Source organism: Zonotrichia leucophrys, chromosome 23, assembly GCF_028769735.1.
Source record: "Zonotrichia leucophrys gambelii isolate GWCS_2022_RI chromosome 23, RI_Zleu_2.0, whole genome shotgun sequence".
In the NCBI taxonomy this organism is placed as follows: domain Eukaryota; kingdom Metazoa; phylum Chordata; class Aves; order Passeriformes; family Passerellidae; genus Zonotrichia; species Zonotrichia leucophrys.
The window spans coordinates 1,324,030-1,876,360 of NC_088192.1; the positions used below are offsets into that span (position 1 = coordinate 1,324,030).

The 552,331-nt window shown below is 52.7% G+C and overlaps 29 protein-coding genes, 1 long non-coding RNA gene and 3 other non-coding genes across 81 annotated transcripts in view; 21 read left to right on the plus strand and 12 right to left on the minus strand.

The window, feature by feature from the left end:
• Positions 1-352: 352 nt before the first annotated feature.
• MYCL (MYCL proto-oncogene, bHLH transcription factor) lies at positions 353-4,864 on the plus strand. The gene is made up of 2 exons (XM_064731549.1): positions 353-940; positions 3,170-4,864. The coding sequence occupies exons 1-2, from the start codon at positions 436-438 to the stop codon at positions 3,733-3,735; spliced, it is 1,071 nt and encodes a 356-aa protein (XP_064587619.1). The 5' UTR covers positions 353-435; the 3' UTR covers positions 3,736-4,864.
• A 2,164-nt stretch (positions 4,865-7,028) lies between these two features.
• Positions 7,029-23,438, plus strand: TRIT1 (tRNA isopentenyltransferase 1). Its single transcript, XM_064731648.1, has 11 exons — positions 7,029-7,219; positions 13,867-14,007; positions 14,370-14,468; positions 14,639-14,787; positions 15,858-16,000; positions 16,827-16,938; positions 17,014-17,126; positions 18,084-18,161; positions 19,644-19,753; positions 20,059-20,173; positions 22,836-23,438. Exons 1-11 carry the CDS (start codon positions 7,064-7,066, stop codon positions 22,964-22,966), a joined length of 1,347 nt encoding a protein of 448 aa, XP_064587718.1. The 5' UTR covers positions 7,029-7,063; the 3' UTR covers positions 22,967-23,438.
• A 3,929-nt stretch (positions 23,439-27,367) lies between these two features.
• LOC135457214 (CYFIP-related Rac1 interactor A-like) lies at positions 27,368-36,281 on the minus strand. 2 transcript variants are annotated; one of them, XM_064731643.1, is made up of 13 exons: positions 36,111-36,281; positions 33,684-33,768; positions 33,111-33,191; positions 31,751-31,830; positions 31,158-31,279; positions 30,061-30,166; positions 29,609-29,745; positions 29,439-29,516; positions 29,218-29,334; positions 29,044-29,123; positions 28,822-28,948; positions 28,048-28,118; positions 27,368-27,961 (listed from the first exon to the last, which is right to left on the minus strand). In XM_064731643.1, exons 4-13 carry the CDS (start codon positions 31,821-31,823, stop codon positions 27,898-27,900), a joined length of 975 nt encoding a protein of 324 aa, XP_064587713.1. In that variant the 5' UTR covers positions 31,824-31,830; positions 33,111-33,191; positions 33,684-33,768; positions 36,111-36,281; the 3' UTR covers positions 27,368-27,897. The 2 variants fall into 2 exon arrangements, with proteins under 2 accessions (XP_064587713.1, XP_064587714.1); XM_064731644.1 differs by lacking the exon at positions 31,751-31,830.
• A 2,452-nt stretch (positions 36,282-38,733) lies between these two features.
• HPCAL4 (hippocalcin like 4) lies at positions 38,734-43,264 on the plus strand. The gene is made up of 4 exons (XM_064731702.1): positions 38,734-38,859; positions 40,970-41,139; positions 41,235-41,450; positions 42,083-43,264. Exons 2-4 carry the CDS (start codon positions 40,978-40,980, stop codon positions 42,278-42,280), a joined length of 576 nt encoding a protein of 191 aa, XP_064587772.1. The 5' UTR covers positions 38,734-38,859; positions 40,970-40,977; the 3' UTR covers positions 42,281-43,264.
• A 1,711-nt stretch (positions 43,265-44,975) lies between these two features.
• On the plus strand, positions 44,976-56,889 carry NT5C1A (5'-nucleotidase, cytosolic IA). Of its 2 annotated transcripts, XM_064731690.1 has the most exons (7): positions 44,999-45,014; positions 45,058-45,173; positions 51,022-51,189; positions 52,046-52,175; positions 52,416-52,538; positions 52,968-53,152; positions 53,709-56,889. In XM_064731690.1, exons 2-7 carry the CDS (start codon positions 45,078-45,080, stop codon positions 54,075-54,077), a joined length of 1,071 nt encoding a protein of 356 aa, XP_064587760.1. In that variant the 5' UTR covers positions 44,999-45,014; positions 45,058-45,077; the 3' UTR covers positions 54,078-56,889. The 2 variants fall into 2 exon arrangements, with proteins under 2 accessions (XP_064587759.1, XP_064587760.1); XM_064731689.1 differs by having other exon boundaries at positions 44,976-45,173.
• Positions 56,890-69,402: 12,513 nt separating this feature from the next.
• On the plus strand, positions 69,403-77,880 carry HEYL (hes related family bHLH transcription factor with YRPW motif like). Its single transcript, XM_064731620.1, has 5 exons — positions 69,403-69,680; positions 73,112-73,178; positions 73,525-73,608; positions 74,044-74,125; positions 75,410-77,880. Exons 1-5 carry the CDS (start codon positions 69,601-69,603, stop codon positions 76,078-76,080), a joined length of 984 nt encoding a protein of 327 aa, XP_064587690.1. The 5' UTR covers positions 69,403-69,600; the 3' UTR covers positions 76,081-77,880.
• Positions 77,881-81,415: 3,535 nt separating this feature from the next.
• Positions 81,416-96,283, plus strand: PABPC4 (poly(A) binding protein cytoplasmic 4). Of its 3 annotated transcripts, none has more exons than XM_064731651.1 (16): positions 81,416-81,529; positions 81,797-82,352; positions 88,129-88,322; positions 89,083-89,198; positions 89,658-89,797; positions 89,950-90,044; positions 90,614-90,751; positions 91,308-91,403; positions 91,850-92,122; positions 92,360-92,447; positions 93,427-93,543; positions 94,019-94,146; positions 94,720-94,813; positions 94,907-95,037; positions 95,126-95,225; positions 95,968-96,283. In XM_064731651.1, exons 2-15 carry the CDS (start codon positions 82,160-82,162, stop codon positions 95,210-95,212), a joined length of 1,890 nt encoding a protein of 629 aa, XP_064587721.1. In that variant the 5' UTR covers positions 81,416-81,529; positions 81,797-82,159; the 3' UTR covers positions 95,213-95,225; positions 95,968-96,283. The 3 variants fall into 3 exon arrangements, with proteins under 3 accessions (XP_064587721.1, XP_064587720.1, XP_064587722.1); XM_064731650.1 differs by having other exon boundaries at positions 81,491-81,584; XM_064731652.1 differs by lacking the exon at positions 95,968-96,283 and having other exon boundaries at positions 81,491-81,584; positions 95,126-95,226.
• Positions 91,019-91,154, plus strand: LOC135457341 (small nucleolar RNA SNORA55). The gene has a single exon (XR_010442704.1). It is a non-coding gene; the product is annotated as a small nucleolar RNA SNORA55 (small nucleolar RNA).
• On the plus strand, positions 91,642-91,769 carry LOC135457339 (small nucleolar RNA SNORA55). Its single transcript, XR_010442702.1, has one exon. It is a non-coding gene; the product is annotated as a small nucleolar RNA SNORA55 (small nucleolar RNA).
• Positions 93,642-93,775, plus strand: LOC135457340 (small nucleolar RNA SNORA55). Its single transcript, XR_010442703.1, has one exon. It is a non-coding gene; the product is annotated as a small nucleolar RNA SNORA55 (small nucleolar RNA).
• A 1,132-nt stretch (positions 96,284-97,415) lies between the features above and the next one.
• Positions 97,416-102,207, plus strand: PPIE (peptidylprolyl isomerase E). The gene is made up of 10 exons (XM_064731447.1): positions 97,416-97,485; positions 97,563-97,661; positions 98,444-98,487; positions 99,086-99,112; positions 99,297-99,378; positions 99,489-99,589; positions 99,696-99,819; positions 99,940-100,125; positions 101,654-101,796; positions 101,890-102,207. Exons 1-10 carry the CDS (start codon positions 97,455-97,457, stop codon positions 101,956-101,958), a joined length of 906 nt encoding a protein of 301 aa, XP_064587517.1. The 5' UTR covers positions 97,416-97,454; the 3' UTR covers positions 101,959-102,207.
• A 1,489-nt stretch (positions 102,208-103,696) lies between these two features.
• On the minus strand, positions 103,697-119,243 carry LOC135457328 (bone morphogenetic protein 8B-like). The gene is made up of 7 exons (XM_064731859.1): positions 118,847-119,243; positions 110,904-111,099; positions 109,341-109,489; positions 107,715-107,909; positions 107,085-107,164; positions 106,673-106,783; positions 103,697-104,970 (listed from the first exon to the last, which is right to left on the minus strand). Exons 1-7 carry the CDS (start codon positions 119,241-119,243, stop codon positions 104,821-104,823), a joined length of 1,278 nt encoding a protein of 425 aa, XP_064587929.1. The 3' UTR covers positions 103,697-104,820.
• Positions 119,244-120,301: 1,058 nt separating this feature from the next.
• MACF1 (microtubule actin crosslinking factor 1) lies at positions 120,302-275,407 on the minus strand. 15 transcript variants are annotated; one of them, XM_064731784.1, is made up of 100 exons: positions 275,320-275,407; positions 273,841-274,114; positions 237,016-237,077; positions 235,438-235,527; positions 231,520-231,597; positions 230,151-230,243; positions 223,031-223,197; positions 222,232-222,344; positions 222,034-222,140; positions 221,561-221,680; positions 221,360-221,455; positions 221,001-221,128; positions 220,827-220,920; positions 219,499-219,653; positions 217,826-218,102; positions 216,988-217,116; positions 216,681-216,758; positions 216,434-216,595; positions 215,783-215,887; positions 214,587-214,682; positions 214,154-214,279; positions 211,828-211,980; positions 211,214-211,368; positions 210,755-210,881; positions 210,157-210,340; positions 209,010-209,179; positions 207,909-208,087; positions 207,600-207,738; positions 206,959-207,152; positions 206,633-206,795; positions 206,090-206,173; positions 205,883-205,990; positions 205,134-205,232; positions 204,740-204,892; positions 204,552-204,640; positions 204,029-204,164; positions 195,228-201,392; positions 194,574-194,723; positions 194,040-194,255; positions 193,809-193,958; positions 192,735-192,968; positions 191,325-191,468; positions 191,002-191,235; positions 190,274-190,489; positions 188,898-189,413; positions 188,444-188,620; positions 187,896-188,019; positions 187,404-187,612; positions 186,226-186,543; positions 184,561-184,727; positions 183,368-183,524; positions 182,649-182,766; positions 181,344-181,406; positions 180,400-180,641; positions 179,534-179,663; positions 178,566-178,765; positions 177,121-177,616; positions 175,097-176,568; positions 155,114-155,275; positions 154,810-154,980; positions 153,556-153,722; positions 152,445-152,604; positions 151,707-152,033; positions 150,966-151,050; positions 149,431-149,672; positions 149,144-149,350; positions 147,916-148,035; positions 146,763-146,870; positions 146,218-146,436; positions 145,026-145,229; positions 143,010-143,241; positions 142,014-142,240; positions 140,662-140,784; positions 140,472-140,573; positions 139,478-139,579; positions 139,203-139,376; positions 138,948-139,103; positions 138,604-138,801; positions 138,149-138,277; positions 137,651-137,824; positions 136,414-136,569; positions 136,087-136,293; positions 135,855-135,974; positions 135,552-135,721; positions 135,286-135,445; positions 134,564-134,758; positions 133,490-133,618; positions 133,262-133,405; positions 132,971-133,159; positions 132,542-132,659; positions 131,937-132,100; positions 130,712-130,874; positions 130,475-130,629; positions 130,167-130,241; positions 129,460-129,477; positions 127,559-127,676; positions 125,948-126,159; positions 125,344-125,454; positions 123,555-123,678; positions 120,302-121,949 (listed from the first exon to the last, which is right to left on the minus strand). In XM_064731784.1, exons 2-100 carry the CDS (start codon positions 274,058-274,060, stop codon positions 121,705-121,707), a joined length of 23,289 nt encoding a protein of 7,762 aa, XP_064587854.1. In that variant the 5' UTR covers positions 274,061-274,114; positions 275,320-275,407; the 3' UTR covers positions 120,302-121,704. The 15 variants fall into 15 exon arrangements, with proteins under 15 accessions (XP_064587854.1, XP_064587862.1, XP_064587863.1 ...); XM_064731792.1 differs by lacking the exon at positions 151,707-152,033; XM_064731793.1 differs by lacking the exon at positions 129,460-129,477.
• Positions 239,760-242,652, plus strand: LOC135457311 (uncharacterized). The gene is made up of 2 exons (XR_010442693.1): positions 239,760-239,960; positions 240,425-242,652. It is a non-coding gene; the product is annotated as an uncharacterized LOC135457311 (long non-coding RNA).
• A 4,760-nt stretch (positions 275,408-280,167) lies between the features above and the next one.
• Positions 280,168-281,368, minus strand: NDUFS5 (NADH:ubiquinone oxidoreductase subunit S5). The gene is made up of 2 exons (XM_064731567.1): positions 281,023-281,368; positions 280,168-280,420 (listed from the first exon to the last, which is right to left on the minus strand). Exons 1-2 carry the CDS (start codon positions 281,236-281,238, stop codon positions 280,316-280,318), a joined length of 321 nt encoding a protein of 106 aa, XP_064587637.1. The 5' UTR covers positions 281,239-281,368; the 3' UTR covers positions 280,168-280,315.
• Positions 281,369-282,311: 943 nt separating this feature from the next.
• Positions 282,312-292,319, minus strand: AZIN2 (antizyme inhibitor 2). Of its 5 annotated transcripts, XR_010442666.1 has the most exons (13): positions 291,688-291,855; positions 291,422-291,534; positions 291,155-291,257; positions 289,589-289,763; positions 289,336-289,509; positions 287,928-288,100; positions 286,777-286,908; positions 285,900-286,065; positions 285,617-285,779; positions 285,253-285,365; positions 284,769-284,989; positions 283,280-284,041; positions 282,312-283,226 (listed from the first exon to the last, which is right to left on the minus strand). XR_010442666.1 is itself a non-coding variant. In XM_064731500.1 (12 exons), exons 4-12 carry the CDS (start codon positions 289,685-289,687, stop codon positions 283,900-283,902), a joined length of 1,383 nt encoding a protein of 460 aa, XP_064587570.1. In that variant the 5' UTR covers positions 289,688-289,763; positions 291,155-291,257; positions 291,422-291,534; positions 292,060-292,319; the 3' UTR covers positions 282,312-283,899. The 5 variants fall into 5 exon arrangements, 4 of the variants coding, with proteins under 4 accessions (XP_064587570.1, XP_064587569.1, XP_064587572.1 ...); XM_064731500.1 differs by lacking the exon at positions 291,688-291,855 and adding an exon at positions 292,060-292,319 and having other exon boundaries at positions 282,312-284,041; XM_064731499.1 differs by having other exon boundaries at positions 282,312-284,041.
• A 1,034-nt stretch (positions 292,320-293,353) lies between these two features.
• On the plus strand, positions 293,354-300,411 carry AK2 (adenylate kinase 2). 3 transcript variants are annotated; one of them, XM_064731641.1, is made up of 7 exons: positions 293,354-293,505; positions 293,893-294,018; positions 295,812-295,922; positions 296,024-296,118; positions 296,687-296,759; positions 297,452-297,647; positions 299,598-300,411. In XM_064731641.1, exons 1-7 carry the CDS (start codon positions 293,392-293,394, stop codon positions 299,603-299,605), a joined length of 723 nt encoding a protein of 240 aa, XP_064587711.1. In that variant the 5' UTR covers positions 293,354-293,391; the 3' UTR covers positions 299,606-300,411. The 3 variants fall into 3 exon arrangements, with proteins under 3 accessions (XP_064587711.1, XP_064587709.1, XP_064587710.1); XM_064731639.1 differs by having other exon boundaries at positions 300,012-300,411; XM_064731640.1 differs by lacking the exon at positions 299,598-300,411 and having other exon boundaries at positions 297,452-299,589.
• Positions 300,412-302,482: 2,071 nt separating this feature from the next.
• Positions 302,483-329,486, plus strand: RNF19B (ring finger protein 19B). 2 transcript variants are annotated; one of them, XM_064731444.1, is made up of 10 exons: positions 302,483-302,580; positions 315,454-316,130; positions 321,402-321,607; positions 323,975-324,119; positions 324,722-324,884; positions 325,294-325,408; positions 325,849-325,989; positions 326,133-326,340; positions 327,942-328,073; positions 328,696-329,486. In XM_064731444.1, the coding sequence occupies exons 2-10, from the start codon at positions 315,568-315,570 to the stop codon at positions 329,174-329,176; spliced, it is 2,154 nt and encodes a 717-aa protein (XP_064587514.1). In that variant the 5' UTR covers positions 302,483-302,580; positions 315,454-315,567; the 3' UTR covers positions 329,177-329,486. The 2 variants fall into 2 exon arrangements, with proteins under 2 accessions (XP_064587514.1, XP_064587515.1); XM_064731445.1 differs by having other exon boundaries at positions 302,506-302,580; positions 315,525-316,130.
• Positions 329,487-330,291: 805 nt separating this feature from the next.
• On the plus strand, positions 330,292-333,393 carry TMEM54 (transmembrane protein 54). Its single transcript, XM_064731860.1, has 6 exons — positions 330,292-330,304; positions 330,976-331,169; positions 332,007-332,066; positions 332,186-332,374; positions 332,451-332,585; positions 333,231-333,393. Exons 1-6 carry the CDS (start codon positions 330,292-330,294, stop codon positions 333,321-333,323), a joined length of 684 nt encoding a protein of 227 aa, XP_064587930.1. The 3' UTR covers positions 333,324-333,393.
• Positions 333,394-333,543: 150 nt separating this feature from the next.
• HPCA (hippocalcin) lies at positions 333,544-337,072 on the minus strand. 2 transcript variants are annotated; one of them, XM_064731453.1, is made up of 4 exons: positions 336,952-337,072; positions 335,285-335,736; positions 334,315-334,420; positions 333,544-334,110 (listed from the first exon to the last, which is right to left on the minus strand). In XM_064731453.1, exons 2-4 carry the CDS (start codon positions 335,660-335,662, stop codon positions 334,013-334,015), a joined length of 582 nt encoding a protein of 193 aa, XP_064587523.1. In that variant the 5' UTR covers positions 335,663-335,736; positions 336,952-337,072; the 3' UTR covers positions 333,544-334,012. The 2 variants fall into 2 exon arrangements, with proteins under 2 accessions (XP_064587523.1, XP_064587524.1); XM_064731454.1 differs by having other exon boundaries at positions 335,285-335,666; positions 336,952-337,018.
• Positions 337,073-345,833: 8,761 nt separating this feature from the next.
• Positions 345,834-364,774, plus strand: FNDC5 (fibronectin type III domain containing 5). The gene is made up of 6 exons (XM_064731808.1): positions 345,834-346,123; positions 356,048-356,163; positions 356,454-356,652; positions 358,605-358,697; positions 361,663-361,796; positions 363,103-364,774. Exons 1-6 carry the CDS (start codon positions 346,045-346,047, stop codon positions 363,142-363,144), a joined length of 663 nt encoding a protein of 220 aa, XP_064587878.1. The 5' UTR covers positions 345,834-346,044; the 3' UTR covers positions 363,145-364,774.
• On the minus strand, positions 350,868-380,041 carry S100PBP (S100P binding protein). Of its 5 annotated transcripts, none has more exons than XM_064731806.1 (5): positions 380,012-380,041; positions 377,892-379,004; positions 377,599-377,699; positions 376,877-376,981; positions 350,868-351,082 (listed from the first exon to the last, which is right to left on the minus strand). In XM_064731806.1, exons 2-5 carry the CDS (start codon positions 378,891-378,893, stop codon positions 350,977-350,979), a joined length of 1,314 nt encoding a protein of 437 aa, XP_064587876.1. In that variant the 5' UTR covers positions 378,894-379,004; positions 380,012-380,041; the 3' UTR covers positions 350,868-350,976. The 5 variants fall into 5 exon arrangements, with proteins under 5 accessions (XP_064587876.1, XP_064587874.1, XP_064587873.1 ...); XM_064731804.1 differs by lacking the exon at positions 380,012-380,041 and adding an exon at positions 379,744-379,796; XM_064731803.1 differs by lacking the exon at positions 380,012-380,041 and adding an exon at positions 379,672-379,714.
• Positions 380,042-380,118: 77 nt separating this feature from the next.
• Positions 380,119-387,117, plus strand: YARS1 (tyrosyl-tRNA synthetase 1). Its single transcript, XM_064731802.1, has 14 exons — positions 380,119-380,216; positions 380,306-380,370; positions 380,812-380,958; positions 381,037-381,212; positions 383,605-383,734; positions 383,980-384,060; positions 384,344-384,436; positions 384,626-384,761; positions 384,926-385,011; positions 385,376-385,511; positions 385,803-385,897; positions 386,011-386,204; positions 386,300-386,441; positions 386,534-387,117. Exons 1-14 carry the CDS (start codon positions 380,201-380,203, stop codon positions 386,642-386,644), a joined length of 1,608 nt encoding a protein of 535 aa, XP_064587872.1. The 5' UTR covers positions 380,119-380,200; the 3' UTR covers positions 386,645-387,117.
• A 159-nt stretch (positions 387,118-387,276) lies between these two features.
• NHSL3 (NHS like 3) lies at positions 387,277-404,614 on the minus strand. 2 transcript variants are annotated; one of them, XM_064731799.1, is made up of 7 exons: positions 404,386-404,614; positions 395,486-395,641; positions 392,941-392,996; positions 391,701-391,818; positions 391,251-391,367; positions 388,323-391,163; positions 387,277-388,109 (listed from the first exon to the last, which is right to left on the minus strand). In XM_064731799.1, exons 1-7 carry the CDS (start codon positions 404,471-404,473, stop codon positions 388,087-388,089), a joined length of 3,399 nt encoding a protein of 1,132 aa, XP_064587869.1. In that variant the 5' UTR covers positions 404,474-404,614; the 3' UTR covers positions 387,277-388,086. The 2 variants fall into 2 exon arrangements, with proteins under 2 accessions (XP_064587869.1, XP_064587871.1); XM_064731801.1 differs by lacking the exon at positions 404,386-404,614 and adding an exon at positions 397,003-397,399.
• Positions 404,615-420,733: 16,119 nt separating this feature from the next.
• On the plus strand, positions 420,734-428,203 carry SYNC (syncoilin, intermediate filament protein). 3 transcript variants are annotated; one of them, XM_064731540.1, is made up of 6 exons: positions 420,734-420,868; positions 422,350-422,897; positions 422,931-423,023; positions 423,085-423,983; positions 425,257-425,381; positions 427,607-428,203. In XM_064731540.1, the coding sequence occupies exons 1-6, from the start codon at positions 420,825-420,827 to the stop codon at positions 427,668-427,670; spliced, it is 1,773 nt and encodes a 590-aa protein (XP_064587610.1). In that variant the 5' UTR covers positions 420,734-420,824; the 3' UTR covers positions 427,671-428,203. The 3 variants fall into 3 exon arrangements, with proteins under 3 accessions (XP_064587610.1, XP_064587608.1, XP_064587609.1); XM_064731538.1 differs by having other exon boundaries at positions 422,350-423,023; XM_064731539.1 differs by having other exon boundaries at positions 422,350-422,990.
• A 297-nt stretch (positions 428,204-428,500) lies between these two features.
• Positions 428,501-454,548, minus strand: RBBP4 (RB binding protein 4, chromatin remodeling factor). 2 transcript variants are annotated; one of them, XM_064731541.1, is made up of 12 exons: positions 454,390-454,548; positions 451,267-451,414; positions 448,841-448,986; positions 447,687-447,860; positions 440,770-440,885; positions 437,274-437,434; positions 435,977-436,103; positions 435,801-435,878; positions 433,250-433,326; positions 433,077-433,134; positions 432,872-432,982; positions 428,501-429,504 (listed from the first exon to the last, which is right to left on the minus strand). In XM_064731541.1, exons 1-12 carry the CDS (start codon positions 454,403-454,405, stop codon positions 429,439-429,441), a joined length of 1,278 nt encoding a protein of 425 aa, XP_064587611.1. In that variant the 5' UTR covers positions 454,406-454,548; the 3' UTR covers positions 428,501-429,438. The 2 variants fall into 2 exon arrangements, with proteins under 2 accessions (XP_064587611.1, XP_064587612.1); XM_064731542.1 differs by having other exon boundaries at positions 451,267-451,411; positions 454,390-454,543.
• Positions 454,549-454,654: 106 nt separating this feature from the next.
• Positions 454,655-461,680, plus strand: ZBTB8OS (zinc finger and BTB domain containing 8 opposite strand). 8 transcript variants are annotated; one of them, XM_064731715.1, is made up of 9 exons: positions 454,655-454,849; positions 454,956-455,015; positions 455,960-456,107; positions 457,461-457,485; positions 459,148-459,269; positions 459,455-459,537; positions 459,748-459,800; positions 459,966-460,002; positions 460,597-461,680. In XM_064731715.1, exons 3-9 carry the CDS (start codon positions 456,020-456,022, stop codon positions 460,681-460,683), a joined length of 495 nt encoding a protein of 164 aa, XP_064587785.1. In that variant the 5' UTR covers positions 454,655-454,849; positions 454,956-455,015; positions 455,960-456,019; the 3' UTR covers positions 460,684-461,680. The 8 variants fall into 8 exon arrangements, with proteins under 8 accessions (XP_064587785.1, XP_064587780.1, XP_064587784.1 ...); XM_064731714.1 differs by having other exon boundaries at positions 454,673-454,849; positions 454,956-455,043; XM_064731716.1 differs by having other exon boundaries at positions 454,713-454,849; positions 454,956-455,034.
• A 1,766-nt stretch (positions 461,681-463,446) lies between these two features.
• Positions 463,447-474,535, minus strand: LOC135457282 (zinc finger and BTB domain-containing protein 8A-like). Of its 4 annotated transcripts, none has more exons than XM_064731766.1 (4): positions 473,950-474,535; positions 472,037-473,016; positions 466,872-467,041; positions 463,447-465,342 (listed from the first exon to the last, which is right to left on the minus strand). In XM_064731766.1, exons 2-4 carry the CDS (start codon positions 472,986-472,988, stop codon positions 465,010-465,012), a joined length of 1,455 nt encoding a protein of 484 aa, XP_064587836.1. In that variant the 5' UTR covers positions 472,989-473,016; positions 473,950-474,535; the 3' UTR covers positions 463,447-465,009. The 4 variants fall into 4 exon arrangements, with proteins under 4 accessions (XP_064587836.1, XP_064587839.1, XP_064587838.1 ...); XM_064731769.1 differs by lacking the exon at positions 473,950-474,535 and adding an exon at positions 473,712-473,839; XM_064731768.1 differs by lacking the exon at positions 473,950-474,535 and adding an exon at positions 473,446-473,570.
• A 2,146-nt stretch (positions 474,536-476,681) lies between these two features.
• Positions 476,682-487,490, minus strand: LOC135457234 (zinc finger and BTB domain-containing protein 8A-like). Of its 3 annotated transcripts, none has more exons than XM_064731671.1 (4): positions 487,066-487,490; positions 485,076-486,058; positions 484,327-484,496; positions 476,682-479,903 (listed from the first exon to the last, which is right to left on the minus strand). In XM_064731671.1, the coding sequence occupies exons 2-4, from the start codon at positions 486,028-486,030 to the stop codon at positions 479,571-479,573; spliced, it is 1,458 nt and encodes a 485-aa protein (XP_064587741.1). In that variant the 5' UTR covers positions 486,031-486,058; positions 487,066-487,490; the 3' UTR covers positions 476,682-479,570. The 3 variants fall into 3 exon arrangements, with proteins under 3 accessions (XP_064587741.1, XP_064587740.1, XP_064587742.1); XM_064731670.1 differs by having other exon boundaries at positions 487,042-487,490; XM_064731672.1 differs by lacking the exon at positions 487,066-487,490 and adding an exon at positions 486,538-486,670.
• A 4,282-nt stretch (positions 487,491-491,772) lies between these two features.
• Positions 491,773-505,368, minus strand: ZBTB8B (zinc finger and BTB domain containing 8B). Of its 3 annotated transcripts, none has more exons than XR_010442686.1 (5): positions 505,312-505,368; positions 502,953-503,825; positions 499,258-499,436; positions 492,573-495,159; positions 491,773-492,195 (listed from the first exon to the last, which is right to left on the minus strand). XR_010442686.1 is itself a non-coding variant. In XM_064731758.1 (4 exons), exons 2-4 carry the CDS (start codon positions 503,821-503,823, stop codon positions 494,848-494,850), a joined length of 1,362 nt encoding a protein of 453 aa, XP_064587828.1. In that variant the 5' UTR covers positions 503,824-503,825; positions 505,312-505,368; the 3' UTR covers positions 491,773-494,847. The 3 variants fall into 3 exon arrangements, 1 of the variants encoding a protein (XP_064587828.1); XR_010442687.1 differs by having other exon boundaries at positions 491,773-491,984; positions 492,196-495,159; XM_064731758.1 differs by having other exon boundaries at positions 491,773-495,159.
• Positions 505,369-505,430: 62 nt separating this feature from the next.
• On the plus strand, positions 505,431-515,443 carry BSDC1 (BSD domain containing 1). Its single transcript, XM_064731621.1, has 11 exons — positions 505,431-505,486; positions 506,131-506,191; positions 506,723-506,839; positions 508,667-508,834; positions 508,915-508,969; positions 509,373-509,488; positions 511,052-511,120; positions 511,261-511,342; positions 512,210-512,731; positions 514,186-514,289; positions 515,397-515,443. Exons 1-11 carry the CDS (start codon positions 505,476-505,478, stop codon positions 515,427-515,429), a joined length of 1,338 nt encoding a protein of 445 aa, XP_064587691.1. The 5' UTR covers positions 505,431-505,475; the 3' UTR covers positions 515,430-515,443.
• Positions 515,444-518,799: 3,356 nt separating this feature from the next.
• On the plus strand, positions 518,800-546,281 carry KPNA6 (karyopherin subunit alpha 6). Its single transcript, XM_064731348.1, has 14 exons — positions 518,800-518,869; positions 523,702-523,811; positions 525,750-525,845; positions 526,891-526,990; positions 527,246-527,340; positions 528,182-528,313; positions 528,478-528,566; positions 532,656-532,755; positions 534,389-534,552; positions 538,099-538,177; positions 538,279-538,404; positions 539,875-540,002; positions 543,013-543,191; positions 544,763-546,281. The coding sequence occupies exons 1-14, from the start codon at positions 518,866-518,868 to the stop codon at positions 544,945-544,947; spliced, it is 1,587 nt and encodes a 528-aa protein (XP_064587418.1). The 5' UTR covers positions 518,800-518,865; the 3' UTR covers positions 544,948-546,281.
• A 559-nt stretch (positions 546,282-546,840) lies between these two features.
• Positions 546,841-552,331, plus strand: part of TXLNA (taxilin alpha) — a 16,790-nt gene continuing 11,299 nt past the window's right edge. The window contains exons 1-3 of the mRNA XM_064731349.1: positions 546,841-547,049; positions 548,057-548,190; positions 550,957-551,253. Of these exons, the coding sequence (XP_064587419.1) occupies positions 548,082-548,190; positions 550,957-551,253 (406 nt within the window). The 5' untranslated portion in view covers positions 546,841-547,049; positions 548,057-548,081. The remainder of the gene's footprint in view (positions 547,050-548,056; positions 548,191-550,956; positions 551,254-552,331) is intronic.

Below are 552,331 nucleotides of genomic sequence, written 5' to 3' on the forward strand. Positions count from 1 at the left end.
CCCAGCTGCCTGTCCCTCCCCAGCACTTACAGAGGGGGATCCCCCAAACTCTGCCCCTTTCGGGGGGCCAAGAACAGCGCTGGGAGCCCACGGGGGCAGCGGGGAGCCCCCAGCCCAGCGCACGGCGGGGCTGCTGATCCACAACCCGATGAGCATCCCCAGTGGCGACACCGGGGGGACAGCGCGACCCCCTCACTGTATCCCATCGGGGGCGGGGCTCGGAGCATGACCACGCCCTTTATGCAAATCACCTCGCGGCGATTGGCGGGGGCGGGTCCGGGCTGCGCGGCCGGGCTATAAGAGCGGGGGAACAATGCGCCCGCGGTCCCGGCTCGGGGGCTGGCGCCGGGGTGGGGGTCCCCCCTCATCCCTGGGGCTGCCCCTCTCCTGAGCGCCCGTTCTCGTGTCGGCCGCCCCCTTTTCCCGTGAGCCGAGATGGAGTTTGACTCGTACCAGCACTACTTCTACGATCACGACGCCCTGGAGGATTTCCACCGCTCCACGGCGCCCAGCGAGGACATCTGGAAGAAGTTCGAGCTGGTGCCCACGCCCCCGCTGTCCCCGCTGGGCACCCCCGGGGACAAGGGGGGATGCTCGGGGCCGGAGGAGCGGCCGGGATGGCTCTCCCGGTACTGCCTGGCCGGGGAAGAGCCGGAGTATCTCATAGGCACGGGGCAGATCTTCGGCAACCTGAGCGCGTTCATCCTCAAGGATTGCATGTGGAGCGGTTTCTCAGCGCGGGAGCGGCTGGAGAAGGCGATGACAGAGAAACTTTCCACGGGCACGCAGAGAGCCACGCCGCACAAGCCGTCCTTCGCGCAGGATTTCGGCTTCAGCAGCTCCGTCAGCGAGTGCGTGGATCCCGCCGCCGTGTTCCTCTGCCCGCTGGCCGAGAGCAAGATCCCCGCATCCTCGGGCTCCGAGGGCCAGAGCGACTCCGGTAAGAGCTGGAGCCCGGCGTGGGGAACACGCGTGTCCGCACATGTGTGTGTGTGTGTGCAGGGAGCCTCCCAGCCCGGCTGCGCCTTTGTTGAGCCTCCGAGCGAGCCCCGGTCCCGGCCCCACGAACAAAGCGGGCTCGGCTGTTCCCCTTCCCCGCGGGGTTTCTCCTCCGCAACCTCCCGTTCCTCTCGGGGCTCCCTCCGGTTCTTGCGTGGGGCTCTGGAGCTCCCGTTCCCTCGTCCCGGCCCCACGAGAACCTCGTGGGGAGGTTGAAGGGCAAGTTTGCATCTCTCCGTGCGAACTTTGGGGCTCCGAGCGCCGCACTGCGCTCTGCCCGGCCCGGGAATTCGGCCGCTCCCTCTTCTTCCTCCCACGGCCCACCCGGGACGCGCTTCCCTCGGGACAAAAGGCAAACTATGCCCTGGGGACAGCAGGTTTGGGAGCAGCGGCGCGTCCCCCGCGGCGGCGGCTCGGTAGGACGGGCAGGAACAGCCGCCCCGGTTGTGGCGTGTCCCAGCCCAGCCCCGGGGCACGTCTGTCTGTCTGTCTGTCCCGCGTGGGGTGCGTGCCGGTGTTCACACGGGGATTCACCCCCGAACCCCCCACAAGGGCAGTGCGGTGCCGCTGCCCCGCATCTCTCTATTTTCACCCCAATTTTCGGTGTTATTTGCAAACACCCTGCGGCTCTGCACAGCCCCGTAGCCCCGCCGGGGCCCGCGCGTTGTTTCCGTGGCTCCCGGAGCTGCCGTGGGAGCGCGGCCGCGGTGCCGTGACCCCGTTAATAAATCTTTCGGTGGCCGCCACCTGCGCCGGTGAGTCACGGCGCGGGGCTTAATGCCATTAGTAGCCCGGGCACTGTAAGCCAGGTCGCGGGCGTTAAGAGGCTTAACCCAAATATGCGGGGGCCTCCGGGGGCCGCGGGGATGCCGCGGGGGTCCCGGTACCGAGGGGGTCCCGGAGGGGTCCGGCCGCGCCACGTGGGCGCCGAACAAAAAGCAACAGATTGCAAACAATGAGCGGGGCAGCGCTGATGGACGGGAGCGCGGACCAATGGGATGGCACAACAGCCGGCCTGCCCCGTGGGACAGCCAATGGGAGGCTTCGGGGGGCGGGGCTAGACAGGATGAGTTTTATTAATGAGCGTGTGTGTGTACGGGGGTTGTGACACTGATGAGTGTCCCCAAACACAGAAGCTCCAATATCGGGGGGTTTGGGCTTCCTGGATGAAGCCGAAAGCCTGGAGGGTTTGGGGATGGGCTGGGATCACTATCAGGAAGCCCAAAACTGGCACTCTCACAGGGGAGTAGGGCCAGGCCTCTGCCCGCGATGCTGGTGAGGGTTTGAGCATCCCAACCTTTAGCAAGTGGCTGTGTTTTCCCCCAAAACTTAGGAAAAAAAGCTGGAGGCCCATCCCCTAAAGTGAGAGCAATCCCAGCGGATGTGTCTGGAGAGCCTGTTCACCTCGCTGTCCCCAAAGCCTCTGGGATGGGACAACAGCAGTGCCAACAGGCAGAATGGGACCAATTATGCCTTGTTTAGGTCTTTCTGTTCCTGGGCTTGAGATGCCTTTGAGGTTCAGAGGCTGCTGTAGGGACCTCTTCACCTCTCGCTCCCTCCCTGCACAGTGGGGGATTGTCCCCTCTGTCCCCGGGACGCCGGGGCTGAATGGGCTTTATCGCTTGTGAAAAGTAGCAAGTCAGCGAGGTGGGAAGCTGCAGCCGAGGGGAACAAAGGCTACTTCTGCCCTTCTATCCCTCATTTACAATTCCAATGGGCCATGAAAGCACCCGACCGGGATGAACTTTGGAACCAGGCTGTCCCAGCATCCTGCTCCTCCAGTTCCCCCCACCTCGGGTGTTTTTTTCCTGATGATCCTTTTATGATGAACACATGTTGCTCCTGGTGCTGAAGTGAGGTGGAAGTAAAACCCCCCAGTCCATTTTTGGGGGGACCAGACGCATGAAACAGGGAGGGAATTCCGCTCCTTCCCACGTGATGGTATTGAAGGAGCACTTAAATCACTCAATCCCTTCTGGATTTCTATTTTTCCTCCTTTTAAGTGGCAAGGAAGGGCAGAGAGCCCAGGCTGGGCTGGGAGAAGCCTTCTGGAGGTCGCAGAGTTTGCAGTGCACGACCAAACTTTAGTAGGGATATTTTCCAGGGAGCTGTAGGGAAGGTGACGAAGGGTGACTGACAGGGATTTGTTCTTTCCTTTCCACGGGAGCAGAAGGTGAAGAGATCGACGTGGTGACCGTGGACAAGCGGCAATCTCTCAGCCTGAGGAAGCCAGTCACCATCACGCTCCGTGCCGACCCCCTGGACCCCTGCATGAAGCGTTTCCACATCTCCGTGCACCAGCAGCAGCACAACTACGCCGCCCGCTCTCCCCCGGAGCCCTGCCCGCCTCCCGAGTCCCCCCAGCAGCACCAGGAGCAGGATGAACCCCCCAGCAGCGTGGAGCCAACCCCTGCCGTGCCCCTGCCTGAGCCTGGCTTGCCCAAACCCAACAGCAGCCCCGGCTCGGACAGCGAGGATGTGGCCAAGAGGAAAAACCACAATTACCTGGAGCGCAAGCGGCGCAACGACCTGCGCTCGCGCTTCCTGGCCCTCAGGGACCAGGTGCCCGGGCTGGCCAGCTGCCCCAAGACCCCCAAAGTGGTGATCCTGAGCAAATCCTCCGAGTACCTGCAGTCCCTCATCAGCGCCGAGAGGAGGATGGCGGCCGAGAAGCGGCAGCTGCAGCTGCGCCAGACCCAGCTGCTCAAACGGATTGCTCACCTTAAGGGGCACTAGCACGCCGTGTGCCCCCCATCCTGGTCCCCACAAACCCCCAGCTCCTTCTCAATTTGCACATTTTTTTTTTTATTTTTTGGTTGCTTGTGGAACTGTTGGCCCCAGGGGCTGGAGCATGTGGGAGTGGGTCCACAGCAGAGACCCCAACAGCGTCACCTGCCTGGGGTTGGTTCCTGCCATTGGGTGTTCCAAGATTTCTCTTGTCCCTGCTGTGAAGCTTCCTCAGTGACTGCTCCAGTTCAAGAGCTCAAATTTATTCCCCCTCTCTGCCATCTGCCACCCAACAGCATTGCTGGGAGCTGACCCTGAGCATCCACCAGCCCTAAAAACCCCAAGCAACCACGTCTGCCTTGGCTCCTGGAAGCAGGCAGACCCAGAGCCCAGCACGGGGCTCACCTCTGGAGAGCTCCCCTGGAGGTGCTGATGGCAGGATGTGCCTCTCAGAGCACCCCCTGGCTCGGCTGGACCGTACCTCACTTCCCTGTGTCACTTCACGCAGTAGCTGGTCCTGGATTTTTATGTTCTAGAAACTCTGCTGCTGTAACTGCGAGTCTTATACTGGAGGCTGTGTTTTTATACTGTATTTTTGTACCACTTTTTTGAGAAGTATTTGGTAAAGAGTTTGCTTTTTTATATATATATAAATATATAAAAACTTTTTTTTTTTTTTAAAGGGGGATTTCCTGCTGTTGGGGAGGGCTCAGTCCTGCTGCACTTTAGGGAGATCAGGAAGGGGCTGAGTCCTCGCAGAGGCCATTCACCCCCTTGCAGCTCTCCAAACCACCCATTTGCAATAACAGGGAATTTTTATCCCTTTCCCACCCTTGTGAGCATCCTTGTGACCCCTTTCCCCACCTTTGTGAGTTCTCTTTCACCAGCAGCCACTTAAATTCCCCAGCAAAGCTTTGGGGGCTGCTCTGCCTTCCCTGTGCCCTCCTGCTGCCCAGTCTGGGGGGGTATGGGGGTGGCACAGTCCCCTGTCCCCTCCCAGGGGTGCTGGCGGGGGTGGTCCCACAGGATGGCACCCTGGGGTCCCCGCTGACCTGCTGAGAACTGTTAGAGTTAACACTGGTTGGATTTAGCACTTTCTTCATTACCTCATACTTCATAAATAAATAAGTTTGCAACAGCCTGGGTTGGCTTTTTCCATGCTGTGGGTTTCCATGCATCACCTTGGTGCTCCTTGGAGGGGGGGCTGCTCTGGCCCCTGGCTTTTGGGGTATCCTGAACATTAATAAAAATTAATTAATCTATTTTTTCCCCAAGGCTCAGCTGCACCAAGACTGAGCTCTTTGTCCTGGATTTCTCCCAGTACTTGAAGAAGAAGCGGTCGTGGTGGTGGGGCCAGGGAAATGAATCCCCTGGATTATTTTTCCTCCTTTTAAGTGGTTTTAGTGGCAAGGAAGGGCAGAGAGCCCAGGCTGGGCTGGGAGAAGGCTTTGATGTAACTGAAAACCCCCCTAATGGGGTTTGGGGCAGGGGGTGTGGGGTGATCACGGGTCAGGGGCTGGGGCTGTGTCTGGCAGTAACCCTATAGGGAGAGGGGAATGCAATCCCCTCACTTCCAGAGAGCTCCACATCCCAGACCTGCCAAGTGGGTGAAATGATATATATGTGTGTTCTCCCTGCTGCCCCCAAACCTGACACGTTTGGGTTTCCTTTGTCCTGGCAGCAAAAGTCTGACTCTAAATGCAGGAGGGATGTGGGATTATGTTACTGCTGAGGACTCAGGAGCCAGGAGCTGCTGCTGGAGCCTCGATCACTGGGGGAAAACCAGCCTTAAACAGCAATGGTGCCACACAGCAGCCCTTAAACACCCATCCCTTGGTTTCCAGCAGCGTTTCACACTCTGTGTTGCATCACACCGTGTCACAGCCCTCCAGAGCTGCATTAAAAGGTGCTCCCATGACCCACAGCTTAACCAGGGAGCGGGGTGACCTAAATCTGACACCTCGCCCATGCGCAGGAGGCACAGCCCAGATGCAGCAGCCCCACAAACGGTTTATTTTTGTTGTGGTTTTGTGACACTCACACTCGCAGTCTCTCCTCTTTTCTCAGCTCAAGGTGACCCTCCCAAGAAGGTTTTTAGCAAATTGGGTTTTTTCTTTTTGTGCTGAAGGTACACAGGAAGTTTAAATCATTAATTATCTTTCTTGGAAGTGCAGATGAGCACATCCACAGCCTGAGCCTGAGCAGAAGATGTCCCCAAAGCCCAAACCAAACTGAAGGACTGAGCTGCAGTTTGTAAACACCTCTGAGTTCTCCTGCCTAAAGCTTCCCTGGTTACTGGAGCACGTGTCTCCTCTCATATTGTCACGGTCAGGATGAGGGAAGGAGACTGACAGTGCTGTGAAGTGATGAAAATAAGCACACAGGGCTTTCCTTCTCGCTTGTTCAGCACTGCAATTTGTGAGTGTCAGCTGCAATCATCACAAGTGTGCACTGCCAGGGCCTGAATTTGTTATTTTTTTTTAATGCACACTGCCCTGCTAACACCCTGCTCTTTGCTGTACCCCCCAAACCACTTCTGCTTGCCCACCACATCTTCCCTCCCATGCCTCTGCTGGCCCGGGGGTGTTGTGGGCACGATGCCGCCTTCACGCCTGGGCTGGCAAATTTTTAGGACAGTTTCCCGAGGCGGCGATAATCCCTTCCCTGCCGAGGGGGGCCGGCTGCCCGCACCCCCCCGGCCCGCAGCCTCCCTCTCGCTGTTGCCATGGCGAGGGATGCGTGTTGCCAGGGAGAGCAGCACCGCGGAGGTGCCATGGCAACGGGCTCCCCTTCTCCGTCCCCGCTGTTGCCACGGGGACAGCGCCCGCTCCCCATCCCCTCCTGTTGCCGTGGCGATGGGAAGGACGAGCCTCACTGGAAGCCGCGGTCGCCACGGCAACACGCTCCTCTCCGTTGCCATGGCCGCAGCCCCCGCGCAGCATCCTACTTTGCCCCGTTGCCATGGCAACAGCCCCGCTCCCCATGCTTTGCCCCGTTGCTACGGCAACAGCATCCTTCACACCCGGTCCTGAAAAAGGGACCACGGGGCAGAGCCCCACGCGTGGGCAAGGCCGTGAGGGGCTTGTGGGGGTAACGGGGGACCCGAAAATGGCCCGGGAGTGGGGATGGGTTTGGGCGCCCGGGACACCGGGAGGGAACCGGGCGGGCTGTGGGGACCCGGGGCACGGAGTGGGGGCACACGGAGGGGGCTGGGGAGAGGATCCCGGGCGGGCAGCGGCGCACGGAGCTCGGGGCCCGGCCCCGTCCTCCCCGCGGGCGGCCCCGGCCCCGGCCCCGGCCCGCCCCCGTCCCGCCCGTCCCCGTTCCTGGCCCGGCCATGGCGGCGGCGGCCGCGCTGTGCCTGGGCCGGGCCCCGCGGCCGCCGCGGCCGCTCGTGGTGATCCTGGGCGCCACCGGCACCGGGAAATCGGCGCTGGCGCTGCAGCTCGGGCTGCGCCTCGGCGGGGAGATCGTCAGCGCCGACTCCATGCAGGTACGGCCGGCGCCGGGCACCGGGGAGGCCGCGGCGGGGCCTGCGCCGGGAGGAGCCGCGACCGGAGCCCGGCGGGGCCTGCGCCTGGGCCGGGGTGCTGGGAGGCGGCTCGGCCTCTACCGGGGGCGGCCGGGGCTGTACCGGGAGAGCTCCGAGCTGCACCAGGAGGGCTCCGAGCTGCACCGGGAGGGCTCTGAGCTGCACCGGGAGGGCTCCGAGCTGTACCGGGAGGGCTCCGAGCTGTACCGGGCGAGGTTCCGGCCTGTACCGGGGGAGGTCCGGCCTGCACCGGGGGCCTCCAGGCCTGCACCGGGAGGGCTCTGAGCTGCACCAGGAGGGCTCCGAGCTGTACTGAGGCCTCTCGGCCTGTTCCGAGGGCGGCCTGGGCTGCACCGGGAGGGCTCTGAGCTGCACCGGGGGAGGTCCGGCCTGCACCGGGGGCCTCCAGGCCTGCACCGGGGAAAGTCCGAGCTGGGCCTGGAGGGGCAGCAGGGCCCGGTCGGGGCCTGGAGAAGCTCAGCCCCGGAGGTTCCGGGCAGGTTCCCTCTGGTTCCTCCGGTTCCCCTGTCCTGGTGCGTGTAGGGAAGGGCCCACGGGATGGATCCTGCCCATTCAATGCGCTCCCGGTGTCCCTGTCCTGTCCCCGGTGTCCCTGTCCTGTCCCCGGTGTCCCTGTCCTCTTCCCGGTGCTCCCATCACAGCCCTGGAACCCATCTTTGCTGCCCCTGTGCCAGCTCCAGTATCCCTGTCGTGTTCGCAGTGCCCCTGTCCCTGTATCCCTGTCCTGTCCCCATATCACTGTCCTGTTCCCCGCGTCCTTGTCCGAGCCCTGAAACCCATCCTGGTGCCCCATTCTCAGCTCCAGTGTCCCTGTCCCAGTGTCCCTGTCCCGGTGTCCCTGTCCTGTCCCCGGTTCCCCAGCCCCCGTGCCCATCCCACTGGGCAGTTGTTTGGTTCATGTGACAGTGTCTCTCTGTCCCCTCCCTGCCCTGTGGGCTCTGAAGACAACCAGAACTGCAGAGTTTGTTCAAAGTGTTTGTTTGAGCCTCCTCATCCCCAATAAATTCACCTTTTGGAATGAAACCAGAGCGAAGGTGTTTTGATTTTAACCCACCAGAAGCTGCAGAGAGGTGTAAAGGATTGAGTAAAGGGAGGCAGCACCTGGAGTAACTTGGTAGTGAGCAACCCACAGGGTGGTGTCCTCTGGCATCAGCAAAGGGACACCAAGAGATTTGGGGAAGAGCATTAAAAATTATATTTTTTACTTGCCAGTGACGGTGTCTGTGGTCTTATCTCTCACTGCAAGCAGCAGTGTGGAATATATCAGTTGTGTCATTGGGATAAGTCAACAGCAAGGAGCCAAAATTCATTTTTTTGGTTTTAATTTTGTTCAGCTACAAGAGCTTTGTCACAGGATGGACATTTCAGCCACCACAAGAATAACAGTTTTGCTGTTGTTTAGCAAAATATTTTCCTTACTGATTCACACTTTCACTGTTCACTTCCTATAGGGCGTGAACTTTCCATCAAGTTTAATGTTAAATGTGTTTATTATTCTACATAAAAAGGTGTTTTCTGCCAGCAACACCCTTTGTGCTGCTCAGAGATGAATTCCTGCTGTCCTGTGCTCACCTCCGTGTTTCCTGGTCACTCTTTGTGTGCCACTGAGCTAAATTAAAACCTTACTCTCCTGAATTTGGGACAAGCAATCAGAAAGTAATTTCATGCAATATTTCCCTTAATCTCTTGGGGAAAGAGTGATGTTTGAGCCGAACTGAAATCCTGAGAGGGCAAGACATGAAGAGCAGGAGCTTTGCCCATCTTTAATATTGGAGAAGTGGCTGCTGGCTTGGCCCATGCCAGCCACGAGGCTGCTGCTGCATCCTGAGCTCTGCAGGTGTGTTTGGAGCCTCCTGAATGTCTGCTGGTGGGTGTTTAGGAGATGAATCCCTGCTGATGGATGTTTAGAGCTGAATCTCGGTGATGGATATTTAGGATCTGAATCTCTGCTCGTGGATGTTTAGAGCTGAATCCCCACTGGTGGATGTTTAGGAGCTGAATCTGCTTGTGGATGTTTCGGAGCTGAATCTCTGGTGATGGATGTTTAGAGCTGAATCTGCTTGTGGATGTTTAGAGCTGAATCCCCACTGGTGGATATTTATAGCTGAATCTCCACTAGTGGATATTTAGGAGCTGTATCTCTGCTGGTGGATGTTTAGGAGCTGAATCTCTGCTGGTGATGTTTAGAGCTGAATCCCCACTGGTGGATGTTTCAGAGCTGAATCTGCTGGTGGATGTTCAGGAGCTGAATCCCCATTAGTGGATATTTAGGAGCTGTATCTCTGCTGATGGATATTTAGGAGCCTCATCCCCACTGGTGGATGTTTAGGAGCTGAATCTCCACTAGTGGATGTTTATAACTGAATTTCTGCTGGTGAATGTTTAGGAGCTGAATTTCTGCTGATGGATATTTAGAGCTGAGTCTGCTGGTGGATATTTAGGAGCTGTATCTCTGCTGGTGGATGTTTAGGAGCCTCATCTCCACTGGTGGATGTTTAGAGCTGAATCTCCACTAGTGGATATTTAGGAGCTGTATCTCTGCTGGTGGATGTTTAGGAGCTGAATCTCTGCTGGTGATGTTTAGAGCTGAATCCCCACTGGTGGATGTTTCAGAGCTGAATCTGCTGGTGGATGTTTAGAGCTGAATCTCCACTAGTGGATATTTAGGAGCTGTATCTCTGCTGGTGGATGTTTAGGAGCCTCATCTCCACTGGTGGATGTTTAGAGCTGAATTTCCACTAGTGGATATTTAGGAGCTGTATCTCTGCTGGTGGATGTTTAGGAGCTGAATGTGCTGGTGGATGTTTAGAGCTGAATCTCTGCTGGTGGATATTTAGGAGCTGAATGTGCTGGTGGATGTTTATGAGCTGAATGTGCTGGTGGATATTTAGGAGCTGAATGTGCTTGTGAATGTTTTGGTGCTGAATTTTTGCTCGTGGATGTTTCGGAGTGTGCGTTCTGTGCCCTGCTCCTTTCAGGCCCCACCATGGGAATGCAGGCAGTGCAGGGAGGGCCCTGCTGCAGGCGCCCGAAGGCATCCAGGCTCCAGTGGCTCTTGTCCTGCTTTCCTTTTAATCTCATTCTAGCGTGACTGTGGAGCCAAGGCCCGGCAGCTCGGCTGCTTTATCCCGTAATGCAGCGTGCTGCCGAGGCGGGGCGGCCCCCGGTGCCCCCCAGCCGGGGCTCCTTTCTCCCTGCCTTTGTTCCCCGTGCCCTGTCCCCCTGCCACGCAGGGCTGCCTCTGCTGTCCTCGCAGGAGACTCGCCGGGGTTTGGAAATCCCATTGCTGCTCGGGGATTGACAGCTGCCAGCGACCGTGTCGCCCTGAGCCCCCTCTGTGCATTCATTGCTGGGCTCTGAGCAGCGCTGACAAATGCTGGCAGTGTTTTGGGGCAGCTGCTGGAGCGGGAGCCAGGCTGGGGAAGGGGCTGGGGAGCCCTGAGCCCACCTGTTCCCACACACAGGCACCCCTCTATCCATCTCCAGGGTGTTTTCGTCACGGCTCTGAGTCGCTGTGCTCAAATTACAGACTTAACTGCTGCCTGCTTGCAGCTCAGGAGCTCTGGTTAATCTGCTGGCCTCTTAATCTTTCTTTTTGTCCTTTCTGTTGCTGTTTGTCATCCCAGTGAGTTTGGCTGAGGAGTAAATAATTCCTTGGGGAGCCAGGCGGGGTGAAGGCAGTCGTGTTTCTTCATGCCTGGCAGTGAACATGCAGGGATCCCTGTGCCAGCTTGAGGAGGGCCCCATCCAGTCATGATCCCAGTGTCCCTTCTAGATCCCACTGTCTCCTCTGGATTCCACTGTCCCTTCTGGATTTCTCCCTTGGGATGGTGATGCAGTTGCTGTAGCACACACTTGCCAGTCAATGTGTGGAGTCTGGATATCTTCAGAGACTTTGCAGGGATCAGGGCAGGGAGTGCTCTCCTTGGTTTGGGTCCTCCACGCCTCTCTTCAGCATGGCCCCTGGGAAATCCTGATGTTTTCCTGGCCATAGATGGCCTGGATGTGTTTGGGGTCTGTCATGTCACCTCTTACACTCCTTGCACTCAGGGTGAGGATGGTGGTGACAGAGTTTGGAATGATGCACAGAACGAGTGGCAGAACAAAGATTTGGGAGAACTTGCCCTTCCCAGGCCTGCAGATCCTGAAAATGGTGGGGATTTATGTGTCCTGCCTCAGTTTCCCCACCTTTTCCACAGGGGCAGCTCTGCCCTAACAGCCCTGCACAGGGGCTCAGGCAGAGGTGGGAGGATGCCCTCAAGGCTAAGCATCTTTAGTGCTGCCTTGTGCTCCGTGTGTCTCGGAGCCCGGCTGCTCCAGGCTGCTGCTAATCTGTTTTGGGGCCTTAGAAAGCAACAAAGGCTTATCTGAGCCGCTGGCTGAAAATAGAAATGAGTGTCAGGAGGACGTCTCGGTGCGAGGCCCTGCCGACAGCCAGCTGGTGGAAACCTTCTCGGGGCTTACTGCCTGTGTGTAAAAGGCTGCCTTTGTTTCCTGCCAGCCCACACACTGACACTGCATTCCTCCCCTTGTTGCCAGATATTCCAGGAGGCTCTGGGTGTTTTAATCTCCGGGGATGGCAGCCTGGGTTCTGTGTCCTGGATGTGCTCAGGGATCACAGCCTGGGTTCTGTGTCCTGGATGTGCTCAGGGATGGCAGCCTGAGTTCTGTGTCCTGGATGTGCTCAGGGATCACAGCCTGGGTTCTGTGTCCTGGATGTGCTCAGGGATGGCAGTCTGAGTTCTGTGTCCTGAGTTCTGTGTCCTGGATGTGCTCGGGGATCACAGCCTGAGTTCTGTGTCCTGGATGTGCTCGGGGATGGCAGCCTGGGTTCTGTGTCCTGGGTGTGCTCAGGGATGGCAGCCTGAGTTCTGTGTCCTGGATGTGCTCGGGGATCACAGCCTGAGTTTTCTATCCTGGATGTGCTCGGGGATGGCAGCCTGAGTTTTCTCTCCTGGATGTGCTCAGGCATCACAGCCTGGGTTCTGTGTCCTGGATGTGCCCAGGGATGGCAGTCTGAGTTCTGTGTCCTGAGTTCTGTGTCCTGGATGTGCTCAGGGATGGCAGCCTGGGTTCTGTGTCCTGGATGTGCTCAGGGATGGCAGCCTGAGTTCTGTGTCCTGGATGTGCTTGGGGATCACAGCCTGGGTTCTGTGTCCTGGATGTGCAGGGCACTGGGAGCTGCTGGCTGGCTCTGAGCAGCCTGTCAGCCCTCTGTGCTCGCTGGGATTGCAGGCAGGCAGTGGGAATTGGAGGAGCTGGAGGGTTGGGAATGGGGAGAGCAGGCAGGCAGCCAAAGCTCGCTGAATTCAAAGCCTTTCTGTGCCTGCTGGAGCCCCGTGTTGAATGGAGCTGCCAGCCCAGGGATCAATAAGCTGCCCACAGCCACGGGGCACGTTGGCAGAGCTGCCTGTGGGCCCGTCCTGCCTGCTCACCATGCCCTGGGGCTGCTGCCTTTCTGCAGGCTTTGCTTGCCCTCCCTCTCCCCCTCTCTTCCTGCCCCTGGGGGAGCCTTTTGGGATGGGAGCAGGAGCAGGAGCCAGGCCTGGCTCTCCCAGGGCTGCAGTTGAGCAAGGTGGGAGCAGAGCTGGTTCAGCAGCTCCAGCAGCTCCTCGCATGACTGCTCCAGGCAGGGCTCGGGCTTCCCTGCTCCACTAACCTCATCCCTCTGTGCCTGCTGCCCGTGGGTCACCTCTGTGTCACCTTGTCCTCCTGTCTGGGACCAGGGGAGCAGTGGGTGGAGGCCACGCTGCAGCAGGAGGCCTGGCAGCTTCTCAGAGGGGATTAAGGGGAAATTTATTTCTTGTAGTCTGGCTGGGGTGGGATGGAGGAGGAAATGAGTGCAGCAATTTCCAGTCCTTTTCCCCATCATCCCGGTTTATCCCATGCTGGGAGACTTCTCTTAAGCAGGAAGGCTCTGAGAACTAAACACATCCTTTCACAGCGCCTCCTTTGCCACCTTCTGCTCAGTCCTGGGCACAGCACAGAGCTGGGCTGGACACAGAGGCTTTATGTGCCCCACTGTGAGCTGGCAGTGCTGAGGTGGGTTGTGTTTGCATGGGGAGCAGGGTGAGGAGCTGTCCTCACTTCTCGTGCCTGGAATCTGCTCTGTGTGGCAGGAAGCAGTGATCCTTGTCCCCACGAGGATCTCTGCTGTGCCTGGAGAGCAGCACACCTGAGCTTTTACCTGCAGCAGCAATGAGGGAGTGGCAGCTCGCAGGCCCTCATTTTGGGGCTCTGTGCCAGGCTGGTGACACTGCCAAGGCTCTGGCTGCACTGTCCAAGAGCTCAGTCAGCCCTCCCACCCCTCATTACAGGCTTGTATCAAAGCAGGAAAGCAGTCACGAGCGGTTGGACTCCACGGTTCATCTCCCGTGGGCAGGAACAAACAGAGAGAGGCAGCTCGGCCCTGGCAGGAGCTGGCAGGTGTTGGCAGCATTCCTGCTGCCCTGCCTGAGCGTGGCACATGTCCCTGCTGTGCCCTGTGCTGCCCCAGCAGGGCTGGGAGGGGTGGCTGGGACACGGGGAAGGGTCAGTGCAGCTCTCACAGCACATAGAGGTGAAGCACAGGCTCTTCTCTTCCCCAGGTGTACAAGGGCTTGGACATCATCACCAACAAGGTTTCCCCTCAGGAGCAGCGTCTCTGCAGACACCACATGATCAGCTTTGTGGATCCCCTTGTCTCCAACTACACCGTGGTGGATTTCAGGGACAAAGCCGTGCCTCTGATATCCTGTCATGCTGCAGCCTGCCTGGCTGAGCAGGGATGGGCTTCCCCCCTCCATGGCCAGAGGGATCCATGTTTGGGCTCTCCACATCCCAGCTGACTCCATTTTTCCAGAGGATTCTGCTGGTGAGAGGGGCTTGGGGCTTCTTTTGCCCTGTGCTGTGTTGTCCTCCCTGGCAGTCCTTTGGTGTCCCTGAGTTCTGGAGCTGACAGAGTAATGAGAGATGAGGGACACCTCTAACCCTGTCCTGCAGCCTCACTGCTTCCCTGGGGCTGGGAGAGTGGGATCTGAGCCCCAGACTGCTGCTCCCACAGCCTTCCCCCTGTGCTCTGATCTCTGCTTCTGCTCCTTGACTCTGGCACATTGAAGATATCTTTGCTCGGGACAAGATCCCCATAGTTGTGGGAGGAACCAACTACTACATCGAGTCCCTGCTCTGGAAGGTCCTTATCAACACCAAGGTACTGTGGGGGGCTGTGAATTCCTTTGGGAAAGGATGAATCCCATGTTTAGGGCAGACTTCTGCAATTTGGCAATTGGAGAGGGGCAAGGAGAACCTAAAGGGGCAAGGAGAACCCCATGGCTATGGGGGATCGTGTTGCTTGGTTCAGGGCTGTCCTGTACCCCACAGGAGAAGCCCAGCAGTGCCCCCAGGCCGGACAGTGACAGGAAAGTGGAGCTGGAGCAGCTGGACAGTGCTGAGCTCCATCGGCGCCTGAGCCAGGTGGACCCGGAGATGGCGGCCAAGCTGCACCCCCACGACAAGCGCAAGGTGGCCAGGTGAGCTTGGGGTGCCAGGGCCCAGCACCCCTCACCCCTTCCTGAGGGAATTGTGTGCCTGGGAGCACGGCAGGATGAGCATTCCCACCCCAGTGGGTGCTCCTGGCCAAGCTGCACCCCCATGATAAGCGCAAGGTGGCCAGGTGAGCCTGGCATGCAGGACAGGGTGCCAGCCAGCACCCCTTCCCCAGGGATTGTGTGCCTGGAAGCATGGCAGGAGGCATTCCCACCCAGTGGGTGCTCTGGCCAATGCACCCATGATAAGCTCAAGGTGGCAGGTGAGCTGATGCCAGGACAGGAGGTGCCAGGGCTCAGCACCCTTCCCAGGATTGTGTCCCCTGGAGCATGGCAGGATGAGCATTCCCACCCCAGTGGGTGCTCCTGGGTTCTTGGTGCTGGGGACTCTGTGGGATCTGAGCCCTTTGGCCACACAGCCCCAGCCTGAGCTGCCTTTGGGGTGCTGGGCTGTGCTCTGGGGCTGCTCCTGCTCCGTGCCCCAGCAGCAGAGGGTTTGTCTGGAGCTATTTAAAGAGCAAGCTGCCCTGCTGGCTGAGTAACATAGCTGAGCTCTGTGGGAACAGCACAGCAGCAAGACCAGGCTTGCTGCTCCGACCCAGCCGAGCCCTGGCCCCGGGGAGCAGAACACCGCCCACCCCATTCGCACGGTGCAGGGGGATGGAGGGTGGGGCAGCAGCACAGCTCCCTCCCTGCCCGGGCTGGGCACAGCTCCACAGCAGCATCTCAGCGCTGGTCCCTTCCCTGCAGCCCTGCCTGGCTGGAAAGGGCAGGGCTGGAGCCAGATCCCTGTCCCCTGCAGGACTTGTCCCTGTGCCAGGCAGGAGTGGGTGGCTGTGCTCTGGGCTCCTCGGGTGCCAGCGCTGCAGCCCCAGGAGCTGGGTGTGCGTGGATGCCGGGCACGGGACGGGGCTGGGCCCTGCCCTCGCCCCACATGAGAGGGTTGGATCTCGGCAGTGTCTGCGGTTCCCTCTGCTGGAGCCCCCGGGGCTGCTGGGGCAATGGGAGCGCTCGTTCTCACCCAGCCTCTGAGCTCTGGGTGCCTCTGCTTCCAGGAGCCTGCAAGTGTTTGAAGAGACAGGGATCCCCCACAGCGAAATCCTGCACCAGCAGCAGGAGGAGGAAGGTGGGGGGCCTTTAGGTGGGCCCCTGAAATACCCACATTCCTGCATCCTGTGGCTCCACGCAGACCAGGCAGGTGAGAGCGGGCTCCTGGCTGGCTGGGGAAGGGCTGACTCCCTGCTCCTGCCTCTGCCTCCTCCCTGGAGAAGGCAGCAATTCCTCTGGCAGCAGTGGGTGTGACACAGAACTGCCAGGCTCTGCCTTCCTCAGGTGGAGCAGCAGCCTGGCAGTGCTGGCTCCTGTCCTGGCACTGCTGCCTCCTGTCCTGGCACTGCTGGCTCCTGTCCTGGCAATGCTGGCTCCTGTCCTGGCACTGCTGGCTCCTGTCCTGGCACTGCTGGCTCCTGTCCTGGCAATGCTGGCTCCTGTCCTGGCAATGCTGGCTCCTGTCCTGGCACTGCTGGCTCCTGTCCTGGCAATGCTGCCTCCTGTCCTGGCACTGCTGGCTCCTGTCCTGGCACTGCTGCCTCCTGTCCTGGCAGTGCTGGCTCCTGTCCTGGCAGTGCTGGCTCCTGTCCTGGCAGTGCTGCCTCCTGTCCTGGCACTGCTGGCTCCTGTCCTGGCAGCTGTGGCCCTCCGGGCATGCTGCCCCTTCCTGCGTGCTGCTCTCCTGCAGCTCTGGAGCACGCTGGCTGCTGGTCTCAGGCTGCTGAGGGCTGCCTTCCTGCACGCTGACCCCAATGGCACTGAGCAGCGCTGCCTCCTGTCCCTGACATGCTTTTGGCTCCTGTCCTGCACGCATCTTCCAGTCCTGGCTCAGTCCGGTTCCTGTCCAAGGCACTGCTCCCGACCATGTCCTGCATTGGCCTGTCCTGGCACTGCTGGCTCCTGTCCTGGCAGGCTGTGCAGCCCCCCAGGGCATGGCTCCCCATGGCTCAGCGTGTCCTGCTCTCCTCCTGCAGCTCTGGATGCACGGCTGGAGAAGAGGGTGGATGACATGCTGGCTGCAGGGCTGCTGGAGGAGCTGCGGGACTTCCACCGCCGCTACAACCAGCAGAAGGTGGCAGAGAAACGGTGGGTGAGCAGCCAGATCCCCTCTGCTCCTCCCTCTGGGGGTCTCCCACCGTGACCCTGCTTTTGGTTCTCCAGGCAGGATTACCAGCACGGCATCTTCCAGTCCATTGGCTTCAAGGAATTCCACGAGTTCCTCGTCAGCGAAGGGAGTTGCTCACCCGAGACCAGTGCCCTGCTGCTGGAGAAAGGTGAGGGCAGCGCCCTGTGTGCCCCACAAAGCTCCAGGTGACACCACAAGGTGCTCTAAACTCAGGTCACAGCCCCAGGTGCACCTTTCTCTCTGCATTTCCCACTTCTGGCAGCCCAGAGGGGCAGGGACACGTTTTCCAGTGATTGGAGAGCATCTCTGAGCACACCCAGAGCAGCCCTTCCCTCCCCTCAGGCCTCCTTGCAGGGTGCACAGGGTACAGGTGACTTGGGAGCTGGAGCAGGTCCACCTGGGTGATGGAATCCCAGCTGTGGAGAGCAGGGCTGCAGAAGAGGAATGAAGCAGAACTCAGCATGTCAGCAGCTCTGTGGTGGTGAGGAATGTGGGGATCAGTCAGCAGGGATGATCCCTTTGGTGCTGTGTTATTCTGGAATGTCTGGGCTGATGTTGGAGGGGAGCTGCTCTCCACACAGGGAGGGCCCAGGCAAAGTCCATCCATGCCAAGGAGGGTTCAGTGTGGAAGAAGAGACTGAAGAAGCCACAGAAATGATAAAAGGCTTGAAAACAAGTCTGATGCAGGAGGAACTTGTTGTGTCTGCTCAGGAGACGATTAGGAGGGATTTGATAAGCCTGGTACTAAATACTGAGCAGTTGTAGAGTGGTAAATCATCCTCTGCTGGGTGGGATGAGCAGTCCTGGGCTCCATTGTGCAGGGAATTGGGCATTATGAGAGCAGTGCAGCACTTGAACAGGTTGTCCTACCTGCTAAAGCTTCAGGGTGGAGGGTTTGGGCTCTTTGCACCCTCTGTTTATTCAGGGATATTTGGGATACCTTGTCCAGCCTCTTCTCAGTGCAGGCACAGACAGTAAAAATAATTCTCATGGTGCCACCCAGCACAAACTTCTTTCTTGTGTGATTTCCTTACCCTGGAGCTGACAGCCTCTTGTCACTGACCTTTGGGGTTTATTTCTCCTTTTTAATCCCTCTGTTCCAAAGGGATCCAGGCCCTGAAGCAGGTGACCAAGAGATACGCCCGGAGGCAGAACAAGTGGGTCCGGAACCGCTTCCTGAAACGTGAGTCCTCTGCTCCCAGCTCTGCTCATGCCCCATCTCAGCTCCACAGGGCACTCTGGGGCTTTGGGGCAGCCTGTGTTTGGGGGTCTGCTCCCAACCAGACCCTCCAGGAACCTCCCAGTGTCCCCATCCACCCACGAGGCTCTGCCTTTCCCACTGGTTTGGGTTGCAGAGTGGATCTCCTGCCCCTCCTGAGAAGTGTCCTGCCCACAGCCTCTCATCCCAAACACTCAAGAGACACTCAGCTCTGGCTCCTGTATCCCTCTACCCCATCCCCTCCCAGCCATCAGGAAGGATAAATCCCATAAATCCCAAGCAGAGGCTCAGCCCCATGTCAGGCACTGTTAGATGATGATGATGATGATGATGGTCACAACATCCCTGCAGCTTATCCTGCCACATGGCTCAGGGAGGGGGTCCCCACGCACCCACACATGCTCCTGGCAGGGAGCAAAGCCCATTTGACAGCTGCCCTCCAGATTAGGAGCAGCAGCCCCGTGGCTGCTCCCAGCCCAGGCCGTGCTCTGTGCGGTGGCACGGAGCCAGCAGGACTTCCCCATCCCAGCCCCAGCCTTGGAGCAGGGCCAGCAGCAGCAGCTGGGAGCCGGGCACTTGTTGAAAGGTGCTCAGTAGGGGCAAAACAACAATCAAATAAATAATGGTAAAAGAAAAAAAAATAAATAAAGAGGAGGCAGGGAGAAACTCGAGTCAAGAAAAGAAGGACTTTGAAGGAGGCGCAGGGGTTTTGGCAGAGTGGCTCAGCTCACCTTTCTGGTGGCAGGTGTGCTTCAGATGGGCCTGGCAGGGGCTTGTTTGTGGGCACAGCAATAAAAGCAGCACCTGCTGGGGACTGGCACGTGGAGCCTTTGATGGCTTTGTCCAGGCAGGGAGAGCCAGGTGCCCGTGGAGGGCAGGTGAGCCATGGAGAGCAGCCAGGTCACCCAGGGAGCAGGTGCTCTCTGCTGGCAGCTGTTTCACCCTGTCCTGGCTGCAGCCCGTGCCCTGTGTCCTGGCATTGGGCCAGGGCAGGCCAGAGGGGTGGCTGTGAACCTGTCCCTTGTCATTAGGAGCATCAATCAGCCCCTGCACAGTCAGTTCCAGCTCGGAGTGGGGATCTGCATGCTCAGATCCCTCATCCAGGCTCCCTGCCTGCATCTCCTTGTCAGCCTTTGTGCCTGCATGCAGCTCTTTCATCCTCCCAGCCTCCTGTGCACCAGGGCTGGGCTGAGCTGCTGCTTGTTGTGATGGGCTGCTGGCATGCTCACATTCCAGAACATTCTCCCAAGGGCAGCCAGCTGTGAAGATGCTTCCCTGAGTCCTGAGGTGTTCCTGCTGCTTGCAGGAGGGAATTTTGGCTCTGGACAGCCTGGTGCTGTTAGTTCTGAGTGCTGATAGGAAAAAGCAGATTCCTCTGCTCCCCTGGGTTCTGGCAGGGGGTGCTGAGGGTTTCTGGTGCTGAGCTGCCCTGTGGTGTTTCTGTAGGTCCTGGGCCCAACGTGCCCCCAGTTTATGGCTTGGAGGTGTCTGATGTGCAGCGCTGGGAGGAAGATGTGCTGAAACCTGCCCTGGAGATCGTGGAGAGCTTCATCCAGGTACTGGGGAGCTGGGCTTTGGCTGGCTGACTCCTCTGTGGTCTCCAGGCCCCCTCACTTGGCACACAGCCTGTCCTTGCAGCAGGGCTGGCTGTTCCCATGCCCAACCTTGGCATTTCCTTGCAGTGGTACATTTGTTGTCTCAGCTGAACATTTTCCCTAATGCCCAGTGCTGCACATGGCAAAACTGTCTGCCTTGCCAGTGTGTGTCAGAGCCTGCCAAGCTCCCATCCCAACCTCTATGAGAGTGAACACAGGTAAATTTTGGTGTCAGAGCCCAACCTGAGGCATTATTTGATGTGCAGGGCCGTGAGCCCCCGGCAGAGCCCCTGAGGATGGAGCAGGACGAGGAGAACAAGCGGAGCCATCGCGTGTGCGAGCTCTGTGCCAGGCTCATCATCGGCGACAGGGAGTGGGCAGGTAGGGCCCTCACAGGGCACAGGGGGGCACCTGGGAGGGCTGAGCTTCTCTGGGCTGCTGGAGCAGCTGCCCTGTGGCCAGGTGACCCCCAGCTCATGATCGTGGCCTTTCAAAGGGTTGTTTGCAGGAGCTGTGCCACAGGAACCATCTGTTAGAATTCCCCCCTGCCCTGGGCTTCTCTCCCTTCCCAGCACCCAGAAAACACACACAGCATCACACCAGAGATCTGTATGTGGCATCTGAGAGCTGCTGTGTTTATCAGGGCTCCTGGTCCTTCACAACACTCTGGATGCTTCCTCAAAAAGCACAGAGCAAATCTCTCTCCTCTAAAATTGTTGTGTAAATGAAAATTTCATAATGTTTCTAATAGTTCAGCTCTAATATTTCCTACTTTTGTGTGGTTTTTTTTTTCTTTTTAAACTATTCCTAGCTGTAATAGAAAGGGATTTTCTGTTTTCCATAGACTTACTTTAAAAGAGCTCAGCTGGAATCAGATTAAGTCAGTGAATTTATCTGTGCTGGGAGGCTCATGCTGAGAACCAGAAACAAAAAGTCATGGAGAAACTGGCTGCAGAAATGAAACTGGTAAATCTCCATGTGTTGCCCAAGTACAGGATGTGCAGGGTCATGGTTTAACCCCAGCATCTGAGCCCCCCACAGCCACTCCCCCACTCTCTGTCTCTGGGAGAGAGAATTGCAAAAGGGTACAAGTGAGAAAATTGGTGGGTTGAGTTAAAGTTTAATAGAGAAAGCAAAGCAAAACTAGGAATTAATTCACTGCCTGCCATGGTTGGGCAGATGCTCAGCCATCCCCAGGAAAACTGGGCTCCATCACATCTGACATGACTTTCGGAAGACAAATGCCATCATCCCCATGTCCTCCCTTTCCTTCCCCTCAGGACGTGTGAGCTGCATGGCCTGGGGTAAGCTGGGGTCAGCTGTGTCCCCTCCACCCCCCCTGTGCACCCCCAGCTCCCTCTGTGTTGCTGTGAGGAGCAGGAAAGGCCTTGACTCAGCTCCAGAGCTCCCAGCAACAACAAAACATCCCCGAGTTATCAACCCTGCGCTCAGCACGCATCCAAACACAGCCCCAGAGCAGCTACTGGGAGGGAAACCAACTCTGCCCCAGCCAAAACAAGCAGCTGAGACACAACCAAAGATAAATTTCCCAGGTTGTTGGGCTTGAAGGAGTTGCTTATTCCTGGCTGAGGCAGGGAAGTGCTGAAAGCAAAGGCTGGAGCTGCTCTTTGGGGGAGGCTCCTTGCAGGGAGATCAGTGTTATTTTATCTCAGCTGCCTCAGGAGGTGCTTTGAAGGAGCTCTGTTTGTCCAGAACTGAAAACTCTCGGGGTCTCTGGCATCCTTTAGGTCCAGAAAGTTCTGTTTTGAGTGGGAGCTCCTTGAGGTCCCCCCAAATCCCTCCATGTCCTTCGGGATGTCACCCCAGACTCCAATAAATGGTGACAGTGCCTCCCTCAGCCCAGACCAGCTGTTATTCTCTGTATCCAGCTGAACTGGGCTCAGATCCACGGATGGTGGGAGAAAAACGCTCCAAAGCCTGCAAAATGGAAAAAAAGGAAGGTGAAAACAGTGGTGGGAACTGGGTGGATCTGCACTCTGCTCTGTTTGCTTAGGTCAGGTGACAGCGAGTTTTGGGAACTGCTTTCCCAGCACCCTGCTGGCTCTGGGGGATTTTAAAATTGTAATTTTACAATTTATATGGACTTGAAGAGCACAACTCCCAGACAGCAGCAGCAATTGGCACTTCCTCAGCCACTGTAGCTTTGGTGTTGCTTGTGACAAATTGCAGGAGGTGAGACTTTATCTCAGGGTGAGGGTGACCCTCCAGCATTGTGATAAAGCAGCAGCTTTGCATGTGATTTCATCCTTTGGCAGAAAAAGAATGGCTGGAAAACACCTGAGGGCCTTGATTCAGCAGAGCACATACCCTCATTTAATTAAGGCCCTGCTGGAAAAGTTTGTGCTTTAATTGCTGCTCTGATCTCTTGGAAAAGGCAAAACCACCCCGCCAAGATGGTCAGACAAAGCCTCCCCTGAGATAAAACCGCTGATAAGGAGGTTTGGCTGTCCTTAAGGATGTGATTTCATGGAGAAATGCAGCTCCTGCTGCTCCAAGCTGAATCCCTGGGATTACCCCTCTGTTCCCATCTGACTCCTGCTGCACTGCTCTCATGGCTGGGGCACTGCCCTGGAGTTATTCCGTTTAATTCTGCTCCAGGCTTTTCCCTGGCTGCCCCGTAGGATGCACAGCATCTTGCCAGTGCTGTGGTGCAGGGATCCAGTCCTACAAACCATCCTGGCAGCTCTCCATGGGGAGCAGGGAGTTGCACAACCTCACCTGCAGCCTGCAGAGTGGCACCTCTTGGGCAGCACATCCCCTCTTCCCTGGAGAGGCTGGCACTGACAGCCTGGAATCTTCTGCTTCACAGAACCAGCATTTTTCCCTCTCAGTTCTTCACTTGTCCTCTTCTGAGCCCTGACAGTTTGGCCTGGAAGTGTCCAGGGCAGGCTTTGGGAATTCGCTTTTCTCTGGGAGTGAATTGTGCTGGCAAGGGAGGGTGCTCTGCCCTGCGTGGGGGGGGTTTGGCTGCTTCCTCCTCCAAATTCCACAGATTAAAGGCTCTGTTTGCCTCTTCCTCCAGCTCACACACGTTCCAAATCCCACCTGCACCACCTGAAGAAGAGGAGGAAGCTGGAGGCATCCGGAAGGACCGTGGGGGACAGTGGGGACACAGAGACCTCGGATGAGGATGGCAGCCTGCCTGTGCCTTAGGGCTGGAAAAGGGAGCAGCTGTGCATCCACCTGCATGGAGAGGAAGCTCCTTAGTGCTGGGCAGCCTTGAACCAAGGAGCTGAGTCATTTTTTTGGGGGGGGTGAGGCAGGTGTGTGACGGCAAAGGCTGTATGGGATCCTCTTCATGTGGCCTCATCCCGCTGTGTTCCCATGCTCCCCCAGCCCTGCCTGGAACGGGCTGGGCCCCGGGGCAAGGCTGCTGGGAGCCTCCTCCCATGCAAAGTGTGAATTCCTGCCAGGGCTGCATCCTTGGAATGGCTGAGCTGCTGCTCTGTGGTTGTGTGGATCTCAGAGACAGAAATACCCCGACTCCTCCAGCTTGGCCGGGGGTGCAGCTCCGGAGCCGAGCCAGCTCTGCCTGCCTTTATTGTGGAGAGGATATTTATTTTTTTTTTGTTCTTTTACATGCAAATAAAGCTGCAGGATTATTGTGGGTTCCCCTCCCTGTTAACAAGCGCGGTTTCCTTGCTCTCTCTGATTGTACCTGGCTCCTGTTCCCTGCTCTGGGCACAGGGCAGGAGATCTGGTTCCTTGTCCCAGTCACCTTTTCCACAGCTCCTGGGGGAGCTGAGCAGATGTTCCCAGCCTGGTGGGGGCAGGGAGCCCTGTGCACACAGCAGGTGCAGGAGGAGCTGGCACCTGTTAAACAGGAACTTGGAAATGATCTCATCGAGTTTGCAACAGATGAGCCTGTCCTAGTTAAGGCAGAATTCCCGGGGGGTTACACTGTGGTTTGGCACTGGGAACCAGCCCTGAATTTGAATCCAAAGCTACTGAGCAGCAAATTCCTGGTGCTGTGTCCGCCAGGCAGTTGGTGTCCCATTGTTGTTCCTGGAGGGTGTGAGTGCCATTTGTGCCTGGAATGCTGCTCTGGTGAAACCAGGACAGCCTTTGGCATTCTCCTGGCAAATTCAAAGCCAGGAAGGTTTGATGGTTGGTAGAGCACAAGTTTTTCCTTGTGCTGTGCCATGTGGCAAGAGCCAGGGCTCATCCTGCCAGGGAAGAGCTGCGTGGGTGGATTTGCTGGTGCAGGCTCTGGAGATTCCTGCTTTGGTGGGGATTAGATTAAACCTCCAGTTTGTGTTCCTCAGCGTGGAATTATTCCTGTAGTGCCCCGTGGGGTGCCTGCCTCGGGCTGTGGGAGGGAAAAGCTGGGAATTTGGCACTGGGCAGAGCTGGGCACCAGCTTTGGAATGCTGGGCACTGCGGTGCTGCTGGGTCTGTGCAGTGCCAGCTGAGCCTCTTCTCCAGCCCAGACTTGTTTGCCATCCGTGCTGACTCAACCCATGGATGTGGGCTCAGCCCAGTGCTGGAATACAAGGCCACGAGGAGGTCGTGGCGTGGAATTGTGTTCTCCCATGGAATTGTGCTCTCCCATGGAATTGTGCTCTCCCATGGAATTGTGTTCTCCCATGGAATTGTGCTCTCCCATGGAATTGTGCTCTCCCATGGAATTGTGTTCTCCCATGGAATTGCGTTCTCCCATGGAATTGTGCTCTCCCATGGAATTGTGTCTGATGCGCTCTCCATGGAATGCTTCCCATGGAATTGTGTTCTCCAGGCTGAGTGGAGTGAGTGGAGCCCCGTGTGCTGAGCTGGTTTGTGACAGGCAGCTCTGAGATGTTGAGTCATCTCCCCAGGCCAGGCTGGGATCACTGGGGCAGCACTGGGAAGGAGGGCTGGGATTATCTGCTCCGGCTCCCGAGTGCAGTCAGATGTCCATACTGTTAGAGGTGGATTAAATATCCTTAATCGGTTTAATATGAACTTTGTTATCCCCACAGATTCATGTTATTCCTCTTCCCCAGTAGCCTGTTCTCTTCAGGAGCCCGTTTGGGATGGGCTGTGCTGGGCAGGGGCTGCCAGGCCTTGGTTCCCAGGTGTTCCAGGTGAGCAGGGTGTGCCACACTTCCTTGTCCATGCAGTGGAGGGAGGACTCGTGCCCTGATCCTGTCAGCACCACGATACAGGTGGGATTTCTACCTTAGACAGCTGCCATTGAGGGCAGTTGATTTGAGCAGAGCCAGGGCATCATTCCTGCCTGGAGCTGCTCTGCAAGGGAGGTCACTCTCGGTGCGTTGTTTGAAGGTCTCCAGGCAGGGGCTGGGATGGAGCTCCTGGCAGGGTCACACCAGTTCCTGCTGCTCCGGGCCCTGCAGAAAGGACAAACAATGCAGGAATCGCTCTCCAGTCCCAGCCAGGGCTCGCTGAGAAAGTTGTTGTGGTCTCAGGTTTCAGGCTGCTGTCAGTGCCGGGAGGTTTGGGGATGGGGAATGGCACTTCGCTCCATCTGCCCCGCGCTAATCCCCAGACAAACGCGGCTCTTCCATCTGTGCAGCCGGAGCCGCCGAGCCCATCACACCAGCCACTTAATCTAAATGGCTTTGGCCAAAGATAAGGTCATTAATTACACTGGGATTAGAAAACAGCCCCGGCGTGGCTTGGCTCGCCATCAATTAAAGCCCTCGGCACCCTGGTCTGGCTGAGCACGGAGCTGAGAGCCTGAGCAGGGGGAGCTGCGTGTCCCTGCTGGCCGGGCACCATCCCTCGATGGACACTGGCATTTGGACACGGTGCTGGCAGAGCAGAGGCACATTCAGAGCTCCAGGGGGACTCAAATCCTCATTTCCAGCACCTGATGTGCATCCCTCTGTGTGCTGCCTCCAGCAGCCCCTGCCAGGGCTCCAGCCCCGATTGCTGCCCACACGGGTGGCACTGTCCCCAGAGCTCTGAGCTCTGATGATCAAGGTGTTGTACATCCCTTTTGGTTCCCTTTTCTCACCCGGTTTTGGCTCTGAAATGCTCCCACAGGGAAATTCTCACCCGTGCAGCGCTGCCCTTTGCCAGGGTGGCACGTGCCACCTGCTCTGCCCTGAAAGTGCCACCTTGGGGACAGTCCGGGCTGGGATGTGGCACGAATTTGGCCTCATCCCTCTCCTCACAAGCAAAGGGGGATGCTATGGGCTCTGTGCCAGGAGCTGGCCGGCACAGGGACACTGGGACGCAGCTGCCACCTCTCCCAGCACCGGTGACCAGCTGGTGTCTGTGCCCTCACCCTCTGGTGGCTTTAAAGGATCCTGGTGGAGAGTCCTGCGTGGTGACGCTGTCCTGCCCGGTTCCCACACTGCAGGGACACTCCTGGGACACGCCAGGCACCGTCTGGGGGACGGTGTCACTTGGGGACAGCAGCTCCTGCAGACACGCAGCAGCTGCAGCCGCCACAGAGCCGTGTCCTCAGCTCCCAGGTGGAATCCTTGTCCTGTGGGGGGATTTAATGGGACCCTCAGGGTCTCTTTGGGCTCAGCAGGGCTTGGCTGGCACCGCTGCCACCACAGTGGGTCACAGGAACTCACAGGGAAACTGAGGCACAGCTGGCAGCAGGGCCCTGCTGGGGAGCCCGTGGCCCATCCACGCCTTGGCAGCATTTCACGTGGCTGTGGCAAAGCCAAATGTTGCAAGAGACTAAAAATAAAAGGAGCTGTTGGCCGTGGTTGTGCAAGAGCCGTGTCCCCGTCCCGCCCTGCGCGGGAGCTCGGTGCCTTCGGCGGCAAACCCGGCCGGGCACGGCAGGATCCTGGCACCAATCCCAGGAAATGCCACTGCCCAAAGGGATGGGGGCTGTCCCCCCTCCTCTCTGTCCCCCCCGGGCAGCCCTGGGGCTGGGGAGGGGTCCATGGAGGTTTGGGGTTCCCATGGTGGAGCAATTCCATCTCAGGGATGCTGCCCAGCACACACAGGGGGCAGCGGGGAAACTGAGGCAGAGCCGCTTTGCAGGGCTGTGGTGTCACCCGTGGAGTGCCCATTGTCACCCCCCGGACGGGCAGGGCAGAGCGGGGGGCACGGTGCCCGTTCCTGCCCTGTGCCAGGCGGGAAAGGCGGCGGGAAGGAGCGGGCTGGCAGGGCACCAAACCGCGGGGCACCCGATCCGAGCCACCCTGAGGACACTCTGAGTGTCCCGTGAGGGGTGACACAGCCCCAGCTCGGGGGGCTGTGGGTGCGAGGCCGGGTGGGTGCCCCCAGGGCTGGTTTGGCACAGATGAGACCACCGGGGCTGACTTGGCACGGGTGGGACCAGGAGGTTTGGCTTGGCACAGGTGGGGCCAGCACTGACTTGGCTGGCTTGGCACGGGTGGGTGCCCCAGGGCTGGTTTGGCACGGCTGGGGCCAGCCGGGCTGCGTGTCGCGGTGTCACAGGGCCATCTGCCGGCAAAGGCACCGGCCCTGGCAGCCAGAACCGGCCTCCAGCAGCATCTCCAGTGCTCCCAGTCTGCAGCTGCAAGGAGAGGGCTGGGCTGGGGCTCTTGTCCCTCTTGGTCACTGTCAGAGGTGGCATTTGTCCCGCAGGGTGTCACGGAGAGGGGACACGGCTGCAGCCACGAACAGATTAAATGTAATTTTATTTCACACCCAAAAAAAAAAAATGTAGAAAAGAAGAGGTGAGTGTGGGTTTAATTGCTCGTATTAAAAATCTACCAGGTGAGACTGAGCCGTTTCCTCCAGAGTCAGTGCAGATCCACAGGGATACTTCTTCCTTCTCCTCCTCATCCTCCTCCTCCTCTTGGGGACCAGCATGGGGACAGGGGCACCAGCTGCCCCCTGCCCAAGGTGCCCCCGTGCCATGGGCACCCTGCTGCCAGCCCCACCAGCATTCCCTTGCCCGGGTCTCTCCTGCCTGGCCCCTGTCCCGTGTCCCCACGGTGCCACCCATGGTGTCACCCACACCTCGTGTCCAGGAGCAGGCGCTGATTTGGGGCTGGGAAGGGGTTGGGGAGGGGGGCAGGAGCCCGGACCCGGTTTGATTTGTTTTTAGCGTTTCTGTGCGTTCCTCGCTGTCCCTTTTCCCTCTGTACAAAATGAGCTGTATGGTCATGGGTGACACGGTGACTGCGGCCCCGGTGGCCACGCCGCCCTCACTGCAGCAGGGCCCGGATCTGTTTGGACGTGGTGTCGTCGTTGAGGTGCCGAGTGGTGTACCTGGGTGGGGAGGGGACACAGGTCACAGCAGGGTCCCTCTCTGCTGTCCCCACTCCCCAAGCTGTGTCCCCGAGCCCCCGCCTCACCTCAGAGCGTTCAGGAGCCCCTCGGTGCTGGTTGAGGGTTGGTCCTTCAGGACTTTAATGCAGCCTTTCATCTAAAGGGGGCACAGAGCAAAGCTCCATCAGAGAGGGGCTGTGATGCCACAGACATATTTTATGAAAAATCCTTTCCTTAGGATATTTCCTCCTGAGAAGCTGAAAAGCCTCAGGAACAAAATGTAAACAATTATTATCTGCTGCTGTGGAACGCAACAGGTGCATCTGGGATTGGTCTCATAGGGTTGTTTTTAATTGATGGCCAATCACAGTCCAGCTGTCCGGACTGTCTGGTCAGCCACAAGATTTTATTATCATTCCATTCTTTTCTATTGCTTGCTAGCCTTCTGATGAAATCCTTTCTTCTATTCTTTTAGTATAGTTGTAATATATAATATAGTATATAGTATATAGTATATAGTATATAGTATATAGTATATAGTATACAGTATATACTATATACTGTAATAATATATATAATAAAAATATATAATCATAATAAATTATTATATAATAATATATCATAATATATTATAATATATAATAAAAATATATAATAATATAATATATATAATGAAATAATAAATCAGCCCTCCGAAACATGAAGTCAGATCCTCATGTCTTCCCTCGTCCTGAGGCCCCCAGTGAACACCACCACCCTGAGACCCCTGGGATCCCCTTTCCGCCCCATCCTCAAGCCCAAGGATCACGGCTGCTGTGGCGTGGCTGTGACCCCCCAGCTGTGACCCCAAAACCACTCACATCAATCTTGGATGTCTTGGCAAAGGCCCCCACGGGGTGCACGTGGTCGTAGAGGATGATGACACCGACCATCACCCTCATGCAGAAGAGCAGGGTCTCGGTGTTGGTGAAGCGGCTCCGGTACTCCCTGGGTGAGCAGAGAGGCTGCCTGAGCCTGGCAGGGGTGGCACGGGGACCCCAGGAGCGAGGTGTCCCCCCCAAACCCCAAAGCGGGGCACTCACGGCGTCTCCAGCATCACCCTGCACACGCAGGCCATGGTGCTCAGGCAGTCGGTCGTGTCCTCAATGGGGAGGGTCTTGTTCTGAAAGCCAACATGTCCCAGCTGCTGTTTGCCCCGTGTGTGGGGGCTGGAGGGGGTTTCTGCCCCCACTGAGGGTCCCCCCAGCCCCCCTCACCTCTGACACGAACTTGGTGGTGGCGTTGCTGAGGGTTTTCAGCATGGGGGTGGCCTCGGCGTAGAACAGGGACATCCTGTTGGCCATCTCGTTGTTCACCTCGCTCTCAGCATCCAGCTGGGGGTGTGCTGGGGGTCACTGGGGTGGCTGAGCCCCCCCAAAGCCATCCCCAGCCCTGTGAACCCCTGGGGGAGGCCGGGGGAGCAGCAGAGTCCTCCCACCTGCAGGTTGTTGATGCGGTTCCGGCTGATGGTCCGTCTGTAGTAGCTGAAGTCGTTCTGGATGGCGGGGTTGGTCATCTGAGGGGGGGACACCACGGTTAGGGGAGCCAAGGGACTCGCAGGGTCCCGGTGTGGGGTCCCCCTCGCTGTCACCCCGCACGGGGAGGCACCTTGAGCTCGTCGAAGCTGAGGGTGAAGTGCAGGATCTCGGCGAACTGCTTGGCCAGGGCCTGCTCGCGCTCCAGGTGCTGGGTCGGGGCGTAGGGCGGGCTGGTGAGGGCCTCCAGCAGGCTCCGCAGGGCGTTCTCTGGGGACAGAGCACCCCTGTCCCCCTCTGCACCTCCACCCCGTCCCTCCCCTCATCCTGAGGCCCCCAGTGAGCACCACCACCCTCAGATCCCTGCCATCCCCACCCTCCAGCCCAGGGATCACAGCTGCTGTGGCGTGGCTGTGACCACACAGCTGTGACCCAAAACCACTCATGCTGATCGTGGAGGTCATGGTGAAGGCCCCCACAGGCCGAGGGGAAACTGAGGCACGGCGCAGCATCCCCAGCTGAGCACGAACTCCATGGCCAGGCCTCAGGGATGCACAGGGGGATGCAGGGGGCTCAGGCACTCACCCAGGCGCAGGGAGAACTCATAGAAGCGTTTCAGCTTGGCGACCAGGGGGCACACGGCGCTCCAGGCGCGCTCCTGCAGCCGCAGGTCCCCAGGGTTCTGGATGGCCTGCGAGGGGAGCGTTGGGGAAGGTGAAACAGGAAAGCCTTATCAATATGAGTGTCTGGCTAAAAGATTTTGAGAATATAGAAACTATAAGTGAGATTGAAATGAAAGCAAGCTTTGAGATCCCTCAGTTACTGAACAACTGGAAAACAATGGTGTGGCCAGCTGAAGGTAATCCCCTTTTGATGGAACAACACCCTCTGCTTGCAGACAGGCCCAAGGGTCAGAGCAGACCCTGTCAGCTTGGTACAAGGGGCCCAAAGAGGAGTTTTTAGGGTTTAAAATGTAGCATAATATAGTAATTTAGTGATTCTTATAGGCTGTATAGAAATGCTATAGGATTTGTGTATTATACTAGATTCGTTAGTGAGAATCAGAATATGCAACACAGAAGAAATTCGTAAAAATGGATATGTATGAACCTATTGTGAAATTGTATGCATATGTATTTGAGAGGGGATAAAAAGGGACCTGAAGTTCCCAGAAGTACGCATGTCATTTTAAGGGAACGGTTCCCACATGCGTCCAGCGCTGTAATAAACACACCTGTGATGGTGTTCACAGGGGTCTGAGGATGGGGGAAGAGATGAGGATCTGACTCCATGTTTCAGAAGGCTTGATTTATTATTTTATGATATATATTACATTAAAACTATACTAAAAGAATAGAAGAAAGGACTTCATCAGAAGGCTAGCTAAGAATAGAATAGGAATGATAACAAAGGTTTGTGGCTCAGACTCTCTGTCCAAGCCAGCCGGACTGTGATTGGCCATTAATTAGAAACAACCAACATGGGCCAATCCCAGATGCACCTGTTGCATTCCACAGCAGCAGATAATCATTGTTTACATTTTGTTCCTGAGGCCTCTCAGCTTCTCAGGAGGAAAAATCCTAAGGAAAGGATTTTTCATAAAAGATGTCTGCGACACAAACAACTTTACAACTTTCACAAAAGTAGTGGAGTTTTGATTATCTCTGCAGAACATCACCCACCTCTCGGATCTCCTGCCCGGCGCCCGTGTAGCTCTGCAGCTCGGCCAGGATGGTCTGCGCCTCCTCCAGCACGGCGTTCACCTGGTTCCACACCGCCGTCTCGGCCTCCGTGGGCTGCGCATCTGCAGGGCAGCGCCCCGGGGAGAGAAACCCGGAGGGCTCTGAGCGGGGCCCGGCCAGGGCAGAGCCAGACCGGGGTGCCAGCACCCCCGGCGCGGCTCCCCTGCCAGCCTGCAGCCCTTCCTGGCCGGATTTGCCCCTGCTCCGTTCTCCTTGCCCCAGCTCGAGCCAAGCCGTGAGCGGGGATAGGGTGAGGGTGAGTCCTGGCTGCCCTGTGCCCGTGGTGCTGCTCACCACAAAGGGTCCCCTCAGCCCCAAGAGGCTGCAAAGAGCCCCAGGAAAGAGGTGAGGAGCGACAGCCCCCGGCCACAGGCCTGGCCCCCCTCCCCGGGGACACCCCCGGATGGCAAAGGTTGGGGAGGACGTCTGGGATGGGCGCGATGCGATGGGGACAAAGAACTCAAAATGGTGCGGATGTGGAACTCAGGATTAAGTACGGAACGAAAAACCGGAAAATAAAAATCCCATCTCACTTTCAAAGTCAAGGAAAAAATTAGGGCCTTGGTCAAGTTCGTTATAAGTCAACACTTTTAGAAGGTTCCCCATGTGAAACCTGCAAGAGAAGAAACAAGAGGAACAAAAGCATGATGGTGAGGTGGAGCCCGGGGAAGAGGCGCTGGGCTGCGGGCAGCGGCGGTGGCCGGAGCCCCGTCCTCCCCCCAATGCTCCCGGGGGGCTTGGGGGGCTCCGGGGGTGACCCCACAGCCCCGGTGCAGCCTCTTCCCCCCCGATGGTGATGAGCGCTGTGGATGGGTGATGGAGAGGGAGGAGCGAAGGGAGGAGAAGCCGTCGGAAAAACCCTGAAGTCCCCGGAGTTTGGTGACAGCCAAGCCCCATCTCTAGTGCAGAGGGGTCCTGGGGAGCCCCAGAACTGTGCCGGGGGCTCTGGAGGGGGCTGGAGGCAGGAGAAGGTTGTGCTGCCTCAAAGGAGCCAGGAGGAACAAGAAGGATCCTCGCTGTGGGAGTGGGGGGCTGTGTGACCCCAGCCTTGGTGTTTTGGGGGGTCAGTGGGGACTCCACTGCTGGAGTCAGAAGCGGTGTGGGGAGCTGTGCATCCACTGGGGATGGAGCTGGGGACAGGGCTGGGATGGGCAGATGCCACTGCACTCTATTCACGGTTCTCACTCCTGCTCTGAGCTGTGCCCTGGAGGAATTCAGGAACCAGGGGAGCCCTGGGGCTGTGCCCGGCCTGGCATCCACCGTGTACCCCCCTGTGCCCAGCCTGGGGGGCCCAGAGCTGTCCTTTCCCAGATCCAGGGAAGCTGAGGCTGGTCCCTGCTCCCCATCCCTCGGCGCAGGCTGCAGCCACCGCTCTGACCTTCCCAGCAGTGCAAGTGGCACGGATCACCACTCCCTCCTCCTGGATCTCCATCTCCTCCTGGATCACTCTCTCATCCTGGATCTCTCCCTCCTCCTGGATCACTCCCTCATCCTGGATCACTCCCTCATCCTGGATCATTCTCTCCTCCTGGATCTCCATCTCCTCCTGGATCACTCTCTCCTCCTTCCTCAGCCCGCAGCCTGTCCCTGTCCTGGCACTGTCACTGATGGGACATCAGTGCCATCAGCTAACAGCACTGGGTGTGTGCCTGAGGTGCTCCCAGGCCAGCTCCTGCTGCATCCTGCATCCCACACTCTGCCAGGACACCTGCCCCACTCTAAGGGATGGAGTCCCAGTCCCCTGTTCCCATTTTGGAGACTTTTTCAGGGCCCCAAAGCACCTGGGGACACAGGGCTGCTCAGGGACACTGTGCCTTGTCCCCATCCTCTGCACAGCAGCTGCGGTGGCAGCCCTGGTGCCCTCCCCACGCCCACCCTGCCCATGGGACTTACTTTCAAAATCCAGGAAAAAATGAGGACAGTTTTCTAAATCTTTGCCCAATACCTTTATCAGGTTGCCCATGGCCAGCAGACCTGAGCGAGAGAAACAGAACAGAGTGGAACAGCACCGGTGCCACCAGAAGGACACCCCAGAACCCCTGAGCCCCCAGGGGACACCACCATGGCACCCCTGAGTCCCCAAAGGCCACCACCATGGCACCTCTCTGTGCCCACCCCAATCCCTCCTGGCTGGGCACGCTGCTGGGAGCATTCCCTGCAATGTCACAGCTCTCCCAGCACTTCTTGAGGTGGGAAGGGAAGAGGGGTGAGAGCCTTGTGCTCCTGGGGCACCCCTGATCATTCTGCCACCCCTGAGACACCCCAGTTCCACAGCCCTGGCATCCCCAAGGGATGGGGGGCAGCCCCAGGTGACCCCCATGGTGTCATGCCAATCCCCTGGGTTATGGGCCTGGGCATCCCCCATGGACAGGGGAGACCCCAAGCAGGAATTGTGCCCCACAGACTCAGTTTGGGGGTCTGGTGCCTGCACCAAAGCTTCCCACCCACCCCACTGAGGGTCCTTACCTCAGTGCCTGGTGTGGCAGCGGTGGCTACGGCAGGAGCAGGGGCTGTGCCACCCGCCCGGGTCACTTCATGGGCCAGCAAGGAGCTGTGGGCAGAGGGCAGGAGGGTCAGGGCACCCCACAGGGCCCTGGGGACCCGTGGGTGGGTGTGTGACCAGGAGGGACACTGCATCTGCCCTCCATCTCATGCTACCACCTGCCTTCACCTCATTTACCTTGGATATTTTTTACTGGCATCTGGCTGAGCATCCCTGTCCCTCTTCACCCCTTGTGGGACCTGCCAGCAGCTCGGGGACACCCCAGAGTGGAGCCATCTGTCCCCAGCCCTCCTCGGAGAGGCCAAGATCCCCAGGGATGACTTTGCCAGCTCCAGTGCTTGGGTTTACTCTTTCCTGAGCTCTGTGTGAAGATCCCTTTATGGCGCCGATGAGCCACAACCCAAATCCTGCAGACAATTCCCTGCACCCCACCTTTCCTACAGGGATGGGGGGGGTCAGGATTGCCCCCACGGTGACAGCAGGCACCAGGAAGCAGCCACAGCACTCAGCAGGCTGTAATTAAGCTCTGGGGTTTGATTAATGAGGCTGGGGAAGGGGAGAGGGAGAGCTGGAGCAGCAGGGGAGGGATGGGGTGGCCTCGTGCCTGGAATGGGGCTGTGCCCCCCCAGCCCAGCACAGACCCTTGGCATCAACAGGGATGGCCTTGCCTTCCTCCTCCTCCCAGGCCCACTCAGTGGTGGCTTTGCACTGGGATGCACAAGCCTGAATGCAGCTGGATTTTGGGGTGACTGGGGTGCACCAAACACACCCAGAGCTGCTGTGGTGCAGTGACCCCGAGGTTCATCCTGCTGAGCACTGGGGTGTTTTTAAAGGGTGCTGGGGGATCCCTGGGGTGCTGGGGCAGCCGGTGGGGTGGGAGATTGGCACCTGCCCTGCCCTGGCACTGGCACACACAGGCTGTGACCAGTGTGCAGGCATCCTCATGCCCATGCCACCGTTGTCCTTGACGGGCAGCTCGGGGCTGGGATTTGTCACTGCTGAGCTCTGCCTGTGCCCGGGGAGGGGGCCTGGATGGTCCCCAGTGTGAGGACACCCCGGGGTGACCCCAGAGCTGTGGTGCTGGGGTTTGGTGCCAGGGGCTGATTTGGGGATCGCTGCAGCCCCTTGGGCTGGGGTAAAGGGGGCTCCCCGTGGGGTTCAGCCCCTGTTTTACCCCTTTTCCTTGGTCCCAGGTGCTTAAACCCCCTGGTGGCACTTGGCTTAGGGGACATGGCACATCCCTGCCAGGGGGGCTGTGAGGAGGGCGAGGGGCTCCCCCCAGTGCAGGCTGCCCACCGCTGATCTGGGGGAACTGTGCACCCCAAATCCCCGGCGAGAGTCACCCCCAAACCGACAGCGCTCAGAGAGGAACGCGCTGCCACAGGAGCGCTGGGAACAGCGGCTCCCGGTCCCCAGCCACACCCGAGGTGGCCCCGGCTGCTGTCCCTCCCTGCGGTGGCCTCGTTGCACCCCAGCCCCGCTCCAGTTCCCGCAGCGCCGCCTCCCCTGCTCCCCACGGGCATCCTGCCCCACGGGGACCCACGGCGGTGTCACCTCCATGGGGACACCCCAGCGATGGGGCCAACCCGCGCTCCTGCTCCAGGCAGGACCAAATCCCGCATGCAGGAGCATCCCTCCCCGAGCCGGCAGTGCCCGGAGGGGCAGCGATGTCCCCGCGCTCCGGCCACCCCGTGTCACCGCTTTGGGGCTGTGTCCCTTTGCAGCATCGCCCTGGGCACCGCAGCCTGGTGCAGCGCCGCAGCTCCGGCCGGGGGCTGCCTGCCCCTTCCCCATGCTCTGCCCCGCTCCCCGCAGCCCCCCGAGTGCCCGCTGGGTGCCCACCGATCCCCCCGAACCCCCCGGCCGCTGCCGGCACCGCCGCAGGCTCGGGCGAGCGGTGCCCGAAGGATTTTCCATGATGGGGGCACAGCTCATGCCAGGAATCGGGGTGCAGGGACAGATCCCACCCCAGGATCAGCCGGGGCAGGGCGGAGTTGGGGTCCCCCCGCTTCGGGAGCGGTGTCCGGAGGGATGTGTGGGGCTGAGCCCCCCTCGAGTGGGGCCGGGGGCTGCGGGGGCTCCTCCGTGCTGGCTGCGGCTGCGGCTGAGCCGCGCAATTACCGCAGGGCTGCCAGCCGGGACCGAGCCGCAGCACCCACCGGGGACCCCGCGGGGCTGCAGCAACCCCGGGTGGGGCGAACCCAGCCCGGCATCGCCACCCCAGCCCGGCATCGCCACCCCGGCATCGCCACCCCGGCATCGCCCACCCCTCCCTCCCCGCTGCCGGGGGTGCCCAGCGCGGAGAGGAGCCGCTGCCAGCGGGGTCCCTGGGGACATCCCCCCGCCCTGCGCTGTCCCCGGGCCTGCTGCAGCCCTGTCCCCGCGCTCACCGTGGCCGTGGCAGCCCGCGGCGTGGGCAGGCGGCGGTCGGGAGTGCGGGGATGCTGCGGAGCGCGGGGTGCGGGACGAGGCGCCCGCCCGTGTGTGCGTGAGCCGCCCTGCGCCAGCTGCCGCCGAATGCACCACAAAGACCACCATAGCCCCCCGGCCCCCCCACGCCACTGGTGACGGTGACGTCTCAAGTGTGAGCGAGACGGGGAGGTTTAACCCGCTGCGTGCCGGCCGGCAGAGCGCTGCGGCCTGGCGGGGAGAGGGGTCGGGGTGCCGATCCCCGGGATTGGGATCGAGAGGATCGCCCCACATCAGAGCCACAGCAGGGGGAGAGAAAATATTCAAATATTCCAAATATTTCAAATATTCCTTTGCTCTGCCCCAGCCGATGGGTGGCACTGCGTGCCCCGGTTCCGTCTCTGGGGAGGGGAAGAAGCACCGACCCCACTTGGTGCCACCACAGCAAGGACAAACCAGACCCCCGTGCCAGGACCCCTGTTTGGGGCAGGCAGCGCTCTCTGTGCCTCACCAGCTCCCCCAGGATGGGGCAGAAAGGGTTTGGGGGCAGAACCAGCACAGAGCTGTTCCCTCAGGAGGAAAGGAGCCCCAAATCTGGCTATTTCTGCTTTTCCACCCCAACTCCCCCCTTTTCCCTGGGCATGGCAGTATGGACATCAAGAGGCACCCCCAGCGTTGGGGTCACCCCGGGTCCAGCTTGCCCCGTGGCACCAGAGCTGCCCCTCAGGGCCATGGGGTGGGTGACAGCAGCTCCTCACTCCTATACAGGGGATTTTGTGCTAGGAGGGGTCTCAGAGGGGCTGGCAGTGCCCCGATCTGTGGCAGTGTCACCGCCGGGTGACACTGGGGACAGGAACTGTCGGGATTCTGGGATGAACCCCCGCGATTCCTGCTCCCCAAGCCCCCGCGGTTTGTGGGGGGCTGACCCCACAAACAGCCCGAGGCAGAGGGGGCTGCGGGGTCTCCCCCATCGGGCCCAGCCCCGGGCCGTGCTGCTGCCGCCCGCAGCCGCTGGGGGAAGCTGCAGCCCTTTGCATCCCTCGGAGCCGCTGCATCGGGAGGATTTGGAGGCTTGGGAGGTTTTCAGGACTCAGCAGAGTCCTGGCAGCTCTGCCCCCGGGCTGGGTGTTGGGGGATGCTGCTGCAGGAGTGGGGAGGGAAAAGCTGTGGTTGAACTGCACAGCTGTGTCCCCCACAAGCACCCTGCTGTCCCCTCTGCAAACCTAGGGCCAATATCCCGTTCGAACCCGGGCTCATGCAGGTTTTGGGGTGCCCAAATTTGGGTGCTGTGTCGGTGTGGTCAGCCCTCCATGACCCCCACACCGCGGCTTGGGGTGTCAGGGCCCCAAAAGGGACACCCCAAGACCACACCATCACCCTGATCCTCATCCCTGGGGCTCCCATGCCTCTCCCAGCCCCTTCAGCTCCCCCTTCTCAAGCTCTCAGCCCTGGCAGCCTGCGCCGCTTCAATTAAACTCTCATTAATTTTTCAGTCCCCCCGAGCACCCCGGGCACGGGCGGTTTGCAGAGCTGCTAATTGGTGTCTTCTCCACATCCCAGAACAGCCAGAGGGGCCGGGGGGGCTCAAATCCCACCCCCAGCTCTCAGGGACGCTCACGGAGAGGCTTTGGGGCCACACCGAGCCCAGCAGAGGCTGTGGGGAGACCCAAAATCCCAGAATCACCTCATTCCTGGCCAGGGACATGGCACAGGGATGTCACATCCAGCCCTGGGGGGGAGCCCAGCCCTCCTGTCCCCAGTGTTGAGGGGGATGAAGCCCTTCAGCCCCACTGCTGCAAAAATTTGTGGGTTTTGTAACCCAGCCCTGAAGCTGGGGCAGTTTCTGCCACTTCCTGCAGCCCTCCCTGCAGAAAAGGTGGGTGCACCTGAGGGCAGGTGCCTTGGAGAGGGGCTGAGCACCCCATGGCACCCCACAGACCTCTGGGGATGGGATCCATGGGACGGGATGGGATCCATGGGATGGGATGGGATGGGATGGGATGGGATGGGATGGGATGGGATGGGACAAATGGGATGGACAGAATGGGATGGGATGGGACGGGGGGGGAATGGGATGGGATGGATGGGAATGGATGGATGGGGATGGGATGGGATGGGATGGGATGGGATGGGATGGGATGGGATGGGATGGGATGGGATGGGATGGGGAGCAGCCCTCGCTGGCCAAACGCTTCATCCAGGCCCAGCAGATGCAGAGGGGCAGCTCTGGATGGGCCCAGTGTCCCTGGGATCCCAGCAGGATGCCAAGGTCACCGGGAAAAGCGCTCGGCGATCTCCATGGAAACATTCCACGTTTGGTTCTGGAGATCAGAGTGGTTTTCTTGTCCCTCTCTCCTGTGTGCCTGTGCCAAGCGCTGAGTCCCCGGCGTGTCCCGGTGTCCCCAGTGCGGGCAGTGAGGGGCCAGCATCCCCCTGATCCCACTGCCCACATCCCTCTGTCCCAGCATCCCGACCCCAATTCCCCCCCCAGCATCCCAGTACCCCCCAGTATCCCACTCCGACCCCCACCCGCGGCCCCTCCCGCCTGATTGACAGCTCTGCCAGCCAATGGCCGAGCTCTGCCGCCGGGGGGGCGGGGGGCTCGCGGCTACAAGAGGGGCGGGAGCGGCGCGGGCAGAGCCGGCGGCTGGACCGCGGCCCCTCCGGTACCGGCACCGGCTCCGCGCCCCGCCCGGCCCCGCCGAGCCCGCCTGCCCGCGCTCAGCACAGGTAAGGGATGCCGGGGCCGGAGCCGCACCCGCGGGGCCGGGGCGCGGTTCAGCCGTCGGGGCAGGTGCCGGGAGATGCTCCGGGAGCCGCTTCCCGCTCCGGTGACCCGGTGTTATCCCATGGTGCGGGTGGGCAGAGCATCCCCGAGCCCCCACCCAGCCCCGGGCTGTCCCCGATCCCTGGGTGCCATCCAGGGGCGCTGCTGCGGGCTGGGGGGGACACCTGTAGTGCCACCCATAGTGCCACCCCTCTGTCCGGTTTTGGGACCGGACAATTGTTCAACAATTGGTGCTTTGGGGTGAGAGCGTGGTTCCCTCCTGGGTGCTGTTCCCTTCCCTGGCATGGCTGGGTGCTGCTTGGAAAAGGGGTTCGAGGGCTGTGGGGCTCAGGATGCTGCTCTGGAGTCCTGGCCACTGCATCCTGCAACCGTGGGAGGACTTGGATCACGGCAGGTCTGCCCATGCAGAGAGCCTGGCATGGTTTATGATCAATGGCAGCAATTTAGAGCCAGGCCACAGTGCCAGGGGGTTTGTGGAGCCGAGCTGGGGTCGCTGGGGAAGCCTCGGGCTCTGTGGGTGTCCGGACACTCCCTGGGCTGCCAGGGCTGGTGGGCTCCGTGCTGCCATGGCAGACGGTGACAGATGCTGGTGGGATGATGGGGCAGGAAGGAGCTGCTGCCTGTGGGGTTTGCTGGGAGCAGGGCTGGCAACACGAGGAACCCCACATCCCCCATCCCAGGGCCCCCCGTGTGCCCCCAGCCCAGCACAGCAAATCCCAGGGAGGACACCGTGCTTGGTTGTGCTCCAGGTGAACTTCTCCTCAACTTCACGGCGAGAGCAGCTCCAGGAGCTCCCGGAGAACCATCTGCTGCTCGGGCTGAGCGGCGCCGGCAGCCGGGGCTGCGTGGGAGCGGGCACGGCGCGTTTCGGAGCGGCTGCCCACACAGCCAGGGCCTGCCAGGGCTCCCTGCTGCTGCTGCTGCAACCACGGGCCAGGCTGATTCCGAGGAAAAAGCCATGGTGGAAGGCGTGTGTGGCAGTTTTGGGTTCCTCTTTGGCCACTTCAGTGTGCCTGGAGCTCTGGGCTTTGTGGCTTCCTAACCCTAACCCTAGGCATAACCCTAACCTTAGGCAGTCAACGAGCAGTACCTTAGGCTAAGGCTGGTTCCAAGGAAAAAGCCGTGGTGGAAGTCATGTTGTGACCATTTTGGGTTCCCCTTTGCAGCTGGAGTGTGCCTGGAGCTCTGGGCTTTCTGGTTTTCAAAACCCTAACCCCTAGGTGTAACCCTAACCCTTGGCAGTAAATGCAGCCTAGGTTTAAGGCTGGTTCCAAGGAAAAAGCTGCGGTGGAAGCCATATTTTGGCAGTTTTGTGTTCTCTTTGGGATGCCTTTTTTAGCTGCAGTATGCCTGGAGCTCTGGGCTTTGTGGTTTCAAAATCCAAGCCCAAACCCTAGGCAGTAAATGCAGCCTTGGGCTAAGGTTGGATCCAAGGAAAAAGCCATGGTGGAAGCCATGTTGTGGCAGTTTTGGGTTCTACTTGGGATGCCTGGTTTAGCTCTGGCTTTGTGGTTTTCAAAACCCTAACCCTAAGTGGTAAATGGAGCCTTACAGACCCCATCTTCCCCCAGATGGACAAGATCTTCCCCTTGGCATCTCTGTGCCCAGCTGGATGCTGCGTGGCCTGTGGTGCCAGGGAGGTTTTTATGTGCCCTAATGGCAGATTCTTCGTTGTCCCATCCTTAGAAAAGGTCCCAGGTGTTCCTTGCCATGGCAGCGTGGCTGGAGCTAAATGAGGACCTTTCCAACCCAAACCATTCCAGCATTCTATGACCATGCTCTGGCAAAGGCAATGGGAAGAGTTCTGAATTTCCACTTGCTTTTTGAGTGTTTTCCCTCAGCCCAAAATGAGCCTAGGGGATGGGGTGATGCTGATGGCTGTCCCAAAGGCCAAAGCCACATTTCCATTGTCACAGCCGCTGTCCTCCATGGACACCCATCAGCCAGGTGGGTCAGCTCCAGCAAGGAGGAGAGGGATGCAGGATCATGCAGGGTGGATCAGGGCCTGGGAGGAGCATCCCTCTCCATCCTGGCGTGGGTTTTCTTTCCCAGGGGCAGCCATGGGCAAGCACAGCAGCAAGCTGGCGCCGGAGATGCTGGATGACCTGGTGAGGAGCACGGAGTTCAGCGAGCAGGAGCTGAAGCAGTGGTACAAGGGCTTCCTCAAGGACTGCCCCACCGGCATCCTCAACCTGGAGGAGTTCCAGCAGCTCTACATCAAGGTGGGCTCCCGCTGGGGGGGTCTGAGCGCTGCCTGGGGGGATCCAAATGAGAGTTCCCCCTCCTCATTTCCACTCCTCTTCTTCCCTTCCCGCAGTTTTTCCCCTATGGAGACGCCTCCAAGTTTGCCCAGCACGCGTTCCGCACCTTCGACAAGAACGGGGACGGCACCATCGACTTCAGGGAGTTCATCTGTGCCCTGTCTGTCACCTCCAGGGGCACCTTCGAGCAGAAACTCAACTGGGCCTTCGAGATGTACGACCTGGACGGGGACGGGAAGATCACGCGCCTGGAGATGCTGGAGATCATTGAGGTACCAGTGCTTCAAACCAGCAGGGATTGGTTGCTTTTCCCAGGATTTTCACAGATATTGAGTCCCTTTTAGCACCAAAAAAAAAGAGTTTTCCTACCCGGAGTTGTGACTGTGTTCACAGGGGTCTCAGGATGAGGGAAGAGACGAGGATCTGACTCCATGTTTCAGAAGGCTTGATTTATTATTTTATGATATATATTATATTAAAACTATACTAAAAGAATAGAGGAAAGGATTTCATCAGAAGGCTAGAATAGAAATAGAAAAAGAATGGAATGAATAACAAAGGTTTGTGGCTCGGACAGAGAGTCCAAGCCAGATGAGTGTGATTGGCCATTAATTAGAAACAACCACATGAGACCAATCCCAGATGCACCTGTTGCATTCCACAGCAGCAGATAATCATTGTTTGCATTTTGTTCCTGAGGCTTTTCAGCTTCTCAGGAGACAAAATCCTAAGGAAAGGATTTCTCATAAAAGATGTCTGTGACACAGAGCCTTGCCTGAAAGGTGCCTGAAGTGGATCTGACAGAACAGGGTCCCAACAGAGCAGCAATCCTGTCCCCTGCCTTGTCCTGGGGTCTTGTGTGCTTCCAACATTCCCTCTCATTCCCACTCTCCTCCTCCTCCAGGCCATTTACAAGATGGTGGGGACTGTGATCATGATGAGGATGAACCAGGACGGGCTGACACCCCAGCAGCGAGTGGACAAGATCTTCACAAAGATGGACAAGGACAAGGATGACCAGATCTCCCTGGAGGAGTTCAAGGAGGCCGCCAAGAGCGACCCCTCCATCGTCCTGCTGCTGCAGTGTGACATGCAGAAATAGAGAGAGCCCTGGGGCTCAGGGCTGGACTTGGCTGCAGCCAAACTCTGCCCCTGTGATGGTTTCAATCCCTGTTTTTTCCCCCATTTGGCCCCAGGCATGAGCCACATTCCATCCCTGCTGCTGCCCCTGCTCCGGCTGCATCCTGGGCAGTTCCACATCCACAAGGTCAGAGCCTGCTCTGAGCATTGCCAGCCCTCTCCCAGCCTGGAGATGGGTGCCCTGCAGCCCCTGGTGTGTCCTGGCTGAGCAGGGCCAGCTGTTCCCACATCCCTGCTGCTTTCTCCCTGCTTTCCCCCACTGCCCCATTCCCTGATCCTAACTCAGACCGCCTCTGTCCCATTTCTGCTGTTTTCTCCTCATTTCTTGGCTTGTGATGCCTCCAGGGAGGCTGAAAAGCCCCAAGTCCTGCTCCTGGTCCTTCCTTCACTGGGAATTCCCTGGAAAGCTGCCTGGGCAGGGTCTGGCACCAGCTTTAGCTCTTCCACCTCTGTTTTTACACTGGGAACAGCCAGGCTTGGTCAGGACACTCCAGCAGAGAACAGAAGTGTCCAAAGCCAGCCCTGGATGTCCCATCCCTGCAGCCACCCTCCATCCCATCAGGTGGGTGATGTCCCCAGCTGCCCTGGGTGCTCTGTGGCATTTCTGACCCTCCTGGGGATGGAGGTGAGGCAGGCTCAGGAGTGTGGCTGTGGAAGGCAGGTCCTGGTGCTGCTCCTGGGTGTGTGGCCCTGCTGACTGGGGGCTTTGGGCAGGTGTGGATGGGTCCTGTCCCTGCTGAGCTTCCTGGAAAAGCTCTGAGGCCACAAAAACCAAATCTGTCTCCTTCCTCCCCCCTTCCCAGCCTGCTGCACCCACCCCTCCTGCCCCAGGTTGGTGTTTAGTCTGCACATTGTGGTGTTGGTGGCTGTGGTGTCTGTTAGGAGGTGGTGAAGTCCTTACTTATTTTTTTAATGGACAAATAAACTGTCCCCTGTGTGTGGTGTCCCCCTCTGGGTGGTTTATTGGGGGGCAGCTGGCTGGGGACAGTGAGGTGACAACACTACACTGCTGAGAATATTGTAGGGGTGTCATCCAAGCCTGTGACACCCCAAGGGCTGGAGAAACCCTTGGGGACAGGACAGGTTCCTTGAAGACTGAAACCCTTCAGTCGTGCAGGCAGCTCTGGGGAAGAGAATGCCACTTTTGGGGTGGGGAGCCCCTGACCCCAAACCTCTCTGGAAATGGCTCTCATTTGGGAATGTGGCTGTGCCCTTCCCTCAGGGCTGCTGGCTTTGTCTCCATCTCTCAGCAGCTGGGACCTGCTCTCTCTGTGCATCTTTGTCCTTCTTTCCTCCACCCCCATTTTCCCAGCACAGATTTTCCTCTGGCCTCTCCCTCAGCAGCCTGCACAGACAGTGACTGTTGCTAAGGAGCTCTCACCAAATTTTCAATCCTTCTCTGGAATCAATCTGGCAGGGCTGGCTCCCATCTCACCTGCACCCTGCCATTCCCCAGCCCTTGCTGTGTCCAGCACGGGAGCACAGGGATGGGAGGATGCCAAAAGCACGGCAGGGATTTATTTTTAGGAGAGTTGCTGATGGCAGAGCTCTGCACTTGTGCTTTCCAGGAGCACGTGTGAGTCTGCAGCTCAGCAGTGCTGGGGAAGAGGGAACAGGGCAGCTTCTCCCACCCTGCAGGAGCTGGGGACGTGCCAGGGCTCTGCCTGAAAGGGCAGCAACTCAAAAGCTCCGGAGACAACTCCAGGAATAACCTGGTGATCCCGGAGCCCTCCAGGATCCCTCATTCCACCCCGAAGGAAGCTCAGGTGTTCCCCAGCAGGGAGCTGCAAAAAAAAAAACCCTGGAGAAAGGAAATCTGTGAGGCTGAAATGGTGAATTCCCAAAGGGTTTGGGATTGCTGGTGCCAGCCCTGCTCACCAGCACACAGCTGGCTCTGCTCTCCTCGCCTGCACCTCGGTGCTGGGTTGGTCTCATGGGGCTGTTCTCTGTAGGGAGGGTTTTTCTTTAGCTGGAGCGCAGGGATTTGGGTAAAACCCTGTCCTGTGACCTCCCCTCAGGTGACATCTCCATCCCTTGCCCCTTCCTGGCTTTTGGGTTTTGGTTTCTGGGATGCATCCCCTGCTCCCCAAGGGCTTCTGGCGTTCTGCTGGTTGTGGTGGGATTTTTAGAATTGTGCAGCTCCGTGGCCGCTCCCAGCAGCGCTGCCGGGAGGGGAGAGCCTTCATTAACACCGGCACTCATTCCGTGAAGCAGAGAATGGCACAGCTCACCGTGGCACCGAGCGGGGTCCCACCACCACAGCTCACCGTGGCACCGAGCGGGGTCCCACCACCTCTCTGTCCCCTCCTGGCTGCTCCACCCTCCCTGAGTGTCCTCCCTGTGCTCCCAGGGATGTCCCAGCCCCACACCCGCCCTTGGGGACAGCAGGAGCAGCGAGCCAGGCACCGAGCGGTGTCCCCAGCGCTGCCCCACCGTGTCCTGCTGATGCCACCTTTGTCCCCATCCCCTTCCCCTCGCTCCCGGCCGTTCTGTGTCCCGGAGCGGGCGCTCCCCGTCAATTCCCCGGTATCACCGGGCGGCGGCGAGCAGCGCTCGGTGCCGAATAGGTTAATGCGTGTCCCGGTGCACGGAGAGCCCGGAGCTTCATGGGATGCCATATAAAGCGCGTTCCGCCTCGCCGGCCCCGGCTCCGGGAGCTGCCGGGACGCGCCGAGCGGGGCCGCGCACGGAGCGGAGCCACCGGAGCCGCGGGGACGCGCACGGAGCGGGACCGCCGGTGCCACCGGAGCCGCCGGGCCATGGAGCCGCCGGGCCCCGCCGGGGCGCCGGGCCGGCCGTGGGATGAAGCCAAGGCTTTCTACGACAACCTGGCCCCCAAGAAGAAACCCAAATCGGTGAGAGCCCCCTCGCCCCGGCTGCCCCATCCCCTGCCGGTGTCTCCTCCAGGTGTCCCAGCTCCTGCGGGTTCTCATCTTCCCTGGGTCCCCCCATGGAACCTCCTCGGGTGGCTGTGGGTGCCCCATCTCCTCCAGGGACCCTCCCGGTGCCCCGTTTCCCCCAGGATTTCTGGGTCCCTCCTGGTTCCTCATTTCCTAAACGCGTTTTGGGGTCCCCTTGAGCGTCTCCATGTTCCCCATCTCCTCCAGGATCCCTCCCGGTTCCTCATTTTCCCCGCCTCTTTTGGGGCTCCCCTGAGTCTCTCCGTGTTCCCCAGATCCTCCAGGATCTCTGGGGTCCCTCCTGGTGCTCCATTTCCCCTGCGAGTTTTGGGGTCCCCTTGAGTCTCTCCATATTCCCCATCTCCTCCAGGATCCCTCCCAGTGCCCAATCTCCTCCAGGTTTTCTGGGGTCCCTCCCGGTGCCTCGTTTCCCCCACGAGTTTTGGGGTCCCCTTGAGTCTCTCCATGTCCCCCATCTCCTCCAGGCTCTGTGGGGTCCCCATGGTGTCTCTGGTGTTTCTCTGACCCCCTGTGTCCATCCAGCTCCTTGGCGATGCCCCTCTCTCTCTCCAGGTGCTCCCACTCCTCCATGGCATCCCTCGGTTGTTGGGGTCTCTCTGGATCCCCCTGGGTTCCCGCAGGCTCTCCTGGCTCCCTCCTGGGCCAGGCTGTCCTTGCAGGGTGGCCCGGTGCCCCATGAGCCGCCTGTGCCCTGTGCCAAGGCGGGAGGCGCTGCCAGGGACAGGAGGGTGGCACTGACAGAGCTGGGGACAGCCAGGGGGTGGCACAGGGGTCTCGCTGCCCCCGGAGATCAGAGGGACAGCCTGTGTTATCTAACGAGGGCTGAGCCTGTTTGAACCACGGGAGTGCCAGGGAGTGTGGCTGAGTCCCGGAATGGCAGCGGGATAATGGGGCTGGGGGCTGTGCCCGCCTGTCCCTGCAGCCTCTGAGCCCCCCCAGACACAGCCACGGCCACCCTCGGGGCCCTGGGACCCCCAAAACCCCCCAAACTGGGGTCTGGCAGAGGTGCTGGCCTCGGTGGCAGCTGGCACCTCCTTGGTGGCACCTTCCGTGGTGGCACCTTCCGTGGCAAAGCTCTGGGTGTGAGCTCCCCACGAGGGGACACCTCCAAACCCTCACTTGGGGCACCCCTCGTGCCTTCCCTTCCCTCACCCCCGTTCCTGGCCCCTGTGCCAGCTCACCTTGCTGCCGCCTGTGCCCTCCCAGAGCAGAGGCACAGCCTGGCATGGTGGCAGGATGCAGCTCCTTGTCTTTCATGCCCTGCTTTGCCCATGGATGCCAGCCCAGGCTCCTCCTCTTCCTCTCCATGCAGCCAGGGGAAACTGAGGCACCGGGGGCAGCCATGTGTTTTGCAAACCGAGATCTGAGTGCTCACATCCTGCAGCTGGGCTGTGCCCTGTGGGGCTGGGGGTGATGCCAGGCTCTGTGCCAGCCTTTCCTGGGTGCCCTGTGGCTGTGCCACCATGCCCTGTGGGGCTGGGGGTGATGCCAGGCTCTGTGCCAGCCTTTCCTGGGTGCCCTGTGGCTGTGCCACCATGCTCTGTGGGGCTGGGGGTGATGCCAGGAGCTGTGCCAGCCTCTCCTGGGTGCTCTGTGGCTGTGGGCAGCCAGCTCAGCTGTGCCACCATGCCCTGGGGGTGATGCCAGGCTCTGTGCCCCTCTCCTCTGGGCGATGGGCACAGCTCAGCTGCCCTCCCACAGCTGCCAGCCCCTGATGGACAGCTGCAGGGCGCTTTCCTGCAGTATAAATAATGTTCTTGGAAATCTCCAAACCAGCCTGAACTTTAATCTGATCCCCGAGCAGGGGGCTGGCGGTGCCCGGGGCTCCTTCAGGAAATGGAGTTTGTGTTGTCTGTCTGTCTGTCTGTCTGTCTGTCCCCCTGGCCCCACAGGAGCAGCAGAGAGCAGTGAGGTGATCAAAAAAAGGTGATTTTGGGGAGCCATTCCTGGCTGGGCAGTGGGTGCATGGGGTGTTCCTGCTCTGCAGTGGTCTCAGCTCTTCCCGCAGGCTGGCTCCTGCCAGGGAGGTCAGCAATGGGACCTGTCACCCTTCAGCAATGCTGGAAATGTCCCCAGCCTCTCTGGTGACAGTGGGAGCTGCTGTTCTGCTGGCTCCCTTCCCCTGGGCACCCTTTGGGACCCATCCCTCTCACCCTTGTGTGATTTTTGGGATGCTGGAGTGGGGAAAATGCTTAACCGTGGAGCAAACCCTTCCTCTTCCCTTTCCATGACCAAAAATCTTCTGAATATTGAATTAATCACGAGGATTTGGTGTTCTGCAGCATCCAGGGAAGTGCCCAGAATTCCTGCAGGATTTTAGGATGGAGTTGGGTGCAGCCAAAAGGATCCAGGGGTGCAGAATGGGCTCCTCCAGATGTGGCAGTGGTTGGGTGGCACTGAGGGCACCTCTGGCTCTCCTGGGTGGGATGACACACTCCCTCTGCACATCCTGGGAGCCTCTGGGATTTCCAAATGTGTGCCTCTAATCCCGGGGGGCTGCTGGGGATTTAGTGATTAGAGCAGCGATTTAAAGGCTGCCAGCTGTTGGATCTGCAGGCAGAAAATTGGGCTGTTCCCAGTCCCTCCTGAAACACACCTTCACCCCAAAACTGGGGGGGTCGGGCTGGGGTTTGCGCTCAGTGGAGCTGGAGCCTGCTGGAAAGGTATTTTTGCACTTCTCAGGTGGGGTTTGGGCCTTGTGGAGCTCCTGGAGCTGTGCCAGTGGCTGATGTTCCTCTGGTTGTCCCTCCTGTTTGGCTGACCCTAAGGATGGACCCAGGGTTGGGATGGGACCTTCCTCACACCCTGTTCACAATTAAACCCATCATTAATTTATTGCTCGAGGTTCAGGAGGGGGCTGGATCTGACCTTCCCATGGAGAGGAAGAGGAGCTCACCACAAATCCCCAAATTCAGTTGGATTCAGCTGAGCAGAGCCTGGACTGGTGTTGGATGAGCTTTCACCGACCTTGGCTGGCCTTGGATGATGCTTTGAGGGAAAAACAGAGTTTGTGATTCAGCCCAAAGCCCTGCAGGGCAGAGGAGGAGGCTGTGGTGGGATGGGGGCTGTGGGACCAAACCCACCCCCTCCCACGCACACATTTCATGTTACAAAAGAAAGAATATTTGCCTTGAAACATCTCGATTTCTGGGAAAAGTGGGGTTGGGTGGGTTGTTAGCAGCACTCAGAGGGAGGATTTGAGGTGCTGTGGTTCCTGAGGCTTTTTAAAGCTCATTTTGGAGCGTTGCAGTGACCATCTGCAGCACTAATGGGGACGGAGAGGCATCCAAACAACCTTGAGGAGGGAACGCTTCCAAACGAAATCCACTTCAAAGAAATGTCAAAATGCAGATTCCCTCCTTGCAGTGCAGAATCGCCTCGTTTTCCCAAATGTCAGCATTTCCCAGGGAACAGCAGGGCTGGGAGCTGCCTTTGCACACCCGGGTGAGACTTTTCCTGCCCCGGGTGCTGCACAAGGTGCAAATCTTCCTTGGCAGGATCCCATTCCCAGAGCTGCCCGCCCTCTGGGGCTCCAGCTGCCCACGCCTGGAGCTCGGGGTTATTTTTATTGCTGTGTTTATTGCCTCTTCAATGAACCTCCCCGAGGGCTGGTGCCTTTCGAGGGTGGGGAAGGCACCTTGAGCAGCCAGGGCTGTTGTGCAAGGTGTGTGTTGAGGAGAGAGGGAGATGGAAATTCCCTCTGGGCACCCCAAGCTTGGATTGTGACCCCAAATATCCTTCTCACCCCCCTGGACACACCTCAGTGCTGTTACATCTGGGCTGCTGAGCTGTTTTCTGTCCTGGGAATCTCCCTGCAGGGCTGACCCCGGTGCAGGATCAGGGAGCAAACACACCTGGAAGATTTCCTGCCCACCCAGCACTGCAGGGACTCCGGAGCAGCAGGACTCCAGCTAATGGCCGGATGTCCCAAGACCTTTCAGAGTTATTAATATTTTCAGCTGATAAATGGCCCATGACGCCAGGGTTATTAATTAATGAGCTGAAGTGCCAAGGCTTGGCCTGTGACCAGTTAATAGCTGACACTCCTTGGGGACCTGGCTGTGGTTCAGTGCTGGTGTCATGGGTCAGGTCCTGCCTATCCCGGGGGGCTGTTCCCCTGCTTTCCTAAAAGAGTCACTTCCAAAAGGGATCTGATTGCCTGAAAATGCTGTGGGAGAGGGATCCCTGTGCCCACACTGATCTTCTCAGCCCCAGCTAATCTGGGTCTCGTCCTAATGCCCGCTGTTTAATCGCTTTGCTGGGGATTTGGGGGATTTTGGGGATTTTGGGAGTGGATGCAGCCTCTGGAGAGGTGCCTGGGATGGATCTGGTGCTGGGAATGTCCTGGAGGCTCCCACTGACTCATTCCTGGGTGGGGCTGGGGGCAGAGCCAGCCCAGTGTGGATGGGGCACCCTGGCCCTGGCAAAGTTCAGCCCCGGGCAGGGTGGGAGCTTGAACTTTGGAGCCCCTGGAGGAGGCACCCTCCACCCTGAGCAAACGGCATTGCCAGAGGATTACTCATGGCACAGAGGATCCTGGAAGGCACACAGGAGCAGGGGTGAGGTGTTCCTGCAGTGCTCACAAGCCAGGATTGCTCAGAGAGCCCCCCAAGCCCTGTCCTGCTCGCTGGACACCCCTATAGGGGACAGGACTCCCTGTGCCACTGTCCCTCTGTAGGATTTGCTGTCCTGGCAGGCAGGATTTCTCACTGTAATTAGTAATTAACTTATTTTTGTGCTTGCAAGTGAGTGATGGGGATTAACAGGGCAGAGAGGGAGGATGGGTGAGGGTCAAGATGAGCTTGACTTTCCCTCTGTCCCCTCTGTCCCTGCCACGTCCCTCTGGAGGCGCCTCCATGGCTTCAGCTGGAGGAGGTTTTGGATTTGGGTTTTGGTTGGAGCCCACAAACATCAATAATAATGACTCATAAATCGTTGCTCGCACCACCTGTTTGTCATGTTCCCACCCACAATAGCTGTATCAAGTGCTTGGAGGAGCTGAGCTGGCACGGGCTGTTTGTCACATCTGGACGGCGTCACGGGACGCGGATCTGGCTCAGCCGCAGAGCGCGCCCCGCTCCTGCCTGGGGGCTGGGAAAAGCCACACAAATTCCATCTGCACGGCCCTCAGCAGCTCCTCCTGGGCTCTGCACGGGGGCTGGGAGCCTGCTTGCAGCGGGAGGGCTCGGCAGGGGGATCTGAGGCGTCCCAGATGTGTGGGGATGGAGCACCAGGGTTTTGTGACCGTGTTTGCAGGGGTCTGAGGATGAGGGAAGAGATGAGGATCTGACTCCGTGTTTCAGAAGGCTTGATTTATTATTTTATGATATATATTATATTAAAACCATACTAAAAGAATAGAAGAAAGGATTTCATCAGAAGGCTGGCTAAGAATAGAATAGGAAAGAATGATAACAAAGGCTTGTGGCTCAGACTCTCTATCTGAGCCATCTCACTGTGATTAGCCATTAATTAGAAACAACCACATGAGACCAATCCCAGATGCACCTGTTGCATTCCACAGCAGCAGATAATCATTGTTTGCATTTTGTTCCTGGGGCCTCTCAGCTTCTCAGGAGGAAAAACCCTTAGGAAAGGATTTTTCATAAAAGATGTCTGTGACACAGGGCTTCATCTGTTGAAGCGCTGGGATGCGGCCGCTCTGTCCCTCTCCAAAAAATTTCAGAGGTGTCACCCACCTCGTGGCCTTTCATGGCTGGGAGATCCACCTGGGGGCTGCCTCTCTGATTTGTCCCTCCCTGATTTGTCCCTGTGCCCACAGCCCAAACCTGAGAACGCCATCACCATCGCCGTGTCCTCGCGGGCGCTGTTCCGCATGGAGGAGGAGCAGAAGATCTACACGGAGCAGGGCGTCGAGGCCTATGTGAAATACCAGCTGGACCACGAGAACGAGCCCTTCCTCCCCGGGGCTGCCTTCCCCTTCGTCAAGGTGAGCAGCCACAGCTCCCCAGAAATTCTGGGGAAGGGGCAGAGCTCATATGAGGCCAGGATGGACACTAGCAAACACAGGGCAGACAAACCTCCCAGCAAGTGTGCTGTTTCCAGGCCTGAATTTTCCATCCTGAGCCCAAGAATTGAACAAATCATCTCCTTGGATCACATTTAAAGTTTCCCTTTAGGGAATGGTCTTTTTCTTTTTTTTTTTTTTTTGGTAATTATGATTATTATTGCAATTTATTTATTCTTGTAAGTTGGCTGAGTTTAGCCTTGCTCCCGAGTCGGCCAATTTCTAATTCTGACGTGTTGAAATGAGGCATTTCAAACTTAAAAATTATTTTCTAACTCCTGTAGCAGTGCAGTTTTGGGTGCTGGAGCCCGTTCCAAATAAATAGATTAATCAGCTCCGTGGGGCAAGAGTTGTTTCTGATTGCTTGGAAAACACTTGTCTTTAGCTTGGAGCTAATTTATCCTCGTTTAATAACTCCAAACCTTTTGTGTTTAAAAACAGAGGAGTAGCTAGGTGGAATTTTCCCCCCACCCTTAAAATGAATCTATTTTTTCCCAGCTGATGTCAGCTTGGCTCGGGGTGTAGTTGAGGTGAGGATTTTGGTGGCCAGGAGCGTTTTGTTGAAGGGAAGGGGTGAGGACCACACCTGGGGCTGGCCAGATGTGTGGATTTGGTGACCAGGAGTGTTTTGTTGATGGAAAGGGGTGAGGACCACACCTGGGGCTGGCCAGATGTGTGGATTTGGTGACCAGGAGTGTTTTGCTGGCTGGGAAGGGGGTCGGGGCCGTGCCTGGGGGGGCCTGGCTGACACCCAGCCCCTCTCCCCGTGGTGCTGCAGGCTCTGGAGGCAGTGAATGCTCAGCTCCGTGAGCTCTACCCCGACAGCGAGGAGCTCTTCGACATCGTCCTCATGACCAACAACCACGCCCAGGTTGGGGTTCGCTTGATCAACAGCATCAACCACTACGGTGAGATGGGGACACAGCTGGCCTTGGTGGCTTTTGGGTGGTGGCATTGCTGGGCACCAAGAAAAGGAGATGCTTTCTCCCAGTTTTTATATTTTTCCTGGGTTTTCTGGGTGTTGGCTGGTGGGGAGGAGCTCTGGGTGCTGGCCCTGCTGTTGGGCAGCAGAACCAAAATTAACTTCCAGTACCAAGGCTGGGTTTGGGGGGCAGCCAGGCTCACCTTGGGGTCCCTCTTGCCCCCAGATCTGTTCATCGAGAGGTTCTGCATGACGGGAGGGAACAGCCCCATCTGTTACCTCAAGGCCTATCACACCAACCTCTACCTCTCCTCTGATGCAGAGAAAGTGAGTGGGGCCATTGAAGAGGGTGAGTCTGGGGTCCAGCTCAGGGGAAGGGCAGTGGGGGGAGCCTGGAGCCCTCAGGGGGTTGATCCCAGGAAGGATAACTCCAATTTCCATGTCCCTAATCCAACGTGCACTTAAAGTTTGCCTTGCCCCACATCGCTGACACTCCAAAGAGCCTCCAGTTTCCATAGAAATGAGCCTTTCCTCCAGCTCCACAGCTCTCCCGAGGCAAAGGCGGTGGTTTTGCTCCTTAATTCTTGTATGCAAAGCGTGATTTGTCATCTGGGGGTTTGTTCTTGCTGTGGAAGCTCTCGGGGCCGAGCTGCAGGTGCTCCCGCTCGCGTTTCCTCGCGGCGCTTTGCTCCCGGCCCGTCGTGTTTTGCTCTGCTCCTGGTGGCTGAGCCACGAGGACGGATCCTTGGATAACTGCCACCTCCTGCCTCACCCTCAGGGATTGCTGCAGCCACCATCTTCAGCCCCAGCAGGGACCTGGAGGTGTCGGAGAAGCAGCTGAGGGTGGCGTTCGACGGGGACGCCGTGCTCTTCTCGGATGAGTCGGAGCAGATCGTGAAGGCTCACGGCCTGGACATGTTCTTTGAGCACGAAAAGGCCCACGAGAACAAACCCCTGGCACAGGTAGAGCTGGGCTGAGGGCTGGAAAAGGCTCTGGGAGTGAGGCAGCCCTCATGGGATGCTCCAAACTCTGGGATCAAGCCACAGTGGGGTGTGAGGTTGTGACTGTGTTCACTGAGGATAAGATGAGGATCTGACTCCATGTTTCAGAAGGCTTGATTTATTATTTTATGATATATATTTTGTTAAAACTATACTAAAAAAATAGAAAGAAGGATTTTTTCAGAAGGCTAGCTAAGAATAGAAGAGGAAAGAATGATAACAAAGGTTTGTGTCTCAGACTCTGTCCGAGCCAGCTCACTATGATTGGCCATTAATTAGAAACAACCAACATGGGCCAATCACAGATCCACCTGTTGCATTCCACAGCAGCAGATAATGATTGTTTATATTTTGTTCCTGAGTCCTCTCAGCTTCTTAGGAGGGAAAATGCTAAGGAAAGGATTTTCCATAAAAGATGTCTGCGACACTGGATGGTGGCACAGGGGATGGTTTTGGGGTCATTTTTTGGGGGAACCTGGTGACTGAAAAGCTGACAGAAGATTCCTTACTCCCTCAGGGCCCCTTGAAGGGCTTCCTGGAGGCGCTGGGCAAGCTGCAGAAGAAGTTCTACTCCAAGGGGCTGAGGCTGGAGTGCCCCATCCGCACGTACCTGGTGACGGCGCGCAGCGCGGCCAGCTCGGGCGCCCGCGCCCTAAAGACTCTGCGCAGCTGGGGCCTGGAGACGGACGAGGCTCTGTTCCTGGCGGGGGCTCCCAAGGGCCCTCTGCTCAGGAAGATCAGGCCCCACATCTTCTTCGATGACCAGATGTTCCACGTGGAGGGGGCGCAGGAGATGGGCGCCGTGGCCGCCCACGTTCCCTACGGCGTGGCGCAGAAACACAAGCGGCCGGCGCAGGACAAGCAGCAGACCCCAAACAGCAAATAGTGGGGTTGGGGGGGATCCCCCAAAGCCCAGCAAGGACCTCATCCCGTGAGCCAGGCTCCCTGCTCGTGCAGGGGGTGTTTGTTCTGGGAATGGGGGCTCATTTTCCCCAGAGAGGAGGGAAATGTCCTTGGTGCCTCTGTTTGCTGCTGCTCCTCCTCGTGGGGCTGGGGGCTCCTCTGTGCCAGGAGATGTTTTCCCAGTTTATCTGTGCACTCTGCACTTGCTTCGGGCAAAAACCCCTCGAGGATGGGTCTGCCTTGTGTGGAATCTTTGTGCCAGGCAGGTTTAACCTATTTATTTTAACCTATTTATTGAAAACCACCAGTGACTCCCAAAGCCTTCTGGCTTTCCCAAGCAAATGTTTAGGCTGAGCTGGAAAATTGGGAGCACTCAGAAGCCTTCCAAGCAGCTTTGAAACAAAATTTTATCCCTTTGAACTGGAATTAAACTGTGATAGTGTTCCTTCACAGCCCCAGCTGCTGCTCCCCAACCAGAAAATACTCAATATCTGTCCTTTCACCAAGATTTTGCCAGCTTAAATTTGGAAAAATAGAAACAAATACTTAACATACTAAAAAAAAAAATCCTGTTTCTTGCTTGGAGCTTTGGGCTGGTGTATTGCTGGCCCAGGTTTTTATATTTGGGTTTCACACTTGCATGATTTAGCACTTAAAACTAATAATCTCAGTGAGCATCCAGAGCCCAGCTTGTGCAAGGGCTGCAGACGCATGCCCAGGGCTTGAATTAAGTTAAAAGCAGGCCTTGATATATTAGGGACATCATTTGAAGTCCATTTAGGTAAATCTGCACAGAATTTCAGCCTGGGGATTTCAATTAAAGGATTTTTTCCCTCCCTTTCCAGGCTGAGCCCATATGAGTTGATAATCTTTTTCTCCTCAGCTTCTTAAAACCTCTGGTGTTTCCTAAAATAGGCACCTCTGTTAGCGATGCTGTGAGAGAACCAAATCTCTGATTAAAAAACAGGATGGGAAATCAATGGGAGAGAAAGTGGTGTGAAAATCACACTGACATTTCTGCTCAAAGCCCTGTTGTCCCAAAGGAGGAAAGGAAGGAAAATTTAAAGATTTTTTTTTTTCCTCGTGGGTTTTTCTTTTCCTCTATTTTTTTTTTTGGCTTTTTTTTTTTTTTGCACGACATCCCATGGCTGAGCAGGAAGGGTGCTCAGTATTATTACCCAGTTTTTTACAAATAACATGGGCTGAAATTGTTGTGTGTCTGGCTCTTTCCAGGGAAGTTTCAGCTCAGACAGTGAGGCTGGAGCTGGAGTTATCACCCTTTTGAGGAATATGTAAATAACCAAGCTGGTGATGCCTTCAGTGGGAGATTTTTCTCATTGCACTAAATCCTGCTCTAGCAGTGAAAAGCAAATTGCACTTTTTCCCCCCCATACAAAAAAAAATCCTTTGGCAGGCTGTTAGCTGTCACATCTGGGTGACAAACACCTCGGGGGAAGGTCTGAAATCCAAACAAACAAACGAAAAATCTTGGGAGAAAGGAGTTTCTGAGTGTCACATCCTCCAGCACTCAGGTTTATGGAGAGGTCTTGTCTTTTTTAATGTGAACCCAGGATTTTGGGATCTGAGCTGGATCCTGGAGGCCTTGCTGGCAGCTGGGAGGGGGAGCCCAGCCAGTAAACATTTCCAAGGTGTTTCCTGAAGATGGTGGAAGGCCAGCCAAGCCCAGCTGGTGCAGGGGAGAGGATGTTGCAGAAGGAATGGGAGCAGGGCAGGGTGCCAGAGGGGCTGGGGACAGGGGGATGTGTCCGTGGGATGGTCCAGAGGTGATGCTGCTGCTGCCAGGAGGAGATGGATGCCCAGGGAAGCACTGGGTTGTGATTTTGGGGTAGAACGCTGGATTTGAGCAGATTCCTGCTGCCCTGAAGTGGGTACAAGCTGGGGACAGCTTTTAGTGATCCTGCTTTAGGTTCTGCTGCTGCCAGGGCAGTTTAGGGGTTCCCTGGGGGATGTGGGGCTCAGAAATGGTCCCCAGGTGAGCCAGACCTCCCCAAATCCTCCCTGAGGTGCACAAGAAGCTGGGGACAGGGTTTTAGTGATCCTGCTTTGGGTTCCTGTGCTGCCAGGGCAGTTTGGGGGCTTCTTAGGAGGTGTGGGGCTCAGGAAATGGGACCCAGGTGAGCAGAGACCTCCCCAAATCCTCCCTGAGGTGCACAAGAAGCTGGGGACAGGCTTTTAGTGACCCTGCTTTGGGTTCTTGTGCTGCCAGGGCAGTTTAGGGGTTCCCTGGGGGATGTGGGGCTCAGAAATGATCCCCAGATGAGCCAGACCTCCCCAAATCCTCCCTGAGGTGCACAAGAAGCTGGGGACAGGGTTTTAGTGATCCTGCTTTGGGTTCCTGTGCTGCCAGGGCAGTTTGGGGGCTCCTTGGGAGGTGTGGGGCTCAGAAATGGGTCCCAGGTGAGCCAGACCTCCCCACATCCCCCCCAAGCAGGGAGGATTTTCCATTCCCACCACGGCTGCCCCTTTTGCTTTTATCCACGTGGCTTCCTCTGTTTTTTTTATTTTTATTTTTATTTTTCCTCCTCCATCCCTACAACCGGAAGACAAGGACTTGCTGTTTGTGCACTTCCCTGGGGCTGGGGAGTGTCCCTGGGGTCCCCCCCATTCTCCCACAGGGTTCTGCCTCTCCTGCTGTCCTGGCTGACAACTGGACTTTTTCCTGCTGTGTGTTGTTGCTGTGGATTTCACTGCATTGTCCCACCCCTCCGGTGGTTTTTTGCCATGTAAATGGGATCCCTCGGGGTGTTTTTCCATAATAAACCGTGTTGGTCCCAGCCCTGCTCCCACAATGAATGTTTGGCTCCCTGCTTGGGACCTCCCAGGTTTTTTATGGTGGTGGGGCAGAAGGAAAAAGGGTTTTTGGGGGTTTAAGGGAATTCAGAAAATGTGATTCAAGCTCCTGTTTGGGGCTGGAGAGCTGTGGGATTCCAGGGGTGGGATGTGCTGTGATCCAAACACCTCCCTGTGCTTCGTGAGCAGCCTTTGTGGGGCACCTGGGCTCGTGATGGATAAAAATACAGCTTGGCAGGAGGCTTTTGTCAGCTTGATCTTCTCCCAGCCAACAGGTGGGAGGCAGCACAGGCTCAGCAGAGGAGATTTGTGAGATTTATGGCTGCTGAAGCCCCGGCTCCATCCACTGCAGCTCCTCCCTGCCAGTCAGGGGAACAGATGGGCCGAGGGGAAGCGGCAAATTCTCCATCCATCACCAAATATGGCCAAGGAATGTCCGTGGGCCTTGGGGCAGCATCCCTGCTCTGGGGGTTCATTTAAGGGATGGATGGATGGATGGCCCTCAGCATGTTCCTGCCTTCCCCCAAACCCATCCCCAACCCTGCTGTGCTCCTCCACAAGATGCTTGGAGGGGGAAAAAAAAGAAAAATAAATCAAATTCCAGCACAGATGATGCACCAGGGAAAGCCAGGTGTGTCCATCCAGCCCTGGGAGCCAAAAGCTGCAAGGACAACCCCAAGGTCTTGGATGTGAGACACTGAGGGACAGGGGGAGCTTTGTGCAGGTGGATTTGGGATTTGCTGCAAGGACAACCCCAAGCTCTTGGATGTGAGACACTGAGGGACAGGGGGAGCTTTGTGCAGGTGGATTTGGGATTTGCTGCAAGCCTGAGGTTTTGATTCTGCTGCCTGTCTTCCAAGCTTTTCCCTTGATCAGGCACGGCAGGGCTTTGCAGTGCTTTGAAATGAAGCCCGAGGAGGAGGAGGAGGAGGAGGCAGAGCTGGTGGGAATTATGCTGCCACTCAGCAATTGTCAGCACAGATGTTCCCGAGGTAATCACCACCCTGAATAGCTGAGCTGCTGCTTGTGACAAATTCAGGATTTAACCCCCAGAAACTCGTGGGGTGTGTTGAGAGAGTGGGACAGCCCTGGTGAGCGTGGCAGGGAGGTTGGGCAGAGCCTGGACTCTGCTCTCCTGGTCCTTTGTGGGCACCAGGGGAGTTGTGCCACATCCCTGCCTCAGTTTCCCCCATCAGCATGGCAGAATCGTGGAATCCCAGACTGGTTTGGGAGGGGAACTTAAAAATCATCCAGTGCCACTTAAAGATCATCCAGTGTCACCTCCCACTGTCCCAGGGTGCTCCAAGCCCTGTCCAGCCTGGCCTGGAACGCTTTCTAGGATGGTGAATCCAAATCAGATGAATGAACAGAGGATGATTCCAGCTCCTTAGGGAGGGAAAGCAGAAACCCAGGAGTGCTCTGGAGTGCAGGGGAACCCCTGCAGATCCTGGTCACACAAATCCAGGCCTGTCCTGTGGCCCAGCTGGGAATTCCTCTGCAGTTTTACTCCTCCCTGGAAAGCAGAATAGGCACCAACAACCCCGAGCAGGAGCCTGCAGGATAAAATGTCAGTGCAGGGGAGCTGGTGACAGGGTGACAGAAACACCCAGAGCTGGAGGGGCAGATAAGGGGACCTGGAGGCAGGAGAACAAGCAAAGGGCACTGGCTATCAGCGCCACTGGGGCCGTGCCAGGGTTTGAGCAGCCCGACCATCTCGTCCCTTCAACACTGCTATTTTTGGCCGTGCTTGCTGACACCTCTGTCAGCAGCGCCTAAAATGGTCCCCTCTGAGCACAGCCAGGGCCACCGAGGGAGCCGTGACCCAACGGGGCGGGTGTGGAACCGCTGATGGAGCCTCCAAGAGGCAGCTCCGGGCTGGGCCAGCTCCTCTGGAGATGCTCTCTGGTGAGTTCTGCTGTTAATTCAGCCCTGAGATAGGTGAAAAGTCTCTGTTTTGAAGAATGAATCGGAGTTCTTCAGTTTTTGGTCTCAGGGTTGTTTATCCAAAAATAAATTATATATTTATATAAATATAAATAATGTATATAATATTATATATATTATATTTTATATTTATATATTTAATCTATAATTGTTGTTTATCCAAAAATAAATTATATATTTATAAAAATATAAATGATATATATAATATTATATATATTATATTTTATATTTATATATTTAATATATAATACATATTATATTTATATAGTATGATATACTATAGATTAAACATTATATATTATATAATAATAAACTATATTTTAATATATTTATAGAAACAAAAATTATATGTTATTTTATTATTTATTATTTATTATTCAATATTTAATATTACTATTTATTTATATATTAATAATCACTATTCATCTTTATTATTAATAGCAATAATTTATTATTTAATTATATATTATTATTATTTATATTTTATTGTTGTTTATCTTATCTATAAAAATTTTCTTTCTGAATTAATAAACAACCTCGAGACCGAAAAGTGAAGAGTCCAGACTCCTCTCTCTCGAAGCAGAGACACCCTGCACATCTGGGGGCAGCAATTAACAACTAAAACCCGAGAGGGCTGGAGCCAGAGGGCAAAGATCTTGGACCCACAGCACAAACCCACCCTGCTCCCCTGCCTGGACATCCCCTTTTAGGAAAAAGCTGCTTCATTTTCCCAGCTCTGCCCACGGAGATCTGTCTGTCCCATTCCTGCAGGGACGGCTCCGTTACCGGGGCTGCATTCAAAGCGCTGCTGGCAGCGCTGGGGATGGGGCTGTGCCATAACCACCCCTGGGAGCAGAGCAGAGCAGAGCAGGGGGGTCTCGGGACCCTCTGGGGCTGCAGCAGAGCTGGAGAGGGGTTTGGGCAAGGGCGTGGAGTGATAGGGTGAGGGAGAATGGGTTTAAACTGAAAAAATGTCGATTTAAATTGGATATTGGGAATAAATCCTTCCCTCTGAGGGTGGTCAGGCCCTGGCATTGGTTGCACAGAGAAGCTGAGGATGCCAGGGAGGGTAAATGAGGGAAAATCTGCTCCTAATGCACGATGAGGGAAGCTGTGCTGATTTTTGGTGGGAATTGGAGCACGAGTGGACATTGCTGGGATTCGGGTCCATCCTGATGGGGATGCCTTTGCCCCAGGGATGGGGACAGGGACAGGGACAGTTGTGGTGCTGAGCGGGTGCCACGAGAGGGCGTGGAGGGCTGCGAGTGCCACCAGAGGTGACCTGGTGGCCGATGTCCCTTCCTTGGTGCCCTGATGGCATCCCCGCCTTCCCCTGGTGCTCCTTCCCTTCAGGTGCGTGTTTGGGGGCTGTGAACGGGAATTTGCGCCCCCAGAATGTCCCCAACCCACCCCTCTCCGTGGGGAGGGGCAGTGCTTGAAGCCCACCAAGCTGGGCATGCAGGGATTTTTTTCCTCAGTGCCAATTTTGGCGTGGGACACACATCCTTATCAGGCACTTTGTCACCCAGAATGACCCGGCTGTGGGGCTGTGGGGCCACCCCACATGGCAGGGGTGGGGTGATGGGGGCTTGTCCTGCTGGCTGCACAAACAGCCCTCCTCCTCCTCCTCCTCCTCCTCCTCCAGGTGCGGCTGGGAATCATTAGGAGCTCTCTGCGCCGGCTGAGTGTGGGAACTGGAAGGGAAAGCTGCAGAGAGGCCTTCTTTCATCTCCCCACTCCCTCCTCCCCCCGTGTCTGCCAAGCCTGGCTTCCTTTTGAATCCTTTAGCTTGTGCCAAGCGAGGGAGAGCAGGAGGAGGGGGGAAGAAAGAGAAAAAGGGGAAAAAAAAAAGGAAAAAAAAAAAAGCAGCAACCACAGGAATGTGTCCAGGGATCTGGCTTCATTCAGGCTCTGAGCCCTGAATACCCCAGCTCCACTCGGGGAGCTGGAGGGAGGCAGCAGTGGGAAAACAAACAGGGAAGAGCTGTGAGGTGGGGACAAATCAGGGAGGGGGACACGTCCCCTGCATGGCACCAGGAGTTAGGGTGGCACAGGTGCCATGCTGGGAGCAGAGCTGCCATGGCTGGGTGAATCCTGGCTGTGCTCCGTCCCGGGATGGGGACACGGTGCCCAGCCCATCCACATCCCACCACCCTGGGGATGGTTCCCAGCCCATCCACACCCCACCAGGGCTGCTGCCAGGGGAGCCTGGGAGAGCCTTTCCTCCACCACATGGGGAGAAGGATGGTTTTTGACTCGCTGCCGACTTTATTCCCAGCAAATTAATAATTTCCTCTTGTGGCAGCAGCGCTGGCCCGAGCGTGTGCGCGCTGGTGGCTCCCGCTGCCCTCCCGGAGGCTCCCACTGCACCTCCCTCCATCCCCATCCCCAGCTGGGCTCCCTCCAGCTGTGCAGGGCTGTCAGATCCAGCCCAGCTGTGCCGGCCGCGGCCTCGGGAGCGTCCCGGCGGGAGCAGGGCCCGGCTGTGAGCTGATGCTGTGAAATGATGCTGTGAAATGATGCTGTGAGCTGATGCTGTGAGTGCCGGGGAAGCGCCTTGGGTGGCGGCGAGGGAGGCGCAGCTCCAGCAAGGAGCTCTCGCTGCCTCTTGGCTTCGCAGCAGCGCTCGGAAAAACGGGAAAAAAGCAGGGAGGGAGCCGCCAGCACAGTCTGGGCTCTGTCCTGGAGACACGGGGCGGCCGCTGGGCAGGGATGGGAGCACTGTGTTGCAGTGTGATGTAATACCCTGTTTCAGCTATCCCAGTTCCTTTCCCAGGTGTGCCAGTCCCCTCTCCCTTCCCTTCCCCTTGCCTCCTGCTAAAAGCTGTCCGTAAATCTCGGTGTGCCAGCAAGGGTGCATGATTGGGAAGTTCAAAAGATGCCTCTCAGCCCTGGGGACATTGGGCCATCCAGGTGTCACTTGTCCCCTGAGACTTCCCCCCTCCTACCTGGTTGGTGGGATCCCTACCCCTTCCCTCTCCCTGGGGTTAAAAGACACTGCAACCACGCGGTTCTGGGTTCTGTTTATTCCTGTGGGCCAGGAATAAAGCTCTGGATCCAAACCCTCCAGCAGAACCGACTTCTTTTCCTTCACCATCGCCTAAAGCCTTTCCACCAGAGGTAAACCTGAGCTCCTGCACACCTGGACTTGTCCCAAGTGTCCAGCTGCAACATCCAGCCAACCAAAGGTGTCTGTGGGGTGAAACCACCACACATCCAGCCAACCAAAGGTGTCTGTGGGGCGAAACCACCTCAGCTGCCACCCTTGGTCAAGCAGCAAGGGCCAGACGAGCCCAGGCACGTTCTGTCTGGCAATATTGGGACATAACTCCAACACGGCAGAGAGCTGGGGTTTGTCACCCGTGTCCTCACTCTGTGCATCCCCTCCAGCCCATGGAAGGCTCTCTGGGGCTGTCTGTGTGTCTGTCCGTGTGTCCGGCCGTGGCACAGACACCTCTCCCCAATGCAGGCACCCACTATCTGCAGATCTGCTGGGAACCATTCCTCCAACAAGCGATTGTGTTTTGTTCCTTATTTATATCCCCGGGGTGGTGCCACAGGTGGGCGATTGTTCCAGCTGACAGCCCGAGAGGCGAAGGAACGAGGCTGAGCTTCCTGCTATTCAATTAGAGAAAGTGAGCATTCAGCAGCAGCTGCTGGCTGCTGGCAGGAGCAGAACCCTGCCGTGGTGGGCGCAGGAAAAGGCAGGAAAAGCTGCCTGGTGCCATGGGCACAGCGGGCTCTGGGCACCTCTGGCTGCCACTGCTCTCTCCTCTGAGTTTGTTTTTTAGGAGGAGAATTCCTGATCAAAGCAGCTCTGTGGAGCAGAAATCGGATAAGGAGGAGCTGGGAGAAAAGGGGGCTCAGGGGGACCCTCTGGCTCTGCAAAACTCCCTGACAGGAGAGGGATCAGGCTCTGCTCTCAACAAGATGAGAGGAAACAGCATCAGGGGAAGTTTAGATTGGATAATAGAAAAAGAAATATCTTCACTGAAAGGGTGGTCAGGCACTGGAATGAGCTGCCCAGGGCGGTGGTGGCATCACCATCCCTGGAAGTATTCAAAAACATAAATGTGGCATTTGGGGACAGGGTTAAATGGAGAGCATGGCGGTGCTGGGTTAATGGTTAAACTCGATTTTAAGGGTCTCTCGCAGCTTTAATGACTCTGTGGGAAGCACCAGCGTGGAAAACAGCAGCGTGTGGTGGTGGGGGACGCTCTGAGTGGGGAGAGGCCATGCCAGGAGCAAAGCCAGGAGCTGGAAGTGCCGGAGGGAGCAGCTGCCCCCAGGCCTGCAGCTTCACCCCTGCCCTGAACTCTGCGTGATCCCTGACCCTGGGGCCTCTGTGGTGGTGGCTTTGGGAGCCCTCTGGATGTGCATTTCCCCTCCTCTGTGCTGGAATTGCCAAGGAATGATCCCTTCCCCTGCTGGCTTGTCCCTGTTTCCCCAGACATGTGTGTGCATTCCCTCCTGGAGGCCGGCAAGGGAGGGAGGAGTGTGAGCTCCACATGGGGAGCAAACCTTATCCATCCTCCCCTCACTGCCTGGGTCCCTTTTGAGGCATCCATGGCCTTGTGGAAGCCCCTGCAGCACCCAGGGTGCAGTGAGATTTTAGTGTCTCCATGTGCCAGGAGCCCAGGGCATCCCTGCTCCATTTCCTTCCCTCACTCTCCCCATCCTGGGGCTGATCCAATTGCAGAAGAGTCTCCTGCTGCCACCTCTCCCTGTCCCTTCCCTTTGCCATCTGTCCCCAGCACAGTGACAACCTCACTGGTGGCATTGCTGCTCCAGATCCTCCCGTGCACCCCTGTGACCCAGACGTGTTTATGGAAAATCCTTTCCTTAGGATTTTTTCCCTTGAGAAGCTGAGAGGCCTCAGGAACAAAATGTAAACATTGGTTATCTGCTGCTGTGGAATGCAACAGGTGCATCTGGGATTGGTCTCATGTGGTTGTTGCTAATTAATGGCCAATCTCTGTCCAGCTGTCCGGACTCTGTCTGAGCCACAAGCCTTTGTTATCATTCCTTCTTTTTCTATTCTTAGCCAGCCTTCTGATGAAATCCTTTCTTCTATTCTCCTTTCTTCTATTCTTTCAGTATAGCTTTAATATAATATATATGATAAAACAATAAATCAGCCTTCTGAAACATGGAGCCAGTTCCTCATCTCTTCCCTCATCCTGGGACCCCTGTGAGCACCATCACACCCCTGGGCTCTCTGTTTCCCCCGGGCTCTGGGGGTGTCTCCCAGGCTGGCTGTGATCACCAGGACACGATCTGCACACACACACGGAGAGCCCCAGATGCCTCCACGCACGCCAGACCCGCAGCTCCATCGCGCCGAGGGTGGGACCGGGCTGAGCTCAGCACCTCGCACGAACATCGGCGACACTGCAGCAGCCGAGGCAATCAGCACCAATTATCCCCTTTTGGGAGCTCGCCCTGGAAGCTGCAGAAGCTTTTCCGTGCTTTGGGAGTGATGGGGGTTGGAGATGCCAAAGCAGCAGCCACGTCTGAGCAAGGCTCGGAGCCTCGTGTGGCTTCCAGGGGGCTGATGTCTGTGGATGTTAAAGGCACTTGTGAAGCCAAGCAGCACAGGCACATGCTGTCACTGCCTCTGCAGTGCCATCTGGCCAGCAGCGACGCAGCTAGAACCAGGGCTGCGCGCAGGAGAACATTTTACAACAGAAAGCAATTAACAGAATAAAGCCCTTTTTAAAATCCCGTAATTAAAAACAGTCCCTCCCCCTTGTTTTCCTTTTAAGCTGAAAGTTGCTGTTTACTCATTTGCTTTACAAAGTGTGCCTTGTTGTGGCTTCAGAAGAAATGAAAGTTTGAAGTGGTTAGAGAAGAAAGGCTCTGGGGCTGCTGCGTTCCAGGCAGGGCGGAGGGGCAGGGGCTCTCCAGCCCGGCTTGTTTGTATTTGTTCTTGTCTACTCACAAGATCGCTAAACACACATTTAACAAGTGGTGAAGCTGTCTACCAGCCCGATCTCTCCCAGGGTTCATGAGAAGAGGCCTGGCACATTAGCATTGCTGGGGGAAGGGGAGGGAGGACAGGCCTTTTGAAGGGTTGGCGTTTTGGGGCTGAGCAGGGAGGGAAGGGCTCCTTGCACAGGCCAAGTCCCAAACAAAGGCATTGTGTTCCCCGGAGCCCTGGGGACTGGCCCCGGGGGAAGGCCAGGACCTTGCCTCACCAGCCATGGGTTTTCCCATCCCAGCTCCTCTTGTTTCCTAGCAGGAGTGCAGCCCGAGGGCCATCCAAGGCTTTCCAGAGGTGGAGCAGGGCTGGCACCTCCAGGGCTGGCTCGTCCACCCTGAGAGTGAGAACCAGGGCTGCAGGGTGGTTATGGGGACCATCCTGTGCCACAGCAGCTCACCTGTGTCCCACCACCCTCACCTTGTCCCCACCACCCTCACCTTGTCCTCACCACCCTCACCATGTCCCCACCACCTTCACCTTGTCCCCATCACCCTCACTTTGTCCCCACCACCTTCACCTTGTCCTCATCATCCTCATCTTTTCCCCATCACCCTCACCATTGTCCCCACACCTTCACTTGTCCACCATTACTCCCATCACTATTGTCCCACCACCCACCTTCACCACTTGTCCTCATCATCCTCACCTTGTCTTCACCATCCTCACCATGTCCCCACCACCCTCACCTTGTCCTCACCCACCATCTCACCACTCACTTGTCCCCATCACCCTCACCTGTGTCCCATCACCCTCACCTTGTCCCCACCACCCTCTCTGGGTACAAAATACCAGAGAGGAGCAGCCCAGTGTCCAGTGGCCACAAGTCCTCAGTCCCTCTCTGGGTGGCCCTGACCTCAGGGGGTGCCTGGACATGCAGTGACCCCATCTGTGGGCAGGTTTGGTGTAATATCAATTATCACTCATTTTGGCTTCTCTGTAAAGTGAGTGCCCAGTGCAGCAGCGCCATTATGGGTGGGGAAACTGAGGCACAACCCACTGGTGGTGTGTGATGCTAAACCATCGGGATGGTGATCCTGTCCCTCAGCCCCACTGCCCCAGTGACACAGAGTGGCACAGACCCAAGGGGACACCAGCAGCTGCAGGCTGTCCCAGCTGAGAGCCCGGCAGGTGCAGCCTCTGGATCCCATGGGATTGCAGGGCTGAGCCACATTCCCAGACCCGCCGTGGGGCAATAGGTGTGAGGACACAGCCAGCCCTGCCAGGGTGGTGAGGGCAGCGCCGGATTCCAGCTCCCAGTGCCTGCCTGGGGAAGGGTGAGGCCACGGCTTTGTGGGAAAATGTTGTTTTTCCCTCCCCTGGCCTGCCCGTAGCAGTCGGCTGGGCGGGCTCGGCGTTGCGTGGGCCGGGGAAGTGGGGGGGAGTTTGCAATTGTGGTGCCTCTGGCTTGGAGCAGAGCCACGGCAAACAATCCTCTGCTGGCCCTGCTCCAGATCTGACAGAGCACCGAGGTGATAGCGCATTCATCCCTCCACGCTTTCATCCCAAATCACCTCCTGAAAGCCCTGCCTGCTTCTCCTGCCCCTGCTGGATCTGCTCAGCCACAGAGGGAGGCAGCCTGTCCACAGCCAGGAATCCTGTCCAGCATCCCTGCGAGGCCTCTGCCTTGGAAATTACAGCTGTGGGACCTGAGGCTGGGAGGTGATGCTGACTGAAGATGTGAGGACAGGGCATTCCAGGCATGCACGGGGTTAAACCAGAGGTGTCAGTTCACGGGGAGGTAACAGATAAGTCCTGCTCCCCGGCTGCCTCTGCCTTTCCAGAAGCCTTGCCCTCCCTCCCGCATTCCAGCTGCTGCAGCTTTTCACAGCTGGCCGCTCTCCTGGGACATTTCCCAGAGCTGGGAAGGCAGGGAGGGGAGGGAGCAGCGTGGTCCCAGCCTGGGAGGGGGGTTGGTGCCTGGGCTGACCATTTCTCCTCCAGGGACACTCAGTCTGGAGCCTTTCACCCCCACGACAGGCCTGGCACAGGCAAACCTAGGCAACCCCTGGCAGGGATCCACCCTCAGCCCCGGCCCGGAGAGTTTTTCCTGCTGCAGGGAAGGGACATCAATCTTTGCAGCTCACTTATTCCTTGGCCTCTGAAGCAGGGGAGCCAATTAGTGCTGGGTGTGATGGATGGCTTAGCCCCGTCCTCGTGACACCCATCCTCTGGAAGCAGTTCCCACCACGGAGAGGCACAGCCAGCCGGAGCAGGGGACAGCTCTCAGCAGCTCCTGAGTCCCTGAGGGTCCCACAGGGGTCCCACAGGCGTTGCAGCAATGCCTGCTGTGATTGCAGAGGGGAAACAGCCCCAAGCACGGGGACAGTGCTGTTAATTCAGGGCTTGGGGAGAGATTTCCTCTGATAATTCCCTGGCTTGGCTGTGGCGAAGCCTGGAGCTCTCCAGGGAAGAGCGAAGCAGCTCTGGGCAGAGGTTGGGCACCCACTGCTCGTGGCTCTGCCCTCGGGGTCACTGTGCCGTGGGAATTGGCTGCAAAGATGCCCAGTGAGAGGCCAGGAGGGGCAGAACCCCCATTTCTGCACCCCTTGCCTGCAGTGGGGGCCATCTGGCTGCTCCCTCCCATGGGACATGGGTGACACCCCCAAAATCAGCTCCCCTCACGCAGCTAAACCCATTTAATCCTTCCCTGCTGTCTCCACTGAACCATCCCATGAGGGGTCCCTGCTCCATCTGGGGTGGCTCAGATGTCCCTCACAATCCCCCCTGGGATCCCTGGGGTCGGTTGGAAACGACTCTCCAGGAGCACAGGCTGGAGAACGGATCCGATTACAGGAGAAGTGGGTTTGGGGGCCCCTGCTCTGCTCATAATGAAGTGTAATCCTAGAAAAACATGTTGCCAATTACACTTCAATTGAACCCAGATAATGATGCTTAGACAGGGCCCAGAAAAGATGGAGTCTGGACAGTGAATTCCTTTCTAATGGAGAAGAAAAGTGTTCCTCTGTGGCAGGTCTGGGCTCGGCTTGGTGCAGGCTCGCTGTGATATGAGCAAGAGCCTGAAACAACCAATCTCAGGATCCCATTTAAATGGTTTTATCAGTGGAAAGAGTATTAATCTCTCAAAAACACATGTTTATGGGAAGTTTGGTTTGGAGATGTATGTGTTTCTAACTGAAATCACTTTGGGAAGGGAGGAGGAGCGGGTCTCAAAACTGCTAAAATAACACTTTTCTAATTCTTCTGCTTCAAAGTAACTTTTCATTTGGAAATGTAAGCTAATAACAGCTCGGCTTCTTGACCACTTCTCGCAGTGAAAACAAAACACCAGAATTAGAGCAACAAAGCGCTGCGACCTAAAGCAAAGGTTTTACTCCCTTTTTTTTCAGTTTACAAACACTGCCGAGAGCTCAGCGCTCCACTCCAGCCCAGGTCCTTGCTGCTTCGCTTCAGAAGGGAGGATGGTGTGGTTCAGGTCCCCAAAATCTCGGGGGTGGGTCTGTGTTTTGCTCAGCGTGGGCGAAGGGCAGGCAGGAGCCGGGATTTGGCTTTTCCGGAGCTGCTGGGGAATCGCAGACACCTCGGTGGGTGAGCTGGCAGAGATGGCTGAGCGAGATAGGGAGCACAGCCCGGGAGGCCACGGGAGACGGGCGGCTTGGCTGGCCCGGGCTCTTATCGCCGCCGCGGTCTCTGCACAAGGGCTTTGGGAAACCCACGTGTTGCCAGATCTCAGCGCTGATTATTTTCTTCAAAATAAAAGGCATTATTTTCGTACTGGGAACCTCCACTTCGGCGCTCTCCCTCCTCCCCTCTCCCTGTCTCTCTCCCACACGCACACGTTTTTGCTGCCTTGGGGGATTTTAGCAGCAGCAGCAGCAGCAGCAGGGCTCTGAAAAACAGATTCCTGCAGGAGCGCGGAAAGGGAGATGCTCGCTCGGCGCTGGGCTGTGGGTTAAACTTTCCAGAATTGTGAAAACACACCAGAAAGCGATTCATCCCAGTGTTACAAAGCCTAAAGTTGGGCTTCGGCCGTTTTGCCTCGCAGGGTCGGTGTCAAACGCCCTGGCAGCGCCGGGAGCTGGCACTTGAGAAGGCTCCGAGGCTGTGGGAGCGTGGCAGGGAGCCGAGCTCCCGGTGGCACCAGAGCTGGCCCGAGCGCGGTGCCACCGCTGCCACCCGGCCCTCCCGGTGGCCACCGATTGACGGCAGCCCCTTGAGCCGAACCGAGCGAGCCCCGAGCCCGCAGAGCCGGGCAGACATGCGTGTGCGTGTGGGGCTGGATGTTGATTTTTCCCTGAAACAACTCAAGGCTTTATCAGTCCCATCTCTTTCCCACGGTTTTCTGTTGCCAGTGAGGTCACTGGTCCCTTTAAACTGGGGCTGAGGCCAATGTGCGGCGGGTGGAAGGGGGGCCGCGGGCAGGAGCGGGGGGGACACGAGACGGTTCACACAGACTGTTCCTTTTACAGGAAGACTTGGGATTTCGACCAGCGAGCGGGAGGAGGCGGCGGGGCTCGCAGGGGGGGCCCTGGGAACCGGGGAGCGCCGGCGCGGCCGCGTAATCCGTCACTCCCGGGAGATGGTGGCTCATTAACCCATTAGCCGGGAGGTGGGGACGTGCCGGGAGGGAGCCGGGCAAGGCGAGCCGGGGGTGGGAGAGGCGCAGCGGGCAGGGGAGGAGCCGTGCGGGGCCGGAGCGGCGGAGCGCGGGCAGGGACAGAGCGCTGCCCCGAGCACGGCGGGCACGGACGGCACCGGGGCCACGCGTGGGGAAACCTCGGCCAGCCCAGCGGCCTCTCGCCGTGCCAGCATGAAGCGGCTCTGCGAGGAGAGCTCGTCCGACACCGAGTCTGACGGCACCATCGACGTGGGCCGGGAGGAGGAGTACAGGTGAGGGCAGGCTCCGTCCCACGCGGGATTTGGGGTAAAAAATCCCCAAAACCCCAGCACCGCTCCCCGCGAGCTGCGAGGGGCGGCAGCGCTCGGTGCCTGCCGGGGAACGGCACGGGAGGGCACCGGGGCTGCCACGGCTGCACCGGGCACGGCACAGGAGGGCACCAGTGAGGGCACCGGGGCTGGCACGGCTGCACCGGTCATGGCAAGGGAGGGCACCGGGGCTGGCACGGCTGCACCGGGCACGGCACAGGAGGGCACCGGGGCTGGCACGGCTGCACCGGTTATGGCAAGGGAGGGCACCGGGGCTGGCACGGCTGCACCGGGCATGGCACAGGAGGGCACCGGGGCTGGCACGGCTGCACCGGACACGGCACAGGAGGGCACCGGGGCTGGCACGGCTGCACCGGGCATGGCAAGGGAGGGCACCGGCGCTGCCACCGCTGCACCGGGAGCCCCTCGCACCTCGGTTAACCCCTCGGGGTCCTGCGGGATGACCCCAAAGTGCCGGCCACGGTTGATGCTGGCCATGGGGCTGACCCGGCAAGGAAACCCAAGTAGCCATACAAGTGTTAAAGTCAGGAGAATCCCATCAAAGGTGGCTTCTCCTGGCAGGTGGCAGAAGGGCAGTGGGACCCTGTTCTGTCCTCTGCACCCCGAGATGGGGCAGCCCCCTAGAGCAGAGGCACCCACAGCCCTGCACTCAGGCAGCCCGAGCTGCATTTTGGCTTTGCTGTTTTGGGGGAATGGTGAGGACAGGAGCCGTGCGTGGTTCCCAGGCGATGCCCTCAGGCTCCCCTGGCACCGGGCACGCCAGGCTGGGTCAGCCCTCCCAGGCTCCGAGGGTGCAGACGGCACAGGGGATGAAGGAAAGGCTCTGTTATTTGTTCCCATCCAAAAATCAGCTGCTTTTGAACTCTTGTTTCAGTAGCCAAGTGTTTCCCCTCCCTCAGCGTCCAGCGAGGCCTTGGATTAATTCATTCCCTCTTGCTCTTTGCTATCCTGAGTGGAGGAACTGCCTGGCTGGTGCCAAGCTCAGCTTCTCATGGGACTCAATTCATGAATCTGCCTCTGATACAGTCGCAGCAGAGTCGGGCATGTCTTACACAAAATGTCCTGCAGAAATTCCCTGAGCCCTTATGCATTTCCAAGTGCATCAATATTTAAGCTGCTTTCCTGCTGCAGCTGAAATGTATCCCACCTCTTCAAATCAGTGCAGCACAGAGCCCACAGGGATAAAACACTGGAATTGTCACAATATTTTATTTTGATTACCAGTAATGATGAACTTTTAATCTCTCTGTGGTGCTGCTAATGTGTTTGCCTTCTCGAGCCAGTGGTGGAACCAGGCTGGCTGTGATCTGGTGATATTTGTATAGGTGCATGTTGTTCCTCATGCCACGCAAATCTACGGCCAAAAGAGCAGTTCCTGCCCTGCTGGGGGCACACCCTGAGTAATGCCAGCCTGCATGGGATGCTGGTGCACCCAGAAAAATCAAACATTTCCAGGTGGGGAGTGAGGAGGAGGAGGAGTGATTAGAGCAGAGAGAGGCTGCCTGCCTGGCTGGGGTTCCCAGCCCATTACCCATCGGTTGGGTGCTTTGGGCAAACCAGTTTCCCTGTAGTGAGGGGATGAGTCACGCCGGGTGTGAGGCTTGGATCGGTGCGTGGAGCAAGTTTAGGCTGCGGGGTCACTGCACAAGTGCAAGATCTGCTCAGTTCACAGCCAGAGTTGTGCTGTGGATGATAAAACCAAGCAAAGAGCAATGCAGCAATTTTAATCATTGGAGAATACACTCACACTACTTTTTATGTGGTTCAAATCCACCAGATGTATTTTTAAAATACATTTTGCAGTGAGATGGGTGTTGATGTCCACATCACCAAGAGCTCACCAAGAGCAAAGCATTCAGACAACTCTACAAAGAGAGTTTCAAAAATCCCTATTCCTCTTTGGCTGCCTATTTTGCATTTCCAGGTGAATACAGCACCTACCCCCTGCACCTAAAACACCCTGGTGTCCATACAGAGCCCATTTTCACACATTTTCACAGAAAATTGCTAATTTTCTGTGTGTCTGTGTAGCTGGCAATGCGTGTTAGTACTTGTGGAGCCAGCCAGCACCTCTGCCCAGAGAGAGCCCACCCAGCAGACATTCAAATAGGGGACCTGCATGGAGATGAGCAGAGCAGGCAGTAGAAGAACGTGTTATTGTGTAAAACCACTTCTGAAAGCAGCTCGCTTGGGCCTATTTTTAATAGGCTGCCCTGGGTCGGCTGGCTGCAGACAGCACTGTCTGTGCAGGAAAATCTTTAATAGACTCTTATTAAAATGCTTCGTCAAGCTGAAAAACATTTGGGTTGGGGTGGACCCAAGTGCCCCTTTTCCAGATTTGGGTGTGTGGCACCAGCTCTGCTCCTTGGGGCGTGCTGGGCTGGCCAGGGCTGTGTTCACATCCCTGCTCCGAGTGGGTTTCGTAAGGCACAGGGACAGCCCCGAGCCAGCTGCCCTTTGCAGAGGGACAAACCCTGCTTGGGGGAGGTGGGAGGGGGCCCAGCCAGCCTCATCCCCCTCCTCATCCTCAGGGTTCTTGCTGCAGGGAGTTTCCCACCCCTGGTTATCCGTGGTTATGGAGACTTCACCTCCATGGGTTGAACTTTGCTTCTTTCTGCGTGTCTTGTGCTGACCTTTGGGTGCTTTTAGCTGGGTGGTTTGTGGGGCCCTGCTCCTCAGATTGTCCCCACGATGTCCCTCATCCCCTGTGAGCCAGCAGGAGGGTCCCTGCTCCGTCACCAGGTGTCCTCTCTGAATGGTTCAGGGGTGTCCGTGAGTTCAGAACGTCCCAGCCCACCCCGAAAATCGCGGTTTGGGAAGCGACTGCTCTGGGAAGCCCTCAGAAACCACATCAGTGGCACCACTGGCCTCACCCTGAGGAGCAGCCAGCCCTCCCTGGGTGGGAGCTGGGATCCCAGGGCTCACATCCCTGCTGCTATCACAGCTCCGAGATGCAAAGCCCTGCAGACAGGGCAGGCTCAGACACGAGAGAGAGAGAGACGGGAGGTTCACACATGGAGGAGAAAAGGCCGTGACTCCAGAGCTCAGATCGCTGCTTTTCCAGCCCTGTGGAGGTGCCATCACAGGCTGGGATGGAGGAATTGTGCCTGGGAGAGGATGGACAGTTTGGTGCAGAAATCTGTCCCAGGCTGGTGGGAGGTTCTCAGAGGGGAGAGAGTGGGATTCAAGTGTCTGCTTTGCTCCCCATCCCCAATTCCTGAGCTCTGTGTTGTGGGTAAAAATGAGATGGGAACCACAGAAGACATTTTTTGGGGTGGGGGGGGAGGAAACTGCAGATGGCAAACGTGTGTAGAACATATGTGCAACAGAGGTTGCTCTCCTGCCAGAAACGATCCCCTCTCCTTCCTTTCCAGCCATGTTTCCAGGTCTGTGTCTCCCACCACGACATCTCAGATACAAGCCAGGAAGAAGAGGAGAGGGGTGAGTGTCCTTTATGATGATCAGAGCAGTTGTGTCCCCTGTTCAGGCTGACCCTGTGTGCCAGGAGAGCACTGGGGAGCTGTTGGCCAGTCCTTACTGTTAAAATCACCTTTACACTCACCCAAAAAGCCAATTTTCCCCCAGAGATTTGGCCTCAAACCTGGCAGAAAATGGGAGAGCAATTTCACCTGGGCTTACCACACCAGCCCACGTTTCTCCACCCAACTCCTGCACCCCAAAACATTGACACACACAGCCCTTCCAAAGCACCTGGAGGGTTTCAGACCTGTGAGCTGTGGCTGTCAGTGACTGTGGTTCCTTCTGTCTCCTTGGGAATCTCCCACAGATCATCGAGAAGCGGCGCCGCGACCGCATCAACAGCAGCCTCTCGGAGCTGCGGCGCCTGGTGCCCACGGCCTTTGAGAAGCAGGTGTGTGTTTGGGTTTGGGGAGCCCCTGGTGCCCCCTGGGACGTGCAGGGTTTGGGGTACAGCCCCCAGAATGAGGCAGGCTGGAGCAAGGCTTTGCCTTTCTTATCCTCCTCCCTCGCGGGAGTAAGTGGGTGGTGGAATTGGGGTGGTGAAATGATATTAGCAAATATTCCGGAGCCCTGGGGAGGATCAAATCAATCTAGGAAGTGTTTTGCAGATATGAGGAAGAACAGAAATGGGGGGTTTTTCAATCTGCATCATGAAGGAGCTCTTTTTTCTGCTCACTTGATGTGAAAAGCAGAGGCCTGGTGGATGCCCTGTGCCGTTCTGACCACTTCTGGGTTTCAGGGAGGAAATCATTGGTCAGACCCTGGCTCCTGAGGGGCACAAAGCCCTGGGCTGTAAAATGACTTTTCCTTTTTGCTCCCAACACAGGGGTCTTCCAAGCTGGAGAAGGCAGAAATTCTCCAAATGACAGTGGATCACTTGAAAATGCTTCACGCCACAGGAGGAGCAGGTAAGAGCTGCTCTTGTGAGCACACGGGTGAGGTGAAGGTGCAAACCTGGAAGGAAAATTCCCCACTGGAATTTGGGGAGCTGCCTCCAGCCAGCTCTGCCTGCTTCCCAAGGGAAATACCTTTTGAGGGAGGGCAGATGGGCATTTTCCTACAGATGGGTCAGCATCCCATGCATCCATTTGGGAGTCTGGGGTATGTGGGATGCTGAGCCCCCAGCCCCACAGGGACAGCACTGTTGGTGTCACACCCCCTGCTAAAAGCTGTTTTGCCAGAGACTCATTTATTCCTGCTCAGAAATGGAGCCTGCTTCCAGAAAAACCATATTAAACTCTTTACCTCCTCCCTGGGATACATTTCCTGCGGAGGCTGAATTCTGCATGAGGACTCTGCAAATAAACAAGGCTTTTTTTCCCTTTCTGTTCTTTTTTTTTTTTTTTTTTTTTGTCTGTGTGTCTCTTGGTTGTTATAAGAAGAGAGAGGGAGCCCTGTGCAAAACCCAACAAAGGTCTTATTTGTACTGAGACCTCAGTACAGACCCTCTGTCCTGTTCCAGTTAACAGGATGGAGATCACAGCTCCAGTAAAGAAGCCTCTGGCTTGCTTACCACCCAGTTTTGGCTTGCTGGGGACATTGCTGGCATCCAGGCTTTGGTTCAGGGCTGTAACTTGGTCTGGAACATTTGTTTAGATATTCAGTTTGACTGCACTGCAACAAAGGGCTGCATTGTCACGAGAGACCCCATCAAGCACAGTGGTCCAGCACTTCACTGTGCTGTGACATTCTCTGCTTTATTGCTTATGGTCTCATGAAGCTGCAAGTTGGGAGCAGAAGCCTGAAAATCAGCGGTTGGTTGGCGATTTCTGTGGCTTTGAGCTTCCTCAGCCCAGCTGCTTTGCTTCTGACACTGCTTTAAAGGGTGTGTAAATTTTGGGAGCCAGGCAGAAGGAAGTGGTGCTCAGCTGTGTCCTGAGTGGAATATCCCACTGGCAAAGGCAGCCCAGTCTATCCCACAGCCACATCTCCAGCATCACTGGTAGAATCCAATAGGAAAAAACCCTTCCTGACCCTGGCAGGTTTGTCCCTCTGAGATAACCACAGATGCCTCTCTCATCTCACAAACGCCCAGTCCCTTGGGACACCCACTTGGCTGCCTGCTTCAGGAATATCACACGGCAGCAAAGTGCCTCAAGTGAGATACACAGTGCATTAGAGAGGGTACTGAAATCCAAGCGCATTCCTGAGCTCTGCACGGTTTTACTGCCACCCATGTCCTTTCTCTCCAGGCTTGCTGGATGCCCGGGCTCTGGCTGTGGATTACAGGAGCATCGGATTCCGCGAGTGTCTGACTGAAGTTGTCAGGTACCTGGGCATCCTCGAGGGCCAAAACGCTGCCGACCCCATCCGGCTGCGACTCCTCTCCCACCTGAACAACTACGTGGCAGAAATGGAGCCCTCACCCGTGGCCACCTCCCTGCTGCCCATCCAGAGCTGGCCCTGGTCCTTCCTGCACGGCGCCGCGGGGCCCGTGCAGATGCCCAGGAGAGAGGCTGCTCCCGCTGCTCCGCTCGTTCTGACTGCATCTTCCCTGCCCTACCCCAGCCCTGCAGTGAGGCCGGCCCCTCTCCGCCGTGTCCCCGGTGAGATGCTGCCCTCCCGCCGGAGCTTCCTGGCCAGCAGGATGGGCTCCTCCAGCCGGAGGGCCCGCGGTGCCAGCTCGGCCACAGCCGTGCCAGCCGTGCCCAGGATGGCATCGCCGGCGGGAGCGCTGAGAGAGGGCTCATCCAAGAGCAGCCAGATCGCCACATTCCTCTTCTCCCCGGCCTCTGCAGGCATCCCTGTGCCGCCAGCTTACGCGGCACCTCCCGTCTTGGGCGCTGCCACGCAGGGACCAGGGATCAGGGTTGGGACATCCAGGATCTGCCGCTCCTGGGCGACGGAAATTGGGGCTTTCTGACCCTCCCTCGCCCTCCGGAGACAGGAGTTCTTCAGTGTTCATCACCCTGAGGACAAACTCGGTTGAAAAGGCGTCTTTCCTGCTTTGCAGAAGCCAAGGATCCATAGAGAAAATTCTCTCTGCTCTCGCCTCCCTCCTCGCGCCGCCCTCCTCGCCTCACCACCACGCGTCCTCTCCCTCGTGATGCCTGCAAACGTAAATCACATCCAGTTCCACGCACTTGTCTGCACGAGGCCACGCTCCAGACCCTTCTGGATACGAGAGAGGGGGCACACACAGATCCCAGCCCCATTCCTCCTCCAGCAAACCCCTGTGCCGAACCCAGCCTCGCTCTCCTCTGGAAAACAGCCAGCCTTGAAATACTGCCTTTATTTCCCCGGGGACTCGGAGCTGCCAGCCAGACTCGCTCATGCCGATTCCCTGCGACGCATCCCCCAGCTGCAGCACCTAATTTTGGTGTGCGGGGATGGACACAGCTCACAGCCCGTGCCCAGCACTGCTGGCACCCTCAGGGCAGGCTCCAGCCCCCCCAGCTCCCTGCTAATCCCCGTGCTTTCCTCTCTGCATTACCAGCTTTTCCCACTTACGTGCCCTTAAGGTGGAGTGAGGCAGCGGCTTAGCAGGGCTCGTTCCCACAGCCCGGCTGAGATCCTGCCGTGGCTGCAGGGCCTGTGCTGGATTTCTCCTGCTGGAGCAGCCAGCCAGGCTGCCCGGGCACAGCCCCTGCCCCGCACCGAGGTGTGAAGAGGTGAGACAGAGGATTTCAAAGGGACGCCTGTCACCAAGGGGAAGGCTCTGACTGCCAAAGTGAGAAGAACTGCCAGCCTCCCTGCTGGAGCTGTCTCTCCTCCACCCCCTGCTGAACAGCCGTGACTGCAGAGGGGGAAAATGGGTTGGAGCAGCCTGAATTTGAAGTGCCTCCCTTGTTCTCCCTGAGCTCAGCATCCCTCACCCTCCCCTCCCACGATGTCTCTGTTTTCTTTCTCCAGCACTATGTTTGGGTCTCACACCTCTCATCCCCCTCCCTGGGCCGGGACCAAAACCCACTGAGGTGTCACTGCACTTGTCCTGAGTCCTGAGAGCTCTCCCTGTGTGCCCCATGATGGCTGTCACAGCAGGTCACACCTCTGCTCCTGCAGCTGGCCTCGCCTCCTCTCCTCTTTGGGCAGAAAGAACAGAAGCTTGAAGCTTTCAAGCCACCCTGTCCCATGGTGGCAGAGCAGGTGTCCCAGTGCTCCCCCTCACCTGAACAAGCATTTGTGCCTTGACTTGCTGGGATACACGTGCAGAATATTCTGGACCCAGCTGCATGCTCAACCCTTGCCCACGACAAAGAGAGAAGAGGTCAGTGCAAAGAAAGGTGAAAAAGAGGGAGAAGATCTCTTTTGAATGGGAGAAACTCTTCCCATGCCTCAGGTCAGAGGTGCAGCCGGTTGGGCTGCGCGGATGAGCTGTTGTTTTCCTTCCTGCAGATGGTATCTGCCGTGTGCATGTCAATGTATGTACCTGCCATTGTTTGGGAAGTGAGTCCCTCCCAGCTGTTTTGGTGGAAGTCATCGCATTAACACACAGAAATGCCTCTGCTGCTTCTCACCCTTGTCCTCGAGTGCTGCAATCAGCCAGGAACAACATATTCCCTTTTAATAAAGTCACAGGAGGGAAATCCTCGTGGGGCCTGGCTGTTCCTGCAGCTGGTTTGTGCACTAGAGCTCACGGCCTCACTTTACACTGTGCAGTGCTCTTAGATTCACGAGCTGTGACATCAGCTAAGGTGTCAAATAAAGTCTTTCAAACCCCTGTCCTGGTTGTGCAATGTAGTGTTGAAGTGAATCCAATCTGCTCGGATCACAGAAGGGACCTGGGAAGGTCATTGGTGAGTAATTTTGTGCCAGGTTTTGATCCCTGAAAAGCTTCATAAAAAAGGTAAGATGCAGATTTTGAGGTGGCATCCCCTCTGATTGTTTTATAGCTCTTGGTCATTCTGGCCCTAAGACTTTTTACTTGGGAAAACAAGTCAAAATCAGAGGGTATTCACCAAGGCTTGCCCTGAGATTGGCAATAGAAGAAATAATTTCATTTAATGTCTACAAAAGTGTCAGGGAAGAGATGGGGTCTGGCAGAGCCTTGCAGCCAGACCGAGGGCTCGCCCTGCTCTGCTGACCCTTTGCAGCCAGGACCAGAATAACCCCTGTGGCATCTCACTGTGGGGAAATGCTTTGGACTAAACAAAGAGCCACAGCTGAGAGCCTGTCTCTGTTTTGAGGAAAGGACCAGTAAATGATCCCCTCTTCGTGAAAGATGCTTGGGAGAATTTTACTGGGGAATGGTGGGAATTCAACTTCCTTTCCCATAACTCCTCCTCGCTGCAAAATGCCTTTCAAAACCGCCCATAAATCCCTTCCTTAAGTGCTGTGTGGGGAATTGCTGGAAGGGAGCAACTGCAGCTGTGATGGAGTCATGCAGCATCCGTCTGGGAGCGGGGAGAAACTTCAGGAGCAATAATGGGGCTATTGATGAAGGCTGGTCCCGCTGGTGCCCGGGCTGCCCTGACCCGGCTGGAGGTGATGGTGGGAGCTCAGTGCTCTGCTTTGGCCTCAGCCAGAGAGAAGAACCAAAACCAAATTCCCCTCCGTGGGAGGCAGCCACACAAACCGGCCCCGCGGGCTACAGGGCTAAAACAAAACAGAGACAGTGGAAAAAAAAAAAAAAAAAGAAAATAAAAACCAAACCCACTTCCTGATCTCTGCGGATCAAACGGGAGCCAGGGTGGGTGGAAGGGCATCGGTTCAGGCCCGTGGGGTTTTCTCCCCACAGCAACACTGTGATTACAGAGCAGTAGCTCGGGACTGCAGCTTCATTTTATTTTGTTTTTTCCCAGGGTTTTCTTTAGCCTAAGCCCTAATACATCCTGGCAGCTTTTGATCTACCCTGCAGGGGAAATCCCCGAACTCTGGCTGCACTCCCTTCATCCTTGTTCTTCAGGCAAAATAAAAATCCTGATGGAGAAGGCTGTGGGAAGGCGTGGGCAGCTCGGTGGCACAGCGGTGTTAAACAAGGCTCCCACCCAACATGGAACAAATCAAGGTCCTGATGAACGAGCTTGGAGGGGACAGGGACACTCCCAGGCTGTGGGAGAGCTGCTGAGCAGCAGGTGCTGCAGGAGCCAGCCCTGCTCTCCCAAATTCCCCTGCATGACAAACATTGCTTATCTCAGCCCTGGGTGAAATGTTCTCCCTCCTCCCTGCTCCTGGAGCAATCCCTCCCTGCCATCTGCTGGTGAAATCCTAAAGCCGAGGAGGAGAAACCCTAAACCGGGGACAGCATTTGGTGGAAAGCCTGCCATCTGTGCTGAGAATTGGCTGATGTTTCAGGGTGACCATCAAGGACCGAGGCGCAGCTCAGACACACGGTGGCACAGCAGCTTGGGAGGCCTCTGGATGATGGATGGGTCTCCCACCAGCACCATCGATGGGCATGGATTGGCCAGATAAAGCCATTAACAGATGTCCCTTCTCCTCCAGGCGCTGCTGAAGGTCCTGAGAGAGCCAGCTGGGGGGATCTCAGGTACCTCAGGTCACCAGGAGCAGCTGCACTCATGTGCTGAGGGCACCAAGAGCAGGGGGTCCCTGGGGCAGTTTTGTACCCACAGCCTGTCAGTCTGTGTGGGGAGTGAAAAGCACCGAGCAGGACACAGGGCTGTGGCTGTCTGCACCGAGTCCCCCGGGAGGGAGCACAAATGTCACTGAATATGTTTCAAATCAGAGCCACGGCGGCTGCTGCAGCCAAAGGGCGTTTTATGTGGAAACACGCTCTTTGAGCTGGGCTGTGTTTTGACTTTAGCTGTCAAAGCAGGAGCTGAGCGCTTCCACAGCGACATGCCTGTGTCATGTCCCTGGTTTCCCAGCGGAGGAGGTGCCAGCTGTGAAGGACCGAGCACAAAACAGTGGCAGGTGTGATCCCACCCGTGCGGCCTTGCAGCACCATCAGCTGTTGGGAGAATGATGAGAGCAGGAGGAGGAGGATTTGTGTCATTCGTGTTTTTCAGGACAGAAAATATTGCTAATCACTACAATTTGCTTTGCTATTTTTACTTTTTTTCTGCTACTCTTCATTATTCTACTGTATAGTGGAAGATTATTCCACTGAAGGGGAAGATACCGTATCTCGTTTTTATGATAACGCTGTATCCCGCTTTTAAAGCAAATTAAAGGCAATTTAACAATTGAAAAGCCACAATGCCCAGCTAACCAGTGTCTACAGACTATTTTAGTCCCCCTTAACAGGACAGCCATGGAGCCTGAAGGTCACTGATGAATCACTGAATCCTGCACTGCCGTGTCCTCACGCTCCGCTGAAGATGCTGGAAATAGATAATTACGGATCTCCCCGGAGCTGATCTCGTGAGCGTGAAGCCACGGGACGGCAGCAGAGGGGGGTGAATCCCTCTCTCTTTCCAGCAGCTTTCTGTTGGGAGCTGTTTAAACCTCACCCTGGGAAGAGGGACTGACAGCTCGCTTCCATGGGGAGGCATTGGGATGGGGCAGCCCATGGTGGGATCTGGCACAGCACCGGGGCTGCTGCAGGAATTCGTGCTAATTTGGGGGAAAATGATGCTCTGAAGAGGAGGAGGAGGTTGTGGGAACAGCTCTTCATCCCGCTACCAGAAACACCTCCAAAACCAGAGCTTGGAGAAGAAAAATCCCAGAGGAATTGTTCGCTCTTCCTCTGCCCCATGGCCCTGCTCTCCCCAGAAGGCTTCTCTGGATTTTTTTTTGTGTTTTATGGTGGGACTGAACTGCCCTGTGAGACATCTGCACATGTAGGATGGGGTGGGAGTGAAAACAACCCCACAAACTCTTCTGGGGTTTGTTGCTGTGGATTCATCTCCCTGCCAGCTGCCCACAGGGGATTCATTCCTAAATCTGTTGAGGTGAAACTTGTGTTTTAGTTTACGGCTGTTGCTCCATGTTGGGAACAATGAACAATCTGGCACATTCCTCTGACACCCTTCGGGGATATTTTATAGATTTATGGGATCCCCTCTCAGCCAGAATAACCAGGCCCAGCTCCTGCGGCCTCTCCTCATCAGGGCGATGCTCCACACCCCAAACCAACTTTGCGACTTTTGCCAGACCCCCCATCAGCACCTCCTTTCCTTTACTACCCTAAATCCAATCACGCAAGCGACACAATTTCCAAAACAATTAACTTTAATCATTCCCAACGGGGCCTGTTCTCCTGTGGCGCCCCCGAAATGGTGGAAGCCGGGAGGGAGCCAGGAGAGTCCTCCCGCCCGCTGGGGGGCGCTGCGTGCGGCGCGGGGCGCTCCGGCCCGGGCCCGGCCGCCTCCTCTCGGCGGCACCGCGGCCCACTCGCGCCGCCGCGGCGCCTATAAAGGGCCGCCCGCCGCCCGAAACCGCCGTCTCTCCGCCCGCCGCGGCCGCACCGCGTGAGTCGGGGTCGGGACCGGCGCCGCCGAGCTCGCCCCGGGTCGGCGCCGCGGGGTAGGGAGCGCTCGGGGGAGCGCGGCGCGCTGGGAGAGCGCGGCGGCCGCGCCCTGCCCTGCCCTGCCCGCCCTCAGGCCGCCGCGTGCCGCGCTGGTTTATTTATAATACCTTCAGGCTATCTAGCCGAGCCAGATTTAAGAGAAATAGTTGTATTAGTGCGTGTTAGAGCTTTGTTTATTTATTTATAGATTTATTTTTTATTTCCTCAGGAAATCAACGGGCCGCCGCTCCGCAGAATCTGGGCTAAATCGAAGCGAAAGATAAAGAGACGTTGGGGTTTTAGGAGATTTTTTTTGCCTCAAAGCGCTCGGGAGCCGGCGGATGAATTTTGGCGTCTCATCCTCTCCAGGAGGTTTAACTTTGGGGTGTTTTTGCTGATTTTTCAAGCTTGCACAACCCCTCTCAGTTGCTCCGTGTCCTGGTGCCAGCCCCTCTTGTCCCAAGCTTCTGCCGGCCGCAGCTTAGCCTTTAATTAAGAGTTTTGAGTGTTCCCGCAGAATTAATATTTATAAGAAGCTTGCCTTGAGCCCCCCAAGTGCAAAACCCCAGCGGTTGAGAGCGCCGAGGGGAAGATGAACACGGCCGCCAGCAGTTACCCCATGGCCTCGCTGTACGTGGGGGACCTGCACCCCGATATCACCGAGGCCATGCTCTACGAGAAGTTCAGCCCCGCTGGCCCCGTGCTGTCCATTCGGGTCTGCAGGGATATGATCACCCGCCGCTCCCTGGGCTACGCCTACGTCAACTTCCAGCAGCCCGCAGATGGTAAGTGGCAATTGCAGCCGCATCCATGGCTTTTTTTTTTTTCCCTCATTTTAACTCATTTTTCCTCACTCATTCACCTAGCTGCCCATTACAGCGTTGCACGGTGAGTTGTCTCTTTCTGGTGATTACAACTGGAATATTTTTTACTGTTTGGTGTCTACAAAATGCACTTCTCACTAACATCTTTAATTTTAGACAGGCCTGTTTCTTGCACTGATAGTAAATTTCAGAGATTTGTGGTTGTTCCTCTCATGAGGAAATAATCCCCGTGGTATTCCCCTTCATTCTGGGGTAGTTTGGGGCTGTTTCTTTGGGGATTTGTGCAGCCAGTCCTAGCAGAGAAAGTTCAGAGTAGCTGAGTGCTCAGTTGAGTGACTGATCTGTGGCTGCTCCACACACTCCCAAATTTAATAAATTTAATATCTCCTGTTGTTCAAGCAGCTGGACGTGCCTCCCAGTTGGGGAAGTGGCGATCTTGCTTTAAAGTGAAATAAAACACTTTGTTCAATGTGTTGAGAACCAGATTGTCTCATGTGCAGAAGCAACATTTGCTTTGCTCTTGCCAGACTCTCTTTTTTCCACACTTTGTTTCCTGCTCAAAGCCAGGTGTTGCAGAGCTGAAGCAGCACATGAAAGATGGGACAGGAGAGGTCATTTTGGAACACGTCTTTTCTGGAAGGAAAATGGGTCAGCGTTTTCTGCCCCAGTTTTCAGAGCTCTGCCTGCTGACTGCTGCAAGTTTATTGCTCCGTGCTGGGATTTAACAGCATCTCTGTGTGATAGGGGCATCCAAGTAGAGATAAGAGTGATCTTTTCCCTTGAATTCACAATCAGTTTACATCAGCACAGATTTCAGCAACAAGTAAACTTTGCTTTACATTTTTACAGAGCTTCCATCCTCTCCCAGGGCTGTTCCTTGTGATGCCATTTCCTTGGGCTGATCTGACTGAGCACTTTGAATTCTTTCCCTTGTCATGCTGATTAAAAGCTGAGTTGCACCCCACTGCATAATTTCGCATTCATGGCACCAAAAAGCTTTTTTCTTTTTTTTTTTTTTGGGGGCAGTGTCTTAGGCTCTGAACTTATTTTGCAGGATCAGAGAAGTAAAAGCAACCAGCAGAAACAAAGCCAGGAAGGAACTCCAGCTTGAATTAGATAAATTTTGGGCAGATGGGCTGCAGAATTGTAGATAAAGTTCTCTCAAAGCAGAGAAGAGTGATCTCAGAGGGGCTCAATGGCTTTAGCAGAATCTCTCTGCACCTTGTACAACTGGGGCTTTCCCAATGTATTCCAAGGTAATCTTTTATGGTAATAAATAGGCAGGAATTTAGGGGGAGGTTGCACCATTCTGGGCTGCTGGGGAGGCAGCAGACATTTTAGGAAGCTCCTGGGCTTGAAGTGATACTTGGAGCTGGTAGCTGGTGTCTTGTTACTGGTAGGTCTTAGAAGGTCAAGTGGTTTCAACCTAATCATTGAGTCAATATTGGGGCAGGGAAATAGTCAAACTCCTCCTGCTGTCTTGAAGAAATGTGAATTTTTAAATTTCTCCTGTCAAACTGCAGCATAAATAAAAAACCCAGCTGCTGCCCTCCATGTAATGCAGTAGGGCAGATGATTTGGAAGAGGGCTGTGGTCTCTCCAAAACAAACTTGACTATGAAGAACATAATTTTCGTTGTAAAATGCAGGAATTTGGACTGTTTTCAAGGTGCCACTTGCCTGCATGAGGCTTTTTTAGAGGAGGAGGGATTCTGTGTTTTCTTCCAGGAATGCATAATCAGAAATGCACTTGGCTTCATCCCACTAAATCTGAGAAAAGCTGAGGGGGGAGCACTGTAGGATCTGATGGGATTTAGGGTTGAGAGTAGGTGCTTACAGTAATCAGGAGCTTTTGTGCTCTGCAGGCTTCTTGTGGACTCGTGGTGTCTTTGAACTCTAGTAGGTGTTAAAAAGGTCGATAAATGATAATTTGCATTTCCCTGGCACCTTTTGTGGAAGGCTGAGGGCTTTGTAAATCTGAAGAAGGTGATGTTTTAACTTTATTTTGGTGTGTTCTAAAGCAAGACTCTTCCCCTGTGTCCACAGAGTAAATCAAGCAGCCAGAACTCATCCCCATTTCAGGGCCATGAGGAGCTCAGTCACATCTTGAGCATGCTCTGCACTTCCAGTGTCCAAACTGGGCCAAAACTTGTGTTATTTTTTACAGTTTTTAGGTGCTGGAGTGATCCTGGTCAGGCATTGTCTAACTGGCAGTAATCTGCCGCAGAGTGGTTATTTTTAGGGAAAATGAGCTCTGCTGGTTCTGATTGCATTTCCTTGCTGTAGTAACCAGGGAATGCTGAATCCTGAGCCTGTCATCCTGTGATAGGCAGGGTGAGGAAACGCTTCAAAGTTCTGGCTAGTTCAGGCTCAGCAGTTGTTAATATTTATTCTTTTTGACTGTGCAGAAGGGAAAGAAAACAAACCCAACAAACAAGCTGAATTTCTCTTTTCGTGTGTTGCATGGAATTGAATTCCAAACATTGACAGTCACAAAAAGACAGCTCAGGGCAGTGAAGCAGAGAAACTTCAGTTTGGCTGCAGAGATAAGGTGTCCTGAAAGTGCAGGGAAAACAGAATGTTTCCCAATTGAGGAGGATCCCAGGGCTGGAAATAGATCTGTGTTTCTGTAGGAAAGTATAAATAAACTTGTTTGTTCTCCTCCTTGAAGACAGTGTAAGGGAGGAGCTGTGTAAGGCAAATTGTGAAGTTGAAAGGGAAGAGTTGGTACTGCCACAGGCTTCTCATTTTGTTGTAACCTCAGTGATTGAGGAATTTAATTTTGTTGAATATGCACCATCTCTTTTTAAAAAAAATAAGTGTCTAAATTTGCTCTGTGTGCTTTCCTTGTCAGGACTTTTTTTCTGAGTGACCTAAGTGAGAGCCTGGAGGTTTGGGGAGAATAAAACTCTTTGTGTGGAGTTTTGGTTGAATCTTGGGGTGTGAGGTTGGTTATTGATGTTCATGCTGATCAACCACACCCACTAATTCCAGCATTGTGTTAACTCTGCATTACAAGGGAGGTTGATTGCTCTTGGGGCCTGAGGCAAACTGCAGTGAGTATTCAGGTGCTCTCCTTATCAGAAAAGGAATGAAAATCAAGCCTGAAAGGGGCTGTGAGTGTTTTATGTTCTGGATGAGCCGCAGTTGAGTCTGCTGGAAGGATGACAGGAACCAGTGGGAGAGAAACAGATAGAGGAACTGAAATGGCTGAAGCTTTGTGGCTTAAATAGCAGAAAATGAGAAGGTGTTTGCTCAGATGAAGGAAATGAATCAGATGTGCTTGGTGTGAGTCATTCCCAGAGCTCTTGCAGCTCCTTCTCAGGTTTTCTGAGGTCCTGCTGTTGCATCTCCACCTGTGGGTGTGGCACAAATCCCTCGGGGAATCCTTGTAGGGCTTTCACAGCTCCCCACGAGTGTCTGGGTGTAATAATAGAGTGGAACAGTAGCAACCTGTTGGAAGAGCAGTGCAATAGTATCTGCTCGGGGACAACCAGGAGGAACTTCCTGACTGCTCTGGAGCTGGGTGCTGCCTGTGGAACTGTCCGGTTTATCTCGGTTGTTTGAGGGGCCTGGAAAGGCCCGTGGTGGCCTTGGGGCAGCCCGCGTGTCGAAGGACGAGAAGAGGCTTCAGTTCTTCTTTCTGGTTTTTATGTTTATTAATTGTTTATCTAAAAGATGTTCTTTCAGCCACCAGAGATCTGCTCAGCAGTCAGCCATGGGCACACTGTCTCTGCCCTCCCGGGCAGCCACGTATCTTTATACCCATTGTGACGTATACAATATTTATCATTTTTCCCCAATACCATCTATTGTTATAACTCGGTGTACTCTTAGTAATAACCAATCCAAAGGTGCCACCGTGGCCAAAGAAGATGGAGGAGAAGAGGAAGAAGAAGGAGGACAGGACACGCCCCAATTCCTCCATTTTACTTCTCTAAACCCCCCTGTACATAAATCCTAAACCTTGTGTCTCACCCTCTAATTAGCTAATCTATTCACCATTCACCCTGTGAAGCCCTCATCCTTGTCGTCTCCTGTGTAGGGTTAAAGTCCTGCCACCAGACACTTCTGGCAACATTCCAGGAGTCCCGAGCCCCCCCAGGGTCTCGGAGGCTCAGCACCTCAGGACTGAGATCCTGAGATCCGACATGGAACCATCACAGCCGCTGCTTGATCTGCTGTCCCCTTCCAGCAGCAGCCTGTTCCTGCTGCAGATGGTGTTATCCACCCGGTTTGGTGCCCTTGCCAGCACATGCTTGTGCAGGACCTCTGCCTGCTATAAATAAACACTGCCAAATTTGACAGGAGAGCTGCACCGGCTCTCCTGCTGAGCTGCCTGCACCAGGAAAGGACTGCAGGGAGAACCTGGCTTGCATGGACTTGGAGCAGCAAGGAATCGTTTTAGCCTGGCAGTTAATTGCATTTAGCACCTTGGTCTAAGCAGAGCTGTTGGGAGTCCTTAAATTATTATTTTTTTTTTTTCAAGCAGAGCTTGTTCCCAGCTGGATTTGCGTGGGGGGAGAACAGTGATGGTCCCACTTCAATTTAAAAAGCAGCAAGAGCGAAAAAGAACACATTTCAAAGCACATGGAAAATTCTGAGAAGCTTCCATGCAGTGGTGGAGGCTGGGTTGGGGGTAGGAGTGCAAGCTTTGGTGGGCAGTGTTCCATTGGAATTCCTGGAGGTGCTTTTGGGACATGCTGAGTTGTTAATCAGGCTGCACCAGCCAAGTCACGTGCAAGGTGTTCAGATTGGTTTTTTTCCCTTGAATTTTCTGCTCCTGAAATCTAATCAGCAAATACCACAGGGTGAAGGTGGCCTGGGAGAACTGAGCCAAACAAATGTGGAAAACTTGGGTTCTGCCCTGTTAATTTTCCTTGATTTTAATGCATGTCTTTCCATCTCTTTGCCTGCTCCATGCTGGGAATTAAGACTCTTTCTTTCTTCTCTGCTCGCTCCATGCTGGGAGTGTTTTCTGGCACAGAACAGTGCAAGCATCTCAATTTTATGAACAAGATCCTGATGTGTGTACGTAATGATCCTTTTAATACACCAGCAGGCAGCAGAAATAGCCTCGTGGAGGGGGGTTTCAGTGCAGGTTAGAATGACAGTGCTGGTGTTTGAGAGCTCAGATAAACACTTCCCTCTTAATCAGATGGGGTGTACAGACCTTTTTCCCCCCAGAATTTTCTCAACTCCCTTGTCACCTTTAGCTTGAGCAACTTGGGAATAATTTCTTGGCCACATAAGTTATGTAGAGGCTGACTCATGTCCTCACAGCCAGCCATGTGTTCGTGCACATTTTCCCTGACCTGACAGGGAGATGATCCTTCTCTCTGAATAGAAATGAGGATGGGGAGATTCATAAAAAGCAAAACAGCCACAGAGTCACTCTTTACTTCATTTTTTTAACCAGAGTTTCCTGTTCTTTTCCTTCTTTGAGTGGAGTAATTTACCTTTATAATACTTCAGAATATGGCTAATAAACCAGGCAGTTTAATATCAGTTTTGCTGTGATGGTGAATATATTGCTATAATGAAAATTTAAAGTCTGTGAAACCTTTAGTGACTGTGCTGCAAAAACTTCCCTTGAAACATTGAATTAAAAGCCATTGATCACCTCTGATAATAACCCAGATGAGCTGAGTAAAATTCAGAGAAAATAATCACCCACTCACTGGAAACCTTTATTTTCTAACCAACCACAGAAAATGTGTTCTTGGCTTCTCTTGCAGCTGAGCGGGCTCTCGATACCATGAACTTTGATGTGATCAAAGGGAAACCCATTCGCATCATGTGGTCTCAGAGGGACCCTTCCCTGAGGAAGTCGGGGGTTGGCAATGTCTTCATCAAGAACCTGGACAAATCCATTGATAACAAGGCACTTTACGACACATTCTCAGCGTTTGGAAACATTTTGTCCTGCAAGGTGAGATGTGGTTACATTGTCCAGTTCTTTTAGGGTGGGGACACGATCAGAGGTTTGAGTGTAGGTGGTGTAAGGGACACTTTTTGTCAAGTATAAGGAGCAGAATCACAGGATATTCTGAGTTGGGACACACAAAGCTCATCAAGTCCAAGTCTTTAAATGAACGGTGCCTAGAGAGATCAAACCTTGGTGTTAAAACAGAATCTCTGAAAGGCAGAGTTAACCAAAAGCTGAAATTGCATCAGATTTGGTCATAAAGGAATCTGAGGCACAGGAGCTGGCCCTTGTCAGGTGTGATGGTGTTCACAGGGGTTTTAGGATGAGTGAAAAGATGAGGATCTGACTCCATGTTTCAGAAGGCTTGATTTATTGTTTTATGATATATATTATATTAAAACTACTAAAAGAATAGAAGAAAGGATTTCATCAGAAGGCTGGCTAAGAATAGAAGAAAAATGGAATGATAACAAAGGCTTGTATATTGGATAGAGAGTCTGAGCCAGCTGGGCTGTGATTGGCCATTAATTAGAAACAACCACATGAGACCAATCACAGATGCACCTGTTGCATTCCACAGCAGCAGATAATCATTGTTTACATTTTGTTCCTGAGAGAAAAAAGATGCTAAGGAAAGGATTTTTCATAAAATGTGTCTGTGGCAGTCAGGAGCTGCCTGGTGCCGACCCTTGGCAGTGACACATTTTCCCCACTGGCCCCTGGCAGAGGAGGGACACTGACAGCTTTGCTCCCTGTCCTGCAGGTGGTGTGTGATGAGAATGGCTCTAAGGGCTACGCCTTTGTGCACTTTGAGACGCAGGATGCTGCAGATAGGGCCATCGAGAAGATGAACGGCATGCTGCTCAACGACCGCAAAGTGTGAGTGTCACAGGCGGCAGCAGCAGCGCTCACATGCTCCGGGATGCATCTCGGTATTAACAGGGACACACAAGGCACTGGTTCTCCTGGCCCAAGCCTTGGCCTGCTACCTCTCCACTCCAGGGCTGGTGAGTGACCCTGCCCAAGCCATGGCCTGCTACCCCTCCATTCCAGGACTGGTGGGTTTCCCTGACCCAGCCTTGATTTGCCACCTCTCTGCGAGCGGGCTGGGGTGGGTTCTGTCTAGGGCCACTGGGACTCCTTGGCCAGCCACAGCACAGGTGATTTTTCTGGTTGTTCTGTGGCCTGTTTGTTGTCCTCTGCTGTCACCCTTTCTTGTCCCCATTCCCAGCTCCTACTGCACACTCATTTTTTTTTGCCTCGCCACAAGTCACACATTATTTTTTGGCTCTTGAAACCGATCTGTTTATTGGGGTTTTCATTTTTTTTGTCTTACAGATTTGTTGGGAGATTCAAGTCTCGTAAAGAGAGGGAGGCCGAGCTGGGAGCCAAGGCAAAGGAATTCACCAATGTCTATATTAAAAACTTTGGGGATGACATGGATGATGAAAGACTAAAGGAGCTCTTTGGCAAATATGGTAAATACAGAAATACTTGTATTGAGGCTGTGAATTTTATAAAATGTGGTCCCTACCTGGGTCACTTTAAAGCTGAGAACTGAGATATTACATGGAATTTAATAATCTTTAAATACTTTTGATATTTTACTAACCCTGTGCCTTGGTAACAGGTAAAACTCTGAGTGTTAAAGTGATGACAGACCCCACTGGAAAATCCAAAGGCTTTGGCTTTGTAAGCTTTGAAAAGCATGAAGAGGCCAACAAGGTAGGACCAACTTTTATGTTGCTTAGATAACTTCAGAGAAGAAAAACTTGGTTTATCTTGGGAGCCTGTTTCTGAAATGGAAGAAAATTCTGCCTTGGGCATGACCTCTTCTAGATGTGGGAACTTGGAAACCTTTTGCACCTTAATAGCTTGACATTCAAGGGTAACTTGGCATCCCTCCAGTTTCCTAGATCCACACAGTGGCATAATCAAGAATGTTAATTGCTGGAGAAATACTACAGTGCAGGGCTGAAGGAGGAGGAGGGCACCTAGAGTGAGAACATTGCTCAAAAGTGGTCTTTTCTGAGCAGAATGCTTGTTAAAATGTAGTTTTAATTACAAGAAAGAGTGTGGATGAATTTCCAAGTTAGTTCAGCACTCCGTGGTGTGTTTGTGGTAACTTCAGCTTGTCTTTAATGATCCTTGTTAACAGGAAAAGTGCAAAGGTAACGTGCAAACTGTGATTTATTGGCTGACAGGCAGGGACACAACGTCAGCCCTGGGCTGTGACAGGATCAGGGCTGTCCTGCTGCTGCAGCTCAGAGTTTCCTCTTGAACCCTCTGTGCAGGCAGTGGAAGAAATGAATGGGAAGGACATCAATGGGAAAATGCTCTTTGTGGGCAGAGCACAGAAGAAGGCTGAGCGCCAGGCAGAGCTGAAGAGAAGGTTTGAGCAGCTGAAACAGGAGAGACTCAGCCGGTACCAGGTGAATAATGTTTATTTTCTCAATTTAAGCACTATTTCTGATCTGTTGAAGGAATTGCCAGAGCAGTTATTGTCCTGGGTTGAAACACAGAGGTGTCTCTGTGGTATTTGGTGGCAGAGGGGGCATCAGGGCTTGGTTTTGGTACTGAAAGTGTTTAGGAAAGTCTCCTTGACTTTCACATGGGGATCCCTGGAGGGATGGGAAGAGCCAGCCCAACTCTGCACTGCTCTCTGTAATTTGTGGCAGAACTGGGTCGTGTCAGAGGTGGCATCTGCAGCTCCCCCACTCGCTGAGGTGCACTGCTGGGCTGGGGACATGTGGTGATGCCACAGGAAGGCAGAGGAAATCCAGACAAGCTCCCTTTCACCACAGTGGGACTTGTCTCTACGCCTTTGCAACATTTATCACCCTCGGCTTGGGGTGGTGTGGCAGGAACATGATGCTAAATTAAGAGTTTTCAGATAAATTACAGCTATGGCAGATGGATAACAGTTGATGTGCTTAAGAATTTTTTTTTTTAATGCTGTGAATGTCATGCTGTTCTTTCCCTTTCCAGGGTGTTAACCTGTACATTAAAAACCTAGATGACACTATAGATGATGAAAAACTGAGGAAGGAGTTCTCACCTTTTGGGTCAATAACGAGTGCCAAGGTACTGTGGGATTTGGGGGTTACTTGGATTTTAAAGCCTGAAGAAGGAATTGTTGTCTGCCATGGGGTTAAAGGGCTGTTCTTAACCTGTGGCTATTGTGATTCTGAAAACACCTTGAAAATAGTAGGATTTTACTGAAAACTTCATTTCCTTACTAAAAGGGGAGACAGGAAGTGGCAAATATGCTTGCTTGAGGTGGTGAGCATGAAATGCCACTTTCCTCTGTGCATTTAGGACTGCACCAAATCTTTCCCATTCCTTACTGTGCAGTGTGGGCCTGGGGACACATGGTGCTGACAGCAACGCAGAGCAAATCCAGACAGGTGGCTCTTCATGAGAACCTGTCTCTACACCTCTGCAACAAGTTATGTGCTACCTAAAAATCTAAAAACCCACAAATTCTTCAGCTCAACTGGTGCTCCATTAGCAACTGATCTTTGCTGCAGGTGATGCTGGAAGATGGACGGAGCAAAGGCTTTGGCTTTGTCTGCTTTTCCTCTCCAGAGGAGGCCACCAAGGCTGTGACAGAGATGAACGGGCGCATCGTGGGCTCCAAGCCCCTCTATGTGGCTCTGGCGCAGAGGAAGGAGGAGAGGAAGGCTCATCTCACCAACCAGTACATGCAGCGCATCGCTGGCATGAGGGCCTTGCCTGCCAACACCATCATCAACCAGTTCCAGCCCGCTGCTGGCGGCTACTTCATGCCTGCTGTGCCCCAGGTGAGCTCCCGTGGGGTTTTGAACCTGTGTTAATCTCACTGAGCCTTTCTCATGCCTGTGAGCAGCAGGTCCTGATGAGGGGTGCAGCAGTGGAGTTAATTCTGGGACTTGCCAGCTGCCTGTTCTCTTAATCCAACCTGAGTGTTGAGTCCTGGCAACGGCTGCCAAAACACGTTGTAAACAAATGTTTGTGATGCACTTGGATGTTGCCTCTGAGCTTATCTCATCTTCCTCCAGGCTCAGAGCAGACCCACTTACTATGCACCCAACCAAATGACACAGATGAGACCCAACCCACGATGGCAGCAAGGAGGGAGACCTCAAGGTGAGAGTGCCAGGGGCTGTTTTGGTTGTAGAACCCTTTGGGAGCTGAACTTCCCAACAGGAACAATTCATGCTTTGCTTTGTGGGAATGGTCCTGTGCAGGGCCAGGAGCTGGACTCTGATCCTCGTGTGTCCCTTCCAACTCAGCATTGATTCTCTGATTCTCCCTGTGCACTGTGGTGGCGTTCACTGGGGTCTCAGAATGAGGGAAGAGATGAGGATCTGACTCCATGTTTCAGATTTTATAATTATTTATACATTTTATTATTATCTATAATTTTATTATTTTATAATATATATTAAAATAAAATTATTTATTAAAACTACACTAAAAAATAGAAGAAAAGGATTTCATCAGGCTAGCAAGGAAAGGAATGGAATGAAAGGATAATAGAACCTTGTGACTGACCAGACAGACAGCTGGACTGTGATTGGCCATTAATCAGTAACAACCACTTGACACTAATCAAAGATGCACTTCTTGCATTCCACAGCAGCAGATAATTACTGTTTACATTTTATTCCTGAGGCCTCTCAGCTTCTCAGGAGAAAAAGATCCTAAGGAAAAAGGATTTTTCAGAAAATACCATGGCTACAGTGCACCACTCCTGTAGCTGACTGTAGGAAGGGATTTTTCAGAAAATATCATGGCTGCAATGCACCACTCCTGTAGCTGACTTTAGGAAAGGATTTTTCAGAAAATGCCATGGCTACAGTGCACACTCCTGTAGCTGACTTTAGGAAGGGATTTTTCAGAAAATGCCATGGCTACAGTGCACCACTCCTGTAGCTGACTGTAGGAAAGGATTTTTCAGAAAATACCATGGCTACAGTGCACCACTCCTGTAGCTGACTGTAGGAAGGGATTTTTCAGAAAATATCATGGCTGCAATGCACCACCTGTATCACACCCCTGTAGCTGACTGTCCTGCCTTGCCAGCTGGTTCTTTTTTGAGATTTCCCCTCTTTCCATCCTCTAGGTTTCCAGGGAATGCCCAATGCCATGCGCCAGTCGGGGCCCCGGCCCGCCCTGCGCCACCTGGCCCCTGCCAACGCCCCGGCCTCCCGCGGCCTCCCCGCTGCTGCCCAGAGAGTTGGTAAGATGGGGGCTCTTCCTGGGCTTCTCCCCTTCTCTGGGAGGGAGGAGGATGCTGTGGAGGTTGGCTGCTTCTCCCAAAGGTGGTTGTTATAACCAGCACCTGCTGCTTTCCCGTTCCTCGCTGTGCAGTGCCAGGTCTGGGGGTACCCGGTGCTACAGCACAGCAGTGGAAATCCAGATGGGTTCTGCTCCACTGGTTTGGGACTTATCTCTACACCCCTGCAACACAAAATCTCTGTAGCTTATGGGTTTTGCTTTAGGAGAGCATCCAAATTCATTTTTTCCTAGCTGGTAAACAAAAGGTGTGGAATCCAGTGATTGGTTCTAGAGACAACGTCTCCTTCTTGAAGTAGCCAGCTACACTTTGGTTTCTAAAGAAGCATCACCATGCAAAGTTTGAATTAAAACCAGACATCCCAGCTTGTAAGCATGTTGCTGCAGGTGTTTGTCACCGTGTTCTCCTTCCTTTGCAGGTGTTGGCACAGCAGCACAGAATTTGGCTCCCCGTCCTCCTGTAGCTGCCCCTGCTCCCAGGGCTGTCCCTCCTTACAAATACGCCTCAAGTGTCCGCAGCCCCCACCCGGGTGTCCAACCTCTGCAGGTACCACCAGGGCTGGGCTGGGAAGTCCCTGCAGTTTCACATGCAACTGGAGGGTTTTTATAGAAACTTCAAGCTCCTTTTATGACCCAGACAGTGTTAATTTGGAATTTAAAAGCCTGGCAGTTGTGCCTTTGCCAGGGGCACCCTGGTTGGTTTATCTGCCTTGTACTCACAAGCCCTTTTGTAGCCAGACTGGCTGTAAGGATATTTTTTTTCTTGGTTCTTTGTTCCTGTTTTGAAACCATTTAAGTCTCTCTCCTCTTTGCCAAGTTCTCACTGGGGTATCATTAAAAGAAAGAGCACCATATACACTTGGCTTTCTCGACATCTCATGATGTTTGATCCAGTTTTTGTGAGATATTTATGGTGTTCTGTGTGGCATTCCTGAGTTTTGAGCTCAAGACTTGCAGGGAGTGTTTGTGAACCAAGGGCACCTTGCCTGCCCTTTTCTGAAGCTGAGGTGTTCTGTAGGCTTGACAGAGATTGTATTTTAGGAGGGAACATCATAGAATTGTTTAAATATGAAGCAATCAGCCTCATCCTTATTTCAGAGCCTTTCTTTGTCCTTTTCAGGCACCTCAGCCTGCAGTGCATGTGCAGGGCCAGGAGCCCCTGACAGCCTCCATGCTGGCTGCTGCCCCTCCCCAGGAGCAGAAACAGATGCTGGGTGAGTCAAACCCCACTGCTCACCCATCATTTTCCATCCCTTGAGGTTTTAAAAACCCAAACTCACCCACCTGACCTCCTTTTCCTCCCTCAGGAGAACGTTTGTTCCCTCTGATCCAAGCTATGCACCCCAGCCTGGCTGGGAAGATCACAGGAATGCTGCTAGAGATTGACAACTCCGAGCTGCTGCACATGCTGGAATCCCCAGAGTCCCTCCGCTCCAAGGTGAGCTGCTGGCTCCCTTTTTTTGTCTAGAAAGGGAGAAAATTTTGTCTGAGCAGGGAGAAAAATCTCACTGGGTTTGTGTCCCCAGGTGGAGGAGGCTGTGGCAGTGCTGCAGGCTCACCAAGCCAAGAAAGAAGCTGCCCAAAAAGTGGGAGTGGTTGCTGCTACCTCTTGAACCAGGATGACTGGTGAGTGCCTCAGTCCTCAGCTTCAGTGGAAAGCTTCCAGAATCAGTAAATAAAACAGTTTAGTGAACAATTCATCTGGGTCTGTGACCAGAACTTACCTGATTGTGGTTCACTCTTCAACAACAAAAAGCTCCTCATGTAGTTTCTCCCAGAAAAATACTTGTGTAGAAGTAAAGAAATATTCATTCTGATGCTTATTTAAGGGATCTAAAGATATTGAAGTCCCTGAGGTGTTGTGGAGCTGCTAATGTGGGAAATAGCCACATTTTGAGGCTAAACAGGCTCTTAGTGCCCATTCCTTATCCTGGAAACCATCTGCCTTCAGGATGTAATAAATGTTGGAAATGTTTCACTGGGTAGGTCTGTCCACACAAGTGTTTGGGGTTAGCTCTTGTTTCATTTATGAATAAGGATTTTGTTTCTTGGAATGCCTTTTCCTGTTTTTCATTATCCATTTTTCTGTGGGTTGTCTGGAATTGCCATGTCCAGGACTTTCTCTGCTGCTGTTTGTGATCAGATGTCACAACTCAAGCTGGTGAAGAATTCTTATTTCCACTGGGTGATCTGGCAAAGAATTTGAGTTTCTTGTGGATAATAACAATTTCTCATCATCTGACCACCACGAGCAGCTTCTCTGTGCCTTCCCAATTATATTGGAATCCTTTTTCCTTGGAATGCTGGAATATTCCCTAGCCTGGAGCAGGGATGCTGTGAGTAACTTCTCTCCCTTTTTCCCCTCCAGGATACACAGAAGCCAAATAGCCCCTTCCTAGACATCAGCTCAAGATGTTTGAAGATCCTTCACTGTCCTGCAGATCTCAAGGCCATGCATTGTATCACATAGTTATATTGCATTTTGTAAATTAATCTTAAAAGATCTTATTTAAAAAGCCAACTCTGAAGCTTGAGGTTTCTAAAACCAGAATTTGGGGGGTTTGCAAGCTTTTCCTTTGCCAGAACAGAGCTGCCCCTTGTGTCTTCTAAAGAGGACGTTGAGGATTTTAGGCTGGAAGTATTTTTGTGAGTTTGTGTTTAATTGAACAATCCAGTTTGGAAAGTTTGGGAAACATTTATCAATAAAGGAATAAACTTGCACTGTGTTTGTCATCATTTCTCTCTGTTGGATGAATAAATGTGCTGTGGCTTTATGAAATGAAACTGGTGGGCAGTAATTGGGGGGGTGAATACATTAATCAGGGATTTTACTTATTCTGCTTACTAATTTTGGATAATGAGTATTTAAAATCATGATGGCTGTAAACAGTGATCTGAGAAGGGCTGGGGAGTTGTTTCCAAGTGAAGGGTTCACATTTCTACATTTTCAGCTGATCCTTAATGGTCCTGCTGCTGTTTTATACTCCAAAGGTGGCTGAGTTTTACCACTGGGGTAAAAATCCTTTGCAAATTCAGTTTGGGTGATCCTTTGGGATAAAAAGCATTATTCAGACAAACACAGAGCATGCATTAAGCTGGGAGAAATTCTCCCCAATCAAAGCTCCAACCCCTCACTCAGGTTTTGGGAAAGCCTGGGATGGGGTGGAAGGAGCATACAGGTGTAATAAACACCAATCACTTGTTTTTAAAATGTTAAAAGTTTAATAGTAATAAAATTGTTATAAAAATAGCAATATACTTAGAGTGATAAGAATTTTTACCTTTTCTGGGCAGCATAAGCTTGAAAAAGGACCCCTGTTAAAAGAGGATTAACCCTTAAAAACAACAGCCTGTTGCATATTCATACATGATGCAGAAATTCCATTCAAACACAGGATTCTGTCTGTTTATCATCAACTTCTTCCTCATAATCCTAACAGCATCATCCTGGCTGAGCAAGGCAGGAAGAAGTTCATTTCTCCTGATAATGGGACAAAAAATTCTCTTTCTCTGAAAGATTCAGGTGTCCTGTGGCTGCTATCTCAGTGCGAGTCCTTTCTCTAGAAAAATTGCATCCTACACAGCATAGTTCCTATCTTAACATTTTGTTACAACCCAAAACCATATTTACCACACCACTTAAGAGAATTAACGCAGCATCACTTTCCAACACAACACATTTAATATTCATTTTAATATTTTAAATATTAATAAAATACGCATTTTTTCATACAGGGATGCTCAGGGCCGCGTTCTCCGTTCCATGAACCGCTGGGTGGCAGCGGAGGGCGGAGCGCTGCCGCCGTTCCGGGGCGGGCCGGGCCGTGCCGAGCCGTTCCGGGGCACCGGGGCACGATGGCGGCCACCAAGCGGGTGCTGTACGTGGGTGAGTGGCCGGGCTGGGGGATCCCGGAGGGGCCGGGGCCGCCGGCGGTGCCCGGTGACCGCTTGGGCGCCCCGCAGGCGGGCTGGCCGAGGAGGTGGACGAGAAGGTGCTGCACGCTGCCTTCATCCCCTTCGGAGACATCACCGACATCCAGATCCCGCTGGACTACGAGACCGGTGCGTGCTTGGGGGGGCTGGAGCATCCCCTGGGTGTTTTGGGGTGGGATCTCCCTGGTGGGACCGGCTGGAGCATCCCCGGGTGCGGGTTTGGGGTGCGACCCACCCTGGGACCAGCCGGAGCGTCCCTGGATGCGGGTTTGGGGTGGGACCGGCTGGAGCATCTCCGGGTGCGGGTTTGGGGTGCGACATCCCCCAAGGAACCGGTCCAAGCATCCCCGGGTGTTTTGGGGTGGGACCGGCTGGAGCATCCCCGGGTGCGGGTTTGGGGTGCGACATCCCCCGAGGGACCGGCTGGAGCATCCCTGGAGTGCGGGTTTGGGATGCGACCCACCCTGGGACCGGCTCCAGCGTCCCTGGATGCGGGTTTGGGGTGCGATATCCCCCGATGGACCGGCCGGAGCATCCCTGGATGCGGGTTTGGGGTGCGACATCCCCCAAGGGACCGGTCCAAGCATCCCCGGGTGTTTTGGGGTGGGATTCCCCTGGTGGGACCGGCTGGAGCATCCCCGGGTGCGGGTTTGGGGTGGGACCGGCTCCAGCATCCCCAGGTGCGGGTTTGGGGTGCGACCCACCCTGGGACCGGCCGGAGCATCCCTGGGTGCAGGTTTGGGGTGGAACCCACTCTGGGACCGGCCCGAGCATCCCCCGGTGCAGATTTGGGGTGGGACCCCACCGGAGCATCCCTGGGTGTGGGTTTGGGGTGGGATCCCTGCCCCACCATGGGACCGGTGTGTCCGTGCTGGCCCTGACCCATTGTTTCCTTCCTTTCTTCCCTCCAGAAAAGCACCGAGGATTCGCCTTCGTGGAGTTTGAACTGGCAGAGGTGAGGAACCAGCAAGTGCTTGAGCCATTTGGGGTTTTTGGTCCCTTTGGGGTTTTTGGTCCCCTTGGGGTTTTTGCTGCCCTTGGGGTTTTGGGATGGATCCTCTTCCTGCTGGAGAAATCTGAAATCACCTATGGGTTATCCACCGTAATATTCACATGTTCTGCTCTTCCAAATCTCCGCTTTTCCCATTTTCTCTCGGGCTGAATTCCCACTTTTCCTGTTTCCAACCCAAACTGCTCCCCTGCCACTGGCCCTGTCTGGGTTTCTTGGTTTCATGGGCTGTCACATATTTATCCTCTGATTGTCTGTCCTGGGTTTCATACACAAATCTCTCCTCTCCCAAATGCTCATGGCAGCAATAAAGCATCTTAAATATAAGGGGTTAGTGGGTTTTTCAAATATGAGACCCACATGGGGTTTGGAAACCATACATGGATGGGGTTTGGATATGGCTTTTACAAAACCCATCAGTTCATACATCCCTGGGATAAATGAGGTTCAGGAAAACCTGGCAGTTGTCTTTATAATGAGATGTTATGCTGGACCTTGAGAATAAATGTTAGTAATGATTTTATTTTGATTTTTTTTTTGGCAGGATGCGGCAGCAGCTATTGACAACATGGTATGGACCCTGCTCTCCCTCCTGCTCCCTGTTCCTTGGGGATTTTTTGTGGCTTTGCTGCCCTGGGTGCTGTGGGCTACAGAGAGAGCAGAAGCTGTGTCCTCTGAGCTCTGCAGGGCTTTGGGGGGCACGGTGGTTTTTTACCTTGTGGTGGGGCTTTGCTGTGCTTTTTTCCCCTCTGCAGAACGAGTCTGAGCTCTTTGGCAGGACAATCAGGGTGAACCTGGCCAAACCCATGAGGATTAAGGAGGGATCATCCAGGCCTGGTGAGCTGGGGAACAGAACATCCCTGGGCGTGCTTGGAGCTCTGTGCACAAGCTGAGCTGTGGCCTTTTGGGTCAATTCCTGTGCTCTGACCTTTCCTTTGTGGCCACAGTCTGGTCAGATGATGAGTGGCTGAAGAAGTTTTCAGGGAAGACTTTGGAGGAGAACAAGGAGGAGGGAGGAGCAGAGGCCCCCAAAACAGAGGCACAGGAGGTAGGAAAAACAACCAGAGCCATCTGAATCCCCGTTACCCCAAAGGATGAGAACGCAGAGCAGAGAAACATCACCTCAAGCTGCTTTTCTTTCTTTTCCTGCCCAGGAGGAGCCTCCTGCCAAGAAATCGCGGGTGAACCCGCAGGTTTACATGGACATCAAGATCGGGAACAAGCCGGCGGGGCGGCTGCGCATCCTGCTGCGCTCCGACGTGGTGCCCATGACGGCAGGTGGGACATTCACACACCTCATCCGTGATGTGAGGAGGAGGAGGAGGCTCAGCCTTCCCTCCCGGGCACCCCCAGGGCGTTCAGCTCTCACCTCCCTCCCCTTTTGCCCCCAAAACACAGAGAATTTCCGCTGCCTCTGCACCCACGAGAAGGGATTTGGCTTCAAGGGCAGCAGCTTCCACCGCATCATCCCCCAGTTCATGTGCCAGGCCGGGGACTTCACCAACCACAACGGCACCGGCGGCAAATCCATCTACGGGAAGAAGTTTGATGATGAAAACTTCATCCTCAAGCACACAGGGCCAGGTAAAGCCATCTCCAGGAGAGAAAATGGCTCAGCATCACATAGGGCTGCTTTTAGCTGTGTTGATAGCAGCAGTCAGGAATTATAATATATAATATATAATATATAATATATAATATATAATATATATAATATTAATATATATAAATATATAATATAATATATATATATAATATAATATACTATATGTAATATATATATTTATATTATATTATTATATTATATATTCATATATAATTATACATAATTATATATTATATAAATGCATATTATATATAATTATAGTATTATATTATATATGATAATTTTATATATATTTCACTATTATGTTTATGTTAGTTATGTTATGTTATGTTATGTTATATTATATTGTATTATATTATATTATATTATATTATATTATATTATATTATATTATATTATATTATATTATATTATATTATATTATATTATATTAGAACTATTATATATATTATATATAATAGATAATATATTTCTTTATAATATAATTATATATTATATAAATATAATATATATTTATATTATTTGTATATATATTACTATATTATACAAACATATATAAATATAATATAAATATGTAATATGATTATATATTATAATTATTATCATCTACATTGGCCAGAGTTTTCTGCCACGTTCAGACCCTTGTGTCACAAACATATTTTATAAAAAATCCTTTTGCCAGGATCTTTTCCTCTGAGAAGCTGAGCAGCTTCAGCTTCTCCATGTTTTGCTGCTTTAGAATGTGATTTGGAGAATTGTTTAGCCAGCATGTGAAATTGTTTTTACTTGATGACCAATGACAGCCACCTGTGTCGAGGCTGTCAGCAGTCACAAGACTGCTTATTATAATTCTATTCCTAAAATCTTGTGAGATTTTATTATCATTCTATTCCTAAAATCTTGTAAGCAGTCACAAAATTTTATTATTATTCCATTCCTTTTCCTTGCTAGCCTTCTGATGAAATCTCTTCTTCTATTCTTTTAGTATAGTTTTAATATATCATTTTCTTTTAATATAATATATTAAATCAGCCTTCTGTAACATGGAGTCAAGATTCTCACCTCTTCCCTTGTCCTGGGATCCCTGTGAACACCACCACCGATAGCAGCAGCCTTGAATTATAATTATAATTATTATAATCTACATTGGGCAGATTTTTCTGCCACATTCAGAGCCTTGTGTCTCACCAAATGCATCGCTCCCTCTCCATCCACTTTATCTGCAGTATTACATAAAGGAAAAAACAATTTCAAAGCTGCTTTTCCTGCTTGATTTTAAACGAGGAGTGTCACAGCAGGACTGTGAAAGGCAGGAGCAAGCAAATAGGTTTATCTCCATACAAACAGCTTTGCAGCTAAAAATAGCTGAGCATCCTTCACACTTGCAAGTGTTTCTGAGCATAATTAATTTCCAGTTTCTGTGGATTTCGATTCTGTGGGGTGTGGGGTTAGGGCTGGAGGAGCAGCCCCTGGCTCAGCCCTCACTGTGCATTTTGTGACCCCCAGGGATGGTGTCCATGGCAAACTCGGGCCCAAACACCAACGGCTCCCAGTTCTTCATCACGTGTGACAAGACAGACTGGCTGGACGGGAAGCACGTGGTGTTCGGGGAGGTGACGGAGGGCATGGACGTGGTCAGGGAGATCGAGGTAGGTGAGGGCAGGGGGCAGCTGGGGGCAGAGCCCACCCCCTTCCTGCCATGAGGAGTCACCCCTGGAGCTGCTGCTGCTGTTCCCCCCAAGGCTCAGGGCACCAAGGATGGGAAGCCAAAGCAGAAGGTGATCATCTCCGACTGCGGGGAGTGCGCCTGAGCTCCGTGCCTGGAGGGAGCCTGGCCTGGAGGAGAACCAGGGAGCACCCCAGGGACCCCCCAGCACTGCCCATCCTGCAGCTTCCATAGGAATTTCCCTGCCAACGGGATTGGATTTATCCTTCCTGGCATAAATCCCAAATCCCTTCCCAGCCTGCGCTGCCTGAGCTGGGCTGGGCTGGTCCTGCTGCCGTGTTCTGGAAAAAAAATTTATGTTTATGGTAAAAATAAAACCTAGTTTTGAAAATACTGAGAGCCTGCCTGCTGAATTCCCTCTGTGGGAGGCTGGTCTTTGAGCAAAGATTTTATTTTTATTTTTTTAATTTTTTTTTTGTATTTGCCTTCATCTTCATTAATCCTGTGCCTAAATCCTGGCTGCAGGGGAAGGTAGCTGTGCCAGGGAGAGCAGAGCAGAGCTGAACCTCTGGTGTTTGCTGCATCTCCTGGAGGTGTTTTTGGCTCTGTAGTGTCCTTTTCCAGCAGCAGAGGGAGGCAGCTCCCTGGCTGGTGCCTGTCCTGCTGGTCCAGCTCCATCCCCATCCCCAAGGAGGGTGTTCACTGGGAGAACACCAGGAAATGAGGGAGCCCTTGGAGTGGTGAAAAATAAAAAAAAAAAATCCCAGAGTGATGAGGCTGTAGGAAGGGATTTCCAGCCTGCAGAGTGGGATAAACCACAGGGATTTATTGTTCCTGTGGTGGGCAGTGCTGGCTTTGCACTTATGGATTGATGGATTTTGGGTTTCCTGTGAAATTATGGAAGGGGTGTTTGGTTCTGAGCTTGTGCAGATATTGGCAGGAGGGATGAGATGGAGAGGAATATCTGATGTTTGGATTTTGGGGATCTTTGGAAGTGCTTTGCCATTGGGGATTTTGGGGTTGCCCAGCCCAGCCCCTCGCAAGTCGTGGTGTTGTTTTTCCATAAAAAAACCAATTTTTCGCTGCCTGGTTTCCTAGGGTGGTTGGGGGTTGTGCATTATCCTAAAACTCAGACAAGGTGGGATGCAAGGGTGTGATTCCTGACAGACAAACCAGCCCAGCTTTCCCCTTCCTTGCTCCCTATTTTTTGTTTAAATCCCACATTTTAAAGTCTTCAGCAAGACCTGAGAGGGAGAATTCAGAGTCAGTGCCAGGCCTGGGTGTTCTCTCTGCAGGAAGCACCAAATCCCACAGGGCCAGGATTGCATCCTGAGCTGGATTTGCTGTGGAATTAATATTAGGGCCATGAACCCGCTAATTCTTAATTATTAATTAATTAATTAATTACCCAGTCAAACAAAACCTTTCCTTGGGAAGCAGGGCACTGACAGGGAGCAAACCTTCCTTATTTTGGTGGGGTTTTATTGGGATTTTTCCCCGACTGTGCCAGGTTCTTTCCTTGTTTATTGATGTAAGGTTCCCCAGGTATCCGAGCTGACAACCAGGACAGGCCTTTTCCTTTTAAAATCAGAGCAAATAAATAATTTAATTGTGCAAATAACCTGGGGAAGCTGCCTGGGACCGGTCACAGCCCAGCTGGGAGCCCACGGGATGGGCACAGCCTGACCTAAAACTCACATCAGGGCTCATTTTCAAGCAAATAGGTACAATTTTAGCCAATTCTGAGTCTTTTTTTTTTCATTGCAAAAGGCCCTGTGAACAGAGCCCTGTTGTGCTGTGACATTAAAAAACAAAGAGCAAGAGAAACTCCGTGTTTACTTTCCAAACTTTGCGTTTATTTTATAACAGTGCTGTAGCTCAATATGGATATTTTATTTTTTTTCCAACTGGCTGAGTTTGGTGAACTTTGGGTAAACAGGAGGGGGTTTAGTCAGCCAGCTGCTTAATTGGCTGATGATATTTTCATTAAGGGAATTAAAAGCACTTGGGTAGAGGTGGGTCAGTGGAGAAATACACAGCTAGAAACAGCTCAGTCCCAGAGAAACCTGAATGCTGCCTGCCCCCCAAAAATGCCTCCAGCACAGGGAAAACTCATCAGTCACAGACAAAACAGAATCAGCCAAAAATCCTCTCTTTCCTATATATATATATATATATATATGTTTGTATATATCTGTGTGTCATCAAGCAGGATAAGGAAAAGGAAATTTTGTATTATTTACATCCTCTTCTAGAAAGGGGTAGGAGGGGTTTATTTGTGGATTATTTTTTATTAATTATTATTATTGATGGATTTTGCTCTGCTGCAGGCCACAAAGCTCCTGTTCCATGCATAACCTGGGGTCACATTGCTCTGGTGGGAATGGGAGGGGACACTCAGGGACGGGAATGGGACACTCAGGGATGGGAAAGGGACACTCAGGAATGGGGATGGGACATCCAGGGATGGGAATGAGACACTCAAGGGTGAAAATGGGACATCCAGGGGTGGGAATGGGACACTTGGGCAGGAATGGGATATCCAGGGGTGGGAATGGGACACTCAGGAGTGGGGATGGAACACTCAGGGACAGGAATGGGATATCCAGGGGTGGGAATGGGACATCCAGGGATGGGAAAGGGACACTCAGGAGTGGTAATGGGACATCCAGGAATGGGAAAAGAACATCCAGTAGTGGGAATGAGGCATTCAGGGGTGGGAATGGGACATCCAGGGTGGGAATGGGACACTCAGGAATGGGAATGGGACACTCAAGAATGGGAATGGGACACTCAGAGGTGGGGATGGGACACTCAGGAATGGGAATGGGACACTCAGGAATGGGAATGGGACACTCAGAGTGGGAATGGGACACTCAGGAATGGGGATGGGACACTCAGGAGTGGGAATGGGACACTCAGGAGTGGGAATGGGACACTCAGGAGTGGGAATGGGACACTCAGGGGTGGGAATGGGACACTCAGGGGTGGGAATGGGACCTGTCCATCAGTGGCAGCCGCAGGATTTCACCACCATGTTCCTGTGCTTTTTGAGGATGACGTTGTTGTTGCTGTCGTAGTAGAGGACAGAGGTGGCGCTGAGCTTGGTGGGGGCACAGCACGCCTTGGGCACGGCCTCAGGCTTCATCAGGTGGACCTGGGGGATGGATGGAGCCCGTCAGTGCCAGCAAACGTGGCTCCAGGCAGCAAACCAACCAAAAAAACCCCGGGTGAATGGGGGGATTATTTCCATCTTTTTGCAAAAATATTTATTCTAAACTCCAGGCAGTCCCTGCTGCGGTTTATATTGGATCAGGGCTCGTGGCACTGCCTGGGCCAGGCAGCCCCTTCATTAATTTGGGATTTCAGGGCCCTTTTTCTCACAAAAACAGACAAATGACTAAAATAAAAACCCCATAAATCAGCACAGCACGGGTCAGGCTCCGGTGTGCGCCGGGTGTTGTTCCAACAGAGATTCCCCACCCCAAACTTAAACCCTAAAATCCACAACACCTCTGTGAGCAGGGCTGCTCTCTGGGATGGCTTTTCCCTGCTGGGGACAGGCGTTATCCAGTGTTTTCGTGCAGGGCAGGGGCTGGAGGAGGCTGGAGGAGCCCCGACATGTGCGATTCATTTACAGCAGGGGCAGCCGAGCTCTCCCAGCTCGGAAGTCCGGTGTTTTTGCTCTCCAACCCTGCTATTTGCAGCTCAGGCTGGGGCTGGCACGGCTCCACAGCCGCCTTTGCCCTGGCTCTTCCCAGCAGGGCCGGCTCCAGGTGATTCACATCCTGCCCCAGCAGCTCCGTTTTGGGAACAGCGCTGGCTTTGGGGGCGATGGGTGGGTGTAAGGGGGGGGAAAAAGAGCCCCTCCCTGGATGGTTCCCAGCCCCTGGAAGTTTTGTTAATGTCAAAATTAAAACACCTTCAAAGGCCGGGCCGAGGGCTCGGCGCTCCCTGTAATTAACCGCGAGCACCGGAGCCGGGCGGGCTCTGCCATTGGGAAACCAAACACTCACAGGGCAGGAAATTCCAGAAATTAAAGCCCTGGCTGGGATGTGGGGTGGGTTTGGGAAAAAAACAAACCCAAGGCATTGGAGCTTTTCTGGCTGGGAATGTGCTGAGCCCGACGTTTGGGTGCTGGGGCTGTGGGTAAAGCCTCGGGGACAGCTGGAGAGGAGAATGTAGGGATGACACTGAGAGTTTTTTTGGGGGGCTCTGGTGTGCCCTGGGCTTGTCTCTGCTCCTCATTTCACTGCCAGGGCAGAGGGATCATTAATCTGGCAGAAATCATCAGTTTTGCCCCAGCTGCTGTGAAACTGGAGCAGTCAGAACATCAGGAGGTGAGGGAGCTCTGGGATGACAAAATTCTGCTCTGGTTGAGGATGAGGGACAGAGCTTTGTGCCCTCACCCTGGGTCTGTCCCCAAATGCCTTGAAATTCCATATTGGGACCTCCTGTCAGCCTGTGGTGGGGGCCAGCCTGTGAGCAGCCGTCCAGATGTGGGAGCAGCCCATCCAGATGTGTGAGCATTTACCCAGATGGGCATGAACCCACCCAGAATGGCATGAATCCACCCAGATGTGTGAGCACCCACCTAAATGGGTATGAACCCACCCAGATGTGTGAGTGCCCATCCAGATGTGTGAGCATCCACCCAGATGTGCATGAACCCACCCAGATGTGCGTTCACCCACCCAGATGTGCATGCACAATTCTTTATTCCAATCGGGATCCCAACTGCGCCTTCCCACCTGAACACCCCAAACCCAGCCGTGCTTATCCCAAAATCCCAGCTCATCCTCGGGCTCTGAGTGCTCCCCAGGGCCCTGGATGTCCCCCCAGGGCTGCCCTGCACTCACCAGGGACTGCAGGATGGCGTGGTTGGTGGCGTTCATGCACGAGTCCAGCGGGAATGCGCACTCACCCTCGCAGTAATAGGCTGAGTATCCCTGTGGAGCAATCACCCAGTCCTGCAAAAATAACAAAAAAATTGATTACATGGAGGGCTTCACCTTCTGTGCCCCCTCACCCATTCCCCACCTGCACAAACAGCTCAGCAAGGGTTTATTTTGGTTTTTTTGGATCAGCCATGGGTTGTTCGGGGTCACCGGTGGGGATTGGGGTTGTGGCAGTTCCTGTTTGCCTTCCCAGCTCCTGGGATGGTTCCATGGGCAGGATTCTCCTGCTGGGGAGCCCAGGGTGGGGGAATGGAATGATGAGGGGTATTTTTGGGTGTTTTTTGGTCATTTACTTCTCCCAGCACACAAGTACCAGCCAGCCAAGGTCCTGGAAGCTGACGTAGAGCTCGTGGCGCCGGCAGACCTGCCGCCCATCCGTGGGGTGCACATCGTCTGTGGGACAAGGAAACAGGGATTTCAGCCCTGGGATTGGGTGGGATACACCCCCTGGGATTGGGATTGGCCCAGGAGAACCAAAGGAGATGAGACTTAGTTGCTGCACAAAGGGAAAAGCGGCTCCAGATTGGCCGATAAATTGATATTCCAATATTGGGATGAAGGAGTTCAGCATTGGAAGGGCTAAACCCCAGCTTTGCTCACTTTGAGGGTTTCCCAAACCCAGGCCTTGCTGCTCCCCTCCTGCCTGAGCTTTCTGGAGCTGTGACACCTTCCCAGGGCTCCAAAGCCAAGGGCAGTGAGGCAAAAAATTCCAATATTCAGTAATCCTGACACGCTCACAAAACACCATTTCCTTGAGGGCATCCAACCCAAACCCTCTCAGCACCTCCCAAACTTACAAAAACCTCCAATCCTAAAACCTCAGAACTTTTTGCTCTGCTTCCCTTGGGCCAAAAAAAAATTGAGATTTCAAGGTGCTGACAAGCAGAACCTCGAGTTTTCCATAGGGACATCCCTCCTCCTCCTCCTGCAGGAAGCACCTTACCAAAAATTCCTGGGAGCTTGTTTGGGTGGGGGAGGTCGTTGGATTTCTTGTGTTGTCTCCTCCTCGGGGGTTTGGCTGCTCGTGTGACACGGGAGGGGCTGGGGCTGGCCCGGAAAAATGTCACCATGAAGGGCTGCTTGGAGCGGGGTCCCCTTCGGCCCAGGAGCCCGGCAGAGCCCGGATCCACGCTGTGCCCTGCAGGGACAGGACCATCCTTGGGGTTTGGCCTCAAACAGAACCGGTTTGGTTAAAGCAGAGGTGAAAAACGCCGGAAATTTGCAGCAGGAGATGTGGTTTTGGCATGCCAGCATGAAATGGTGACATGGGGCTATTCAGAATTAAAAGTGATTTTGTCCTTCACCCCAAGGAATGGATGGGCTGTGGTTCCTCCTCCCATGGAAGAGGAGCTGCTCTTTGTCCTGCAGGGACAGGACCATCTCTGGGGTTTGGCCCCAAACAGAGCCGGTTTGGTTAAAGCAGAACTGAAAAACGCGGGAAATTTGCAGCAGGAGATGTGGTTTTGGCATGTCAGCATGAAATGGTGACATCGGGTATTCAGGGTTAAAAGTGGTAAAGTGATTTTGTCCTTTACTCCAAGGAGTGGATGGGGCTGTGGTTCCTCCTCCCATGGAAGAGGAGCTGCTCTTTGTCCTGCAGGGACAGGACCATCTCTGGGATTTGGCCCCAAACAGAGCTGGTTTGGTTAAAGCAGAGGTGAAAAACGCGGGAAATTTGCAGCAGGAGATGTGGTTTTGGCATGCCAGCATGAAATGGTGACATGGGGCTATTCAGAATTAAAAGTGATTTTGTCCTTCACCCCAAGGGATGGAGGGGGCTGTGGTTCCTCCTCCCATGGAAGAGCAGCTGCTCTCTATCCTGCAGGGACAGGACCATCCTTGGGGTTTGGCCTCAAACAGAACTGGTTTGGTTAAAGCAGAGGTGAAAAACGTAGGAAATTTGCAGCAGGAGATGTGGTTTTGGCATGCCAGCATGAAATGGTGACATCGGGTATTCAGGGGTTAAAAGGGATAAAGTGATTTTGTCCTGCACCCCAAGGGATGGATGGGGCTGTGGTTCCTCCTCCCATGGAAGAGCAGCTGCTCTTTGTCCTGCAGGGACAGGACCGTCCTTGGGGTTTGGCCTCAAACAGAGCTGGTTTGGTTAAAGCAGAGGTGAAAAACGCGGGAAATTTGCAGCAGGAGATGTGGTTTTGGCATGCCAGCATGAAATGGTGACATGGGGCTATTCAGAATTAAAAGTGATTTTGTCCTTCACCCCAAGGGATGGATGGGGCTGTGGTTCCTCCTCCCATGGAAGAGGAGCTGCTCTCTATGTGCCTTCCCACCTGGAAAAGGCACATGCTTGTCCCATGGAGAAAACAGGGTTAATCCTCTGCCACACACACACAGAGGATCCCTCCAGGTAAGGAGCTCATTAACTATTAATGAGCTTAATTACAGTCCACGCCATCAGAACCTGCAAACCCAGACTGCTGGCACCCATCAGAGCTGGAAATTCAAAACTGCACTGAGATCAACGCCCCCCCCAGCACATCCACAGCACCGAGAGGGCCCCAATTCCTGGGAATTTGTCCCCAAACTCCGCAGGCAGGTCGGGCAGGCTCACCATCATCCGTCTCCACGTAGAGCCGCAGCCCCAGGGTGTATTTCTGCTCCACTGCCCAGTGGCTGCTGGCAGCTGTGACATCAAACACCAGCCAGCCCTCTGTCCCAGCACGCAGGTCCTGCACATCCAGCAGGAACAGGTCGGATTCCCTGCGGGAACAGGGGAAGCAGCAGGTGAGTAACAGCAGCCAAAGGGCTGCAGCAGGAGGGATAATGGATGGGGATGACTCCTGGGAGCTGTGCCCGGGCAGATCCCGGCTCTGGGGCGCTGGACACCACGGGGGTGTCCTGGGAAAAGCTCCCTCGGTGCCCAGGTGGAGGTGCAGGGCGCGGCACTGCCCTGGGGAAGGTGTGGGAGCCGCCGGACACGGCGGTGCCGCTGCGGGCGGGGCGGGAGGGAAAGCCTGGGGCTGGTCCCCGTTCCTGTCCCCATCTTCATCCCAGTTCCCATCCTCATCATCCTCATTTCCATCCTCATCAACCCATTCACAACCCCATTCCCCTCTTCTTCGGCTCCATTCCCTCTCCCTTCAGTTCCACTCCCATTCCCATCTTCATTCCTGCACCCACACTCACTCCCATCATCATCATTCCCATTTTTCTCCCTATCCCTATTCCCATCATCCTTGTTTCCATTCCCATTTTCAGTCCCTATCTCCATTAACCTTTTCCCCCTTCCCATTCCCATTTTCAGTCTCTATCCCCATTTACCTTGTTTCCATTCTCATTCCCATCTTCTTCATTCCCTTACCCATTCACATTTTCATTCCCACTGCCATTCCCATGCCCATCACCTTCATCCTCACCCCCATTCCCATCCTCTTCACTCCTATCCCCGTTCCCTTCCCATCTCCTTCACTCCCACACCCTTTTCCACCCCCATCACCTTCATCTTCATCCCATTCCCATCATCTTCATTCCCATCCCTGTTCCCTTCCCATCTCCTTCATTCCCACCTTCATCTTCATCCCCATTCCCATCATCTTTGCTCCTATCCTTTCCCTTCCCATCCCTTCTTCCCTACCCTTTATCCTCACCCCATTCCCATCATCTTATTCCTTTCCCTTTCCCCACCTCCATCACCTTCATCCTCACCCCCATTCCCATCATCTTCATTCCTATCCCTTCACCCCTCCATCCCCATTCACCTCATTCCCATTTCATCCTTCCATCCCCCATTCCCATCATCTTCATTCCCTTCCCATCCCCTTCATCCCCACCTCCATCACCTTCATCCTCACCCCCATTCCCATCATCTTCATTCCCTTCCCATCCCCTTCATCCCCACCTTCATCCTCACTCCCATTCCCATCATCTTCATCCCATCCCTCATCCCACTTCATCCCCACCTTCATCCCCTCACCCCATTCCATCACCTCATCCTCCCATCCCTTCATCCCTCCCTCATCCTCACCCCCATTCCCATCCTCTTCACCCATCCCCATCACCCCACACCATTTTCTCCACACCATCCCCACTCCCCTCACCTCCATCCCCACTCCCACCCTCCTCCTCCTCATTCCCACCCCTTTTCCTGCCCTCCCTGCCTTTCCCAGCCCCTGACCTGTTGGAATGCTGGGCAGCCACCTCGTAGATGCTGACGTGGATGCTGCTGTTGCCGTGCCTGGGGACGACACCCCGGGATTTGTAAATCCGGAACTCGGCCGCCGTCACGGCCTCTCCCGCCGGCACCTGGGTCAGGTCGAACCTGAACTCCTTCCAGTAGGGCTTGGGGGACAAAAGGTCCCTGTCCTGCTCCACTGAGGACAAAAAAACCGCTCAAGAATGGCTGAACCAAGCCTAGAACATCCCCACTGAGCCCCACCGAGTGGATTTTGGGGATAAACCCGCTGGTTCTGAGCCGCTCGCCCTTGGTTGGAAGTTCCCATTTCTTCCCATCTCCTGAGGGTTTGGATCTGGATCAGCTTCCCCTATTTCTGCAATTTATTTTGATGTAAACCCACCAGCTTCCCCTCCAAGCCCTCTTCCTTTATTATTAATTAAAATTAAAATAAATTCAAATTAAAAGCGCAAATGCTGGCTATGGGAGGAGCACAGAGAATGTGACGGGCTTTGGGGGCTGCTTCACCAAAAGGGGAAAAACAAACTCAAAATTTTGAATGTTTGAGGGTCAGCAGGGCCATCTGGAGCAAAAATTGAGGTTTTCCAAACTTTTCTTGCAGCAGACAAGCCCAGGGCTCATCAGGGCCATCACTGGATATCACAGGTCCACAAGTAAAGATTTGTCCATAAGTAAAAGTTTATCCACAAATAAAAATTGTTATCCTGTCTGCTTTTGGGAAGTTAGGGGGGATTATCAGGTCACTGCTCTGTAAAAAATCCCCTCCCTTTTTTCCTGAAAACACCTCATTTCTCCATCACACTGGGACAGAAAAAATCTGATTTTATTCCCTTAAAAAATAAACCTTCCTTTCTCTATGGTAATGCAGCCCCCGCAGTTTTGCTAATGTGCAATTATTTGCTTCAAATTGTTCTTTAAAAATACCCCAGTCTTCCTGGTCTGAGTGTAATTAAAGTTTATGATTAAATATGATTCAATGTGACTAAAGCTTCTCCTGCTTCAGGCACAAAAGCAACGTAACCTGGTGCTTACTTTTAAATCTAAAACAAATAATTAACTAAATAAAAAAATAAACAATTAAAATGCATTTTTTAACCAATTCCAGGGGTGATATATTCCAAATTTAATACACCATAAGCTTGCCATTCCCATATATATATATAATATATATATATTAATATATATGTATATAGTTTATGATTAAATATGATTCAATGTGACTGAAGCTTCTCCTGCTTTGGGCACAAAAGCAACATAACCTGGTGCTTACTTTAAAAACTAAACCAAATAATTAATTAAATAAAAAAATGTATTTTAAACCAACTCCAGGGGGGAAATATTCCAAATTTAATCCACTATAAGCTTGCCATTCCCATATATATATTTAAATATGATTCAATAATAAACTTTATATATTTAAATAATGTGACTAAAGCTTCTCCTGCTTCAGGCATAAACGTAAACCTGGCGCTTACTTTTAAAACTAAAACTAAATTACAAAGTAAACATTTTAAATGCATTTTTTAATGCAATTCCAGGGGGGATGTATTCCAAATTTAATCCACCATAAGCTTGCCATTCCTAATATATAAAAATATATATTATATATAAAAAGATAAATATATATAAATATATAAAATATATTAATATTATATTTATAAAATAATATGTACTTATAGAAAATATAAATTATAAATATGTAACATTATAAATAAATAAATATAACCAATATAATTATATATTGATATATAAATAATATAATTAAATATTTTAATATATGATATATAAATAATATATATTTTAATATGATTTAATATATATTTATATACAATATAAATGATAAATATAGAGAATTATACAAAATAAGTTTGTATAAATATATAAATAATATAAATATATATTTTTATAATATAATATAATATAATATAATATAATATATTTTATAATATATAAACATATTAATATATATAAATATATTAATATCTATAAATATATTAATATAAAAATATATTTAAAATATAGAGATATATATACACACATATATTGGAGGGAGCAGTGCATCCCTCCAAACCCAACCTCAAGATTTTACTCGCATACCCATAAGTCTTTTTTTTTTGTTCCTTCTTATTTTTTCCTCTTTTTTTTTTTTTTTGGTTTTGTTTTTCAAATCCCACGTTCGCTGCAGCTCCCGGCCTCACCACAAGCTGGGTTATAAAAAGAGCAGGGCGGATGCGGAGAGCGTTTCCTGCCCTGGTGGTGGTGCCAGCTGGGCAGGAGGATGCTGTGGGCACCTGCCCCAACCCTGCCCCCTCTGGGGGGCACACGGAGCCCCCCAAACCTCTGCACTCCCTCGGCCTCTTCCTTCTTTTCCATTTCTTCCACCATCCCATCATGGGGGGGTTTTATTCTTCTGGATTTTTGAGGCCTCGTGGTGCTCACAAAAATCCTTCAATTCCCCCCAAAATACGAGCGGAGCAATCACCTCTGGTTTTTAGCAGTGAGAATCCCCCTGTGAGTGTCCCACATCAGCGCAGGGGACACTCCAGTGTCCCTTTGTGTGTTTTTGGTCATTTTGCTCCAAAATCTTTGGCTGTAGCAGGGATATGCAGAAGGATTTTTTTGTCACAGCCACAGAGACCCCACGCCAGATAAAAAAGCCAAAAAGGTGATTTTTGTCCCCCAAACCTCTGCACTCCCTCGGCCTCTTCCCTCTTCTCCATTTCTTCCACCATCCCATCATGGGGTGGTTTTATTCTTCTGGATTTTTGAGGCCTCGTGGTGCTCACAAAAATCCTTCAATTCCCCCCAAAATACGAGCGGAGTAATCACCTCTGGTTTTTAGCAGTGAGAATCCCCCTGTGAGTGTCCCACATCAGGGCAGGGGACACTCCAGGTGTCCCTTTGTGTGTTTTTGGTCATTTTGCTCCAAAATCTTTGGCTGTAGCTGCACCCTCACCCAGGGATGTGCAGAAGGATTTTTTTGTCACAGCCACAGAGACCCCACACCAGATAAAAAAGCCAAAAAGGTGATTTTTCTCCCTAGAGTGACAGCCTCTAAAATTTTTTTTAAAAATGAAAATTTCCTGTTGGTGTGGAGGTGATGGAGGGGTCCAGGATTGAAGGCAGATTTGGTGGGAGGGGAGCCCAGGGACACCCTGGCAGCAGGAGAAATGCCAAAATTAGCTGAGCTGCAATTAGCCGAGCTCCTTGATGAACCAAATAAGCTGGATCTGTCTGGGATGAAATCCTGGGAGGAATCCCTGGATTCTTGTTGTATTGCACTAAAACTGCAGATTCTCTGCTGCTTCAGGGAGGAAAAAAGGGAACCCCTTTGTAGGGGGAGGAATGAGGGAGAAGCTCCCCCTTCTGTGCCACCACTGGGGCACAAGCAGCAGCTGGGAGTGCCGCAAAAAGGAGTTTGGAGTTTTCGGAGAGGGCTCAACATCTCAGTCTTCACTGTTAAAACCAAAATTGCTGTGAAATGGGAGCCCTGCAGCCCCCCGAGCTCCCAGCAGAGCTGTGGGTGCTCGGATGCTGCTGGGGGTGTGCTGGAGGTGCCCCAAAAGGGCGGCTTGGGGAGCCCAGGGTGCCTGGGAACCTGCCCCTGCTCCGGCTTGGCTCAGCCACACCAGCAACCCTCAATTATCTGTGGGTGGATGATGCGGATTGCGGAGCACAGGCACAAAAAAAGCCCAGCCCAAGAGCTTGGCTCTCCTTTGGCATCGTCCCCAGGAGCTTCCCCCAAAGCTCAGTGCCCCTCTGTCCTCCTATCACCTCCCAAAAATAATATAAAAATTATTATATACCAGTATAAACCAATATAAACCCTCAAATATCTGTGGGCAGATGATCAGGATTGCAGAGCGCAGGCACCAAAAAAGCCCAGCCCAAGAGCTTGGCTCTCATTTGGCACCGTCCCCAGGAGCTTCCCCCAAAGCTGAGTGTCCCCCTGTGCTCCCATCACCCCCCAAAATAATATAAAAACGATTATAAACCAATATAAACCCTCAATTATCTGTGGGTGGATGATCCGTATTGCAGAGGAGAGGCACCAAAAAAGCCCAATCCAGATCTTTGCTCTCATTTCCCCCTCCTTTGGCATCATCCCCAGGATCTTCCCCCAAAGCTGAGTGTTCCCCCTGTGCTCCTATCATCCCCCAAAAATAATATAAAAATTATTATAAACCAATATAAACCCTCAATTATCCGTGGATAATTGATTGCAGAGGAGAGGCACCAAAAAAGCCCAGCCCAAGCACTTTGCTCTCCTTTGGCATCGTCCCCAGGAGCTGCTGCACCTTCCCCCAAAGCTGAGTGCCCCTGTGTGCTCCCATTATCCCCCGAAAAATATAAAAATTATTATAAACCAATATAAACCCTCAATTACCTGTGGGTGGGTTATCTGGATTGCACAAAAAAGGAGCTTTGCTCTCCTTTCCCCCTCCTTTGGCATCATCCCCAGGAGCTGCTGCACCTTCCCCCAAATCTGCGTGCCCCTCTGTGCTCCCATCACCCCCAAAAATAATATAAAAATTATTATGAACAAATATGAACAGCCTTGGGGCCGTTCCCCTGTCAGGGGATGCCCAGCTCCCTCTCAGCTGAGCCTCCTGGTGTCTCCCATTCCCTGAGCATTCCCAGCTCCCTTCCCTTCCTCCTGCTGCCCAGGTTATTCTTAGCTGCACGTTTTTCCTTCTATAAACTCCTACAAACTCTGCTCCACTCGTAATTACCGGGCCTGGCTGCTCCCCGTGGGTCCCCACGATCATTTCAGGCACCAAATTAAAAGGAGATGCCAGGATATTCAACCACATCAAGTGCTCTGCATCCCAAAATAGGTTTAAAGGAGATGCAGGGAAGATGCTGTCCTTTGCTAGCAAGCAGGGGGAAAAAATAAACTCTGGAGGATTTCTGAAGTGGGGAGGGATTTAGGAGCTATCCCAACAATTCCAGAGTCCCAGTTTGCTTCCTCCTTTTTCCAGGGATGAGCACTGGGAGCTGCAGGACACAGAGCTCAGCCAGGAGCACCCTGTCCCAGGTGCATCCCAGGATTTATTTGGGAAGATTTTCCCATCAAAACACACTCAGAGGGTTCATAGGGAGCACTGGCACCTTGGCACAGGATGCCAAGGATTTATTTGGGAAGATTTTCCCATCAAAACACACTCAGAGGGTCCATAGGGAGCACTGGCACCTTGGCACAGGATGCCAAGGATTTATTTGGGAAGATTTTCCCGTTAAAACACACACAGACGGTCCGGAGAGAGCACTGGCACCTTGGCACAGGATGCCAAGGATTTATTTGGGAAGTTTGTCCCGTTAAAACACACTTAGAGGGTCCATAGGGAGCATGGCACCTTGGCACAGGATGCCAAGGATTTATTTGGGAAGATTTTCCCATCAAAACACACTCAGAGGGTCCATAGGGTTGGCACAGGATGCCCGCAGCAGAGGAGGCTCAAATGGCTGCAAAATGAAGGCAGGGATGGGAAAATCCTGACAGCAGCTGGATTTCAGTGGTAATTGTGTGGGGGTGATGAACTTCCAGTCTGGAGTGAAGCAGCACTTCCCAACCCCTAAAATTCAATTAAAGAGGCTGCCCTGAGCTCCCACCCCACACTCAGGGTGCCCTGGGGTGCTGTGGCTGTTTTTGGGTTCCCTGGATTATCCAGGAAGATGTTTTGGGTTCTGTGGCTGATTTTGGGTTCCTCTCCAGTGCTCCCTGGATTTTCCAGGAAGATGTTTTGGCTGTGGGCACATCTGAAACAGCCACAGGGGATCACAGACTGCTTTGGGTTGGAAGGAATCTTAAAATCATCTAATTCCACCCCCTTGCCATGGGACACCTTCCAATAAATCAGGAGCCAGCATGGAAAGGGGGATGTGTGTGCTGTGGTACCCTGGGATGCTGTGAGTCCTCACCCCCTTCCCCTTCCACACCTCCCTGCTCCACAATTACCCCCTGCCCGTGTCCATGACTCACAGCTGAGGAGAAATCCCAAATCCCGGGTTTAAAAACCCCAAATCCCGTCGGGCTGCTGCAGGGAGGGCACAGAAACAGCACAGAGCAGGAGGAGCAGAAATAATGGGATAGGATGGGATGGGCGGATCCACCATCCCCAAATGCGGCTGGGGCTGCCCCTGTCCCCAAACCCGGCCGTGTTTTGGGATTTCTGTCACTCCCCCTTCCCAGGAACAAGGAGTGCCCGTCGGGAGCGGCTCACACAGGTCCAAAGAGGTCCAAGTGCCCAATGGGGCACAGACTTCACCCCATTTGCATGTCCCCATCAGGATAATTGTGCAGCTAATTATGCATGCAAATGAGAGCTGGCCTTCTCCCACAAAAAAACCAACTCCTTGTTTAATTAACATGAAGGGGCCGAGGAAGCCGCAGAAATCAAAGCCATTCAAATGGAAGGCTGGAGCTGTGCTCCACAACTCTCCTGGCTACTCCAGGAGCCCTGGGAAGGACAGCAGCGCCCCTGGGGCAGCAGTGCCATCTCCTAAACGCTCTCCTGAACATCCCACCGTGGTTGCCCTCAAACCCGACCATTTTAAAGCCCTTTTTGGTGCTTGGGTGTTGTCCCAAGTGCTGAGGGGATTTGGTGATTCAGTTTTTGTCTCCATCACTCTCAGCTTTCCCAGGATGCTGAGCTGCACCAGTTCCCTCAGGGCTCTGGGTGCGTCTGTTCCAGGAGGATTCCTCGCACTCACAAGTGGTAGAGGGGATGTAGGAATGAATAAGAGACACCTCTACAGCCCCTGCCTCACCTAAACCTCCTCCCAAGGGTGCAGATCCCTCTCCCTGCCTCCCATCTCCCCATCCTCAGAGGTTGTGGGGGATTTTCTGCTCGGGGCACCCAAACACCCCTTAAAGCAACGAGCAGGGGCAGGGAAAAGCTCCATATCCCAACTCCTGGTCTGCAAATCCCGCTGGGTTCAGCCCTGGGAGGGGATTTATCCCATCCCGAGTGTTTGTGGCCCCGCTGATGCTGCCTGGAAATACGACGGGTGCTGGAGCCTGGTAAGCAGCCGGACGGGATTCCAGCAATAATCAGCAGCCTGGAGGATTTATTTGGAGCCGTGATTCAGTGTCCCACCGAGGGGCACCCTGCTGCTGGCACCAGAGCCTGCCCCGAGCCCCGTTCTCTGCCCACCTTGTGCCCGCTGAAACGGGGACAGCGGGGTGGAGGAGCCTCCCTCGGCTCCTTCTCGCTGCAGGACATTCCCCTTCTCCATTTCCCCTTTTGAAGCTGAATTAAGATTCATCCCGGCCACTTTCACCTCGCCACCGTGTCCCTCATCACCACCGTGTCCCTCTTCCCGTTACTGAGCTCAACTTCGGGTAAAAAAGTTCCTTATTTGAACAAGGGCTGAGAAACCACCCCGAGGGATGCTCGGAGCTGCCGGTGCCACGATCACGGACCAGGAATCAGGGTTGGGATCAGCTCAGCCCCGTGCCCGTCCCGCCGGGGCTGTCCCCGGTGTCCCCTCGGTGCTTCCCGGCTTTCCTCGCCGGTCCTGCCCGTTCCCTCCTGTCTGTTTTGATCCCTCCGGTCCCTCCGTGTGCTCCGGTGTCTCCGGTTCTGCCCAAACCACCTGGATCATCCCTGTGTGTTCCCATCGTCCCGGTGCCCCCGGTCCTGCCAAAGCCGCCGGGATCCTGCCAGCACATCCCGGTACCACCGGTGCCCCGCATATCCCGGTACCCCCGGTACTTCCCGGTACCCCCAGTGCCCCGCACATCCCGGTACCCCCGGTACTTCCCGGTACCCCCAGTACCCCGCATATCCCGGTACTCCCGGTACTTCCCGGTACCCCCAGTACCCCGCATATCCCGGTACCCCCGGTACTTCCCGGTACCCCCAGTGCCCCGCATATCCCGGTACCCCCGGTGCGCTCCGGTGCCCCGCGCCCGTTCTCACCCATATTAACGAGGCTGACCACGGTGTCTGCTCGGCTCACGACGCTGCCGGGCGGGGGGCTCTGCGTGCTGAGCCCGGTGAGCACCGGCCGCGACACCGCCGCTTCCTCACCCTCCTCCTCCTCCTCCTCCTCGCCGGCCACGGCGTGGTACAGATCGAGCATGAAGAGCGGCGCGGCGGCGGCGGCGGGGACGCGGGCGGGGACGCGGGGTCGGGGCCGGCCGGGCAGCCCCAGCACGGCCAGGATCTCCCGCTGCACGTCCCGCCGCTCGCCGCCGCTCAGCCGCCGCTGCGGGACCCCGGCGTTGTGCAGCCGGCGGCGGAGGGCGCTGCCCGTGCCCAGCTGGCACAGCACGGCCGCCAGCCAGAGCAGCGCCACGGCCCCGCGGCGCCCCATGGCACCGCCGGGACCCCCCGCCCGCCGCCCGGTGCGGAGCGGCCCCGGGCACCGGCACGGCCCCGGCTGCGGCCCCGGCCCCGGCCCGCCCCGGCGGGGAGAGGGAAAGGGACGGTCCCGGCAGCGGCACCGCCCCGGCCCTCCCCGCCCGGCGGCTGCGGGGCACGGGGAGCATCGCTGGGCATGAGAAGCGGCCGGAACACAAAGCTGTGGAGACCCAAATTCATGGGAATCCATCCCTGGGGATGCTTATCCTGGTGGGCACCCAAAGATGTGGAGACACAAAATCATGGGGACCCGTTCCTGGGGATGGTTATCCTGGTGGGCACCCAAAGCTCTGGAGACATAAATTCATAGAAACCCATCCCTGGGGATGCTTGTCCTCATGGGCTCTCAAAGCTGTGGAGACCCAAATTCATGGGAACCCATCCCTGGGGATGCTTGTCCTCATGGGTAGTCAAAGCCATGGAGACACAAATTCATAAGAACCCATCCCTGGGGATGCTTGTCCTGGTGGGCACCCAAAGCCCTGGGTTCCCACCCTCACTCACACCCAAAGCCATTCCTAGGGATGCTCCTGCTCGTGGGTGCACAAATGCCTGGAGATCCATTCCTAGGGATGCTCACCCCATGGGCACCCACCCCTAAGGAGGCTCCCCCTTGTAGGCAACCAAACCCAGGGGTATCCACCCTCACTGGCACCCAAATCCATGAATATTCACACCTGGGGACACTCACCCTTGTGGGAAACCAGACCCAGGTGGATCCACCCTCATTGGCACCCAAATCCCTGAACAGACACACCTGGGGACACCCATCCAACCAGGGAATTCCTCCCAAGGCCACCCAAACCCTTGGACACCCCCTTGCATCCCTTCCCCACCCCACTGAGCACCTCACCAACCTCACCCACCCACCTGGACCACTTTAATTTTGGGGCTGGGTGGTTCCCTGCTCCATCCCACAAGAAAACCTGGGTGCAAACACCCCCTGAATCCCACAGCCACTGCCTTCCCCCCACACGGGATAAGCTTCTTTACAAAGCTAACACTGGGGAATAAAGCAGGAGGCAAGATTGTTTATTACCGCAAGCAATTTTAATACAAAAATGTGTCTGGTTCTTTTAAACAATTCATTGGTAGAGCTTCGGTTTTGCCTCAATTTGAAACCAATTGAGAGAATCACACAGCAACACGGTCAGAGCCGGAGAGGAACAATATTTAATAAATACAGGAGCTGTGCAGAGCCCTCGTCTCCTGGTCACTTGGTCAAGTTGGATTTTATTACAAAGAAAAAGGAGCGTACAAAAGCGAGACAGGACTTGCAGCGAGTGTGCTGGTGAGACTCATTTCAAGGACAAGCAACTGTGCGTGTAAGTCCAGATTTCTCCTAGGAGCAGAGTTCACATCAATCTCAGCCTGGCTGGAAGTGGAATGACCAGTTAAATAATAAATAGGAAAACAAAAGAGAGATGCAGATAAAACAGTGATTGTGTAAGGGCTGGTTAAGCCATCAATCCAGAAGATTCCTTGATTTTGGAGGGCCCACCACCTCTAAGGGATGCATCCCAGTGATCCAGACCTGCAATCCTACCCTGCATGGGTGAAGCCCCTCCTGAAACCCCTCCCCAAACCCTTCACCCTCGGTTTGTTCTTTAAAAACAAAGTTGTCAGGACAGTATTTTCAAGACAGCAAAATTGTCACGGCCTTTGCTGTAGTGTGTGCAAATTTTATTAAAGTCAAACTCCGCTTTCTTCAGATAAAACCACATAGCTTTAAAAAAAATGGAAACATAAGCCCCAAGTCCCCTCACCTCATGTTTCTCTGGTTGAGGTATCTGTGATTTACAAAAAGAGAGTTCCTTGAACACTGCAGGATTCAGGTCTTTGCTTTTAAATATAATTTACCTTGCTGAGACAGCAAGTTAAGTTTATAAAGATGCATTTAGGAAACAATCCTAAAAGATAAAGCAGGTTCACACCCTGCACCGCGCAGAAATCCTATTTATATTTTAGTTTTTCTTTACACTTTCACATCTTGACCTTTTTTTTTTTTTGCTTCCTTTTTTTTTTTAATCTTTTTCTTGATTTTTTTTTTCTTTCTCTCCCACATTTCAGTTTTCCAGGCCCCTCTCTAAACAGGGGGGTCACCGAGAGGCAAATTTTTTTTTTTTTTATCTACATAAATATTCACATGAAAATAGTAACTTACAAAAAAGAAAAAAAAAACAAAACAAAACCATAAACCAAAAAAAAAACCCAAGAAGAAATAATCCAAATAAGGCAGCTTCATAACACAACTTTTCTTTTACACTTTTAACAATATAGTTTCTCCCATTTAGAATAAATATACATCCAATGTAGGGTTAAAAAGTGGACACAGGTTGGGTGCTTTTTTTTGTTTTTTCTGTTTGTATGTCTGCTTTTCCTTCCTCTCCCCAGGGAGGGCGGCGGGTACAGTATTATCTCTTGGGGCCGGGCGTTTTCGGGGTGGTTTTCTTGGACATGGTGGGGATTTTGGAGGGCTTGGCGGCGCCGCGGCGGGAGCCCTGCCCGCCGGCCGCGCTGCTCTCCGAGGTGTCCGAGCACGCCGACTGCGTCTCCAGCAGGTCGAAGTCGGAGGCGTCGCTGCCCCGCCGGCTGCTGGCCCTGCTGCCCGTGCGGCTCCCGGCGCGGCTCGTGGGGCGGCTGGCGGCCTTCTTGGGGTCTGCAGGGAGAGCCCAGAGCCGTCAGATGGGAGGCTTGTTCCTCCTGATGCTCTAAGTTTCGTTCCTCCCTATGCCTCAAGGTTTGCTCCCTCTGATGCTCTAAGTTTCGTTCCTCTGATTGCCCTAAGTTTTTTTCCTCCTGATGCTCTAAATTTTTCTTCCTCCCAATGCCCTAAGTTTTGCTCCTCCCTATGCCTTAAGGTTTATTCCCCCTGATGCCTTAAGGTTTGTTCCTTCCGATGCCCCTTGTTCCTACTGATGCCCTTTGTTCCCTCTGATGCTCTAAGTTTCGTTCCTCCGATTGCCTTAAGTTTTGCTCCTCCTCATGCCTTTTGTTCCCCCAATGCTCTAAGTTTTGTTACTCCCAATGCCTTAAGTTTTGTTCCCTTCAATGCCCTTTGTTCCTCCTGATGCTCTAAATTTTTCTTCCTCCCAATGCCCTAAGTTTTGTTCCTCCCTATGCCTTAAGGTTTGCTCCCTCTGATGCTCTAAGTTTCGTTCCTCTGATTGCCCTAAGTTTTGCTCCTCCTCATGCCTTTTGTTCCCCCAATGCCCTAAGTTTTGTTACTCCCAATGCCCTTTGTTCCTCCTGACGCCTTAAGTTTCGTTCCTCCTGATGCTCTAAGTTTCGTTCCTCCCTGTGCCTTAAGGTTTGTTCCCTCGAATGCTCTAAGTTTCGTTCCTCCGATTGCCCTAAGTTTTGCTCCTCCTGATGCTCTAAATTTTTCTTCCTCCCAATGCCCTAAGTTTTGCTCCTCCCTGTGCCTTAAGGTTTGTTCCCTCGGATGCCCTAAGGTTTGCTCCTCCCTGTGCCTTAAGGTTTGTTCCTCCTGATGCTCTAAGTTTCGTTCCTCCGATTGCCTTAAGTTTTGCTCCTCCTCATGCCTTTTGTTCCCCCAATGCCCTAAGTTTTGTTCCTTTCAATGCCCTTTGTTCCTCCTGATGCTTTAAGTTTTGCTCCTCCTGATGCCCTTTAGTTCCTCCTGATGCCCTAAGTTTTGTTCCTCCCAATGCCCTTTACTCCTACTGATGCCCTTTGTTCTTCCTGATGCCCTCCCTAAGTTTTGTTCCTCCTGATGCCCTTTTTTCCTCTTGATGCCCTAAGGTTTGTTCCCCTGATGCCCCTTGCTCCTCCTCCTGATGCCATTTGTTCCTCCTGATGCCCTCCCTGAGTTTTGTTCCTCCTGAGGCCTTAACTTTTCCTCCTCTCAATGCCCTTTGTTCCTCCTGATGCCCTAAGGTTTGTTCCTTGTGATGCCTTAAGTGTTGTTCCTCTCAATGCCCTAAGTTTTTCTCCTGATGCCCTTTATTCCTCCTGATGCCTTAAGTTTTGTTTCTCCTGATGCCCTAAGGTTTGCTCCTCCTGATGCCCCTTGCTCCTCCTCCCAATGCCCTTTGTTCCTCCTGATTCCTTAAATTTTGATCCTCTCAATGCCAAAGTTTGTTCCTCCTGATGCCCTGAGTTCTGTTCCTCCTGATGCATTAAGCTGCAGAGCTGTGCCAGCCTCTCCTTGCCCACCACCCACCCCTCAAATATTCTGTATTTTCTCCACTGCACCGGGGGGAAGTTTTCCCACCTTTTCCCACCTTTTCCCCTCACTCACCTGCCCGGGTGGTTTTGGCACCTGTGGAGGCTGGGGAGGAGCTGTTACTGGTGTCCCCAGCCAGGGAGGTCCTGCTGGAGTGGAACGTGGGGCGCTTCAGCTTGCTGCCCGCCGAGGGGGTCACCTTGGGAGGAAGCACACACAGGACATCCCTCAGCTGCCACCTGCACCCTGACAGGCCCAGGTGACAGCCCAGATCACATCCTCAGCAAAAATCTGGGCGTTTGAGGAACCCCCATCTCAACGGTCAGGGAAGGCACAAGCTGCTGCTTCAGTGGTTTATAAAACGAGGGGAAAGCCCGAATGCTGAAAATTTGGAGGGGAGTGGCAGCTTGTGAGCTGCAGGCTGAAAAAGAAAATTCTGAGCAAAGCTGTGCTGTTAAGAGGCAGCATCATGGCTGGAAACCTCCACAAAGAGAATGTGCAATACGGGAAAAATAGGGATTTTAGCATCCAAGCAGCTCCAGGAGCATTTTGGAATATCAAGTCCAACTCAGGATCTTGAGTAGCACAGGGCAGAGGTGCAGGGACACCCTGGTGCTGATGTCCACACCACTCCCAGTGCCCAGAAACAGCCAAATTGTAAAAGTGATGGACAGGGAGACAAACCACAGCAGCTCAGCTCTTTTCACGGTGCCTTTTCCCGACCTTTAAGATGTTGGAAGTGCAGCTGGTGTGGGGTGAAGCAGCACAACAGGCAACTCTGCTCCCACTGCTGCTGCAGGAAGCCAAGGGGAAGGTGCCAGCAGGGCGAGGGCACCTGGATCCAGCTGGAAAAGGCAGCTCCAGTTCCAGTTCACCATCCAAAGCTCTGGGTTTGGGGCAGAGCTGCAGGAAAGCGCCTGCCTGTGGTGTCCCCAGCCCTGGGGGGTTTTAGGGGTGCAGCATCCCTGGAGAGATACACAGATCCCAGAGGGCATTGCCTCCATCCCCTGCAATTTTGTGATTTTTGGGAACCTCAGAAATGTTGGGATGTGATGAAACTGGAGCTGCAGGGAGAGAGGGGCAGCTGAGGGAATCAAAATCCATTAACGCGTGATTTTCGAGGCACCACTGTCATCATCAGAGATTTCGATTCTCATCCTTGATCCTATGTTAAAATAGGCAGCAAGCATCAATTTGGGGCAATTGGGGAAGTGCTCCTGACCTCCTGGTGAATCCAATTAATCCATTTTGCACATGGAAGCGCCGCTGAGCAGCAAGACACAGGGAACCACCGGGATCTACCCGGTGCTTCTCATCACCCACTCGCAAGGGCAGGAAAAGTCCACGAGGAGGCTGAAAACTTGAGGGAAACCAAAGCCTCAGCCCAAATTCATCCTCCTGGGAGCACCAAGGCGGTGGCTGGACACACCAGACGTGCTTGAACGCGGTGATAAACACAAGCTCTCCATAAAACTGAGGCGCTGTGCTCACGGTGCATGCGCTGTAGCTGATTTTCAAGTCTCAACTCGGCCGCCGGGTTTCAATTTTTTGGGAAGCCAAACGCGGCCCCTTTCCAATAAAGCTCGGAAAAATGAATACATTTCTCAAAGCACGCGAGGATTAACACTGCTTGCAAGCAGGTGAGGGTGAACCGAAAGCGTCGTGCCTCACTTTGAAGCCGATATTTAAATTTTAATCCGAGTTGGAGACTCATGAAAAACCAACAGTCGGAGCGTTAGCGGTGCTACAAGCGCTGCTCTACCAGGAGGAAAGCGTTAGGAGCAGGCAGGGCAGTGGGATGGCTCCGTGCCAGGGGCACTCCAGGCTGCCAGCAGCTCCTGGGGGCTGGCAGACCATACTCTACCTCAGTGCTGGGGAGCTGGAAGTCGGAATAATCGATTCCCCTCAGGGGGGTGCTCGCTTTACTGTTTATCAACCAGGGTTTGTCATAACATCGGGAGAAGTGGTGTGGAGTCTGTGAAATGGAAAAGCCAAGGAAAGGGGGGGGGGGGAGAGGTGGGATGAGTGGTAAAAAATAAAATAAAAAAATAAAAAAAAAGAGAAATGGGAGTGTGATCTGGAAAATGGGGGGGAAACGGTACTAAAATGGAGCGAGAACCAAACGGGAATTGGGAATAAATTAAAATAAAGGGGAAAAACCCAAAAGGCGATGAAATAATGACATGGTGGGGAAGGAGAGATGAGGGGTGATGGTTTCCTCCTGACACCACAGCCCTGCCTCGGGCACCAGGAGCCTTCAGCTGCACGGCGAGCGCTGGGGACCCTCCTGAGGAGGGCTGGAAACCTGGAAATCTGTCCTGCAGCATCCCACCCCTTCCCACCTGGACACCAAGGAGCACCTTCTAGAGCCCTCCTCAAACCCCCAGACCCCAACCTTCCTCCTCCCTCCACCTGCAGCTCCCCATTGGAGTCCCTAAAGGGAAGGGAAAGCTCCCCCCTGTGCCCACCTTGGCTCCGCTGGCTGGGGTGGCAGGAGAGGAGGGCATGGAGGCGCAGCTGTGGTTGCTCTGGCTGGCACTGGAGCTGGACCTGGTCGGGGAGGCTGCTCTGGACGAGGGTTTGGAGCGGCGGCCCCGCGAGCGGAACGGGGTCATCCCCTGCGAGGCTCCCTCGGGCAGGATGAACTTCTCCCGCAGCTCCAGGTTGGTCCTGCCTCGTGCTGCAGGGGAGAGAGGAAGGAGAACTCAGCTTTGGAGGGATCCAACATCCTCATCAGGGCTCACGAGGCTCCAGGGCTGGGAGCAGCTTCTTTGGGCATCTCCCCAAGGCCAGCTCTGAGAGCAGCGAGGTTCTCCTGCTCTGCCTTAAAGCCATGGATCAGCTCTTTGAGAAAATGGCTGATTAAAAGCTGCCCCAGGGTCAGGAATTCACACGGGATGCTCAGTTCCTCTCTTGTGGAAAAGCATCCTGATGGCCTTTAAACTCACCGTGTCACAACAGCGGCCAGTGTGATCTTTAAAGTGCAATCCTTAACATGGCTTAAAAACAGCAAAAGCAGCTTTGAAGGGTTGAGATTCTTGAGAATCTGAGAGAGATTCTGCTCTCTCACAGCTCTCCATTAATTTTTTGCGGAGAGAGGAGAGAACACCACCTTCCCAACTTTTCCAACCAGCCATTGGATTCTTGAGAATCTGAGAGAGATTCTGCTCTCTCACAGCTCTCCACTCATTTTTTGGGGAGAGAGGAGAGAAAACCACCTTCCCAGCTTTTCCAACCAGGCACTGAAAACCGATTTTTCAGAAAACCTTCATCCAAACGCCTCAAAGAGCTGGAGGGCCTCCTTTTGACAAGCAAAGGGCAACCAAGCAGGGAGAAGGTCTGTGGGCTTCAGCTGACGTGTTGGAAGCAGGTCTGGGTGCTTCATGCTCAGGGGTGTTCAAACAGAGCGAGGGCATGCACACCGAGCCTTACGGAGGAATTCCGGGGCCAGAAAGCCAAGAAAGCAACGTCAGGAGGGAAGCACCACGCTGAGATAAGCAAGGGATAGCAACAACCTCGATGCCAGCGCTGCAAAACATCTGCTGCAAAGCGTGAAGGGCGGAGGAGGAGCAGGAAAAGCCCGAGGGGGAGCTCGGCTCGCTGTAAATCAATCATGCTGCTTTCAGCAACAGCCGTCGGGCAGCCGGGGCGCGGAATGCAGCAGCTTGAACAAGACACAGCCGAAGCAATTAACACCCCAGAGACCCCAGGGAAACGTGGAGCACTCTCCAAAACACGCTCCAGTCCTGGCCAGCCCCTGGCTAATCCTGCTCTGCCCCCTGGGCATGGCTCTGGTCCAGCCCAGGGGTTCTGATCACTGTCACACCTCAAGGTTTTGGGGAGGAGGTGACCCCAGCTCCACTTGCTGAGGCCTTAAAACCAAGGAAAACACAACCCTTCCCTCTTTCCCTGGATAAATACTGCCAGGTTAGCTGCAGCATCACCAAATCTGGTGATTCCAATTCTTGGTTTGCTCTGAATCTGTTTTCTCCAGCTCCTGCCCATCTGGACAATGACCCAGCCACAGCATCCAAACTCCCCTCCGTGGGTGGGAAGACTCAGGTTGCACCAAGCCTTACCTCTGCACGGGTCATTCTTCACTAGAAACTCATCCAGGGCCATCCATCCTCCTCCCACACGGACCATGACCGTGCTCCTCAGGATCCGGACCAGCCGCAGCTGCTGGGAGTCTCCGAACTGTGGGGCAAGGAAAGGGTCAGGGAAAGGGGAACAACCATGGGAACACGGCTCCTTCCCTCCCCAGGCTGCACCAGAGGCTCTCAGCCACCTATTGCACACTTTAAAGGCTTCTCCAGACAGGTTCTTCTGGAATAAGTGAGAGGTAAATCCTCAATTGATGAGGAGTTTACCTGCCTGGTTTGAAGATGATGCAACCAACCCAAATGCTTTAACTTTAAAGCTGTTCAAGGAGATTTTAGAATTTGGGGTTGGATGGGTTTTCACAACCAGAATTCTAGTTTTTTCCTCTTTTTTTTTTGTGAAGGAAATAGAGGCTGGCAATGCCCTGACCCTCCTGGTGCAGCCCACGTGGGAAGGAGCCGGCTGATTCAGCAGGACAAGCCCAGCCAGACACCTCTGATCACCACCAACCAAGTGTGAAACCCAGGGATTGCCCTGAGCCTCAGACTTGACCCCACCAGCCACAAAGCCCCAGCAATCGCCCAGTGAGGATGTTTGGATGAGTGCAGAGTGATGGGAATCCAGGCAGGAATCCCCAGCAATGTTGATTAGTGATTGCGATGTTCATTAGTGGTTTGAAATGTATCACAAAAGTGCACCCCGGATCAAAAGCATGTGCTTGTAAAGCTCCCCTAAATCTCTTGGGCACCCAAGCCCAGGCTCCTGGGTGGGACATGGAGAGCCTGGCTGGGATGTGGCAGCTCTGCATCCAGGTCTGCAGAGCACCTGCTGGGATGAGAAGACAGGAGAACCAGGTTTTGGAGGCAAGACCCTCTCCAGAATTATTAAAAAAGAGGAACAAAAAAAACCCAACAGGAGCATTTTCTGTGTGTGGAGATGCAAAATTAGAGATCCAGTGAAAATAGAGAATGGGAAGTGTCTGGGATGGGTCAGGGCAGGTGACACCTCTGACCCACAGGGATATGGGACTGGACCATTGGTGGCTCCCTGCTTGAGGGTGCTACCAAGCTGTCCTTGTCCCAGTTAAAGAGCTGCTCACAGGCAGGGAAGGGAGCAGGGAAACCTCTACATGAGATGTCCTTCAAGAGCCAACCCCAGGGACGAATCAATTCTCATTATTTTTGTTGAAGACATTTCTATTATCACTGCCTAAACGAAAGCCAGAGCTTTCAGGAGTCATCCACTTCCAACATCCAAGTTTGTTTCATTTTGGGCATCTTTTGGGGCACATTTTTGGGTGGGCACCATCACTGCATGTGAAAAAGGAGTTTATTTTAATCTGGGCAGGGGCAGTGGGGACATCAGAGGGACACAGGGTGCTCCAGCCCTGTTCTAAAGGAGGCTGGGCTCATCTCAGGTCACAACACTCTCAGGATCCATGCAGGTTCTGGGAGGGCAGCCTTGCCCCAGTGAGGAGTTACTCAGTGGGAGCAGCAGGATGAGGGTTTAGTTGTCCTACAGGATTACTCAGCGCTCTCATTCCATGGTGATTGCAGCCCAAACCCACCCCGAGCCTGGTGCAGGCTGTGCCCCTCAGGAGAACACATCCAGTGACCATAATTCATCCCAAATAAATCCAGAGAGAAAAATCTCTGCACTTTTACCAAATCCTGCTTTTTCCATCAATTTTTTTCTCTTTTTTTCTGCCCAATTTTTGGTTTTTTTTGGGGGTGGCACTCCTCTGTACCAGGCTGTGCTGAGCAGAGCTCCCAGATCACATCCTCCCACAGCACCACAGGACAGAGAGCAGCACCACAACACACAGAGGGTTAAAAATAAATTCCAGAGGTGAGAGACAGCACCACGAGGTAAACTGTACCTGATTGCCGAGGAAGAACTATGGAGGGAGAGGGAAGGGGGACAGGGGGAGGAAAGTCCAGAGGAAGAGGAAGGGGAAAGAAAAACAAGAAAAAAACATTTATGGGATTAACAGTGCAACAATCATGAAATCTGTTAACTGCAGGAGTTAGAAATTTGGGGGAATTTGGGCTATTTGGGGGGAAGGAGAAGCTCTGGGAGCTTGGGGCCGGTGCTGCTGGAGGGGGATCAGCTCCTCCCAGCTGGAATATCAACCCCAAACCCAGCTGGGACAGGGAAGTGGGAATTGCGCCGCCACTTCGCCTGGGTGAAGGGTTTGAAACACAACAAAGAGATTCTGTCAGGAAATCCTTCTCCCTTCTTGGGGAGCGAGCTAAGAAAAACACAGGCACAAGGTACACTCATCCAGGAGGGAAACTCCAAGGGCGGCTCCAGCCCAGTGAATGCAGCGTTTCACGGGGCCCCTGGGCTGCCTGCCCCAGAACAGGGACACTTTTATGTTCTCCCAGCTCAGGGAACGCCCTGGGGCCAAGGATGGAGCTGGGAAAACACATCCCAGCCACTCCACCAGTGCCAGGGGATGAGGTCTCTGCCTCACCCCGGGTTCCCACCCTGTGCCAAGCTGGGCACCCCCTGGGTGATGCCCCCTCCCTCAATGGGAAGGAGAAGGAGGATTTGGGGGGGTTTGCATCCCCCTCTCTGCCTTACCCGGTATTTGTTCTCGCCGATCTGCTCCACTTGGAATCTCTTGGCACACTTGCACTGGGCCACTTGCCTGGTGACCTGTCACCAGCAACACAAGAGATGAGAAACCAGCATTTTGGGAGTCTCCCCCAGTGCAAATCACTGCTCTGATAAAACAGCCCCAAGCAGCCTTTCCTTCTACAACACGCCCAGTTCCAACCAATTAATTTGGCTCAGCACCACCAAAATCTTCTTTTAATCGAATTTTTCTCTTCCCCACAGCCTGAACCACCCCCAGCCCTGCTGAGCACCCCCTTTTTTTGCTGCCTCACCTCATCCTCGATCTTGTCAGCGTCAGTGGTGGGTCTGTAGGCGTCCTTGTTGGGATGGAGGGCAGCCACAAACTCGTAGTAGTCGATGTAGCCGTCACCGTCGCGGTCAAAGATATCGGCCACCGCCGTCATCTCCAGCTTGGTGGTGGGGAATTCTGCAAGGAAACAAGGAAAAGATGAGCTCCTCAATCAGACAGAGGCATGCAGGAGCAGCAGGGTTGGTTCCCAGGGACTCACTGGAAGCCAGGATGCCGTCGATGAATTCCTGCCGCGTGATTTTCCCGTCCTGGTCCTTGTCGATGCGCCGGAAGAAATCCATCACCCGCGACTTCTTGTGGTTCATCCAGCGCATGTACTTCTTCCTCCACACGTCAAAATCGAAGTTTGCAAACTCCTTCAACTGGAAGGAAAACCCAGGGAGAGTCAGTGGTGGAAACCCCAAAGGAGCAGCGCTCTCAGATCCACCCCAAAACGCCCTTTGGTGAGCTCACAGCGCCACCGCTCCCTTCCCGCCCCTCCTGGGAAGGTTTATCTGGATTTTTTTCCAGACAATTCCCAGCGAGGGCTTTGCCCAAAGCGAATCCCCAGCACAGGACACACAGCGGGAGCCAACAGCCAGCAGGTGGATTTGGTGCATCCCAGGGGGCTGGGGATGCAGCGCTGCCCACGCTGCTGTGGGGACACACAGGCAGGGAGGGTCAGCTACAGGCACACACAGACACACACACACACACACACAGCCCTTCCTCACCCCAGGCACTTGCCAGGGAGGAATTCCCACTGCCAGCATCAATCTGGGCACAATCTTCCCCTCTCCCTTTCCCTCTGAGCAGCCAAGAAGGGATTTCTTGCTCATCTTAAGCCCCAGCCTGACACCCTCCAATTTAAACACTCTTATCTCCCCACCCCAAAAGAACACCCATGATCCCACTAGCTCAAGCAGCTCACACCAAGGTAACACAACAATTTTAACAATTTAAAAATTTTTTTTGGTTTTTTTTTTCCTCTCTCTAAACATTCTTGGGGTGAAAAGCAACAAAGAAAAAACATGGATACGAAGGAACTGAACTGACCTACAGCAAAAGCAACAGAAAACAAAAAAAACCACTCACTTCTGGGCATAGCTGCTTTGTTAAGCATAAATAAAAACAAAAATGGCATTAGATGGTTGGATAAAATAGAGACAGTAATTGTTAAGCTAATTATTAGGAGGAAAGCAGGGCCTGGCTGTCATTAACTCTACAGTTACCAAATACAGGGGCATAAAGCTGGTTAATGTGCAGTTAATTACTTCATCACCAAAGGGTTTTTTAGCCTTAATATTTTAGGAATATTTGACTTCTGAAAAGGCAGCAGAACTGCCTGTAAGAGCTGGGGCAGCACTGATTTAAAATGCTTCTTGCACCTCTCTGGGGATGAACTCCCAGCTCCCACCCTGCCCGGAGCAGCCAGGGGCTGTTACCTCCTCCAGCCTGTCCAGGGCATCGTTGAGCTTCCTCTGCCTCTCCAGGGCCAGCAGCCAGACCTGCTGCCAGCGTGCTGAGAGCTGGTTTATCCTGGGATTCTTCGTTTCTGACTGGGAGATGATGGGCATGCTGGGGGGAGCAGCCTGCCCCAAGCATTTCCCTGGGAAAAAAAAACGGGAGAGGAGTTGTTTGAGGTGCTGTTCGTGGAGGCTGAAGAGCAGCAGTGAAATGTGCTTTGGTTTTTTTGGAATGGAAAACCTCCCACAGCCTTGCTGGCTGCTGTCCCCAGGTAGGAGGACAGGGTGACAGACAGCTCTACACCCACACCCCCAGCACTCAGGAACCCACACTGGACTCTGGCTTCAAGAAACCACAATAAAAGACCCCAAAACTTCATCCCAGAGAGGGCAGCAGTGCTGGAGCACCCCCAGGAACAGCACACCCAGATTTGGGAAATGTCACCTGGATTCTCCCCTCCTGACGAGGCTCAGCGCCTTCCTGGTGGCTGTTAGCGCAGGATGCCTCGTTAATTGATAATCAGAGCTAATTATCTTCCTAGGAATTTCATTTCCTGCCATCCTAGCACCCAGAGCAGACTCACTGTTGCCGCGGGATTTGTCGATGAAGGGCCCGTGGGGAGGCTCAGTCGCTTTTCTTTTGTAGGTTTTTGTCACCCGGTCCACGTCTGGCTGCTTCCGTGTCATCTCCTCCATAAAGGACTGTCAAAACACAGAAAGGATGAAAAAAAAAACCCCTTTGTAATTTCAGCCTTTTTTTGCTTTCCAGCCCTCACTGGGACATGCCAGGCCTGTAGAGGGAGGTGAGCATCATGCAGCAGCGATTGGGGATTGTGGCTGAGCTGCTGCTTGGGTTTGCCACGGCTGGAGATCATCCCTGGGCTGGATTTGCTCCAGTTGGGTCCCACACTGCTTTAACAGGGAATTCCAGGAGAAGGCAGTGCCTCCTCCACCCAGGGAGCCAGGAAAGCCTCCCTCCCCTGCCCCTGTCCCAAGCTCAGCTCAGGGCTCACCTGGTGCTCGGAGATGAGCGCCTTGACCTGATCAATATTCTGGGGGATGGGGTCCTGGTCCCGCTGGATCAGGGTGGTCTCAGCCCACTGGATCCAAGCCAGGAGCTCCTCCAGAAGCTCTGCATTGGCCACCAGCTCGGAAAGTGCTGACTCCAGCCTCTGCTGGTGCTGCTTGGCCCATGTGAGAACCTGTTGGAAACACGGGGCGACCACTCAGCGTGGGAAACCTGGAGCAGGACCCACCACTCTGTGGAAACACCACCAGCCTGGAACTAGCCCTGCAGGACTCACCTCCTCAAACCTGGCCCGGATGATGGTGATCCAGTGCTTGATGGTGGTGATGCAGTCGGGGTGGCAGGCGCCCAGGATGACCTCGCCCATCCCCACCGCCGCGTTCACGTCCACCCTCTTCTCCTCCACTTTCTTCATGAACTCCTGCAAGCCACAAAGGAAATATTTACTGATATTCCCCCTCCCCTCTAAACTTGCCCTGGGTGGTGTTTTGGAGCTCCCCATTACCTTGTGGGCATCAATGAGGGCTTGCAGGGCCTCGGCGTCGTCGGGCAGCGCTCCCCGAAAGCGCAGGGACTGCTCTGCCTCCGAGAGCCACTCCAGCAGCATGTGCACGGCTGTCCTGAACTCCTCAGCCTGCAGCAACAACAGCACAGGCCTTGCTCAGCCCCCTGGCAGCTGGAGGGCTGAAAAGGGCTTTAAAATACTCAAAAAGGGGGAAAAATCCTTGTTTGGGGCTGCCGGGTACTCTGGCGCCTCCCTCCCCTCAGCATCAGCTGCTCTGAAAAGGGAAATGTTTTTTTAAAAACAGCACAAGTGCTGTATCCTGAGCAATTTGGCACCTGGGTAGTTTATTCTGTAAATTGCCTACTTGAAGTAAAAGCTGCTTAAGAGCCTTTGACCTTTTTGGTTGTTTTTTTTTTTTTTTCTTTTTTTTTTTAGCTCCAATCGAGTCTCTCTGGACACCGGCAAACACCGGCCTGGCCTGTCTGGTCACTGCTGTGCACATCAGCGAGATCTCTCCATCTTCCCTTTTTCAAACCAGCTTTTATCTGCTCATTTTTTGGGAAAAACAACCAGAAACAGCCTGATACCACCCCACTGCTTCACAGGAACCACTGCAGGGCTTCACAGGCATCACTGTGTCCTGCCTGGAGAGGGCAAATCCTCTTCCCCTGGAGGCCTGTCTGGTCACTGCTGTGCACATCAGTGAGATCCTTCCATCCTCCCTTTTCAAACCAGCTTTTATCTGCTCATTTTTTGGGAAAAACAACCAGAAACAGCCTGATACCACCCCACTGCTTCACAGGAACCACTGCAGGGCTTCACAGGAACCACTGTGTCCTCTTCCACTGGAGGCCTGTCTGGTCACTGCTGTGCACATCAGTGAGATCCTTCCACCTTCCCGCTTTCAAACCAGCCTTTATCTGCTCATTTTTTGGGAAAAACAACCAGAAACAGCCTGGTACCACCCCACTGCTTCACAGGAACCACTGTGTCCTACCTGGAGAAGGCAAAACCTCTTCCCCCGGAGCCCAGCGAAGCACCCCAAGAGTTTCCAGCCACGGTTTTTCTCCTCACCTGCTTGAGGGCCTGCTCCAGGCGGGTCTGTTTGGACACAGACAGCTTGCACACCGTGTCCCAGCGGTTGCTGAGCTCCTGCAGCTGCACCTTCACCCAGGTGGTGTCGTCGCGGCTGTTGTCGATGAGCTCCCGGCCCGAGCGCTTCAGCACCTGCACCGTCCCCGTGCGCTTCCCCAGCTCCTTCTGGAACACCTGCACGGACACAGCAGAAGCTGAGCAAGGCCAGGAAGCTCCTCTGTTATCACCTTTTCAGTAATGTGGAAGTTCTCTCCGTTTTTTTGCTGTTTTTCCCCTTTTTATCCGCTGCAGGAAAGCAGGACAAGCAGCAAAGCACCAACTGTGTGTCTGCTCTCTGGCTTTTGGTGAGGATGAATCAATTCTCATTATTTTTCAGTTTTTGTTGCAGACATTCTTATAATCACTGCCTAAATTAAAGCCAGAGCTCTCAGGAGTCATCCATTTCCAACATCCACTTTGGGCATCTTTTGGGGCATCTTTTTGCCCCACTCAGGACTTGGAGAAGAGCTGGGGAAAGGTGCTCTCACCACGTGAGCATCCATTTTCAATTTTTGTTGCAGACATTTCTGTAATCACTGCCTAAATTAAAGCCAGAGCTTTGGGGAGTCATCCACTTCCAACATCCAAGTCTGTTTTATTTTGGGCATCTTTTGGGGCATCTTTTTGCCCCACTCAGGACTCAGGGGGAAAGCTGCTCTCACCTTGTGAGCATCCATCAGGTTCATGACCAGATCCAGGTCCCCGTGGACAGGCTGGTCCTCAGCTAACTGGGGCTCCACCTTGTAGAGCCAATCCACCAGAGCCTGCAGAGCATCCATGAACTGCCCAGAGAACAGAAGGGCCTCCTCCAGCTTGTGCTGCCTGGAAAACAAACACCCCAGTGAACACCCATGACCAAACTCACCTCATTTTGTCACACCCCAGTGACACCACACCCTCCCTGGTGCAGCCTTGGGGCTGGGCTCACCTTTCCACGGATTTCCCACACACTGTGTCCCATTTATCCCTGACTTCTCCCAGCAAATTGTCCAGTTTTTGAGTGTCATCTGGAAGCAAGGCTTTTTCTTTGAGGGCTCTGCCTGTCCTGATGGTGGTGTCATACACAGGCTGCTTCCCACCCAGGGTCTTCTGGAACTCCTGGGAAACGGAGAGAAAACAAAACTGCTCCAGAAAGCCTGGAAATGCTGTGAGGATTCCCAGATTTCCATGGGAATGGGAGGCATGGACAGAAGAAAAGCATTCCACCCCATCCAGAACCAGCCTGGCTCACCTTGTGTTTGGAGAGCTGCAGCTTGATTTTGTCAGGGTCATTGGAGATCTCCAGCTCTGAGTCCAGGTGATTCTCTGCATCCTCCAGCCAATCGATCAGCTTCTTCCAGGCTTCGTGGAACTGCAAGGCAATGCAAGCAAGCCTGAAACTTCCCACTGGTGGTGTCCCCAGTCCCTTGGTGGTGCTGCTGGCCCTTCCTTGGGGTCTGGCACACCTTTCCCATGCCCCTCACCTGCTTGGCTCTCTTCCTGGCATCATCAAGAGCCCGTCCCCTCTCCACCGAGCGCTGCACCACCTTCTCCCAGCGGGACTGGACGCTGACCAGCAGGTTCTTGATCAGCACCACGTCCTGCTTCTGGCTGAGGAACTTCAGCTGGTTGCCAGTCTGGTCCAGCTCGATGATGCGGTCGCGGTGCGCGTTCACCTCGTTGGCGAACACCTGCCAACAGCACAGGGTGTCCCACGGGTCAGAGGGGATGGGTGTGACCCCCAGGAGCCACGGGAGGGGTGAGGAGCCTCCCTGGCTCCCTCTACCCCGGGGATGGAGCCCTTGGGGTACCTTGTGCTCGTCGATCTGGGCCAGCACCGCGGCCAGGATGAGGCTGGGCGGTGGTGCAATGTTCAGGCTCTGCTCAGCCAGCGTCAGCCAGTTGATGAAATCCTGCAGGGAGTTCTGGAAGTCCGTGGCCAGGGCCAATGCCTCCTCCAGCTTCGCCTGTGGCAGCAGGGAAGGGAGAGAAAAAGAGAGGAAAAAACACAACACAGAGGGGTGAGAGCTGTGATCTGCACACAGAGGCAGCCTTTGTGTCCCTGCAGCAGGAACCTCATCACCCCCCCAGCCCAGAAACACCACGGCTGTGCCAAGGGGAGGGGGCTGCACTGAAAGGCAAGGCTTTCTCTGCAAACAAGAGCGGTGCCTGAAAGAGGAGCCCTTCCTCAGCACACGAGCAGCTGCGTCACCCTCGGCTTCCTGGGGAAGGGATCTCCGTGGGGACAGGGCTGGCTGCATGGGGATGGGGTTCTGATGGCAGCAGCTGCAGATTTATTCTGGGCCCTTGTTTTATCTCATCCCCGGCCAAAAGCTGAGGATGGAGTCAGCTCGGAGGAGGGTTTGGCTGCACCAACAAAGGCTGCCTTTGAGAGCTGCAGGAGGCTTCTTCCCACCTCCCTGAATTAACCCAAAACGCCATTTCACCCTCATTTTCTGTGTGATTTAACCAATTCTACAAAAAAAAAAAACCCACGCCAACAGCCTGACACTCAGCACCACCTGAGAAACAGAATCAACCTTTACAACCAAGGAAAATGGATAAAAAAAGCCCAAATCCTAAATCCCAACTTTGTGTGGGAAAACAGGGAGCAGCTGCTGCCAGACCGTCGCAGACATCTTTTATGAGAAATCCTTTCCTTAGGATTTTTCCTCCTGAGAAGCTGAGAGGCCTCAGGAACAAAATGTAAACATTGATTATCTGCTGCTGTGGAATGCAACAGGTGCATCTGGGATTGGTCTCATGTGGTTGTTTCTAATTAATGGCCAATCACAGCCCAGCTGGCTCGGACAGAGAGTCTGAGACAGAGCCTTTGTTATCATTCTTTCCTATTCTATTCTTAGATAGGATTTCATCAGAACTATTCTTTTAGTATAGTTTTAATATAATATATATCATAAAACAACAAATCAAGCCTTCTGAAACATGGAGTCAGATCCTCATCTCTTCCCTCATCCTCAGACCCCGTGAACACCGTCACAGTCAGACCATGGGGCAAGGCTGGATGCATTTTCCCCTCAATTTTACCTTTCTCTCCTCCATCTTGGTGCTGACCAGAGTCCATTTCTGCTCCAGCAGGGCCACGCTCTGCTCTGTCTTGGAGCTGGAGCCGGAATCATCACGGTTGAGCAGCATCAGCCTCCCCTTGGCCAGCAGCTGGCTGTAGACATCCTCCTTGGCTTTGAGCTGGCTGTAGAGCTCCTGCAAAGAGCCACCAGCCAAGGGTTAGGCAGGGAAAAGCCCAGGGAGGGAACATGTGGTGCTGCAAGGCTGCAGGTGATGGGAACATGAGGCTGGGGAGTGACAGCAGAGCGACGCTTTGAGCAGAGGGAAGGTGGTTAAAGCATCCTGATGGCTGTTCCAGGCATCAAATGCAAAATGATCTCTAAGAGGAGACCAGAGCAGCCTGTTCTCCCCATCACACACAGAAAGGAGAAGTTTTGATGGTGATGTTTGACAGGAACTTGCTGAATTAAAAGCATTTTAAAGGAAAAAAAATAACAAAGATCTCTCCTGAGAAATTACCATGTGGGCATTGAGCTGTTCCCGGGCAGTTTCTGGCAGACCTCCCGTGGGTTTTGAGGCCGACAATTGGCTCTCCATCCTCGTTAGCCACAGGAGGAAGTCTTCAATCTCACCATGGAAACCCTGAGCCTGTTGGGGAGCAGAGAATCGGCCCCGGATCAGATGACATCAGCCACCATTGATCAAGTGCCAGGGGCAAAGCAACGCTGGCTTTGCTTTGAAAGCAGATAAAGGGGCAGAGCTGGACGTGCCAGCGTGCTCAGGAGGGTGAGACTGGTGTGTCCACAACCCACAGGTGTGCCTGGTCCCCAGTGCACTTCAGGGCAGGCACTGAACCACAGCAGGTACAGAAAAACTTCCGTTAAAAATCCAAGTGTCGCCCCAACCTTTACCCTTAAAACAAAGGAAAAGTGGCACCCACAGCACAGGGGTGATTCCCACTGCCTCCTGCTGACCTGCTGGAGGGTGGACTGCAGCTGCTGCTCCCTCTCCTCTGTTTTCTGCAGCACAGATTCCCAGCAGGAATTCAGCTTCTCCAGGCGGTTCCGCAGGCTGCTGGCATCGTCCCCTGCACTCGACTCCAGCAGCTCATTCCCTGCTTTGTTCACTGTCTCCACGGTTGCTTGGTGGGCCAGCACATCATTCTTCAGCACCTGCACGATGTGGGTAAAGGTTGGAAACCTCTCCTGAACACCCTGCTTGCTCCCAGGGAAATCAAAACAGCTCAAATCCTTCATGAGAAATTCAGTGCTGCCATGGGAATGGGCTAAAAATGTATCTGGGGTGGGGAAACACTCACGTGGTGCTTTGCAAGTTCCACCTCGATGACTTTAGGGTCCCCATTGATGGGTTTCTGGGCATCCAGCAGCTCCTCGGTGTGGGTGAGCCAGGCCATCAGCTCTGCCAGGGCGTGCTGGAACTGGCCCAGGGCCAGCAGGGCGGCTTCCAGCTTGTGCTGGGCAAGGACAGGGATGGAAAAGGGGAGTTTTAAAGGGCTGGCTGGGGAGCACCCCAGCCTGTTTCATCCTGTGACAGCCCCAGGTGCTCACTCTACCTGTCTGTGAGCAATTTTCTCGCCCAAGTTCTCCCAGAGGTGTTTGAGCTCTGTCAGTGGCTCCTTGATGATGTCTCTGTCTGTCTCATCCGTAGCCTTTTTTAGCATCAGTTCACCTTGGTGATTAAGCTTTTCCATCTCAATCTGCTGCTGGTAAACCTCCATTTTAAACTCCTGCCAAGACAAGCAGGACAAAAACCAGAGGCAGAGTGAATCACTGGAGCTCTGTGAGGCAAAGCAGCGCCACAGGAACCTCTCCCTCCCCTGCCAGGTACCTTCATCTCGTTCATCTGCTCCTTGACCGTGCTCAGGTCGGTGCCCACGGGGGACATGTTGCACAGTTTGATCACAGCGTTGTCCAGCCAGTCAAACATGGCCTGGAAGGAGCAAGGACAATGTGAGGGAATGGCAAAGTGGTCAGGGGATGAGGATGGTTGGGGATGAAGATGGTCAGGGGATGAAGATGGTCCCTCCACCACCCCATGGACATGAAACTGCTCTGTCAGGGCAGCTCTGTCCAGCTCCCTCTCCTGCCTTCCCTCATCCTGCTGCTCTGAGCAGGAATCAAGCACAGTTTGATGTTGCACAGTTTGATCACAGCGTTGTCCAGCCAGTCAAACATGGCCTGGAAGGAGCAAGGACAACGGGAGGGAATGGCAAAGTGGTCAGGGGATGAAGATGGTTGGGGATGAAGATGGTTGGGGATGAAGATGGTCAGGGGATGAAGATGGTTGGGGATGAAGATGGTCAGGGGATGAAGATGGTCTGGGGATGACGATGGTCAGGGGATGAAGATGGTTGGGGATGAAGATGGTTGGGGATGAAGATGGTCAGGGGATGAAGATGGTTGGGGATGACAATGGTTGGGGATGACAATGGTTGGGGATGAAGATGGTCAGGGGATGAAGATGGTTGGGGATGACGATGGTCAGGGGATGAAGATGGTCAGGGGATGAAGATGGTTGGGGATGAAGATGGTCAGGGGATGAAGATGGTCCCTCCACCACCCCACAGCCATGAAACTCCGTCAGGGCAGCTCTGTCCAGCTCCCTCTTCCTTCCCTCATCCAATCAAGCTTTGGGAAAACCAATGTAATAATCAAACATCTCCTCCTCAGAGCTGCTGGTTGAGCTCAGGCTCCCTCAGAGCCCTCACCCAGGAGATGTTTGCTGCTTTAAGAAATGCAAATCCCAGCACTGCTCCATGGAGAGGGCTCACAGTGCTGCTCCCAGGGCCCACCCACTCCACACCAGCAGCCCTGCCCCTCACCTGGAGTGTGTCCTGGTACTGCACAGCTGACTGCATGGCTTCCTCCAGCTTCTCCAGCCTCTCCTTCCACGTCTTGTTCAGGTTTTCCCACGCGTTGTTCATCTGAGCGACACAGAACTCGTCAGGCTCCACAAGCAGAGCTCCCACTTGCTCCCAACCTGGTTTGATCTGGAGGGGAAGCTCTCCCTACCTCGTCAATGCTCTTCTTCACTTCTGGCTTCTCAGTCTCACCGCAGGCAAAGATGAGATCAGTCCCCAGGAGGCGGATGAACTCCAGCTCCTCGTGCAACCCGTCTGTCTCCTCCTTGATGGTCTGCAGAGGCACAGCCACACAAGGAAAACCTTTGAGATCAAACCTTCTTCCAACACTGCTCCACGAGCAGGAGGGTCCTGCCTGCTCCAGTGCCCTGCACCTTGGCCAAGAGCCCAATCCAAACCCCGAGAGCAGGTGACACAGAGTGTTGAGATGGTCACACAGAACAATTCTGGAAATAATAAATTCTGAAATTTATACCATTTCAGAAGACTTTTCTCTTTGTTTCAAGATTCCCAAACCTTGATTGTAACAGCGTGCTGTCTTTTATAGCTTCCCACAAAGTTTGTGCTTTACTCATTGGTCACAACAGATCAACACAGGGTTCATTGGTACAAAGCAGTCTCCACCACTGTTTTCAGCTAACACCCAACTGCAGGTTTTCATTTATCTTTTTCTTCTCAGTTTCCATGTCAACAACCTTGGTAGAATTCCTTTCGGGGGTAAATGTGAACTTTATCAGCTTCTCTTTCTGCTAACTCTTGCTGGCTCACAGAGCAGCTGTCAGCCCTTCCACAACAGAGAGCAGGTGGCCACTTTTGTCACCACCACCACCACCCTGCTCTGCTCCCACCTCTGGGACTAAAATAACAACATCTGTATTTAGCTGTGAGCCTCAGCTGTCCTGGCTGGAGATGTTGTTTACAGGAGATGGGTGTTTGCAGAAGCGTTTTGTCAATACAGGAGTGAGGGTTTTGAGGTTCAAAAGGCACAAACCAGAGTTAGAATGGTTATGAAAATGGAGCAGCAAGGCTAAACTTAGCAAAGAATAAAGAAACAGCCCTGCTGCTCAAGGCCTGAGTCAACTCAAACCCACCTGAAGTGGATTTTGCCACTTGAAGCAACCAGCAGCAGACAAATCCAAGCACTTATCTCTGCTCTGACCAAAATCTAAATATACTCTTCCCATTCCAGCCAGCCTCTGGCTTGGGCTGGGAGCAGAGCCCTGCAAGCCTCCACATCACTCCAAGCAAGTGGGCACAGAGCTCTGGGCACACAGAGCTCCGTGTGCTTCCCAAAACAGCAGCAGATAATGTGATTTAAGGTGAAGGATATGCGAAATCCACTTCTGGCTTTTTCCTCACAGCTCCAAACCGCAATGGAAATAACTCCTCATAATCTGACTGACTGCCTACAAAACCGATTCACCCCTGGCCACAGCCATGATCTAAGACCTTCCCAATTTAGCAGACAAGCTCCAGACTGAGGAGCAGCCCCATGGGCCTCACCTCTGCTGCTTCCACCTGCTGCTTGATGATGGAGGGGTCAATGCCTGGGCTCTCCAGGTCGTGGACAATGTCCTGGGTGTCCTTGATGGTCGTCAGGAGCGCTGCCATGTCGTACCAGAACTTCTCTGCAAGCTCCAGGACATCGAGGAACTTCATCTCGCGCTCCTCGGTCCGAGCTTTGATGTCTTCCCAGAAGAAAACCATCTGATCCAGCTTGTCCTGGATGACTGGGGAAGGAAATGGAAGCGTTCAGTGAAGAAGGAAACCTTTGGGCAATGCAAGAGCATTTTCAAAACACTCAGAAACAGCCAACAGAATATCCAGAAGGGAATAAAGATGGCCGGGGCTATCAGAGCATTAACTCAGAGGGACGTGAGAAACTCCAGCTTGCAGAAAAGCCTTTATTTATGTGCAAGCTCGGGGCAAATTTGCCCACACACTCTCCCTCCAACAAACCTCTGTTCTGGCCACCTCTAGCATGAAGTCCCTGCTCACTCAGTGCATGAGCTGCCTGTTGATCTGCCAAGGAAGGTGCCAATTAGTGCCAATCGTGCTGACGGGCTTTTTGTGCTGGGGGATGTCCCTCCCCTCCATTAGATGCTGAAGGGACATCAACAAATTCTGTCCCAGGGGCCACCAACAAGAGGCCAGCTGGGCTGAGAAGCCACAAATGCTTCTTTTCTCTTCTGATTGATGCCAGCCTGTCTGCTCCAGATGGAGGCAGGCCCATCCATCCATCCATCCATCCATCCATCATCCATCCATCCATCCATCCATCCGACTCATCCTAGGTCCTAAAGCCAGGAGAACCTCCCAGGACTCAACCTTGGTCCTAAGTCTAGGAGAACCTCCTTTCAAATCCACCCAGAAGATTCATCCTTCCTCCTAAAGCCAGAAGAACCTCCCAAACACACTCCTGGGACATCAAAGCCTCGCCAGCAGCGATGGAGCCACGCTTTGGGGAGAAATTGGACACTTAAATCCACCCAGAGCTACCTTTGGCTGCCAGGTCCTTGTCTGCTCCCTGGGAGCGGGCGATGAGCTCTTCCCCACGGCGTTTGAGGGCCTCAAAGGAGGGCTGCAGCTTCTCCAGCTCCACGGTGGAGTTCTTGTTCTCGCTGATGCACTCGCGGATCTTGTCGACCTCGGCGGGGATCAGGGGCGGCAGCCGCAGGCGGGACGAGAGGCTCTCCAGGCTCTCCAGCATGGGCTCGATCTTGTCGTGGAACTGGGGGGGAGCGAGGCCATTAGGGCAGGAGGGAGGGGACAAAGTGACGCTGCAGAGCCACCAGCACGAGCGACAGCCCCAAGTGCCGCGCCGCCTCGGAGAGGGGACGGACAAACGCCTGCGACGGCAGCAACGACACCCCTGCAGCAGCAATGCCACCCCTGCAGCAGCAATGCCACCCCTGCAGCCTCCTCATCACACCTGCCCTGCTCCAGCAGAGCCCACAGAGCGACACTCACAGAGCACCTGTGAACCAAACACGGCAGCGCCCCGAAAATTCGCTTTTTTTTGCCGTTATTTTGGGGGCTGGGCACAAAACCTCAGTGGTGGTTGAGGGAATAGCCAGGCAAAAAAATGCTGCTGGAAAAGGGCCCGTGTTTGGTGCTGATGGAATCTCCAGTGGAAACCCATCCCAGTTTTTTAGGGTCAGCAGGAGCTGCATGCGGGTGGGGAGGAGCTGCGGCCTCAAAGCAGAACCAGAAAGCCAGGAGTGAGGGAGGGAGGGGGTCTAGCAGGGTTTACTGTTGTTTTTTATAAGAGAGGAGTCAACTTTGGCCTTAAAGATCCCAAACTGTCTCTGCTGGTGGGAAGGACAGCTCAGCACTGGGGCTGCTCCTGTTCCTCTCCCAGTTCCTGCTGGGAACACACCAATGCAGGTGCCCAGTGAATCCCAGCAGAGAAGCGCTGGGGCTCTCGGTGCAAAGTTGATCAGGACAGGCTGGCTCAGCCAACAAGCAGCAGCAAGCCAGCACATCCAGCTGGAGCACTGTGAACCCTTCCAGAAGCAAAACTCTGCCCTGCAGGAAGCATTCCCAGCAGAAGCTGAGACCAGGCAGCAACGCGACCAAAGCCATCCCAAAAAATGTGATTCCAGCCCCAACCCCGGCGTTAAATTTGAAGCAAGTTCTGCTGAGCTGTGCACGGACCAGAAATGAAAGTCTGGGTGTCAAATAGAATCAGGCCAGGGAGGGTAAATGAACGTCTGTGGAGGGGGGACTCGCTTACCTCCGAAATCTGCAATGGTGGGGCGCAGTCAACACAAGAATGAAATGGGACCATGTGGGGAGGACGGGCACAGGCAGCAACACACACAGACAACACATTCCACAATGGGAGTGAGAGATGAGAGGGGAGGGGAATGTGGAGGGGGGGGGAAAAACTCGGAGTTAATACAAGTGCAAACCAAGAGAAGTGACTACACAATACAGGAATTAAGAAAATAAACACCCAGGACGTGACAAAAACCAACTGCGCTACGGGAACACGGGGTGAAATGAAACGTGGCTGGGGGTCAGCAACCCTCAGCAGCAGGAGGAGCACTTCACCCCCTGTCTGCACTTCAGCACCTCCAGTCTCTGCCCTTCCTTTCCTATTTCTCCTCCTGCACTCACCCACCTCCTCAGGAGATGCCCAGACCCCGGAGACATCCATTACCTCTCCCATACAAAGCATCCCGTGGCTGCTCACTGCACTCACAGCTTATCACAACTGAAAATTATCTCCTCAAGCTCTTTCAAGAGGCCCTTCCAACCTTGGGTGGATGCCAGAGCAGCCCCTTTGAACCAGCATCATTATTGAGGCCGTAAAAATTTACGACCCCATTTACTGTGTGGAGCCTCAAACGCCTTCTCCTCCTCTGCTCCCACAGCCACAGGAAACTACCCTGGAGGTGCCTGACCACGTTATTCCTTATAAAGGGCTTTTACAGGGGGAATAAAACCACATTCCAGAGCACGTGGCTGTCCCAGGGGGCTGTGAGAGGCAGATTCACCTCCCTGCCATACCTGGGTGGACTGTGAGAACGCCTCGTCCAGCGCCAGGGCTCGCAGGCAAACCTCCTCCTTGATTTTGGCATACAAGGCTTCAGCCCTGGAGTATTTTTCCTGCACCATCTCCCCTTCCTCGGGGTTGAGGTCCTTGAGCTGGGGCCCGATTTTCAGCAGCTTGTCGATGTGAGGTTTGTGTTCAGCGATGGACTCTCGCAGTTGCTAGGGAATAGATGGAGGGGGGGAAAAAAGAAATAAAACACATTTGTTTAGAAATCTGCCGCGAGCCACTGCCTATTTATTCCAAACAGCACTCCAAAAGCAGGGATGGTATCTGGGAGGAACTCACAGCCTGGATTCCATGCCCCAGCATCTGCCAAGCACATGGCACTCGGCTCTTCCCAGCATGGCTATGGCACAGTGCCTGGCACGGGTCCTTCCCCAGCCCCTGACCCTCCCCACAGCTCCACGGGGGACCCCACTGGGAATTTTTGCCTTTGCAGTCTCTACCCTAAAAGCACAAAGTGGTTTTTTTTTTTTTTCCCTGCCACGAGCAGGAAAGAGATCCAAAAGCAGCCAGGTTTCCTTGGAAGCAAGCTGAATTTTGGTAAGGAGCGCTCCAACACAACGAGGGATTTTCATGTGGCGCTCTTGCATAACGCAAGCAAACTCCCCAAAAAGAACAGAAAAGGGGGGAAAATGGAGGAAAATTCAGAAGAAAAAGGTGTTGTTTCCCTGTGTTGATGGACAAGAGGTGCAAACTGTGCATCCTCTTACCCCCATACTCTGCATCCTCTTACCCTCATGTCATCCTGCTGCTGCTTAAAAATAATTTAAAATTAATTGTTTAGTAATAACATATATTTTAACATTTTCAATCATGCCTCACAGAATAATTTGTCTGTCAAGAAATGTATTTTTTTAATAATAGCAAAAACCTTGTCATAATATTGAGAACTGAAAGAAATAGAAAAATAGAAAACATGATTATGTCACCAAATAAATTCATAGTTTAAGCTTGACTACTGTCTGATGTATTGAAACACAAAGCAAAATTAATAAGAAGAAAAAGAAAGGAAAAGGAAAAGATAACATTATCAAATGTGGCGAGCTACCTGTGAGTATCTGTGAATAAATAGATTGAGACTCTTTAATATGGAGAAAGATGATTCATTGGTGGCTTATTAAATGATACTCTGCATCCCCTTACCCTCATGTCATCCTGCTGCTGCTTGAGCTGCTCGTGGTCGATGGCTGGGGGTGGCAGCTGGGAGATGAGGGCCTGGGTCTCCTCAATCCATGGGTTCAGCTCCTCGTAGGTCTCCCAGAACTGGTTCACCAGCACCTGGGCACGCTCCAAGCGGGCGTAACGCTCCGAGTTGAGCTGGCTCACAGCCTCGTACTGCTGCACCAGGGACTCGGTTTTCTCCTAAAAAAAAATATCAGGGAGGAGAGTTAAAAGGGCCCAGGAAAAGGGTCAGCTCCATGCTGAGAGCTGGAAGAGAAGGAGGTGCCTTTGGTGGCCTTCTACGTTGTAATTCGAGTTAAAGCAGCCTCGGGAATCTCCCCCTCCCCATCCCCAAACCTTGCAATAAAAACCGGCAATAAAGGAGAGTCATAAATGTAAAGAGATTTCTGCTAGCGCTGGTGGGAATTACTGAAGATGGAGTAATTTTAAACTCCTCCAGCACGTGCGAGGGCTGGGGATTGGCCTCTCTGCCCTCTCTGTTGCAGTCAATAGCAGAGGGGGCTCACCTGGAGAACAGCTTTTTGCTCCTCTCCACAGGTGCCAAAGATCTCGTGGCGCTGGCTGAAGAGCTCGTCCATGGAGTCCTTGTGCCGGATGATGTCGATGGAAAACGCCTGGAAATGAGAGAGGGGAGAGCTCAGAGCTGAGCCCAGCCCATCCACAGCACCCTCCTGCCAAAGAGACCCTGCAAAACTCAGCCCAAGCATCCTGTGGCTGGGAATGCAGATTCCTGCCTGTTTTCCTCATCTACACCAACCTCTCTCTTTCAAAGACCCGAAAACAGCTCTAAAAATGAGGTATAATCCACACCCAAGGTCCTCAGTGGAGGAAAAGCTCCATCATCCATTTGTTAGTGAATGTTATCCCACAAAATGATGCTCTCCAGAGCTGCATCCGCCAATAACTTTGCCATTCCCAAGGTCCACGAGATTAACAGTGGGAAGCTGAGCTCAATTTAACTTAATGCTCGATGGTTCAATCCCCCCTCTCTTATAACACTGTCTTATTTTCCTTTTTTTTTTTCCTTTAATTTTAAATCCAATAAGCCTGTGTGCTGCTCTGATTGCCCAGGCAGAGGGAAGAAAAGGGTTTATTTAAAGTGCACGTTCTTTCAGGCATGAGCTCATCTCAAAGATACATAAAAAAAAAAAAAACAAAAACAAACCCCAACCCCTCCAGCACCTCTTTGTTCCACGTCTGGCTGCTGGGAGGGAACTGTGGAGTCCCTCACTGCAGGGAACAATGAGCAAAAAGCAAATGGAAACCACCCTCATTAATCAATACACACATTTCTCTGAACCCTTCCTGCTGCCAGCTCCGGTGAGACCCTGGCACAGCTTGCTCTGGTGCCCACAAGGAAAAGCTGCCATGGGAGCAGATCCCCCAAGGGAGACCAAAGCAAAGCACCCACCAAGCCCTAAATGGCTCCTGTGAACAGGCAGGAAGCTTTTTCCTTGGGAAGCCAAACACTTGGATGATTTATTTCAGTATTTTCCTTTGTTTTTCCTTTCACATCCCAAGGACAAGCGCTGCGTCTCTCCTGCTGCTCTGAGCTCAGCACAGGGTAAAGCTGCTGCCCCAAAATGCATCCCACGACCCAAACTGGACCGTCCCTCCTTGGTGCCCACCCCCAGAGCCCATCAGGGAGTGCACACAGACCTTCTGCACCTGCAGCTGGGCCGTTGTCTGGTCCTGCTCCAGGCGGATGGGACCCAGGGCCATCAGCTTCCTCTTGGTCTCAGCCACCCAGGCCAGCTCTGCATCAGCTGCCTGCTCGTACTGGCACAGGGGAGAGCAGGGGCAGTGGTCAGTGCTGGGCAGCAGGGATGGAGCACTCGGGGAGCTGGGCACGGTGGGAATGACAGAGGGACCCAGCAGGGACAAACTCCTCACCCCAGTGTGGGGAGAAGGATGGGGATCAAGTTTTGGGGCTCCTGCAGTTGGTTTTGGGGCAAGCTGGAGTAGCCACCTGTCCCCACACCCTCCCTGCCTGCAGGGAAAGGGGCATCCCCATAAACAGGAGCATTTCCTTTGCTCCTCCATGGAGAACTGACTGGGTCAGGTATTCCCAGCACTCCACAGCCCCCAGTTTGTGCAGGAAAAGCATTTTTGGGGAGGACTGTTGGCCTGGAACAAATCCCTGTGCTCTCCCAGTGGGGGATGATGTTTTCCCAGCTCTGACAGTCACCCATCACCAGTCTCACACCATCCACACCACCCCTGAAGGCAGAAGCTCACAGGCAGGACAACACAGTGCAGGTCCAGAGTGATCCCATCCCAAAAACACACACCAGGACAGGAGAGCCATCCCAAAACCATGCACCAGGACAGGAGAGCCATCCCAAAAACACACACCAGGACAGGAAAGCCATCCCAAAAACACACACCAGGACAGGAGAGCCATCCCAAAAACACACACCAGGACAGGAGAGCCATCCCAAAAACACACACCAGGACAGGAGAGCCATCCCAAAACCATGCACCAGGATGGGTCAGCCATCCCAAAAACACACATCAGGACGGGTCAGCCATCCCAAAAACACACACCAGGATGGGTCAGCCATCCCAAAAACACACACCAGGACGGGTCAGCCACCCCAAAAACACACACCAGGACAGGTCAGCCATCCCAAAACCATGCACCAGGATGGGTCAGCCATCCCAAAACCATGCACCAGGATGGGTCAGCCATCCCAAAAACACACACCAGGACAGGTCAGGCACCATCTCTGCTGCCACAGCTGCTGCTGGGGTCCATCCCTTGGCAATCCATGGGATTTACCCTTTGCCTATGCTTGCCATCCCTCCCACTGCCACTGGTGATGAGCAGTGCCCGGCTGCTGGCTCCTGCTGTCCCAAGCAAACCCTGCAGGGCTTCTTCACTCACCTGCTGAGACCTCTGGATAGCAGCATCGATCTCCTCCACCCTCTGCCTGATGGTGTCACTGACCAGCTTGTAGCGCTCGTTGGTGTCCGACACCAGCTTGTCCAGCCCCTCCCGGGCTCTCCAGGGAACCAGCTCCAGCAGAGCCCTGCTCACCTCGTTCACCGTGTCCAGGACCAGCCTGTGCTCCATCACCTCCTTCTTCAGCTCCTGTGGAAGCCACCCATGGATTTGTGTCCTCCCCAGCTCCTCCCCAAGCACAGAACAAACCATCCCTGCTGTTCTCCCACCTTTTGCCGCTGCTGGAACTGGGGGATCTGCTCTCCAGCAGGGGATTGCGCCCCGCTGGAGGCCAGCTCCTCCTCCACCTTGCTCATCCACCCCGTGAGCTCCTCGTGGGTGGACTGGAATTTGGTGGCCAGCTGCCGTGCCTGCTCCAGCGTGCGCAGGGCCTTGGAGCTGGCGGCGGTGATGTCGGAGTAGCGCGTCTTGATTCCGTCCAGCTTCTCCTGGATCAGCAGCACCTCCTCCCCTGCAGCAGGGGGAAAATGGTGCTGGGCTCTGGGGCCTTCAGGAGCCACCCCAGAAGGCGTCAGGAGCCACTTTCTCTGTCCCTCTCCCTTTTAATTTCAGCATAACTTTTCTTTGTATTAACACGACTTCAGCCGGGTTTTAGTAAGAGTTGACATCTTCCACATGGATGGGATGGGATGGGATGGGATGGGATGGGATGGGATGGGATGGGATGGGATGGGATGGGATGGGATGGGATGGGAGTGTGCTGCAAAGCCTGGTTTTGTCACAAGCCACCCCAAACCAAAGCCAGTCCAACACAGCTCTCATTAACGTTCCAAGGAAAAAGGGTCAGTTCACCCCTTGCCGCTATTTCCAAGAGGACACAGAGTCTGTCTGCCAAATCCTTTGGAATCACTCTTCCTCCTGGCTCTGGAGGCTTCAGGAGCCACCCCAGAAAGCTTCAGGAGCCACTTTCTCTGTTCCTCTTCCTTTTAATTTCAGCCTCACTTGTCTTTGTATTAACGCGAATTCAGCCTGGTTTTAGTAAGAGTTGACATCTTCCACATGGGATGGGATGGGATGGGATGGGATGGGATGGGATGGGATGGGATGGGATGGGATGGGATGGGAGCTTGTGATAAAACCAGCTGCAAAGCCTGGTACTGTCACAAGCCACCCCAAACCAAAGCCACCCCAACTCAGTTCTCATCAACGCGTCACAGCTCCAAGTAAAAAAGGGTCAGTTCACCCCTCGCTGCTGCTTCCAAGAGGACACAGAGCTGCCTGCCAAATCCTTTGTAATCACTCTTCCTGCTCCACAGCTCCCACAAGGACACGGGGCTGTACATCTGCTCTGGGCAGACCACATCTGAAGGAAACGCAGCGCCCCGACCTCTCTTCCCACTCATAAACACAAACTCACACCCACGTGGCAACAGCCACAACTGCTCAGTCTGGGAAAGCAGCATTAGGAGAGGGCTGGGGGTATTTTTAACCTCTTTTCCATGTGATTTAGCAGCTGGCTGCAGTGAGAAAAGCCTCCCTCAGCACTGAGCATCCCCACAGCAGCACTGGGAATCACCCGCTCCCCAAGCTGGGAGCTCGGGATTTTGGGACCAAGCAAATCCTAAGCTGGAGTGTTTGTGGCTCAGCATCTGGATGCAAACCAGCTACTCTGGGAGTTTCCAAAAGGAAATGAAGACCTGAGGGAGAAAAGCCTCCACCCAAGAGAGCATGGACTTCCCAAGGAAAGGCACGTGGAGGATGGATTCCCAGACCCCCCACATTTCCCAGATTTCCTCCGTGTTACCTGTGGTTTGCTTCAGGAGAGCTTGCCCATTTCTAATGGCTTGGTCCACGTTCTTCTTCCTGTTCACAATTTCCTCATTCAGAGCCTGAAGAAAAAGGCAAATTTGGGTTATCCTCCTGGCAGGTCCCTGAGATGCTGTGGGGAACATGAACTTCCCTCCTGAGCACAGGCAGGCTGGACAACCCATCTGAAAACTGTCCAGCTATCCTGCTATGGGAATTACTGGGATTTTTGGGACTCAAAGGCCCAAATCCCAGAGCAAACCCAACCCAGCCCATAGGATCTGCATCACCAAAGGATTTGTCCTTGCATTAGACAGAAACACACTCTTGCAAAGAGCCTGCACAGCCCCAGGGAGCGGATGCAGAGGCTTCCTCAGTGGCCAGCCCAGCTCCAAAAGCCCAGCAGACTTTCCCAGCTCTCAGTTTTGGAAACAGCATCCAGCCTTCTGAAGGCACAGGGTGGCCAAGCTGCCTCAGACACTGCTCACAAATTAAATGAACCATTTGAAGTTCCCCCGCCTTGAGAAACCCATTTTTTTTTGGTGGAGAGGGGGCCCACAATTGTTGTTTATAACACATGAAATCTCTTTACACTCCTCTCCAAACCTCAGACAGACCCAGCAGCTCGGCAAAATTAAAATCAGGCCCCCATAAAAATAAACAAAACCAGCTAAAATGCAACAAAACAAACAAACATGGAAGAAGAAGAAGAAAAAAATTAAAAATAAAGGGGAAATACCAGCTGGTCGGCATGCTGCTTCTGCAGGACGTCCCGTTTGAAATCCTTTACGGACACTGAGCCCAGCTTGTCCTCCACCTCAGCCAGCCAGTTGAGCACTTCCACCTCCTCCTCCCCAAAAATCCTGGCGTTGGCCAGGGCCTGGTCCAGCAGGGCTGCCTTGCGGCCGCACCGCTCGCGGACCTCGCCGTAGCGGCTCTGCAGAGCCTCTAATCTCTCTGCCAGCAGCCTCTGCTCAGCAGCACAGCTCAGCCGGGACAGCGACTGCCCGACCCCCAGCGCCCGCGACACGTCGCTGGAGTGGCTCTCTATGTCCTCCTCGAGAGCCTGGATGGTTGGTGGGGGAGAATGGACAACAGAAAAGGGGGGGGGAAAAAAAAAAAAAAAGAGTGGAGAATGAGGAAAATGAAATAAACGCAACTTAAAAGGGGGAACGCAACAATGGACGCAACTGAAAAGTGGAGGAGATGGAAAAGCCACCCCTGAATGGGTAAACTGAGGAGAAATTAAAAAGAAACACATGAATGGGGATGGGTTTTTTTCTCTATCCAAATCTGCTGGGAGGTGCAAGGACACCGGTTTAATGTTTACCCTGGTGGGTCAGGGCTTGCAGCCTTCTCTGTACAACTCCTCCAGTCCTTGTTTGTGCCAAAAACCTCTCTGGTTGTGGTGGAAACAACACCACTGGAGCGGGACCTGACTCCAACCACCTCCATCCTGCTCCTGCACAGGTCCTACCTTGTGGCGGCTGATCTGCTGCTGGATTTTGGCAGTCTGGGTGCCAATGGGCTCAGAGTTGGCCAATTTCTTCTCTGTCACCGACAGCCAGTCGGACACGGGCTCTGTGGTTTCGTGGAACTGCTTTGCCAGCACCAAGATATCCTCCAGCTGCTTCTGCCTATAAAAAGTAATCATAAAATTAGAAGGGAATAATTTTTCAAGGACAGGTTGGAGCGACCTGGTCTGGGGGAAGGTGTCCCTGCTCGCAGCAGGGGATGGAACAAAATGGTTTTTCAGGTCCCCTCCAACCAAAACCAGTCTGTGATTCTCTGAGTCAGTGAAAACACTAAGGAGCAGCTCCCAGTTGGAGCCAGGCATGGGAAGCAGCTTCAGGTATTTGGAGGAAGCAGCTCTGCTCAGAGCAAGGTGAGACACCATTGTCAGGCAAGCTACAATGGCAAAGATAAAAATCAATGTGGAGGAACTGCAAAATAAGCTTTTCCTGCAGCTGTGCCTTTAGTTTGATGCCCTGAGAAGGCAGCAGAAGGGCTTCCCCATTGTGCAGCTTTTCATGAATCAGTTTGAGATGGAAAGGACCTTGAAGATCATTTAGTTCCATTTGTTCCATCCCTATCACTGTCTTGGAGATCTCTCAGCTCGTGGCCAGGCTCTTGGTCCTTCGGAGCTTCTGGTTAAAGACAATCCTGGATGGACAGTCCTGGATGGACAGCCCAGCTTGCTGGCAATGATTAAAAACATGGAGAAAGGTCCAATCTGGCCTCAGAAATGACTTCATAACCTCAAACATCAGCTTAGGTAGAAATAAGTAACTCATAAACAAGATTCTGGCAGCATAAAGGTGTCAACAGGATGTTGCTAAACGTTAAAGCTTACAGGAATAAAAATAACATCCCTCCCCTGCAGGGAAATTATTTAATCTCAGCTCTTCCCTGCCATTGTAAACCCCTGCTATCAGCCCCAGCTCCCAGCCAGCCTTTGATTCCTCGTGTTTTCCAGCTGTTTCCAGGATGTATCTGCACCGAAACCTCCGCCAGCTTCCCGAGCGCTGTCCCCAGGCTCCAGGGCACGGTGACCCATGATGGCATGAGCTGCTCCCAGTGCCCCTCACCTGGCAGCTGCCCTGCCCAGCAGCCCTGCCCAGCGCCGTGCCAGGCTCTCCAGCTGCCCCACGATCTTGTCGCGGTCCGCGGGCTCGGCCGACTGCGCGATGCGGTCGCCCTCCGCCTGGATCATCTCCACCGTGGCCTTGCGATCGTCCAGGAGGCGCTGGAGCAGCTTGGGGGAGGCAAAGGAAGGGGGAAGTTACCAGATTGGGGCAGCAGAACCAGATCCAGCCCTTGGACGGGTCACGTCTCCAATTGTGGCTCAGAACCGCTGCCAGTTCTGGGCTGAGAGCAGGCCCAGCCCAGGGGCACGGCTCCGCCTTCAAAACCAGCTCAAAAAATTAGAGAGTTATATTATATTGTTATATTACATTATAATAATCACACGCTTTGATTTGGGCAGCCCTGAAGTGGTCAGGCAGCTGGACAGGGTGATCATTGTAGGTTTCGTCCAACTGAACTTTCATCTATTCTATTCTATTCTATTCTATTCTATTCTATTCTATTCTATTCTATTCTATTCTATTCTATTCTATTCTATTCTATTCTATTCTATTCTATTCTATTCTATTCCATTCCATTCCATTCCATTCCATTCCATTCCATTCCATTCCATTCCATTCCATTCCCCTTTCCACTCTCCTCTCCCCTCTCCTTTCCCCTTCCCTCCCTTACACTACTCAAATCCAAACCACTTCTGTGCCAGAAGAGTTTTCCGAGTCTTTCCCACCAACCCCCTCCAACTTATCAAGTTTTTAACCTCCACTTGAAGCCCATTTCCTCTTCCAACCTCCACACGTCAGACCAAGCCTGGCTGAGAACTCATTTCTGAAATATTTCCCCATGACCACACTTGACCTCCCCTCCTCCCGCTCCGAGGGCAGGCGCCGACCCCGGGCTGTTATCTCAGCAAACACCGGCACACCTTGGGGCTGCTCTCACACTTTGTAACGTCCCCTTTGTCCAAACACCCCAACCAAGGCCCTGCACCACCACCAGCTCGCTCCTGACACAGCAGAATTATCAGCACAAAGCAAAACTCAGGGCTGGAAAAACACGGCCAACCAGCAAAACCAACTTCGAGAGGCAGCGGGACAACGAAGGGACGCGGTGATTTAGGGGATGGAGATTCTTGAGTGTGGGCAAACTGTTCTTTACACTGGGATGTGAGGAACTGAGATCCACCAGGAGAGAAGTATGGAGAGAACCCCCAAAATATTGTCTGGCTGTCCTGAGCTCCCCTCCCAGCGCTCACTCACCTTCTGCTCTTGGATCTGGGCTTTCACCACCTTGTACTCGGCAGAGGGAGGTTTCTGGTTGGAGATGAGCTCCTCGGTGTCCGCCAGCCAGCTCAGCAGTGGCTCCAGGGCATCCTGGAACTTCCCGCAGTGCAACAGGGCCTCCTGCAGCTGGGCCACTCGCTGGGCCACCTGCACCCCAACACCAAAAACAACCCCGCTGCAGTGTCAGGCACTGGCACCACAGCCTCAGCTCCCTGCCTGTGATCCCCTCCCTCCCCCAGACCCCAAAAACACCAGGGACAGCCCCTCCCCATGCTCCCACCTTCTTGTTGAGGGTGTTCCAGCGGGTGTTGATTTCTTCCATGTCGTGCTCCAGCCCTTGGACATCACAGTTTTTCCCGGCGCTTTGGATGAGTCCCTGACCAACTCCATTGACTTGCTGTAGCTTTAGCTGGAGGGGATCCACTTGCTCCTTCTGGAATTGCTGTGGGGTGGAAAAGGTGGGAGAGAAAAGGTGAATTTATAAGCTGTGAGCTGCTCTTCCAGCCACTCAGTCTTTCCATGGATACAACAGGCTTTCCTCTCCGGGGAAGATGCAGTAGCCACTTGCACTGATTTTATTGGAATTGTGCAAGTTTGTCTGAGCTCCTCCCTTGCCTTGACCTAGTGACACAGATGTCACAGGAATCTGCTGGTTTGGAGCACGACTCAGGGTCTATCCACACCCACCTCTGGTTTTAAATTGGAAAATCCCATTTTTCCTGGGAAAAGCACTGGAGTGAGGTAAAAAGAGAAAACTGAGGAAGAAATGAGAGCATCGTCTCCGACTCGCCATCAGATTGGGAAATAATGCTCCTGGGGAAAAACCCCAAGCAATTCTCACAGTGAAGCTATTGAGAACAGAGACCTGACATCATATGAGTTTTGTTAACCACGAAATTACAGGCAGCAGAGGAGCTCGCTGCATTTCGAAAGACAAAGGCAATAGGCAATTAATGTGCGAGTCGTTTACCACGGATTTGGCACGGTCCTGCCTGGGAATCCTGTGGGGAAAAGCTTTCTAAACCAAAAAAGATTTGATAGGGAAGGGGGAGGAGAGCGAATGAAGCTCCCCATTGTCAGGAGAGGCAGCAGGGAGAATCCTGTTCCTCCGGAGGAGATAAATGCTCTTTATCAGAGCTGGGGATCTGCTGGAACCACGCGCTGCCCGTGCAGTCTTTCCCCAGCAGTCAGTCCCAAGGGACGAGCCTGCCCTGTCCCCCACAGCAAACACCCCAAAAATAGGGAGCAGATTGCTGGCTGGCTCTGCTCCCCTGGCCCAGCAGCCCATGCAGAGCATGGGTCACCCCGCAGCCCTTGGCCCTGTCACGGCGTTTTCCCCTTGGGAAGCAGAGGGGATGGCAAGCAGCCACCTGCTCCCCGTGCCCAAGAACTGCCTGCACTGAAAAATTCCCACTTGCATGCAAGATCTCCCCCAGCAGAGCAGCAGCTCGTGCAGGACACGGCTCTCTGCGCCCGGCAACCGGAGGAGCACGAAGCAAAACCCCCTAAAAACACCAAAATCCCCCCAAAACACACAGGCACAGCTCCCAGCCTGAGCAAGAGGCACTGCTTTGACTTTCCCTGCCTCGTTTCCAAAGGGAAAAAAAGCTTCTTTTTCCCAGCAGAGCTCAGGAACGGGAGGGCAGGGAGGTCCCTCCAGGACACCAGCAAAGGGTGAGCTGGCAGACACTGTCCAGAGCTGTTTGCTCGTGGAGAATTCTGCCACGGTTATAAGAAATAAATGGGGACTTGGAATCACCAATTCCTGGGCTGTTCTCCTGTTACTGTTTATATATGGAGCTGCTGGGTACAAGAGCCAAACCCACAAAAGGATCAGGCTGATAAGGCTGGCATGCCAGGCTGGTCCGAGCTCTCCATGTTCTGCAAAACAAACTCCAAAGGAGCCAGGCAGGGAGGGAGCCCTGTGGAAAAGCCTGGGTGATCCAACCAGGGGTACCTGCAGCACAGGTATCAGCCAGCCTGAGAGCCCAGAGCGCCCTGAGGAGCCTGACAAAAATAATCCCAGCAACAGCCTGAGGGTGAGCGTGTCCAACACACTTGTTTTCCTTTGCTCATAAAAGATTCCAGTGATTTAGCTCATTAACCTCACTGTGACTCAGCTTGGAAACAAATATTTAATGACTCCCCTTTGCTGTGGAGCAAGGTGGCCTGCCTTGGACAGACATTTTGGGAGAGCAGAAGGACATCTGCTCCACCACACCTCCTCCTCCTCCTCCTCACTCCCAGAAAGGCTTCCCACAGCATCCCCTCTGCTTTCTGCTTCCCTCATCTCCCTTAACCCCTCAGCTGCTGGATTGTGGAACTCCAGGGAGCCTCTCCAGCAATACTTGGAGCAAAGGGAAGGTTTGTGGGGTCAACAATCAGAGGTGCTGAACCTAAAATAAGGATCCCCCTCACTGAAGTTCAAAAAACAGAAACAACCATGGCACGAACCCAATGGTTTTTCCCTCACCCAGGTCCCCTCTGGGTGTCCCAGCCCGTGCTCACGTGGACCCCCATGTGAAACCACCTCTCCAAGCCCCTCCACGTGCGTATCTCAAAGGGGTGGTGCAGCCCAAAGGATGAGTAATTGCCACCAAATCGGGATTTTTGGTGCTGACTAACTTCTGATGTCTCCTTAGTGATATTTCTCCTGTTCCAGATGGCAGGAAATCAGCGCTGGGCTGTGGGAACTCCAGCATTGAGGTCTCTCCAGGCAAGAGCCACGAGAAACACAAATCCCCAAACACCACAGGGAATCTGAGCCCCTTCCCAAGCACCTTCTGAGCCTCAGCACCTCAATGCTCACAGGAAAAAAAAAACTACAGACAGCGATGACTGCACGGGGCAGGAATTGCCTGCACTTAATTCATTTTACAGGTTTCTCTTCCCTGATATATTTTCTGCTTCAAAGATGGGAACTCCCTGCCAGGAGCCAGCGAGGAGGTTTTTTTTTTCTAAAGTCCGCGATTTCCATCTGAGTGACCACAATGTACTTTAATAAGCCAAAAAAGTGCAAGTCAACATTTCAGGTCATCGAGCAGCGAGAATCTTTTGCCTCCCTTACTTACACAATCACACAATTCCCCCCACACCCCCCCCAAAAAAAAAAAACCCAACTTTTTTGCCTGCCAAATCCAAGCCGATCTCAGGAGGGAGAAGGCTGCTTGGGAGCCCAGATCGTGCGTTACTGAGTGGGCTCCCACCTCCCACCCATCCCTGGAGTGCAAAATAAAGCGAATTCTGCGCCTGGAGCCCCGGCTGCGGGAGCCTGAGCAACAAATACCTCGTTATCTGGAACGAATCCATCTGGGAGAGCTGGGGGCCCTTCTGCCATGGCAGCAGCACCGAGGGGTCCCTCTGTGCCCGGTGTCCCCTGCTCCTCACTGGGACAGAGGGAAGGGGCACCCCCATAGCTGCGGGCATGGGGGGAGCCCCTCAGCACGGCCCTGGGGAGGGTTTGTGCCCTGGCTGCTGTGGACAAGGGTGTCCCCAGCGCCCTGCTGGGACCTTCTGGGAGGGGTGACAAGGCACCAGGGGGACCCTGCCAAGCTGCCACCCCTGCTGCAGGTAAGCTGGAAACAGGGTCGTCCTCTAAAGCCAGCGCTTCAGCAGGCAGGTGCTCCAGCATGGGCGGCACAAGCGTGATGGCAAAGTCATCTGCGTCCCCCAAGGACACCACCAATGGCACGGGGGCACCACCGAGGTCCCTGGCACCCGAGGTGAGCGGCTCAGCTGCTGGTGGTGGCACGGTGGCGACAGGCACGTCAGCAAAGGGTGGTGGGGCTTCCAGAAGCTCCTCCACCATCAAGGGCATGGCAGTGGTGGTGGCTCCTGGAGGTTCCTCAGCATCCATGGTAGGATCCCCTGTGGCTGGTGGCATTCCCTGGGGCTCCAGGGCAGCCACATCTCCTGCTGAAAGCTCCCCAAAATCCCATGGGATGGCAGGGCCTGCAGTGGACAACGTGCCAGCAAGCTCTTCAGGGGCGGCTGGGCTGGCAGGACATGGCACCTCCCAGCTGGGGGCAAACAACAAGTCCACATCTGGCTGCAGGATGGCTGCTGGTGTCCCCCCATGCGTGACCATGCCCTCTGCGTGGGCAGCCCCTTCCAGAGACAGGGCACGGCCCAGGGAAACCACTTCCCACGGGAGCTCCTCAGCAGGCACTGGGAATGTTGTCGGAGCCCTGGAGCCTGGCTCTGATGCAGAGCCAGCGTGGAAAGGCAGCAGAGAACCACAGCAAACATCCCCACTCCCTGCTGGACGAGTCCAGCCCTCAGCTCCACTCCCTGATCCCAAATCTGTGGCTTCATCCTCAGAAACCAGTTCTGGGACATCCCAGCTGGCGACCTCAGTCCTTCCAGGCAGGAGGTGATGGGTCCTGAAGGGATCCACGCCCTCAATGCCAGCCTGGCTGTGCCCTGGGGGGGACCCCAGCTCCTCCATGGCTGGGGGCTGGCAGGGGGACACTGGGCCAGGACAGGGCCCCTCGGGAAGCAAGTCTTGGTTCTCTTCACCCCACCCCTCTGGAGCACTGGGGTACCCCTCTCCCCCCAGCCCAGCAGCTGCACGTGGCCCTGGGTGGGATGTCACCCCAGCAGCCACAAGCTCCGTGTCCATGAGTGCATCAGGATCAGCCTCCCCCAGCACTGGGGGGCTCTCCAGGAGGGACCCCAGCCCTGCCATGGCCACGGGGCTGGGGGAGGCCCCTCCGTCCGAGTCCGTGGGGGTGACAGCCAGGGTGTCCCTCTCTGAGAAGGGCTCTGTCAAGGGCTCCAGCGTGCTCAGCACCTGGGAGCTGCAGGTGACATCAAAGTCCTCCAGATCTGACACAACAGCAGAGTCTGAGGCGCTGATATCCAAGGGGACCCTGTGCTGACCCCCTTCTACCACCAAAACAGCCAGTTTGGCCGAATCTGGGTCCAGCCCCTCTGAGTCCATTGGGGACATTTGAATGTCCAGGCAGCTGGGGACAGCTCCATCACCCCCGTCCTCATTCAGGCACTGCTCCTCCAGCTCCAGGAACATCTGCACCGAGTCCGTGTCCGACAGCTCGGGGCCCGTGGGGCTGGCTGGGCGCTCCAAAACCAGAGCAAAGTCCTCAACCCCACATTGCACAGCCACGTCCTCCGTGCAGCACGTGGTGCCACCATCCCCAGGGGACATGCAGGACAGGGAGGTCCCCGGGCTGGGGGCAGAGCCATCCTCAGGAGCAGTGGATTGTTCCCTTTCTTCAGAAATATCTGCCAAGCAACAGCTCCTCTTCTCCTCTGCCACCAGAACAGCCTTTCCTCTCTCTGACAGCGTCGCCTCCTCCCACTCCTCCATCATCACCCAGCGCTCGTCCTCCTCAAATCTCAGCTCAGACTCCGTTTTCTCCCTGAGATTGGAGGTGATGAGAATATCCAGCCCCGTATCCAGCAGCTCCTCACTAAGGCACGGAGAGAGGTTGACGTTCTCCACCGTAGAGTCCGACTCGGAGGCCTCCAGGGTCTCCTGGTGCCCATCGTTGAAGTTCCCCCTGATGAAATTCTTCCTGGCCCGTGGCCAGGTGGCACTGGGCAGCCGGCGGGCCCTGGCCAGCTCCCTGGCACGGCTGTCACCGGCGCTCAGCAGGGCCTGGCGCTCCTCCCGGGGACCCCCATAGCCATCCACGCTGAACTGCTTGGCCCCCAGAGCCTCTGCCGTGCCAGATGCCTTGGAGACGTGCTCCAGGGTGAGCGACTCGGACATGGGCTCGCCGTGCTCGGGCTGGCCCGGCTGCTCGGCCAGCATGGCGCTGGAATCCCGCTTGTCCCGCAGGGAAGGGTTGGAGGCGCCCGCCTCCGACACCTCGCTGAGAGAAGCCCCCATCCTTTCGGCAAACTCGGTGAAGTTGGGAGGCATGAAGGACTTCCACGAGCGCCGGTTGACGTTCTCCTTCTTCTCGGGGTTCGGCCGCCGCTTTGGCGGAGCCGGCGCCGGCTTGGAGACGTCGCTGCTGAGCTTCAGCTGGTCGAAGATGACGCGCTCGTCCAGCTTCTTGGGTTCTGGTGGCCTGGACTCGAAGACGTTGGCAGCCCCCAGAGTGCCGTTGCTGGATATGGTGCTGCCATCCCCCTTGCCCAGGGTGCTCTTGGAGAGCTGGTTGAGCTTCGATCCCTGATCGATCTGCTCGTTAATTCTCATGGTGTCGTATATCGATCTCTGGGGCACGTAGCAATCCTCTATATAGCCATCCTCATCCTCGCCCTTCCCCAGGCAAGTGCGGTTCTGCCGTAAACAGTCTGGCCGGCTCAGTGGTTTGCCCATGCTCTCGTCCTTATGGATGAAGGAAACACCCCGGCAACCTTTCGCCCGCCACGGCAGGAAGCATCACACGGCCAGCAGGTCCCAAACCCGCCGCCGGGGCAGCCTCTAATCCCAAAGTGACGCTACGGGGATGGGAAGTCCCAAGCGGCAGTCCCGAGCAGTGAAACAACCCATCTCACCCTCCCGGCCCCCCTAAAAAACCCCATCCATCAGCGGCTCATCCAAAATCCAACAGCTCCGGTAAAAATATTCCAAGCGGTTCGCGATAGAAACGGCAGAAGAGTTTGAAGCGCTCTTAAATTATCCCGTCCGTCCTTCTTGACTAACAAAGGCACTGCTTGTCCCGGCTGGCAGGGGCGAGCGGCTCCGCGCGTTTTCTGCCCAGCTCCGAGCGCCGTGCGAGTCCAGCTGGTCCGAATTAGCCTCTCCCCCCGACTCTCGTGTTTTCATTTGAACCGGGCTTGTCAGCGGATATTCGTACAACTTTAAACACAGGAAGTTCTTCATTCGGGGCAAACTCGGAGGTTTCCTGTCTCAAAAACATGATGGCATTGTCGCTGCCGTCACCTTGCCCGGTGCCACCGGCAGTGGCGGAACCCCCAAAATCCAGCGGGTGGGAGCGCGGCGGCACGGCGGAATCGGGAGGTGGAGGAAGGCTGCTGGGTCTTTGCTTTTTTTTTTTTTTTTTTGCTTTCTCCCCAGGGAAAAAAAAAAAAAAAATTGGCTATAAAACGCATCCAAAAATGGCAAAGGGACGGAGCGGGATGGAATCCCCTGAGTTGCCTCCGGGAGCCGACGGGGGGGACGGGGAGCAGCGGCGGCTGGAGGCTGCCGCTGCTGCTGCTTCTTCTTCTTCCTCCTCTTCTTCCTCCTCCTGCTGCCGGCCCCGCTCGCACTAACTTTCCCGGCGGCCGGTGTCGGGCTGCGGCGGCTCCGCGCCACCGGGCGGCCCGGCCATGGCGGGGCGGGGGGCGGCGGGGCCGGTACCGGCGGCGATGCGGGGCGGACCGGGGATGGGGCCGGGGCGGGCGCACACACACACACACACCCCCACACCCCGGGGCCGCCCTCCCGTTCGTTCCCCTTTCCCCGCCGCTCTCTCCCCTTTTGTGCGCGGCTCAGCGGCCGGGCCGGGGGCGGGGGGCTCCGCGCCGCCCCCGCGGGCAGCCCCCGGCCGGCGCGGCGGGATGCATGGCCGCTGCCTTCCTCCTCCTCCTCCTCCTCTTCCTCCTCCTGCTGCTGCTGCTCCTTCTCGTCCTCCCGCTGCCGGCCGCCGCCTCCCGCTCTGCTTCCCGCCGGCGGAACAAAAGGCCGAGCCGCGCAGGCCGCCGCACGCCCCGGCCCCGCCGCCGCCGCCAGCACCGGCTCCCGCGGAGCTCCAGCCCCGGCGGAGGGCGGGGGGACGCGGGGGCGGGCGCGGGGGGCGGTGCCGCGGGGCGGGGCGGCAGCGCCGGGGCCGCCCCCTCGCCGAGCCCCGCGGGGCCTCCCGCGCCCCCCGCACCGACCCCCGCCCCGGCGGGCCCGGGATGGGGGAACCGGAGCGCGGCCCGGCCGCGGGGAGCGGGGGGGATGCTCGGAGGAGGCAGCGCGGGGGTGGCGCCCGCCCGCCCCGCCGGGGATGGCCCCTCCTCCGGGGGGAGGCGGCGGCAGCCCCCGACAAAGAGCAGCAACGCCCTGGCTCGGCGGCGGCTCCGGCTCCGGCTCCCGCCGCCGCCGGGCCCGCTCCCCCTCCGGCCCTTTGTCCGCTCTTCCCCGAGCCGGAGCTGGCGGGGAGATGGCGACACATCGGGTGTCCCTCTGCTCCTCGCACCCGCCCTCGCACAAAGAGCCGAGTTCCGAATTCAGCGCAGAAACGCACCCGGAACACCCCCAAAGTAGCAATTTTGCCTCCCCCCATCGCTCTGCCAAAAAGCCGCCCGCGATTTGCCACCGTTCCCCTGAACCACTGCAGGCTCTTTTGGTAAAAATCATGATTTTTATAGCGCCAGCTCTTGGGTAGCATCCTGCTCCTCCCATCCCGAGTCCTGTCACCCTCTTTTCCTCCCCCAAAACCCTTGGGTTTAGGAGATGGGGAACGTTGGAAGTGGGGAGGGAGGCAGCCCGGGTGCGTGAATCACCGCTGCGAAGTGATGCTGAGGGAAGTCACAGACTTGGGAGAGAAAACAGGAGGGTTGGGAACAGCCTCCACGCATCTCCAGGCAACAACCCGCCCCACCAGCCACCCGGCCTGCTACTTTGGGATGAATTATGGCATCGGGATAAAAATACAAGGTGTTTAATACAGAAAAACGTGCAGCATTGCACTCCAAAAGCACCAACACTGCGAGAATCAGAGCTCGGTCTGTGCCTTCTGTGCCACAGCTTCACCAAAATCCTTCCCACTTGGCCATGGAGAGCCACAGCCAAGGAAGATGAAATCCTGAATGTTTTTGGATGCACTGCCATCCTGAAAACGCCGAGGCTTTGCCAAAAAAGTCATGGTGTGGTGTGGTGGGAGCCCAGCTCCCACATCCCCAAGCTCTCAGCCCCTGCATCCCCACGGTCCCGACACCAACCACGGCGTTCCCAAAGCTTTGTTTTGCTTTGGAGAGATGGGAACGGATGTTTTGTGGAAGGGGAGGGGTCGGGGGAAATTGCCCATTAAACAGCCCGAAGTGCTCCTCGGATGGAGATTTCTGCACAGTGGGAAACCTTTGGAACCCCTTTTTTTTCCACCATCAAATACAAGCAAGGAAAAAAAGCAGGAGGCAGGGAGGGACTGGGGATCTGAGAGGGGATCCCAGACATTCCCCAAGGAGCTTTTCTGTCCATCCAGACCATGGAGGGGATCCCAAACATCCCTCAGAGACCCCCTGTGCCCATCCAGGCCATGTCCCCTCCACATCCCCCTGGACATTCATCCCTGCAGCCTCCATCCATCCATCCATCCATCCATCCCCAGCTGCCAACACTGCCCAGAGTGCCCCAACGCCGGGATTTTCCCCCTTTGGCAGGGACACCGCAGCTCCTGGTGGCTGCTATTAATGCAGAGCAGCTGAAACAACAAGAGGACAAACGGAGCCGTGCCAGCATCGGCTGCTCCTCAAGCACCTTGGCCGGGAGCTGCTCCGTTACCGCTCCCGGGGCCCCTCCGCCAGGAATCCCAGGCATCCGGGCTGGGGCGAGGAGGCTTTTTTGTTCCACTGAGAAGGAGGAACGATCTCTCTTTCTCTCCTCTCTCTCTGGAGCTGCCCCGTTTCACAGCCAGAAATTCTTTTCCCATTTCCTCACCGAATCCCGTGCCAGGAGTGAGCCGAGTCTCCCTCAGACACATTCTCCCCCAAAACCCAATAATTTCTGAAAGCATTAGAGAATATTGGGCAGGGATGAAAGCCAATTGGAAAGGCAAAGATCGCGGCCACAGCTCCTGCAGGTTCCTCAAATCACAGCTTTGAGGTTCCAAGTGCCACCCCAGGGATGGGGACAGGAGCCAAACAGGGCTGGGAATTGCAAGGTCAGGGCTTTGCCTGAGCTTTGTGTCAGTGCAAGGCATGGATGTGAAGGACATGAAGGTCCTGCCTGATTTTTGTCCTTTCTGGTATTAACAAATTTCTTCAAGACCCCTGGTTTGGCTTTTGCTCAGTCCCCAAACCACTCCTGTCACCCAACCCAGACCTGTACCCACCCCAGGCCACATCCTGCAGATAAAACACCCACAGCTAAAACCCACCCCGAGGCTTTCCAAGACCTTCCCCAAGCAGGAACATCCCCGTTTCTCTCCTGAACCTGCTGGTTTCAAGCTTTCCTCATATGGCCACCAGCCCTGGTGTGTGGGGACGGGTGCTGTCCCTGTCACGGGCTGATGCCACCCTGTTTATGGCTGTGCTGCACCCTGCCACCTCTGCCACCACTGTTTACATGGCACTCTTTGGAAACCAATGCATTTTTAGCTTTCTTTTAAAGCATCTCAGTAGTTGGAAGTGAGGTGAGATGTGACGAGCAAGAGAGATCAGAGGCAGCTCAAAATCTCTGATGGATTGGTCATTTATGAGATCAAGGTGAAACTAAGGGTCTTCTTCACCCTCAAAGCTTCTCTAAAGTCCACCTTGGTGCCCTTCTGGCCTGGGAGTGCAGGCTGGTTGGAGGAGAGCTCCTAGCCTGGCACTATGAGCTTTGTCCTTACAGGTCTTGCTGACCGTGCCATAAAATGGAATAGTTTGTGCTGGAAGCTGTCATAAAATAGAACAGTTGTGTTGTCCCACTCCCTGCTCTGGGCAGGACACTTTCCACTAGACCAGCCTGGCTTTGAGGGCTGGGGCAGCCACAGCTCCTCTGGGTAACCTGTTCCCTGTGCCTGCCATCGCGTGGGTCATCACTGTGTCCCCAGATGTGACCCCAAAGTGCCACCCCTGGGCTGGGACACTGTGCCATGCCCAGGCAAGGCAGGGTGGGTAACCCCCAGTGCCTCCAGCCCAGCAGAAGGACCGAGGGCGCATTCCACCCTCCCTCAGACGCCGCAATAGAAGCACAAAGCCAAATCGAGCACACACAAAATCTCCCTTAGAAACGGCGCTTTAGGTTGCGCTGGGATATTTTAGCAGAGGATTCATGTTTTTTAAAGCTTTTGCTGCGTTTGTCACAAGGTCAGAGAGATTTCTTTCTCTCCCTCTTGCTCTCCTAATTCATTCCTCTCCCCAAATCTCTGTGATTGCCATTCCAGCTCCTGACCCAGGCAGGAGCACTGGGGCCATTCCCACCCTGCTGCGCTGCCCTGGGTGCTCCCTGATCCCTTTGGCTCACAAACCAACCTCACACCAGGGCTCTGCCACCACTCAATCCCTCTCCAAAGGCTTCCAGCTGCTCGGGATGCAGGGAGCCAGCACATCTTCAAATCAGCCATTTGGAACCTGCTCATTCAGGGCTCTCCTCCACAGGGCTGTGGGAGGAAACCTCAGCATCCTCTGTGGGGGTCTGCACCTCCAAACGGGGAAAGTTTTAGGAATAGGTTAAAATCTAAACTCCCAGAGAAACCTCCTGCACTTTGGATGCACAGCTGCAGCGAGTGCTATGCAAAAAAAAAAAAAAATTAAAAAAAAATTAAATTTATTTTGCAGGAGCTGCGCTGCAGCGCTCTCCCTGCAAGGCAGCTAATATAGATGTTGGTATAAATAATTCTCCAGAACGAAGCCTGGAGCCCACGTGTTACAGCAGAGCTCAGGCACAGCCCCACAGCACTCAGCGTTCCCATGGAACCCCCAGAACGCCCCAAAACTCCCTGGCAGCAACCTGAGATGGGACTGTGAGACAAGGGCAGAGCAGGGCCTATGTGGGCAGGAGGTGAAAACTGCAGAAATGTCAATTTTTGTCCTCAGCTGCTGCATTTCCCTGCAAACTGAAGCACCCTGGGCATCCCACTGCCCACAAAATGCAGAATCTGCTCCCCAGAGCAAAGGGGCACAACAGGGATGGGGTGAGTAACAAACTGCTCTGAGGCTCTTTAGGAAGTGAGCTAAGTGTGTTATCATCCTGAGAATCCTCTGGATTCTGGGAGACATCTAAACCACTCCTTCAGCAGGAGAACTGGCAATTGTTCTTGAAAAGGCTGCAGTGACTAATCCAAGCCTGAGTCCTTCCCTGCTTGGTGGCCACAATTTCTCCCTTCCCAAGCCTGGTTTGGGTGCTGTGGGTGATGGAAATGACCCCAAGGATCCCCCCCTTCCATGGCTGCATCCTGCCAGGACCAGGAGAGAAGCCTGCTTAGACAAAACCCTTCCCATCTCCTCCTCCTCCTCCTCCCTCGGATCCTCAGCTCTCCTGGTCTTATGCAAAGCTGGTATTTTTAGTCTCTCCTGGAAGCGCTGTGAAGTGTCATCACCAGCAGCTAACGAGAGCTCTGGGGAGAGGACATTCCTCTGGCCATGCCCCTCGGCTCAGACCCGCCAGGCCCACCACAGCATCTGCAAGTGGGTGGCTTTTGGGAGCTCCTGAAAGGCACCCTTTGATCACAGCCCTGATTGTTTCACGGGCAAGGAAAGAAAAGGAAAGGAGGAGGGGAAAAAAAAGCAAAAAAAAAAGCAACGATTTGGTCGATCTCAGCAACTCTTGGCTTAATTCACTCTTGTTCTCAGGATCAGGGAAGCCTCTGCTGACACGTCAAGGTCAAAGCCCACCCGTGGATTGCTGATGAACCAGCACACAGCAGCGTTCTCTTTAGCAAGGAGGAGCTCCTGGGCTACCTTTGCTCTCCCCTCGCTGCTGAAATTTATTCCCAAGGAGAGAGGAGGCTGCCAAGGCCACTGGCAGCACAAGGTGGCCTAGGGGGTTAGAAACCGGGGGGGCCCAGTAGAAATGGGCCAGTAGAAATGGGGGGCCAGGTTAGAAATGGGGGGCCAGGTTAGAAATGGGAGCCAGGTTAGAAATGGGGGCCAGGTTAGAAATGGGGGCCAGGTTAGAAATGGGGGCCAGGTTTGGGAAAAAATGGGAAAAGGGGCCAGGCTATGGAAACCATGGGGCTGGGGGCCAGTAAAGGGGCGGTTAGAAATGAGCCCCACCAGGGCTCTGCAGCTCGGGCCACCCTCCCTTGGTGACAGCCCTGTCACCCAGCACAGCCTTGTGCTTATCACCCCCTTCCCCAACGAGGGGAGATGGTGCCTTTAAGGCAGCTTAACAGCTGTCAGAGAGGAGGCATTTCTGCCCGTGCTGCTGATGCTGAAAATACGAGCCAGAGATACTTTAAGTAGGTCTGGAAAGCGTTCAGCCAGGAGACACCGTCACGCAGCCTGTCCCCACTGCCAGCCCAGGCCCACCCAGCTGCTCCCAGCCCCACGCCTGGCGGGAGCCACACGCATTCCTCCGGGGGCACACAAGGGTTAAAAATACCCCGGGGCACAGCAAGTGGCAGAGGGTCCCTTCCCTGCCACATCCCGTGCTCAGGAACCCACCTCCCCTCGCCCACCTGCCGGGGTCTGGCTGTTTGGTGGGGTGGGGAGGGCTCAGAAAAGCTCCTGGTCAGGCCATCCCTCCATCAGCAAGGCTGTTTTCCTCTCCCTGTGGTTCTCCCAGTGGGAAATCTCTGTTTTCCAATAAAAATAGAGTGGTTTTATCCATTCTCCATCTAAGAAGCCATTACCCAAATCCAGTGGCAACATGGTCTGGAAGCTCCTAGGTTGGGTGCTGGGGCATCACCTGTATGATGCCACCACTTGTCCTGGCTGAGGACCACTCTTGTCCTGCCTCAGGACCACTCTTGTCCTGCCGCCTCCAGAAATCAAGGTTTTTGAGTGTCAATACCTTGTGCCATCAGCACATGGAGTCGCCCCTGCTCTCTGGTCCCATCCAAAAAGGGACGCTGCTTTTCCTCTCTGCTCTCCTCAGGAGGGCTGGAATGAGGTGATCTTTAAGGTCCCTTCCAACCCAAAGCATTCTCTGATCTCCAAGAGAAGCCCTGGCAGGAGCAGAGCTAACAGTCCCAGGGAGAACCACAAAAATCACTGAGCTTGGAAAAGATCCTCAAGATCACCCAACAAAGGAAGGTCACAAAATGCCACAATCATCAAAAATAAATGGGCTAAAATTTCTGGGGAGAAACCCAAACTCTGATCCTCCTGCAAAATATCCTCAGTGAAACACTGCAGGATGATGGATGCAGGATGCTGGGCAGTCCTCATCCCATCCCATCCCATCCCATCCCATCCCATCCCATCCCATCCCATCCCATCCCATCCCATCCCATCCCATCCCATCCCTGTGACATCAATGGCTCATGAGCTCACATCAGTGGCAGCCCCCTCCCCAAAACCTCTTCAAAACCTCAGGCAGTGACACCTGGGACAAACCCAGGGACATTTCTGACATCACCACTGACTCAGCTCCCAGGTGGAAAGGTTGGAATTACGAGTCATAAATGAGGAGCTGAGAGAAGCTGACACCCCCAGACAGGCAGGAAGGGGGGCACAGGAACCTGTGTGGGCTCCCCAGCCCTGGCCAGCTTCTGCTTTCTCTCAGGCAGCACCACTGGAAGGGCCAGATGAGTAATTCTGGTCTGGGCCTCGCTCAGTGCATCACCACTCACAGGATTTCTCTCCTGATTTTTTTATTTTTGTATTGAAGCAGACAAAGAGGGTGCTGGAGGCACAACGGCTGTGTGGGCCCTGGCTGACCTGACCTACTCTGAAATAAAGCACTGAGGCTTCAGTTACTGCTGTCTAGGGATTCTCCCTCCCCCTCTCCATCATCCAGCATTAAACCTTTATTGGTGTGACACAGCACTGCCAGAGTTCACAGCATTGAGCAACTCCAGTCTCCAAAAACCTCCCCAAAAACGCCAGGAGCCCAAAATCCCATTTATTCCCTCTGCTGCCTTGGCTAAACCATCACACACTGAAGGCTGGATGTGGGAAAGCCCTTCCTACTCCTCTCTGAGTACCTCCAGTCTCCAAAAACCTCCCCAAAAGTGCCAGGAGAAGCGGCAGGATCCCAAAATCTCATCTCCTCCTTCCTCTGCTGCCCTGGCTAAGCCATCACCTACTGAAGGCTGGATGCTGGAGACCCCTCCTGTACCTTCCTGAGCAATTCCAGCTTCCAAAAACCTCCCAAAAAACACCAGGAGAAGACGCAGGATCCCAAAATTCCATCTCCTCCTTCTTCTGCCTAGGCAAAGCCATCACCCACTGAAGGCTGGATACTGGGGACCCTCTCCTGCTCCTCCCTCCTCTCCGGGGTGGGGTTTAATTAACCCTGGGAGGCAGATTTGGGATAAACAGCCCGGCTGTGCCAGCTGCAGCAGGTCCTGGCTCGCCGCATTCCTGTGCCCTGCCCCAGCGCCACCCAGCTCAGCTGTGGTGACAGCAGCAGCCTGTGGTGACACAGACACCTCACCAGGTGTCCCTGCACCTGCAGCCACCCCAAAGTGATGGCAGCCTTTGGTTGGGGTCATGTTTGATGTTGTTATTTTTTTTCCCCCTTGGGTTTCATTTCGGGGGGAAGCGTTCCAAATTCTTGTTTCACGGTTGAGCACGGCTCGGAAGGAACGCAGGGTTGGATCCTGCTCTCATCTTCCTCACGGGGACAAAGTGTCTCCTGGCCATGATACAGCTGAGATTCTTCCTGCAGGAAATGCCCACTTATCCCTGGAACAGCTCAAGAACAGGGTTTGGAGCAAGCTGGCAGAGGGGAAGGTGTCCCTGCCCCTTCCCACCCAAACCATTCCACGATTCCATGACTGGGGAGGCACCAGGATCCTCCACTCCTGAGCATTGTGAGGCAGAGAAACCAAAAACCCCTCCCAGCTGACCCAGGGCTGAGCTCCAATGCTGTGAATTTCATAGGTGAAATGTGACAGCGTTAAGGGTTTGTCCAAAAACAACAGCGTGAATCAAAGAGGGTCCCAGCTCAGAGCTGCCAACGCCAAGCTTTGAAACCCAAGTTCAAAATCCGCTGTGTAAAAGATAAACAAAAGCCAGACTTAAGCTTGCTTAGCCAGGAGGCCAAGCTACCCCAGCGCAGATGTCTCCCCCCAAAACACACAAGAATTTGATTCCATCAGCTCCATCAGTGGCTGATGGGTTCTCCTTGGCCAGACAGGACAAGCCCATGCCTGGGGCTTTCTGGCACCTCTGCTCCCAACCAGCAAACCTCACTTCTTCAGCGTGTAAAGGAGTCTGAGCCACTTGCACTGAGCAGCACAAGCTTCATCCCATTCGTTTCACCATTTTTGGGGTGAAGATTTCTCACTCAGGGCCTCCCAGCGGATCAGGGGCTGATGATGATGATGGAGACAAAGCAATGCAGAAACCCCCTGTGCCTTCACGTGAGTGACCCCCCTGTCTGATCTGTACCTGGGGAATCATTTCCCTGGGGGATCCTGCTGTTTGCCAAACTGAATCCACAGAGCTGTTATGTTTAGAAACATCTCAACCGTAGCTCACTTGATTCCAGTCATTAAAATTTAATATTAGCGTAAGCTTTGAGAAACCTGAGCTGACAGCAGAGACAGTGGAGGGGGCAGAAGTGCCCCAGCCTGGAAACTCCTACGAGCAGCTCCTGGTGCTGCCTGGCACTTGTCCCTCGTGCTGAAGAGCCCAGCTTGGCCGTGTGAAGCTCAGCACAAAGCTCCTCCTGACTTTTATCACCTTTTTACACAACACAGGGGCTCCTCAGAGAGGCACCAATGGAGCCAGAGACACCTGGGTTAAACTCCTGCTGGAGATCAGGAGTTAAAGATGAGGTTCCTTCGCTCTGACAGCTCTCCATGAGCCAAACCCACGTTGTTTCTTCTGTGGCACAGCTGGATCCGAAGCAATCCGTGGGGATGTCCATATAAGCACAGGCTCCAAACCACAGAAATGCCTTTCAGCTGCACTTGATCTCACCAGAAAACTCAGGGCTCAGTCTGATGACCCCTTAAAGTCTCCTCCAGATGGGCTTTCTTAACAATCCTGCCACAACCAACCACTCCCTGCCTGGTTTTCCCTGGTCACACCCTGGATCCTTGTCCTGGCCGTGGGAGCTGCTGAGGATCTGTCCCCAAAATCACATTTTGCTGAAGCAAAATCCCCCTCCTGCAAACAAAGCTTCCCCCTGAGCATGATCTGACAGCTGCTTCCCAGCCTCCTGCCTCGGAGGAACCCAGCCAGGAGGAAAACTTACAGCAGGAGAGGGCTCATCCATCCCAAAGCCAGGATTAGTCCCTCTGTGACCTGGGAAAGGGGCTGGGGAGGATACAGAGGAAATGCACAAATGGCAGTTTTCCAAAAGTTAAGGAGGTTGTGGCCTTTTGGGGAAAGAAAAAGGGAAAAGAAAAATACATGGGAAGCTTCAAATGTGAGCTGCTTCCAAAGCCATCCGTTCCCAGCCGCCAACGTTTCTTCTTTATTAAAATCTGGACACAATGAGTCCAGAAGTGCCCACCTTTGTCAGGGCTCTGTTGGCAACTTGCCTGGAGCCCCCGGGGCCATGCCTAATTTGCATCTCATTTACACAGATGTTCATTAAAATTAATGCCTTAAGACATAATATCTGCCTGCATTTGAGCCCTTCTGGACAGACAGAGCGCGACCGCTCGCGGTCACCCCATCCCTCACCCCATCCCTCCCCACAGGGCACTGCCAGCATGAGCAGCTCCTCTGCTCCACCAGGACACTCCTGGTTTGCAATCCAAGCAGGGCAAGAGTTGTGATGTTGTCTTAGAGAGAGAATTTGTTGGGAAATAAAAGCACGAGGAGCCCCCCCCTGAGCTCCCCATGGAGCACCAGCCAGGGTTTTGCACAGCTCTCCCTCCAGTCCTTCCATGTGCAGACCAGGATCTGGGATTGTGTCCCCCTTAGGTAGGAGCAGGAGGTGAAGCTTTGCCAAGATCAGCTCTGCAACCTTTGGGATTTGTGCAGAAATCCCTGGGGATGAGCCTTGCACGGAGGGAAAGGAGGAATGAAGGAAGGAATGAAGGAATGCTGCCGTAACCACGATTGCTCCATCCTCCCCTCCTGCTTCTCCCCCATTTTCACTCCCAGCCATTACACAGCAAAACCTTCCCACCACTGCTGCCACTTTCACTTTCCCACCCACAAAGGCCCCAAATGCTCCACATGGCCTCAATATCCAGAAAATGACTCTTCAGACCCCCAAAGCCCCCTGGCTCAGGTCACCCATACCCTAAAGGCTCATCCCCAAGGTCACTGAGCTGAGCACCACGTGCAAAAGCCCACGGTGGGTTAAGCTGCTCCTGCCCAGCCTGGGTTTTGCCATCATTCCTAATGAGAGCTGGGAATAATCCCATGTTCTGCAGGAAAGGTTCATTGATTTTAAGGGCTAAAACCTCCTTTTTGGATGTATTCGTTCCAAGTGACTCTGTGGTGTTTTTAATGGTGAATTTAAATCCTTCCCATTGGTATCAGCTCAAAGCAAACTGCCCAACACAAACAACACCATCAGGTGAGGTTGAATTTGTCCCATAAATACACTTCAGCTCTTTTTGTTCAAATAGGCAAACCCCAAACCAGAAACACCTTGTCCTGGTGAAGGTTCCACAGAGCTGCTCGAGGGGTGGAACGGGATCAATTAGCCATGAGATGAAAAGTAAATGGCTGTAAAAGGGCCTCTCCCTCCCACCCCCCCATTAACACCAGGAAACAAGCAGCCAGATGTAAATCAGCCCAATCATCAACTCCTGAGCACATCAGGAATAAAAGTTTCACAGCAAGAGGATTTCTGAGCCGTGTTAATATAATTAATGGAGTGTAACAGCATGACCCAACGTCATGATACTGTATAGAAATATATCAAACACACTCCAACTCTTCCCTCTCTCAGTGCTCCATGCAAGCCTTGATGGTCTCCTTGCTGGAAATGTGAACAGCCACATAAAACTTCACCTTGGTTTTATTTCCTTGTCTCACAGTTTATATCTGCAGCTCTTTTTGCACCCAAAATGGATGCAATGTGTGACCCAGGTGGAGTGAACAACAAACAGGAACAGAGGGCCAGGCAGAGCCAGACCTACAGGATGATCTGATGTGGGCTCAGACTCTCAAACAGCACAAATTCACAGCTCAAGTGGACTCAAACCCCTCCCTTCCTGCCCCAAAATCTAAATGCCACCCACCCCTACCAGCCCACGCCAACACCACACATCACCAGGAGAACGGGGATTTTCCTGCCAGCCCCACGATCTCTCCACACCTTTCCACCACAGACTATCGAGTCCACCAGCAGGATTTCACACCCTCCAGAGCGAGGATGTTTCAGTGCAAACCCACTCACAAACCACAGCAACAAAAACCACGGAGACGCCACGGCTTGAAACCCACCAAGAAAAAAAACGCAATGCCAAAAAACACCAAGAAAACCCCAAAAAATCCAGGAATGCAAACCCACTCACAAACCACAGCAACAAAAACCACGGAGACGCCACGGCTTGAAACCCACCAAAAAAAAAAACCGCAACGCCAAAAAACACTTCAAAAAAACCCCAAAAAAATCCAGGAATGCAAACCCACTCACAAACCACAGCAACAAAAACCACGGAGACGCCACAGCTCGAAACCCACCAAAAAAAAACCGCAAAGCCAAAAAACACTTTTAAAAAAACCCAAAGAAAAACCCCAAAAAACCCCCCCAAAAAACCCCCAAAAAACCCAGGAGTGCAAACCCACTCACAAACCACAGCAACAAAAACCACGGAGACGGCAGGGCTTGAAACCCACCAAAAAAAAAAACCGCAACGCCAAAAAACCCCAAAAAAACCCCAAAAAAACCCAGGAGTGCAAACCCACTCACAAACCACAGCAACAAAAACCACGGAGACGGCAGGGCTTGAAACCCACCAAGAAAAAAACTGCAACGCCAAAAAACACTTTAAGAAAAACCCCAAGAAAAAACCCAAAAAACCCCAGAAAAAACCCCAAAAGAACCAGGATTGCAAACCCACTCACAAACCACAGCAACAAAAACCACGGAGACGCCACGGCTCGAAACCCACCAAAAAAACCACAACGCCAAAAAACACTTTTAAAAAAAACACCAAAAAAACCCCAAAAAACCCAGGAGTGCAAACCCACTCACAAACCACAGCAACAAAAACCACGGAGACGCCATGGCTTGAAACCCACCAAAAAAAAACCTGCAATGCCAAAAAACACTTCAAAAAAACACCAAAAAAAACCCCAAAAAAACCCCAAAAAACCCAAGAGTGTAAATCCACTCACAAATCACAGCAACAAAAACCACGGAGACGCCACGGCTCGAAACCCACCAAAAAAAAAAACCGCAATGCCAAAAAACACTTTTAAAAAAACCCAAAGAAAAACCCCAAAAAACCCTCAAAAAACCCCCAAAAAAACACCAAAAAAACCAGGAGTGCAAACCCACTCACAAACCACAACAACAAAAACCACGGAGACGCCACGGCTTGAAACCCACCAAAAAAAACCCGCAATGCCAAAAAACACTTAAAAAAAACCGCAAAAAAACCCAAAATCATCATGGAATCAAACTTACCTTGAAGTCTGCCAGCTGCTGGTTGATGGTCTCCACCTCTGTGCCCACCACCCACTGCAGGGCCTCGTTCTCCTCGGCCGCCGTGGTCATGAGGCTCAGCTCCTTCAGGCGGCTGTAGAAGTCCTCCACGCGCGACAGCGTGGTCTCCACCTGCTCCTGCCGGTTCCTGCCCCTCTCCGTCAGCTTGCTGCACTGCTTGCTCAGCGTCTCCAGCTCCCTCTTCAGCCCCAGCAGGTCGGGGCTGCCCTCGTCCTCCAGCATTTTCTTGCACTCGCTCTCGGAGGATTCGATGTCGCCTTTCAGCCGGTGCAGCTTGCCCAGGAAGGCGCGGACGTCCTCGGCCTGGGACTGGAGGCTGTCAGAGTCTCTCCCGATGGGGCCCATGCTGTCCAGCTCATCATCCAGGTCCGCCAGCTGTGAGAACATCTCCCTGACCCTGCTGTTGAACTGGCCGATCCCTTCCAGCTTGTTCTCCATCAGAGCGCAGCAATCGTTGACTTTCTGCTTGACGGCCTTGAAGTCCTGCTGAGCCAGCTCAGCTTGGCTGAGGAGCTGGGAGCAGTCAGATCCATCTGGAGCATCTTCTACCAGGCCCTGAGTGAGGTTTTTCAGATAATCCACCTGTGGCTCCAGGGCCTGCAGCACCTCCTGCTGTGCCCTGAGCTTCTCCAAATTCTTGTTGCTGCAGGCTTGTGGCCCCAGGGCGTCGTAGATCTCCAGCTGGTGCTTCGCCCCTTCCAGCTTCTTCTCGATGTTCTTGAAGCTCTCCTGGAACTCCTTGAGCCTCTGGGACATTTCTTCAATGGAGCCAGTCTTGGTTTGCAGCTCTTCTGTGATGGCATCCATCTTGTGGTTGATGGCGGCCTTCTCATCGCGGATGTCATCCTCGTCCGTCTGGGAGGCGTCAGTCAGGATGTCAGCAGCGCTGTTGAGCATCTCCAGCAGGGACCTGCGCTTCTCCACGTCACTCAGCATGGCCTTGGACCTCAGGAGAGTGGCCTCCAGCTGCACTGGATCCAGGGTTACCTCCAGCTCTGCCATCCTCGCCCTGCAGTCCTCCACCCAGGGCAGGAGGTCGTCGGCGTGCCGCTGGTACTTGTGAGCTTTCTGCAAGCAGTCCTTGAGCTTGGAGTGCCTGTCAGCAGCCTGCTTGCTGAGCTCCTCCCAGTGTGTTTTCAGGCTCACCAGCTGGTTCTGCAGAGTGGTCTTCTCCTCCCCAGGCTGGACAGACAGCAGCAAAGACTCTCCCTCAGCCACAATCATCTCGTAGGAGCCGCTGTGTTGGTTGAGGCTCTTCTGGAACTCTTCTTGCTCCTGGATTTGGCTCTGCAGCCTCTCCAGCTTAGCGGAGATGGGCTGGCTCTGGGCTTGCTGGCACCTTTTGTCATCCAGCCAGGTCCTGAGTTCATCAAACATGTGCTGGAACTGCTGGGAGCTGGCGAGCGCTGTCTGCAGCCGGTTCATCCGGTCGGCTGCAACGGCAACGAGATTAGGAGGCGACAATTAAGCTCAAATCAAATAAGCGAAGTGCAATTATTTAAAATCATCTCAGATGCACCAACTGTGTTTTGATTAACAGGAAGGAGCTTTCCATTGCATCACCAGCCCTTTTTTTTTTCCTAACTGATTCATAAATTTCTTAAGTAGTAAGAGGCAGCGGTAATGCAGAAGTCTCAGCTCTCCTGACCAATCTAAATGTAAACTCTGAGAAACCAGGATCAGAGGGTGGCCACTGGGGTTTCTTCATGCCCCAATCTGAATTAAGGAACCTGGTTTTTGTTCCAAGCATGTGCCACCCTGCTTGGTGAAGAGTCATGTCAGTGAGGCTGAACATCTCTGTTCCCTCTCCAGCTCAGGTATTGCTGGAGTTGGAACTCTCCCATGCTTGGTGCCACATAAAACACCCAAGAAGAACCCTAAAAAGTGATAAATTATGCTTCCCCTATTATTTTCATAAACCCAGTGGTGGGAGAGCAGGGCTTGTGTTTGACATCCTAACATCTCAAGCAACACCTCTATCTCACCTGCCAGATCTTCCAGCCCTTTGAGGGGAAGTGCCACCGTCTCCAGACGTTTCCTCAACTCATCCTTGAGGTACTGCTCCCCAATCAGCACGGAGAGGTCATCACAGAGGGTCTGAGCCTCTGAGATCTCCTCCTCCAGCTGCTCCAGGTCCGAGCGGATCTCGCTGGTCTCCTCCAGCTGCTGTTTGACAGCATCAGGCTGGGTGCTGATGGCAGACTGGCTGCTCAGGCGCTGCCCAACAGCCTTCACCTTCTCTGAGAGGCCCTGCAGAAGCTCCTGGTACTGGGTGCTCTTCACTATGGCTTGGTCAATCTGGCTGGAGCGGGAGTTGAGGCGCTCGGTGAGCTCGGACCATTTCTGGTTGACCCCTTGGAGCTCCTCCTGCACCTGGCTGGTGGATGGGGAGACATCCCCAGGCCCAGTCAGGATGCTCTGGGCTGCCTGGTTGAGCTGCTCGTGCTGCTGCCGGCGAGCTTCGAATTCCTTCAGCATAAACTGCAACAGAAATAACATAAAAATGTTTGCGTAAAAGTGACAGCTCCGAGTACACACAGTCAAAACAAACCAGACCTCCAGGGGCTTTATGCAGCCCATGGAATCAGCCAGGAACAGGCCCTGGGGTGGGACAGCAGTTGGGCTGGGTAGCCCAGGATTTACTGTGACCCTGGGAGTTTAAAAGCTGGGAGGGGTCTGTGACTCCTGGACTTTGCTCTCTCTCTTATTTGTCTTATAATGTAGCACAAACCACTTAGATGAGATGAAAATCTAATTATCTCCACTGGGGTTTTTTTTTTTTGCTCCATGACGTGGCTGGTTAGAGCCATGTTAGGATTTGGGAGCAGGAGGAATGGAAGGGCCAGGCTGGCAGGCAGAGGGGCAGCATCAGCAAGTCCTGCAGAGCGTCAGCACAGGCCTTGTTTAAAGCAATCTCACTCTCCAAGAGGGGCCAAGTGATTCACTGCTGAGTCAATCCAGCGCAGGAAGGGAGCTCAGCACTGCTCCCTTTTCAAGTTACTCACAGCAGTTTGGGCTCAGAGGGGTTTGGAGGACTTGGGAAAGAAGCCATGAGATCTGTGAGCACTCAGAATGCTCACAGACCAGCACAACCTTTGGGCTCAGCAGGGTTTGGAGGACTTGGAAGAGGAGCCATGAGATCTCTGAGCACTCAGAATGCTCACAAGACCAGCACAACCTTTGGGCTCAGCAGGGTTTGGAGGACTTGGAAAAGGAGCCATGAGGTCTCTGAGCACTCACTGCACCTCAAAGTATCCACAAGACCAACACAACCTTTGGGCTCAGTGAGGTTTGGAGGACTTGGAAAAGGAGCCATGAGGTCTCTGAGCACTCAGAGTATTCACAGGACCAGCACAACCTTCCAGCTCCCTCCTGGGTGAGATGTTCTCCTCCATCCTGAGCCCACCACGAAGTCACAACCCCTTCTCACCTGCACCTGCTGCTTCTGAGCGTTCAGCATGTTGGGGTCGATGGAGAGGGGGCCCAGCACGCTCATCATCAGCTCCTTCTCCATCAGCCAGGGCCTCAGCTGGGCCTCAGTGGCCTGGAACGTGGCCAGCTGGGTCGCTGACTCCTCCAGCTTCTGCTGCCGTGCAGCCGTGGCCTGGCTGGCCCTCTCCCACCTGCAATCTGAAGCAGCACCTCTGTTGGCCGTGGCCAAGCTCCTGGCCAGCCCATCCCTCCATCACCAAGGTTGTTTTTCCCCTCCCTGTGGTTTTCTCCATGGGAAATCTCTGTTTTCCAATAAAACTCTATCCATGTTCCATCTAAGCCATCACCCAAATCCAGTGGCTTTCTGCTAGGAGCTCCTGGAAGCTCTTAGGAGAAAACCTTGCAAGCAGGATTTCTGTGCTCTAGTCACTGCTGCCATGACCTTGGGTGAGCCATCCCACATCCCTGATAAATGAATATACTCTTGCGTGTACCCATCCTCACTCAGAACTCCTGGATGGAGCCAACACATCCCTGCTACTTCAAAAGAAGGAATCTCTGGGCTTCTTTTTGAACACACAGCCTTGTTTAGTCAACACTTAATTACCCAGGGTAGCCTCACTAATGACTGGAATTTTATATCAAGCAGTGAAGCTTTTAATCAAAACAATCAACCTGTGCTGCTAACACATTCCCCCCCACTACCTTTTTTTTTTTTTTTAAGGAGCAATTTAAGGAGGCAATCCTTTAAAATCCACATCCATCACAGAGATCCCATTAATCACGACAGGGCTCATCTCAGGAACACCTTCCACACCAGACAGCTCAGAGATAGGTTTGCTGTTTACTGAATTTTAATTAGAAGTGACTCTGCTCTAGCGTGACTTTGGGGTTGCCCCTCACTCCTGAACCTCCTCTAACGTGATGTTTGGTGACAGAAGCCTCATTAATGCTTCAGGCACTTACTCAGGTCTTCCTGCATCTTCTTCCAGTTCGCTGCTTCTGGGGAATCTGGATATTTCTCCAGCAAGCCAGAAAGTGCTTCCTTCACCTTCTGGATCTTCCCAGAATTCTGTTCCAACTCAGCCAGAAATGCCTGGAAAAGAATGATTTGAACTTCCTCAGGCACAGGGCAGGAGAATCAATGAGCAGGAACGAAGCAGCACCTACAAGCTGGAGCTGGATGATTTCTGCTCTTTGCTCTTCAGTTAAATCAATTTTTTAGCACTATTGTGACCTAACTTGGCAGCAAGGGCAGAGAAAGGCTGCTTTCCAGGAGAAACTGGAGTGACTCAGCAGCAAGGGCTCCAAATCATCTCTTTTTCCCCTCAGCCTGACATCAACACGTCTAAAAGCAAAGGAGAACTCTGGGTTGATGCTCCACGAATCTGCCTGGAATTCACAGAATTCACAGAATGACCAGGTTGGAAATGACCTTCAAGATCATTGAGTCCAACCCAGTCCTGACATCTCAACTGAACCTCGGCACCCAGTGCCACATCCAGGCTTTTTTAAACACATCCAGGGATGGTGATGGTGACTCCACCACCTCCCTGGGCAGCCATTCCAGAACTTTATCCCCATTTCTGTAGAAACTTTTTGCTGATATCCAACCTAAATTTCCCTTGGTGCGGCTTGAGGCTGTGTCTGGGAATGCCCTTCTTTAACTCAGGGCAAATTGTGCTAATTTGTGGCTTGTGGCTAATTCTGTGCAATAAAGCCCAATCTCTGGGATCCTCTGGGAGATGCACAGCAGAGGGGTGTGGAACTGGACGATCTTTAAGGGCTATTTTGTGATTTTATGACCCCAGAAAGTCGTGAAGAGCCATCACCTTGTTGTGCTCAGCCTGCGCTCTCATCGTCTCCGTCTTGGTGGGCGAGGAGGAGGCGTCCAGCTCGGACAGCATCCTTTCCTTGGACTCCAGCCACTTGAGCATGGAGCTGGCCTCCTCCTGCACCTGCTGCATGCTGTCCAGCATGGCTGAGAGCTGCTGCAGGCGCTCCTGCAGGGCTGCACCCAGCGCCTGGTACCGCCGGCTCACGTCCGACACGTCGCACTGGATCTCCGTCAGGTCTGCACCCAAAAAACCAGCCCGGGGTCAGCAGCACTGCCCACCATCCTCCCCCTCACACTATCAGGTTCTAAGCCAGCCCCAGGCAGCCACAGAGAGCTGAGATGAGGAGTAAAGAAGCCACGTTCTGCCGGCGGAGCGACGTCGCATCATCCTCACCTCTCCTGCCACGGGGGATTTTCCACTTGTCCCCCCTTATGCCCTTTGACAGTTTACAAACAAAGCTCTCTGTCGGTGAGCTTGATGCAAGCTGAGCCCCCTTTTCATAAAGCCGCTGCTAACACAAGGTTAAATAATTTGGCAGCAAGATATGAAGCCATTTTTATGCACCTATTATCTCGCTGAACCGCAGAACTAACAGCAGATAACGGGCAATAATTAAAATTGCTCTTCAAACTGGAGGGTTGGATGCCGTTATAATCCCACAGAACCAATAAATTTAATTGCAGGCCTTCGAATGATCTGCCATTTATCAGCTCCTAACACCACCTGACGAGGTGTCAGGGTGCTGTCACTCCCCAGGGCTGCTCCTCTCCGTCCTTCAGCCCGACCTCCAGTGCAGCAGCTAAAAAATTCCCAACCCTTTGCCAAGCTCATTTCCCTTCTGCTGGGGGGGCTGGCAGTGCCACACTGAGGTTGGCATTGCCAGGGAATGGAAATGCAAGGATGAAAAAGGGACAGGGTGGTGTTGACAGCGAGCTCACCTTTGCAGGTGTGGTATCCGTTCACGCTGCCTCCTGAGCCTCCTGCAGTGGGCAGAGGGGCACCTGGGCAGAGGGGACAGGGACAAGAGGGACAAGAGGGACAAGACAGAAGTGTCAGGGGTGCAGGCAGCAATTGAGGAATGGCTGCTGCATGACAGGGACCACCAAGCACTGACGTGGCATCTCCATCGTCCACCTGCCCAGCACGGGGCATTAATTTGGTTTGGAATCCCTTCATCTCTCCTCCTGTTCCCCTCATTTTCCTGGAGCTGTTCCTGCCTTTCTGGAGCTTCTGGAGCTGGGCAGCTCTGCTCTCCCAGCATCCCAACATGAGAGCAGGGATAATGTGGCTCCTGCATGGGCTGGGGGACCACAGGCATCTTGCCTCGCCTGGGAAGCTGCCACCCTGAGCATGATTTTGTGACTTACACCCAATAAAACTGCTGAATGCCTTCCCTGAAGGGATTAATTCCTCCACATCCTCCTTTTTTATGGGATGAAATTATTCAAAGCAGCCCTGTGTTCATGCTGTCGTTTGCCCAGAGATGCACCAGTGTCCCTTCTTTGGACACCAGATGTCACAACCAAAGGCAGATTCACATTTTCAGGCAGGTCTCTCTTTTCTAACCACGTATTTTAAACCTTTCATGGACATAAGGGGCTGCACCTTTGGTCACCCTCAAGCCTCTCCCCACTTCTCCTGATGGTTTCCCTGAGAACTGCTCATGAACTTAATCCTGACAAACAAATCCAGACCATAAATTCCCATAAATACCCATCAGTGATGAGAGTCCAGGGACTTGTTCTCACAAGCTGGAAGACATCTTCGAGCTGGTTTCCAAACGAACCAGACATAATCTCATTGCTTCACAGACTTGAAGCCAAAAGGGAGACCAGTAAATCACATCTGACTATCACAGCCCCCAAATGTCATCCAGATATGAAACCCAAACGCTGGAGGTTGATTAAAACACTCCAGCCCTCAGGAGGCTGAAGAACATCACCAGGAGAGAGCAGGAGCCACTTCCATGAGCTCCCCAGCTCTACCAGAGAGTGATGTGTGTGCCCACAGCAAACACAGGGCAATTCATTAGGCTACAGTTAATTAAGCCAAGTTAGGATGATGCATTGAAGCAATGAGTGGCAGTGACTCAACCACTGGGCTGAGCCTCACCATACTCAGATCACCACAGGCCCTCTGGATTTGGTTAAAAGGAGGAAATAATCTCATTTTTTGCTGGAGGCAGGCTTGGAGGAGGCAGGCTGACAGCAGAGATGTCCTCAGGAGCGCTGGCCACCACTCACCTGCCTTGGGAGGGGTGTTGGGGGCCGTGATCTCCACGATCAGGTTCTCCAGGAGGGTCCCTCTGCGGCCAATCTCCTCCACCTGGGGGCCCTTCCCCTTCCATTCCTCCAGGAGATCCTGCTCAAAAGCCAAGTTTGGGGTTGGAGGCCACACTTGTCTGGCCACAGCCCCCTGTCCCCTCTGTGGGGACACCAGCAGCTCATGGCTGCACTGGGGGAAGTGGCTGTGATAAATCTATTTTTACCAGGAGGGGGGGAATCAAACAGCAAAAAAAGCTTTTCCCAACTAATGGGTCTGCTGAATGAAACCTTCTCCCTCCCACCATTCTGGGGACATCCCTCCTCCCCCTCGCTGCCCTGGGTGCTGTGGGGTGTGAGGGCTGTGGGTGATTCAGCAGAGCTGAGTCAAAGCCCAGCATTTATCACATCCCTGATTTATCACATCCCTCTCTCTGCTGGAGCACAGCGGGGGCTCGGGTGACAGGAGGCCACCTTCCACATCCACCATGGGAAACACAGAAAAAACAGCATGTTCAGGTCTCCCACTCCTAAATCCTGCCCACAGCAGGCACAGGGAGTGACAGCAAACCCAAGGAATCTCCCACTGCTCCCTGCTCTGCACGGGATGCACGCTGAGACCACCAGCAAGCCTCTCCTTCCTGGGATTTATTTCACACCCCAGCATTTCAAGGCTTTCCCAAGGATTTCAAGGCTCCCACCTGGATCTGCTGCCTGCGCTGCTGCAGCTCCTGGGTGCCCAGGGAGGTCTCAGCAGGTGGAATTTTGCCTTCAGTCTCCCTCAGCCACTTCCTGACGGCGCCGACCAGGTTCCGAAACTCATCCAGTTGCTCCTGGCAGGATGAGGCATCCTTTTCTCTGGGAGTGAAAAGGTTTTGGAGAGTCAGAGCTCGTGCTCTGCCTTGTAATTACCCCCTCCTGAATGTGGCACGGCTGTGTCCCCAGGAGCCCTTTTTAATTATTATTATTATTATTATCAGATGTTGCCAGGGAACAGCACTAAATGGGGTGCACCCAGTGCCAGCCCCTCGCTGCTGCTGACCCCCTCAAATCCTGCCTGGTGGCACTTTTGGGCACTCCAGTGGTGCCAACAGCCACAGGACCATCCCTGCCAGCCTGCCCAGGCTCTTTGTCCTGGGAAAAGTGACATTTTTGGGAAGACAGGGCTCATTCAGGCCCCTGAATCCCTGAGGAGCCCAGACTGTGCTGCTCCTCCTTGGACACAGCTCCATCCATCCAGCCCATCCTGGGGGAACAAGGCAGTCTCAGGCCCCTCTGGCTCATCCTTGCTGGCCACAGCAGCCCTGAATTTCTGGGGATTATTGAGAGTTTCATGTCATTTTCCCCACCACCTTCCCTGCATCCCACAGCTCCATCCATCCAGCCCATCCTGGGGAACAAGGCAGCCCCTGGATGGGGGTCATGAGCCCCTCTGGTTCATCCTTGCTGTGTGCACAGCCCTGAATTTCTGGGGATTTTTGGGAGTTTCATCTCCTTTTCCCCACCACCTACCCTGCATCCCACAAGGATTTTGGAGATACAGAGAGGTGTGGATGCTGCTGCTCTCACCCTGCTCCCGCTCCCTTTTATCCCCATTTCAGGGCACTCCAGGCTGCTCCCCATCCTCCCAGCAGCCAGCAGGACGCCCAGGGCTGGAGCTGAGGAAATGCAGAGCTCCTGCTCCCGCAGCAGCACCAGGAATTTTTCACAACGCCCCCAGCCAAGGCTTTTTTTAAAGCGTCAGCTGGAGCAGAGCTGCCTCAGGATCCTGGCGTGGGAGGAGGGCGGCAGGAAGAGCTGGCTCATGTCCCCCCTCCTTGGAAAGGAGATCTCCACAGGGAGGGCCTTGCTTGGACCATGAGGCCACCCCCAGGCTCCCCTCCTTGGGACTCACCTGTCCTTTGCCACCTTTTGGAGCTGCAGGAAATCTTTCTTCAGGCTCTGCAGCTTCTCCTGCTGCTGGGAGGAGCTGGGGGTGAAGCCACAGGAGCTCAGCTCCTCGGCCAGGTGCTCCAGGGTGGCCAGGTCCTCCTGGTGCTGCCTCATCTCCGAGTTCAGCTCCTGCCAAGAGCAAAGGGGGGATGCTGACCACGTTCCCCAGCAGCAGAGGGGACGGACTGGGCAGTGCCACAGCCTGCTGAGCTCTGTGTGGCACCAGTGCCAAATGTTGGGCACAGCTCGCTGCCACCTGCTCCTCCAGCTCAGCAAATACTTGGAGCAGCTGCAGGGGCAAATCCCACTTTTCCCAATGCTGGTGACTGGGACAGGGGGCCCTAGACCAAGCCAAATCAACCCCTGCCACAGCACAGGTGTTTGGTTTTGTGTCATCTTCCAGCATTTCTGAGTGCATGAAGCACCCCCTGTGCCAGGACACTTGTGGGAATCCTGCACAGCTCCACAGCACCCCTGAAAGTCTCCAAAGCAGCACTGAGCAACCTGGTCTAGTGGAAAATGTCCCTGTCCCTGAGAGAGGCCATGGAATGAGATGATCTTTAAGGTCTTTTCCAAGCCAAACCATTCCAGGATTAAACACTCCAGCCCTCAGGGGGCTGAAGAACAGCACCAGGAGAGAGCAGGAGCCACTTCCATGAGCTCCCATCACTCCCAAGAGTGATGGCTCCAAAACCTCCAAGGTCTCTGGCTCCAAAACCTCCAAGGTCTCTGGCTCTGAACCTCCAAGACCTCTGGCTCTAAGACCCCAAGGTCTCTGGCTCTAAGACCTCCAAGAACTCTGGCTCTGAAACTTCCAGGGTCTCTGGCACTCCTGCACTGCCCTCCCAGGGATATTTTGCTGTATTAACCCCATGGAGTCTTTAACTGATAAAATCCTGCTACGTTTGGACTGGATCCTAAAAGACCCATCTGAAAACCAGCCTGGCTCATAGGAAACACCACCCCGCTTTTCCCACAGCTGGGAACAGCTGGATCCTGCCAGCCTGGACCTTTTTCAGACCCCTGGTGCAGGCAGAGCTCCTCCCCAGGGCCTCACCTGGATGTGCTGGGAGAAGTGAGCGATGTCGTGGTCTGGTTGATTCCCAGATGCCAAAACTCACATCCTGCTCTCCGTGAAGAGAGCAGGACCAGCCTGGACCCTTCGTCAGACCTGCTCTCCGTGAAGAGAGCAGCACCAGCTGGATCCTGCCAGCCTGAACCTTCCTCAGACCCCTGATCCAGGTGGAACTCCTCCCCAGGGCCTCACCTGGATGTGCTGGGAGAAGTGAGCGATGTCGTGGTCTGGTTGATTCCCAGATGCCAAAACTCACATCCTGCTCTCCATGAAGAGAGCAGGACCAGCCTGGACCCTTCCTCAGACCTGCTCTCCGTGAAGAGAGCAGCACTAGCCTGAACCCTGCCAGCCTAAACCTTCCTCAGACCCCTGATCCAGGTGGAATTCCTCCCCAGGGCCTCACGTGGATGTGCTGGGAGAAGTGAGCGATGTCGTGGTCTGGTTGATTCCCAGATGCCAAAACTCACATCCTGCTCTCCATGAAGAGAGCAGGACCAGCCTGAACCTTCCTCAGACCCCTGGTGCAGGCAGAACTCCTCCCCAGGGCCTCACCTGGATGTGCTGGGAGAAGTGAGCGATGTCGTGGTCTGGTTGATTCCCAGACGCCAGCAGCCGCGTCCTGCTCTCCGTGAACTGCTGCAGCTTCTCCCACAGCTGCTCGTACTGCTCCACCTTGGGCAGCAGGCCCTTGAGGGTGTCCTCCCGCTGCTGCTGCTGCTGGCACAGCCTCCCAAAGTGCTCTGTCACCCGGGCCAGCTTGTCCTGCAGCGTGGAGGCCGCGGGGCTGTCGGCGGCCTCGGTGAAGCGCGTCACCATCTCCCTGGTGGCCTCCAGGCTGCTCCTCTGCCTGGCAATGTCCTGCTTCAGCTTCTGTGGGGAGCACAGCAGGACAGAGAGGGGTTTTTAAGGAGGGTTCTTCAGCAGAATTAACTGGGCAGCCCTCTGGAGCAGCAGCAGGTGGTTTGACACAACGAGAGTTGGGAAAAAATAGTTTTGTATCCCAGTTTTTCTTTCCTTTCTGACCCGCCCAACATGCTCTGCTTTTCCCTGTGTCTGAAATCTTGTTAGCAAAGAAAAAAGGAGACTTTCAACAGTTTGCCCAGAGATGCTGGAGCTGCCCCATCCTTGGAAATATCCAAGGCCAGATTATACAGGGCCCTGAGCAAGCTGGTCCAGTGGAAGGTGTCCCTGCCCATGGCAGGGTGTTGCAATTAGATGGTGCTTAAGGTTCCTTCCCACCCAAACCATCCAGGGATTGTATAAAAATAAAATAAAATAAAATAAAATAAAATAAAATAAAATAAAATAAAATAAAATAAAATAAAATAAATTTTTAAAAAAATATAAATAAAAAATAAAAGTAAAGATAAAAATTCAAACAAAAATTAAAGTAAAATAAAAAAATAAAATAAAATAAAAATAAAAAATAAAATAAAAGTAAAGGTAAAAATTCAAATAAGAATTAAAGTAAAATAAAAGAAAATAAAATTTTAAAAATTTTAAAAAATTAAAAGATAAAAATAAAATAAAATAAATTAAAATTAAGATAAAAATTCAAATAAAAATTAAAGTTAAATTAAATTAAATTAAATTAAAAATAAAATAAAATAAAATAGTTCTGCTCATATTCCTTTTTAGGGTTGTTTTGGTGCTTTCAGCACTCAGTTACCCCTGCATGGTGCAGGGGCTGCTCTGGGCTGTTTGGGGTGAGGGAGCCAGCCCAGCCTTACCACACTGGTGGCAAGCGAGTCCTGGATGGAGGCAGAGGTGAGCACAGCTGGCTGATCCTTCTCCAGGCTCTTCTCAATCTCAGCCACGGACTGGAGGAGGCTCTCCAGGCTCTCCTGGACGCTCTGGGACTGGGCAATGGATTTCTGCAGCAGGTCTGAGCGCTCGGACATCTGCTGGGAGAGGCTCTGGAAGCGGCTCACGATGGCATCTGCAGGGTTCAGCACAGAGCACACTCAGTGGCACAGAGCTCCAAGAGCTCAGAGAGCAGCCAGGGTCACCTTTGGCTCCCCAAAACTCTCAGTGATGACAAATCCCTGTCCCCAAATTCAGCAGTGAAACGGGACAAAACACAAGTGGCCACATCCCTCCCCACATGTAAACCCTGAGGATGCTCTGCTACATAATTACCCCCAAATTCCCCCCAAAAAATGATTTATTTTTGCCCCTTCTGGCTTGTTCCCACTCTCCCTGGCAGCTGCTTTGCTCTGTACCTGTTGTCTCCTGGATGTGGCCGTGGTCTGGGGCCGGCTCCCCTTGGATGTCCAGCAGGGTCCGAGCTGCTTTCTGCAGCTTCTCCACTGGCACCTGGTGCTCAGCCAGGTCCCCCTGCAGCTGCTGTTTCCACACAAGACAAACCAAAATCAGAGATGGGTCCCAGGCGGGATTGCCACACTCATGGAGCTTTTACACCCTCTGAGGGATTCTCTGCACTTCATCACTGAATTTTTAAGAAATGATGGAAAAATCTACCCCCACACAGAGCTGGATCAGAGGGTTTGGGCTGTCCCAGTGCCTTGTCATCCTCATGGGGGAGGAATGTCCCTCTCTATGTCCCTCTGGAGTGTCTGCAGCCCCTAAGCACCTTTCCCAGAAGTTTGACTCCACCTGACCTGCAGCACAGAACCTGCTACACCTGCATCTTTGCCCTCAACCAGCACAAAAAAACCCCAATGGGTCAAATCTCCCTGCTGCTGACTGCTCAGAGCAGCCAAATTCCCATCCAGGCTCCAGCACTGCTCAGGAAATCCCTCAAATTTACCTTGGTGCTGGCAAGCTGCTTCTGCAGCACGGCCAGATCTGAGGAAACCGTTTCTGAGAGCAGCTTCCCCAGGGCAGCCTCACTCTCCTGCAGCCACGTCCTCAGAGACTCTGCCACCTCCTGGAACTGCTGGTAGTGATCCAGCAAGGTGTTCAGGTGGGAGCCCAGCTTGGAGCACTGCAAGGGAGCAAGGAGAGGTGATAAGGATGCACGTAAATGCTGAGCGGCCCGCGGGAAAAGGCACAGGAATCAGCAAGAAAGAAAAGGCAATTAAAAAAAAAAATCAATCTTGCCACAGGCTAAATGAATTACTAGGGGTGACACGCAGACCAACAGCAAGACAAGGGTGTTGCCCACGCCTTGGAGAAGACAATCCTTGTCCTAGAATCTATAAATGTCCTGGCAGCTGGGACATAGGAGGAAAAGAGCCCCCAGCTCCCAGCCCTTCCCATACCTTGGAGTGCAGCGTGGTGTATCTCTGCGTGGCGTCCTCCAGCTTGCTCTTGACCACACTCCTGGACATCACCAGCTGGGATTCATCACCCCCAGCATCCCCATCCAGAAACTTCTCCCCCGACATGGTGACGAAGCGCAGGTCCCCCTTGTGGGAGATCACATCCTCGGCGAAGCTGCCCTGGCGCCGCAGCAGCTGCCTCAGGGAGGCAGGGTCGCTGTCCCCCTTGTACATGCCCTGCAGCTCCTGCTCTGCCTGCTCCAGCCAGGCCTGGAACTCCCCGTGGTCCTGCAGGAACTTGTGGAGCTCCTCCCTGAGGAGCTGCACCCGTTTGAGCTGCGCCTCGGCGCGCGCCAGCGACGCCGGGTACCGCTCCCGCAGCTGCGCCAGCTGTGCCTGCAGCCTCTCCTGCTCCTGCCCAGCCAGGCTGGGCCCCTGCTTGTCCAGGAAAGCCTGTGCTGCCTGCGTGGCCAGGATGATGTCCTGCTGCTGGGACAGCAGCTCCTGGTGCTGAGCCTGGAAGGTGCAGGGAGAAAGGTGAGCTCGGTGCTGAGGGGCTCTGCTCGCCTCTGCAGGTGTAAATTTAATGCTAAAGACCAAAGATAAATGGGAAGGGAGTTTAATCTGAGCTGACCCCATTTTTGCTGGAATGTCATTTGCTGTGGTTTCTGCTTCCTTTCAGAAAGCAGGAGACACTCTAATTAGTTCTTGCATTCTGCACATCCATTGTTGCTCCCAAACATTGAGAGGAGAACGTGAGGGATGCTGGGGAAGGAGCAAGGGAGCCCTCCTAGACCCACAGAGCTCCCAGGAGATCACAAACAGGGGGATTGGGACCAGCATTGGAAGGGTTAAAGGGCACAGTGGAGCAGCCTGGTCTAGTGGAAGGTGGGAGTGGATCAGGATGATTTTTTAGATCCTTTCCAAGCCAATTATTTTCATGATTCTGTGGCAAAGCTCTGCTCGCCTCTGCGTCACCCAGCAGTTGTGGCTGGGCCAGCTCTGGAAGGGTTAAAGGGCAGAGGGGAGCAGCCTGGTCTAGTGGAAGGTGGGAGTGGATCAGGATGATTTTTTAGATCCTTTCCAAGCCAATTATTTTCACGATTCTGTGACAAAGCATCAACAGGGTGGGGAAAACTGGGAGCGTCCCAGGTTGGGCCACAGGAGTACAGAGTGAGCCCTTCTGTGGGCATCATGGGCACCTGCTGGACCCTGGCTACCCTGTGTGGGTGGGCACACACCCACCACACATCCTGCATCTCCTGCAGGGCCTGTCTGAGCTTCCCACATGGAGAATCCCATATTTCACACCCAGCTAACAGCAGGGACAGGCACGGGGCAGGAGGCTTTGGGTGGGACAGGGTGTCAGTGCTGACCTTCAGCCTCTCGTAGTGCTCATCCAGGCTCTCAGCAGCACTGCCTGCTCCCACAGTGTGGCCATCAGGGGCATCCCCAGTGCTTTTTGCTGTGCCTGGGCTGGCAGGGTGTGGTCTGTACTCTGGGAGCTCTGCCCTCTGCTCCAGCGATGCCACCCAGCTCAGGAGGGAATCGATCTTATTGCTGTTCTCCTCCAGCTCCTTGGCAGCTTTCACCTGAAAGCACAAGGGCTCCAGATAAGAATGACCCAGTTCTTGCATGTTCAGCAGACTGCTGCACGGGGGAGGGAGACAAAAATCAGCAGAAAGAGGGAAAAAAAAAAAAAACCCGAGGAGTTTCCCAGCCTCAGCAAATGCCTGAGACACCTCCAGACCCTTTGTGGCTCTCTGGAAGGTGCAGAAAAGCTGTGAAACATCTCAGCCTCGCTGCTACATTGAATTTCTCATCCTCATACACCCCAAAAGGGCTGGGATGGGATTGGCAATCCTCATCCATCAGGGGTCACCCCAAAGGCAGAGTAAGGGACCTTTTCCTCCCCCATTCCCTCCACAAGCAGCTGCAGCTCCCAAGGCATTTAATGACAGAAATATCTGGGGGAAACCTCACCCGGGGAACACCCAGGAAGGAACCACAAATTTCTCTGTGCTGCATCACCCAGATGGGCCCCCAGGACCTCCCAGTCCCCCTCAAACAAAGCCTGGAGGTTCCACAGCTCCTGGCACGTTACCTTCTCAGTCTCCTGCTGCACTGCAGCACTCACAGCACTCTCCAGCTCCTTCTGGGCCACCTCTGTCCTCTCCTGCAGGGACTGGTACTGCTCCTTGGCACGCTGCAGGTCCTGCTGCAGCGCTGCCAGCTCCCCAGGCTCCAGCTTGGCCTTGTTCTCCTCCAAGAACTGCTCTGTGCTCTTCAGGACACCGGCGAAGGAGGCGGCTCTGCTGTGCATGCTCCTCTGCAGCTCCTGCAGGGGTGGGTGAATTCACGAGGCTCTGGGCACTGCTAAAGTGAAACCTCCCCACCTCTGCCCCCCAAAATTTAAACATCACTGACCTTAACATCGCTCTGCCTCTGCTGGAGGGCGGGCAGGTCCCCCTCTGCTCTCTGCTGCTCTGCCAGGGTGTCCTCAGCCTGGCCCAGCCAGCGGCTCAGCTCGGCCAGGCTCCGTGCCCGGGCTGCCTGCTGCTCCTGCAGCGTCTGTGGGCACAGCAAAGGGGACAGGGGGCACAGTCAGGGCCAGCCCTGCACCTCCTCTCACTTGCTGCTGAAAGGCAAGGTGAGGTTACAGCTCCTGGAGGGGAGGATGCAGCACAGAAAACTTTGCGGATCTCCAGGCGCTCCCTGTCCGGCAGCAGGTGTCACATCCCTGCCGAGCTGGTGGCACTTTTGTCACCATTGGAGGCTTCTCTCTGTTGAGCTGCAAGATGGAGCTGCACTGCTCTCCCAGCAAAACTCAGCCACGAGTTTCTGTGCCTTTTCCATTCCACTTTACAAGCATTTAAACTGCAGCAGAAACTCACTGAGTGAGAGGCAATAACAGCCTGGGGCAGGCAGCGCCACTGTGGAGCCCCAGACAACCCCAAATAAGGGATTTTTTAAAATGATTTGGGGTTGGAAAGGGAGCCCTGGAGAGGGAAAGTGTTTCTGTGGCTGATCCAGCTCCTCTTTTTGCTGCCAGAGCACAACACAGAAGCGCCTGTTTGAGCAATTGAGCATGATGTGACCTGAGAGTCCCTGTGACACCCCTGTCCCCCTCTGCCAGGGGGGACAAAAGGTTTCTGAGATTTTCACTGGGCATTTCAGCAAGGTGATGTACAAACTTGTGCCAAACACTGTGCCTGTTTCTCCCAGTCACAAGAGAAAACAACAGAAGCAAATTGAAAGAGCCTTCTTAAGAGCTCTTCAGCTGCAAAGCGAGTTCTTCCTGGGTTAGGATGGGCTCAATCTGAAAAGGCAAAGCAAACTGGTTAATACACACACACACACACTCCAGAGAGGACAGGCAAGAGTTACAGAGAGCAATTGTTAATAATAAAAACACATTAATCCTGTCTTGGATGAGAGGATCCATGCAGTGCTGGGTGCTGCCCAGAGATCTGAGGGCTTGTTTTTGCCCTTGCCAGCTGTTTCCCTGGGACAGCAATGCCTGATGTGTGCAGTGGAAATAGGGCATTGGGTGGCTGTGGTGACCCTTCTGCACAGGGATTCTGGGGGTGATTACAGGGTTTATTCCACCCAGCCCCAAACAATTCCATATCTAGCACAGAACTGCTGCCCAGACCTCAGCAGGGCTCCACATTTTGGGAGCAAAGCCTGGTAGGAAGAAGAAAGCCTTTTAGAGGAAGCTCATGACAGTGAGAACTCCTGAACTGGGAGTGGCATGCAAGGGAAATCCCAAATTGGAGGTGCTGTTCCTGTGGCTGGGAAGAGCTTCAGCAAGCAGAGGAGGAGATGTCTCACAACCTTCACCTGCTCCCTCTGCTCCGCTTGCTGGAGCCAGAGCTGCAGCACCTCCAGCCGTGCTGCCACACGCTCTGACAGCTCCCTGAAGGCTTTCTGCAGCTCATTGAGCAGCCTCAGCAGCTGCCTGCTCTGCTGCGGGGTCAAATCCTGCGCGTGCTCCGAGATGAGGAGCTGGATGTCAAAGGCAGCGGCGTCCAGCTCAGCCTTGGTGTCAGCAAGGGGCTCCTTCAGCTCCTGAATGGGAGAGAAAAAACAGCCAAAATGACCCTAAAATGATCCTAAAATGACCCTAAAATGATCAGGGTTGTGCTGCACTGCTTCCCATCTGCAGGTGCCACATGAAATACATTCCAAAATGCATAAGGAGACTGGGCTGCTCGTACAGGTGATGGAGACCAGGGCAGGTGTGATGGAGCAGCCACTACCAAGCTTGGAAATAAAGCTTCTCTTTTAATGTATTTTAATTATACACTTATATAATATATAAGTGTATAATTACACAAGTTATATACACTCATACTATAAGTGTATAATATAATATATAAGTGTATAATTATACAAGTCATATACACTTATATAATTATACACACATATTATATATTATACACTTACATATTATACATTATATATTATACACTTATATATTATATATTATATATTATATATTATATATTATATATTATATATTATATATTATTGTATAATTATATAAGTGTAATTATACACTTATATAATATCTAAGTGTATATATTATAATGTGTTATGGAAATAAATGACTTTAGAGAGAACACCCAACACAGCAGCTCCTGCTGCAGCACAAGCTAAGGGCAAACCCTGGGAGGGAAGCAGGATTAAAAGCTTCTCTTTTAATGTATATATATAATTATAAGTGTATATATCATAATGTGTATTATGGAAATAAATGACTTTAGAGAGAACACCCAACACGGCAGCTCCTGCTGCAGCACAAGCTAAGGGCAAACCCTGGGAGGGAAGCAGGATTAAAAGCTTCTCCTCTGTGCAGAGGGCAGCAAGTTCAGCAGGCTGCAGGATTAGGGGCATTGCCATGGTTACCTTGTAGTGCTGCAGGCACTGACTCAAGCTGCTGCCATCGGTGGCCTGCTGGAAATCTCTGTCATCCAGTGACTCCGTGGTGCCACAGACCCAGCTCAGCAGCTCCTGCAGCCTGCCCTCCAGAGCCTCGTGCTGGGCCAGGATTTTAGCCTGAAAAAGCAGAAATTCGTGGTTTAAAGGAGGAATTTTAGGGAGTTTTTGGGGCAGCGGGGGGGGAGTTTTCAGCTCTACCTTTTCAGCTTCCGCTGCCCCACGAAGGTTTTGCAGCCGGGACTGCAGGACCTCACTTGCAGAGCTCAGAGATTTGTGGAGGTTCTTGGCATCCTTCTCCAAAGCCTTCAGTAACTGCTCAGGGACCTCTTCAGGGGGGTTGGCCACAATCCTCTGCACGGCATCCAGCTCCTGATTCACTGGGAAGCTCAGCTCCTGCAGCTCGGAGCCCAGAGCCTGAGACAAAAGACAGCACCACAGGGTGACTTCGCCTCCCTGCTGCCAAAGCCCAGCAGGGCTTTTGGAGAGGCAGCTCCAAACACTCAGCCTGGAAAAATCCATCCCCCCCTCCAGCCCTGCTAGGCTGCCAGCACTCTCCTGCCTCTCTCCAGGCTGTAAAATTCCTGTCAGCCAAGCTCAGGCTGTTGCAGGAGGGATGAGGTTTGGTATAAAAGCCTGTTAAACCTCAGACAAAGGTTTATTTCCCCAGCAAGCTGGGGAGAGGGGGGAAAAGCTCTGTCTGACACCAGCCAAGCCTGGCCCAGCCTCTCTCACCTCTGCTTGCTGCCTCAGGTCCTGCAGGGCTGCCAAATTCTGCTCTGCTGGCTGCACACGTTTGATTCTCATCTCGATGTCTCGGAGCATGGAGAGATAAGATATCAGCCTCTGGTCGTGCTCCAGACACATCTTCTTGCTGAACTTGATCTGCAGAATCAGACAGGAAATCAAAGCTTCAAACTCAGGCAGAAAAGGAGACAAAAAGTGTTATATAAAATTCTTTTTTTTTTGGGTTTTTTTTTTTTTCCCAAAGGAGAAATTTGTTAATAACGTTCCTGCTCATGGACTCGCCACTTGCCAGCCTTATCTACAAGATTTACTACAGGAGAAATAAAACACATGGTTCTTTTTCCAACATAAGCTTATAAATGGCAAGAGATCTCTTGGTGTTGCAGCAAAAGTGCCAAAAAAAAAAAAAAAAAGAGTTTTACTTGTTAGTCATTTAGCAGTAATGCTCCAGCAAAAGGAGCCACAACTCAGCCCTGAGTGTTTCCAGTTGTACATCACCAGCTCCTTTGCCAAATCCACTGCAACATCCACTCCTCCTGCTTCAGCTGCCCTCTGTGCTGAGGATCTCAGACAGATTTAGCACCAAACATCCACAAATAGCTCAGAAAAAAATCGCCTAAATAGCAAAAAATATTCACTGACCTGGGCCGGCCTCGTGGATTCCCTCGAGGTTTCCAGCATCTCTCCCTCCACGATCACAGGTAAGAGCAAACCTGGGCCTGGCTGCTTGCTCCTCTCCTGTGGGGGCTCTTCTTGGGGTTTTGGGGGAGCAGGGGCTCCTCCTTGGTCTGCTCTGGGCTCAGCTCTTTGCTCGTGCTGTTCCTCCTCTCCAAGCTCCAGGATTGCGGAGGTTTCCTGAATTTCTGTGCATTCCTCTGTGATAATTAAGTCCTGGGGCAGCTCCTGTGCCATGGTGGCTGTGCTGGGCACATCCTGGGTGGTTTCCATCCTGGTGTCATCCTGTGCCATCCTTTCCTCACGTTTCAGGACCACCAAGGATTCCATCCTGGCGTCATCCTGAGCCATCCTTTCCTCCAGACTCAGGCTCCTTTCCTCACGTTTCAGGGCCACCAAGGAATCCTGCCCATCCTTGGTGTCACCTTCCACCACCTCTCGAGCTCCCCCATGTTCAGGGAGCACCTGATCCTCTCTGGGGGTTTCTTTGTCTTTCCCAGGAATTGTTTCCTTCCCTTTTCCACCCTTGTGCTTGGCTGTGCCTCGTGCCAGCCCAGCAGCAGCCTCGGTGCTGGATTCATGTTCTGCCTCTGGCACCCTGGAGACAAAGTGCTGCTCCTCGCCCTTTCTCCTTGGAATTTCTTGGGAAGCCAGGGAAGGAAGGAGCTGCTTCTCTGCAGGTTTCTCTGGCTGAGCGCCGTCTCCTGGAATGCTGCCCTGCTTCGCTTTCTTCTTCTTGCTTTTCTTTTTCTGGGTAGGTTTTAGCTCAGTTTCGCTTGGTTTTTCCTGACCAACGGCACTTTCTATGCGAGGGGTTTCTCTTTCTGTGTGTTTGGCAGCTTTTTTCCCTGCAAGCTCATCTCCCACAGGAACACCAAGCTCAGGGGGTTCTGCAGGACCCATCCCTCCCTTCCCTGTGCCCACACTGACAGATTCCCTCGGGGCTGCTGGTGTCTCCTGGACCACGCTGGTCACTCCCTCTCCTTGCCCAGAAATCACCACTGCACCTTCTCCACCTGCCACAACTCCCTCTGCACTTACAAACTCTCTCCTCTTCCTCCTCTCCTCATCATCCTCCTTGTGAAGCACCTCTGTGCCCTTCTCCAAGCCCTGTCTCTCAACTTTCTCTGTCCCTCCATCCATTTCTTCCCTCAATTCCTTGCCCTGGGCTGCTCTCACTTGGGAGGTGCCTTTTGGGATCCCTTTTTCCACAGCTGCTGTCACCACTGCCTCTCCAGGTAGGGACACTGTCCCCAACACTGAGGGGAGCTCTGGAGTCACCTCAGCCTTTGCCTGGGGGTGATGAAGGTGATGATGATGATGTTCATCTTGGGGATGGACAGCACCCTCTGAAGCTTCCTGGGGTTTTAATTCCCTTTCTGTCCGTGCTTTGGGGGATTTCTCAGTGGCTGCAGCTGCACTCTGAGCTGTGTCATAGCTCACAGCTTCAGGGTGAGCTTTGGGCTCAGCACCATCAGACCTGGCAGGGAGGATGACAACCTCCTCTTTTGGAGACAGTTTTTCTATTTTTTCCTGCATTTTTTCCGCTTTGAACACCTCAGAACCAACTTTCTCCTCGGACATTTGCACATCCCGAAGGCCAGCAGCTGATTTTTGGCTAATCAGCCCTTTCCCAACAGCCTGAGCTGTGTCATAGCTCACAGCTTTGGGCTCAGCACCATCAGACCTGGCAGGGAGGATGACACCTTCCTCTTTTGGAGATAATTTTTCTATTTCTTCCTGCAAAACTTGCATTTTTTCCACTTTGAACACCTCAGAGCCAACCTTCTCCTTGGATATTTGCACGTCTTGAAGACCAGCAGCTGATTTTTGGCTTATCAGCCCTTTCCCAACAGCCTGAGCTGTGTCATAGCTCAGAGCTTCAGGATGAGCTTTGGGCTCAGCACCATCAGACCTGGCAGGGAGGATGACACCTTCCTCTTTTGGAGATAATTTTTCTATTTTTTCCTGCAAAAGTTGCATTTTTTCCACTTTGAACACCTCAGAACCAACTTTCTCCTCGGACATTTGCACATCCCGAAGGCCAGCAGCTGATTTTTGGCTAATCAGCCCTTTCCCAACAGCCTGAGCTGGGTCATAGCTCACAGCTTCAGGATGAGCTTTGGGCTCAGCACCATCAGACCTGGCAGGGAGGATGACACCTTCCTCTTTTGGAGATAATTTTTCTATTTTTTCCACTTTGAACACCTCAGAGCCAACCTTCTCCTTGGATATTTGCACGTCTTGAAGACCAGCAGCTAATTTTTGGCTAATCAATCCTTTCCCAACAGCTTCCTTCACAGTCAACCTTTTCCCACCGGGGGCATCCACGATTCCCCCAGCCCTGAGCTGGTTGTTGGCGATGACTTTGGCCATGGCCTCATCCAGCACGCCCTGCTCCACAGCTGCCCTCAGGGACAGCCTCTTGCTCACAGAGCCTTCCACCACGCCTCCAGCGTCTGCCTGTGCCTGCAGCAGCCTCAGGGCGGGCAGGGGGTCCACCTTGCCCAGCCTCACTGCCTGGGCACACGGCAGCTTGGTCCCTGTCGCCTCGTCCCTGATGGCCTGCAAGGGATGCACCTCCAGGTACCGCTGGCCGGATTCGATGTCGATTTTGCATTTCTTCAGGAACTCTGAGTAGGGGGTGATCTGGCAGCTCTCGGGGTCTACAATGCCTTCTCTCATTGCTGAAGATGACAGGGCTTTCTCCACCACCTGCTGGGGCACCAGGCCCTCCTGCACCGCCTCACTCAGCGCCAGCCGCTGGCCAGAAGCTGGATGGAGGATGCTCCCACTCTCAGCCTGGATTTCCTGCACTTTCCTCTGGAATTCTGGGCTGAGGAGCCCCAGTGACACTGCCTGGGGCAAGGGCAGCTTCTCCTTTGTAGCTGGGTGCACAAAGCCCTGCAGGACCACGCTTTCAGCTTTCCTGAGCTCCTTGCACAGGTCTGGACTGATCAAACCGTGCTTCATGGCATTGTCCACCGACAGCCTCATCCCAGACACGTGGTGGATGATCCCTCCATCACCAACCTGCTTGGTCAAGAGCTGAAAGGCTTTTTCCTTCTCCAGGAGCCCCTTTTCAACAGCCTCTGCCACAGTCAAAGGCTGCTTGCTTGCAGGATCCACAATCCCACTGGTCTCAGCCTGCAAATCAATGAGCTTCTGCCTGGTCACCTCATCAGTGCCTTTCCCCTTGGAAGCCTTCTCCAGCTTGACCAGCTCTGCCTGGCTCGTTGGCTCTATGAGGCCCAGATTTGAAGCCAAAGTCACTGACACTTTCTTGCCACGTTTCAAGTCAACAATGCCCCCAGTGACCACCTGCCCTTCCAGGATCCTCATGGCTGTCTCCTTGTCCAGAAGGCCAACGGCAGCAGCGTCCTTGATGGAGTAGACAAAGTTGTTGCCCGGGTCAAGGACGCCACTTATGGCTTTGTCAGACGTGAGGACCTTCTGGAGCAGCTCCTCATCCATCAGACCTTCTTCAATCACGTCCTCAGTGGTCAGGGATTCACAGGCCTGAGGGTCAAAGAAGCCACTGAACATCTTCATCTTCTCCATGAGTTTTACAGCTGTGTGGCCGGACACCACCCCAGAGGCCACGGCCTCATCCAGCAGCAGGGTCCTGCCCGTCTGCTCGTGGGTGATGCCACCACTTTGGAGCTGCATCAGGAGCTTTTCCAAAGTGTCCTCTGCTTCCTGCTCCTCATGGGGTGGCAGGGATGGTTCCTCAACACCCTCATCACCCAAAACTTCTTCCTGCTCTCCTGTGTCCTCTGCTTCCCGCTCTTCATGGGGTGGCAGGGATGGTTCCTCAACGCCCTCATCACCCAGAACTTCTTCCCACTCTCCTTCCTCCACCTTCAGCACAGTTTCCAGCTCCTTGCTTTGCCTCTCTGCTGGTGCTGCCTCCCCACGTGCAGGGAGCAGCACAACCTCCTCTCCTGCCAGCACACCATTTTCAACTGTCCCCTCCTTCAGCAAATAAACCCCTCTCACATCTCTCACATCTTCTGCCCCTCCTTCAGGCTCCCTCACACCCTGAGACCTCTCTGCCACCATTTTCAGCCCGTCTCTGCTTTCTGGAACGCCCATTGTTATGCAGATTTCACTTTTCACAACCACTGCCCCACTTTCCAATGCCCTCTTCTGATATTCGGGACCTTCCATGGCATCTGCTGCAGGAGGCTTGGACTCCTCTGTCTCAATCATCATTTCCTCTGTTTCTCTGGTTAATCCACTACCAAGGTCACTGGGAGGTTCTGGCATCAATAATTTTACCTGATGTTTATCCCTGGTTATAAAAGTCACCTGTTCTTTTCCAAATTCAGCATCAGTTTCACTCCTGATGCTCTCCAGCTCAGTGGAAATCTGCTCCTGCTCTTCCACACGCAGGAAATCCTCTGCATCCTCCAAGAGGAGACTTTCAGGTCCCACCACCACCTCCCCATTCTCCAGAGCAGTTTTGGGTGGTAGGATCTTCTCACTTTCACCTTTTGAAGGAGCAAATTGAAGCTCAAGCTGCTGCAAAGCCAAACCATTGCAAGGTTTGCTTTCAAGAGATGCCTCTGCCTCCTCAAAGCCTTCCAACACCTGTGCACAGGATCCATTTTCCTGGCTTTGGATGAGAGCTTTAGTGAGATTCTTCAACTCTGCATCCACCAGGAGCACCTTCTGGCCATCGTGAATGTTGATGTAGCTGTGGGTCATCAGGTGGAACATCAGCCTTTCACCATCACTCCTCAGCAGAGGTTCCTGCTGACCCGTGGGGCTCCTTCCAGGGGAGCTCTGGCTCCTGCTTGGAGCTCCAGAGAGCTGCAGAGGTTTCTCCTGACCCGTGGGGCTCCTTCCAGGGGAGCTCTGGCTCCTGCTTGGAGCTCCAGAGAGCTGCAGAGGTTTCTCCTGACCCGTGGGGCTCCTTCCAGGGGAGCTCTGGCTCCTGCTTGGAGCTCCAGAGAGCTGCACGCTGGCCAGGACATCAGGGATGGCTGTTGCTTTCAGCTCCTTCACCACCTCCCTGTCCAGGATGCCCTGCTCCACTGCCCTCTGCCAGGACACCACCTCTGTGGTTTCTGGGATAAAAACAGCCTGCAGGAGCTGCCTCTTGCTCAGAGCCTCCTCCATCAACTCCGTGGAGAGCATCCCCTGCTCCAAAGCATCTGCAACGGGGATGACCTCCCCTGTCTCTGGCCACAGCAGCCCCATGAAGGACCACAGGGATTCCAGCACCAGCAGGGCCGTCCTTGGAGCCACCAAACCCCTCCTCAGGGCTTCATCCATGCTCAGCCTCTCTCCCGTGGTGGTGTCCACGATCCCACCGGTCTGGAGCTGCCGGATGAGGAGCGTGCAGGCCAAATCCTGCTCGATCAAATGGTGCCTGACAGCCTCATCCACGGTCAGCCTGTGCCCTGTCCTGGGGTCCACAATGCCACCAGCAAAGAGCTGGGCTTCCAGCAGCCTGGTGGTCACCTGCCTGTCTATGAGCCCCTCCTGGAGAGCACGGAAGATGCTGACCTCCCTGCCTGACCTCAGGCTCACCATGCCACCCGCCAGCTGCCTGACTGGGAGCAGCCTCAGCCCGGTCTCGTGGTGGGTGATGCACCTGTCCAGGAGCTCAGGCAGGCTGATCTTCTCAGCAGTGTTGGGGTCAATCAGATCCTTGCCACATTCCAGGTGAGACAGGAGCCTGGAGTGGAGCTGGGGGGGAAGGAGCCCTTCTTGCACTGCTGCCTCCATGCTGATTCTGCCCTGCTGGAATTTAAAGCCCCCGGTGAGGAGCTCAGCCTCAAGAATCTTCAGCCCAACGCTCTCACTGATCCTGCCCTCTTCTATGGCAGCAGCGACGGGGAGGAGCTGCCTCCCTTCACATCTGATCTCTTCCACCTGCTGGAGGGCATCCTTCAGTTCCTGCAGCACCTGGAACGCCCTGGGATCAATGATGTTTCTTGCCAGGGCTTCCTCCAAGGAGAGTTTCTCACTGGTCTCTGGGACAACTAAGTCAGAGGAGATCACCTGGGCCTCCAGGAGGACCAGGCCTGTGTCCTGATCTATCAGACCTCTCTGCATGGCACCAAACACAGGGAATATTTCTACCGTGCCAAGATCGATCACTCCTGCCACGGCTTCGCTGCCCTGGAAAAGAAAGAGAAGGAAAAGAATTAGATCAAAATTCAGCATTTCCAGCACTCATTGCATGAGTTTCAGGGAGGCCTCACTTAAAAAACAAAACAAAACAAAACAAAAAAAAATTAAAATCCCCAAACAGGCTAGAAAGTCCTAAAGTGTTTGCAATCTAGTCCATCACCAGGGCAGCACCAAGATGCTTCCAATATCCACCAGCAGCAATGCAGCAAAGCAGCAAGCACCAAAACTCAGACTCATTCCTAATGCTCCACAGAAAAGAGGGCAGGAGACCAACAAGCACAACAAAGCCCTTCAACAACTCCACCTTTAAAAAGTAAAGACAACACAAATCCCACTCTTGGGGAAGAAAACCCCCCAGAACCACCCACTGTGGGGTAAAGAGGAACCTTCCCCAGCACAGCCTCCATGCTGATCCCTGCCATGCTGAGAATCCTGCACTTCCCAAGCAAACCCCAAGTGCCAGGATGGGTGGGGAACACCACAGAGCCCCGTGGCATGGAGCAGCTCCCAGCCATGCATCAGGGCAGGAGCAGCACAGCTCCCCAGGCACCACCACGGCCCCACTGCAGCACCTCCAAGCTGCTCCTCAGACAGGGCCAGGGGAGAAATGGAACAAGCTGGAGGTTCCAGCATGAGCAGGGACAAACTGGGACCACACCAGCTGCTGTGGTGGCTTTTCTTGCTGCTATCCCCACAGGGAGGGTGATAATTTAGGTGATAAAGTGTCTTTGTTCAAAGGCTCTTTGGACGTTTGGGTTTCTCCCAGTGCCACTGGTTGGGTATAAGGCTGGCCCAAGCAGCCCAAGATTTTTGTGGGGATAACAAGGAGGGAATCAGGACTATGGAATGAACTCCTTTTGCATCCCAACACCCTGCTGTGGGGACAGGAGGAACCTTCTGGGACAACCTCAGCTCTCCACCACCACGGCCAGGCCCTGACGTGCAAACTCAGAGACGTGGAAAGACAGAGAAAGAGGGAAAAGGGGGGAAAAACAAAAGAGAAAGATCGAAAAAGGAGATGGATGGGAGGGAGGGGAGTAAAAGGCTTTTACTTACCGACTTGCAGGGTGTGCCTTGAGCAGTTAAAGACAGAGCCTTATGGAGCAGTTCAGCCGTATCACACACAGTGTAAAGCTTGGGGTTAGCGTCCAGCATGCGACTGTTTTGTTTTGCAAAAAGAACCCCACACACAGGTCCGTCCTCTTTCCCTTCTGTGTGTTTTGTTTTTGTTTGTTTAAATCCCAGGGGGGTTAGTTAAACTTGTAAGCAAGGATGTCAGTTAATCTTAAAAACAGTTGACATGAAACACAAACCATACAGGGACACATCATGCTCAATTTAGCGCGCTCTGCTTTGCTTTTTTTGTTTTTTTTTTTTTTGTTCTTTTGTAACTTCTTTCTGACAGTTGGATGTTTCCAGCAAGCAAATGTTAAAGAGTTCTTCATGCTCCCTCTACAGTGAAGCAACAGCTCCGCAGCAGAGCTGCAGGGATGGTTTTGCAGACGGGGATTTGAGGTGAAGCCCCACTGCCATCTCTTGTTTTGCTGCCTGGCCTTCATCGAGTCTGTGAGTGAAAACTGTTCCAGCCCCAAAGCAGCTTCATGCTGTACCAAAACAGCTTGACAAGCCCTGGAGAAGGCTTTTGCTCTAAAATAATTTTCCTGATCAAAAGGGAGGAAAAGGGAAAGGAAAAAAAAAAACATCCATTCCACAGGGAGGCTGCACCAAATCCGTGATGGCTTAACAAAATTATTTGTTCACCTTTCTGCTGCCAGCACAAGGGCTAAAGGGCTTGCAATAAAATAAATAATTTCCTGCTCTGAAACACCTGGAATGTGCTGTAAAGTCCAGTTTGGAGCAAAACACTACATTTTTAGGTGAAAGCTGGACATAAAGATATCAAAAAAAGCAGCTCTGCCACCTTCTCCCCCATGAGTGGCTTGAACAGGGCTTCACTCACAGACCTGAGAGCCAAAACCTGCATCTCACAGCCAGATGTGAGCAGGCTGTTGCTTCAGGGTACAGGGAGCCAGCAAGCAAACACACAAAAATATCCATTGACACATGAATATACACTTAGAGAACAGGCACACGTAAATCTGTGAATGACAGCTGGAACAGAGGCAATAAGGATGCGCTCCCAGCCCTCCCTGCAAGGATGGGGCTGGTGGATGTGCACAGGGAACAGGTCCTGAAGGTCCCCCAGGTCAGATGAGGGGCTGGATAATGTAATTGCCTTCCACAAGGAAGAGAAAAACCCTTGGCCAGACCCTGAGGCCGCGTCAGTCCCACCTTCCTGCAGTGGGGCTGAGCCCTGTGAGCTCACAGGACACAGATTTCCTCATGGGGACATTTCCAGGGCAGAATTCCATCTGCCACCCTGCTCACCAAGCATGAGTGAGCCTCGTGCAGGGGGCAGAGCCCTGATGGCAACCAAAGCACAACTCTCACAACAGCTCCTGCTTGGCCTCCAGGCACCACCAGATGCTTTGGGTGGCCATGAACAGGAGAAAAGGCTCCTGCAAGAGGCTGTGAGTGGCCAGAGGCCAGAGAAACACGACAAAATGAAACCTTTTGCACAGCCTGAGGAGTGGACAGGGCTGAGCATGGAGCTCAAGCAGTACCTTGTGCTCTGTCTCCTGAGCCAGCTGGCTCTGGAGCTGCTGGAGCTGCTCCGTGGAGTTGCTGCAGAGAGCCTGGTAGGTTTCCTTCAGAGCACCAATCTGAGCAGAAATCTGGTCCTTTTCTGGTTGGGAGAGCCTGCAAAGGAGAAGGGGAAACATCTCAGGGTGCTGGTCAAACCAGCTCCACAGAATTATCACATCCTTCCAAGCACAGGAAAAGGCCAAATCTACCATGAGTCCCTTCCTCTCCCTGCCCAGCTCAGCTAAAACCTGCCAGGATAACCAACCTGCATTGTAACAACCAAATCCTCAAATATACGTGTCTGCATCTCAGCTAAAGAGGATTAATATTGCCCCACAGCATAAATGAGTGCACATTTCACAGATCTCATTGCAGACAATAAAGAAGAAAACTGTGGCGTGCAGCTCATTGTTTTTAACTGGAGTCAGGCACTGGATCCCATGGATCCACAGCTCTAAGGAATCTCATTCCAGCCCCTGTTCCATCCCCGGTCACACTCACTTGTGGCTGTGTTTTGCCAGGAAGATTTGGGAGGTTTTGATGGCCTCAGAGACCTGCTCCTTCTTTGCAGTCAGCTCCTCATTCAGGGCCTGGAAAAAAAATGTAAAAGTGAAAGAAAGCAGCTTAATGCAGCTGTGCAAAAAAGAGCAGAAGTTAAACCTCAGGGCCTGGTGTCAGCCCTGCTTTACCTGCTGCTCTGAGATGGATTTCTCAATGTCTCCCAGCTCTCTGCTGCCAGCAGCAGCTGCCCTGCCCTGCACACTCTGCTTCAAGCCCAGGGCCCAGCCCAGGAGCTCCTTCACCTTGTCCACGTGCTCCTGCTTCTCCTCCTCCACCACTTTCTGCAAACAGAGCAGGGAGGAGGAAGACAACCACGTCAAAAGGGAGCTCCAGAGGGGGAGGAAGGGGAGATGCTGCTCCCTCAGCACGGAGCAGCATCCTTGGGGATGGAGGGGATGTGAGGGATGGAGGGGATGTGAGGGATGGAGGGGATGTGGGGGATGGAGGGGATGTGGGGGATGGAGGGGATGTGGGGGATGTGGGGGATGTGGGGACAGGTCCAGGGGTGCCCCATGGCCTCACCTCCTCCTCCTCCAGGCGCCGCAGAGCGTCACTGATGTACTTCACGTGCTGGGTGGTCAGAGTGACCAGGGCTGTGTAACGAGTCCTCAAATCCATGAACTGCCAATGGGAAAAAAACAGAGGGAAAAGAGGGTGCATCAGTCCTGCTGGCAGATCCAGTGTCACCCTTCACAGAACATGACATGGATGAGGCACCTCTGGCTCGGGAACCCCCCCAGGGCACCTCTGGCAGAGCTGGGATGGCACCAATGGAATGCAGCCAGTCTGCTGGGGAGGGTGGTGGTGGTGGCCACACAAGGCATGCTGCACGACACTGGAGCGAGGGGACACTCCTGCCACGGACACTGGGGCGGGTGCTGGACTCTCACAGAGGGCTGCTGGGATCTCTGATGTATCCACACAGAGCACACAGGAGCTCGGCTCCCTACAGGGTTCTCATCCCAAAGATGCACACACAGCAACACTGCATGGTGCTCTGGTTTATTTACCTCGAGCAAGGCTGGAGGGCTGAGCCGACCCTGCTGGATTTGACCCAGGGGTTCCCAGGAGGCAAGGTATGGCATACCTGGTGCTTAGGGCACTAAGCCATCCTCTCTGGCTATTGGAAAAAACAGCGAGGGTGGAAACTTTATTTATACAAGAGAGTTGAGCAGGAAGGAGCTCATTTTCACAGAGGCTGCTGGGTGGTTTTGCTGGGCGTGGAAGAAGCCCCCAGAATGTCCCCCTGCTGAGCTGAGGTGGGTTCCTACCTCCTGGGTGATGGCATCTGAGGAGGAGAGCATCCGCCGGCGCTTCATGGGCGACTTCTGCTGCGACTCCACGAAGGCCCTGTAGGTCATCAGCTGCAGCTCATAGTCCTGGAAAGGTGGGGAGATGTGGAGCCTGTGAGATCTGCAAACTCTGCCAGGGCTGCCCCAGCCCAGCCCAGCCCAGCCCAGCCCAGCCAGGAGCTGTACCTTGACAGCAGCCGAGTATTGCTGGGAGAATTTCTGACACTGGTCCAGCTTGGCTTGGTTCTTCTCAATTTCTGCAGCCAAAGCCTTCAAGGGAATTCAAAGCAAAAATGGTTGTCAGAATAGATTAGCTGAGTTGTTGCCCAGAGAAGCTGTGGATGCCACGACCCTGGAAGAGTTCAGGGTCAGGTTGGAGCAACCTGGAATAGTGGAAGGTGTCCCTGTTCACAACAGGAGGATGGAAACAAGATGATCTTGGAGATCCCTTCCAACCCAACCTTTCTGGGATTCTATGACAGCAGCCATGGGGACGTGAGCAAAATTCTGGTTCACATCCCTGCACTTTTGGTTAAAATCTTTACACTCTCCAATTTTTCACGCAAGACCTGATCTGCACCTCGAGCCAAGCAGAGCTCCTCCACTTCCCAGACACCCAGCTCAGGCCTGCAGCCTCTTCCCTGCTGCTTCTCATATTCCCAAGCTCAGAGAATGACAAGAAGTGACACGGCCAGGGCAGCAAGCAGACATCACGAGCTCCTGCCTCACCGTTTGCTGGCTGAGCTGCTCCGACAGCACCCGGCTGTCCTCAGCCTGGCCGGGCTTCATCAGCTCCTGCTGGGCTGTGATCTCCTCAATCCACTGGATCAGGGCGCTGTGGCACTGCCGGTAATCGCTCAGCACCTCCTGGATGCTCTCCAGCTCCGTGTGGCTGAGAGAAAAACACCACAGGTAAGAGGAGAAGGGAGGGTGAAATGCCACCACCAGGGTGAAATCCCAGCCAGAAAAATTTCCCCTGCACCAACCAAGGCTGACCCGAGGTGTCAGCTGAAGGGTGAGGGTAAAGGTGGCAGAAGAGGAAGGAGGTTTCTCACCGGGTCTCAATTTGGGCGCAGACTCGCTGCCAGCGGTCCCACAGCTGGCTGCCCTTCTCCTGGAAGCGCTCCAGGTCGATGCTGCGCTCCTGCCTCAGCCTGAACAGCTGCTCCCCCACCTCCTTCGCCCTCGCCATCTCCTCCTCCAGCCTGGAGAACACGGAGCCCTTGTCCTTCACCTCGCCGAGCCATTGCTGCAAAAGGAGGCAGCACCGGGTCAGTGTCACCGAAAGCAGAAGGGACCAAGGCAGGGATGTCCTCCCAGACAGAGGTGACACAGCTGGGAAGGGGTTAATGGGTTTGTTTTCCCCTTCTCCTTAAGCTGCAAAGAACTGGGAGGTGTAGAATGAAGGGAAACACGCTCCCAGGTCAGATTGCAGACAAAACACAAACCACAGCAGCTCCTCTACACTCACAAAGCAATCAGGGCTCTCACACCAGCAGCACAAAACCCTCTAAAAATGTACCAAGGCAAGAAAAACGTCCCACAGTCCAAATGCAGCAGAAAAAAGGAGAGACACTGCTCCTAGTCCTAAACACATCCATACTCTTAACCCTAACAACCCTCTCCACCCCCATCCTATTTCCACCTCAAGAACACCCCCAACACAATGACAGCCAAAACCTTCTTCATCACCAACCTGCAGGGCCGCCCTGTGGGTGTGAATGGCTGCCAGGTCAGCAGGAACAGCCTCCTCCTGGCTCAGCTTCACCTCGTAGCCCTTGACCAGGGATTCTGCTCCCTGGGTGCTGCGGATAATGATGTCAACCGTCTTCAACCTGGTGAAATCAAACAGAGCACAGTGACATCCCAGGCGTGGCACAGATCTGGAAGGGGATGCATTCAGTTACACCCACCACAAGGTGTGTTGGTAAGACAGGATAAGGCCTTTAGTGAACAGGGAACACTCAAAAGGGTGTTTGGGAACAGAGGCGCATCCCCAACTCACTTTTCCAGGTAGATGGAAGACAGCCCATGGGTCTGCTCCATCTTGTTCACCACCAGGTCCAGCTCTGAGCGCAGCTGGGGCGTGCTGGGCCCGGCAGGAGCTTTGTCCAGGAAGCTGTAGCACCTCTCAGACACAACCCTGAGCTCCGACTGCAGCTGCTGCAGATCCTCCTGCGTGCGCTGCAGGGCAGGGAGAGACAATGAGAAAGGAGAGACCAAACAGGCAGGGAAAAGGCAGGGAAAAAGGGAAACAGGCAGGGAAACAGGGAGGGGAAAAGGGAAGGAAAAGAGGGGGAAAGGAAGGGGGAAAGGAAGGGGGAAAGGAAGGGGGAAAGGATGGGGAAAAGATGGGGAAAAGACGGGGAAAAGACGGGGAAAAGGAAGGGGAAAAGGAAGGGGAAAAGGAAGGGGAAAAGGAAGGGGAAAAGGAAGGGGAAAAGGAAGGGGAAAAGGAAAGGGGAAAAGGAAAGGGGAAAAGGAAAGGGGAAAAGGAAAGGGGAAAAGGAAAGGGGAAAAGGAAAGGGGAAAAGGAAAGGGGAAAAGGAAAGGGGAAAAGGAAAGGGGAAAAGGAAAGGGGAAAAGGAAGGGGAAAAGACGGGGAAAAAGGCAGGGAAATAGGCAGGGAAAAAGGGAAAAAGGCAGGGGAAAAAGGCAGCAGAAAAAAAAGGCGGGGAAAAAGGCAGGGAAACAGGCAGGGAAAAAGGCAGGGGGGAAAAGGCAGGGGAAAAAAAGGCAGGGAAAAAAAAAAGTCAGGGGAAAAAAAAAGGCAGGGGAAAAAAAGGCAGGGAAAAAAAAAAGGCAGGGGAAAAAAAAAGGCAGGGAAAAAAAAAGGCAGGGAAAAAAAAAGGCAGGGGTAAAAAGGCAGGATTGCCCTTGGCAAAGCAACTGGTAGGAAATTAAGCAGGCTGTCCACCTGCTGAGCTTCCCTGATGCCTTCTGCATGGTGAGATTCCCTCAGACCCCGAGATTCCCTCAGACCCCGAGATCCCCTCAAACCCCGAGATTCCCTCAGACCCCGAGATCCCCTCAAACCCCGAGATCCCCTCAAACCCCGAGATCCCCTCGCCCACACAGAGGAGCCACGGCTGTTTTTGGGCCTGACCTCCTGCTCTGCAATGCGCAGGGTGTTCTCCTGGATGGTGTCAGCGTCTGCCCGGGCGCTGCTCGGGGCCTGGATGCGGCTCACGAGCCGCTGCTCGCACTCCTCCAGCCGCAGGCGGACGTTCCTCAGCTCGGACAGGTACGTCCTGGCCACGGTCTCATCCTTGTCCTCTGCAAGGCAGAGACACACACAACAGCAGCTCAAGCACCGCTGGTCAGGAGCTGTCCCAAACGGGACCTGCTGGAATGCCTGGAGCCTCTGAGCATCTCTGCTCAGATGGAAAGCACCTCAATGAGACACCAAGGAAGGTGTTTGGAATGTTTTCCATTGAGGAAAACACCTCAATGGAATCATTAAATCAACACCTTAATTACATCACTAAATCATCTCCTTCTGGAAATGAGTCCAGCCACAGGACCAAAGTCCTCGCTCCTGGTGGGACTCATGGTGTCACAAGTGCCACCACCATGTGTATTTTCCCAAAGACTAACTGCAGAAAAGAGCTCCTTGCTTGGAATGCATCCCCTCTGCCAACACTACAAGGGGAAGAGGACTCAGTGTCACAGACATCTTTTATGGAAAATCCTTTCCTTAGGATTTTTCCTCCTGAGAAGCTGAGAGGCCTCAAGAACAAAATGTAAACATTGATTATCTGCTGCTGTGGAATGCAACAGGTAAATCTGTGATTGGTCTCATGTGGTTGTTTCTAATTAATGGCCAATCACAGTCAGATGGCTCAGAGCTTTTGTTATCATTCCTTCCTTTTCTATTCTTAGCCAGCCTTCTGATGAAATCCTTTCTTCTATTCTTTTAGTATAGTTTTAATATAATATATATCATAAAATAATAAATCAAGCCCTCCGAAACATGGAGTCAGATCCTCATCTCTTCCCTCATCCTCAGACCCCAGTGAACACCATCACAGCTCAGCAGCTCAGCTGAAGCTGCAAAGCCAAGGCCTCTCTGCAGGAGCAGTGCTGGACAGAGGCCGAACACTTGCATGGATAGATGGAGGAATAACGAGAGCAGCTGCTCACACCATCAACCAGCCAGCTCAGGGAAAGGAGAGCACGAAGCCATGCCATAAATCCTTTGTTTATGAGCTCGCACAGCTCCTGGTGGAAGCAGCAGGCCCTTTGGGGCTCACCGTTCTCCATGGACTCCAGCAGCTGCCGGATGTGTTCCTTGGAAGACTCCACTTCCTCCTGCAGGCGCAGCCGGTCCGACACGGAGAACAGCTCTGAGTCGCGGCTGTCCTGCAGGAAATCCTCGTAGTGGCCCTGCAGGCTCTTCAGCGCTTGCTGACACTCCCCCTGAGCCAAGGATCTCAGCTGCGAGTGGAAAAAGAGGCACGTCCAAACATCAGGAACAACGTCCTGAGCACCAGCTGAGCCGCCTTCATCTGCCCAAGGAGTATTTCCAGAGGGGGAGAGAAATCCTTGTGCCTCCCCTCAAGCTGTGCTCACTCCCTAATGAAATGCTCAATCTCTCAGCAGCAGCAAACTCCTGATGCTCTTTTTACTGGGAAAAGCTGCAATCCTTTTGCACAGCATCCCCAAGCTTTGGTTTTCAAGGTGTGAATTGTTCCTCTTTTCCCCACTGCTGTAAACTGTGACCCTTTTCATGGCGTGCACTGTTCCAGGTGTAAAGACCCTTGATTTCTCCACTCCCTGATTTTCCCTCTCTCTCTGGCCACACAAGAGAGCAGCAGAACCCCAGAAGCAGGCAGGGAAGTTCCTCTGTACCTTTTCCATGCTGAAGCTCTGCACCAGGGCTATGTCCTTCCTCAGGTAGTTCCAGGAGATGAGGCTCTTGGTGTTCATGTGCAGCTGGTGCCAGAGAGCCATCACCTTCTGGTACAGCTGCTCCACCCTGCAAGGGGAAAGGAGCAGCTCCATCAGCCCAGCAAACCCAGCCCTGACCCTGTTAATCCTCCAGCCATCCCTGGCAGAATGCAGCCCATCATTCCAGTGACCCCAGTCTGGCACCACACAGGGAGTGATGCTCCTGCTGTTCAGTGCCAGAGATCCCTGAGGGGATCCCTCCTCCCAGTTTGTCATTTTTTTCATTTTGCAAGCTACAGCAGCAGTCTCTGCAGTGGAGTTTGCAGAAGGATTCCTCTCCTCACCACAAACCACTTCCACACCTCCATCCCCACCCCAACTCTGTCCCCTCCCAAGCCACCATCCCTGTCCCCAAGTTACCTGTTGGCCATCTCGATGGCCTCTTTGTTGGGTGGGGGGATCAGGAAGCAGACAGAAGGCACCATGGCCTCGTTCCCTGTGGGGCTGATCACCTTCCACTTGGTCCTCTGGGAATTGTCCTCCAGGACACACTCGTCGTTCCTGCAGATGGTGATCTGCAACAGCACCAGCACCCATCAGAAACCAGCAGCAGGGCTGTGCACGCCCGTCCCTGCTGCCAGCCCCTGCCCTGGGGCTGAGCCAGCTCCCAGAAATGCACAGATGGATGTGTTTTAATGGAGCAGCAGCCTGGGGTGGTGCCAGGCAGTGCCGGGACAGGAAGGGACAGGGGAGTCACAGGGAGGAGCTGGCTGCCACCCACGGGCTTGTTTGGCTCTGCATGATGAAGCCCATCCTCCTTGGAAGGGGAAAGGACCTCCAGCTCCTGCCCAGAATAAATCTGAGACGTGGAAATGTGCTCCAGGAAAAACACCCCTGCTGTTTCCCTCCCCCTGCCTTCCCCCTCCTGCTTCCCATTGACAAATCCTACAGCTTTCATCCCAAACCACCCCAGGTGTCACTCTTTGTCCCTGCCTTCCCTTCCCAAGTGCCAGCAGCACCCTGGCAGCCCTCACCTCGATCTGCCTGTAGTCACAGACAGCCTTGATGGGGATGGTGCTCCTCACGGCGTGCTCTGGGTTCCTGGGCCGCAGCTGGACGATGCTCTTGGAGCGTCCCACCAGGCTGGCCACGGAGCTCTTGGACTGGATCAGCTGCTCCTTCTCATCCTGGCAGGGACAAGGAGCATGGGCTGCTCAAGGAGGGTCTGTGCCAGGCTGCTCAGCTCGCCCCCACCCCAGTGCTGGCCTGCAAGGGCTGAGCAAACACCTCAGGAGGCTCCCGAGGTGGGAAGAGGGCTCAGGAGATGGGATGGGGCATCACTGCTACTCCCACTGCCCTGCAAAGCCACATGCACGCCTCTGCCTCTCTGGCTGGTAGGACAAGAAAATGTTTTCTTTCAAAAGGGTAAAAATAAGAGAGAGAACACAACATCCACCAAAACAAAGTCGCAGGAGCTGTGAGGGGCTGAGAGCAGGACAATGCCCAGCCCAAAGCTGGGGATGTTTGGCTGCCTGCAGGAGAGCCCAGGGAAGCATGCTCCCTCTCTAAAGCAAAGGATGAAAAGGTGTTTAAACCAATGGCTGGAATGGGAGATGATGAATTATGGGGATCAAACATCTCAGGAGAAAGGGCTCAGGGTGGAGCAATCGCACAGGCCTCTGGCTTTGGGGAGAAATCTGCCCAAGGAGGAAACTTTATTCCTACAAATCCCTGCTGGGTGTGGTGATGGCACCAACCAGGAGGGGAATGGTGGCAAAGCTCCCCTGGAACAGCCTCTGGAGACATGTGCAGATCACAACACTGGCAGCTCGTGCGAGTAGTGACAGCTCAGCCCCTGCTGGCTGTGGCAAAGGTTTCAAAAAAAAGGATCCCAGAAAAGGTTCTCCCTCATGCTTGGTACTCTGGGGTTGGTTAGTGTGCTAAGACAGTGGAGGAGAATTCAATGGTTAAAAAAAATTCAAATTAAATAAAATTTAAATAAAAGAATAAATGATTAAATAAACTACCTGTGCCTGTCCCAGGGAGCATGATTGGAAGAAATACAACTTTAACTTATCAGGTAAGAAAGAGTAATATAGCTGAGCTCAGGGCAGCTGCCCCAGCCCTGGGTTTGTGGCCACTCTCTGGCTGCCCAGAAGAGCCTCTCCCACCCCAGATGTGCCAGGGCTCCCAAACACAGATCCTGGCTGCTCCAGGTCCTGGCAGCACCAGAGACAGGCCAGGAGAACCCTGAGAGAGGATGGGGGAGCCCCCAGTGCTGATGCACCCATCACCCCCGGTTAGGGCACCCCAGAGCCACTGGGGACACCTTGCTGTGCCCTTCTTGGTGACCACCTGCCTCCACACCTCAGTGTCCCCTCCTGGCCCTGCCACCACAGCTCAGCACTTCAGCCACAGCCCAAATCCTCCCCTGGCCCTGCTGATGCTTTGCTCCTTGGGGGTTGCTTTTAGGTTGGTTTTTTTCAGGCCAAATCAGGCAAAAAAGGTGACAGTGCCACGGCCTGGGCTCTGCTCTGCTCAGCTAAGCCAGGCCACGTGCTCAGAGATCAGCCAGGCTGCCCTGGCTCTCCCCCCATCCAGCAGCATGGATTAGCACAGGATTTGGGCTGGATAAAGAGCAGGCATTGCTGCACCAGCTCCAAAGCAGAAGCAGGAGCACCCTAAGGGCTCATTTGTCAGCAGGACTCGAGCAGGATGGGCATGGCTGGGGCAGGAGCAGCTCAGGTTGTGATCTTGCACAGCCTGCTCCTCACCCTGAGGACACAGAGAGGGCAGATGGTGCCTCTGAATGACAGTGGCCAACTCCAGCTCCACCACACAGCTGCAGCTCAATCAGCAGCTCCAAGGGCAAGCAAATCACTGCCTGAGGTGGAACACACACCAAAGGAACACTGTCGCAAACAACTTTTATGAAAAATCCTTTCCTTAGGATTTTTCCTCCTGAGAAACTAAGAAGCCTCAAGAACAAAATGTAAACAATGGTTATCTGCTGCTGTGGAATGCAACAGGTAGATCTGTGATTAGTGATCTCGGACACAGATTCCGAGCCACAAATCTTTGTTATCATTCTTTCCTATCCTATTCTTAGCCAGCCTTCTGATGAGAACCTTTTCTTCTATTCTTTTAGCATAGCTTTAATGTAATATTTACCATAAAACAATAAATCAAGCCTTCTGAAACACAGAGTCAGATCCTCATCTCTTCCCTCACCCAAGAACCCCATCACGGAACACAAACCACATCCCACCAAGCTGTGGGCATAAAGAGCTCAGTTCTCCCTGGGGAGCAAAGAGGTGTCCCTGTGGAGCAGAGCAGGTGCTGGGGTGTCAGAGGACCCACCATGGAGTCCTGCAGCAGGTCCTCCAGCCGTGTCAGGCTCGTGTTGTGGTCGCAGGAATATTTCCTTTTGATGGAGTCCTGCAGGTTGCGCAGGTACGTCTCCGACTCCCGGGCGTCGCTGAAGAACTGCCAAGGCAAAAAGGGTCACAGGAACCTGGATAAATCCCCTGGAGACAGGCAAGGAGCACCCCAAAGGCTCAGCCAGCAGCTCCTGACACTGCTCTGGATTTAGGGCAGGATCATCCCAGCTGGATGAGCAGAACTACAGGGAACTGTTGATCCCTTTTTCCCCTAGAAATGCCCAGAGAGCAGCTAACAGATATCCCAGAGGAAAAAAATCCCTTCCTCCCTCTCCATCAAGGACAACAGCAGTGTGAGGAGCTCATGGAGTGGGATTCAGCAGATGGGACAGAGGGAATTTGGCCTCAAATACCTGGAAATAGGCAGCGTTCTCCTTGACGTGCTGCTCCACGCACAGGCACAGCTGCTTGATCCACTGCCACTGGGTGTGCACAGCAGCACTGTAGGCCTGTGGAAAACACAGCAAAAAGCACTGGAATAGGGAATTCACAGCCAGGAGGGGCACAGCAAGGACACAGGAGCCTGAGGGAGGGACAGAAATGACCAAAATCTGGCTGCAGCCAGGAGGGTTTGGACACAGGAGATGGCAGACCCTGCCTCAGTGTCCCCATGTCACCCATGGTGCCAGAGGCAGGAACAGTTTTGCTTTTACCCCATGGAAAAGGTTCCCACAGCCCTTTGCTTCACCACCACGGTGTCCCTGGAAGCCAAGGCCATTCCCTGCATCGCCTCTCTGTGGGAAAGGCTCATTCTCTGTGTGTTTGTGTCTTGATTTGAGGTGGCGATTATTTGGGAATGGCCGCTTCCCAAAATTAAAAAGCCCCACCACTGCACTGATGTCCTGACACCACAAAACACTCCATCAGGCACTGTGGGGCGAGGCATTGAGTCTTTTAATTCCATCTGAGGTGATTTGATCCTTGGGAACCCCACAGCTCTGCCAGGCTCGTGCTCTGTGTGTGTTTGTGTCTTGATTTGAGGTGGCAATTATTCGGGAATGGCCAATTCCCAAAATTAAAAACTCTATCACTGCACTGACGTCCTGACACCACAAAACACTTCATAAGGCATTGTGGGGTGAAGCAGTGAGTCTTTTAATTCCATCTGAGGTGATTTGATCCTTGGGAACCCCACAGCTCTGCCAGGCTCGTGCTCTGTGTGTGTTGGTGTCTTAATTTGAGGTGGCGGTTATTTGGGAATGGCCACTTCCCAAAATTAAAAACTCCACCACTGCACTGATGTCCTGCCACCATAAAACACCTCATCAGGCACTGTGGGGCGAGGCAGTGAGTCTTTTAATTCCATCTGAGGTGATTTGATCCTTGGGAACCCCACAGCACTGCCAGGCTCATTCCCTGTGTGTTTCTGTCCCAGTTTGAGGTGGCGATTATTTGGGAATGGCCACTTCCCAAAATTAAAAAGCTCCGCCACTGCACTGATGTCCTGCCACCATAAAACACCTCATCAGGCACTGTGGGGCGAGGCAGTGAGTCTTTTAATTCCATCTGAGGTGATTTGACCCTTGGGAGCCCCACAGCTCCTGCTCACCTCCACGGTTTGCTTGGCAGGGTGGTTCTCCAGGGAGAGCAGCTCAGCCGTGTCCTGGAGGGAACGGAAGATGTCCTGCTTCTCTTCCAGCTCTGCTGTCAGCTCCTGCAGGAGGGAAAGCCTTCAAATCTCAGCTCTGGGACACCAGTCAGACCCTGTGTCCAACTAACACAGCGTGGAAGTTCTAAAGGAGGTACCAGTGGATGCCAGGGAATCCAGCATGGCACCACAGCCCCGCTCCCAACAGGAATCTGCCTCCAGTGTGCCAAACAAGCACTGGAAACCTGCCCAGGGACCTCTTCAGCTTCACACAGTGATTGTGGAAAGATGGGAATTTGTTTACACTGCTGTAAAGAGGAATCAATTTTCCTCTTTGGCTCAGACTCACCCCCCTCGCCCCCGCTAGTTCAAGACGCCTTGAGCTCTAAAATAATGCTAAAAATACATCTTTTGATGCCTTTTTGATTGCAATTCAATTGAACACACACATTCATTTCACTTCCTGCTCTGGGGAGAGCTTCCATCAGCTCTGTTCAGGCACAACAAGCTCGGGGAGCTGGGAGGGAGCATCCAGCCTCAGGATTTTGGGTCTGTCGGGAGCTGAGGGCTCCACAGAGGACCAAAAGCAGCACCTGCCCTCCCAGCACTCACCGAGAAGTAATTCTTCTTGGCTGCAATGTTGGGGTTGTTGTCACTCCAGTCGTAGGCCAGTTCCTCCTCCTCCTTCTCATTCAGCCAGATCAGCTCAGCAGTGGCCCTGGACACGAATCCGTGCAGGCTCTGCAGGTGCCTCAGCCTGAAGCTCGAGGTTTCCTGGACACAAGAATGGGTTATTATTCCTCCTGATGTTTTTTCCCCCTCTCCCTACCCTAGGAGCAGGGAGGGCCCCCAGGCTCACCATCAGTTTGCAGTACTGAGTCTCCAGCTTGCCCAGTGTCTCTGTGTAGCTGGCGCGGAAATTCGGAGACATTTTGCCCTGAAGGATGAGAAATGTTCTTGTTACCCACCACAGGACAGCATCATCCAGAACCCCATCCCCAAATCTTCCTCCACAGCTCTGCCTGAGGAAGGGGAGGGTGGAGAGGATGGCTCAGTGCATCAACCCAGAAGCTCCATCCTTAAAAATCTTCTTTGTCCCAGGAATGTGACCCACAAGGGCTGATCCCAAAGCCCTCATTTCCCATGCCTGGTGTCCCCCACCATACCTCATACATCCTGGCCTCCTTCACGCTGGATCCCAGGTCCTCCACGCTGGCATGGATGTGCCTCTGGGTCTCCAGCTGGGATTCCACACTGGGCAGGTCAGTGCCCCACTCTGCCCGCTCCAGCCTCATCTGAAACCAAGAGGGTCAGGTCAGCACTGCTCATTCTGCTCTCAAAGGGACACCAGGAATCCTCCCAGAGGGAAGAAACACCTCCCAGTCTTGGTGGAAGATCACCAGGATCCTCCCAGGTCACCCCAGAGGGAGCAAACACCTCCCAGTGCTGGTAAAAGATCCTAAGCCAGTGCTCCAACTCTGAATATTTCTGGGACATCCTACCCAAGCTTCCCACCCACGTAAGACCAAGTGAGTGCATCAGCACAGATCTGCTTCCAGCTTTGAAAGGTGACCAGAGACCAGCAGGACCCCAAGAGAGAAAACCCAGATCCAGCTCTGAAAGGCTCCTGTGATCCTCACTGGCCAGCAGGATCACAAGAGAGAAAACCCAACTCCAGCTCTGAAAGGTTCCTGTGATCCTCACTGGCCAGCAGGATCACAAGAGAGAAAACCCAACTCCAGCTTTGAAAGGTTCCTGTGATCCTCACTGGCCAGCAGGATCACAAGAGAGAAAACCCATCTCCAGCTTTGAAAGGCTCCTATGGTCCCAACTGGCCAGGAAGACCACAAGAGAGAAAACCCAGATCCAGACAGAAGTCTCAGATCTCCAAAAACTACAAGCCACCAAAGCAATTATTCACAGATAAAGGCAGGAGAAGGCCTGGGGGCAGCTTCCCCCATCAGCCTGAGCACAGGCAGGAGGTTTGGCCCAGCATCTCCTCACCTGCATCTCCTCCACCCAGGCCAGCAGCTCGTAGACGAAGCGAAGGCTGCCTTCATCTTCAGAGGAGGAGATGGCCACCAGCTCCGTCCTGGTCATGGGCTTCCTGAACCAGGAGGCCGAGGAGGTGTGGAGCCCCTTGGTCAGGGACTCGCCCTTGGGGTGTGTGGTGCTCAGCGTGGACGTGGGCACCAGCTCCAGGGTGGAGAAATGGCCCTTCCTGTACAGGTTGGTGCACTCCAACCTCAGCGTCACCAGCTCGTCCTTCAGCCTCATGGTCCTGGGGGAGCAAAAAAGGAGTGGGTAAGGATGGGAATGTGTCACAGAGTGACAAAACTATCCTTGGTCTCCAATAAAAGGAAAAAAAACCCAGAAGTTTCTCTCCTTGATTAGGTAAAGACACCTCACAGGACCTGGGGGACTTCACCTCAAACTTAAGGATGGCCAATTAGACAGAAGCCAAAAAGTTCCACCTAAGCAATTTACTAGAAAAAGAGAAGAAATAAACTAATTGCTTTTAGAGAACAAAGAAACTAATGGCTTTTGTGAGGTGTTTTACCAGGAGCAAGAACCTCTTGCACCTGGCTTGGTTTTTCTCTGTGAAGAGTTTGGTTATTTTGCCTTTTATTAAAACTTTTCTGTTTTCAACACTCCCACAGAAGCCATCCTGCTGATTTTATACGTTCTAAGGTAGCTGAGCTATCTTGGTGCAATATAAATCTCCAAGAGCTTATGAGACCTAGCTGGAGGTGACCATATATCAGGTAAGGAGATGGACATGTGAATCACCATATTTTCTGAAAAATCCCTTTGCCAGGATTTTCCTCCTGAGAAGCTGAGAAACCCCAGAAAAAAAAATGTAAACAATAATTATCTGATTGCTGGGAATGTGGTTTGGGGGTTGCTTACCAACAAGTTTGATTGGTTTAATGTGAATTGTTTTAACTTAATAACCAAACCTAGTCCAGCTGTGTCAGACTCTCTGGTCAGTCATGAGTTTTTATTGTCTAAGCTTTTGATGTCTTCTTTCTCTTTCTTTAGTATAGTTTTAGTGTATTATTTTCATATAATATAGTATAATATAGTATAGTATAATATGATATAGTATAATATAGTATAATATAGTATGGTATAGTATGGTATAGTATAGTATAATATAGTATAGTATAGTATAGTATAGTATAGTATAATATAATATGGTATAATATAGTATAGTATAGTATGGTATAATATAGTATAGTATAGTATGGTATAATATAGTATAGTATAGTATGGTATAATATATAAGTATAGATGGTATAGTATAGTATAATAATATAGTATGTATAAGTAATAGTATAAATATAGTATAGTATAATATAGTATATAAATATAGTATGTATAATATATATATATAATATATATAATATAATATAATATAATATAATATAATATAATATAATATAATATAATATAATATAATATAATATAATATAATATAATATAATATAATATAATATAATATAAATATCAGCCTTCTGACCACTTGGGTGTCAATTCTCATCACTCACTTCATCCTGCGAACCCTCAAAACACCACAACAATCGGTGACCACACAGAGGGGCTGTGCAGCCCCCGAGGGGATGTGCCCCACACAGAGGGGCTGTGCAGCCCCTGAGGAAGCTCCTCAAGCCCACCTGAACACCAGCTCCTCCAGCTGGTAGTAGTTCTCGTCGCGGAGGATCTGCACGTCCACCTGGAGCTGGCGGATGAGCCCCTCGCTCTCCTGCAGGAACGCCACCACGTCGGCCTCGTGCTGCACGGGCTGGCCTGCCTCCAGGTGAGCAGCGTCCTGAGGGGACAGGGGACACTCAGGGACGAGCCCCCTCAGCCCTGCGTGGGGCTGAGAGTCACAGGGTGCTGGGTCACAGCATCTCCTGTCATCGCCCCATGTCACATCCTTCTCCCCATCCTTCCTTTCTCCCCCAACACGGAGCTGCTCCATGGCTGGAGGGCAGAGAGCTCCTCTCCAAGTGTTTTTCTGCTCCTTAAATTGGTATTTTTTATGCTCCAGGTGGAGCTCTCCAGCCACACCTGCAGCTCCAAAAGAGATTTTGGTGGTGGAGCTTCCCTTGCCACACCTGCAGCCCCAACTAGAGATATTGGTGGTGGTCCGTTACACACATATTTTATGAAAAATCTTTTTTGTTAGGATTTTTTCTCTTGAGAAGCTGAGAGGCCTTAGAAACAATAATTTTCTGCTCCTGTGGAATTCAACAGGGGCATCTTTGATTGGTCTCATGTGGTTGTTACTAATTAATGGCCAATCACAGTCCAGCTGTCTCAGACTCTCCAATCAACCACAAAATGTTATTATCATCCCATTCCTTTCCTTTCAAGCCTTCTGATGAAATCCTTCCTTCTATTCTTTAGTGTAGTTTTAACAAATCATTTTCTTTTAATATAATATATATCATAAAATAATAAATCAGCCTTCTGAAACATGGAGTCAAGATTCTCTTCCCTCATCCTGAGACCCCTGTGAACATCACCACAGTGGTCCCTTCTCCTTGCCCACTGGGGCTCCTGGTATCTCTTTTCTCCTACAACAAAGAAAATCTCTTCAGAAACCTGCTCCCTACCCAGGGTCTGCCACTGAGTCCTTTCCACCAGGCAAATAAAACAGATTTTGGGGGTTTTAAGCCTCATTATACAACAAAAAAATATTCAACAAGCTTTTCTAGAAGGTTTGTTCTCCTCTCTGCAGATGTCCAGCCCCACTTGCTGCATTCCCAGAGACAAAACCATTCCCCATCTCCCTGTCCTCAAGGTGATCCATGGGATCACCAAATATCTGCCACCACCCCTACAGCACCTCTGGGACAGGCTCAAGGGCAGAAAAGAAAGGAAAACATTCCAGGGGGAACCCACCAAGCCAGGCAGAAGAGAGGAGAGCAGATGGGTACAAAACAAGAGCAGGAAAACAAACAAATCAATAAAACCAGGAGGGGCAAACCCCACTCACAGCCTGCAGCGTGTTCTTGGCCAGGGTGAGCTTTTCCTCACAGCTCAGAGCACCATTCTGGATTTTGTTAGCGATTTGTAGCAGCAATTCCAGCCTGCAAGGACAGAGGGAGGTGAGGGAGGGTTTTGGGCGAGGAAGGAGCAGGGATGGCCCTGCCAGGGGCACAGCACCCACCTCTCCACCGCCGGCCGCAGGAGCTTCTCGCGCTCCAGCATCTCGATGATGAGCTTGCCCCACTCCTCCTCCACGTCGTTGGGGTGGTAGCCCTGGGGCAGCTTGATGCGCCCAAACTCAATCCAAACCTGGGGGAAACATCAGCAGGATGGCATTTCCCACCTCTGCCTTGAGATTCCAGCAAGGGAAGAGGGGCTCTGCCTCCGCTCCTGCAGAGTGCTGCTCACTGCCTGGTTTATCCTGAGGGGTGTTCCCACTTCTCCACTCCAAAATAAACCTGAACTGAGCTCAGTTCAGCCTTGCTGAAAAAGCACAGCATTCCCACCTACCAGCCTCTGGCCAGCCAGGATGATCCTTACCTCTAGCAGTTTGTAGAGCTCCTCTATCTGTCCTTTTTCCTGCTCTTTTGCTGGGATTTCAGTTTCTTTGAAGTGTATGTACTGGTTATAAAGTGCCTGGGACGAGAAAGGCTCATCAGGAACCACCCTGGGGATTGCCACCACCCATCCCTCAGCACTGGACACAGCACACACTGAGGAGAGACCTCGTCCAGCACCTACCTTTAGCTCTACAGGGTTCTGGGGGAAGGATTTGTCTGACATGAGTATCGTGTGCTGCTTGATCCACGAGATGAGGGACTCCACGCGGGTCTGGTACTCCAGCCACCTCGAATCCACCTCCTGTGGGGCGAGAGTGTCTTTGCAAGCACTGCTGGTGGGCAAATCACAGAGAACTGAGGTGCTGCAGGGTGGATCGTGTGCCAGGGCATTCCTGCTGTGATGCCATCCCAGGTACAGGGAGGAGGAAGAGGAGGAGGATTCTCCTTGCTGGTTGCTCTCTCTAAGCTCAGCTTTTTTCCTGCTGTGGCCTTACAGACACCCCAGCAGTTCACAGGGCAAACACCATAATGGGGTTCTCCTCCTTCTCCTCAGCCCTTTTCCACAGGGAACAGCCCCTTCCCCAAACCCTGCCCAGAACCCCCAGCTGCCCCCCAAAAGGCTGTCCCAGCCTCCCAACCCTCAGCAGTGCTTACGATGGCGCTGATCCCTTCTCCTCCCTCGGGGACTTTGGGAAAGGCATCGTAGATTGAAGACACATAAGTTATCACAGATTTCTCATCTGGAGAGGGAACGTCCACATCTGGAAGGAGGGAAGCAGAAAGGCAGTGAGGAAAGGAGTGGGGAGAGAGGCTGGCACGTCCCTGCAGTGGTGTCACGCCCTGGGCACCCACCTTCAGCATCCAGCAGCCGAGTGACCCCCAGGCGCTCGGCGATCTCGAAGGCCTGCTCCAGGTTCTCCCTGTTGCTCTGGATCTGCACCCTCTCCATGTCCACCAGATCTGGCCTGCAAGACACACCCCAGAGTCACAGCCAGCACCAGGAGGGCAGGGCAGAGCATCCCAGGTGGGCATCGCTGCCATGGGTGGCTCCCAGGGGTGGTCTGAGCCCCCCTCTCCAAGGGGACTGGGCTGCAGGACTTCCCTGTCTCATCCCCTTTGGGAAGAGGGTTCAGACTGCAAGGAAAAACCTCTTGTTGCCAGCTGGGGAAGAAGGAATCAGGAGAGGATTAACTGCTGCTTGGGAGACCTCCAAGATGCTTGGATAAAAGCATGGATGGAAGTGCTGCTGTTCACGGAGAGCAAAAGGGCAGCACTGCAGCACTCAAGAGTTTTAAAGCTTTTTGTTCCTGCCTCTATCCCCAACCCCATTAAGATTTTTTTTCCTGCAACCTGATGTGTCTTTTGCTCATTCCAAGCATCCCCCCCTCCACAGCTACCACCACCACCACCAAAATCTCTTGCTGGGGCTGCAGGTGTGGCAGGGGAGCTGCACCTGGAGCACCCTGTTGTAAAAAATACCAACTTAAAAAGCAGGAAAACACTGGCAGAAGAGAGAACTCCAGGTATAAAAGACATTGCTCCCTGCCACATCCCCAAGCACTCCAGCCCATCACTGAGCACCGTGGTGGGCAGAGACCCCTGGGAGACCCTCAACCCTCCTCCCACCCTCCCATTGCTGCTCCCTGCCCACCTGTATCTGTGGATGAGGGCGTTGAACATCTTGCCATCGCTCCAGCAGGAGGAGAAGTTGGTGCACTTCAGCCCGATGTAACCTGCTGTCACCTTCTGTGTCCACAGCAGGAGCTTCTCCTTGGCTGACATATCCCCCAGCTCCCCGCTGATGTAGATGTCAGAGATCTGCAAGGAAGCAGCACAGCCATGGGAGGATGCAGGAGCAGGGAAATCCACCAGGATTTCCTTGCCCCAGACCTGGCTACCAGAAAGGGCAGGAAGCAATGTGGTCACCATGGGGAGAGGGGACACTGTGGAAGGCCAAGGAATTTGGGAAGGGATCACAGGATCTGTTTGGGCAGGCTGGAGATCCAAACAGACATTTTCCAACCCCATTTCACAAGGCCACCAGGGGCTGCTTGGCCACACAGCCCAGCCCAGCTGGGCCAGGACACGAGCTGACAGCTCCAAACCCCAGCTCCCAACAACCAGCAGAGCCACTCCCTGTGCCCCATCCCTGTCCCCACAGACAGGGACACACCTCGCTGGGAACACCATGTCCTGGCAAGAGGAGGCTCCAGGCAGGTCCTTTCCTGCCTCTCCCTGCTCCAAACACGCCGTGCACCCTCCTGTACTCTCACTGCTCCTGACCAGCACCCTCAGACACCTGGGGCTACTGGAATGGTCACCACTGCCACCCAGCAGCACCAAAGGTGGGCAAGGAGAAGGGACCACCACCAATATCTCTTGTTGGGGATGCAGGTGTGGCAGGGAGCTCCACCTGGAGCATTAAAAATACCAACTTAAGAAGTGGGAAAACACTTGGAGAGGACACGGGTTTCTCCCTGACTTCCAGCCATGGAGCAGCTCCATGTTGGAGCAGCACCCAGGGTGGGCAATGAGAAGGGACCACCACCAATATCTCTTGCTGGAGCTGCAGGTGTGGCAGGAGAGCTCCACCTAGAGCACCCTGATATAAAAAAAAAACAACTTAAAAAGTGGGAAAACATTTAGAGAGGACGACTCTGACCTCCAGCCATTGAGCAGCTCCACAGTGGGGGAAAAGGGAGGGATGGGGAGAAGGATGTGACATCCCCTCTCTGCCTGGTTGGTGCCAGGGGTGCTGGTGCCAGGGGGTGCTGGTGCCAGGGGGTGCTGTGACCCAGTTCCCAACCAAAGGCAGCGCCAGTCACGGACCCCTCAGACAGGGCTGGCTGCGAGTCCCAGACTGGCACGTGACGCCACGCACGTGTCCCCGCATGCCAGCAAATTCCTGACTGGCACGGCTTCCTCCTCACCCTCCCCTCCCCAGCTCCCCACTCGGTACAATTACCTCCCCTTAATTAAGGGCAGGACAAAGGGGAGGGTGGGAGCCACTCGGATTTTCCAGGGTGCTCACGGAAAATCAACGCAGGCTGTTTGCTCCCCAAATTCCTCCTCCCAGCACTGCAGGGAGCAGGTGTGCCAGCACCCAGCCCTGAAAACACCCAAATCCCTCCCCAAAACACGCTCCAGCTGGGTGCTGGCAGCGCTCAGGGCTGTCAGACATCCCTGAGCAGGCAGCAGACAGGGACCTGCGGGATTAGCAGCGTCTGTCCCGCCCCGCCGGTGTCATTGGTATGCTGCAGCTCACCTCCCTCTCCAGCCTGACACGCTCATCACACATAGAACTGCTCTTTGTCAGCTGCTGCCACGCTGCCGGAGCTGCCTTTAACTCCTCCAGCCCCGGGGCTGCCTTTCCCCCTTTCCCCAGGGATGTCAGGAGCAGGCACCTGCTGGCAGAGCTGGGATGGATGGGATGATGTGCTGGGTGAGCAGCAGGATGGGACCCTCCACACCTTCAGGGAGGACCCACAAAGCTCCCTCTGCTCAGCACCTCTTTATTAATTACCTGATGGCTCTTAATTAAGAGCAGAATTAACCCTGCTGTGAACCCACCCACCAGCTGTGCCCCACCTGGGCTCTGAAGCAGTGCTGCCCATCCAGGAGCACTCACAGCACCCAGATCTGAGAAATCCTTTATTTTTAATCGCTGTCACAGCACTGGGGGTCTCCAAGCACTGGGCCTGCTCCCTGAGAGCATCCTTGGTGGAAACTCTCCCAGAGATGTGCTTATGGAGGTGCAGGGTGCGGCACCAGCTCCACCCTCCTTTCTTCACATGTCTGTGACAGGACAAAGATTTAGGGAGGCACCAGCAAGAAAAGAGACTGGAAACTCACAGGAATTGGGGCCAAACCCTTCCAGCATCAGCTTTGTTCATCAAGCAACTGGTGGCAGGATGCTGAGGGCCACATGGTGGCTGTGACAGCGGCCCCAACCTGGCAAAGGCATCCCTTGAACCACACACTTGTCCTGGGGCATTCACAGCTTGGCCAGACCCAAGGACACCTTCGCCCACGCTGTCACCCCCAAAACAGCGACCAGCAAGCAGCAACGGGCTCTGAAACACAGCACCATCCCCTCCTGCTCCTCCTGGAGACCCCTCAGAGCAGGCAGAGCCCCCAGGTCTCCATATTCATCCTGCTGCCATCCATCCTGCACGGGCAGCACGAATGAGACACCCCAAATTCACACCCTGAGGGCACGAGTGGCAGTGGTGACAGCAGCCACCAGCCGCACCCTCTGCATCCAGGAGCTGTCACTGCCAGCCTGCTGTGCCAGGAGCAGGGACAGGACAGCTCAGTCCCCAAGGGATGCTTTCCCAGAGGAAAGGGAAAATCCTCAAGGAGCTTTCTTCCCCAGCATCCTGCCACCCTGCCAGGACAGCTCACTCCCCAAGGGATGCTTTCACAGTGAAGGGGAAAATCCTCAGGAGCTTTCTGCCCCAGCATCCTGACACAGCACGAGATTGCCCCATGGCTGAAACGACCATGCCCAGGAGCCACCAAGATTTGGGGTCCACTGAGCCAAAATCACCATGCCCAGGAGCCAGCAGGATTTGGGTTCCCTGAGCTGAAATGACCATACCCAGGAGCCAGCAGGATTTGGGGTGCCCTGAGCCAAAATCACCATGCCCAGGAGCCAGCAGGATTTGGGGTGCCCTGAGCCAAAATCACCATACCCAGGAGCCACCAAGATTTGGGGTCCCTGAGCGAAAATGACCATGCCCAGGAGCCACCAAGATTTGGGGTGCCCTGAGCCAAAATCACCATACCCAGGAGCCACCAAGATTTGGGGTCCCCTGAGCTGAAATGACCATGCCCAGGAGCCAGCAGGATTTGGGGATCCCTGAGCTGAAATGACCATGCCCAGGAGCCAGCAGGATTTGGGGATCCCTGAGCTGAAATGACCAAGCCCAGGAGCCACCAAGATTTGGGTTCCCTGAGCTGAAATGACCATACCCAGGAGCCAGCAGGACTTGGGGTCCACTGAGCCAAAATCACCATGCCCAGGAGCCACCAAGATTTGGAGTCCCCTGAGCCAAAATCACCATACCCAGGAGCCAGCAGGATTTGGGGATCCCTGAGCTGAAATGACCATGCCCAGGAGCCAGCAGGATTTGGGGTCCCCTGAGCCAGATCCTCCCACCCCACTCCGGAAAGGGGGCACACTCACACACTGACCATTGCTCCGGCTGTCCCCGAGCTCCCCCTGCAAGCCCGGCCCTCCGGAGCGAGCCTGAGGCCACCATCAGCGGGTGCCACCGTGCTCCCAGCAGCTGCGGTGCCCTTGGCCGGCCGCTCGCTGCCGTACCCCGAGGAGCTGCGCGCCGCGCTGCCGCTCAGGGACGAGGCGCTGCGGGACGCCGCCGGCCCGGCCCCATCTCCCTCCGACGGCAGCCCCGAGCCTCTCCCCACGCTGGGGTTCTCCAGCTGATCCACCATGGGGGACGGCGTGGACAGCTCGGACACGGTGCCCGGCTCTGCTGCGGAGGAGGAGGAGCAGGTCCAGGCGGTGCTGGAGGTGGGATCATCGCTGCCTCCTTTCCCCCAAGCATCCCTGGGTGCTGGTTCCAGGCTGGGCACAGGTTCATCGCTTCCTCCTTTCCAAGCATCCCTGGGTGCTGGTTCCGGGCCGGGCACGGGTTCATCGCTTCCTCCTTTCCAAGCATCCCTGGGTGCTGGTTCCCGGCCGGGCACGGCGCTGGCCGGGGACAGCAGTGTCCCAGCACGGCCATCGGTCCCCGCGCGCAGCGGCAGCAGCACAGCCCGGCAGCTGCCGCTCCTCTGCAGCTCGACCAGGCGGCTCACTGCCTTCTCGCAGTCCTTGTCGGCCGGGTTGTCCAGCAGGCGGGCGATGACGGTGGTGCCTTCCTCCCGGGCAGCTCCCGCCACACCCGGCCGCTGCGGCTCCAGCACCAGGCGCGCTTTCTGCAGCTCGCCCTGGAAGCGCTCCTTCACCTGCACGATGATGCCGGGATGCAGCGCACCCAAATCGGCGTCCCGGCTGCCGGAGGGCTCCTCCTCCCCTCCCTCCTGCCTTGGGGATGCCTTCGCTTTGAGCGCCTCATCCTCATCCTCGGCCACCTCCAGCGGCGGCGGCTCCTCCTGCGGGGCCGCCTCGGGCATCGCTCTCCTCTTCCCTCTCCGCCTCCGCTTGAAGCGCACCCTTTTTTTGGGAGACAGCGGTGCCTTCTTCCCCGCAGCTTTTTCCTTCTGCTCTTTAACGCAGCCCAGCGAATTCCCCATCTCCCGCTGCTCGGCAGGAAGGCAGCTGAGCGAGTCGCCGGCTCCCGAATAAATCCCAAGCGGGGCTTCATCGGATCCGACACCGCGTTCCACCGAGCGCCCCTTGTCGCCGTCCCCTCCCGCCAGCCCTGCCGCCACCGCCGCCGCTCCAGACAGCCATCTTACAGCCTGGGCGCTGCGAGAAGACAAATTCAAAGCATCTCACTGCAGTTCAGAAATCACTTGACCTAAAAGCAGAGGGAGCGGGGATTGGCTGCGGCGTCCTTCTCTCCAAATATGAGGTAATTGGAGCACGGCCCTTGCCAACACAAACAGGGGGGAGCAGGAATCGAGGAGGGGAGTGGGAGAGGCTGGGGAAGACGGGGATAAAACACAAAACCTAAAGGAAGGTTGGCCAAGGTAGAATAAAGGAAGGGGTGGGAAAGAAATGGGAAGGGAAAAAAAAAAAAAGAAAAAAAAGCAGGGAGGAGTCAGAGTGACTCTGCATGCTCCGCAGGGCTGCTTCTCTCCAGTTCGCAAGGTTTGCTCCTTAATTCTTAATTCTTCATTCTTCATTCTTCATTCCGGGAGCCCCAAAAGCCCAACTGATGTGCTGCCAGGCTCACCCAGTTTGGGGCACAGAGGTGCCCTGGGGACCAGCATCGCTCCAGGGAGCTGCAGCCAGAGGGTCCCAGCAGGAACGGGAATGGGAGGATGATGATGCTGCCCAGCCCAGTTCTGCCTCTCCCCTGTGGTTCCTGCCCCAAACGCCTCCCAGGGCAGGGGCTTGAGGGGTATGAGCACCCCAACTCTGCCTGCCAGCTCAGAGGGACCAGGGCAGGGTAACACGCACCAAAAGTGGGGGTGAGGCAAAAACTGGGGACATAAAGATGGGGGGACTGAGCTGAGCCCCAGGAAGCAGGGAAACATTCAATGAGGAAATGCTCAACGAGGGAACGCTCAACAGGGAGCAATCCAGAAGATGACTAAGGGAAAACAGTGACCACAAGAGCTCTCAGACATGAGGAAAAGCCCCCAGGGCACTGGGGCACCCTCCTCATCTTCACCACGACAGAGCTGGCAGAGCCTGAGCTCCACAGCAGCACCATCCCATCCCCAACCCCTCTGGGGCTCTCCCAGCCGCCTGCCCCCAGGCAGCAGCACTGGGACACTAAGGGAGATTAAGAGGTTCACAATGGAGCTACAACCCCAGAAAAAATCCCGTTAGTGCAGCAGTGGGAGCAGGATGCACAGGCTCACCAGCACCAGCCCTGCTCCTATGTCACCCACACCAGAGTGGCAGTGTCCCCTCCCAGCCATGGAGGGCACCCAGGACCTCCTGATGTCCCTCTCCTGCAACAGGATGAGGCACCAGGATGACCACAAGGACAGCAAGGACGAGATGCCACAGCCAGGGCCCCACAGAATGACAGTGACTCATCAGCATGCAGAGCCTGACCCCGGCTGCTCCCAGGGCCAAAGCCTGGGAAGAGCCCTGTCAGCAGCCTCACACCCAGCTCAGCCCATGCTGACCCCAAAACCCTCTCCCTGAGGCACTGCCCAGCCTCCAAAAAATACAATTTTCCAGTGGAATCTTCCTTAAGAGCCTCACAGCCACACTAGTCCTGCCTGGAAGAGCCCAGCAGGGATAAGGCAGGGAGCTGGGATGCAGAAAATCCCACAGAGCTGATGCCACATGGCCAACGAGCTGCTGGCAGCACCAAACCCCAAATGCCAACTCACTGATGGCCACAGGTCACCCCCTGAGGCCACCAAACCCCAAATGCCAACTCACTGATGGCCACAGGTCACCCCCTGAGGCCACCAAACCCCAAATGCCAACTCACTGATGGCCACAGGTCACCCCCTGAAGCCACTAAACCCCGAATGCCAACTCACTGATGGCCACAGGTCACCCCCTGAGGCCACCAAACCCCAAATGCCAACTCACTGATGGGCACACATCACCCCCTGAGGCCACCAAACCCCAAATGCCAACTCACTGATGGGCACACATCACCCCCTGAGGCCACCAAACCCCAAATGCCAACTCACTGATGGCCACACATCACCCTCTGAAGCCACCAGAGCTACAATTGGATGATTTGAAGCCATAAAAGACCCAAAATTCGCTTTTCCAACAGCATCTCTAGCACACAGAGGCAGACCCAGGTCAGGGCATTTCTGCCATGCCTGTGCTGTCACCCAGCTGACACATTCCATGCCAGTGAAAAGTTCTTCACCCCAAGGGTCAGCAGTGCCTTGGGATAAAACCCCTGGCCCCTTCCAAATTTACTCTTCTCCTCCAGACACTCCAGCTGAGCAAACAGCCACGGCCAACAAACCACACAACCCATCATTAACGATTTCATTATGCAAATGACGAGGGGAAGCTGCTGCTGCTCTCCCAGCGTGGTCTCCATGACACTGCCATGAACCTCCAGGCCCATCCATGCTCTGACATCTCCATGGAAAACGCAGAAAAACAAGGATTCCACAGCTCCTGACGGCAAGAAAATCCCATGTCCTACCTGGAAGTGGAGGATGATGGTCCAGATGAGCCCCAGGGTGAGCTTGGGGTTGCCATCTGTGATGTCATCATTGCGGATATTCACCAGTTTCACCTGGAAAAAAAAAGGCAAACAGGGTTAAAGCTTCCCGTCAGCCTCACATGGAGAGCACAAGGACACGTCCCCACCACGCTGTCCCCAGGGCCACCCCAGTGAGGAGCAGGCACACAGGAAGATCCCAGGGCTTCCCAAAGAGGCAGAGATGGATTTTTCCATGTTTCCAGCACTCTCCATCCTGAAGTGCTTTCCCAGCACTTAATGGCTTTAGTTCAGCTCACAGAGCAGCGTCCCCAAAGCCCTGAGCACTGGTGCATAATTGAACAGCTACAGAGCACAGAGAGGGGGCAAAAAGGGGATGGCCAAGCTGTAACTCCAGCTTTAACTCAAAACCCAGCTCTAATAAAGGCAGGAACACCCTCACTCCTCCCAGGGGGAGTCCTCTCTCCCCAGCACCCCATGGATCATTCTGGGGGAAGATCCCAGCAAGGCCACCACACTTCAAAGGAAAAAGCTGTTTCATCCAAGTGGAGAAACAAGTTCCCCAGAGCCCCTGGCAAAATGTCTCTATCAAGGAGCTGAGGAGGAGGAGGACTGGAAGCAGCTCGCCCTCCCTGGAGTAGGGAATGTGCTCAAATTTATTCCATGCCCTCGGGCCAGCAGCGAGGGAGAGGAGTCTCTGCTCCAGCATGAACTGGTACCATTTATCATCATCATCATCACCATCACCTTGGCATATCTGGGAGCATCACGGTGGGGAGGACCTGACCCAACAGGCAGAACGGGACACCCAGCCCCTGGGGCTGTGGAGGCAACAAGTCTCAGGATGCATCCCCCTGCTCCAGGCAGGATCTGCCCAGGGCTGTGCAGCTCCCAAAAGCCCTGCTGGAGAGAGCCTGCCCTCCAAAAACTGGGGGATAATAAGTCCATGAGCCCCGAGGTCAAGGCTGTGTGGGCTGGGCAGAGCCAGATGCCACACGTCCCCAAAAATTGGTGGGAAGGCACAGACGTGCCACAGCCACCCATGCCCACAGCAGGGATCTGCCAGGGAGCCCCAGGGGAGCCTTTTTGGGGTGCAGCAATGACATTTGCCAACCCCTTGTCAGAGCTGGGCTCAGGTCCCTTTCTCACAGTGGTTTTTGTGTGCAGGGCTGGTTTCCAGAGGCACAACACCCACAGAGTAAAATCCCCCTGCAACCCATCCTCCATCAGCGCCACAGAGACGGGCACACCCCAGCACAGGCTGCTCCTGCACTCCTCCCAAAGCCTCAGACAAGACAAAGAACACACAAAACCACCCAGCTCTGCTGGATGAGCTTTTATCAGCCCTCACCTGTCGCTGCTTCAGGAAATCCAGGGCAATCTGCACGTTCTGCAGGCGGTGGAAGCGCATCCGCCCCTTCTCACGCGGCTGCAAAGACACCAGGCAGCACTTTTAGGTCAGGCTGCTGCTGGGGCTGGGCTGGCAGCACCCCACATGCACAGTGATCCCCCCTGGGAGCTGTCAGCGTGCTGCTGTGACCCCCCCTGTGCCCCCCACACATCCTGCTCTGCCTTGCTCTGGAGTGAATAAAGTCATTGCTATGAATAAAGTCATTCTTCCAGTCCTGCTGGAAGAAGGTTAAAATGGCCTGGTGGGAGATGGAGGTGGGAAGAAGCTGAGATCCAGATCTCTGCTGAGATCCTGAGGATGTGTCCAGGCCTGGTTCAACCTCTGAGATCCCAGGGCAGGATTTTGCCCAGCTCAGGGACAGCCAGACAAGCTGGGAAGAGGATTCAGCAAAGAGGTGGATTCAAACAGGTACAGAGTCCAGTTTGTCCAGTGGAAGCAGAGGCAGGACAGGGGGATTCAGGACAGGGGGAGTCAGATCAGGGGGACTCGGGACAGGGGGACTCAGGACTGCAGGTCCCCATGATGGCAGAGGAACCCTGAGCTCAGCACCGGCCCCTCAGCTCTCCCCACACAAGGCAGGGGCTGCAGCTCCAGTTCCTCTGAACCCCTTGGGAAGGGGCTCCTGCTCCAGGTACCTCTGAAACCCTTGGGAAAGGGCACAAGAGACACCCTGGGCATTGCCCATCTCTGCTGAAGCTGAGGGATTTCCAGAGGTTTCCATCAGCTGAGCCACAGGCAGGGAAAGGGGATGGGAGGCTTTGAATCAGCAGGAGCGGGAGGAGCAGCAACCAAAATCAAATCCCAGCCTCAAGATGAGGAATTTTCATGGAATCACAGGAGGTTTGGGTTGGAAAGGACCTTAAAGACCATCTGATTCCAGCCATGGTGGGGGGACACAGCCCACTGCCATGTTCTGAACTGCTGGGACACCCCAAGTGCTCCGAGTCACCTTCCTGCTCCAGCCTGAAGGGAAGAGCTGTCCCAGCAAGGAAAAGTTGGATTTGCAAGGGGAAAATCTGCCCCTGCAAAGGGAAAATCTGTCCTTGCAAGGGGAAAATCTGTCCCTGCAAGGGGTAAAGCTGCCACTGCAAGGGAAAGAGCTGTCCCAGCAAGGAAAAGTTGTATTTGCAAGGGGAAAAGGTATCCCTGAAAATGGAAAATCTGCCCCTGCAAGGGGAAAATCTGTCCCTGCATGGGGAAAGAGCTGTCCCTGCAAGGGGAAAACTGTCCTTGCAAAGGGAAAACTGTCCTTGCAAGGGGAAATTTTGTCCCTGCAGGGGCAAAATCTGTCCCTGCAAGGGGAAATTTGTCTTTGCATGGGGAAAAGCTGTCCTTGCATGGGGTAAAGCTGTCCCTGCAAGGGGAAAACGTGTTTCTGCAAGGGGAAAATCTGTCTGTGCCAAAGGAAAGAGCTGTCCCTGCCCAGGGAACACCTCCAGGGCTGCAGGGGACATCAGGAAGGTGCTCCAGGGAGGTGACACTGCACAAGGGCATTGCCACCCCGAGCACAAGGGCTGACAAACCCATCTGGGCACATCCTGTCCCTCAGCTGGGGCCGTGCTGTGCTCGCTCCCGCCCCGGTCCCATGCAGGATCCCAGCAGGTGCCCGTGGTGCCCTGTCCATGCAGTGCCAGCAGCGTGCAGGAGCTGTCCCTGTGCCCGCCCTGCCCCGTGGAGGGGACACACGTGCTGTCACAGCAGGTGGGTGGCGTGTCCTGGCCCCGCAGTGCGCACACAGACAATCCAGCCCAGGAGCACATCCCTGCTCCAGCAAAGCACCCAGGGCTGGGTTTTACCCCAAACCCCGCGCTGGGGTGGCACTGGATGATCTGGGTGGCACTGCTGCTGTGGCCAGGGGCAGGCTCCACCTACTTCTTCATCATCATCATCTTCCTCCTCCTCACTGCTCGCACGGCACCAGGCTGGTGCTGCCACCAGGCGAAGGCTCCACTGAGCTGCTGGCTCTACGGGCTAAGGAGGGCGGGGAGGGTGGCACACAGGGCAGGGACACAGAATGGAAACCAGAATGTGACACCCAGGCACGAGGAGAAACCAAAAAAAATTATAAAATAAAAGACAGCAACAGGAGAAACACCCAGAAATAAAAAATAAAAAACAGCAGCAGCACGGGGCGAAGGTGGCTCGGTCTCCAACAGGAGAAACACCCAGAAATAAAAAATATAAAACACAGCAGCAGCACGGGGGGAAGGTGGCTCGGTCATCTCCAACAGGAGAAACACCCAGAAATAAAAAATAAAAAACAGCAGCACAGGGTGAAGGTGGCTCAGTCTCCAACAGGAGAAACACCCGGAAATAAAAAATAAAAAACAACAGCAGCACGGAGTGAAGGTGGCTAGGTCTCCAACAGGAGAAACACCCAGAAATAAAAATAAAAAACACAGTAGCAGCACGGGGTGAAGGTGGCTCAGTCTCCAACAGGAGAAACAACCAGAAATAAAAAATAAAACACAGCAGCAGCACGGGGTGAAGGTGGCTCGGTCTCCAACAGGAGAAACACCCAGAAATAAAAAATATAAAACACAGCAGCAGCACGAGGGGAAGGTGGCTCAGTCTCCAACAGGAGAAACACCCAGAAATAAAAAATAAAACACAGCAGCAGCACGGGGTGAAGGTGGCTCAGTCTCCAACAGGAGAAACACCCAGAAATAAAAAATAAAACACAGCAGCAGCACGGGGTGAAGGTGGCTCAGTCTCCAACAGGAGAAACACCCAGAAATAAAAAATAAAAAACAGCAGCACAGGGTGAAGGTGGCTCAATCTCCAACAGGAGAAACACCCAGAAATAAAAAATAAAACACAGCAGCAGCACAGGGCGAAGGTGGCTCAGTCTCCAACAGGAGAAACACCCAGAAATAAAAAATAAAACACAGCAGCAGCACAGGGTGAAGGTGGCTCAGTCTCCAGCACGCCCTGGGCTCCAAGAGTGGAATTTCCTCCTGGTTTTTTGGAAAGCTGTCTGGATCACAAGTGGAGCGATCCAAGTTTGCAGCCCCCGCAAAAGCGGATTCGGCGTCTCCGGAGGGATGTGGGAGATCTTTGCCCAGATCCTATTTTTGGGGGAAACGAAAATAATTCCTGCTGTGCTACGGCAATGGGGATCTTCCCAGAGCTGAGGGAGTGTGTCAGTCACAGAGGGAAGAGGAGGAGGAGGAGGAGGAAGGAGGGGGAATCCACGATGCTCCAGGCACCAGTGATGCTACAAACCCAGGAGCTGAGCACGAGTGCCACATCTGAGATAAACTGCTGGCCACGCTGCCACAGAAGCAGTTTTTGGTCAAATTCTGCTGTTTTTCCATGATTTTAAATATGGAGCCACATCTGGAAGGGGAAGGTGTGTAAAACTTGGCAAGAAGAGGGCTTTGCCCAAGGCACCATAATCAGGTGAGAGACCAGCCTGGGGAACAGGGGTTTGAGTAGAAATAAATAAAATAAAGTAGAATAAAATAAAATAAAATAAAATAAAATAAAATAAAATAAAATAAAATAAAATAAAATAAAATGAATAAAATAAAGTAAATAAAATAAAAAATTAAAAATTAAAAATAAAAAATATATAAAATATAAAATAAAATAAAATATAAAATATAAAATAAAATAAAAAATATAATATATAAAATATAAAATATAACATGTAACTTTAAAAAATAATACCGTGTTGAATACGGTATTTATTATCATAAATAATAATATTCATGATAATTAAAAAAAAACAATGACAGACATTTGAAATGAAACCATGGGGTGAGAAAAGACAGCTGATGGCTGAAGGGGAGCACGGAGAGGATGGAGAGGGGTTTAGGGGCACTCCAGAATCCCTGCCCGGCCCTGGGGACTCACCAGCTTCACTCCTGACAGCACTTCCAGGAGGGAGATGAGGTTGTGACCATCCCTCAGGTCTTCATAGAGGTCATTGATGTGCTTGCGCACCTGGGGAGGGGAAAAACCATCAGTGATGCCAAAATCATCAGCAGGGAAAGCAAAATCATCAGCAAGGAAAGCAAAATTATGACCAGAGAAAGCAAAATTATGACCAGGAAAAGCAAAATCATCAGCAGGGAAAGGAAAATCATCAGCAGGGAAAGGAAAATTATGACCAGGAAAAGCAAAATCATCAGCAGGAAAAGCAAAATTATGACCAGGAAAAGCAAAATCATCACCAGGGAAAGCAAAATCATGACCAGAGAGAGTAAAATCATCACAGGAAAGCAAAATCATGACCAGGAAAAGCAAAATTAGGACCATGGAAAGCAAAATCATCAGCAAGGAAAGCAAAATTATCAGCAGGGAAAGGAAAATTATGACCAGGGAAAGCAAAATCATCAGCAGGGAAAGCAAAATTATGACCAGAGAAAGCAGAATTATGACCAGGAAAAGCAAAATCATGACCAGGGAAAGCAAAATCATCACCAGGAAAAGCAAAATCATGACCATGGAAAGCAAAATCATCAGCAGGGAAAGCAAAATCATCAGCAGGGAAAGCAAAATCATCACCAGGAAAAGCAAAATCATGACCAGAGAAAGCAGAATTATGACCAGGAAAAGCAGCCTCCCCCTTCCCAAACAGCCTGGCAGAAGCTGCTGCCAATTCCACACACAAAACCCAACTGTGGCACCATCTGCACCCCAGGTAACCCCATGATTTTAACTCCTGAATTTAACTTTTCCTCACATTCCTCCCCAAAGCCAGCTCCCATGGGCACCAGGTGCAGCCTCTCTTCCCCCAACACCCAGAGCCTGTCCTGGGGTTTCACCCACTTGGGAATCCCTGGATATTTCCCCCAAGCAGCCTCAAGATTTTTCTCTGTTTTCCCATTTTTCTCTGTTTTCCCCTCCTCTGCAAGGTTTAGGAAGCAGCCCAAAGCTTGGCACAGAGCTTTGCAAAGCTGGCAGGAAAACACAGCTGGGACACCTAGTGCTCAAACCATATTTTTTTCTTCCTTTTTTCTTCCTTTTTTCTTCTTTTTTTGGTAAATGGAGAATTAATTAAAACCCACCCAGCATTAACTAAGAAGGCAGGAAGCACCTTGTGGTGCCACGTTAATTCTGCTTAACAAACTTTGGACCTGGAGCATCCTTCAAAGGACAAAAATGACCTTTTTTCCTGGCTAGGGGATGAAAGGGGGATTCAGGATCCCACCCTTTCCCCCAGGATGCACAAATCTCATGCTAATCAAGGATCAGGTGCCCAGGCAATAAAAGGATCTGTGGTGATGCTACAGTGCCCTCCAAAGGCTCCAGCACATTTCCAGCACATCCTGCTCTGCTCTGACTCACATGAACACTCAAAACAAACAGTGCTGGCATTAAAAAAAAACTTTAAAACCCTTAAAAAGTCATTTATGTGCCAGTCCTGAGCTGCAGCAGGCAGAGGGATGGTAATTTCAGTGACTTTACAACAAAATCCGCGACTCTTACCTTCATCAAGTGTTTATTGACCCATTTAGTGAAGGTTTTCTTTTGGACTCTGTCCCGTTCATCTGTCAAAAGGAGACAAAGGCAGCTCTTGGTCAGTGGTTCTCATGCAGAAACTCAAACGGTTTTGAAATGAGGGGAAGAGACAGAGGCATCGCCGGCGGTGCCAGCGCAGGGCACGGGGAACAGAGGCAGCTTATTCAGGGCATGCTGCGGGATGGGGCCGTTCAGGAGGCTCCAGAACGCCCCCAGGGCAGGGAAATGACAGCCAGAACCAAATACACCTTTTATTTTTCTCTGCTGAGAATAAGGATGCTCAAGGAAAGCAGCTGGGATGGGTACAACCAGAATTCACCCTCTCTGTGACTCCTCACCTCCTCCAGAGGCAGCACAGGGGGGTCTGCCCGATTTTAGGAAGGTGTCCCCCCCTTCCCCTGCCCACTCTTGGAAGGTTTTAGGGTGTTACATAAACCCCCAGATGTCCCATCACAGGTCCTGGCCCGGCGTGCAATTAACAGCTTATTCTGCCCCTGTATTTTTGGTTCATTGGATTGCCAGGATTTAATGTTTATTTCTGTCCCACAGCTCAGCCCTGGCCGGGCACTGGGAGCTCTGAGTGCTGCCAGGACAGGGTGACAATGTGGGTGCCACCCCCAGGGGTGCCAGGGGGACAGAATGGCACATTTGTGGTGATGCCAACAGCGATGGGGGAGCTCTAGAGAGACTTTTTGCTCCATGAAAAAACAATACCAGAGGAAAAACATAGACAAACAGGCTAAATGAGATGGTCCCACAGGGCAGGGGGGTCCCACTCAGCTCCCCAGGCAGTGAAGGGGGCTCAGGGCAGCGCTGTGTCCAGCAGGATTCAACAAAAACCATGGAGCACAATAATCATGGAGCAAAAAGAGATCCCCAGCACCAACCCACAGCACACAACCCTGAGCACTGCATGTCCAGACCAGAAGATCCCATGGATATTTCAGGAAAGGATGAGCCTTGCTCACCCAAAACACATCTCTGACATCAGGGTCTACCAGGCAGCAGCACCCCTTGCTTTGGTTTTAAGTCAAAAATGGAGAAAAAGGAAAACAAAACCAACATTTCCCAGGCCAAGCTCCCCAGGACAGCCCCAGAACCCCCTCCTGGGATTGGGGGGGATCACTGGGGGTCCCTGCACAGCCCCAGAAATCCTGGGGAAACCTCCCCACGCCTCCATCCACGCAGACTGCAAAGCACCACCCAACGGTGCTTCCTCTTCCTCTTCCTCACCCACCCCGTGCCTTCCCCCAAACACGTGGCACAGGGTGACACAGGCGTCCCCTCCCTGTGTCCCCCTCCGTCCCCAGGGCACTGCACGGAACCAGGAGCCAAAATCCACCCGTGGGCTGAGCCACATCCACCCTCCCTTCCCACCCCGCCGGGCTCCAGCCTTGGCACGGCTGCAGGAGCATCGGGGCTGCCGGTGCCAGCCTAGGAAGCTGTGTCACTTCCACTTTTGGTTTTAGGGATTTTCCCGCACCAGACCCCTCCAAAGCAGCAATATCACATCCCTTCCCAACTCCAAGGAAGCTGTGTCACTCCACTTTTGTTTTTGGGGATTTTCCTTCACCAGACTCCTCCAGACCCGCGGTGTCACGTCCCTTCCCAACTCCAGAGAAGTTGTGTCACCCCATTTTTGTTTTTAGGGATTTTCCTTCACCAGACCCCTCCAGATCCACAGTATCTCATCCCTTCCCAACTCCAGTGCCTGGTGGGCATGGATGAAGCCCATAACCCCAGGCATGGGAAGCTGTGTCACCCCCACTTCTGTTTTTAGGGATTTTCCTGCACCAGACCCCTCCAGATCCACAGTATCACATCCCTTCCCCATTCCAGTGCCCACTGGGGATTGATGGAGTGGGCAGGGGAAGCTGTGTCACTCTTACTTTTGGTTTTAGGGATTTTCCTGCACCAGACCCCTCCAAAGCAGCAATATCACATCCCTTCCCCACTCCAGTGCCCACTGGGGATGGATGGAGGCCAGGGGAAGCTGTGTTACCCCCACTTTTGGTTTTAGGGATTTTCCTGCACCAGACCCCTCCAGATCCACAGTATCGCATCCCTTCCCCACTCCAGTGCCCACTGGGGATGGATGGAGGCCAGGGGAAGCTGTGTTACCCCCACTTTTGGTTTTAGGGATTTTCCTGCACCAGACCCCTCCAGATCCACAGTATCGCATCCCTTCCCCACTCCAGTGCCCACCGGGGTTGGATGCAGCCCGTGGGGATGGATGGAGCCCGTGGGGATGGATGAAGACCATGGGGACGGATGGAGCCTATGGGGATGGATGCAGCCCGTGGGGATGGATGCAGCCCGTGGGGATGGATGCAGCCCGTGGGATGGATAAAACCCGTGGGGATGGATGCAGCCCGTGGGATGGATAAAACCCGTGGGGATGGATGCAGCCCGTGGGATGGATGCAGCCCGTGGGATGGGTGCAGCCCGTGGGGATGGATGCAGCCCGTGGGGATGGATGCAGCCCGTGGGGATGGGTGCAGCCCGTGTCCCCGGGCACGCAGCGAGGGGGTACTGACCGATGCAGCACATCCGGCACACCAGGCAGGCGCTGAGCCGCCGCTTCTCCCCGGCCAGGAGCCGCCTCTCCATGGTCCCGGCCCGGGATGGCGATTCAAACCGCAGCACCGGGCACGGGTCCTCAGCCGGCACCTCCCGCTGGCCGAGCCCGACCCCGGCGGGTGCGGACGGATGAGTTCAGGGCCACAGCTCCTCCCACCGAGCCACTTCCTACCCCCGGTGCCCCCGGCGGAGCGGGCAGCGCCCGTTCCTCCTCCGCGCCATCGCCGCCGACCGACTTCGCTCCGCTCCTGGCTCCGCAGAACCCTCCCGAACCCCGGCAGGGCAGCTCGGAGCGCTCCGGGCAGCGAAGGGCAGAGCTGCTGCTCCCTCCGGTTCGTGGGGATGAAGCGATGCCGAGCGCGGAGCGGCTCCCGCAGCCGGGACCGGGATGCAGGAGCGGGGAGCGGGATGCGGGACCGGGATCGGGATGCGGGATGGGGATGCGGGACCGGGATGCGGGACCGGGACGCGGGACGGGAAAACGGGAGCGGGACCGGGATGCGGGATGGGGATGCGGGATCGGGATGCGGGAGCGGGATGCGGGAGCGGGATGCGGGACGGGGATGCGGGAGCGGGATGCGGGACCGGGATCGGGATGCGGGACGGGAAAACGGGAGCGGGATGCGGGAGCGGGATGGGGATGCGGGACGGGGATGCGGGATGGGGATGCGGGAGCGGGATGCGGGAGCGGGCTGGTCCCGCAGAGCCGGGTACTGCCCTGCCTGCTGGCCCCGCTCTTGGCTTATTTTTCCTCCGGTCCCGCTCCTGGCTTGTTTTTCCTCCTCTTGTTTTCCAGCTAATTGCACCAGGGACGGGAGGGACAATGCCCGGCTGTTCTCGTCCGCCAGCCCGAGGCTTGTGCCCAAATCATGTCCCGGTCCCGGAGCTCGGCACGCGGGGAGATAACGGGGGCCGCCTTATCAGCGCCTCTCTTCCTCTTCTTCTAAATATAATCGCCCTGCAGCCCTTCTGCCGGCCTGGAGGGCGAGAGGAGCCGCGCTGCTGCCCCCGAGCATCGCACGGGACAGAGGAGGGATGGATGTCACCGTGGGTGTCACCATGGGTGTCACCATGGGTGTCACCGGGTCCCACTGTCACTCCAACGCTGCATCCCAGCAGTGCCCACAGCCCAAAGGCGGCTCCATGAAATCCCTGTTCCCATGTCCTGCAGAAACTGGAGGTTTTCCTGGGTTTTTTTTGCCCTGATTCACCTCCTCTGATGGTTCCCGGGCTCTCACCAGATTAAACCTCCCCAGCCCCGGGGCCCGTGCTATCAGCTGAGCTAATAATAATGCTGGTTACTGCTTACTAACAATATTAAGGCATTGCAAGCTTATCTCTGCCCAGCTAATCTTTTCCAGAGTCACCCTGACAAATAACTTGTTGCAATCCCCCACTCCATGCTCGTTCTCTCCCTGGTCTAGCAGAGGTTTGCTGGTCTCAGCCACCAAAAATCCACCCTGTCACCATCCAGGGACATTCAGCAGGCAGGGAGAGAGGGAACAGAGGAAAGATTTTGGGGAAAAGGAAAGGAAAATCTGTCCCACTCCAAAGACAAGGCAGTGGCAGAAGAACGGACTGCAGAGCCTCAGGTCCCTCACAGGGAGCATCAGCAGCAAGCACAGGCCATGAACAGGGGTCACACGTGGTTTAATTCCCTCCCCACCTCCTCTCCCAACACTGCTCATCAGAGCTCAGCTCCCAGCATCCCCAAAAATGGGGGATCCCAAAGGAACAGGGACACTGAGGCACAAATCCCCCACAGAGGCTCAAGGGGCATTGGTGGCTGCTCAAGGGCCTGGGGAGGTTTTCCTTTCACCAAGTGAAAGGAAACAGGGAAAACCATCCTGCCCCACAGACAGAAAAACTCCCACTCCCCATCCTGCTGGAGCTCAGCATCCCCAGGCACCTCCCATCATCACAGGGATGGCTCCCATAAGTGCTGGGTGCCAGAGAACCCTCCCAGAACCACCACAAGGCCCTGCACAGACAATTCCCATCAGAACTCAGCTCCCTGCATCCCCAAAAATGGGGATCCCAAAGGAACCCAAAGGAACAGGGGCACTGAGGCACAAATCCCCCACAGAGGCTTGAGGGGCATTGGCGGCTGCACAAGGGGAAGGTGAGTCCTGGGGGGTTTTCCTCTGCTCTTAAACTCACTTAGTGAAGGGAAATAGGGAAAACCCTCCTGCCCCACAGACAGAAAATCTCCATCTCCCCATCCTGCTGGAGCTCAGCATCCCCAGGCACTTTCCATGGCTCCCACAGGTGCTGGGTGCCAGAGAACCCTCCCAGAACCACCACAAGGCCCTGCACAGACAATTCCCATCAGAGCTCAGCTCCCTGCATCCCCAAAAATGGGGATCCCAAAGGAACAGGGACACTGAGGCACAAATTGATATCACAGAGATCTCAAGGATATCTCCAAGCCCACACCCAATGTGAAAGCAGGATTAAATATGAGCCAACCATGGCCTAAAGGAGGGGTTGGTTACCTTAAAAAGCCAACATTTTCCAAATTTTTAAGCATTTAAACCCAGAGCTTCCCCCTCAAAACAAGCAAAGAATGAGAATGTGCAGGGGGCTTTTTGAACCCGGCGCTTCTGAGAGGGGGGGGATATGCAAAAAAAAATCTGGCTGGCTGAGGAGCACAAGGTATTTAAAACACGCTGGCTGCCAACTTGAGAGCTGACATAATCCATCATGACAACAGAGCCAACAGGGCAGGATTTACAGAGCCTTCCACCCAGGGAGAGGAAACGGAGCCTGATTCAGCCTGGAAGAATGCACAGGAGATACCTGCGGTGGAAAAGTATCCAACACCCAGATATTTAATGAGGGAGACACCTGAGATGTGGTGATGCAAAGGAGAGCAGGGCAGATGCTCAGCAGAGCGTCACAGAGCAAAAAAAACCTGCTGCAAAATTATTCTGGTCTTCCAGGATTGGGCTTTACCTTCACTTTTCTGGGGAAAAGTAGTGAACAAAACCAAGTTTTGAATATATTTGCTGCTTGCAACACCGACTCCAGGATTTTTTTTAAAAAAGGGTGGATTTGGGGGTGGGGATCTTCCAGGATTGGGCTTTACCTTCACTTTTCTGGGGAAAAGCAGTGAAAAAAACCAAGTTTTGAATATACTTGCTGCTTGCAACACCAACTCCAAGATTTCTTCAAAAAGGGGTGGATTTGGGGTGGAACATCCCTCCAAGTAGAATGAAGGAGCAGATCATCATGGGGAAGAGATAAACCCCAAAACTCCCCTAAGAGGTCCCCAAAAACATCCCTGGACAACAGTGCCCAGCCACGGAGATAAATAAAGCGGGAGGAATTGCAGCAAGGCTGGGTTTAGTGGGTGACAGGGCGCATTCTGCAGGACATTTGTGCAATCCCCTCTCAGCCTCCCTCTCCCCCAGCGCAGCTCAGAGGGAGGAAGGAAAAGCGGATCCCAAAAAGCAGCATCCAGGGAAAATCCTGCAGGCGCTGCCCGGCTGCTCAGTCCCGCCCCTTTGCATGGAAAAAAAAAAGGGAAAGAAAAGAGAGAATAAAGAGGGAATCGGTCATGGACGCGGGGAAAGGGCCCCATGCGGAGGCACGGCGAGAACAAGCACGGCCCCGGAGAGAAAGAGCGAGGAATCAAAACAAACAAATCCCAGGGGGAAGAAGAGGTCGGGGACGGAGAGAAGGCGTTACCGAATCCCCGTCTGGGGCCTGGAGCTATCGCACACCCCTGAAACGAATCCTTGCCCTCCTTGAGCTGTCATGTGCGGGCCCTATTTTGGGAAACTGAGGCAGGGTCAGCCCCAGCTGCTCGGAGAAGCCGTGCCAGGTCCAGGGAGAAGCTCCCGGGGTTGTTTCTTGCTGGTGCTGGGAGCTGACAGAGTCACGGACAGGACAGAGAGCCACCGGGGCACAAGGGAAGGCAGAACCCCAGCCACGTGTGGTGGGATTGTGCCAGACAAAAAGCAGCTTCATCCCCACTCATCCTGGTCACCCCCAGCCCCACACAGGCCCAGAATGGGTGGTGAGGCCAAATTTAGGTTCTCAAATTCTCCCCATTTGGGTTCAGAGCTCCGTTTGGGTTCAGAGCCCACTGAGCGCTCCCCATCGCCGTGTCCTCCTCCCTCCTCCCCACAGCCACGCCTGTCCCTGTCGCTGCCACGGCTCCTGGGGAGGGACAACAAGCCGTGCCAGGTCATGCCGGCCATTTTAGCACTCCGTGCCCCCCCAAACATCCCCCCTTTCCCTGCCCTACCTTCCCTGCTCCGGCTCCTCCAGTACAGGACGCCGGCGATGCCCAGGACGTGGCTGAGGACAAAGGCAGCGGGTGGCAGATAGGAACTCTCCGAGAGAGGCATCGCTTCCTATTCCCGGCCCCTTAACCCACTCCTGGCTTCGAGTTTCCTTCTCCTGCTGGAGCCCAGCATTGCCGGGAGGGTGAGGGGATGGATGGATGGGTGGATGGGGGCTGAGCAGAAACTTCCAAAACTTCCTGCGTGCGCCTCTGGCCGTGTCCTGTCCCCGGAGCTTGGCAGGGCTTTGGGACAGCCAGCGCCGCTGGGACTGGGAGATTTGGGAGCTCCAAGAGGGGGCGGGTAAAGGGAGAAAAGCGAGCGTCAGGCCGCCTCAAACATCTTTCCTCGGAGTTCTCGCGGCCAAACTTCGCTGTGGTTCCCCCCCCCTCCTTCCCTTCCCCGCTTGAACGTCATCTCCTCAATATCCATTCCCAGCCCCGCTGCTGCGAGGGAGCCGCGGCCGAGGGGGTATCGGCGGCGGCAGCTGCCGGGGAGGCACCGCCACAACGCCCCTGAGTTCACCAAAGGGGGTTTGGGACAGGCACAAATCCTCAGTGACCCCCCCCCGGATGGGTGACAGTCAGCAGCGTCCCCTGCCAGCAGCAGCCGGAGGTGCCCAAGCGCAGCCGGGACATGGAGACAGCAATTCCAGAGGATCCCGGGCTGGATCCAGCCCTGTTTGTCTGCAGGAAACTCAGCCCAGCAACGGTGACAAAATTTGGCCTTCTGGGGGTTGAGGAGCACAAGCACATCCCCATCACCCTCCCTGGATGCTCTGAATAACGTAAGAACATGCCACCATGAGGAAACACCCCAAAAGATGCTCTGACAGCAGAGGTTTGTGAATTCCCCCACCCTTCCTGTGGCTGGGTGGGAGAGTGACAAAATTTGGCTTTCTGGGGGTTGAGGAGCACAAGCACATCCCCATCACCCTCCCTGGATGCTCTGAATAACATCAGAACACCCCACCGTGAGGAAACACCCCAAAAGATGCTCCAACAGCAGAGGTTTGTGAATTCCCCCACCCTTCCCGTGGCTGGGTGCTCTGCCTGCCCTCAGCATGGCACACTGTGCCACCCAGCAACGGGGTGAAAGCAACAGTGACAAAATTTGGCTTTCTGGGGGTTGAGGAGCACAAGCACATCCCCATCACCCTCCTTGGATGCTCTGAATAACATCAGAACACCCCACTATGAGGAAACACCCCAAAAGATGCTCTAACAGCAAAGGTTTGTGCATTCCCCCACCCTTCCCGTGGCTGGGTGGGGGAGAGACAAAATTTGGCTTTCTGGGGGTTGAGGAGCACAAGCACATCCCCATCACCCTCCCTGGATGCTCTGAATAACGTAAGAACATGCCACCATGAGGAAACACCCCAAAAGATGCTCTAACACCAAAGGTTTGTGAATTCCCCCACCCTTCCCATGCTGGGTGCTCTGCCCACCCTCAGCATGGCACACTGTGCCACCCAGCAACAGGGACAAAATTTGGCTTTCTGGGGGTTGAGGACCACAAGCACATCCCCATCACCCTCCTTGGATGCTCTGAATAATATCAGAACACCCCACCGTGAGGAAACAACCCAAAAGATGCTCTGACACCAAAGGTTTGAGAATTCCCCCACCCTTCCCGTGCTGGGTGCTCTGCCTGCCCTCAGCACTGCACACTGTGCAGCCCAGCCCCGTTTACTAACGGTTTGCACCGCGGTGTTGGGCGTTACTCGGGGTTTCGGTTCTGTTCGGAAACGCTTCCGCCGCCGGCGGTGCCAGGAACGGCGCGGGGAAACCGAGAGCAGCCGGTGCTGCCCGGCCCCTCCGCCCCTGTAACCACAGGCAAACGGGCTGGGGAGGCTCCCACAAAGGCTGGATTCATCTCACAGCCCCTCACACGCAGCTCCAAGTGGCTCTTGGGTGGAGGCTGTGTGGAATTAAAGGCGCGTTTTTCGCTGTTTCTGTCTCCCCAGGGCTCAGACAAGAGGGGGTTGTTGTGAATTCAGGTGAGCGTGGCACAGAGCAGAGCTGCAGAGCATCAGCCTGGCTCAGGATTTAGTGGTGGGTGAGCCAGGAATCCCAGCTCAGGATTTACTGACCAGGAGATGCAGCATCAGATGTCATCCCACAACTCCTGCTCCAGTTTTTCATCCAGGTGCAAACAGAAATTTATATGATATTTACAACCCCGAGTGGTAAATTACAGTTCTCCAAACCCAACAACCACCAGCTAGTCAGGCACACAAAAAAACAATATCAAGCAAAACCTGATAGACCCAAACATTGCCTGAAACATTCCAAAACCTGGCACAGCTGTGGCTGCCCCTGGACCCCTGGAAGTGTCCAAGGCCAGGCTGGACAGGGCTTGGAGCACCCTGGGATGGTGGAAGAGCACCCTGGATGGCAGAGGGGATGGAATGAGATGATCTTTAAGGTCCCTTCCATTCAATCATCTCATAATCCTATAATTGCATCGTTCACTGGGGTTCCTGCAGCCCCCACATTTTTGGGACAACAAAATGGGTGATAAAAAAAAATACAGAATTACCCCGGGGCTCGGCGCTGTTGCAATATATTCTCCAGAGCTCCATCCCTGCCTGGATGAAAAATATCCTGGCATAGTTTTCCCCCCAAAGAGGTCTGCTTTCTGTTAAAGCTGCAGGAGGAATGACCCACCACGAGGCCACCATAAATGGGCCCCTGGTCCAGCCTGAGAGGGGCAAAGAGCCTCGTGCAAGGCAGATGGGAGCTGGTGACGTGGTGGAGCTGGGATGTGGCGCAGGAAAAGGGGGCAGGAAGCTGGAGCTGGTTTCCAACATCCCTCACCCCAGCTGCAACCATGGGGGCTCAGCTGCTCTTGGGCATCCCGGGTGTTTCCTGCACAGAGGGGATGATAAAATGCACTGAGCGCTGCCAGCTGCTGCAGCTGGAGAAGGCTTTGGGTGAAAGAAATTCTTAAAATATATATAATTGTATGTAAATATATGGTTTTTACTTCTTTTTGTGCATATAAATAGAATTGGATGGAATCGCAGAATGGCCCTGACTTGGAAAAGACCCACAAGGATCACCAAGCTGAATTTTTGAATATATTTATATAAATGTATATTTATATCAATATGTATGATATATACAAATATCAATGTATTGATATTTGTGTATATAAATACATGTAAATATATATTACAAATATTATATATTTATATGTATAAATATAAATAAAATTATATTATATATAATATATATCTATATATATACAATATATATAAATATATATTTTTTATACATTGATATATATATATTGATGTTTATATCAATACATCCCTCTGCTGCATCAGGACACCCTGGGGGTTCCTGTGATCCCAAATCCCCCCAGTTTAACCCCATCACCCCAGTTTCCTTCCCCCACTGCAGGAAGCTGACAGGGCAGGAAGGAGGTGCCTGATAGTGCAGGAAGGGGGTGTCAGGAACCAATGCTGAGTTTTGGGATGACTCTGCCAAGCTCTGGGGACCACCCAGCCCCGGATGCAGCCACCAGCTCCCACACCCCCCCCTCCCTGCCATGGAAACCACCGCGAGCACCCAAAACACAAACAGCTCATTTTTAGTTCCTTGCAAGGCGGCTTTGCCCGAAAAGGAAAGAGGTGGGGAGAGGACGCATCTCCTGCCCACGCAGGAATTTGGGGAGGGGAGAGGCCCTGCCCTCCCACAGCGGGGTCTGCACCTTGCAGGGCACCCCCCTTGTTCCACAGGGTGCCCTGGGCAGCATTTTGTACCACTCAGAATGGTGGGACCCCAGCACTGGGTTTAGGGTATTGCCCCCACCTGGGTTTAGGGTCCCCCATGGGGCAGCTGGGGGGATTCAGATTTTGGATGCCTTCGCTCCCCTTGCCTGGAGCTGAGTCATGGCAAGCTCTGGGTGTCCTGGGCTGTTCCTCCCCCCTCCATGTGCCTCCCCAGTGAGTAATGCTCAGGCGACAGAGATCAGCTCCCGCCTCAGCTCCCGGCTCCGGCATCTCCTTATATGACCAGGGAAGCTGCTGGGCAGGAACCGGGCACAGCCCCGTGCCCTGGCACCGCTCAGGGCATGGAGGCACCCTGGCACGGCTGTGGGCAAAGCCTCTGGGGGCTGCTCCTTCATGCCCTGCCTGCTGTGGGCTCGCAGAAAGCAGCAGAAGCTCCGTGAGCTCCGTGTCCCAGCCCGGGGAGGTGGCAGCCAGGTGGCACTGTGGAAACGCTGGAGTGGGCATGGCTGTGACAGAGACAGAGCTGGCACCCCGCAGCACTGAGCTGGGGTGAAGCATTGCTCTGGGGCTCTACCTGTGCCCAGGTGTGTGGGGGTGCTGCCAGTGCCCCCCAGCCTAACCCAGCAAAGCCCCTCCATTGCCTGCAGCAGGAAAAATGAGACATGGGAGCAGCTGGGAGTGCCCTGCAGGGCATCTCTGCCCCAAAGGGTCACCAGGGCCACCCCACCCTGCCCAGCAGCACCCCAGATCCCACAGCAGGTAAAGGGCCTGTCCAGCAGCAGTGCTGAGCACGCACAAACTCGTGACTGCAGGACAGGAGCCAGGTTTCCTGTCGTGCTTCCTCAGCAAAGCTTTTCCCCTTTCTGCTGTTTTTTTCCTCCTTTCTGGGAGCTTTAGGAGCAAATCTCAGTCAGTTATGGCAGCAGCTGAAAATCAACCAGCAGGAGGGGAAGGAGAGTCCAGGATTTGGATCAGGGGTGTGCTGATAAATCAAAGACAGCATCACCATGGGGCAGGTGGGTTGAGATAGCATCACCATGGGGCAGGAGTCTGTCTGGACTTCCAGAGGGGCTGTCTGGGGGCACAGGGCTGGAACAAACACAGCTCCTAAAACCCTTAGCCAGGGGATGCAGCGCATCCAGGGGATGCAGCACATGCAGGGGATGCAGCACACGCAGGGGATGCAGCACATGCCTCCCTCCATAGCCCAGCTGAGATCATTCTTCCCCCCCTCCACAGCATCACACCCTCCTGGCAAACCACAGCAAAGGCAGCTGCGGACAGACAGACAGACAGACAGACAGCCAGCTCAGCAAGGCCCGTCCCTGGCTGCCGCACGTGCCCGCTGTGCCTGGCAAGCACGGGCAGCGCCCCGCTCCACCCTGCCCGCGGCGCCAGCAGCCTTGGGAAAGGAAAGCCAGAACAAAGATGACGTTTCTTCTGATCCGGGCTATTAAAAACAAGGTGGAACGAGGCAGGTCACAGCTCCCGACGCTGCCCGGCTCTCCCGGGCTCCTGCTCCCCATCCCTGCCCTCCTGGTGAATCACCCGGAGCGTGTGCGGGCACGGCCGGGGAGCCCTCGCCAGCCGGCTCCTGGCACAGCGGGCACATTCCCCACCTTCAGCATTTCCTTCTGGCTTTCATCATCCCCCCGCGGCCACATTCCTGATGGGAGGGACAGGGAAAAGCCCGCGGGGTCCCGTGCTGGCCCCTGGGCATCAACACCCAACTCCAGCACTGGGCATCACCACCCAATTCCAGTGCGGCAAAAATATGGAAAGACAGACAGCAAAGCTCTTGTGCTCCTGGAAAACCAACGTCCCAAACACAGGGGTTTGTGTAAATAGGGATTTTGGCTCTGAGGATCCCTCCACTCCACTCTCCCATTTACACAGGAATAGTGGGAGCTCGAGCTGGGATTCATCTGGATCATCACCACCCAACCCAGTGCGGCAAAAATATGGAAAGACAGACAGCAAAGCTCTTGTGCTCCTGGAAAACCAACATCCCAAACACAGGGGTGTGGGTAAAAGGGATTTTGGCTCTGAAATCCCTCCACTGGATTTCCACATCCCTCCCTATTCTATTACACAGGAATAGTGGGAGCTCGAGGTGGGTTCATCTGGATCATCACCACCCAATTCCACACAGCAGCAAATCAGACTATGGAAAGACAGACAGACAGTAAAGCTCTTGTGGCCCTGGAAAACCAACACCCCAAACACAGGGGTTTGTGCAAACAGGGATTTTGGCTCTGAGGATCCCTCCACTACTCCCCATTTACACAGGAATAGTGGGAGCTCGAGCTGGGATTCATCTGGATCATCACCACCCAACCCCAGTGCGGCAAAATTATGGAAAGACAGACAGCAAAGCTCTTGTGCTCCTGGAAAACCAACGTCCCAAACACAGGGGTTTGTGTAAATAGGGATTTTGGCTCTGAGGAGCCCTTCACTGGGATTTCCACATCCCGTCACCTATTCCTATTTACACAGGAATAGTGGGAGCTCGAGGTGGGGTTCATCTGGATCATCACCGCCCAATTCCAGCACAGCAAAAATCAGGACTATGGAAAGACAGACAGACAGCAAAGCTCTTGTGGCCCTGGAAAACCAACACCCCAAACACAGGGGTTTGTGCAAACAGGGATTTTGGCTCTGAGTACTCCTCCACTGCTCCCAGTTTACACAGGAATAGTGGGAGCTCAAGCTGGGGTTCATCTGGATCATCACCACCCAACCCCAGTGCGGCAAAAATATGGAAAGACAGACAGCAAAGCTCTTGTGGAGCTTTGGAAAACCAACACCCCAAACACAGGGGTTTGTGCAAACAGGGATTTTGGCTCTGAGGATCCCTCCACTGTACCCAATTTACCAGGAATAGTGGGAGCTCGAGCTGGGGTCCATCTGGATTAAGCAGAGCAGCTCCATCCCAGCCAGGGCTGGGGGCTGTGCTGCACCACTCCCCCCATTCTGCACTGTGAGGGCAGCACAAATCAATATTTGCCTGCAAATGTCTCACAGAGGAGCTTCCAAAGGTCAGCCAAACAAGGGGAGAGAGAAGGGGATGGGAGGAAACCCTGGAACCCCCCCAGGCACCGTCAGTGGTAAAATCAGAACTGAGGGAAAGGAAGCTCCGCTGATAAGAACAGAGATGTTCCCTTTTCCAGCAGACGTCTGGGCACCAAAATTAGAATAATATCTTTTAAAAAAGACAAGACTTCCCTTCCCACAGCAGGGCTGGCAGTGCTGAACTGGGGGGGACGTGGGAAAGAAACCCCAGGACCCCCTTGCTGTGGGATACAGAAATGGAGGGCAGGATAAGAAGGTTCGAGGCAGGGCTGGAAGCAAACATCATTCCTGTGGCTTTCATCCTGCAAAGGCAAACAGCTGAGCTGGAGGCCACCTGCTCATGACTTAATCATTCCCCAGCAGCATGAACTCCTGCTGCCAGGCTGGAGGGCAAATCCTCCAGCACACAGCAGTTATGGGGTCTACAGGAATGTGACATCCCAACGGGCGCCATCCAAAGGACTCCACTGAGATGGACAGAACCAACAGGAGAACCCAGGGCCTGGAGAACCCCAAAAATAACTCAGGAGGAGACCATTCCCCACACAGCAGGATCAGGAAGAGGCTCCCACATTTCCTGCAGGAAGAGCAGTTGGCATTCTGAAGGCATCACCTTCCTTTCCTCTGTGGGGCTCACTTTTTGGCGCCCCAGATTGAGCAGCTCTCCTGGGGCATCCAGAGCCAGCAGCACTTCCAGCAGCGTGTCCAAACCTCCATGCATCCCCCAGAGTGATCCAGCTCCCTGTGCCCAGCAGAACCTTGCCCACGAGCCATGTACACACAAATCCAGCCTGGACACATCTCAGTCTGACTCTCCCCAGCACTCCTGGCCTTTGGAATTCTCCCTGTGCCCCTAACACAGATCCCAGCAGATCCCTAAAACAGATCCCTTGTCCAAGAGCCACATGCACACAAATCCAGCCTGGACACATCTCAATCCAACTCTCCCCAGCCCTGCCTGCCCTTTGGAACTTTCTCTATGCCTCTAACACAGATCCCAGCAGATCCCTAACACAGATCCCTTGCCCACAAGCCTCGTGCACACAAATCCAACCTGGACACATCTCAATCTGACTCTCCCCAGCATTTCCTGGCCTTTGGAACTCTCCCTGTGTCCCTAACACAGATCCCAGCAGATCCCTAACACAGATCCCTTGCCCAAGAGCCACGAGCACACAAATCCAACCTGGACACATCTCAATCTGACTCTCCCCAGCACTCCTGGCCTTTGGAACTCTCCCTGTGCCCCTAACACAGATCCCAGCAGATCCTTGCCTATGAGCCACATGCACACAAATCCAGCCTGGATAGATCTCATTCCCAACTCTTCCTGTGCCCCTAACACAGATCCCAGCAGATCACTAGCACAGATCCCTTGCCCACGAGCCACGTGCACACAAATCCAGCCTGGATAGATCTCATTCCCAACTCTCTCTGTGCCTCTAACACAGATCCCAGCAGATCCTTGCCTATGAGCCACGTGCACACAAATCCAGCCTGGACACATCTCAATCTGAATTTTCCCAGCACTCCAGGCCTTTGGAACTCTCCCTGTGTCCCTAACACAGACCCTTGCCCATGAGCCACATGCACACAAATCCAGCCTGGATGGATCTCATTCCCAACTCTCCCTGTGCCCCTAACACAGATCCCAGCAGATCCCTAACACAGATCCCTTGCCCACGAGCCACGTGCACACAAATCCAGCCTGGACACATCTCAATCCAACTCTCACCAGCACTGCCTGCCTTTGGCTCTCTCTGTTCCTCTATCACAGATCCCAGCAGATCCTTGCCTATGAGCCACGTGCACACAAATCCAGCCCGGACACATCTCAGGCTGACTCTCCCCAGCATTTCCTGGCCTTTGGAACTCTCTCTGTGCCTCTAACACAGATCCCAGCAGATCCTTGCCTATGAGCCACGAGCACACAAATCCAGCCTGGATAGATCTCATTCCCAACTCTCCCTGTGCCCCTAACACAGATCCCAGCAGATCCTTGCCTATGAGCCACGTGCACACGAATCCAACCTGGACACATCTCAATCTGACTCTCCCCAGCATTTCCCGGCCTTTGGAACTCTCCCTGTATCCCTAACACAGACCCTTGCCCATGAGCCACATGCACACAAATCCAGCCTGGATGGATCTCATTCCCAACTCTCCCTGTGTCCTTAACACAGATGCCAGCAGATCCCTAACACAGATCCCTTGTCCAAGAGCCACGTGCACACAAATCCAGCCTGGACACATCTCAATCCAACTCTCCCCAGCATTTCCTGGCCTTTGGAACTCTCCCTGTGTCCCTAACACAGATCCCTTGCCCACGAGCCACGTGCACACAAATCCAGCCTGAACACATCTCAATCCAACTCTCCCCAGCCCTGCCTGCCCTTTGGAAGCCTCCCTGCAGCCCGGGATGAGCGTCATGCTGGAGGGGGGGTGATCTCACCGCTGCTTTCCCAGCATGACAAACCTCCCATCCCAAGGCTGCTGGGATCCTGCTGACGCAGCAGCTCAGGCATTATTTCATCGCTTCCCACTTCTGGGAAGCCTCCCCTGCCTTGTCACCCCTCCGAGGACGCTGGCAGCTCCTGCTTGCTGAGTGATGCCATGAAATTCACGGAAAGCACTGGAGCTGGCACGGACTCGGTGGCATCGTCCTGCATGGGAGGGCAGGAGGGAGCAGGGACAGATAAAAGCTGCACAGAGAGATTGGAGCCATCCTGGATGCACTTGGAAATGCTGGGAGGGAAGAGGATGGGGATGCACAAGGAAGAGCAAAAGCTGCTCCAGCAGAAAACAGCGCGAGCTCTTTGGGAGGGAGCAGCACCAGCCCTGGGCAGAGGAAGGCTTGCTCGCACACCCACGTGCAAGAGGACACACAGGTCTGCACGCCTTCCCAGGGGCCTGTGCTGACACGAGAGGTGGCTCCTTTCCCAGGCCGGGGGAGGAGGAGGAAGGCGATGCCATCTCCGGGTCCCTCCCTGCCCCTCCGGCCACGGGGACACCTCCACAGAGCCGCCGCCGTCTCCTCTCCACGGCTGGGTAAACAGCAGCTCAGGGATTCCCAGCACACCCCGGCAGTGAGGGGAGAAAGCCATGAAAAAACAAACCGGCAAAAAAAGAAAACCTCCTCACCAGAGATGGAAAGCCCAGCAGAGGGGAGAAGCACAGGAGAGCAAAGCAAATCCCAAATCCTGCACTCGCTGCCACTGCTTGAGCAGGAGCTGAGCAGCAGGAATGCCTTGAATGCTGGAAAAATCCCCCAAATGCTGGAAAAATCCCCCAAATGCTGGAAAAATCCCCCAAATGCTGGAAAAATCCCCCAAATGAGGTCTCAGACCCCAGCCCCTCTTGCAGGAGGCAGACCCTGCTGTGCTGTGGCTGCTCAGGGTGCAGATCTGCTCAGGGAGCAGTGGGGAGCTGGATCAGAGTGGAAGCACTGGGATCACCCTTCAAGTCCAAGCTTTACACTTCCCACAGCAGGAATGCCTTGAATGCTGGAAAAATCCCCCAAATGCTGGAAAAATCCCCCAAATTAGGTCTCAGACCCCAGCCCCTCTCTTGGAGGAGGCAGATCCTGCTCTGCTGTGGCTGCTCAGAGGAGCAGTGAAGAGCTGGATGGGAACCACAGCACTGGGATCATCCTTCAAGTCCAAGCTTTACACTTCCCACAGCAGGAATGCCCTGAATGCTGGAAAAATCCCCCAAATGGTGGAAAAATCCCCCAAATTAGGTCTCAGACCCCAGCCCCTCTCTTGGAGGAGGCAGACCCTGTTGTGCTGTGGCTGCTCAGGGTGCAGAGCTGCTCGCCAAGCCCTGGGAGAACCGTGGAGAGCTGGATCAGAGTGGAAGCACTGGGATCATCCCCAGCAGCTCAAGTCCAAGCTTTGCACTTCCCACAGCAGCGGCTTAGGGAGCAGGAAAGCCGGGGGGCGGAGGGATGGCCGGCATCAAAACTCCTTTTCTGCCAGCTAACAAAAGAGCCGGTGTCTCCGCAGAGAGGCTCTCGTTATTCCAACGCCAAGCAGAGGCTGCCTGGCAGCGGGGGAAACAGGCAAATGTTGGGCTAGTGGGAACTGGCTGGGCTTTGTTTGGGGGCTGCTGTGTTTGCACAGGCCCCACACAACGGGGGTGTTGGGGTCAGGGCAGGGCTGTGCCCTGGGTATGGCCAGCAGCTCTCATGGTGGCGTCATCCTGCTCCCCACAAATAAAGGCGCTGTTAAAAAGTTGTGGGCCCCCCCTTTTTTCTGCCTGCAGCTCGCCAGGTGAGCCCCAAAAGGGCAGCTCAAAACAGCACCTTCTGCCCAAGGTGCTGTGAGAAAGTTGTGGGTCCCCAGGTGAGCCCCAAAAAGCAGCTCAGGGTCTCCCCAGCCTCGCCAGGCTGCAAACACGGCGGTGGTGGAGCCGGAGATGTGCAAAGCCTGCTCTGAGAAATGGAGGTCAAAGAGAAGGAAGCAGCCGATTCCCTCCTCTTCCTCTGCAGATGGAGGGCAGGCAGCAACCTTGAGCCCTGATCTCATTAGATGTCCCAAACTAAGCAGTGTGAAACCTGATTAGCGCCGGGCGGGAGGCGGGAGAAGCAGCGGCGGCTTGTTGTGCCAGCCAGCCCCAGCACCCTGCTCTGGAAAGGGGGGTCTGAGGAGCACAGCACCCACCCAGCTGCCTCCCCACAGCACCCAGGACCTGGTCCTGGTCCTTCCAAACTCGGTCACACCCCAGGTCATGGCTGTGCTGGGCCCTGAAGTGATGCTTCATCCCAGCTGCTCCCGCCAGCTCCCGGCCAGTTGGCCTTGGCGTGCAGCAGCACTGAGAAATGCAGGATTAAAAAAAAAAGGGGGAGGCAGGAGCCCAAAACTTCTGTTCCCTAGAGACCTGCTCTCCTGCAGAGAAACTTAATCCCTGTTAAAAAGCAAATGAAATAATCCAGTTGCTAACACTGCTCTGGCCGCTCCGTTCAAGCCCCAGATCTGCCGGACCCCTCCAGCCTGGCCCAGGCCCAGCAGATTCCCTCAGCAGGGCTGAGCCGGACCTCTCTGGGGCTAAAACCATCCCTGGCACCACACAGCAGTGGTGGGAAAGCTGTAAATCAGCAGAGATCCTCAGTGAGGGCACAGCCTGGGAGTGTCCCTGCCTGGCAGGGGACACTTCACTGGGTGGCCGTGCTGGAAAAGTGTCCCTGACCCTTTCCCAGGAGACACCAGCCCCATCCTCCTCATACACAGGGCTGGCAGAGCCAAAACTCACCAGGGCCTCCACCCAGGGAAGATGTTGGCCCTGGATCTCTTATCACACCCGGCCACCTTGGGCGGGCCCGGCTGCTCCTCGGGGAAGCCACCACGCGCTGGGACGAAAGCAAACAGTGACAAGGGGACGAGCTGTGGCACCACTGTGGCACACAGCAGGGCAGGATGCTGCTCCTGCCTCGTGCTCTGACCCCACACATCCCTCAGGCAGCACCTAACACCCAAATCCCTCGTTTTAAACAGCAGAAACTCAGCGGAGCTGCAAAATTCCTCACTGCGGGCACATGTGGCACAGTGAGGTGACATGGACCCACTCCTTGGTCACAGGGGAAAATCTGAGCTTGGTTCCCTTGGGGAAAGCACGTGGCAGCTCCAAGGTCAGATGGAGCCAGATTAGCTGGCAATGCACGGCCAGGGCCCAGGAGATGCCAGGTTTGAGCCGGCCACCAAGTAAACAACAAAACTCCTCAGAAAGCGAAACCAGCCGGCCCCGAGCTCGCTGGTAAAATTAACCCAGCAATAAATTTGTAATCTAATGGCTTTCCTCAGCCAAGCCCAAAGGATCTGGTCACTTCAGGGCCGTGACCAACGCTGCCCTGCGAAACTCAAGATGGAAACTGTGTGGAAAGTCTGGGTGACCCCACACCCACCGGGGCAGGGCCCTTTGTCCCCGGCATGGGGACAGGGATCTGGCAGGGCCCCCCTGCCCCAACCCAGCTGGGGGCACTGGGACGCTCTCCAAGCCCCTTGGAGGGCTGACAGGGATGGATGCTGGCACGGAGCCGGGGGTCAGGGGCCTGGACTTACACACACGAGCATTTACATATGAAACACTCCCAGCTCCAATATCCGCTGCTGCCTCCACCTCCCCGGGGAGATGAATAGAGATGAGGGGGGGAGAAGGGAAAAGAAACCTCTCCGGCAATAAAACCTTGTTTTCCTCCAGCCCTGTAGCTCAAGGGCAGGCTGGGCTGGCTGTTCTCAGTGCTGGGAGCACACTTAGATCCATGGCAATGCCAAGCAGTGACAGCAGGATGCACGGCACAGCATCCCCTCGCCAGTGAGCACCACAGAGCCAAACACTCCCTGTGGGCACCCCTTTTGTGCTTGGATGCACTGGGAAGCCCCCCAGCAGTGTGAAAGGGCTCAAACTGTGCTGGTTCAAGCAGTATTTGGCCTCCTCCAAGCAGAGAATCCCAGCCTGGTTTGGTTGGAAGGGACCTTAAAGGCCATTTCAGCCCCAAGGGCAGGAACACCTTCCACCAGACCAGGTTGGACACTTCCAGCCTCCACCCCACCGAACTAAAACCACAAAGGGCTGTGGTAAACACAGCTGGTGACAGACAAAGTCGTCATCACTGGCTCTAGAGGCAGCAAAACAGAGCAAAACCCACGGACTGGGCTTATTGGGGATGTGCCACCCATGTCCCATGTCCTTGTTCCGGGCTGGAGGAACGCAAAGTGCCACGAGCTCTGGGATGTGGAGCCAGCACAGGAGCCAAGGCTCCCAGCAGGGCTCTGGGCAGCACCTGGAGAGGGGAAGGCTGCCAGCTCAGCTCCAGCAAGCAGTCACCTTGTAAACACGATTAATAATGTCATCTTGGCTGCCTGCACCTCGCTGTGGCAGGCACAACGGGAGCTCACCGAGCTGCAGCTGGAAACGGGGCTGGGAAAGCTTCAGCAGCAGCCCCAAAACACACAGTGGGGCTCAATGGCACCCAAACTACACCCAAAGCCAGCAGCCATCCCTGCTCTGGCTGCCAAGGGGCTGGAGATGGAGGGGACAGAGCTGCCACCACACCCAGGCAGCACATGGCCACTCGGGGCTCCTCTTACATTGATTCCCAGTGCCAGCTGCAGCGAGGCTCAGGAAAAATGCATGATGGACACCAGGGCAGCATAAGAAAGTGAATTATATTCCTCCCAGACTCGATAACTCAGGGCAGCTGTCAGCACAGAGCTGAGGGATTAACCCTTCACAGCAGCAGCACGGGAGGGTGGGGACAGTGCCAGCCCGCTGGTGACAACTCCCTTGGCTCCCTGCTAAATTAAACATGGAATTGATTCACCTTTGTTATACAATGGGATCAGCTGGTAAAGCCCAGCCGAGGCCTTGCTGTGAAAAGGGGCAAGTCAATGACAGCATTGTTGGGTGACAGGAATGGCATTCCAGGTGCCTGCTGCTCTCCTCTCCCTCCAGCAGAACTCCTGAGGCTGGCTGGGAATTCCAGAGGAAAAAAAAAAAGCTCCTCTGACAGCAGGGCAGGATAAAACAATAGAGAAAGAAAGGGGAGAAAAAGCATTCTCAGAGCTGCAGGTAAGCTGAGCTGCTCTCCCACAGCCCGGGCTCGCGGCTGGTGACCGTGGGACAAGGGCTGCGTGCCTCCAGCCACCTGCCAGGGGCCAGCCCTGCACGATCGGGTGTCCCAGCTGCCTCTCCAGGGACAGCAGGAGAGGGCACAGCACTGGCAAAGAGCTTCAGAAAGAACTGAAGTGGGAAAACAGCGATCTGCACCCGGGTGCCACCATGCACCCACAGCCAAACAGAGAAAACACGCTCAGCAGAGCAGGATCAGCCCCCAGCCCATGGCAACAGCAGCCTGGAGCAGCAATTTCAGCTCAGAACTTCCCAGTTATTTGCCAAGCAGCTTCCCCAGGCTCCCTGAGCTGCCCCAGAGCTCCAAAGGCAAAAGGGACAAAAGAGAGAAGTGCAGGAGCCCTGGGAGCAGCTCCCCCTGGGTCTGCCTCAATCAGGGATCGATGGCAGATGGTGGCACCCATCTGCTCAGCCTCCCCCTGCCCGCGGCTCACAAATACCTCTGAGGGTGCCCAGCCCATCCAGGAACTTCTTGTACTTCTCCAAGTTCATCTTCTGCTGCTCAGCTGGGTGGCATCGGGGCACGCAGCGGCTCCAGGCACTGTCCCCAGCCCAGCATTCCTGCTGGACTCCTCTGCCCTTTGACCACTGGCAATGTTTCCTTATTTGATGAAAGCCTCCCAGGGCTGAGGCCACCCCCCTTTTGTGCAAATGAGCCAAACAACTGCCCTGCACCAGCAGGGCCCCCCGGCATCCCCTTCCCACCCATCGCAGAGATTGTGTGTCCTGGGGATATTTCCAGCAGGGAGAGTGCTCGAGGGAATTGGGAGGGGAAGGAAAAATAAAAAAAAAACACAATGGGATTTAAGGCAGGGGGAGATGGGTTCCCATCCTGGTGGGAAAAGCCACCCAGCCATCAGAAAAGTGGCATAAAATGTTGGGAAAATGCCAATATTTCCCAGGTGAGAGGCAGGAGCAGATGGGGAGCAGATCCCTCCTGTCTCTGCGCCCCGACACTGCCACATGTTCACCTCGCCCTGGCTGCAAGGGGCTTACCAAGCTCCAAAGGAGATTTACTGGTTTTAAAGGAATTTTTGGCAGCAGAGCCATCCAAGGGGGATGGATCCAAGTGCCTGACCTGCTCATTGCTGCCCTTCAGCAGGACTGGTGTCCACCAGGCACAGACCAGGACTTCTGTTAAATCAAATAATAGAGATAATAATGACAACGATAATTATAGTAATATAATCATCAGCAGTAGTGTTGAAACGTGCTGTCATGGAGGTAGATCCTGCTCTCCCCATTCCCTCTCTGGAAAGATCCCAGCAGATTGAGCAAGACCCACCACACGGTGCAGGATCATCCTGCCTGGGCTGCCACACAGCATTTCAGCTTTGCCAGAGGAAGGGGAGAGAAACAGAGCAAGGATGTGCTGCAGGAGCCAAATCTCCCCCTAAAAACCAGGGGAAAGCTCCCTGAAATTCAGGGTAGAAAGGAGATTTCCCTCATCCACAGACACATGAATCCCTGGCTCCTTCACTGTGTTGAGATGCATCCCCAGAGCAACCCACATCCCACAGTAAATTACACATAAAAATATAAACAAAACCAAAAAACTCATGGAAGCAACCCTGTGTCCACCTCCTGCACAGCTCCAGGACAGACAGCCACTTCTCCAGGGACAGACACACGCCGGGGGTATCACTTTGCATGGGGAGCAGAGCAAACCCAGCAGGCCAGTTGCTGCTTGTGCCATTGACAGCTGGGGACCAGGGAGCCAAAAATGCCCCTGGGAGCTCCCAGTTGGGAAGGGGGGCACTGGTGAGGGGCCTCCTCCACACTCTGGTGGATGGAGGTGACATCCTGGGCATGGAGGTGACATCCTCAGCTCCCAGCAGGGAGCTGATCCAGGAGCTCATCCAGCCCTCATGAAGAGCCTGGATTTAGGAGCTGGAGGTTCCTGATGCCCTCAGCATCCCTGGCATCTCAGGACCATTCCCAGCCATCCTGGTGCCCTCTGCATCCCTGGCACCTCAGGACCATTCCCAGCCATGCCCCCCCTGCGCCCGTCAGCAGCAGAATAAAAGTTGTTGGGAGAAGCCAAGTTGTCACCACTAAAAATAGCACAATGGAATTTTCCTCTAAAGGAAGAAAAGAAAAAAAAAAGAGAAAAAAAAAAAAATCCTGATCCTTGCTGACAAAGGGGCTGTGAGAAGGAAGGGTGGGAAGGGACAGGAGGGGACATCAGGTTCTTCCTCTCCAACAGCCCCAAACAGGCACGGAGAGCTGAGCCCATCATGGGGGAACAGTGAGATCCCACTTTATTTAACACCATCTTTCCCTTCCTGGCAAAGGGGAGAGACCAAACCCCTCCAGGATGGCCACTGGACATGGCCAGCAGCAGGAGGGAGATGGGAGGAATTCACCCCAGACCCCACTGAGCTCCCCCAAACCCCGCCCTGAGGGGGAGAAGGACACTCCCCTCCTCCAGCCCTGAAGGGGTTAATGGGAAGCGGCTCTGACGCCACCAGATCCCATCCCCAGGCATCCCAGCTCCTCTCCCCTCTGCCGGGAACGCCAGGAATTCCTGCAGGAGGGAGGATGAGGAGGGAGGATCCTCCAGCTGGCTCCAGAGCGGGGGAGAGTCATGGGAGCCCCCCCAGCTCCTGAAACATCCAGGAATCCCAGATCTCCCAGCACAGCAACTGCAGGAACGAGAAGCATCCCAAAAAACAGCCGGGGCCGGGATGGAATATCCCAAATATCCCCCGGGGATGGAATATCCCAAATATCCCACGGGCAGCAGGATGGAATATCCCCAATATTCCACAGGCAGCAGGATGGAATATCCCAAATATCCCCCGGGGATGGAATATCCCAAATATCCCACAGGGAGCAGGATGGAATATCCCCAATATCCCACAGGCAGCAGCGTCTGGAGGCGCCTGCACTGAAACCTGCACTAAAACCTGCACTGAAACCTCCTGTGCCACCCCTGGATGTCCCAGCGCTGTCACCCCAGAGCTGGGGGGATGATGGGACATCCCAAACAGCCAGACAGGATGGAATATCCCAAATATCCCCCGGGATGGAATATCCTCAATATCCCACGGGCAGCAGCGTCTGGAGGCACCTGCACTGAAACCTGCAATGAAACCTCCTGTGCCACCCCTGGATGTCCCAGTGCTGTCACCCCAGAGCTGGGGGGATGATGGGACATCCCAAAAAACAGCCAGCCAGGATGGAATATCCCAAATATCCCACAGGCAGCAGGATAGAATATCCCCAATATACCACAGGCAGCAGAGTCTGGAGGCGCCTGCACTGTGCCACCCCTGAATGTCCCCAGTGCTGCCACCCCAGAGCTGGGGGGATGCTGGGACACCCCAGGAAAGGGGATGGGGCTGTTCCAGCCATGCCAAGGGTGCTGCCAGAGCCAGGAATGGATCCTGGACACATCTGGGGTGGATTTATTTCGGGACAGCCCTGGCGAGCCCCCAGCGAGGTCACAGGGCCACACCAGCTGTCCCCAACATCACTGAGCACGCCTGAAGCACAGGGAGGGCACTAATTAACACTCATTAGCGGGGACACCAGGGTGGGAAGCCCTCCAGACCCCACCCTGCATGGAAAGGAGTCGCTCCCACAGGATTTACCAAGAGCAAAAGTGCCCCAAGGTCAGCTGGAATCTCCCAGCCTTGTATACAGTTTCCTGCAGAGAAAAATAAGCTGCTGGCCAAAGCATTTCTGTAGGGCCACAACGGACCTGAATAAGGATTAATAAAAAGCAAGAGGAGTTTGGTGAGGCCTGATAGGACACAAAAATCCCACTGGGATCAAGGCACAGCTTCAGGGCTGTGCAGGATTGAGGTGCAAGGGCAGAGCAAGAGATTTGGAGAAGGAGCTGTTTGCAATCCCAGCCATGCCAGCATTACACCCCCAACCTGGGCAGGGGTCCCAGCAGGGTTTGAGAAGGATGGAAAAGGCTCCCAGCAGAGCTCAAGGTGGGCAAAACAGAAGCTGGGAGAGAACACAGCCCACGCAGATGCTGCAGATGTGCAAAACACAGCACTCATCACCTGTGGGAGGCTGGAAAAGCTTCCCCAGCATCATTAAAGAAAAATGTTCATCTGAGCAGGGGAGGGCAGGCAGGGCACGCTGGGACTCAGCAGAGGGAAACAGGGCTCGACAGGAAATGAAAAATGGAAATGCAGCCTTGTCACGCACAGGAAAACAACAAAATAAACACAATTGTGGCCTCCCAGCGCCCGGAGCTCGCTGGCTCAGAGCGCTGATAAACACTGGGTGACAAAGGGACACTGCAGGGACCAGCACAGGCCCTGCAGCCAGACCTGTCCCACCTCTGCTGGCAGCCACAGAGCCAGGCTGGGCTCTGAGAGCCACAGGGGCTGCAGCCCGTCCTGCTGGGATCAGCATCCTGCTTCTCACCCCAAATCTCCCAAACCATCTCACCCAACACCCCCCTCCCACTTCCCCCTGTTCCAGGAATCCCTGGGCTTATCTGACCCAGGAGCAGGACACACAGATCACATCCCAGCACTCATTTTATCCTGTCCACGGCCAAACCCACACCAAACCTGATCACTCAGCCTCCCACCCCATCACACATCCCTGTGGCTCGAGGATTCCCCATCCCGGCCCCCCAGCCGGGTGAGATCCATCCAGACACACAAAACCCCACGGGTGAGATCCATCCAGACACACAAAACCCCACGGGTGAGATCCATCCAGACACACAAAACCCCACGACAAGGGCTTGGAAGTGAAACTTCCCAGCTCATTAACACCAGCATCCTCCATTCATGGAATTTCCTTGGCAGTTTCCCTCTCCAAGCTGGAAGCTGTTTGAACCCCCCCAGACCTCCCAGTCAGGACAGAGCTGAGAGATTTAATCTGGAATTTCCTGGGAGAAAAAGAGTCTGGAAGGGAAGGCAGCTCTCCAGGACAGCATCACTGGGCTTATCTGACCCAGGAGCAGGACACACAGATCACATCCCGTTTTATCCTGTCCGGGGCCAAACCCACACCAAACCTGATCACTCAGCCTCCTGCTCCACCACACATCCCTGTGGGAAGCTGAGGATGGAGGATCCCCCTCCCCAGCCAGGTGAGATCCATCCAGACACACAAAACCCCACGGGTGAGATCCATCCAGACACACAAAACCCCACCACAAGAGCTTGGAAGCGAAACTTCCCAGCTCATTTTTAACACCAGCAGGGAATTTCCTTGGCAGTTTCCCTCTCCAAGCTGGAGGGCGTTTAAACCCCCCCCCCAAACCTCCCAGTCAGGACAGTGCTGAGAGATTAAATCTGGAATTTCCTGGGAGAAAGAGTGTCAGGAAGGAAAGGCAGCTCTCCAGGACAGCATCCAGCAGGGATCAGGGGTGTGCTGGGCAGAGCAGCTCCCTGCCTGCACCTCCCAGCACCGGCTCTGCTGGTTCCCACCCCACGGGATGGGATGGGATGGGATGGGATGGGAAAGGTGTGTGAGCAATCAGGGTTTGCTGCTCCTGCCCATGGCCCTGCGAGGGCTCACCCACTGCCGGGGGGCACAGCAGGGCTGACCAGCCCCAGCTATATCAGGGCTGTGTCCCCAGGTGTGCCTCTCCCCAGGGCAGCATTGCCTCACCTGCCTGCAACACTCACCTGGTGTTGCTAAGATCCGGCCACAGCACTGCAGAGGATTGGGAAGGGTTGGATTATTGTGGGGTCCCTTCCAGGGCTTCTCTGTGCTGCTTCCCAGCTGCTCTGAGCATCCTCCTGCTGCAGCCGGCAGAGAAACACTGCCCCGTGCAGGAACCAGGCACATGCTCCAGGCAGGGCTCACAGCCCCTCTGGGCAGCAGGATGGAGCTGCATCCAAAAATCCAGCATGGACCAGCTCCTTTTTGCCCACCCCGAGCTCCAGCACAGCCTGTTCTTTCAGGAAGACAGGAGGAACTGGAACCTGCAGCACCCTCAGCCTGGATTTATCCATTTCAGACCCATAAAAAAGGCCAGGTATTTAAAAAATGGTGTTAAGACACTTGAAATTTAAATAAAACCTCTTGTTTTACTTCACTCTGGGGTGGAGTTGGATTCAGAGATCCCAGCACAGATCCCAGCTTCTTTTTGCCCACCCTGAGCTCCAGCACAGCAGAAAGACAGGAGGAACTGGAACCTACAGCACCCTCAGCCTGGATTTACCCATTTCAGACCCATAAAAAAGGCACTTATCAACCGGGTATTCAAACAATGGTGTTAAGACACTTGAAATTTAAATAAAACCTCTTGTTTTACTTCCCTCCGGGAGGTTCCTTGCCACTGGCATCAGCCACGGTATGTCCAGAGCAGTCTAAACTTAGCTGACACAGGCCTGCAAAGGAGGTTGGCTCAGACCCAGCAGACGGAGGTCAAAGACTCCAGTCTCGCCCCGGAGCATGAGCCAGGAAGGAAAAGGCTCCACGGGAATGCAGAGCTGAGCAGAGCAGGCAGGGAGCAGCCCCAGCCCCTTCCAAAGCTGCTGAGAGCAGATCAAAGCCTTGCAGCACATCCTGGTGCCACCCCGGGTGAGGCCAGCGAGGCTCAGCCACCCCCTGCCCGCCCTGGGGATCTTCTCACACACGTGGGAAGGAGGAGAAGCAGCCAAGAGCTGCAGGAGCTGGGGGAGAAGGGCTCAGCCGCTGTTCTGGGTCATCAGCAGGGCACCAGGACAGTGCCAGCTGTGGTTTCACTGATCCCGGGGATGCTGGCAGCACACATGGCCTGGCAATGCCAGCCTGGGGGGCACCTCTGGGCCTTGGCATGGGGGGTGGCTGCATGCAGAGAGCCAGCCAGGCCAGGTGGAGCCTGTCACCTGCAGCAGGGGTGGATCCTGTCACCTGCAACACCACCAGCCCCGTTTCCCTGCTGGCCAAAACAAACCAAGCACAACTCCTGCACCCAGTGCTGGGGCTCCACCTCACACACCCACGGCTGCCCCACCTTCCTGACCCCCCTTCTGCCTCTCCTCATGCCAGAGAGTCAAATGACTCCCAATAAACCCTCCCAAAATCAGGGTTTTTCACCCAGTGATGGAAAACCCCAGCCCAGCTTCCCCCCACACTGCTCCAGCCAGGGACTCTCCAGTCCAAAAGTGGAACTTGGCCAGCCCTGCTCCCCAGGGATGAAGAGGAAGAAGGGCTTCCTCTCCCCCAGTGAGGAGTCACCACCATGCCAGCAGTGATCTCAGAGGCCACAGAGGCCTCGTGCAGCCCACTCAGCACCAGCCAGGAGTGAGGTTTGTCCTGGTGGGATGGATCTCCCAGCAATGCCCTGCATCAGGAGGTGGCTGCATGCTGGGAGAGCTGCTTGGCTCAAGGAACAAGGCCTCACACAGACACCTCTAGGTGCATTTGTTGTGGCACAACACCAGCCACAAGTGGGAAAAAAGGAGGTTCTTCAGAGATGAAGGCCAGGAATGCCACCCACCACCCGCAAGGCTCCAGTCCCACCTGGAATCAATCCTGGTTGATTTATACAAGGATTCCCCACCTTTCCCACCACCCCAGGGTCTCCTCCAGCCCTTGGGAGGCTGTTCCCTCCCTAACTGAAGGCAGTGCACTCAACCAAGGTGACAAGCCACCCTGTGCTGTCCCAGTCCAAACAAGCCAGGCCACGTGCTGGGCACCCTGGAGCAGGGCAGAGACGGCACCAGGAGCAGGGAAAAGCTTTGGAGGTGCCACAGCTCCAGGTTTTCTACCCCCAATCCCAAAAAAAACCCCAGTGAATTACGAGAAAGAAAGGATTTCAGCAGGATTGATTAGTTAATGTTTACAGCAGGGGAAGCATGACCTGTGTTCTGAGCTTGGCAGAGCCGCCGGCACCCTTGAGCTGCCGGGGGCTGCTCAGCACGGGGCTGTGATTTCCACATCTGATCTTCCAAGGGAGGAAAACACCCCCAAAACACGACAGGAGGCTGCCAGGGGAATGGAGAGGAGTCCTCAGCTGCTGGGCTTTGCTCAGGGTGACAGAGTCACCACAGAGAGGTGTCCAAAGCTCCACCAGCAGCATCACCCCCGTGCCGATTCCATCATTCCCACTGGGTTCCACAGCAGGTCCCAGCATGTGCCACGGCTCTGTGATCCAGGGATGAGGCAAGAGAGGCTGGATCCCCACAGGGAGCTGGCCTGCTGGCTTCCAGCTGTGCCACACAGGTGACGGTGGTGGCACTGGGCACCTCCAAACTGCAGATGTGGGGTTTTCTCCTCCAGACGCGACAGCAACGAAACGCTGAGACATCACCAATCACCACCACCCCCAAAACGGCCACTTTTAGCCCCATCCTCTGCTTGCAGCCACCCCCTCAGAGGCAGGGCACAGCGGGTGGGTGTCCCTGCAGCGCTGATGGCAATGTCCTCCCCCAGGGGATGGGAGCAGAGCCCCGGTGCTGCAGCGCTGCGGCAGCTCCCGCGCCCCGCTGCCGAGGGTGGGTGTTCTTAGAAAGAAAGGAATCACGGGGATCTGCCAGATCTGCCAGCTGCTTCACTCCTGCTCACCAGGGAAATTCAGGACTCGCAGCCTGCTCTGGGATCCTTCACGTGCTGCTGCTCTGCTTCCCTCCAGACCTGTCCCAGCTCGCTCGACAGCAGAGGCCTCGCTGCTCAAATTGGGGTTTTTTTAGGGGGTTTAGTGGTGCTGGCTGAGAGAAATGCATTTGCAATCCTGGCTCTGGCAGTGCCAAGTGTCCTCCTTGCCCTCCTTGCCGCCAGTGCCAGGTCCTGGATGTGGCACCACAAGAACACCACAGGTCTCCTCGCTCAGCAGTCACATTTCAGTGAAAACTCCTTTTTTTTTTGCAGGATTAAGAGGGGGAGGGGATGAGCCAGGGGAAAACTTGTTCAGGACAGGAAAAACCAAACGGTTTAGAGGAATAACAGGGAAGAGACAACACATCCACCAATTCAAACCCAAACAACCCAAACTGAGGCTCCCACTCGGCCCTTGCAGCGCTGGTGGGATGCCCCAGGAGGGGTGGGGAGCTGGGAAATGGGTCAAAAGCAAAGAAAAGCTTTTATGGAGTATAAACAAACTCATTTCCCCTACACCACAAACAAGCTCTGACAACACCCAGCAGGGTATTTCCAAGTTATCCAGCTTTCTACCATATCCCAGTGCAAAAATCAGGAATTCTCTACAAAACTCCTTCCCAGAAGGACCCAACAGCCAGAGCAGGGAGCGGGCAAGGGGAGCCCAGGTGCCAGGAGTGCTCCAGCTGCACCAAGTACATTACAGGCCCTGGAATTTCCATTTTTTTCTGGAACAAAGCAAACCCGATGTAAACAGCAGCTCCTTCCACGCCGGCGTCTCCACGCTGAACCCAACTACATCAAAGCATCTTTTGATTAATAAAAAAAAGTTTGTCAAGTTCTTGGACGAGCCCAAGTCACGTTTCCAGTGCCTTTCCAAGGCACCTGAGGAGGTTTCACCCCCTGCTCCCTGCAGAGGCTGTGTGTGTCTCCCACCTCTGGGGTGTTGGAGTGGCACCCCCCGAATCAGGGAGCCAGGGAATCCATTATTGCCCTTTTTCCGCAGGAAAAAAAAGAGGAAAAGGAAACAGGCACTGGCTCCTCTCAGCATTTTAGAGAGGCTTGGCTGCTAAACTCATAAACCGGAGCACTGGGAGCCCTGTGGGGCTGGAATCTGGGCAAGCCGAGCGCTGCAGCGCGGAGGAGGAGGAGGAGGAGGGAAAAGAAAATAATAATAACAAGCAGAAGAATGGGAACGCACACACAGCTGCCGGGGACGAGCGGCTGCCATCAAAACTGCACAATCACTGCCGGTACCGGCACCGGCAGCACCTGGGGCCCGCATCCCCCTCCGGGAGGGACCGTGGGGACACCGAGGGGTCCCCAAATCCCTGGTGGCACCGCGGGCGAGGGACACCGAGGGGTCCCCACATCGCTGGTGGCACCAGGGATGAAGGATGCCGTGCTGCTCGGGGTGCCCGGCTGGGATGCTGGAAGGGAACACGGGGACCCCAAAACTCAGCGAAAGGCACCCAGGGGAGGTGGGGGGATCACGCAGAGCCCACGGACACCCCACGCTGGCGACAGCAGCGTCGCTCATCCTTCAGGCACCCCACGCAGGGATGCTGAGCCCGCGGGCAGCCCACGCAGGAGCGGCGGCACCCGGGAGACCCACGCGGGGATGGAGCTCCCGCAAAGAACCCACGGGAACGCGGAGCTCCCGCACAGAGCCCACGGGGGAACGAGGGACACCCCACGCTGGAGACACCTGGGACGCTCAGACAATGTCCCCAAGCTGGGGACACCGGAGCGGGGCACCCCAAGCGCAACCCGAGGATGCTGCCCCCGAGCATCCAGCCCGGAAAACCGAGAAAAGACCGGGGAAACAACAAGAAAACAACCGGAAAACACCAGGAAGGCTCCGGGAAAGCACCGGGGAGGCTCCGGGAAGGCGCCGGTTGAGCCCCGCGGGGCGGCCCCGGCGCGCTCCAGGCCCGGCGGCGCGGCCCGGCGGGCTCGGTACCTTTGTATCGCTCCAGCACGTCCTCGTAGGCCTGCACGAACTCCTTCTCCTGGCTGCGGTTGGCCGGGAGCAGCCCCGGCACGTAGCCGGCCATGGCGGCCTTTGTGCCCGCGCTGGGCGCAGCTGCCGGCGGCGCGGCCAGGGCCCGTCTGTGCCGGGGCCGCTTCCGCCGCGCCGCGCCCGGCACCGGGACCCGCCCCTGGGCACCGGGACCCGCCCCGGGACACGCCCCTGGGCACCGGGACACGCCCCTGGACCCGCCCATCGCCACCGGGACACGCCCATCGCCACCGGGACACGCCCCTGGGCACCGGGACCCGCCCCTGGATACGCCCATCGGCACCGAGACACGCCCCTGGGCACCGGGACACGCCCCTGGACACGCCCATCGCCACCAGGACACGCCCATCGCCACCGGAGTCGCCCCGGGAGCCGCCCCTCGGCACCGGGACCCGCCCCTCGGCACCGGGACACGCCCAGGGAGCCGGCCCTCGCTACCGGGACCAGCCCCAGGGATTCGCCCCTCGCCACCGGGACCCCCACGCTGGCACGGGACACTCCCCGGGACCCCCCCCCCCCCGCGACTCGCCCACCTGGGGGACACGCCCTTGGGTGGTGCCCACCGAGAGGGACACGCCCCCAGACCCGCTCGTGGCTCCCAGGACCCCCCCACACCGGCCCGGCAACCGGGATGGGTGAATGGGGACAGTGCCATGGTTGGGGACACTGCCGTGGATGGGGACGCTGCCACGGGTGGGGACGCGCCCCTGGGCACGCCCCCGAGACATAAATTATTATAACCACGCCCGTCTAAAGTCTCCGCCCATCTGATTCTATTTGCTCCACCCCTATTGAAGCCACACCCCTGATAGGCCCCGCCCCCTGGAGCCCGCCCCGGGCCCGCCGCGACCCCTGGCGGCCACTCGGGGTAGGACCGGGAGGGGACAACGGGGGTGACACCGGGGTGACACCGGGGTGACACCGGGGGGATTATACTGGGGGTGACACCGGGGATGACATCGGGGATTATACTGGGGTGACATGAAGGTGACATCGGAGTAACACTGGGGATTATAGTGGGGGTGACACTGGGGGTGACAATGGCCGTGATACCAGGAACGACACCAGGGGCGTGGTGACACTGTGTGTGACACAGGGGGGTGACAATGGGAGTGATACTGGAGGTGATACCGAGAACGACACCAGGGAGTGACACTGGGGACAACACAGGAGGGTGGCTGGCACAGACAGTGGCACCAGAGGGTGACACAGAGGGGTGGCAGCGAGCCTGACACCAGGGGTGACACCTTGCACTGCCTGGGGACCCCTCAGCATCACCTGGCAAAGGATGGGCAGGAAAAAGGAGGCCCTGAGAATCAGCTGGGGGATCTTGGAGGGGATGGAAAGGCCCCACCAAGGGGAGCAGTGGGGCAGAGCCAAACCCCACTGGGAAATGGGGGTTCAGGCCCAAACCTGCCTGGCACTCCCATACCCACAGAAACCCCACTCAGCCCCCCAAATCCCAGCTGAGCTGATGGAGCAAAACCTCCCATGGAAAGAGGAGGGCACAAGGGTGGCTGTCCCCAGGCCAGGGGACACCCCAGTCCCCCCAGCCCCGTTGAGCCCACAGGACACCCCCTCACCATGACCCCCACCAGACCCAGCCCCCCGCACTGGGGCAAATCCCGGCCCTTTTTTGGCCATCTCGAGATGTTGCTTTTTCACCCCGATGCGCCGTTCCCATGGCAACTGGAGGGCCCGGCTGGGTAACCATGGCAACGAGAAAAGCCCCATCCCGCTCAGACAGACACCCTGTGTGTCCCCACCATCACCCAGGGACCTTCGAGCCCCCTCAGGGTGGGAGGGCCGCGCCCCAAATCCCTCCAGAGAATGAAGAAGGACCAGGGGCAGCACCTCCATCTTCCTCCTCCTCCCGCAGGCCCCGGCCTGGGGTGGGGTTACACAAATCACCCCCCTTATCCTGATTTTGGAGGCACCTCCCTTTCAGCTTGGCGCCTTAATTAGGAAAAGTAATTAACGTGGCACAGAGCGCCGGTGCCCGGCTGCCTCCGTGGGGAGGAAGGAGGGTTTCGATGGCAGCGACCTCGTGGCAGGGCCTTTGTGCCCGGCGGTGCCAGGCACGGATCCTCGGGGGGGAATGCCCCGGGAATGGCCGGAGAATCCCCCGGGAATGGCCGGAGAATCCCCCGGGAACGGCCGGAGAATGCCTCCGGGAATGGCCGGAGAATGCCCCGGGAACGGCCGGAGAATGCCCCGGGAACGGCCGGAGAATCCCCCGGGAACGGCCGGAGAATCCCCCGGGAACGGCCCGAGAATCCCCCCGGGAACGGCCCGAGCATCCCCCGGGAACGGCCCGAGCATCCCCCCGGGAACGGCCCCAGGGCCGCAGCTCTGCCCGCGGAGCCGCCCCCGGCACGGAGCCCTGCAGAGGTGCCACATCCCTGTGACCCAAAAACGCGTTCCCAGGGACAGGGAAATCTGTGCCGGCCAGCTGGCACTCAGCGATTCCTCCTCGGGCAGCGGCAGCGCTGCTCGGAACCGGCGCCCAGCTCCCAAGGCAGCGAGAACAAGGGGGTTTGTTGCCGTGTCCCCGGGGATGGAGCCCGGCTCCCTCCCGCAGCCAGCGCCGGCTCTGCCAGCGGCGCGGGTGACGCGCCCGGGTGACAAAGGACTCGCAGGAACCTTTTCAAAGAGCCCTTGGAAAGCCCCAGCGACGCCTCGTCCATCAGCCCTGCCCGCTCAGCCCTGGCATCCCGGAGTGCCCCGGCCCCTCCTGGCCCAGCAGCGCCCCAGCACGGCCCTGGCAGCAGCAGATTTGGGATAAAAGAGCCTTTTTTTCCCCCAAAAGCAGCCGCCCCCGCCCTCTCTCAGCCTCTGCCAAGTGCCTGGAGGGAGACAGAGCAAGGCAGGGCCAAGGGTCACCCTCTGACCCTCCACGTCCTGCTCCCCCTCGCCTCCCACCGCTGCCTTCCCAGGAGGTGCCAGAAAAGCAGGGAACGGCTCCAGAGCTGCCTGGAGACCTGGGCCAGCCCTCCCTGGGCTGTGCCCTCCTTTCCTTGGCTCTCATGGCCAGAGGGGATGCAGACACTGCTGCACCCCACAGACAGCAAGGAAGAAGAGCCCCCCAGATCTCTGTGTCACCCCAAAACCAAGATCCCTGTGTCCCCCAAACCCACAAAGGTGCCACTCCTTCTGTGTCATCTCTGCAAGCTCCATGGTGGCACAAAAATGCCACCCCAGCCCCAAATGATGCCCAGGCTCCATCCCCAGGCCCTGGTGCCCCTTTCTGGGGATCCCAAAAACCAAACCCCCATCACCCTCCCCTGAATGTGCCAGGGCCCCCAGGGCACCATCCCTGGTCCCAAACCTGATCCCAGTGGGATCAGAAGAAGCACTGGGGCAGCCAGCGCCCCGCAGACATTCCCACTGAATAATGCAAGGATCTGAATCAATATTTCAGCTCATTTTCAAACTTGGTGACACAAAACTGTCTCTGAACTCTTCTTTTTTTTCCCCCAGCTCAGCACTGTCTCGCTGCACCTCCCGAGTTATTTTTAATGGGCAATCTGCATGAGACCGAATTTTGTGACATCCCCCTGCCTTTCATCACGGGCTGGATCCAGCTGGGTGATGACAAACACTCGGCATCCCGGGCAGAAATGGAGCTGGGGAATGGCTGGGCCTGGGCAGAATCCATCCCTGGGCTGTGGGAGGATGGGGATTTTGGGGCAGAGCAGGTCCCAAGAGAAGCAGTGAACACAGCAGGATCCTGATACCCCTCCATCTCCCAGCCCCAGGGATTTGGGATTTGGGATTTGGGGCAGGCCCAGCCACACCCTGCACATTTGCCTGTCCCAGCCCCAGACAGTGCATTCTCAAGAGCCATCATTTGAATCAACTGGTTCTTCCAGCCCCAGGATTCCCAGGCTGGCATGGAGGCACAGCCAGATCCCCACGCACCCCATGCCATGGGGCAGGCAGGGAGAGAGACAGGGAGCAGCTCCCCACAGCCCCCCTGAGCTGGTGGCACCTGCCCCTGTGCCAGGCGTGTCCCTGCTCCCCAGTGCTCCCAGTCTGTGTCCCCACAGCATGGGCTGGGCAGAGCGGGCACCTCAGGGCTTTGGCACCCCTATGCCCACCTCCACCAGAGAGATTCAAACCCAACCCCGGGTTTCTCTTGGAGCAACAGCCAGGAGCAGCCTGGCCAGGGCTCAGCAGGGTCCCTGAGCACGGCCCTGATTCCCAAATCCCCGTTTGCTCCGGCAGGGGCAGATCAAAGGCGCCTGGAGATGAGGACAGAGCCCGGCACACACAGATCAAAGCCCTCGATGGCCGTTTGGCCCCAGTGACGAGTCAAACCGCAGCTCTGGTGCCTGGAGCCACCACCCCGAGCAGATTCCCCCATGGAGCAGGGTCCCACCGCCCCCAGGAGCCCTCGGCCAGGGTGGCTCCAGCCCTGCCTTTGTTTCTGCCTCCCAGCCCCGCTCCTTTCCCGGAGCTGTGACCGGCTCAGCAGGCACAGGGACACACGGGGCACTGTCCCCTCCGCACGGGGACACCAGCGTGTCCCAGTGACCACAGCTGATGGGCACCACAAAGGAGAAGCCCCGGCTCCTTCAGCCGGGCGGGAATCCCAAACCTCCCCAGGCAAATTCCTCCCCGGAGTTCAGCCGAGGGCATTGTTCCACCAAGGAGCCATTCAGTCCTTAATGAAGCATTTTAATGTCACCCAACCCGCACTTGGAGGTGCCCAATGATCCCTTAACCCCAGCGCTGATGGGATGAACGGCCCGGGGCCAGCCTGGAGAGGACAAAGCCGTGGCAGACACAAACCACCACCCTGCTCCTCGGCCACCAGCGCCACATCCATCCCTCCCCTCCTCTCCCCATCCACCCCCAGGCTCCCCGAGGAGCAGCAGGGCACAGAGGTGACCCCAAGATCATCTCAGTCACCGCAGGAACCCCCGGGGGGAACCAACAAGGCGCTGCCTTACCTGCGACCCTGACGACAGCCCTCTCGGCCGGGTCCAGCACCGAATCCTGACTCTTCCTCTTCCTCTGCTCGTGGAGGGGTAAATTCCAGGGCAGGGTGTCCCCGGGGGGGCAGGGGGAGAGGCTGCCCGAGCGCTCGCTGCGGTAGGAGCGCTCGCTCCGGCACGATCGCTCGCTCCGGCAGGAGCGCTCGCTGAGGGTCTCCTCGTCGGAGGACGACATGGCCCAGGGCACGGCCAGCAGGGCGGGCAGGGCGTCCCCGCGGGCAGCAGCACCCTGGAGAAGGAGCAAACAGCGTGTGACACCGGGCCACAGGTCCCGGGGGTGGTGGAGAAGGGATTGTCTCCACCATGGGTGTCTCAGCGCTCCTGGAGGTTCTGATGCTGCCTCAGTTTCCCCCTTTGCTGGGGTTCTAAGGGATGGCGATGCTGGCAAGGCTGCCTCTCTACCAGCAAAGCTCACACTGGTATCCCTGAGCTCACTCCCACAAAGCCAAGTCCAACCTTTTGGGCTCCATTTCTTTGTGCTCAGCGCAAGAAGGAGAATCAGCTCGGCTCTGCCCTTTGTACCTGCGGGTTTTTCCCCTCTGAGAACGGGGATGGATTTAAAAATCTTATTAATCATGGCAGAGGAAGATGGTAGGGCTTTCTGGAGCACGCCGGGAGTGAGCTGTGCCGCGTACACACGCTGGGCAAATAAGCACCTTGCATGAGACATATTTAAAATAAATCTCATTGTGTCCTCTAGCACGGCCAGGAAAAATGCCTGAGACTCCTACAACCGATGTGCCGCGGCGCAGGAGCCGCCTCCATCACGCCGAGCCTTTCCTTATTCCCATCATTTAATCAGCAAAACAGGAACAAAGAGACCCAAAAAAACATTGAAAGAAACGGAGAAAGGATTCCATGAGTCATTCACCCCCCATTGAAAAGCTGCGAAAAAATGAATCGCGGCCCCAAACAGCGGCTCCCCCGGTAGCCCCGAGGGGCTCAGCCCGCGCCCCGGTTTTGGGGGACCCTCGGGTGTGGGGCTGGGGGGGCTGCGGGGCCGGGCGGGGTGCGGTGCCCGGGGAGCGGCAGGGCCGGGGGCTGCGGGGGCTGGAGCCGGGTTTGCGGCACGGCCGGGGGGGCGGCAGGTGCAGGAGGCAGCGGGGAGCGGGCACGGCTCTGCGGGGGCACACGGGGCCGGTGTGGCCCCCCCGGCTCCCGCTCCCACCTGGTCCTACCCCTCCTCCCGGGCATCCTCCGGTGCCCGCAGCTCCAGCCCAGCCCCGCGGCCGCTGCCCCGTTTTCCCGGTGCTTCCCATCGCCACCCGCCGCCCTTCCGCGCTCCATCCCCGCTGCATCCCCGTGTCTGCCCTTCCCGCTTCATCCCCCGCTCATCTCCCGCTCTGACCCTGCGCTTCCCCGCTCCATCCCCGCTCCATCCGCCGCCCTTCCCCGCTCCCTCCCCTGTGCGCAGCCCCCGCCGGCCCTGCTCACCCCCCTCCGGCGCTCCGGTACCGACTCGGCGCGGGCAGGACGCGGCGCTCCGGTGCCGGCCCGGCCCCGCCGTGCGCTCCCGGTCCGGCCGCTCCCGGCCCCGCCGTGCGCTCCCGCCGCCGCGGCGCCTCCCCCGGCCCGGCCCGGCCCTGCCCACCGGGCGGCGGGGAGCGGCGGGGGGGTCCCGGCAGCCTCCCGCCCCTGCGCCGGCACAACCGGCACCGCCACCCCGGGCACCCCCGGGCAACCCCCTCGGGGCTGCCCGGCTGCGCCCTCCAACCTGCCCGGGCTCCTCAGGGCCCCCCAACGCCTGCTGCCTCCCCACCCTGCGCCCCCATTGCACAGGGGGTGCCCCCAAACCCCCCATCAGCTCCCCGCACTCCGCAGAGCCCCCCCGGCATCCTCCCAGCATCCCCGATCCATCCTCATCCTCCGCATCCCCCCAGGCCCAGGGTAATTAGAGCGGCCATCGATCGGGGATCGGGGCCAGCAGGCGCAGCGCAGCGCGGGGGACACGAGCAGGGTGCGGGGACAGAGCAGGGTGCAAGGACACGAGCAGGGTTTGGGGACACCAGCAGGGTGTGGGGACAGAGCAGGGTGCAGGGGACACGAGCAGGGTGTGGGGGACATGAGCAGGGTGCGGGGCACATGAGCAGGGTTCAAGGGACACCAGCAGGGTGTGGGGACACCAGCAGGATGCAGGGGACACGAGCAGGGTGCGGGACAGAGCAGGGTGCAGGGGACACCAGCAGGGTGAAGAGGACACGAGCAGGGTGCGGGACAGGCTCGGGAAGGTCCGGAGGGCCGCGCTGGCAGAGCCGTGAGCTGCCCAGGGCCTCACCTGCGGGGCAGCCGGGCATCCCAGGCGCAGCCGGACGTGTCCCAGCGCCAGGCGCGGCGCGGGCAGGGACACCAGGATCAGCCCGAAGGGGTGGCAGAGCTGCAGGACAGCCCCAGCAGCCTGGCAGGAGTGAAGCAGGCTAAACCGCTCCGGCTGACGGCACATCCAGCCGCCCCGCACCGACGGCGGCATCCAACGAGCAGCAGCGGCGGCGGCAGCTCCGTGCCACGGCCCCGGGCCAGCGCGGCTGCTCCCGCGGCGCCGCAGCCGGCCCGGCCAAGCCCGACGCCCCACTCCCCCCGGGGTCTCGGCGCACCCGAGAGCCCCGTGGGCATCTCTCCCCCGCCGGTTTTCAGATCTCATCCCAACACTGCTGCTTGCCCGGTGTGTGTTTTGCTGAGTGCTTGCAGCGACGGGGTGGGACGAGGTGCAGGACACAGGGCGTGGGGTGTGGTGACACCTGGACGCGGCTGGGGACGTGGCTGGAGAGGAGCACGTGTTGCCCTGCGGCCCTGCCCGCTGGGATGCAGCGATGGGGAGGAAACGCTCGGCCAAAACCCGCCCGGGTGTGGATACACCAGCGGGGTGACCCCACAGAGGCAGGGGCAAGGCCTCGAAGACATGAACTCCGGCTGGGAATGAGTTCTGGGACCTGGGAATGAGTTCTGGGACCTGGGAATGAGTTCTGGGACCTGGGAACCCTCATGGGCTGCAGCCAGGCCAGAATGGTGCTGGGGAACTCAGGGCAGAGTAAAGGATGTATTGGAAATGGGTGTGCTTGTGCGCTGGCACCAGTCCCACCACCCCAGTGATGGTGACAGTGACAGGACCATCACCCTGGTGCCACCCTGACGCTGCTTTCTGTGCAGTGTGGTCAGTGGTACTGGACACTGATGGATAAACACATTCGGGGGGCTGTGGTTCCATCATTATGGGGGACCCCAAAAGCCGTGAGAGAGGAGCAGGGGAGGCTCAATCCCAGCAGAGCCGGCAGCCCCAGAGGCGCTGGGAGGAGGGAAGTGCCTGGAGATGCAGACGCTGCCGCAGCGCCGTTCCCAAAGCTCCCGGACGGGTTGGGCGGCTCTGCCGCGTGTCTGCAGCGCTGAGAGCGCGGCCACGGCCGGCCCGGCCCCGGGCACACGCTGGGGGGATGCTGTGACACCCTGGGTCACCCCTTGGTGCCCGCCTTGGTGTCCGGGCACCGCCCGCCCTGGGCACAGCACGCAGGGTTCACCGCCCGGCCGGCTGTGGAGGGCCGGGGCTGGCTGTGGGGTGACTCTGGCCTTTGTCACCCCTTTGTCACCCCGTGTGTCACCGGTGCTCCGGGAGCAAACGCAGCCAATTCCAGCCGTGCTGAATCCCGGGGGAGGCGGGTGGATGGGAGACGGCGGCGCCGGTTCCAGCCCGTGTGGATCTCGCACCCGGAATGCGCTTCCCGAGATCCCTCGCAGCGCCGGGAGCTGCCGGATGATTATTTGTGCTGCTCGAATCTGGGTTAGGATCCTGCCTTGTTTTGCCGGCGTGGAGACAGGGAATCGTTATTTTAGGAGGAAGGGGGAGGCAGGTTCTCCCTAAATAATTTCATTTCCCTGCTCCTGTGCTGCTCAGCAGGACTGAGGGGACCCCTGGGACCCCGAGTGCACATCCACAGGGATGCAGGGAGATGTCTCCTGGTGCAAATCAGCCAGAACGCAGCTCTGCCCCAAGAACGCTCCCCTCTCCCTCATTAAAACCTTCTGCCCAAGCCCAGGGCTGAAATCTGCCTTTTCCCTTGACTTTTGATAAATTATTCATCTCCTGAGAGTTGTTTGTTCCCCCTCTCCAAGGCAGAGAGGAGCTGCAGATGATGCACAGCACATCCAGGGCTGTGGCAGATGCAGGAGGAGGGGACCCATCCCCAATTTCAAATCCTGGGGGTTAAAAGTTGTAGGAAAATGGGAATGAGGGGCTGGGGGAGGGATGTGCTCTGCCCAAGGCAGAAGCAGCTCCCCATGGAGAAATCTCCCACCCAGCTGGGACGTGGCATCACCCCCTGCCAAAACAACGACAAAAAAGGCAAAGAGCAAAATATAAATCTGGAACTACTACAGGCTGGATGTGGATCCTGCTCAGGCTTGGTGGTGAACCACAGTGTGGAGCTGAGGATGCTCCAAATCCCTTTGCCCAGGGGGAATTCTGTCAGGAGCATCGGATCCATTTTCGATCCCTGCTGCTCAGCCAGAGCCTCGCCTCAGTCTCCTCCCAGCAGAGCAGGGAGGTGTTTTTATTTTAATCTCTCCATAAATTTGATTGTTTTCATCAGGTCTTTGATTATTCCCTTTATGGGTGAAATTCCTGACAGAGCTTTTAACTCAGGCAAATGGATCCTCCTGGCTGTGATCGCCAGAGCAATTTGATTTTGAAGGGATCTAAAGAGGCCCTGGGGAGCCAGGAGTGCTCAGATCCATCCCAATATTTCCTCTGACATCTGCATGGGATGAGTCACTCTCCACACTGCCAGGCTTTTTGCTGAGCCTGGTTTTTCTCCTTCCTCTCCCTGGAAAAGCAGCATTTTTAATCAAAACAGGAGTTTTTTCCCCCAAAATTCCTGGGAGCACTGGCCTGTGCTGCTCTGGGTGCCACCAGCCCTCACATCCAGCTTGGGAGGAAGTTGTGATGCCACTGGCAAATTCTCCACCTCAAAGTCTTCTCTGCAGTCCTCCACCAGTGGGAAAGATAATTGATAATAATAATTAATCATCATCCATAACGAGCAATTGCAAATGTGGAGGCTCATGAAGGTTTGATCTCCTGGCTGGCTTTGCTTCCCAAATTTCCATGCATGGCTGAAAGCCAGGGATTGCCCTGGGGAGTTTCAGGGTGGTTTGGTGAGGAATCAGCTCCTGGAATAGCTCAGAGCTTCTGGGTGATCCATGTGGGTCCCCAAATCCCTCAGCCACAGTCCCATCCCCTCCCTCATTCCCCTTCCCCAAATCCCCCTGGGACAGTTCACTGAGGATAAATAACTCCAAGGGTTCCATGGCACTGCTCAATTTCCACCCCCAGCACCATTTTCCCTCTTTATCCACCCCTTATTTGTTATGGAAGCTCTGGAGCCTCCCCAGTCCCTTTTCCACCTGAAGCCATTCCCTTTTCCTCACATGGTTCCCATATTTTTTCCATATTTCCACCTGAAGCCATTCCCTTTTCCTCACATGGTTCCCATATTTTTTCCATATTTCCACCTTAAGCCTTTTCCATATTTTCCCTGGGTTTCCCTTCTCAGAGCTCCTCCTTGCCCATTTTTACAGCTGAGATCCATGGAGCATTGATATCCTGATGCTGGTTTTCCTCTCAAACTCATCACCAGCAGAGTTTTCATATTTAAAGCAGCAACCAGAATCCCTGAGGATTATCATTCTCCATCAGTTACTGCAAGGACAGCCAGGAATTAGCCAGGATCCAACCAGGATGGGGTCTTGGGTCATTTACGGGAGAAAAAATACAAAAATTCATGCAAAAAATATTTTAAAAGGACATTATTTCCAGAGTCATGTAAATTAGAGGGAACACAAGGGCTCAGCAATGCCAGGAGTCAGGGATCTGTGGGGCTCCTCTGTGCCCAACATGAAGCAGGGGTCTGGAATGTCCCTTGTGTCACCTCCCTGCTCCCAGAGGTCACCCTCTGTCATCCCAGCATGAGAATTTGAGATCAGGGATCTCCCAGCAAAGATGCAGCAGTATTAAAAACATGAATTAAAGCAATCTCCTCTTCCAAGGACTCTCCTGCTCCATCCAAAACTGAGGGAATGGAAGGAAAAATTCTCCTTGGGAGGGACAAACCCCCTGGGCTGTGCCAGGGCCTCCATGGATCCTGCTGGAATATGAGATTTCAAAGCCCCCAGTGAGGAAATCTGCCTCCCACACACTGAAAAGCCACGAGAGATCCCAAATCCATCCACTTCCACCCTGAATGAGGGAAATGAGGTGTTTCCCCCCCAAAAAAAAAGAGGAGACAGAGGCAAGGAGACATTCCAAAGGGATATTTACTGCCCCAGCAATGCCCAGCCTGAGGCTGCTCCCCCCCAGCCACAGCAGGGCCCCTGCCCCGTGCTCTGGGGGTTTTCTTCCAAGAGGAATTTTTCTTTTTTCTTCCAAGAGGGATTCCAGAGGCAATCAGGGCCTGGGCTCCTCCTTGCCCATGTGGTGCTCGGGGGGAGTGTACTTCCCCTGCTTGATCATCCTGTCCCGCTGCTCCAGGATGGTCCGGAGCCGCTGAGTCTGCCAGGGACACAGGGGGGGTCTCAGGGGGTCCCCAGGGCAGCCCCCCAGATGTGCAGCCCCCGCTAACCCCGCCCTGGGGCTCCTCACTCCGGTTTGAGGCTCTTCTCAAAGATTTTGGGGCTTTCAGGACTGATGAGATTTGGGTTTCCAGCCGCGTTTTCTGACCAGGATTTTATCCTGGGTGTGGATGGTGCTGGAGGAGCTCTGGGGACAGGGACAAAGGTCAGCTCCACACTGGAATGGTTTGGCTGGGAGGGAACTAAAATCGCACCCCGTGGGCAGGGACACCTTCCACTAAGCTCCAAGCTGGGCTGGAACTCAGCCTCAGCTTCCCGGGGCTCCTGCAGCCCCCACAGCCCGGGGGAAGGGGCTGTTGTAGGACCAGACCCCCCCTCAGGTTGGGAATGACCAAGCAGCGCTCCCAGCCTGGGCTGGAGCCCCCAAACCTCCCCCAGAGCATTTCCAGGACCCTCTGCACCCTCCCCAGCCTGATCCATCACTTCGTGCTCCCCCAGCCCGCACCTCCTGCTCCCTTTATCAGGATCCCCAGCCCCGCCGTGTCCTCCCCTTGTCCCCGCGGGGTCCCCCCGCTCACCCACCAGCTTGGTGCGCTTCATGCACTCCATGAAATCCTCGTACTCGAGCTGACACTCGCGCCGGGCGCGGGTCTGGCCCAGCCCGTGCCCGCACTCCACCCACTCGCGCTCGAAGGCGTGGCAGATGGCGGCCTGGCCGTGCGGCTGCGGCATGCTCTGCCGCAGCAGGAAGGTGTCCACATCGATGCCCAGCTGCTTCTGCAGGCCCCAGAACGGCATGGCTGCGCTGCTGTCGCGACACGGCCCCGACACCGCCGCCCCCCCTCTCACCGGCTCGCCGCCGTCCTTCACGGGCCTTTCGCGGCGCCCCCGCCGTCAAGCGCGGCCGAGGCGCGGCACCGCGGCGCGCTCTACGGCTGGGCGGGGTCAGAGCGAGGAGCGGCAGGAGCGCCCCTGCCTGCGCTGCAGCGCCCTCTGGCGGATGGGAGAAGTCGCTGCACGCCGCGCCCCGGCGCCCTCTGGCGGCCACGGTGCGCAAAGCGCTCCCAGTGTTCCCAGTGCTCCCAGTGCCCTCCCAGTGCTCCCAGTGCTCCCAGTGCTCCCAGTGCCCTCCCAGTGTTCCCAGTGCTCCCAGTGCTCCCAGTGCCCTCCCAGTGCTCCCAGTGCTCTCCCAGTGTTCCCAGTGTTCCCAGTGCTCCCAGTGCTCCCAGTGCTCCCAGTGTTCCCAGTGCTCCCAGTGTTCCCAGTGCTCCCAGTGCTCTCCCAGTGCTCTCCCAGTGTTCCCAGTGCTCCCAGTGCTCCCAGTGCCCTCCCAGTGCTCCCAGTGCTCCCAGTGCTCTCAGTGCCCTCCCAGTGCTCCCAGTGTCTTCCCAGCGCTCCCAGTGCCCTCCCAGTGTTCCCAGTACTCCCAGTGTCCTCCCAGTGCCCTCTCAGTGCTCCCAGTGTCCTCCCAGTGCTCTCAGTGTCTCCAGTGCTCTCCATGTCTCCCAGTGTTCCCAGTGCTCTCAGTGCTCCCAGTGCCCTCCCAGTGCCCTCCCAGTGCCCTCCCAGTGCCTCCAGGCCTCTCAGTGCCTCCCAGTCTCCCAGTGCCCTCCCAGTGCCTCCAGTCCCCAGTGTCCTCCCTCAAGTGCCCCAGGTCCTCCATGTCCTCCCCAGTCCTCCCAGTCTCCCAGTGCCCCCCAGTTCTCCCAGTACCCCGCAGCTCTCCCAGTTCCTGGCACAGGAGGAAGAGCCAGGGCCTTCCTCACCCAACCCCTCAAGCCACCCTGGGCTCTCAGTGATCACCACCACCCCTAAAACCAGAACCCAGACCTGCCAAACCCCTTTGGAAGGCACGGGGACACCACAGGAGCTGGAGGAGCAGGATTTATGGGACAGGACAAAACAGACAGAATCCTGTGTTTGAATGGAATTTATGCATCATGTATGAGGTGTATGAATATGCAACAGGTTATTGTTTTTAAGGGTTAATCCTTTGTTAACTGTGTCCTTTTTCGGGCTCGTGCTGCCCAGAAAAAGGTACCTGGACTGTCTATAACTCTTTGTATTTGTTGTCTCATATTGCCCTAATTCAAATTGTCCAGATTATTATTACTCTAATTGTATTACTATTTTTATAACCATTTTATTACTATTAAACTTTTAAAATTTTAAAAACAAGTGATTGGCGTTTTTCACGGGGAGGGTGGAATATGACAGCTGCTTTAATAAATACAGGATAGACTGAGAATTATTTCACCCCTGCAAATGCCAACCCTTTGATGCCAACACAAAAGAATTTCAAAAAAGAACCGTTCCCAAACAGCTCCAGAGTCCCCCCAGTGTTTGGGACTGATTTCTCGACCCAAAAAGAGACACTAAAACCTGAAAATTCGCCAGCATTAATCCCAAATTAGAAAACTCACAAAAATATTTTGATAATTTTCAACTAACAGACTGGGATGGAGTCAGACACCCAGTGGGATTTTCCCCACCCTCATGTCCCTAATACCCTTATAGGATATTTCCCCTGGTGCTGCCAAGGGATTTTTCCAACCCCAACATCATTATGGGATTTTCCCCACCCCAATACCATTATGGGGCATTTCCCCTGGCACTGCTGTGGGATTTTTCCCCAATGCCATTATGGGATTTTTCCCACCCCAATACCATTATGGGACATTTCCCACCCTAATATAACTTTGGGACATTTCCCTGGTTCTGCAATGGGATTTTTCCAACCCCAACATCATTATGGGACATTTCCCACCCCAATACCATTATGGGACCTTTCCCCTGGTTCTGCAATGGGATTTTTCCCACTCCAATACCATTTTGGGACATTTCCCACCCTAATATAACTTTGGGACATTTCCCTGGTGCTGCAATGGGATTTTTCTCACCCCAATACCATTTTGGGACATTTCCCACCCCAATACCATTATAGGACATTTCCCCTGGTGCTGCTGTGGGATTTTTCCCCAATACCATTATGGGATTTTTCCCACCCCAATACCATTTTGGGACATTTCCCACCCTAATATAACTTTGGGACATTTCCCTGGTGCTGCAATGGGATTTTTCCCACCCCAACACCATTATGGGACATTTCCCCTGGTGCTGCAATGGGATTTTTCCCACTCCAACACCCTAACGGGATTTTTCTCACCCCAATACCATTATGGGACATTCCCCACCCCAACACCATTATGGGACATTTCCCCTGGTTCTGCAATGGGATTTTCCCCACCCCAATACCATTATGGGATTTTTCCCACCCCAATACCCTTTTGGGACATTTCCCACCCTAATATAACTTTGGGACATTTCCCCTGGTGCTGCTGTGGGATTTTTCCCCAATACCATTATGGGATTTATCCCACCCCAACACCATTTTGGGACATTTCTCCTGCCAGTACCAGCACAGGCCCTTTCCCAGCGTGGCTCCTTGCCCAGAGCTGCTCAGATGATGCCAGCTGGAGCGAAGACAGGGGGGACACAAAGGGTCTCTGCCATCTCCCAGCCACAGGACAGGGGCGGGCAGAGGCTCTCACGCTCTTCTTCTGTCTGGGGTGGCTTTCCCTGCAACAGCTGGATGGTTTTCCTGCAAGGGGAGACACCCAAAGGGGAGGAGAAGCCCCTTGAGAATGGGATGGGGACCCTCCAGGGCTCTCCTGTCCCCCAGAACGACAGCCAGAGGTGAGCTGGCTCTCTTTTCTCCAGTGAAAATTTGATTTAAAATTTAAAAAAAATTAGGATTTTTTCCTCTGAGGCCTGAATTTCCAGGTTTTGGGTCTCAGATTTCCCCCTCTCCCTTAGGCCCAGGTGGAAGAGAAGGCTCAAGTTTAAAATAGTAATAGTAATAGTAATAGTAATAGTAATAGATATATTATTATATCGTATAATAATGTATGTAATATATTATTTAATATAAAATTAATTTAATTTAAAATTTAATATAGTGATTTAATAATAACAATAACAACAATAATAATATATTATGATACATTATGACATATTTTATATTATTATATAGCATAATACTATATATCATACATGTAATTTAATATAAAATTAATTTAATTTAAAATTTAATATAATAATAATAATAATAATAATAATAATAATAATAATAATAATAACAATAATAATAATTTAATAATATTTTTAAAATAATATTTAATCCTAATTAAAAAACAGGATTTTTTCCTCTGAGGCCATGATTTCACCCTGAATTTCCAGTTGTGGCACTCAGATTTCCCCTCTCCCTTGTGCCCAGCTGGAATTGAATCCATCCCCTGGCCCAGAACCCCTCCGTGCCCATCCCTTACCAGGCCATGCGGGACATGGCGTAGGTGACCCGAGCCTGGGCACTGCCAGCTGTGCCCAGGGGTGACGTTGGCATGCTGTAGGCTCCCATGTCCCCGAAGATCAGCCAGTCCCCCACGTGCAGCTGGGGCAGCCGCAGCCCCTCGGCGATGCTGGGGTCCTCAGCGTGCCCCCGCGGGCCCCGCAGGCTGCAGCTGTGCCAGGGCTGCTCTGGGCACGGCCTCTGCAGGGGAAACGGGGGTGAGGGGGTGCCAGGGGCACACTGAGCCCCAAATTCAGCCCCAGGGACTGGGTGCAGCTTCCCCTGTGCCAGGGGGGTGGCTGAGGGACATCCTGAGATGTCCCCAAGGGTTTCTGTGGGATGAGCAGGTCCCAGTGACACACTGAGCCCATCACCATGTCCCCATGGCACTCTGAACCCCTCAGCATGTCCCCATGGCACACTGAGCCCCTCAGCATGTCCCCATGGCACACTGAGCCCCTCACCCTGTGCAGCCGGGGCCTGGGGCAGGGGCTGTCGAACAGGAGGCAGCTGAAGGCACCGTAGATGCCGTCACTGAGGTGATAGACCAGGCTCTTCTTGCTGCCACACTCTTCCTCTGGAAAGGAGGGGGGAGAAGGTTCAGGTGGGCTCAGGGGACACAGGGGACACATTGGGGAGCAGGGAGAGGGTTCAGGGGGGCTCAGGGACACAGGGGACACATTGGGGAGTGGGGAGAGGGCTCAGGGACACAGGGGACACATCTGGGAACAGGGAAAGGGTTCAGGGACACAAGGGACACATCTGGGAACATGGAGAGGGTTCAGGGGGACTCAGGGACACAGGGGACACCCCTGCTGTCACACCTACCATCAGATCCAGGCTGCTCCACGGGGATCTCCTCCAGGGCAGTGATGCTGACAGCCAAGGTGAAGGCAGAGGTGACGAAGTAACGCCCAGGCCTGGCAATAATTTCCACCCCGCTGCCCTCAGGGAAGTACAAATCCAAGGCAGAGTTTATCCCAGCAGCAATCTGTGAGGGAAGGAAAAGAACCTTCCCTTGGGTTAGCTGGGAATTCTGCACGGAGCCAAACCCAGGGAGAGCTCCCAGCTCATTCCCTGCCTGCTGAGGGTGGGTTTTGGAGGTTTGTACCTCTTCCAGAGGGGCTCTGGTGTCCTCAGTGGCAGGGAAGCCTCCCCCGATGTCCAGGAGGTGCATGTGGTGTCCCAGCTCTGTGCCCATGTCAAACACCAGCTGTGCTGTGGCCACAGCCTGTGCCCAGGCCTGGGGCTCCAGTCCACAGCTCCCCAGGTGGAAGCTGAGGGCACAGACCCCATCTCAGCAGGGTCTGGTCACCCCCAGAGCAGAGGGGACCCGGCCCTGGGGGTGGCACTCACAGAGTTTCCCACACACTGTGCCAAGCCAGAGCCACAGAGCCTTTCCTAGGGTCAAACCTGCCCCAAATTGGTCCCAACAAGGTCAAATTCCCTCCTTCACCTCACTCCCAAGAGCAGCTGGAGCACTGACCCAAGCCAAACCCACAGAGCCCATCTTAGGGTCAAACCTGCCCCAAATTGGCCCCAACAAGATCAAATCCCTGCCTTCACAGCACTCCCAATGACCCAAGCCAGACCCACAGAGCCCCATGAAGCCTTTCCTAGAGTCAAAGTTAGTCCCAAATCAGTCCCACCAAGATCAAATCCCTGCCTTAACCTCTGTCTCAAGAGCAGCTGGAGCATTGACCCAAACCAGACCCACAGAGCCTTTCCTAGGATCAAACCTGCCCCAAATTGGTCCCAATAAAATCAAATCCCCTCCTTCACCTCACTCCCAATGACCCAAACCAGACCCACAGAGCCTTTCCTAGGGTCAAACCTGCCCCAGATTGGTCCAAATAAAATCAAATCCCCTCCTTCACCTCCCTCCCAAGCAGAGCAGCTGCAGCACTGCTGTTCCAGCAGGGCAGAGCTCCCCAGACCCCCACCCAGAGGGGCTGAGCACCCCCAGGGAAGGAGCCCCAGGGCTGTACCTGATGCCAACAACCTCCACAGCCTGGTCCTTGGCTGCCTGCAGCAGGTGCCCACAGGATTGCAGCGTGCTGCCAAAGCTCAGGCTGGGGTGGGCAGCAGGGATGGAGTCAGCAGTGATCCCCAGCAGCATCCTGCACAGCAAAGCCACCAAAGCTGGGTTAAAGGGCCTTGGAATAACAGGATCATAGAGGAAAAGCCTTTGAGGGCTGGAAAAGCTCTCAAAGATCACTGAGATCAAATATTAACTCCAACTATTAAGTCCAGCACTAAACCATGTCCCTGAGCACCACATCTACAAGCTTTTTTAACGTTTCCCCTGGTGCTGCAATGGCATTTTTCCCACCCCAATACCATTGTGGGATTTATCCCACCCCAATACCATGATGGGACATTTCCCACCCCAATACCATAATGGAATATTTCACACCCCAATACCATGATGGGATATTTCCCCTGGTGCTGTGGAATTTTTCCCACCTCAATGTGATTATGAGACATTTTCCCTGCTGCTGCCATGGGATTTTCCCACCCCAATATCATTATGGGATTTTTCCCACCCCAATACCACTATGGGATATTTCCCACCCAATACCATGATGGGATTTTTCCCACCCCAATATCATTATGGGACATTTCCCACCACAATACCATGATAGGACATTTCCCCTGCTGCTGCTGCCATGGGATTTTTCCCACCCTAATGTCCCCAATACCATTATAGGACATTTCCCTCCCCAATATCATTATAGGACATTTCCCACCCCAATACCATTATGGGACATGTCCCACCCCAATATCATTGTGGGATTTATCCCATCCCAATACCATTATGGGACATTTCCCCTGGTGCTGCTATGGGATTTTTCCCACCTCAATATCATTATGGGACATTTCCCACCCCAATATCGTTCTGGGACATTTCCCCTGGTGCTGCCATGGTGATTCCACCCCTTCCCTGGGCAGCCTGGTCACACATTCAGTGATCCGACTTCACCCCATATCCAATCTAAACCTCCCCTGGCACAGCTTGGGGCTGTTCCTCTTGCCCTATCACTTGGGAGAAGCGACTCACACGCACCTTGTCCAACCTCCTGTTGCCCCCCAGAGCCCCGTGCCCATTCCTCACTGCAGTGGCACTGCCAACACCCACCTGGCACGGGGGTGGCTCCTGGCCACCTTGCCCAGCTCCACCTCGTTGTCAAAGGCCATCAGCCTGACCCCGTGGCTGGCTGCATACCTGAGGTGGGCCACCTGCTTGCAGGGGCTGCAGTAGAAGATCCTGTCTGGTGGCACCCCAATGCCTTGGACACGGCTGATCTCTGCCTGCAGGGACAAGGGGACACGTGCAGCAGGTCCCAGGAGCTGGGTGGGGACCAGCCACCAGTGCTGAGCAGTGTCACAGTGTCACAGTGTCCCTTTTGCAGGGAAAAGCTACCAGAGCTCAAAGGGATCACAGTGGACTTTGCCCTGGCATGGAGAGGTTGGAAAACACCAGAGAATGGGAGAGGAAACAAGTGGGGTTAGCAGGGCTGGGGCTGTGACAACGCTTGCCCTTTCTCATCCTATTTAATTACATAAAAGTGATTTAATTTTGCCTCCTCCCTGGAAGTCGGGCTGTTAAAAATGACAAGCAGGAGGGAGCAAAAAGCTTTAGGTTCAGCCCTAAGGACATCAAGAGTTGGACAGATGTGGCAGTGACACCCCAGGGATGTGCTGTGCCACCAGCCAGGACAGCAGCTCCAGGGACAGGAATGGGGACAAGAAATTCCTCTTGTCCTATTTAATCACATAAAAGTAAGTGAATTGATTTTGCCTCCTCCCTGGCTGTTAAAAATGACAAGCAGGAGGGAGCAAAGAGCTTTAGGCTCAGCCCTGAGGACACCAAGAGCTGGACAGATGTGGCAGTGACACCCCAGGGATGTGCTCCAGGGACAGGAATGGGGACAACACAGATGGGACAGGGATTTTTGGGCTGTGACAGCAAAGGGACGCTCCTGCCCCTGTCAATGTCACCCAGAGCACAGATTCAGGAAAGGAGAGTGAGCTCTGCCACTCTCCCACAAGTGACAAGCAGGAGGGAGTAAAAAGCTTTAGGTTCAGCCCTAAGGACACCAAGAACTGGACAGCTGTGACAGTGACAACCCAGGGATGTGCTGTGCCACCAGCCAGGACAGCAGCTCCAGGGACAGGAATGGGGACAAGAAATTCCTCTTGTCCTATTTAATGACATAAAAGTAAGTGATTTAATTTTGCCTCTTCCCTGGAAGTATGGCTGTTAAAAACGACAAGCAGGAGGGAGTAAAAAGCTTTAGGCTCAGCCCTGAGGACACCAAGAGCTGGACAGCAGTGACAGGGACACCCCAGGGATGTGCTGTGCCAGCAGCTCCAGGGACAGGAACGGGGACAACACAGATGGGACAGGGATTTCTGGGCTGTGACAGCACAGGGACACTCCTGCCCCTGTCAATGTCACCCAGAGCACAGATTCAGGAAAGGAGGGTGAGCTCTGCCACTCCCCCACAAACATTTCCCCAGGATCTGCCCTCCCACAGCCCTACCTTGTTGGCACAGGCAAATCCTGCCCCCAGCTCTGCCAGCAGCCTGAGCACCCCCTCACTGCCGTTGCACTTCACTGGGAAATAGGGCTTCACCCTGGGCAGGGCCTTCAGGAAACACAGGTGCTTCTTCACGATGTCCCCCAGGTCTGCCACGAAGAGGGCCTGCTGCTGGCTCTAGGGGACAGCCAGAGTGAGCAGCAGCTCCAGGAGTGCCCTTTGGCAGCAGCAGCAGCATCAGAGCATCAGCCCTCACCTCCTGGCACAGCTCCCCCAGCAGGTTCTCCAGGAGGTCTCTGGTGGTGAAGCCCTCCTCCACCATCAGGAAATTGGATTCGTTCAAGAACCCGTTCATGGTGGGATGTTCTGGGGGTGGGGGTGATCCTTTAAAGCCTCCTGGAGTTGGGGATGGGTTCTAAGGATGAGACACGCTGTGAAAAGGAAAGGAATATGTGATGGTGTTCACAGGGGTCTGAGGATGAGGGAAGAGATGAGGATCTGACTCCATGTTTCACAAGGCTTGATTTATTATTTTATCATATATATTATGATTATATATATAACATTAAAACTATACTAAAAGAATAGAAGAAAGGATTTCATCAGAAGGCTGGCTAAGAATAGAATAAGAAAGAATGACAACAAAGGCTCTGTCTTGGACTCTCTGTCCGAGCCAGCTGGACTGTGATTGGGCATTAATTAGAAACAACCACATGAGACCAATCCCAGATGCACCTGTTGCATTCCACAGCAGCAGATAATCAATGTTTACATTTTGTTCCTGAGGCCTCTCAGCTTCTCAGGAGGAAAAATCCTAAGGAAAGGATTTTTCATAAAAGCTGTCTGTGACAGGAATATTTAGAGGAAGGGTCCAGAAGCTCCATCAGCATGGAGCACCCATCCCACAGGCAGGGTAGAGCTCTGAGCTGCTCTGCTCCAAACCAGCAGCTCAGCAGAGCCCTGCTGTGGGTTACAGCATCTCCCCCGGGGGAGGAGACACATTTCTCTGCAGTTCAGAGCTGTTTTGGCACACAGCAGCATCAGCAGGCACCAGCACAGTCATCAACAAAGCCAAGAGTGCACCACAAGGAGCAGAGATGCCTCTCTGGGCCAGGACAGGGCCCTTCATGCCCTGAACATCCCAGATGGATCCCAAACAGCTGAGGGCTCCTGGACCCACCTTCCCAGGGAAAAGCCCCAGCACAGGGCACTCAGTGCCCTGCCCCAGCCCCAGCACAGCCTGGATCCCTGCTCTGGATGCAGTTCCATGGCTGTCCCGTGTCACAGGGTATGGAACAAGGGGACAATCAAACAGCACAGAGTTTTCTGGCTCATCCTAGCAGAGCTTTAGCTTTGAGCTCACACCCTGAGCTTTAACAATCTCCTGCCCTGGATCCAGCCTGGCCCACAACCCAGGGAGCTGGTGAGCTAGCAGGGAATATTTCCACCCTAATAATCCAGATGTAGCTCCAGGGCTCTTCCAGGAGCATGGTCTGTCTAATTGGAAGTGGTTTCATTTCTCAGAGCTGCACAGACACCTCCTGACAGCATTCCAGGGGCACTGGGAGAGAGACCACACTGACCCCAGAGCAGCAGGATGTTGTAATGCATTGAGCAAGCACCACCAGCCCATTCCAGAGACAGGAATGGGGTGAAAAAACACGTTTTGAACTCTTAGAAGGAAAGGAGGACTCTAAGAAGGAAAGGAGAGCAACTCCTTCAGCTTTACCCTTCAGTCTCCATCACCGAACAGCACCAGCCCACTCTGGTTGGCACAGAAGGGATTAAATGGGTCATTTCCCCTGGGACATCCCCTCCTTACCACGGTCCTGATGTCCCTCCCAGGTGTCCGGGTGTCTGTCAGGGGGGCTCCCCAAGGAACACTGAGCTCCTGAGCTGTAGCTGTGCCTTTGGCTCTGGGGTTTCTGGGGAGAAGCAGTGCAGGGGTTTAGAGAGGGAGAGGGAAAGGAGAGCAACTCCTTCAGCTTTACCCTTCACTCCCCATCACCAAACAGCACCAGCCCACCCTGGCTGGGCACAGAAAGGATGAAATGGGTCACTCCTGTCAGGACTCATGCCCCAGCCTTACCAGGGTCAGGTTGTCCCTCCCAGGTGTCCGGGTGTCTGTCAGGGGGGCTCCCCAAGGAACACCGAGCTCCTGCAGCAGCCTGAGCTGTAGCTGTGCCCCGGGGTCTGGGGTTCCTGGGGAGAAGCAGTGCAGGGGCTTAGAGAGGGAGAGGGGCACTGACAGCACGATGCCCTTCATCCCCATCCTTAAATTAGGCACTCCACAGCTCCCTTCTCACTGTGCCAGGCAAAGCAGCCCCCCCACAGCCCCCCAAAATGCCCCCTTACCTCGGGAAGCATTTAAACAGCTTCTGCCATGGATATCCCAGGAGAATGAACCAGCCCCAGGGCCGGCTGTGTGTCCTGCCCCGGCTCCCTGTCTGTCCCGAGCCCCTGCAGAGGATGGGGGGGCTCTGCACCCCTTCCCTCCCAGCGCTGCCTCCCTGCTCTGCCTCCCAACCGTAGCCATGACAACCAAATCCAGCCACGCCATTGGCTGAGCCGCCTCCGAGCATCCTTCATCCCTTTTGGAGGAGGCTCCCCCTCCTCTCCCCCTGCAGCCGCGCCGGGCTCTCACCGCGTCCCCGCAGCTCATCCCCAGCCCGGCAGCCCTGCCCTGCCTCCCGCGGGGACCCTGAGGGGGAAGAGAGGCCGAAATACCTCGGGGATGGCGCTGCCAGGGAAAGCAGGCTTCCTGCAGATGAAAGGCTGAGCGGTGTTTGCCTGGGAATCCGCAGAGGGGGAGGGAGTTGGGAGGATGTCAAGGGCTGATCCTGGGTGCCCCAGGGGCAGATCCAGCTCTGCCATCAGTGCAGATGCTCTGTGTGATCCGTGAGACCTGGATCTTGGACACGGTGCCACTGCTCCATCCCACAATTGTTTTTAACTCTCCTTAGATCTCTCTCTGGTGCTGCTGAGGAGCCAATGTTCTGTCTGTGGAGGGGTGTCTGTCCTCACTGAGGGGGGAGTGAAAAGACCAAATTATCCTGGGTTTCTCTATTCAACACTGTGGTCTTGGCTGTGCCACAGACTCTCCTGGCAACCAGGGCCAAGGAAGGTTTTGTCTGCTGTGAGATCCTGGCTGGTTTTGCCTGTGCTCTGGCCCATCCCCAGTGCTGGACTGTGCTCTGTGGGATGTGGGGGCCATGCAGAGAGGCTGGGAGAGGAAAGAGACACAGAGCCCTGCAGTGCCAGCCCCTCCTGGATGTGCTGGGCAGTGTTGTGACGCAGAGCCCACGCAGAGCAGGGCACTGAGCCCATCCCACGCAACACAGCTCAGAATCACAGGATCAATTAGGTTGGAAAAGATCTCTGAGATCACAAAGTCCAATTGTGGCCAGACACCATTGTGTTAACTGGCCCACAACCCCAAGTCTTTCCTTAAATACTTCAAGGGGTGGTGACTCCACCATTTCCCAGGGAAACTTGTTCCAAAGTCCAATCTTCCTGTGAAGAAATTCTTCCTAATGTCCAACCTTGTGCCCTTGTGTAGCTCAAGACTGTGTCCTCTTGCCCTGTCACCAGCTGCCTGCGAGGCAAGCCCTATTGCTACCTGGCTCCAAACTCTTTTCACAGAGATAAGGTCCCCCCTGAACCTCCTTTTCTCCTGGCTCAGCTCCCTCAACCACTCCTCATCAGATTTGTCCTCCAGCCCCGTTGCTGGACACATTCCAGCAGCCCAATGCCCTCCTTGAGATGAGTGACCCAGAGCGGCACGCAGCGCCCAGGACTTGGGGACAGCTCGGGGCAAACGCGGGGACAACGAGCGATCCACGTGGCGGGCAACGCCCCGCCCACTTCCGCATAACCACGCCTACCTCATGCATAACCACGCCCATCTCAAGATAACCCGGCCTGCTTCATTCATAACTCCGCCCACTCCATGTAAAACGCGCTGTAATTTGCATATTACACAGCTCATTTGCATGACCCCGCCCAGCGGCGCTGTCCCCGCCCACGAGGCGCGGGCCGGGCGCGCAGTCGGCGGCGGCCATGGCTCCGAGCGCTCAGGCGGGCCCGGGCCGCGGGCAGGCCCCGGCCGCGGGGATCCGCCACGGCATCCGCGCCGTGCTGCTGGGCCCGCCCGGCGCCGGCAAGGGCACGCAGGTGAGGGCGATGCGGGCGGGAGCGGCCGGCGGGACCGTCCCCGCTGCCGGCACTCAGCGTGTGACCCCCGCGTGGAGGGAGGGACGCGGGTGTCCGGCCTTGGGCTGCCCGCTGAGGGATCGCGGGGTGTGCTGTGTCCGTGTGGGCCCGGCTCTCCCTTCTGGAAGGGCTCGGTCCTATCCCGCCTCCAGGGCCCCGCTCGCCGCGGCTCTTTGTCCCCGATCCCTTTGTCCCGGATCGGACCGGGTGTCGCTGAGCTCTGGCGCTCCGTGCCGGGCCTGGCCACGTGCGGGCCGGTCAACGACAGTCCCGACAGGGGGACGAGGCCCCTCCGGCCGGGGATCCGCAGCCTCCGAGGTTCGGTCTCACCTCTGTCCTCTTCCACAGGCCCCGAAGCTGGCCGAGACCTACTGCGTGTGTCACCTGGCTACCGGCGACATGCTGCGGGCCATGGTGGCCTCGGGCTCCGAGCTGGGCAAGCGGCTCAAGGAGACGATGGATTCGGGGAAGCTGGTGGGTCCCGGGGAATGCGCTGGGAGGGGATACAGGCTGGCGGCATCTGGAATGAGAGCAGACAAAATCCATCTCCTAATTAGGATTCTTGCATTAGTGTAGGAATGCAGATTGCAGGGTGCAGGCAGATTGCAGGGTGAAGGTAAGGATGGGGTGGGGGCTTTCCTTCCATCACCCTGCAGGAGAAGCATCCTATACAAACATCCTTCCTCTTCAAAATTACTGTTTGTCACCAGCAGCTTGTGGCCCTGGGTTGTTTTTATCTTTTAGGGGGTGCAGCCTGGCTGGTAATTTTCTGGCTCCTGAACACTGAGGTCACAGTGTATCCTTGGAGCTGCAGGATGTTACAGCCAGGCTTTGAGGCTCCTGTGTCTCTTCACTTGATACCTGAGCTCCAGGTATCACTTCAGAGGGTTCATCTGCATCCCAGCTCTTGCATAAGCTCGAGTCACTTGTAACTATAAGGTGAAAATGGACCTAAAGGTGTTGCTGTGGTAGGATGGGCTTTATGCTGTATGAGACACTTTGGATTTTCAAGGGACACAAGTCAGAATCTCTGACATTCATTTTCTGAGGGTCTCATTATCTCATCCTAACGACTGAAATATCTCAGGGAAACTCAAGGAGCCACAAATTGCAGTGACTTGCCCCAGTGTGGGGCAGATCTCAAGCATCCCTGTGGCTGCCACAGGCTCCTAACACCCCAGGGAGAATCTGCAGGCCCCAGATGGGGAGAGCAGCCTTATCTGACTTCTGCTCAGGGCTCATTGCAACACCGAGCCTGCAATACCCAGCTGGTTATGAAAGATAGGGCCGTTATCTGGCCAGGCTGGTGGTATCTGCCACGTGTGTTTGTGTGTGGCAGGCAGCTCCAGGCTGCTCCACGGGCACATCCAGCAGCTCTGATAACTCAGCTGGGAGCACCCCAGCATTTCAGGATGGGCTTTATGCTCAGGATCTTATTTTCTCCAAAGGGTGTAATCAGGAAGGCACAGGAGTGACTTGTTGCTTACTTCTCCTGCTTGCAGGGTTGCTGTTTGTGTGTTGTGACAGCCAGGTCCCCAATCCTGCTGGGTCCCAGCTGTGCGTGCTGGAGAAAACAGAGCTGCTCCCAAATAAACAGCTATTGTTGGGGCTGCAGCATCTGTGAGTGCTGCAGTGTGGAAAAGGCACTAATCCCAGTGGTATGCTGAGATTGTTAGATGGGGGAAAAAACTGTGCAGTGAAGCCAGAGCTTGTCAGCAACTCTTGGGCTTTTACCTTCAGATGAGGTTTATGGGAGTCAATGAGCAACTCTGCCCTTCCTGCCCGGGCCTGCCTCCCGACGTGGATGTGTAGGTGAAGGTACAAAGTAACAGGAAATCAAGGTTATGTTGATACTTTGTATTGTGAATTGGTTAAAAAAAAAAAAATAATCTAAGGAGTTTGAGCTGACAGCGTTCCTTGCAATACAGTAACCTTTGTAACAGTGTGGTTACAGTGCTGGTCCAAGTCCCTGCGTAGGCTGGAGTGTCCCTGGAGTGAAATGTGGCATTGCCCATGTCCTGATGTTGCAGGGAGTGCTGCTCTGATGTGGGCAGGTCTGAACAGGCAGCCTGAGCATTGACATGAATTGTGGAATAATCACAGAATATCCTGACACACAAGAATTGGAAGGGACACACCAGAACTATTGAGCCCAACCCTTGGCCCTGCGCAGGACAACTCCAAAAATCCCACCCTGTCCACATGGGCACAGCTGTGTGTAAATTCAGGGTGCCCTTCCTGACAACATACCTGTCTCATGTCTGCAGGTGAGCGATGAGATGGTGGTGGAGCTGATTGAGAACAACCTGGACTCCCCTCCCTGCAAGAACGGCTTCCTCCTGGACGGCTTCCCGCGCACAGTGAAACAGGCAGAGATGGTACGGGAGCCCCTGCTGGGGGCTGCTCCAGCTCCCCCTTCCCCCAAAACCAGGGGTCCCTGCTCCCTCAGCCCCTCTGAGGTGGGTGTTTGCTGTTGCAGCTGGATGAGCTCCTGGAGAAGAGGAAAGAGAAGCTCGACTCCGTCATTGAGTTCAGCATCCCCGACTCGCTGCTGATCCGGAGGATCACGGGACGGTAAATCCTCCTCTCCCAGTGCTCAGGGCTTGGGATTTCCTGGTCTATGGAAGAGCATCCTCATTTCAGATCCCAGGCTGTCCCCAGGTTGTCCTTCCCTTTCAGCTTAAGGCTGGTTATGCCTCCCTGGTCCCTATTTCTGCCCTATGCCTGGGCCAGCCTTAAACAGAGCACCTTCCTTGCCCATAAATCAGGAATTTCTATATAAAAATCTGAGCTCACTCTAAGTTCCTCCTTCTCCAAAGCTATTATTGCTCCATTACACAGGACACTGAGTACATTTGAGCACCAGTAAACTTCCTCCAGGGTCAGGAGTGTGTTCTCTTGCCCTGTTTTCCAGACCCCTTTCCCAGCAGAGCAGGATGTAAACCTCCCCTTCTCCATCTCCCAGCGCAGCTGCTCTTCCAAACTGAAGAGGCCCTTGGTACAGAAATAACTGGAGAGAATTTACTTACAAGTGAAAGGCTAATGGTGGTGCTGTGGCAGATGTTTCTGTGCTGATGAGTGGCAGGTTCAGGAGATCTTGTCCTGGACCAGCTGCTTTGCTGACACTTCTTTTCCGTCTCAGGCTGATTCACCCAGCGAGCGGCCGCTCGTATCACGAGGAGTTCAGACCCCCGAAAGAGCACATGAAGGACGATGTATGTGAGCTCCCAAGGCTGCAGCTTACCTTGCTTTGGGTGTAGCTGATGCTTTGCAGTCTCTCCCTGGAAAAAACTCATTTCTTTCCTTCTCTTGTACCTTCCTGTCCTGGCTTTCTGGGGAGCGTGGGGAGCAGCTTGGGCAGCCTGAGCCGACGGCACTGCGGGGAGCGAGGCCTGGAGGGATGGATGGATTGGATGAAGGGCAGGGCCAGTCTGCAGAGCTCAAATTGTGACTGGTTTCCATCCTGGGGAGCAGCTGTAGCTGGTGCCTTGCCTTTTAGCAAGCAGAGTGGTGTGTAGGGAAAACAACCACAGTGCTGAGCCCTTCTCTCTTCAGTGACTGCTCTGAGACTTGTTCTGGCTGCCCTGGGTGTAATCAGGAAGGCACAGGAGTGACTTGTTGCTTACTTCTCCTGCTTGCAGGGTTGCTGTTTGTGTGTTGTGACAGCCAGGTCCCCAATCCTGCTGGGTCCCAGCTGTGTGTGCTGGAGAAAACAGAGCTGCTCCCAAATAAACAGCTATTGTTGGGGCTGCAGCATCTGTGAGTGCTGCAGTGTGGAAAAGGCACATGGGATACCTGCCCATCTCCTCTGCAGCACCTCCCTGGAGGAGGAGGAGGGGAGCAGGGAGAGAAGGGGGGAGCATGCCAGGCTGCAGCTGGCTGGACAATGTCCCCTTGCTTCTCCCAGGTCACTGGAGAGCCCCTGATCCGGCGCTCGGACGATAACGAAACGGCCCTGAAAACGCGGCTCAAGTCCTACCACACCCAGACCTCCCCCCTGGTGTCCTACTACAGCAAGAGAGGGATCCATACGGCCGTGGATGCCTCCCAGTCCCCCGACGTGGTGTTTGCCAGCATCCTGGCAGCCTTCACCAAAGCAACATGTAAAGACCTGGTTATGTTCATTTAAAGCTCCATCCCACGATGGGGTTCTCCTTTTTTTTTTTTTTTTTTTCCTCTCTCTTTCTCTGTTCTGTCTCTCTGGGGCCAAGGAGGGTGAAGAGCTGAGCAGAGTAGAAGGGGAAGGGATGAGGTGATGCAGCCCAAGGCAGGGCTGTGCTAATTCTCTAATTTAATTAAACGAGCTGTTAACGGTCTCGATGTGGCTATATGTGAACGTCAGTCTGTGTGTAGATGTTGGGATTTTTGGCCTCTAGAGGCCGCAGCGAGCCCAGGCTCCAGCTGCCCGAAATGGGCTCTGCACTCCTTTGGGTGAAAAAGCCTTTGTTTCATCCTAGAAATGCTCCTCTCTGAAAGGAACTGTACTTCCAGCTCCTCCCAGCTACCCCACAGGGGCCTTGGAGAAGGTTGGGGATGTGGGGGAAGGATTTCCCACGAGATGTGAAGCTGCAGGATTGAAATCTGGAGTTGCTCTGTTTATGTGGGAGCAGCCTGAGGGACAGCCTGGCTGCTCCTGGGGCTGGATGATGATGTGTTCTCCTTGTATGTGTTTTATTCCCTGTGGGGTAGCAGGTTCCTGTTCTGATGGCACTTGATGGGGGGTTTCAACCTTTATTTATTTGTGGGATTTATAGCAAATTAGTGAGATGCTTCTTTTTAATGTGAAATCTGTGGTCAGAGTCTGACGGTTACTGTGTGGCAGATCGGGATGTCCTGAGGATAAGAAAAGGACTTGGGTTTTAACTCTTCACTCTTGCCTTGGTTTTGACCAAGGAGAGGAAGATGCATTGAGCTTCTCCTGATCCCAAAGTCTAAATATAATAAAGCCTTATTGCAAAACAAATGATTTCTCAAGGCTCGAGAGACAGCGTTATTAAGCACTGGCTCCATGTGCCCTTGAGCTAACGACCTTCACTGAGCTCATGGAAATGTTCCTGTTTCTTGAGCAAAGCCAGCAGCTCCAGCAGGCTGTGTTTGAGGACACTGTGTGTGCTCAGAGCCTTTCCAGGGCGTTGTGCTGCTGTGTGGTGACACTGCAGGGCTGGCACTGACCTTTGGCCATGAGGGATTCCAGCCCTTCCTAGAGGGCCCTGCTGTAAATATGGATTGGCTCAGATGAAACTTTGTCCTTTGGCATTCCATGTGTGTTTACTGATTGAATGTTACTGAGTATCCTCCTCTCTCTCTCTCTGGGGATGGCCCTCTCCATCCTGTGCGCTGAGCTGCTGTGAGCTCTGTGGCCAGAGCAGATGTTTAATCCTCAGGAATCCCTTGCTCTTTTCCTTGATAACTTCTCTTTTGCCTGACAATCCCGTCTCTGTCCTCACACATCCTTTCCAGGGACAGAACCTGTTCCCTTCCAGCAAACTGGAAACCAAAAGCAGTGGCATTGTTGCTCTAGCAAGCACGTGACTGAGGAGAAAGGCTCTGACAGTAAACAGGGCTGGTTTTGCCAGCAGCCTGTTGTCCCCTGGGACTCCCAGACAGCCCTTGCTGTGTCTCTGGGTTTCCTGTGGAAGGGTAACCTGGAATTGGTGTGTTGGGTGGTTGGGACAGCATTTAGAATAAGACTGCTGTGCCCCAGAGAGTGGGAAAGTGTGTGGGTTACAGCTGCCCTGGCATCTTGGTGACTAAAGAAGTCGTGTGGAAGCAGCTTTTATTTTGAGAGCCAAAGGGAGAAATGCAGCTCCCTACACTCTGGGAAGGGTTCCCAGCCAGTTGGCATTCCTGGATTTGGTCAAGGTTTTACTCTACAGCAAGAGCAAGATGTTCCCCCACTCTTCATTCCTTTCCTCCCTTGTGCTCTCTTCACATCCAGCTCACCAGCCTTTGTTTGGTTGTTTTTTTTTTTTTTAACCATAAACCATGCTTAATTTTGTTTGTTTGTTTTTCCCTAAATATTTTTTTTTTCTCTCTGTTCCCATTTATTCCAGCTGAGTGACTCCATCAAGCAGATGAGACACCACCAAACGCTGCACACTCTGCTACATCACCCATTGCAGCCCTTCCCTGGGTGCAGGGAGGGCAGCAGGGAGGGGGGTATGATTGATGGGAGGGGGGGAAGGAGGTGGCAAACAAGGGGTTGGGGGGGGGCTAATTTGGTCGGGTTTTGGTTGGATTTCTTATTTGGCAGAATCATTGTGAAGAGGAGGCGGCCTTCTCCTTAGAAATCATGTTTGTGGAGGCAAAACAATTGTGGAGAGGGAAATATCTCTCAGTGATCAGCTGCAGGTCCTTGACCTGTTGGAGGGCAGGGCCAGATGTTACTCCAGGACTTTCAGGGCTTGTCTCGTGGGCTCTTGGTACTCTGAGGCCACTGAAAGGTTTGCTGTGATTTTTTTCTAAAGTTGCTTCCTATCAGCGAGGACCAAAAGGAACAAATGATTCATCATCATGTGTGAAATGGAAAGGAAAAAGAGATGCCGTGGTCTTTTCCTGGAAGTTCTGTTTTTCTTGTTCTGCTGCATTCCTAAACCCTGGCATAAAGACTTCTCAAGGATTCTCTGCTGCTCAACAGAGGGGCTGTGACTCTAGTCCAAACCTGCCTTACTTGGGAATGGGGTGGCTTTTCTGTGATCATGACCAAGCTGGAATTCACACAATGCTGAAGAAATGCAAAAGAGACTTTTCTTAATTGCCTGCAAAAATAACACTTAATTGGGGGAGTTTTTTTGCATTTCTTTTTAGATCAAATGGTGCCTTGTCTAACCTCTGAATCAATAATAAAATAACCCCTTTACATTTGTATCTGGTGCTGTGTCCTCTTTGACCTGCAGACAGCGTGGAGGATGAGGAGGCAGATGACAGCATCAACTAACAATTGAGCTGGGTGGATCCTGGGGCCTGATCCTATCTCAAGGATGTTCTGTGCAGCTGGAAATGTGGCTTGTAATTCCTTTTATCTCTTCTCCTTGCTGAGTGTGTCCAATGCTTTCGATCACCATAGCAATGGTGGCTTTTTGCTGGTTCTCTCTCCTGTTTCTTCCTGTGTGAGGCTGAAAGCACCGAGCCCCTGTGTATCCTCTCTGTCCAGAGCTCCTTGCAGCATTTGAACTGATGTAATCCCTTTTTTTCCTCCTCCCTTTGAATCTCCAGTGTGTGGAGGAGCTGATGTTATTTCCTTCCCTCCTCCTGCAGCAACTGGAAGCCACATTATTGTGTCTTCTGTTCTGCCTTTCATACTTTGCTGCATCCCTCCCTCTCTCTAAATTCACTGGGAAAATTCTGTCCTAATGCAGGGAATGAGAGCATTTCCTGGCCTCCCTTTCTCCTGCCTCCACAGGGACTCTGACCCTCTGTGGTACCCCAGAGGAGGCTGTTCCTGATGGACTGATGGAGGTTTGTTATTTATCCATGATTCTTGCAGCCCTGCATGTGTTCAGGCACCAGAAAGGGCTGCATGTACCCATTTCCTGCAGAAATTATTGGTTTTCCAGCATAATTGGGCTCCTCCATTCTGTCTCTGTGCTCAGGTGTTTTCATTACCTCTCTGCACCTCCCATTACCATTCTTGTGCCTCTCTGGCCTTTGTGGTGTTCATCCCTTGTTCCTTTTGATGGTGGCTGTTAAACTGTGCTCTTCCTCCTTGTCTGGGATTGTGTCCTCTGCTCCTTGCCTGCTGTTGTTTTAAAAACCTGTTCTGCCTGCTCCTCCTGGCATTCTGCTCTGTGGGATGGAGGAATCCTGGCTCCTCTGAGCTGGGCTGCCTCTGTTTGATCCTTACCTGAGTGTGGAGCATGAAATGGATTGCTGGGGAGCTGTGGGGAGTCTGGGAGCTCAAGCCTGGCTCCTCTGGAGCTGGATCTGTGCTGTGACCTGTCTCTCTCAGGCTGACCTTGAATGTTTTCCACAGCACACGATGCTCTGCAGGTGCTGTAAATTCCTTCTGCTCAACCATTTCGTTCCAGCAAGCTGCTTATCAGGCACTCTTTTGAAAACTGTGTTCATATTTCATACACACAATTATTCAGCAACTATAAAAGGGGAAAATTCCTATTTATAGCACAAGGACCAGCATCAAATAGGACACTGAATTCTCACTGATAGAGGAAGTGACCTGTTCTCTAATGCAGCAATATTTCTGCTGAAAAGAAACAGCATCTTGAATGGGGGGAGGGATGAAAGCCCTGGGCCATCTCTTTCCATTAAAAATGTGCTGCAGTCCTAAAAATGTATCTGCCCTTCTCCCTTCCCAATGAAACCGTTGGAGACAGGGATTGCAGGAAAACCTTTCACTGTGGGTTTGTGGTTGGTGGTAATGAACCCACCGACTCCTGATGGTCTGGTTTGGAGCTGGGCTTGAGTTTCTGATCAATAACCTGATCCCTGACCTTGATGTGGGGGCGAGGAGAAGCCGCTGCAGAGATGTCTGTGGGGACTTGGTGCCATCACGGTGCTGATGTGCACAGCCCTGAAGGAGCTGAGGAGCACGTGGGGCTGAGAACAAAGAACTGATGGAGGGAGTGGGAAGGTGGGCAGAGCTCGGGGGACAGGGCTGCAGGTAAGATGAGAGCCTGTTTGCTCTGAGCCTGCTTCCCCTGGCTCCCTCTGCTCTCTCTCCCTACCCTTTCCAGCTTTGTGGAACCACAAAGCCATCACTGCCTGCTGTCCCCTGCTGTCGCCCTGTCCTTCCCCGCTGCAGTGGGTGATACCAAGCGAGGCCCTGGGCGGTGGAGGAGCCGAGGATGGGATTCCCTTGCTGTCGCTGTGGCAACGCTGGGCAGGGAAGCAGCAGCAGCAGCAGCAGCGGGATGCGATGGGCGGCTGCGTGGCGTGGAGGGAGCGCTGGGGAGGCTGCGGGGGCCGGGCTGCGCTGACATCACGCGGGGAGGTGGCGCAGAGGGAGCGGGAGTGGGAAAGGGAGAGCGGGGAGACTGCGGAGGGGAGAGCCGGCACCCGACTGGGCTCCGGGGACAGGTAAGGGATGGCAGCGGGGCAGGGAGGGCTCTGTGGGAGAGATGCTGTGGGATCAGCGCCTGCCTCGGCATCTCTCGGGGGGATGGATGGCTGCTGGGCAGCGGGAATATTACACAATGCCTGAACAGCCTGGCACAGCAGGGCTTGGCTGTGGGACAGTGAGGGCAGGTCAGAGCCCAGCTGGCTGGTGCAGGAACTGGTGCAGATGCTTCCCCCCAGGATAGCAGCGTGTGTGTGGCACTGGGGCTGTACTGGGAACAGCCAGGAGCACCTGCACTTCCAGAACAGGATAAGAGCAGCCCTGGTCCCTGGCTGGAGAAGGGGAGCAGAGTTCTCCCTGGGGATTAATTTAATCAATTTCTCATTGATGAAATTAATCAGAAGTTTGAGACTCCATCCCCCGAGCTGCATTTATCTTAGAGCAGAGCTGGCGCACTGGGACGGAGCCCAGCAGCGCGTTTGTGGTGGGAATCCTAAACTGCACATCCCCAGCAGCCTCAGCACTTCCCTGCCTGTGCAATAGTTCTGGGGAAGGCAGCCAGGTGCATGGGCACTGCCAGCAGCTCTCTGCATGTGGATCCTGGGGATTGCAGACCTGGAAGGCAAAACAACCAAGTCCTTGAAGCCTCTCTGGGTGTCGTGTTGCCTTTTAGCACAAGGGTTGCATAACGGGATCTGTTTTGTTAGCAGAGGGAGTGAGGGTGACAGTCACCTCTGCCCAGCAGTACCTGTGTGCTCTGCTGGCCTGTGCTCCTGGGGGGAATTTCATATTTTCCTTAATCCAAGAGTTGGGCTGGTTCCCTGCTGCTTGTGGGATCCCACAGCAGTGGGGTGTAGGGACTCTACACCTACACTTAGGTTACACAGCCTTAGCAAAGTAGAAAATGAGTTTGTGAGCACCCCACGCATCTGTGCTGACCTGATTGTGGCCTGTCAGGATTCTCAGTTGAGGAAAACACAGCTGGGGTCAAAAGCACAGTGTTGGTGACCCCTGTGGGTGTCAGAAACCAGTATGGGAGTGGAGATGGAAGAGGCACAAAGCAGAAACCTTGCTTGAAACCCAAGAGCAGGGAGAGGCCAATGCTCCTGTCACGACCATTTTGTTGAACCAACACATTTCCCAAGGCATTTAAAGGGCTGGGGGCTGTGACCCAGTGGGACCACAGAGGAATGCTTGAGGTGTAATTGCAACAAGAAGGATAAATATGCTTTAATTAGGGAAGCAATTGCTGTGTGAGGCACAATCCCTCCCCACCAAGGCACCCATGCTGGGTCTACTGGGACCACCTGGGAACAGCCCATGTGGCCACGCTGCTGCTTATGGGATGGAAAGTGCCAACAGCACCAGCTTGTGCTGCTCTGTGGGGCTTCTGTGGGGGCACGGGGTGGCAGCCCCACGCTGGGAGGGTGACAGGCAGTGCTGGCACCCAGGTGGCTGCATCCCAAGCCTCTGGCATGGGAGGGCCCATCAGCTGCTCTGTGCCAGCCCTCAGCTCTGCCCAGGGCAGCTGTGCTGGGAGGGAGCCAGCTGGGGATGGGCCCCTGTGCCCCAAGGGGACCTCACTGGGCACCTCAGCCTGAGCTGGGCTCCCAGGGCCAGCTTGGGAAGGGTGCAGGGAGGAGTTAACACTGCTGTTCTTCTGCAGTTTCATTCCCCAGGTTGTGGTTCTGCATGACCAGCAGCAGGACTGCCTCAAAGTCATGTTCCAACTTGATTTTTTTTTCAAGGTTATTCAAAATTCAGTGCAGGAATGGCACCAGGACCTCTCACAAACAGAAAGGCCAAGTCACCCCCTCCTAGTCCTTGACCTTCTCCGTGGCTCAGCTGGCTCTCCCTGCTTTCCCCCATTCTTGCCTACACTGCAAAAGGGATGATCATGTGAATATTACAAAGCCTGGCATCTGCACATCAGCTGCAGCAGCTGAGGCTCTGCCATGCTCCCGGTGCCTTGGTGTGACCCTGTCCCCACAGCCATGCTCTGTCACCTGTGTGCTCAGCCCCCACCACAGGCTGTCACTGCCAGGCACACAATAATACAGAAATAATTAACTGGGAACTCGTGCTCCCTCCTGGGAAAAGTGCTATGGATCTGTGAGCCTCTGCAGAGACCTGGAGCATCAGGAGGAGCTGCCTTTGTGCCAGTGTCCAGAGAAGGCCCTGGGAGCTGAGCCAGGTCCTGTGAGACATTTTAATCCTGCCTATTTCACAGGCTATCTTGGCCACCACTCCACTGCAGTGAACATTTTCCCCTTCCTTTGTTGGGGCACTCACAGGCACCTACCTGGTGTTTGTTTTCACTCCTTATCTGGTGCCACTGGGAGCAGGCAGGGCAGCAGTGCAGCAAGGAGAGTCAAGGAGAGTGGGAATTCACATTCCTGCCACCCTGGCCACCCTGGAGACCCCTCAATCCTCTCCCTAAAGCCAGGCTGAAATTTCTTTCTGCTGAGGTAGCTGTTTGTTAAATAGTTGAGGTTACTTGAGTAATCAATAGTTCTCTGGTTCCCAACAGAAATATTATCCCTCTGGCCAAATCAGCTTTTCTATCTTTGCTATAATCCTGCTCCTGACTCTCAGCTGTTGAAGGATGGAGGTGCATTCCTGATTTACCTGCACAGAACCCCACTCCTCTTCTTTCCTCCTGCCTGCACCACTTTTGCTCTCTGAGGTTGAGCTGTAAGGGTTGGAATCACATGGAGAAATCACTGGAGTCATTCAGTCTCAGCCCTTCTCTTGGCCCTGCCCCAGCAGCTCCTTCTCTGTGCTTGCTCCTCCAAGGAGAGAGATGAGAGTCAATGGGATCCTCATGGCCAAGGGCACTGCTGACACAACTCCCAGCCATGGACTCCAAAACAACTTAGCTGGAGAAAAATTGTTCCCATCCCACAGCAGGAGCTGGATCCCAGAGAAGCAGGGCTGGAAGACAAGGCACACACAGTGAGGTTCCATGGCTGCACATAAATTTTCCTTGCAAACAGGCAAAGGCACCAACTCCCAGGAGCTGGATTCCTGCTTCCACCCTGGCAGCCAAAGGCTGGGCTGTGGCTCTGGGCTCCAATTTCTTGTGACTGAAGGAGGCCACGAGGTTTGTTCTGCTGCTGGGCCAGTGGAAACAGCCTTGCTGTGCATTGTGAGCATCTCTGCACATCTCTGTTCTTTCCAAACCAGAAAAGGTCACAGAGACCCAAGAGAAACCCACTTCCCTCCTTCACTGAACTCCTTCTGCCTCGCACATGCTTTTGTTGCCATCCCTTACTTGCCAAAGGCAGGAACAAACACTGGGGTTTGGCAGGGCTCAGAGCCTTGGCGTGTTGGATGGGAAAGAGGCATTCTTGGTGCTCAGCCCGGGGACAGGGCTCTGCTCCACGTCCTCTGCCAGATTTTCCAGCTGTGATTTCAATGCTCATCCCATGCTGAGGGCACCGTCCTGGGGATGGGGAGCACCCCTGGGTGCTGGGCTGTGAATCCTGCAGGAGGTCCATGGAAAGGACAGGGTGTGTGGACCCCTGGGTGCTGTTGAGCTGAGCTTCACATCCAGGGAGAAGCACGGGAGCTGGTGCTGCCCTGAGAGGCTTTTCCCCAATTCCAGGGGAGCAGGGAAAGGCAGAGGGAGGCCATGTAAAGCAAGGCTGTCTCTGCTTTGGTTAAATAGGGCTGTTTTTGCTGACAGCTCCTCCTGAGAGCCTGCAGGGAGGGATTCTGTAACTCAGAGGCAGCTGAGAGGCTCTTGGCAGCTGCTGCTGTTTCAGTGTCAGGCACTGGACTTTTCCTGGTGCTCAGGGGAAAAGGGATGGCAGGGCTGGGCAGACGAGAGGCTGCTGCCTCCCTGTTAGAAGGATGCTCTGGAGCAACAGCAGGGCCCGATTTCAGAGAAGCATTTGAGGTCTCAGTGCACACCGATCGCCCCAGAAACCTCCTCCTCAATTTTCTGCTGTGCACAGCCCAGCCTGAGGCAGCACAGGGGGCAGCTTGCTCCAACACTGGTTAAGACAGCCCACAGACGACAAGCCCCAGTGAGGGATGAGTGTTTCTCATGGTGGTGAAGGGCTGAGGGAGAGGAGGGAGGGAGAAGAGGAATTTCCTGGTTGTGGTAAAGGTGGGTTGTGCTTGAAGTTAGAGAGAATGGGCTTGTGGTCACTGCATGAGGTTGGGGGAAGGAAGGCGTGGGTCAGCAGCAAAACCCAGCAGAACAAACCCCATTTGCCTTTCCATGGCAACCCAGGGATGAAGGGCAGCTCCCCTCTCCCTTTGCCCACGTTGTGCTGCAGAAACAGAGCACAGGGGAACAGTGCTGGACTGAGCTGGGGACAGGGGCCTGGCAGCCAAGGGTCAGATCTCAGCTGAGACAAGGGAACCCTGAGCAAGCACGTGTTCAGTGAGAGGCTCACACATTCCCCACCTGGTTAATGCTGGCTCAGCCCTCTGGAAAATGACAAACGTTTTCCTTGCTGTGGGGCCAGAGGGCTGTGCTGGGAGCTCTCCCTGCTCCCCCAGCCTGGCTGCAGGCAAGAGGTGCTGCTGGCAGGGCCCAGAATCGCTGTTCTTTCCCCTTTTCACAGCTGTTGCTGGTTATGAAAATGGGACTGTTCCCCAGGCAGTTCTCAGCAGGAACTGCCCTTTCCAGGGCTGACCACATGGGCTCTTTCTTCCCCTTCCCACCTCCTGAGAGCCGTCACAGTTTTGGGTACGCTCTAGTCTTGGCAAAGCACTGCCCTTCCCTGCTCCTCTTCCTCACATGACACACAGGAGAGAGAGGCTGTGGCCTGTGGAAAGGGAATATTTGTTCCTGGACTGAGATCAATACAATTCTTGAGCCAGTCCTCCTCCCAAAGCTCAGAGAGAGACAGAAGAAAAGTTGGGATCAGTCTCATACAGTTGGGATTTAATTTACACCCCAAACTGTCAGTCTGTCCTAGCACAGAGATCCTGGCACCAGCTCCCCTTTACCCAGTGCAGGATGGGGAGGCAGAGCTTGCAGGAACACCAGGGCATGTTGTGGAACATTATTTCACACCTGGTGCAGTGTCAACAGCACAAAGGAACAGTGAGAAAAGCTTAGGGAAGGCAGGAAGGAGACAGCAGGGCTTGGTGCTGCTGGAAGCTGAGGGTCAAACACCTCTGCAGGCAGTGAGACTGTGCAGGAGCTATCACAGATTTCAGGGTGGGAAAGCCCAGGGTTCAGAGCTTAAGCCAGTTTGTAAGAGAAAAGAGCTGGACTAGCAGGAAAGGGGAATGACTCCAGGCCAGCTTTCTGAGCTTTCTGGCAGTGCTGGATACTCAGAGGACACAGATGGCACAGAAGGAGGTGGGTTTGGGCCACATCCTAGCCAGGAGCTTGGGAGTCCTTTGGAAAACCCAAATAATGCAAGTGAGCTAAGTCAGAGAAGAGTGGTCTGGCTAAGGCCAGTCTGAATAATTCCTTCCATTCTGCCTTCCTCTTTTGTGCAGTGAGGCAGGAAGCTGAAAATTCTCTGGCTGATTTTGGGAGTCCAGAGGTCAGTGACCACTGATCGTGATGGCTCTGAGGAATAGATGAGTGTGTTAGCACCCAGCTCCCTCCTGACTCCTTAGCACACATCCACAGAATTTCCTGGCTCTTTGTTTCAGAACTCAGGGAAAATTCCTGCCACCAGCACTGAGTTAAACTGAAAGTTGGTAAATTCAGGAGGCTAACCTTTGGAATTGCCTCGAGAGCTGGTAAAGTCAAATAATAACTGGCTTGGAAAATCCTGATGGTTTTATGACCTTTCACAATGTCTGTACTTCTGTACCCAGACAAGGGTCACCACATTGCTCCAAGGCATGAGCAGAGGGATAAAGGAAGTGTTCTCTTCCTGTCTTTCCCTATCCTGGTGTGATTGCCATTGCTCAGCTCTGTAAAGCACAGGAATTACTGCAGGCCAGAGCAGAGTGGCTGGAATGCTGAGTCTGTTCCATAAACCCCACTTTGGGATGAAAATTCAGATCTCTCCATGACCTCCTGACAAGTGAGGGAATGTGGATGTGGCCATTGCTGAAGGGGCTTCAGAAAACCCTGCTGAGGGCAGTTTGTGTTCTTGTCCTTGGAGGTTTACTGAGACCTTTCCCTTGCCAGGTGCTTTGTGAGATTGAAGCCCAAACCTCCAGGCAGCCATGGGGACAGGATTCATCCACCACCTGCCCATGGCAGCAGGTCCCAATGGTGCTCAGCTCACTGGAGCTTTCTCCCACCAGCAGGTCCCTGTGAGCAGCGGATGATGCCCTGGCAACAGGGACACTGCAACATGCAAGCCCCAAAACTGCAGTGCCTGCTCCACTACACAGCAAAATAGGTCGTGCATCAGCAAATGAAAAAGGACAGATGGTGTCTGCTAATACAGCTTAGTTTATGGCCTGCAGGATTAACTCACTAGTTGTCATGTCTGCAGAAAATAGGAAATGGGTGGGTCAGCTGGAGGAAACGTGTGGTGTGCCCAGCCCTACCTGTGCTGTGGGATGCACCAGCTGGAGAGGATGTCAGAGATCCTGTGAGGTTTCGAGACGTTGCTGGTGGGCTGCCAGTGTCTTTAGGGGGGCTCTGGGCACTGGAGATGGTGCCTTGTACCAAAGCCTTCCTGCCTGCCTTGGATTCCACAGTCCCACAATCACAGGGATTGATGTGAGCTGAGCAGGGATCTCCAGCAGACACAGGGACATCCCTCTGTGGTCTGTGCTCCAGCAGCTCTGCAGGAGGAGCCCACAGCTTCCTGTCCTGTGCCAGCTGCAGGACAGCTCCAGTTCAGCCTTTTGAACTCCCCAGCACCCACGTGTCTGCAGGAGTAAGACTGAAAGCTGAGGCAGAAGCCTCAGGTCTTTTCAATGCCTCCTCTGTGACACACTGTTCTCCTTTCCTGGAAACCAGGCCAGTGCCTCACTCTGTTCTCCTTGCAGAAATCCAAGCCCGTGCCAGAGCTCTGCCTGGTGCATCTGCTCTCTGAAGGGCAGGACAAACTCTTCCTTAGTTCTCCATGGGTGCTCCTCCTGAAGATTTCACTTTGATCTTGCTGCTTCTGCTGTGGCCAGGTTTGCTCATGTCCTGCAAGATGCTGAGCATCCCAAAAAGCAGCTGGCATCAGGGAGATACTCCAGAGCCAGGAGCATGCCATGCCATGGCATCTCCATGCCTCTTGGCCTTCTGCTGTCACAGGTGTTTGTCACCACCACCTTCCAACCACAGCCAGCCATCACAGGCACTGAGGTTTTCTCCAGTGACTAATTTGCCTGTGTTTACGCCAACACCAAACATTTAATTGTCTATTGAATGACTCAGGTGAGGAGGGAGTCTGGCTCCTTCCTCTTGCCACAGGGATCTGGCCAGCCCTATCCTGATGGCAGCACCCTACAGTGCTAAACCTTCTCAGCTATAAATCCCCCATCATTAAGGGTAGCAGGTCAGTGGTGAGAGTGACTTGAGAGCGGGGATCATTGTCACTTCTATCCCCAAAGCTGTTCAGCGAGCGTGGAGGTGAATAAAGAACACAGAACAGCCTGTGCTTTTATTACAAAAGGAAATGCTGCTTTTTGTAGAGGGGAAAAGCATGTCAGATTACTATTATAAGAAATTGCTTAATGGTCCCTACCTCTGCGTCATTGCTGAGGAACATCCGAGTCCCTTTTTGGGGTCTCTCCTCACTGCACGTGTGTCACCAACGGGGCCGAGCCCGTGGCCATGCCAGCTGTGGGAGCCCTGCAGGAGACAGGACGGGGGAGCTACGTGGGCACCAGAGCCTCCACATTGTTCCCCCTCGAAATCTCCCCACCTCCCACCTCTTTTATCAGCTGCTGACAAGCCTTGCCATGTGTGTAGGCGGCTCCCAAGCTTCCAAGACGATTCCCCGCTCCCTCCATCTCCCAGCCGTGAGAGGAGCGCCCAGGATTTCGGGGAGGGGGAGCTCAGCGTTCCCCCGGCTGCCGGCCTGTTCTGCAGGGCCTGTTGTGATGCTGTCAGAGAGCTCCATGTGGTAACTCTCCCTCTCCCTCTCTCTCTCTATCTCCCAGGATTTCACATGACAGCCTCTTCCCCAGAAAGTCACAGCAGGGAGTGGAAGATTGCCGTGCGTGTGTGGGTGTTAGGAGGGAGCAGAGTGGGATGGGGAGATGGAGGGGAGAGGAGGTGTAACCACAGACTAAACCAGAACAAATCCTCTTGGAAGAGCCTTGCATTTCTGATCCCAAGGCTCTCATCTCCTGCCTCTTTCTCTTCATTTAAAAGAATGTCAATCCTTGTTAAGTCCAGCAGAGAAAAGAGGAGTCAAGCACAATCATCTCCTTCCTTGCCTGAACACATCTCGGGGGACCAGGAGAGGCAAACAGAACACGAACTAAGTGGATAGAGGCAGAGATGTGCACACTGGGGAGAGCCCTCCCCAGCCTCGGGTGTCCTCCCTGGAGAGACACGAGGGGCCGTTAATGACATCTCCATCTGACAAACGATCACAGTGCATGTCATTACGAGCCAGCGCTTCCCCGGGGCCCTGGCAGAAAATGACCCCAATGAGCTTCAGTTCTTGCAATCACAGCTGCTCCCCGTGAACGTTCAGTGTTCATCCCGCACAGCTCCGGGCTCTCAGGGTTAAACCTCACCGAATGCCTCGGGCAAGCCGAGATTGACATCCCTGCCCTGGAGCTGGGACCTCCAAAAGAGGAGTAGGGAAGCCCACATGGCCCTGGCACAACTCTCCAGGGCAGGGAGCTGGGGGGACACCTCTCAGTGCACTTCTGAGAGGTTTAAAATGATCTCTGTGCTACTTAAATCTGTCTGTCCCCCTCATCTTCATCCAGATGCTGCGAGTGCAGCACATCTCAGGTAGGGCTTATGGTGGGTCCTCAGCAGAGAGACCCCTGAAACTGCCATCTGCATTTTGGCATCCTGATGCACCTGGATCACTTGAACAGCCCTGGCTGTCCCACCTCAGTAGGGCCAAAGGTCTCAGCCTGCCCAGTAAAACCAGAGCTGAGTCATTCTCGGGCCTCCCTGTGCAAAAACGAGGAAGAATTCCTGGTGTAAAGCTGCTCCCCTCCTTCCTGCATTTCATCAGCAAGCAGCAACACGAGCTGGGTTTTCTCTAAACTCTGCAATGCAGCCTGTCCCCCTTGAATAACCCACTCATCCCTTCCTGGGAAAAGTGGGAGAAACCCTGAGGAGACCCTACGGACTTCCAGAGAAAAGAGGCAGTGCTAGGGAGGGGTCCACACATCAGTGCCTGCATTCCAGAGGTTTGAGGCAGATTGGATCTTTGTGTGTCCTGAAAAAGCTGTTTCAACACCCCCTGTGTCCTGCAGGCCAGGGAGGAGAGCACCAGGCAGGTATTTCCCATTCCTGTGATATTTGGGTCACCAGGAAGGGGGAAAAGGTGGGCAAAGGGGATGTGGTAGGAGCTGGAATTTCAATTTTACCGGCTGCAAACACAAACGGACGTGCCTCTTGCCACAGCCATGTTCCCGGCCAGGCACACCCCGCTTCCTCCACGCAGTCTGACTTTCACAATCCCTTCCCAGCAGCTCAGCCTCTGCTTTCACTCTCTGAATTACCAAGGGGAATTTTCATTACATCACCACAGGCGCTTCCTCCTCGACAGTGACAGAGCTGTCACTCTGCCTTTCAGGGGGTTTTTGGGGTGTGGGTGACGAAGATATTCTCTGGAAAGAGAAATACCTCCCAAAAGCAGGTCCAGCCCGGCTCAGCCTCCCCAGGTGGCTCTATCCAGGCTGGGAACGGCACTGGGCAGTGTGGGGTGGCTCCAACCGGTGTCTGGACAAAGCCTTCTCCCTGGAAGCCTTCCTGGGGGTTCAGCGCTTTCAGGCAGCTTTAAAAGCCGCCTGTGCCAAATCCAGCGGGGTCGGAAGTCAGCAATCTTCCAGCTTTCTGCCAGCGTAAGCAAAAGCCAATTTGCCTGTTGGAGCCGGGATTTGCAGAACGATTCGCTGCAGCGTTTGAATCCCCCCCGCCACGCCCCCGCCTTCTGTATATCTTTTTTTTGTTGTTGTTTGTTTGGTTTGGGTTTATCTTTTCAAATATCCCCCAGTTTAACGGTCAGGCTGGTGGCAGCTTCCCCGCAGCTCCGGGGAGGGGCTGATGTGATCTCACTCCCAATCCGGTGACTTTCCAATCAGCCTCTTTCCCTCCCTGGCAGCTTGCTTTCCTGCCCTCTGCTTCCAGTTCCTGGCTGTTTGTCTTGGGGTGGTTTTGTTGGTTTGGATTTTTTTTTTTTTTTTTGAATCAAAACAAACTACCGGGTTCAAACTGCTCGTCAGGAACATGCTGAGCAGGAGCCTTTGCTACTGGCAAGGGCTGTGGAAACTCGCCATGGAGAAACACCTCTGCCATGGAGAATTTGATTTTAAGTAGCTGGGATGTCTCTGAACCACAGTGGGGAAATCTGTATCTCAGAGCTCCATAAAAGCACTGAGTTCCCTCAAATATATAACCTCTGCACAGCTTGGGAGGAGGGAAGATGGCTCTGAAGTCACTCGGATTTACCCTGGCCTCCCCCAGCCTTGCTGCTATCGTGATTCCTCATATAAGGCAGTGAAGAGTCATTTCTGCCCCACCAGCCCGTCCTTTCCCAGGAGCTCCAGATGGTTTTGCTCTCTTATGTCTGCACTACTGGTAATTCAGGCCTGTCTCACATTAGCTTTTGAGCTGAAACCTTCCCACAATTAGTTGGAGTCTGCTTCTGCGCTGCAGAGGACGTAGGGCTGAGCTGGCACAGCGCTGTCTGGGAGATCCATCCCACACAAGTCCTGTTCAGGTTTCTCTATTTCAGTCAAGAGTGTGATTTTTTCTAGTGAAATCATCAAAGCAAGACAGTCTCTGCTACAGATGGGCAGCGTCAGCCATTTGAGAATGCCTCATACCTGGCTTGTCTCAAGAGAGGAGTAGTTAATTTCAATATAATCTCATTTTACACCAATATAACATCTCTCCCTCCTTTCCCAAGGAAAAGGGTCCTTTTCCTCTGGGAGATCCACACCACAAAGTATCAGGGAAATCTTCATGCCTGCCCAAGGATCATAGCTCAGCAACTCACAGCTCAGGGAAAATGTGCACCACAGACACCCTGGAAGCATCCCTGCTTCTCTTGGAGCAGAGCTGTTTGGCCCTTGCCAAATTAACTTGCTAATTAACGGGGTTTTTTTGATCCCAGGCAGGAATTTACCACTCTGAGGCCAAACCTAAGTGTGGTCCAAAACTTCCAGCTGGTCCAAAGCCCCGTGTGCTGTGGCAGGAATGTGAAGGGCTGACAAATGTCTGGGGAATGCAATCTCTGGGGAAGGACTTGGGTGTAGCAGACATCTTGGGATAAGCAGGGAGGGAGGGTGTATGCAGGCACAGAATTAATGGAGAAGCAGGATTGCTGCAGGGCATTTAGGAGAGGAGGAAGCTTCATTTGTGCAGGTGATTTGCTCCTTCTGTGCCTTCATTCACCCATCACACAGGGAAGTGTCATCATTATCCTCACTGTGCCGACAGATCTGGGGTCTTTGCCTACAGCAATCCAGCAGCACCAGCACCGAAATCCTGGTTCCTTGTTCCCATCCCAGCTCTTGGAAGGATCCTGGTAATAATAATCATGCAAACAGGCTTTGCTGAGGGAGATGATTCCAGGAACGGTGATAGCTGGGAGACAGTGATGAAGCCACACTTGTCACATGAATAACCACAGTCTGTCCAGTCAGAGCTGACAGTCTAAGGCAAGGCAGCTCCTTCTGTGCTGATTTAAGAGGCTCTTCGTAGACACAGCAGATCTTTCTGCTTCACCTCCCCTGCATAATAAGAAGCAACATCCTTCCTGTTAGTTTATCTGCCTTTGGATGGGATGTGAGGCTGGCAGACCCCTCTGGGCACAGGGGAGCCCTGGAAGGAAACGAAGGCTTTTAACTTTCTGCATGAGTGCAGTGAGAATGTGGGTTGTAGTTTCAATGCCTCCAAACCTGGCACTCGGGGAGGAGTTCCCAGCTGAGTAAATCTTTATGTGATCTTCAGAAACGTTATCAAGGAGGGACACACAACAAGGGACAAGGTTCTTCACTGGGCTGGATGGGTTTAGAGGGGGGTCCTGAGGTTATAAACACCCCTCAACAACGAGAGATGTTAAAAAGCAAACTGCCCCAGGCTTGTTTTTTTTTAATAGAAACCCTTTTTTTCTGCACAATCCAGCCAGAAGATTCCCCCCGTTCCAGGCCCTGGGTGAGGCAGCCATGGCAGTGCTGAGTGAGGGATGTTGAGGGGAAGATGTAAATACGAAGGGAGAGTCATAGAACAAACTGAGACAGAAAGGACCCACCATGTGCCTAAGAGTGTTACCCAAACACTGAGAGAATCAGGGCGCTGAGGAGAAAATGGGAGCGCTGAGGGAACCCAGGGACTGAGGGGAGCCGGGTATTGAGAGGAACCAAGGGCATTGAGGGGAAATGGAAGGGAGACAGGAGTGTTTAGGGGACACGGGGGCACTGAGGGGATCAGGGGTGCTGATGGAACCGGGAAGCTGAGGAGGGTTGGGCACTGAGGGGAGCAATAGTGCTGAGGGGAGCCAGGGGCTGAGGGGAGCAATGGCGCTGAAGGGAACCAGGGGCTGAGGGGAGCAATGGCGCTCAGGGGAGCAATGGCGCTCAGGGGAGATGGTGGCGCTGAGGGGAGCCCAGAAGCAGAGCAGTGGCTCAGCTCTACCTCACTAAGACGCTTTAAGGCCACTTCCAGGCACCGCAGCCGCGGGACGGGGACGGGCACCGCAAGCTCCGGGACTGCCCGGGGGCGGTGCCCACAACCGAAATGGCGGCGGCGGCTGCCGCGCCCGGTGGGGGGCGGGACGAGGCGGGGCCGCGCTCACCCGGCCCCGGCGCCGCTCTCGTTACAGCGCGGCCGAGGCAGCGCCCGGCGGGACGCGGCGCCCGGAGCCCCCGCACTGATCCGCTGCCTCCACCTCAGACCCCGCCGCCGCCTGTGACACCGCCGGGCTAACCTCGCCGCCATGGGCTCCGAGCGGGACTCCGAGTCGCCGCGCTCCTCATCCATCCACTCGGCCGCCGCCAAGTGCCCCAAGCCCGGCCGCCGCCGCCGCCTCTCCTTCCAGAGCGTCTTCTCCGCCGCCGCCGCCTCCGCCGCGGGCGGCCGCCGCCGCGCCAAGGCCGAGCCGCCCCCGGCCGCCCCGCCGCCGCCCCCCGCCGCCCCGCCGGCCCCTCCGCCGCCACCGCCGCCGCCGCCCCCCGAGGAGGCTCCGGTGGTCCCGGAGGGCGAGGAGGAGCTGGAGTGCCCGCTGTGCCTGGTGCGGCAGCCGGCGGAGAACGCGCCGCGGCTGCTGTCGTGCCCGCACCGGTCGTGCGGGGCCTGCCTGCGGCAGTACCTGCGCATCGAGATCACCGAGTCCCGCGTCAACATCTGCTGCCCCGAGTGCAGCGAGCGCCTCAACCCCGCCGACATCCGCCGCCTGCTCCGCGACTCCCCGCACCTCGTCGCCAAGTACGAGGAGTTCATGCTGCGCCGCTGCCTCGCCGCCGACCCCGACTGCCGCTGGTGTCCGGCCCCCGACTGCGGGTGAGTGATGCGGTGGCGCTGGGGTGATGCCGCTCCGTGCTGGGACAGCCCGGGCAAAGGGGGACCTGCTTGTCTCTCTATGCTGGGACAGCCTGGGGAGTGGGGAGCTGCTGTCCTCCTGTCCTCTCTGTCCTGGGACAGCGTGTCCCTTCCATCCTGGGACACGTTGGGGAGTGGGGAACTGCTGTCCCCATAGGATGCTGGGACAGCGTGTCTCTTCCATGGTGGGACAGCTTGGCAGGGAAACCTGCTGTCTCCTTAGGGTGCTGCCCCGTCTGTCTGTCCTGGGGTGTGTTGGGAAGCTAGACCCTGCCCTGGAGGGATGCTGCCTGTCCCCAACACGTGCTGGGATAGCTGGGTGAAGTAGAACCCGCTGTGGTTGCTGCCTATCCCCAGCATGTCCTGCGGATGGCATCCCGGCTGGGATGGCACTGGGATCACTGTCCTGCCCCACGTGTGTCCCAGGATGGCACAGGGAGAGGTGGCTCACCCTCTGTAGGGTGCTGCTGATGATACACTTCTGGTCCTGCCTTGTCCCATGAAGAGCCCTCACCACAGAGGTTCTTTGCTTATCTGCAGTGTGTTCAGGACAGCTGGGAGGCCTTGGGTACCAAAATTCCATCTTATCCCCATTATCTCGCAAGAGCTCCAGAGTTTGACCTTGGGGATTGTGAAAACACAGATTGGGTAGGAGTGATATGACTTGAAGGGGGTTTTAGCAGAGCCGCCGCTTCCCTAATAGAACAGAAACCTTTTTTCCTGCACAAATGGTAAGTGTGGACTTTCCCAGCTGTGCATTTCTCTGCCAGTCCTGGGGACAGTGCATGGGGACAACACTGCAGCCTCCAGCGGCGGGGAAGAAGGAACAGTAACCAGTCACTTTTTCCCAGTGAGGACAGGAATACACAACACAGAGGAGTGATGTTGACTCACTGTCCGCTGCCCAAGTGAGGAAACGTCTGTCTGTCCAGAAGTCAGCCCAGCCAAGCCTGATGACTGTGTAGTTATGAACGTGTTGCTTTCATTTTCTCTTCCCTTTTCTTTTAAACGAGCTCTGTTAGGTTTCTGTTTGGGGCGTGAGCCAAAGCTGCCTGGAAAAGGGCTTGGTCGGGGAACTTAAGAGAAGTGCTGTGAAGTTGAGTTACGACTCAGCTTGGATGGCAATTTTGGGTAGCAAGAACATGAAAGGAAAGTCTGACCTAGTAGTCGGAATGGAAAAGTTGGTGGGAGGATTGTGAAGATTTAATCAGAGCCTTGTAATAGGCATCCTATGCAAATCAGTGAACCTGGCTCAGGTTACCCATTTCACGGCCTCTCGAGCATCCTGTATGAGGGCTTTTTCCTTCAGAGGGTGAATTTAACAGCAAACAACACCTTTGCTCCTTTCTGAAGCCAAATCAAGTGCACGATCTCGATATTTCAGCAGCGCTGGGGATAAGATCAGGGACATAGAGCAGCCACCGAGAGAATCTTTGCTGGTGACCGGCTGGAGAAAATCCGGTTCCTGCTCACCGAATCTCGGCTCCTTGAGTGTTGTGATGTTATCTGTGCCCAGGATAAGGTGCACAAACAGCGGCGTCACCCGGGCTGGCTGCTTGGAAGGAACCAGCTCCAGGGCGTTGCCTCAGTGACAGCAACGCAGCCTGATCCCTTCCATCCCTTCCATCCCTTCCTCTGGGGGGGTTTGGGCAGGCCGGTGCCACACTCGGCTCTTTCTCTGAGCTAAACCCTCCTCCCTGGTTCCTCAGAGAGCAGGGTGACATGCTGGCATCCTCCTCCAGCTGCCCAGAAGAGCAAGAAGCGACCCCGGGGCTGTTGGAGATGTTGGAGACAGCTCTGGTGGACCGGCGCTGCTGGTGTGTCTGTAGCAGCTCGAACAAAGGCTGTTGGAATCAGCCCTCCGGCAGGGAGAGGAATTAATCACCCTATTCATTCTTCCCAGCAGAGCTTGTGTGGCTGTGCTTATGTAAAATCAGGGTATGAATTATTTACAGCGGGCTTTCCCCGCTGTAGTAGTGCTGGAGTAGTACGGAGTGTAGGGCTGGGGGCACGGCAGCGATGTTTGGTATGGATGTCACCCACCGCTGTCACCCCAACTGAAACTGGCCAGCAGCGTCATTTCAGTGTCAGAGAATCGAGGCATTCCTTTATTCCGGCCAGGATGTGCAGCAGAAATCATTTCCTCCACACATGCCTGGCTTGTGCAGTGAGAATCCTTCCATCCCACCTGGTTCTTTACCAGACATTTCCCCATTAAAACCCTCAAAGAAATTCACGTTAGTTGGTCTTAAATTCCGCAATGATTCCATCTCCTATTGGCTATTGATCCCTTCGATGCTAATTCAGCCCTCATTCTTTGGTTCTCTTATCGATCTTTCCCCAGACCAGGTGTCTCCAGCCTCACCGGGGGTGATGTTTGTTGATGTCCCTTTATTTCCTCTGTTCCTCCTGGCTCCTCCCAATCTGTTGATGTTCGGCTCCCCCGGCTTTTGAAGAGAAACTTTAATTCCCCTCCCCCTGGGCAAAGGCCAACAAAACCCCTGAGTGAAGTTACAACAAAAATGCTCAAAGTTTTTGCTAAAATAATTTCCGATGCCACAGAGGCACCCCTCAAGGGCTGGGGTGGCATTGGGTGGTCACCCCCCTGATGTGGCAGCGTCAAGGGGAAGCAGGGCTGTGACAGGACCCTAAAAACATCCTGTGCTTTCCTCCTGCATCATTTCCTAAATGAAAGAGCCTGGCTGTGCTGCCCGGGAGGAGGAGGAGGAGGACAACACAACACCGGTGCGTGTTGCCATGGAAACCCTGGTCAATTGATGCGCCATCAATGGCAAAACAAATCATTTTCTGTGTTTGCAGCTCTGGTTTTTTGTAGGTTTTTTCCCCCCTTGCTACAATCAGGTGGTATCGCTGTCTAGTGTTTGTCACACTGCAGCCTTCCCCAAAAGCTTGGGAGAAAAACAAACCTTTAAAGAAAACGGAGGTGTGTGGGCTGAGATCCGTGAATGGGCAGGAGGAGGGACGCAGGAAACTCGTGGCCATGCAAGGAGGGGGCTGGAAATGGAGCTGTGCCATTGCTGGGGTCTCAGGAAGACACTCACGTTCCTTTGTGGGGAAAACTCAGGGAGGAGAACTCAATTTCTCTTCTTATCTAAAAGGATTGAGCCTGAAAATGGCCATTTAAGCCAGTGGAAGAGGAGAACCACTGTCCATCCAGGTCCTGCCATGTCTATTCCTCATCATTTCACTTCCAAACCCACTTTCTAGTTGACCTTGACATGGAGATGTGTTATTTCCATCCCCACTAGACACTCCTGGAGCTTCTTTCCCCACAGCTGTGGCCTTGTGCATGATATTTTAGCTCCAGCAATAAAATATAAATGCTGATGATTTGAATTTCTTGAGTGTTTAAAAAAACCCCAACATTTTGAGCGAGGAGTTAATTTGGAGTGTGCTTAATATATTACACTGAGCTCTCCTAGGCTGCTGTTATGGTTTGAAATAGCAGTGTCACAACACAGCTGGGCACATGAAGCTTTTCCTTTCTGTTTTGCCAAGGGCAGGCCAGGGTGAGGAAATTTAGTGGGATATTCCTTAGATAAGTTGCACAGGAATCAAATTCATCCCTCCCAACCCTCTGGGTCATTTCCATCACAGAATTATACAGGAACAGAATTATACAGGAACAGAATTATATAGGAACAGAGTGGTCTGGGTTGGAAGTGAACTTAAAATTCATCCAGTCATGGGCTGAATAAATTGCCAAGGGCAGGCCAGGGGGTAGTGGCAGGGTGAGGAAATTTAGTGGGATATTCCTTAGATAAGTTGCACAGGAATCAAATTCTTCCCTCCCAACCCCTGAGTCATTTCCATTACAGAATTATCATATAGGAATAGAGTGGTTTGGGGTGGAAGGGACCTTAAAAATTCATCCACTCATGGGCTGAATGAATTGCCAAGGGCAGGCCAGGGGGTAGTGGCAGGGTGAGGAAATTTAGTGGGATAGGTGCACAGGAATCAAATTTATCCCTCCCAACCCCCTGGATCATTTCCATCACAAAATTATATAGGAACAGAATTATATAGGAACAAGTTTGGCTTGGAATGGACCTTAAAATTCATCCAGTCATGGGCTGGGACAGTTCCAGGGATGGAGTTTACCCATCTCTGCTCCTGCTGGGCTCAGGGCAGGTGTGTGGATGCCCAGGTAGAGCTGCAGTCGTGCCTGGCAGCCCTCAGCTGTTGTTTCTCTGGCGATGCTGTCGTAGCCTGGCAGGATGAAGTTGCTCAAACTCCCACGGGATATGAATCACTGTGGTATGACACATTCAGTGGTTCTCACGCTGCTGCCTCGGAGAAGAAGAGGCAAAATACAACTGGAGCCGCACAAGCTCTGAATATGAAACCTTAAATAGGAGTTGTTCTCCTCTGACCACTAACAAAAATACCCTTTTTGCCATATGGGTGTTGCAGGCACTTCTGGGATTGCTCATGTCAGCCCCTGCCTATGGAAACAGCCTCATCCTCAGTGCCTGTCAGTCAGATTTCTGCAGCACTGCTTGGTGATGCTGCTTAGGCTTCTGTGTGCACAGGACACTTCCTTCTGGGCGTGCCACACTGAGCTGGTTGAGTTGCACAGTTGGTTATTTCACTCCAGTTTTGGCTTGTTCCAAAGGCAGGGCATTGTTCTTCACCACTCTGTGGAAAAGGAAGCTCTAAGTTGACTTAGCTACACATGGAACTGTTATTCTGGAGCTGTTATTCCACTTTTTTAGGATCATTCAGTTTATAAAAGTGCCCAGGACAAGCTCAGCTTTCCTAGACTCTTTTGGACCATCCATAGATCTGTCCTAAGGAAACAGCAAGGAGTTAGCTGGGCACACTGGGCCAGACAGATCTGCCCTGTGAGAGCTGCCAGTGAGAGCTGCCAGCAGTTACTGAGCAGGGAACAACTCAGCATCTCAAGCTGCCTGCATGAAAGGTCCCTGCCCTGAGTAACCCAATTAGCACTGCTTAATTCCAGACCCTGCAGAGCGCAGGAATGTGTCTGGTGTGGAGGTTGATGACCGGGAATGAGATGGGGGCTTGGTGGGAACGAAGGATCTCCTGGGAATTTCTAAGCAACTTCATTTGAACTGAAAGCATTCTCACTTGGGAACTTTATAAAAGCAACTCTCACTTGGTAACTTTATAAAAGCAAGTCTCACTTTTGGTAACTTTATAAAAGCGACTTTTCCCTTGGTGACGTTGTGTTCCGATTCCTGCCCGCAGGTACGCAGTGATCGCCTACGGCTGTGCCAGCTGCCCCAAGCTGACCTGTGAGAGGGAGGGCTGCCAGACAGAGTTCTGCTACCACTGCAAGCAGATCTGGCACCCCAACCAAACGTGTGACATGGCCCGGCAGCAGCGGGCACAGACCCTGCGCGTCCGCACCAAGCACACCTCGGGCCTCAGCTACGGCCAGGAGTCTGGGCCAGGTAGGGATGCAACCTTTTCTCATCAAATATCCCCTTGGGAAGGATGAAAGTTTGACCAGAAAGCCTCACAGATGTGTATGCTTAGCAGAAAGATTTTTTGAGTGTGGAATCTGGAGAAGGAATAGAAATAAAAGCAAGTTTTTCTCTAGAAGAAAAGAATTGCCAGTCTTACTGGATAACCAAGGAGACAAAGAGTGTGTTAGTCAGAAAGGGTTTTTATGGCTTAGAGCAAAGGATAAACCCACCCCAAACAAAAATATATTTTTACTAAGCAAAAAGATAGCACAGGCAAACAAGCCTGCCCATGTTGCAAGTAGAAAAAAGGTCTCAGAATTTTCTGAGAAGAAGAAAGAAAATGCCACAGAGGCACCCCTCTGCAAGAAAACTGCAAGAAAACTGAAAAACATCTTCTAGTTTAAACTGTAATGTACTAACTTTTAGTGATTGGAGAACAGGAACAGGAATATGGTAATTATAGTGGTTATGATAGGCTATGGAAAAAAGTTAAGGTATAGATTGGTTCTATTGTATTAAGATGCTCAGCAAAGAAAAGTAAATAATGCAATGTAACAACAAGAAAAGTATAAAATGCATTGTAACCAAAAGAAAGGTATAGAATGCATTGTAACCAAAAGTAAAGTATATAATGCATTTGTAACCAAAGGAAAAGTATATAATGTATTGTAACCAAAAGAAAAGTACAGAATGCATTTTTAACCAAACCCAAAGGGTTTCCAGGCCTGCCTGCAGCTGGAGCTGACAGCTGTGGGCACAGCTCTGTCACCCACCACCCTCGACTGCTGTGACATCTTTGATGTAATAAACTGCATTTTGAAGAACCCACATCCCTCATTTAGGCTCTTACAATATCCCAAGCTCAGAGAGACCCACCAGGCTCCAGCTCCTTGCCCTGCAAGAGTCACACCCTGATTTTTCGGCTGCTTGGCTCTGTGTGTGTGTGATGAGGAAGCAGCACCACCGTGCAAACCTCCTCCCCTCAAAGTCCTCCAGCAGCTGTGAAACTCAGAGTCATTTCCCCTCCTCCTGTGTGTTAGAACACATCTGATCTCTTCCAGCAGCAGCAGCAAATAGATCAGTAGGTGATGATGTGCTTTGGGTCCTTTTGTGTCACGGCAACTCCCCTCATCCGCCCCAGCTCTGCTTGTGGCTCTTTTGATCTTGGATGTTCTCGCTTTTTTTGCTGATCTAAACCCTGAACAAGCAGTCACTTTTTTACTGTTGCAGCCTCGAAGCTGCCTGGTGGTGAAGAGCAGCACTCGTGGCCAGCTGAGTGTGGGGAGCTCTGCTCTGTGCACTCTTAGGCCTTGCTGATGGCAGGTACCAAAAAATTGCCAGCCCACAGAACTCCTCCGCTGCCTGGTAGGAGCTGCTGTGTCTGCTGAGTTTGTGTTCCTTAAAAATAACTGTGTTGACTCTGGAAGTGGGCAGTGAGGCCGTTTGTTAAAGCCCTGCCCTACCCCCAAACAAAATACCCTGTTTTTCCTTCTGTGTGAGGAGTTTAAATATTAATTCACTCACAGTGTGGAGCTGTTGTGGGTGGTTCTGAGGTGGCTTAGTGGTGTGCTGAGGTCCAACATGCCCAAATTTAGAGAACCCTCAGAATGGACAGCATAGAAATACCCCAGCCAGCAGAAAAACCCAGATTTTCTGTGCTGTTAAAGAGATCCCTGCCAGGAAGGGCATTTAGCCATGGGAAGGGAGGTTTTTGAGACAGTGGTTTCTCCCCAGCCCGCCGTGCTGGATCCAGCCTGGTGATTAATAAGGTGTGAGCTGGGCTCACAGCTGGATTTCATCTTGCTGAGCCCTGAACCACGGCACAGCCATTGCATAACCACGGTCAGATGATGCCTGAATTAAGGAAGGGATGAAAACCCCTTATCCTGCTCTGCCAGCAGCGGAGTTGTGCGTGGCTGCAGCCCCTGGTCCCCTAAATTTAGGCCAGGTTTGGGGTTTCTCCAGTGCCTGTTCTCCCAGTTGTTGTGTTGTTCTTGGCCCATGAATCACCTCCGTGGAGCAATTCAATAATGGCTCCTTGTGCTGGGCAGGTATGACTTGTTCCTTGTGTTTAAGCCTGAATTCTGGAATACATCCCATTCAAGATCAGAGCAAAGCTTTTAAAAGTGGCTCTTTTACCCAGTCCCTGCTGTTGGTGGGGTCTGTCACATCAAAATTAGATGAATTAAAGACACACCAGCCCCTGTGAGCAGCAAAGGTGTTCTGCTGCAGAGCAAATAAAGATTTCAGTCCTCAGCGAGGATCCCCTGGCTGATTGTTGGCTCTGAGAGCAGAGATGCCATCTGAATTCCCTGTTTCATGCCATCTGAATTCCCTGTTTCCTCCCCTCAGCTGATGACATCAAGCCTTGCCCGCGCTGCAGTGCTTACATCATCAAGATGAACGATGGCAGCTGCAACCACATGACGTGCGCCGTGTGCGGCTGCGAGTTCTGCTGGCTCTGCATGAAGGAGATCTCAGATCTGCATTACCTCAGGTGAGCAGGGCACCAGCACGTGCCTCTCTCAGGCTCTGGGCAGGAGTTCACCGCCCCAGCTGGACTTTCACCTTTCTTTTATTGTTTCTGACCCAAAGAGGTGAGCTCTGATCCCAGTTTACAGCATTCAGGTGCTCTTCCCACACCAAACAAAGCTCCTGATACAATTGCCTTTGAGATCTCTTGGTGTACTGAGTATTAAACATAGACCCAATAGTGTGATAATCACCTTTTGGGGGAAAAAAAAGACAGAAAACTTATTTATGTTGTCTACCTCCTTCCTAAGTTTTAGGGGTAAAAAAGACAGAAAACTTATTTGTGTTGTCTACCTCCTTCCTAAGTTTTGGGGGTAAAAAAGACAGAAAACTTATTTGTGTTGTCTACCTCCTTCCTAAGTTTTGGGGGTAAAAAAGACAGAAAACTTATTTGTGTTGTCCGCCTCCTTCCTAAGTTTTAGGGGTAAAAAAGACAGAAAACTTATTTGTGTTGTCTACCTGCTCCCTAAATTTTGCGTTTTATTCACATGCAAGTTGAACTTGGGGTTCTCAGGAGCTTATAGGAATTGCTGGAGTGCTGATGTTATATTTTTCCCTTCCTTGCAGCCCCTCTGGCTGTACATTCTGGGGCAAAAAGCCATGGAGCCGTAAAAAGAAGATTCTCTGGCAGCTGGGCACGTTGATTGGAGCTCCTGTGGGCATTTCCCTCATTGCTGGCATTGCCATTCCTGCCATGGTCATTGGCATCCCTGTGTACGTGGGGAGGAAGGTGAGTTTGGGGGACAGAAGGCTTTGGGGTGTTCTCTGTGCTGAGCAGAAATTTAGAGCTGATAGGAAGGGTGGATCTTCTCATAGAACCCAAATTCAGTTTTCTCTTCTAAAGCTTCTCTTATCTCCTGGGCTTTGTGTGGGCGGGGGAAGGTGGTGGCTGATAGTCCTGGTACATTTTACATTTCTTTTGTGCCTCTGCCTTGACCCAGGAGCACCCAGGGTTCCCTTTTGAGCCCATCAGCTCTGTACTTGTGGTTGCTTCTTTTTCTTCAACACAGACCCTGTGAGGAGATCTGTGCTCAAAATGAGGTTCTTCAAGGGCTCATACAGCTGGCAAAGCTGTAAAATCACTTCTTAATGTCCCCTGGGACTCTGCTGTTCTCACCTGGTGCTTTTTCTCCCATCAGATCCACAGCAGGTATGAGGGGAAGAAAACCTCCAAGCACAAGAGGAACTTGGCCATCACTGGTGGGGTCACCCTGTCTGTCATTGCCTCCCCGGTCATTGCTGCTGTCAGTGTGGGTAAGTGGGCTCAGCCCTGTCCCTGCTGCTGGCCCAGGAGCCACTGAGAGCAGGGGGTGGCCCAGCCCTGTGCCATGGGGGTGGCTTTGGGCACAATTGGCAGAGTGCAGCTGCCTGTGGCTTTGGGCACAATGCTGTCTCACATCCTGGTGTGCTCAGGCTGGCCCACAGCCAGCACAGGGCTTGTCTGCAGCTCCACAGCCCATCCTGGAGTCCCTTTGTCACACAGAGCTGTCTCCTGTCATGCTTTGGTGGCTGATGTCCTTGGGGGTTCAGTGCCCTTGGGGTTCCCCCACTCAGCCCACAGTGCTCCTCCACTCTCTGTCCGCATAATTGTGAATTGGAACCTTTAAAAGCAACAAAAACACGGCTGAGAGAGTCCCTAAAAAACCTTAACTCATCTTTAAGCTCCTCCTAACCCAGCCCATCCTCCTCTGCAGGAATTGGGGTCCCCATCATGCTGGCCTACGTCTATGGGGTCGTGCCCATCTCGCTGTGCCGGGGCGGTGGCTGCGGGGTCAGCACAGCCAATGGAAAGGGGGTGAAAATCGAGTTTGATGAAGATGATGGACCCATCACAGGTAATGAGTGGTGATGGGAAGGGGGTGAAGCAAAATGCTCTCGTAATGAAGTGCTTTGAGGTCCTGATGCCTCCCAAATCTGAGACATCAAAACCGAGCGTTCCCTTTGCCAATTCCAACCGCTGTGCTCTCCTTCCCCGCAGTGGCCGATGCCTGGAGGGCCCTGAAGAACCCCAGCATTGGAGAGAGCAGCATTGAGGGGCTCACCAGCGTGCTGAGCACCAGTGGCAGCCCCACGGACGGGCTCAGTGTCATCCAGGGCAACTACAGTGAGACTGCCAGCTTTGCTGCCCTGTCTGGGGGCACCCTGAGCGGGGGGGTCCTCTCAGGGAGCAAGGGCAAATACAGCAGGTAAGGGGGCTCTGGGAAAAGCTGAGGGGACCCCAAGGCTCCCTCAGCTCTGTAGGCTCACTGAAGTGATGCATGTAGTTTAAAAATCATGGGTAAATTCTTCATTGCATATGAAAAGTTGTCTTTTTTTTTTTTCCTCTCTTTTTTTATTTATTTCCATTCCATGCGAGGGTTAGACACATTTCTTTCTGGAGTAATCCCCCCCAGCAGAGTTTCTGGAGGTTTGAAAGCAGCCATGTCCATAAGGGCAGGCCTCAATGTGGCTTTCCAGTGCTTAAAGAGTCTTAGTAAAAAGCTGGAGAACAACTAATTGCAAAGGAAGATAGTTGTAGGACAAGGGGGAATGGCTTTAAAGTGAAAGAGAAAAAATTTAGATCATATGTGAGGAAGAAATTCTCCCCTGTGAGGGTGGCAAGGCCCTGGCACAGGGTGCCCAGAGAAGCTGTGGCTGCCCCTGGATCCCTGGAAGTGTCCAAGGACAGGTTGGATGGGGCTTGGAGCACCCTGGGATGGTGGAAAGTGTGTTTGATAGTGGAAAGTGTGTTTGATAGTGGAAAGTGGGTTTGTTTTGGGGAGATTTCCAGGAGTGTGAGTGAAGCTGCTTTGATCTAGGGGCTGTGTTGTGGTGTTTTGTGTTGGTCTGTTGTAGAATAACCAGGTCTAGGAGATCACCTGGGATGATCTGGAACCCAGAGCCACCCAGGGTGGGGAGACATTGGCACAGACTGCCCAGAGAGGTTGTGGGGTCCCCATCCTTGGAGATATTCCAAGACCAGGTTGGATGGGGCTCTCAGGTCTAGGAGAAGGTGTCCCTGCATGTGATGGTTGGAACTGGACGATCTTTGTGGTCCTTTCCAAACCCAAACCATTCCATGATCCTGTTTCTGATGCCAGTCTAGTTCTTGCAAGGAGGACAGATCCCTCCTGAGCTCCTTGACACCACAGAGCTGATGCTTCAGCTGAATTGGGAACAGCACAGAGCTCCTGCCTGCCCTGCTCAAAGCCATCCCAGCCCTGTTAGCCCAGCCTGGAGGCTTTGGTGCTTCCTGTTCTGCAGGCAGGGCCATGGCTCTCCAAAAGTCAGGAGGTTACACCACAGTTTTTCCTCCTAACTTGCCTGTGAGTCAGTTTGCTGGGTAATTAGAGCCACGTGTTGATGTGGCAGCCAGGATGCAATCGCCGTGTGAGATCCATGGAAATCAGCTCTTCGCAGGAATCGTGTGAGTCATGGATGTAAACACGGCTTCACCTTCGTCATGGAAAACAGAATGGATCTGCCTGAATGCAGCCAAAAATGAGACTGAATGAGAGCAGCCACTGGGGTTAAACTCCTGGGCCAGCTCAGGGGGATTGTTGGTTCCCCTTGAGGAGCAGGGATGGGATTCTTGCTTTCCCTTGAGGAGCAGGGATGGGTTTCTTGCTTTCCCTTGAGGAGCAGAGATGGGTTTCTTGCTTTCCCTTGAGGAGCAGGGATGGGTTTCTTGCTTTCCCTTGAGGAGCAGAGATGGGTTTCTTGCTTTATTTTTCTTTCTTTTCCATAAGGAACAGGGATGTGTTGGTGCTCCTAAAGCATTTCTGAGGAACCCTCTTCTTCCCCACAGGCTGGAAGTGCAGGCAGATGTGCAGAAGGAGATTTTCCCCAAAGACTCGGTCAGTTTGGGGGCCATCAGCGACAACGCCAGCACCCGAGCCATGGCTGGTTCCATCATCAGCTCCTACAACCCCCAGGACAGGTAGGAGGAGGTGGAGTGCTGAGGAGAGCGTTGGTGGAGGCTGTCCTGGAGAAACACAGGCTCTTCTGTGGGTGGTGGGATGGCCGTGTTTGCACAGGGATCCATCCTTCTAGCACAGGGGACAGTTTGGGAGCAGATTCCATGTGTGGGGAGGGGATCTGCAGCTCAGCACCCTCAAGGGCTGTTCTGGCACTTTGAGGGGATTCTGGAGCTTTCCTTGGCTCAGCTTTGGGATGATCTTGGCTCTGTTGGGAGGATTCAAGAAGAACAACGAGTCTTGGGGTGATGAGCAGCATCTTGCTCATGTTTGGGGGGTGTCATCCTCCATCCTTCTGGAGGCACGGGAGGGGCTGGGGACGGTTTGGGAGCAGCTTCCATGTGTGCTGTGGAGGCTGGGGAGGGGATCTGCAGCTCAGCACCCTCAGGGGCTGTTCTGGCACTTTGAGGGGATTCTGGAGCTTTCCTTGGCTCAGCTTTGGGGTGATCTTGGCTCTGTTGGGAGAATTCAAGGAGAGCAGCGAGTTGTCTCCCAACAGATCCAAGATCATCCCATTTTGCTCATGTCTGGGGGGTGTGATGCTCCCAGTAGAGCCCAGTAACGTGAGGGTGGTTGTTCCTGCAGGGAGTGCAATAACATGGAGATCCAGGTGGACATTGAAGCCAAGCCCAGTCACTACCAGCTGACCAGCGGCAGCAGCACAGAGGACTCCCTGCACGTCCACACCCAGATGGCAGAGAACGAGGAAGAGGAGGAGGACGAGGAGGAGGAAGAGGAGGAGGACGACAAGCAGGAGCAGACGTGCCAACACCAAAGCTGTGAGCAGCAGGACTGCATTGGCAGCCAGACGTGGGACATCACCCTGGCCCAGCCCGAGAGCATCCGCAGCGACCTGGAGAGCTCGGACAGCCAGTCTGACGACGTGCCCGACCTCACCTCGGACGAGTGCGAGTCCCCCCAGTGCCAGACTGCAGCAGGCTGCCCCCAGACCCCCCGAGCAAGAGGTGCCCAGAGCCCAAGTGCCCACCTGAGCCACTGTGCCCAAGCCGAGGGCTGCAGGCTGGATGAGATGGTCCAGCTGGAATGCATCGAGGCCAGAGTGTGAGCTGAGCACGTTCCCACTGGCACTCTGCAGCTGCTGGGCCGGGGTTGTGTCCCTGTTGGCTTCTGTTTGCCATCCTCCAGCTGGCTCCCCCAGCCTCGCCCTGGGGAGTTGTTTCTTACAGAAAAAAAACCCAAAAAAAAAAAAAAAAAGGAAAGGAAAAAAAAAAAAGAAATCCCCCTTCGCCCTCTTTTTGTTTTAATTTATTGGTTCAAACTCTGTGAGGTGTGTAAGAGTGTAAATATGTACGTGTGTCTGTATGTCTGCAACCATCCTAAGGGACTCTTGGAATAAAGACTCTGGTTGTCATTGGGCCTGAATCCAGCTCGTCCTTTCCGAAGGGAAATCTTCCAGCTGCCTTTGCCCACGTGAATGCTGCTCCCAAAGGCTTGGGAAGAGGAGAGGTCTCTCTTCTCCCTCTCCCTGTGCAGCAGGGCTGGGTACAGGTGAAAGGAAGGGAAGAATGGGGAAAAAAGGCAAATTTCCAGCACTTGTGGAGCTGAGAGCAGTGGCTCAGGTGGGACATTGGGGACAATGCCTTTCCCCAGAGCAGTCCCAGGAACCAGAGTTGTCCCTGGAATTAAATTGTTGGACCCCACAGCCCTCCCAGCAAGGCCCTGTCCCCATCCCAGTGCCTGGAATTTCCCTGGAAGCTCCCTGAGGGCCACCAAAGCATCTCCTGAGTCACCTTTGGCCAAGTCACTGCTGCCCTGACCCCTCTGCTTTGCCCTGGCCCTGCAGGGCAGTCCTGGCACTGCTGCCCTGTCCCTGGCACTGTCCCACCCCGGGGCTGCCCCTTCCCAGACGCTCAGCCCGTGGGTCCTGGCCGGATCCACGGCTTTGGGGGCTGCTGGGGGCATGGGGATGGATGGGGAGGGGGTGAGGAAGGGTGGAATGGTGAAATGGCACGGCACGGCATGTCACGGCACGGCTGCTGGCTCGGCAGGGGTGGGACCCGCGGGAAAAGGTGGAGTTATCCCTTTGTCCCGGGGAGCTGGTCTGACGGGAATTGGAGCAGCAGGAGGGTGGCTCCGCGTGGCCCCAGTGTCCCGGGCCTGCCCCGTGCCAGAGCCGATGGATCCGAGGGGCTCTGAGGGGCTGATCCCGGCCCGGTGAGGATGTGCCGAGGGGGTGAGTCCGGATCACAACGGGAGGGCTCCATCTCTGTCTTCTGCAGGGGAAACTGAGGCACGGAGGGAGGAAGAGGAGCTGAGGGGCTTGGATGGGGTGAGGAGAGGAGCTGGGCTGAGCCCTGGTGGTGATGGCTGGGTGAGGATGGTGATGGCTGGGTGAGGATGGTGATGGCTGTGTGAGGATGGTGATGGCTGTGTGAGGGGGGTTCCAGAGGAGGAACAGCCCCACCTCTGCCCTCTGCAGGGGAAACTGAGGCACGGAGGCAGGGAGAGGAGCTGAGGGGCTCGGATCGGTCAGGGGAGGAGCTGGGCTGAGGGTTGGGGCTGAGATCAGAACCCAGGGTGGGTTCCAGAGGGGGAACAGCCCCACGCTCGCTCCTCCAAGCGCTGCCTGCCAGACCCAGCCCTGGAGCAGCATTTGGGGCCCGCTGCTGTCCCAGAGCTTCCTCATCACCCTGAGCAGCCCCAGCCCCACATGGACCCTGTCCCCATGGCCACCGGCCCCACACCTTTGCTCCAGCCCCAGGAGAGCCGGCTGGACCAGTGGTGGCTTCCACATCACCTCCTCCCCCTGCCAGCATGGCCACATCCTCTGGGGCTGTCCCCAAATTCCTGTGTAGGGACAGCTCCGTGCTGGCCACCCCACACCCTCCTCTCCTTTTGTCTCAGGCCACCTGGACCCCAGCAGGCACCGAACGGTGCTGATGAAGACGGGGCTCATCCTCCTCATCGTCGGGCACCTCATCTTCATCAGCGGGGCGCTGGTGCACGGCTCCGGGCTGCGCTTCGTGCTCAGCGCCCGCCACGCCGCCGCCCTGCACTACGGTGTCACCAACGGCGCCGCTGTCATCGCTGCGCTGCTGGTACCGCCCAAAACGGGGCTGGGGACACGGGGGGACGTGGGGAGGGGTCGGGATGAGGGAGGGATGCAGGGTGGGGAGGTGGGATGCAGGGTGGACGCTGCTCTGTCTCCCCTTCCCCACCTGAAATAAACATTTCCTGGGGGGTTCAACACTTCTTTCTTGGGGAGTTCAGTGTTCCTTTCTTGGGGAATCCAACACTCATTTCCTGGGGAATTCTACATTCATTTCATGAGGGATTCAACCCTCCTTTGCTGGGGGGTTCAATGCTCCTTTCCTGAGAAATTCAATGCTCCTTTGCTGGGGGATTCAACAAACCTTTCCTGGGGAATTCTACACTCATTTCGTGGGGAATCCAACCCTCCTTTCCTGGGGAATTCAGCACTCCTTTTTTTGGGAAATTCAACCCTCCTTTCCTGGGGGATTCAACACTCTTTTCCTGGAGAATCCAACACTCATTTCTTGGGGAATCCAACACTCCTTTCATGGGGGATTCAACCCTCATTTCATGAGGAATTCAACCCTTCCTTCCTGGGGGATTCAACCCTCCTTTCATGGGGGATTCAATGCTCCTTTCCTGGGGAATTCAGCACTCCTATTTTGGGAAATTCAACCCTCCTCTTTTGGGAAATTCAACGCTCCTTTCCTGGGGCATCCAACCCTCCTTTCCTGGAGAATCCAACCCTCCTTTCCTGGAGAATTCAACAAACCATTCCTGTGGAATTCAGCTCTCCGGGGCTCATTGCTGTGTGAGGGGAATCTCCGCTCCATTCCCAGCAGGGAGAGGATCCCGGTGTCCCAGGGGCTGCTCCTCTCTGACCCCCCTGTTTTTCCCCACAGACCATCTCCTGTGGGGTCTGTGCCCTGCTGCTCTCCCGGTCCCTCGGCCCTGCTGCCCTGGTAAGCACCCCCAGCCCCTCTCCCATCACCCAGCGAGGCTGCACAGCCCCCACAGCCCCTCTGTGGCTCCATCCTGAGCAGGCACATCCCCACACTGCCTCTCCTCTTCCCCTCTGCAGAAATGGGCTCTGCTGGCGCTGAGCTCCTGCAGCAGCCTGTGCTGCCTGTGCTGCCTGCTGGCGCTGCTCGTGGCCATCGGGCTCACCCTGGGCACGCAGGGCCGGCTGCTGCTGGGCCCCTGCTCCGCCGGCAGCTCCGCCCTGGCCCCGGTGAACCGCGAGTGCCCCTTCGACCCCACCCGCGTCTACGTGAGTGCCCCCGGGGGATGGGGATGTGCCGGGGTGGGGAGGATGCGCAGGGGGTGATGCTCCTCCTGTCTCCCAGAGCTCCACGCTGTCCCTCTGGGTCATCTCCCTGCTGCTGGAGGCCACGGGGATCTTCTTCAGCACCCGCTGCCTCCTGCTCACCCTGGAGCTCCTGAGCCTGGGCTGCTGCTGCCGCGGGATGCTCCGGATGAAGGTAAATTCTGATTCATGGGCTCAGCTCTAACCCCTTCTCTGCAGGGTTGGAGGTGATTTTTGGGTCCTGGGCTCAGCTCTAACCCCTTCTCTGCAGGGCTAAAGGTGATTTCTGATTCCTGGGCTCAGCCTCAACCCTTCCCTGCAGGGCTGAAGGTGATTTCTGATTTTTGGGCTCAGCTCTAACCCCTTCTCTGTAGGGCTGAAGGTGATTTTTGGGTCCTGGGCTCAGCCCCAACCCCTTCCTTGCAGGACTGAAGGTGATTTCTGATTCTTGGGCTCAGCCCCAACCCCTTCCCTGCAGGGCTAAAGGTGATTTCTGATTTTTGGGCTCTGCTCTAACCCCTTCTCTGTAGGGCTGAAGGTGATTTCAGACTCATGGGCTCAGCCCCAGCCTCTCCCCTGCAGGGCTGGAGGTGATTTCTGATTCCTGAGCTCAGCCCCAACCCCTTCCCTGAAAGGCTGAAGGTGATTTTTGGGTCCTGAGCTCAGCTTCAAACCCTCCCCTGCAGGGCTGGAGGTGATTTTTGGGTCCTGGGCTCAGCCCCAACCCTCTCCTGCAGGGCTGGGGCAGTCCAGGGGTGATCTGTGGGTCCAAGGTTTCCACCCCTCTGCTCCCACTCTCATCCTTCTCTCCGGCTTCCAGGTCTCTCTGCAGGAAGCTCCTGTGGAAAGCCCCGGCCCTGGGCAGTGCCTGGCCTTGCTGAGACTGGACAGTGGAGAAACTGCCCGGCTCTGAGGGGTAAATGACCCTGTGGATGTGTCCTGGCTGTTCCTGCCCCATTCCAGCACCAGCACAGCCCAGGACAGGGCCCAGCTGCCTCCAGGATTGTGTGGGCACATCCCCTGGAACAGGAGCCCATCCTGGGGCTGCAGCGAGGGATGGAACCGGGCTGGATCCACACCCTGCAGGGAGGAACTGTCCCCAGGGGCCCCGTGTCCCCTTTCCCAGCACGGACTGCACTGACACAAACTTTATTCTGCAGGAATTAAAGCCCAGAAGCACAAACCCATCCCCTGCAGCCCACCCTGTGGGGAAGGGGCTGAGCCAGCCCTGCCCATGGGGGTGTCTCCATGTGGGGCTGGGTGCTGGGGACCCCCCAACCACCACGGGGCTTTGTCCCCTGGGCTGTGTCCCCACATTGTCCCACCAGGCTGGGCTGTCCCTGCTCCCAGCCCCGGTTCTGGGGGTCTGTCCTCACTCAGGGGGTCTGTCCTCACTCAGGGCTCACCCTGCCTTCACCTCCCACCAGTAAAACCAGTGCAGGACCCCCCAAGGGATGGGGACAGCCCCCCTGACCCCAATACCATGCAGGCTCCATCTCCCATCCCACAGGGGCTGTGGGGGCACAGCGGGGACAGCAGGGGCTGGGCGAGGGACAGTGACCGTCAGCAGGGTGGGGGGTGCCAGGGGGGGCTCCGGGGGGCTCAGAACTGCATGGCCCCGCTGGGGTCACACTGCAGCAGGCGCACGATGGATGGGTCACTCTTGGCCCCTCTGATGAACTCCTCCAGAGACAGCTTCCCTGTGGGGAAGGGGACACAGCTCAGGCACCTCCCAGCGACCACCAGAGACCACCCAGAGCAGCCCACGGACCCCTCTCCACCCCGGGGGGGGAGCACCCAGCACCCTGAGCCCCTCGGACATGAGCCATTTAATCAGCTCCTCCTGATACCCTGGATTTAGCCATGAGACCTCTCCCTAATCCCCTGCAGCTCCTCTCATTTACCGTCGTTATTAGTGTCCATCTGTCGGAAGATTTTGTCCGTCCTTTTCTCCGGCGTGGATTCGTCTTCAGGCATGTTCATGACAGAGGAGACCATTTTGTAGATGGCCTGGGGGAAGGACAGGGGGTCAGGGTTAGGGTGGGCTCCTGGCATTGCCCACCTGGGACAGGGACACAGCTCTGGGCTTTGTTCTCCTGGCAATGGGGCTGGTGTTTGTCACCTTTCCCATGGGATCGGGGCTTCAGCTGCCAGGAGCTGCTCCTGCAGGGAGGATTTGGGCACTGGGATGCCCCTGAGGATCACCAGGTTGGGATTTGGGCAAGGAAAGCATCTCCTGCCCATTTTGCCAACACCATCGGGTGTGCTGGGGGACAGCAACCCACCCTGGAATCACAATCACGGGGGATGAGGTGACACAAAGGGGGACAACAACCCGCCCTGGAAGCATGGGAGAGCCCTGGGATGAGGTGACAAAGGGACATCTCCACGCAGGGAATGACTCGGGGATGCTCCAGCATAAAATGACCACTAGGCTTTGTTTTCCTGGGAATGGGGCTGGTGTTTATCACCCTTCCCATGGGATTGGGCTGTGGGAACTTGAGCTGCTCCTGCAGGGAGGATTTGGCCACTGGGATGCCCCTGAGGATCACCAGGTTGGGATTAGGGCAAGGAGAGCATCTCTTGCCCATTTTTCAACACCACCAAGGCGTGCTGGGGGACAACAACCCATGCTGGAAGCACGGGAGAGCCCCGGAATGCGGTGACAAAGGGACATCCCCATGCAGGGAAGGACTCGGGATGCTCCAGGATAAAACAACCCCTGCACCCACAGCTTCAGGCATCAACAGCTTCATCCCTGCTTCAGCAAAACCCCGTTCTGGGGGGTTCCAGGGGGTGAAATCCCCAACCCAACTGCACCTGGGAGGCGACACCTGGAGCAAACACCGGGTGGGATGGGGGACAGCCCGGTACCTGCACGATCTCCAGCATCTCCTCCCGGCTGATGTAGCCGTTGCCATCCAGGTCGTACATGCTGAAGGCCCACATGAGCTTCTGCTCGAGCTTGCCGCGGGAGGTGACGCTCAGGGCGATGATGAACTCCCTGAAGTCGATGGTGCCGTCGCCGTTGGTGTCGAAGGTGCGGAAAACGTGCTCGGCGAACTTGGAGGCGTCGCCGTAGGGGAAGAAGTTGGCGTAGATCTTCTTGAACTCCTCCACGTCCAGCATGCCCGAGGGACAGTCCTTCAGGAACCCCTTGTACCAGCCCTGCAGCTCCAGGTCGGAGAACTCCGTGTTTTCCCGCAGGTCCTGGAGCATCTCCGGGCGGAGTTTGCTGTTCTGCTTCCCCATCGCGCTGGGACGGGGTTGGGGACACGAGAAATGGGGGGGACAGGGTCTGGCCGGGCTCGGGGGGTCCCTGTGCGCTACAGGAGGGGACAGGGACGGGGCAGAGCTCGCTGGCAGCCCCCGCACACCCAGCCAGGGGCCGATGCTGCTCCCTCCATCCCCGCCGGCCGCTCTGAGCGCTCGGGGAGCACCAGGCAGCGCCAGCCCCCTCCTGTTTGCGTAATTATCCCTCAGAGCTCATTTGCATAATAAATAGGTGATATTTAGGTGGGATCAGGCGGCCCCGAGGAGGGGACAGAGCCGTGCCTGCGGTTCTGGGTCCGGCCCAGCTTTGGGATGGCCGGATCTGGGTCAGATCCCCTGGAGCTGGGTTATTTTCAGCTCCTCCGCTCTCCCCGTTAATATTTGATGCCTCCGGAGCCCCGGGAAGGGCTGGGGGCGGCAGGGACCTGCTCGGGGCTCTGTCCCTGCCCCGGGGTGTCCCCAGCGGGTTCAGCGCACAGGGAGGGTGTCCAACACCCACCCTGGGGACTCCGCGGTGACCTTGACCCGCTGCCGCCATCCTGGGGTGCACTGGGGGCTTCAGTGCCTGGAGCTGCCTTACCCAGAGCAGGGAGAGACCCCAGCACCCCCAAACCCCCAAAATTCCTCCGGATCTCAGAGCAAATGGGACCCCAAAGAGGAGCAGCCAGGACCCCCCAGTTCCGGGGTCTGGGACCCCTCAGGGTCTCTCCATCCCCCCCCCTCACGACCCCAGCCCCGCTCCAGCACCCCGAGGAAGGATTTGCCTGTCCCACCCCACTCAGGAGTCCCCGGTTTTGTCCCCACGACCCCCACCCGCAATACCCGAGGTCTGTGACCCCTCCCCAATGCCCGGGCAGGGAATCCATGGGGGGCTCAGCACCCCGAGAGGGCTTTGAAAGGACCCCTCCCCAAATCGGGCACCGCCGGAGGGGCGGAGGGGCGGGGGCTGGGTCCGTGCCGATGCCCCGGGCTGGGTCGGTGCCGATACCCCGGGCTGGGTCGGTGCCGGTGCCCGGGGCTGGGTCGGTGCCGATGCCCCGGGGCTGGGTCGGTGCCGGTGCCCGGGGCTGGGTCGGTGCCGGTGCCCCGGGCTGGGTCGGTGCCGATGCCCCGGGCTGGGTCGGTGCCGATACCCCGGGGCTGGGTCGGTGCCGGTGCCCGGGGCTGGGTCGGTGCCGGTGCCCGGGGCTCTGCGCTTCCTCGGTGCCCCCCGTTCCTGTGTGTGCGTGTCCCCCCCGGGTCCCCTCGTCCCCGCCACCTCCTCCTACCTGCCCGAGCACGGCCGCTGTCGCCGCCGCCACCGCCACCGCAGCCCCGGGAGCGCCCGCCGCAGCGCCGGGGGACGGGGGGGCACCACCGGTACCGGAGGGGAACCGGCACCGGGGGCACCACCGGTACCGGAGGGGAACCGGCACCGGGGGCACCACCGGCAGCATCACTGGGAACACCGGGAATACTGGGAATACTGGGAATACTGGGATGTTTTTCAGGCACTGGGAACAGTGGGGACACTGGGAGGATTTTGGGCACTGGGAACACTGGGAATACCGGGAACATTGGGAACACTGGGCGGTTTTCGGGCACTGTAAACACTGGGAGCACTGGGAACACTGGGCGGTTTTTGGGCACTGGGAGCACTGGGAGCACTGGGAATACCGGGAACACTGGGAACACTGGGCGGTTTTTGGGCACTGGGAGCGCTGGGAACACTGGGAATATAGGGAACACCGGGCAGTTTTTGGGCACTGGCAGCATTGGGAACACCAGAAGGTTTTCAGGCACTGGGAGCACTGGGAATACTGGGAGCACTGGGAGGTTTTGGGGCACTGGGAGCACTGGGAGAACTGGAAAGTTTTGGGGACTGGGAAGGCTCAGAGCACTGGGAACACTGGGAGCACTCAGAGCACTGGGAAGTTTCCATCTGAGGCCATATCGGGAGAACAACTGGGATAGGAGACATAGACTGGGAGGTTTTCTGGGGGCAAACTGGGGAGCACTGGAGAAGTTTACTGGATGGAATACACGGGAGCACTGGGAGGTTTTGGGGCACTGGGAACACTGGGAATACTGGAAAGTCTTGGGGACTGGGAAGGCTCAGAGCACTGGGAGCACTCAGAGAACTGAGAAGTCTTCAGGCAATGGGAACACTGGGAAGGAGCACTGGGAGCACTGGGAGGTCTTTGGGCACTGGGAATGCTGAGAAATCTTGGACTGGGAGCACTGGGAGCACTGGGACACGCTGTCTCCACTGGCCCCAGCAGGTGCCAGGCCAGGCTTTTTGGGACTAGAAAGGGACATTTTGGGACTAGAAAGGGACATTTTGTGCTGGCTGTCCCCAGGCCTCGGGTGAGGGCAGCAGAGCATCCCCAGCGAGCCCAGCAGGAGCAAAGTGGCTTTGGGAGCCAGGGAAAGGCTGCAGTGGGCACAGACGCTGCCCATGAGGAGCTGCCATGCCCAGCTGGGCTCCAGGAGCAGCTCCCTCCTCCGCAGAGCCCTGGGCAGCAGATGGCAGGGGCAGATGGGAGCAGGAGCCACTCTCCTTGGAATTACACAACCAAAAATGCAGCAGGGGATTAAAGGCAGGGCCCCATGGGGAACTCTCTCTGAGCTCCAGGTTTGGGGTTTGGGCACTGGGATCCATCCCTGAGCTCCAGGTTTGGGGTTTGGGCACTGGGATCCAGCCCTGAGCTCCAGGTTTGGGGTTTGGGCACTGGGATCCAGCCCAGTGCAGCATTTTGGGAATGGGATCAGGCTGGGAACACAGGAATTGGGCAGGGGAGGTGCTGCAGTGGTGATTTCACCTCTCCTGTTGTAGAAGGAGATTTGGGGATGGGGTGGGATGGGATATAAGCAGAAAGGTGAGGAAAAGGGAGATGTTTGTGCCATCCTGGGGGGCTGGAGCTGAGCCCCCCACAGGCAGCAGGGTGGGGGACAGTGGTGGCCCCAGTGTGGGGGTGCCAGCCCCCCTCTGATAATCTCCATATCTATTTTAATCCCCCTGGGCACGAGTGGCAGAGGCACAAGTGACGCAGGCTGATCTGAAAGCATCCCATTTCCGACTGCAGCCCGACCCTAAACCCAAATAATCCCCGAGCTGGAAGGGATTGCAGGAGGGACAGGCAGGATAATGCCCACGAGGGGGGCACAGCAGGGACACCAAACCCCCTCAGTGATTTATGGGGTCCCTGGCACGGGGGGCAGCTCATCCTGCCTGGTTCCCACTCTCCGCACCCCAAAATGTTGTGGACACCTCGGGAAGGGACACCCCATGAAGGGGACACCCCGAGAGGGGACATTGTGGTGTCCCTGTGCCCCAGGATGGGGTTCAGAGCTCCCACACCCCTCTGTGTGTTTGTGGTGGCCTCGGCCTGGCCCTGGCTGTTGTCCCCAAGCTGATGGGGCTCGGTGATGCTCAGAGCTCGGGGATTTGGGGTCCAGCATCAGCCTCACAGCCCTCATCACCCCTCAGTGCCCACAGGAGAGTCCTGGTGGGTGCCCACACAGCCAGGGTGGCACTGAAGATGATACCGGGGAAGGTTGGTACCCAGGATGGCCGTGGGGTCAGTCCAGCCAGGGGGTTTGCGTCCTCACCACACCACACGGGCACCACATCCCTAACCCAATCCTTCTGGGATACTGGGGACAAACGTGGGACCAGGGCACCAGCAGGAGGGCCGGTCAAGGCTCCTCTGTCCAGTGTGTCTCACCTGGGTGAGTCTCCACCAACCAGAGCGGGGGTCCAAGTGCACACCACAGACCCCATCCTACCGTTGGGCCCAAGCAGGAGCTCGTCCCCTGTACAGGGGCCCCCGTCCCTGACTCCCAGACGCGTGGTGCCCTGTCCCTGTCCCTGTCCCTGTGACACACGGCCAAGGTAAGCGGGCCAGGGTGGGGCAGGGGCTGCGGGAAGAGCCGGGGATTAAAGGCAAATACGGAGATAATGAGGATCTTTGGGAAAAAGCCCATTTGTATAATTTAAACCTCTAATAGGCTTCCTGGAATACAAAGCCCTTTGTGATGCCCCATCTCATCGGGATCAGGAGCCACTCTCTCGTTAAACCTTGACGTTTCATAACATTTCATAACGGGGCGGCTCCATCCTGTGTCCTTGTGTCCCCCATGTCCCTGTGTCCCCATTTCCCCATGTCCTCTGTATCCCCATATCCCCATGTCCCCCGTGTCCCTCGTGTCTCTCATGTCCCCGTGTCCCCATGTCCCAGTGTCCCCCATACCTCCATATCCCCATGTCCCATGTACCCATGTCCCAAGTGTCCCCCATATCCCCATGTCCTCGTATCCCCATGTCCCCTTGTGTCCCTGTGTCCCCATATCCCCATGTCCCTCTGTCCCCATGTCCCCTGTGTCCCTCTGTCCCCATATCCCCGTGTCCCTGTGTCCTTCGTCCCCATATCCCCTGTATCCTCTGTGTCCATGTCCCATATCTCCCCCATGTCCCCTGTCCCTGTGTCCCCATGTCCAACCCATGTCCCCTGTCCCTCTGTCTCCATGTCCTGTGTCCCCTGTCCCATTCCCCTGTATCCTGTGCCCCATGTCCATTCCCCATTCCCCATGTCCCTGTGTCCCCTGTCCCTCTGTCCCCAGTCCCCAATCCCTGACCCCTCCGTACCTCCATGTCCCCAAGTCCCATGTCTCCAGATCCCCATGTTCCTGTGTCCCCATATCCCCATGTCCTTCTGTCCCCGTGTCCCTGTGTCCCCATGTCCCTCTGTCCCCATACCCCCGTGTCCCCATATCCCCGTGTCCCTGTGTCCCCATGTCCCCATATCCTGTCCCTGTGTCCCCATGTCCCCATATCCCCATATCTCCATATCCCCATGTCCCCATATCCCCGTGTCCCGTGTCCCCATGTCCCCACGGTGCCACCCTGCAGCACATCCCGCTCACCTCTCCCTGCCAGCCAAGGTCTGTGCTCCTGGGTACCCCGTGTGGCACCTGGTGTGCCCTCAGCGGTGGCACCCCTGTGCTTTGGGCACTCCGGGCACAGTCCTGTCCCCGAGCTCTGCCCCAGCTCCCCCAGTCTGGGCCCTGCTGGGGGGTCAGGCCATGCCCGGGGCTGCAGCTCGTCCCTGCGTGTCCCACCCTGGGCACTGAGGTGGCACTGCCACCCCGGGAAGGGCAGGAACGGGTGACACTGGGAGGGGGCTGCACCCAGACTTGTCCCTTGTCCCCCCTGCCAAAAGGAACGCAGGGGTTAAACGCCATCAGCAGCGCCACCAGCGCCACCACCAGTGCCACCACCGGTGCCACCGCTGTCCCCAGGGCTCCCTCTCGTGGCTTCTCGGCCCTTTCTATGGGGTGACCGAGGGACACGCGGGGCAGCGGCAGCCGAGACAGCGGGGCCGGGGGTCCCCAAGCCGGGGGGCTCCGAGCGGGGCCACCCCTGTCCTGTCCCCTCCTGTCCCCTCCCGTCCCCTCCAGGCCAGCCCGGCTGTCCCCATCCCCTGCAGCAGAACCCGCGGGGCGCAGCGGGCCCGGAGGGGGTGCGGGTCCTGTCCGGGGGTGCCGGGGGATGTCGGGGGGTCCCGGCTGTGCTCCCCCATCCCCTCCCTGCGCTCCGCGGGGCCGCAGCCGGGGCGGTGTCGGCAGATGGCAGCAGCGGCGTTCGGTAGGGCTGGGATAAGGGGGCTGCCAGCATTGCCCGCACCTCCTGAACCCCCTGAGCCCCCTGAAACCCCTGAAACCCCTGAAACCCCTGTACGTCCTGAGCCCCCTGAATCTCCTGTAGCCCCTGAACCCTCTGTGTCCTGCATCTCCTGAACCCCCTGAATCCCTTAGCCTGAACCCCAGCACCTAGACCGTTTCTGCACCTCCTGAACCTCCTGAACTCTCTGAACCCCCTGTACCCTCGATACCCCCCACACCTCCTGAACCCCCTGAATGCCATGAGCCCCCTGCACCTCCTGAACCCCCTGTATCCCGCACTTTCTGCATCCCCAGAACCCCCAGAAACCCCTGTATCCCGCACTCCCCACACCCTCTGCACCTTCTGAACCCCCAGAACCCCTGTACCTCTTGAACCTCCTGTATCCTGCACTTGCTGCATCCCCTGAACCCCCAGAACCCCTCATTCCCTGCATCTCCCGCACCTCCTGAATCCCCTGTACCCTCTGTACCCCCTGTACATCCTGAACCCTCTGCATCCCGCACTTTCTGCATCCCCAGAACCCCCAGAAACCCCTGTACCTCTTGAGCCTCCTGTATCCGGTACTTTCTGCATCCCCTGAACCCCCAGAACCCCCTGTACCCCTCATTCCCTGCATCTCCTGCACCTCCTGAACCCCCTGTGCCCTCTGTACCCCCTGTACATCCTGAACCCTCTGCATCCCGCACTTTCTGCACCCCCTGAAACCCCTGAAACCCCTTCACCCCCTGTACCCCTCACTCCTTGCACCCTCTGTACCCCCTGTATCCCACACTCCCTGCACCTCCTGGACCCCCTGCCCCTCCCTGTACACCCCTCTGTGCCCCACAGCCCCCCAGAGCTGGGACTGTCCCTTTTGGGGGACACCCACCTCCATTTCCCATTTCAATGGTCCCACACCCATTTAGGGACAGTTTGTTTGGTGTCACCGCCCTGCGGGCTCGGTGCTCGGCCCCAGCAGGGCTCGGAGCGGTGAGCAGGGCTGGCTGTGAGGGGTGGGACAGCTGGCGGCTCCCAGGTGTCCGTCTGGAGCGGCTGCGGAGCCCGAGTGCGTAATTAGAGCTGCGGCTTAATTGGCAGCCGGGGGGACGCGTGACGGGCGCGGTGTGACTTGAATAGTGATGGGCTGGGGAGGAGCGGGAGGCTCAGAGAGAGCCCAGAGCGACCAGGACACCCCAAAAAGCTCTGGTAGATGGTGGGAAGGGAGAGGGGACAGGGAAAGGACAAGCAGAGCGTGGGTTGTGCCAGGAAACCCGGGATCTGAGCCCCCAGAGGGGACATCAGCGTGGTGGTGACATCCCAGGGCACCTGCTGGGCGTGGCAGATGTCGTGGGCATGGAATAGAGCGATGTTCCTCCTTTATTTGGAAAGGGGAAAGGAAAAAGCCAAGGGATTGTGGTGTTACGGTGTTCAGGCTCTGGAAAAATACCAGGGCACATCCAAAACCCTCCTGGGGGAGTCTGGGAGGCAGTGGCATGACAGGGACCTGCCTTGTCACATCTGCCAGGAGCCTCTGGGGCAAAACACCGCCTGTCCCATGTGTGGGGCTCAGCCTTGGTTCAGGATGGGGTCCAGGCAGGCAGGGAATCCTTGGTTTGTGTGCCAATCCCTGCATCCCACTGCTGGAGGACTTGGAATTCCCTCTGCAAAGGCAGAGAAGCTGCTGCTGCTGCTGCTGGCATGGAGGCACATCCTGCTGGGACCTCAGCTTTGCCTTCCTGGAGCTGTTCTGGCATCTCTGGTACCAGAATTTGGGGTTTGTGGTGCTGCTCCAGGTGTGCAGCCCACGGGGGAGGCACCACAGGAGCCTGAGCCCGGCAGTGTCTCCTGCTCAGCCTCGTGTGCTGGGGAAGGCAGGCCCAGGGGAAGCAGCAGCCGGGCCTGGAGCCACTCCCTGCATGGCTGTGCCCAAATTCTGCTCCTTCCAGCTATCCCTGCATTGTGCCCAAATCCTGCTCCTTCCAGTTATCCCTGCATTGTGCCCAAATCCTGCTCCTTCCAGCCCAAATATCCCTGCATGGCAGTGCCCAAATCCTGCTCCTTCCAGCCCAAATATCCCTGCATTGTGCCCAAATCCTGCTCCTTCCAGTTATCCCTGCATTGTCCCCAAATCCTGCTCCTTCCAGCCCAAATATCCCTGCATTGTCCCCAAATCCTGCTCCTTCCAGCCCAGCTATCCCTGCATTGTGCCCAAATCCTGCTCCTTCCAGTTATCCCTGCATTGTGCCCAAATCCTGCTCCTTCCAGCCCAAATATCCCTGCATGGCAGTGCCCAAATCCTGCTCCTTTCAACTCAGCTATCTCTGTATTGTGCCCAAATCCTGCTCCTTCCAGCCCAGCTATCCCTGCATTGTCCCCAAATCCTGCTCCTTCCAGTTATCCCTGCATTGTGCCCAAATCCTGCTCCTTCCAGCCCAAATATCCCTGCATTGTGCCCAAATCCTGCCCCTTCCAGCCCAAATATCCCTGCATTGTGCCCAAATCCTGCTCCTTCCAGTTATCCCTGCATTGTCCCCAAATCCTGCTCCTTCCAGCCCAGCCTGGATTTTGGGTCCCCCAATCTCAGTTCAGGCAGCTCCAGTGAGGTGTTGAACACCCCCTGTCCATTCCTGGTGCTCCTGCTCCTCCCCTGCACCTTCTCCAGCGCTGAATTGATGAAATTTTAATCTGCTGCCAGGCAGGAGATGAAAGGGAGGCACCACAGGCATTTCCCTGGATGCAGCAGGGACTGTGGGCTGGGATTGTCATCACCCAGGCTGGGCAAAGAGCTGGACTGGCACGGGTTTGGCAGGACAGGGCTGTCCCCTGGCTATCCCCTGGCTCTGGCAGAGGATTTTTGGCTCTTCCTTGTCCAGGAAGGATCTTTGGGGACTCCTCAGCTGGGGGGGCTCTCACTGTGCCTGTGCATGGCAAGGACAGGGTGGCAAGGGCAGGGTGACAAGGGCAGGGTGACAAGGGCAGGGTGACAAGGGCAGGGTGGCAAGGGCAGGGTGACGAGGGCAGGGTGGCAAGGACAGGGTGGCAAGGGCAGGGTGGCAAGGGCAGGGTGACAAGGGACAGCCAGAGCCCCCCACACCTGATTCACCCCCATCTCCATCCAGAGCAGGGAAAAACTATCAGGACATCAACCAAATTTAGGTACCAGGATTGCCATAAATGTGGGACCCCAGTGATGCTCCTGGGAGGCTCCAGCACACCTGGACAGGTGGCAGATGGACACCTGGGACAGACAGACAGACAGACAGACAGGGAGGGACACACAGCCAGCACACCTCACCTGAATCCCTGTCACTCCCCACTGTCCCTGGGTGCTGGAAGGCGCCACCCGTGCCCAGAGCCACCCAGGGCCAGGACACCCCATTGCTGGTCGGGAGGTCACAGCAGGGTCCCCCTCCAGTGTCACAGGATTTGGGACTTGGATTCTGTCCCCATCGCCAGGCAGCATCAATCAGAGGGTGCCGTTAATTACCCTGGAGGCATGGCTAATTGGATCCTCTTCCCTCGGGATCCAGCGCCCGCTGCCCCGCAGGGCTGTGTGGCACCCGGGGGTGACAGGTTCCCATAGGACTGTGTGACACCCGGGGGTGACACTGTCCCGCAGAGCTGTGTGACACCCGGGGGTGGCACTGTCCCGCAGGGCTGTGTGACACCCGGGGGTGACACGTCCCCATAGGGCTGTGTGACACCCGGGGGTGACATGACCCCATAGTGCTGTGTGACACCCGGGGGTGACACGTCCCCATAGGGCTGTGTGACACCCGGGGGTGACACTGTCCCGCAGGGCTGTGTGACACCCGGGGGTGACATGACCCCCCAGGACTGTGTGACACCCGGGGGTGGCACTGTCCCGCAGAGCTGTGTGACACCCGGGGGTGACACGTCCCCACAGGGCTGTGTGACACCCGGGGGTGACATGACCCCCCAGGACTGTGTGATACCCCAGGGGTGACACGTCCCCATAGGGCTGTGTGACACCCGGGGGTGACATGACCCCATAGGACTGTGTGACACCCCAGGGGTGACACGTCCCCACAGGGCTGTGTGACACCCAGGGGTGACACTGTCCTGTAGGGCTGTGTGACACCCGGGGGTGGCACTGTCCTGTAGGGCTGTGTGACACCCGGGGGTGACACGTCCCCATAGGGCTGTGTGACACCCGGGGGTGACATGACCCCATAGGACTGTGTGACACCCCAGGGGTGACACTGTCCCGCAGGGCTGTGTGACACCCCGATGGTGACACGTCCCCACCGCTGCTCCCGGCCGGGATGGGACCCGCGGTGTCCGAGCACCCCCGGGACGGCAGTGCCGAGATCCCGGCGGGGGCGGGCCGGGGAAACTGAGGCACGGAGCGGGGGGCCCGAGGCGCCCCCGTCCCGCCGCCCCCGGGGCCGGGGGAGGGACCGGAGCGGGGCTGCCCGGCGCTGCAGCGGGCGGAGCCGGAGCTCGGCGGGGCCGCCTCCCGGTCGAGCCCAGCCGTACCGTGCCGTGCCGTGCCGTGCCGTGCCGTGCCGAACCGAGCCAAGCCGAGGCGAGCCGGGCGGAGCGGAGCCGCACCGGGCGGCACCGGCGGTACCGGCGGCCCCGGCGCTCTCCGCGGTGCTGAACGGCTCCGCCGCGCCCGCAGGACGCGCCGCCGGCGGGGCCCGGCCCGGCCCGGCCCGGAGCGGCTCGGCCCGGCCCCGAGCGGCCGCGGGGGATGGAGCCTTTCCTCGGCTGCACCGGCGCCGCGCTCCTGCTCTGCTTCAGCTACGCCGGTCTGCGCCCGGTGGAGGCAGGTACGGGCGGCCGGGCCCGGGAGCGGCTCCGGGGCTGTGCGGGGCGGGTTCGGTGCCGGGGGCAGCGGAGGGAGCGGGCAGGGCTGCGCAGAGGGGCCAGAGTTTGGGGGGACTTTGGCGGGAATTGGGGGCGGGAGAGGCGGCGATTCGGGACACGCAGCCCCCGGTACCGGGCTCGGGCAGCGCCGGGAGCTCGCAGCATCCCCGGGGACGGAGGGGTGGGAACGGCGAGAGGGAAACCAGGAGGGAGAGGGGCAGGGGGAGCTTTGGGGCACCTGAGCGGCGGCCCCGGTTGGTGTCACGGGGCTGAGCCGGAGTGGAGGGGGCAAAGCCGGGTCTGCTGTGCCCGTGTCCCTTCCCGGCTGTCCAGGGCCCAGCTGGGCTCTGCTGGGAGCTCCGAGAATGATGGGGAAGCACCGTGGTCCCAAAAGAACCCTGGTGGCCCCAGAAGAACCCCAGTGGCCCCAGAGAAACCATGGTGGTCACAGAGGAACCCTGGTGGTCCCAGAGGAACCACGGTGGTCCCAGAGGAACCCCGGTGGTCCCAGAGGAACCATGGTGGTCTCAAAGGAACCACAGTGATCCCAGAGGAACCACAGTGATCCCAGAGGAACCACGGTGGTCCCAGAGGAACCACAGTGATCCCAGAGGAACCATGGTGGTCACAGAGGAACCCCAGTGGTCCCAGAGGAACCCTGGTGGTCCCAGAGGAACCACGGTGGTCTCAAAGGAACCACAGTGATCCCAGAGGAACCATGGTGGTCTCAGAGGAACCCCGGTGGTCCCAGAGGAACCACGGTGGTCCCAAAGGAACCCTGGTGGCCCCAGAGGAACCACCTCTCCACGGGCACTGCACATCCCAGGCCCCTCCGAGCTGAGCAGCTCACCTGGAGTGGGAATCCTTGCTGAAGGCAGTGCTCCCTTGAGCTGGAGCTAATTTTGGAGCTACCAGGATGGACCCAAGTCCATTCCTGCCTTGGCTGGCCCCAGGAGCCCCTGTGTGGGTGTGAAGGGGGCAGTGCTGGGGGAGCTCCCCAGCCCCAAGCAGCTGAGGGCTGCCTGCCTGGCTGGCTCTAAGATGTTGCTGGAACAGCTGCTTTGATTTGCAGCCTGCTGCTTGCCAAGATATCTTGCATTCCAGGAGGCTGGGGGTGATTATTAGGGACGCAGAGCTCCAGGGAGTGGAAATTCCTTCTCTCCAGCCATCCCTGGAAGATGCTGGAGTTCCATTTGGGGTTACAGCAAGCCCTGGGTGCCTTCAGCTCTGCCACCCGTCCTTGGCCAGGCATTGACTCCTGAAGTTGCTGTTTCACATCTGCCAGACCTGGGGAGATTAATGAAAATTGCCAGAGGGAGGGAGGGATGAGGAAAACACCACAAAACACAATGGAGGCGTCTGCAGTTGTGACAGCACTCGGGGTTTCTGTAAACGAGGCCACTTCCCTGCTCTTCCTTATCCTCGGATCACCTCACTTTGCATCCCAGAGTAAACAGGGAGTTGTGTCTGTGCCCAAAACACCTCATTCTCCTGTCAGTGCCACGTCCCCAGGAGCTGACAGTGAGCTGTGTCCCTTTGGGGTGCTGCCATGCACCCCTCGCTGTGCCACCCGTGCCAGGGCTCCTGACAGGCTGTCCCTGCACCCAGGTGAGGCCGAGGGTTTGTGCTGTCCCTGTTTCCCAGGGATGAGGGCACTCAGTGATTTTCCCAAGGTCACACAGAGGCAGTGGCAGCGTCACCACCGTGCCAGCTCCGTGTCCCCAGCCCCCACAAGGCCACCGAGGCCCACAAGCTCAGAGTCATTGGAAAAGCCCATGGGGAGGAAATCATTCCCAGGCAGGGATGGAGGCTCCAGGGTTTGTCCCCTTTGCACCCAGAGCTTGTGTGAGTGGGTTTAAAATAATTCCTGTCATGAGAGATCAAAGCTGCCACTCCCAGGAGGGACTGGAGCAAATTCCCCCCTGGCAATGCCAGGCCAAGGGCTGGTGGGTGGCACTGAGCACAGGCCCTGCTCTGAATTCAGAGATTTTGGCCAGGCAGGATCAGTTTTTGCCAAGGTGATGCCAAGGTGAGTGAGGAGGGGAAGCAGGAGCAGGAGGATGAGGTGGCTGAGAAATGACCTTCACACCAATGCTCCTGGGCCACCCCAAATCCCACCTGGGTGGGTGATGCCCTCCCACCACTCCCCCTGCTCCACAAGGTCCCTGAGGAAACTCAGGATGGCTGGAAAGTCAGGGATAGGATTTAATTTTGTCCCCTCCTCATTAATGAAGAGAGGGGAGCTGGGCTGGGCTCAGGGCACTGCTGAGGGCTCAGAGAGCAGTGGGGTGATGATGGGAGACCCCAAAATAGGCCACAGCCCCTGTGACTTGCAAACAGCCTCACTGGGAGGTGCCAGCCCGTGGAGCAGCTCAGGTCAGGTTTATTTCTGTCAGCTGGAGAGCAGAGGTGACACAGCTCAGGTAAAACCTCCTTCTGCCAGCCCTTGGAACCAGGACAAGCTCCAGTTTGAGGAGCCCCTTCACAGCTGCCCAAAAAGGTGCCAAACCCCCCTGGCTGGATTCTGAAGGCACTTCAAACCAGCCTCCAGCAGCCCCCAGCCTCATGTGTGGGGAATGAGAGCACAGCAAAGGCTCCGATCTGCCTCCAGGGGCTGCCTGAGCTGGATGTGCTCCCCGAGGAGCTGGGATCACCCAGGGTGAGCAGCAAGCTCAGCAGGCTCAGGAGAGCAGCACAAGGTCTCTCAGCAGTTTGGAAACAACAATCCAGCCCACTGCAGCCTCTCCCTCCATCCCAGAGGCCGGGGAGATCCCTGCCTGGCTGGGGATGGCGTGAGAGCTTTATTGATTGCTGTGCTCGGCGTGGGAGGGATTTCATTGGCATGGGGAGCTTTCTCACCCTGGTGTCAGGCTCTCAGCAGGGATGGTGCTGTGAGAGGCAGCCAAGGTTGAGCCGTCCTCTTCCAAATGCTGTTTCCTGCTGGGATTCTGCTGGTGGGAAAGGGAGATTCCTCCCAGAGAGATGTGCTTGCTGCTCCTGGATCCATCCTCTCCCTTTGGATGTTCATTGCTAAACAAACTCTTGCTGGTTTTATGAAGTGCCCAAAGGCTGAATTAGGGCCGGGATCGAGTGTAATTCAGTTAAAAGCAGGAATGTGTGGAGCAATGAAGCTGCAAACCTTTATGTGTGCAGTAAAAAGTGGGAAACAGGAGCAGAGCTGGGCCAGCAGCAAAATCCTGGGAGAGGTCTGGTGTCAGCATCCAGGGAATTCCCAGGCTTCCTCATCAACTCTGATTGCTCTGATATTGCAGAGATGTGGGATAAGAGGAGCTAGAAAAGCCTGTGGTACCCAGGTCTCTGTGGATATTTAGATCCTGGATAAAAAAATGCAAAAATGCCATGATGGGAATGACTCTGCTCTGAGTTGGCAGCATTTAAACCCAAATTGTGGCACTGGGGAGACCTGAGAGAATCCTGCTTGTTTCTGGGACCCTCCAGGGTAGAAACATTCCTTCCTTCAGCCCCAAGGAATTCCCAATGGCTGGCTGGCCACAGCCTCTGTGCTCCCTGAAAAGGCTCCACGCTCCTGGCAGCATTTCCAGCACGTTTGGGCAGCTGCTCCCTGAGGAATCAGCCCCAGAGCCAAGGGCTGGGCAGGAGGGGGCTGGGAGCCTATTAATATCCCATTTTTATAGGGAACTGAATGGCCAGCAGGGAATAATTGCCTCTTTCCCAGCTCAAGAACCACCAGTTGGGCCTTTGTGCTCTTTGAAATCTCTGGATCTCAGCAAACAGCTCTGCTTCCCGTGGGGCTGGGAGCAGGAATGATCCCTGCTCCCACACATCCCCCTGGGGCTCCCCTTCATTAAAACCCTCGGGAATGCTGAGCCATGTGCCAGCCCTTCCTACACACCCCATAAAACCCACAAGCAATTACAGCCACGCATGGGGATCCGTGCTGGGAGAGCACAGAGAAAGCAGCAACAGCAGCTCTGTGTGAATCCACACTCGGGGAAAGGGTAAAAAAACATCACATGGATTTTAGGGATGGTGTCCTTTCATCTCCTGCATCTCCAGGGATGGTTGTGGTGCAGGAATCAAGAGATGCTGGGAATTGAGGCTGGGATTCACTGGGGAAGGAGCTGCTCCAGAGCCTCAGCTCACCAGACCCTGTCCCTGGGGCTCTGAGGTTGCTCAAACCCTTCCCAACAGGGAAGGAGCTGCTCCAGAGCCTCAGCTCACCAGACCCTGTCCCTGGGGCTCTGAGGTTGCTCAAACCCTTCCCAACAGGGAAGGATCTGCTTGGGAGAGGAGCTGAGTGAATTGGGAAATGCTGGGAATACAGCACAGCCTTGGGAAGGATGCAATTCCAAGCTCCTCCACAGGAGAGGGGAATTCAGGGCGTTTTGGGGACCCCTTGGGTGAAGAGATAAATCCAGAAATACACTTTAATTCCAGACCTGTGGAATTCTGGACTGGGCTGGCCCGAGGTGACCCCAAGGGTGTGACATTCCCACAGGTTCCTCCTTTCCTTCAGTGATGCTGCTGTGGCCTGGGGGCCTCCCTGATCCTACCAGACACCCCAAAATTCAGCATCCTCCCCATTCCCAGGCGACAGCAGCAGTGGGATGGAACAAAACTTTTCCCTGCTCTTTTTCCCATCCCAAAGCTCCCATGAGAGATCCATGGAAGAGGGGACTCCTCTTCCTCGCGCCACTTGTGCCCATAACCAGCTGTAAATCGTGTGGGGGGGCTCTCTCTCCAATTAAAGTCCAACAAGAACGAGGAAAACGTTTAATGGAAGGCTGGGAGGGGTTCTCAGCTCGGGGGAAGGACGCAGGATCATCTGCAGGGCTCAGGATTTCTTGGTGCACAGCGGAGGCTCCGACCTGCTCCTGCCAAAGGGGCCCCAGGTGCGGCGGAACCGGGGAGGGCTGGGGCACACGGGCAGGTTCCTGACTCTGTGGGAAGGAAAAACCAGATGGGGCTTTTAGAAATCCTCTGCTTTTAAGCTCCTATTCATGTTTAAAAGGCAAAATTTCAGCTGAAGTCATCAGGGTTTCCCTTAATGAGGGGTGGGGTGATTTTTTGCTGATGTGAAAATGAGAATTTTTTTTTTTCCCATCTAAATTTGGGTAAATATCCTCAGCCAGTTTGGAGGGTGGGATTTGCTCCAGAATCCTGCACTGGAATGAAGTTCAAGTGCTAACCCAGGAATCTTGCACCATTCCCTAATGGAGCAGACAAGGAATGTGCTGCCCTCAGCAGCTCTGGAATAAACAGGCACAAAAATAAAAACCTTGATCCACAACCCATTCCCTGCAGCATTCCCACCCTCTGTGCCCACTCCCAGAACACCAGCAGCTTTCCTGGCTGCCACAGGCACAGAAGCAAAGTTTCCAGGAGTTGCACATGACTCTAGAAGGAAACAAAAATTCAGATTTGGCACCTCAAGGCCCTGCTGGAGCTGCTGACACCCTGCAGCCAGCTGGGAAATGACAGAATTGCACCTTTGCCACCTGATCTCAGCCAGGCTGGCACTGACAAAGAGCTGCACCAGGGCCAGGGAGCCAAAAGTCCTGAGGAATATCTTGGAACAGTGTTTTAGGTCTTAGGAAGTCGTGATCTCATCATTTCATCTCTTGGGAGCAGGGAGAAAAGCAACCTCATGGATGAAAAATTTTGGTTCCAAATTATCCCCGCAGCTCTGGGAGCAGGAAATTCATTTTCCTGGGTTTATATTTCTGTCAATCACGGTTTAATTCTCTTTTTAGTGTTTTTATGCTGCTTTGACACCACTGATTCGGGTGTAGCAGAGCAAGGGAAGGCACATTGGGATCTGCTGAATTTTAGAGATGCTGACTTCACTAGCCCATTCCTCCCTCAGGTATTCCTACAAAGAAAGGTTCTGGAATGTTCCTGACCACCCACTCCAGGGGATTTCTCCCTCACCTCCATGCAGATTCCATTTTTGGAGGCTTCAGGCTTTGCTGAGTGCTTCCCTCCTGCCTCACAGCTCTCCACCCTCTCCCACCACTTCCCAGCAGAGCTTTTTGCTCTCCTCCAGCTCTTCAAGGTCCTCCCAACTCCCCCACATCTTATGCCATCAGGAAACTCGGACACTTTTTATGCTGTGCCTCCCTCAAGGTCACAAATTTCAAAGGGGACCTGAACACTCTGAGTTCTGTTCCCTTTTCATGGCTTTTTTTTTCCGTGATCTCTGCTCTCTGTTCCTGTGGGGTTAATTCATCTCTTTTCAAAGCCCTCCTCCAACTGAAGCTGGCTAAATCCTTAAAAAAATATTAAAATTTAGCTCCTAAAAATACTCAGGGAAGACAAGCAGGGAGGGATTGAGCTCTGCAAGCCGGGAAGGGCCGAGTGCTTGGCTGCAGCTGGAGAATGTTTTGTCTCCCGTCCCTCAAAACTCCGTCATGTCCTCCGTATGTTCCAGCAAATCCATCAGGCATGACTCACAGACCTTCCCCGTGCACATTCCTGTCTGCTGACCGCCCCTGCCTAAATTTAGACTCGACTTTTGTTGCTTCAGTCACGGGGGAAGGTGAAGAGCTGCAGACCCACGTCCCTTCCTGGTGTCACAGCGACTTTGATTCCAGCATGGGGAGGAAGATTTGTCGCCTTCCTCTTCTTGTCACTGGCACTGCTGCTGCAGGGAGGATGAGGATGGTGAGGGATGCCATCCCCAAGAGGATGGATGGGGAATTCTGCTTCATTCCACGAGGGCAGAGATGAAAATGCTTTGGGTCAACTCCGACTCCATTGGTAGATCAGAGAGGAATGACATCCCTCGGTGGAATCACAGACTTGCTGCTCCTCCTGAAGTCCTAAATTTGTGTGAATTCAGCCATTCAGTTCAGTCCTAAATTTATGTGAATTCAGCCATTCAGTGACTTTTTCCTTACTGAGAATCAGTCCTAAATTTGTGTGAATTCAGCCATCCAGTGACTTTTTCCTTACTGAGAATCAGTCCTAAATTTGTGTGAATTCAGCCATTCTGTGACTTTTTTTCTCCTCTCCCCATTCACTCTCTGGAACACGTCCTAAAGGTGCAAAACTTATTATTCAGCACAAACACAATGAGATGATTGGGGATAAAAGCATCATATAGTCAACCCAGGACATTTACTGAGAATCAGCCCTAAATTTGTGTGAATTCAGCCATCCAGTGATTTTTTTTTCCTTACTGAGAATCAGTCCTAAATTTGTGTGAATTCAGCCATCCAGTGACTTTTTCCTTACTGATAATCAGTCCTAAATTTGTGTGAATTCAGCCATTCAGTTCAGTCCTAGATTTGTGTGAATTCAGCCATTCAGTGATTTTTTTTTCCTTACTGAAAATCAGTCCTAAATTTGTGAGAATTCAGCCATCCAGTGACTTTTTTCCTTACTGAGAATCAGTCCTAAATTTGTGTGAATTCAGCCATCCAGTGACTTTTTCCTTACTGAGAATCAGTCCTAAATTTGTGTGAATTCAGCCATCCAGTGATTTTTTTTTCCTTACTGAAAATCAGTCCTAAATTTGTGTGAATTCAGCCATCCAGTGACTTTTCTTCTTACTGAGAATCAGTCCTAGATTTGTGTGAATTCAGCCATTCAGTTCAGTCCTAGATTTGTGTGAATTCAGCCATCCAGTGACTTTTTCCTTACTGATAATCAGTCCTAAATTTGTGTGAATTCAGCCATTCAGTGATTTTTTTTTTCCTTACTGAAAATCATTCCTAAATTTATGTGAATTCAGCCATCCAGTGACTTTTTCCTTACTGAGAATCAGTCCTAAATTTGTGAGAATTCAGCCATCCAGTGACTTTTTTCCTTACTGAGAATCAGTCCTAAATTTGTGTGAATTCAGCCATCCAGTGACTTTTTCCTTACTGATAATCAGTCCTAAATTTGTGTGAATTCAGCCATCCAGTGACTTTTTCCTTACTGATAATCAGTCCTAAATTTGTGTGAATTCAGCCATTCAGTGAATTCTTTTCTTACTGAGAATCATTCCTAAATTTGTGTGAATTCAGCCATTCAGTTCAGTCCTAGATTTGTGTGAATTCAGCCATCCACTAACTTTTTTCCTAACTGAAAATCAGTCCTAAATTTGTGTGAATTCAGCCATTCAGTGACTTTTCTTCTTACTGAGAATCAGTCCTAAATTTGTGTGAATTCAGCCATTCAGTGAATTCTTTTCTTACTGAGAATCAGTCCTAAATTTGTGTGAATTCAGCCATCCAGTGACTTTTTCCTTACTGATAATCAGTCCTAAATTTGTGTGAATTCAGCCATTCAGTTCAGTCCTAAATTTGTGTGAATTCAGCCATCCAGTGACTTTTTCCTTACTGATAATCAGTCCTAAATTTGTGTGAATTCAGCCATCCAGTGACTTTTTCCTTGCTGAGAATCAGTCTTAAATTTGTGTGAATTCAGTCATTCAGTGAATTCTTTTCTTACTGAGAATCAGTCCTAGATTTGTGTGAATTCAGCCATCCAGTGACTTTTCTTCTTACTGAGAATCAGTCCTAAATTTGTGTGAATTCAGCCATCCAGTGACTTTTTTCCTCACTGAGAGTCACTCTGGCTGGAATGGCTTCTCCAGACATTTCACATTCCTGAGGCTCTTCCTGCTGGCTGTGACAGGAACAGGGATCCCTGTGCCAAGTGACCTTCAGCTGGGGAATTCTGTGGGGGGAACATTCACCAGGAGTGATGTCAGACACTGACACCACAGCTTGAATTATTTTCAGCTCCATCCAGGCGCCTGGGAATGGCCATCAATCCAACAAATGTCACTGGAGATGGGCACAAGTGCACCCCCTTCTTGTGTCAGCCACCAAGGGGTGGTTATCATGAAATAAAAGTATTCATTTCTCATAAAAATTGGAATAAAATGATTCTTCCTCACCCCTACTGACCTCCTGGGGCTACTCAGAGCATTCACTGCTTTGGGTTCAGAGCAAAGCTGAGGATTGTGAATGAAATTTCACCAGAGGAGAGGGAACAGAGTCCAGCTGGGAGAGCTGTGCCAAGCCTAGGAGGGAAAACCTTCCCTTGGGATGCCAGGAAAGGCTTTGGAGTGGGCAGCTCCCTTGGGAAGAGGCTCCTGGGGAGGTTGTGCAGCTCTCCTTGGCAAAGCTGGGAGGATCCTGCTGGAAATCCAGCTGGGATCTGGAACTGGGAATAAACACAGAGCCTCAGGCTCCTGCTCTCCTGGCCTGCCCTTTCCACATTACAATATCCACCAGCTCCAAAGTGGATGCTCGCTGGATGTGCTCTGACATCAGCCACAAAACATTGTAAGGAACATTTTCTGCCAGGGAAAAACAAAAGAAACTCTCCCAGTTATTCCATTCCAATGCTGTGAGGAGCATTCAGAGTGCACACGTCCATGGCAGAGCTGGAATTTCCTCCCAGCTGTCACTGGGAAAATGTGCCTGGGGAGGATGGCATGAATGAGCTGCTCAGGGCTTGCCTGTGGAGGTCAATAAATTCTCCCCAAGGGTTGGGAATTTCACACATGGAGTCGTGGAATGGTTTGGGTTGGAAGGGACAGAGGATCAGCCAGTCCCACCCCTGCCATGGGCAGGGTCACTTTGTGCTGTCCCAGGTTGCTCCAACCTGATTTTGGACATTCCAGGGATCCAGGAACAGCCACAGCTTCTCTGGACAACCTCTCAGGGAAGGATTTATTCCTTATATTTAACTTAAATTTCCCCTCTATCAGCTAGAACTTGTGTTGAATTTAACTCATATTTTCAGCTGACATCTCCCAGCTCCACCCTGGCAATTAAGACCTGGAGTTTCTGCATTTTCCAGGTCACAAATCCAAAACAGATCCTGAGGAAGGTCCTTCCCCACTCCTTTCCTTGCCCTTGCTGTGTGTCCTGTCCCTGTCAAGGCTCTGCTCTCCCTCCTTGCAGACAGCCCTTCGGCTCCAGTAAATGTCACAGTCAAACACCTGAAAGCCAACTCGGCCGTGGTCACCTGGGATGTCCTGGAAGACGAAGTTGTCATTGGATTTGCAATTTCCCAGCAGGTACCGTGCTAGAATCACCCACTTTCCAGCCATGTCCATCTGCCCCCAGGTGGTTCCCAAATCCTCTTGCTGCACTTTAAACCCATTCCTCTCGTCCTGTCCCTCGTGGTCCTGTCGGGGATTTGGCTCCCCCATCCCCTTTGCAGCGGTGGCTGCAGAGAGGGAAGGATCCTGATGGTTCCTCCACACCCACGTTGGTGGGCAGGGCAGCAATCAGTGGCCTTAGGTGACAACAAATGCACGTGGAGAAGCCTCTCCACCACTCTGTGCTCTCCTCTCTCGGCTTCCAGAAGAAGGACGTGCGGATGCTGCGCTTCATCCAGGAGGTGAACACCACCACCCGCTCCTGTGCCCTCTGGGACCTAGAGGAGGACACTGAGTACATTGTGCATGTCCAGGCCATCAGCATCCAAGGCCAGAGCCCTGCCAGTGAGCCAGTCCTCTTCAAGACCCCCAGGGAAGCTGAGAAACTAGCCTCTAAAAATAAAGGCAAGTGTGGGTGAGTTCCTATGTGGCCCCTGGGGACACAGGGCTCTGCAGAGAGGAAGCAGGATCCTGTGTGCTGAGAGGAGCTGGGAGAATAAACAGGTGATAAATAGATAAACCCTGTGAGATAAACACTCATGGGGCTGAGTGTCCTCTCAGGATGTGCTGAGGGGGCACAAGGTGCCAGGGAGGTGCTGCTGGAGGTGGCTGCTCCTTCTCCTGTCTCAGAGGGGATTTAACAAAGTGAGAAAGAGGAGATTTGCAGCTCTGTGTCCTGCTCCCTACAAGTGGAGAATTCCTGGCCAGCCTGTGAACTCATGGATCCAGCCCCCCTGGATGGCACTGTGCTCACAGGGAACTTGTGGCACTCACAGCACCTCCTATGCTTGGGTTTTAGGGAAAAAATACTCCTTCTCCCATCCCAGATGAGATTTAACAAGGTCAGGAGGAAGTTTGCAGCTCTGTGCCTTGCTCCCTACAAGTGGAGAATTCCTGGCCAGCCTGGGGACTCATGGATCCAGTCCCCATGGATGGCACTGTGCTCACAGGGAACTTGTGGCACTCACAGCACCTCCTGGGCTTGGGTTTTAGGGAAAAAATACTCCTTCTCCCATCTCAGATGAGATTTAACAAAGTGAGAAAGAGGAGATTTGCAGCTCTGTGTCCTGCTCCCTACAAGTGGAGAATTCCTGGCCAGCCTGGGGACTCGTGGATCCAGCCCCCCTGGATGGCACTGTGCTCACAGGGAACTTGGGGATGGATTCACAGCACTTCCTGGCTTGGGTTTTAGGGAAAAAATACTCCTTCTCCCATCCCAGATGAGATTTAACAAGGTCAGGAGGAAGTTTGCATCTCTGTGCCCTGCTCCCTACAAGTGGAGAATTCCTGGCCAGCCTGGGGACTCATGAGGAATCCCACTGTGCTCACAGGGCACCTGTGGAACTCACAGCACCTCCTGGGCTTGGGTTTCAGGGAAAAAAAACACCCAGAGGATCCCACTTTTCTTACATTTTCAATATTTCTGCCAAATCACAGAGAGATGAGCTTGGAAGGGACCTCCCCCAGGCAGGGTCAAGCAGAGCAGGTTGTCCAGGATCACATCCAGCTGGGTTTTCAAAATCTCCAGGGAGAAAATCAGGCACTTCCTCACTGGCAACTCCTTCATTTGTTCCTTTTTAACCAAACCAGGCTCTTGAGGGTTTTCAATCAGCAAAAATACTGTTCCAAAGAGGGCCTGGAAGGGTTGTGGGGACACCCAGGTCCCCCCCGCCTGCTGAGGGCCCAGCCTGTTCCAGGGCTTTTGGCCGTGCTTCTGAGGATGTGAGTCCTTGACTCTCTTTATTAAATGCTTTGGAGGCTGTAAATCCTGAATTGCTGTTTATCTGGAAGCACTAAGAGGAGCACTGCTCCTTTCCTGGGGGCCTGGACTGTAATCTCCTTAATGCTTTGAAGCCAAGGAGGCGAATTACGCCCTGCAAAAAAGGCTCTGCTCCTTTCTGAATCCCAGAGCTCTGCTGAAAAATGTCCTGCCAGGCTCTCCATCTCCTGAGCTGGAGCATGCCAGGCTTTGGGACAGGTGCAGATGGCACTAACAGGGACAAGGACAGCAGAGAGAGCAGCCATGGGGACAGAAAACACTGCCCCGTCTCCTCAGGGTGTGACAGCATAAATCCTGGAATCCCAGCCTGGTTTGGGTTGGAAGGGACACAAAGCTCATCCTGTGCCACCCCTGTCATGGGCAGGGACATTTCCACTATGCCAGGGTGGCTCCAAGCTGGCCTTGGATACTTACAGGGATGGAGCAGCCACAGCTTCTCTGGGAAATCCATTCCAGCTCCTTTCACAGGGGAATATTCCTTCCTAAACCCAGTCCAAGGAGTGCCAGAACTCTGCTCCTGCCACGCTGCCTGGGCTCAGGCTTTGTGTCTCACTGGTGTCTCTTTGCCCTTGTGCAGATGAGGTGACAATGAAGGAGATGGCGAAGAAAAACCAGCAGCTGCGAGCGGGGGAAGTTCTCATCATTGTTGTGGTGTTGTTCATGTGGGCAGGTCAGTCCCAGCTTTCTCACATTGAATATCCACAGGATATCCTCAGGAATGCCTCAGGCTGCACGTGGAACCATGGAAGAAACCTTTCCTCACACACAAAAAACAGAATTCCCAGCTCTAAGGGCACCTCAAGTTGGGTTTTGCAGCTCCAGTTGGGTCCACCAAGAAGCAGGAAATGGATTTGATGGAAGCAATTCCCTATGGATAATCCTGTAATCTCATTTTTTTTCCAGACTGCCCTGATTATGATGCTCTCAGCCACAGAATCATGCAATGGTTTGGGTAGGAAGGGACATAAAGATCATTTTGTTCCAGCCAACCTTCCACCAGAGCAGGTTGCTCCTGGAACATTTCCAGGGATCCAAATTCCAACAAGACATGCCTTGAGTTCTTCAGATATTACAGGTTGCAGTAATTTTCTGGATATTATAAAACTCCAATGCTCAGGCAAAATAGAGATTTAAGAGTCTTGCTCTCCACACCCACTATTTATATTTATATTTATATTTATATTTATATCTATATTTATATCTATATTTATATCTATATTTATATTTATATCTATATCTATATCTATATCTATATCTATATCTATATCTATATCTATATCTATATCTATATCTATTTTATGTATAGATTTATTTTATATATTTATGTCTTTATATTTTATGAATTTTATATTTCTATTTATAAATTTTCCACAGAAATTTCCCCATCACAGAAAGGGATGCAGAAGTCCAGGTGACACTGAATCAGATCCGTGTATAATAATTTTTCTCCCTTATTTGCATCTCCAGAAACTGGACAGCAATTATTCCTAAAGCAAACAATCACATGAAAATGGAAACGAATTTAGAAGATTTCCAGAAGCTCTAGGCCATTATTTTTTCAGCCTTTATGCCATGTTTTAGTTGTTCACATCCCAGTTTCAATGCCCTGCCAGGGAAAATAATCATGAATAATTACATGGGGTGACTGAACAACTGATTCATCTCCCGCTGTAGAATAATCTGAGACTCGGATCAGCTGGGAACAAAGAATTTGCTAATCCCACAATTTCCCTTCCAGACAAATTACTTACATTTCAAAAGCAAAAAGGGGTGTGGGGAGAATCTCTCTACATCAAATGGGTCCTTTTAAAAAAGTCTCAATACACAAAAACCTCCTTCCAGATTTTCACCTGTCCTGTGTGACAATATTTGAGAAAATCCAAATGAAACCAGAGCTCTGGAGTGAGCCAAGCCTCAGCTCTTGTGTTTCTGGAATTTCTCACGGCATTTTCCTTCTTTGTGTGTCAGTTTTACCCAAGGAAATCACACAAGGAGTGCCTGTGGCAGATGTGAACGCCCTTTTCTCCTGGAATCAGCCACTTACCCACATTCCCAAAGAAAGAATTTGGGCCACCGTGTTTATCACTAAAGCCTGGGGCTAACTGCCACGCTGGTTTTATAGAGCAGGATGCTGGAAGATTTAAATATATTTTGCTATTAAGGAAGATTTTTTTCAAGGAGGGAAAAGCAGCATCTGCCTGGATCCACTTCACCTACGTGTCTGGAATGTGCAGGCAGAGAGGTTATTTGGTGGAAACATCACACGAAAGCTTCTCAGACAGACATTTGCAGTCATCTGCCGTGCCACGGCTGCCCCTGCTCCCCTCTCCACCTGCCTGGGGCTGTGGGGGAGGAAATTTCCACTCGCAGCTTGTGCTGGTGCCCATTTGCCGGTGCTGGAAGGTTCAGAACCTCTGCTCTGCCAGCTCCAGCTCCAGAGGACAGGGAGGAGAGCACAGGGAGGAGAGGACAGGGAGGAGAGGACAGGGAGGAGAGGACAGGGAGGAGAGGACAGGGAGGACAAAAGGAGGAGAGGACAGGGAGAAGAGGACAGGGAGGAGAGGACAGGGAGCAGAGGACAGGGAGGAGAGGACAGGGAGCAGAAGGCAGAACAGAGGACAGGGAGGAGAGGACAAGTAGGACAAAAGGAGGAGAGGACAGGGAACAGAGGACAAGGAAGAGAGGACAGGAAGGAGAGGACAAGGAGGAGAGGACAAGGAGGAGAGGACAGGGAGGAGAGGACAGGGAGGAGAGGACAAGGAGGAGAGGACAGGAAGGAGAGGACAAGGAGGAGAGGACAAGGAGGACAAAAGGAGGAGAGGACAGGGAGGAGAGGACAAGGAGCAAAGGACAAGTAGGAGAGGATAGGGAGGAGAGGACAAGGAGCAGAGGACACATTTTCACCAGGCAGAAATTCCAGGAGCTCCTCCAATGCTCACTGAACATCAGGAGCAGAGGACAGGGAGCAGAGGACAAGGAGAAGAGGACAGGGAGGAGAGGACAAGGAACAGAGGACAAGGAGCAAAGGACAAGGAGGAGAGGACAGGGAGGAGAGGACAAGGAGCAGAGGACAAGGAGGAGAGGACAGGGAGGAGAGGACAAGGAGGAGAGGACAGGGAGGAGAGGACACATTTTCACCAAGCAGAAATTCCAGGAGCTCCTCCAATGCTCACTGAACACCAGGAGCAAAGGACAAGGAACAGAGGACAAGGAGCAAAGGACAGGGAGCAGAGGACAAGGAACAGAGGACAAGGAACAGAGGACAAGGAGCAGAGGACAGGGAGGAGAGGACAGGGAGGAAAAGACAAGGAGCAGAGGACAAGGAGCAGAGGACACATTTTCAGCAGGCAGAAATTCCAGCAGCTCCTCCAGTGCTCACTGAACCACGGGGTTGGCGTTGGTCGAGGTCCAAATGCAGAGCTTAAAACACTTCATAACAGAGAGGCTGGAATCTAATTAATCTTCTGTCGTCCTGTCTAACTAGTTTAGCACGGAATGAAGGGAAGGGAAGAGGCAGAGGGCAGCCTGGCCGTGGTCTGGGAGGAGCTGGGAATGCTGCCGAGGCTGGCCAGAGGGATCTGTGATCTCTGCGGGCTGCTGAGCCTGCCTGTGATGCTGATGCTCTCTCCCGGCAGGGGTGATCGCCCTCTTCTGCAGACAATACGATATCATCAAAGACAACGAGCCCAACAACAGCAAGGAGAAAGCCAAGAGCGCCTCGGAGAACAGCACACCCGAGCACCAGGGCGGGGGCTTGCTGCGGAGCAAGGTGAGCGCCCCTTTTGGGCTAAATCAGCCCCCAAAAAAGCTCTGCTCTGTAGTAAACCCCTCAGGTTTAGCCAGGGCCCCTTGGAGAATAGAATGCTGACACAGCGGCAAAGAAGTTTCCTGACTCCAGGGACATCCGCCTTGTACCTTATCCCTATAGCTATCACAGGAGCCTTAGACAGTCACTGGGTGAGAGAAGGACCAGAATCTTGTTCCTTCATCAGAAGGCTTGATTTATTGATATATAATATATCATACATTATAGGGACATCCGCCTTGTACCTTATCCCTATAGCCATGTAAGGCAATATTGTGTTAAACCCTACCATTGGTCACTTATGGTCACTCTAACACCTTTGCCATTGGTCAGGATTGGATCCAGGCCAAGGGTATAAAAGTAGCACACTGTACCCCTACTAACTGGGAAGAAGAAGAGCTGAGACCCTTCAGGGACCCTCCAATAAAGCCATACTCGTGGAACAGCCAGCGTCTTCTGCTTCTCCTCTCTCTGCCGTCTGCTGGAGCCTTAGGCCAAGGGAAAAGCTACCTAGCAAGCAAAGCTGAAATCACAAGAGCTGCCTGATCACTAAGAGCTGAATATTCCCTGCTTGCTAGGGGCTGACCCGCGGCCTTGGTCTGAGAGCGAGCTGGCTTCTGGCACCCAGTCCCCTTGGGGCTGAGCTCTGGAGCTGGAACAGCTTGCATAGGATACGACCAAGCAAGGCTCATTTACTGCTCAAAATCCTCCCCTGGCAGGGAACACCCTCCACACCCACGGCTCTGCTGATGGGCACGGCAGCGCTGCGCTCCCGCCTCCAGCATCCTGCGTGGCCGCCAGAAATCAGATTTCCAGCCACGTTTCTGGATGATCTGAGCGTCTCTGGAGGGAAAAAAAAATGAGTTCCTCGGGTCCTCCCACAGCAGCACGTGGCAAAGAGGACACTGCTGCTGTAATTAACTGCAGAGTTAATCAGCGGGAGCAAAGATGGTAACACAATGTCGGAGTGTAAATAGGTCAAGCCTTTAATTTATCCCAACTTATTTCAGTTAATGGAACTTCCTCCTCGTGTTTCTGTTCATATTCCCACCATATTTGTTTAGTATTTTAAATAGTTCGCTGATTTATGATGGTTCAGAAGCAGTGATGAGCCCCACAAGCCTCAAACCTCAACTCTGACCCTTTTTCATCACCACAAAGGTGTGGGAAGGAGAATTTTCACAAAACACAACCTGCAGGCCGCGCTGAGCTCCGATGTGATTTTTCCCTTGTACACATTCGTTTTTTTTTCCTTTGTTTCCTCTCCTAGTTTCCAAAAAACAAGCCCTCAGTGAACATCATTGAAGCATGACAGCCTGACACCTGAGGGATGGACTCCATGCCTCACTCTCACTCTGAGCCGTGCTGACCGGGGAGGTGAAACATTGGCGGAGCGATTTGCAAAACAAGACCTCGTCATTGTCACTCGCTGGCATCCACCTCCTCATCCCTGTTTCTGCAAAACATCTGGCCAGGAAGGGAAATCCTGAAAAAAAAAAAAAAAAAACAAACCAAAAAAACCAAACCTGACACCCAAACAAAGATGGAGAAGAATCAGCGATGCTGGAGTGATCTGTGAATCAGATTGGAGCAACATCTCCCACGCTCACGCTCCATCTTCTGGGACAGTTTTCCTGGTTTTTGGGAATGCACAAGGTTCTGTTGTGTCTTTCTCACTGTCACTGCATCCCTGGCAGGACTCCCAGGCATCAGGCACATCCCTCTGTGAGCAGGAATGGAGGGAAGCTCATGGCAAACTCCACCACCGAGAAGCCAAATTTTGGCTGCGGCGCGCTCGGGCCTCGCTTCGTTCATCGATGTGTGTCGTGTACCACGTCCTGCAGGTGGGTTTCTCAAACAAAAAAAACATCCCCCAGGTTCCATTTCCACCAGGAGAACTTCCCTGGCTGCTCTCCAGCTGGGCTGCAGCACATTCTGCACTGCTGCTGTCTCTGCTCTCTCACACTGGTGCTCTTCACCTCAGACAAATCGGGGAACGCTGAGGCACAGACCAACATGAGGGGACACCAGAAGCTGGTCTTTAGCTTCCAGGATAATTTCCACCATTTTCTTCGTGGTATTTTCAGCTGGGCCTGACTCCACCACCAATGGGATTAAAGGTCCATAAAAATGTAGCCAGACAGCAAAAAAAAAAAATACAGAAAAAGACAAAATACCTGATGGTTGCTATGCAAGGTCTCCAGGGGCAGGAGCTGTTTATTGTGGAAGGCTCTGGCCTGAGGGGCCTTTATTTTTGAGGGCTTAAGTTCTTCAAATGCTTCTTTTAGTAAAGTTTGTGTGTGGGAAGGGCTGGCTCTCCTTACACATCCTGCCTGTTGGAATGGCAGGAGCCTGCTGGACACAGCCCTTCCCAAAAAGGGATGAGGATGGAGAGGAAAAGGGCTGAGCTTCTCCTCTCCCTTAGGAAATGCTGGATGTCTGTAAGCTGACAGGATCCCTGGGGATTGCTGGTGCTCTGGAAAGCTGGGAGATGCAGGACCATGACATGGAAAAGATTTCTTCTTTGTAGTGTGCCATGGGGGTATCTGTGTTTATTTAACTCCTCCACAAGACCACTCCACACGCACTTAGGGGATGAGGTGGGATCCAAATTGTTCCATCAAATGCCAACAGAGGTTGGCCTGAGGAAGCTTTGGAGGAGCCTGGGTTGGGAGTTCCTGAGCAGGAAGAGCCTGGCAGTGAGGAGCTGCCATCTCTCCTCTTCCCCTGCCACCAGCTTTTCCCAAAGAGCTGGCTTGGGAAAAAGGCACTGGGAGGTTCTCCTGAAGATGTTGCTGCTTCCAGAAAGGCCAACCCCAAAGGTGGCTCCAGGATCCTTTGCCTGAACATACTCTTCCATCACCAAGAAGGAGAGGTCACCACCTCTGATACAGACAGAGCAATAAACATTTTATAATGTACAATAAAAGATTAAAGGCGTCTCTTGTGTCCTTGTAATGCTTGAATTTCATTATTTTATATTCGCTTCTTTTGAGCAGCACACACACCCTAAAACTTTGTATTTCCCTAAAACTTTAACAGATCTACAAAATTAAATATTTTCTCAGTGTTTGGGTGGAGAAAACCAGGGAGGGTTCTGGCTGCAGGACTAAAAAAACTTTCACCAAAAATAGCACCCCAGCCCTACCTAACAAAATCCTTCAGCCACGTCTGTTATCTCCCAAGGAAGAAACAGCATTTGGAATGCACAGCCCTACAAAGGGAGATTTGGGACAGATGGTACAGCATGTGCAAAATGATAAGGGAGATGCTCTCTCCTAATCCTGGGGCAGAGAGCTGCTCCAGAGGAAATCCAGCCTGGTAATTTGGCAGCTTTGGGGGTTGTGTGGCTGTTTTAGAGCCACTTGTCCCTGGGAATTCAGACCATATTCCTTTTTTTCCACAGTTGTTGTTCCCTAGGGACAGATTTAAGCAATTTCTCTCCTGACAGAGATGTGATCACTCATTTGGTAGAGCAGAATTAAATTTAAAGTGTCAGCGAGGGGCAGAGTTCAATATTCACATGTGGCAGGAGGTGCCAGGGTTATTTTGATAACCTGCATTTGATAACCCATAAGTGCAGGCTTGGAGAGTAAGAAAATGTTATTTGTGAGGAGAAACAAATGTGGGCTGGCAGAATCCAGCTCAGACAGGGACTCCAAACCACTCAGCCCAAGTGATTCCCTTCAAGGAAATTTTCCAGCCCTTATGAACTGAAGTGAAGAGTAAATCCACACTTTAGGAAAAGGTTAGAGGAGAATAAAGTTATTTAAAACGCTGCTGTTGTGAGGGTCATAAACATCAAAGCTTGAACTGCTGTCTGGGTACTAAATTCCACTGTAACCCATGAGAGTCAACCCTAACCCATCTTTAGAACAGAGACCTCACTCCCATCAGCAGCTGCCAAAAGCTCCTCCTGAGGTGTTTTACAGCCAATAAAGCAAAAATAAACCAAATCCACGCTGAGAGAAGTCATGCTGGGCCACAGCTCAGCCCACCCTCCAGCCCACCCACTCCCCCCACGTGTTTTTTGCCCCGAGTGCTGATTTTGACTCATTGTTGGAAGCGGGAGCTGCAAAAAGGGAGCTTTCAAGAAACACTAAAAAGCAGCAAGTGGGAGTGGGATCCCAGCGAGGCCGATTCCCTGCCGAGCTCCGAAAGCAAAACCCTGGCAGGCGGCTGGGGATGAATCCCGTGGATTTCCAAGAACCACCAGAGCAGAGATTTGGGGCACAATAGCTGCAAACAAGGGAGCTGCAAAAACAAAACCCTTTGCCAGCACAACTCGGGGTGTATTTGGAGTTAAACACCGCTCTCCTCCCTCCTTGCCAGCGCTGTAATATTATGCCTACAAAATACAATTTCACCAATAGATTCCACCCCCACGAGTTTAGCAAAAAGAGGAGCCGCGGGAGGAAGTGTGGAGCAAACAATCCTGCACAGCGTGTCCTTCCAACTCACAACACAGCCCCGGCCGCTTGGCACCCCCTCCCCCGGGCCACCAGGCACCGCTCCTGCTCCCGGGGAAAACGGCACCACCAGGAGCTTCGGAGCCGCTCCAATTCAATAAAAAGCGAGGAGGAAACACCTACACTGTGGAGGGAAAGTGTTAGCACAATCTCAGCTGCTGATGGAGATGAGCAGGCTGCTGGGTGGCAGCGTTTGCCAAAGATGGGAGAGGATGTCGGATCTCAGGATCTCAGTCCTGAGGTGCTGAGCCACCGAGACCACCTTGGGGGGCTCGGGAGTCCTGGAATGTTCCAGAAGTGTCTGGTGGCTGGACTTTGGTCCTACACAGGAGACGACAAGGATGAGGGCTTCACCAGGGTGAATGGTGAAGGGATCAGTTAATTAGAGGGTGAGACACAGGGTTTAGGATTTATGTACAGGGGGGTTTAGAGAAGTAAGATGGAGGAATTGGGGTGTTGTCGGATCTCAAGATCTCAGTCTTGAGATGCTGAGCCTCCGAGACCACCCTTGGGGGGCTCGGGAGTCCTGGAATGTTCCAGAAGTGTCTGGTGGCTGGACTTTGATCCTACACGGGAGACGACAAGGATGACTTTGGTCCTACACAGGAGACGACAAGGATGAGGGCTTCACCAGGGTGAATGGTGAAGGGATTAGTTAATTAGAGGGTGAGAAACAGGGTTTAGGATTTATGTACAGGGGGGTTTAGAGAAGTAAGATGGAGGAATTGGGGTGTGTCCTGTCCTTCTTCTTCTTCTTCTTCTCCTCCATCTTCTGTGGTGATGGTGGCACTTTGGGATTGGTTATTACTGAGAGTGCACCGAGTAATAAGAATAAATGGTATTGGGGAAAAATGATAAATATTGTACACGTAACAATGGGTATAAAGATAGGTGGCTGCCCCGGAGGGCAGCACAGTGTGCTCATGGCTGGCTGCTGAGCAGATCTCTGTTCGGCTGAAAGAAAATCTTTTAGATAAACAATTAATAAACATAAAAACCGAAAGAAGAACTGAAGCCTCTTCTCGTCCTTCGATACGCGGGCTGCCCCAAGGCCACCTCGGGCCTTTCCAGGCCCCTCAAACAGCCGAGAAAACCCAGCTGTGGAGAGCTTTAATGTGGAGAGCTTTATTAATAGTTGGTTAGCTGAGAAAGGCCATGCTGACATATTGCCACTGGTCAAGCTGAGAAATCAGCAGTCAGCAAGCTGAAAGGAGATGTCAGCAGCTTGCAATCAGTGGCCTTGCTGCAACATGGAGAAAGGGAGTAGAGATTAGTCCTGAATATCTCCTAAGAATATGTAGAAAGTATCAAAAGTAGGACCATAGGAATGTAAAAGTAGGTGTAACTGCTGATATGTAACTAACCAATCCTGAGCTCAACTTTTGCAATATGCATGAAGTTAATTACGAACTGTATTTAACCCGCTGTGCTGATCAATAAAATTGGGCCTGTGATGATCAACTGGATGTCCTGGTCTCCTTCCGTCGACACCCAGCAAGAGGTGACAGCGCTGCAAAGCCAATGGCACAGCTGCCCATCCATTTTGCCCAGCAGAGCACGGCCCGAGCTTGAGGAGAGAGCTGAAGATGACACCCATATGTTCCACCAAATGGAATTTCCCTCAAATTTGCAGCAAAAAAAAAAGAAAAAGCTTCCTAACGACGCGTAATGAGCTATTACATTACGCTGACCAAATTAGGGCTGACCAAATTCAATCAGCTTTTCCCAGCTTTTGTTCAAAAGCTGCCCCATCAAGGGCGTTTGTTATGCTGAAATATTTTCTGTTTATTTTCTGTTTGCTCCACACCAATCTGGTGTCTGTTGAATTTGTCTGGTGACCTCAGGCATTGAAATGATGCTGTTCCCCCTTGGTGGGGCTGCAGCCCACACGTCTGGAGGAAAAAAGGAGCTGGTTTCTCCTTCAGCCTCAATTTTGGTGAAGTAAGTTCCAAATGAAGAATCTTCATTATTAGTGGCAGAGCCGGGGAAGGCACAGCTTGAATTTCAGATTCCCAGATGGAGGCAGCAAAGCTGGCAGCCAGAAAAATCTTCATTTTCCTTGGAATTTATACATGCTGGATGCAGAGCTATTGAGTGGCAATAATGACAGAGCCCCACGATGCCATTTGACACTTTGAACTCACAAAACCCTCACACCTTTATTGCCACCAACTAAATAAAATAAAACTAACTAAATAAAACCTAAATAAAACCTATTTATACCATCCAGACCCGTTCTAACCTCCCAAACCAAACCAAAATTTTATCAGCTTCCACTATTTCCCATTTGAGGATGTAATTTTTTCCTCCTTCCAGGAAAGAGCTGGTTGGTTTTTGAGAGGAAGGCATTAAAAAGCCCCACACAGGGGTTTCATTTCAGCCTCATTGTTTTCCAGCTGCAAGGCATTGATGAACACTGTTCAATTTTTAATTGTGATGCATTTTGTCAGAGCCAGTTTTTATTGGTATCACTGGGTTCTACCACAGCAAAAATCATCAGCAGGGCTCTTGGTTACTCTCTAAGAGCAAACAGACAGAAAAACACTCTGTCTGTCCTTCCATGAGGTTCAAATCACAAATTCCTCCTCTCCCACCATTCAGATGGGGATCAAAGAAGGAAATTTGCAGCCTTAAATGCTTCCCAAAGGGCAGAGCTGCTTCATGGCAGAGTTTTTACACTCCCAAAAACACAAACCCCGAGGGGATGGAGCCACCAGCCTGAGAATTCCCATCCCTGGAAGTGTCCAAGGCTGGGCTGGACAGGGATTGGAGCAAACTGGGATTGTGGGATCTGAATGATTTTTGTGTCCCTCTGAACCCAAACCACACTGGGATTCCATGGACAGCAGTGAAATTGTCCCCAGAGCACAAGTAAAGGATTCCTTTTCCAAAAAAACTGAATTTGTGGGGTTCACTGATTTAAAATCCATGAATCACCACGCGCTGACAACTCCCATGTGCTTCCAATGGATTTCTCCTTTTCCCTCAATGCAAAGCTCTTTGTAAATAAAATTTACAGAGGTAAAATTCACATCACAAAGCCCTGACAGTGGCCCCAAAAGTGCTGTTCCTTCCTGCCTGGATTCTGTGATTTCTGGGATTTTTCCAGCCAAACTTCACTGCTGATCCTTTGGATAAATGACTTCCATTTCCCTGTCTCAGTCACTGCACATTCAGGGCAAGGAGAAACTTTGTTTTCCAAAGTTCTGTCCCACTCTGGGTGCCACAAAATAAAATCCATGAACCACAACGTTAAAAAAACTTCAGTGCTGAGTGAAATTTTGATTTCTTTAAGATCACATGGGCCAAAAGCATCTCCAAAAATAGTCAGATTGCCATGATAAAAATATGAGATGATTTGCTGCCTGAATAAACTTAATTTGCTCTCCAAAATTCCACTTATAAATACCTAAAGGAGTCACAAGGCCCTGCTGGCACCCCTGAGAAGAACATTGGGAAGATCAACCCATCCACCTCCAACTCATTTGGAGTTGCTCAGTAGCACAGGAAAGAAGAAAATGACATCTAAAAGCTGCAAAATATTTATAAACTCAAGTGCAAATCTCATGAAATGCTTCTGCAGAAGGAGTTTAGAATGAAGCTTCAAACCACTGAAAACCAGACCAATTAACACCTCTAAATGCAGAACAAGAACCAGCACAGCCCCTCAGCAGTGGGGTTGCACTGGAAGCGTTCAGGAATTCTCTGGAAATTGTGGTTTGGCCAAGTTCTTGCTCACCCACTGGGATGGGTTGGAAATTTAGGGAATTTCTGTAAAAAAATTCAGTCAAAAAATTCAAACAAACATGAGAGGAAGTCTGAAAATAAATCTTCATTTCCTTGGTGCTGGCAGCTGGTACCTGATTTCCTTGGTAGGAGCTTTTCAAAGTGAAACCACATCCTCAGAAGGCACCTTGAGAAGGGAGAACATCAAAGTTCCTTGCAGAAATTCTGAATTCTGCTGGTGCTTCATCCCCTTCTTTGCAAAGCTCCTTCTCCCTGGCCCACCACAAAAGGCTGAAGGTTCAACTTCAAACAAAAAAGGAAATTTTTCCTCACAAAGTGCTGCACCCACCTTCAATCCTCTCATTTGCACTTCCTGAAATAGCAAGAACAAAACCCCACCAACTTGAGGCAGCCTCAGAAAAATAAGATTAAAACCCAAAGTGCTTCAAGGGACTTGGTTATCTGCAGGCCTCAGAGTGCTACAAAGCTTTGCCCCATCTGTGTTTGGGAAAAAAAATCCAACTTTGCTGCCTTATTTTGATGTTGTTTATGCACAGGGATGAGCCTAACTCAGGAATTCACATTTCTGAACTGCAAAATCACCTGGTTTTCAAGCAAAATCCAACCATGGGTGGTCATTCTTGTAAAATCACTGTGCAGAATGTGGTTTGGAGCAGGAGCAGCTGCCTGGCACTGGGTTGTCACCTCTGTCACAGCACAATTTTATATTTTCACAGCTCAGAAGGGCTCCAATGAAAGCAAAGGTCAATTCCCTGGAATTCTGCCCTTCCCAGAGTCCAAACTCCAAGATTTTCCATGCTGCAGCCATGGGAGGGATGTGAATCCCAGCTCCTCTCCCCAGCCTCCCTCATGAACTGCAGGATCAGCTCCTGCTCTCCCAAAGGAACAACTCCTTGCCAAAGACTGATACTTTTCTAGAAAGGATTTTTAGAAGTTTTTTTTTTCCTTGAGAAATCCACGGGTTGTGTGGGAGGAATTGAGGCTCTCCAAGGCAAACTCTGACGGCACACAGCAGCTCCCATTGTCTGCAGGAAATGTTGAAGAAATCACAATTTTATGTCACAGATTTTGAGCCTGCCTACATCTCAGCTCCCTCCCTGAGTCAGAGGTGAAATGGGTCATAAAAACAGAGGGAACATTTCCTGCTGCCAGGGGTGCACTTTGCACCCTGAGGAGAAACAAGGACTTGGACAAACTCTCACCCTGAGTCACTCCAGGAAAAGATTTGAGCTCCTCTCCAACATGGGAAGCCCCAGGGGCACATTAATCCCATCAAATATTTGGATTAATTTATCCCAATGCCTCAGCATCCAGCCCAGGGCTCTGAGGCCTTTTGGCCTGAGGAAAGGGGGCTGGAGAAGCTCAGTTGTCATGGGACAGTGATTAAAATCCTTTAAAAATAAGATTTTTTTCTCCTTGGGCACATCCTCATTCCTTCCATATCAATCAAGACCAAACTACAGATTTATGATGAGGTTTTCAGGCAAGTTCCACTCATGTAGGAACCAGGAGTTCTGATTATTTCAGCTTTGCCATTAGAAAATTCCCTGGACCAGAAATTGCCCACTCTGAACCTAGAGAAGTTCCTACTCTCCTCCCCATAAACTCAGAAATCCACTTTATCAATCCTTACTCCATCCCACATCTCTTGAAATGTAGGGTTTGGAGGTGGATTTCATTTGCTTTGAAGTGAAATCTCCCTCCTGAGCTCAGCCACTAAATGGAATTCTTTCCTTTATGCCAGCACAGCCCCATGGCGGACATTAGGGTAGTTACAGATTTAATGGTTTTAGGAATTTACGTTTTAAGAGAGGAACTTACTTGCCGCGGCAAAAAGTCTAAATAATACATCAAATACATTAATACATCATAATAATACATTAATACATCACCTTCAGAACATTGTTAAATGTTAACAACATACTAGCCTAAAAAAAAATATCCTCAAAAGTAAAGTAAAACAAAACAACATAAAACCATCTCAGTTTAAATTTCAACCAATCACACCAAAACAAAACATATTAACAAACTTTCCATCCAATCTTATAAAACATACGTAAAAGTAATTAAATCAAAAACTAATTCATAAAAAACAAAAAACAAAACTCTATTCACAATAACCTTCTAAAGATATACATTAAATAAACTTATTACCATCCTAAAACCAAATCTACAAAATCTTATTATTATTTATCACGTCTACTACTTAAAAAACTTTTCTACTTACTTGAAAAACTTTTCTACTGTAACAAAACTTCAAACCACATCCTAAAACCTAAATACTCTTTTTTAACCATTTCCTAAAAACCCTCTAACTTTATAAATTCCCACACCCCAGCCCTGCACCTTCCCTGCCCACTCTCCATCCAAGCAAAATTAATTTTGGGCAGGTAAAAACTGCTTCAAGATTCAGGATTTTTCCTTCCACTCAATCAAGAGACCAGAGTCTTTCAAGGCAGAGCCTGCTAGCAAAGAGTTCATTTGTGTTTCACAGATTTGTTTCTCCATCTGTTCCCTGACACTGCTCTCCCTTTCCATCACCTCAAACACACTGGCTGGGTTTTGGAAGATATTGATCTTTGTTATTACAGTAAAACCAGATGGTTTGGGCTTCTTTATAAGGTATTTCCTCCTCCATTCCCTTTGATTCAAGGGAGATCCAAGGAAATAATTTATCAGGTTTCTGCCAAGGTTGTGAGAAAGTCTGATAAAATTTCTGAAAGCATCAAAAATCTCTAGCAAGCACACCAAGCCTCAAGGAGAGCTCCTGATGGAGTTCTGGTTGGGAAAAAAAAATGGATGGAGGTCAGAGAGGAGCCAGCTCAGCTTCCCAGAGCAGTGGAAAGTTCCCTGCTCATGGAACAGGATCATTCTAAGGTCCCTTCCAAGCCCAGCCATTCTGTGATTCTGCTCCAAATAACAGAGTTTGAGGAGCCTCATTATTCGTGTAGCTGATCCAGCCCCAGAATTGCCAAGGAGGATCTCATCAAGAAGGAAATAATTCCATTTACTGCTGGATAAAGGGCAATAACAAAGTGCAAACACTGACAAATGGTCAGCTGGCAGAAATCTTGTGTGGTCAATTATCAGCCCCCCATTGCCAAGCAGATGCTCAAATCACAGCTCATTTTTGCATCTGCTCCAGCATTTAAATTCCTAGGGGAAGCTGCAAATAAATGAATATATTGGGATTTAACAGCATTTAGAAAGCAGAATGAGAGGAAGCACAAGCTGAGCCACGGGGTTCTCTCCCAACACACTGGAGATGGCTCAGTGTGAGAAGTTTATTCTGAATATAAAAGGATTTTTTTTTCCAACTTGTCAGTGTGACTTTTAGCACTCAATCACCCAACATAAGAATATGTATGAGATATAAAAGAGATATAGATGAAAAATGGATTTGATATAGATGGAAGTTGTAGTTATATATGAAAATTCTATTTCCTGCAGCGTGCAGATAAGGGAAAAGAGAAAATCTCTCCTGTAGCCAGCTTGGAATTCCCTCAGACAGCACAGCAGCAGGAGCCAGGATCCAAGGAAGAACAGACAGATTACGTAAAAGATGGGATAGCAAAGCAAACATTACCCTGAGACAAATGCCAGGAGATTTGCAACTCAAAGCAGAGCTGAAGATTTGTAGCAGCAATATATTAGTTACAGCTTCCCAGGAGGAATTCCCTTGCTGGCTCTAAACCTGCTGATTTTTTCTTTCTTTCTTTCCTTCATGAATTCCTTGGGATTCACTCAGCATTCCTTGGGATCACTCAGCATTTGCCATGCAGATGGCACAGCCAGGGCACAGCTCACAGGGCACAGCCTGGCACAGCCTGGCACAGCCTGGCACAGCCCACGCTGCCTGTTGGGCTCAGCTCCAAGCCTCCAGCTATTTGCAAGGAGAAAGGTTTGCACTAATAAGAAAACCAAATTGTGTGCATCCCAGACAATGTTCTTCCCCAGCAAAGCAGAGCTGGCTTTCACTTGTCAGCCCGGCTCCTTTCGAGCTCCTCGCCTGATTTTTTGTGACTCACAACATACGTCTTGCATTTTTAATTTGAAAGCAAAAGGAAAAACAGGCCATTTTAGCTTTCCCTGCCTGTCCCCTCTGCATTACTTATGCTGGATTCATCCTCTGGAAGCAGCCCTGTGGCGATGCAGCTGCTCCTGCTGCCTGCCTAAGTGCAGGCTGCACACACACAACTGTCAGCTCCTTGTGCCTCACAAGAAATGGCAATTATTGCACCCATCAACACTCTAAATAACCACAGGGAGCCGTGGCTGGAAGCTACCAGAATGTTTTGGCTCTCAGAATATCCCAGGCTGATGCAGCAGGTTTTAGGATTTGTATTTTTTTCAGATTTGCTGCTTTAGTGTGTAGTTCTGGGATTCATATTAGGGGATGGTGAGATCTGTGCACAGAGCAGACAAAACAATTCCTGCTCCAGTGGGGACCAAGGACAAATGATCCAAATTTCAGGGCCAAAAGCACAAACAATGTGGACTGAAGAGAGAAAAACAATCAGGATGGGACTGCATAACCTAAAGCTGTAATTGGATAATTAACTACAATATGCAAATGGAGCAGAAATTATAAAAGTGAGAGACCCCATGACCAGTTGTGCATTTTGTGTCCATTTTGGTTCATTTCAGTGCAGCCCTGGCTGGGCTCTTGTGCTGCCCAAGGCCTTTAATAAATCCCTAATTTAGGGATTTATTGAGGCCTTTAATAAATCCCTAATTTATTCTTTAACTCAGCCTAGCCTCAATTCTGGATCAGCCTTCTCCAGGCATAAAGAGGGACAGAAAGCACCTGGAAACACCCCTGGGGTAATCCAGAAGGTGTCAGAGCCCCAGAACCCTGGGAGCTGAAGGGATATTCTATTTAGCCCCTAAATTCGGTGTGAGGGATGTTTTGTACTCCAAATCCAGGCAGGGTGCAGTGCTCTCCATCTCCCCTGCTGGCAGGAAGGGAAAAACTCTCTAAGAACCATTGGTGAGCCACCAGCAGAGGTGGTGCAAGGGTTAATTCCTCATGCTGCCACTTTGAAGGGTCAGGGATTTAAATTTTGTCTCTTCTTCCTCTCCCTCTCTCCCCATTTTTTTAAATTTCTACTCATACCCGTTAAAATCTGGGGTGTCCATTCTCCTGTGAGTGTTGTAGCAATAATATCCCTAAAATTGTCCCGTGGGATTAGCACTGAGAAATTGGGGAGAGTTTACCAGGGAGGAGTCATTGTTTTTAAAACCCAAACTTATTAGAATCCCAGAAAAGATCTGGCACCACCCCCAGCCCCCAGGAGCTGAAATCCAAACACCTTCCCTTCCACACCCCCACAGTCAGTGGCTCTTGGATGACACCACTGAGCCAACACAGAGAAAGTGTCAAAAATAAACCCCAATCTAAATCTCAGCGTTTGAGCTCAAGATTCTCCCAGTCTGAGTCCAAATCTCAGCATTTGAGCTCAATTCCCCCAGTCTGAGTCTAAACCCAGCACTTGAGCTCAAGATTCCCACAGTCTCAGTCTAAATCTCAGTACCTGAGCTCAAGATTCCCCCAGTCTGAGTCCAAATTTCAGAATTTGAGCTCAAGATTCCCCCAATCTAAATCCCAGCATTTCAGCTCATGATTCCCCCAGTCTGAGTCTAAATCTCAGCATTTGAGCTCAATTCCCCCAGTCTGAATCCAAATCTCAGCACTTGAGCTCAATTCCCACATTCTGAGTCCAAATCTCAGCATTTGAGCTCAAGATTCCCCCTGAGTCCAAATTTCAGCATTTCAGCTCAATTCCCCCAGTCTGAGTCCAAATTTCAGAATTTGAGCTCAAGATTCCCCCAATCTAAATCCCAGCTCAAGATTCCCACATTCTGAGTCTAAATCTCAGCACTTGAGCTCAATTCCCACATTCTGAGTCCAAATCCCAGGATTTGAGCTCAATTCCCCCAATGTGAGTCTAAACCCAGCACTTGAGCTCAAGATTCTCCCAGTCTGAATCCAAATTTCAGCATTTGAGCTCAATTCCCCCAGTCTGAGTCCAAATTTCAGCATTTGAGCTCAATTCCCCCAGTCTGAGTCCAAAATTCAGAATTTGAGCTCAATTCCCCCAGTCTGAGTCCAAAATTCAGCATTTGAACTCAAGATTCCTCCAGTCTGAGTCTAAATCCCAGAATTTGAGCTCAATTCCCCCAGTTTAAGTCCAAAATTCAGAATTTGAGCTCAATTCCCCCAGTCTGAGTCCAAAATTCAGCATTTGAACTCAAGATTCCTCCAGTCTGAATCCAAATTTCAGCATTTGAACTCAAGATTCCTCCAGTCTGAGTCTAAATCCCAGCATTTGAACTCAATTCCCCCAGTCTGAACCCAAATTTCAGCATCTGAGCTCAGGATTGCCCCAGTGTGGGTTTCAGGGGGTGGTGCAGTCCTGGGGGTGGCACTCAGTGCTCTGAGCTGGTGTCAAGGTGGGAACTCCAAGTTCTGGAGGTGTTTCCAGTGTTGATTCTGGGATAGTTGTGAACTGACAAACCCAAATTAATCCCCAACAGAACAAGAGCTCAGCTTTGCTTTTCCCAAGGAATACAAACCTGCTTTGGTATTTTCCTGATTTTCTGATTTTCCACACCAAATTTCCCAGCTATCTGTAAAACTCCTCAGAGCCAGGCCTGGAGCCAGGTTGATTCCTGTGCAGGAATTTTGTGCATGGCAGTGCACAAATTATCACAGACATTTTTTATTCCCTTCTGAAAACAAACACACTCCAAATAAAGAATTCAAGTCCAGCCAGGAGCTGAATTTTCCCTCCCCAGCAGCCTCATCCCCTCCCACCTGGGGGTTACCTGAGGTAATAGCCACACTTTTCCTCACTTGGATTGGCACAGCCTGGAGAAAAACGTCTCCTTTGCTCAGGCTGTGCTTCTGAAATGCAGCTCCGTTGTTTTGGCCTTGAAAATAATAAATGGTGTTAATTTTATTTTAGGTTATTTGTTAAATTAGGTTACAGTTCACAGAGAGGGCAAAGAGCCCTGCAGAACTATGTGACATTCTTGTAGCACTGTTTTTGGGGATGGAAAAAAATAATGAAAGAATTTATTTGAGTAAAGCTGCCAAAGATCAACCACACCGAGAGCAAAGCAGCTGAGCCAACCCAGGCGGTCACTGCCCTGCTGACCACAACGGGGAGCTCTCAAAAGCACAAAAATCTCTTTTTTTTTTTTCACACAACAGCAACACAATTCCTGCCCAGAATGAGGGGGAAAAGCCCCGATGTGGCGCCTCCAGGAGCGGGGAAAGGCAGGAGCTGCATCCCGGCCGCTCTGCTGCTGCCACCTGCAGGGAACGGCTGCGGGAGGAGCAGCCAGGGAGGCACAAACATCCCCTCTGCAAACCCAAACTGCCTCACCCACCTCCTTTCCCACTTCCCCATGTTCTTTCCCCTCTTCCAGGGTGAAATATTTATTATTTCCCCACTATTTCAATGCGACTTAATTTAGAAATAAACCCAGTGGTGGAGGAAAGAGCTGGGATGGTTTTTTAAAGTGCAGATTTCCTAAGAAATTACCTTTCTTCCTCCTCCTCCTGTGGGACAGGAATTACTTTGCCACTTTTCTTGCCACTGGGTGGCTCTTCCTGCCCACTCTGGCCTACAGCTGTGTCCCTTAACTGGAAAGGGAAGGAAAAAAGGGGATTAACATCTAATAAAACTTTTCCATGTACATTTTGCTTTTATAGTTATATAAAAATCCACTTGGAAAAACCTCCCCTGTATCAACACAGCACTTGTGTGCACATGGACAAATCCAAAGGGATGGGATGAAAACCATTCAAGTTCCAAGAATGAAGATGGGAGTTTACTTTAGTGCTGCCTGGTGGCTGCTCAGCTCCTCTGGATTCCCCTTCAGCATCCTCTGGAGAGCCCGATTTCCTTGACAAACAGCTCAGTGTTGCTTTGGGAAGTTCTTTTTTGGGTGGAAGTCCAGATGCTGGACTCTGATCCCCTGTGCCCTGGCCACAGGGAGGGCTGGATGAGGGCAGGGATTTCCCCAGGCTTTCCTGGCTTTTAGGCATCGCCCTTTCTGAGGATTTCTCAGCAATGCAGCTCCCAGCAGCTGTGGAATATCCCAAGCAATCATCTATCATGGCATCCAAAGTTTCTCTTTCCAGGTTGTTTTCCTCCAGAGCCTCCTCAGCACAGGCAGCAGCAAAGGGGCTCAGGCTCAGCAGCTCCTGCAGGTCAAGGTCCAGCTCCTGCTGCAGCCTCTGAGCCCCATCCAGAGCAGCAGAGCCACTCAAAACTCCAGGATCACACCCAGAGCTGCCTGAGGGATGCTCCTGAGGCTCCTGGGTGGCCTCACTGAGTGACATCCCCTGGTCGCTCTTCCCGCTCTCACTTTGGCTCACGTGGCTCTCACCAGGGAGGTTCTGCTGCTGCTCAGCCTCCATGGAATCATCAGCCAAGATTTCCTGGATCTCCTCCTCGGTGTAATCAAAGGGAGAATTGCCTTTCTCACTGCCTGACAGCTCCAGCAGGGAATCATCCACCTCGCTGTCGTCGAAGCACCTGCTGATGTCCAGGGAAATGGCCACATCATCGTACTTGGCCACGGCAAAAGCGGCCCCGAGCTCGTCCTGCCCGCTCTCATCCAGGAACAGGGAGCAGCCAGAGCCTGGGGAAGGGAGCAGAGCGCTCCCTGCAGGGTTTGGGGTGCTGCAGTCGCGGCTCAGCACGCAGGCTTTCTTGGCTGACTGCAGGGCCTGCACCTGCACCGTGGAATCCGAGAGCCGCTTGGCCCTGGGGGCTGGATCCTGCCTGAGGCCCTGGTGGAGCCCAGGGGAGGGAGGGCAGCTCTCTGCCATGGCTCTGTGCCTTCCTGCAGCTCTGCTTCCAGCTCTACAGGCTCATCTGCTGCTGCTGCCGGCCTTTGATCAGCCCTTCCACAGGAGGGATCAGCAGGAGTCAGCTCCAACCTGCCAGCAAAAGCAATGGCCTCAGTGAAAGGAGCTCAGCTGGAATTTAGCAAAACCACCACAATTTGATCTCTGTTCTGGACTGTTTTAGGTCCCAACCAATCCTTCATCCTGAGTGTTCCCTCAAGCAGGAAACCCCAATGATTGGAAACCCCCTCTCCTCCTAAAGTGGTGCCAGTCCCTCACAGCAGACCCCAGGAATCCCAAATCACAGCTTTAAACTGCAGAACACGCCTGAGGCATGAAATAAAACCTCCAAGTATCTCAACCCCCACCTCCGCCCTTCAGAGATACAAATAAACCCATTATTTTAAAAAATATCTTTTTTTGGCTTGGGAAAAACTGAGCAAAGGAAGAGGAAGCCTGTCAGGGGATTAGTCATTGAGACACACAAAATCCTTCATTTGGGTGTAGCCCTGGCTGAGCTCTTGTGCTGCCCAAGGTGGATTCATTGAGGCCTTTTAATAAATCCTTGTTTTATTCTTTAATTTTGTCTAGCCTCTGTTTTAGGCCTTTACAAGGCATCATCTGTGCCAGGACCTCATCGCCCTCACAGAGAGGAATTTTCCCCAATATCCCCTGGCAGTGGGAACCATTCCTGTGTCCTGTCCCTCCGGCCCTTGTCCCACATCCACCTTGGAGCCCCTTTAAACACCAAAACCCTCACTCGGCTCATCCTGGAGCCTCCCCTGTGCAGATTAAAACCTCAGGAGGCGGCACCACCCCGCTCTCCCCTCACCGAGGCTTTGAAACCAACACCGCCTCCGTGAGGGACCCGCCCGTCCCTCAGCGGCACCGCCCAACCGGCGCCTCAACGGCACCGCCCCAAGGCGGGGCCAGCCCGCCCCGCCCCCGGCTCCTCCTCCCCGCCCACCCCAACACAGGGAGCTCCCCGAGCCCCGGAAAAAAAGGGGTAAAACCGCCCAAAATAAACGAGGGAGAATTAAACAGCGCTGAGACAAAACAGCGGCCGCGGCCCGGCCGGGCCTGGCGGGAAAGGCGCTCACCCGCCGCCATCTTAACGGCGCCAAGGCCACGCCCACACGAGCGCGAGGCGCCCTCTGATTGGCGAAGCGCGTTCTCCTCGCCGCGCGAGGCGCTCTCTGATTGGAGGAGAGCGCCCCTCTCCCATCCCGCATCGGCAGCTCGGCGCTCGGCGGGCCTCAGGCGCGGTAGTCGAGTGCCGAGCGGGGCTGATGCAACCCGGGGCAGGTCGGTGGGACCGGGCGGGGAACCGGGGAGGGAACCGGGGGGAACCGGGGGGAACCGGGGCTCCCGTAACCGCGTGTCCTGCCCTGCAGCCGCCGCCATGGAGCCCGCGCCCGGCCCGCAGGAGAAATATCAGCTCATCACGCGGAACCTGCAGGTACCGGGAGGCGGATGGGGCCGGGGCGGTGGCATCGGGGCTGGGCCGGGGGGATGAGTGGCGGTGTCGGGGCTGGATCTGAGGGACGAGCGGGGATGGGCCGGGGTCGGGTGGAGGAATTGGGGCTGGATCTGAGGGATGAGAGGGGCTGGATCGAGGTTGAGCGGAGGAATAGGGGCTGGGCGGTTTGGTTTAGGCTGGAGCGGGGGCGATTGGGGCAGGATGGGATCCAGGTACCGGAGGGAATACGGCAGGGTTGGGGTCCGAGAGGGGGAACGGGGCAGGATCGGGGCGTGGGGAGAACGGGATGGGGGGATCCCACCGGGATGGGGGGGATCTGAGGCAGGGCAAGCCCAGGGACCCGGCATGCGGGATTTGTCCCAGCGGGATGTGTCCCCTGGGATGTGTCCCTGCAGTTCCCTGTGCTCTGTCCCCTGGCAGGAGGTGCTGGGCGAGGAGAAGCTCATGTCCATCCTGAAGGAACGAGAACTGAAGATCTACTGGGGCACGGCCACCACGGGCAAGCCCCACGTGGCTTATTTCGTGCCCATGTCCAAGATCGCCGATTTCCTCAAGGCTGGCTGCGAGGTGGGCACTGCCACCCTGCTGGGTGCCACCTGCAGCTGGCACGGACAGCTCCCCTGACCCTGCTGTCCCCTGTCCTAGGTGACAATCCTCTTTGCTGACCTCCATGCCTACCTGGACAACATGAAGGCTCCGTGGGAGCTGCTGGAGCTGCGGACCCGGTACTACGAGCAGGTCATCAAAGCCATGCTGGAGAGCATCGGGGTGCCCCTGGAGAAGCTCAGATTTGTCCGGGGCACCGATTACCAGCTCAGCAAGTGAGTCCTGGGCAGCCAGGGGGGCCCTGGGAGGCTGAGCTAGGACAGGGGTGGATGGAGTTAAAGAATAAAGTAGCTATTTATTAGAAGTATCTAATAGAATATTATATATATTATAATATATATATAATATATATATTATATATATATATGTTATATATATATAATCTATATATATATAACATATATATATGTAATATTATTATATATAATACAGTATTATCCTTAAAAGCAAGGATTTATTACAAGTATCTAATATTGTATATATATATATCTAATATTATATATAATACAGTGTTATCCTTAAAAGTAAGGATTTATTAGAAGTATCTAATATTGTGTATATATATATATCTAATATTATATATAATACAGTATTATCCTTAAAAGCAAGGATTTATTAGAAGTATCTCATATTGTATATATATATATATTATTATATATAATACAGTGTTATCCTTAAAAGTAAGGATTTATTAGAAGTATCTAATATTGTGTATATATATATCTATTATTATATATAATACAGTATTATCTTTAAAAGCAAGGATTTATTAGAAGTATCTAATATTGTGTATATATATATATATCTATTATTATATATAATACAGTATTATCCTTAAAAGCAAGGATTTATTAGAAGTATCTCATATTGTGTATATATATATAATATTATATATAATACAGTATTATCCTTAAAAGTAAGGATTTATTAGAAGTATCTAATATTGTGTGTATATATATATATCTAATATTATATATAATACAGTGTTATCCTTAAAAGGAAAGGATTTATTAGAAGTATCTAATATTGTGTATATATATATCTAATATTATATATAATACAGTGTTATCCTTAAAAGTAAGGATTTATTAGAAGTATCTAATATTATATATATACACACATATGCACACATACAAATTATTATATATTATTTATTATTAATAATAATTATGTATTTTATATATGTATATATGTATCTAATACTATTATATATAATACAGTATTATCCCTGAAAGTAGGCATTTATTAGAAGTATCTAATACTGTGTGTGTCTATATATACATATATTAAAAATATACTATTATTATTAATAATAATTTTTATATATTTATATATGTATCCGATACTGTTATATATAATATAGTATTTTTCCTAAAAGTAGGCATTTATTAGAAATATCTAATATTTTACATCTATAAATATAGATGTGCGCAGGAGCAGCTCTGAGGGCTGTCCCCATGCCCAGTGTGCCCAGGAGCAGCTCTGAGGGGCTGTTCCCATGCCCGGTGTGCCCAGGAGCAGCTCTCAGGGCTGTCCCCATGCCCGGTGTGCCCAGGAGCATCTCTCAGAGCTGTCCCCATGCCCAGTGTGCCCAGGAGCATCTCTCAGAGCTGTGCCCATGCCCAGTGTGCCCAGGAGCAGCTCTCAGAGCTGTCCCCATGCCCGGTGTGCCCAGGAGCATCTCTCAGAGCTGTCCCCATGCCCGGTGTGCCCAGGAGCAGCTCTCAGAGCTGTCCCCATGCCCAGTGTGCCCAGGAGCAGCTCTCAGAGCTGTCCCCATGCCCAGTGTGCCCAGGAGCAGCTCTCAGAGCTGTGCCCATGCCCGCTGTGCCCAGGAACAGCTCTCACAGCTGTGCCCATGCCCGGTGTGCCCAGGAGCAGCTCTCAGAGCTGTCCCCATGCCCGGTGTGCCCAGGAGCAGCTCTCAGAGCTGTGCCCATGCCCGGTGTGCCCAGGAGCAGCTCTGAGGGCTGTCCCCATGCCCAGTGTGCCCAGGAGCATCTCTCAGAGCTGTCCCCATGCCCGGTGTGCCCAGGAGCAGCTCTCAGAGCTGTCCCCATGCCCGGTGTGCCCAGGAGCAGCTCTGAGGGCTGTCCCCATGCCCGGTGTGCCCAGGAGCATCTCTGAGGGCTGTGCCCATGCCCGTGTGCCCAGGAGCAGCTCTCAGAGCTGTCCCCATGCCCGGTGTGCCCAGGAGCATCTCTCAGAGCTGTGCCCATGCCCAGTGTGCCCAGGAGCATCTCTCAGAGCTGTGCCCATGCCCATTGTGCCCAGGAGCAGCTCTGAGGGCTGTCCCCATGCCCGGTGTGCCCAGGAGCAGCTCTCAGAGCTGTCCCCATGCCCGGTGTGCCCAGGAGCAGCTCTGAGGGCTGTCCCCATGCCCAGTGTGCCCAGGAGCAGCTCTGAGAGCTGTCCCCATGCCCGGTGTGCCCAGGAGCATCTCTCAGAGCTGTGCCCATGCCCAGTGTGCCCAGGAGCAGCTCTCAGAGCTGTGCCCATGCCCAGTGTGCCCAGGAGCAGCTCTCAGGGCTGTCCCCATGCCCGGTGTGCCCAGGAGCAGCTCTGAGGGCTGTCCCCATGCCCCTGGTGACAGTGCTGTCCCCACAGGGAGTACACCCTGGACGTGTACCGCCTCTCCTCCGTGGTGACGCAGCACGACGCCAAGAAGGCCGGGGCAGAGGTGGTCAAGCAGGTGGAGCATCCCTTGCTGAGTGGTTTGCTCTACCCAGGCCTGCAGGTGAGGCAGGGGTGGTGGCCAGGGAGGTGCTGGCACACCAAGGGGGTGTGTGGGGCAGAGTGCCACCAAGGTCGTTGTTGTCCACCCCAATGTCACAGCTGGCGGTGGCACAAAGGCTGGCCTGAGCACAGAGCAAACAGTCTGGAATGTTCCTGACTTTCCCTGGCTGGGAGTGGCCCAGGAGGGGCTGAGGGACAGGCCAGGAGTGTTCTGGTCCAGCCTCCAGGCTCTGTGTCTCTCCACAGGCCCTGGATGAGGAATACCTCAAGGTGGACGCACAGTTTGGAGGGGTGGATCAGAGGAAGATCTTCACCTTTGCTGAGAAGGTCAGGAATGGGGGGATTTCTGCCACACTGGGGTTTGAGGGAGGGTTTGGCCACTCCCAAATCCACTGGGAGAAGTGTGTGGGATTTTGGTTGATGTCACAGCTCTCTGTGCTGCTCCTGTGCTCTGTGCAGCCACACATCCCTGCCTGTGACTCTGCCCTTCCTGGGTGCTGTTACCCCAGATCCCAAAGCTACCTGGAGCCAGGAGCAAACAGGGATTGGGAATTAAAGCTGAATCAGGCTTGGATCTAACTTGGCCTAACTCCTCCTTGTGTTTTCCCAGTACCTCCCTTCCCTGGGCTATGCCAAGCGTGTCCATCTGATGAACCCCATGGTTCCTGGGCTGACAGGCAGCAAAATGAGCTCGTCAGAAGAGGTTGGTCCTGGATCTGGCTGTGCTCAGGGGGCTCTGGGGGGTCAGCTTGGTGGCTGGGGGCTGAGAAGGGACCACCCCAGGAGAAACGAGCTCTCCCTCCCCATTCACATGAATTCTAAGAAGGTGCAGCAACTCCAGCATGAGTTTGTAAAAGCTTGGGTGGAGGGCTGAGGAAATCTCTTGCTGCAGGACTCCAAGATTGATCTTCTGGACCGCAAGGAGGACGTGAAGAAGAAGCTGAAGAAGGCTTTCTGTGAGCCAGGGAACGTGGAGAACAATGGTGTCCTCTCCTTCATCAAGCATGTCCTCTTCCCCCTCAAATCAGGTGAGGGTGTCCCCACACTGGGGTGTGGATAGGAGGAGGGGACAGGAGTGTGTCCCCTGAGACAAGGCTGTCCCTGAGTGCCACCTGCCCAGCCCCTGCTCTTGGGCAGGGTGGTTTAGCTGAGCCTCAAGTTAATCTGAGCTTTAAAACCTGTTTTGTCCCAGAGTTTGTGGTCCTGCGAGAGGAAAAATGGGGAGGAAACAAAACCTACACGGCCTACGAGGCCCTGGAGAAGGATTTTGCTGAGCAGGTGAGTGCTGGGAGGGACTGAACCTTCTGCCTGAGGTTCCTGGGAGCAATCTGGGAGCACTGGGAGATGGAAATCTGCTCTGGAGGAGATGTGGAGTGTGGCCTGCTAGTGTGGGATGCTCCCAGGCAGGAGAGCCTGGGGGAGAGAGGATGAGTGAAGGCTGTGAGGTCAGGACAGCACCACATCAGCCACATCCTGCAGCACAGCAGCACTTTAACCCTTCCTAGCTGTTCCCAACAGAGGCTGGAGGCAGAAGCATCCAGAAACTTCTGATGTCCAAGGGGAATCAGGTCAAGGGTTTGGGATTCATCTTCCCACCCTGTTTGGTCTCTGTGGCCTCAGACAGGAATCTTTGTCCTGACAGGTTGTGCACCCTGGAGACCTGAAGAACTCTGTGGAAGTGGCCCTGAACAAACTGCTTGACCCCATCAGGGAGAAATTCAACTGCCCAGAGCTGAAGAAGCTGAGCAGTGCTGCATATCCCACCCCATCCAAAGCCAGTAAGGAGGGGCTGGGAGCCTGGGGAAGTGGGGCCTTGGGAGCTCAGGGAAATGGGGCTCTGGCCATGCAGGGCTGAGTGGGACAGAGAAAAGTTTTGAAGCTCCAGACTCAAAAGCAGCCATGGAGAACATTGGGAAAGGTGAGGAGAGTCAGCACAGGAGGGACTCTGCTCTCTGGTATAGGGACAAGGATGGAATTCCCTGCAGTGAATTCCCCCCAGGGCCTGCATTTGGGGCTGAGCACCTGCCTTGGTTTGTGCTGAGTGTTGTGACCATTCCTTCACCCTGCAGAGCCTGGAGAGAAGGGAACCAAGAACTCAGAGCCAGAGGACGTGATCCCATCCCGGCTGGACATCCGTGTGGGCAAAGTGATCAGCGTGGAGAAGGTATGGGGAGAGGGAGAGGGGAGCAACCCTGCCATGTGGTGACATTTGGGGTGTGCCTGGTGGGGCTGGCACCTTCTCTGCCACCCCATTCCCACCCCTGCTCCCCCTGGCAGCACCCAGATGCCGACAGCCTGTACGTGGAGAAGATCGACGTGGGCGAGGCCGAGCCCCGCACCGTGGTCAGCGGCCTGGTGCACTTTGTCCCCAAGGAGCAGCTGCAGGACAGGCTCGTGGTGCTGCTCTGCAACCTCAAACCCCAGAAGATGAGAGGGGTGGAGTCGCAGGGCATGGTGCTGTGTGCCTCCAGGTGAGGGACACGGGGGGACACCGGGGCTGGACCACCCCTGCTGCCTCAGGGGCAGCACCCTGGGGTGACCCTGGTGTCTCCACACCTCTCCTCAGTGTGGGGGAGCCCCGTCAAGTGGAGCCCCTGGACCCCCCAGCCGGGTGCTGTGCCGGGGAGCGTGTCTACGTGGAGGGCTACGAGGGTGGGGAGCCCGATGAGGAGCTCAAACCCAAGAAAAAAGTCTTTGAGAAGCTGCAGGTGAGGCCTGGGAGTGGCTGTAGCCCCCAGATGTTAGTGTGGAGGAGATGATCCCTCCCAGGGCTGACCCTGCTCCCTGTTGTGCTCCCCAGGCCGATTTCTGCATCTCTGAGGATTGTGTCGCGCAGTGGAAGCAGAGAAACTTCCTGACCAAGCTGGGCACTGTCTCCTGTAAAAGCCTCCGGGGTGGCAGCATCAGCTAACAAGTGCCAGGGCTGCTCTGGTGCCTCCTGCAGCTCAGCCAGGCTCCTCCCTGTCATCTCCCCACCAGTGCTCGGCCCTGGGGGCTCTGGGACTGAACCTGCAGCCTCTCACCCAGAGCTGCCTCCATCATCCGCCCCCCTGGGCCTCTGGGGACTGACTGGAGGTGCCACCACACGCAAGGGACTCATGTGACTCATCCCCATGGCCTTGGGGCCACCCAGCTGTGCCACAGACTGGACTCCCTGCCCGCTGGGGTGCCGTGTGTGGCTGCTGTGGTGAGGGCAGAAGGGAAAAGCTGCTTCTCCAACCTCGTGTTGCTGCTACCAGAGCTGGGGACAGCCCGGCAGGCCCCGTCCCCTGCTCCACCCCACCTGTGGGGCTGTCCTGAGCCTGTGAGGGGTGTGGGCCTTAAACACTGACTCGGGAACCATCTGTCTGTCATAAAACCCAATAAAATGTCGAGCTGACTGCACGTGGCTGTGCCCATCTGTCCAGGGAAGCTGGCAGCCAGCCCTGCTCCAGAATTTTATTGGGCAGTGGTGCTGGGAACCAGCCCAGGAGTGTTCCTGGAGCTCAGCAGCACCAGGAGGGACCTGCAACCATAAACCAGGAAGAACAGGAGGCAGCAAGCTTCTGTCATCATTTTTACCAGCCAGGTACAGAGCTCTGAGCAGCTACTCGGCGGCAGAGGGTCAGTTGCTTTTGGTTTGGTTTGGTTTAGTTTGGTTTGGTTGGGTTTGTCGTTTTGTTTGGTTTTTGTTTAGTTTGTTTTTTACAATCAAAGAAATCAAAATGTGACCCGAGTTTACAGAAACAGAATCAAGGCTCTACCCCAGAGCCCAGGGCCAGCTCAAGGGGCAGCCAGGCCCTTCCTCCTGCTGGGCAGTGGTGAGTGGCCAGAACCAGGGCTGACCACGAGCCCCTCTGGCCTTTCCATCAAGAGCCAAAGCCCTGATCCCTCCCCACCAGCACCTCCATCCCCTCCTGTTCCTGTTTGCATCTCCCCAGGTGCTATTGTGGCCAAAGCCTTCCCATTCTTTGTCCAAAGTGCTTCCATTCCTCGTGGGCCTGCCTGGCCAGCAGCAGTGGCTCCAGCTCGGCGTCTTCAGCCCCAGCTCCGGCGTCTTTGGCCCCCAAACTCCTCTGGGTGTGGCTGCTCAGCTCCACACACCCACACCGAGCATCAGCTTGGCAGGGAGGAGGTGCTGGCTCTGGGCACGGGCCTCGAGTCCAGTAAAAAAAAGCAAAATAAAGCTGTAGTACTTAGGAAAGTGAAACCAACACCATTTTTGCATAAATATCATCAAGGCCGTGGAGGCTAAGGCTGTTTGCTTCCTGTATTAAGTTAGTTGCCAGTTCCACACTCATCCGTTGACCTGCCCAGGTCCCTGAGAGATTTGGATTCCTGTCCATGGGGGCTCCAGTCCTGCAGTGTCATCCTTCAGGCCGTCTCTCCCCGTCTGTCTGGAAAGCAGGAGGAAAGAGCCCATCAGCCACCTGAAATCCCAGCTTCCCACAGCCCTACAGGCTCTACCCCTGCCGTCCCAGTGCTTCCCAGGTGGAACACAGCCCAGGAGCCATGCTGGGAATTCATCCTTTGGGAATGCACAGCTCAGGATGCTGAGCAATGAGGCAAAACCTCCAGCAGCATCACCCCGTGGCTCCCACCCCACGTACCTTGTGCAGGGAGGCTCTGAGCCGGCGGCTCCGCGCCGTTCCTGCCCTCCGTCCCCTCCAGCTCGCTCTTAGTCCTGCTCTCCTCCGCCTTGGCATCCCCGTCCAGCACCGGGGAGCCCAACGCCTCTGCCCCCGGTGCCTTCGGAGAAGGAGCCGGCCCCGAGCCCAGCGAAGGCTTCTTGGCTACTGGAGGGGGGATCTTGCCTGGTTTCCTCTGGGTTTGCGGGGCTGCAGCGGCCGGGGCTGCCGAGCGCTGCCCCGAGAAATTCATCAGCTCGGCCACCAAGTTCCTCTTCAGATCGGCCTGTGCCTCGGGGGACGAGGCCGTCTCGATCACCACCTTCCTGGAGCTCTTGGCGAAGATGAAGCTGGCGGTGGAGGCCGGCGATTTGCTCCGGGGGGACAGCTGCCCATCCCCGGCGGGCCCCTCAGGGCCGGGCTGGGCCGCTCGGCTTCCCTGCGGCTTCTCCGCGGCCTCGGCGGAGGCCAAGGCGGCGGCCTTGAGGTGCACGGCGTGGAGGAGCTGCTTGGAAGGCCCCGCGTCTTGGGCGGGGGGCGGCTGCCGGTTGGACAGGGAGCGCCGGACGGGCTTCTGAGGGGCCGGGCGCTCCTCGGGCCCGGTTCCAGCCCCGGCTCCAGCCCCGGCCGCGGGCTCCACGCTGACGGAGCGCAGCCGCACCATCTGCAGCAGCGACGGGGTGACGATGGGCAGGCTGGCGTCCTCCTTGGCCGCCGGGCCGCTCTTGCTCCGCGACACCGGCTCCTTCTTGGCCTCCGCCCGGGGGCCGTTGGCCGCCTTCTTAAGGCTGATTTGGGGCGGCAGGGCCGGAGCCGAGGGCGGCGGGAGAGGCGGCGGTGGGGGCACGGGGGCCGTGGGAAGGGGCTCGGCGGGGTGTGGAGGCTGTGGAGCCCCGGTGGGTGGCTCTGGCTGTTGAGATGGTGAAGATGCAGCCCCCGCGCTCGGTGTCGCCGCCTGCCCGCCCGCCGAGGCCGAGGTGGCATCGGGCAGGCTGGAGAGATAGGATTCATCCGGAGGGGGGAAGTCTGCCATGGACAGGTCGTGCTCCTCGGGGGCCGGCGGTGGTGGCGGGGGCCAGGCGGTGTCGGTGGAGGGCTCACTGCTGCTCTGGGGGCTCCCCTCCACCTTCTTGGCCGGCGGGGGAGGCGGGTGGTAGGCAGGCGGCGGCGATGGCGGTGGGGATTTGCCGCTGGGCTTGGCCGAGGGCTCCTGGCCGGCAGTGCTGGGCGCTGGCGAGGTTTGTGAGGGCTGCAGAGAGCCGGCGGGGGCCGGGGGCCGCTGGGACTTGGTGGGTGGCGGGGAGAAGGGAGCAGGAACCTTGGGGTGCGGTGGGATGATGAACCGGTCTGAGCGAGCGGTCAGCACCTCAGGAGGGGTCGGGTCCGAGGCCGAGGAGGAGATGGAGGTGAGAGAGGAGGACACGGAGAGCGCAGGCGACTGCAGGGAGCAGACCCGGTCCGGCTTCTGGGGCTGAGACTTGCCCGGCGACACAGCTGGGGGTCCCAAGCCCTTGGTGGGCAGTGTGGGCGTCCCACTCTGGCTGGAGTAGCCGCTGGAGGGGGACATGGTGCGGTCAGAGCCATCGGGGCAGCTCCACTTGGCCTGGGCTTGGGGCTCCCTCAGCACCACCGTCACCCCGGGCCGGCCCCGAGGGGCCTCGGGGGAGCTGGCGCCCGCCAGGCTCTCGGAGCGGAGGCTGCTGGTCTCGCTCAGCGCTGGGGAGAACACCTCATCCTCGCCCGTGGGGCTGAAGGGCTCGGGCCGCGGGGACCAGGGCGCGCTGCTCTCCCGCTGGGGCCGCCGCTCGGGCCTGGGGGGCAGCCCCAGCACCTTGGGCTCCCCGTCAGCTTTTTGGTGCAGCGAGTAGGTCCTGCGGGGAGGGGCCGGGGGCTTCTTCATCTTCCTGAGGGACACGCTGCGGGTGGAGGAGCGCTCGCTGGCCAGGCTGGCCGTGTCCGAGCCCTCCGCCTGGCTGCTCGTGCTGTAGGCAGGGGATGCTCGGCCGCTGCCCACACCCAGGAGCCCGGGGGCTGCGGGAGCGAGGCCGGCAGCGGGCTTGGAGCAGGAGCTGGCGAAGCTGGCGGAGCTGTAGATGCTGATTTGGTCGGTGTCAGAGCGAGCTGCCGTGTCCACCTCGCTATGCGGCCCCACCTCGGGCTGCCGGTGGTCACAGCCGCCCTGGGAGGAGATGGTGGAGCTGTTGGACACGATGGTCTCCGTGGACTGCGAGTGGCTCCAGTTGTCGCTGGAGGAGGAGGGCTCGCGGCTGCGGGGGCCGCGCTCCGAGAAGCGGGACAGGGAGCGCACCGAGGCCGGGCTGGACGACACGAGGCTGCAGCGGCTCAGCGTCCGCACGCTGCGGCTCGTCAGGGCCACCACGTCCACCATGGGCGGCAGGATGGCGTTGGGGATGATCTTGGACATGTAGGTGCCCTGGGGTGAGATGGACATGACGGGGCCCGCCAGCATCTCCGGGGGGTTGGCGTAGGTGGTCATGCCCGGCACGGCCAGCGACTTCGGCCTCATCATGGGTGACAGTTTGGCCGCTGTCTTCCTCCCTAGCAAGCTGTCGTCGTAGTAAACCTTGTTGATGTGCTTCTGCAGGGCTGCATCGGCCTCCTCCAGCACTCCCAGGCAGACTCGGGCACCGCCGACTGCGGGCAGGGGCTGCAGGTTCCCGTCGATGGTGGGGATGCGGATGGCATCACCCGACACCTGCCCCCCGTTCAGCATGGGCTGCACTGCCTGGCTGTCCCCACGGCCTGCTGGCCCTCTTCCATCTGCCTCGGGATGTCCCTTAATTCCATGGCTGTTCCTGAGACCTGGGAGCAGGGAGAGATGAGCTCAGTGTGATGCCAAGGGAAGGCAAACAGATCCTAAAAATCCCCCCTTGTTCCCCCAAAGCTTACCCAGCTCCTTATGGACGTGCTGGGGGATGCCCAGCACTGTTGTCCTCCTGTCCTTCCTCTTCTTGCCAGCCCTCTCTGAGGATTTGGGAAAGGAGTCGTGTGGTCGGAAGGTGGAACCTGCAAGAGGTGTGAGAGGGTCCAGCTGGTGTGTGTGGGGCTGGCCTGGATGTCCCCAGTGTCCCCAACACTTCCCACTGCCAGAGGTGCTCTGGGATAAGCCAGACTCAGGCAGTGGAACAGGCACCAACCGAACAGTCTGAGCAGGGAGGAGACACTGTCTGTCTGTCTGTCCATCCCCCTCGCCCAGCCCCAACGCTCTGACTCAGCCAGAGCTGCTCTCCTCTCTCCCAAGGGTCCCCAAATCCCTGTGCTGGCTCTTGGGCAGAGCCCAGCTCCCTGCCATGCTCCCCAGCCCCCCTGGCAGCCCCATTCCCCATCCCAGCCCGGTACCTTTGCGCTGGATCATCTCGGAGCGGATGGAGAGCGCATCCTCTGAGGTGCTGTCTGTGGCACAGGAGGCTGCCCGGCTCCGGAAGGACAGGCTGTCATCCTCCGAGGATGCACAGGACTGTGGGGACACAGAGGGCTCAGCAGAGCCCGGGCTGAGGGGACAGAGCTGCCCCAGCCCCGGCCAGGCCCCTTCCCCGCCGCGAACTGACTGTGCACTGAGACAAAAGCTCTTCCGAGGGCCAAAGGCTGAGTCAGCCACGCCGGCATCCAGAGTCCTCCCACCAGGAGCAGGGCTGGGAGCAGCCCCTGGGACTCCTCATGGCTCTGCAGCCCCCCCGAGGGCAGGAGAGAGGGGGCTGGGGTGTGCAAGGAGCACCTGAAGGAGCTGCCCTGGTGCCAAGCCCAAAATGACTCCGTGGGTGCTCCCAGCCTGGCTGTGCCCCAAACTCAGGGCTGGAGGGCTGCCATGGCTGGGAGAGGGGTGTGGGACAGGGACAGGGACAGGCAGGATCCCAAACAGCCCCATGCTGGACATGGCTCAGTGTCCCCACCCCTCCAAAGCACCCCTGGCACAGGCAGAGGTTGGGATGAGACACTTCAGAGTTAACCTGAAGTTAACTTCACTGCTGCCCATCCTGGGGTTCCCAGTCCCCCATTTCCAAGGGGTTAAAGGGGTTTATTTCACCCAGTCCCCCATTTCCAAGGGGTTAAAGGGGTTTATTTCACCCAGTCCCCCATTTCCAAGGGGTTAAAGGGGCTGAGAGCCAGCCAGAGGCAGCAGCTTGAGCAAACACAAACAGGGTGAGGCACTGGCAGCGGGGTCAGAGCCCAGGGATTGCCAAAGGAGGGGGAGTTTCCCCTCGTCAGCAGCCAGGGAGGGACACAGGCACCAGGCTGGACATGGCCAACAGTCCCCATCTGCCACCAGGTCACCCCTGCTCAGCCAGGGCTCCCAGGGGACACCAGTGGGGAAGGGACAGGGGGACAGGGGGATGCAGGCACAGGGGGACCCCACAGGGCAGAGCAGGACAGGCCAAGGCTGAGGATGGGAAAAACAACTCATCATGGGGCAAAGGGGACAACACCAGGGGACACACAGCCAGTTCAGGCCCCACAACCCCCCTGGACATGGTCCTGCCACCTTGGCTGGTTGTCTGTCTGCCCCCAGACAGCACCCAGAGAGGGCAGAAGAGCCGCCCTGTGTCCCCTCAGCCCAGAAACACCACTTGGCAGGGCTCACCTGGAGGCTGCTGGTGTCCCCGTGGTCCCAGGCACTTTTGGTCTGTTTCTGCTTCTCTGTGGAGGGAACACAGAAGGTAAAACCCTCCAGGGGATCCAGAGGAAGCAGCTGCTGAGCTGGCAGTGCCCCCTGCACTGCCCAGCACCAGAACTGGACTCTGCTCAGCCCCGTGCGCCGCCCACAGCGCCCGGCCAGCCAGGAGCTGGGACAGCCCTTCCACCGTGTCCCCAAGGCCACCCTGGAGCTGGGGACAGCCCTTCCACCGTGTCCCCAAGGCCACCCTGGGGCTGGGACAGCCCTTCCACCGTGTCCCCAAGGCCAGCCAGGAGCTGGGACAGCCCTTCCACCGTGTCCCCAAGGCCACCATGGAGCTGGAACAGCCCTTCCACCGTGTCCCCAAAGCCACCCAAGAGCTGGGGACAGCCCTTCCACCATGTCCCCAAGGCCACCATGGGGCTGGGACAGCCCTTCCACCGTGTCCCCAAGGCCACCATGGAGCTGGGACAGCCCTTCAGCTGTGTCCCCAAGGCCATCCTGGAGCTGGGACAGCCCTTCCACCGTGTCCCCAAGGCCACCCTGGAGCTGGGACAGCCCTTCCACCGTGTCCCCAAGGCCACCCTGGAGCTGGGACAGCCCTTCCGCCGTGTCCCCAAAGCCACCCAGGGGCTGGGGACAGCCCTTCCACCGTGTCCCCAAGGCCACCATGGAGCTGGGACAGCCCTTCCACCGTGTCCCCAAGGCCACCCTGGAACTGCGACAGCCCTTCCACCGTGTCCCCAAAGCCAGCCAGGAGCTGGGACAGCCCTTCCACCGTGTCCCCAAGGCCATCCTGGAGCTGGGGACAGCGCTTCCACGTGTCCCCAAAGCCACCCTGGAGCTGGGACAGCTCTTCCACTGTGTCCCCAAGGCCAGTCAGGGGCTGGGACAGCCCTTCCACCGAGTCCCCAAGGCCACCCTGGAGCTGGGGCAGCCCTTCCACCGAGTCCCCAAGGCCACCCTGGAGCTGGGACAGCCCTTCCACCATGTCCCCAAGGCCACCATGGAGCTGGGACAGCCCATCCACCGAGTCCCCAAGGCCACCCTGGAGCTGGGGACAGCCCTTCAGCCGTGTCCCCAAGGCCACCCTGGAGCTGGGACAGCCCTTCCACCGTGTCCCCAAAGCCACTCAGGGGCTGGGGACAGCCCTTCCACCGTGTCCCCAAAGCCACTCAGGAGCTGGGGACAGCGCTTCCACCGTGTCCCCAAGGCCACCCTGGAGCTGGGACAGCTCTTCCACTGTGTCCCCAAGGCCACCATGGGGCTGGGACAGCCCTTCCACCGTGTCCCCAAGGCCACCATGGAGCTGGAACAGCCCTTCCACCGTGTCCCCAAGGCCATCCTGGAGCTGGGGACAGCCCTTCCACCGTGTCCCCAAGGCCACTCAGAAGCTGGGGACAGCCCTTCCACCGTGTCCCCAAGGCCACCCTGGAGCTGGGACAGCCCTTCCACCGTGTCCCCAAGGCCACCCTGGGGCTGGGACAGCCCTTCCACCGTGTCCCCAAGGCCATCATGGGGCTGGGACAGCCCTTCCACCGTGTTCCCAAGGCCAGCCAGAAGCTGGGGACAGCCCTTCCACCGTGTCCCCAAAGCCATCCTGGAGCTGGGACAGCCCTTCCACTGTGTCCCCAAAGCCACTCAGGGGCTGGGGACAGCCCTTCAGCCGTGTCCCCAAGGCCACCCAGGAGCTGGGACAGCCCTTCCACCGTGTCCCCAAGGCCATCCTGGAGCTGGGGACAGCCCTTCCACTGTGTCCCCAAGGCCAGCCAGAAGCTGGGACAGCCCTTCCACCGTGTCCCCAAGGCCACCCTGGAGCTGGGGACAGCCCTTCCACCGTGTGCCCAAAGCCACGCAGGCGCTGGGGACAGCCCTTCCACTGTGTCCCCAAGGCCAGCCAGGAGATGGGACAGCCCTTCCACCGTGTCCCCAAGGCCACCCTGGGGCTGGGGACAGCCCTTCCACCGTGTCCCCAAGGCCACCCTGGGGCTGGGACAGCCCTTCCACCGTGTCCCCAAGGCCACCATGGAGCTGGGGACAGCTCTTCCACCATGTCCCCAAGGCCACCATGGAGCTGGGGACAGCCCTTCAGCTGTGTCCCCAAGGCCACCCTGGGGCTGGGACAGCCCTTCCACCGTGTCCCCAAGGGCATCCTGGAGCTGGGACAGCCCTTCAGCCATGTCCCCAAGGCCAGCCAGGAGCTGGGGACAGCCCTTCCACCATGTCCCCAAAGCCACTCAGGAGCTGGGACAGCCCTTCCACCGTGTACCCAAAGCCACCATGGAGCTGGGACAGCCCTTCCACTGTGTCCCCAAGGCCACCCTGGAGCTGGGGACAGCCCTTCCACCGTGTCCCCAAGGCCATCATGGGGCTGGGACAGCCCTTCCACCGTGTGCCCAAAGCCACTCAGGGGCTGGAACAGCCCTTCCACCGTGTCCCCAAGGCCACCCTAGGGCTGGGGACAGCCCTTCCACCGTGTCCCCAAGGCCACCCTGGAGCTGGGGACACCTACCCTGGTGCTGCAGGGACTTGAGCCCCTGCTGGGCCTGGTTGTGCAGCTCCTCCAGGTGCGGGGGCCGCGTGCTGGGGAAGAAGACGTTGTCGGGACATTCCTGGCCCGCCGTGTACTGCACGCTCAGCCGCTTCTCACCCTCGCCCTTGGCAGCACCTGCGGGGACAGCGGGGTCAGCTGGGCCGGGGGGACACGGCCACGCTGCCACCCAACCCGCAGGGGACAGCGCCAGGTGGTGACAGCCACCCCAGGGTGATGTTATCCTGCTCAGCTCCAAACAGGGTGCTGGAACACCGAGAGAAATCCCATCCCATCCCGGTCGATATTCCGGAGTCAGGATGTCTCTGCTGCTTTTCTCCCTGGATGTGGGACCTCCCTCCTTCCCCAGCGCCTTCGTTAGGAGTTAATGAGGTAACAGGACCTCGTTATTCACCCCTGAATTGTGTGGGGCTGGGGGAAGCTGAGCAGGGAAGGGGCAGCACGGGAGGGGATTAAATGTGGAGGGAATGAGGATGAGGATGAATTTCCCTTCAGAGCATTGCGTCATTCCCAGGCCTCGCTCATCACCCCAAGAGCAGAGACTCCCCCCATGCCCCGGCAGGCTGGAAACTGCACAGAAAAGGGAAACTGAGGCACATCCAGCGGCAGAGATCCCAGAGGACCCAAATCCCTGCTGCAAACGCTGCTGGATGCTGAACACCCCATCAGCCACACCACGGGCAGCACAGATCTTCCACTCCCAGCCTGGCAGCCCCCTCCCCACAGCCACCACAGCTACCCTGGCATCACCCAGCCCTGGCATCACCCAGCCCTGGCACTGCAGCGCTGTGGGCACAGCCCTGCCCGCTCCACGCCTGAGCGAAGCCTCAAACTCTCCCTGCCCAGAAAAAAACAAAAACAATCTTGAGGAAGGGAAAGGCGAGCGCAGGAAACCATCGAGGCTGGCACCGCGGGGCCAGGGGCACCTGCTGCTCCCATCGCCAGCAGCACCCACCACCCCTCATCCCCCGAGCCCCCCGTGTCCCTGCACCCCCAAGGGCCAGGCAGCGAGGCAGCCGTGCTGAGTCTCCCGCACACAAAGGGAGCAGGCCTGGAACAATGGAGCCTCCCGCCCTGCCGCCATGCCGGCCTCTGCCTCCGCCAGCACCGGGGCGCGGTGTGAGCGGGCACCGGGGCACGGCCCGGCGGGTGCTGCCACCCCGATCCCCCGTGCCGCTGTAAAATCGCTGCAGGCGGCACAAGACACCCTCAGCCCCCCCAGCATCACGTCCCTAACCCGCTTTTCTCCCCCAGTTTCGGCAGCCTGACCCCCCCAGATGTGCTGGGCAGAGGAGCGCAGTGATTTATCCATCCCGGTAACTCCAGGGCTGGGTGACCTTCCCTGCCCTCCCCCGGGGGTGGCACAGCCCCCTGCCCGCTGCGGTGGGCGAGCAGCCCGGGGTGGGCCGGGGGGTCCCGGCGGGCAGGGGTTGTGTAAGGACAGGGCTCTGCTCCCTCCCTGCCCGCTGCTCACTCACCCTTCTTCTTGAAGAAAGCCAGCAGCGAGGAGAGATTCCTGCCCATGAAAACCACCATGGTGGCCGGGGAGAGGGTCTGGTCCCCGGGGATTGGGGGGCTCCGCCGCCCCCCGAGGATGCTCAGCCTGTTGTGCCGCTCTCACCCGGTGTGTGCCGGCGGGGCGGATGCCGGCGGCCCCCGGCTCCCTCCCTCCGTCCTCATCCGCACGGGCGGGAGGATGCTCGGCCAGGCGAACACGCTCCGGCGCAGCTGCTCGAGAGCAGGGAGCAGCCTGAGCCGGGGACGGCTGCGCGGTGGCAGGAGGGGACAGTCCCCGGCAGGAGGGGACAGCCCCAGCTGCGCCCACCGCTCCCTCGGAGAAGGGAAGAGGGGGCCCCTCCTCTGGCCCCCGGCCCTCCCGCCTCCTCCCACGCACGGCACAGACCACAGGGATCTGTTCTTCCAGGCTCGGGGCCAGCATTTCCCCTGCTCCTCCCTCCTGGACCCCTGGGACTCCCCAGGACCCTGCTGGGCACAGCAGCGCCGCAAACCAGTCCCTCCCTTCCACAACAGTGCGGCCAACTGGGAGGAACTGGGAGGGTTTGCACCTTGGCTATGACACAGCACAGGCAGCAGGGTGGCATTCCCCACGCCAGCCTGTCCCCAATGTCCCCCAGGACCCTGCCAGGAGAGCCCCATTCCGGGCAGGGAACACAGGACAGGGCCAGGGCTGTTTGTCCTTAGGGACAGGGCCACGTCACGGTCACAAGGGTTGGCAGCACGGGGGAAAACCAGCCCTGGGACCAGTCTAACCAGTAGCTCCAGTGCTGCTGCGGAGGCAGGTGAAAGCAGGGGCAGAAATGCCAGGCGGTCACACAGTGGCACTGCCAGTCGCTGTCCCCACCATGGAGGGCAGTGGGGGAGCTCCATGCCCCCCATTTCCAGGCGTTTTACCCCAAAAAGTGAACAGCACCCAGTGTTTACCCGTGCCCTTGTGCCAAACCCTCTGTCCCTGCCCTGCAGCACCCCAAGGGCTGTGCCAGGGTTTGCTCCAGCACAATGCAGGGTGGGCTCACCCAGCACAGGGTCCCAGCAGTGCCTGTGCAGCCCAAGGGACAGTTTGACCTTGTGAAGGACATCTCTGTGTCCCCAGCCAGGCAGCTCTGGGCTCAGCGAGGATTTCTTCCCTGGAATTCCAACAGCAGCAGCTCCCTGGCTGTGCCTTAACCAGCACCTGCTCCAGGATGGGCCCTGCTGCCCACTCGCCCCCCAGAAGGTGCTGGTGGGGTTGGGCAGAGGCTCCCCAGCTCTTTGCACAGCACAAGTGGAAAAGGGACATAATCAAAGGGCTGAGGATGCACAAAGCAGGCAGCCACGTGCTGAGCTGAGCCCTGCCCTCTGCTCTGGGCAGCCTGAGCCCAGGAAGGGCCATGGGTGGTGGCAGCTGGCAGGGACACTGCTCCTGGCTCCATGGGTCAGGGTCCAGCCTTCCAGCTCTGCCCACAGGGATGGGAGTGCAACAGGACCCTCTCCATGCACCATGGACTGCAACAAACCCCATCCATGGCACCAGGGACTGCACAGACCCCCCTCCATGGCACCAGGGACTGCAACAAACCCCCCATCCATGGCACCAGGGACTGCACAGACCCCCTCCATGGCACCATGGACTGCAACAAACCCCATCCATGGCACCAGGGACTGCACAGACCCCTCCATGGCACCAGGGACTGCACAGACCCTCTCCATGGCACCAGGGACTGCAACAAACCCCATCCATGGCACCAGGGACTGCAACAAACCCCATCCATGGCACCAGGGACTGCACAGACCCCCTCCATGGCACCATGGACTGCACAGACCCCCTCCATGGCACCAGGAGCTCCCCCAGTAAAGGGAAACAGCCCCTCCCGAGCTGCTGGTGCAGGGCCCAGGCTTAGCTGAGCTTCAGCCCAGGTGGAAGCTGCTTCCAGGGCTGTGAGGACATTCCAGGTGCTGGCAGCCAGCCTGGCTCTGCTCCACCTTCCTGCCTGTGGCCCATTGCCCACACAGGACCTGGAGAACATCCCTCACTGATGGAGCCGTGTCCCTCTCCAGTGTGACGCCCCTGAGGAGGAGCTGCGACCTCCCAAAAGAGAATCCAGGGCTGAGCCAGGGCACGGAGGAGCCTCGTGGCAGCTCCGCTTCTCCCACTCCCTGTGACCTTCGCTACCTCATCATCCTCACCCAGCCAGCCTCACCCTGGCTCTGTCAACACACGGTGAAAGCTGCTGGAAACGGGGGCAATCCAGGAGGGAAAGAGGGGTCCCGGTGGGCTGGGGAATCCAGGAGGGACTGGGATCCCGGTGGGCTGGGGAATCCAGGACGGGGAGGGGTCGCGGTGGGCTGGGGAATCCAAGAGGGACAGGGATTCCGATGGGCTGGGGAATCCAGGAGGGACAGGGATTCCGGTGGGCTGGGGAATCCTAGAGGGAGAGGAGACCCGGTGGGCTGGGGAATCCAAGAGGGACAGGGATCCCGGTGGGCTGGGGAAGCCGCTGCAGCTGCAGCCGCTGCCGGTAGCAACACGCCCGGTTTGCAGTCGGTGTCCCGGCCCCTGCGCATTCCTTGCGGTGCATCCCGGATCTCCCCGTGCCCTCCGGGCTGGGCTGACACACGTGCCTGGGCCACACGTGGCAGCGCGGCTCTCCCAGATAAGGAGGCAGGCACTCCTCAAGGATGGGCTTGGGGCTGGTCCCTGCTGCTGAGGGGGCAGAGCATCCCCGGAGCAAGGCACAGGAAGGGACAGGGAACACCAAACACCCTGCCTGGGACAGGCTGGGGGTACCAGAGTGGGCTCCACAAGGGCTGAGACCCCACAGAAGCTCAGCCAGGGTCACCCAGCCCGATGCTGCAAACACATCTCAGTGCTGGCCCAGCTCTCTCTCTCTGCTGCTCTTCACCTGGAGAGAGCCAGGGGACAAAATCCCATCTCGTGTCCCCCTCCTCGGCAGCCTGCGCCTCCTGCGAGCAGCAGGTTTGGCCGGGCTGGCTGCAAACATCCATCCGTGCCTGCTCGGCACTGCCCCGACTTGCCTGCTCCGCGGGTCCTGCGGCGGCTCCTGCCCGCCCCTCCACCGCCACTGACTCACCGCCCAAAAATGGGCAGGGGGGGAGCTCCGGGCGGGCGGGAAGGGGCTGCGAGGTCCCCAAAGGGATCTGTGTCCTGCTCTCAGCCCCTTCTCCCCGCAGCCAAGGCAGCCAGAAGCCCCCCTGGTTCACGGGGTTGATGCTCTCCCACCGCTCTGGGGGTCCCTCCCAGCACCATCCAGGTCTGGGCACTGCTCTGCTTGATAACATCAATGGGGTGCACCAGGGACCCGATTCCTGAGAGCCCCATGGAGCTGTCAGGACCCTGACGGAGCTGTGCTCCAGTATCACAGAATATTCTCATTTGGGATGGATCTTATCCAGCCCTTCTGCTCCAGCATCCTGTCCCTCTGCTCCCTTTGCAACCTTGAATTCTTTAGGGTGTCTGGGAGCCCCTAAAGGCGACGAGCCCATTCCCTAAATCCGTGTCTCAGCACAGCATCCACGCCCTGGAACACCCCGGGGGACCCAGAGCACTGCAGGCAGGGTAAGAGCACAATAATATTGACAGTGGCTCTGGCCACACAGCCCCTGCTGCCAGCCCGCCCTGGGCCACACCTGGGGGCTGCTCCAGCCAGGAAAACATCTCCAGCAAGCAAATAAACACCGCCCCATCCCCGCTGCTGGCTCTGCTCTCAAACACGATCCCACGCAGAGCCTGAACTAAAATTAATTTCAACCTGGAAAACAAACTTGGATTGTTTTTTTTCTTCCTCTAAATCTCAGCGCAGAAAGCTGCCTGCTCTCACCTCGGGAGAAGGAGCTGGAGCGGGGTGAAATCCCACTTGGAGCTGAGCCGCGGCTCCAGTCGCCTCCAGCCACGGCTCCTGTCGTGACAGGAGCACTGAGGGTTGTGCAAGGGGCCCTGACCTCGCTGCTGTCCCACAGCCAGCCCTGAGGGGACACAGAGTGTCCCCTGCCCCCTGAGCCATCCCAGATGTGGGTAGCAGAGCAAAGGGGGACACAGGGCAGGAGCCCCCCAGTGCCCGGCTGTGCCTCATCCCTGCACAGCCTCCATCCCACCACGTCCCCACACCCTGCAGAAGCCACCGAACAGGTTTGAAGGTAAATAACAGCCAGGAGCCGGATCCGGGCGGGAACATCCCAGCTGGGGAGCGCAGGGAGGGAAAGGGAGACACACACAGGGTGACACCGGTGGCTGGGCTGGGCCACCAACACCTCCTCCTTCCATTCCCCAGAGCTTTATCACTCCTGATGTCCTTCCCTCGGTGTCTGCAGCCCCTCCGGTGCCCCGGGCTGGCTGTCCCTGCGTTGTTTGCAGGGCACCGGGTGCTCCTGCCACGGCAGAGGCGTTGCCTGTCGCAGCAGGCACCTGGCTCCCCGCAGGAGCCAGCCCGGCAGACGGATTAAGGACAAGACGTTGCAGGTTTTTTCCATGCACGGATCCCCCGTCCTTGCAAGCAGCAGCTCCCAACCCCGCGGGGCTTTTCCAGGGAAAGCTGCGGAGGTGCCGATTCCTCCCTCCCGTGGGGACGGACACGGAGAGGAGCTGCCACCAAACGGGGTGGGGGATACCCAGAGGCGCAGGGCAGGTCCCATCCCTGCCAAGGCAGCACGGCACGGCACGGCATGTCAGAGCCGAGATGCCTGCCCGGACACCACCGGGAAGGGCTCGGTGTCCCGGACACCACCGGGAAGGGCTCGGTGTCCCGGACGCCACCGGGAAGGGCTCGGTGTCCCGGGCACAGCAGGATGCTGTCTGGAGGAAGCTCCTGTGTAAATCTCGGATTTGAGCCCCCGCCGGGACCGGGCCCCGCTCTCATCCGGCCCCCGGGTGTTTGCGGAGCCGGCCCAGCGTGGCGCTGGCACGGACAGAGCTCAGAGCTGCTCAGCCCACCCTGGAGCTGCCCTGCAGGAGCCGGCACTGCCGAGCGGCTCCACGGCTGCTGCTGGGGGCGTTCACAGCCACAGGAACCCCTGAGGAATTCGGACACCCCATCCCTGGAAGTGTTGGTGCAGCCTGGGGTAGTGGAAGATGTCCCTGCCCGTAGAATGGAACGCGATGAGCTTCAAGGTCCCTTCCAAATCAAACAATTCCAGGGTTTTTTTTTCTCTGTGCGCCACCAGGGGAGGCGGGTGCGGGGTGACCCCACACCCAGAGCTCATCGCCGCTGACTCCGCGGGGCGCAGCCTGGCCCGCAGCCACGTTCCTGCGCCCTGACTCAGCAGGGCCCGCCGGGGAGTCCCGATAAGGAGGCGATAAGAGGCTTCGGTCTCCCTGGGGCTCAAGGACCTTCCCCAGCATGGGCGAGAGGCTGCGGATGCCCCCGGAGCGAGCCAGGCCCCGCTCTGGCATGGGGAGCTGGGCACGGGGTGCGCGGGTTTGGCACCGGTGGGCAGAGTTTGGGTGGGATCAGCCACAGAACCACCCCAGTGCCCACCCTGCCCCTGGGGACCCTGCTCTGTCCCCTCAGCACCCAAAGGCTTGGGTGGCACCCTCAGCACCCACACCTCTGCACACATGGCACAACACAAAACCATCAACACCGGGCACGGCAGGGCCAAATTCATTCCCAGTCACCAAAGAGGCAGGAACTGGGGACACTGGTCCTGCCACCCACCATATGCAATTGTCCCCCAGCCCAAAATCCAGAGGGACCCAGGGCGGTGCAGGGGGAGAGGGCAGCGGCAGGGCCGGCACACCCAGCCCCCAGCCGGTGATCCCTCCGAAACGCTGAAGCGACACAATGCAAATTCTTTGGCTTTGTGGCCGCCGCGCCGTTGCCATGGAGCCGGGGCAGAGAACAAACACAACTCGCCCCATGTTTTCTCAGCACCTTCCACCCCACGGCCCTCGGCCCCAGAGGCAGCCCTTGCCTGCCCCGGCTGTGCCGGTGCCACATCCCGCCCGCTCCGGGGCATCCCAGGTGGAGCAGGGCTTTCCTGGGGAAGGGAGGGACGGTCCTGGTTGGGGATGGACCAGGGACAGCCAAGGCTGGCAGGGATGGAGAGGAGGTGGAGGTCAGGCACGTGGAAAGGGTGAGGATGTGCCGGGGATTGCAGCTCCAGCCCTTCCTGCACGGAGAGCACGGCCAGAGGAGCCTGCAGCCACCCCGGGGAGGATGAGGAGAGCCTGCAGTGAAGGGGATGCTGTCCCATGCGACTTCCTGCCTCAGTTTCCCCCAGCACTGAGCGGATTTCTCAGCCAGGACATTCCTGCTCCCTCTCCCTGTGCTCCTGCGGGGTCTCCCCATGCCAGGCCCCATCTCTGGGATGGTTTTGCTCCCACGGTTTTGTCCCCAGAGCTGACTCCAGGCCCTGTTTACCCCGAGCTCTCACACCTGGCGGCTGCTGCTGTGAAGGGACACAGGGCAGGAGGGACAGCAGGGCCAAGGATCCCACAGGGCTGGTGGGGGAAAACTCCCCAGTTACCCCTGGGTGCTGCTGTCCTGCCCCATGATCCTGCCCACGCATCTCCCAGGGCTCCTCCTTGCCTCGGGCAGGGCTGGGGACACGGGGACAGTTTAATGACACCATGGGAGAGTCAGCAAGCCCGGGATGGGGGCGATGTTACTGCGAGAGAGCTTCCCTCGATGTCACTGCGAGACCTTCCCTGCTGGCACACCCTGCCCTGATGGGGGAACCACGGAGGGAGCTCTCCAGGCACCCACGGGGCTCGCTGATCCGCGAGTGGGTCCAGCCTGGTGTGAGACCCTTTCCCTGCAGGAAAGATCTCAAAAGATCCCAACCCGGGCTTCCTGCTGGGCTTTCCAGCATCCATGGAGACGGAGCATAAAGCAGCGGGGCAATGTGTGTGGACAGACAGACAGACGTACAGAGAGAGGGGGGAGCAGCCCCTGCAAGCACTCCCAGATCCCCGCGGCACAGAGAGAGAAACTGAGGCACGGGGTGAGAGCGGGAGGAAGGCGACGCTGGGATCCTGCTTGGAAAACAAATCAGTAAAATCGGGATCCCACTTGGAAAACAAATCAGTCACTGATCGGGATCCCACTTGGAAAACAAATCACTCCCTAATCCAGCTGATCCCGTCCCGATAGCGCGGCTGCTCCCGGCACAGCCAGGGCCGCTCCCCCAGCCCCACTCCGGGCTCGGGGGCCGATCCTGCCCCCCAACACCGGGAGGACACAGCAAACCCTCCCCTCACTCCTTGATTCTCCCCATCCCAGCCCAACAGGAGAACTTTCCCACTTTCCCAGCGCGATCCCTTCCAGCTCCGAGAGCAGGAACCCCAGGAACCCCAGCTATCCCCAGGTATCCCCAGCTATCCCCAGCTGTCCCCAGGTGTCCCCTACCTGCCCTGGGTTTCCCGGCGCGGCCGAAGGGCCAGGAGGTGCCAGGCTTGGTGCCCGCCGGGCTCCTCTTGCGGTGCGCGTTGCCCATGAGGCCGCTGCCGCCTCCACCGCGGCCGGGTGGAGGGCACCGCGGTGCTACATGGCCGGGCCGAGCCGAGCCGTGCCGGGACAGCCGGGGCCGGCCGTGGCTCCCATCGCGGCCCCGGCGGAGCCGAGCGCTCGCTCGCAGGCGGCCGAGCCGGAGCCAATGGTGCGGGCAGAGAGGAGGGGCCTGCCGGGATCAGCCGGCGGATCGCAGCACCCTCCCAGCCCCATCCCTGCGCCGGGGATGCCGGGGTGGTGCAGGGAGGCTGAGCGGGCTCGGGGAGACGCCCCGGTGGCCAAACAGCCCCGAGCAGCGCGGGGGTTTCGCCTCCCTGGAGTTCGCCACGATGCCACCACTCCGGCTGTCCCCAGCTCCAGCTGCTCCAACCCTCCCCGGGTGGGTTTTGGGGATGGGGAGACCCCCCCAGCCCGGCCAGGGGTAGGACAGCGTTACTATCAAGGCTATCGGAGCAAAGCGCCCGAGGCCACGGGCTGGGTCGTGCCGCTGCCCAAAGCCGGGGCGAGCACCCACATGCCAGCCTGGCGTGGGTGGCAACCCCCGGCACCCTCCCCACGGCCCCTCCTGGCTCTGCGGAGAGTCACGAGCACTTTGCTCACACTGCCGGCACCTTCCTGCCCTCTCCCGTGCACCTCAGCCTCTCCCTGCTCCAGGGCTGGCAGAAAAACCCCGGGAATTGCTGCCCCAAAATCCCCGGGAATTGCTGCCCCAAAATCCCCGGGAATTGCTGCCCCAAAACCCCCGGGAATTGCTGCCCCAAAATCCCCGGGAATTGCTGCCCCAAAATCCCCAAGAGTTGCTGCTCCAAAACCCCCGGGAATTGCTGCTCCAAAAGCCCCGGGAATTGCTGCCCCAAAATCCCCGGGAATTGCTGCCCCAAAACCCCCGGGAATTGCTGCCCCAAAATCCCCGGGAATTGCTGCCCCAAAATCTGCCCACACCACCCGGCCAAGCCCCTGCACGGCCCCTTCCCCAAGGCCACTTTCCCCTCCTGGTTTTTAATGAGAACATTAAATGCTGCGAGGGCAGGGAGGGGTCAGCCAGGCAGGCAGTGGTGGGCAATTCCTGCTGGCAATGTTTATGTTCCTTAGGTGATTCATCAAAGGCTGGGATAAATAGGAAGGAGGGTTTTGTGGGAAAGGCACAGAACCGGGGAGGTGGTGGAAGGAAGAAAGGGAAAAAAATTAAAGATCAACCAGCAGCTTTGTCCTGACCTCCCGAGGTGATCAGCACCGAATTAATCTTTGGACTTCAGTCTCCTCAGTAATGGAAATATTGATGGGTCAGCTCCTCAGCAGCTCGGTTGGGTGCCCAGGGCACGCTCAGCTGGGCAGGGACTGCCCCTGTGGGTTTGCTGCCCCATTGCTGTGGGAGATGAGGGCACCCAGTGGGGAAATATTCCCTGTTTGGCACTCCTGTTCACAGGACAGCCCTTCCACCTTGGGGCAGCGGGGATCAAACAAGGCCATGGGCACACGAGGAGATCAGAGTGACCGATGTGTGCCCAGGGACTGGGGGACAGGATTTCACCTCTGGGCAGCCAGGGGCATCTCCAGGCTGGGATGAGGCTTCCTCCCACTGCCCAGCACCTCTCAGCACCCCTGGGATTTCCATTTCCACCACTGCCACTCAGACCCTTCCCCAGAGCCTCAGGGGGCTCCTCTGCAGCCACCCAGAGCAAATCTCCCAATGCAGCTCCTTCATTTCTGTCCCTGGGAGAAGCAGGGAGGCTGGAGCTGCCCCAGATCCAGGGAGACACTTCCCCCTCCACTCCCAAAACAGACACCTTCCCTCCTTCCCTCCTTCCCTCCCTCCCTCCGTGCCAGCACTCGCTCAGGGAACCAACGCGGCCACCGAGGCGTCGCCGCCCCCGGGCACAGCTGAGATTGGGAGCCAGCCCCGGGCACCCCACGGGTGCCAAAAATACCCAGTGGCTTCTCTGAGATGGGCTTAACACAGCCACGAGGAGCTGCAGCTCCTCCTGGGCCTCGTGCTTCGGTCCCTGCCCGATTTGGGGGGCTTGGAGCAGCATGGGGGGGTTCAGCATCCCCACAGACCCCATTGCTGATTCAGGGCACAAACCCCCCCGAAAGCTGAGGGCAGGATTGTCCTCATCCTGCATGCCAGAGCTGATGTTGCTGTGAGCAGGAATGTGGCTCAGGGGACAGCTGAGCACCCCAATTCCCTGCTCTGTGTTAGAACCTCAAAGGGGAGAGGAGGGGAAGCACCCTCAGCCTCCCACGGGGAGCTGGGGGCCAGAGATTGCAGGCAGAATCCCTTCTCCAGGCCAGAAATCCCTGGTTTGATTCCCTGAGAGAGCTCTGATAAGAGCCTGGAGCAGCAGAGAAGCTGTTCCTGAGATACAGATCTGCTCAGCACGGCGTGACTGCCCCGAGCACACCTGATCCCCACAAAGTCACACATTCCCTGGGTCAGAGGGGCCAGTGCAGGCTTGGGGACCCCTGTGTGCTGTCACAGGGGGCAGATCTGTCCCTGCTGGTGCTCTGTCCATCCCTCCTGGTGCTCTGTCCATCCCTCCTGCTGTTTCACCCGCTCCTTCTGGAGCTTTCTAAACCCGACCCCATCTCCCAGCAAACACTGAGCTGCCTGAACGAGAAAGGAATTCAGCCCTTGTTCCCTTCACGGGGAAGTAAAGCTCAGCGAGGCAAAGGTAACACCAAAACCCCACTTGAGATCCCCAATCATTAACAGAAATACATAACCAGAAGGGTTTCAAATGATTTCCTGCTCCAGCCGGAGTCCAGGCCGGCTCTGCTGATGACAGGACCAGCTCCAGCCCCCAGAGCTGGAGGGTCAGGTGGATTTTATCCATGCTCAGCACGCCCAGCCCCAGGCTCTGGCTCCTGCTTGGCAGGGAAATGGTTTTTCACTTCATCCTTGCCCAGCTCTTCACCTTGCAGCGGGTTCTGTTCCCATCGCTGCCGGGGCTGCAGTCAATGATGATATTGTCTTATGAAACCAGAGCTCCCTGGCACGGGGGAAACCTGACCCCGCAGAAATCGCTTTATCGGATCTCAGGGAACGTTGTTCTGGGGAGAAATCCTCCCGCTTGTCTCCAGGTGGAATGGCTGTGCCTGCAGACACACCTCTCTTTGTTCCCCCGTGCCAGGCCAGGCCAGCCAGGGGATTCCTGCTGCTCACATTTGCTCCAGTGTCACTCTGTGCCTCTGGCAGGTTAACAAACTCATTCCCACACACACACACACACACAGCAATCCCTCTCCTCTCCCCTCTGAGCTCAACTGTGTTTGCACCAAACCCTGCGTGGCAGCAGAGGATGGAGGAAATCACGGGCCAGGGAGATCCCACAGCTCGGCCCCACATTTCCCCGAGGGCTCACGTGCACCCTGTGGCATCAAACACCACCAGCACAGAATCACAGAGTTATTAAGGTTGGAAAAACCCTCCAAGATCACCAAAGCCAACCTGTGATCAAGCCCCACCTTGTCAGCCAGCCCAGAGCACCGAGTGCCACGTCCAGCTGTTCCTTGAACGCCTCCCAGTGCTTAAAATCCTTTTCCATGAAGGAGCTGAGCACGATCCCCAGCACAGCCCAGCCCCTCCACCCTCTGCTCACCCTGCACATGGCAAATCCCCAGTCCCAACAAGCACTTGCTGCTGCTACAAAGCAGCTGTGAGCCTTGAAAAGCTTTATTTTTAACAGCACATTTTATCCCCCACCCCAGTGCAGGAAATCATTGCTGCTGGACTAAGCTGGCATCAAAAAAGGAGAAAAAAAAAAAAAAAAAAAAAAGAAAAAAAAAAAAAAAAAGCCAACCCTAATTTAATATTTCTGGAACATCGATTCCTTTACTTCGTCAAGGAATTAAGAGGAATGTTGTGAAAGCTGGATAAAGCAGCAGCCAAAAAAAAAAAACCAGACTAAAAGCTCTGGATCCCAGCAGCAGCTCATCCTTCATCCCAGAGCTGTTTTCTCACCTCTGCACCCCAAAATGCAGCCCAGGCAGTGCCAGCAGCCGGGCACCCTAAATCCCTGCTCTGTTTTTATCCTTGGCACGGCCCAGCTGCTCAGCTCCCACCCCAGGGCTCAATAATCACTGCTCTGCCTCCAAAGGTTATTGTGGAAATAAACACGGCTGGGATGACGGGACAGCACCTGCAGCCAGCAGGGCCATCCAGACAAAGAGGGCACAGCACCCAGGGGATGCAATTCCAGCTGGGATGGATCCATCCAGCACCCAGGGGATGCAATTCCAGCTGGGATGGATCCATCCAGCACCCAGGGGATGCAATTCCAGCTGGGATGGATCCATCCAGCACCCAGAGGATGCAATTCCAGCTGGGATGGAGCCTGGCATGGAGCAGGGCCCATTCACCAAACAGGGCACAGAACCCAGGGGATGCAATTCCAGCTGGGATGGATCCATCCAGCACCCAGGGGATGCATCAGCGGATGGATCCTCAGCACCAGGGGATGCAATCCAGCTGGATGGATCATCCAGCACCCAGGGGATGCAATTCCAGCGGGGATGGATCCATCCAGCACCCAGAGGATGCAATTCCAGCGGGGATGGATCCATCCAGCACCCAGGGGATGCAATTCCAGCTGGGATGGATCCATCCAGCACCCAGGGGATGCAATTCCAGCGGGGATGGATCCATCCAGCACCCAGAGGATGCAATTCCAGCGGGGATGGATCCATCCAGCACCAGGGATGCAATTCCAGCGGGATGGACTCAGCACAGGGTCAATCACAGGGATGCATCCAGCATCAGAGGGATCAAACAGGGCACAGCATCCAGGGGATGCAATTCCAGCTGGGATGGATCATCCAGCACCCAGAGGATGCAATTCCAGCGGGGATGGATCCATCCAGCATCCAGAGGATGCAATTCCAGCGGGGATGGATCCATCCAGCATCCAAGGGATGCAATTCCAGCTGGCATGGAGCAGGGCCCATTCACCAAACAGGGCACAGCACCCAGGGGATGCAATTCCAGCTGGGATGGAGCAGGGCCCATTCACCAAACAGGGCACAGCACCCAGAGGATGCAATTCCAGCTGGGATGGATCCATCCAGCACCCAGAGGATGCAATTCCAGCTGGGATGGATCCATCCAGCACCCAGAGGCTGCAATTCCAGCTGGGATGGAGCCATCCCCCCATCCCAGAGCCACTGGTGTCCCCCAGAGGTGGCTGATGGAGGGGATTAGGGAGCTTTTCCTCCCAACTCAGCTGTTTGGGCAGCCAGAGATGGGGTTGCTGATAGCCAGGGAGCCACGGGATTGATCCAAAGTGGAAATGCTCTCATCATCCTCCCTCTGCCTGGTGGCAGTGCTGAGCAATGCCAGCCTCAGCAGCACCCACAGCACATGGATGGATGGATGGATGGATGATGGATGGATGGATGGATGGATGATGGATGGATGGATGGATGGATGATGGATGCATGGATGGATGCTGGGGATGGATGGATGGATGGATGGATGGATGGATGATGGATGCTGGGGATGGATAGATGCTGGGGAAGGATGGATGGGTGCCAGGCATGGATGGATGGATGGATGGATGGATGGATGGATGGATGGATGGATGATGGATGGATGGATGATGGATGGATGGATGATGGATGGATGATGGATGGATGGATGGATGCTGGGGATGGATGGATGGATGATGGATGGATGGATGGATGGATGGATGGATGGATGCCAGGGATGGATGGATCCTCGTAACCTCAGTGTGTGCTGGAGGGCACAGCAGAGCTGGAGGTGCTGGAGCAGGGAGGGGTTCCTTGCGTGCTCTCCATGCTGGAACCACACAGGGAGGCTGATTCAGTCACACAGACAAGCTGCAACCGCTGCACATCTGCGCTGAATCCCCCAGAGATGTGAGGGAATTTGGGGCACATCCCATCCCAAAAGCACAGACAGAGGGGATGAGACCCCCAGGCTGGGACACTGAACAACCCCTCCATCACCAGCACGGGCTGTGGGCACTCAGAAGAGCTCTCCTGGGTGTATCTGCTGGGACAGCAGGCTGGCAGTGCAGTGACACAGCCCTGGCTGCCACAGCGAGGTCCCCGAGCTGTGACCCTGGCAGGCCGTGACTTGGCATTTTGAGGATTAGCTGGTGAGCGGTACAACTTCAGGGGAAGGGAAAAAAAAAAATGGAAAAAAAGGGCTGGCAGAGCTGCTGGGGGCGTTTCTGCCGTGAAGAGGAACATCACATGCTCCGGCACATCTCGTTTTTTCTGCTCAGGTTTCAGTGCTGGGCTGTGGCAGCAGCATCCACACACGGAGAGCTGGGAAGGAACCACCAGCAGCATCTGATGGATCAGCCCAGGAGAGAGCTCAGGCTCAGCCCAGGAGAGAGCTCAGCTCTTCCCAAGCCTCTTTTCCCTTTGCACAGCCACTCCTGTCCTAGCACAGATCTCCATGTGCTTCTCCACACAGCGTGCAAGGAAATTCACTCCCTGGAGCAAACTGAGGAAGAAAGTCCCAGCTGACACCCTGCTGTGCTTGAGTGCCACAGGAGAGGCCTCTCCCTTGGCAAAAAGAGCCAAAACTTCCCTGCCAGAGGTGCCTGCAGGGAGGGCAGGGCTGTGACACAGACGGTGTCCCCGGCACTGTGGGGTGGGACAGGATTTTGGGGTGATACCTCCCTCAATTGGGACGCGCCAAAAGAGCGCTGAGGAGAGGAGCATGACCAGACAAGCCAGCACCCATGGCTCTGCCAAAGCTGCCTGGCAGAGCCCTTGGATCCCCAAAAGCTCCAGGATGGGGGGACCCAGAGCAGCTTCCCTGCAGGATTGTCCTGGCCGAGGTGGTGGCAGGGACGGGAGCGGGCACGGAGGCAGCAGCCACCCAGGAGCCGGGGCCAGGGCCATATCTGGGGCAGGAAGGGCCACACCTGGAGCACGCAAACACCCTGCCCAGGAGGAGGAGGAGGAGGAGGAGGTGGCAGCGGCTGGCATCCCTCCAGAATTCCCTCAGCCCCAGTGACCTTCTGACTCAGCGCAGGAGAACCTACCCAGTGAACCGGCACCAGCCCTCGGGGCCGCGGCCAGACCGTGCCAGGGACTGCTGGATCCATCCTGCTGCCACCACAGCCACCATGGCCACGGCCACCACCACTGCCACCACCACTGCCACCACCACGGCCACCACCACGGCCACCTCCTTCACCTGCTGCTGCCACCACAGCCAGCAACTCCACCCCACCTGTGCCCCTCCTGTGCCCCCTCTTTAGCCACGTCCGTGGTCACCACCTCAAGTCCTCTCCAGCCCCCACAGTGACCCCTCTTTGGCCACCTCCAGGGTCAGCAGCCTGACCCTCCTTGGCTTCCACCGTGACACCTCCTCGGCCTCCATGGCCGCCACCTTGACCTCTCCTTCACCAGCTCCTCCATGGCCACGGCTGTGACTCCTCCTTGGCCTCAGCCACCACCCTGAGCCCTCCACAGCCACCAACCTCATTCCTCCTTGGCCAGCACTGTGAACACCACCCCAACACCTCCATGACCACCACCCAACACTGCCAGCACTCCAACCCCACTGTGGCCACCACCGTGACCCTCCTCAGCCACCACCACCTCAACACCTCTTCGAGCAGCACCCTGAAATCTCCTCATCCACCTCTGCTGTGGCCACCACTGTGACCCCTCTGTAAGTGCCACTGTGGCCACCACCGTGCCCTCCTTAGGTGCCACCATGGCCACCACCGTGCCCCCTCCTAAGTGCCACCATGGCCACCACCGTGCCCCCTCCTAAGTGCCACCGTGGCCACCACCATGACCCCTCTGTAAGTGCCACTGTGGCCACCACTGTGCCCTCTCCTAAGTGCCACTGTGACCCCTCCTAAGTGCTATCGTGGCCACCCCCGTGCCCCCTCCTTAGGTGCCACCTATCCACCACCGTGACCCCTCCTCAAGTGCCGCTGTGGCCACCACCGTGACCCCTCCTTCGGTGCCACCGTGGCCACCTCCCCTCCCGCTCCTCACCTGCTCCCTCCGTCCCTCCCGAGCCTCCGCCGTCCTTGTGCGGCCGCCGCCGGCCCCGGAACCAGCTGAACGCCCGGCGCAGCGAGTTCGCCCGGGCCTTCTTCCGCCGGGGGGGATCCCCGGGAGCCCCCTCCGAGCCTCCGCCGCCGCCGCCCCGCTCCGGGTCCCGCTCTCCGCCCGCCGCAGGTGCAGCCCCGGCGGACATGGCCGCGGGCAGCGCCCCGCACCGCCCCGCACCGCCGGCAGCCGCTGCCCATAGGGCCGGGCCCGCCCGGCTCGGCTCGGCTCGGCTCGGCCCGGCTCCCGCTGCAGCCCCGGCCCCGCTCCGGGCTCCCGCCGAGCGCCCGGCGCCGACGGAAAGTTTCTGTGCGAGGCGGGGCCGGGCTGCGGGAGCTCCGCCCGCACCGGCGCCCGCCCCTCCGTCACCCGCAGGTGGCCCCGGGGGCGTGGGGACCGGGGAGCTTCCCCTTGGTGCCACCGGGGCTCCCCGGGGTGCTCTGCCCGTTCCCCGGTGCGTCCCGGCTTTGTCCCCTCGCTCTGCGTGCGGGGACAGCGGGGGTCGGTGCCAGCCCTTGGGACCCTCTGTGGGGCTGAGCATCAGCGGGAGGAGAGAGCAGGAAAACGGAGAAACACCGAGAGGAGCGCGGAATTCCAGCATCGTCATCCCGGGGCGGCCTCCGCTCATCCGGGGGGGGCTGGAGATGGATCCCGGCCCTGGATCCCGGTACCGGTCCCGGGAGGGAAGCCGGAGCTGGCAGCCCTGTCCTGCCCTCGCCCTCCCATCCCGCAATCGCCACCTGATGGCCCGGGGGTGACACTCGCCCTGTCACCGCCCAGGGGGACACCGTGCTCCGTCCTGTGCCAGGCTGCTCCGTGCTGCTGATAATGAATCAGCTCCTGAAAACTGAATGGCACAGGGTGAGGGGGGTTCGGCTCTCCAGGCTCTGCCTGAGGCCAGGAGAGCTCCTGGGAAAGGCAATCTGGGGAAGGATTGCACTGCCCTGGTGTTGCTCTCCATGGCCACTCCAATCTGATCTAGATTGGATTTCAGGACATGAATCCTTCCCTGGCAGGGTGGGCAGGCCCTGGCACAGGCGCCCAGAGCAGCCCGTGGATCCCTGGCAGTGCCCAAGGCCAGGCTGGACGGGGTTTGGAGCACCTGGGACAGTGGAAGGTGTCCCTGCCCATGGCAGGGGTTGGAACAAAATGAATTTTAAGTTCCCTTCCAACACAAACCATTTTATGTTCCATGATCCAGCTGAGAGGGGACAATGGGACAAGCAGGGACTGGGCTGGAGCAGCAGCAGGTTGGTGACAGGAACGTCCCAAAGCCAAGGGAAGGATCCCAACAAGAACCCAGCTGGTTTTCTGCTGCATTTCCACGCTCCTGGCTCCCAGGGTTTGGGTCTCTGTGTTTCCTGCTGGCTCTGCTGGAGCCACATCCTTCCCGGACGCTCCCAGGGCCTGGCCCCTTGCCCAGAGGAGTTTGCCAGCTGCTGGAAATGCCTGGAAAGGTTTCTAAAGCAAGAAGCTTCTCCATCTCTCAGCCTTCCCAGCACATCAGCATCTCCTGTGGGATTCAGGCTCTTGCATCTTGTGGGCTGTGCAAACCTGAGCATCCTGCTGCTTCCAGGATGCAGTGACCGGGGATGGGGATTTGGCTCCAAATCCAGGGAGGAAAGGTCGGGATTTGCTGGGGTTTTGTGTCCCCTTCACCCATCTGAACCCAAACTCAGGGTTGAAATGAGCACTGGAAGGAGCTGGGCAGAAATTTCTGTGCCCCTCCATGGTGCCAGGGGTTGATTCCTTTCCAGGATGAGGGCTGACAGTGCCACTGCTCCCTGGGCTTTGCTGACCCACACTGAGGAGATCCTAATCCCCAATTAAGGTGTTTGTGTTGACTTTCTGCTGCTGGCTCCGATTTCCGAGTCATTAACCTCAAAAAAACCCTCAAAAATCCCATTTTTCATCTTTCCCCTCCTCGCGTGGCAGCAGAACCAGTTTGAAAAATATTTCTGCACAGAGTAATGGAGCATTGTCCAAATAATCAGAGTGAGAGAGGGGGAGAGGATCGGTTACACTGCAGGGGGAGCTCCCATCAGAGCAAGGGAAGAACAGCAGGAAGGTGAAGAGGAAGGTGAAGAGGAAGGTTGTCCCAGCCCTAGAAATTCCAGGACTTCATGGAGAGCCTCAGAAAGCTCCAGCAGGGTCGCCAGCTGGGTAATTCATTTCCACTTGCAGGGCCAGGATGATCACAGGGTTTTCCTGGGGACAGCAGCTCCCACCAGACCCAGGGCAGGCAGAGACTCTGCCACATCCCCCAGGTGAATTGGTGACCCCTGGGGAGTGAAACCCAGAATAAATCACCCAAAAAATGAGCTGGCAGTGATGGCATCACCCTCGAGCAGCTCCTGCAGCCGGGCTGGGCTCATCCCTCCCCTGCCCCGGCGGGGACACGGAGCCCTGGCTGCTCCCTCATTACTCATTAACGCCGGGACAAGGTCCTCCCGCATCCCTCGGAGCCCCGAGCAGGAGCTGCTGGCCCCAAACCCCTCCTGCTCCGCCCTTCTTGCCCCAGGGCATGGAAAAAGCCAGCGCGGAGCCCGGGCCGCGATCGTTGGGGCTGCTGGTGGATCAGCTCGGTTGTAAAAAATGGGTTTTAAAAATGTCACAGGCAAATGGAGGCACTGGTGTCCTTGCTCAGGGGTCGGGGACACGGAATGGGGTGGATAAACAGCAATTAGGGTTTTTCCTTTCCACCCTGTGGTGACAGGGACAGCTCTGGCACAGCACAGGAGCATCACCCATGGTGGTGACAGGGACAGGCGGCCACAAGAGGCATCTCCCGCTCCTGTGGGAGCATCCTGAACCTTTCTGGGAAGGGAAAAGCCCGGGGGAATGTCAGCACAGCCTGGGTGCCGTGTGGGACACATCAGAGGACCCGGCAGGACTCAGCAGGACCCGGCAGGAACCAGCAGGACCCGGCAGGACGCGGCAGAACCTGGGAGGATCCAGCAGGACCCAGCAGAACCCAGCAGAACCCAGCAGGACCCAGCAGGAGCCAGAAGAACCCAGCAGGACCTGGCAGGACTCAGCAGGACCCAGCAGAACCCGGCAGGACCCGGCAGGACCCGGCAGAACCTGGCAGGACCCAGCAGGACCCAGCAGGACTCAGCAGGACCTGGCAGGACCCAGCAGGACCCAGCAGGACTCAGCAGGACCCAGCAGGACCCAGAAGAACCCAGCAGGACCCGGCAGGACCTGGCAGGACCCAGCAGGACCCGACAGGACCCAGCAGGACCCAGCAGGACTCAGCAGGACCCAGCAGAACCCAGCAGGACCCGGCAGGACCCAGATAAGCGGGAGCCGCTGGCTCCGGTGGCACCGGGGCTGCCGTGCAGATCCCAAGGTCCCTGCGGCGCCTCCGGGCTCTCCTTTCATCCCTGCCCCAGCTGGGCACACGCCCACCTTTCACTCCTCCTCCTCCTCCTCTTCCTCCTCCATCCCCGTGAGCAACCTCCCCTCCCTCTCCAGGGTCCAGCTCTTACTGGGGAAACTGAGGCACGAGGTGAAAGAACCGGGTTATTCCCGAGGGCACAGCGGCACCCAACCCCTCAAAGGGGGGTGAATCCCCCCAGGGAGTCGCAGGGGACCCCTCACCCTGCCGGGCAGGGCAGGGCAGGAGGGGCACCCGGTGCCACCGCCCCCGGAGCCGGGACCTTCCCTGGCAGCGCTCCCGGTCCCAGGGATGAATCACACACACATTCCCTGCCATCGGATTGCGGCTCCTGCACCCGAGGGGCCGGACCTGGCACCCGCACCCCGCGCCCTGGGCAAACACAGCGAGGCGGGGCAAAGCGCTGCCCGGGAGCCCTGATCCTAAATCCCCTCTGCTAAAATCCTACCGGGAGCTGGAATCCCATTGTGGGACACCCCATGGATGTGCCAGTGCTGCCAGAGCCCTGATCCTAAATCCCCTCTACCGGGAGCTGGAATCCCATTGTGGGACAGTCCATAGAGCTGCCAGAGCCCTGCTCCTAAATCCCTTCCACTCTGGAATCTCATCGGGATCTGGAATCCCATTGTGGGACACCCCATGGATCTGCCAGTGCTGCCAGAGCCCTGATCCTAAATCCCCTCTACTGGAATCTCACCAGGAGCTGGAATCCCATTGTGGGACACCCCACAGCACTGCCAGAGCCCTGCTCCTAAACCCCATCCATGCTGGAATCCCACTGGGAACTGGAATCCCATTGTGGGACAGTCCATAGAGCTGCCAGAGCCCTGCTCCTAAATCCCATCCACTGGAATCCCACCAGGAGCTGGAAGGGAACTGGAATCCCATTGTGGGACACTCCACAGCACTGCCAGCACTGCCAGAGCCCTGATCCTAAATCTCTTCCACTCTGAAATCCCATCAGGATCTGGGATCCCATTGTGGGACACCCCATGGATCTGCCAGTGCTGCCAGAGCCCTGATCCTAAATCCTCTCTACTGGAATTCCACTGAGAGCTGGAATCCCATTGTGGGACACTCCACAGCACTGCCAGAGCCCTGCTCCTAAATCCCATCCACTGGAATCCCACCAGGAGCTGGAAGGGAACTGGAATCCCATTGTGGGACACTCCACAGCACTGCCAGAGCCCTGATCCTAAATCCTCTCTACCAGGAGCTGGAATCCCATTGTGGGACAGTCCATAGAGCTGCCAGAACCCTGCTCCTCAATTCCTTCCACTCTGGAATCCATCGGGATCTGGAATCCCATTGTGGGACACCCCATGGATCTGCCAACGCTGCCAGAGCCCTGCTCCTAAATCCCCTCTACTGGAATCCCACCAGGAGCTGGAAGGGAACTGGAATCCCATTGTGGGACACTCCACAGCAGTGCCAGCACTGCCAGAGCCCTGCTCCTAAATCCCATCCACTGGAATCCCACCAGGAGCTGGAATCCCATTGTGGGACACCCCATGGATCTGCCAGTGCTGCCAAGTCCCTGATCCTAATCCCCTCTACTGGAATCCCACCAGGAGCTGGAAGGAGCTGGAATCCCATTGTGGGACACTCCACAGCACTGCCAGAGCCCCGATCCTAAATCCTCTCTACTGGAATCCCACTGAGAGCTGGAATCCCATTGTGGGACACCCCACAGAGCTGCCAGAGCCCCGAAAGTCGGGCTGGTCCTTCCACTCTGTCCCTAAAGATCGTGCAAAGACTGGGACAAAATGTTCTTTTTACAAGCATTGATGCATTTCAGAAGCACAGAATGATTCCAATCCCTCCGTTTTATCAAGCACCTGAACCCAGGTATCTGCATTTCTTGTGACACACTTGATTTGGAGCATTTCAGTGTTTTTTCAACATTCCTCTCCTACACAATCCCAACAGGAGGATCTGAAATCCAGCAAGATTTTTATTTTTCTGTACAGGGACAGAGCTGCCGTGGCAGTGCCAGGCTGGTGCCACCCTGGTGTCCCTGCCCTCAGGGCAGATCTGCCAAGCGTGACGAGAAGGAAAAATCCACCAGGAAGGGAAAGAAAGCCCCAGGGCAGCAGAGAGGGGGTTCAGCCGCTCTATATATCTAAATATATCTAAATTTGGGGGTTTAGATAAATATTTGTTGGCGATATGGTGGATAAATGTGGGAGTGTGGATGGGCACCATGGGAGGGCAGAGGTGGGAAACCAAGAGGGTGAGGGCGGTGTTGCTGTTGGAGTGTGACCACGGCCACCACGGGGCTTTGCAGAGGGAAATGTCACCTCCTGCACCCCCAAACAGAGGGAAAAGGGTGGCAGGGATCGGAAGAGGAAGCAGAGGCTGTGCTCTGCCATTGCTGGGGTTTGTGGCTTTGTGGGGCGTGGAAAGGACCCCGAGATATCGGGATTGACTCCATGGATGATCAATTCCTGGGCAGTGCAGCCTCACAGCTCTCTCCAATCTCTCCTGCCTTTCCCTCACCTCTGGCAGCGCCGGTTCCACCCCTCCAGCTCTGTTTGCCGGGGCAAAGTCCGCATTGTTGGCGTTGTCTCCCTGCACTGCCCGGCCCTGCCGGGGACACCGGGGACACCGGGGACACCGGAGCCGCCTGTTGCCTGGTTATATCCACAAAACATCCCCGTGCCGGGGTTTTGGCCGGGGTATCCTCTTACTGGGAACAGCTGAGCCTCCTCACTCCCCGCCCTGCCCTTGGCAGCTCAGCAATCGGAGCTGTCATTGTCCCCTCCAGGCCCTACAAGGGCTGTTGGACCCAGCCCTGTGTGATCCGCAGGTTTCTCCCCTTGGCACTCGCGGCTTTAGATAGATATTTATACACCCAACTTGTGCGAATTAACAGCATTCCTCTCCGATTGAGTCAAAAATAGAGGCGCTTCATGGAAAATAGAGAGGGAGAAAAAGAAGGTGTGTCGCGCTGAAAAAAGGAACGGGATCCAAAAAAAGAGAGAAAAAAAAAATCCCCACTCAAATCTCCCTTTTCCTTTTAAAGCTCTGTTCCCGAAGGATGGACCAGCGCTGGTATTTTAAACCTGATTTCTGCAGATTTAAATCTGATTTCAGCCCAGTGGCCAGCAAGCCATGGGCAAGGTGACGGTGCCAGCAGTGGCGGGGTGGCACCGGCGATGTCACAAACTCTGCTGGGCGGCTTTTGGGGCACGGTAAAGCTGAAACTTCCTGAGAACCCAGCGCTGACTTCCTGGGCACGGCAGGAGAGGCAGCGGGCAGAGGTAGGCTCGGGGGGCACCACCAGGACAAATGCTGATCCCTGGGTGGCAAAATATATCTAAATTTGGGGGTTTAGATAAATGTTTGTTGGTGATATGGTGGATAAATGTGGGTTTAGGATGCACGGAGTGGGAGGATGTGGATGGGCACCATGGGAGGGCAGAGGTGGGAAACCAAGGGGGTGAGGGCAGAGCTGCTGTTGGACACCCAGGAGTGTGACCACGGCCACCACGGGCCTGTGCAGAGGGAAATGTCACCTCCTGCACCCCCAAAACAGAGGGAAAAGGGTGGCAGGGATCGGCTGTGGGGCGGAAGAGGAAGCAGAGGCTGTGCTCTGCCATTGCTGGGGTTTGTGGGTTTGTGGGGCGTGGAAAGGACCCCGAGATATCGGGATTGAATCCATGGATGATCAATTCCTGAGGAGTGCAGACTCACAAATCCCATTCCATCCCCCTGTGGCATTTGGGGACCCCGAGCTGCATCCTCTGGCATTCCCCTTCCCACTGCAGCCAAACCCCACAGCCCTGGGGAACCCCATTATCCCTACCCCATTATCCCCATTCTAGCCAAACCCCACAGCCCTGGGGGACCCCACCGAGGCACCCCATTATCCCCATGACATTATCCCCACCCATTATACCGTCCCCCCCATGATCCCCCACCACCCATCGACCCATGACCCCACCGATCCACCCCATGATCCCCATCATTATCCCCATCCCATTATCCCCCATCCCACCCCATGATCCCCCCACCCCTTTATCGCCACCCCATTATCCCCATCCCATCCCACCCACCCATCCCACCCATTATCCCATCCCATTATCCCCACATTCTCCATTTCCCATCCCATATCCCCATTCCATCCCACCCCACGATCCCTACCCCATTATCCCCATTCCATGATCCCCATGCCATGATCCCCATCCCACCTCATTATCCCCACCCCATTATCCCCATCCCATTATCCCCATTCCATCCCACCCACGATCCCTATCCCCATTATCCCCATTCCCATTCCCCATGCCATATCCCCATCCCACCCCATTATCCCCACCCCATTATCCCCATCCCACCCCATGATCCCCATCCCATTATCCCCATCCATCCCATCCCATCCCATCCCACTCCATGATCCCCATCCCATTATCCCCACCCCATGATCCCACCATTTCCACCCCATATCCCATCCATTACTCCATCCCATCCCACCCCATGATCCCCACCTCAGATCCAGACCATCCATGACCAATTACCAATCCCCATCCCTATCCCACCATCCTGCCCAGGATCCCGGCGGGACGGGGACCTGCAGATCCGCCAGTGACACAGAAATAAGGGGCCATAAACCCAAACTCGCCCATAAATCAGTGCTGGGAACAGCCGGGGCGGGCTGGGGGCTGCGGGCTGGGCTCAGCCCGTCCCTGCGGCTGCCTCTGCCAGGGATGCAGCCAGCCGGGCCTTCCCCGCCCTCCTCCTCCTCCTCCTCCTCCTCCTCCTCCTCCTCCTCCCCGGGGCGGAGGGAGGAAGGCAGCGGCCGCAGCTGGCACTGCAGGCGGTGGCCGGGGGGAAGCGGCTGCTCCGATTTCCAGCGCTGTTTATTAATAACCCCTCTCCGCCCCATGCTAAGCCCATGTGCAGCGCAGAGCCGGCGGCGCTGGGCTCCAGGGGAGGAAGGTAAGAGCCCACCCGGGCTGGGCAGGAAAGGGGCCGGGGTCTTGAGGGGGTCCCATGGGTGCGGGATCCTCGGCGAATTGGGCAGGGATGGTATGGGAGGATCGGGATTCAGCGTTCCTGGATCCTCAGGAATCATCAAGTGATCCCTCTGGGGTTTTGGGGGGCTCTGGGATGAGGGACAGAGCCCCCCAGGCCCGCTGGGCAGGCAGGACACGGCGCCCTCCCCTCCCGTGCTGGCCGTGCCAAGCGGCTCCAAGAACTTCCAAAAACAGCGCGGAGGGCAGGGAAAATCGGGGCAGATTTTTCCCCACCTTTGCAGGGGCTGCCCCTTCTCCAGCCGCCCGGCCGCCGAGGCCCAGGCTGCGATGTGTCAGCAGTGCCGAAAACTGCCTTATTAGGAGAGAAACTATCGGGGAAAATCAGATCTTTGCTCAAAGCCGCTGCTCCGGGCGCAGGGCTGCCTGTGAGTGCCAGCCTGCGCTCATTCCTCAGGGAGTGACGAGACATGAGCTCAGCAGCGTGGCCGAGAGGTGAGAGCATCCTCCCACCCATCCCACCGAGCAGGAAAACCTCAGCTCGTCCCCGAGCGCTGTCGGGTCCATCCTACCCCAAAAAACAGCCGGGAGAAGGCACAGAGAGAGGGTTTGGCGGTGGTGGCAGCCGCAGGTGCCACCATGGGGACAATGCCGCGATCGGATGACTCGGCAAAGCGGCTCCTGCTGCAGGCGCTGCCGGGCTCCGAGTGCGGGCTTTGCTCCGTCTCAGCCATCCCGGAGCCTGCGGGCTCCCAGCAGCGCATTCCCGTGCCGTGAGGTTATGGCACAGCGAGAAAATCCCGGCGTTTTCCTCCAGGGAGGGCTCGCACGGGGCAGGTCGGTGCTGCTGGGTGGGCTGGTGCTGACAGGTTGGCACAGGAGGAATTATTGGGTTTGGGGTCTGGGTTTGCATCCCTCACTCCTGCTCTGTGGCGCTCAGACGCTTGAATAGGGTTTTAATGGGGTTTTCTTTTCTATTGCGTTGTGAAAGCAGTAATATTAATGCCCAAGGTGTGTGTCTAGACGCTGAACAGAGTATTTGCCACTTTGAAATTCATCCAGTCACTGATCAGACAACTGTGCTCATATATACTGATAAAGGTTGTGTGTGCCTGAGAACGGCTTGTGCTGCTGTAAAAATTGATAACAACATTATTTTGTCTAGTAGAAATCATTCTAATTTCTGTATTTGTAATTTTGTTAAGGTTATCGGGTGTGATTTTTCATACTTGACATCCCACCAGTGGATTAAAACCAATTACACAGCGTATCACAGACTATCACCTACTCCTATTGTCACCAGAGCGTTGTGTGGGTGACACAGGGATGGTCACAGCAGCAGGGCCATGGTGGGACACGCTGGTTCTGGGGTCTCAGAGGATGGGGAGGAAAGGCTGAGATTGCTCAAACTCATTGCTCTGGTTAAACATCCCCTCTCCTCCCCAGGGACCTGATGGCACAGCCCGAGCCCCCTCCAGAGCTGCAGCTGGATGAAGCCAGAGCACCCCCAGCCCCACAGGGAGCAGCTGAAGGAGCTGCTCCACACCCAGAACGTGCTCACAGCCCGTTGGATCCGGCAGGGAACGGATCCAAACCCCTGCACGGGGGCAGCCCAGACTCCAGGCCTGTCAGCAGAGATCCCTCCTTGGAGATAAACACAGCAGGAGCTCAGCTGGATGAGGGGGCAGCCGGGGCTGGGATCCCGCTGGACGTGGATGGAGATGGGACAGGAATCCCACTGGACATGGATGCAGACGGGGTAGAAGTTCCACTGGACGTGCATGGAGGTGGGACAGGGATCCCAGTGGACCAGGACACAGCAGGAATTCTGGATGTGGATGAAGGTGGGACTGGGATCCCACTGGCCATGGATGAAGGTGGGACAGGAATCCCACTGGATGAGGATACATCAGGATTTCTGCTGGACGTGGATGAAGGCGGGACAGGAATCCCAGTGGACAAGGATACATCAGGAATTCTGGATGTGGATGAAGGTGGTACTGGGATCCCACTGGCCATGGATGAAGGTGGGACAGGGATCCCACTGGATGAGGACACATCAGGATTTCTGCTGGATGTGGATGAAGGTGGGACAGGGATCCCACTGGCCATGGATGAAGGTGGGACAGGGATCCCACTGGCCATGGATGAAGGTGGACGGATCCTTCGATGTGGATGAAGGTGGGACAGGGATCCCACTGGCCATGGATGAAGGTGGGACAGGGATCCCACTGGCCATGGACACGGACAGAGCAGGGATCCCAGACCATGCAGATGGGGCAGGAATCCCGCTGGCCATGGACACAGAGGGAGCAGGCGGCCCTTTGGATGCCAACACCCCAGAGCAGCGGTGCCTGAGCCTGGAAGAGCTGGGCAATTACTTCCAGGAGTGCATCGAGGTGGTGGAGCAGCTGGAGCGCGAGCGGGACAGGCTGATCGCGGAGCTGGCGCAGCTGCGCGAGCCGGCGCTGCAGGAGATCCGCCATGCCCACGAGGAGATCCAGGCCGCCTGCAGGCTGCTGGCCAAGGTGGAGCTGGAGAGGGACAACCTGCGCGACGAGATCCGCCAGATCAAGCAGAAGCTCTTCAAGGTGACCAAGGAGTGCGTGGCCTGCCAGTACCAGCTGGAGAGCAGGAGGCACGACCTCTCGCAGCACGCCGCCTACCAGGGCGAGCTGCAGAGCCAGGCGGGGCAGCTCTCGGGGGAGCTGTCCCAGCTCAAGGAGAGCTGCGAGAAGGAGAAGGAAGTTCTGAGGCAGCGCCTGGAGGCTCCTCCGTGCCGCCAGGACAACCTGTACCTGCAGGAGAGCCGCAGGTTGTCGCTGGAATTCGAGAGTTTTGTGGCCCAGAGCCGGCGGGGGCTGGAGGAGCACTACGAGCCGCAGCTGCTGCGGCTGCTGGAGCGGCGTGAGGCCGGGGCCAAGGCTCTGCAGGAGATGCAGGGGGAGATCCAGGGCATGAAGGAAGCCCTGAGGCCCCTGCAGGGCGAGGTCAGCCGGCTGAGGATGCAGAACCGCAGCCTGGAGGAGCAGATCGTGCTGGTCAAGCAGAAAAGGGATGAGGAGGTCGGGCAGTACCGGGTATGAGAGCCCCAAAGGGCACAGCTCCGTCCTGGGAATGTTCTTGAGATGAGGATTGGTGGGATTCCTAGCAGGGATGGGCTTGAAAACTGGCCAAAGAAGCTGAAGGTCATGGTCAGGTTCAGGAGGAAGTGCTTGGAGCAATGGGTGGTTTGCTAGAGTGGGGATTTATTGATACCAATGACAGAAGTTTGGGTTGGATGATCAGAGAGATCCCTGGGTGCCGAGCACAGCTCCACATTTTGTTTGGAGAGTGGGAGCTGTGCTTGGCATCCAGGGATTTGCTTGTAGGGCCCAGGGAAATGGGGTGGATGAGGATGGGAAGGATTTGGAACATCTCCTGCTGGTTGGAATCAGAGTTATCCCACACCCTGGCATGGGCCAGGTGAAACATGGGCATAAGGCAAACCCAGAGATGTGGTGGGGCTTCACCCAGCTTGGAAAATGGGTTTTTCCTGAATATATTCCCTTGGTTTTGGCCCCTCAGAAGGTGGAAGGGATGGGAGATTTCCTTCCCAAAGCTCAGCGATGCTGCTGAGCACCGGCACCAGACACTTCCCACAGCTCCTCTGAGCACAGCGCTGAGCCAAGAAAAGCCAGTTTTAAATACAGGTGGATTTTCTTACAAATCCCCTTCCTGCTGGGGCAGGTTCTGCCAGGAAGGGTCTCACCCATGTCCCCAGAGCCCCAGGCCGCCTCCAGGGAGGGCAGTTTGGCTGGGCCAGGCGTGCCCTTGGCCTGAGGGACAAGGCAATTCAATCTCTGCAAGAGCACATTTGGCAGAGAGGCTCCACAATTCATCTCCCCCCTTTCAACGCTCTCAGTTCTCGGCTCGCAGCCGCTGCCTCCTCCCAGCAGTTTCTGGAAGCTGCCCCTGCCCTTCCCTCACAGCTCCTCCCTGCTGGGATGGGGATCAGAACCACCAGAACCCCCACTATGGGTTTTCAGGGTTTTTTGGATCCCTTTTGTGCCTCCACATTTTCCTTTTCCCAAATTCCTCATTTATCTCCTTCTGACTCACGGGTTTATACAGCTCTGGCAGCGTCTCAAAACACACACCAAGCGGTTCAGGGGACAAAACCAAGCAGGCAGGAGAAGCCTGAGGACAAAACACGGCCCAGCCCAGCCCAAATCCCCACCTTTGTGCCAAAACAAAGATTTATTTGCAGGGTGGTTGGGCAGGGGCAGCCTGGCTGTGCTTGTCCCCAGCAGCGCCACGCACAGGGAGATCCCTGAGGAGAATTTCAGCTCTGAACTCGTTTTGTCCCTGCAGGAGCAGGTGGAGGAGCTGGAGGACAGGCTGAAGGAGCTCAAGAACGGGGTGCAGCTCCAGCAACGCAAGAACCAGGAGCTGGAGGAGCTCAGGACCAGCCTCCATCGGGAGCTCTCCATCTACAAGTGAGCTTGGGGGTCATCCCCGAGGGGCAGAGGGGCTGGGAGGGGGAGAGGGATGGTGGGGAGGAACCCACAGTGGGGTCACAAGGATGGGAACAGGAGAGGGATGGTGGAGAGGAACCCACAGTGGGGTCACAGGGATGGGAGGAGGGAAGGGGTGGTGATGAGGAGCCCACAGAGGCTGGAGGAACGAAGGGAAGGATGGTGGAGAGGAGCCCACAGTGGGGTCACAGGGCTGGGAGAAGGGAAGGGATGGTGGAGAGGAGCCCACAATGGGGTCACAGGGATGGAGAGGAGCCACATGGGGTCACAGGATGGAGAGGAGTCACAGTGGGTCACAGGATGGACAGGAGCTCACAGTGGGTCAGAGGGATGGGAGGAGGAAGGGATGATGGAGAGAGAGCCCCACAGTGGGGTCACAGAGCTGGGAAAAGGAGAGGGATGGTGGGGAGGAACCCACAGTGGGGTCACAAGGATGGGAACAGGAGAAGGAAGGCGGAGAGGAACCCACAGTGGGGTCAGAGGGATGGACAGGAGTTCACAGTGGGGTTACAGGGATGGGAAAAGGAGAGAGATGGTGGGGAGGAACCCACAGTGGGGTCACAGGGCCAGGAGGACCCACAGCAGGGTCAGAGGGATGGTGAGGAGCCCACAGTGGGGTCACAAGGATGGGAAGGAAGGTGGAGAGGAGCTCACAGTGGGGTCAGAGGGATGGGAGGATAAGAAGGATGGTGAGGAGAAGCCCACAATGGGGTCAGAAGGATGGAGAATGAGGATGGTGAGAGAGCCCACAGTGGGGTCAAGGGATGGGAAAGGAGAAGGAAGGGGGAGGAGGAGCCCACATGGGGTACAGAGCTGGAGAAAGGGAAGGGGATGCGGGGAGGAGTCCACAATGGGGTTACAGGGATGGAGAGGAGCTCACAGTGGGGTCACAGGGCCAGGAGGACCCACAGTGGAGTTACAGGGCTGGGAGAAGGAAGGGATAGTGGAGAGGAACCCATAATGGGGTCACAAGGATGGGAACAGAAGGAAGGTGGAGAGGAGCTCACAGTGAGGTCACAGGGCTGGGAGGACAGAAGGGATGCAGGGGAGGACCCAGAGTGGGGTCACAGGGATGGGAAGAGGGAAGGGATGGTGGAGAGGAGCTCACAGTGGGGTCAGAGGGATGGGAAAAGGAGAAGAAAGGTGAGGAGGAGCCCACAATGGGGTTACAGAGCTGGGAAAAGGGAAGGGATGGTGGGGAGGAACCCACAATGGGGTTACAGGGATGGGAACAGGAGAAGGAAGGCGGAGAGGAGCCCACAGTGGGGTCACAGGGATGGGAGGATAAGAAGGACGCTGAGGAGAAGCCCACAGTGGGGTCACACAGCTCAGGGCTCCTGCTCCTGGGCCCCAGCAGCAATCCCAGCTCCTTTGCACAACAGCACAGAGGGATTTGCTGGAAGCTCCCAGGAGTGGTGGAGCGGCTTCCCAAGGAGCAGGAGGGGCAGTTTAAGCGGTGTTTCCTCAGGAATGTGTGGGAAGGAGCTGAGGTTTGGCTTTGGGAAGCCGGGCTGGGGATGCTGGAGCTGTTCTGTCCTGGTTTCACTCCATGAGTGCTGTGCAATGTGAATTTGTAAAGCTCCAGAAGATGTCCATGAGTTTGTGGATTGTTTTGCACACCCAGTTTGGAGCTGCTGTGTTATTCCAGCCTCACCATTTCCTGCACCCTCAGTTTTTGTCAGCATTCCTTTTTCCCCTTCTCCACCCAGGATATTCCCCAAAACCCCAAAGGTTTTTTATCCAGCACAGGGATGAGCTCTCAGCCTGCAAACTGCATTCAGGATTCAGCCCAGATCCCAACACCACCCTGCCCTTGCAGCCTGGGTTTTCTAAATCACAGCCCAACATTTAAATCTGTATTTCTGGAGCCTCTTAACTCCTGGAATTCACAAATTGCCACCCCTGGAAGTGCTGACACCTTTAAATGGGGTTTCACTTTGCTCTGGGGAGCTCAGAGTTAAGTGCAGCTCTGAGCTGCCTTTTCCACGAGCCCCCCAAAAATGACATTTCCTTCTGTGAAATCCTGTTTGCCAAGGCCACTCCAAACCATGGAATGAGCCCCTTGAAGCATTTCCCAATTCCTTTTTCTTCCATATTATGAAAATAACTTTTTTCCCCCCTTTTTTCTCCAGCCAAAGCATTGATGTAAATATTCCACAGCCTGATTTTCCTTTCTCCCCTCACAGGAGCTGCTTAGAAATCTACGGGCACCTCTGCAAACCGGAGGAAAAAGCAGAGCAGGACTCTTAGAACCACAGAATTTTCCTCTTTGTAGCAAAAAAACCAATGGACAGAGGATGCAAGGGATTCTCCTCGTGCTGCTTTACCCTGCCTGATGTGCAGCAGCTGCCTGGAGCTGGGAATTCCAATCTTTGAATTTCCAATTTGAATTTCCAATTTGAATTTCCAATTTGAATTTCCAATCTTTTTCCTTGGGTATTTCCCCAGCTGCTGCTGCTCTTTGCTTTTCCCCAGAGGAGCAGAACCAAAAAAAAAAACAAAATATCTTTGTACTGAACAAAGGATATGGATGAGGAATAACTGATTGATGTTTTGCTGTGTTTGGGAAAATGTTGTTCAAATTCTGGAAGTTAGGGGGGTTTGACTTTTAAAGTTTACATGCAAGAGAAGCTTTCTCCTTTGAAGAGGATTTTCTTTTGTATTTCAAGAGTTTCTGCTGTACTGGGACATGCTCCACAGAAAGGAGGTGGTGGGGAAGAGGTTTTTCCACTTTATATCGAGTCTCACACTGAAAATAAAAGGTCAGAGTTTAAGGACCCAAATTGATCAAACTGAGGTGTTTGTGTTAAAAGTTGTGCTGCAGGATAACAAAAAAAAACATTTGTGGAAAGGGCTGAAGGCAGAGAAAGCAGCAAGGCTTGAGGGGAAGAAAAATTGTTTGAGTGCTCATCAATTTATTTCACAAAGCAGCAGAAATGAGAGGGGGAGAAAAAAATCCAATTTCATGTCTTAAAAATTAAAGCACCCAAACTCATGGACACACATAGGCAGAGACCACCCTGAAAACACCCTCAGCAAAGCAATAAATGCAGAAAAAAACACACAAAAACTCCTCCAACTTGGCAGCATTTATGTAGAAAAACTTTATTCCAACTGCAGAACACTCAATGAGTCACGAGGAGATGGAGAACAGGCTGCTGGTGTGGAAGACGAGCAGGACCCTGTGGGCAAGGACTAAACTCCTAAAAAAAGTTGATTTTCTCCACATTTCATTTGTTTTCCACCAGCTGCCAAGGCTGCTGAGGGCACAGACAAACACCTTTTACAACTGCAGGGCTTCCCAAAATTTCAGAAAATCATTTCACAGCAAGGAAAGGAAGGTGATGTGAAAAACACAGCTCGAGAAATGCAACAACAGAGCAAAAAAAAACCATGGCAGGTGAAAGGGGCTCTGCAGGAATAGCTAAAACCAAAATTGCTGGCAGCCAGCAGGAGGGAGGAAAGGGAAAGGAAGGAAGGAATGAAAAATCCAGAATTGCCAAAAAAAAAAAAAAAAGGAAAAATTTCAGTTCAAGTCAGAACTTGTATCTGCAAAGGCAGAAAAAGCCACAAAGAACAGATAACTAAAGGAATTCCAAGGTTTCTGAGGAGGACAAGACCTTCCACACCATTTCTGAGCTTGTCAGGGGATTAACACTTGGATCATCTCTGCTGGCTCAAGCCCATTTGGGCAGCTCTGCCAATTTAACTTTTGTTTAAATTAGGCAGCAAGCAAAAGAGAGGAAAAAAAAAAACTAATCCCAAGCATGAAGGCAGGAAAAAAGGGACAGCCAGACCAATAAAGGAGGCAGCTGTAGGAATTCTGGAGCTACAGCACTGACCTGCCTGCCTGAGGGGGCTGAGCATTTTTATTTTCCCTTTTTTTGGGTGGTGGGATCTACAGGAGGATGGCTGAACACAAAAATCAACGTGTGTGTGTCTCAAAACCAGTGTTAAGTCAATCTGAGGGCTGAGAGGGAAGAAAAGGAGAAAGAAAAAACCAGGGGGAAGTTTCCATTTAGGATCCTTGACCTTCTGGATCCACGCTTCCTTCGGGATCTTCATCGTTGTAGATGTTCTCTGCCTGCAGGACAGGGTGGAGACACTCAGGGAGCAATTCCCAACTTTTGGACAGGATTCCACCCCCAAAAACTTCTGGGAATTTTTTAATTTGCAGGCATGGATCATTCATCCCTGATTTACATTGAAACAGCAACAAAAACAACTTTATCCTTAAATGCAGGAGTGCAAAAATATCCTGTAAAAAGGGATCTGCTGAAGGAGAGTCCATGCAAGAATCAGCAAGAACTCACAGAAGAGTTTCAATTTGCAGGTATGGATCATCCATCCCTGATTTACAAATAACTTTATCTATAAATCCAGGAGTGAAAAAATATCCTGTAAAAAGGGATTTGCTAAAGGAGAATCCACTGCAAAACTCAAAAATGAGTTTTAATTTGCAGGTATGGATCACCCATCCCTAATTTACATTAAAGCAGCAACACAAACTTTATCCATAAATGCAGGAGTGAAAAAATATCCTGTAAAAAGAGATTTTCTGAAGGAGAGTCCACTGCAAAACTCACAAAAGAGTTTCAATTTGCAGATATGGATTTACAAACAACTTTATCCATAAATGCAGGAGTGAAAAAATATCCTGTAAAAAGGGATTTGCTAAAGGAGAGTCCACTGCAAAACTCACAAATTGAAACTCATTTGTGATTTGTGAAACTCAATTTGCAGGTATGGATCACCCATCCCTGATTTACAAATAACTTTATCTATAAATGCAGGAGTGAAAAAATATCCTGTAAAAAGGAATCTGCTGAAGGAGAGTCCATGCAAGAATCACAAATGAGTTTCAATTTGCAGGTATGGATCACTCATCCCTGATTTACATTAAAACAGCAACACAAACAATCCTATCTATAAATCCAGGAGTGAAAAAATATCCTGTAAAAAGGGATCTGCTAAAGGAGAGTCCATGCAAGAATCACAAATGAATTTCAATTTGCAGGTATGGATTTACAAACTATTTTATCTATAAATCCAGGAGTGAAAAAATATCCTGTAAAAAGGAATCTGCTGAAGGAGAGTCCACTGCAAAACTCAAAAATGAGTTTCAATTTGCAGATATGGATCACTCATCCCTGATTTACATTAAAACAGCAACAAAAACAACTTTATCCTTAAATGCATGAGTGAAAAAATATCCTGTAAAAAGGAATCTGCTGAAGGAGAGTCCATGCAAGAATCACAAATGAGTTTCAATTTGCAGGTATGGATCACTCATCCCTGATTTACATTAAAACAGCAACACAAACAACTTTATACTTAAATGCAGGAGTGAAAAAATATCCTGTAAAAAGGGATTTGCTGAAGGAGAGTCCACTGCAAAACTCACAAATTGAAACTCATTTGTGATTTGTGAAACTCAATTTGTAGATATGGATCACTCATCCCTGATTTACATTGAAACAGCAACAAAAACAATCTTATCTATAAATCCAGGAGTGAAAAAATACCCTGTAAAAAGGGATCTGCTAAAGGAGAGTCCACTGAAAACTCACAAATTGAAACTCATTTGTGAAACTCAATTTGTAGATATGGATCACTCATCCCTGATTTACATTAAAGCAGCAACACACACAACTTTATCCATAAATCCAGGAGTGAAAAAATATCCTGTAAAAAGGGATCTGCTGAAGGAGAGTTCATGCAAGACTCATAAATTGAAACTCATTTGTGATTTGTGAAACTCAATTTGCAGGCATGGATCATTCATCCCTGATTTACATTGAAACAGCAACAAAAACAACTTTATCCTTAAATGCAGGAGTGCAAAAATATCCTGTAAAAAGGGATCTGCTGAAGGAGAGTCCACTGAAAACTCACAAAAGAGTTTCAATTTGCAGATATGGATCACCCATCCCTGATTTACAAATAACTTTATCTATAAATCCAGGAGTGAAAAAATATCCTGTAAAAAGGGATCTGCTAAAGGAGAGTCCACTGAAAACTCACAAATTGAAACTCATTTGTGAAACTCAATTTGTAGATATGGATCACTCATCCCTGATTTACATTAAAACAGCAACACAAACAATCCTATCTATAAATCTAGGAGTGAAAAAATATCCTGTAAAAAGGGATTTGCTGAAGGAGAGTCCACTGAAAACTCACAAAAGAGTTTCAATTTGCAGATATGGATTTACAAACAACTTTATCCATAAATGCAGGAGTGAAAAAATATCCTGTAAAAAGGAATCTGCTGAAGGAGAGTCCATGCAAAACTCAAAAATGAGTTTCAATTTGCAGATATGGATCACCCATCCCTGATTTACAACCTTATCTATAAATCCAGGAGTGAAAAAATATCCTGTAAAAAGGGATCTGCTGAAGGAGAGTCCACTGCAAACTCAAAAATGAGTTTCAATTTGCAGATATGGATTTACAAACTATTTTATCTATAAATCCAGGTGTGAAAAAATATCCTGTAAAAAGGGATCTGCTAAAGGAGAGTCCATGCAAAACTCACAAATTGAAACTCATTTGTGATTTGTGAAACTCAATTTGTAGATATGGATCACTCATCCCTGATTTACATTGAAACAGCAACAAAAACAACTTTATCCTTAAATGCAGGAGTGAAAAAATATCCTGTAAAAAGGGATCTGCTGAAGGAGAGTCCACTGCAAACTCATAAATTGAAACTCATTTGTGATTTGTGAAACTCAATTTGCAGACATGGATCACTCATCCCTGATTTACAAATAACTTTATCTATAAATCCAGGAGTGAAAAAATATCCTGTAAAAAGGGATTTGCTGAAGGAGAGTCCACTGAAAAACTCACAAATGAGTTTCAATTTGCAGGTATGGATCACCCATCCCTGATTTACAAATAACTTTATCCATAAATCCAGGAGTGAAAAAATATCCTGTAAAAAGGGATTTGCTGAAGGAGAGTCCACTGCAAAACTCACAAAAGAGTTTCAAGTATTTGTTTTACTCAGCAGCACTTTCTAGAAGAATTACATAGAAAATTGCCAAGAATAAAATTTAGAGATAAACAAAAAAAATAGGAAAATGGTTTTGTCAAAGGTCAGGATTGTTTTCCAAAACCTTCAGCAGCTGGGAAAATAGGGGCCAGCAAACTGTTCCTGTTCACCAGCACCTCTTTCATCTTTGGAGAATGAAATCTCAAATATTCCTTAAGACAATAATACAGAAATCTCAATTTCATCCTTGGTTCTCACACACAGAAAGGAAAAATTTCCTTCTGCACCAGCATTTGTTTTGTTTTAAACACAAAACATCTCCTGAGTATTTGGAAACTTCTTTGGCCACATCTAAAGGAGATTGCACTGTTCAAACTGGGGAATTCTGAGGGCTGTAAAGAAAAGCAGGAATGCTGAAATCCAGGAATTTCAAGGCAGCCAAAGAACTCACCATTTGCCAGACTTGCATGATATTATCTTCTGATACAGAACAAATGACCCAGGGCTCGTTGGGATTCCAGGAGAAATCCGAGATCTTTGCAGTGTGACCACCATGGATAAACTGGGATTGGGGAAAGGAAAAGGGGAATGGTTGGAAATTTGCATTGCAGGGTGAGTAATAAGTGAAATTAATTAATGAGAGTGCAAAGGCTCACCAAGAGCTCTGGGGGCCCATCCTCAGCATCCTCAGGGGATTGCTCCTCTCCAATTTTACTGCAAAAAAACAGAGAGGAAACAAAGGAAAAAGGTGAGGGTTGAGGGTTTTTAAATTTGTTTTTTGAGGTGTGATGGAATTCATCAGTAATATTTTGAGGAATTTGGGATTTACCTCAAGTCCCACACGTTTAGCCTGCGGTCTGTGCCACTGGAGGCCAGGATGGTTTCATTATGGGGAGACCACTGAACCTGCAGACAGGGATAAATTCCAAAGTTTTTTGAATTTATTCAATTTCATTTAATTCATTACATTTATTTAATTTAATATATTTATATATTATATATAAATATATTTATATATATAATTTATATATAAATATTATAATATAATTTAATATATTTATATATATTAATATATATTAATATATTATAATATATTATATATAAATATATTTATACATTATATATAAATATATTTATATATTTATATATAATTTATATATAAATATTATTATATAATTTAATATATTTATATATTAATATATATTAATATATTATAATATATTATATATAAATATATTTATATATTATATATAAATATATTTATATATTACATATAATAAATATATTTATTAAATTTAAAAGTAAGTTTTAAAAAATTGTAACACAACAGTTCATTTTGCACCCTGAAAGCCCTACAAGAACTCAACACAAATAGTGTAAATAACATTTATCCAATAACTTTGGATAAATTCCAAAGTTTTTTTTAATTTATTAAATTTAATTTAATTCATTACATTTATTTAATTTAACATATTTATATATTATATATAAAATCATATTTATATATTTATATATATAATTTATATATAAATATTATAATATAATTTAATATATGTATATATATTAATATATATTAATATATTATAACATATTATAATATATATATTTATATATTATATATAAATATATTTATATATTATATATAATAAATATATTTATTAAATTTAAAAGTAAGTTTTAAAAAATTGTAACACAACACTTAATTTTGCACCCTGAAAGCCCTACAAGAACTCAACACAAATATTGTAAATAACATTTATCACAGGAAGAATTGTGAATATTCACACCCAAAAAAAGCCATTTCAGCACCAAGTGCCACCTGGAACTTGTCCTTTAACAAAACCCACGTGGTTCCCAGTGCAAACAGTGCTCCTTATCTTCACCAGGATTGCACAAATAAAAGCCACAGGCTCCTTCAGCAGCAGGCACAGCTCTCACATGAAAAGAAATCACTGTAATTCAGCTGAACTGCCCAAATTTCTAATTTACTGCTCCTGCTGGAGATAAAGCTCTCCAGAACACAGCACTCCTAATAGGATCACAGGATTAGGCAGGAACACAGAATTCTGCCCACTAATGTGGCATTTCAGGATTCTGGGATTTTTATTTAGACATGACACAGTCTGAACTGATAATCCCTGCAGCAAAAAAAAAAATAAAACTTCTACATATTTTTCCTGTGATTAAGGCACGAGCTGGAGATGGAAATATTGGATCTGCTAAGCAGGTGTGAAGTGAAAATTCTCAATTTCCAGCAGGAAATTCTCTTTTGTCAGAGGGAGTTAAAGGGATTTTATTTAGACATGACACAGTCTGAACTGATAATCCCTGCAGCAAAAAAAAACCCAAAAACTTCTACATATTTTTCCTGTGATTAAGGCACGAGCTGGAGATGGAAATATTGGATCTGCTAAGCAGGTGTGAAGTGAAAATTCTCAATTTCCAGCAGGAAATTCTCTTTTGTCAGAGGGAGTTAAAGGGATTTTATTTAGACATGACACAGTCTGAACTGATAATCCCTGCAGCAAAAAAGAAAAAAAAATTCTACATATTTTTCCTGTGATTAAGGCACGAGCTGGAGATGGAAATATTGGATCTGCTAAGCAGGTGTGAAGTGAAAATTCTCAATTTCCAGCAGGAAATTCTCTTTTGTCAGAGGGAGTTAAAGGGATTTTATTTAGACATGACACAGTCTGAACTGATAATCCCTGCAAAAAAAAAAAAAAAATTCTACATATTTTTCCTGTGATTAAGGCACGAGTTGGAGATGGAAATATTGAATCTGCTAAGCAGGTGTGAAGTGAAAATTCTCAATTTCCAGCAGGAAATTCTCTTTTGTCAGAGGGAGTTAAAGGGATTTTATTTAGACATGACACAGTCTGAACTGATAATCCCTGCAGCAAAAAAAACCCCAAAAAACTTCTACATATTTTTCCTGTGATTAAGGCACGAGCTGGAGATGGAAATATTGGATCTGCTAAGCAGGTGTGAAGTGAAAATTCTCAATTTCCAGCAGGAAATTCTCTTTTGTCAGAGGGAGTGAAAGCTTCCTGCAGGTCAGGCTGAGGAGATGCAAACTCTGCAGCCATGAATAATTGAATGGACTCTGCTCCCATTTCATCCTCCTGCTGTGCTGAAAGCTCCTCAGCATTGCCCTGATCCCTTTCTGCACTGCAGGTCCACAATAACAACACCAAGAAAAAAATAAAATATGAATTTTTAAGTGTAAAAATATTGTGGAAGAATTACTTTCCTTTTCCAGGCTGCTGAGTAGAACTATATCTATGAGGATAAAAGATAATTTTTTTTTAATTTTAATAATTAATTTTAATTTAAATTTAATTTAATTTTAATTTAATTTTAATAATTTTTTTAAATACCTGAAATATTTCATCTTTATGTGATTCAAAGGAGTGCAGCTTCAGTTTAAGGTTCCTCAAGTCCCACAGAGCAACAGTCTAGGGGGAAAAAAAAATATAAAAATATTTTGTTGAAGTAACCAAGGTGGATTTTTCCCCTATAAAGTGAGCCAGGATGCTGCAAAATGCAGAAATACCTTATCAGCTGATCCTGTGGCCAGGATAAACTCACTGTAGGGGTTGAAGGAGAGGCAATTCACCTCAGCTGTGTGAGCATCCACGGAATGGCTGGGCTTGGATGTGTTGTTGGACCTGGTGTCCCAGCTGGGAGGACAAAAAATGGAATTAACAAAGGTTTGTGTCTCATTTCATTGATTATGGAATTATCTGTAGCTCATTTCATTGATTATGGAATTATCTGTAGCTCATTTCATTGATTATGGAATTATCTGTACCCCATTTCATTGATTATGGAATTATCTGTACCCCATTTCATTGATTATGGAATTATCTGTACCCCATTTCATTAATTATGGAATTATCTGTAGCTCATTTCATTGATTATGGAATTATCTGTACCCCATTTCATTGATTATGGAATTATCTGTACCCCATTTCATTGATTATGGAATTATCTGTAGCCCATTTCATTGATTATGGAATTATCTGTGTCTCATTTCATTGATTATGGAATTATCTGTACCCCATTTCATTGATTATGGAATTATCTGTACCCCATTTCATTGATTATGGAATTATCTGTACCCCATTTCATTGATTATGGAATTATCTGTACCCCATTTCATTGATTATGGAATTATCTGTACCCCATTTCATTGATTATGGAATTATCTGTACCCCATTTCATTGATTATGGAATTATCTGTACCCCATTTCATTGATTATGGAATTATCTGTACCCCATTTCATTGATTATGGAATTATCTGTAGCTCATTTCATTGATTATGGAATTATCTGTAGCTCATTTCATTGATTATGGAATTATCTGTACCCCATTTCATTGATTATGGAATTATCTGTAGCTCATTTCATTGATTATGGAATTATCTGTAGCTCATTTCATTGATTATGGAATTATCTGTACCCCATTTCATTGATTATGGAATTATCTGTACCCCATTTCATTGATTATGGAATTATCTGTACCCCATTTCATTGATTATGGAATTATCTGTAGCTCATTTCATTGATTATGGAATTATCTGTACCCCATTTCATTGATTATGGAATTATCTGTAGCCCATTTCATTGATTATGGAATTATCTGTAGCTCATTTCATTGATTATGGAATTATCTGTACCCCATTTCATTGATTATGGGGGCACTGGGGTCACCCTTGGTGCAAACAAACATTTTTTGTGACTTGATGGCTCCCCCCAAATTTCAAAAAATTTCACAGAAAGGAAAGAAATATTTTGTGAAAACACACAACAGAGCAGAAAGAATTTGTGAAGGGTTTTTCCTCACTTACATCATGAGTTTCTGGTCATCAGCAACAGATCCAAAGAGGGATTCGTGCAGGAGGTGCCAGGACACATCTTCCACCACGGCCGTGTGTCCCGTGAAAATGGTCTTGGCATCCACCACCTTGCCTTCCTTGGGAACAGCACTGATGTCCCACAGGCAAATGGTCTTGAAAACAACAAAAATGTAAAAAAGTTCAGATTCAGATTCTCTTTCCCTCCTGCCCCATCAAATCCAGGGTGTATCCCACAAGAAAATAGTATTTAAAACAACAAAAATGTAAAAATTTACAATTTTAGATTCTCTTCCCCCTCAAACCCAGGGTGTATCCCATAAGAAAATGATCTTTAAAAACAACGAAAATGTAAAAGTTTACATTTTTAGACCCTCTTTCCCTTCAAAACCAGGATGTATCCCACAAGAAAATGGTATTTAAAACAACAAAAATGTAAAAATTTACAATTTCAGACTTTCTTCCCTCTCAAACCCAGGATGCATCCCACAAGCAAATAGTATTTAAAATAACAAAAATGTAAAAATTTACAATTTTAGATTCTCTTCTCCCTCAAAACCAGGGTGTATCCCACAAAAAAATAGTATTTAAAATAACAAAAATGTAAAAATTTACAATTTCAGACTCTCTTTCCCTCCTGCCCCATCAAACCCAGGATGTATCCCACAAGAAAATGAACAAAAATATTAAAAATTTACATTTTTAGACCCTCTTTCCCCTCAAACCCAGGATGTATCCCACAAGCAAATAGTATTTAAAATAACAAAAATGTAAAAATTTACAATTTTAGATTCTCTTCCCCCTGAAACCCAGGATGTATCCCACAAGAAAAAAATCTTTAAAACAATAAAAGCGTAAAAATTTGCAATTTTAGATTCTCTTCCCCCTCAAACCCAGGATACATTCCACAAGCAAATAGTATTTAAAACAACAAAAGTGTAAAAATTTACAATTTTAGATTCTTTTCTCCCTTCAAACCCAGGGTGTATCCCACAAGCAAATGATCTTTAAAACAACAAAAATGTAAAAAAATTCATATTCAGATTCTCTTTCCCTCCTGCCCCATCAAACCCAGGGTGTATCCCACAAGCAAATAGTATTTAAAACAACAAAAGTGTAAAAATTTACAATTTTAGATTCTCTTCCCCCTGAAACCCAGGGTGTATCCCACAAGCAAATGGTCTTTAAAACAACAAAAATTTTGTAAAAAATATGTATATGAATATGTAAAAAATTTCATATTCACATTCTCTTTCCCTCCTGCCCCATCAAACCCAGGGTGTATCCCACAAGCAAATAGTATTTAAAATAACAAAAATGTAAAAATTTACAATTTCAGACTCTCTTCCCTCTCAAACCCAGGATGTATCCCACAAGCAAATGAACAAAAATATTGAAAATTGACATTTTTAGACACTTTTTCCCCTCAAAACCAGGATGCATCCCACATTCAAATGAACAAAAATATTGAAAATTTACATTTTGAGACCCTGTTCCCCTCAAACCCAGGATGTATCCCACAAGAAAATGAACAAAAATATTGAAAATTTACATTTTTAGACACTCTTTCCCCTGAAACCCAGGATGAATCCCACAAGAAAATGAACAAAAATATTAAAAATTGACATTTTTAGACCCTCTTTCCCCTCAAACCCAGGATGAATCCCACAAGAAAATGATCTTTAAAACAACAAAAATGTAAAAATTTACAATTTTAGATTCTCTTTCCCTTCAAACCCAGGATGCATCCCACAAGAAAAAAATCTTTAAAACAACAAAAGCATAAAAATTTACAATTTTAGACTCTCTTCCCCCTGAAACCCAGGATGCATCCCACAAGCAAATGGTATTTAAAACAACAAAAATGTAAAAAATTTACATCTTCAGATTCTTTTTCCCTCCTGCCCCATCAAACCCAGGATGTATCCCACAAGCAAATAGTATTTAAAATAACAAAAATGTAAAAATTTACATCTTCAGACTCTCTTTCCCCTCAAACCCAGCATGTATCCCACAAGAAAAAAAATCTTTAAAACAACAAAAATATTAAAAATTTACATCTTCAGAGTCTCTTTCCCTCCTGCCCCATCAAACCCAGGGTGCATCCCACAAGAAAAAAATCTTTAAAACAACAAAAGCATAAAAATTTACAATTTCAGACTTTCTTCCCTCTCAAACCCAGGATGCATCCCACAAGCAAATAGTATTTAAAATAACAAAAATGTAAAAATTTACAATTTTAGACTCTCTTTCCCTTCAAACACAGGATGCATCCCACAAGCAAATGGTCTTGAAAACAACAAAAATGTAAAAAATTTCATATTCAGACTCTCTTTCCCTCCTGCCCCTCAAAACCAGGATGCATCCCACAAGAAAAAGATCTTTAAAACAACAAAAATATTAAAAATTTACACTTTTAGACTCTCTTCCCTCTCAAACCCAGGATGTATCCCACAAGAAAAAGATCTTTAAAACAACAATAGCGTAAAAATTTACAATTTTAGATTCTCTTCTCCCTCAAACCCAGGATGTATCCCACAAGAAAAAAAATCTTTAAAACAACAAAAATGTAAAAATTGACATTTTTAGACCCTCTTTCCCTAAAAACCCAGGGTGTATCCCACAAGAAAATGATCTTTAAAACAACAAAAGCGTAAAAATTTACAATTTTAGATTCTCTTCCCCCTCAAACCCAGGATGTATCCCACATTCAAATGAACAAAAATATTAAAAATTGACATTTTTAGACCCTCTTTCCCCTCAAACCCAGGATGTATCCCACAAGCAAAAGATCTTTAAAACAACAAAAATGTAAAAATTTACAATTTTAGATTCTCTTCCCCCTCAAACCCAGGATGTATCCCACAAGAAAATGAACAAAAATATTGAAAATTGACATTTTTAGACTCTCTTCCCCTTCAAACCCAGGATGTATCCCACATTCAAATGAACAAAAATATTGAAAATTGACATTTTTAGACCCTGTTCCCCTCAAACCCAGGATGTATCCCACAAGAAAAAGATCTTTACACAATTTTACATTCTCTTCCCCCTGAAGAGAAACCCAGGATGAATCCCACAAGAAAATGAACAAAAATATTGAAAATTGACATTTTTAGACTCTCTTTCCCTCAAACCTAGCATGTATCCCACAGGGAAATGAACAAAAATATTAAAATTTTACATTTTGAGACCCTGTTCCCCTCAAACCCAGGATGTATCCCACAAGAAAAAGATCTTTAAAACAACAAAAGCGTAAAAATTTACAATTTTAGATTCTCTTCCCGCATCAAACCCAGCATGTATCCCACAAGAAAATTAACAAAAATATTAAAAATCTACATTTTTAGATGCTCTTTCCCCTCAAACCCAGGATGTATCCCACAAGAAAATGAACAAAAATATTGAAAATTGACATTTTTAGACCCTGTTCCCCTCAAGGCCAGGGTGCTTTGCCCTCCCCAGGGCACGGCTGTGCCCGGGCACTCACGTGGTCATCGGAGGCACTGAGCAGGTGCCCGCTCAGGTTGGGGTTCCAGGAGAGCCCGTACCCCTCCTTCTGGTGCCCGCGCAGCCGCAGGTCGGGGTTGCACTCCCCAGATGGATCTGGAAAACAAGGCAGGGTGAGGATTTCAGGGCCTGGAATCATCCTAAAATACCTGGCATTAAATTTATTAAATTTACTTTAACCCAGCAGCACCTCCAGGCTTTGGTCTGAGTTGCAGCTGCAGCTCAGAAACTCAGAAATACAAGGTGGGATATTTTTCTTCTTCTCATCTGCAGTTCTAAAATGAGGAAAGCACTTCTGATTCTCCCCACAAGCAGCAAAAGGAGTTATTTTATATAGTTAATGTATTTACAGGATATCAAGGGAACAGCTCAGCTGCCCACCAAAGCAATCATAGTTAACAAAAATTCATCTTCTACCACCTGAAACACCTCACAGTGAGGTGACAAAAACAGTGGAAGTGCAGGAAAAATTTCCTTTCCCAAGGATGCATTTGGATTTACCTGTTTAAACCTCATACAAAATAACCTCCACCCACACATCCCTAAAATCCCAAATAAAGTGCAACCCAGACCATTTTTAACTCTTTTAGGAGTGCCCACACAGGCACAGGTTGGGTTTGCACTCCCCAGAAGGATCTGAAACAAAGCAGGGTGAGGATTTCAGGGTCTGGAATCATCCTAAAATACCTGGCATTAAATTTATTAAATTTACATTAACCCTCCATGATTTGGTCTGGGTTCCACCTGCAGCTCAGAAACTCAGAAATACAAGGTGGGATATTTTTCTTCTTCTCATCTGCAGTTCTAAAATGAGGAAAGCACTTCTGATTCTCCCCACAAGCAGCAAAAGGAGTTATTTTATATAGTTAATGTATTTACAGGATATCAAGGGAACAGCTCAGCTAACCATCAAAAAATCCACCTTCTACCACCTGAAACACCTCACAGTGAGGTGACAAAAACAGTGGAAATGCAGGAAAAATTTCCTTTCCCAAGGATTCATTTGGATTTACCTGCTTAACCCTCATACAAAATAACCTCCACCCACACATCCCTAAAATCCCAAATAAAGTGCAACCCAGACCATTTTTAACTCTTTTAGGAGTGCCCACACAGGCACAGGTTGGGTTTGCACTCTCCAGAAGGATCTAAAACAAAGCAGGGTGAGGATTTCAGGGCATGGAATCATCCTAAAATACCTGGCATTAAATTTATTAAATTTACTTTAACCCTCCAGGCTTTGGTCTGGGTTCTACCTGCAGCTCAGCTGTTACTGCTCAAAAAATCAGAAATACAAGGTGGGATATTTTTCTTCCTCTCATCATTTATAGAGGTGACAAAAACAGCAGAAAAATTTCCTTTCCCAAGGATTCATTTGGATTTACCTGCTTAAACCTCACACAAAATAACCTCCACCCACACATCCCTAAAATCCCAAATAAAGTGCAACCCAGACCATTTTTAACTCTTTTAGGAGTGCCCACACAGGCACAGGTTGGGTTTGCACTCTCCAGAAGGATCTGGAACAAAGCAGGGTGAAGATTCCAGGGTCTGGAATCATCCTGGAATACCTGGCATTAAATTTATTAAATTTACTTTAACCCTCCAGGCTTTGGTCTGAGTTGCAGCTGCAGCTCAGAAACTCAGAAATACAGGGTGGGATATTTTTCTTCTTCTCTCATCATTTATAGAGGTGACAAAAACAGCAGAAGTGCAGGAAAAATTTCCTTTCCCAAGGATTCATTTGGATTTACCTGCTTAAACCTCACACAAAATAACCTCCACCCACACATCCCTAAAATCCCAAAGAAAGTGCAACCCACACTATTTTTAAGCTCTTTTTTGAGTGCCCACACAGGCACAGGTTGGGGTTGCACTCTCCAGAAGGATCTGGAAAACAAGGCAGGGTGAGGATTCCAGGGCATGGAATCATCCTAAAATACCTGGCATTAAATTTATTAAATTTATTTTAACCCAGCAGCACCTCCAGGCTTTGGTCTGGGTTCTACCTGCAGCTCAGCTGTTACTGCTCAAAAAATCAGAAATACAAGGTGGGATATTTTTCTTCCTCTCATCATTTATAGAGGTGACAAAAACAGTGGAAGTGCAGGAAAAGGTTTCTTTTCCCAAGGATTTACCTGCTTAACCCTCACACAAAATAACCTCCACCCACACATCCCTAAAATCCCAAATAAAGTGCAACCCACACCATTTTTAACTCTTTTAGGAGTACCCACACAGGCACAGGTTGGGGTTGCACTCCCCAGAAGGATCTAGAAAACAAATCAGGGTGAGGATTTCAGGGCCTGGAATCATCCTAAAATACCTGGCATTAAATTTATTAAATTTACTTTAACCCAGCAGCACCTCCAGGCTTTGGCCTGAGTTCCACTTGCAGCTCAGCTGTTACTGCTCAAAAAACTCAGAAATACAAGGTGGGATATTTTTCTTCCTCTCATCATTTCTAGAGGTGACAAAAACAGTGGAAATGCAGGAAAATGTTTCTTTTCCCAAGGATTTACCTGTTTAAACCTCATACAAAATAACCCCTTGAATAAACACCCACACATCCCTAAAATCCCAAATAAAGTGCAACTCAGACCATTTTGAACTCTTTTAGGAGTGCCCACACAGGCACAGGTTGGGTTTGCACTCTCCAGAAGGATCTGGAACAAGGCAGGGTGAGGATTTCAGGGTCTGGAATCATCCTAAAATACCTGGCATTAAATTTATTAAATTTACTTTAACCCAGCAGCACCTCCAGGCTTTGGTCTGAATTCCACCTGCAGCTCAGCTGTTACTGCTCAAAAAACTCGGAAATACAAGGTGGGATATTTTTCTTCCTCTCATCATTTATAGAGGTGACAAAAACAGTGGAAGTGCAGGAAAAATTTCCTTTCCCAAGGATTCATTTGGATCCTGTTTAACCCTCATACAAAATAACCCCTTGAATAAACACCCACACATCCCTAAAATCCCAAATAAAGTGCAACCCAGGGTATTTTTAACTCTTTTAGGAGTGCCCACACAGGCACAGGTTGGGTTTGCACTCTCCAGAAGGATCTGGAACAAGGCAGGGTGAGGATTTCAGGGTCTGGAATCATCCTAAAATACCTGGCATTAAATTTATTAAATTTACTTTAACCCTCCATGATTTGGTCTGAGTTGCAGCTGCAGCTCAGAAACTCAGAAATACAAGGTGGGATATTTTTCTTCCTCTCATCATTTATAGAGGTGACAAAAACAGCAGAAAAATTTCCTTTCCCAAGGATTCATTTGGATTTACCTGCTTAAACCTCACACAAAATAACCTCCACCCACACATCCCTAAAATCCCAAATAAAGTGCAACCCAGACCATTTTTAACTCTTTTAGGAGTGCCCACACAGGCACAGGTTGGGTTTGCACTCTCCAGAAGGATCTGAAATAAAGCAGGGTGAGGATTTCAGGGCATGGAATCATCCTGGAATACCTGGCATTAAATTTATTAAATTTATTTTAACCCAGCAGCACCTTCAGGCTTTGGTCTGAGTTGCAGCTGCAGCTCAGAAACTCAGAAATACAAGGTGGGGTATTTTTCTTCCTCTCATCATTTATAGAGGTGACAAAAACAGTGGAAATGCAGGAAAAATTTCCTTTCCCAAGGATTCATTTGGATTTACCTGCTTAACCCTCATACAAAATAACCTCCACCCACACATCCCTAAAATCCCAAATAAAGTGCAACCCACGCTATTTTTAAGCTCTTTTTTGAGTGCCCACACAGGCACAGGTTGGGTTTGCACTCTCCAGAAGGATCTGAAAGAAGGCAGGGTGAGGATTTCAGGGTCTGGAATCATCCTAAAATACCTGGCATTAAATTTATTAAATTTACTTTAACCCTCCATGATTTGGTCTGAGTCGCAGCTGCAGCTCAGAAACTCAGAAATACAAGGTGGGATATTTTTCTTCTTCTTATCTGCAGTTCTAAAATGAGGAAAGCACTTCTGATTCTCCCCATAAGCAGCAAAAGGAGTTATTTTATATAGTTAATGTATTTACAGGATATCAAGGGAACAGCTCAGCTAACCATCAAAAAATCCACCTTCTACCACCTGAAATACCTCACAGTGAGGTGACAAAAACAGTGGAAGTGCAGGAAAAATTTCCTTTCCCAAGGATTCATTTGGATCCTGTTTAAACCTCATACAAAATAACCCCTTGAATAAACACCCACACATCCCTAAAATCCCAAATAAGGAGAAACCCAGACCATTTTTAACTCTTTTAGGAGTGCCCACACAGGCACAGGTTGGGTTTGCACTCCCCAGAAGGATCTAAAACAAAGCAGGGTGAGGATTTCAGGGCATGGAATCATCCTAAAATACCTGGCATTAAATTTATTAAATTTATTTTAACCCAGCAGCACCTCCAGGCTTTGGTCTGGGTTCTACCTGCAGCTCAGAAACTCAGAAATACAAGGTGGGATATTTTTCTTCCTCTCATCATCTCCAGAGGTGACAAAAACAGTGGAAATGCAGGAAAAGGTATCTTTTCCCAAGGATTTACCTGCTTAACCCTCACACAAAATAACCTCCACCCACACATCCCTAAAATCCCAAATAAGGAGAAACCCACACAATTTTGAACTCTTTTAGGAGTGCCCACACAGGCACAGGTTGGGTTTGCACTCTCCAGAAGGATCTGAAATAAAGCAGTGTGAGGATTTCAGGGTCTGGAATCATCCTAAAATACCTGGCATTAAATTTATTAAATTTACTTTAACCCAGCAGCACCTCCAGGCTTTGGTCTGGGTTCCACCTGCAGCTCAGAAACTCAGAAATACAAGGTGGGATATTTTTCTTTCTCTCATCATTTATAGAGGTGACAAAAACAGTGGAAATGCAGGGAAAGGTTTCCTTTCCCAAGGATACATTTGGATTTACCTGCTTAAACCTCATACAAAATAACCCCTTGAATAAACACCCACACATCCCTAAAATCCCAAATAAAGTGCAACCCAGACCATTTTTAACTCTTTTAGGAGTGCCCACACAGGCACAGGTTGGGTTTGCACTCCCCAGAAGGATCTGAAACAAAGCAGGGTGAGGATTTCAGGGCATGGAATCATCCTGGAATACCTGGCATTAAATTTATTAAATTTATTTTAACCCAGCAGCACCTCCAGGCTTTGGTCTGGGTTCTACCTGCAGCTCAGCTGTTACTGCTCAAAAAATCAGAAATACAAGGTGGGATATTTTTCTTCCTCTCATCATCTCCAGAGGTGACAAAAACAGTGGAAGTGCAGGAAAAATTTCCTTTCCCAAGGATTCATTTGGATCCTGTTTAAACCTCATACAAAATAACCCCTTGAATAAACACCCACACATCCCTAAAATCCCAAATAAAGTGCAACCCAGACCATTTTTAACTCTTTTAGGAGTGCCCACACAGGCACAGGTTAGGGTTGCACTCTCCAGAAGGATCTGGAACAAAGCAGGGTGAGGATTTCAGGGCATGGAATCATCCTGGAATACCTGGCATTAAATTTATTAAATTTACTTTAACCCTCCATGATTTGGTCTGAGTTGCAGCTGCAGCTCAGAAATTCAGAAATACAAGGTGGGATATTTTTCTTCTTCTCATCTGCAGTTCTAAAGTGAGGAAAGCACTTCTGATTCTCCCCATAAGCAGCAAAAGGAGTTATTTTATATAGTTAATGTATTTACAGGATATCAGGGGAACAGCTCAGCTAACCATCAAAGCAATCATAGTTAACAAAAATTCATCTTCTACCACCTGAAACACTTCACAGTGAGGTGATAAAAACAGTGCAAGTGCAGGAAAAATTTCCTTTCCCAAGGATTCATTTGGATTTACCTGCTTAAACCTCACACAAAATAACCTCCACCCACACATCCCTAAAATCCCAAATAAAGTGCAACCCAGAACATTTTTAACTCTTTTAGGAGTGCCCACACAGGCACAGGTCAGGGTTGCACTCTCCAGAAGGATCTGGAACAAAGCAGGGTGAGGATTTCAGGGCATGGAATCATCCTGGAATACCTGGCATTAAATTTATTAAATTTACTTTAACCCAGCAGCACCTCCAGGCTTTGGTCTGGGTTCCACCTGCAGCTCAGAAACTCAGAAATACAAGGTGGGATATTTTTCTTCCTCTCATCTGCAGTTCTAAAGTGAGGAAAGCACTTCTGATTCTCCCCATAAGCAGCAAAAGGAGTTATTTTATTATTATAGTTCATATATTTACAGGATATCAAGGGAACAGCTCAGCTAATCATCAAAAAATTCACCTTCTACCACCTGAAACACCTCACAGTGAGGTGACAAAAACAGTGGAAGTGCAGGAAAAATTTCCTTTCCCAAGGATGCATTTGGATTTACCTGTTTAAACCTCATACAAAATAACCCCTTGAATAAACACCCACACATCCCTAAAATCCCAAATAAAGTGCAACCCACACCATTTTTAACTCTTTTTTGAGTGCCCACACAGGCACAGGTCAGGGTTGCACTCCCCAGAAGGATCTGAAACAAAGCAGGGTGAGGATTTCAGGGTCTGGAATCATCCTAAAATACCTGGCATTAAATTTATTAAATTTACATTAACCCTCCATGATTTGGTCTGGGTTCCACCTGCAGCTCAGAAACTCAGAAATACAGGGTGGGATATTTTTCTTCTTCTCTCATCATTTATAGAGGTGATAAAAACAGCAGAAGTGCAGGAAAAATTTCCTTTCCCAAGGATTCATTTGGATCCTGATTAACCCTCATACAAAATAACCCCTTGAATAAACACCCACACACCCCTAAAATCCCAAATAAAGTGCAACCCAGGCTATTTTTTAGCTCTTTTTTGCCCTTTGGGGGATGAGCTGCTGCTCTGGGAGCACAGACCTGGCTTGGAGGGGTGTTTGGTGTAATCAAAGACCAGCACATCACTGGAGGGAGTCTTGGTGGCAATGATGCAGGGGTTCTGGGGCATGTAACGGGCTCTGTTCACCTCTCCCTCGTGGTTGATCTTGATTTCAATCTCAATTTTTCCACTCACTGAGCCAAAGCCTCCAAACTCTAGGAAAAAACAGAGTTGGGAATAAGAAAAGTCAGATTCAGATTAAGGCACAAAGAGTTGGTTCAAGGTTTGCTACCAATGTCCCAGAATAGACAAAGCTGTGGTAAAAACAAATTGCAATTTTAGGATTGTGATGCAATTTGTTAAAGATCCCTTTTCTTTAGATATAAAATAACTTAATAATTCATAAAGCTGCAAAATTTAAGCAAAAACAATGGGGTTTTGGATTATTTTAGAATGAATTCAAAATATTTTTGAGAAATACTGAAATAGAATAGGAACACATATTTGACAACGCTGTGTGCATAAACAACTTTAAGAAGCCCAAAGATCAAAATACTCATTGCACAATCCAACCTTGCTGTAAAAAGCAGAGCAAACATTGGATGATTAAGGACTTTCACCAGGTGGAAACACTGATTCAGCCAAGCAAACAGGAGAAATGTCTGACTTGGGGCAGCCACAAAGATTACAAAGCATCAGCTTCAAGTCTGATACACGGAATAAAACAGAATTAAAATATAATTTCACCCCAGAAGGGCTGGACAGCAATCAGGCAGCAAAATTCACAGAGAAATGGAGAATGTTTGAAATGTTACACTCCTCTGAAATAAAAATATTCTTTACATGAGTTTGTGTAAAAATGTTTTACATGACTTTATATAATGCAAACGGGGTAATAAAAATACCAATTAAAAGCACTGTGTGGGATTCAAGGTCAGCTCCTCAGAAATAGGGAAGGGAGAGGTTTTCCCACACACAAATATTTTTGCAATTAACTCTCTGTTTTCATCATTAGAAATATTAGATTGCACATTCAACAAACAGAGAATTTATTATTAAGGAGGCATCACTTAGAAATAAATTTTTTTAAGAAGTAAAAATCTGAACTTTGCTGCCTGAACTTTAGGAAAAGACAAATTTTCTGCTGAGAAAAGAAGGAGAGAAAGGGGGATTGGAACCATTTTTTGGCTTTTACCTCCTTTCTCACTGTCATAGTGGGAAGCATCAAACTGGGCATCGTCGTTGGGCAGCTGCACACTGGCAATCACCAGGTGGTTCTGCTCATCTGAGGTGTGGGTGCCCAGCACCAACCTGTGGATGCTGAAATCTTTGCCTTCAGGTCTGCAGGGGAAGAGAAACATAACAAGGATCATAAAATCTCCTCCTTGGGAGGATGGGGAGGTGCTGGCACAGAAATTGTGGCTGTCACATCATTGAAGTGTCCAAGACAGGGCTTGGAGCATCCTGGGACAGTGAAAGTGTCCCTGGATGAGCTTTAAGATCCCTTCCCACCCAAACCAGTTTGGGATTCTGTGATCTCACCCTAAAGGTCAGCCCAATGCTGGATTTGCTGTTTATTCTGCTTTCCCTTGTGAAAGGTAAGAGAAACACAACAGGATCACAAAATCTCCTCCCTGGGAGGATGGGGAGGTGCTGGCACAGAAATTGTGGCTGTCACATCACTGAAGTGTCCAAGACAGGGTTTGGAGCATCCTAGGACAGTGAAAAGTGTCCCTGGATGAGCTTTAAGATCCCTTCCCACCCAAACCAGTTTGGGATTCTGTGATCTCACCCTAAAAATCAGCCCAATGATGGATTTGCTGTTTTACCTTGTGAAAGGTAAGAGAAACACAACAGGATCACAAAATCTCCTCCCTGGGAGGATGGGGAGGTGCTGGCACAGAAATTGTGGCTGTCACATCATTGAAGTGTCCAAGACAGGGCTTGGAGCATCCTGGGACAGTGAAAAGTGTTCATGGATGAGCTTTAAGATCCCACCCAAACCAGTTTGGGATTCTGTGATCTCACCCTAAAAGCCCAATGCTGGATATGCTGTTTATTCTGATTTTCCTTTACCTTGTGAAAGGTAAGAGAAACACAACAGGATCATAAAATCTCCTCCCTGGGAGGATGGGGAGGTGCTGGCACAGAAAGTGTGGCTGTCACATCACTGAAGTGTCCAAGGCAGGGATTGGAGCATCCTGGGACAATGAAAAGTGTTCCTGGATGAGCTTTAAGATCCCTTCCCACCCAAACCAGTTTGGGATTCTGTGATCTCACCCTGGTTTGGGATTCTGTGACACCCTAAAGGCTGTCACATCATTGAAGTGTCCAAGATAGGGCTTGGAGCATCCTGGGACAGTGAAAAGTGTTCATGGATGAGCTTTAAGATCCCACCCAAACCAGTTTGGGATTCTGTGATCTCACCCTAAAGGTCAGCCCAATGCTGGATTTGCTGTTTATTCTGCTTTCCCTTTACCTTGTGAAAGGTAAGAGAAACACAACAAGGATCACAAAATCTCCTCCCTGTGAGGATGGGGAGGTGCTGGCACAGAAATTGTGGCTGTCACATCATTGAAGTGTCCAAGACAGGGCTTGGAGCATCCTGGGACAGTGAAAGTGTTCCCTGGATGAGCTTTAAGATCCCTTCCCACCCAAACCAGTTTGGGATTCTGTGATCTCACCCTAAAAGTCAGCCCAATGCTGGATTTGCTGTTTTATCCTTGTGAAAGGTAAGAGAAACACAACAGGATCATAAAATCTCCTCCCTGGGAGGATGGGGAGGTGCTGGCACAGAAAGTGTGGCTGTCACATCATTGAAGGGTCCAAGACAGGAATTGGAGCATCCTGGGACAGTGAAAGTGTCCCTGGATGAGCTTTAAGATCCCTTCCCATCCAAACCAGTTTGGGATTCTGTGATCTCACCCTAAAAGTCAGCCCAATGCTGGATTTGCTGTTTTATTTCCTTTATGTGAAAGGTAAGAGAAACACAACAGGATCAAAAATCTCCTCCCTGTGAAGGATGGGGAGGTGCTGGCACAGAAATTGTGGTGTCACATCATTGAAGGGTCCAAGGCAGGGATTGGAGCATCCTGGACAGTGAAAAGTGTTCCTGGATGAGCTTTAAGATCCCTTCCCACCCAAACCAGTTTGGATTCTGTGATCCTTCACCCTGGTTTGGATTCTGTGTGACCAGCTACCCTATAAGGAGCTGTCACAAATCAATTGAAGTGTCCAAGCAGGGATTGGAGCATCCTGGGACAGTGAAAAGTGTTCATGGATGAGTTTAAGATCCCTCCCAAACCAGTTTGGGATTCTGTGATCTCACCCTAAAAGGTCAGCCCAATGCTGGATTTGCTGTTTTTACCTTGTGAAAGGTAAGAGAAACACAACAGGATCACAAAATCTCCTCCCTGGAAGATGGGGAGGTGCTGGCACAGAAGTTGTGGTGTCACATCACTGAAGTGTCCAAGACAGGGCTTGGAGCATCCTGGGACAATGAAAAGTGTCCCTGGATGAGCTTTAAGATCCCTTCCCACCCAAACCAGTTTGGGATTCTGTGATCTCACCCTAAAAGTCAGCCCAATGCTGGATTTGCTGTTTATTCTGCTTTTCCTTTACCTTGTGACATCAGGAAGCCACTGAGCAGTCAGGCTGGGCCACTCCAGGGCATGGGTCATCACCAGGTCATACAGGAAAGGAGTGTTCTTCTTCCATATCTTGTACTCCTCGTTGATCACACGCTCCTCCACGGCGTCATCAAAGGCTGCTGAAGTGGTTTTTTCAAGAAATACATACAATTAATTCTTTATAAATGGATTTACAGGCACACAGCACTGCAGGCAGGCAATGGGGTAGAGTCAAGTGCATCAATCACACCTTGGTTTGCTATTTGCTCTACTGGAGCAAATGGTTAAAAATTGGTTCTAAATGGTTAAAAATCCCCTGTTGTACGTGCTAATCCTTTTTTCTGCATATATGGCTGGGAATTAATATTAATTATGTCAAATTTCAGGCTTGGAAGTGTCCCAGCACGGGCTGGACAGGGCTTGGAGCAGCCTGGGATGGTGGAAGGTGTTCCTGGGATGGGATGAGTTTAAGGCTCCTTCCCACCCAACCCATTCTGGGATGATTTTAATGATGTTGGAGCAGCACAATAAAATTCTGACACTCAGAGCACAGGGAGGCAAACCCCAGTGTTTAAACACAGCAGATCCAACAGCTGCTGTGAACAGACCGGTCTGGGCGCAGCCTTGAACTACTCATTCCCAAAATCCAGTTTCCCAAGGCTCCTTCTGCTGCCTCGTCACTCTCCAACACTTTCTCAGCCCATCTGTCAGCAGCCTTCGATGCAGAGAAGGCGACGGGCAGAGCTCAGGGACAGAACGGGGACACCCTATGGAAATGGGGACACCCCCATGGAAACGGGGGGACACTTCCATGGAAATGGGGACACCCCCATGGAACGGGGGACATCTCTATGGAAATGGGGACACCTCCATGGAAACGGGGGGGACACCTCCATGGAAACGGGGACTCTCCATGGGAACAGGGAACACTCCATGGAAAGGGGACACTTCCATGGAAACGGGGACACCCCATGGAAAGGGGGACACCCATGGAACGGGGGACATCTCATGGAAATGGGGGACACCTCATGGAACGGGGACATTCTATGGAAATGGGGACACCCCCATGGAAACGGGGGGGCACTTCCCATGGAAACGGGGACATCTCTATGGAAATGGGGGACACCCATGGAAAGGGGACACCCCTATGGAACAGGGGGGCACTTCCATGGAAATGGGGGGACATCCCCATGGAAACGGGGGACACCCCCATGGAACGGGGACACTCCTATGGAAACGGGGCACCTCCATGGAAATGGGGGGACACCCTCATGGAAACGGGGGACACCCCCATGGAAACGGGGGGACCTCCATGGAAAGGGGGACACTTCCATGGAAATGGGGACACTCCATGGAAAGGGGACACTCCTATGGAAACAGGGGGACACCCCCATAGAAACTGGGGACACCTCCATGGAAACGGGGACACTCCTATGGAACGAGGGGGACACCTCTATGGAACAGGGGGCACCTCCATGGAAACGGGGACACCCCATGGAAACGGGGGGGCACTTCCATGGAAAGGGGGACACCCCCATTGAACGGGGGACACCTCCCTGGAAATGGGGACACTCCTATGGAACGGGGGACACCCTATGGAAACGGGGGACACCTCTATGGAAACGGGGGGCACCTCCATGGAAATGGGGGGGACACCCCCATGGAAATGGGGACACTCCCCTGGAAAGGGGGGACTCCCATGGAAAGGGGGACACCATGGAACGGGGGACACCTCTATGGAAATGGGGACACTCCTATGGAACAGGGGGCACCCCCATGGAAACTGGGGACACCTCCATGGAAACGGGGGGGACACCCCCATGGAAACTGGGGACACCTCCATGGAAACTGGGGGCACCTCCATGCAAACGAGGACACTCCTATGGAACAGGGGGCACCCCCATGGAAACGGGGGGGACACCCCCATGGAACGGGGGACATCTCCATGCAAACAAGGACACTCCTACAGAACAGGGGGCACCCCCATGGAAACTGGGGACACCTCCATGGAAACGGGGGGGACACCCCCATGGAACGGGGGACACCTCTATGGAAATGGGGACACCTCCATGGAAACGGGGGGGACACCCCCATGGAAATGGGGACACCTCCATGGAAACGGGGACACCCCCATTGAACAGGGGACACCTCTATGGAAACGGGGACACTCCTATGGAAACGGGGGGGACACCCCCATGGAATGGGGACACCCCCATGGAACAGGGGACATCTCTATGGAAATGGGGACACTCCTATGGAACGGGGGGACACCTCTATGGAAACGGGGACACTCCTATGGAACGGGGGGGACACCTCCATGGAAATGGGGACACCTCTATGGAAACGGGGACACCTCTATGGAAACGGGGGGGACACCTCCATGGAAATGGGGACACCCCCATGGAAACGGGGGACACCCCCATGGAAACGGGGACACCTCCATGGAAACGGAGGGCACACCTCCATGGAAATGGGGACACCCCCATGGAAATGGGGACACCCCCATGGAAATGGGGACACCCCCATGGAAATGGGGACACCCCCATGGAAATGGGGACACCCCCATGGAAATGGGGGGGACACCCCCATGGAAATGGGGACACCCCCATGGAACGGGGGACACCCCCATGGAAACGGGGGACACCTCTATGGAAACGGGGGGGACACCTCCATGGAAACGGGGGGGACACCCCCATGGAAAGGGAGGGATATCTCCATGGAAACGGAGCTACCCCACGGGAGGGGAGGGGAGGGGAGGGGAGCGGAGCTCACCCATGGAACGGAGGCGCCCCGGCCGAACCGGGGCACCCTCAGGGCCGGTGCCGCCTCTTTGTCCGCCCGCTCCCCCCGCAGGGCACGGCCCGGTTCTCCCGGCCGCACAAACCCCTCCTAGGGGCACAGGCCCGGGCACAGGATCCCGGTCCGGGCCGCTGTTCCCGCTCGGTGCCGCGGGCGCGAGGAGGCGGCGGCGGCCATGACCGAGGGGGGCCCCTCAGGCCCCGCCCCCGCGCGCCCCCTGGCGGCGCCGCCCCGCTCCCCTCACCCCGCACCGACCGCGGGGGGGGGCACCCCGCGCCTCACGGCGGAGGCCGCGCCGCCCGTACGGAGCTTTTACCTTCCTTGTCCGCCATGGCGGGGCCGCGGGGCGCTCGGCGGGGCGGGCTGGGCTCGGCGGGCGGGCGGTTCCGGCGCTCCCTGCTCCGACCCCTCCGGCCGCGGCTCCGTCTATTGTTTCCTGCCCCCGCTGCGTGCGGCTCCCGGCGCCGCGCACCCCTTCGCGCGCCAACGCCGCCCAATCAACGCCCGCCGCCGGGAGGCGCCGGCCAATCGGAGAAGGGCAAGGGGGCGGGGACGGGAGCGCGCGCGGCGGTCACGTGGGCGGGCTCCCCGCGGGAGCCGCCATTTTCCGGAGCGCCCTCAGCGCGCTCTTAAAGGGGCCGCGCCCCGCGCTGAGGGCGGTGGGTTCCGGTTCGGTTCCGTTCTCGCTCCCGGTCCCCGGTTTGGAAGAACCGGTGGTTGCGGCTTTTCCGGTCACCACAGACGTGGGCAGAGCGGATTGAGGCAGCACTGGAGCGGTGCGTGTGTGGGCCGAGGCCTCCTTCCAGGGCGGCCCTGACACCATCGGGGATCCTCAGCGTTATTAATTCCCTGTAATCACGAATATTTTCCCTTTTTCCACAGTTCAGTGCCGCGGCGAGTTTTAGAGGTGGAACATTTGCTGGTTCTGCTCCGCTGCTGAGGGTAACTGTCCACAGCTGAGGTTTAACAGGTTTAAAATCAAATATCAAATCAATTTCTGCGTTTATCCCTCAAGGAAGTTCTCAGTTTCTCCCCGATTCTCAATTTCAGACTTCTCTTTCCAACACACTTAGATTTTATCAGAAATTAAAAATTGGAAATGCTATGTCTTGTTTCTAAGCCTTGGAATAAGAAGCAACTCCTGTAAATGTTAAGGGGTATCTGTAAATTATTTGTGTGGTTTGGGTTCAGCTGTGGATAATTCTTATAATGTACAAAAATATTAAAGAATGGTTATGATGTCTGGAAATCTGGAGAGGAGAATTAATTAGCCTGAAGTTAATTGAGTTTTTCAGTTTGTGTCTGTTGGATTTATAAAGAACAGGAAAAGAGCAATTTGGGAGAATCTGACTTTTCAGTGGGGGAGTTGATGCAGTTCTTTTTGTTTATTTTATTTTAAAAATCAGCCAGAAAAGGAACACAGAAACCCCTGGGACAGCTGGATTTATGCTTTGAGGTCTGGAGGTTTAAATGCAATCTTTGACCTAAGAGAACATAACTTTTTTTCCTAAGAAAAATCCTCTGTAAGTGGACTTCAGTGACACTTCAGGTGTGTGATGTACAATGGGCTGAGCACCTTAAAAAAATTAATTAGAAAATTAAAATTTACCTAAAGCATGGAAGTTTAATTCACTTTACAGCTGTTCCCATCAGCTGTATTTCATTATTTATGAATGAATGGAATTCTCAGTGTACACAAGGAAGAAAAAAACACAATTCCTCCTAGAAAAAGCCAAAGTCCACAATTCCCATCAGGAATATTTCCCTTGGCTCTGCTGAGTGAACAAACATCAGATTGAACTCTCAACTTCCTCATTTCCCAGTTTGCCCCAAACCACCTGAAATTACCCAAATTTAGCCCTGACAGGATCCCTCCTTGTTCACAGGTGAATAATTCTGTGGGGAAAGCAGGAAAGAAGGAATTAAATCCCTGTGGAGCCTCAGCCATGGCAAACGAGGACAGGGACTACAACCTGACCCAGGAGCAGAAGGCTGTGAAAGACAAGTACCCCCCTCTCTGCAAGAAATATGAATGTGAGTATTTGAATTTTTAAAATAAATTTTTAAACTCAAAATTTTATTTTTAAAATATTTTTTAAATTTTTAAAATAATAAATATAATGGAAATTAATTAAAAATAATGAAAAATAATTAAAATAATTTAAAATAATGTAAAATAAAAATTTAAAATCTTTTAAAAATAATTTTAAATATAAATTTAATAATTAAAATTGAGCATTTTAAATATGCACCGTGGGCGTGGCAGTGCTGGTGTGAGGGTAAGGAAGATAAATGGAAATTTAGGAATGAAAACCCAATTTTTTTTCATTGTGCTTTTCTCTTAAGGGCACTAAAAAAAAAAATCACAATGGAAATAAATAACTTAAGTGTCACCTTAAAAACTTTTCCTCCTCTTAGCAATTTTTCTATCTCTCGTGTAGGAAGGGAGACTCAGAATTGTGTTGGGTTTGTGTGTGGTGTTTTTACTCCACTTAAAGATTTTTATCTCCCTTTTTCCACCCCTGAATGCCCCCTAAGAGGATGAGGATGGCAGCTCAAGGCAGGGGACAATTCCCTGCCTGGTTTTTGAGGTTTTTTGAGTTTGGTTTTTTGAGGCACAGCCTCTGTTATCTCTGATATAATTTATATTTTTAGGCTGTTTTTATTTGATAGAAGTGCAGGAGTTGTGACACACCACAACAGCCATGCAGTTTCCATAACTGCAGAAGGTTTTCTTCCCTTTTTTGCATCCAGAGGAATTTGTTTGCTTTAGAGACTGTTGTTGAGATCCTTTAATAGTGTGGGATCTCTTCAAACAGCACCAGAATCATTTTTCATTTGAAGTGAGCATTTATTTCCCAACTCAGTTCTGCTGCAAGTTTGCATTTCTTTCATTCCTCTGAATAAATACAAATGAGGTTCATGAGATGTTAATCATGCTCCATGAGTAAAGTTTGCCTTCTATTTTATATTCCATTCTGGTTTAAATTCTTCTCTTTGCATAATGGCTGCTTTTGGGTGTGGACAGGTAGATTTCCTCACTGAGCTGGAAATATTTGCAAATCTCATCCTCTGCATGAATAACTTTCAGTTATTCATTTATCTCTTTATTCCTGGTGAAAGTTTCTTTTTATTTTGGGTTTCAGCAGCCAAACCCTGCACTGACATAATCCCATTAAACAGGTTTTTTTTTTTGGCAGAAATAATCCAAAATTCCACCTCTGTTAAATTTTTCTAATATACTACAAAATAGATTTATCCCATCTACAGATGAATGTAAAAATGTTCTGTCAGAAAACCAGATATTGATGTTATTTCTTTTTTTAATCCTCGTGTTATAAACACTTTTGGTGACATCATTCTTTTTCTTTTTTGCTTCCCCCTCAGATTTGGATCACACAGCAGACGTGCAGTAAGTGTGGGATTTCTCAGGGTGACAAATTGATTATTTCTTGCACTGCTTTAAGCCTGGAGGAACAGCCAAGGACACTTTGCAGATGTGGAACTCTGAAATTTCACTCACTGCCTGCTTTGACATGGTCAATTTTATTCCTGTTTTTGGGACATCATAGAATTATGTTCGGTTTCTTTTTTAGTATTTCAGTTGTGCTGTTGTGTTATTTGAAAATGTCTTTTGAAATCTCCTTTTAAACAAAATTTCTTCTGTGTGGTTTACTTTTATAGACACCAAGTAGCCACATTAAGAAATAACTTTCTTGGTGGCTGATAAAACATTTATTTTCCATGTTCTCCCAAGAAACTCTTCTAGAGTTTTTAACTTCTAGAAAAATTAGGTGTTTTTTTGTTTATTCCATATTCTGATTTTTCCCCTGCATGTGACTTTGGTGTGATCCACAATTTTATTGTAGTGATTATTCCATGTGTGTTTTTTGATTCCAGTGATTATTCCATGTGATTTTTTTTTAGATTCCAGTGATTATTCCATGTGTTTTTTTGATTCCAGTGATTATTCTGTGTGATTTTTTTATTCCAGTGATTTTTCCATGTGATTTTTTGATTCCAATGATGATTCCATGTGTGGATTTTGATTCCAGTGATTATTCCATGTAATTTTTTGATTCAGTGATTATTCCATGTGTGTTTTGATTCCAATGATTATTCCATGTGTGTTTTTTTAGGCTCCAGTGATTTTTCCATGTGATTTTTTGATTCCAGTGATTTTTCCATGTGATTTTTTTATTCCAGTGATTATTCCATATATTTTTTTTATTCCAATGATTACTCCATGTGGTTTTTTTGATTCCAGTGATTATTCCATGTGTTTTTTGATTCCAGTGATTATTCCATGTTATTTTTTGATTCAGTGATTATTCCATGTGGGTTTTTGATTCCAATGATTATTCCATGTGTGTTTTTTTAGGCTCCAGTGATTTTTCCATGTGATTTTTTGATTCCAATGATTATTCCATGTGTGATTTTTTGATTCCAATGATTATTCCATGTGATTTTTTGATTCCAGTGATTATTCCATGTGTGTTTTTTGATTCCAGTGATTATTCCATGTGTGTTTTTTGATTCCAGTGATTATTCCATGTGTTTTTTTTTATTCCAGTGATTATTCCATGTGTGTTTTTTGATTCCAGTGATTATTCCATGTGTGTTTTTTGATTCCAGTGATTATTCCATGTGGGTTTTTTTGATTCCAGTGATTGTTCCATGTGATTTTTTGATTCCAGTGATTATTCCATGTGGTTTTTTTTATTCCAATGTGGTTTTTTTGATTCCAATGATTATTCCATGTGTCACCTTGAATAATTCCAATGATTATTCTATGTGTGTTTTTTAGGCTCCAGTGATTATTCCATGTGTGTTTTTGATTCCAATGATTATTCCATGTGTGTTTTTTGATTCCAGTGATTATTCCATGTGTTTTTAGGCTCCAGTGATTTTTCCATGTGATTTTTTGATTCCAGTGATTGTTCCATGTGATTTTTTGATTCCAGTGATTATTCCATGTGGGTTTTTGATTCCAGTGATTATTCCATGTGTTTTTAGGCTCCAGTGATTTTTCCATGTGATTTTTTGATTCCAGTGATTGTTCCATGTGTTTTAGGCTCCATGCCTGGGGGGACACGTTGGAAGAAGCCTTTGAGCAGTGTGCCATGGCCATGTTTGGCTACATGACAGACACAGGCACTGTGGAACCTGTGGATACAGTGGAGGTAGAGGCAGAAGGTGAGGTCTGCACTTCTTTTGTGGACAGCTAAAAAAGGGAGAAAAGCACCAAAACTCTCAATCTTTACACATAGCCTTAGTCCAATTCATTAAAATATAATTAAGCATCATTATCAGAATCTCCTGAACATCTCAGGTGCTTTAAAAATTTTTTTTTTTGCTGAGACAATCTCTGCTTCACACAGGGCATGACCTGTTGTCTCTTCTCTTCCACTTCCTGGATGAGTGGCTGTATAAATTCAGTGCTGATGAGTTTTTTATACCCAGGGTGAGTGTTGTGGATTCAGCTTTTTGCAGTGGGATTTTAGGGGAAAAAGGAACACAAAAAATACAAGGCCAGGCTGGATGGGGCTTGGGGCAAGCTGGGCTGGTGGAAGGGGATTAAACAGTGGGAAATTGCTTTTGGAAGTGGGATTTAGTGGGAATTTCTGCCTGAAGGTGGAAGGTGGGACTGACACACTTCTCCCACTCTCTGCAGGAAGTGAAAGTGCTTCACATTGACCGGAGGCAATTCAAAATAAGATCAATTGGGTGAGCTGAAACCCTTGGCTGGAAATGGATTGTGGGCTTTTCTTGCTTCCTTTGAGGCTTTAAATGAAAATCTCACTCTTCTGTGCTCCTCACTGAAACTAATTATAGCATTTGGTAAATATTACCAAAATTACAAAACCTCTCTTGTAATTTTTGCCTTTACAGGTGGGGAGAAGAGTTCTCTTTAGACAAACACCCACAGGTAAGAAGTGATTCCTCTTTTTCCATTTTAGAGAGAGGAGGTGTGGTGTCCTTGAAATCAGAATCTGAATTCTGCACAGATTAAAATAAAAATGTGGCTGAACTCAAGATCTCACTTCCTGCATGGTTTGGTGAAACTATCCCTGAAACTGAGCATGACATTTCCTCAAAACTCAACAAATTAACCCAATTGGCTTCCTTTTTGTGATGTTGATTACACAGAAAATCAATTTATATTCACAATTTATTGGTACAGATTTCTGCTTAGTCAGGTTTTGCTTTTTTCTTCCCTAAAGAATTGTTGGTAGCAAAATCTGATGTCTTGCTCTGGGTCATTTTTAGCAGAGCAAATGTTGATGGTCTGTCAGAGGTAAAAGAAGGAATTTGTGGTATTAAGAGGCAATAAAATAAGGGAAGAGTTCCCTTTTCACTATTTGACCTGGCCATTAGTGTGGCAACTTCCTTATTCATCAGAACAAATATAGTTACAGCTTTTTTTGGGGAAAAATAAATTGATAGCATGAGAACTGGGGGTTCTGAGCTGGTAAAAGGGATAAAATTCATTTCTAAATTATGTTTTTTGTCTCTTTTCTAGGGCACAGAGGTCAAAGCCATAACTTACTCAGCAATGCAGATCTGTGAGGATGAAAAGCCAGAAGTCTTTGTCATCATTGATATTTAAAGGAAGAAAAGTGTGGTTGAGTGGATATTGGTCATCAGCTGGCAAAAACCCCCTAAAACTGTAATCCCTGTGGGAAAAACTCAGGAATTGGCCAGTTAAATCAGAAATTGAAGGGAGTAATTGCAGGGAATGTCAGAGTGTTTTCACTGAGACAGAAAAATAAGAATTATTTGAGGTTTGGGGGGGTGGAGAAGGAGAGGTTTTACAGGTTGGAGGAGTCCCAGGAATGCTGGTACATGTGCTAGGAGCTGTATAAAATACAGAAATTGGTGGAGCTGATAACTAAAATACTCCCATTTTGCAGCCTGGCAGGAGATAATGTTCATCTAGATTGATTTCATTTGCATATTTCATGTTCTAATTCTGAGCTGAACATCCCTCCTCCAGATTACATAAATCCAAAATAGCTGCAGTGGCTCAGATGTAATGTGGGGAAAAAATATCTGAGTGTTTAAAATTAGACACTTAAAAAATGATGCCAATTAAACAAACAAACCACCACATCTTTTAAGGTACTTTAAAAAAAGAAGTCATGCCAGCAGGTGGTGCTGAATTGCTGTAAATAAATTGCCATGTGAAATCCTGGGTTCACTCTCAAATTCTGAAAACTGTCTTTTTTAAAAAGCATGCTTTGGATCAGCCTAATTGTCTTTTAAAAAAGAATAATGCAGACAGTCCTTAAATGTCAAAGGATTATGGACTTGACTGAATGAAAATTAATGAAAAATAATCAAAAGTGTGTTGTTTTTATTTTAAATGACAGGATGGCAAATGTGCATTGCCTGCTGTATTTATTTAATTTAAATGTGAGGAGCATAGGCCTGGCCTGCTCTGTTACTGTAAATTCTCCAAGTGCCTCACTTGTGGTGTCTCATCTTGTAAAATCATCTTAAATAGTTCTGTTTTTATTTCCATGCTGTACAGACTGAGGGATAAAACCTCTCTCATTTTTTAAGCAAGCCTCAATGCCAAAATAAAACTTGGACTGAAACATTAATGGCTTTGTGAGTGATCTTGACGGGTCACTTCAGACACAAATTAATTATATTTGTGCGTTGTTCCTTGTTAAGGTGAGCAGACTCTTTTTTTTATCAGTAAGAGTTAAAACATGCCAGTTTAATGGTACAAAATAAATGTGATTTTTGACAGCTTTGGGGTTTCGTTCTCCTCACGCAAAGCCACAAAGGCAGTGAGGGCACGGCCGCCATTGCGGCCCCTCAGGGGCTGTGCTGGAACATCATTGGCTGGCTGGGTCACGTGACTGTGCTCAGCCAATCGGGCGTCGAGTTGAGGCAGCTTGTGTTCTCCATGAGGGGGCTGAGGGGAGATGGACACGGACTGAGGGTCAGTGGTGTGGGGAGAGATGGACACGGACTGAGGGTCAGTGGTGTGGGGAGATGGACACGGACCGAGGGTCAGTGGTGTGGGGAGATGGACACGGACTGAGGGTCAGTGGTGTGGGGAGAGATGGACACGGACTGAGGGTCAGTGGTGTGGGGAGATGGACACAACCAAGGGTCAGTGGTATGGGGAGAGATGGACAGAGACTGAGGGTCAGTGGTGTGAGGAGATGGACACAACCAAGGGTCAGTGGTGTGGGGAGATGGACACAACCGAGGGTCAGTGGGTGTGAGGAGATGGACGCAGATTGAGGGTCAGTGTTGTTGGGAGATGGACACAACTGAGGGTCAGTGAGGGTGGGGAAATGGACACAGACCGAGGGTCAGTGGGTGTGAGGAGAGATGGATACAGACTAAGGGACTGAGGTTGTGAGGAGATGGACACTGAGGGGCTGAGGGTCAGTGGTGTGAGGAGATGGACACTGACTGAGGGCCTGAGAGTCGGTGGTGTGGAGAGATGGACATGGACTGAGAGTCAGTGGTGTGGGAAGATGGACACAGACCGAGGGACTGAGGTTGTGAGGAGATGGACACTGAGTGGCTGAGGATCAGTGGGTGTGAGGAGAGATGGACACAGACCGAGGAGCAGTGGGTGTGGGGAGATGGACACTAACGGAGGGTCGATGGCGAGGGGAGATGGACATGGACTGAGGGTCAGTGGTGTGGGAAGATGGACACAGACCGAGGGACTGAGGTTGTGAGGAGATGGACACTGAGGGGCTGAGCTGGGGCTGAGGGTCAGTGGTGTGGGGAGATGGACACAACCGAGGGTCAGTAGGTGTGAGGAGAGATGGACACGGACTGAGGGACTGAGGTTGTGAGAAGATGGACACTGAGGGGCTGAGGGTCAGTGGTGTGGGGAGATGGACACGGACTGAGGGTGAGGGGAGATGGACTCAGATTGAGGATCAGCAGTGTGAGGAGATGGACACTGGCTGAGATTCAGTAGGTGAGGGACTGAGGGGAACTGGGCAAGGACCTGAATTGGGGCTATGGGGAGGTGATGGAGGGGTTGAGGCTAGGGGGAGATGGGCAATGAACTGAGGGGAGGTGAATGTAAGACCTGAGGGCAGCCTTCCTTTAGCCCAGCTCTCTAAAACGTGAGAAAATAAATTTATGTGGTTAAATTTGAACTTTGCAGACAAACACTGAGGTGCCCCAAGATCAGTGTCAGGCTATAGTAACACACTGAGGTGCTCTACTTACTGAAATGCTGACAGGAGCTTGCTAAGAAAACATTTGGAATTAACTAAGTAAGTGTTATTAATCTATTTTTTTTTTCAATATTTATTAAGTACTTAATATAAAACAGTCCTTAAATTCACCTTGTTCCATTTGCACAGCTGTGGCAGTGGCAAGTTTCAGCTCACAGTGCTGCTCTACTGAAAGTGGGTCATTAAAAAACACCCTTAGAGTGCAAACCTTTCTGGTTTGCCAGAGAATCCTGCAGATATAGGAAATTCATGGATAGAGTGGTGATCTACTTGGAAAAAACCTGCACTGGTGGTTAGTAAATGTACAAATCTCAAAAGGCTGGAGACTGGGAGAGCTTTAGGGAATTATTCCAGAATCTTGCCCCATTCTCACTTTTGCCAAGGTTAATGGCAGCTGCTGGAGGCAGAACCTGGATGTGCATCCATGTTCTCAAATTCTCTGTGGGGAATTTCTGCTTTCTTGGCAGGAACCTCAGGCTACAGATGCTGCTAACAGGAAAGGAAACCCAGCATCAAATGAGACATGAGACCAAACAGTGGCTCTTTAGCAGGAGTACCCACTGGGAATGCCATTCTCTGAATCTGGCAGAAGGTTTCTTCTGTGCACTCCTTGAGCTTTTCTTTTTTAATAATTTAATAGGGAGCATTTTTAGCTTCTCTACCAAATGCAGGTTCTCTGATCCAAGTGGCTGGGGAAATAAATATGAGTAGAAAAGCTTAAGAGACTCCAGAATTACAAGAGTTGCTTAACCTCTGAGGGAAACTGTGCTGTAAAAAATGTTTTTATGCTGTCAAGCACCCTAAAATTACACAAGCAGGAGAACCTTCCCAAAGTAGCTTTATGATCTTAAGTCACAAATGTCCCACTGAAATTCAAGGGACTTTGGCCTTTTTATTCCTAGAGTAAGATAGATGGGTTAAAGCAAATCTTGCATCAATCCTGGGGAAAAAAATGGAAAAAACCTGACAACTGCACTTGCAGTGATTGCACTTTTATTTCCTTAGAACCACGTTGGTGTATCTTTCTATAAAATTCACAGTACAAAAAAAAGCAAATTCATACTATCCAAGTGCACTACAGATGCTCTGGTCACCTACTCTACTCTGCTGTGGGAGTTCCTAAATCATGCTTTTCTCAACTAGAAGAAGCTGTAAAGTTCACCGAGAAAACAAAAATAAAAAAGTTTTTCAACAGGAAGAACTCCCCTTGTTTCCCTCGCTCCTTTCTTAGGAGCTTTCTGATGCGTTATGTACAAATTAATTACAGCAAAAAAAAGTGGTTTAACATTTCTCAGCTGCTCACCTCACCAAGAGTTTTTCCAAAGCAAATTAGCAATATTTGGTTTTTAAAAATCTGTATCATAGAGAACCTTTGTAGAACTGTAAATTGGTTCACACTTCCATGACAGAGCTTCTCAGGAGCTCTGAGCAAGTCTGATGAAATATAAAACAATTCTTCTAAATAATTTCCAGATAACAAGTGAGCAGCTGGACTTCAGTGTCCTTGTGGGTCCCTTTCAACTCAGGTTATTTTGTGATCCTCATTTCTGGATGACATTTAGAAGCAATTACACTGTTCCACGTCTGCAAAAAACAACTTGTTTCAGTCCAAATGTTGCTTCTCAGCACAGAATTTTAACAATACTTCATTTTATTAAAATACCAGCATTGTGATTTCATCTTGAACACAACAAGAACAAATCCACAAAGCTCTACCTCAGATTTGGCTTCACCTTTTCCTTCACCTCCTCTGGAATTTCACCGCTATTGTGCCGGACAACCAAATTATAGGGTTCCTCCTCCCCTGTCTCTTCCCCTGACTTCTGCTCCTCCTCCAAATCCCATTTGGGCCGTTGATTTCCCGTGGAGGAGGCAGGAGAGTGTCCAGCAGGGCTGAAATCCTCGGGGGTGCTGTCGAAATTGGCCTGTGCCAAGCACTTGTGGCACAGGCGGTAGCGCCGCGTGCCCTGCTGCACCACGCAGCCCGTCAGCTCCGTCACCTGCCGCTTGCACTTCCTGCAGATCAGCTTGCCAGCCTGGTGGATCTGAAAGGATTTCACATTCTTTAATTGTCAGAGAAAAAATTAGAAAGTCTCTTTTCCCAGCCTGGCTCTTCGTTTCTCGCTCTCAAGGTTGTTTATTGCATTTTATCTATAAGATTCGTTCTCCTGCCTTGCCAAGATTTGCTCACCAAGACAGTTCCAAGCACTCTGCTGTTGGAGATTTTTTCAGAAATGGCTTAGAAGGCAGCTGTGAGGAGTAAAATTCTCACAGCCTGTTTCTGTAAACAGCAGAAGTTCTCAGGTTGTTTTTAATTACAAGTAAAAGTGACAAACAGGAACCTCAGGCTACAGATGCTGCTAACAGGAAAGGAAACCCAGCATCAAATGAGACATGAGACCAAACAGTGGCTCTTGAGCAGGAGTACCCACTGGGAATGCCATTCTCTGAATCTGGCAGAAGGTTTCTTCTGTGCACTCCTTGAGCTTTTCTTTTTTAATAATTTAATAGGGAGCATTTTTAGCTTCTCTACCAAATGCAGGTTCTCTGATCCAAGTGGCTGGGGAAATAAATATGACTACAAAAGCTTAAGGCCTTGAGAACCTTGCATACCAGTTTTCTCATAACAAGTAGATATTCTACCTTTAGCTGTTTTGGGAAAGTAAAAGTAAGTTTTGAGAACACAAATCTTGGTATTGGAAACAAAAGGAGGGGTTGGTGTGTTATCTCTGACCTATTGTGAGCTCGGGTTTTGCAATATGCATGAACTTGATTAACACAGTTATAAAAAGTGATTGATTGAGTCAATGAACGGAGTCAGATGCTGAACCAACAAAGGTGGGTCTTCTCCCTCCACTTCAATACTCTGCCTGCCCCCTTTTCATACTAAAAACTACATCTACAACATTTACAATTACTTCCCAATACGAGTTCTCAACTTGCCACTGCTCCATCAAGCTGGCAGATTCTCCTCATAACTCCTCATTCAATTTTTGCTCAAACATCTTCCCACAAAGCACTCCAATTTTGACAAGTCAGCACTTTTAGATGAAAAGTACTTCTACCTAAAAATAAACAACTAGCTTCAGCTTTGAGAGCTGTAAATTAGTTAGTTGCATCAGCAAGTGTTATGGAGATTTGTTTACCAAAGGGTGGTTTCTTAATTAGCCAACAGTGATGATGTTTTAATTAGAGAACCAATTAGGTCCACCTGCAGCAAACTAGTGTATAAAACCATAGGTTTATAATAAAGATTATGATGAGCCTTCTGTAAATGCATGTCAATTATGGTCGTGGCTTGTTGGGCTGACAGAAAAATGTGCTGAAAAATTAAATTTTAAATACAAATTGCCACATAAAATAACGAATAATGAAATAATTAAATAGTAATAATGAATAATTCAAGCTGATACGCTGCTTTGCTGGTGTTGAGTTTGAGATGCCTACCAGTGAATCAATCCACACTTCCACAACCAGCAGAGTCTTTGCTGAACACCTATAAACCAATCCTCCTCAACGCTGAACCTCGGAGGGAAATTGTGCTCTAAAAAAGGATTTGGGGGGGTTTTCCTACCGTCTGGAAGTGGTTGCGGAGGTGCTCCAGGCGGGTGAAGCGCTTCCCGCACGCCTCGCACGGGTACGGCCGCTCCCCGGTGTGACAGCGCAGGTGGCGCTTCAGGTCCGCCCGGCGCTTCACCGTGTGCGTGCAGAACGGGCACTTGAACCGCGTGCGGGGCAGGTCCCCTGCAGGGAGAGGGCACAGGGCACAGCTTTAGTCCTTTCTTTAAATAGGAAAAATCCCAATATTGATATTATTATTATATTATAATTATATATGTGGGTGCAGAATGGGCACTTGAACCGCGTGCGGGGCAGGTCCCCTGCGGGGAGAGGGCACAGGCACAGCTTTTAGTCTTTTCTTTAAATAGGAAAATCCTAATATATTATATTTATATATTAATTTTATCATGTGAGTGCAGACAGGGCACTTGAACCGCATGCGGGGCAGGTCACCTGCAGGGACAGGGTGCACAGCACAGCTTAGTCCTTTCTCTAAATAGGAAAAATCCCTAATACAGATATTATATATAATAATTATATCATGTGGGTGCAGAACGGGCACTTGAACCGCTGCGGGGCAGGTCCCTGCAGGGAGAGGGCACAGAGCACAGCTTTAGTCCTTTTTTCTATATTTATATTAAAATATGTGATCGATCTTTCTTTAAATAGGAAAAATCCCTAATATATATATTATAATTATATCATGTGGGTGCAGAACGGGCACTTGAACCGCATGCGGGGCAGGTCACCTGCAGGGAGAGGGCACAGAGCACAGCTTTAGTCCTTTCTTTAAATAGGAAAAATCCTCAATATATATATTATATTATATCATGTGGGTGCAGAATGGGCACTTGAACCGCATGCGGGGCAGGTTGCCTGCAGGGAGAGGGCACACAGCACAGCTTCAGTCCTTTCTCTAAATAGGAAAAATCCTCAATATATATATATTATATTATATTATATCATGTGGGTGCAGAACGGGCACTTGAACCGCGTGCGGGGCAGGTCGCCTGCAGGGAGAGGGCACAGAGCACAGCTTCAGTCCTTTCTTTAAATAGGAAAAATCCTCAATATTTGGATACTTATATATTATATTATAATTATATCATGTGGGTGCAGAACGGGCACTTGAACCGCATGCGGGGCAGGTCCCCTGCAGGGAGAGGGCACACAGCACAGCTTCAGTCCATTATATTATATTATATTATATTATATTATATTATATTATATTATATCATGTGGGTGCAGAATGGGCACTTGAACCGCATGCGGGGCAGGTCCCCTGCAGGGAGAGGGCACAGAGCACAGCTTCAGTCCTTTCTTTAAATAGGAAAAATCCCTAATACAGATATTATATTATATTATAATTATATCATGTGGGTGCAGAACGGGCACTTGAACCGCATGCGGGGCAGGTCCCCTGCAGGGACAGGGCACAGAGCACAGCTTCAGTCCTTTCCTTAAATAGGAATAATCCTCAATATTTGGATATTTATATATTATATCATGTGAGTGCAGAACAGGCACTTGAACCGCGTGCGGGGCAGGTCCCCTGCAGGGACAGGGCACACAGCACAGCTTCAGTCCTTTCTTTAAATAGGAAAAATCCCTATTATATTATATTATATTATATTATATCATGTGGGTGCAGAATGGGCACTTGAAACGCATCCAGGGCAAGTCACTTGGCAGGGAGAGGGCACACAGCACAGCTTCAGTCCTTTCTCTAAATAGGAAAAATCCTCAATATTTGGGATATTTGGATGCTTATGTATTATAATTTAATTATATCATGTGCCTGCAGAACGGGCACTTGAACCGCGTGCGGGGCAGGTCACCTGCAGGGAGAGGGCACAGAGCACAGCTTCAGTCCTTTCTTTAAATAGGAAAAATCCCCAATATATATATGTTATGTTATGTTATGTTATGTTATGTTATGTTATGTTATGTTATGTTATGTTATGTTATGTTATGTTATATCATGTGGGTGCAGAACGGGCCCTTGAACCGCATGCGGGGCAGGTCACCTGCAGGGACAGGGCACAGAGCACAGCTTTAGTCCTTTCTTTAAATAGGAAAAATCCCCAATATATATATTATATTATATTATATTATATTATATTATATTATATTATATTATATTATATTATATTATATTATATTATATTATATTATATTATATTATATTATATTATATTATATTATATTATATTATATTATATCATGTGGGTGCAGAACGGGCACTTGAACCGCGTGCGGGGCAGGTCCCCTGCAGGGAGAGGGCACAGAGCACAGCTTCAGTCCTTTCTTCAAACAGGAAAAATCCCCAATATTTGGATACTTATATATTATATTATAATTATATCATGTGGGTGCAGAACGGGCACTTGAACCGCATGCGGGGCAGGTCCCCTGCAGGGACAGGGCACAGAGCACAGCTTCAGTCCTTTCTTTAAATAGGAAAAATCCCTAATATATATATTATATTATATTATATCATGTGGGTGCAGAACGGGCACTTGAAACGCATCCAGGGCAAGTCACTTGGCACACAGCACAGCTTTCTTCCTGTACTTTCATCAGTTTGCAGCTTAAAATCCTTCACAGCTCAAGTTTCTTTAAATAGGAAAAATCCCCAGTATTTGGGATATTTGGATGCTTATATATTATATTATATTATATCATGTGGGTGCAGAACGGGCACTCGAAATGCATCCAGCACAGGTCACCTGGCACACAGCAGAGCTTTCTCACTGCACTTTCATCAGTTTTCAGCTTAAAATATGTAACAGCTTGAGTTTTCTTTAAATAGGAAAAATCCCCAATATTTGGATGCTTATATATTATATTATAATTATATTATGTGGGTGCAAAACAGGCACTTGAAATGCATCCAGGGCAGGTCACCTGCAGGGACAGCACACATAGCAGAGTTTTATTCCTGTCCTTTCATCAATTTTCAGCTTAAAATATGTAACAGCTCGAGTTTTCTTTAAATAGGAAAAATCCCCCGTATTTGGAATATTTGGATGCTTATATATAAGTATGTATTATATATAGTATATAATGATACATAAATATGGGCTTTGGGAGATGTGGGAAATGGATTTATAGAAAATTTTCAAAGTTTGATAGAAGGTTTACAAAGTGTGTATGTAAACTTTGAGATAAGAAATGTTATGGAATAAGCCAGATATTGAACTAAAAATAAGTTTTAGAAAATTGTTTTATAAATAAGGGAGATATAGATTTGTTAAATATCTATCTTGTATATCCCCCAGCTTGCATTTTTATTCTTATTGAACATGTTAATTGACCACTTGATAGTGTTTTCCTCCTGACATTTTTCAGATATAAAGGTTATCATAAATATGCAGCTGTTTATACACAGCCATCATATCTGACTCTTCCACCAGCTAATGGCTCATAGCTTTGACATTTATAACCTCTGGCTGATATATAAAGATGCCTTTAGAATATGCAGTTGTGATCTATGTGATTTACAGATGTGTTCTTTCCAAAGGAATGCACATGGGAATAAACGGAATAAACCTGTGAGTTTTGTTCCACCCTCTCAGGCAGAAGTTTGGGCTGCTTGGACCCCAAAATGCAACATCCCAGCACTGCCAGGGCCTCTGGTGTGAAGGACTTGGATTGGGGTGAGGTTAAACACTTCTGTGACTGCCAGATATTGGAGAAACTCAGTCCTTCAGGTCCCCAAACCAATTACAGCCCTCAAGGCTTCATTAAATTCCACTTGAGCCCAAATAATCAGGCATGTTTGGGTTGAAATGTACAGAATACCTGGGTCAGTCCCATTCCAACTCCCATGCCCTGTTCTGCTTCAAAATCTCAGTGTTAGCACGAAAATTGAGCAGATAAAACCACCTAGAATTCCAGGCAGGCTTTTGGTTTCCATGCAGCCACACCAATTCCTTCCAAACCATCACCTGAATTCTCCTAAACAAACCCAAACTTTTCCAAGCTGTTCCTATTGTTTACCTTCACCTATAATTCCAGCCACACCAATCCCTTCCAAATCACCTGAATTCTCCTAAACAAACCCAAACTTTTCCAAGCGGTTTTTATTGTCTACCTTCACCTATAATTCCAGGCAGGTTTTTGGTTTCCATGCAGCCACACCAATCCCTTCCAAACCACCTGAATTCTCCTAAATAAACCCAAACTTTTCCAAGCAGTTTCCATTGTTTACCTTCTCCTATAATTCCAGGCAGTTTTTGTCACACCAATCCCTTCCAAATCACCACCTGAATTCTCCTAAATAAACCCAAACTTTTCCAAGCAGTTTCTATTGTTTACCTTCACCTATAATTCCAGACACACTTTTGGTTTCCATGCAGCCACACCAATCCCTTCCAAATCACCTGAATTCTCCTAAATAAACCCAAACTTTTCCAAGCAGTTTCCATTGTTTACCTTCACCTATAATTCCAGACACACCAATTCCTTCCAAACCACCACCTGAATTCTCCTAAATAAACCCAAACTTTTCCAAGCGGTTTCCATTGTTTACCTTCACCTATAATTCCAGGCAGTTTTGGTTTCCATGCAGCCACACCAATTCCTTCCAAACCTTCACCTGAATTCTCCTAAACAAACCCAAACTTTTCCAAGCAGTTTCTATTGTTTACCTTCACCTATAATTCCAGACACACTTTTCCATCCCACCAATCCTCAACACTGAATTCTCCTAAATAAACCCAAACTTTTCCAAGCTGTTCCTATTGTTTACCTTCTCCTATAATTCCAGACACACTTTTGGTTTCCATGCAGCCACACCAATCCCTTCCAAACCATCACCTGAATTCTCCTAAATAAACCCAAACTTTTCCAAGCAGTTTCTATTGTTTACCTTCTCCTATAATTCCAGCAGTTGTGTGTCACACATCCCTTCCAAACCATCCTGAATCTCCTAACAAACCCAAACTTTTCCAAGCAGTTTCCATTGTTTACCTTCACCTATAATTCCAGACACACCAATTCCTTCCAAACCACCACCTGAATTCTCCTAAACAAACCCAAACTTTTCCAAGCTGTTCCTATTGTCTACCTTCTCCTATAATTCCAGGCAGTTTTTGTCACACCAATTCCTTCCAAACCATCACCTGAATTCTCCTAAACAAACCCAAACTTTTCCAAGCTGTTCCTATTGTTTACCTTCATTCCAGCTACTCATTACCCCCAAAATCGTGGGCATTGAGGTGTACAGTTCTTCTGCCTTTAACTCCATGAACTCAGGAGTTCTGGAAAGTTCTTGCTCCAGCTGAGCCACCGACCACCTCTTGGCTGCGGCCTCAGCCGCGGGGTGATATCCGAACTCATCCTGCTCCACCTCATTCTCGGCATCAAACTCGGCCTCCTCCTCCTCCTCCTCCTCCTCGGCGCTGCCCCGGGCGCTGTGGGCGGGATCGGCGGCTCCGGCTCGCTCGGCTCTGTCCGCTTTGCCCCCCGCCAGCTCGCGGTGCTTGCGGCGCTTCCTCGTGGAGCTCTGTTTCCTGCCTCTCTTGGAGAGCTGCGTCTCTGCCCGCTGCAGGATCACCTGCGAGGACAGGTAGCTGCTGTAGCTGCTCCAGGAGTTCTCGTTCCCGTTGGGTTTTTCATCCGGGATGGAGTAGGAGCGCCGGGGGTTGCTCTTTGCTTTCCTTCTGGAGCGGTAAAGAGCCGGGCGGGCAGCGGTGGGCTCAGTGCTCGCACTTTTGGCCGAGAGGCTGAGGTAATGATCCTTTTCCTTTTCATTAATATCCAATGAGGACTTAATGAAGGTCTTGCAGACATTGAGGATATCTGTCATCTGCAGATAGCTGGCGGCTGACATGACTTCGATCACATTCTGACCCGTTAAAGACAATATCCCCGAATACACAAAGTCCAGGATGACCATGAACGTCTCTGGAGAGAAGACCTCAAACGTGGCTATTGTTGGCTGACTGGTCTCCTTGGAGCTCTGCGAAAGGAGCATTTTGAAGTAGCCGCTGCTGGCAAACAGCACATTGCGATGGGCTTTGAAGACCTTGCCCTCCACCAGGATGTTGCAGTCACAGAACAAGTCCTGCTTCCGCTGCTCGTTCAGCTGCTCCAGGAGGTGAGACTGGTGGGAAGAAATCTCCATTCCAGGCGGGGAGTAACAGGAAGGTTTGCTGTAAAGGAAAAAACATCATCATGATCATCTAAATCAATGGTGCTGAATCCTAATTCAAAGAGATGAGCTCTCTTTTAAAAAGCGCTATCACATTCCCAAAGTATCTCCAGTCTCCCCGCGGCCGCTACTCTGCATAACAAGAGAGAAGAAACTTAACTCCAAAAGAGGTGAAAAGAGTCCCAGCGGGATTACTCAGTATCCCAAAAGAAGGAAAATTATATCGACCAAGCCATGATGGTTCTCAGACTCCGCCGGAGAACTTGGCCCTCCCGCCCTGGGCAGAGCCGCGGCTGAGGCGGGGGGGGCGCACGGCGGGCGCAGCCTCCGCCCCGGCGCACCGGGACCGCTCGAATGCGGCGGCGGCGCCCCGGGCTCGCCGCCCTCCCGTCCCGAGCCCCCGGCATTGGCCGCGGCCGCCGTCACTCACCCGCCCGCCCGCCCGGCCGAATTGGCCGCTCGCTCCCGGGGCAGCCCGGGACGCCCGAAGGCGCCGGAGCCGCTCCGCCAGCCCGGAGGCGCCTCCCGGTCCCGCCGCGGGGACCGCAGCGCCCGCCTGTCCCGGCCGGCTTCGTGCTGCCCTCCGCCCGCACGGACCGCCCCGGGCCGGGCGTGCCGCCCGCGGGAACGGAGCCGCCCGGTCCCGTTCCGCCAGAGCCCCCCGTGTCCCGCCCGGTGCCGGGCGCCCGTGGTTACCCCGTGGCTCCCGTTCCGCTCCCGTTCCGCTCCCTCTCGCCTCCACCGGCAGCGCCCCCGCTCCGCCGCCCCCTCTCGCAGCCCCTTTGTGTCCGCGCCCGGGGCTGCAAATGGCGCCCGGCGGGGACGCGGCAGCGCCGGCACCGAGCGGCTCCGGGCGGCTCCGGACACTGCGGAGCCCCGCGCCCTCCTCCCCGCCACCCGCCCGCTCCTTCCCATCAGCACAAGGGCCACTCACCGGCGGGGAGCTGCGGGCGCTGCCGCCGAGCCGGGGGGGAACGGGCGGGCGGTGGCTGCGGGATCCCCGGCCCCGCCTCGGGGCTCGCCGTGCCTGCAGGCGCCGCGCCGCTGCTCCCGCAGCCCTGCGAGCCCGAGCGGCACAGAAACAAAAGGTATTTGCTGACGTGGGCGTTGGACAGAGACGCCCGAGGGCTGGGGACACAATTAAAGGGGCAACGCAGCGATCGCGGCCGCAGCCCCAGCGCCCCGTTCCCCACACCCACATTGCTGCTCCGAGCCGCTGCCCCGCTCACACCGGGCTTTGTTGTTGCCACCTTTGTGTGTGTTCGCAAAGGGAAGGCGCCACCTGAATGGTGAGCGGCAGAAATCCGGAGCTCCGCGGTGTAGGATTAATGATATTAACTCGATATCGCAGCATTTTGATAACGGGATTTTTGTAGTCAAACAATGAGGGTAATCCCAAAGCAAAGCGCTGCGCTGTAGGAGTGTAATGCACAGATTGTCCTCTTTTCCCTTCTGGGTGGAAAATGGAATCAGGATGCTTGTTAGAAGACAAGACACTTTCAAATTCGTGCCTGTTAGATGAGATTCTTTCAGTTTTTTCAGTCTTTTCAGTCTTTTTCCTGAAGATCATGGGATAATTTTGAGCAGGAAGCTCTGCAGTCATCGGTGCAGTCCCATCCTCAGAGCAGGCAAAGAACCTGGCAAAGCACAGTTCCCATCCCACAGCAAGCTCCGGTGAGATCTTCAATCGTGTTTAATTTATTCCTTCAGCTAAGCCAGGATAGGGAAGGCTCTTTCCAGCCACTCCTCCCAATTTTCCTCACAAAATCTCTTTGTTTTCTTGATGCACCGAATAACCTCCTCTTTGCATTTCATGAGTTAAACAGGATGAAGGGTTACGCCTCCAATGTAGAAAGGTTTTAAGTTAAACAGTATAGAAAATATTTAACTAAATGGTATTATAAGCTTTTCTTAGTGGCTTATCAACTTAAACCCATGGAAATGGAAATGGAAATCAGGATGCTTGTTAGAAGACAAGACACTTTCAAATTCGTGCCTGTTAGATGAGATTCTTTCAGTTTTTTCAGTCTTTTCAGTCTTTTTCCTGGAGATCACGGGATAATTTTGAGCAGGAAGCTCTGCAGTCATCGGTGCAGTTCCCTCCTCAGAGCAGGCTGCAAGAACCTGGAAAGGAACAGTTCCCATCCCACAGCAAGCTCCGGTGAGATCTTCAATGGTGTTTAATTTATTCCTTCAGCTAAGCCAGGATAGGGAAGGCTCTTTCCAGCCACTCCTCCCAATTTTCCTCACAAAATCTCTTGTTCTGTTTCAAATTCTTGATGCACCGAATAAGCCTCCTCTTTGCATTTCATGAGTTAAACAGGATGAAGGGTTACGCCTCCAATGTAGAAAGGTTTTAAGTTAAACAGTATAGAAAATATTTAACTAAATGGTATTATAAGCTTTTCTTAGTGGCTTATCAACTTAAACCCATCACTCAACAGTGTTGGCACGATTTGCACCTAATGGAAAAATTCTGCAAGGCAAGGGCTGGAGGATTAGAACATCCTTTTCTTCAAAACTCAAGCTTTTGGGCAGAATTGGAGATTTTTTTTCTTTTATTTCATTTTTTTTACTTGTTGCCTCCAACCAAAAGTAACTAAAACATAAGAAAGGTAGACATTGGCATGGCATAACTCTGACAGTGACCAGATGCTTCAAGGAAGAAATGTATATTCCATTATTTTATATTCAACAGAATTTTGTGGTTTTTTTTTTTTTATTTTTTCTGAAGTTATCACTGAAAACTTGAGCTGGATCCCAAAATCCTGGAGGATGGAACATTTTGCAGAGCCAGGAGTGATGCAAGGTGTCAGAGTCAGCCCTCTGTGAGATCTCTGGGCTTTCACTATTTTCAAAGGACCCTAAATCGATATTTTTGGGTTTTTTTTTTTCTTATGTCAGTTCTTTAGAACTGGAATAGAACACAAATTCCAAAAGGTTGGAAAGGGAGATTCATTCTTAACTCAATCTTTGGAATTATTTTTTTTTTAAGTGGGGCTACCAAACTGTTTAAGATAAGGACAAATGACATTTTTTGGATAGCAAATACAGATGTTTAAGTAATTGAATGGCAATCAAAAAAAAAAAAGATGGGAAATTATGTGAAAGAACTAATCAAGCATCACACAAGTCATAGATTTTTTGGGGCTGAAATAATTCTGTAAGAAACACCTGAAAAGGAAGAGAGGGGATTTTTTAATTCAGCATTTCAGCCTTGGAAAGGATGGGAAGATGTTGTCAGAAAATAAGGAGAGTTAAGAGACATTGATCAGAGGATGATGAACTTTGTCTTCACTCTTGACTGTGGTTTTGTCACTACAAAATAAACACAAACCAAGCAAAAATAATCACAGAATTCTTGGAAAAGACCCCCTAAGATCAAATCCAGCACTAAACCCTGTCCCTAAGAGACATAAAGATGAAAGAAATACAGGAAATAAATAAATTAAATGGGAACATCCCTGTGTGGTTTTTACTTTCCTCCTTGAAATGTTCCTTGAGCTGATGAGGGGCAAGTGATATGAAATATTTCATATCACTTCACAGAAATATGAAGAAGACAATCAGAGGCAATGGAAGGAGACAAAAAGAAAAATGCTTTCATTTAGAGAAAAAAAAAACAACAAGGAAAATACATGAGTGTAAAATGAAGGACGTGGAAAACAGAAGGCACTTAACATTTATCTCGAATTGCAATACAAAAGGAAGGAAACAACGACCAAAATTAAGACAACAAATGTAAAAATGGTAACTTTTAAAACCCAGAAAAACATCATTGACTGTGGGGATTGCAGCCTTGAGCTAAACCTCCAAGTTTAATATGATACTTCAAAAATGACTACAGCAATCTAGTTCTACTAATGAGAATAACAACATATAAATCCAGAAAAAAAAGCCCTTATTTGCCCAGCAAATCAACAATTAATCTGTGTTTAAAAAGTCAAAGTCTTCCTGTGGATAGATTGCTCCATTTGCCCGTTTAGAGCCACTTCAGAGCTCGTTGTGAAGCATCTGCTCCTCAGCATTGTTAGATTTATGATCTCTAATTAAATTGAGTATTGATCCAAAAATCCCTTTGCTTCTAAAAACACCCCCACTATTAAGAAACACTTAATAGCCTGACCTTTGCAGTTGGCAGTGAAGATGTCAGGTCTGGAGAGAACACTTTATTTTCACTTTATTTTCATTTTCCCCTCCCCTTTATCCATCCCCAAACAAACCCAGCCCAATTCCAGCCACGTTTTTCCCCTGGGACAGCAGGCACTGATACCTGGGATTTGTTCTCAAACCGTTTAATGGAAAGGCAAAGGGAAACATCTATGAAATTTGAGCAAAGTTTCTCCATATCCTTTGAAATCTTTCTTGTTCTGTGTGTTTGATTTAGTCCAGGTTGCTCAGGAATATTTCTAAGCCATTTAATAACAGGCATTTTAGGAGTTGAAAAGCTCCAAGAAATTAAATGTCTGTTTTCACATCAAGTCCATTTTTGGGCTGCTGACCAAGTGTCCCATAAAATCAAGTGTAAGTCTTGTTTAAGATCTTTTCATCTGAGTAATCACAAAGATTTTTAAGTTACTCCCTCCCCAAACCCAAACCAATAAATTATCATTTTTGTAGGAAGAATAAAACACCATTTCTTGTGTCCTTGGGATGCTTTCCATGAAGAGGAGGGTGAACAATCCTTACACTGAATTTAGCATGAAGTTCTCAAGTTGTCATTTGTTGGTCACCTGCAGCCTGGAATGAAAATTCTGCACTCTCTGGTCATGATGATACAAGAAAAGTTATACAGTTTTTACACAACTAAAAATCAAAGAGTGACTTTTTAGCTGTCCCTGGGAAGGGTTATATAGTACATATACATATATATTTATATTTATATATATGTATGTGGGATTGTTGTGTAAGAAAACCCAGGGTTCAGCCAAACATGCTTACAAAGCTGTAAAAAATAAAAAAAAAATAGAATTTTCTAAATCTACAGCCATTGAGTTCCATGATGCCAAGAGCTGCAAGAACACTCAGGTGTGTCCAAGGAATGCAGAGCAGCAGGAGCCCAGGAGCATCTCCTGCTCCTCTCCTCTGACACTGCTGGGTAACAAAAACCCACCAAGCAACAAAACCAAGCTTATTTTGGTAGAGAAATAAAATTTCTTCATCATTACCCATCCCTGTAGCCTAATTGTTGGGTGAAATGACACAAATATGGTGTCTAGAACTTGCAGGACATCTTGGTTTTACTGGTACAGACTGGAAAAGGTGCAGAGAATTCAATATTGAGCTGAAAGGATTCCAAATCCAAATCCAGCTCCTGGCCCTGCACCCCAACAATCCCACCATGTCTGGGCACTTTGGAGAGGTTTCCAAATATAAAAAAAAACAGTATTTTAATAATCCTTATTAAACCAACCCAGCCTGAGATCCTAATTTTGAGACAAAGACATCTACTGCCATCAGTTAATGATCCCAATTTAAATCAGTTTGATATGTTAAGCATTTATGTGCTTATTTTCTTTGAAAGAAATAAATCTTGAACATATGATCTGCTAAAGATTCGTCTCATCCTAATAAATTTTACAGAAATCCTTTTCCAGACAAAAGTGCCAAACCATTTAAATGCTCTTTCTTAATTAGCTGCTGTTTTCCTTATTATAACATGAAGATTTTATGACATTTCATGGATAATTCTCACTTCTGAACACTCAGGAGAGGTTGTCTGGTCTGGGGGGTTTTATACTTTGTTTCTATAAACCCCACCTCTCTAAAAGTGTAAAAAATTGACAATTTACAATAATCTGTGACTTTTTAAAAAGAATTTAAACCTCCTTGCAAGAGGCTTTGAGATGTGCCCCATTGCCTGCTATAAAAATTATCCATGTAATTCTGCAGTTTCCTTGTTTATCCATAATTTCAGGATGGATTTTTTAACCAAACAACGCGTGGGGGTTCTGCTATCAAAATTATCCATGTAATTCTGCAGTTTGCTTGTTTAGCCACAATTTCAGGATGGAATTTCTAGCCAAACTCATGGGGGTTCTGCTATAAAAATTATCCATGTAATTCTGCATTTTGCTTGTTTATCCATAATTTCAGGATGGATTTTTTAACCAAACAAAAATGGGGATTTTGCTATAAAAATTATCCATGTAATTCTGCAGTTTGCTTGTTTAGCCATAATTTCAGGATGGATTTTTTAACCAAACACATGGGGGTTCTGCTATAAAAATTATCCATGTAATTCTGCAGTTTGCTTGTTTATCCATAATTTCAGGATGGATTTTTTTAACCAAACAACACATGGGGGTTCTGCTATAAAAGTTATCCACTAATTCTGCAGTTTGCTTGTTTATCCATATTTCAGGATGGATTTTTTTAACCAAACAAAAATGGGGGTTCTGCTAACAAACCAGCATGGCCTCAATGACGTGTCCATAAATACATGCAAGTCTGGACCTGTTCAACCACGTGTCTCTGTAGGATCAGCTGGCAGAGGGCATTTGCTCACAGTACATCCTCCCTCTTCCACAAAAATTCCCAATCCTCGTCTTCCAACTACCTAATGTTCGGTTTCACTTCCTTCTCCTCCGCCTCATCCTCGCTGTCATCCACCTGCTGGATGACCAAGTCGTTGGAGCCGTCCTCCACGATTTCCACGTCAGACCTGTTGTCCTCTCCGTAGTGCCACCTGGGCTCCTTGTCCCCGTCCTGGGGGAACTCCAGGGGCGCCTCAGCCTCCAAGTCAATGCGGATGCTGTCGATGCCAGCCTCTGCCAGGCACTCGTTGCACAGTCTGTAGCGCCGCGTGCCCTCCTGCACCACCTGGCCCGTCAGCTCCGTCACGTGCCGCTTGCACTTCCTGCAGATGGGCTTGCACGCCTGGTGGATCTGGGGAAGGCACAAGGGATTGTGGTAGTGTGTTGTTAAGTTTCTTGTGTTATTCCCCCAATTTATGTATTGTTCTCCCCTATTATGTGTAAAATGGTTTCGTTCCCCCAGTTTTTCCCGCCACTGCTACCCTGTCAGCTAAGTTGCTATAGCAACTGCCATTCATAGTCGCAGATATGTAATTGCTCCTCCCCTGGTTTCCCTTATAAGTGAAAGTTGTTTCCTCCCTGGGCCCAGTCAATCACCCCCTTTCTCCTCCCAGGTTTCGAGAACCTTCTCCTCTCTGGAGATGGTGGCTGGCTGGGGTCCCAGGACACCTCCTTTACCTTTTGATTATTGGTCTTCATGGAGTGTCAGTTCTGTGAAGTTCATCCCCTCACCTTTCCCGATTGGTTCCGCCTGTACCCACCTCCCTCCTTCATAATCCTGTTTTCACCCCCTATGAAAAAACTTCTTCCCGGCTGGTTTCCCCGGTGTTTTTGGATCTGGCATCACCTGCAATAAACCGATGTTTAACCCCCGGGAAATGGTCAGCTCCGATGTTTAACCCCCGGGAAATGGTCAGCTCCGTTCCTCCCCTATACCAGCGGTGTGAGCCAGTCCGCAGCCAGCACAGCCCGAGGCCCTCAGACGCCGAAGGGCGCTGGCCAGGAATTGCAGAGGGGCGTCGGCCTTTCGCCCTCAGCTAGCTGGACTCTAAACTTCGGGCCACATATGCCCCCCTCTGCACCCCTCCTTTATAATCCTGTTTCACCCCCTATGGAGAAACTTTTTCCCAGTTGGTTTCCCTGCATTTAGATCCCGCAACACCTTCAATAAACCGATGTTTAACCCCCGGGAAATGGTCAGCTCTGTTCCTCCCCAATCCCAGCGGTGTGAGGCACAGCCCGAGGCCCTCAGACGCCGAAGGGCGCTGGCCAGGAATTGCAGAGGGGCGTCGGCCTTTCGCCCTCAGCAGCCGGACTCTAAACTTCGGGCCACATATGCCCCCCTCTGCACCCCTCCTTTATAATCCTGTTTCACCCCCTATGGAGAAACTTCTTCCCGGTTGGTTTCCCTGCGTTTAGATCCCGCAACACCTTCAATAAACCGATGTTTAACCCCCGGGAAATGGTCAGCTCCGTTCCTCCCCTATACCAGCGGTGTGAGCCAGTCCGCAGCCAGCACAGCCCGAGGCCCTCAGACGCCGAAGGGCGCTGGCCAGGAATTGCAGAGGGGCGTCGGCCTTTCGCCCTCAGCTAGTCGGACTCTAAACTTCGGGCCACATATGCTCTCCTCTGCAAGGGATGGGCTTGGCTTGTGATGGCAACATTTGTAGTAAACCCCTCAGGTTTAGCCAGGGCCCCTTGGAGAATAGAATGCTGACACAGCAGCAAAGAAGTTTCCTGACTCCAGGGACATCCGCCTTGTACCTTATCCCTATAGCTATCACAGGAGCCTTAGACAGTCACTGGGGTGAGAGAAGGACCAGAATCTTGTTCCTTCATCAGAAGGCTTGATTTATTGATATATAATATACATTATAGGGACATCCGCCTTGTACCTTATCCCTATAGCTATCACAGGAGCCTTAGACGGTCACTGGGTGAGAGAAGGACCAGAATCTTGTTCCTTGATCAGAAGGCTTGATTTATTGATATATAATATATCATACATTATAGGGACATCCGCCTTGTACCTTATCCCTATAGCTATCACAGGAGCCTTAGACGGTCACTGGGTGAGAGAAGGACCAGAATCTTGTCCCTTGATCAGAAGGCTTGATTTATTGATATATAATATATCATACATTATAACTATACTAAAAAGAATAAAGAGAGAGCTTGCAGAGAGCAGCTATGCTAAGAATAGAATAGAAGGAATGAATAACAAAGTTCTGTGTGCAGGGAATCTGTCCCTGAGCTGCTCCTGTGATTGACCTTTAATGGGTTAGGGTTAGGGTTAGGGTTTAATGGTACACATGGAAGATGAGCCAATCACAGGGACACCTGCTACATAACAATTGATAACAATTGTTTACATTCTTCTTCTTGGGCTCTGCTTCCCAGAAGATGGACAAATGTGAAAGAAAGGATTTCTATGAAAAAATGTCTGCGACATATAGCCATGTAAGGCAATATTGTGTTAACCCTACTGTTGGTCACTTATGGTCACTCTAACACCTTTGCCATTGGTCAGGATTGGATCCAGGCCAAGGGTATAAAAGTAGCATACTGTACCCCTGCTAACTGGGAAGAAGAAGAGCTGAGACCCTTCACGGACCCTCCAATAAAGCCATACTCGTGGAACAGCCAGCGTCTTCTGCTTCTCCTCTCTCTACCGTCTGCTGGAGCCTTAGGCCAAGGGAAAAGCTACCTAGCAAGCAAAGCTGAAATCACAAGAGCTGCCTGATCACTAAGAGCTGAATATTCCCTGCTTGCTAGGGGCTGACCCGCGGCCTTGGTCTGAGAGCGAGCTGGCTTCTGGCACCCAGTGCCCTTGGGGCTGAGCTCTGGAGCTGGAACAGCTTGCATAGGATAAGACCAAGTAGGCTCATTAAACATTTACCTCAGAAACTCGGTTTCTGAATGATGATTCGCTGCTGGGTGTGTCGATCACCTCTCCTTTCCCTTCCCTTGCCCCTTACTGTCTGTCAATCTCGAGTGATTGGCAGACTCAAAGGATGCCCTCTACCCCTGGAGGGCATTGTGCCATCCAGGTGTTCTTTGTCCCTCGAGACTTCCCCTCCTGTCCCTGCTTTGTCCCTCCTTCCCTCCCCATCTCTCCCGGGGGGCCGCACACATCTTTGATGGAAAAATCCTTTCCTTAGGATTTTTTCTCTTGAGAAGCTGAGAGGCCTCAAAAACAAAATGTAAACCATGATTATCTGCTGCTGTGGAATGCAACAGGTAAATCTGGGATTGGTCTCAGAGTTGTTTCTAATTAATGGCCAATCACAGCCAGCTGGCTCAGACTCTGAGCCACAAACCTTTGTTATCATTCCTTCTTTTTCTATTCTTAGCCAGCCTTCTGATGAAATCCTTTCTTCTATTCTTTTAGTATAGTTTTAATGTAATATATATCATAAAATAATAAATCAGCCTTCTGAAACATGGAGTCAGATCCTCATCTCTTCCCTCACCCTCAGACCCCAGTGAACACGGTCACACCAGGGTTCAAAGGAACAGCAACCACACGGTTTGGGAAGTTCTGCTGGAGCTGTTGCTTTGTTCTGTGGGCCAGAATAAAGCTCTGGATCCAAACCCTCCATCAGAACCAACTCTTTCCTTCCCCATCTCCTTAAAGCTTCTCCACAGAGGGGAACCTGAGGAGCAGCCCCTGTTGTGGGGGCAAAGCTCCATCTCGCAGGATGGAGTTGCTAAGCATCCACAAATGGGGTTTTTGGGAGATGACTGCTGCAGGAAAGGCATTTTGTGCTGTTTTTGTGAGCCAGCAAAGGCTTCCTGAAGATAAGGAAAGCCCCATATCTCTCTCAAAGAAGACACCAAAGCTATTCCCATGACAAGGTGATGGAAGAGAGAAAGTTAAAAGATATGACGGGGCTCCTTGTTCACCTATTGAGAATTTTGTTTCTCTCTTATGACCAATGGGCAGTGAATGTGTCTGCTAAATAAATGTAAATATCTTGAAAAACTATAAAGGCAACATGTTGGTATAATAAATCTCTGTTATGCACCCCTCTGATGGAGTCTTGGTGCTTTGCACCGTGTTGCACTCTATAGTGACAGACTGTCACTGTCACATTTCCTGAAAAATCCCTTCACCAGGATTTCTTCTCCTGGGAAGCTGAGAAGCCTCAGAGGAAAATGAAAACAATAATTATCTGATTGCTTCTCCTGTGTTTTGCTGCTTTGGAACGTGGTTTGGACAATGTTTGATTGGTTTAATGTGAATTGTTTTGACTTAATGACCAATCACTGTCCAGCTGTGTTGAACTCTGAGGAGAGAGTAATGAGTTTTTCATTATTATCTTTTAGCCTTCTGTCTGTATCCTCTCTCTATTCTTTAGTATAGCATTCTTTAATATAATATAGTAACATAAAATAATAAATTAGCCTTCTAAGAACATGGAGTCAGATTCACCATTTCCTCCCTACAACGGGGGACTCAGAAAACACCACAAACAGCATTGCCTCAATTTGAGAGACATCAAACACTGAACTGCACCAGCCCAGCACAGTAATTGCCCACTGGAGCTCTCACAGGCTGCAGAGAGCAGAACCTCTGCAAGCCATCAATTAGCCAACAAATTCCTCCCCTTTCCTGCAAATTATCCTTCAATTCCACCGCAACCAAACCAAATTAATTTTTCTATTCCCCTCTTCTTCACGGGAGTCATTAGATCAACCAGATACACTCACAGTGTGTTTAATTAGCTGGATTTCCACGTTAAATAAATCATGCAGCTGCTAAAAATACTCACAGTTCGGAAATGGCTGCTGAGGTGATCCAGCCTGCTGAATCTCTTGCCACAGGCCTCGCAGGGGTACGGCCGCTCTCCCGTGTGGCAGCGGAGGTGACGCTTCAGGTCAGCTTTTCTCTTCACCACGTGGCTGCAGAATGGACACTTGAACCTCATCCTGGCCAGGTCATCTGTCAGAAAATAATGGGATTAAAAAAAAAAATTAAAAAAAAAAAAATCATCGCGTCGTTTTTATCAAAATCACGTCACGTAATGCTGTAGGGACAAAGTGTGTTATGAGAAGAATAGCACATCGCTTTTGTGAAAATAATATCCATGGGTTGTTTGGAGCACAAAGGTTTTGTGTTTGCCTGTGGATCACACAGGAGTGTAACAAAGGAGGAGAGGAGCATTGGCTGTAGTAACACAGACCTGGACAGGGCTTGGAGCAACCTGGGACAGTGGGAGGTGTCCCTGCCCATGGCAGGGAGTGGAGCAAAATCAGCTTTAAGATCCTTTCCAACCAAAACCATTCTGTGATTTCATGAAAATGAGCTTAAGAATATCCCAACTTATATTTATTTTTAAATTTAATACCCCAGCTACTTCAAGAACTCAAAATTATTTCAAGATCATGAGTTCAACTTTCCAAAAATACATTTCTGGACAATACATCTGGTTTTTTTTTGGCAGCTGTGCTTTCCTATTGAGCAAGACCTATTTTCTCAGAGCCAGCAGAGAGGATTCTCAGGTGTCTCAACCCCACTCACCTTCAGCCCAGTTGCCCATGACTCCCAGGATGGAGGGCATGCTCCCGTATTGCTCCTCAGCTTTGGAGGACTTGGATTTACTGGAGGAGCGAGGCGATTCGTGCTCCTGCTGGGACACAGCCAAGCCCCTGGGCATCACCTCAGCCCCCTGGCTGAACTGGTAACCCACGTGAGGAGCTTCCACCTCGGCGTCCATGTGAACCTGCTCCTCGGGCGGCGCGGCGTGGCCGGCGGGCTCGGCAGCCCTGTCCTCCAGCTTGCTTGATTTATAGTGGGGGATGTCTGCGGGCTGCTGCAGCCCCAGGTGCCGCGATTTCTTGATGGAATCCTGCCGCTGCTCGTGTTTGGACAGCTGCTGCTGCTGCTGCTGCTGCTGGGCATTTCTCTGAGAGCTGGGGTAATAGTTGAAATTGCTCCAAGCGTTGCCGCCCATCATGCAAGTCCCGGGGTCTGGGCTGGAGTGGGGGTGTGGGGGGCTGCTCTCTGCCCTCCAGCCTCCGCTGTACACACAGGATCTCTCCACGCCGTTGGAGCTCACGTCTTTGTCTGACAGGCTGAAGTAGCGATCCTTCTCCTTCTCACTGATGTCCAGCGAGGACTTGATGAAGGTTTTACACACGCTGATCACATCGGTCATCTGCAGATAGCTGGCGGCCGACATGACCTCGATCACATTCTGACCAGTGAGGGACAGTTTGCCTGAATACACAAAATCCAGGATGACTGTGAAGGTGTCAGGAGAAAAGGCCTGGAAAGTGGCTGTGGTGGACTGACTGGTCTCCTTGGAGCTCTGCGAAAGGAGCATTTTGAAGTAGCCGCTGCTGGCAAACAGCACATTGCGATGGGCTTTGAAGACCTTGCCCTCCACCAGGATGTTGCAGTCACAGAACAAGTCCTGCCTGCGCTGCTCATTTAGTTGCTGCAAGAGGTGAAACTGATGAGAAGAAATCTCCATCCCAGAAAAGGTGAAATGAAACGTTGCTCTAAAAAAAATGAAGAAAACCATTACACTCTTGACTTCAATGCCGTGTAACTCAGCCAAAAATATCAGACCCAATTTAAAAGCTATAATAATACCATTTCTTTATTTATTCCAAATAACAGCATTCCTTTAAATCTACAAATATATTTGTAAACTACGATATGCTCAACCACGGATTCATTTTCCAACAGGACAAGAGGGATGACAAAGCCAAGCCCGCGTTGTTTGGCACGGACGGGCGCGCTCCAGCCGGGAGCATCCCCGTGGCCGGGCTGCGGGGCTGGATGCGGGGCTGGAGCCGTGCCGCCCGCCGGGGCTGCGCAGCCTTCCGGGAGGACGAGGAGCCAAGAGCAGCTGCGGCCGAGCCTCGAACCGGCGCTTCCGCCTCGCCCCGCTCCGCCCGGGCCCCGCTGCCGAAAGCTCCGGGGGCAGCGCCCGGGCCCCCCCCGGCATTGGCCGCGGCCGCCGGCACTCACTCACCCGGTCCCCGGCACGCCCGACGGTGCCGGAGCCGCCCGGTCCCGTTCCCACCTCGGGGACCGCAGCGCCCGCCAGCCCCGGCCGGGCTGCGCTGCCTTCCGCCCTCACGGACCGCCCCGAGCCGGGCGCGCCGCCCGCGGGAACGGAGCCGCGGCTCCGCCAGAGCCCCCCCCCCGTGTGTCCCCCCCGCTGCCGGTGCCCGGTGCCCAGCGCCCGGTGCCGCTCCCGGCCCGCCGCCCGCAGCCCCCTCCGCCTGCAGCGCCCCCGCTGCCGCCGCCCGCCCCGCGCAGCCCCTTTGTGTCCGCGCCCGGGGCTGCAAATGGCGCCCGGCGGGGACGCGGCAGCGCCGGCACCGAGCGGCTCCGGGCGGCTCCGGGCGGCACCGATCGGCACCAAAGCGCCCGTGAGCGCTGCGGAGCCCCGCGCCCTCCTCACCGCCCCTCACAGCCCGGCTGGCTCCGGGCGGCCCGTTCCGCCCCACTCCCAGCGCCCTGCCCGGCCTACCGGCGTGCGGGAGCCGCCACTCACCGGCGGGGAGCTGCGGGCGCTGCCGCCGAGCCGGGGGGGAACGGGCGGGCGGTGGCTGCGGGATCCCCGGCCCCGCCTCGGGGCTCGCCGTGCCTGCAGGCGCCGCGCCGCTGCTCCCGCAGCCCTGCGAGCCCGAGCGGCACAGAAACAAAAGGTATTTGCTGACGTGGGCGTTGGACAGAGACGCCCGAGGGCTGGGGACACAATTAAAGGGGCAACGCAGCGATCGCGGCCGCAGCCCCGCGCCTGCCCCGGCGCCGGCAGCAGGGACGGGATGCCCTGCGTGCCTCCTCTTCACACCTTTATCTACAGCAGGGGCCTCGATGACCCAAATCCTTCTCCTTTCTCTCGCAGCATCCTCCAAAGGAGATGTGACATCTTCTTTTCTCTGTTGGGATCTGTTATCTTCTGAAGGAAGCATGGCTGAAAGCGAAACCTGAACCTCTCACCTTCTCTCCCTCGAAGTTTAGTATCTTTCTCCTTCCTCTTCTTACCACCAGGGTCTTTTCTGTGATTTTGACGCCCTAGTTATTGTTCATAAATATTTATTTTCCCATGGAAACCATTCTTCCTTAACCCAGCCCTTTGTGGCATTTTTGGCCTTCCCTTCTCTAACTTCAAACATTCCACCTTGAAACAATTTATCTTCCTTTGCAAGTGTAGCAAAATTGACAAAGTCTTTATCTAAAGATAACAATCCAAAGACCCTTTCCTTTAATCATTAGAACCACTCACCCACTAATTTATATGCATTTATTAATCTTCAATTTATATCCTTTCATATTTTGTATATATATATATATGTATGTATGTAGGTATGTATGTATATGTAATAATTTTCCGGCTTATTTCCCCATTTTTCATAAATTTTCTTAGTTTTGTAGATTCTCCTTTCAAAGCCAGGCCTAAAATCTTCATGAGACCCATTCTGCTTCTGTGAGATTCTAAATTAAACATTCTTGAACACGGAACAACTGGAATTCACCCCAGCTTCTCACAGCTCTTACCTGAGAAATAAAGAATACAATCAACTAAACTATCAGATTGTTTAATATATAAACCAGAATATTCATTTGTAGTATCAGGTTTTAATACCATTTGGATTAATTTCTTTAAAGCTTATTTTTGCCTGTCAAGCCAAGTAAGTAGCAGCTTTTTTAATTTAACATGGAATTAAATTAAATGAATTAAATTAAATTCATGAATTTAATGAATTCACAGAATCCCAGGATGGTTTGGGCTGGAAAGGACCTTAAAGACCATGGGCAGGGACACCTTGTTGCTCAATATTCTACATAATTTGGGCAAAAATGTAGAAAAAACGATTTCATCAGCTGAAAGCTTCCTTTGGAAAGGAATTATCCGGAGGTATTTGTTGTGTTTGCCTTGCCTGGGTGGTGCTTTCACTCCTGTCAGGGAGCTTTGTGTCAATGCCAACAGGAGCTCGAGGGTTCTCCTCCTGCCAGCAGAATTTAAAAAATACGAGGGGAAATTTCAGCCTTATCTGGAGTGGCTGAATTAGAATTTTTGTGCTTTGGATCCACAGAACAAACTTTGCATTTCTCATCCACGGGGCTGATTTCATCCCGTTGTGCACAGTAACGCATCCCAAACAATCCCAGACGTCAAATAGGATTTTTTTTAGGTCGTGTTTCTAAATTTTAGAGGCAATTTCAGCTGAGAAAGTTGCACTTGAGCTGTTGTTTGGGGAGTTTATCCAGAGGGAATGTGCTTGGCAGCTTTGTGAAGGAGGTGAAGGAGCTGCTCCTCACAGCCAGAGTGCAAAGAGTTTGCTCTGCACACTAAAAAATTACATTTTTGTTGCTCATAGAAAAATTAACATATATTTCTCCTTGGGTTTGGTAACTAAATAGGATTAACAATAATAATAATTATAATAATATAATAATAATTAATATAATAATAATATAATAATATTATTATATTAATAATATAATAATATATTATTATATTATTAATATAATTAATATAATATAATTAATATGATATTATTATATAATATAATAATATTATTATATTAATAATAATATAATAATATAATCCTATAATAATTATAGGATTAACAATAATATAATGGTATCATGTAATATAATAATTTAATTAACAGTGGCACCAATTAAAATATTTCAGTTCTCCTCAAAATAAATATTCCTCATGAATCCCAGCCTTCGGTGATGGCGCATCTTCTAACTTTATTTATCCAGGGATATTTTTTACCACCCTCACCCCTCTGAGTTCTTCAGCATCTCACATCTTTCATGGAAAAAAAAAAAGGTAAAATTGTCTACTTGCAATGAGATTTTTTTATCAAATATTCAATGTAATTTAAATTTTTCTGGAAAGGATAATTGGGGTGTTGTCCTCCCCACATGCATCTCCCCCTAGCTGGGATCAGTGTCTGCTTCCCAGCAAGAAAAATGAGAAGTTTCAAAAGTTGAATTGACATAAAACTACAAAGACTGTTTAAAAAATTAATAAAATAAAATATTTTCTAAAAATCTCACTTGGCTGGTTTAAGTGAACATAATCCTTTTAGTCCTTTCCTTCCAAAAACCTGATTTTTCTTGCAATCTAGCCGTCTCCAAAAATTGCTATGTTGATTTTTAAACCAAATTAACGAAATGGAAACGTTAATTATTTCATTTGAATGCCAGAAATTGAAAGGTGAGCCTCAGTCTAGACACTCTCAGGTTTACTCAATCAACATTTGAAGGATAAAAAACAAAATCAAAGCAACCCTCTCAGAGAGTTTTATTTTCTAGACAATCAAAAAAACTCCAGAACGCTCCAAGATCCACAAATATAACTCAGTCACTTCCACAAATCAGGGTCAGTTTATAAGAATTTGCCATCATTACTGGACTAAAGGACTTGGGTTATGAAACTCTTACAAAACATCAGGAAATTCAACGACCACATCTGGAAGATTTACAAGGGCTTCGCACCAAGAGGTTAAATGCACTACAAACACCAGTGCAGCTTGTATTCCTTCAGTGAAATACAGTGCATTTCTGTGCAAAAATACATGAAAATGTGTATTCCTAAACAAAGTCAAGTACAACCAGCTAAGTTTTAAGATATGCCATCCTCACGGCCTTTCAGAACCTTTGAGAAAGAGATTCTATTAGAAATAACTCCCCTAAAAAGATGATTTTTGTTTCTTCACCAAGCACCACAGGAAGGTTTTTTTTTATAAACATCATTTTCTCAAAGCTTGTAGAGGCTGGATCTACAAATGGAAGATTTCAGGAAAAAAACACCCAAAAAACGAAGTGGGAAAGCACAAGCAAACGGATTTACATGAACACCCCGGTCACAAGCATGTGGATGAACAAACTCCATCCTCTTCTACACCCAAAGGCTGAAAAGACTCCACAGAAAACAAAACCAAGCAGCACAAAATGACAATTGAGCAGGAACCACCGAGTCTGGTGGAAATTTCCCTGTGGAAAATCCTCCCCGCGCCCAGCCGGCCCCTGACAGCTCCGTCCTCTAGATATGAACACACAAGGACAAATCTCTAAATGGGGAAGGGAAAAGTCTCTGCAGCTCCTGCAGCTCCCAAAGGGTTCATTTTCCCTGCTCCAAGGTCTCCCCAGGCTCAGTGAGCAGAGCTCAGCACACCAGGAGCTGCCCAACCTCGAGCCAGAGGCAGCTCAGCCAATCCTCCAGCTCTTGTGGTTTCTACCAATATTTACAACGAGGTGGAATCTTCATGGTTCTAAATCTTCATTTGATCCCTGTTTACATTCCTGCCCCACTTCCATCAGATTTACCCATGGCTCTCAAGGCAGAAAGTCCCTCCTTTATCACCCTGTGGTTTTATCACCTTTATCACCCAGCTCAGCTGATGCTCCAGCTCTTGTGGCTTCTACCAGTATTTACAGTGAGGTGGAATCTTCATGATCCTCAATCTTCATTTGATCCCTATTTACATTCCTGCCCCACTTCCATCAGCGAGTTTCCCCAAAAAAAATCAGATTTACCCATGGCTCTCAAGGCAGAAAGTCTCTCCTTTATGACCTGTGGTTTTATCACCTTATCACCCAGCTCCTTCTGATGCTCTTGTGGCTTCTACCAATATTTACAGTGAGGTGGAATCTTCATGGTTCTCAATCTTCATTTGATCCCTGTTTACATTCCTGCCCCACTTCCATCAGCGAGTTTCCCAAAAAAAAAAAATCAGATTTACCCATGGCTCTCAAGGCAGAAAGTCCCTCCTTTATCACCCTGTGGTTTTGGGTGGACTCAGCAAAAACCCAGCAGTCCAAAAGACAAGCCCTGGGAGGCTGGAAGGTGCTTTTCCAAATATTCCAGCAAGATTTACAAAACCTGAGCTGATGCTGCAGCTCTTGTGGCTTCTACCAATATTTACAATGAGGTGGAATCTTCATGATCCTCAATCTTCATTTGATCCCTGTTTACATTCCTGCCCCACTTCCATCAATGAAAAAATCAGATTTATCCATGGCTCTCAAGGCAGAAAGTCCCTCCTTTATCACCTTTATCCTCCAGCTCTTGTGGCTTCTACCAATATTTACAGTGAGGTGGAATCTTCATGATCCTCAATCTTCATTTGATCCCTGTTTACATTCCTGCCCCACTTCCATCAGTGACTTTCCCAAAAAAAAAATCAGATTTATCCATTGCTCTCAAGGCAGAAAGTCTCTCCTCTATCACCCTGTGGTTTATCACCTTTATCACCCAGCTCCTTCTGATGCTCTTGTGGCTTCTACCAATATTTACAGTGAGGTGGAATCTTCATGATCCTCAATCTTCATTTGATCCCTGTTTACATTCCTGCCCCACTTCCATCAATGAAAAAATCAGATTTACCCATGGCTCTCAAGGCAGAAAGTCCCTCCTTTATCACCTGTATCACCCTGTGGTTTTATCACCTTTATCACCCAGCTCAGCTGATGCTCTTGTGGTTTCTACTAATATTTACAGTGAGGTGGAATCTTCATGATCCTCAATCTTCATTTGATCCCTGTTTACATTCCTGCCCCACTTCCATCAGTGACTTTCCCAAAAAAAATCAGATTTATCCATTGCTCTCAAGGCAGAAAGTCCCTCCTTTATCACCTTTATCACCCTGTGGTTTATCACCTTTATCACCCAGCTCAGCTGATGCTTCAGCTCTTGTGGCTTCTGCCAGTATTTACAGTGAGGTGGAATCTTCATGATCCTCAATCTTCATTTGATCCCTGTTTACATTCCTGCCCCACTTCCATCAATGAAAAAATCAGATTTACCCATGGCTCTCAAGGCAGAAAGTCCCTCCTTTATCACCTTTATCCTCCAGCACAGCTGATGCTCCAGCTCTTGTGGCTTCTACCAGTATTTACAGTGAGGTGGAATCTTCATGGTCCTCAATCTTCATTTGATCCCTATTTACATTCCTGCCCCACTTCCATCAGCGAGTTTCCCAAAAAAAAATCAGATTTATCCATGGCTCTCAAGGCAGAAAGTCTCTCCTTTATCACCTTTATCACCCAGCTCCTTCTGATGCTCTTGTGGCTTCTACCAGTATTTACAACGAGGTGGAATCTTCATGATCCTCAATCTTCATTTGATTCCTGTTTACATTCCTGCCCCACTTCCATCAATGAAAAAATCAGATTTATCCATGGTTCTCAAGGCAGAAAGTCTCTCCTGTATCACCCTGTGGTTTTGGGTGGACTCAGCAAAAACCCAGCAGTCGAAAAGACAAGCCCTGGGAGGCTGGAAGGTGCTTTTCCAAACATCCCAGCGAGATTTACAAGCCCCACATTTTGCTCAAGAGCACCAAGGAGCCAAAAGCACAGCAGGATTTCAGAGGAGCTCCAAAAGTGGCACCTCCATGAGCTGTCCCTTAATTCAGATTGATTAAACCAGGGGCTCTAGAGCAGGGAATTCTGTAAATGTCTTGTCCTGTGCTCCAGCTCATACAAACTCAAATTTCCAGCTGATCTGGAGCAGAGATGACTGAAAATCACCCAAATTAAGGGACAGAAAATAATCCCAGCACATTATGTGGTGACAATCATCAAGATTAACTTGGATCAGACCAGAAGAAGTCTCTTCACCTTCTGCTCTTTGCAGCAGCCACCAATAAAGTGAATTCTTTAAAAACAACTTTATTTCTTCTTTCCTCATCCTACCTGGTGTGGCAATGAACCCTTGGCTGCATTTATGAGAGCAGGATCACCTCTCACAAATAAATCTGACATGACAATGGGGCAGTTCCACTGCTGGGTGAAGCTGAATTGTTCTTTTTTTCCAATGTGCACAAGAAAAGCACGAGGTATGCACAACAAACCCTGGTGAAATCAGAAGGCTCTGGGGTTTTTTTTAGGTTTGCCAAGTGGGAAAACCTTTACACCAAAAACCCCTCAGGAAACAGCACCAAGTGGGAGGAAACTGCTCACTCTTTGTCAGCCAAATCTGGCTAAAAAAAAAATTCTGCTCCAGCCCAAAAGAATCATCAAATTTGCCTTTTCGTGAAACACTTGGGAACAGCAGAGTGAAGGAGCATTAACAGTCTTATTTCACAGTATATTTCAGTTTTTGTCCCCTTGTCAGGGAACAGGAGGTCACCCCTAAGCAAACAGGCTTTCTGCTGGTGCTGGGTTTTCTTCCAGAGCTCCCCAGCCTGAGTTTTGATAGCTCTTAAAAAGTTGCTGCTGGAAAAGTGACAAAAATCTCACCTCCTTTGTAAAGTTTTAGCTGCCCCAGCGAAGAATCAGGAGGTCCACAGTGGAGGTTTTTTTTAAGAAAATAAATATTGGATTAAATCACCAAACATAAATCACGAGAGGATCCCTGAATTGGAAAAGAAATTACAGGAAAAGAGGAAGAAAATTATTCCAAAAGGGCATTCAGAGCTTTTTTATGGCATAGCTCAGATATTTCACTGCTCCTCAGCTACACCAGGTGTGGCTCTGGTTGTTCAATCTGCCACAGTCAGAATTCCCAAGGAAGCTGCCTGACAGCTTTTAACTCCTATTGGAAAAAGCTGAAAAGAATTTGGGGTTTTCTCTTGGTCCTGGCCACTAAAACACCATTTTTGTGTTTAATATTTAAGCCAAGACTGCTGAATTCTGAGTGACACAGCTGAAGATCCACAGCCTGAGCTCTCAGGAGAGGAAGATGCAGTAAAAATTCAGAAAGAAAAGCTTGACCTATAAATTATTGCAATATGTGAAAGAGATGGATTCTTCCTGTCTATCCTTTCAGCAGCAGCATCTTTTTGTGGGGTTTTTTGTTGTTATCCTGGTTTTTCTGCCCTGGTTTCCAGGTCAAACCCAGTCTCAGCAAACATTTATGGTTCACCATTTAGATAACACTGTCCTAAGACAGAAGAATCACAGATTAGCTTGGAAAAGTCCCAAGGGAAGAGATGTAAACCAAATTTTATGTCATCTTCAGAGGAAAGGTGGCGTCCCTTTCAGATCAGGGATTAAGGACCAGGACTCATTATTTGAAATAATTCAATGAACCTGTCCCCAAAACAACCCAGAGGTGTTCCACCTGCAAACCCCAAACCAGCAGGCAGAGAAACTGCTCAAGTCCAACCTCTGTGAGCCCCAGACTGAAGATTCTTCACAGATTTCTGGTGCACAGCACTGAAAACTTTAAAAATATCCAAAAAAATCCAGTTCTCCTCACAATTGAATTAAAACCCCAGAATAATAAAAACCAGCACAGTGTCACTGATTGAGTTTTCTGTCACAGACACTGCCAGGGGACCCTCTGAGTGCTCCCCCTCTCCTCTCACTGCTACATCAAAGTCTCTCTGTCGGACAAACCGCGCCGCATTTCCTGCTTGTCATCGCCATCATCATCCTCAGCTGGGTCGTTCTCCTCGCCAGACTCCACATAGATGGGCCAATCGTTGTCAGCATCTCCTTTCTCCTGCCCTTCTGAGGCCGTTTCCACCAGGCTCAGGTTGATGGGCAGGGAGTCCTCGTGGGTGGTGGTGACGCAGGTGCAGCTGTCACAGAGCCCGAAGCGCCGCAGCCCCTGCGACAGGCTGTTGGTGAAGGTCCTCCTGCAGCCCTTGCAGATGATGGGCTTGTTGGAGCGATGGACCTGCAGGGAAAACAGCAAATTTGGGGGGAAAAGGCAATTTGAGGCTTTGGAGAGATTGTCACCACAGAGAAACAGCCACATTTCAGCTGAAGAGGAGTGGAATCGCCATCGTTATTCTGCCCACAAAGATTTGGGCTACCCAAGTGTAGCAATCATGGAATGGTTTGGGTTGGATGGATCTTAGAGCTTTTCCAGCCCATGGACACCTTCAACAATTCCAGATCGCTCCAAGCCCTGTCCAACCTGGCCTGGGACAATTCCAGCAATGGAGCATCCACACCTTCACCACCCTGCACAATTCCTTCCCAAAATCTAACCTAACTAAAATAAAATGCCCCTGCGACAGGCTGTTGGTGAAGGCCCTCCTGCAGCCCTTGCAGATGATGGGCTTGTTGGAGCGATGGACCTGCAGGGAAAACAGCAAATTTGGGGGGAAAAGGCAATTTGAGGCTTTGGAGAGATTGTCACCACAGAGAAAGAGCCATACTTGAGCTAAAGAGGAGTGGGATCGCCATCGTTATTCTGCCCACAAAGATTTGGGTTATCCAAGTGTAGCAATCATGGAATGGTTTGGGTTGGATGGATCTTAGAGCTTTTCCAGCCCATGGACACCTTCAACAATTCCAGATCGCTCCAAGCCCTGTCCAACCTGGCTTGGGACAATTCCAGCAATGGAGCATCCACACCACCCTGCAGAATTCCTTCCCAAAATCTAACCGAACTAAAATAAATGCTGTTGGTGAAGGTCCTCCTGCAGCCCTTGCAGATGATGGGCTTGTTGGAGCGATGGACCTGCAGGGAAAACAGCAAATTTGGGGGGAAAAGGCAATTTGAGGCTTTGGAGAGATTGCCACAAGAAACAGCCATACTTGAGCTAAAGAGGAGTGGGATCGCCATCGTTATTCTGCTACCCAAGTGTAGCAATCATGGAATGGTTTGGGTTGGATGGATCTTAGAGCTTTTCCAGCCCATGGACACCTTCAACAATTCCAGGTGGTTCCAAGCTCTGTCCAGCCTGGCTTGGGACAATTCCAGCAATGGAGCATCCACACCTTCACCACCCTGCACAATTCCTTCCCAAAATCTAACCTAACAGATTGGGAAAATAAAATGCCCCTGGGACAGGCTGTTGGTGAAGGTCCTCCTGCAGCCCTTGCAGATGATGGGCTTGTTGGAGCGATGGACCTGCAGGGAAAACAGCAAATTTGGGGGGAAAAGGCAATTTGAGGCTTTGGAGAGATTGCCACAAGAAACAGCCATACTTGAGCTAAAGAGGAGTGGGATCGCCATCGTTATTCTGCCCACAAAGATTTGTGGATTCCTACCCAAGATTCCTACCCAAGAGTAGCAATCATGGAATGGTTTGGGTTGGATGGATCTTAGAGCTTTTCCAGCCCATGGACACCTTCAACAATTCCACATCCCTCCAAGCCCCATCCAACCTGGCCTGGGACAATTCCAGGAATGAGGAAACCACACCTTCACCACCCTGCACAATTCCTTCCCAAAATCTAACCTAACTAAAATAAAATGCTGTTGGTGAAGGTCCTCCTGCAGCCCTTGCAGATGATGGGCTTGTTGGAGCGATGGACCTGCAGGGAAAACAGCAAATTTGGGGGAAAAAGGCAATTTGAGGCTTTGGAGAGATTGCCACAAGAAACAGCCACATTTCAGCTGAAGAGGAGTGGAATCGCCATCGTTATTTCTGCTCCAGATTTGTGGATTCCTACCCAAGATTCCTACCCAAGAGTAGGAATCATGGAATGGTTTGGGTTGGATGGATCTTAGAGCTTTTCCAGCCCATGGACACTTTCCACAATTCCAGGTTGCTCCAAGCCCTGTCCAATCTGGCCTGGACAATTCCAGCAATGGAGCATCCACACCACCCTGCAGAATTCCTTCCCAAAATCTAACCTAACTAAATATAAAATGCCCTAGGAACAGGCTGCTGGTGAAGGCCCTCCTGCAGCCCTTGCAGATGATGGGCTTGTTGGAGCGATGGACCTGCAGGGAAAACAGCAAATTTGGGGGAAAAAGGCAATTTGAGGCTTTGGAGAGATTGCCACAAGAAACAGCCACATTTCAGCTGAAGAGGAGTGGAATCGCCATCGTTATTCTGCCCACAAAGATTTGGGGTACCCAAGTGTAGCAATCATGGAATGGTTTGGGTTGGATGGATCTTAGAGCTTTTCCAGCCCATGGACACCTTCCACAATTCCAGATCGCTCCAAGCCCTGTCCAATCTGGCCTGGGACAATTCCAGCAATGGAGCATCCACACCACCCTGCAGAATTCCTTCCCAAAATCTAACCGAACTAAAATAAAATGCCCCTGGGACAGGCTGTTGGTGAAGGTCCTCCTGCAGCCCTTGCAGATGATGGGCTTGTTGGAGCGATGGACCTGCAGGGAAAACAGCAAATTTGGGGGAAAAAGGCAATTTGAGGCTTTGGAGAGATTGTCATCACCGGGAAACAGCCACACTTCAGCAGACAGACACGAGATTTTCAGGAGTCAGTAGTAAGTATGACATAGTGTAGTATAGAATAGTATATACTATAGTGTAGTGTAGTATAGAATAGAATAGAATAGTATAGAGTATAGAGTAGAGTATAGAGTACAGTATAGAATACTACAGTATAGAATAGAATAGAATAGAATAGAATAGAATAGAATAGAATAGAATAGAATAGAATAGAATGGTATAGTATATAGTGCAGTGTAGCATAGTATAGTATAGTGTAATATAGTATAGTAGTAGTATAGTATAAAATAGTAATAGTATAGTAATAGTATACTAGTAGTATAGTAGTAGAATGGAATGGTATAGAATAGTACCTAGTGTAGTATAGAATAGAATAGAATAGAATAGTATAGTATAGTACAGAATAGTAATAGTGTAGTAATAGTATAGTAATTGAATAGAATACTATGGTATGGTATGGTATGGTATGGTATGGTATGGTATGGTATGGTATGGTATAGTATAGTATAGTATAGTATAGTATAGTATGGTATAGTATAGAATAGTATATAGTGTAGAATAGAATGGAATGGAATGGAATGGAATGGAATGGAATAGAATAGAATAGAATAGAATAGAATAGAATAGAATAGAATAGAATAGAATAGAATAGTATAGTATAGTACAGAATAGTAATAGTGTAGTAATAGTATAGTAATTGAATAGAATACTATGGTATAGTATAGAATAGAATAGAATAGAATGGTATAGTATATAGTGCAGTGTAGCGTAGTATAGTATAGTAGTAGTATAGTATAAAATAGTAATAGTATAGTAATAGTATACTAGTAGTATAGTAATAGAATTGAATGGTATAGAATAGTACCTAGTGTAGTATACAATAGAATAGAATAGAATAGTACAGAATAGCAATAGTGTAGTAATAGTATAGTAATTGAACAGTATGGTATGGTATGGTATAGAATAGTATAGAATAGTATAAAATAGTATATCATAATCTAGTCTAGTCTAGTCTAGAATAGTATAGTATAGTATATAGTGTAGTATAGAATAGAACAGTATGGTATAGTATATAGTGTAGTGTAGTACAGTGTAGCATAGTATAGAATAGTACAATAGAGTATAAAATAGTAATAGTATAGTAATACAATAGTATGGTATGGTATAGAGTAGAGTAGAGTAGAGTAGTATGGTATAGTATGGTATAGAATAGTATATAGAATAGAATAGAATAGAATAGAATAGAATAGAATAGAATAGAATAGAATGGTATAGCCTATAGTGTAGCATAGTATAGTATAGTATAGTATAGTATAGTATAGTATAGTATAGTATAGTATAGTATAGTATCTCTCTCTAACACAGCTGTAATGTCATATAATACAGTGTTAATAAGGCCAGTGTTCAGCATTCCCTGGACTCAGACGCCAATCACTCCCCAGCTTTGGGGTCGCCTTGCAATTCCAACAACCATCCCCTAACACCAACCCCGAACCCACCCACCCACTAACGAACCTAAACACCTAAAACCCGAGGCAGGCCGCAGAGCCTGTGACCCCGTGTGACCCCTGTGACCCCGTGTGACCCCTGTGACCCCCGTGACCCCTGTGACTCACGCTGAGGGCGTGGCTGCGCAGGTGCTCCTGGCGGGTGAAGCGCTTGCCGCAGGTGTCGCAGGGGTACGGCCGCTCCCCGGTGTGCGAGCGGATGTGCCGCTTCAGGATCCCCTTCTGCTTGGCCGTGTAGGGGCAGAACGGGCACTTGTGCAGCTTGATGGGCACCACCAGCACGTCACCTTGGGGACAGAACACGGCCTGTGAGCTCGGGCACCCTCGCAGCCGCTGCTGCCAGGGAATCCTGATAGAATCCTGATAGAATCCTGATAGAATCCTGGCGCTGCTCGCCGCAAGGCTCAGGTGGGAGCTGCGTCTCCCCTCACCTGCAGGTTCCTCCTCCATGCAGAACTGGTGCAGCTGCAGTGCCCTGGCAAAGCAGCCTGCCTGCTGTTCAACACAGCAAAACGTTCATTTTCATTCAGGGAGCACCAATAATCTGCTTCTAGTCAAGGGGGGTCTCTGCTCCACCTCAGCCACTTCCTTTCTTTAAAAATTATTAAATCATTAGCATCAGAAACTAAAGCCTTCAACACAAACTGCAGGCAGAAATAGCACATTTTGGCTATTCCTTTCTTTAAAAATTATTAAACTATTAGCATCAGAAACTAAAACCTTCAACACAAACTGCAGGCAGAAATAGCAAATTTTGGCTATTCCTTCCTTTAAAAATTATTAAATCATTAGCATCAGAAACTAAAGCCTTAAACACAAACCTGCATGCATAAATAGCACGTTTTGGCTATTCCTTTCTTTAAAAATTAGCAAATCATTAGCATCAGAAACTAAAACCTTCAACACAAACTGCAGGCAGAAATAGCAAATTTTGGCTATTCCTTTCTTTAAAATTATTAAATCATTAGCATCAGAAACTAAAGCCTTAAACACAAACCTGCAGGCAGAAATAGCACATTTTGGCTATTCCTTCCTTTAAAAATTATTAAACTATTAGCATCAGAAACTAAAGCCTTTAACACAAACTGCAGGCAGAAATAGCAAATTTTGGCTATTCCTTCCTTTAAAAATTATTAAACTATTAGAATCAGAAACTAAAACCTTTAACACAAACCTGCAGGCAGAATTTTTGGCTATTCCTTTCTTTAAAATTATTAAATCATTAGAATCAGAAACTAAAACCTTCAACACAAACCTGCAGGCAGAAATAGCACGTTTTGGCTATTCCTTTCTTTAAAAATTAGCAAATCATTAGCATCAGAAACTAAAACCTTAAACACAAACTGCAGGCAGAAATAGCAAATTTTGGCTATTCCTTCCTTTAAAAATTATTAAACTATTAGCATCAGAAACTAAAACCTTAAACACAAACTGCAGGCAGAAATAGCACATTTTGGCTATTCCTTTCTTTAAAAATTATTAAACTATTAGCATCAGAAACTAAAAGCTTCAACACAAACTGCAGGCAGAAATAGCAAATTTTGGCTATTCCTTCCTTTAAAAATTATTAAACTATTAGAATCAGAAACTAAAACCTTTAACACAAACCTGCAGGCAGAATTTTTGGCTATTCCTTTCTTTAAAATTATTAAATCATTAGCATCAGAAACTAAAACCTTCAACACAAACTGCAGGCAGAAATAGCAAATTTTGGCTATTCCTTTCTTTAAAATTATTAAATCATTAGCATCAGAAACTAAAACCTCAACACAAACTGCAGGCAGAAATAGCACATTTTGGCCATGTTCTTTCATATTTAGATATAAAAATCCATAAATATATTACTCTTAGCATTAAACAGCATCAAAAACTAAAACCTTTAACACAAACTACAGGCAGAAATAGCACATTTTGGCCACGTTCTTTCATATTTATATATGAAAATATGACTCTGTTTCTGCTCCCTTCCTGTTGGGAATAACGAGGTGAAGGACTCCAATATATTTCCTGGCAATATTTTACCGTTCCAAAAACCAAACCACAAGCAATACACAATTTATGGAGTCGGGTGCAAGAACAGAATTAAATTTGAAGATCCCATTTTACAGACAGGTGGGCATTGCCAAGTTTTCCAGCACCAGCTTCCCTTCCAGCAGAAAAGTGGTGCCAAAGGATTGATTTTCCCTGTTCCAGGCCCTGATTCAGGGAAATATTTTGTGTCTCAAGCAGGTGAGGCTGCAGAGCATCCTTTGCATTAAGGTTTATCCAACCCACTATCAAAAAAGGTGTGTATCAAAAAAGGAATTAATGATGTGAGAGTCTTGGAGCTTCCCAAGGGATTGCAAATCCCTGCTGGGCATCCAGAGCTTCATTTAAACCCAGTTCTTGGTCCTGCCTTGCTTCCAGGGCTCTACAGGTGCCAGTTTTCCCTCTTTCTGCTCTGAAGGATGACTGAAACAGAGGTAGAAACTTGAAAAAAAAAGTGAAATTTATCCCATCTCTTAACCTGAGCGCACCATTCTTTCACCAGGAGTTTGTGTTTCTCATTTCTGGTGCCTTGTGAAGAAGCTGAGGCAGCAGCACCACTGAAAGCTGAGAAACTCCCACTCTCCTCACTGCTCCAAGGTCCTGTTTTAGCACAGAAACAGAAGGAATGGAAGGTTTGGTTTCTTTTCCCTCCCTCCTACTCAAACCCCATCTCTCACTAACATTTCTGCTACACTGCCAGGACTCCTGATGTTCCCTATCAAACTCTGGGAGCATTTCCCTTTTTAATGACTCATGAACAGCCTGGAGATGTTGAGAGAGGAAAAAGAGAAGTGAAATTTGTGTGTGTTGGATGTTCTTGCCTTGGCACACATCAAAAAGCACCAGGGTGAGCGGTGACAGCCCAGCTCTGGGAGCAAACCTGCAGTTGTGATTTTATCAGTGCCCTGCTTGAGAGGATTTGTCACTTTTTATTGGCTTTAAGGTCACACGGGCAGCTTGAGCTGCAGATGACAGGAAAATAAATTTGCTGGCTACAGCCAGTGCCAGCCTTGTGGCATTTGTCACATCCTCAGTGTGGCAGAGCCACCTCCTGTCCTCACTAAGTTGTTTGGACAAGGCACTCATGAAAAACCAGATAAAATGCCCAAATCTTTATTGTCCACATCAGGAGAAATGCACATGGGCATGGTTTTCCTGAGAGTGCTGCCAGGAAATATCCCTGACATATTTCTGGTATCTCAGAAATAAATACCAGAAATATTTGGTATTTATACCAAATATTATACAGCTGGTATATAAGCTATATAATATTAGCTGGTGCTGGGGCAGCTGGAAAGTGAAAAAAGCCTCATTTTTATGCCTTACCACAGAATTTAAAGCTTTCAGTGCTGCTAAAGGACTCACAGGATTCCCTCAGTGGTGGATAAAGCTGATTTCTGCCCTCTGAAGTTGCAAACAGAGCAGCAGTGGCAGGAGCTGGGATGGGATGGGAACAGCAGGTCCTGCAGCAGATCCCTCCTGTTGGATTGCTCTGTGACCATCAGGAGGGAAAAATCCTCTTCAAAAACATTGAATGAGGTCCCAGTGAGTTTATTAATAAAAGAAGAATCACCCCAAGTGGAACGTGGGGAGATCTGGGAGCTGCAGAGCTGTCAGCAATACTCACCTGCCACGGGCTGCACCAAACAAACAAGTAGAGCTGCTTTCAAAGTGCACAACGAGAGTTTATTTCAGCGTGCCAAAAATTCAGCAAAATATTCTTGGACAGGAATAACAAAAGGAGCCCAACAAAGCTGTGCCCTGAGTCCTCTCACCTGTGTCCTCACCATACCAGTCGCTGTGAATGTCCACCATGGAGCTCACGGGCACTCCGGCCTCCTCAGCCCTACCCTCAAATCCCCGCACCAAGTGATGCACCACGTCCTCCTTCCTCGGGGCCGAGCCGTTGCGCAGCAGAGCCTCCAGGAACTGCTTCATGTGCAGGTTATTGCAGGCCAGCTCCAGGGGCTGCCCCTCTTCCATGGGCTCCAGCGCCGCCGCCGCCGCCGGCTCGGCCTCAAACTCCTCCACCTTGGGCTCCACCCTCCTGCAGCCGTCGGGGGAAACGCTGCTCTGAGGGTCCCTGGCCACCACCTCCAGCGGGTGGCAGCCACTGCACTCCCCACAGGGAGGGTCCCTCTGGCATTCCAGAACCTTCTCCTGCATGGAGGACACGGCGACAGCACCCTTGGAGCCAGCAGAGGGGCCCTCCCTGGCCGAGCTGCCGCTGTCGGCCTGGTAGAACACCACGGCCTCCCTCTCCATCTTCCTGCAGATGTCCAGCGAGGACCTGATGTAGCTCTTGCAGAAGTTGACCACGTCGGTCATCTGCAGGTAGCTGGCGGCCGACATCACCTCGATGACGTTGTCGCCGCACAGATCCAGCTTGCCCGAGTAGAGGAAGTCCAGGATGACGGAGAAAGCCTCGGAGGTGACGATGTCCAGCGAGGCCGTGCTGTGGCGCCCGCTGTCCTGGATGTAGTGGATGAGCAGCGCCCGGAAGTAGCCGCTGTTGGCGAACAGGATGTTCTTGTGGGCTTTGAAGATCCTGCCCTCCACGATGATGCTGCAGTCGCAGAAGAAGTCGCGCTTGCGCTGCTCGTTCAGCTCCCCCAGCAGCTTGGTGTAGTAGGACTGGACCTCCATGGCTGGGGGGACAGAGAGGGGTCAGTGAAGGGACAGGGGACAGGGGACAGAGAGGGGTCAGTGAAGGGACAGGGGACAGGAGGACAGAGAGGGGTCAGTGAAGGGACAGGGACAGCGGGATGAGGGGACAGGAGGGACATCGGCACCTCCATGGCTGTGGGGACAGGGAGAGGGTCAGTGAAGGGACAGGGGACAGGAGGACAGAGAGGGGTCAGTGAAGGGACAGGGACAGCGGGATGAGGGGACATCAGCACCTCCATGGCTGTGGGGACAGAGAGGGGGTCAGTGAAGGGACAGGGACAGCGGGACGGGGGGACAGGAGGGACATCAGCACCTCCATGGCTGTGGGGACAAGAGAAGGGTCAGTGAAGGGACAGGGGGACAGGAGGACAGAGAGGGGTCAGTGAAGGGACAGGGGACAGGGGAGACATCGGCACCTCCATGGCTGGGGACAGAGAGGGGTCAGCGAAGGGACAGGGACAGCGGGATGAGGGGACAGGAGGGACATTGGCACCTCCATGGCTGTGGGGACAGGGGGGTCAGTGAAGGGACAGGGGACAGGAGGACAGAGAGGGGTGAGTGAAGGGACAGGGGACAGGAGGACAGGGGAAGGGTCAGTGAAGGGACAAGGGGACGGAGGGGAAGACATCGGCACTCCGTGGCTGGAGGGGACAGAGAGAGGGTCAGTGAAGGGACAGGGGACAGGAGGACAGAGAGGGTCAGCGAAGGGACAGGGGACAGAGGATGGGACAGGAGGGACATTGGCACCTCCATGGCTGGGGGGACAGAGAGGGGGTCAGTGAAGGGACAGCGGGACAGGGGACAGGGGGAGGACAGTGGGACTGCAGGGACACCGGGACAGGGGGACAGGAGGGATAGAGAGAGCGTCAGCACCGGGACAGGGGACAGCAGGACAGGAGGACATCGGGACAGGGGGACAGGAGGGACATCAGCACCTCCATGGCTGTGGGGACAGAGAGGGGGTCAGTGCAGGGACAGGGGACAGCGGGACAGATAGAGCGTCAGCACCGGGACGGGGGGGACAGAGAGGGACACACCGGGACAGCGGGACAGGGGGACAGCGGGGATGCCTCCACTGCCACCCCGTCCCAGCCCTGCGGGGACACTGGGACAGGGGGACACCGGCAATGCCACCCCTTCCCAGCGCTCCGGGGACACCGGGACAGGCAGAGACACCGCCAAGGATCGTCCCGCCCGGTACCGGGGGTCTGTCCTGCCCGGTACCCACCGGATGTCCCGGGACACCAAGGACCGTCCTTCCCAGCACCGGCATCCCCTAGGGCCACCCTGCCGGGTGCCGGGATCCCCCGCCGCGCCAAACACCGACCTCCCGGTGGCGACATCGCCCGGCACGTCCCGCCCGGTACCGGGAGCCCTCCCTGCTGTCAGCACCGCCCTGCCCGGTACCAGGGTGCCCAGGAACGCGTTCCCGCCCGCCCCGGACAGCACCCGGTGCCCATCGCTCACCTCCGCCCGGCTCCGCTCCCGGTCCCGCTCCCGGTCCCGCCCGGCCACCGTACCCGGGCCGCGCCCCCGGGGCGGGGCAGGAAGTGACGTCAGAGGGGCACGGCTCCGGGGCGGGGCCCGCGGGGTGAGGGGTCGGTAAATATTGGTGACGTCACACCGCCAAGATGGCGGAGGGGTGAGCGGGGCTCGGCCGGGGGGCGGCGGGACCCGAACGGGAACGGGACGGGAACGGGACAGGGACCCCGTGGGCAGGGGGGGCGGCGAGACGGGACCGGGCAGCGGGGCCGGGCTGGGGCTGCGGTTTGGGGGGTGGGAGCTGGAACCGGGGTCTGGGATGGAATCGGGGGATGGAACTTGGGGTTGGGGTCGGGGTATGGGGATGGAATCGGGGGTCGGGGTGTGGATCTGGATCTGGGATCCGGGATTGGGGTCTGGGGATAGAATCTGGGGTTGGAATCGGGGGTTGGAACTTGGGAATGGGGTCCGGGAATGGGGTCTGGATCTGGGGTTTGGGATGGAATCGGGGTTTGGAATCTGGGGCTGGAGTCTGAATTTGAGTTTGGGGTTGGAATCTAGGGTTGGGGTCTGGATCTGGGCTTGGAGTCAGGATCTAGGGTCGGGCTGTGAAGCTGGGGTTGGGATTGGGATCTGTGCTCTGGGATCTATGTATAGGGTCGGGGTTTGGGTCTGGGATCGAAATATAGAATCTGAATCTGGGGCCAGGATGTGGGATTTGGGAGCTCGGTGTGGGATCCTGGTTTGGGGTCGGGATCTGGCTCTGTGTGTGGGCTGTGCTGACGCCGTGCCTGTCCCTCGCAGGGAGGATGGCGGCTGGTGGCGGAGCTGGCTCCAGCAGAGCTACCAGGCCGTCAAGGAGAAGGTGAGAACCGGTGAGAGCCACCGGGAACCTCCGGGAGCCACCGGGAGCCCTCGGGAGCGGGAGGGCGGGGCCTGCGGGCCGGCCCCGGAGCTCCTCCCATCCCGGGAGGGTCCCCCCGAAGAGGATTTGGGATGGATTTGTAGGGGATTGAGCAAACCCTGGGTCATGCTGGGCTCTGTGATGTGGGGATCACCCCCTGAGCAGGGGGGTTGTGCTTCCAGCGTGGCTCTGTGGTGTGGAACTTCCTGCTGTGACAGCATTGCCTGTGTTAATTATACACAAAACCTAAAGCCAGGCTTCTCCCAGCCTGTGTTTTTCCTGCTCTTGGCTTCAGAGCCTCCTGGAATGTGTTTTGGGCAGAGCAGGTGCTGTTGTTGGTCAGGTTATTCTGGTTTTATGCATTGCCCATGTTTGGGTGAGGGTTCATCTGAGCCAAACTCTCCCACCTGGATTTTTGTAACGTGCTGGGAGCAATCCCAGCTTTTCTGGGGAAGCAAAACCCTGCAGAATCCATGTGCTGTGTGCTTGCAGTCCACGGAGGCTTTGGAGTTCATGAAGAGGGACCTGGCTGAGTTCACACAGGTGGTGCAGCACGACACGGCCTGCACCATCGCCGCCACGGCCAGCGTGGTCAAGGACAGGCTGGCAGTGAGTATGGGCACCCAGTGCCACCCCTGCCACGGCAGGGACACCTGCCACCCTCCCAGGCTGCTCCAAACCCCGCCTGGGATCGTTCCACAGCTCCTCTGGGAATTCATCCCAGCGCCCTCACAGGGAGGATTCCTGCCCAATATCCCATCCAACCCCATTTCCTGCAGATTAAAGTCATTCCCCTTGTGCTGTCGTTCCCTCGTGGTTCCCTCTCCACTGTGCTGAGCAGGGGGACACTGGAAGTGTCACTGTAGGGGGACAATGTAGGGGGGACAGTGGCAGTGTCACTGTAGGGGGGACAGTGGCAGTGTCACTGTAGGGGGGACATTGGCAGTGTCACTGTAGTGGGACAGTGGCAGTGTCACTGTAGGGGGGACATTGGTGGTGTCACTGTAGGGGGACAATGTAGGGGGACACAGGCAGTGTCACTGTAGGGGGGACATTGGTGGTGTCACTGTAGTGGGATACAGGCAGTGTCACTGTAGGGGGGACACAGGCAGTGTCAATGTAGTGGGACACAGGCAGTGTCACTGTAGGGGGACAATGTAGGGGGGACAGTGGCAGTGTCACTGTAGGGGACACAGGCAGTGTCACTGTAGGGGGGACAGTGTCAGTGTAGGGGGACAATGTAGGGGGGACAGTGCAGTGTCAATGTAGGGGGACACAGGCAGTGTCAATGCAGGGGGACACTGGCAATGTCACTGTAAGGGGACATTGGCAGTGTGACTGTAGTGGGACAGTGGCAGTGTCACTGTAGGGGTACAATGTAGTGGGACACAGGCACTGTCACTGTAGGGGGGACAGTGGCAGTGTCACTGTAGGGGGACAATGTAGGGGGACACAGGCAGTGTCAATGTAGGGGGACACAGGCAGTGTCACTGTAGGGGGGACAGTGGCAGTGTCACTGTAGGGGGACAGTGGCAGTGTCAGTGTAGGGGGACATTGGCAGTGTGACTGTAGTGGGACAGTGGCAGTGTCACTACAGGAGAGACTGATGGTGTCACTGTAAGGGGACAATGTAGGGGGACACAGGCAGTGGCAGTGTAGGGGGGACACAGGCAGTGTCACTGTAAGGGGAGCACTGGTGGTGTCACTGCAGGGGGACACAGGCAGTGTCACTGTCGGGTGACAAAAGTTCTCCACATGAGCTGTGACCCTCAGCCCTGCACAGCAGCCCCAAACCCGGCTGTGCTTCCCCCACAAAGCCCCAAACCCGGCTGTGCTTCCCCCACAGAGCCCCAAACCCCGCTCTGCTTCCCCCACAGAGCCCCAAACCTGGCTCTGCTTCCCCCACAGAGCCCCAAACCCACTGTGCTTCCCCCACAGAGCCCCAAACCCGGCTCTGCTTCCCCCACAGAGCCCCAAACCCACTGTGCTTCCCCCACAGAGCCCCAAACCTGGCTCTGCTTCCCCCACAGAGCCCCAAACCCGGCTCTGCTTCCCCCACAAAGCCCTAAACCCGGCTGTGCTTCCCCCACAGAGCCCCAAACCTGGCTGTGCTTCCCCACAAAGCCCTAAACCCGGCTCTGCTTCCCCCACAGAGCCCCAAACCCGGCTGTGCTCCCCCCACAAAGCCCCAAACCCGGCTCTGCTTCCCCCACAAAGCCCCAAACCCCGCTCTGCTTCCCCCACAAAGCCCCAAACCCCGCTCTGCTTCCCCCACAAAGCCCCAAACCCGGCTCTGCTTCCCCCACAAAGCCTCAGCTCAGCTCCCCTCAGGTGCTTCCCCCACCTCACCCTTCCTGCGGGGTCAGATCCTGCTTCCTTAAGGATTCCCATAAATCCTGGGGTGCCACTGACCCTGTGCTGCCTCTTCCCCTGCAGAGGGCAGAGGGCTCAGGTGCCACAGAGAAGGTGAGGAAGGGCCTGTCTGACTTTTTGGGGGTCATCTCGGACACCTTCGCTCCCTCTCCGGACAAGACCATAGACTGTGACGTTATCACCCTGATGGCAACACCCTCGGGCACCACCGAGCCCTACGACAGTGCCAAGGTCAGTGTGGCACCCTGAGCCTGTCCCCTGGCCCTGCTGCTGTCCCTGCCCTCACAGCTGTCCCTGTGTGTCCCCTCCAGGCTCGTCTCTACAGCCTCCAGTCCGACCCAGCCACCTACTGCAACGAGCCCGATGGTATGGGGGGGTCAGGGGCTCCCCTAGGGGGGGTTCAGGGGGCCCAGGGTGCTCCCCAAAGGGGTTTGGGGGCTCCAGGGGGGTTCAGGGGGTCCAGGGTGTTCCCCAAGGGGGTTTGGGGGCCAGGGGTCTCTCCTAGGGGGTTTGGGGGCTCCAGGGTGCTGCCCTAGGGGGTTTGGGGGCCAGCTGGAGTTCCCTGAAACCTTTGACCAGCAGGGCTTGGCTGTAGAAAAGCAGATCTGGCTCTTAGCTCAAGGACCAGCTTAATCTGAATTTCCTAACCCAATTTAAGTTGGGCCTTGAGCTGGCAGAGCATTTCTGAGCCCTGTGTCTCCCTCCTCCTGTGCCCCAGTGAAACCTCCCCAAACTGAAGGGTTCTTGTCCCTGTGCTTGTCCCACACAGGCCCTGCTGAGCTGCTCGAGGCCTGGCTGGCTCAGTTCAGCCTGGAGGAGAAGAAAGGGGAGATTGCAGAGCTGCTGGCCACCAGCCCTTCCATCAGGGCACTCTACACCAAAATGGTGAGGCCCCAAAATGGCAATTCCTGACCTGGGGAGTGCTGCAGGAAAGCCCTGAGCTGTTTGTGCCCTGCAGCTGGGATGGAAACTATGGAAAAATTATGGATGGAATAAAATGGGAGCTGCTTTAGGAGGAGAGAGGGGCACAGCTCTCTCTGTGAGGGCACAGCTCTCTCTCTGAGGGCACAGCTCTCCCTCTGAGGGCACAGCTCTTTCTCTGAGGGCACAGCTCTTTCTCTGAGGGCACAGCTCTCTCTGTGAGGGCACAGCTCTCCCTCTGAGGGCACAGCTCTCTCTCTGAGGGCACAGCTCTCTCTCTGAGGGCACAGCTCTCCTTCTGAGGGCACAGCTCTCCTTCTGAGGGCACAGCTCTCTCTCTGAGGGCACAGCTCTCTCTGAGGGCACAGCTCTCCCTCTGAGGGCACAGCTCTCCCTCTGAGGGCACAGCTCTCTCTCTGAGGGCACAGCTCTCCTTCTGAGGGCACAGCTCTCTCTCTGAGGGCACAGCTCTTTCTCTGAGGGCACAGCTCTCTCTGAGGGCACAGCTCTCCCTTTGAGGGCAGAGCGCTCTCTGTGAGGGCACAGCTCTCTCTCTGAGGGCACAGCTCTCTCTGTGAGGGCACAGCTCTCTCTGTGAGGGCACAGCTTCTCTCTGAGGGGCACAGCTCTCCTTCTGAGGGCACAGCTCTCCTTCTGAGGGCACAGCTCTTTCTCTGAGGGCACAGCTCTCTCTGAGGGCACAGCTCTCCCTCTGAGGGCACAGCTCTCCCTCTGAGGGCACAGCTCTCTCTCTGAGGGGCACAGCTCTCTCTCTGTGAGGGCTCAGCTCTCCCTCTGAGGGCACAGCTCTCTCTGAGGGCACAGCTCTCTCTGTGAGGGCACAGCTCTCCCTCTGAGGGCACAGCTCTCTCTGAGGGCACAGCTCTCCTTCTGAGGGCACAGCTCTCTCTCTGAGGGCACAGCTCTCTCTCTGAGGGCACAGCTCTCTCTCTGAGGGCACAGCTCTCTCTGTGAGGGCGCAGCTCTCTCTCTGAGGACCCAGCTCTCTCTCTGAGGACCCAGCTCTCTCTGTGAGGGCACAGCTCTTTCTCTGAGGGCACAGCTCTCCTTCTGAGGGCACAGCTCTCCCTCTGAGGGCACAGCTCTTTCTCTGAGGGCACAGCTCTGCCTCTGAGGGGCACAGCTCTCCCTCTGAGGGCACAGCTCTCTCCCTGAGGGGCACAGCTCTCCCTCTGAGGGCACAGCTCTCCCTCTGAGGGCACAGCTCTTTCTCTGAGGGCACAGCTCTCCCTCTGAGGGCACAGCTCTCCTTCTGAGGGCACAGCTCTCTCTCTGAGGGCACAGCTCTCTCTCTGAGGGCACAGCTCTCTCTCTGAGGGCACAGCTCTCTCTCTGAGGGCACAGCTCTCTCTCTGAGGGCACAGCTCTCCCTCTGAGGGCACAGCTCTCTCTCTGAGGGCACAGCTCTCTCTCTGAGGGTACAGCTCTCCCTCTGAGGGCACAGCTCTCCCTCTGAGGGCACAGCTCCCTCTGAGGGGTTAATCCATTTTCTGATCCCTTTCCCAGGTGCCTGTGGCTGTTTCCCACCTGGAGTTCTGGCAGCGCTACTTCTACAAACTGCATTGCCTGGAGCAGGTGGGTCTGGGGGCGTTCCCTGGGGGGCTTTTCCTGGGCAAACTGGGATCTGGGCTGAGCCTTGGGGTCAGTGATGGTGAAATGGCTGGGGGAGGAAGGGGCCTGGGCATGTGAGCAGCTGCTGTGTTGGATTCCTGCAGGATGAAGCCCGGAGGGAGGCTCTGAAGCAGCGAGCAGAGCAGAGCATGCAGCAAGAGGAGCCAGGCTGGGAGGAGGATGAAGGTGGGACAGGTTTTGGGGCTTTTATGGGGTGGTGGCTTCTCCTCACTGCCACAAATCACGGAGATCTCTGCTCTGTGAGCAGTGGTGGGATCTGAGGGAATTTCTGGAGCTGTGTCAGGGTGGAAATGAGGAAATGTTCTCCTCCCCTGAGGGTGCTGGCACTGCCCAGGCTCCCCAGGGAATGGGCACAGCCCCAAAGCTGGCACAGCTCCAGGACAAGGCTCTCAGGGATGCCCAGGGTGGGATTTTTGGGGTGTCTGTGCAGGGCCAGGGGTTGCACTGGGTGATCCCTGTGGGTCCCTCCCAGCTCAGGGCATTCTGTGATTCTGTGAGATCCAGCTCAGGACATTCTGTGAGATCCAGCTCAGGGCATTCTGTGATTCTGTGCAATCCAGCTCAGGCCATTCTGTGAAATCCAGTTTAGGGCATTCTGTGATTCTGTGCAATCCAGCTCAGGCCATTCTGTGATTCTGTGAGATCCAGTTTAGGGCATTCTGTGATTCTGTGAGATCCAGCTCAGGGCATTCTGTGATTCTGTGAGATCCAGCTCAGGGCATTCTGTGATTCTGTGAGATCCAGCTCAGGGCATTCTGTGAGATCCAGTTTAGGGCATTCTGTGATTCTGTGAAATCCAGCTCAGGCCATTCTGTGAGATCCAGCTCAGGGCATTCTGTGCAATCCAGCTCAGGGCATTCTGTGATTCTGTGAGATCCAGCTCAGGGCATTCTGTGAGATCCAGTTTAGGGCATTCTGTGATTCTGTGAAATCCAGCTCAGGACATTCTGTGGTTCTGTGCAATCCAGCTCCCAGCCCAGCTGCTGCTGCCCTTGCTGAACCATCTCTCGCTTCTCTTCTGCCTCCCTACAGAGGAGTTCTTGGGGATGTCCCCCCTGCCTTGTGCAACCATCACGTTTCCAGGAGCAGCACAGAAAGCACCCAGCCCAGAGGGACACCAGGCTGCTGCCCCCAAGGCTCCCTGTGGGCAGAGCTGGGCTGTGCTGCCCCCAGAGCAGGTGCCAGGGGAGCAGAGCCCCTCGGAGAGCAGCGACAGCGCGTCCCTTGTCACTCAGATTGCAAACCCTGCCCCTGTGCCTGCCACCCAGCTACAGACTGCAGCTGCAGCCCCAGAGCTCTGCCAGAGGCTGGTGGAGGCCACCTTGGAGGAGCAGAGCTCGCTGCCAAAGCCCCCAGAAGCTGCTCAGCCTTGTGCACCTGGCCAGCCCTCAGCAGCATCCTCGGAGGGGGCAGCTGGAACAGAGCCCAGAGAGCTGCAGAGCAAAGGGCAGGGCAGGACAGAGACTCTGAGGGAGGAGGGACCCACGGACCTGAGAGTCTTCGAGCTCAACTCGGACAGCGGCAAATCCACGCCCTCCAACAACGGCAAGAAAGGTTCGTGTGGGGCTCAGCTCTGGTTTGTGGTGCTGAGGGAGAGGAAAGGGAAATAAATCAGTGACCTGCTGGCTGAGCAGTGTGACTGCTCACAGGGGTCTGAGGGGAGAGATGAGGACCTGACTCCATGTTTCAGAAGGCTGATTTATTGTTTTATTATATATATTATATTATTTATATATAATATTTTATATTTATGGATTATATTAAATTATATTTATAATGTTTAAGATATATAATATATATTAATATATATTGTTCATTATATATTATTATATATAATATATAGTGAATAATATATTATATATTAATATATTATTTTATATAATATATATGAAGTATATAAAAATATATAATATATAATTGTATATATTAATATAATTAATCAATATATGATACATTATTATATATTATATCTATTGTAATGTATAATTATATTATATTATATTATATTACATTATATTAATATATAGTACTCATGATATATTATTGCATATATTATATCATGAATAATACATAATATATATTAATATAATCATTAATATATAATATATATAATATATAAAATAGATTGCATAGGAAAAATATTTATTATATATTAATATATAATTATATATATTTGATATGTATTATATATTATTATATATTAGATACTATTTTATATATTATGTATAATATATGTTATCTATAATATACATTTTATATATCATTATTATATATATTAATATATATATTATTTATATGTATAATATATATATTTGATATATACCATATATCAAATGGTATATATATATAATATAATTATATATATTATATTTGCAATTCAAACAACTGGTAGTTTTGTAACAATGACATTCTCCAAAACTACTCTAAAAGAATAGAAGGGTTTCATCAGAAGGCTGGCTAAGGATAGAAAAAGAAGGAATGATAACAAAGGTTTGTGGCTCAGAGAGTCTGAGCCAGCTGACTGTGATTGGCCATTAATTAGAAACAATTAACATGGGCCAATTCCAGATGCACCTGTTGCATTCCACAGCAGCAGATAATCAATGTTTGCATTTTGTTCCTGAGGCCTCTCAGCTTCTCAGGAGGAAAAATCCCAAGGAAAGGATTTTCCATGAGATGTGTGTGTGACAGAGCAGAGCAGCCCTTGGTCCCTGGCTGCCAGGGAAGGCTGTGCTCCTGGGAGGGGATGTGGTGATTCCTCCCCTCTGCCTGTCATCCCTGCTGGCACCATGGCAGTCCCCATATCAAATCCCTCCTGTCATTCCTTATCTCCTGGAACCTCACACATCCCCAGGCCACAGGAGGAATTCTTCCAGCACCCAGCTCTCCCCCTGGCTGAGAGGGGAGCAGCCTCAGCCCATCCCAGGGAATGTGGTGGCTCTGAGCCCTGGGAATTCCGGCCTTTGGGGCCAGCTCTGGTGGCTCAGTGGGGACGTTTGTGCTTGCAGGCTCCAGCACGGATATCAGCGAGGATTGGGAAAAGGACTTTGATCTGGACATGACAGAGGAGGAGGTGCAGCTGGCACTGTCCAAGGTGGAAATGTCTGGGGAGGTGAGTCAGGGCAGAAAAACTGCCCCCAAAAGCATCACCAGCCCCTCAGGGTGTGGGGTTTGTGAGGGTCTCCAGGATGAGGTGAGAGATGAAAATCTAACTCCAAGTTCTCAGAAGGCTGATTATTGTATTGTATTGTATTGTATTATATTTTACATTATTTTACATTAAATTACACTATACTATACTGTACTATATTATATTTATTATATATATTATATCCATATTTTTAAACTCTATTTTATTTTATTAATTTTATTTACTATATTTATTCTATTAATATAATATAATATAATATAATATAATATAATATAATATAATATAATATAATATAATATAATATAATATAATATAATATAATTAACATAATATAATGGATATGACATAATGTAATATATTTACTATATTATATCTGTATTTTTACTTATTTTATATTTTATGATATTTATTTTATTAATATAATACAAAATAATAGAAATCATGTAATATAAATAATGAAATAAATATGATAAATATGCATATAACATAATGTAGTATATTATATTATTTATTGTATCTATTATTTTATATTAATTATATAAAATAATTAATATAAGAAATATAATATTGATTATATTGTATTATTATATCTATTATATTAATTATATTATTATATTATATTTATTATATTGAATGCTATACTAAAACTATACTAAAGAAGGAGAAAGGATAAATCAGAAGGTTTAGCAAGAATGAATAGTAAAAACCTGTGACTGACTCAGAGAGTCTGACACAGCTGGACCATGATTGGTCATTAATTAAAAACAATTCACATGGAACCAATCAAACATTCACCTGTTGGTAAACAATGTCCAGGCCACATTCCAAAGCAGCAAAACACAGGAGCAGCAAGCAGATAATTATTGTTTTCATTCCTCTCTGAGGCTTCTCAGCTTCCCAGGAGAAACCCCTGGGCAAAGAGGATTTTTCAGAAAATACCATGGTGGCACTCAGAGTGCAGAGAGGGGCTGGTGGGGTGAGTGTGCAGCTTTGCCAAGGGGGAATCTGTTGATTTACAGACACAAACAGTTGAAAGCAGCTCAGAAATGGATTTCCTCTTGTTTGCAGCTGGAAGATGAAGAGTGGGAAGACTGGGAATAAAGCAGCTGCTTGCAGTGTGTGTCACAGGCTCATTTCCACCATCGAATGTGAACTCAGACTGGGACCAGCTGTTCCTTTGTGTGTGACTGTGCTGGGGCTGGAGGAGTTCCCATTCCTGCAGAAACCCGGGGGCAGCTCGAGTGACCCCTGCAGCTCCACCAGGAGGAAGCAGGAGGTCACTGGCACACACAGGAGCCCGACTTCTCCATAGCTCCTAGAGACTGGCCAAGCCAAAACTGACCCTGAGGAGGCAGAGTGAGGGGTCCCTGGGGCCAGCTGGGCACTCAGAGCCCTGCCAGGCTGCCAGCTGGCTCCTTCCCTGCTCGTGTGTGCGCGTGGAACCCTCACCTGAGAGGCTCCTGGACGTGGCTGTGCCTGCTCTGCTCGCTGCTCTGCAATTCCCACCCAGGGAGGGCCTGAGGGCTGGAGGTGCTGCACTCAAAAGCACTTGGCTCGTGGCTGTGACCCTGGAAAGAGCCAAACCCCTGCCAAACCCTCAGCTTCTGCCTGGCTTTTTGTCTTGGAAGCTTTTTCTCATGGAAATTCTCATTTCCAGCAGTTCCTCCAAGAGCCAAGGCCTGCTGCTCTCCCCCCCCGTCCTTTGCAGCTGCAGCACCTTCCTGCTCTGGGTTTGTGTCTTTCTAGTTAAATTCTCCAAGGAAAATCCTCGTGGCTTGCTCTTACTGCTGGGCTGGCAGTGCTTTGGATCAGGTGGGGACAGAACCCCTGTGATGGTGGCACTGGTTTGGGTCCATTTGGGACAGAACCCCAATGTTGGTGGCACTGGTTTGGGTCAGCTGGGGACAGAACCCCAGTGTTGGTGGCACTGGTTTGGGTCAGCTGGGGACAGAACCCCTGTGTTGGTGGCACTGGTTTGGGTCAGATGGGGACAGAACCTCTGTGTTGGTGGCACTGGTTTGGGTCCATTTGGGACAGAACCCCAATGTTGGTGGCACTGGTTTGGGTCCATTTGGGACAGAACCCCAGTGTTGGTGGCACTGGTTTGGGTCAGCTGGGGACAGAACCCCAATGTTGGTGGCACTGGTTTGGGTCAGTTGGGACAGAACCCCAATGTTGGTGGCACTGGTTTGGGTCCATTTGGGACAGAACCCCAGTGTTGGTGGCACTGGTTTGGGACAGAACCCCAGTGTTGGTGGCACTGGTTTGGGTCAGCTGGGGACAGAACCCCAATGTTGGTGGCACTGGTTTGGGTCAGCTGGGGACAGAACCTCTGTGATGGTGGCACTGGTTTGGGTCCATTTGGGACAGAACCCCAATGTTGGTGGCACTGGTTTGGGTCAGCTGGGGACAGAACCCCAGTGTTGGTGGCACTGGTTTGGGTCCATTTGGGACAGAACCCCAGTGTTGGTGGCACTGGTTTGGGTCAGCTGGGGACAGAACCCCAGTGTTGGTGGCACTGGTTTGGGTCAGCTGGGGACAGAACTTCTCATGTTGGTGGCACTGGTTTGGGTCAGCTGGGGACAGAACCCCTGTGTTGGTGGCACTGGTTTGGGTCAGATGGGGACAGAACCCCAGTGTTGGTGGCACTGGTTTGGGTCAGTTGGGGACAGAACCCCAGTGTTGGTGGCACTGGTTTGGGTCATTTGGGACAGAACCCCAATGTTGGTGGCACTGGTTTGGGTCCATTTGGGACAGAACCCCAGTGTTGGTGGCCACTTCAGCCCTTGCCAAGTTCCAACCTGGCCCAAAGCCCCCCTCAACCTCAGCCTGGCCAGTCTGGGGGCACAGAGGCTCCCAAATTGGGGTGTCCCTGTTGTGTGTCCCCATCTGAGCCCTGTCCCACCCATGCCAGCCCTGCAGCCACCACGAGCTTTGGGTTCCTTCACTCAACCCCTGGCACTCCTTGCTTCACTCCTTCAGCCCCACAGCTCCTGTTTGGGGCAGTTTCATGTCACAGCAGGAGATGTTGCTCCTGCACAGTTACCCAAGGGGACAGAGCCCTCCCTGGCCTTTGGGGTGCTGGGGTGACACTTTCTGCCCTTGTCCTGGAGGTTTCCTGCTCAAACGAGGTGCACTTGGAAGAGTTGGGGTTTTGGGCTTGGCTTTTCCTTCTTTAGGTGGGAGCATCCCTGTCCTGCCACAGCCCTGGGTCCAGCAGAGCCTCTCCTTGTCCTGGCTGGGGTTGTGGTGTGCAGGGGACACAGGGGACATCAATGGGGACATCCCCAGCTGATCCCACAGCAGAGCTGCAGCATCTGTGTCACTTTCTTTCCTTCTTTTAGTGGAATTAACCGTGGGGTTGGTTGTGCAATATTCTCTCTGTTCTTGAACTATTCCTCATCTCCCTGAGCCTTTTCTAGCTGGGGTGACAAACCAGGAACAATTCTAACAGCTGCTGGTAGTTTTGTAACAAAGACTTTCTCCAAACCTTTTACAGACTTGCAGTTAACAGCAATTAAAGGAGTTCTCAGAGTCTCTGCCGTGTTCTCATTTCCTCCGGGGTGGGGATGACACAAATTTTCCTTTCCTCCCATTTCCCTCAGGAGAGGGAAAGAGATCCCCACTGCCCCAGGTTCCTCAGGGTCTGAGTGACCCCATAAATCCACCCAGTCCTCAAACTCTGTTCCCCCTTTTCAGTGCTTTGAGTGACCCCATAAATCCACCCAGTCCTCAAACTCCATCCTTCACTTTTCAGGGCTCTGAGTGACCCCATAAAACCACCGAGTCCTCAAACTCTGCCCCCCAGTTTTTGGGGCTCTGGGTGACCCCATAAAACCACCCAGTCCTCAAACTCCATCCTTCACTTTTCAGGGCTCTGAGTGACCCCATAAAACCACCGAGTCCTCAAACTCTGTCCCCCAGTTTTTGGGCTCTGAGTGACCCCATAAAACCCTCAGGGATCTGCCCGGGGCAGTGCTGGGCTGCAGCAGCTCCTTATCTGCAGGCAAGGGAACGGGACACGAGTGACAGAACAGAGGGGACAGAACCCGTGTGAGGGGACATGAGTGGCAGAACAGAGAGGGGACACAACCCGAGTGATGGGACACAAGTGACCGGACAGAGGGGAAACAAGGGAAGGAACATGAGTGACAGGATAGAGGGGGTAGAACCCGAGTGAGGGGACAGAAGTGACAGAACGCGAATGACAAGACATGAGTGACAGGGCACAAATGACAGGACAGAGGTGACAGCGCACGAGTGACAGGACACGAGGGAGGGGACACGGGTGACAGGACACGGGTGACAGGAACACGAGTGAGGGGACACGAGGGAGGGGACACGAGTGACAGGACGCGACCGCCCCTGCAGTTCCTCTCCTGCTCGCTGGGGGCGCCCTAGCGCAGCCCTCGTCCCCGCCGCACTCCGCGCTCACAGGTTTGGCCCCTCGCAGCCGCCGTCCGGCCCGCGCCCCGCCCGCCGCCGCCATATTTTGGCCGCCGCCGCCAGCACCGGAGCCGCCGCCGCAGCCGCCGCGATGGGTGAGGGCCCCGAGGGGCGGGCACGACCCGGGGAGCTCCGGGCACGGCCGAGGGGATGGGGTGGAGCCGGAGAAGCCGCCCCTATGCCGGGCAGCGCGCACAGCCCGTCCGCACCGCGCTGCCGCCGCCCTCGCCTCTCACCGGCGTCCCGGGCGCTGCCGGGGCTGAGCGCGGCGGGGCCGGCGCGGCCGCTGAGTCATCCCGGGGCCGCTCCGGGGGGGCGGGGGAGGTCTTTGGGGGACTCCCGGTGAGGGCGGCCCGGGGGTTGTGACCGCTGAGGGCAGCGCCTTTGGGGAGCTCCGGGGTGGGGCGGGAGCCGGGGCGGGAGCCGGGGCGGGATAGCCCGGGTTTGGGGTGGGATAGCCCGGGTTTGGGGTGCCAGGGTGGGATAGCCCGGGTTTGGGGGTGCCAGGGTGGGATACCCCGGGTTTGGGGTGAGATACTCCGGGTTTGGGGTGTCAGGGTGGGATAGCCCGGGTTTGGGGTGAGATACCCCGGGTTTGGGGGTGCCAGGGTGAGATACCCCGGGTTTGGGGTGAGATACCCCGGGTTTGGGGTCGTTCAGCGTGGGATACTCCGGGTTTGGGGTTCCAGGGCTGCAGGACCCCGGGTTTGGGGGTGTCAGGGTGAGATACCCCGGGTTTGGGGGTACCAGAGCTGTAAGAGCCCGGATTTGGGGGTGCCAGGGTGAGATACCCTGGGTTTGGGGTGAGGTACCCCGGGTATGGGGGTACCAGAGCTGTAAGAGCTCGGATTTGGGGGTGCCAGGCTGAGATCCCCTGGGTTTGGGGGTTTCAGGGCTGCATTACCCAGGTTGGAAGGTACCAGGTAGGAATACCCCGAGTTTGGGGGTGCCAGGGTGGGATACCCCGGGTTTGGGCTTAGATACCCCGAGTTTGGGGATGCCAGGGCTGAATTACTCAGGTTTGGAGGTGCCAGCACGAGACACCCTGGATTTGGGGGTGTAGGGGTGAGATACCCCAGGTTTTTGGGGGTGCCAGGGTGGGATACCCCAGATTTTTTGGGTGCCACGTTGGGTTACCCCAGGTTTTTGGGGTGTCAGGGTGGATACTCCAGGTTTTTGGGGTGCCAGGGCTGCAGCACCCCAGCTTTGGGGTGTGAGGGCTGTAAGAGTCCGGTTTTGGGGTGTCAGGGCTGCAGTGCCTGAATTTGGGGGTGTCAAAGCTGTAAGAGCCCAAGTTTGGGGGTGCCAGGGTGAAATACCCCAGATTTTTGGGGGTGCCAGGGTGGGATACCCCAGGTTTTTGGGGTGCCAGGGTGGGATACCCCAGGTTTTTGGGGTGCCAGGGTGGGATACCCCAGGTTTTGGGGGTGCCAGGGTGAAATACCCAAGGTTTGGGGGTGCCAGGTTGGGATACCCCAGGTTTGGGGTGCCAGGGTGGGATACCCCAGGTTTTTGGGGTGCCAGGGTGGGATACCCCAGGTTTTGGGGTGCCAGGGTGGGATACCCCAGGTTTTGGGGTGCCAGGTTGGGATACCCCAGGTTTTTGGGGTGCCAGGGTGGGATACCCCAGGTTTTGGGGGTGCCAGGGTGGGATACCCCAGGTTTTTGGGGTGCCAGGATGGGATACCCCAGGTTTTTGGGGTGCCAGGGTGGGATACCCCAGGTTTTTGGGGTGCCAGGGCTGCAGCACCCCACAAACCTCTCCTGGATTCTGATAACCCAGAGGGGCTCTTAAAAAATTTTAAAATTTTTTTAAAAATTAAAAAAAATCCATACTGAGCCCTCAGTGCCACCCTGGGTGCCACCACACCAATGGCATCTATTGCAGGCAGATATTTATTTATTTTAATTTATTTGAGTCCCCTCAAATAAATCCCAGCTCTGAATTTCCTCTTCAAAAAAATATTTTAATTCCAGCAACTTTTTAATTTTGATTTACTTGATGTGGGAGATCCCAGCTGAGGGGGAGGAAAAGTTGATTTTATTTTATTTATTTATATATTTTTTTAAAAGAATCTTCTGAAAATAAAGATTAAAATGTTTCCATTTTCCACCTGCAGTGTTGTCTTTTAACCAGAGCTGCTTCAGAAGATTAATGGCTTTAAAGTGACAAATTTAGGTTGGATTTTGGGAAGAAATTCTTTATTTTGAGGGGCTGGGATGGATTTCCCAGAGAAGGTGGAATTATCTCTGGGACAGTGGAAAATGTCCTTGCCCATGGCAGGGGTGGCACTGAAGGAGTTTTTATTTCCTTCCAAACCAGAGAATCTTCAAAAAATACTCTGTAATAATTTTAAAATGAAATTAAAATTTCATTTAAAAATTATCATTCAAATCATTAAAAATTATTTTACTTGCCCAGGAATTTTTCTGCCCCCTCCAAACCCTTCTGGTGGCGCTGCAGGAGAAATCAGTGACCATCTCTGTGTGTGGCTGCTGCCCTAAAGGAGGATAAAAATTCTTAATTTGTTTGGAGAACTCAGCTGTCAATTCTTCCTCTTCCCTGTGGCTGCCTGAGGGGTGGAAATCCAAATAAAAACATAACAATGGGGTGAAAATCCAAATAAAAATATAACAGTGGGGTGGAAATACGATGGGGTGAAAATCCAAATAAAAACATAACAATGGGGTGAAAATCCAAATAAAAACATAACAGTGGGGTGAAAATCCAAATAAAAACATAATGGGGTGAAAATCCAAATAAAAACATAACAATGGGGTGAAAATCCAAATAAAAGCATAACAATGGGGTGGAAATACAATGGGGTGAAAATCCAAATAAAAACATAACAATGGGGTGAAAATCCAAATAAAAACATAACAATGGGGTGGAAATACGATGGGGTGAAAATCCAAATAAAAACATAACAATGGGGTGGAAATACGATGGGGTGAAAATCCAAATAAAAACATAATGGGGTGAAAATCCAAATAAAAACATAACAGTGCTGCTTAAATACATTTCTAAATGAAAATTGACACCTGGCTGTTGTATGATCAGACATAAACCCCTAAAATTTGTAAATTTCTCTATTTTTTAGTGTCTTTTTAGGTGGTTTTGGGAAATCAAAAAACTAAAAGTGTTTTGTTTCCTCTCCTGTTAAAATATTCTTTTTTTTCCCAGTTGTTTTCTCTCTAGTAATAGAGAGAAATTTTTCATTTAGTAATCAAAAACTGAAAGTGTTTTGTTTCCTCTCCTGTTAAAATATTCTTTTTTTTCCCAGTTGTTTTCTCTCTAGTAATAGAGAGAAATTTTTCATTTAGTAATCAAAAACTGAAAGTGTTTTGTTTCCTCTCCTGTTAAAATATTCTTTTTTTTTCCAGTTATTTTCTCTCTAGTAATAGAGAGAAATTTTTATTTAGCAATGAAAAGCTGGATATTTGTATTTAGGTGTTTTTTTCCTTGTGGGTTTTTGGGCCTGACCCTTGTGCAGTTGATTTTGGAAGGGCTCCAGAGTGGCTGGAGGTTGTTGATAAAGTGAGACTGAAACTTTGTGTGAGCCCTCAGGCTTGAAATGAGGAGGAGATAAAACTGCAAAATTTCCTCTCCTTGCAGCTGGGAAACAACCAAAAATATTGCTTTTCAAATGAGTTCTGCTGAGGTTTGTCCTGAGAAAGGCAAAAATGGGGGAATAATGTGAGAATAATGGGAAATTTGGGGAATTGCTGCAATTTGTCAGGATGCAATTTGGGATCTGCATTTGTCAGAATGCAATTCAAAATCTGCATTTGTCAGAATGCAATTGTTTGTCAGAATGCAATTTGGAATTGCTGCATTTGTCAGAATGCAATTTGAAATCTGTATTTGTCAGAATGCAATTTGGGATCTCAGGAGGGATTGATTGCATTTGTCAGGATGCAATTTGAAATCTGCAATTTGGAATTGCTGCATTTGTCAGAATGCAATTCAAAATCTGCATTTGTCAGAATGCAATTCGGAATTGCTGCATTTGTCAGAATGCAATTCAGAATCTGCATTTGTCAGAATGCAATTTGGAATTGCTGCATTTGTCAGGATGCAATTTGGGATCTGGAATATATATTATATATTTAGGATCTGCATTTGTCAGAATGCAATTTGGAATCGCTGCATTTGTCAGAATGCAATTTGGAGTCTGCATTTGTCAGGATGCAATTTGGGATCTGGAATATATATTATATATTTGGGATCTGCATTTGTCAGAATGCAATTTGGAATTTGCATTTGTCAGAATGCAATTGTTTGTCAGAATGCAATTTGGAGTCTGCATTTGTCAGAATGCAATTTGGAGTCTGCATTTGTCAGGATGCAATTTGGGATCTGCATTTGTCAGAATGCAATTGTTTGACAGAATGCAATTTGGAATCTGCATTTGTCAGAATGCAATTTGGAATCTGCAATTTGGAATTGCTGCATTTGTCAGAATGCAATTTGAAACCTGCGTTTTTGGAACCTGCATTTGTCAGAATGCAATTTGGAATTGCTGCATTTGTCAGGATGCAATTTGGGATCTGCGTTTGTCAGAATGCAATTTGGAATCTGCAATTCAGAATCTGCATTTGTCAGAATGCAATTTGAAATTTGCATTTGTCAGAATTAATCAGGTCCTGAACACCCGGTGGGACACAAGGCTGTCCCTCACTGCAGCTCTGCTCTGGGCTTGTTATAAACTCCATTCCTTCACTGAGGTTGTATAATAAATAATATTTATTAGCTGGGATTAAATATCTGTGGAAAAATGCTGTGCTGCTAGCAGGGAAATAGGAATTTCTCTGAAAACCAAGGAGTAAATAAATGTATTCCATCGGGTTATCCCATGGGAAGGACACACACAGAGGGGCAGTGGAGCCCTGAGGCAGAATTGCAGAATCGCTCCTGTTTTCACAGAAAACTATCGAATGAAGAGCTACAAGAACAAAGCCCTGAACCCCGAGGAGATGCGCAGGAGGAGGGAGGAGGAGGGGATTCAGCTGAGGAAGCAGAAACGGGAGCAGCAGGTAAATCACAAAATCACAAAATCACACCCTCAGCAGCCTGGCTCAGCCCCGACTGCTGCAATCCTCAACATCCTGCCCATTAAAGTTGGATTGCAATCTTTATTTTTTCTGTTCTTACTGAAATCTTGCAGGTAACTCACCTGGAGAAGGTGGGTCAGCCCCGACTGCTGCAATCCTCAACATCCTGCCCATTAAAGTTTGTTTGCAATCTTTATTTTTTCTGTTTTTACTGAGATTTTGCAGCAGGTAACTCACCTGAGCAGGCTGTGTCAGCCCTGACTGCTGGAACCTGCAAGGTTCTGGGCATTAAAATTTGTTTGCAATCTTTATTTTTTCTGTTCTGATTGAAATCTTGTAGGTAACTCACCTGGAGAGGCTGGGTCAGCCCTAACTGCTGGAACCTGCAAGGTTCTGGGCATTAAAATTTGTTTGTAATCTTTATTTTTTCTGTTTTTACTGAGATTTTGCAGTAGGTAACTCACCTGAGCAGCCCTAACTACTGGAACCTTCAAGGTTCTATGCATTAAACTTTGTTTGCAGTCTTTATTTTTTCTGTTCTTATTGAAATCTTGCAGGTAACTCACCTGGAGAAGGTGGGTGAGCCTTAACTGCTGGAACCTTCAAGGTTCTGTCCATTAAACTTTGTTTGCAATCTTTATTTTTTCTGTTCTGCGGTCTTGCAGCAGGTAACTCATCTGGAGAGGCTGGGTCAGCCCTAACTGCTGGAACCTGCAAGGTTCTGTGCATTAAAATTTGTTTGTAATCTTTATTTTTCCTATTTTGACTGAGATTTTGCAGTAGGTAACTCACCTGGAGAAGGTGGGTCAGCCCTAACTGCTGGAACCTTCAAGGTTCTGTCCATTAAAATTTGTTTGTAATCTTTATTTTTTCTGTTCTGATTAAAATCTTGCAGGTAACTCACCTGGAGAAGGTGGGTGAGCCTTAACTGCTGGAACCTTCAAGGTTCTGTGCATTAAAATTTGTTTGTAATCTTTATTTTTCCTATTTTGACTGAGATTTTGCAGTAGGTAACTCACCTGAGCAGCCCTAACTACTGGAACCTTCAAGGTTCTGTGCATTAAACTTTGTTTGCAATCTTTATTTTTTCTGTTCTGACTGAGATCTTGCAGGTAACTCACCCACCTGTGCAGGCTGGATCAGACTTAAGGGCTGCAATCTTTAAGGTTCTGTGCATTAAAATTTGTTTGTAATCTTTATTTTTCCTATTTTGACTGAGATTTTGCTACAGGCAACTCACCTGAGCAGGCTGGTTCAGCTTTAACTGCTGGAACCTTCAAGGTTCTGTGCATTAAATTTTGTTTCCAGTCATTTTTTCTGTTCTGAGATCTTGCTTTTTTCTCTTTTTTTTTTTTTTTCTTCTGGGCCCAGCTCACATAGAAAGCTTCCCAAGCATTTTGTTCTTGGGCTACTCGACATTATTGTTTGTTTGGGTTTTGTTGTTGTTCATAGATCTTTGATTTTAAAGGTGGTGGTGGGTTTATTTTAGCTACAATTAGTAAATGGGATTATTTCCTGGAGAAACAGGAAGAGCAAGTGTGAGGCCTTAACCCTGGGTGCATTTCTTTTTTTAAAAGCATGAGGTGATTCCCAAGTGATATCTCTGGAACTAAATATTTCCTTTATTAGCACCTTATCCAAGCTACTTTTTTGCCCATTTTTCCTGATTTTGCTCAAATTCTACACTTACCTGCCCTGGTGGTTCAGTGATTTGGATATTTTCATATCTGAGAGCAAGAATTAACATTTAGTTTGTGTGCCAGACCAGCCCTGGGAGTGCAGAGCTGCTATTAATGACCCCTTTTTATTCAGGTTACCTCAGTCCAGGAGGGATCTTGGTTGAGGAACAAGAAAATCGAGTTGTGGAGCCTGTTCATGGTTATTTTCTAATAACAACCCCTGTGTTCTGCTCCCCACCAGCTCTTCAAAAGAAGGAATGTGGAGCTGATCAATGAGGATGAGTCCATGTTTGACACTCTCCTGGTGGATTCCTACGTCACTTCCACAACGTGTGGGGTAAGGTGCCTTCAGACAGATTGAATTAATTTAATTTAATTTAATTTCATGGTTTGGGACCCTGCAGAGATTCCCACACAAGCTGTGGCTGCCTCATCCCTGGAATTATCCCAGATTTGATGGGGTTGGAGCACCCTGGGGTAATGGAAGGTGTCCCTGTCCTTGGACAGGAACTGAATTATTTTTAAGCTCCTTCCACCCTAAACCATCCTGGGATTCTGTGCTTGCATGGAACTGCCAAAATCCAGTGGTTTTATTCCCTTATTTTCAAGAATTTTTGTGTAAATTGGTGCAGGCAGCTGGAACAGCCACAAACCTTTGGCTAAAATGCAAAGAGGAGATTTCTTCCTGAGGGGGGAAATTCTATTCCTGAGGGGGGAAATTTTATTCCTGAGGGGGGAATTTCTTCCTGAGGGGGGAAATTTTATTCCTGAGGGGGGAAATTTTATTCCTGAGGGGGGAAATTTTATTCCTGAGGGGGAAATTAGTTCCTAAGGGGAGAAATTCGTTCCTGAGGGGGGAAATTCATTCCTGAGGGGGGAAATTAATTCCTGAGGGGGGAAATTTTATTCCTGAGGGGGGAAATTCATTCCTGAGGGGGGAAATTCATTCCTGAGGGGAGAAATTTTATTCCTGAGGGGGGAAATTCATTCCTGAGGGGGGAAATTCATTCCTGAGGGGGCAGAATTCATTCCTGAGGGAGAAAATTCATTCCTGAAGGATGCAGAGGGACACCAATGGATCCATGAGTCCAGCAAAGCTCAGACCATGCCAGGAAATCCTCATTCCATTGCTCACTTTGGTTTATCAAGGGTTATTCCCAGCTTCAAAATCCTGAAAATTCTCCTCCAGTGTCCTTTTATTCCATTTTATCCCCTCTTTCCCTTTTATCCCATTGCAAATGTGAACTGGGGGATTTCTGCTGTGCTGGGACCCCCAGGTTTGAATCTTTGAATTTCTGTTTAAGCCCAAATTGTAGGATGTGATGTTTGGAATAATCCCAGTCTGAAATAAAACCATTTCTGTTTTCTCTGCCTTTTTTCAGGAGGGATTGATCACAGGAGAGATGGTGGAGATGCTTTTCTCAGATGACCCTGACCTCCAGTTAGCAACCACTCAGAAATTCAGGAAATTACTTTCCAAAGGTAAAAATAATTCATCCCTATCTAAGATCCAACAGAGATTTGTGCACAAAACTTTGCAGGTTGGGGGGAAAAAAATATCCATAATTCAGAAACGTGATAATCTCTTGTATTACTGATGATTACCAGTTGTGGTTTGTACAGAAAATGATTCTGCCGAGCTGCCCTGATGAGTTCAGCCCAATTTGAGATAATTTAATTTACACTTCAGGTTTGTTAGCCCTCTGTTCACTCCCTGACACTGCCTTGCTGTTTCAGAGCCAAATCCTCCAATAGATGAGGTGATAAACACTCAGGGAGTGGTGGAGAGGTTCGTGGAATTCCTGAAAAGAAGTGAAAATTGCACATTACAGGTAAAGGAGATTCTGTTATCAATTCTTCAGGGTGTGGAGCTGTTTATTCTGTGAACCCACAGGTGTTGTGAGGGGAAATTGATATTTTGAACCCCAAAATTTTGTGATCTGTGGGAGAAGACAAAACTGTAATGCTGTAATGCTCAGGCAAAATAAATTAAGTTGTAAATTGCTCCCAATTCAATTATTGGAAAAATAATTTAATTCTGACCAAAAAAAAAATTAATTCTGGCAAGAAAATAATTTCATTCTGGCAAAAGAATTAATTTAATTCTGGCAAAAATCACCTAATTCAGCTGATTTTATTCCTTTATTTTTCTGGATCAGGCTGATTTTATTCCTTTATTTTTCTGGATCAGGCTGATTGTATTCCTTTATTTTTCTCAATCAGGCTGATTTTATTTATTTTGCTGGATGAGGCTGATTTTATTCCTTTTTTTTTTTTTTTGGATCAAGCTGATTTAATTCTCTTTCTTTTTCTGAATCAGGCTGGTTTTATTCCTTTATTTTGCTGGATCAGGCTGATTTTATTCCTTTATTTTTCTGAATCAGGCTGATTTTATTCCTTTATTTTTTTTGGATCAAGCTGATTTAATTCCCTTTCTTTTTCTGAATCAGGCTGATTTTATTCCTTTATTTTTCTGAATCACACTGATTTTATCCCTTTATTTTGCTGGATCAGGCTGCTTTTATTCCTTTATTTTTCTGAATCAGGCTGATTTTATTCCTTTATTTTTCTGAATCACACTGATTTTATCCCTTTATTTTTCTGAATTAGGCTGGTTTCATTCCTTTATTTTTCTGGATCAGGCTGATTTAATTCCCTTTATCCTCCTTCCAGTTTGAGGCTGCATGGGCTCTGACAAACATCGCCTCAGGCACCTCCCAACAAACCAAAATCGTCATCGAGGCTGGGGCAGTTCCCATCTTCATAGAGCTCCTCAACTCTGACTTTGAGGATGTTCAGGAGCAGGTAAGATCCCTCCTCCCTTTGGGATTTTTTGGGGAGAACCACAAATTCAAAATGCAATGTTTAAATGGAGTGATCCCAGGAAAATTTGCTTTTTCAGCGCACTTGCCTGTGTGTCCCTGTCAGAAAATAAAATAAATGCTGAAGCTGTTGGTGTTTCCTTGCAGGCTGTCTGGGCGTTGGGGAACATTGCTGGAGACAGCTCTGTGTGCAGAGATTATGTCCTGAACTGTGCCATCCTCCCTCCCTTGTTAATGTGAGTAACCACGAGCAGCTCTGGGCCATGATTGGGGATCAAACCTGGTTCATAGGAGTGGGATTGTGTGGAGAACGTTCCTGATAGATTCCCTGGGAATCAAACCTCTGGCTCTGAGTGAGATTCTGTGGAGAATCTCCCTTACAGAGTCCCTGGCAGTGCTGGGATCTCTGGAAATTAAATGTCTGGTTCTGAGTGGGATTCTGTGGATAACATTCCTAACAGATTCCCTGTCACTGTGTGATCCCTGGGAATCAAACCTCTGAGTGAGATTCTGTGGAGAACATTCCTTAGAGATTCCCTGGTAATCAAACCTCAGGTTCTGAGTGGGATTCTGTGGAGAATATTCCTTACAGAGTCCCTGGCAATGCTGAGATCTCTGGAAATCAAACCTGGTTCATAGGAGTGGGATTTTGTGGATAACATTCCTGACAGATTCCATGGGAATCAAACCTCTGGTTCTGAGTGAGATTCTGTGGAGAATATTCCTTGCAGAATCCCTGGCAGTGCTGGGATCTCTGGGAATTAAATGTCTGGTTCTGAGTGGGAATTTGTGGAAACATTCCTGACAGAGTCTCTGTTAGTGTGGGATCTCTGGAAATCAAACCTCTGAGTGAGATTCTGTGGAGAACATTCCTTAGAGATTCCCTGGTAATCAAACCTCAGGTTCTGAGTGGGATTCTGTGGAGAATATTCCTTACAGAGTCCCTGGCAGTGCTGGGATCTCTGGAAATCAAACCTCTGGTTCTGAGTGGGATTTTGTGGATAGCATCCCTGACAGAGTCCCTGGGAATCAAGACTCTGGTTTTGAGTGAAATTCTGTGGATAACATTCCTTACAGATTCCCTGGCACTGTGGGATCCCTGGCAATCAAATCTGATTTAGAGGAGTGGGATTCTGTGGATAATATTCCTGACAGAATCCCTGGGAATCAATCCTCTGCTTCAGAAGAGTGGGATTTTGTGGAGAACGTTCCTGATAGATTCCCTGGGAATCAAACCTCAGGTTCTGAGTGAGATTCTGTGGAGAATATTCCTTACAGAGTCCCTGGGAATCAAATCTCTGGTTCTGAGTGGGATTCTGTGGAGAATATTCCTTGCAGAATCCCTGGCAGTGCTGGATCTCTGGGAATTAAATGCCTGGTTCTGAATGGGAATTTGTGGATAACATTCCTGACAGAGTCTCTGTTAGTGTGGGATCTCTGGAAATCAAACCTCTGGTTCTGAGTGGGATTTTGTGGATAGCATCCCTGACAGAGTCCCTGGGAATCAAACCTCTGGTGTTCTGAGTGGGAATTTGTGGATAACAGTCCTTGGGAATCAAGACTCTGGTTTTGAGTGAAATTCTGTGGATAACATTCCTTAGAGAATCCCTGGCACTGTGGGATCCCTGGGAATCAAATCTGATTTAGAGGAGTGGGATTCTGTGGATAATATTCCTGACAGAGTTCCAGGGAATCAATCCTCTGCTTCAGAGGAGTGGGATTTTGTGGAGAACATTCCCTACAGATTCCCAGGGAATCAAAATTCTGTTTCTGAGTGAGATTCTGTGGAGAATATTCCTTACAGAGTCCCTGGCACTCTGGGATCTCTGGGAATTAAATGTCTGGTTCTGAATGGGAATTTGTGGAAAACATTCCTATAACATTCCTGACAGATTCCATGGGAATCAAACCTCTGGTTCTGAGTGGGATTCTGTGGAGAATATTCCTTACAGAATCCTTGGCAGTGCTGGGATCCCTGGGAATTAAATGTCTGGTTCTGAATGGGAATTTGTGGATAACATTCCTATAACATTCCTGACAGATTCCATGGGAATCAAACCTCTGTTTCTGAGTGGGATTCTGTGGAGAATATTCCTTACAGAGTCCTTGGCAGTGCTGGGATCTCTGGGAATTAAATGCCTGTTTCTGAGTGGGAATCTGTGGATAACATTCCTGACAGAGTCTCTGTTAGTGTGGGATCTCTGGAAATCAAACCTGGTTCATAGGAGTGGGATTTTGTGGAGAACATTCCTTACAGGAGTCCCTGGGAATCAAACCTCTGGCTCTGAGTGAGATTCTGTGTAGAATCTCCCTTACAGAGTCCCTGGCAGTGCTGGGATCCCTGGGAATTAAATGCCTGGTTCTGAATGGGAATTTGTGGAAAACATTCCTATAACATCCCTGACAGATTCCATGGGAATCAAACCTCTGGTTCTGAATGGGATTTTGTGGATAACAGAGTCCTTGGGAATCAAGACTCTGGTTTTGAGTGAAATTCTGTGGATAACAGATTCCCTGGCACTCTGGGATCCCTGGGAATCAAATCTGATTTAGAGGAGTGGGATTCTGTGGATAATATTCCTGACAGAGTTCCAGGGAATCAATCCTCTGCTTCAGAGGAGTGGGATTTTGTGGAGAACATTCCTGACAGATTCCCTGGCACTGTGTGATCCCTGGAAATCAAACCTCTGAGTGAGATTCTGTGGAGAATATTCCTTAGAGATTCCCTGGCACTCTGGGATCTCTAGGAATTAAATGTCTGGTTCTGAATGGGAATTTGTGGATAACATTCCTGACAGAATCCCTGGCACTGTGGGATCCCTGGAAATCAAATCTCTGCCTCAGAGGAGTGGGATTTTGTGGAGAACATTCCTTACAAGAGTCCCTGGAAATCAAACCTCTGGTTCTGGGTGGGATTTTGTGGATAGCATTCCCTAGAGAGTCCCTGGCAGTGCTGGGATCTCTGGGAGTTGAATGTCTGGTTCTGAATGGGAATTTGTGGATAACATTCCTATAACATTCCTGACAGATTCCATGGGAATCAAACCTCTGGTTCTGAGTGGGAATTTGTGGATAACATTCCTGACAGAGTCTCTGTTAGTGCGGGATCTCTGGAAATCAAACCTGGTTCATAGGAGTGGGATTTTGTGGATAACATTCCCTAGAGAGTCCCTGGCAGTGCTGGGATCCCTGGGAATTAAATGTCTGGTTCTGAATGGGAATTTGTGGATAACATTCCTGACAGAATCCCTGGCACTGTGGGATCCCTGGAAATCAAATCTGATTTAGAGGAGTGGGATTCTGTGGATAATATTCCTGACAGAGTTCCAGGGAATCAATCCTCTGCTTCAGAAGAGTGGGATTGTGTGGAGAATGTTCCTGATAGATTCCCTGGGAATCAAAACTCTGGTTCTGAGTGGGATTCTGTGGAGAATATTCCTTACAGAGTCCCTGGCAGTGCTGGGATCTCTGGGAATCAAACCTCTGGTTCTGAGTGGGAATTTGTGGATAACATTCCTGACAGAGTCTCTGTTAGTGTGGGATCTCTGGGAATCAAACCTGGTTCATAGGAGTGGGATTCTGTGGAGAACATTCCTTAGAGATTCCCTGGGAATCAAACCTCAGGTTCTGAGTGGGATTCTGTGGAGAATATTCCTTACAGAATCCTTGGCAGTGCTGGGATCTCTGGGAATTAAATGCCTGGTTCTGAATGGGAATTTGTGGATAACATTCCTGACAGAGTCTCTGTTAGTGTGGGATCTCTGGAAATCAAACCTGGTTCATAGGAGTGGGATTTTGTGGATAACATTCCTGACAGATTCCATGGGAATCAAACCTCTGGTTCTGAATGGGAATTTGTGGATAACATTCCTGACAGATTCCATGGGAATCAAGCCTCTGGTTCTGAGTGGGATTTTGTGGATAAACTCCTTCATGCTGCTCTGGAGTCCCAGGTGTCCCTCAGCTCCTGCTCTCTGCTTGGCTGTGGATTTTTTGGGATTGGGGCAGGATCAGGTCTCTCACACCACCTCCCTCAGCGTGGTGATAACGAATTCTGTCAGGGCTGGGCTCTTGTTCTCTGACAGGAATTAATTCTCTGGCAAGGATTAATCTTCATCCCACTCTGGAAAAGTGAGATTTTATCCCAAATATCTGATTTTGCTGCTTGGTGTCCTAGCTCAGACTGAGCTTTGTGTCATTTGATTTCTGCTGATAACTGGGACTGTCCTCCTGGGCTGAACTGGAGCTAAATATTTTAGTTTTCATTCTTTTGCTTCCCTCTTTTCCACATCAAGGCCAATAATCCCTGCTAATTCTCTCTTCAGGCTCCTCACCACGTCCACCAGGCTGACAATGACACGAAACGCCGTGTGGGCCTTGTCAAACCTGTGCAGAGGGAAGAGCCCTCCTCCTGAATTTGAGAAGGTGAGAAGAAATGCCCTGATGGCAGCCAGGAGATGGGGAAACACCAATTGGGAGCTTTGGCTGGGTTATTTTGGGCTGTGGAACAGGATGAGGTTTTTCCTGCTGAGGTTTTTCCTGCAGGTTTCATTTTTCCCAACCTTTCTTCTGCACCCCTCAAATAAGGGACAGGCCCAGGCTTCCCTAGAAAATTTCTTTAAACCATTTTCTTATGAACTTTGGAATTTTGAGACTTCAGTTATGACCACTTCAGTTATGACCAACAATTATTCTGAGACCTGGAAATGCTAAAAACCAGAATTCCTGTGAGAATTCCTGTCCAGGGAACCTAACTAAAGGTCCTGCTGCCTTTTCAGGTATCTCATCCTCCTTTGGCAACACAAAAATATTTTTTAAATAAGTGAAAACATGATTTAAGTGAAACCTCACATATCAAAGCTTAGAAGCCTTTGGTGAGGGGTGAAATCTGAATTGAGTGTAAATATAAACCCACTTAGAAATTATTGAGGTGAACTTTGAGAGTCAAATGGAGCAAAACTCTTTAATAGGAGCTCCTAAAGCTCAGTGTAACTTTTCAATGTAATCTAAGTGTAGCAACCAAGCTGAGGTGGCTTCAGTGAGGGGTGAAATCTGAATTGAGTGTAAATATAAAGCCATTTTATATTTACATCTAATTGAGATTGAAATAATTGAGATGTCAAATGGAGCAGAGCTCTTTAATAGCAACTCCCACTGTAACTCCTGAGTGTAAATTAGGTGTAGCCACCAAGCTGAGGTGCCTTTGGAGCTGTGCAGGGAGGGATCTGTGGCCATGCAGGGCTTGCAATGAGCACAAACAGGTATCTCATCCACCTTTGGCAACACAAAAATATTTTTTAAAAAGTGAAAACATGATTTAAATGAAACCTCACATAGCAAAGCTTAGATGAGGGGTGAAATCTGAATTGAGTGTAAATATAAACTCACTTAGAAATTATTGAGATGAACTTTGAGAGTCAGAAATGGAGCAGAAGGAGCTCCCAAAGCTCAGTGTTACTCCTCAGTGTAAATTAGGTGTAGCCACCAAGCTGAGGTGCCTTTGGAGCTGTGCACAAGGGATCTGTGGCCATTCAGAGCTTACCCTGAGCAGTGAGCACAAACTTTGGCAACACAAAAATATTTTTAAATAAGTGAAAACATGATTTAAGTGAAACCTCACATATCAAAGCTGAGAGGCCTTTGGTGAGGGGTGAAATCTGAACAATTATAAATAACTGAGGTGAACACTGAGAGTCAGGAGGTGAACATAGAGTCAGAAATGGAGCAGAAGGAGCTCCCAAAGCTCAGTGTTACTCCTCAGTGTAAATTAGGTGTAGCCACCAAGGTGAAGTGGCTCTGGAGCTGTGCAGGGAGGGATCTGTGGCCATGCAGGGCTTGCAATGAGCAGTGAGCACAAACAGGTATCTCATCCTCCTTTGGCAACACAAAAATATTTTTTAAAAAAGTGAAAACATATCAAAGCTGGGAAGCCTTTGGTGAGGGGTGAAATGTGAACAATTCTAAATAACTGAGCAGTGAGCACAACCAGGGGGTGCTGTCCTGCAGCTGTGCAGCTCCTGGCCTGCTGACTAACCCCGGCTGGTGGCTGTTGTTGCAGGTGTCCCCCTGCCTGCCAGTGTTGTCCCGATTGTTGTTCAACAGTGACTCTGACCTGCTGGCCGACGCCTGCTGGGCTCTGTCCTACCTGTCCGATGGTCCCAACGAGAAGATCCAGGCTGTGGTGGACTCTGGGGTCTGCAGGAGGCTGGTGGAGCTCTTAATGTGAGTGACAATGCATCTAAATCCATCTAAATCCCATCAAACACGGGATCCAGGCACCTGAGCTGCAGCAGGTTCACAGCTGGAATTTGCTGGTTTGGCTTCCTGAGCTGAAGATTTTCCACTATGAAAAGATACCTGTCTGCCCCAAAATTACAAATCATTCATAAAACAAATATTATCTCTATAAATTTCTGAAATTCAGCCAATTTTTGAGTATGGCCCAAACATTATCCCTGTAAATTTCTGAAATTCAGCCAATTTTTGAGTGTGGCCCAAACATTATCCCTGTAAATTTCTGAAATTCAGCCAATTTTTGAGTGTGGACCAACTGCACAGACAACAGGGAAGAACTTTCTCTTTCCTTTCCCAGATTTCTTTAAAGATTGCAGAGTGTTTTGTGCTCTCAAACTTCAAATGGAAGCCTGTCATTGAGTGACAATCCATCTAAATCCCATCAAACACGGGATCCAGGCACCTGAGCTGCAGCAGGTTCACAGCTGGAATTTGCTGGTTTGAGCTGCAGATTTTCCACTATGAAAAGATATCTGTGTTGGTCTCAACATCTGCCCCAAAAATTACAAATTATTGATAAAACAAATATTATCCCTATAAATTCATTGATAAAACAAACATATCCCTATAAATTTCTGACTTTCATTGATAAAACAAACATATCCCTATAAATTTCTGACTTTCATTGATAAAACAAACATATCCCTATAAATTTCTGACTTGGCTTCCTGAGCTGAAGATTTTCCACTATGAAAAGATATCTGTGTTGGTCTCAAATTTGCCTCAAAAATGACAAATTTATTGATAGAACAAACATTACCCCTACAAATTCATTGATAAAACAAACATATCCCTATAAATTTCTGACTTTCATTGATAAAACAAACATATCCCTATAAATTTCTGGCTTTCCTTGATAAAACAAACATATCCCTATAAATTTCTGACTTTCATTGATAAAACAAACATATCCCTATAAATTTCTGACTTTCATTGATAAAACAAACATATCCCTATAAATTTCTGACTTTCATTGATAAAACAAACATATCCCTATAAATTTCTGACTTGGCTTCCTGAGCTGAAGATTTTCCAGTTCTGCTCTACACTATGAAAAGATACCTGTGTTGGTCTCAACATCTGCCTCAAAAATTACAAATTATTGATAAAACAAATATTATCCCTACAAATTCATTGATAAAACAAATATATCTCTGTAAATTTCTGACTTGGCTTCCTGAGCTGAAGATTTTCCACTATGAAAAGATAGCTGTGTTGGTCTCAACATCTGCCCCAAAAATTACAAATTATTGATAAAACAAATATTATCCCTATAAATTTCTGACTTTCATTCATAAAACAAACATATCCCTATAAATTTCTGACTTGGCTTCCTGAGCTGAAGATTTTCCACTATGAAAAGATATCTGTGTTGGTCTCAACATCTGCCTCAAAAATTACAAATTATTGATAAAACAAATATTATCCCTATAAATTTCTGACTTTCATTGATAAAACAAACATATCCCTATAAATTTCTGGCTTTCATTGATAAAACAAACATATCCCTATAAATTTCTGACTTTCTTTGATAAAACAAACATATCCCTATAAATTTCTGACTTGGCTTCCTGAGCTGAAGATTTTCCACTATGAAAAGATACCTGTGTTGGTCTCAACATCTGCCCCAAAAATTACAAATCATTCATAAAACAAATATTATCTCTATAAATTTCTGAAATTCAGCCAATTTTTGAGTGTGGCCAACTGCACAGACAACAGGGAAGAACTTTCTCTTTCCTTTCCCAGATTTCTTTAAAGATTGCAGAGTGTTTTGTGCTTTCAAATTTCAAATGGAAGCCTGCTTATGAGGGAAATAATAAACAAAGGCTAGGAGAAATCAGCTTGGCTTTGTTTCTCCAAAATCTCAGTGGAAAAGGAGAGGGGTGGAATTTGAATTGAGTGTAAATATAAAGCCACCTTAGAAATAATTGAGATGAACTTGGAGAGTCAAATGGAGGAGAACTCTTTAATAGGAGCAGGATCCAAAGGATCAAACAATATCCAAGTGCTGAAGTTTTCAGTGGCTTTATGCTGTGTTTTGTGTGCCAGGGGATGGAATCCTATGGAAATCCTGCAGATGGGAACATGGGGAGGGATCATGGTGAATATCCCAGAGATCTGATGGATCTGATGACACTTTCCCAGGCACAATGATTACAAAATGGTTTTGTTTTCAGTGGCTTTATGCTGTGTTTTGTGTGCCAGGGGATAAAATCCTAAGGAAATCCTGCAGATGGGAACATGGGGAGGGATCATGGTGAATATCCCAGAGATCTGATGGATCTGATGACACTTTTCCTGCAGGCACAACAATTACAAAATGGTTTTGTTTTCAGTGGCTTTATGCTCAGTTTACCCTGAATTCTGTGTGCCAGGGGATGGAATCCTATGGAAATCCCACATGGGGAGGGATCATGGTGAATATCCCAAAGATCTGATGGATCTGATGACAATTTTCCTGCAGGCACAACGATTACAAAGTGGTTTTGTTTTCAGTGGCTTTATGCTGTGTTTTGTGTGCCAGGGGATGGAATCCTAAGGAAATCCTGCAGATGGGATCTTGGGGAGGGATCATGGTGAATATCCCAGAGATCTGATGGATCTGATGACAATTTTCCTGCAGGCACAACGATTACAAAATGGTTTTGTTTTCAGTGGCTTTATGCTCAGTTTACCCTGAATTCTGTGTGCCAGGGGATGGAATCCTATGGAAATCCTGCAGATGGGAACATGGGGAGGGATCATGGTGAATATCCCAGAGATCTGATGGATCTGATGACACTTTTCCTGCAGGCACAACAATTACAAAGTGGTTTTGTTTTCAGTGGCTTTATGCTGTGTTTTGTGTGCCAGGGGATAAAATCCTAAGGAAATCCTGCAGATGGGAACATGGGGAGGGAACATGGTGAATATCCCAGAGATCTGATGGAGCTGGGTTTCTCTCTGCACACTTTTCCTGCAGGCACAACAATTACAAAATGGTTTTGTTTTCAGTGGCTTTATGCTCAGTTTACCCTGAATTCTGTGTGCCAGGGGATGGAATCCTAAGGAAATCCTGCAGATGGGAACATGGGGAGGGATCATGGTGAATATCCCAGAGATCTGATGGAGCTGGGTTTGTCTCTGCACACTTTTCCTGCAGGCACAACAATTACAAAGTGGTTTTGTTTTCAGTGGCTTTATGCTGTGTTTTGTGTGCCAGGGGATAGAATCCTATGGAAATCCTGCAGATGGGAACATGGGGAGGGATCATGGTGAATATCCCAGAGATCTGATGGATCTGATGACACTTTTCCTGCAGGCACAACAATTACAAAATGGTTTTGTTTTCAGTGGCTTTATGCTCAGTTTACCCTGAATTCTGTGTGCCAGGGGATGGAATCCTAAGGAAATCCTGCAGATGGGAACATGGGGAGGGATCATGGTGAATATCCCAGAGATCTGATGGATCTGATGACACTTTTCCTGCAGGCACAACGATTACAAAGTGGCCTCTCCAGCTCTGAGAGCAGTTGGCAACATCGTGACAGGGGATGACATCCAGACCCAGGTGAGAGGAGAGGAATTGAGAATTAATTCCCTGCAGGGAATAATTCAGAATTAATTCCCTGCCACTGCTGATCTCACCTGTGCTTCCTTTTCCCCCCAAAGGTGATTCTAAACTGCTCAGCCCTGCCTTGTCTCCTCCATTTATTGAGCAGTCCCAAGGAATCCATCAGGAAAGAGGCGTGCTGGACCATATCCAACATCACAGCAGGGAACAGAGCACAAATCCAGGTACAGTCTTCTCCAGCCTGCCTGCAGTGATCCCACATTCCAGGCTCAGCATTAAGGATTTGCAGCTTCTCCCTTTCTCTGACCCTTAGAGTCTGGATTGGTTCCCTTCTCTTATTCTGCAGCCATTTGCAAATTTACTGCTGCCAAACGAGCTAAAAAATGGGAATAAATTTGGGAATAAAATTAGGAATAAATTTGGGAATGGCAGCAGAACATGGTTTGAACCCCAGAGGCTGGATCATTGGAATTAGAGGAGATCCAGCCCTATCTGTCCATCCTCAATCCCTTGAGCTGGAGCTCTTATTAAATTATCCTTTCCTTGACCTACCCAAGCAGAGCTTTGAGCATTGCTGCAATTCCAGAGTTTGTCTGCTGTGGTTATGGAATATCTGCTTCTAATAGGATTTGGCTGAGGAATAAACCCTTCAGCTTGGGAATTTCCTCACCTGGGGCTATGGAAATGAAGGTTTCTTTCAGGAAGCCTTTTGGGAAGTGCATTGATCCCAGATTCCAAGCTCACCATTAAGGATTTTCCTTTCTCTGACACTTAGAGTCTGGATTGGTTCCCTTCTCTTATTCTGCAGCCATTTGCAAATTTGCTGCTGCCAAATGGGAATAAAAAATGGGAATAAATTTGGGAATGGCAGCAGCACATGGACTGAACCCCATAGGCTGGATCATTGGAATTAGAGGAGATAACAGCTCATATCTGTCCATCTTCAATCCCTTGGAAGAGCTGGAGCTCCTTGAGGTTTAATTATCCTTTCCTTGACCTACCCAAGCAGAGCTTTGAGCATTGCTGCAATTCCAGAGTTTATCTGCTGTGGTTATGGAATATCTGCTTCTAATAGGATGTGGCTGAGGAATAAACCACAGCAATCCCTTCAGCTTGGGAAGTTCCTCACATGGGGATATAGAAGTGGAGTTTTCTTTCAGGAAGCCTTTTGGGAAGTGCATTGATCCCAGATTCCAAGCTCACCATTAAGGATTTCCCTTTCTCTGACCCTTAGAGTCTGGATTGGTTCACTTCTCTTATTCTGCAGCCTTTTGCAAATTTACTGCTGCCAAATGGGAATAAAAATGGGAATAAAAAATGGGAATAAAAAATGGGAATAAATTTGGGAATGGCAGCAGCACATGGGCTGAACCCCAGAGGCTGGATCATTTGAATTAGAGGAGATCCAGCCCTATTTGTCCATCTTCAATCCCTTGGAAGAGCTGGAGCTCTTATTAAATTATCCTTTCCTTGACCTACCCAAGCAGAGCTTTGAGCATTTCTGCAATTCCAGAGTTTATCTGCTGTGGTTATGGAATATCTGCTTTTAATTGGATGTGGCTGAGGAATAAACCACAGCAATCCCTTCAGCTTGGGAATTTCCTCACCTGGGGCTATGGAAATGAAGGTTTCTTTCAGGAAGCCTTTTGGGAAGTGCTGCCAATGCCAAGGCCTCTCGTGCCCTCTCTTGCCAGGCAGTGATTGATGCCAACATTTTCCCGGTGCTGATCGAGATCCTGCAGAAGGCGGAATTCCGGACCAGGAAAGAGGCGGCCTGGGCCATCACCAACGCCACCTCAGGAGGGACCCCCGAGCAGATCAGGTACTCCTGAGCCTCTCCTGGGAGCAGATCAGGCTCTCCTGAGCCTCTCCTGGGAGCAGATCAGGCTCTCCTGAGCCTCTCCTGGGAGCAGATCAGGCTCTCCTGAGCTTCTCCTCACCTCTGGGAGCAGATCAGGCTCTCCTGAGCCTCTCCTGGGAGCAGATCAGGCTCTCCTGAGCCTCTCCTCTCTGTCTGGGAGCAGATCAGGCTCTCCTGAGCCTCTCCTCAGTGTCTGGAGCAGATCAGGCTCTCCTGAGCCTCTCCTGGGAGCAGATCAGGTTCTCCTGAGCCTCTCCTGGGAGCAGATCAGGCTCTCCTGAACCTCTCCTGGGATCAGATCAGGTTCTCCTGAGCCTCTCCTGGGAGCAGATCAGGTTCTCCTGAGCCTCTCCTGGGAGCAGATCAGGTTCTCCTGAGCCTCTCCTCTCTGTCTGGGAGCAGATCAGGCTCTCCTGAGCCTCTCCTCACCTCTGGGAGCAGATCAGGTTCTCCTGAACCTCTCCTGGGAGCAGATCAGGCTCTCCTGAGCTTCTCCTCACTGTCTGGAGCAGATCAGGCTCTCCTGAGCCTCCCCTGGGAGCAGATCAGGCTCTCCTGAACCTCTCCTCACTGTCTGGGAGCAGATCAGGTTCTCCTGAGCCTCTCCTCAGTGTCTGGAGCAGATCAGGCTCTCCTCAACCTCTGGGAACAGATCAGGTTCTCCTGAGCCTCTCCTGGGAGCAGATCAGGTTCTCCTGAACCTCTCCTCTCTGTCTGGAGCAGATCAGGCTCTCCTGAGCCTCCTCACTGTCTGGGAGCAGATCAGGCTCTCCTGAGCCTCTCCTGGGAGCAGATCAGGCTCTCCTGAGCCTCTCCTCACCTCTGGGAGCAGATCAGGTTCTCCTGAGCCTCTCCTGGGAGCAGATCAGGCTCTCCTGAGCCTCTCCTGGGAGCAGATCAGGTTCTCCTCAACCTCTGGGAGCAGATCAGGTTCTCCTGAGCCTCTCCTGGGAGCAGATCAGGCTCTCCTGAGCCTCTCCTGGGAGCAGATCAGGTTCTCCTGAGCCTCTCCTCAGTGTCTGGGAGCAGATCAGGCTCTCCTGAGCCTCTCCTGGGAGCAGATCAGGTTCTCCTGAGCCTCTCCTGGGAGCAGATCAGGTTCTCCTGAGCCTCTCCTGGGAGCAGATCAGGTTCTCCTGAACCTCTCCTCACCTCCTGGGAGCTTTGCCTGCAGGGGAACTTCCAGCCAAAGCAGGGATTTGGAGGAAATCCATAGAGTAACTGAGGCGGGCAGAGCTGGGTTGTAATTTGTGATTCTGGATGGGGATAATTTAATCCCAAATTTTCTCCATCCTTCTTTGAGTAGTTGAGGTTAAATGTCTCAATTTAATGACAGATTCAATTCCAGTGTGGACTTGACTTAATTTGAGCAGCATCTGGATTTCAGAAGTGGCTGAAGAATAGTTGAGGTAGTTGAGGCTAAATGTCCAAATTTAATGACAGATAAAATTTCAGTGTGGACTTGACTTAATTTGAGCAGCACCTGGATTTCAGAAGTGGCAGTTGGGTAGTTGAGGTTTTGGGTAGTTGAGGCTAAATTTCCAAATTTTATGTCAGGTTAAATAAATTCCAGTGGGCTTAATTTGAGCAGCACCTGGATTTCAGAAGAGGTAGTTGAGGCTAAATGTCCAAATTTAATGACAGATTAAATTCCAGTGTGGACTTGACTTAATTTGAGCAGCACCTGGATTTCAGAAGGGGTAGTTGAGGCTAAATATCCAAATATAATCACAGATTAAATTCCAGTGTGGAGCTAATTTGAGCAGCATCTGGATTTCAGAAGGAGTAGTTGAGGCTCAATGTCTGAATTTAATGTCAGGTTAAATTCCATTGTGGACTTGACTTAATTTGAGCAGCACCTGGATTTCAAGTGCCTCCTTTCCTTAAAAAAAAAAAAAAAACAATTCTGAAAACAGGGTTGCATGCAATGCAAATAAATGGATCCAAATGAACCTTTAAGGTAAATTTCTGGATTTTCTGGACCATCTCCCGTGCTTTCCCATGGAGCAGAGGTGATGCTGGTGCTGCTCTCCCCCTGCAGGTACCTGGTGAATCTGGGCTGTATCAAGCCCCTGTGTGACCTGCTGACTGTCATGGACTCCAAGATTGTTCTGGTGGCCCTCAACGGGCTGGAGAACATCCTGAGGCTGGGATACATATATATAATATGTATTTATGTGTATATATGTATATATGTATATACATAAATATATATACACATAAATATATATATACATAAATATATACACATAAATATATATGTATATATATAAATATATACATAAATATATATACACATAAATAATATATACAAAGTATGTATCTATACATAAATATATATTTTATAAGTATATATTTATATATAACTATATAATTTTAATATATTATTTAGGAAGATATACTATATATAATAGTACATCTTATTATTTATATTTTATATATATTTATTTATATGTAAATATATTTATATATGAATATATATGATTTATTAAGATATATTATATAATTATATATAATGGTGCTGCTCTGCCCCTGCAGGTACCTGGTGAATCTGGGCTGTATCAAGCCCCTGTGTGACCTGCTGACTGTCATGGACTCCAAGATTGTTCTGGTGGCCCTGAACGGGCTGGAGAACATCCTGAGGCTGGGATACATATATATAATATGTATTTATGTGTATATATGTATATATGTATATACATAAATATATATACACATAAATATATACACATAAATAATATATACAAAGTGTGTATCTATACATAAATATATATTTTATAAGTATATATTTATATATAACTATATAATTTTAATATATTATTTAGGAAGATATACTATATATAATAGTACATCTTATTATTTATATTTTATATATATTTATTTATATGTAAATATATTTATATATGAATATATATGATTTATTAAGATATATTATATAATTATATATAATGGTGCTGCTCTGCCCCTGCAGGTACCTGGTGAATCTGGGTTGTATCAAACCCCTGTGTGACCTGCTGACTGTCATGGACTCCAAGATTGTTCTGGTGGCCCTGAACGGGCTGGAGAACATCCTGAGGCTGGGGGAGCAGGAGGCCAACCAGAGTGGCACTGGCATCAACCCCTACTGCAGCCTCATCGAGGAGGCCTATGGTAGGTTTGGGCACTGCTTGGGTCATTTCCTGCTCTGTCTCCAAGGGTTTGTTGTGTTCCAAAATAGCCAATATTTGTCCCAAAAGCTTTTCAAACTCATGTAGTGGGTGAGGAGAAAATACCTGGAAGTAAAAGCTCTGACCTGGAGTCTAAGCTGAAAATGGCTTGCACCAGGAATATGAAGCAGAAATGAGCTGAGCTGAGGAAAAAGGGAAATTTCTGGGTCTAAAATTGCTCTGAATCTACCCAGATTTACACTTTAAACCCAGGGAGACGTTGCTTTTCCCTGGAGTGACTTAATTTGGTGCTGATGGATTTATTTTTTTTTTTTGTTCCTATTTTGGTCCCTGTGAGCTGGCAGTGGCTGCTGTGCCCTCTCATTGCTCTGAGTGTCCTGGTTCTCCCTGCAAGGACAATTCCTGGGATTCCTCAGGGTGCAGTGTGCTTGCATATTTATATATTTATATATATATATTTAAAATATATATATTTATAAGAAATATATAAAAATATATGTTTTTATATATTTATATAAATATATATTTATATTTATATTTCATATATATAAGAAATATATATAATATATATTTATATTTTTGTATATTTGTTATATATATTTTTATATATTTCTTAGAAATATATATAAATATATATATTTACAAGAAATATATATAAATATATATATAAAGTATATATTTATAAGAATTTATAAATTATAATTATATATAATTAAATAATATATCTTAATAAATCATATATATTCATATATAAATATATTTACATATAAATAAAATATCTATAAAATATAAGTAATAAGATGTACTATTATATATAGTATGTCTTCATAAATAATATATTAAAATTATATATTTATGTATAAATATATACTTATAAAATATATATTTATGTATAGATATATACTTTGTATATATTATTTATGTGTATATATTTATGTGTATATATATTTATGTATATACATATGTATACATAAATACATATTATATATGTATATACATATTTATGTATATACATATATATAATATATACACATATATTATATATATGTATATATTATTTATTAATATACATTATATAAAAATTTTATATTTATTAAATATATATTTATTATATATAGATATATATTTATTATAGATATTAAAAGAAAATTCTATATTAAAACTAGATATATATTCATTATATATAGTAAAAGAAAATTCTATATTAAAACTACACTAAAAGAATAGAAGAAAAGATTTCATCAGAAGGCCAGCAAGGAAAGGAACGGAATAAAACTTTAATAAAATCTTATTTTATTAAATAAAATATTTAACGACTGAGCAGAGAATCTGATACACTTAGACTGTGATTGGCCATTAATTAAAAACAACCACGGGAGACCAATCACAGATGCACATTTTGCATTCCATTGTTTACATTTCATTTCTGAGGTTTCTCAACTTCTTAGGAGAAAACGATCTTCGCAAAAGGATTTTTCAGAAAATATCACGGGGTTTATTGTGCTCACAGGACAGGCACTAAAATCCCATTATTTTTTTTATTTTGCTCTCCAGGTTTGGATAAGATCGAGTTCCTGCAGAGCCACGAGAACCAGGAGATTTACCAGAAAGCCTTTGACCTGATCGAGCACTACTTTGGCGTGGAGGAGGACGCGGCCGTGGCGCCGCAGGTGGACGAGAACCAGCAGCAATACATCTTCCAGCAAGCTGAGGCTCCCATGGAAGGATTCCAGCTATAATCCTAGAGGGGGGAAAAAAAAAACAACAAAAACTCACCAAAACCCCCCCAAAAAAAAAAACAAAAAACCCACCACAAACTCTTTGGGAGGAGAGCAGCTGCTGGTCCTGGCTGGGAAGGTTGGACACACACACACATTGCAGCTGTGTAGGAAAATTCTGCAAAAAAGCAAGAGCTGCTGGAGAGAAGGGGAATTTGTGCTCCTTTGGTTCCTTTGGGTGCTGCTCACCTTGGCTTTGGAGGCAGGAAGGACACTGAGGTGACAAAGTGGCACCTCTTGGTGGCTTCTTTTTTGTGGTGGTGTCTCCCCAGTGCAGATTTTACCTCGTTGGGTGAGGACACGGAGAGGAGGGAGCTGTTCTGGCCACAGTAATTCTGCAAAACCTGGCTTGATCTATTTAAATTTCCTTTTTTTTTTGTTTTTTTCCCTTTTTTTTTTTTTTTTTTCTTTTGCACATGTTACTCTTTATTAAAGACTCTTTAATATGCCAAGAGCAAAAATTCAGCCCTGGCCTTCCTCCTTCAGGTGGACAGTCCTGGTGAAGCCAGGATCAGTTCCCTGATGAAAAATACTGAAAATGGACAGAAAAAAAAATGAGAAGTTCTCTCACTGCTGGGAAGTTTTGTTTATTTTTTCTGCTGCTTCCCTTTGTCTAGATTTTTTTTTTTGTTTGATTTTTTTTTTTGTTTTTGAAGAACTGCTAGTGGTATTTCCAAGGATTAAAAACAAAACAAAAACAAAAACAAAAAAGCAACAAGAGCCCAAAGATGGGAACTGGGGTGGATTTTTTTGGAGCAGGAAGCACAGCTGCTGTTGCACAGGTTTGGTTTGCATTGTACTGACTGAAATGCTGAAACCCACCTTCATCTTTACTTGAAATACTTTATTTGCCATGAGAAACATGGGCTGAATTCTGAGGTTTTCCTGCTTTGGGGTGGTTTGGGGTGGAGGAAAATCCCAGTGCTGATGGCAGCTCCAGCAGCACCAGGTTTTCAGGTTTACCTCCTGCTCACAGTCAGCAAAAAATGCACATTTTCCTTCCAAAACCAACAAATCTCTGTATTTTTTATATTCTAGATAGGGAGATATTTGTCTAATTGGGCCACAGAGAAAATTCTATATGAAATTCCTGTGATTGCTGGAAATGAGCACTGTGAGGCAGGAACACCTGCAAACCCCCGGGGCTCGGCGCTGCCCCCGCCGCTCCTCCCGGTGCTCACGGAGCTCCCCGAGCCCTCACGGCGCTTTTTGGGCCACTTTGCCACGATTTCGGTCAAAGCCCCGCTTCTGGGGTGTCCCTTGTTGTGGAACGAATAAATGCACCTGTGCAGGTGTCCGGCTGTGCTGTGCTGTACCGGGGCTGATCGGTGACCTTGGGAGGGGCTCCCGGTGCCCGGTAACGGCGGCGCGCGCGGGGCGTGCTGGGAGTTGTAGTTTCCGGGGGTGGGCGTGCGCAGGGCATGCTGGGAGTTGTAGGCCGCGCTTTTCCCTCTTCCTCCCCACCCTTCTCTTCTCTTCCTCCTCATCTCCTTTCTCTTCCAGAGGAGCAGGACGGGAATTGTCCTCAGGGCCGCCATGTGCAAGGCATGCTGGGAGTTGTAGGCCACGGTTTCCCTTCTTTCTCATCCTCTTTTTCTTCAACCGCGGGGCATGGCGGTAGTTGTAGGATAGAATTTCCTTCCTCCTTCCCTTTCCTCATCCTCTTCTCCTTCCAGTCCTACAGAGCTGTAGTTCCTGTGGTGGACCCCGCGCTGAGCATGCCGGGAGCGGTAGTTCCTGTGCCCGCTCTCTCGCGGAGCATGCCGGGAGCTGTAGTCCCCTCAGCGCCTCCCGCCGCGCTTGCCGCGTCTCCCCGGTGTTTCCCGGCAGCCCCCGCGCGGCGGGCGCTGATTGGGCGGCGGCACGGGCGGGCGCACGCGCGGCCATTGGAGGCCCCGGGCCGAGCCGCTCCCTCAGCGCCGGTACCGCCGGAACCGCCACAACCGCCGCCACAGCGGCAGCGGCCGGGCACCGGCACCCAGCGCCCCGCCGATGCGCCGGGCCCCCATTGGCTGAGGAGCGAGGCGACACCTGCGTCAGACCCCCGGCGCTGACGTCACGGGGTGCGCGCGTGACGTCACGGCGGTGCGGGGAGGGGGCAGCGCGGGGCCGCTTTAACGGGGGGGGCGGAGGCGGAGGCTGCACCGGGGGCTGGGCCGCGCCCGGGGCTATAACGGGGCTGGGGGGGCGTTGGAACGGGGGCAGCGGGGCTGCCGGTGCCGAGCGAGCCATGGGCCGGGGGCTCCCGGGGCTGTGGGGCTGGGTCACCGCCGAACCCCGTTATCCTCCCCGTATCCCGGTTATTATCACCTCCGTACCCCGGTTATTATCGCCCCCGTGTCCCGGTTATCGCCCCCATATCCTGGTTATTATCACCCCTGTATCCCGGTTATTATCGGCCCCCGGTTCTGGCCCCGGAGCTGCCCCGGTGCAGCGGCAGCAGCGGAAAAGCAGCGCCCGGGGCGCGGGGCAGGTGCCGGTGAAGGCGAAGGGCGCTGCCCCGGGGCCGGGCTCTGCCGCCGCTGTGCCCGCGGGTTTGCCTTCCCGGAGCCCCGGTAACTCCCGGTATAACCGGGAATCTTCTTTCCCTCGGGACCAGCACCAGCAGCACCCCCTGCTCCTCATTCGGGGGATAAAGGGAAAGCTGAGAACATCCAAACCCCTCAGGGATGAGGATGAGGATGAGCTGGGATTTCAGCAAGAATTGAGCTCTGTGCTGTGCCAGCTCTGATTTGGCTAGTTGAAATCCAGATGGAAGGCTGAGAATTTCCATGGGAATCCTGTATTGTGGGTTGGAATTCCCAAGAAAATTCTGTGAATGTGGGTGGGAGATTCCACCAATGAAAATCCTGTTATCTGTGTGTTGGGAGATTCCACCAAGAAAATTCTGTTATCTGTGGGTTGGGAGATTCCACCAAGAAAATCCTGTTATCTGTGGGTTGGGAGATTCCACCAAGAATTATCCTGACACAAACTGGAAATCAAGGGATGCTTTCCTCAGCACTGAACTGCTCTTTTCCTCCTGAAATCCTGCAAATGTCCTCAAAACCTCTCCCTTGTGTCTCTGCAGAGCCTGAGAGGGTGCAAAGGCTGTGATGAAGAACCAGGGGGTGGAGGCCAAGGCAGCTCCACATCCTTCCAGAACCAGCAGCGGGATGGGGCTGGAAGAGGGAGACTCACCCGAGGCTGCAGCTCCCCCAGAAGGTGGGGAGAAAATCCTGGTTTTCCTGGGCAGAAAATTCTGGTTTTCCAGGCCAGAAAATCCTGGGTTTCCAGGGCAGAAAATCCTGGGTTTCCAGGGCAGAAAATCTTGCTTTTTCTAGGCCAGAAATTCCTGGTTTTCCTGGGCAGAAAATCCTGGGTTTCCAGGCAGAAAATCCTGGTTTTCCTGGGCAGAAAGTTGTGGTTCTCAAGGGCAGAAAATCCTGGGTTTCCAGGGCAGAGAATCCTGGTTTTCCAGGCCAGAAAATCCTGGGTTTCCAGGCCAGAAAATCCTGGGTTTCCTGGGCATAAAGTTGTGGTTTTTCAAGGCCAGAAAATCCTGGGTTTCCAGGCAAAAAAAAAAAGGTTTTCCTGGGCAGAAAATCCTGGGTTTCCAGGGCAGAGAATCCTGGGCTTCCAGGCAAGAAAATCCTAATTTTCCGCCAGAAATTCCTGGTTTCCAGCAAGTCCTGGGTTCTGGGAAAGTCTGTTTTTAGATGAAAATCCTGGGTTTCCTGGCAGAAATTCTGGTTCAGGCCAAAATCCTGGGTTTCCAGGGCAGAGAATCGGGCTTCCAGGCAAGAAATCTAATTTTCCAGGGCAGTCCCAGGTTTTCCAGGCAGAAATTCTGGTTTTCTGGGCAGAAAATTCCTGGTTTTCCAGGCCAGAAAATCCTGGGTTTCCTGGGCAGAAAATCCTGGGTTTCCAGGGCAGAAAATCCTGGGTTTCCAGGCAAGAAAATCCTAATTTTCCAGGGTTTCCAGGGCAGAGAATCTTGCTTTTTCTAGGCCAGAAATTCCTGGTTTTCCTGGGCAGAAAATCCTGGGTTTCTGGCAGAAGTGGTTCCGAGGCAGAGAATCCTGGGTTTCCGGGCAGAAAATCCTGATTTTCCTGAGCAGAAATTTGGTTTTCCAGGCAGAAAATGTCTGGTTTTCCAGGCCAGAAAATCCTGGGTTTCCAGGCCAGAAAATCCTGAGTTTCCAGGGCAGAGAATCGTTCCAGCAAAAAATCCTAAATTTTCAGGGCAGAAATCCTGGTTTCCTGGCAGAAATCCTGGTTTTCCTGGGGAAGAAAACTGTTTCCTGCAGAAATCGTGGTTTTCTGACTGAAGTTGTGGTATTCAAGGAGAAATCCTGGGTTTCCAGGGCAAAAATAATGGTTTTCCTGGCAGAAAATCCCTTAGGTTTCCAGGCCAGAAAATCCTGGTTTTCCAGGCCAGAAAATCCTGGTTTTCCTGAGCAGAAAATCCTGGGTTTCCAGGCAAGAAAATCCTAATTTTCCAGGGCAGAGAATCCAGGTTTTCCAGGGCAGAAAATCCTGGGTTTCCTGGGCAGAAAATCCTGGGTTTCCTGGCCATTAAATCCTGGTTTTCCACGACAGAAAATCCTGGTTTTCTAGGCTAGAAAATCCTGGTTTCTCAGAGAAGAAAATCCTGGGTTTCCAGGCCAGAAAATCCTGGTTTTCCTGAGCAGAAAATCCTGGACTTCCAGGCCAGAAAATCCTGGTTTTCTAGGCTAGAAAATCTGTTTTCGAGAGAAAATCCTGGTTTTCTGGTACAAATTTAGGTTCGGGCCAGAAAATCCTGGGTTTCTGCCTAATTGGTTCACGACAGAAATCCTGGTTTCTGGCTAAATCCTGGTTTTTCTAGGTACACTTAGTTTCTGCAAAATCCTGGTTTTCTAGGCTAGAAAATCTTGGTTTTCCAAGGCATAAAATCTCGTTTTTCCAGGGCAGAAAATCCTTGTTTTTTCCATATTTCTGTGTGTGTACATCCTGGAGGAGCTCTCCTCTGCCTGCTGCCAGGATGTTCTGCTTGCTCCATCCCTGTTTGCTCCCAGCTGTTCCTACCCAGGTTTCAAATCCATTCTCATGCTAAAATCCCAGCCCTGGAGCTTCTAATTCCTCTGGGAGGAAAAAGCTCACACACAACCTGCTTTCCTTAAAATAAAAAAGAGGAAAGAGGGGAGAATTCTCCTTCTTGACAGATGTCAGGGGCTTGGTCATGCTCTGCTGATCAAAGGAGAGGCTGGTGGGAATGGAACAAAGCAATTTATCCAGCCAGGAAAAAGCTCCCATTCCCTGCAGGGTGAGAGGAGGGGGAAAAAAATCCCAATTTATAGGAATGTGCACCCTTGATGGAGTGACAAAACTGTCTTTTGTCCCCTTAAAAAGGAAATGAGCTCAGAAATTTCTGTCTTTAATTACGTAAAAAGAAATCTCATAGGACTTGGGGGATTTCACCTCAAATTTAAGGATGGGCAATTGGACAGGAGGCAAAAATTGTCTGAGCAGTTTACTAGAAAAAGAAGAGAATAAATAAAGTAATTGCTTTTGTGAGGTGTTTTACCAGGAGCAAGAACCTTTTGCACCTGGCTGGGTTTTTCTCTGTGAAGAATTTTGTTATTTTACCTTTTATTAAACCTGGTTTTTCCCCTATTTCTGTATTCCTGGAGGAGTTCCCTTCTCCTGCCTGCTGCCAGGATGTTCTAGCTGCTCTTATCCAGGTTTCAAATCCATTCTCATGCTAAAAGCCCCAAAAAAATAATAATAAAGAGTAGAGAGGAGGGAATTCTGCCTTTTGACAGATGTCAGGGGCTTGATTTCCAACACTCCCACAGCAACCACCCTGCTGATTTTATAGATTTTACACCTCCTTGGGTGTGAAATAAACCTCCAAGAGCTGGCTAGAGGAGAATAAATCACTTAATAAATCAATTTTTTTGTGTGGTTTTTTTTTTTTTTTTAAATTTATTTTTTTCCCTTTCCCAGCTCCCCAGGAAGATCCCAAATCCTCTGGCGACGTCTCAGAAGAGCTGAGCAGGCAGCTGGAGGATATCCTGAGCACCTACTGTGTGGATGCCAGCCAGGAGAACCCAGGGGAGGATGGGGGGCACGGGGAGCCCCCCGAGGAGCCCGACAGGGGGCGCAGTGACTCCCCCAGGAACGGGGAGCAGGAGCCGGGGGGCCCCGAGATCAACGGGGAGAAGGAGAACTCCAAGGGCAGCGAGGAGGCCGGGGACAGGGACCACAGGAGAGCTCAGGAGAAGAAGAAAGCCAAAGGTTTAGGTGAGAGATTTTTTTTCAAATCCCCAGAGGTTACTGGAAAGGATTTTCAATTCCTCAAGGGTTTAGGATTCCCAGCTCCTCAGGGGTTTAGGTGAAGGATTCCCAGCTCCTCAGGGATTTAGGGATTTTCAACTCCCCGAGGGTTTTAGGATTTCCCAACTCCCCAAGAGTTTAGGATTTCCCAGCTCCTCAGGGATTTAGGGATTTTCAACTCTCCAAGGGTTTAGCATTCCCAGCTCCTCAGGGGTTTAGGGGAAGAATTCCCAGCTCCTCAGGGATTTAGGGATTTTCAACTCCCCAAGGGTTTAGGGATTTTCAACTCCCCGAGGGTTTAGGATTCCCAGCTCCTCAGGGGTTTAGGGGAAGAATTCCCAACTCCTCAGGGATTTAGGGATTTTCAACTCCCCAAGGGTTTAGGATTCCCAGCTCCTCAGGGGTTTAGGTGAAGGATTCCCAACTCTTCAGGGTTTAGGGGAAGGATTCCCAGCTCCACAAGGGTTTAGGATTCCCAGCTCCTCAGGGATTTAGGGATTTTCAACTCCCCAAGGGTTTAGGATTTCCCAGCTACTTGAGGGTTTAGGGATTTTCAACTCCTCAAGGGTTTAGGGATTTTCAACTCCCCAAGGGTTTAGGATTCTCAGCTCCTCAGGGATTTAGGGGAAGAATTCCCAACTCTTCAGGGATTTAGGGATTTTCAACTCCCAGGGGTTTAGGTGAGGGATTTCCTGTTCCTCAGGGTTTAGGTGAAGGATTCCCAACTCCTCAGGGATTTAGGGGAACAATTCCCAGCTCTTCAGGGTTTTGGGAAAGGATTTTCAACTCCCCAAGGGTTTAGCATTCCCAGCTCCTCAGGGATTTAGGGATTTTCAACTCCCCAAGGGTTTAGGATTCCCAGCTCCTCAGGGATTTAGGGGAAGAATTCCCAGCTCTTCAGGGTTTTGGGAAAGGATTTTCAACTCCCCAAGGGTTTAGGATTCCCAGCTCCTCAGGGGTTTAGGTGAGAGATTTCTTGCTCTCCAAGGGTTTAGGTGAGGGATTTCCTGTTCCTCAGGGGTTTAGGTGGAGGATTCCCAACTCC

Coding starts and splice junctions, on each gene's coding strand:
- MYCL (XM_064731549.1), top strand. CDS start 436: ATGGAGTTTGACTCGTACCAGCACTACTTCTACGATCACGACGCCCTG. Junction 941..3,169: donor CGAGGGCCAGAGCGACTCCG/GTAAGAGCTGGA, acceptor CCACGGGAGCAG/AAGGTGAAGAGATCGACGTG.
- TRIT1 (XM_064731648.1), top strand. CDS start 7,064: ATGGCGGCGGCGGCCGCGCTGTGCCTGGGCCGGGCCCCGCGGCCGCCG. Junction 16,939..17,013: donor CAGAAGGTGGCAGAGAAACG/GTGGGTGAGCAG, acceptor TTGGTTCTCCAG/GCAGGATTACCAGCACGGCA. Junction 19,754..20,058: donor TCGTGGAGAGCTTCATCCAG/GTACTGGGGAGC, acceptor TTTGATGTGCAG/GGCCGTGAGCCCCCGGCAGA.
- LOC135457214 (XM_064731643.1), bottom strand. CDS start 31,823: ATGGGGAACCTTCTAAAAGTGTTGACTTATAACGAACTTGACCAAGGC. Junction 29,335..29,438: donor ACCGCATCAACAACCTGCAG/GTGGGAGGACTC, acceptor GCACACCCCCAG/CTGGATGCTGAGAGCGAGGT. Junction 28,949..29,043: donor AGGGTGATGCTGGAGACGCC/GTGAGTGCCCCG, acceptor CTGCTCACCCAG/GGAGTACCGGAGCCGCTTCA.
- HPCAL4 (XM_064731702.1), top strand. CDS start 40,978: ATGGGCAAGCACAGCAGCAAGCTGGCGCCGGAGATGCTGGATGACCTG. Junction 41,140..41,234: donor TCCAGCAGCTCTACATCAAG/GTGGGCTCCCGC, acceptor CCCTTCCCGCAG/TTTTTCCCCTATGGAGACGC. Junction 41,451..42,082: donor AGATGCTGGAGATCATTGAG/GTACCAGTGCTT, acceptor CTCCTCCTCCAG/GCCATTTACAAGATGGTGGG.
- NT5C1A (XM_064731689.1), top strand. CDS start 45,078: ATGGAGCCGCCGGGCCCCGCCGGGGCGCCGGGCCGGCCGTGGGATGAA. Junction 45,174..51,021: donor CCAAGAAGAAACCCAAATCG/GTGAGAGCCCCC, acceptor CTGTGCCCACAG/CCCAAACCTGAGAACGCCAT. Junction 53,153..53,708: donor AGAACAAACCCCTGGCACAG/GTAGAGCTGGGC, acceptor TTACTCCCTCAG/GGCCCCTTGAAGGGCTTCCT.
- HEYL (XM_064731620.1), top strand. CDS start 69,601: ATGAAGCGGCTCTGCGAGGAGAGCTCGTCCGACACCGAGTCTGACGGC. Junction 73,179..73,524: donor CCAGGAAGAAGAGGAGAGGG/GTGAGTGTCCTT, acceptor AATCTCCCACAG/ATCATCGAGAAGCGGCGCCG. Junction 73,609..74,043: donor CCACGGCCTTTGAGAAGCAG/GTGTGTGTTTGG, acceptor CTCCCAACACAG/GGGTCTTCCAAGCTGGAGAA.
- PABPC4 (XM_064731651.1), top strand. CDS start 82,160: ATGAACACGGCCGCCAGCAGTTACCCCATGGCCTCGCTGTACGTGGGG. Junction 91,404..91,849: donor GGTCAATAACGAGTGCCAAG/GTACTGTGGGAT, acceptor TCTTTGCTGCAG/GTGATGCTGGAAGATGGACG. Junction 92,123..92,359: donor TCATGCCTGCTGTGCCCCAG/GTGAGCTCCCGT, acceptor ATCTTCCTCCAG/GCTCAGAGCAGACCCACTTA.
- PPIE (XM_064731447.1), top strand. CDS start 97,455: ATGGCGGCCACCAAGCGGGTGCTGTACGTGG. Junction 99,113..99,296: donor CAGCAGCTATTGACAACATG/GTATGGACCCTG, acceptor TCCCCTCTGCAG/AACGAGTCTGAGCTCTTTGG. Junction 99,820..99,939: donor CGTGGTGCCCATGACGGCAG/GTGGGACATTCA, acceptor CCCAAAACACAG/AGAATTTCCGCTGCCTCTGC.
- LOC135457328 (XM_064731859.1), bottom strand. CDS start 119,243: ATGGGGCGCCGCGGGGCCGTGGCGCTGCTCTGGCTGGCGGCCGTGCTG. Junction 107,165..107,714: donor CAAGCTCCCAGGAATTTTTG/GTAAGGTGCTTC, acceptor CTTGTCCCACAG/ACGATGTGCACCCCACGGAT. Junction 106,784..107,084: donor TCCAGGACCTTGGCTGGCTG/GTACTTGTGTGC, acceptor TTATTTTTGCAG/GACTGGGTGATTGCTCCACA.
- MACF1 (XM_064731778.1), bottom strand. CDS start 227,640: ATGGGGAATTCGCTGGGCTGCGTTAAAGAGCAGAAGGAAAAAGCTGCG. Junction 178,766..179,533: donor GAAGATGCAGGAAGACCTGA/GTAAGTGCCTGA, acceptor GTGCTGCTTCAG/ATTGCAGGTGGGAGAGGGCC. Junction 132,101..132,541: donor CGACAAATCCCGCGGCAACA/GTGAGTCTGCTC, acceptor TTTTTTTCCCAG/GGAAATGCTTGGGGCAGGCT.
- NDUFS5 (XM_064731567.1), bottom strand. CDS start 281,238: ATGCCGTTCTGGGGCCTGCAGAAGCAGCTGGGCATCGATGTGGACACC. Junction 280,421..281,022: donor GCATGAAGCGCACCAAGCTG/GTGGGTGAGCGG, acceptor TGTCCCTGGCAG/ACTCAGCGGCTCCGGACCAT.
- AZIN2 (XM_064731502.1), bottom strand. CDS start 289,687: ATGAACGGGTTCTTGAACGAATCCAATTTCCTGATGGTGGAGGAGGGC. Junction 288,101..289,335: donor GATTTGCCTGTGCCAACAAG/GTAGGGCTGTGG, acceptor TTGTCCCTGCAG/GCAGAGATCAGCCGTGTCCA. Junction 285,366..285,616: donor GGAGCAGCCTGGATCTGATG/GTAGGTGTGACA, acceptor CCTCCTTTCCAG/AGGAAGAGTGTGGCAGCAAG.
- AK2 (XM_064731639.1), top strand. CDS start 293,392: ATGGCTCCGAGCGCTCAGGCGGGCCCGGGCCGCGGGCAGGCCCCGGCC. Junction 295,923..296,023: donor CAGTGAAACAGGCAGAGATG/GTACGGGAGCCC, acceptor TTGCTGTTGCAG/CTGGATGAGCTCCTGGAGAA. Junction 296,119..296,686: donor ATCCGGAGGATCACGGGACG/GTAAATCCTCCT, acceptor TTTCCGTCTCAG/GCTGATTCACCCAGCGAGCG.
- RNF19B (XM_064731444.1), top strand. CDS start 315,568: ATGGGCTCCGAGCGGGACTCCGAGTCGCCGCGCTCCTCATCCATCCAC. Junction 321,608..323,974: donor CGGCCAGGAGTCTGGGCCAG/GTAGGGATGCAA, acceptor TCCTCCCCTCAG/CTGATGACATCAAGCCTTGC. Junction 325,990..326,132: donor AGATGATGGACCCATCACAG/GTAATGAGTGGT, acceptor CCTTCCCCGCAG/TGGCCGATGCCTGGAGGGCC.
- TMEM54 (XM_064731860.1), top strand. Junction 332,067..332,185: donor CCCTCGGCCCTGCTGCCCTG/GTAAGCACCCCC, acceptor TCCCCTCTGCAG/AAATGGGCTCTGCTGGCGCT. Junction 332,586..333,230: donor GCGGGATGCTCCGGATGAAG/GTAAATTCTGAT, acceptor TCCGGCTTCCAG/GTCTCTCTGCAGGAAGCTCC.
- HPCA (XM_064731453.1), bottom strand. CDS start 335,662: ATGGGGAAGCAGAACAGCAAACTCCGCCCGGAGATGCTCCAGGACCTG. Junction 334,421..335,284: donor AGATGCTGGAGATCGTGCAG/GTACCGGGCTGT, acceptor TCCTTCCCCCAG/GCCATCTACAAAATGGTCTC. Junction 334,111..334,314: donor GATGGACACTAATAACGACG/GTAAATGAGAGG, acceptor CCTTCCCCACAG/GGAAGCTGTCTCTGGAGGAG.
- FNDC5 (XM_064731808.1), top strand. CDS start 346,045: ATGGAGCCTTTCCTCGGCTGCACCGGCGCCGCGCTCCTGCTCTGCTTC. Junction 356,653..358,604: donor ACTAGCCTCTAAAAATAAAG/GCAAGTGTGGGT, acceptor GCCCTTGTGCAG/ATGAGGTGACAATGAAGGAG. Junction 358,698..361,662: donor GGTGTTGTTCATGTGGGCAG/GTCAGTCCCAGC, acceptor CTCTCCCGGCAG/GGGTGATCGCCCTCTTCTGC.
- S100PBP (XM_064731806.1), bottom strand. CDS start 378,893: ATGGCAGAGAGCTGCCCTCCCTCCCCTGGGCTCCACCAGGGCCTCAGG. Junction 377,700..377,891: donor AGCCACCAGGCAGCACTAAA/GTAAACTCCCAT, acceptor TTCCCTTTCCAG/TTAAGGGACACAGCTGTAGG. Junction 351,083..376,876: donor AAGTGTGGCTATTACCTCAG/GTAACCCCCAGG, acceptor TCCTTCCCACAG/AGTCAGGAACCTGCCCGTGT.
- YARS1 (XM_064731802.1), top strand. Junction 385,512..385,802: donor TCCCACCCCATCCAAAGCCA/GTAAGGAGGGGC, acceptor TTCACCCTGCAG/AGCCTGGAGAGAAGGGAACC. Junction 386,442..386,533: donor AAGTCTTTGAGAAGCTGCAG/GTGAGGCCTGGG, acceptor TGTGCTCCCCAG/GCCGATTTCTGCATCTCTGA.
- NHSL3 (XM_064731799.1), bottom strand. CDS start 404,473: ATGGGCAACGCGCACCGCAAGAGGAGCCCGGCGGGCACCAAGCCTGGC. Junction 391,819..392,940: donor GGGACACCAGCAGCCTCCAG/GTGAGCCCTGCC, acceptor GTGTCCCCACAG/TCCTGTGCATCCTCGGAGGA. Junction 391,164..391,250: donor GCACGTCCATAAGGAGCTGG/GTAAGCTTTGGG, acceptor CCCTGCTCCCAG/GTCTCAGGAACAGCCATGGA.
- SYNC (XM_064731538.1), top strand. CDS start 420,825: ATGTGCAGCGCAGAGCCGGCGGCGCTGGGCTCCAGGGGAGGAAG. Junction 420,869..422,349: donor CTGGGCTCCAGGGGAGGAAG/GTAAGAGCCCAC, acceptor TCTCCTCCCCAG/GGACCTGATGGCACAGCCCG. Junction 423,024..423,084: donor CCCACTGGCCATGGATGAAG/GTGGGACAGGGA, acceptor ATGTGGATGAAG/GTGGGACAGGGATCCCACTG.
- RBBP4 (XM_064731541.1), bottom strand. Junction 436,104..437,273: donor GATGACCAGAAACTCATGAT/GTAAGTGAGGAA, acceptor TTGTCCTCCCAG/CTGGGACACCAGGTCCAACA. Junction 432,983..433,076: donor ATGGGCCCCCAGAGCTCTTG/GTGAGCCTTTGC, acceptor CCCCAATCCCAG/TTTATCCATGGTGGTCACAC.
- ZBTB8OS (XM_064731710.1), top strand. Junction 459,801..459,965: donor TTCAAAATAAGATCAATTGG/GTGAGCTGAAAC, acceptor TTGCCTTTACAG/GTGGGGAGAAGAGTTCTCTT. Junction 460,003..460,596: donor CTTTAGACAAACACCCACAG/GTAAGAAGTGAT, acceptor TCTCTTTTCTAG/GGCACAGAGGTCAAAGCCAT.
- LOC135457282 (XM_064731766.1), bottom strand. CDS start 472,988: ATGGAGATTTCTTCCCACCAGTCTCACCTCCTGGAGCAGCTGAACGAG. Junction 467,042..472,036: donor AATGAGTAGCTGGAATGAAG/GTAAACAATAGG, acceptor CTCTCCCTGCAG/GGGACCTGCCCCGCACGCGG. Junction 465,343..466,871: donor TCCGCAACCACTTCCAGACG/GTAGGAAAACCC, acceptor AAATCCTTTCAG/ATCCACCAGGCTGGCAAGCT.
- LOC135457234 (XM_064731671.1), bottom strand. CDS start 486,030: ATGGAGATTTCTTCTCATCAGTTTCACCTCTTGCAGCAACTAAATGAG. Junction 484,497..485,075: donor CATGGGCAACTGGGCTGAAG/GTGAGTGGGGTT, acceptor ATTTTCTGACAG/ATGACCTGGCCAGGATGAGG. Junction 479,904..484,326: donor TCAGCAGCCATTTCCGAACT/GTGAGTATTTTT, acceptor TGCCTTCCCCAG/ATCCACCAGGCGTGCAAGCC.
- ZBTB8B (XM_064731758.1), bottom strand. CDS start 503,823: ATGGAGGTCCAGTCCTACTACACCAAGCTGCTGGGGGAGCTGAACGAG. Junction 499,437..502,952: donor CTGGTATGGTGAGGACACAG/GTGAGAGGACTC, acceptor TCTGTCCCCAAG/GTGACGTGCTGGTGGTGCCC. Junction 495,160..499,257: donor TGCGCAGCCACGCCCTCAGC/GTGAGTCACAGG, acceptor TTTTCCCTGCAG/GTCCATCGCTCCAACAAGCC.
- BSDC1 (XM_064731621.1), top strand. Junction 508,835..508,914: donor AGCCCTACGACAGTGCCAAG/GTCAGTGTGGCA, acceptor TGTCCCCTCCAG/GCTCGTCTCTACAGCCTCCA. Junction 511,121..511,260: donor AACTGCATTGCCTGGAGCAG/GTGGGTCTGGGG, acceptor GGATTCCTGCAG/GATGAAGCCCGGAGGGAGGC.
- KPNA6 (XM_064731348.1), top strand. Junction 532,756..534,388: donor CTCCTCCTGAATTTGAGAAG/GTGAGAAGAAAT, acceptor CTGTTGTTGCAG/GTGTCCCCCTGCCTGCCAGT. Junction 540,003..543,012: donor GGGACCCCCGAGCAGATCAG/GTACTCCTGAGC, acceptor CTGCCCCTGCAG/GTACCTGGTGAATCTGGGTT.